General features: G+C 45.8%; 13 protein-coding genes, 2 long non-coding RNA genes and 3 pseudogenes across 31 annotated transcripts; 9 read left to right on the forward strand and 9 right to left on the reverse strand.

Moving 5' to 3' along the window:
* The first annotated feature begins 23,194 nt into the window (after positions 1-23,194).
* Positions 23,195-107,540, forward strand: LOC105491184 (GATA binding protein 4). 5 transcript variants are annotated; one of them, XM_071068654.1, is made up of 7 exons: positions 23,195-23,313; positions 54,153-55,249; positions 96,210-96,379; positions 97,394-97,519; positions 102,627-102,714; positions 104,496-104,644; positions 105,837-107,540. In XM_071068654.1, exons 2-7 carry the CDS (start codon positions 54,634-54,636, stop codon positions 106,017-106,019), a joined length of 1,332 nt encoding a protein of 443 aa, XP_070924755.1. In that variant the 5' UTR covers positions 23,195-23,313; positions 54,153-54,633; the 3' UTR covers positions 106,020-107,540. The 5 variants fall into 5 exon arrangements, with proteins under 5 accessions (XP_070924755.1, XP_011755656.1, XP_011755655.1 ...); XM_011757354.3 differs by lacking the exon at positions 23,195-23,313 and adding an exon at positions 46,497-46,778; XM_011757353.3 differs by lacking the exon at positions 23,195-23,313 and adding an exon at positions 50,431-50,561.
* Positions 107,541-107,668: 128 nt separating this feature from the next.
* Positions 107,669-111,401, forward strand: LINC02905 (long intergenic non-protein coding RNA 2905). The gene has a single exon (XR_011607270.1). It is a non-coding gene; the product is annotated as a long intergenic non-protein coding RNA 2905 (long non-coding RNA).
* A 5,835-nt stretch (positions 111,402-117,236) lies between these two features.
* Positions 117,237-136,574, forward strand: LOC105491186 (nei like DNA glycosylase 2). Of its 4 annotated transcripts, none has more exons than XM_011757356.3 (5): positions 117,237-117,388; positions 119,357-119,496; positions 129,148-129,500; positions 132,448-132,644; positions 135,189-136,574. In XM_011757356.3, exons 2-5 carry the CDS (start codon positions 119,359-119,361, stop codon positions 135,497-135,499), a joined length of 999 nt encoding a protein of 332 aa, XP_011755658.1. In that variant the 5' UTR covers positions 117,237-117,388; positions 119,357-119,358; the 3' UTR covers positions 135,500-136,574. The 4 variants fall into 4 exon arrangements, with proteins under 4 accessions (XP_011755658.1, XP_011755661.1, XP_011755659.1 ...); XM_011757357.3 differs by lacking the exon at positions 117,237-117,388 and adding an exon at positions 117,980-118,261; XM_011757358.3 differs by lacking the exon at positions 117,237-117,388 and adding an exon at positions 118,267-118,380.
* Positions 136,575-136,701: 127 nt separating this feature from the next.
* On the forward strand, positions 136,702-140,604 carry LOC112428260 (activated RNA polymerase II transcriptional coactivator p15 pseudogene; annotated as a pseudogene).
* An 11,379-nt stretch (positions 140,605-151,983) lies between these two features.
* Positions 151,984-185,854, forward strand: LOC105491187 (farnesyl-diphosphate farnesyltransferase 1). 2 transcript variants are annotated; one of them, XM_011757361.2, is made up of 8 exons: positions 151,984-152,237; positions 158,080-158,177; positions 158,952-159,135; positions 171,359-171,487; positions 175,339-175,530; positions 179,399-179,575; positions 180,671-180,823; positions 184,949-185,854. In XM_011757361.2, the coding sequence occupies exons 1-8, from the start codon at positions 152,139-152,141 to the stop codon at positions 185,168-185,170; spliced, it is 1,254 nt and encodes a 417-aa protein (XP_011755663.1). In that variant the 5' UTR covers positions 151,984-152,138; the 3' UTR covers positions 185,171-185,854. The 2 variants fall into 2 exon arrangements, with proteins under 2 accessions (XP_011755663.1, XP_011755662.1); XM_011757360.2 differs by lacking the exon at positions 151,984-152,237 and having other exon boundaries at positions 157,813-158,177.
* A 2,931-nt stretch (positions 185,855-188,785) lies between these two features.
* LOC105491189 (cathepsin B) lies at positions 188,786-213,105 on the reverse strand. 3 transcript variants are annotated; one of them, XM_011757362.3, is made up of 10 exons: positions 212,955-213,105; positions 197,716-197,866; positions 196,995-197,080; positions 195,369-195,483; positions 193,567-193,685; positions 192,614-192,699; positions 192,209-192,352; positions 191,585-191,701; positions 190,201-190,329; positions 188,786-189,756 (listed from the first exon to the last, which is right to left on the reverse strand). In XM_011757362.3, the coding sequence occupies exons 2-10, from the start codon at positions 197,839-197,841 to the stop codon at positions 189,659-189,661; spliced, it is 1,020 nt and encodes a 339-aa protein (XP_011755664.1). In that variant the 5' UTR covers positions 197,842-197,866; positions 212,955-213,105; the 3' UTR covers positions 188,786-189,658. The 3 variants fall into 3 exon arrangements, with proteins under 3 accessions (XP_011755664.1, XP_011755670.1, XP_024651627.1); XM_011757368.3 differs by lacking the exon at positions 212,955-213,105 and adding an exon at positions 212,823-212,843; XM_024795859.2 differs by lacking the exons at positions 195,369-195,483; positions 196,995-197,080; positions 212,955-213,105 and adding an exon at position 197,293 and having other exon boundaries at positions 197,752-197,866.
* Positions 213,106-220,222: 7,117 nt separating this feature from the next.
* On the forward strand, positions 220,223-249,349 carry LOC139355936 (uncharacterized). 2 transcript variants are annotated; one of them, XR_011607271.1, is made up of 3 exons: positions 220,223-220,345; positions 240,493-242,331; positions 248,673-249,349. It is a non-coding gene; the product is annotated as an uncharacterized lncRNA (long non-coding RNA). The 2 variants fall into 2 exon arrangements; XR_011607272.1 differs by lacking the exon at positions 220,223-220,345 and adding an exon at positions 239,393-239,604.
* A 26,117-nt stretch (positions 249,350-275,466) lies between these two features.
* LOC105491196 (heterogeneous nuclear ribonucleoprotein A1-like) lies at positions 275,467-285,862 on the reverse strand (annotated as a pseudogene).
* LOC112428261 (defensin beta 135) lies at positions 285,845-309,042 on the forward strand. Of its 3 annotated transcripts, none has more exons than XM_071068656.1 (2): positions 285,845-285,945; positions 308,817-309,040. In XM_071068656.1, exons 1-2 carry the CDS (start codon positions 285,885-285,887, stop codon positions 308,981-308,983), a joined length of 228 nt encoding a protein of 75 aa, XP_070924757.1. In that variant the 5' UTR covers positions 285,845-285,884; the 3' UTR covers positions 308,984-309,040. The 3 variants fall into 3 exon arrangements, 2 of the variants coding, with proteins under 2 accessions (XP_070924757.1, XP_024651629.1); XR_011607274.1 differs by having other exon boundaries at positions 285,865-285,945; positions 308,821-308,953; XM_024795861.2 differs by lacking the exon at positions 285,845-285,945 and adding an exon at positions 306,727-306,790 and having other exon boundaries at positions 308,817-309,042.
* LOC105491190 (defensin beta 136) lies at positions 294,472-311,175 on the reverse strand. Of its 2 annotated transcripts, XM_011757371.2 has the most exons (3): positions 310,599-310,763; positions 295,077-295,268; positions 294,472-294,653 (listed from the first exon to the last, which is right to left on the reverse strand). In XM_011757371.2, the coding sequence occupies exons 2-3, from the start codon at positions 295,129-295,131 to the stop codon at positions 294,472-294,474; spliced, it is 237 nt and encodes a 78-aa protein (XP_011755673.1). In that variant the 5' UTR covers positions 295,132-295,268; positions 310,599-310,763. The 2 variants fall into 2 exon arrangements, 1 of the variants encoding a protein (XP_011755673.1); XR_011607273.1 differs by lacking the exons at positions 294,472-294,653; positions 295,077-295,268 and adding an exon at positions 306,762-308,636 and having other exon boundaries at positions 310,599-311,175.
* Positions 311,176-318,739: 7,564 nt separating this feature from the next.
* LOC112428262 (defensin beta 134) lies at positions 318,740-320,994 on the reverse strand. Its single transcript, XM_024795862.2, has 2 exons — positions 320,937-320,994; positions 318,740-318,882 (listed from the first exon to the last, which is right to left on the reverse strand). Exons 1-2 carry the CDS (start codon positions 320,992-320,994, stop codon positions 318,740-318,742), a joined length of 201 nt encoding a protein of 66 aa, XP_024651630.1.
* A 9,202-nt stretch (positions 320,995-330,196) lies between these two features.
* Positions 330,197-336,293, reverse strand: LOC112428266 (beta-defensin 131A-like). Its single transcript, XM_024795866.1, has 2 exons — positions 336,236-336,293; positions 330,197-330,360 (listed from the first exon to the last, which is right to left on the reverse strand). Exons 1-2 carry the CDS (start codon positions 336,291-336,293, stop codon positions 330,197-330,199), a joined length of 222 nt encoding a protein of 73 aa, XP_024651634.1.
* Positions 336,294-352,953: 16,660 nt separating this feature from the next.
* Positions 352,954-360,415, reverse strand: LOC112428268 (defensin beta 130B). Its single transcript, XM_024795868.1, has 2 exons — positions 360,358-360,415; positions 352,954-353,135 (listed from the first exon to the last, which is right to left on the reverse strand). Exons 1-2 carry the CDS (start codon positions 360,413-360,415, stop codon positions 352,954-352,956), a joined length of 240 nt encoding a protein of 79 aa, XP_024651636.1.
* A 10,703-nt stretch (positions 360,416-371,118) lies between these two features.
* LOC105491191 (defensin beta 108B) lies at positions 371,119-375,535 on the reverse strand. Its single transcript, XM_011757372.3, has 2 exons — positions 375,478-375,535; positions 371,119-371,420 (listed from the first exon to the last, which is right to left on the reverse strand). The coding sequence occupies exons 1-2, from the start codon at positions 375,533-375,535 to the stop codon at positions 371,257-371,259; spliced, it is 222 nt and encodes a 73-aa protein (XP_011755674.2). The 3' UTR covers positions 371,119-371,256.
* Positions 375,536-386,104: 10,569 nt separating this feature from the next.
* On the forward strand, positions 386,105-391,097 carry LOC139355710 (zinc finger protein 705D). Its single transcript, XM_071067518.1, is given in 6 exon segments — positions 386,105-386,116; positions 387,809-387,935; positions 388,730-388,770; positions 388,772-388,841; positions 389,373-389,452; positions 390,511-391,097. Coding segments are annotated over 6 exon segments (915 nt in total). The 3' UTR covers positions 391,096-391,097.
* Positions 391,098-451,269: 60,172 nt separating this feature from the next.
* LOC139355611 (protein FAM90A5-like) lies at positions 451,270-457,622 on the reverse strand (annotated as a pseudogene).
* A 53,306-nt stretch (positions 457,623-510,928) lies between these two features.
* LOC139355938 (SH3 domain and tetratricopeptide repeat-containing protein 1-like) lies at positions 510,929-521,052 on the forward strand. 3 transcript variants are annotated; one of them, XM_071068657.1, is made up of 5 exons: positions 510,943-512,089; positions 515,725-515,847; positions 516,551-516,713; positions 517,675-517,871; positions 520,666-521,052. In XM_071068657.1, exons 1-4 carry the CDS (start codon positions 511,784-511,786, stop codon positions 517,776-517,778), a joined length of 696 nt encoding a protein of 231 aa, XP_070924758.1. In that variant the 5' UTR covers positions 510,943-511,783; the 3' UTR covers positions 517,779-517,871; positions 520,666-521,052. The 3 variants fall into 3 exon arrangements, with proteins under 3 accessions (XP_070924759.1, XP_070924760.1, XP_070924758.1); XM_071068658.1 differs by lacking the exon at positions 520,666-521,052 and having other exon boundaries at positions 510,929-512,089; positions 517,670-517,868; XM_071068659.1 differs by lacking the exon at positions 517,675-517,871 and having other exon boundaries at positions 510,930-512,089.
* Positions 521,053-553,901: 32,849 nt separating this feature from the next.
* On the reverse strand, positions 553,902-557,815 carry LOC139355612 (presequence protease, mitochondrial-like). Its single transcript, XM_071067444.1, has 6 exons — positions 557,696-557,815; positions 556,596-556,711; positions 555,828-555,979; positions 555,003-555,117; positions 554,828-554,924; positions 553,902-554,010 (listed from the first exon to the last, which is right to left on the reverse strand). Exons 1-6 carry the CDS (start codon positions 557,813-557,815, stop codon positions 553,999-554,001), a joined length of 612 nt encoding a protein of 203 aa, XP_070923545.1. The 3' UTR covers positions 553,902-553,998.
* Between the last annotated feature and the right edge of the window lie 16,089 nt (positions 557,816-573,904).

A 573,904-nucleotide genomic window follows, 5' to 3' on the forward strand; every position in this document is an offset into this window, starting at 1 on the left:
TATCTGCACTTTCATGTTTATTGCAGTATGATTCACAATAGCCAAGATTTGGAAACAACCTAAGTGTTCATCAACAGACAAATGAATAAACCAAATGGGTACATATAAACAATGGAGTACTATTCAGCCATAAAAAAAAGAATAAGATCCTGTCATTTGCAACAACTGGATGAAACTGAAGGTCATTATGTTAAGTGAAATAAGCCAGGCACAGAAAAACAAACTTCACATGTTCTTATTTATTTGTGGGAGCTAAAAATTAAAACAATTGAACTCATAGAGGTAGAATGATGAAATGAGATAGAGTGTAGAGGCTGGGTGTGGCGAGAGGCAGTGTGGGGACAACAGTATAATTAGAATGAATAAGATCTACGGTGACTACAGTCAACAGCAGGAACAGCAGGGTAACTACAGTCAACAATTACTTACTGTACATATAAAAATAACTAAAAGAGTATAATGGGATTGTTTGTGACACAAATAAAGGTTAAATGCTTGAGGTGGTAGATACCCCATTTACCCTGATGTGATTATTATGCCTTGCATTCCTGTATCAAAATATCTCATGTACCCCATAAATATATACACCTACTATGTACCCACAAAAATTAAAAAATTTTTAAAATTACTGCTACTATTACTACCATTAATGTTACTACCACCATTACTACTATTAATAATCCTACCAGTTCTGCTGCTGTTACTACAAGACTTCCCAAGACTAGAGCTAGATAGTTCTATCTCAAGACACAGTGGCAACTCCACATCTGTAAACAGGGGGATTTTTAGCACGGTTATGACCAAAGGAAAATAGATGAAGGGATTTGTGATTATTCCCTATTTCAGCATTTCTCAAAGAGTGGACTGTGGACCGGCTGGAACAGAATAACATGAGTCACTGGGTTTGAGATTCTGGGTCTCCTTCTCAGACCTGCCACACTGCAATCACTGAGTGGGAGCAGCTGGACATTTGCAGGACACAAGCCCTCAGGGGACTCTGCTCAGTTCGATGAAGCATCTTGGCCCACTGGAGCTGGGACTAGAGTCTTGCTCACTGGTGAGCCCTGGATGTCTTTTTTTATGGTAAAAACGATCCCCCCAACATACACAAAAATGAAATGAGTGATTGATCTTCTTTTTCCTGCTTTCATAAATTTTTAAATTTCTGATTATCCTGTGTTAGTTTTATGCTTTAGAAACATACACTTTTAAAGCAACTAAAATTTTTGAGGCATCTATATTCTTTTTAACAGCTTTATGGAAGTAAAGCTGATATACAATAAACTGCACCTATTTAAATGTAAAATTTGATAAGTATTGACACATGTTGAAACCCATGAAACCATCACCATGATCACAGGGTAAATATATTAATCACCCTAAATGTTTCAACCTGTCCCTCTGTAGAGACGCTTGTATCTTGTGCCTTCCTGCTGTTCCCTTTACCCATGCACTCTCCACCCTTCCCCCAAGATCTTTAGTATTTGAATTTGTGGATTATAAGGCTGTACCTTTTCCCAGTGAGCACTGCCACCAAAACAACCCTGGTGACACTTCCTAGAACAACAGACCAGGTCTCAGCCAGTGGGAATAAACTAAGCAGGCCCTAGAGAAACTTGGACTGCAGCAAACACAGTACAGTTGTACCAGAAACAGAAAGGATGGGACAGATCACCTGCATGAGCAGGTGCTGGTCTTTGTGCCCAGAACGCCTTCCTCTGGCATCATCCAATTCAAACTCCTATTCGTCCTTTATAACTCACTTCCTCCTCTAGGAAGCCTCCCTTGGTCCACCTGCCACCAGCAGCCTTGTCCAAGGTGATATCCAATGGTGAGGGGCATTTTCTGCCAAGCATGAAACAAAATCAGAAGGCTTGGGACATCCTCCCAGCCACTTTCCAGAAAATGTGATTTCTAAACCTGTCCCCAAAAGACAGATGTCTCTCTTCTTTTCTTTAAATCTTCCAAGGAAGAGTCATAAATGCCCATGGCAGTGCCTAACAGCCTCCTCAGTTATGCCCAGCTCCGTGCCCACTACAGCCAGTCATTTGCTCGTCTTTCCAACTGATCCCACTTCCCCCTACTCCTGATCATAGTGCTATTGGAGCCAGGCCAGCAGCCCTTCAGCACCCTACACCTACCTCAGCTACCAGTAGGGAGAGGGTACAGGGGAGGGAAGGGAGGCAGGATTGAGGAGAATGGAGTCAGACCTGTTTTCTGAGTATTGTCTGGAAGAGGACAGAAGTGGAGCACAGTGAAGACAAATGGGCTTTTCTTCCTTAATGACATTACATATCTAGCTGTGCACTGGCTATGAGTTCTCCAAGCCAGGGACCATCAGTATAATAGTAGCTAAATTTCATGGAGCACTCACTATGTAGCGAATTCATTTCCATACAGTATCTCATTTAATCTTCACAACAACCCCGTAAGGTGGGCCATTATTACTGTTACTCTTCACAGGAGGCATAGAGTGGCTAACTCTCCCATGTCACCCAGCTAATGTGAGGCAGAGCCAGGAGCCATGTGCTGACAGCTTGCCTGCTGAGTCTGGGTCCTTCACCCCAGCAGCATTCTGGCCCCAGAACCAGCGTGTAACCAATGGAAAATCAACGTCTGTCTGCACATTTGGCCGTGGAGCTCTCAGTCCATGACTTCAGCCTCGGTGCTGGGAGGACCATACCCAAGCCTTTGAGAATGAGTCCAGTTCCCGTCCAGTAGCAGAGCTGAGGACAGATGAGAATGCCCTGGGACATCTGGTTACCACTCACAGCTGTCTGGCTACAGCTCCAGGCCCACACAGCCCTGGAAGCAACCCACAGGCAGGTAAACATGAGGATGGCTCCTATGTCCAAGCAGCGCTCTGCGCTCTCCAGGCTTTGCCACATGACCGTCTTTCCTACTCAGAAGACGCCTGCGTGGGTCTTCCGGGAAGAGAAAGGTGAGTGGCCCCGCCCTCCCTCCCCAGCTGTGGCCTGTAGAGGCCAGGCAGCCTGACTCGGAGCTGCCTCTTTATGCATGATAAAGTGGAAGGAATGCCGGGTTTCCAGGCAGCCTCAATCAGGGAAGAGAAAAGGTGAGAATAGGAGGAGAGTGGGGAGAGTAAGGGCAGCACATCAGCCCCTGGGGGCCTGAGAGGAAAGGATCTCAGAGCAAAATCCGCTGAGGGGGCGGCCAAGGAACCCCAGGGCAATCATGTCCAATATTCGATTTAGATCCGTGTGCTGTGTGGTCCTGAAAGGTGAGCTTCCCTCTCTGTTACCTCCCTAGACTTTAGTAGAGCCGGTCTCACACAGACCTGGGACGTCCCTGATGCTTTGTGAAGCAAGAGGAATGGCATCGGCAAAGGAGAGCAGAAGAGGGTGGCAGCCCTACAGGTTGCAAAGGCACCCCATGGCGTGGGCAGGTGGGGGAGGAGAGGGGATTTATGGGAAATGCAGAGAAAATCTGGATCCACTGACGGGAACATAAGCCCCCGAGACTGGGACACATCCGATTGTATCGCACCAAGTCCCCCTGAGGATTATCGAACCAGGGGGTGGAGCCACGTGCCGAAAGACAGGAAGACCAGAGGACTTATGTCATAGGGATAATGGAGAGAAGGATGTCCTACAGCTACCATTCTCCAGATGAGAAAACAGAGGCTTCTGCCCACTTGCTCCAGCCACTCAACCACCGCCGCTCCCACGTCTCCTAAATAAAGGAGACAGGAATCTGGGTCCTCCCTCCCGTGCTTCAATCTGGCTGCTCCGATGACCTGTGGCCACCTGCGTCACCCTGTTGCCTGTCCCCTGGTGGCTGTGGGAGAAGATCCCTCTCTTGGTCATTCCTTGAGGGTAGAGCCATGGTCCCCCCCACAAGCCCGGGCTGTCCTGGCTGCACCTTTAGACTGCAAGTGCCACATGGGCAAGGACTCTGCTGTTGCCTGCTCCACCTTCTTAACTGATTCCCTGCCATCCTCATTTACAGCCCCATAAAATGACACAATTCAAAAGAAATAAATAACCAAGTGGCCGTTGGCACTTCCTTTTCAAGAGAGAGGTTGAGCAGGGTTCTACCTTCCAAGTTCAGAAGTGGAAATACTACCTTTCACCCCCATAAGAATTGGCATCCAAGATGCCTTGCCAATCTCATAGCACTCTGAGCCCTATCCTGCCTGCTTCCACAGGGCGTCCACCCGAGGGAAGTCATCTTCAGGGCCCTCTACAACCCCCACTCATCCATCTCTACCCTCTGACTCCCGGCCTCCTCGTGACTTGTCCCTATCCAGAGCTGCCCCAAATCCCCAGAACCCTACTATCCCCTGCACCTCCCTGTTTTCCTTCCCTGTGATCCCAGACTAGTGAAGTCCTTCTCCCTTCATCAAAACTCTTTTGCTCCTTTCCCAAGAATTTCCCTCTATGGAGACTCTCTCACCTTCTTTGTAAGTGAAAAAGAATGAAACTAACAGCCCTTTCCCACTTCCCAGAAGAAGCGCCAGCTGGCACCATAGGCCGCCTGCCCCTGCTGCTGCCCGGTGGAAAGCACAGTGGACTTTCTCCCCAGGGTACCTTTGGGGAAGTGGCTGGGTCAGCCTGCTCCTTGGTTCCCTGAGGAGCCTTCCAGACCTGTGGTCCCCACCTCAGCAAATTTGGTCTGTTCCAAAATACCCACGTGACTCCACCTCACCATCTCTTTGAGTGAAAAATGTACCTTATGAAATAGGAGAAAAGATTTGGAAACCATATAACATATAAGAGGTAAATATTCATAATATATAAATTCCAACAACTCAACCACAAAAAAAAATCCAATTTTTTTTAAATGGGCAGAGGACTTGAATAGACATTTCTCCAAAAAAGATATACAAATGGCCAGCACACTCGTGAAAAGATGCTCAACATCACTAATCATTAGGGAAATGCAAATCAAAACTTAGAAAGGGGAGTTTAGACTACATAGTTGGTGGGAAGACGCAGACAGGCCCACGAAGTTCTGAAGAAGTTACCCAGGGAGAGCGAGGCGCCCATTTCACTGGGGGGCGGGGGGTTGAAGCATAAGATTAGACACTGCTCTGGGTGGATAGAGGTGACATGCCAGTTCACACAGGATGTTCCACTGGGTGACTGAAAAGCCACCCCCAGGATTTTCACTCTGACCACCTTGTTATTCAACCAAGAGCACCTAGAAGTGAGAGAAATGGCAAATTCAAGGCTGACTAACCGCCTGTGCTCGTCCAGGGTGGGTCCCAGGGACGCGTGACTCCAGCGGGAGCAAAGAAGGAGTGTGTCGCTGCCTTCCTGCATCCCCGGGACCAGGCAGTGTGGATCACACTCACGGAAGACCAGCTCTGAAGCCGGTAAGTTGGAGGGGCTTGGTCACGGTCTCTCAGCAGGTTAGGAGCAGAGCCCGGCACAGGCCTCTCACTCCACCACACTGCATCCCCTCACAACCCTCAGCCTGATACCAACCATCTCAGAGATGAAAAGTGGTCCCCAAATTTCAGCAACTTCCTCATGTCTCATGTAAACTACTCTCCCTCCTTTGACCTTCATCACCTTTCTGCTTCCATCTTGCCTTATTTCTTTATCATCCAACTGAAGACTTCCTGCCTTACCCAAGGCTCCCCGTGTCACACAATTGTCACTGGCATTATTTTTTTCTGCAGGTGTTTGCAACCGACCTGATGCAGGAACAACCTCCTCTTGGAGTCTGTGCTCTCTCTGCACCACGGCCCTCAAACTGCATGAAACAAGTGCATCACGTTATGCACATGTACCCTAGAACTTAAAGTATTAAAAAAAAAAAAAAGAGTGTAAAAAAAAAAAAAAGAAAAAAAGAAAACCACCTGTAAAAAGAAAAAAGAAAAAAGAAAAAAGAAACAAGTGCATCAGTTTGTGAGACTCCACTTCTTAAAGGCTTATTCCATCTAGAGAGACGGTACCTGTTCTTTTCCCCTGGGTAGTCTAAACAAGCATCTTAAGAAAAAGGCATTTACTGCCAAGACAATTGGAGATAAGGGAAAATCATCTGTCTGCCAAAATGGCTTGGGCTGGGCCTGAGCTGTGGCATTGTCAGAGTGATTTTAGCACAGACCCTGCTAGACATGAGCCTATTACAAACGCTAGATAAGGCCCTCGTTTTTATAGAGCTCGGAGGAGTAGAGGGGAGACGGAGAGTTGCAGTGATAGTCGCCACTGCAGATAAGAAGAATATATATTTTGTTTAACCAAACCTGTCCGTTGGCTAGAGACTCCAATGCACTGGTATCCATCAAATCCTTTTCTGATTTACACGAATACCTGATTCCCCCGATAAGGAAAAGTGTAAGTCAACACTGCTGTGTTGTAATTGGGTGTTACCTGCCCCGATACTGGACTTTTTATCTGCAGCTCCTTTTTCAGGCTCGCTCCAGCTTTATCTGCCTCTTAGGCGTGACCAAATTGTCGTGTGTGTGTGCATGTGTGTGTGTGTGTGTCTGTTGGCTCCAAAGGTTTATTCATGAATAGATTCCACAGAAATGTCACAGAGAAATAGTGACTTGAAGTCCAAAGAGGAAAAAAAGGGAGGCGGCAGGCACATGATGGATCTGTGCAATGGTCATATGTAAGCCGCCATGATGTCCACGCCACGGCGACCCCGTCAGCTATGCATCACCCTCAGCACCGGCAGCCGAACCCCAGGGCTGCCCTGATAAGAGGCCGAAACTGTGGTAAATCATCCCACACCTCCATCCCACACCTCTGGACTCAGTTTCTCCATCTATGAAAGGGAAAATTCGGTCCACTGCCAGGTATTTATTATGAGGATAAATGAACTGCATTGCGCCAAGTGATCTTGAAACAGGAAGGCTGGTGGATTAAATAAAGATTTACAAAGAATTATGTCCAAATGATCCTTATTTATGATGTGCTTGGTGAAGGTAATAGATGAGAACTCAAAGAGACCCTAAGAGAACCTGCTTCCAGTGCCCTTTTTTCCAGATGGAAACACACACACACACACACACACACACACACACACACACACACACACACACACACATATACACACCAAAATTGAGGCCCAGAGAAAAGAAGGAACTTGCCCAAGATAAACTAACCCCTTCCCCACCTCCACCTTCCTTAGCTGGGTAAGGCAGGGCTGAGGAAAGACAAGCTTGTGCTACAAGCTGTCCTCAAAGCCACCTTCCAGCCCTGAAAAGGGTGTGCTCAGAAAGAATTTTTAGCAATGCAAAGAAAAATTGTAGTAAAATGTTAAGGAACACAGCAGAATAAAAAAAATAGCTCACATCCTATGAACTGCAAAAATTGTGTGTGTGGGGGAAACAATATTTCAAAAGATGAAAATAGTTGTGTTTGGGGGTGGGTTTTATTTTCAAATTTTGTTTCTATTGTCATTGCTTTGTTACTGGTCTGTTACAAATTATTAATATTACATTCTCTTTGTAAAAGCTTTTGTTTTCAAGCAATGCAGAAGTGAATAAAATGTTTTTAAATAAATAAATAAACAAAAGCACTGCCTTACTCCCACTACCCAACCTCCTAATCTCATTCTCCCAGAGTAACTATTTTTACATTTGCAGGGTCTTTCCAGACCTTTCTTGGATACAAACTTGAACCTAAATGTTTGAATTTCTGTGTTTTGTAATTTAAAGGGGATGGTGGTGGTGCTGGTAGTGGTGGTGGAAGTTCCCTGGTGCAATCATTCAACAAACAAGAACAAGCTGTTCTGTGACCCAAGCCATTCGAGGGAGGCGAATGCACTCTTAGAGCCACCAAGAAAACGTGGCTTGTGAGCTGGGTGAGAACAGAGTTCATTCACCTCCCTCAGGAGAGACATTACTCCCAGAAAGACTGACTCAGGCCGGTTCCGGGTGGCCTGGCTCCTTCCCCCTCAGCCCACAAGGCCCCCAAGTTTATTGGCCTCATGGACTCAACTAGTACCACTGTAGTCAGAGGTCAGTTTAATGGGGGTGGCTCTGAGACAGCAGTGAATTGGTGTATTTGAGTGACTTGACAAAAACAAATAATAAGACAAGAATTCTGGAGAGAATAGGTAGAGCTGACATTATGTCCAATATACTGTAATGTGTGTGGATAATATTCCTGGGAAATCCACTGCCCTTCAAATACCATCTTTGTAAAGCATTCACTTATCTTCAACCCTGGCTTGTCCTAGTGTGCTAATCCGAGCTTTGGAACAGAACACTTTCATGATGCCAGTAGCCCTGTGTAGGACCCAACCATTGATACAGCATCCCCATCAACACTTACCCCATCCCTTGATCCCAAAACACTTGGAGCAGGCTCTCCATATTCAGGGTTTCTAACTGTAGCAAATAAAAATGCAGGATACCAGGCCGGGCGCGGTGGCTCAAGCCTGTAATCCCAGCACTTTGGGAGGCCGAGGTGGGCGGATCACAAGGTCAGGAGATCAAGACCACAGTGAAACCCCGTCTCTACTAAAAATACAAAAAATTAGCCGGGCACGGTGGCGGGCGCCTGTAGTCCCAGCTACTCAGGAGGCTGAGGCAGGAGAATGGCGTGAACCCAGGAGGCGGAGCTTGCAGTGAGCCGAGATCGCGCCACTGCACTCCAGCCTGGGCAACAGCGTGAGACTCCGTCTCAAAAAAAAAAAAAAAAAAAAAAAAAAAAAAAAAAAAAAAAAAATGCAGGATACCCAATCACATGTGAATTTCAGATAAACACCCAATCATGTTTCTTAACTAGTTAGTGTTGGTATGAAAGTTAATTTTTTCAGATACTTCTTTTATAACCAGCTACCATATAAAACTATCTTATAAGCTGGTGTACCAGCCAGGGACCGGTCAGGAGACAGAAACTACATCAGTATTTTTAACAGATAATTTAATAAAAGGAATTGTTAATTAGGCATGGAAAAACCAATAAAGCAGAAAGATGATCCTAACATATCATGAAGGTAGAGACTGCAGAGGCAGATATTACTTGTAAAGTTGGGCAAGCAGAAGAAAAAGGTTGAAATTATTAACATTTAGACACTTGGAGGAATGGCCCATGGGGCTGGAAACATATGTCTGAGGAAGGGGTGAGTGACAGACAGTACTGGCATCTCTGACAGTCTTGATGAGTTTGTTTCTGCAAGAATAAGAAAAACCAGGCTGGGCATAGTGGCTTATGCCTGTAATCCTAGCACTTTGGAAGGCTGAGGTGGGTGGATCACTTGAGCTCAGGAGTTCCACACCAGCCTGGCCAACATGGCAAAACCTCATCTTTACAAAAAATGCAAAAATTAGCCGGGTGTGGTGGCACATGCCTGTAATCCCAGCTACTCGGGAGGCTGAGGCAGGAGAATCACTTGAACCTAGGAGGCAGAGGTTACAGTGAGTGAGTATCGCACCACTGCACTCCAGCCTGGGTAACAGAGTGAGATTCCGTCTCAAAAAAAAAAAAAGAAAGGAAAAACTGAAAACTGGAGTCATCTCCTGCTATAAGAAAAAACTGTTGCTGCCATGATAGAGAGGCTAAAGAAGGGCATTTATGAGTAGGAAGCAAACAGAAGGTGTATTTCCTTCACCTCCACAAGCCTTGTAGTCTCCCTCCATTGTTCTCTATGGGCAGAACCTGACATAGAGCCAGCCAGAAAGACAGAAAGGTGGTTTACAGAATCTCAACCCCACAAGCAAAAGACAGAAAATAGAAAGGTGGGTTTGAGGCAGGAACTACAGCTTAGACTTGCACAGTGAGTAGGTAAAAATTTGCTTCCTCCCTTCCAATTCTTATGTCTCATGTTTTTCTTATATTATTGCATTGGCTAGCATTTCCAGAATACTGATGTTGGGCATCTTCTTTTTGTTCCTAACAAGATTGAGAATATCTCTTCTGGTTTTTCACCATTAAATAATGCTAGTGGTTGGTTTGAGTCAGATTTCAAACTTTTTTTTTTATTTCAATAGCTTTTTGGGTACAAGTGGTTTTTTGGTTACATGGGTGCATTGTACAGTGGTGAAGTCAGATTTTTATGCACCTGTCACCCAAGTAGTATACATTGTACCCAATAAGTAATGTTTTATCCCTCACCTCCCTCCCTTCCTCTTTCTTCTGAGTCTCCAAGGTCCGTTATACCACTCTGTCTGCCTTTGCATACCCCATAGTTTAGCTCTCACTTATAAGTGAGAACATACAGTGTTTGGTTTTCCACCCTTGAGTTATTTCACTTAGAATAATGGCATCCAGCTCCATTCAAGTTGCTGCAAAAGACATACTTTCCTTTTTATGGCTGAGTAGTATTCCATGGTGTATATATTTGCTTTCTCTACTCATTAGTCAATGGGCACTTAGATTTGTTCTTCATCTTTGCAACTGCAAATTGTATTGTAATAAACATACGCATATGGGTGTCTTTTTGATATTACTATTTTTCCTTTGGGTAGTTACCTGGTAGTGAGATTGCTGGGTCAAATCATAGATCTACTTTTACTTCTTTGAGACATCTCCACACAGTTTTCCATAGAGGTTGTACTTATTTACATTTTCACCAGTAGGGTATAATGGTCCCTTTTCACCACATGCAGCCAACGTCTATTGTTTTTTAATTTGTTAAATAATGGCCATTCTTACAGGGGTAAGGTGGTATCTTATTGTGGTTTTAATTTGCATTTTGCTGATAATTAGTGATGTTGAGCATTTTTTCATATGTTGCTTGGCCATTTGTATATCTTCTTTTGAGAATGTCTACTCATGTCATTTGCCCACTTTTTGATGGGATTATTTGTTTCTTTCTTGCTGATTTGTTTGAATTTCTTGTAGATTCTGGATATTAGTCCTTTGTTAAATGCATAGTTTGCAAATATTTTCTCCCACTCTGTGGGTTGTCTGTTTACTCTGATGATTATTTCTTTTGCTGTACAGAAGATTTTAGTTTAATAAGGTCCCATTTCTTTATTTTGTTTGAATCAGATACTTTTATTATGTTATAGGAATATCCTTTTGTTCTAATTTTTAGTAAGAGTTTTATTTGTTTTAATCAAGAAAGGATGCTGCATTTGGTGAAACGCCTTTTCATTCCTATTGGTATAATTGTATAGTTTTTCTTCCTTTGACTGAATACTGTAATAAATTAGATTGCTTCCTAATATTTTGTTTTGTTTCTTAGAGATGAGAGTCTTACTCTGTCATGCAGGCTAGAGTGTAGTGGTACAATCATAGCTCACTGCGGCCTTGAACCCCTGGGCTCAAGAAGTCCTCCTGCCTCAGTCTCCCAAGTGGCTGGGATTACAGGCATGAGCCACGGTGCCTGTCTGTTTCCTAATATTAATGACCTGGCTCCCTAAGGGAAAACCCTATTGAGCATTGATATTTTCTTTTAATATACCGCTGGATTCAGCTTGCTAATATTTTATTCATTTAGAATAGTTGCATCAATATTAAGAAGAATAATTTAATTAAAATGACTCCAAATTTACACCAGTTTTATCCTTCTTTTATCCTAAAAAATTCAGACTGGATGGAGTGCAGTCTGAATCCTAAAATTCAGTCCTAAAATCCCAGCATTTTGGGAGGCCAAGGCAGGAGGATCACCTGAGACCAGAAGTTCGAGACCAACCTGGACAAAATAGTGAGACTCTGTCACTACAAAAATTTTAAAGAATTAGCCAGGCATGGTGGCTCACATCTGTAGTCCCAGCTACTCAGGAAGGGAGGTTGAGGTGCGAGGATCACTTGAGCCAGGGAAGTTGAGGCTGCAGTAAGCCGTGATCACACCACCGCACTCCAGCCAGGGTGACAGAGTGAGAGCCTGTCTCAATTTAAAAAAAAAAAAAAAAAAAAAAAAGGAAAAGTTTCATATCAGCTATCTAAGCTCTCACCTCAAGAAACTGGAAAAATAAGAGCAAAATAAATCCAAAGCAAATAAAAGGAAGGAAGTAATAAAGACAGGAGCAGATATCAATGAAATAGAAAATATAAAAATCAAAGAAAAAATAAAACAAAAAGCTAAAAAGGCCGGGCGTGGTAGCTCATGCCTCCCAAAGCCATGGTAGCTCCCAAAGTAATCCCAGCACTTTGGGAAGCTGAGGCAGGTGGATCACTGGAGGTCAGGAGTTTGAGACCAGCCTGACCAACATGGTGAATGAAATTCAATCTCTAATAAAAATACCAGTTATTCAAAAAGTCTAAAGTACAACCACTTACTTAATATGAAGTAGGCCATTTAGCCCCATAACTCCTTTTAAAATTGAAATTGTAATTAAAACTCCAAAAACACACCAATTCAACACATTTTTTTCTAGAAAAAAAAGAAAACATTTTCCAATGCATTTTGTAAGGCCAATATTACTCTAACACTAAAACCAGACTAATATACAAAGAAAACACTACAGCCCAATATCCCTCATTTACATAGATGCAAATCCTTAACAAAATATCAGCAAATAGAAGGCAGCAATATGCAAGAATTACACACCATGACTAGTGAGATTTATTTCAGAGATGTCTAACTGACTGAATAATTTAAAATCAATGCGATCCACCACATTAACACGCTAAAGAAAACAAATCATATGATCATACCAGTTGGTATAGAAAAAAGCTTTTGATGAAATTTGATGCCCATTCATGATAAAAACTCTGAAAATTAGGAATAGAGGGAACTTCCTCAACTTGATAAAGAATACTTACAAAAGACCAACAGCTAACATAATTAATGGTAAAAGACTAAAGCCTTTCCACAAAGGCTGAGAATAAGACAAGAATTTCCACTCTCACTACTTCTATTCAACATAGCAATGGAAGTTTTAGCCAGACAATTAGGCAAGTAAAGAAAATAATAATAAAAGGGCTGGGTGCAGTAGCATGTACTAGTAGTAGTCCAAGCTACTAGGGAGGCTGAGGCAACAGGATCACTTGAGGCCAGGAGCTCAGGCTGTAGTACACCATAATTGCACCTGTGAATACACACTGATCTCCAGCCTGGGCAACACAGCAAGACCCTTTCTTTTTAAAAGATGGTACAAAAAATAAAAACACAATAAATACAGGTCAGAAAGGAAGAAATTAAAGTATGTCTGTTTGGAGATAACATGATCATCTACATAGAAAACCTCCAAGAAATATACTAGAAAAGAAAAATAAAACCTCCTAGAACCAACAAATGAGTTCAGCAAGGCTGCAGAAAACAAAATCAACATACAAAGATAAACTATAATTCCATATACTAGCAATTAACATGTGGAAAATGAAATTAAATGTATAATATTACTTACAGTTGCTCAAATAATTAGATTCTTAAGTGTAAATCCAACAAAACATGTATAGGACTTGTACACTGAGTATTACAAAACACTGGTGAAAGAAATTAAAATTTAAATAAATGGAGAGACAAACCACATTCATGGATTGGAAGATTCAACATAGTAAATATGTCAATTCTTTCAAAATTCATATATAGATTTAATGCAATTCCTGTGAAAAATCTCAGTAAGATTTTCATATAGAGACAAGATTATTCTAAAATATATGTAGAAAGGCAAAAAAAATTATGTAGAAAGCATAGAAAAACCCACCCAACTAGAAAAGCTGAAACAAGTTTGGGAAAGAAGAACAAAGTGGGATTATATAGCTATAATAATCAAGACTATTGATAGAGAAATAGGCACTACATCAGTAGAACACAGTAGAGAACCCAGAAATAGACCCACACGAGTATAGTTTTTGACAAAGGTGCAAAAGCAATTCAATGGAGAATAGACAGTCCTTTCAACAAATGATGCTGCAACAACTGGATATCTTGAAACTAAATAAATAAACAAACCTTGAACTCAGCTCATACTTTATACAAAAATAACTCAAAGTGGAGCATAGATTTAAATATAAAATGTGTAAGTATAAAACTTTCAGAAGAAAATGTAGGAGAAAATCTTCATAACCTAGGGTTTTATGAAGACTGCTTAGACACAACACCAAAAGTACAATTCATTAAAAAATTGAACTTCTTCAAACTGAAAATGTTTGCTATGTGAAAGACCCTTTTAAGAAACTGAAAAGACAAGTTATAGATGGGGAGAAAATATTTGCAAACCAAGGATTCACATCTAGAATATATAAAGAACCCTCAAAGCTCAACAGTAAAATAATAATTGTAATAACAATAGTAAAACCTAACTACTCAGACAATGGGCAAAAGACAGGAGGAGACATTTCCTCAAAGAATATACAGATGGCAAATAAGTATATGGAAAGATTTTCAGTATCACTAGCCACTGGGAAAATGCAAACTCAAACCATGGTAAGTATCACTACACACCTACCAGAACAGCAAATGCTGGCAAGAGTGCAGAAAAACTCTCTCTCTTATATATTGCTGATGGAATGTAAAATAGTAGAGCCACTTCAGAGGGTAGTTTGACAGTTTCTTTAAAAAAGTAAACATAAGCTTCATCTCATGACCCAGCACTCACATTTCTGAACATTCATCCATAAGAAATGAAAACTTATGTTCACAAAAAAACCTGTACGCAATGGCTCTTAGCAGCTTCATTTGTAATAGCCAAGGACAGAAAACAACCAAAAGGTCTTTCAGTAAGTAAATAGTTTAAAAACTGTGGTACATCCATACCATGGGATACTACTCAACGATGGGAAGGAATGAGCCAATGATATTTGCAGCAACTTAGATGAATCTCAAAAACATTAGCAGGCTGAAAAAAAAAAAGCCAGCCTCCAAAGGTCACACACACTGTATAATTCTATTAATATAACATTTTCAAAAATGACCAAATTATAGAGATGGAGAAATTGGTGTTTGCCAGGAATTAGGCATGCTGGGGAAAAGGGGGGTGACTGCAGAGGCATAGCTCAAGGGAAGTTTTTGTAGTGATGGAATATTTCCATATGTTAATTGCAGTCATGGTTCCATGCATCTACATACGGTAAAATGACATGGAACTTAGCACACACATTGCAGCAATGTCAAATTCCTGGTTTGGGTATTGTACTACAATCACATAAGACATAATAATTGGGAAAAATTGGATGAAGTGCACACGAAATGTGTCCACACTATTTTTGCATCTTCTTGTAAATCTAAAATTATTTCATAATTTTTAGTCCCGGCACTTTGGGAGGCCTACGCAGGCGGATCACCTGAGGTCAGGAGTTTGAGACCAGCCTGGCCAACATGGTGAAACCCTGTCTCTACTAAAAATACAAAAATTAGCTGGGAGTGGTGGTGCAAGCCTGTAATCTCAGCTACTTGGGAGGCTGAGCCTGGAGTATTGCTTGAACCTGGGAGGCAGAAGTTGCAGTGAGCTGAGATCGTGCCACTGTACTCCAGTCTGGGCAAGACTCCATCTCAAAACATAAAAACTAAAATTATTTCAAAATAAAAAGTTTATATATGTATGTATGCATATACACATACGAATCATGGTGAATTAGCAGCCAAAACGCTTCCCTGTGAGTAAAGACTGAAGAGGAAAGAGCCTTTGTGCTGTAATGAGAGTCTTTTCCTCACATTTTGGTAGCACATATCTCTTCTAATGAAATACAGATGATGATTGGGATGAGAACAGTGACGGCATCTTCTTCCTTTTACAACACATTTGTAGCGTCAAAGGAAAGCTTGATCACTTAGAATTTGACGTAAATTGTTTGTCGAACCATAAGAAGAGAGGAGATTTGGTTTATCCAATGCCACAGCTTACTCGTTCATACAGGACAATAAGTCAACAGAATGATGGATTATTCTGTGTTTGTGACCCTGTGTTAGTCAGTACTCTTTCAGTAGCAAGTGTCAAAAAATTCAAATTAGCTTAATAAAGACATTGCTGAATCTAGGCGTTCAAAATATGTGAGACCTGAAGACACACATCCTACCAATTTTGGAACCCCAATAGACAAATGCCTTCTTCAACCATTGTGTCTTCAATCATTGTGGAAGACAGTGTGGTGATTCCTCAAAGATCTAAAAGCAGAAATACTGTGTGACCCAACAATCCCATTACTGGGTATATATCCAAAAGAATATAAATCATTTATCATAAAGACACATACATGCCTATGTTTGCTGCAGCACTATTCATAATAGCAAAGACATGGAATCAACCTAAATGCCCATCAATGGTAGCCTGGATAAAGAAAATGTGGTATATATACACCATGGAATACTATGCAGCCATTTAAAAAGAATGAGATAATGTGTTTTGCAGGAACATGAATGGAGCTGGAGCCATTATCCTTAGCAAACTAACGCAGGAAGAGAAAACCAAATACTATATGTTCTCACTTAAAAGTGGGAGCCAAATGATGAGAACACATAGAAGGGAACAACACACACTAAGGCCTATCACAGGGTAAAGGGTGGGAGGAGGGAGAGGATAAGCAAAAATAACTAATGGGTACTAGGCTTAATACCTGGGTGACAAAATAATCTGTAAAAAAACCCCATGACACAATTTTTTATATATATATATATATATATATATTTATATTTATATTTATATTTATATATATATAAAATATAACAAACCAGTACATGTACCCCTGAACTTTAAAGTTAATTTTTTTAAGTTTTATTTTCACAATAATTACACATATTTATGGGGATAAAATACAATGTTTAGATACATGTATATATTACATAATAATCAAATCAGAGTAATTAGCATATCCATCACCTTAAACATTTATCATTTCTTTGTGGTGAGAACAATGTCCAGTCTTCTAGCTATTCTGAAATACACATTGTTGTTAACTATAGTCACCGTATTGTGCAGCGGAACACCAAACTACTTCCTCCTATCTTACTGAAACTTTGTACCAGTTGACCAACTTCTCCTTATCCCCCTTCCACCCTCACCTGCCTGCCTCCGGCGACCACCATACTATTCTCTACTTCTATGAGCTCAGCTGTTTTAGATTCCACACATAAGTGAGCTTGTGCAGTATTTGCCTTTCTGTATCTGGCTTATTTCACTTAGTGTAATGTCTTCCAGCTTCCTCCATGTTGCCGCAAATGAGAGAATTTCCTTCTTTTTGTGGCTGAATAGTCTTCCATTGTGTGTATGTGCCACATTTTCTTTATTCATCTGTTAATGGACACTTGGGTTGATTCCACATCTTCACTATTGTGAAAAGTGCAGCAATAAACATGGCAGTGCAGATGTCATTTCTACTTACTGATTTCCTTTTCTTTCCCACTACTCAGTAGTGAGATTACCGGATTACATAGGTAATTCTAGTTTTAAATATTTTTTGAAACCTCTATACTGTTTTCTTAGTGGCAGTACTAATTTACATTCCCATCAACAGTGTATGAGTTTCCCTTCCTCCACATCCTTGCCAACACTTGTTATCTTTTGTCTGTCTGACCATAGCCATTCTAAATGGAGTGAGGTGATATCTCATTGTCATTTTGAGTTGCATTTCCCTGATGATTACTGATATTGAGCATTTTTTCACATACCTGTTTGCTATTTGTGTGCCTTCTTTTGAGAAATATTTATTCCATCTATTCAGTTATTTTGCTCACTTTTAAATCAGATTTTTTTTTTTTGCTATTGAATTACTTGAATTTCTGACATAGTCTAGATATTAACCCTTTGTCAGATATATAGTTTGCAAATATCTTCTCCCATTCTGTGGGTTGTCTCTTCACTTTGTTGATTGTTTCCTTTGCTGTGCAGACTTTTTAGTTTGATGTAATTCCATGTGTCTATTTTTTGCTTTTGTTGCCTGTGCTTTTGAGATCTTATCCAAAAAATCCTTGCCCAGACCAACATCATGAAACATTTTCCCTATGATTTATTCTAGTAGTTTCATAGTTTTGAGTCTAGTCTTCAAGTCTGTAATCCATTTTGAATTGATTTTTGTATTTAGTAAGAGATAGAGGTCTAGTGTCATTCTTCTTCATGTAGCTATCCAATTTTTCCAGCACCACTTGTTGAAGAAAATATCCTTTTCCCCATGTGTTTTCTTGGTCCCTTTGTCAAAAATAAGTTGACTGCAGATGTATTAATTCATTTCTGGGCTTTCTGTTCTGTTCCATCGGTCTATGTGTCTGTTTTTATGCCAGTATCATGCTGTTTTGTTACTATAGCTTTGTAGTGTATTTGGAAATCAAGTAGTGGGATGCCTTTACCTTTGTTCTTTTTGCTTAATATTGCTTTGGTGATTTGGGGTTTTTTGTTGTTGTTGTTGTTCCATGCAAATTTTAGAATTATTTTTGGACAAAGCTTTTTCATCATTAGCCCCGGCTAAAACATCCCAGGAAAATTCTCAGTGGATCCTCAAATTGGCCAAACTTGGGACATCTGTTGCACCTCAGCCACAGGGAGTGGATGTCCCATAGGAAAGAGGATTTGTCCCTTGAAGAAGGGATGAGAGAGGCCATATGATGGGACAAGCCCTCCAAAAAAACCCTCTTGGCCCTTAAAAATGAAATAACCAGATGGCCCTTGGCCCTGTAGACCTTATATCCTTATGTCCCAAGGGGAGCAAGATGAATGCAAATACATAATTAATACATAAACACCAGAGATGGGAGATTGCAAATACGCACACACTCAACTTATGAAAAGACATTGATCTGACTAGGACATTAAAGGCTGAATAATGAAATGTTGAGCTGGTATCCGAAGTGACTGGAGGGTCTGGGATCAGATGAACCTAGTGCAGAGAGACTCCGAGGAGCAGGGTCAAGGGAGGGAAAGTATGAAAACATTCTCCTCGCACACACACAAGGTGGATGGGAGAATCAAATGAAGCAACAGAAGAGAATGCTTTGTAAACTGCAACCTGCTACACAAATTATTGTTGGTATTACTTAGCAAGGAGTGTGAGCTTGAGGGCAGGTATAATGAGTAGGTCAGAGTCAGCCTGGCACAGCAAAAATAAAATAATTTTTTTGAGATGAGGTCTTGCTCTGCCACCCAGGATGGAGTGCAGTGGTGTGATCATAGCTCACTGTGACCTCAAACTCTTGGGCTCAAGTGATCCTCCTGCCTCAGCCTTCTGAGTAGCTAGGACTATAGGTGTGTGCCATCATGCCCAGCTAATTTTTGTATTTTTTGTAGAGACAGGATCTCATTATATTGCCCAGGCTGGTCTTGAAGTCTTGGGCTCAAGCGATCCTTCTACTCCGGCCTCCCAAAGTGCTGGGATTACAGGCTTGAGTCACTGTGCCTAGCCACAAGAATATGAGAGTTGAAGCCAGAAGACCTCAGTTCTAGGCTTTCTTGTAAAATTAGATAATAAGAGAGAATGCACACATAGGTCTTAGCACAGTGCCTGGTACTGGGAGAGCCCAAGAAATGGTGGTCATTGATCAAAACCGTCCCGGTTCACCAATGTCCCAGTTCAATGTCAATGTGTAGAAGCCAGAGGGAGGGAGTGTGGCTCAGTTGCAGATGTGGACCCAGCAAAGTGAGCCAGCGTGGAACTGGGCCAGCCAAACTCTAAGGAGCACAGTAACTGCAATACCTGGGATTTTACACAAGACACTTCCAGTAAACATTTACTGAATCCAATCAAACTGCAGCCTTGGGGGATGAAAATGTTAAGATTTCAATACTGATGATGGTTGCATAACCTTGTGAGATACTAAAGACCACTGACTCGTGCATTTTTAAAGGGTAAATTGATGGTATGTGAATTCTATCTCATTTTGTAACAGTGGAAGCCTAACAGGCTGGAACAGACAGCGTCGCTCATTGCAGGATGGAAATGTGGAGTTCAGTCGGAACCTGGCCCATCAGGCCACTTGATTTCAAATTGTTCTCACTTCTGCCCATGCTGTAGGGACTTCAGGTAACTCCAGGGTCCCTTAGCTCTTCTGGAGACTCCGGTGTGAATAAAGTGCCACCCACCAGCAGTTCATCACTTAGGGCTTCCTAGTCCCTAGGGGACACTCTTTCCGGCAGTTCTGTCACCATGATGGGAGAAGCTGCCTGCTGAGCACTCCATAGCCAGCAGAGGCAATGCGATGTCAGAGGTGAAGGTCAAACACAGGTGCTCTTGTTACTGTACCACAACACTGGAAGTTATGCTTCCTAATTTTTTAATAAAGAAGTGAGTGTTCTCTCTGCTCCACTGCAGTTCTCTAGAGAACTTCATGTTCCACCTTCTTCCTTACTGCACATCACTCTCTCACAGAACTTCGGAGCAGGCAGGGCAATCTGCCCCTGAATATGACTCCAACTGCGATAAGTGGATGCTGCTGCTCCCAGTTACCTGCTACATACACAGGGTGATGGAGACCTCCTCTCTAAATTTTGGATCAAAACTCCATGAGAGGTGGAAAATGGTATGGCAATTCCTCGAAAAACTTGCACATAGACAGGTCCATGTGAGCCGGCAAACCCCCTTCTAAGGATATGCCCAGAAGAATTGAAAGCAGCAACTAAAACAGACATTTGCACACCTATGTTTATGGCAGAATTAATCACAGTAACCAAAAGGTGAAAACAACCCAAATGCCCATCAACAGATGAATGGATAAACACCATACAGTCTTTGCGTGGCCCCTGCTGCAGCGCAGATGAAGCTTGAGGGCATGGTGCTAAGTGAAATAAGCCAGCCACAAAGGAATACATACTGTATCATTCCATTTATAGGAGGTACCTAGAGGAGTCACATTCAGGGAGGCAGAAAGTTGAATGGGGGTTGCCAGAGGTTAGGGGAAAGAGGGGAATGGAGAATTAGTGTCTAATAGGTGCAGGGTTTCTGTTTGGAAAGGTGAAAATGTTCCAGAGATGGAAGTGGTGATAGTTGTACAACAATGTGAATGTACCTAATACCATGGAACTGTACACTTAAAAACGGTTAAAGCGGGATCGGGCACAGTGGCTCATACCTGTCATCCCAGCACTTTGGGAGGCCGAGGAGGGCGGATCATGAGGTCAGGAGTTCAAGACCAGCCTGGCCAACATAGTGAAACCCTGTCTCTATTAAAAATACAAAAATTAGCTGGGGATGGTGGCATGTGCCTGTAATCCCAGCTACTCGAGAGGCTGAGGCAGGAGAATTGTTTGAACCGGGACCTGGGAGGCGGAGGTTGCAGTGAGCCAAGATTATACCACTACACTCCAGCCTGGGCTACAGAGCAAGACGCCGTCTCAAAAAAAAAAGAAAAGAAAAGAAAAAAAAAACAACACACAGTTAAAGTGTCGGGAGGCTGAGGCAGGAGAACTAACTGCTTGAAACTGGGAGGCAGAAGAGGTTGCAGTGAGCAGACATCAGGCCACTGCACTCCAACCTGGGTGACAAGAGCGAAACTCCGACTCGAAACAAACAACGGTTCAAGTGGCAAATTTTGTATTATGTGTATTTTACCATAATAATCATAAGTAATAAAAATAACTCCATAAGGGAAAGCTACATGTGAACGAGGCTCCTCCCTGGTGAAAACGGCAGGGCCCCTGGAAAGACAAAGCCTGGCCCTGGCCTCTGCATCTGTGCCTTGTACTGTTGGGCTCATGCGTCAGGAATTTTAATGATCTGACACCACAGGGAGTTTTACACTAAAATCTTCCTGAGGCATAGTTTCTACGAGTCATTTGGCAGGGGAAGAGTATAAAGCCAGATAACAATAATGGACACTTTATTCATCACTTGCAAAAATATTCAAAACCAAAAATTCTTGGAAGGGAAAAAATATTCATGTTTCCTTCATATTTTTTCTCACTCTTCCCAGCCTGATTCACCCCTCTAGTTCTGTTCCCACCTGATGACCATACGTTTACTCTTTGATTTCTGGCAGTTCACTTACCTTTTCTGTTTCAGTTTCCTGGCCTATATTTGTTTTGTTGTTGTTGTTGTTGTTTGTTTGTTTGTTTTGAGATGGGGTCTCGCTCTGTCACCCAGGCTGAAGTACAATGGCATGATCTCAATCTTGACTCACTGCAACCTCCCCCTCTGGGGTTCAAGCTGTTCTCCTGCCTCAGCCTCCTGAGTAGCTGGGATTACAGGCACCCGCCACCACACTCGGCTAATTTTTGTATTTTTAGTAGAGATAGGGTTTCGCCATGTTGGCCAGGCTGGTCTCGAACTCTCGACCTCAAGTGATCTGCCTGCCTCAGCCTCCCAAAGTGCTGGAATTACAGGCATGAACCACCAAGCTTGATTTCCTGGCCTACATTTGGAAAAAAATATTAACTTGTCTGGTTTCTCCCTACCTTGCAGAGATTGTTGTAAGGATCCTGGGAGACTGTGAACTGGGAAATATGTTAAATAGAAAGGTATTGGGTTTCTTCCTTTCCTCCAAACTGCCTTTGGGAGATACCAACTCCCAATAGGGACAACTTCCCTAAATAAAACCAGGCACGAGAGCAGGGAATTCCACAGCAGGCCTGTCAAGGGAGATCTGTTTGCCCAGTTCCTCAAATCACATGACAGTGGCAGCTCCCTGTGCCTTTCTGTGTTCCCAGCCCGGCAATGCTGGGTCATTTGGGAAGCAGCAAAGTGTGGTGGTCAGCAGAGCTGCACACCCATGGCACGCAGAGAATGAGCTCCCCATCACCAAGAGTATTCAAGTAGAGTGCTGATAATCGCCTCGGAGGGTATTCCTGATTTAAGCAGTAGCTTGGAATTCTGAGGTCTCTTCCTATTCTAAGAAGCCATGGATTTCTTTAATTTGAAATTCAATACCGGCTCCATTTCTTTCTTGCTGTGACTTGGCCACAGGCACATTCCTAACCTCTCTGAGCCGGTTACCTCATCTAGGTTAATAATATAGCATCTGCCTGCCTGACCCTATTGTAAGGAGCTCAGAAATGCTGTTATAGCAGTGCTTGCAAAAAAATTGTAATTTGTAATTGCATGCTAGGAGGAGTTGCGCTGCTGTTACTATTATTTCCATGCCCAGAAGGCAATCACACAACAGAAGCAATGTCACAAAGCAGTCCTCCCTACCTCAGTCTAAAGGCAAGACTAGAGTCTGAGAGGAGTCTTGGGGTGCAGGAAGCACATACAGTGAACTGAGCATTTCTCCCCATGAACGGCGATTCCTCGGGTCCTTCTGAGTGACCTTCCAGAAGCATCTCTGGAACCTTGTGAACACTGACTTTTTAAAAACTGTCCAGCCAGAACTTCATTCCCTAGCAGAGTTTCCTTCCACTTTTACACACACACACCAAAAAAAAAAAAAAAAAAAAAAAAGGCTTGCTGAATTAATGAACCACTTCTCTTATCTATTTTTCCTGTTATCTAATTCTGAGAAGGAAGCTGGGAGCTCAGAGGGAGCTGGGAGACAGCTCACAACGTCTCCCTCCCACCCGGCTCAGAACAGCCTGGATTCCCTGGGCAGACTTTGCCTCACACCAGGCCTTGAGCAGCCGCAGGGACGCCGCTCCCACCGCGGGTGAGTCCCCTCCTGGCCCTCCTGGTGACCCCTCTGCCGGGGGAGGCTGGGATGATGGGGGAATGGAAGGCTTGGGGAGCTCACCTTGCTCACCACAGTCTCCAGCTGTGGGGAGAGGGAGGTGGGGGAGGGGAAGGCACGGCTTCCCCAGCGTGGGGCCGAGGCCGAGGCTGGGTAGAGGCTTTGAGGCCTTTGCGGGACAGGAAGGAAGGATGAGGCTCTGTGCAGGCCGGGCCCGCAGACGCCGGGCTTCCGTCCCACTTTCTTTCTGTGTCCCTCCTTCTTACAATTACGTGGCATTTTAGTTTCTCTATTTCCTGATTCAGCTTCCCATTCCCACAACTGGAAAAGGAGAGGGGTGGCTGTTCTCTCAGGAAAAACCTAAATAAATACATACACACCAGAAATCCAATGGCTCTGACCAGGTATGGCAGGACCATCTGGCCTCTGCTTCCTCTAGCACACCCAAATCCCCTGGGGCCCCCCGCAGCCGTTGGCGTCCTTTTAAGAACGCACTTGGAAAGTTCAGGCAAACCCTTCCTGGCCCATGTCAGACCCAGCCTAGTTTGCTTTTGGGTCAGCAAGTCTGCATGCTGCTTCCCGTCGGTTGGTTTCATTAGTTAGTAGCTAGCTCTCAGAGCCCTCAGGCTGGGATACTTTTCTTTGCCTATTCGCAGATCAAGGGTCGGCGAGGTTTGGTGCAGAGTTTAATTTTCGTTTATTCTGGAGCCAGACCTGTGATGGGAAAGAGGGGTGGGGGTAGATCTTGCAGGTGGACCGCAGCGATTGTATTTTTCTTCCCCAGGTCCACTGCATGCTTTGCAGAACTTGGTCGCTATGCTTTTGGTTGCACTCTTTTGCATACAAGTCGAACTTACCTCTGCTTCCTATAAAGCCAAAGTCTGGACAAATGAGTCTTGAATCTTATTTGTAGCTGAGAAAAGGACTGAGTCAAAATAATAATAATAATAATAAATAGGAGTGACAGCTTTGAGAAGGAGTGCAGCTTTGAGAAGGCACCGGTCAGTGTCATAACCAAGGCTCTGAGAGTTTGAAACCTACCAGGTTTCCTGTGCCTCCTCCACATGCTCACAGGTTGAAAGCAGAGAGTGGCATTTGTTCACTCTGTAGCCTCAGGAGGACCCAGCAAGGGCTCTTCTGGAATTGGGTAGGATTGAAGGCAAAGCCGCTCAGTCCTGGTGTACCTACTACAAATATTAGCTTTGCAAAGCAGAGAACAGAAAATTGTTCCCTTTGACTATCTTTCCATCTCCAGCAGCCCCGCCGGCTTCCAGGGGGTGAATTGAAAAGCTCTCACAAAACTTACACTCATCTGCGTTGCTTATCTTTCCCCTGCCCAACTCTCTGGCTTGCTTACCCTTGCTAATGTTTTCCCAGGGCTGATATTCCTGCTCTTCTGTACGCGGTCCAAAAATAAGGGAAATTGAAAGGGTTTTAGCTGGGAAAAGCAGGGACGGGCCAATCTGAGTTGAGGGAAAGCTGTTATTATGTAAGGTTGCTAGAATCCTGTGATTTATCATCACAAAATTGGATTGGCTTTTTAAGTAGTAGTAGCGGTAGTTGTTGTAGTATTTGTAGTACTAAGAAATGTTTTGTTTCTGCTGGTCTCATTTTGATAAGTCAATCTAGAGTAAAGGATACTTGAAAGTCCCACTTTATGAACTTCTTTTTACAGAGTTCGTTTTTAGTGACATAATCATTGCCACAGATTTCCTTTTTCTTCTAAGAATTTGTCTCTGAAAGTGATTTTGCAGTCACAAGTTCGATTGGAGGGGAGCCTTAAAGACAATTTTGTGTGCTTAGTATTGAGGAAGTGTTTATAAATTACTCTTTCTCCCTGTTCTAGTCTCAAGCCTAATAAAATATCAATTTCAAATAGCTTTCTAATGTCTTGTTATATTTGCCAAGTGATTTATAGGACAGAAAATTAGAGTTTGCGTGTGTAAAGTTCAGAGATATTTTAGAGCTTGGAGCAGAGGAGAGGAGAGGTTTTAGGGTTAAATTCAAGTCATCAATCTCCAATTGTCTAAACACTGCACGAAGTGGAGATTCGAGGCAATTATCCGAATAATTGGGGGGGGGCACTTTCCCCTGAATTATCTAGATAAAAGTGTGACACAGGAGAATGTCCGTGGCCCTGAAGGCCCTGCCTCAAATCTCCCCGGTTGCGTGAATTCGGGCAATTTTTCTGCAGGTTCTCAGACTCGGGGATGGGGGAGGAAGGGGATGTTTCTAGAAGAAGCTTAAAGGGGGCTCGCGCCGCAGGACTGGAGGTGGAGGGCGTGCGCGGCGGGACGCCCCAGCCGGGTCTGATAAAGCCCCGAAGCCGATCTAAGGTCAATAAACTAGGCGGCGTCAGGCTCGGGCCGAGGGCCGGGAAGGGAGAAGAGTGGAGCCCGCTCAGGCTGGGGACAGAATGAAAAGGAACCAGGACTGCTGGGGTCCAAGCCCTGGTCCGCTTGCGGGGCGCGCAGCCGGGAGAGGAGCTGGGCGTTCGGCCTGGGCCCCTCCCCTGCCTGACCCCAGGACAGCCAAGCACCCGCTGCCTTAAAAGTATCCCGGCGAACCCCAAGTGGGCCGGGTCCTGGGCAAACTGCCCTAGCCCTGCACTGAGTTTGGAAAAGCGAACGGAAAGTGACATTTTTACAGGGACGAGGTTGGGGTCTGGAGGGAGATGGAGACCCCCGAATAATGGAAACGCAGAAGCCTCAGAGACACCACCAACAGGCAGAGAAGTGTCCCTAAGTGGGGAAAATGAGGAAGAGGGTAACAGTATTGTTAATTGGCCATGAATTTTAATCCCTGTTGTGTGTCGCCGAATAGTTTACAAATTCTTTTTGCATTGGGGTTTTGTTTCTCCCACTCCCTGCGTGATGAGAAGAAAGATTGGGACAAGTTAATCGGCTCAAAGTCACGTCGCTGGGGTCTCCTGTCAGGGGGCTTGGACCGGTTGTTAAAGGACTTACAGCCGCAGATCTTCCCAAGGGACATTCCCAATCAGAGCGCGCAGCCCGCGGGGAAAACATAACGCGCGCCGGTAAATGACGCCGCTCCCACCTAGGCCGCTCTGTGGCCGCTTAACGTCCCGAATGTCCCGACCCCCGGCTCAATCTTTGGTGGAAAGCCTGAGTGGGCAGGTGGGAGACGAGACGGTGCTGGTGGAGCGGGCTACTTCAGCAGCACGAGGCTGGGAAGATCCTCGCGGACAGGCGCGACAACGCGCCCTGGAGCCCGCGGATCTTTGCAAGTAACTAACCTGGCCCTCGGATTCATTGCGACTTTCCCGCCCTCGGCCCACGAGGCCAAGGAGCTCCCTCTCTTCTCCTCTCCGTTCCTGGCAAGGCCGAAGCCAGATTGCTTTGGATGCATTTCGACCCTTCTGGCGCCACATGGGCAGGGTAACCTTGGACGGGTGTCACGCCCACGTCCTTCGGGGTCGCATGCTGGTGGGCCAGGAAGCCCAGGCCATGCCCAGCAGGGTCCAAGCCGCGGTCGGTGGCGTGACCTCTGGCCAGGCCTGGAGCTTCTAGGAACGTGTCTCTGGTTGCCCGTTACTCCAGAGACCCCCACTTGGGGAGCGCGGAGTCCTCCAGCCGCTGCGCACTGATACCTGGGGCGGCGAGGGGAGCCCGGCTTCTGCGCACTCCTCTCCGGATGCGAGGTGCTCACCCACCCCTCTCCCGGCTCGCCCTGACGCCGCTGTCCCCACGCTCTCGGCAGCGAGACATACAGCGAAGCCCCTGACCCATTTCTTCTCAGTTGCGACTCTCTGTGTGAGACCCCTAAAGAGGCCGAGGATCACAGTCGGTGTTTCATCAAAAAGGCCACTGTGTCCCCAGGTTAGGTTGCTGGTATCTCAATATCACCCTGCGGAGAGACCCCGTACCCTGGAATCCCATACCCCAGTCTGCAAAGCACAGATCTAATGCCTTCTTTCTCTGGCCGGGTTTGGAGGGACTTTGAGGGGCATGGGTGGCACCCCAGGCTCGCAGGTTTCGTGGTCCCGAAAACCGAGCCCAGGAAATCGCCAGCTCCGTTCTGTTCGAAGAACCTTCGGGTGTTAGTCACAGGCCCCGGCCCGCGCGGGATCTGGAGGCAGACATTTCTCGACGATTGGGGACTTAGGGTTTGTCTGGGAGCGACTGCATTTCCAGGCCTCTGCACGCTGCGGTTCCGGTAAAGAGCACTGTCTTCACCACTTCTCGACCTGCGCCCTAACCCCACACTTTTCCAGCACTCGTCCCCCTAGGTTTTACAAAAACTCCTGGCAGACGCTTCCAGGACCACGCGGGGGCCGTAGCTGCGATCCCCTCGCAGACGCCCAAATCCGGGGCCGGGTCCCCGCGCAGATGCCCGAACCCGGGGCCGGGTCCCCGCACTGGGTGCGGCGCTTGCGGGGGTCGATGAGGCAGGTCCCTCTTGGGAACGGCTGCTGTTGTTTCTTTAGATACTGAGATATAATTTCTCCCTCATCCACCCCACCCGCTGTTCTTAACAATTTTCTTTATTGGTTTGCTATTGTCTTGTTAACGTGTCTTCTCTTCTCCTAGCCTTTTTTCATCCCCTTTCTCTCTTCATTTCTCTCTTTTTCCTTAATTCTGTTGCAAAGTTTCCTTTTCTTGTTTAATCAAAATCCTCCCCGCTTACTTTGTTCTTTGTCCATAGCAGTCGTTCTTCTTTTCTCCTTGCCTGCCTGTCTTCTTTCCCGCTGTTCTTGGCCGTGGGCAGACACGGCTGATTTAGGAACTGCAGTTTTTCCCAGGCATACTCTGCGCTTTCAGATTTGGTCCGCGTCTGGCCGCGTCTTTTCCCACCCCAACCTGAGGTCCTTGCCCCTCACAATAAATTCGTTTTTATTCATTCTGATGTTTGCATACAGAAGTTACTCGATAAAGCTGTTTTGTTTGATGAATCAAAGGGCTTCTTGTCTGTGAATTAATTTCTGGATATTAAACTGCACAGTAGCTATTTTATTTGCCTTTAAGAAACTTCTTAAATTTTTATCTCTAACTAATGGCACATTATAAATAATTTTCCAAGCACTAGGTGGTGTCTGACAAGGTTGAGTCACTCAAAAACAATGCAGAATTTCTTAAATGTAGAATCTTTTAAAACGGTGTCAGATGGCTTCTCCTGCTACATCGTTTATTTGTAGCTTTCCACTAACTCTAAAGATTGAACAGGAAACTGATATGGTAGAAATAGATAACTTTTCCCCGTTCACTAGCTAAGATTTGATTTGCTTTCTGTTAGATCACAGTAGTTCTAGCATAATAATGATAGAACAATTAGTCTTTCCTTGTAGATAAATAATGATTTTGAGTGCTTATTATTTGTTTTATGTAGAATTTCTTGTTAGATTACACATGAGAATTTTATTTCACTGAATAGTGCTAATAGATAGTAGATGCTTTTCATTTTCAACAAAACGGAGACAAGATTTTGCTCGTTAGAAGTTTTTTCCCCTTCAAGAAACTTAAAGCTTTAACTCTTATAAAAAATTCTAACAAAACTTTTCTTGAAGAAACAACATTATTAATAGGTAAAAACTTGACCATGAGAAATTCAGAAGGAAGGAGTGAAAGTCAGCTGTGTCTCCTCTGCTGATTGCAGAACAACAAAAATTAGGAAAGTTACCATCCTACTGGTCAGATGTAGTAGTCCCCGTTTGTGCAAAACACTTCTTGGTCGTGGCGATGTGGGGAGGGGGTGTGATCCAATAGTCCTTCTCACTTCTCAAAGGTTGATACAGAGTCTAACAGTTACATCTTAGAACTACTCAGTAGGTAGTAGTTAGAATTCAGTAGGTAGTAGCTAGTTTCCACACCGGGGACCTGCTTTGTTAAATGCTGTGGGTGTGGGGACAAGACCTTGGGTTCAGAAAAAGTTCTGGGAAGAGCCTTGAGGTGGAAACAGCCTCGGTGCGCGGGGGTTTCTCGACAGCTCTCTGGTCTCTCTTACTCCCTAGGTTTTCCCAACCTTCCCGCCGGATTGCCTTGGAAAGCTCTTGGTGTGGTGGCCACTGCGGTTTGCTCCAGCAAAGATAATGGAGGGGCTCGCTATCTAATCTGGACAGCAGCAAGAACAATCCATTAGACCTCAGCTTTTATCCAGGGCGGGGGAGGACGGAGAGACGGGGCTGGCGTGCTCCACCCGGCCCTGGGAGGCGCAGGTCTGCCCCATAGGTGGCAGGGGGATTAATCAAACAGAGAGTTTAGTGCGAAATCAAAACTCACCACTGCGTATTATGCTTGCTGATGCCGGTAAATGGTAATTCTACCCATTATGACTGTTAGGAAGTAGCAGAATCCCTTTGTGTTGCAGGGATCTTTTTTTTGTTTTAAGAAGTTCAATGTGCTTTACATTGTCTCATTCAAACTCATCCATCAAGGGGCGCGGTTCGATTCCAACCTTCACCAGTATTCCTTCAGACTAGGGAGACTAAATCCATCCGCCCATTCTTTAATTCATTCATTCAGCAAACATTTACCAAGCTTTCCTCTGCGCTAGGCATTATGCCTTGTACTGACAGGTTAAATTATTTGCCCAAGATGAGGACTAAAGCCGGCGACTGGGGCGGGACGCTAAATCAACTATTTCAGTCCCGCAACTGCTCACTTGTTTGCCCCAAGACACACAAATCGGAGATGTTTGGCGTTGGAAGGGCCCCAGGGGTTATCTAGTCCAGCCTTCCATTCAGTGCAGGAATCCCTCCCCACAATGCCCGGGCCGGGCCCCTACCTGCACTCTCCGCCAGCTCAGGAAACTACAGCTCCCGGGTAGGTTTCCCCTTTGAAAGTGACCCGGCGAACGGGAAATAATTTCCCTGGGAGAAAACGGGCTTAGTCTGCTCACGCCTAAACGTGGACTGCTGAGCCCTTCATGCTGCTGTGACTCCCAGGTCTCCGGATTTATGCACCAAGAGTAAGGGTTCCCCTGCCCAAGGGCAACCCATGTCCTCAACCATAGCTGGCTGGCCTCCACCCGGGCTGTGCCACGGCTCCCATCAGCTTTGCCCTGGTGATGGAGATCCCTGAGTTGCTGAACACTAAAGCCCCTGAAACTTGAAGACGCTGTGGGCCTTAGTCAAGCCAGTCTTCCTCTGTTGCTGTGGTGGGTATTTGCTGCAAGGTGAGAGAAAACACTATAGGCAGTAGCCAAAGAATTGCCAGAGCCTGGATTCTAGATTCTAGTTCCCACACAAACACCTACAAGCTGGGTGACCTTGAGCATGTTATTTCACTTCTATTTCCAGCATAGTCTAAAAATAAGGTGCAGGAATGTGCTTCTCAAAAGTTGAAGATGACATCTTTTTCAAAGATAAAATTTCTCCTCATAATGTGTGCTCACAAAAGGCAATTTCTGAACCACAAACTCATTACAAAGAATGCTCTGGAACCTTTTTATATTTGATAAGATCCTAAATGTACATTGTCCCTAGGTCAGTGTAAGAGTTTAGACTCCAGTGTTAGAATGATGTGATTTGAATTCCATCTCCGCCACTCACTGGTTTTCTTGGTCAAATTACTTAACATTCTGTGTTTCAGTTTCTTATATTTTAAAATCCTTATAAACCTTAGAAGACAGACAGACTGTCCTAATCCCTGAGATAACCATGTGTTCAGTTGGACACTAATGTTCTCCTTATTTTTGTTTGGCTTTGTGTGTTTTGCTTCTTTACCTATTACTTCAAAACTCTTCAGTAATTAAATACATCTAATAAGAGGTAGAAATTTACCTGACACATTGATAAATATGTTTGTTTATTTAGCTTGTCCAAAATTGACTGCTGCTGGTGGTTGTGGAAATTGTGAGTGCAACCTTTCTGAAAGGCAATTTGGCAATAGACATTCAAAACCCAAAAAGTGGTCATATTCTTTGACCCACTTTTTCTGGTAATAGAAATTTACCCTCAGGGAATAATCAGAGGTTTACAAGATGCTTTACTTAGCAAAATTTATGATTTGACAAGGATGCACCAAACATTATTTATTGAGGTGAAAACCAGATAATAACCAAAACTCTAAACAATAAGAGTTTACTTACATAAACTATACTAAATCCATTACATGATCATTAAATGATGTTTTCTTAAGATATGCAATGACATGAAAAATCTCGATTCTTAAGAAATAAAAAGTAGATTGTGAAACTTCTATCACAATTGAGAAAGAGAAGAGAGAAGACTAATGTTTCCAATTCTTTCTGTCTAATGTGGCTAAGGATGGATTTGGTTGTCCCCGTTATATTTTTCTGTATTTCCAAATGGACTAGACAAACTCGTTTTTATTTGAAAGTAGAATAAAGAAATATTTTGAGAGAGGTGAGGAAGATTGGCCAGATCCAAGACATGTTAGCCTTCGTCAGGCTTCCTACGATGATATGACTGTTGCGTTTTCATAGCAAAGCATTTGTTCCAGAGGATTCAGTTTTAGGGTCCCCAAAACTCAGTGGACTCAAAACTCCAAGAACAGCCCTGAACTCCTGATTCCAGGCTAGAGATGTTCACAGTTGGTAGGAGTGACTTTTCCACAAGGAAGAGATTCCCCTCCCCATTTAGAAAATGTTTTCAGGTCCAAATTGTCTCAGAATTTCACTTGCAACCTTGAGTGTTTCTGAAATTGAAAACAATCGTCTACGTTCTTGTAACTTTTCCCTCTTCCACGACTCCCTTTTCTGGCAGGAGGATGTGGTGGGATGTGAGGCCAGGTGCAGAGTGGTGGGGGGTGGGGGCGCTGCAAATAGAAGCTGATTATTCAGACCTCAGGGAGGGAGAAAAGGAGGAGACTTGTTGGGGAGGAAAGTCAGACCTTTGGTGGTGGCCAAGAAGCCAGGTGTTCAGAAAGGAAGGCCGTGTGAAGGCAAGAGAGCCAAAGTGAAGGACAGGACTGCAGACTGAATGAATCACAAGACAGCTCTTAACAAATGTCAGGTGCCAGTTTTGAAACTGAAATAGTTTGCGCTTATAGAGGAACAAGTAGCAGATGCCTTCCTCCATCCCGCTTTACAAGCAGGGCGCGGGATGGGGCTGGGTGAGAGTGGTCACAAAAGGAAGTAGAAATTAGGTTCCACCATAAACTCAGGAGACCTTCAAAAGATCTTGTACTGGGTCTTTTTTTTTTTTTTAATCTTAATGTAGCACATCCCAGTCAATAGAAGATAAAAGTAACATTAATATAAAGACCAAATTAACTTTTATTAATTAGCAAATAAATATTTAGCAAATAAACTGCATTCTGAATATAGTATGAAATATAAACTTAAAATACCATTTAATAATGGTATTTTCTTTCTCTAAGTCCTACACTTCAAAAAAAATTTGAGGTTGGCCTTTGTTGGTTGGGTGGGTGGGTGGTTGTTGATAATGTAGTATGAATAGAATTTTTGCAAACCACAGAATTTTCTGAAGACTGGATCCAGCGCCTCCTAAGCTCATCTCTCCCCTTCTTCATCTACAAGGCAAGCAGGGTTCAGACAGGAACCATAGCCATCTTCATGTAATTTTCCAGCCCCCTGCACTGCACAGGTATACTGGTAGGAACTTTCTCGAGGGATGATTCTTGCAGGGGTGAGTTCCAGACACCTTTGTTGACTTAATTCTCTACAAACAAAATCCTCAGGCTGGGCGCGGTAGCTCTAATCCCAGAACTTTGGGAGGCCGAGGCAGTCAGATCATGAGGTCAGGAGTTCGAGACCAACCTGACCAACATGGTGAAACCCTGTCTCTACTAAAAATACAAAAATTACTTGGGCATGGTGGTACACGCCTGTAATCTCAGCTACTCAGGAGGCTGAGGCAGGAGAGGTTGCAGTGAGCCGAGACTGCACCATTGCACTCCAGCCTGGGTGACAGAGTGAGAATCCGTCTCAAAAAAAAAAAAAAAAAATCGTCAACCACAGTTGTTTTATCTGCCCCTTTTCTAGGAAGGGGATCAACTCCAAAGCCTGAGCAGTGTTCTTGATGTGGAGAGGACACCTCCCAAAGTAAGGGGTGTGAGAAGCAAGGAGGACACAGCTGGGAGGGAACAAATTTCCCTTGCTTTTGAAAAATGCTCCATTCTCTGCTAGCTAGCCATTCTGGGGTGGGTGGGTCAGTGTATTGTTGACTGTTTTTCTTATCGCTGTACCATTTAGCGTTCCCAGAAATGGCTCCTCAGGCACAGGTTTTTTTAGGCATCCATAGACCAACCCCCCTCCCAGAGAAGTCTCCTAGGTGCTCCATCTTTGTACAATTTTGTAATAATTTCCACCTGTAATCAAAATAGAACAAGGGAGGTCAAGCAATCTTCCTCTTGGCCCTGCTACAAACTGCTGAATCAAACTGCTCTATGCCCTCATCCGTGAGTTGGGGGCAATAAATAATAGTTGTGGTTTAGCAAAGTGCTGTCACATATGTCACATTTGAACCTCACAGCAACTCTCTAGGGTAATTGGTGTATTATTAGGGCATTTCCCCCTTTTTATAGATGAGAAAACTGAGACTCAGGGATGTTGTAAAGCCAAAGGTCACAGTACTAATAAGTAACAGAATTAAACTCAAAATGCCTTGCTCTAACTACCAAGTGCTGCCTCCCTCACCCTCCAGAGAAAAGCCAAGGATACAGCAGATTGTCTACATAAGCTGATATATAATGGCTCTGACAAGTTTCATTGGGATCCCTTACTTACCCAAAAATCAAAAAGCAACACAGCTACAAGGCTCCTAGAGCTGATCAAGCCCTGCCCCCGTTTCATTTTGAAGGTGTGGCCCAATGAGGTTAAGTGATTTGCCAAAGGTCACTCCATGAGTTGGTGGGAAAATGACCAATGTCATTTTTTAAAATTAGTTAAAATTACCTTCTACCAAGCCCATTTTTATGGCTTATTTTAAGTGGGTTAATAAGTATACCAGGCACAGCTTAAACCCAACTGAGTAAATGCTGACACCAGTTTATAGATTCGGCAGATAAGTAGCAATAAGGAATTATTCATCTCTCATTTATCATCCAACCTCTCCAAGGTGCAAGTTATAAAGTGAAGCAAATAGCAGTTCAAGAGCCCCCCACACACGTGAGATCAAAACAGTGAAAAAACAAATTGATTTTCAAAGCTATACATTTATAATGCGTCTATGCCGGAGGTCTCCTGAAATATGAAAAAGAATAATATTTGGGAAAATTTTTTGCATTTCACAAATAGGCACATTTCTTATACAGAGCTCTATATTTGACCTTCAGACATATTCAATCATTAATTCATTCTTTTGAGTATGTATTGGGTACCTACTCTGTGCAGACCACTGTAGGAGATTATAGAATTATTAAATGATATTCCAGCCATCAAGAAATTTTTAAACCTAATGAGGTGACAAAATAAAACACACATGTGTGCGTGCATGCGCACACACACACAGACACACACACGTATCTCAACCCTATAAATCTTTGTGTGGGGACGTTATATGATGCCCAGAGCCAGTGGGTGTCAGGGGGAGTGTGTGCATGGGGACAGGAGGGAATGTGAAGATTGCCTGGTGTGACTAGGGGAGCCACAACTAGGAACACACTGAGGAGGTGGCCTTGCCTCAACCTTCTCCCCAGTGACATATCTTTATCATGAGAAGAGGGTTAGGAAAACTCATAGGCAGAAAATAAGACAAAGAATTGATGGCCCCAATTAAGAACCTAATCCCCAAATCCCCTGAAGCACAAACTGGTGGAGAGATGGATGAGGGACCAATGGGGGCAATAGCAGTTATAATATTTGTAATGTCTGCAGAAAATGAATAAAATCAACTGATGATTTATTTGGGAGGTGAGCGCTAATGAATTCTCATGTGTTATTCAGTAAGGTTGGTTTACCTTATATTTTTATTGCTCCCAGTCGTCTTCCAGTGATGGACCTGAGACCCAAAATTCAATGTCAATCACAAAGCAGCGACAAATCCAAAAAGTGACTTTGCTCTTAGTTGCCCAGACAAGAAGCTGCAAGACACCTTCTGGAACCTTCCGTGGGTCAATTCACTGTCTCTCCCCAGGGATGAGGCCTGTTTCTTCAGGCCAGTAACCACTTATTTCTGGGCTCTGCATCCATAAAACTGAAATATTTTCCAGTGTAAAAATAAATGGGAAGACATTTACTCAAGGGGTTTACTCAAAATCCTTTACTTGGGATATTGGGAAACCGAGGCTCAGCAAATTCAAATGACTTATACATAGAGTGACCACATAATTTATGTGAAATTACAGGTGAATGTGTATATCACTGATGATTACCCAGAACAGCAGCATGCACCGGGCCTGTTTCAGGCATCCAGGACATTGGATCACCCCCAATAAACAATGAGAATCAGAACAAGGATCCACCCATTATGCCCCACATACACTTGACTACCTTCTTTTCTTTATTTTGAAGACTGAGTCCACAAGACCATTAGGAAGATATTCAGTCTAGAGATACAATATGTGCCTGGTGCCCATTTTGGCTTGGTTTATCCCCAGTCTAAGTAGGGCATGGAATAACTGTGACTTTGAATGTCTATGATCTCCCTTTACCTCATCCTCAAGCCCTCACTCACCCCTACCCTTGACTGGGCCAAGGTCACTGTTTCCAGTGCCCTGCAAAGGGCGTGGGCAGCAGCTCTAACCAGGTTGCCAGATTTCTAGGCTCTGCCCCAGAGCCCAGGGCTGCCTTATCTCTGATCTTCTCACCCTAGTGATTGCATCAGGGTGAGGGAAGTTTGGCCTTGGGAGTCAATGTATAGAGGGGAGATATCAATTCCTATAGTAGCAAGTTGAAATGGAAGAACAGAGTATGACCAGGGTGCCAGGGAACCTTGTCCTGGTTGTGCTGCTAAATAGGTGTGTGGCTCTAAAGGGCTCTGTAGCTCTTTCTGGGTACTAATTGCCTCTTCTGCAAAATGAGTGGATTGGACAAGAATCCTTGAAGTCCCTTGCAACTCCAGGGCTCCACATCAGTGTCAGAGAGAGGCTGTCTCAGGACTGATAAATGGGCCAAAGGTACCTCGGGCCATAATCATCCACCAATGGAGGACGAAGGTGCTGATGAGGTACCACGTGACATCTTCTGCATGTGAGCTTCTGTGTTTGCACACAGTGGAAGAGACCATGGCACCCGCGTCTCAGCCACAGCCATGATACCACATCTTCAGTCATCAAGGATGGGGATTTACACTGTATTAGGACAAAGTGGAAACTCCACTTTTTAAAATTCAATTCAGCAAACTTAAAAAAAAAAGTCTACTATAATTAGAAACTGGAAAATACAAAGATGTCAAATATGAGATTTCTGCCTTCAAGGAGATTAAAGTTTTGGGGAAAGAGGTATATACAGAGGCAGATGTGTAGAGAGATTAAACTAAAATACAATATGATAAAGGCTGTAAAAGCAGAAGAGGAAAGAGACTAATTCTGGAATAAGGATGGAAGTTTAAAAAAAAAAGGCGGTGGGGGGGCTGGCCTGGTGTGGTGGCTCTAGCTCAGGCCTGTAATCCCAGCACTTCGGGAGGCCAAGCAAGAAGGCAGTGGGAGGGTCACTCCAGCCAGGAATTCCGGACCAGCCTGGTCAATATAACGAGACCCCGTCTTTACAAACAAACAAACTAACAAAATAGCCAGGTCTGGTCGTGTGCACCTGTACTCCTCACTACTCCGGAGGCCGAGGTGGGAGGATCGCTTGAGCCCAGGAATTCAAGGCTCCAGTGAACAATGATCGCACTACTGCACTCCAACCTGGGTGAAAGAGAAACACCTTGTCTCTCTCTCTTTTAAAAAAAAAAGAAAGAAAGAAAGAAAAGAAAAGAAAAGGTTATGTAAGAAGATACCCAGCACAGTACCATTGCCTTGCCCAGAGGAGCAGTTTTTGAGTTCTGCAGTCAACCTACTTGAATTTAAGTTTTGGCTCCACCACCTATTAAGCGGGGCAAGTTACTTAATAGTTTGTGCCTTAGTTTCTCCATCTGTAAAACGGAGGAAATAGAGTGATTGTGTGGATAAGTGATTGTGTGGTTAATCAATCCATGCAGCATACTTGGCACTGTGCCTGGCATATAGCAATGCCCAGTGTTACTCAATAAATGTTTGCCTAGTAAATGGATCCCAGTTTTCATCTGCAAACCAAACCTTTTATTTTGCATATTCAAATGGGCCTCCCATTTTTAGTTCCTCACTGAACATATTCGTTATGCAAGGCTAAGATTGAGTTCAGACTTAGGGTCAGGTGTTCCCACCCTAAGAGATAGGGCCTCATTCTGTTGCCCAGGCCAGAGTGCTGAGGTGCCATCACTGCTCACTGCAGCCTCGACCTCCCAGGCTCAGGTGATCTTCCCACCTCAGTCACTCTGGTAGCTGGGACTACAGACATGTGCCACCACACCCCGCTACGTTTTTGTATTTTTATTAGAGATGGGGTTTCTCCATGTTGTCCAGGCTGGATTTCGGGAGCTTAAATTCACAAAATGTTGGGACAGGAAGGAACCTAGGAGACAGTTTAGTAGTCTCTTCATTTTACGGACGGAAAACTAAGGCTTAGAAAGTTAAATGACTTGCCTGTGGGCATGGCACTCCTCTGGTGGCAGTGGTGGGATTAGAACCCAGGAATCCTGACTCCCAGACCAAGGAGCTCCCTCCAGCCTCAACTAGACCCAGATCCTCCAGGCATAAGCTTCGCTCTACAATGACACTCAGGCCACAGCAACCTGGGGTCCATCCCTCCTCTTTCTATGGCACCCCAAAGAAGAGGCTACCTGTTTCCCAGTTCTTAGGGCACATCTAAGGAAGAATTTAGGACCTTTCCCAGTCCAGGGCTAGCTCTCAATTCATACAGGGAAGAAAAAAAAAAACAAATCAAAAACCACTTCAGACTATAAATGCTCCACGTTGTTTCCAGTGTTGACTTTCTCCTTTAATTCTCATTCACGGAGACTGCTTCGCAGGGGATCTGTTCATGACCCTCACCTTAGTGTCACTAACAGAGGTGGCCGTGGGGGCTTTCCGTAGAAAGGGCAGGTGACAGGTGAGGCAGGCAGGAGCTCGGCCCACTTGTTCTCCAGCCTGTCGGCCTCAGGTAACGGCCCAGCGGCCTCGCTCCTCCTTCCCCAAAGGCAAGGGAAGAAAAACGAGGCAATAACCAGAGGGAGGAAGGTGGAACGGGGGGAAACTGAGCGCAGGGGTGGAGAATGAACTAAGCTTCGTCACACCTTTTCAAGCACAGCAATGACAGTGTGTGTTATTATAAAAGAACACTTGCTCCATGAGAACATTAGAAAAGTACAAAAAAAATTCACGCAAGACCTCGCCGTCTTTATAGGCAGGTGTGTTTACGTTGATTTCACTACCTATCTTATCACTATATAATTCGAATGAACCCTAATAGAATATTGACCAGTGTCCTGAATTTTCTCCTCCCGTGCACAGCGTGAGTAATTCCTCCGAAACTTTGCTCTTGCCGATCTAGATTGAATCCGATCCTTCCGGCCGCGGCGGCTCCGCCTGGGAGGGCGTGGCCCCTGCGCAGGGGCGGGAACCCGCCCCGGTGGGCGCGCGGCCTCTGAGCCTCCGCCTACCTCCGGGTGGGTGCGGGGGTGCGGGGTGCGGGGGTGCGGGGTGCGGGGGTGCGGGGTGCGGGGGTGCGGGGTGCGGGGGTGCGGGGTGCGGGGGTGCGGGGTGCGGGGCTGCCCCGCCGGGAGACTGGGAGGGAGACCCGGCGCCGGGACCCACGCGAGGGCGCAGACGGGCGGGGGGCGGGAAGCGAGGCTGCCGAAGGGAGGAAGCGGGGCCGGCGCAGCGGGGCGCCAGGCCGGGCAGAGGCGGGGGCGGCCGGCCGAGGGCTGACCCCGAGCGCCGCCGAGTCTGCGCCGCCAGCCGCCCCACGCTCGCCTCCCTCCGCCTGGGGTTCCGCGGCGGCCGTCAGCGCGCACCTCATCAATAAGGCCTGCCAGGCGCCGGCCCCGCGGCCATCCATCACCCCGGCTGCACACCCGGCCGCGCACCGAGGCTTCTGCGAGCGCCTGCGGGGCCTCTGCGTGGAATGGGCGGGGCCCGCGTTCACCCGGGAGCTGGGCCTAACACCCTCGCGTGGATTGCAGGCAGCGTTGTTCTACCCGGCAACAAATATGTGGCTTTATTCCATCTCTTAATCCCAGTGTCTGTTAACGATGTGGTGGTCATTTGTTCCTAAAGAGCTGTAAGGAAGCTTAGAAATGATTCGGCAAGCGGGCGCGGTGGTGCATGTTTGTAATCCCGGCACTTAGTGAGGCCGAGGCGGCAGGATCGCTTGAGCCCAGCAGTTTGAGACCAGCCTGGACAGCAGGCTAAACCCCATCTCTACAGAAAAATAAAATTAGCCAGGCGTGGTGGCGCGCGCCTGTGGTCCTACTGGGGAGGCTGAGGTGAGAGGATCTCCTGAGCCTGGGAAGATAGATGCTGTGGTGAGCTGAGATCGCACCACTGCACTCCAGCCTGGAGACAGAGCCAGACTCTGTGGAGAAACAGAGAAAGGGAGAAAGAAGAGAGAGAGAAAAGAGGATTGATTCACCACACACACACACACACACACAGAGAGAGAGAGAGAGAGAGAGAGAAAGAGAGAGAGAGAGAGAGGACTGATTCAGCACAACCAGTGCATTTCACAGATAAGGAGACCGAGGGCCAGAGTGGGCGGCTGGCGTGCCTGAGGCCACACCAGGAGGTGGTGATGAAAACTGGATTGGGGCCTGCATCTCTTGTCCTACCCCTACTCCCAGCCCTTGTGCCCTCCAAATGGGCACTCGGCAGGTCCAGGATCGATATGCATGGTTGGCATCGAATGTGTGAAAAGGGCGAAGTCATGGGTTATGGGTGTGGGTGTCAGTGCATGAACAACACAGAGTCCGCAGGCATTCTGTCCCCCAACTCAGGCCACACCCTGTGTGTGTGTGTGTGTGTGTGTGTGTGTGTGTGTGTGTGTGTGTGTCTGTGTGTGGTGAGGTCCAGAAAGAGTACTAGGTAAAAGAGAGGGAGAAACACGTCTGCATTAAAAGCAATGTGTTCCTTGAATTCATTTAAGTCGTCTCCCACCTGCCCTTTTCCCCAAGGAGGCACGGTGGGTCCCCTTCCTGCTGGTGTCTGTGCCAGCATTCACTCCTGCTCCTGTCTGCAGGACGCTTTTGCTCTCTGGTTTGCAGGTAGAAACTTGTGTTCATCCATGTATCTACAAGTTTGTATGGTGCCTGGCACATAATAAACATTCAAGAAATGTTTGCTTTGTGAATGGTAGCTCTTGTGAGGGAATTCGAGTAATTCTGTATCAGAGGGCATGTAGGCTGAAAGAACTCACAGATCAGGTGTTCAATCTCATTTCATAAGAGGGAGACTGAGGCTCCCAGCATTGCCCCATTGAACCATTGCCTGGTTCACTCAAGGCCTTCCTCTGTAAGGTCAGAGCCAGCATAGCCCTCAGGGATCCCTTTCTTTTCTCCCTGCAGAACATTGTCCTGCCACCAGCTCTCCCAGCAGTGGACTGCATCCTCATCACTTCTTTCCCTTGCCACCTTTTGGTTCCTCTGCTGCTTAATTAGCAAGCTCTCCCAGGGTGAGGGACAGAGAAGATCATGGAAGCCAAACTGTCTGCTTTGTTCTTAGGAGGAAACACAATATTTTGTGGGGGATTGTTTTGTTTTTGTTCATGGTATTGTTTTCTTAGTGTTGGTGGTGTTGGATTCTAAATTCAAATTCGAATGACGAAATTAAAATCAATGGCCAGTGGGTGTCTGCTAATCTTAACATCCATTTTTCTTCCCTGATCGCAGAGGTATGACTGGAGTTAGAAACAATGATATTATCAAGAACTCTGGGAAGAGGTAGAAACAACCAATCTCTCTCTCTCTCTCTGTGTGTCACACACACACAAACACACACCCCTCACTTTTATTGAAGAGCAGAGGTAGCAAAGACATCTTGTAGCCCAGGCAGTCAGTGGTTTTGGGCTCTCATGTGATGTCCACTAGACTATAATTGCTGTAAATACAAGCCTAGAGTGTGATTTTATCTGGCACAGAGCACTTTCATCTGGCTACCTTGCACCCTGATGGTAGCCCATCCATGTGAACATCATGACCTGCAACTGAGCATGATGGAAATTGACTTAAGAATCAGAGCCAGAGGCCAGGCACGGTGGCTCACACCTATAATCCCAGCATTTTGGGAGGCCGAGACTGGTGGATCACCTGAGGTTGGGAGTTCGAAACCAGCCTGACCAACATGGAGAAACCCTGTCTCTCCTAAAAATACAAAAATTAGCTGGGCATGGTGGCACATGCCTGTAATCCCAGCAACTTGGGAGGCTGAGGCAGGAGAATCGCTTGAACCCTGGAGGCAGAGGTTGCGGTGAGCCAAGATTGCACCATTGCACTCCAGCATGGGCACCAAGAGCGAAACTCCATCTCAAAAAAAAAAAAAAAAAAAATTCAGAGCCAGAGTAATGGGTTCTGCAGAATGATATCATCTTGTACAGAAAAGACCACATTTCATTGACTGCTTTTCCCTTAGTCCATTCAGAAATACAGTCCTACTCTCAAGGGGCCAAAGTGTTTCTCCTTCAAGGCCAGTCCTTGGCTTACTCTTGTCTCAGGGGACCAGCTGGACCAAACTCAGTTTCCAAGGACTGATTGGTTCTGTCTGCTTCCCATCACCCTCTCCCAGGCAGCCATCAGGTTGTTGAAAGGGACTTAGCAATCCCCGAGCTTCTGCTGTTTGGCTTCAAGACCTTCAGGATGTGAGAGGAGGATAACCCTCACTCTGACGTCACCCTTCCAGCAGCCTGCCCAAAAACCTGAGTGCACCGGTGCTCGTGTGTTTGTGCCATAAGTGCTCAAGATAGGCACTGGAGCTGTACCCAGGATGGACCACTGTGGCCATTCCTGTGGACCAAGGATGAGCAATAGGGAGGACCAACCTTGAAAAATGATCCTTTAAAAAGAAATGCAAGGCTTTCTTTTGTATATAAATCACTCTTCTAGCATATTTTAGGTGGGAGTCAAAAGCGTACCAGAGATGCGGACTCGCACTAAAGACAGGATGGGGTTGGAAAGAATGGGAGCTAAAGAGTCTTATTCTGCTCCACCTGTGCTCTTTGTCCTTCTGCCTTTTTCAAAGCCAGATTTATTGAAGTGCAACTTATATAAGTAAATTCACTCCTTCTAGTGTGCAGTTTTCTGAGTCTTGACAAACACACAAATCATGTGACCACCATCATAAGATATGAGAATAGTCCCAGCGCCCCTCCAAATTTCTTCCTCCCCCTCTGTAGTCAACTCTTCCCGCTCCCCAGCCCCTGGCAACCTCTGATCTGTTTTCAGCCCCTATTGTTCTGTCTTCTTCAGAATGTCATAGAAAATGGATTTTGTCTATAATCTTTTGAATGTTCTTTCACTTAGCTGAATGCATTCGGGATTCATTAGTGGTGTTGGGTGTTTGTTGTTCATTCCTTTTTGTTACTGAGTAGTATTCCATTGTATGGATGTACCTCAGTTTACCTATTCCCCCGCTTAAGGATCATTTGGGTGGTTTCCCGTTTGGGGCAATTATGAATAAAGCTGTAGGTTTTGAAGATACCAACAATACTATTTTATAGTTTTAAACACAACTTACATTTAGCTCTTCTTGTCCTGCAGCTCATTGCAAATAGTATATCTGCTGGGGCATGTTCAAAGACTAGGGTGGGGACGTCACAGTCCCTGACAAAAGGTGGTGTATGGAGGGGGTGTGTGCGTCTCCATTCGATGTATGGAAAGAGAGAGATGAATTCAGAGTTTGGGAAGTGCAGTAAAGACAAAGCGCTCACAGGGTGATTGAGAAACTGAGGTGGCAAGTAAGTCTTTTATTTACTCTACATGTTCTGAGCCCACCAGCCCCTGAGCCCAAGAGTGTGGGTCCCTGGAACTGGGCATCTGCAGAGACTTCCTAGGGGAGGGGTGGCTTGTTTGCCCCTCACTGGGGGAGGCCCCCCGGGGAGATGGTGTGAAATAGGGGAGGGAGGAGGAGATGAAGTCGGGATAGCTCTCCACCTTCCTGAGTGACATCCTGCCAGTCCCCTCCACCTAGGTGCGGAGAGCTCCGTTTCACTGTGCCCCTTTGCACCTTGGATTTTTTCTCTTCACTTCCTTGCCCTTTGGCAATTTGCTGTTCATTAGCACCTCTGCTGCAGACCGGGGGCAGCCCCAGAAGTCCCACTTTAACCTGAGAGCGCCTGTCCTTCTGTCAAACACACGCACACGCACAAGACTAAAGACGGGGATGAGTGGAAACCAGCCGCAAAGAAATGGAGTGGGAGGTTCTTCTTTAAAATCCACTCCGTTCAGAACACGGTGAACACCCTTTGACAGAAGAAGGACTATCTAGCTATTCCAAGCTCCGTGCCTCCCCTTTCTTGAGACTGTTGTTACAAGAAACCAATGAGTTCTAACAATAGGAACTTCCCAGCTCGGAAGCGGTGTTCGGAGGGGAGCAGCGCTCTCGGTGGGCACCTGCTGCGGTTGGGGTGGGAGGGGTGGTCGTGGCGGCCACTTTCCCGTCCACCGCCAGGGAAGCCCGGCCTGTCTGAAGGGGTCCTCGCCTGCGCCGAGGACGGCCGGGCTTCCGGTCCCAGCACAGCCCCCCTTTCAGAGGACCCCGGGTCTCTGCGCCTGCGGACCAGAGGCTGTTTTCGCACTTGGGCTTCGCTCTTCCTTGACACTTTCCTGTCTCTGCTCGCCGCGCCAGGTCGCGGCGCCTGCCTGGGCGTCTTCCCCAACTCCGGGTCACCTTGGGGCGAGGGCAAGGGTGCCGGGCCGGTGGGGTGTTCCGGCCACTACCGGGCGGGGGAGGGGGCGGCCTTTGCGGAAACTGGCCGAGCTGGCTCAGGGAATGCCAGATATCTGGGGGACCCACCAGTCCCCTGGTGTGCGCGTGGAGGTCTTGGGCCTGGCGGCGCTCCAGCCGCGGGTGTCCGTACCGTCACCACTGTCCTCCCTGGGAGCTGGGCAAGGGGAGCCCTGGACTCTGGGTTGACCTCGTCCCAGTCGGGTTCTTTCTCCTCCCACCCAGGCCCGGCCGCTTTCTGGCGTCCTTCCTCTCCCAGGAGGTCCTGGCCTGTCTCCGTCTCCAAGTCTCTTGACTCCCAGCTCGCCTTACTTCCCAGAGTCTGTGGTCTCTCTCCTTTCTCTGTCTCTGCTCTCTCTGCCGGTCCATTCCCTGCTTTGGTTTTTCCATAATATTTCATCATTCAACACTCTGTATTTGACTTATTTATTGTCCGTTTTTCTCTTATAGCATGTAAGTTCCTTAGGATAGAATTCTTCTCTACTTTGTTCCATGCTGAGTACTCATGCCTGTAGTGTTCCTGGCACAGAGTAAGTGCTCAGTCAATGTGAAATGAATGAGTGGGTGAGTGAGTGGATGCATGAGTGGATGAATGGCCACCTCTCCCTCTCCACTGCTGGCCGGTCATTTCTCTCTGTCCTGGTCTCTGCCTGTCTTCCTCTCTCTCTCCCGCTTTTCTCTCCCTCCTCTTGCTTCTCCTCCTCCACTCCTGCATTTTTTCTCTATCCTGCTGACTTGGTCCCTCCATCCTTCCAGGATTTATGGGTTGGGCTCCCTATGCCTCAGAAAGGGTACACCTGGCTCCTGGTCAGCCTTCATCCCCGGAGCCCTGAGGCCTCCCTCGCCGGTCTAACAGCCTAAGCATCTAGCCAGGTTCCCAGCTCAACTTCCCACATCCTGGCTGCACACAGGGAAGTCCCTTCTTCCTGCAGTCCCCAGGACCTGGGGACCCTGAGGTGTCCTTAGGAGCAGCCTAGATTTGTGCTGGTGGTTTGTGGGAGGTAGCAGCTCCACTGGCAGATGAAGCCACCAGAGGGATTTGTACCACCCAGGGTGGGCCACTCCTTCCACTTCTGGTCAGTGTTCTACTCTGAGAAATGGCAGTCCTGCCCATCAGTGCACCAGGTCCCTTGAGGGGAATGTTTCATTCTCCATCTCCCAGCAACTTTGATGGATGCTATTAGCAGCCCTTTTTAAAATTTTAATCATTCACCCAACACTTATGGACCACCTACTGTAATCCTTGCTCTGGGCAGACCAGGATTTTGGTCACTGCCTTCACAGAGCATACCTTTTGGGGTGTGTAGAGGGGAGGTGAGTGGTGCATGTGTGTGGACAGCCAAGCCCATATAAATTACTTTATGACTTCAGAGGGCATGGACAAATGAAAAAAGTGCAAGATCATTTTACTAGTCCAAGGATGTTAACCATGCTCTTGCTCTGGGCTCAGCACAAACAGCACTGTGACTTCAAAAGTCTCTAATTAGGGGGTAGCGAGGCCCCACATGTGAAAGAATTGGGGCCTGTGTCACCAAGAGAGATCCCAGAGGAGGCAATCCCCAAAGGAAAGGGCCCCTTACAGACTCAAAGAACCTGCAGTCTGGGAACCAGACTCCCTATGGTCTGGGTGGTGGGTGGCCTGGGCAGTAGGTGTTAGCAGCTCTTTCGGGCTGCTGTTTTCTCCAGGTCCTTGGATGGGGAGGGAGAGAGGGAACCAAGTTGGCAGCAAGAAAGGCAGCATACATGGTGGCACCCACATGGCCACTACGCCTCCAGCACTGGTGCTCCCCAACCTAGTGGGGCCCCTGCCTGGACTTGCCCGCACTGGACTGGTCTTCAGTCCTAGCCTCAGCTATGCTGGACCTGAAGAGGCCCTTCCTATTCAAAAAGGCTATGGTGTCCATCCTGAACTCAGCAAAAATGTTCAGAGATTCCTTTTCACTTTTCCCCCTCTTCCTGTGGGCTCTTAGATTATGAGATATAAACTATTTAAAACGTCGATTTTATTTTTTAAATGTTAAACATGCTCATTAAAGGAAACTTAGAAAAGTTTTTAAAAGATCGTTCTTAAAAATAGGTTTTCATGGTAGAAAGTCAATATTTAATAAAATGGGGGAAAAAAAGAACTAAGATTCAGGAATCCAGGTTCTAGATCTGCAGTTCCGCCCTTGCTTTGTCACCTCACACAAGTACCTTAACCTTTCTGAGCCTCCATGTGCTGGTTTGTAAGGTGAGGGCGGTAACACCGTTTCTCCCTCCCTCTTGCTAATGATATTGTTGTTCCCCAGAGAAAAATGAGATTTGAAAGTGTTCTGTAATCTGGAAGTGACTATAAAATATGAGGGGGTGTGCCACAAACTCTGGTCCTCAGGGCTGGAAGCACCAGGAAGCACTTGCGGAGGTCTACGAGGCAGAACATGTATTCGCTTTGCAACCCAGAGTAGTAATTTCGAAAGCAAGACCATTAATAAGAGTTGCTGCTTCCTCTCCTCTCGTCTGTAACAGGCTGCAGAGCTCGGTTCCGGGGGAACAGGGCGGGGCCTCTACGTCCACTCCGTATCCCCAAGAATTCTGAGTGTCCGAGGCACGGACCATAGGAAGTGAAGGAAGGTAGGTCGACGTGGCCTTGCAGCTGAATTCGTTCTCCATTTTTTCCTTCAGCAGGGACGCATCCTGCTCCGCACCCTGGTTCTCCGCGCTGCACCCGCGGGGGCTCGTGCAGGGCACGGCGGGCAGCGTCGGTGAGGACCGAGTGCTGCGCAGGGAAGGAGAATCGCAGACCGGCGCCCAGGCCTAGTGGGGGAATTCGAGGGCCGTGTGGGGGCAGGACTTGGCATTCGTTTTGCGCGGGTCACCTTGAATGTCTGTCCGCAACCCTCGCGAGCTGCCGCAGCGGTGCGTCCATATCTTGGAGGAATTCGTTCCATAGAAGGAGGGTTGATTCTCTCTGGGGTTTCTTGTTTTCCATTATAAGACTCTGGCGAACTTGGTGGCGCCAAATTTTTTTCAGACGTTGCTTTTGTTACGGGTGTAGCAGCCAAGATCGTGGTCCCTGGCGTTGCACTTGGTTTAAAGCAAACTCGGACACGTCCCACCAAAAACTCGCGGGAACTCGACACTGGGAAACCATCAGTGGTTTCACTGTGAATTCCAGCATCCACCGTTTATTTTTATTTTTTGGTGGAACCAGTGTTTAAATTCCTCTGTACACGATACGCAGCCTATAATTTGCCTCTTCTAGGGTATGGACCAGCTCAAGTCCCAGGAGCCTTAATGGAACAGGGCAAAGCAATTTATTCTTGCTTTGGAGATATTTTTTAAAAGAGTACAGTACACCTAAGTAATTCTTATTTGTCTAAAATCTGACGACCTGACGCTGGGTCATTAGACCCAGGCTCTTAGGGAAAAAAAAAAAGTCAAAGACGTTCACAGTGTTAAATTCTCCTCCGAGATTATGGGAAAGGAAACCCGAGAGAGGACTTGAATGGGGATTGGGCTGCTCTACCCAGGCCAGCCCAGGCATATCTTCCTTAAAAATAGCCAAGAGGCCGGACCTCAGAGCACCCACCCGCTGCCCCCCTTCCCAGCGGCCTCTGGAGCGAGAGAGAAGCCTGGGAACCTAGAGAGGCGCCGATAAACCTCCTCCAGCCGGCGGCCCAGCGAGGCCTTGAAATGCTCCCCGCTCCTGGCAACGCGCAGCCAACCTGCAGGCTCCCGCTTGGCCCAAGGGAGGGAGGGGGCGAGCCAAGGAGGAAAGGAGGGAAAAGGAAACACCCCCCCCCCCAAAAGCAGCCCGTTTGCCAACCACTCCTGGTTGATCCTTGAGCTGAGGCCTTGGGGAGAAAGTTGGGGCGCTGGACCTAGAGGAAAAAGCCACAAGAAACATAATTTTCTCTGTCCCAGGCGCCTTCCAGAGACAGTGAATATTCCTGGGTCAGGGGATCCCAGGTTTCAGTCCACTAGGAGCGCCAGCGGAAGGTGTGGGTAAAGGACCGGGGTGGTGGGGGGTGGTGGGAGGTGGTGGTGGGGCCCAGGGCTGGCAGAAACTGGCGGCTCAGGGAATCTGGGGTTCCTAGCAAGCAAGCACCCAGCAAAAGCAGGCGATCCCACCCAGGGATGTGGCAGCGGCCATCCACAGCGCAGCCTGTTATAGCCCCAGCAGTGTACAGAGCAGGGGATTGAAGCTTAGGGAGGATGGGGAGGGCGAGGGTGAAGGATCGCGGCAAGGCACCGCACCTCCCGCTGCGGCCCATCCCGCACTACTGAGAGAAGCCGACGTAGGAGCGCCGCCTGTGTCTTTGGCTGTGGGGAGAAGGCTCAGATGGCACCCCGCCAGACACTAAGCCCCAAGCCCCTGGCTTGTTGCTAAGAAAATTCACTGCCTGGTCCAGACTCAGCCCTTTTCGCCCTTTGAGGGTCGCGCGTGGGAGGCAGCTCTGAGACCCCAGGCAGCCCTGGAGCCACAGATTTCCTCGGAGAAAAGAGAGGCCGGGGCACCTTCCCGCTTGCCCAAGCCCAGAATTTCCACTCTACAGAAAGGCCTTGCAGGCCCCTGCCGCGGGCCTTGGCTTAGCGCCTCTCTCGCTCACCCCCGCGAGGATGATTGCCGGTTTCAAACCGCGAGCAGGGTCTGCTTCCTTCTCCGCTGCGTCCGAAGGATCGCAGATTGGAGCGTGCTCCAGAGACCGCTTTTCCCCAGCACCGGCCTCCGAGATCCCCAGGACCCCTTCAGCCTAAGTTCCCACGTCTCGGGTCCATGGCGCCAATTCTGCTAAGGAACAGGCTAGGAGTTGGGAGAAGTCGGAGAAGAAATCCTAAGTGTGCGCCCCCAGCTTCAGGGGTGCAGGCCGGCCGGGGTCTGAAGGAGCGGCTGCAGTGCGTCCAGCCTGTGCTCAGGGCTTTCGCCGCTCGTCGCCCCACGCAGCCTCTGTTTGGGCCCCAGTGAACCTCCGCACCTCTCATTCAGGGAAGAGAATTCCCCGCGCAGCCGCGCTCGTTTCTTCCTCTGGGATTTTCCTGAGAATCCCCAGGAGTTGGCCACGATCCCATGGGGGGTTTCCTTCTACCCAGCCCCGCGTTCTGGCCTCGTCCTTAACACCCGGGTTGCCTTCACTCACGCTGGGAATCCATGACTGATTTCCTACTGCCGAAGCGGGTGGCGTCCCCAGCCTGATTTCGGAGCAGCACGGGTTTCGTGCAGGGTGATATCCCGACCCCTTCCCCCATCCCTTTAATCTGGTTTGAGAAGCCTGTGCTGGGGAAAAAAACGCGGCCTAAAAAAAAAAAAAAGGTTTAACCGAAAGCGTGAGAGCCACCCGCCGGCTGTTATCTGGGGCTGAAGGCTGCGGTAATCGATGGGTTATTTTTACGCGGTAATAGGGCCCTGTGATTGCTCTATTAACCTTTAGACCTGTCTGAGGGACTCTCCGGCTCGCAGCCCCGCTGCGCTGGGGCCTCCAGGCCCTGACGCCGACTCCCAACTCAGGCCTGACACATTCCCCTCCCCCATTCCCTGGAAGAGCCCCCTCCACGGAGAAGCTCCCCTGGACCGCCGGGCTCCCCAGTCCTTGCCACATCCCTTGGATTGGTGCTGCGGCCGCCGCAGGCTGCAGAAAAAACGGGGAATGATTAGAAGAGAGGAGGCAACTGGAGATGGGAAGCGTCGCCAGGAAGGGATGCAGACTTTGCTTAAATACATAAAATTGAGGGTGAGGCAAGGGCTCCCGACCGTCTCCCTGGGCTTTTGGGAAGGTAAAAGGGAGGCTTCAGTCTGTATGCTCTGATTTTAGAAGGCAGTCTGGGTGTCTCCTGAACCTCCCCAGAATCCGGGCAGGATACCCCTGCCCAGAAACTAGCATCCAGCCGGGCACTCCGGGTGACCCAGTGCCCCACACAAGATCGGGAGTTGAGCCCAAGAGGTCACCTTCTTCTCTACTGGCCCCGCCCCTCGCCCACCACCGCGGGATGAGGACCACGGGAAGGGGGGCGGGGAGGGAGAAAGGGAACTCATTAATAAAGCTGACCCTGGGCACCACAGCGAACCCAATCGACCTCCGGCTGGGCTGCGGGCGATTCCCCGCGCCCTGCCTGTAGCACTTGGGCGTTTTCCGCGGAGACCCCAGAGCCTGGACTTTGCCTGCTGGAGGAGCTTTCCGCACAGCCCCGCTGCCGGCGCCCGGCGGAGGTGTAGCCGGGGCCGCGCACCCCCGCCCCGCCCTTGCACGTGACTCCCACAGGCCAGTCAGCGCCCGCGGGCCGAGTCGCAGGGCCAGGGACCCGAGCCGCGAGCAGGCGACTCGGAGGCTACAGGCGCAGGGGCCGCGAGAGGCTTCGTCGCCGCTCCAGCTCCGGGGGCGCCCAGGGGAGCGCGCACGGAACCTCCAGGCCCAGCAGGTAGGGCTTTTTTCTTCCCTTTCTTTGCTCCTTGCCACGGTCCCCCAAACTCGGAGTTTCTCCGCCCTTGCTTGTCTGGAGGTAGAGAGGTAGCTAGTGGGAGGAAAAGAGACGTGCGCTCCTCCCTTCCCCGAAAGTGGCCAACCCCGCTCTGCTTTTGACTTTGCCTTAGCAACATCTTTAAGTCAAAGTAAGACTTGGGGGCAAAACAGAGAAATCTTGGAAGCGCTTTTGGATTCTTTCCGTGTGAACTTGAACGCTTTCAATCCCTGCCCCCGTGTGCACTTTCTTCAGCCCTTGTTTGCACATCGCAGGCCGGGGCCTGGGTGGTCATGGTTGCCGTGTGAAGTTACCGGGAATGACGGACCCGAGACAGGCCGCACGGCAGCTCGCACATGGAGGGAAGTAGACGGAGGCGTGTCGCCCACCAGCGACTCCGGGGACGGAGGGTGGCGGTGCCAGGCAGCGCAGCTGGGCCTCAGGGGCCCCTGGGAGACACTCCGAGGTGCGGGAAGGCTGCTGAGTGGCGGAACTGTTCATGCCCTTTCTGGCCAGCCTCCTCGGCCTCGGGGCTGGGGTCCAGGGACTGAATGTTCCTCTGGAAGCTCACCACCCCACCTACCCGCGCTGCTTCTGCCTGAAACTGGCCGAGGGCCCAAGCCCGGACCGGAGCCGTGACTTCCCTCCGCCGGCCACGGCGCTGCCAGGATCCGCCGGGTTATGTCGCTTGGCTTTGGGCTCAGGGGTCACCGTGGGCAGAGGGGGGTGCCGGGGTGGCGGACTGCCACCAGGTTGAGGAAAGGAGGGGCCTTTTGGTTGGGGAAAGAGCGTGGTGGGGGACCCGCGGCCAATGGAAGCCCTGGGGTAGCGCGGCCCGCACCGCGGAGTTTGGGGAAGCCCCTCGGGGAAAGTGTTTCCTGTATTCCCAGAAAAGGAAGACAACCGAGAGCAGGTTTCAGGCTTTTTAAGAAAGCCTGGGGTGAGGAGGTGATGCTCCGCACATTGCTGTGTGTCCTCCCCGGCTGCGGCCGACTTGGTTGTGCCGGCTAGAGTGTGACCGTCCTCCTCGCTGCAGGCCCAGAGCGGAGGCGTAAGCCCAGGCCAGCGAGGAGTCTCCTGTAAAGGGACGGGTATATTTGGGCGCTTGCAATTCTCCCATTCTCAAAAACAGATCGGAAGAGGGCTGTTGGTTGATTCTTGAAAGGAGAGCGCATTTCCTGTTGGCCTGCGAATTTGGGGTGAACTGGGACAAGTGATCAGAAGGAGAGCAAAAACTCCCCGATTCTGGCAGCCTCAGGAGCTGCTGGGCTTTCTCCGGAGGTGCTGGGCTTTCTCCACCAACTGCAGGATCCAGGTTCAATTTCAGCAACTAGCCAGAGGCGTTTTCAAAGAGTAGCTAATTTCTTGTCTTTCCAGAAAGTTATAGAGGGGTATTTTCTCCACCTTCTATTGTTGTAGTAATTCAACTCAGGCAATGTATCAGCCATTTGAAAAGGCAGAGAATGTGATAAAGACAAATATTAGATTCATGACATTTTTTGCGTCTACATTTTAAAGTCTGCAAGTTGCTACCTATGTGTATACTGGAAGTTGGATTATAAAATTCTAAATCTCCTTTCTTTGCCAACGTTATGAGAGAAAAAATATTACATTATGTTGAAGAACTGCAGGAGTTGAGTATTCCAGAAAATGCAATGAAATAGGTCAGCTACTTGATTTAAAAGTCAAATACTGGATCTTTTATTAAGATAAACTCATAATTCTTTAACTTTATTTTCAAAGGGAAAAGTTGGTGACCTCAGGTCAATTTTTTATCTATTCTCTAACCAAACTTGCTGGAATGAACTATTCGCCAAACCAATAGTTTATTGCATATTTTGAAAGCAAATAAGCTTTTAGGAGTTACCATGTGATTATATAATACAATACAGTACTATTAATTCCATTATTATTACTAGTGATGTTTCAAACAAGGTGAAAAGCATTATGTGGTGTGTATTAAAGATTCCATTTCCAGATTTTACAGTAATAAAGATGATCATTTATTATAGTACATACATCTGAGGTACTTTCTTGTGTTACATTAGAAATCTGTAGTAATAGTCAACTGTGTTTTAGAACTTTCTTTTTGCCTGTTAGGACAGTTTTATAAAAATCTGTTATAAGTGTTTTACAAATATTAATTTATAATCCTCACTCCTAAGCTTCATGATGACTCTACAAAATAGGTGCCTTTAATATTTGCATTTTGCAGATGAGGAAACTGAGGCACAGAGAGGCCAAGTAATTTGTCTAAGGGTATTTATTCCATAAGTGTCAGAGCCTGGATTCAGTATATAGTTAATATTCTTGTAAATCTACTATTGAAATAAAAAAGAAATATTTGTCGGGAGTAGTTGCCTTTTCTTAAAGAGAGAAATGGAGTGTGCTGGACAGCTTCAAGCCCCTGGAGCCCTGCTGATCCCATCCCCTTCCCCCACCCCTTCTGATTGTACTTTGATCTTAGACAAGTTTCAGAACTTTCCAGTGCTTCAGTTCCCTCTTGTAAAATGAGGAGAGACACCTGTACAATGAGTAGAGTTGTAGAGAAAAAGACCTGGAGGTAATTCAGACAGCAGGTAATTCAGAAAGTGGAGCTCTTGTTTTATCAGAAAAATTGCCTGATAGCAAAACGCAGGATGCTGGGAAGTATATAATCAAGTTCCACAAACTGCTCTTTCCCCAAGCGTCCACCTTGGTCTTATGATTCTGCTTATGGGTGGACTTGTGATTCTATATGAAGAACCCATTCAGTGAATTAGAATGGTACAGTGCGTTATTCTGTAGAGCGACATTGTACATTCTTCTCACTTTTCTGGTTCTGATATACAATTTGCAAAACAACTAAATTATAACTATTTGCAAGAAACCTGTAACTTGTCCGATTTGACGTCCACATGGTATAGTGTATGGATGAGGGTTTCACAACCCTCTTCATGAGGCTTAGCAGACACCGTTGTTCATTTATAAACATTTGGACTCTACTTCTGTTTTGTCTTTTGTGTTTGTTTGTTTTTTTGTTTTGTTTTAATTACAAACAAAAGTTTGTTAGGTTGTTGTTTTGTATAAAGTTTGTCCTTGTCCCCTCAAGGACAATCTAAAGTTCTTTCTAGGTCAGTAATGCTTGGGGAGAGATGGGGGAATGGAGGAGATGACAGATTTCTTGGGTCCCAGGCACTCTGCATGAACCCCAAACTTTTGGGCTTACACTTACAAAAGTATGCTTGCAGAATAAGGTAACATTAAAGTCCTTCCTGACAAGCAATACAAAAATAATTGACCAAGATCACAACCAATAACTGCACGCCCAAGACCCGGGAAGCCCCTGGTCCCTGGGGCGCCTCTCCCCAGGCTTGCCTGGGTCGCCTGACCCAACGCCTGGACAAAACAAAGGCCCCTGCTTCCCGGCACCGCGGGGCCTCCGGAGCTGGACCCCCAAACCCCCATGGCGACTTCGATTGCAGCGTGGAAGAAGCAACCACGCAAGTGGAGAGTGGGTTCTGAAAGCTCTGGGATGAACCGCCCTCTCTCTTTTTCTCATTCCTCCTTTAGGACCCTGGCTGCAGCGAGGAGGAAGGAGCCAGCCTGGCCCTCTGCCTTGGAGCCAGCCTAGCAGCTTCTGCGCCCGTGGCCGCAGGTGTCCTGGAGTCCTCTCGGCTTGACGAGTGGGGGACCCGAAGGCCCGTGCGCCACCTCCAGGCTTGGACGCTGCCCTCCATCTTCTGCCCCCAATAGGTGCTCCGGACCTCCAGGCCCTGGGGTGAATTCAGCTGCTCCTGCATCACCTTCCGGAACCACCAAAAATTCAAATTGGGATTTTCCGGAGTAAACAAGAACCTAGAGTCTTTTGCTCAATGCTGGATTTAATACGTATATATTTTTAAGCGATTTGGTTTTTTCCCCTTTGATTTTTGATCTTCGTGACAGTTCCTCCCACGCATATTATTGTTGTGGCAGTCGTTTTTTCTCCCCGCGTGGCTCCTTGACCTGCGAGGGAGAAGGAGGACCCCGAAGCCGGGAGCTCTCAGGGGCGATGTACCAGAGCCTGGCGATGGCCGCCAACCACGGGCCGCCCCCCGGTGCCTACGAGGCGGGCGGCCCCGGCGCCTTCATGCACGGCGCGGGCGCCGCGTCCTCGCCGGTCTACGTGCCAACGCCCCGGGTGCCCTCCTCAGTGCTGGGCCTGTCCTACCTCCAGGGCGGAGGCGCAGGATCTGCGTCCGGAGGCGCCGCGGGCGGCAGCTCTGGTGCGGCCGCGTCTGGTGCGGGGCCAGGGACCCAGCAGGGCAGCCCAGGCTGGAGCCAGGCGGGAGCCGACGGAGCCGCCTACACCCCGCCGCCGGTGTCGCCGCGCTTCTCCTTCCCGGGGACCACCGGGTCCCTGGCGGCCGCCGCTGCTGCCGCCGCGGCCCGGGAAGCTGCGGCCTACAGCAGTGGCGGCGGAGCGGCTGGCGCGGGCCTGGCTGGCCGCGAGCAGTACGGGCGCGCCGGCTTCGCGAGCTCCTACTCCAGCCCCTACCCGGCCTACATGGCCGACGTGGGCGCGTCCTGGGCCGCGGCCGCCGCCGCCTCCGCCGGCCCCTTCGACAGCCCGGTCCTGCACAGCCTGCCCGGCCGGGCCAACCCCGCCGCCCGGCACCCCAATCTCGGTGAGTAGGAGCGCGAGGGCTGGGGGCGTGGGAGCCGGGGCAGAGGCCGTCTTGAGCCCGGTCTAGGGCCTCTTGTTTTTCCACGAACGCCTTCGTTGGGCTGGGGATGGTGCTTGACTACCTCGAGTTTCCAGGGAAGGCGGAAGCCAGTGCGGGGCTGGCGACATCACAGCCCCAGGAGATCGGCTTCTGTGCAGTGGGCCGGACCTGCCAGCTGGGGCCTCTTCTGAGACGGTGGCAGGGTCGGAGTGCGGCCTGCCCGCCATCCCGGGCATCGGCCGTGGCCACGCCGCGCTGTGGGTGACGCGGGAGGACAGCGGGCTCCTTGGAGAGCCGGGGGCAGCGGCCTGAGATCCCCTCGTGGATGGTGCTGTCGATTGCTGGGTTTCTGCGCCCATTTCCTCCCCACCCGCCCTCGGGCCTCCGCAGGGAACTGATTACAACGGTTTGGACCTTAGACCTTCTGGGCCATTTGGTGGCCCAGTTGGAGGATCCCTCGGGGTGGCTGATGATTTTCCCGTCGGGGGTCTCACACCCAGAACAAAGGAGGGATGGACAAAGGAGACGCCGGGGAGATGAGCGGAACTGGAGCGGGCACCTTGCGGGTGGCACTGGCCCGGTGCGTGGGAGCATCATGCCGGCGGCCGGGGGGGGAACACAGGGACCCCAAACGGGCTTGTTTATGACGCCCGAGTTAAATGGAGACTTTGCAGTCGCTTGCACGCGTGGAGCCTTCTCTTCTCGCGTGGGCCAGGGTTGGAAATAACCATTGTGGTAGGTTCCATACAGTGTTTGCATCGGATGTCAGACAGGGAGGGACGGCAAACGTGTCTCAATGTCCACTGATTCACAAATAATCCCAGGGGCAGCGGGATCTGAGAAGGGGCCTGGGTACACAGGCTAGGGAAGAAAGGGAAGTGGCAATCCCTAGTTCAAAATGCAAACGACCTCTGGAATTTGGGGAAAGGACGGAGGAGGGAGTTTGAATTGAGCCCACCCTGTGGGGGAGGGGAAGCCCGGACTTGAGAAGCAAAGCTCGAGTTTATTGACCACCTACTAAGTGCTAAATCCTTCTGCATTTGTTCTCACTTTGAAGAGTAAAGGCTGCCCCTGCCAGGTTTCCAATCTTGGGCTGGCTCCGATAAGGGCCCGGGCTTTGAAGGGCTTTTAAATTATTCTCTGGCTCTGGGTGGCCAGGGAAGGTCCCCGGGTGTGCAGCCGAATACACATCGCCGGCAAACTGATTAACCCTGGAAGTGGCGCCGAGGCCCGGTCTGTGGCTCTTGGTGTTCCCCTCCCCCTCATCCCTCTTGGGGGAGCCAGACGGCAACCCCCAGGGGAGGAGGGGCCCGGCCGAGCCTCGCAGCGACCTTTGCTAGATTGGGCGGCGACATCTCCACACAATGGCGCCCGCAGGCGGGAGTGCGGGGCGGGGCGGGGCGCCCTGGCCTTGCGCGGGGTCCTCTCCAGGGCCCTCTGGGGTCTCTGACTTAAAATAGGGAGGACTGGGTCAGGAGATCGAGACCATCCTGGCCAATATGTTGAAACCCCGCCTCTACTAAAATACAAAAAAAAAAAAAAAAAAAAAATAGCCGGTAGTGGTGGCACGCGCCTGTAGTCCCAGCTACTTGGGAGGCTGAGACAGGAGAATCGCCTGAACCCGGGAGGCGGAAGTTGCAGTGAGCCGAGATCGCGCCACTGCACTCCAGCCTGGCGACAGAGCAAGACTCCGTCTCAAAAAAAAAAAAAAATAGGAGGACTGGTCCAGGGAGAGTTTGCTTTGTAACCCCGATAATCCTGGAGGGGATTTGGTGTTTGGTTAAGCAAAAGAGAGTTCAAAATCGTGAGTTACATCCAGCAGTGTAAAAACGAAATATCGGCAGGGCGCGGTGGCTCACACCTGTAATCTCAGCACTTTGGGAGGCCCAGGCGGGCGGATCACGAGGTCAGGAGTTCCTGGCCAATGTGGTGAAACCCCATCTCTACTAAAAATACAAAAATTAGCTAGGTGTGGTGACGCTTGCCTGTAGTCCCAATTACTTCAGAGGCTGAGGTAGGAGAGTCGCTTGAACCCCGGAGGTGGAGGTTGCAGTGAGCCGAGATTGCTCCACTGCACTCCAGGCCTGGCGACAGAGGGAGACTCCGTCCGTCTCAAAACAAACAACCCCCCCCCCCAAAAAAAATCCCGAAATACCATGTGAGTGTGCACACAGGATTCAGATTTTAAAATGTCAGTCATGCCATGTGTCATGCCATGTAGAGGCTGCTGCTGAAGTGATGTTTCCCAAATTCCTGTGTCAGCAAATGGCAAGCTGACCTCCCGGAGCGTCTCTCTGCCAAGAACTGCCACCTGCCTTCTCTGGGCTCTTCCCGGATAGTTTATGAAGTCCACAGCCTTTGAGTCTGGCCTAGAGGGTGGATTTTCTCTTCCGCACGCAGCCAAGTGTTTTAGGAGAGGTGTAACTCTGTGAGGGAACACAGGGCATGTTGAACTTGTTGGCATTCATAGCTTCAGCGTGTTCTGCAGGTGGCACTTACATAAAAGCAACTGAAGTTAAAAGCAATGCATGTGGTCAGGCGCCCAGGCTCATGCCTGTAATCCCAGCACTTTGGGAGGCTGAGGGGGGAGGATCATTTGAGGCCAAGAGCTTGAGGTGAGCCTGGGCAACATAGTGAGACCCCATCCCTACAAAACATTTTTAAAAATTAGTCAGGCATGGGGTTGTGTGCCTGTAGTCCCAGCCTCGGAAGCTGAGGTAGGAGGATCACATGAGCTCGAGGCCACTGCACTCCAGCCTGAGTGACAGAGTGAGACCTGTCTCAAAAAAAAAAAAAGCCAGTGCAAGTGAATGTGCTTTTTATATGTTCTTCCCATCACTTGGGCTCTCCTACCTGCCTGGCAGCTTTAGTGAGGTCCAGCATCACGTACTAGCTGACCCTGAGGGATGGAGGGAAGATGAGAATCGACCCCAGCGTTCTAAGGAGTTGCCACTGAGCCCTAAGATGGCCAGACAGTGTGGTGGGAGGAGCACAGGGTTTTAAAGTTGGGCAAACCTAGATTCAGTTCCAGGAGCCTCGTGTCATCTTGGGCAAGTTACTTACCTCTCTTGGTCTCACCTCTTTTTCTGTAAAATGGGATCATCGTAACTTTTTTTAGTGTTGCCTTAAATTAGAAAAATAAGGTAATACTTGTGAAGAATTTGGCTTTGGCCCTTCATAAATGATGGTTATTTTATTGAATAGCCACTCACTATCATGCAGAGTTACCAATTTTGCTGGTGTACCCAGGACTGAGGGTTTTCCCGGAATGTGGGTTTGTTAGTGGTAAACCTGGGACAGTCCCCAGTGAACACAGACTGTTGGACACTCAGTAAAATGGTGCATGACCCATCGTTGCAGTTTAGTAACTGCAGAGGACAAAGGAGAAACAGCAGAGGAGAAGCAGCTGAGAGCAAAGGAGAAGCAGCATTCTTCTTCCCTCTGCTGAGACTCCAGAAGTTGTCACTTAAGTGCTGCCATCTGCATTTGGTATTGAAGGGTGAGGAAGAGATTGTCAGCAATTTTTTTAAAAAAGAAATATTAGGCCGGGCGCGGTGGCTCACGCCTGTAATCCCAGCACTTTGGGAGGCCGAGGTGGATGGATCACGAAGTCAGGAGATGGAGACCATCCTGGCAAACACGATGAAACCCCGTCTCTACTAAAACATACAAAAAATCAACCGGGCGTGGTAGCCAGCGTCTGTAGTCCCAGCTACTTGGGATGCTGAGGCAGGAGAATGGCATGAACCCGAGAGGCGGAGCTTGCAGTGAGCCCAGATGGCGCCACTGCACTCCAGCCTGGGTGGCAGAGCGAGATTCCATCTCAAAAAATATATATATATATTGACCATTTTATAAGGAAAAAAAAGAAAAAGAAAAAGAGGCCAGGCACAGTGGCTCACACCTGTAATCCCACCCTTTGGGAGGCTGAGGTGGGAGGATTGCTTGAGCTCAGGAGCTTGAGATAAGCCTGGACAACATAGTGAGAGCACATCTCTAAAAAAAAAAGAAAAAAAAAATTAGCTGGGCATGGTAATGCATGCATGTAACTCCAGCAACTCAGGAGGCTGAGGTGGGAGGATCATTTGAGTCAGGGAGGTTGATTGAGGCTGCAGTGAGCCGTGATCGCACCACCGTACTCCTACCTAGAGAACAGAGCAAAGACCCTGTCTCGAAAAAAGAAAAAGAAAGGATATACTCTACTTTACTAATATGTTGTGTAGCACCATGAAATAATACAATGCAACCTGGCCTTTGGTTTATATAATATACTTGTCACTATAAGTAAAACTATACAGACTAATTCACCCTTAACTCGGAATCTGTTTTTAATTTCAATGAGGAGAAATAAGAGAACGTTTTTATTTTTCTATGTAACTGCTGTAGTTTTAACAGTATCTTGCCATAGTTCTTATGTTGGTTATTTGAATAGGGCAAAAATCAAAATAATAAAAGTTAACAGGGGCCTCTGTAAAGCCCTGAACTTAGGTTGGAAGAAGTAAGTGTGGCCTGATTGCAATGTACGTGAACTTTAATTCACTCCAAGTTCCATATGAGCTATGACCCTAAAACAACTGTTAAAATCATTAATTAGACTGCATGAATGGAATTAGGTGACCTTACTGAGGGCAGGTACGGAGTCTTGCTCATATTTAAGTGCCTGGCACATGTTGGGCACTTAGCAAATATTTGCGTAGGGATCTTGGTGGTAATTGCCCCAGGACTCTGCCCTGCCTGGGTCCAACCACAGAGAACGGCTGCGGGAGTCCATTAAGAAGCAAACTGGAGAGCCCTAGGGGAAGGGTGGGCAGGATGGAAGCAGGTTCTGGAAACTTCAGGGAACCCCTGGTGGAAAGTAGGGCTTTTAGGCTGGAGAAGTCACTGAGGTAGATAAAAGTAAGATGGAGTATGACTGTGTCCAAATTTCTAAAAATAAAAAATAAAATAAAATAAAAAGACCATGGCCTTTTACCTCTGTGTTACTGAAGGTGAGCGGTATTAGATGCGAGAACACTCCTAGATGATTGTGGTTGTGTGGAAATGCAATATGGAATATGACTTGTATTCATCATAAACTCCTGGGCGCTGGAAGCACCGTGGTGGAGGTCGCGGACAGTTCTTGCCTTTCAGGGGCTAGGATCTGCATGCCTGTGAAACAGATGCAGCCGGAGAATGTAGCTGTTGCCTTTTAAAGAACCCAGTCACGGTGGTTACACTTGTATCTCCATATGGCAATGTTGTGGAGCTGTGCTCTTAAAATGGGATCTTTTATTGCGTGTACATTACACCTCAGTGAAGCTGATTTTTGTACCAGTTAATGCTTATGAGTACTTAAGGCTGAAAAGGAGACCGAAATGGAAATAGATTGTAAATATGGCTTGACGGATATACGGTGGTAGGTGTTACTGGAAAGGCTAGGAAAATAGATTTTACTATGGAATAACAATTATTTTGTGTAATGGAGAAATAAGCAATTATGATATTCTCCCAGGATTTCAAAAATTTTGAATCAGTTTTAGAGTCGATAAAAATAACAACACAATAAAATACATGTACAGTATATCACTGTGTTACCCAAACAATTTATTTAAAAGCAGTTTTGCCCCATTAGGGGTGGAGTGGGGGCATTCAAAGTGTTCTCAGAGTTTGTTTATGGTACAGGTCAGTGAAAAACCCTGAAGTGTTTTCTGGATCTTTTGGGACCTGCTTATCAAGTACGCTAGTGGCTTTCAGAGTCGGCTCATTTGTGTGGGGAACTTTGTGAAACTGGAGAATGATTTGTCAGTCTTCAGGAAAACCAAAGTTGTTTAACTTTCTGGTTACCACCCTGAGCAGGTCAGTCAGAATTGGGGTTGGTCTGTGGTGCTAAGCTGGGAACGAATTAAATAAGGAAGGCGTGTTGGGGTAGCCAGGGGTGTGTCACTACCTCTAGTGAGCCCAATTGTGTCCCATCAAAAGGTCAGGCCACATTTGCTAGGCACTTTCTAAGCACTCAGGTGGAATGATGCCCGGGAGACAGTTCTAGATAACGTTTTATTCTGTATCCCTTCCCATTTCTTTTCTTACTTAAATGCACTAAGAAAACAAACATACTGAGGTGTGGGGAAACAGGAACTCTGATACCTGTGGGTGGGAGTGTAAATCGCTCTGACCTTTATGGAGAGTCTTTGGTGTAGTAGCCATAAAATTGCAAAGGAGACAGCCCTGACTCCGGAATTTTCATTTCTAGGGATTTGTTCCACAAATACACCGGCACATATTAATTTCAGTGTTGCTCGTAATAACAAAATTGGAAATAATCTACACTTGCATCCTCAGGGGACTGTTTGTATGCACGTGGCACATAGAAACCATAAGCTATGTGGGCATAAAAATAATGAAGTTCATTATCTAATGTATGGAATCCTCACAAAGACATTTATAAATGCAGGAAGTGTATATAACACTTTATTCTTTGTGTTAAAAAAAAAAAGGAAGAAAAATATTATATTCACTTGAAAGTACAAAATCTCACAAGAAAGTTGTAACACAGATTTGCCTTTGGGGAGGAAAGCCGGTAGATGAGGGATACTGGTAGAAAAGGGACTTTCACTATGCATGCCTTGGAACTCTTTGAATTTTTTAACCACCTTAATCATTTTTATAGTCATTTCTGTGCTTCATTAATCCATTTAATAACAAGAAAACACATGTAACATACAGGGAAGTTAAAGTTAAGTTTAATCTAAAAATTTCAAATCATTGGCTGGGTGCAGTGGCTCACGCCTGTAATCCCAGCACTTTGGGAGGCCAAGGCGGGCGGATCATGAGATCAGGAGTTCAAGACCAGCCTGGCCAACGTGGTGAAACCCTGTCTCTACTAAAAATACAAAAATTAGCTGGACATGGTGGCACGTGCCTGTAATCCCAGCTGCTCAGGAGACTGAGGCAGGAGAACTGCTTGAACCCGGGAGTCGGAGGTTGCAGTGAGCCAAGATCACACCACTGCATTCCAGCCTGGGCAACAGAGCAAGACTCCATCTCGGGAAAAAAAATTCAAATCATCTTAGCCATTTTTAAGTATACAGTTCAGTAGTGTTAAGTATATTCGCATTGCTGTCTATCAGATCTTTAGAACTTAAACTCTGCCCATTAAAATACGACTCCCATTCCTCTCCACACCAGCCCCTGGTAACCCCCATTCTATTTTCTTTTTCTTATGAATTTGACCACTCTAGGGACCTCATACAAGTAGAATCATACAGTACTTTTGTTTCTGGCTAATTTCACTTAACATAATGTGTTCATGATTCATCCGTGTTGTATCATGTGCCAGAATTTCCTTCCTTTTTAAGGCTGGATAATATTCCATTGTATGTGTAGACCACGTTTCATTTATCCATTCTTCCATGGATGAATACCTGACTTGCTTCTCCCTCTTGGCTATTGTGAATAATGCTGCTATGAACATGAGTATGCAAATGGAACCTTTTGAATATTGAAGGATGTGACTTTATTACCTTTTTTTTTTTTTTTTTTGAGACGGAGTCTCGCTCTGTCGCCCAGGCTGGAGCGCAGTGGCCAGATCTCAGCTCACTGCAAGCTCCGCCTCCTGGGTTCACGCCATTCTCCTGCCTCAGCCTCCCTAGTAGCTGGGACTACAGGCGCCGCCACCTCGCCCGGCTAGTTTTTTGTATTTTTAAAGTAGAGACGGGGTTTCACCATGTTAGCCAGGCTGGTCTCGATCTCCTGACCTCGTGATCCGCCCGCCTCGGCCTCCCAAAGTGCTGGGATTACAGGCGTGAGCCACCGCGCCCGGCCTATATTACCTATTTTTAAAAACATGTTACACTAATGAAGTTTTTAAAAACAGATACATGGTATTCATGAATCAACTTCCTGAAAGCAGAGTTTTTTTTAAAAAAAAGAAGATTCTGTATTGAGTGTTTGTGGATGTACAGGAAAACTGCTTTAAGGTATAGGCTGTTTTTTATTACATTTGTCTTTTGCCCATTCTTTTACAATTTTGGGGGTTTTCCTTTGTGCTCAAGCTTCCACAAGATTCTTAAAGGTAGATCAAAACCATCCCCCGTGACAATCCTGTATTTGGCTTTTGATTTTGCTTATCTCACAGGAGGTTGCTTTACTAACAGTGGGGAGTCTCTCCTCCTGGTCTCGGTACTGGTAGTAGATCGAAGCCAGCAATGGGCGGACACCCCAGCCCCACACTACTGTGGCTTCCCCACTTGTGGGCACAAACACTCACATACTAGGCAACGGTGACCTCTCCAGGTAGGCCGTTTTCCCTCAGTTATATTGGAGTCAGAACCTGCCTGAAAACCACTAACCGGCTGCAGTGGTGGGATTGTGTGAAGAACAAGTTACCTCCCTCCAGGGCAAAGTGATTCTTTTCAACAAATTTTAAGACAATTTAGTTGTACTGAATTTAGAGCTGAAGCCAGTTGCAAATGTAGCCGCTTGTGTTTGCCTAAGAAAGAGGAAGTATGGTGGTTTTCCTTTCCTCGTTCCAGAAGGGGGCAATTCTTGCCGATGAGAGCTGCTGCTTTAAGAACTTGAAGCAACTTTTCTGACATCTGAGACTATTTGTCTTTTGGGAACTTATTTGTCCTAGTCTGCTTGCAGAACCAGCTGATAAGGCTCTCTTCGGAAGGAGTATCGCTCTGCTATATTGACCTCTTGTAGACCATGACATGGCCCCATGTACCATACAACATAAACCGGTTACTAAGACTAATTTAATGGCTATCTCTAGAGCTACTCTTTTGTCACCTTCTAAAGAAGACAGGGAAGAGAATATGAATGGGGTTATAATAGGAATAATCTTGAATCTGTTTTGATTTATACAAAGTACATTTATAAATTTTGGTACATTCATGTTTGGATACTGGCTAACAACTTTTTAGGGAGAGTAGCCTGTATCTTGCATGACATTCCATTGAACAGTAAGGTGGATCCCCGTCAATGAAGAAATCATCTGATGCCAGGGACTTTGACGTCTTTCTCCAAGAGGTAGATATGATGATCTCTGTTTTGCTGAAAAGGAAGCTGATACCCAGGAAGAGGCTGTAATCTCAGGTCCCCATGGGTAGTAACAGCCCTGGTTTGGAACCCAGTAATTCCAACCTGCAGGATTGTACTTTCCCCCTTTCCCCACATTTTGCATTTGCCAGATCTGATATGAGGGCACTTAGCTCTTCAGAACCAGAAGCTATGTGTGATTGAAGAGCTCTATTAAAACCTTAGGATTTTCCATGACTTGTCGCTCCCATCCGCTTCCTCTCCCCAGGGTAGCTTCTTGTCTGAGTTTCCGTTTGCTTCCCACCAATCACTGTCTCTCTAGGACCAATGTCGTCCTAAGGTCCCTTCTGTATCAAAGTGCAGAGCCTGCAGTTGAGGAATGCAATGTTAGGAATCCCAGTGTTGCACAGACTTCCTTCTTAGCCCTTGGATTCTGGTGTGCAGAGAACAAAAGAGACTTGCCGGGATTGAGACCCTTCCAGTGAGAGGATTCTCCTAACTCTGGGGGAACTGTTGACTGCTTAAGAGCAAAACCATATGGCTCACTCAAAAATCCCTTTCCAAAGAGAAATCTATAACTGACCTCTCTGTCTTCCCTTTTCTCTGAAGATTTCAAATATATTTGTGGTAAAAGCAGAGAAAGAAAAGGAGACAAGCACAATAAAAGCACAATAATGATGATTTTAGTGAAGATGAGAATAGGGGCATGGATCAAGACAGTGGCTTAAACCCCAGGCAGGAAAAGTCCCGTGGAATTGGTCTGACCTGAACTCAGCAGCCCATCAGTGGAAGTTTTCTTGTTTCTGGCAGGTGGCCTGTGCTTTTATCTGTTACTGCTCTGTAATCAGAATTGAGCCACAATATTCAAGCTTCTTATCTGAATGATGGGAATTTGGTTTTCTGGCCTTCTGCATTTTGCAGGACCCAAGAATTGACTTGATGTTTTAAAATACATTTTTCCTCCAAAGGAGGAGTATAATCCAGACAGGTGGGCCATTCTGTGTGTTTAAAGGCACTGAAAAGCCTCTGCAAGTAAAATTTGAGGCTGTCTGTAACCCACATTGAATTGTTACAGATATGTTTTATTTTGGAGGATGAAAAATCAAGAAGTTACTACCACAGTTTGGTGGGAATTTTGAATTTTGAAGTTTTCCTTTGTACTCAAGCTTCCTCAAGATTCTTCCATGCAGATCAAAGCCATGGGTTTGGGGATCCCCTAATCGCAAATCCAGTTTTGCTTCTTAAAATCTAATTCAGTCCTTAAGTTATTTTTTAAATTTTCCTTTCTACTCCCCAGTTTAAATCTCCATTTCTACTTCTAGAAATCCAGTCAAACCTTATCACCTCCATTTAGAACTGATCAATAGCAACTGGTGAGCAGGTTAATTATAATCGCAGAATAAACGCTGAAGTCTCAAAGTTCACCACTTTTGCAATGTTTCCAAACCCCTCGGGACCATGCCAGGCGGCGCTCATTGACCCATTCCGAGCAGGTGTGGGAGTTTGAACCAGGGGCAGACAATCGGATCTGATTCAAACAACTCAATTTGGTTTCTTATCTAGAGGTTTTCCTATCTTACGATGTCTGTCATTTCAGATAAAAAAGAGTTCATCAATTGAGCTAGGAAATGGCAAGTTACATTTTATTCTGATAAAAGTTTTCTAGTTGTTGTTTTATCAGCTTGGGTTGAAATCGTGTCTCTGTCAAGGTCTGCAATGACCTTTTCAGATATTTTATCAGGTATTAGGTGGAGGAGTCCTGTTTTTTTCTTTCTTTGACCTAGAAAAGAATGACCTGACTTCCAAGATCATAAATCAAACCAGGTAAAGAGAGGCAATAATACAGGTTGCCCCTCAAAATTGAGTAGGCGGGGAAAACAAACAACAAATAAAACCTTTCCCTAGCATTTAGGGAGAACTTAACTTGACCCTAAATAAAGAATGTGGTTCCCACGGAGTGCACAGATATAGGAAAATACTGCTTATTTTAAAAAAAGAAAATGTTTTCCAGGCCAAAAATGGCTTCAGAAAAACACGTAGTATTTTTTTTTCAAGTAGTATCAGGGAAACTTCTTTCTTTTGTCAAACTCAATGAATATTTATTACAGAAAAATGAAAAACTCACATAAACCAATGTGAAAATAATTGGTAATCTTCCCATCCAAAGATAACCACTGTTAGGCATTAATCCTTGACTTTTAGTTATCATACATATACAGGCATGTGTATAACTACATTATTAAGTAGTCATAAAAGTTACTGCTTAAAGTCATTTCAGCACTGATGGTAGTTTCTGTAAAATTAGTGACCCAGACTGGATCCTTAAACCCTGAAGACATTTTTAAATAAAGCAGAAATGAGAAATTGACCAGCGCTGTCAATAACAGCCAAATGGAAGAGATGGGTGTAAAAATATGTTTTTCAATCTTATGGTATATCATTTATAGCCACTTTAAAACTAAAGCATATTTGTAAGTTTTAAATTAGGGTCTTTGAAGGGAGGTGTCCCCAGGATGTGTGATTTAGAAGTCCTCACTGGGGAACGGGAGTTGCAGCGCTCAGTTTGCCATTTGAAAAGGGGTGACCCGAGATCCCAGCAGCCGCAGGGAGGTGAAAGCACGTTGGTCTGGCGCGGAGAAACCCTGGGCTCCTCTCCCAGACCCTTGTCTTCCTGCCATGTGACTCACTGTGCCTCTCTCTGCTTGTGTGGCCATTTGTAAGGTGAAGAAATCAGGCCAGGTACAGCGGTGGGGAGGACTGCTCTACTGCCCTTTGGAGATGTTTGAAATCCAGTGTCTTCCCGCATGCCCTGTGATAGCCGTTCAGGCTGACTTTGTCTTTCCCGGTACCACAGAGAGTCACATTAACAGTAAGCCTTCCTGCGCCTGCGTGGACATCAAACTCAAATTCATCCTTGCCTGTGTCAGGCAGGTTTCCATGGCTGCCTGCCTCGTTTTAAGCAACTCTGTGAAATCTTGGGTTTGATGGACTCATCTTTTCTTTTTACCTTTTATTTTAGGTTTGGGGGTGCATGTACAGGTTTATTACATAGGTTAACTCGTGTCACGGGGGTTTGTTGTACAGATTATTTCATCACCCAGGTATTAAGCCCCAGTACCCAATGCTTACCTTTTCTACTCCTCTCCCTCCTTCCACCCTCCACCCTCAGTTAGACACCAGCATCTGCTGTTTCCTTCTTTTTGTTCGTAAGTTCTCATTATTCAACTCCCACTTATATGTGAGAACATGAGAGTCGGTTTCCTTTCCTGCATTAGTTTGCTAAGGATAATAGCCTCCAGCTCCATGTATGTTCCCTCAAGAGACATGATCTGATTCTTTTTTATGGCTGCATTGTTTTTCTTATGCAAGGTGACCTCAGTTGCTCTTGAGTTTCCTGCTGCTTGGGCTTTGCTTTTCTGTGAATAAACCCACTCAGTGTTGTCTGCAGGTTTAGGCACTGGTGGAGATTTCATGGAAGGTCAGCTCCCTTCACACCCCAGCTCCACATGCGTGATTTTGCTTCATCCATCCACCAGCCAATAAATACTTCTCCCCGCTCCCTGTGAGCCTGGCACTGGCCAGGCTGTAAAGATAGAAAATGAACAGAAGTGTCTCCGAATCCCGGCAGCTTAGAGCTTGCTAGGGGAGGGAACACGTGGATGTGCACTCTTAGGGCAGGGGATGAAGCGCAAGGGGGCAAAACTGGGTTCTACGGAGCCCTTAGGATACTGAAACTGGTCTCAGTGCCTGAAGTCAAGGCCAGGCTTCCTAGGCAAGGCAGACTTGTGGAATCCTAAAGGATGAGTAGGAGTTTGCTGCCTATGGGAAAGTCATTCTGAGCCCAGGACTTAGCTTGAATCAGGCTGTTCTGCAGTCCCGAGTGGAGGGCACAAGGCAGGAATGCAAGCAGAGGCATGGCGTTGAGGGATGTTAGAAGGTTGGAAAGGTGAGCAGGATTCGAGCAGCACTTCAGATACAGCGCATTGGTTATGGTATAGAAAGGCGCAAGCTCCTGGCTCTTGGTTTTGTTTTGCACCCATGCAGGGTGATGAACGCCTCCCGCTGAGTCACCCATTTCCCATCAGAGAAGGAACTCTGGTTAAATGAAGCCACACGCTACAGGCCTGTTTTGGAGGATTTATGTGATGTGCTTCGGCAGTAGGGCATGGCGGCTGTGTGGTTTGAGTTCAAGTTCAGGGCCAAAAGGGGACAAAACTCAAGCCAATTTTAGTCCCCAAATCTGGATCCCTGCCCTGGGAAGGAAGAGGAGTGTTACTCTGACCCAGGAGGACAAACATCTTGTAATTCTGCCCTCTTGTACTTCTCTAAAGGTGGTGGGATCAAATAGGAATACAATATAGATAATTACAGGGGACAATACTATGATGCAAGGATGGATTGCCAGACCCTGTAGGGTGGATTCACCTATCTCCCAGGACGTATAGAGGTGAAGAGGAAGGGCTCAGATTAACCAGTCTTTCTTTCTCATTTGAACCTCTCTCACTTTGATCCACCGCCCTGCCTTTAAGTTCAATCTATACCTTTTAAATAAGTTTAAAAAAAAAAACTTTTTTTTTGAGACAGACTCTCACTTTGTTGCCCAGGCTGGTCTCTAACTCCTGGGCTCAAGTGATCCTCCCACCTCAGCCTCCCAAAGTGGTAGGATTACTGGTGTGAGCCACCACACCCCACCTAAATAAGTTTTTTAATGTGAAAAATTTCAAACATAATAAAAATAGAGAGTAGAATATTCATCCCTCAGCTTTGACAAATATAAATTCATGACCAACTGTTTAATCTATATATTACTCACTTTCCCCCATACAGTGTTATTTTGAAGCATATTCCATACAGCATGTCATTTCACCCACAAATACTTTTGTATATATCTCTGAAAAGTACAAGGACTCTTTCATTAAAAAAAAAAAAAAAAAAATACAGCCCCAGTACCATGTTATCACCCTGATACAAATTGTCACTCTTTAATCATTAAATATCCAGTCACTGTTCAAATTTCCCAGTTTGTCTAATTGTCTTTTAACACCTTGTTCCAATCAGGATCTAAATGAGGTCTAAGCGTTGCCTGTGTTATGCCTCTTAAGTTTCTTTTAATCTATGTGTTTCTCTTTCATCTCCTTTTCTTCTCCTTGCATTCTGTTTGCTAAAGAAATGAGACTTTTCCCAGAGGACTGCTGCAGACTGGATTTTGTTGACTGTATTCTCTTGATGACATTGAACATGTGCCTCTGTCCCCTGTTGCTCATGTAAGTCTGTGGTGGGAAAAATAGGCATAGTCATATTCAAGTTTGTGATGGCAGCAGCCCTGGATGCTCATCGCCTAGACCCTTTGCTTTGTTAGGCGTTGCTAATGGTGATATTCTAATGCCATCATTCCTTCTTCATTTGTTAGCTGGAATTCTTCTATAGCAACAAGCACATTTTTAGCTTATGGAATATTTGGTTACCTTGAGGTACAGTTTGTCTAGGAAAGGCAGGATACATGCCTACTACTGTCACTTTATTTTTCATTATTCAAAAGAACAAATTAGTTCTCTAGCATCCTTCAACGATTACCAATGAAATTAAGTTGTTTTCAGCATGATTAAGAACTCATGGACTTCTGCTGAGTGTAGAGGCTCATGCCTGTAATCCCAGTACTTTGGGAGGCTGAGGCTGGAGGATCGTTTGAACCTAGGAGTTTGAAGCCAGCCTGAGCAACATAGTGAGAGCCTGTCTCTACCAAAATAATAATAATAATAATAATAATAATTAGGCAGAGGTGGTAGCATGTGCCTGTAGTTCCAGACACTTGGGAGGCCGAGGTGGGAGGATCACTTGAGCCTGGGAGTTTGAGGCTGCAGTGACCTGTGGTCCAACCACTGCAATCAGCAAGACCCTGTCTTTTTTAAAAAAACAAAACAAAACAAAACAAAAAACCCTCACTGGTTTAAACAAGTATGATGTGTTTCTATCCATGTATCCTGATTGATGCTCAGATTGTCCTATCTTTGCTAGAGGGAACTTGCTCAAACTGAGCTCTTTTGGCAAAATCTTAGTTTAATAGTTTCTTGCTTTCCATCCTATAAAATGTCCTAATCTCTTTTTATGAGTTTTCCCTTGTCAGGCCTGGATTTGGCCATTTCCCCCAAGAAACCTGGTTCCTGTTAGTGAGGAATGGCATTTGGAGATCAATCTCAGAGCTAGTTCTGCCAGCTGGGCTTATTGCTACTGGGTTAGTCATTCAACATGCAGAGTTAGGAAATACGTACCCCTCCTGCCCCAGAGATAAGATAAAACACAGCATATCTTCATACTGATGCTTTCAATTCAAATTTAGGGCTAAAAGGCTTTTACTTGCTTTATTCATCTTTTAAAAAAAATTATCGTAAACTATACATAAGATAAATGTACCATTTTAGTCATTATTAAGTGTACAGTTGGGTGGCATTAAGTACATCCACAGTGTTGTGCAACCATCACCCCCATCAGTCTCCGGAACTCTTGCATCTTCCCAAGCGAAACTCTGTACCCATTAAATAATGTCTCCATACCCGCTTCTCCCCAGCCTCAGGCAGCCCCCATTCTGCTTTCTGTCTGTCTGAGTGTAACTACTTTAGTTACGTGGAAGGACACAGTATTCTCTTGTGACGGGCTCATTTCCTTTGGCATAGTGTCTTCAAGGTTTCTCCGTTTTGCAGCATGTCAGAACGCAGCATGTCTTTTTTTTTTTTTTTTTTTTGAAGGCTGAATAATATTCCATTGTATGGATTGATACCATATTTTGTTTATCCATTCATCCCTCCACAGACACTTGGGTTGCATCTGCCTTTGATCAAAGTGAATAATGCTGCCATTTTTACATGGGTGAACAAATATCCATTCAACTCCCTGCTTTTACTTCTTCAGGGTATATACCCAAAAGCGGCATTGCTGAATCCTAGGGTAATTCTATGTGGTTTTTAGGGACCATCATCCCGTTTTCCAGAGACTGCACCATTTTATATCCTTCACGGCATCTTTACATCTGTCAATCTTTCCATCCACACCAAAAATCCCATTCTCAACATCTCCAACATAATTCTTCATTTTCTTTATGTCATAACATCCACATCTCTGAGTAATCATAGCAACACTTCACCAGCAGTACCAGTTCTGAAACCCACCCTGTGTGGCTTGCCTTTTGACTCTGGGTTCACCTCCAGTGTTTCTAGCTCTTGGCTGTGGGCTTCTCATCACCTTCGTGAGCTGGTGGTACATGGGCAGGCATGATTAAATAAGTGCCTTAGGGACACATGCACACAGAAGTGTGTGTGTGTGTATCAAATGCATTGCTCACATGGAGGCTGAAGGCAGAGGCTTGAGAGAGGAGGCGATCACAGGCCTAACCCAGCCTTGGGAGTGAGTGGGTGATGGCAGAGGACATGGAAGGAGGAAAAGTCACAGGCCAAATAGGGAAGGAAATCCATGCGGGAGCCAGTGGCCATCGTCTTTCTCTTGAGCTCCTGTAGCCACAGTGTGAAGGGAAGAGCTGCGCAGTGTACACCGGCTGGGGGCGGGTCATCCTGACGTGGCCCGCCCAGGGGTGTCCTGCGCCCTGTACACCGGCGGGGGGCGGGTCATCCTGACATGGCCCCGCCCAGGGGTGTCCTGCGCCCTGTATACCGGTGGGGGGCGGGTCATCCTGACGTGGCCCCACCCAGGGGTGTCCTGCGCCCTGTACACCGGCAGGGGGCGGGTCATCCTGACGTGGCCTGCCCAGGGGTGGCCTTCGCGTTTGCTTCACCGCCTTCATTCTCCGCTGTCCTTCTGTGTTGTCATGGAAGGAGTCATGCTTTGTCCTTGGAGCCTGGTGCGCAGCCCACGCATTCCCTGTGGGGCTGGGGTGGAGATGAGGGAGGAGGGATACCCTGTAGTAGTAAATGGGATCCGGTCATCTGGCCCAGGCCAATGTCCTCGCACTCCCCATCAGGGATTTAGATCCGTATTTTCCCAGTAGCTTCATTTGCTGGGTTGAGAAAGTCTGGAGGAACTTTTGAATAGGGAGTTGAGTACATTTTGAGTAGGTTGTGAAAGTTACAAAAGACTGTCTCACCGCTAGTCCCGTTGAAGCTCCCTGCATCACGCAAGGGCTGGGGAATCTGATCCCGCACTGGCCCCCACCCTCAGCAGCCTACAGCTCCGGGCACACGCGGGGAAGTGGATGCCACCGCCAGGGAGGGAACTTGCAGAACCGAGGTCCTCTTTGTGACTGGTTTCCTGTTGGGAGAAGAGCAAATCCTACAGTATTTCTGGAGAGTGCTTGGGTTTCACTGCGTAGGCTGCGGTGAGTCTTGGTCTTACCGGGCATGGCCAAGGTTCGTGAAGCTCCTGCCCCTCGCTCTTGACTCTGGAGGTCAGACTTGCTGCTGCCTGCCTGTCGTGGCAGGGAAGAGCGCGGCCCCAGCAGCCTTGGCTCACAGCGAGTGCTGACCCTGAGCCATTATTACTCCGCACCTTGGCAATCCGTCTGGTACTGATGGCCTCAGAGGGAAGCAGAATGTGCATCTTGCAAGTGCATGAAAGCCAGTGGCGTGAAGGGGGTTCGGGGGCGGGGGGCGGGGGGCGGCCTCTGGCCTCTGCATCTCTGTGTGGCTTGTCTCTGCAAGCAGCTTTTGACTCATCTCCAGGCACAATTCCTGAGCATCAGCCTGTGGCCTCTGTTCTCACTATACCTTCTGGTACTGTCCTTTTACTTGGATTATAGTTCCACTACTCTGGAAGTATTTGCAGGGAAAGAATTATGCCATTTCCTTTTGGGGTCCGGAATACAATCACCTGGAACATACCAGACACATGCACGTGTTCCTTCACTGACAAAATGCAACCGGGAATTCATCGCGAAGCATTTGGTAACTTTGGCTCACATATTCAGATCTCCGTGAATGGCTGTGCTGAGACATCGCCAGCCGGGAGCAGAGCCATCCTTATAACAGGAACCTGAGAAACAGGAGCCCAGGGATGAGCCCGTGTGGACCCCTGGCCAGTTTTACAGGGAGAAGGAGCCTGAGAGACATCGGAGGAGATTGAGGGAGCAAAGGCGCCCAAAACCTAGAAGGCCAGGAGGCGAGAGGAGAGTGCAGAAAGTTCTAACATTATGTTCTCAAAGGTAGTAACACGGCAACAGGGCAGTGAGGTGCGGCCAACACCGGGGACCTCCTGGGTCTGAGGCAGGGAGAAAGGTGCAGGTGGAGATGTCTCGGGGACAGTGGCACAGGTGGTAGTGGCTGGAGTCTGAGGGCTAAGGGCTGGTGCACATGTGGGACCCTCCAGCCTCCGTTTGAACCCTTGAGAGTAGGAGAGAGCCCCCAGGGGAGTGGGGGCGGTGCAGAGGGCTGGAGGATGAGCTCTGCAGAGCTGGCTTCTGATGCAGTTGGAGGCCTTGGGAGGCCCAGAGCCAGGCAAGGGAGATGAGGAAGTGGACAGGCAGTGTGCCCTTGCGTTTGCCTATAAACACCCCTGGCCTCCTCACTTGATCCCTTGGTGCTCTGCTGGGCCCTGATGGTGCCCTCCTGGCTTCCAAAGTTCCCCCACCATCTTCACATTCCGTCAGTGTTCTGGACCCGGAGCAGATGACTCACAATCTTCCCCTGCCAGCTCAAAGGGACTTCTGGACTTCTCACTCATCCAGTTTATCCTTTCCCATCTTGGGTGCCTCAGCCCACTGTTTTTCCCTCCGACTCACTCTGAGTAGATTCCCCAGGATCCTTCCTGGAGAGCCCCTTGAGGCACCAGAAGAGCTGTGTGTGCCAGCCACGTTCTCAGCCTCATCATAACAAACGCCGCGGGGAAAGAAGCTCCCTTCAGACCCTGTTTAAAGGCGTTTAAAGGCGGTAAGTGCCTGTCAATCTTGGAGGATAGTGACTCCCTGCCTGAAAAGCTTCACAGAAGTGACAAGACACTTTCCTTCGGGGAATGTTGATATTGAGTTTCCTTCCCTGTGTAAACACATCTCCAGGAGTGGCATAAATAATGGGGACCCTTTCCCCAGCACAAAGCAGAGGATGGGAGGAGAAGGAAGAGGAGAATGGACCCGCCTGCTGGGAAGGCGAGAGCTGGCCATATAAGCAGCTGTTCCTGGTGAAGGGGGAGCCCGTTAGCCAGACCCCTTTTTCCTTTGTTGTCAGGAATTTTGCTTATAATCCTTATGGGGACCTCCAACTTTTTATTTGGCAGTTGATAAGGAGAGGCAGTAGAGTCTAGTAAGTGGTTAAAGAAGCTGGAGTCAGGAACCTGATTTAAAATTCCGGCTAGCCTGGGTGCGGTGGCTCATGCCTGCAGCACTTTGGGAGGCCAAGGCGGGCATATTGCTTGAGCTCAGGAGTTCAAGACCAGACTGGGCAACATGGTGAAACCCCTTCTCTACCAAAAATACAAAAAATTTGCCCGGCATGATAGTGTGTGTCTGTGGCCCCAGCTAGGGAGGCTGCGGTGGGAGGATCGCTTGAGTCTGGGAGATGGAGACTGCAGCGAGCCATGATCTAGCCTGGGTGACAGAGTGAGACTGTCTCAAAAAAAAAAGTAAAAAAAAATTTCATCTTTGCCCTATATAATGTCATCCAGTTTTCATGCCCATAAAATTGAAATAGAAACTACTCCACAGAAGCTAAGAAATAATATTCATAAAGCATAGTACTTGGCATGTAGTAAGTATCTATAAATGTTAGTCTGTATTTATTTGTTATTTATGGATGGAGTTTCATTCTTGTTGCCCAGGCTGGAGTGCAGTGGTGCGATCTCGGCTCACTGTGACCTCCACCTCCCAGTTTCAAGCGATTCTCCTGCCTCAGCCTCCCGAGTAGCTGGGATTACAGGCCCCCGCCACCACGCCCAGCTAATCTTGTATTTTTAGTAGAGATGGGGTTTCACCGTGTTGGCCAAGCTGGTCTCAAACTCCTTATGTCAGGTGATTCACCCACCTCAACCTCCCAGAGTGCTGGAAATACAGGTGTGAGCCACTGCACCCAGCCAAATATTAGTCATTAAGCCAACCATTAATAAATGCTAGCTATTATCATTAAAGGAAATATTTAAAATAGGATCTTTTTTGTTTTACTTTTATTTTTGAAACAGGGTCTTACTCTGTTGCTCAGGCTGGAGTGCGGCGCTGCAATCATAGCTCACTGCAGCCTCGAACTTCTGGACTCAAGCACTCCTCCTGCCTCTGCCTCCTAAGTAACTGGGACTACAGGTGTGCGCCGCTATACCCAGCTTTTAAATTTTTTTTAATTATCATTTTACTTTCTGTAGAGGCAGGGTCTTGCTCTGTTGCCCAGGCTGGAGTACCGTGGCATGGTCATGGCTCACTGTAGCCTTCAACTCGTGGGCTCAAGCAATCCTCCTTCCTCAGCCTCCAAAAATGCTGAGATTATGGATTTGAGCCACTATGCCCAGCCCTGGATTCAATAACATAAAGGGTTAGATTGCATAGGAGGCTGCCAAGTTGAATTAAGTGGGGTTTTATATTAGTGAGAATTTGCTTTCTTTCTCAGTATTAACCTACATTTAGGTCGTAGACCCCATATCCAACTTACTGTCTATAATTTATCTTACATAGGGGAGCACATTTAGGTAAGCAGAGACTAATGGGGTTATAGTCATAGTTTTAGAATATTTTAAAGATCTAGCTGAGGGCTAGGCATGGTGGCTCACGCCTGTAATCCCAGCACTTCAGGAGGTTGAGGCAGGAGGGATCACTCGAGGTCAGGAATTCGAGACCAGCCTGGCCAACATGGTGAAACCCCGTCTCTCTAAAAATAGAAAAATAAGCCATGTGTGGTGGCAGGTGCCTATAATCCCAACTACTCAGGAGACTGAAGCAGGAGAATCACTTGAACCCGCTTGTGGTGAGCCATGATTGTGCCACTGCACTCCAGCCTGGGTGACAGAACAAGAAAAAAAAGAAAAGATCTAGCTGAGGAAGTTGGGACCAGATGACTTTCTCCAGTGATGTCTGAACAAAAAGAAAAAATGCAGAAGCCAGGCATGGTGGCTCACGCCTGTAATCCCAACACTTTGGGGAACCAAGACGGGTGGATCACGAGGTCAGGAGTTCAGGACAACCCTGGCCAACATAGTGAAACCCCATCTTTATTAAAAATACAAAAAATTAGCCAGGCACGGTGGCATGCACCTATAATCCCAGCTACTCGGGAGGCTGAGGCAGGAGAATCGCTTGAATCCGGGAAGCGGAGGTTGCAGTGAGCCGAGATTGTGCCACTGCACTCCAGCCTGGGCAACAGTGTGAGACTGCATCTCAAAAAAAATTAAAAAATGCAGAAGCTACTTAGGTTGAACTCAGAAAGGAAGAAGGACTGTGTGGTTTAATAGTGTGCGTTCTGAGAAAGCCCTCACGGCGTTGGTCTCTAGTAATCTCTAGAAATAAGTGAATCATTCCAGCTTGAATTATCATGGTATAAAATTTGTTCGCTGAAAAGCAGGGGTTAAGTCCGCTGCCCTGTGAATTTCTGCCTGGAAATGCATCTGACCTATGGTGGCTGCTCAATTCTGAGTGAGTGTGGAGAAGAAAGGAAAATGAGGAGTTACTTATTAGTTAGTTATGCATTTTTGGTTTTTAAACCCAGTGTATAATTCCTGGATATTCCTGCCACTTACTATTTGTTATCGTCGTTGTTGTTGTTTTTATTGTTTTTGAGATAAGATCTTGCTCCATTGCCCAGGCTGCAGTGCAGTGGCGTGATCATGGCTCACTGCAGCCTTTACCTCCAGGGTTCAAGGAATCCTCACACCTCAGCCTCCTGAGTAGCTGGAATTACTACCATGCCCAGCTAACTTCTGTATTTTTTGGAGATAGGGTTTTGCCATGTTGCCGAGGCTGGTCTTGAACTCCTGAGCTGAAGTGATACTCCTTCCTCAGTCTCCCAGTGTGCTGGGATTACAGGCACAAGCCACTGTGCCTGGCCTCACTGAGTGGTTTTATGGGCGGGAGTCAGGATCCAAATTTCCTGTGCTTCCATCTTCACTGCAGGAGTGACATGGACGTGGTGTCCATCTCAGAGGAGCCAAACGGGCTTGCCTAGGCTTTTGATTCTTGTGAAGATGAGTGAATTGAAACCAGATACCTCTTAGATCTGTGAGCCCTTCTACCTCTGATGACCTGTGAGATTCAGTGAAGGTGAACACTCACTGTCGGGATGTTTTAACGATTTTATTAAAATTCTGAATAGAATGTGAAACAAGGGGAATTGAAGGGTGATTATTTGTACCGTTCTGATCAGGAGCTGGGGGCTTTGTCTGGCCTCCATGTAGGGGCCAGAGGACAAGAACTAGGCAGAGGTGTAGACAGCAAAGAGGAGGATGGATCCTGGGTCTTCAGGCCGCAGCCAGCCTGCTCAGCAGAGCAGTTGTGGGGAAAGGTGTGATATTTGGTGGTGGCATTGAGGCCCAGCAAACACTGAGCGCTTATGATGTTCCCTACTGTCCTGGTGTTGTTTTGTTATTTATTCCAGCGACTTCCTGTGGGCAGGAACTGTAATGTCCATGGGCAGGAGAAGAAACCCAGGTCACAGGGACCTGCCCAAGGCCACAGAGGGCCCGAGGCTGGCGGGACCTAGGTCAGCCTGACTTCCCTGGCCAGTGCCCTCTCTGTTTGTCTCGTGTCATCTGCCCCAGGAACTCCCGTTTCAGGGCATGTGGCCCAATGCCCACTGAGGTGCAGCCCATGTGCCTGGATGGCTCTGCCAGGGCGAGCTTCTCGGACAGCCTTCCTTCCCTCTCGATTTGTTGCTGCAGGATTCTCCTTTGGTCCTGACTTTCTTGGTTTTTCATTTCCTTACCTGTAATCTGTTCACTCTTGGTCAGCAAGAGAATAATATTGCAGCTACCACTGCCTCTGAGTTTCTTCCTGAAAGACTGAGTCTTATGAAGACCTGGTCTTGAGGAGTTTCCTAGCTGGATCAGCAAAGCCACAGTGATCCACATTTGATTGATTTTTTTTGAGGCGACATTTATTCCCAATGTTTATTTTCTTGTAAAAATGAGCGCATTATTGATTAAAAGAGAGAGACACAATATCCAAAAAGTAGAAGCAGCCTAGGTGTCCATCCATGGATGAATGAATAAACACATGTGGTCTGTGTGCACAGTGGAGTGTTACTCAGCCTTGAGAAGGAAGTCTTGCACTACCACGACATAGATGAATCCCGAAGACATTACGCTAAGTGATACAAGCCAGTCACCAAAGGGCAAATACTGTATGATCCCACTTCTGTGGAGCCCCCAGAGCAGTCAAATTCACGAAGACAGAAAGTAGAATGGGGCTTGCCAGGTGGTGGGGGAGAGAGGGGAGCAGGAGGATGGGGAGTTAGTGTTTAATGGGTGCAGAGTTTCAGTTTTGCAAGATGAAAACAGTTGTAGAGATTAGTTTCACAACAGTGTGAACACATTTACTATCACTGAACTGTACGATTAAAAATTGTTAAGATGGTTAATTTTATATGTATTTTATCACAATTTAAAATAAAGAAGAGAAAAATGGAGAGGCAGTGTGCAAGCTTAGCTAGTAGAAAGTAAATTGTGAAAACCTTTTTCCTAACACCTCATTCTGTTTCCTTCTTTGGCCAAAGGTGTAAGTAGCATTAATGGAAGATTAGGTAGAACTATCCATCCAGAATTTGTTCTATAAGATTGCCTTTTTGTCTCGTCAGTGTTTCTGTTTGCCCAAGTCTCAGTGTTATCCTGCTGTCAGAACAGGGCTGATCAATAAGGAGAAGGTTATCCTTGGTGAGGAGGTAGAAAATGGTGATTTTTAAATGTTGTACTACAAGCAACTAGTCCGATTTTGATCTGCAAATTTATCATGTTTATAATCTGCATTAAAATTTTAAGTTACATTCATAAAATATAGCAGTGAATGCACTTTTATAATTTCCTTTGGAATGCAAATCAGATTGGATTAAAACTATTAACCACACATAATAAAAGACTGTAGATTTTTGTAGCAGCTTCATGCTCCACCTAAGATGTCTGCCAAGTAAGTGAAATTTATTTGTAAAAAGGCAGATTGAACTACTAGACGTTTTGTCATGGAACTATGCTCCAGGAGCACTGATTTCAGCGCAGGTGCTTTAGATGGAAGGAAGGCTGAGAGCAGGGTCTGTGGGGCCCCTATTGCAGAGAAGCTCCGTTTCATCTACTTTATATTTGATTTGTAAATGTTTGCTTGGCCAAAGAATTCCGAGGCTAGAGCAACAAAACAAAACAGAGAGAGGTTGGGAAGAAAAAGTAAAGTAACACCAAAAAACGAACGGCTGTTGCAAAATAAATAATTCAAGATAAAATAGAAAATTCAAGATAGATGCAATTGATTGCCATAAAGATTCATGAACACGTCAGGTGAACCTGAATCTGAAGGCTAGAGGAAGAGGAGCTGACGGAATTTGAGAAGGGTGTATGTTTGGTCTGAAGAACAGGTGGAGACTTCCTGCGAAGGCTGGCAGAGTAAAGGTTTGCTTTCTCCCCCTCCTCCCTGAAGACCAGCACATCAGATGAAAAGAAACCCCCAAATCAAGTAAAACTTTTATCTGCAGTGAAATTAAGAGACAACTTATATCCCCAACTATAGAAAACTGCCAAATATAATATAAATCCGGACCACATTTAAGGAAAGACTTCAAGAGCTGGTCCATACCTCTCAGCTCTCCAGCCAGGAGTAAATTTCCCTGTTAAAATAAATGGCATAGGAAGAAAAGTGGCAATGTTTTCATTATTTGCGATGAAAGACTGGTCAACTTCAGTAAACAAATGTAAGTTCCCTGTGGAGAAAGCTATAAAGCTTTACTGAAGGGCATAAAAGAAGACATGAATAAATGGAGAAAGATACTAGATGCTTGGATTGGAAAAGTTGGCAGCATTCTTTATTCCAAACTCCCTCAAACAAACCTATAAATTTAACACAGTCTCAGGAAACATCCCAACAAGATTTCTTAAATACGACGTGTCCAGCTGATTACAAAATTTATATGAAAGAGTTATTATACAAGAATAGCCAATATAATTTTTTAAAAGGAGACTTAAGAAAGGGGAACTTGCCTTATCATAAATCAAAACAAACTAGAGACATGCTGGCACAGAAGCTAAAGCAGTGATGTTCATTGCAGCCCTGTTGTGTGTAGCAGTGAAAAATCACTTGCTGAAATGCAGCCAAGGTATTAGGAATGGGGAGGCTGTGGTATAAAAAGATTGGCATGAGCACTGAATCCTTTCAAATATCATCTACAGCTAAACAGCTGTGAGAATTATGGAGTAGAATGTAAACGTTATGTGTCTTAACAAAACAAAACTAATAAATCCTCTTCAAAGAGAGACGTAGATCTGTGCTGATATGGAAAAATGTCTAAACAGATATGCTTCCCTTCAGAAACAGCGTGTGTTCAGCACACTGCTCTGTTCTTCCCATACTGAGGGAGCCCATATCTGGTGAGGATTATTTCCACCACCCTGATGACACAGGCTTGGCTATGAGACTTGCTTTGATCAAGAACATGTGACTCAAAGTCACTATGCAACTTCCACAAAGAGGCATTAAGAGCCATTACATGGTTCTGTCATGACTTTTTGCCCCCTGCCACAAGGCTGGCATGGACCACATAGAGATTTTGCCTTCAACTTGCATGTCCGAGTGAAGTACACATACAGAATTTCAGCCAACTTGTAGCTGACATGTAATGTGTACAGCAGACAAATAAATATTTGTTTTTTACAGCATAACAACTTAAACAGCACCAAACCAAGCTTAAGTGTTTTATGCATATACATTTGAACATGGCTAAAATAAATCTCCTATATCCTACTTTTCTCATGTGTATAAACAGACATGTACAAGGATGCCTGATGAAGCACTGCTATTACACCAAAAAACTGAAAACAATCTGAATATATATCAGTAAGTGTCTTAGTCAGTTTAGGTTGCTGTAACAGAGTACCATAGAATGTGTGGCTTTAATAACACTTATTTCTCAAAGTTCTGGAAGCCAGGAAGTTTAAGATCAAGGCACTGGCAGATTGGTGTCTGATGAGAGTCCCAAGCTTGCTTTGCAGAAAACCATAATCTCGCTGCATCTACACATGGGGTGGGTGTAGGGAGATATCTCTTCTGTCTTTTCTATTCTTTTTTTCTTTTTCTTTTTTGAGGCGGAATTTTGCTTGTCACCCAGGCTGGAATGCAATGGTGCAATCTCGGCTCACTGCAACCTCCACCTCTTGGGTTCAAGCAATTCTCCTGCCTCAGCCTCTCCTGAGTTGCTGGGATTACAGGCATGCACCACTATGCCTGGCTAAGTTTTGTATGTTTAGTAGAGATGGGGGGGTTTCACCATACTGGTCAGGCTGGTCTCGAACTCTTGACCCTCAGGTGATCCACCTGCCTCGGCCTCTGAAAGTGCTGGGATTACAGGAGTGTGCCACTGCACCCAGCCTCTTTCTCTTCTTATAAGGGTAATAATCCCATTCATGAGGGCTCCATCTGATGGCCTGTTCACCTTCCAAATGCCCAACCTCCAAATACCATCACATGTGAGTTAGGATTGCAAGATCTAAATTTGGGGTATTCACAGACATTTAGTCCATAACCATAAAGAAATGAACAAGTAAAATGTGATTTGTTAATATAATAGAAAACTATAAATCAACTCAAATAAAGCAAATCCATATGTATAATTCAAACTGGGAAACATAATGGGCAAAAAAGAGACTGGAATTGTGGGTTACACAGAGGCACCTACTGTACTGTATCTGCAGTGTTGTATTTCTTTAAAAACATCTGAAGCAAATATGGTAAAATATAAAGATTTGAAAAAGCTGGTGGTGGGTTTAAGAGTGTTTGCTATATATTTTTTTTCTCACTGACTGAAATATTTCATATTTTTTAAAGAAAGCATTCATGTAAATCTTTAAAATTGCAAAGCAATGCTTATGTTCTTCAGAGGAACATTTATACCTGTGTGTAGAAGTATATAGACTAATTAGAAGGATATACACTAAATTCAATATAGTGATTGGATAGCAGATGGTGGGGGAATAAACAGAATTGCTACAGTGTCCTTTTTGTTTTTATGTAATTTTAAAATTTCTAAAAATAAAAATGTTCATTAATGAAGTAGAAGATATCTGGAAAAACAAAAATTGTTAGCCACCTCTGCCCCTGGGGATGGGATAATGGTGATGGTGGAGACCTTTTGTTTCTTTTTTTTCTTTTTCTTTTTAGACTGAGTTTCACTCTTATTGCCCAGGCTGGAGTGCAATGGTGCGATCTCGGCTCACTGCAACCTCCTTCTGGGTTCAAGCAATTCTCCTGTCTCAGCCTCCCGAGTAGCTGGGATCACAGGCATGTGCCACCACGCTGACTAATTTTGTATTTTTAGTACAGATAGGGTTTATCCATGTTATTCAGGCTGGTCTCCAACTCCCGACTTAAGGTCATCCGCCCGCGTCGGCCTCCCAAAATGCTGGGATTACAGGCGTGAACCACCGCGCCTAGTTGGGACCTTTTGTTTCTATGTGACATTCTTCTGTACTGTTTGTTTGAAATTTTTTTTTTTTTTTTTTTTTTTTAAGATAGGGTTTTGCTTTGTCACCCAGGTTGGAGTGCGGTGGTGCGATCATAACTCGTTTGCAGGCTTGCAGTCCCGCAGTCCCAGGCTCAAGTGATCCTCCTACCTCAGCCTCTGGAGTAGCTGGGACTACAGACGAGGGCTACCACGCCCAGCTAATTATTTTTTTTTAAGAGAGTTACTATGTTGCCAGGCTGGTATTGAACTCCTGAGCTCAAGCCATACTCCGGCCTCACAAAGGGGTGGGATTACAGACCAGAGCCACCATGCCTGGCCTGTTTGAATTTTTGTAGCAATTAAAAATTGTATAATTTAAACACAAATTGAAGGGGACAGGGACTAAAAACATAAATGAGAATTAGAATGCAGTGCCACCTTGAATGCTTTCACTAGTAGGAGCCTAGAAATCATCTTTTCCGACCGGGGGTGGATCACGAGGTTAGGGGATCGGGACCATCCTGGCTAACACGGTGAAACCCCTGTCTCTGCTAAAAAAAATACAAAAAATTAGCCGGGCATGGTGGTGGGCGCCTGTAGTCCCAGCTACTTGGGAGGCTGAGGCAGGAGAACGGCGTGATCCCGGAAGGCGGAGCTGGCAGTGAGCCGAGGTGGCACCACCGCACTCCAGCCTGGGCGACAGAGCGAGACTCTGTCTCGAAAAGAAAAAAGAAATCATCTTTTCCAACCACTGCACTTTTGAGTTGTGGAGACCAGACCAAGAGAGGGGAAACGACTGTTGGCCAAGGCGTCCACCTCTGCTTGCGTCTGGAATTGCCCCAGCCCCTGCCTTTATGTCTGGTCTGCCAGGCTTCTGATAGTGAAGCCGGGGGCGGACCCCGTTGACCGCATCAGGCGAGCCCTGAACAGCGCTTGGCGGGAACTCTGCAGCGCAGGGCGCCCTCTAGAGGCTGGAGGACCTTCCTCATGGCCCCGGGAAGTGTGGATGTGGACCTGAAGGAGTGCTGGGTAGAAGACGAAGCCACCCTTTCGCCCAGTCAACTGCATTCCTCTGTCTTTAATGTTGGGCTTCCTCAGATTACATTTTCTTTGAAGAAAGAGTTCTGCAGCTTAAAAAAAAAAAAAGTGACAGAAAAATCACTGGTGCAGAGTAAGGTATAGCATTAGCATTTGATCTGATATTATCTAGATTATTTTCACACTAGGAAGGACCTAAGTCATCTGGTCTAACACCTTCCTTTCACAAAGAAGATCTGAGGCCTATATAAGCAAAACGTGTGCTGCCCAGGTCCATGGCTGCAGGGCACTGTCTCCTGGCCCTGGAAATCTGGTCTTCATTCTTATTTTTTGTTTTGTTTTGTGTTAAATGAACTCAGAACTTAACAGATCCCTTGCAACTTGGCTTAGACTCCGCATTTCATGCAAAAAGCTTTCAGGGTAGCAGGGTAACTGGGTGGATTAGCAGGAGAAGAAGATGTAAAGTGATGGCGATTGGAGCTTAACCTTGGTTTGATTAAGTAATCCCCCAGAAACCCCCGAGAGGGGAAAACAGTCCCCACGTATAAATTTCTACACCCTTGCTCGCCTCCTCTTGTGAAAGGCGTAAATCTCCCCTGAAATGCCTCCCTAGCATTCAGGGCAATAAAGAGGTCACATTATATCTCCATAAATCTCCCAGCTGGCTGCTGCTGCTGCCATTCCAGGGGTGAAGGGGAAGTTGTTTCCTCCTGACGGCAGGCCGTGGGCCTGGAAGGAAAAGCCTCTCCCTGCAGACCCATTGTCTCGGTCCCTGCGGGAGCTGCCCTGGCAATTTGTTCACTATTCCTTTTCCGTCCTGCCAGCTCCTAACTGGGGTTGCAGAGTCAAACGGCCCAGACTAGCCCAGCTTAAGTCTCCTCTGGCCAAAGCTCCATTGCAGTCTTCCTAATAAATAAAAGGAACCAGGACCATATCACTGAGCATTAGAAGCCAGGCCAGGGTTCCCCGGGGCTGAGTCTGGGGCTCCCTGGGGCAGGAGCTAGGGTACTGTGAGAGATGACAGCGGGTCAACAGCTTTAGGAGTGCAGCAAAGCTAAGGACCCACTTGGGAAATGGGTTCCATTTTCTCATTAGGGAATTAAGATGCTTTTGTAGGAAAGTAAGGTGAGAGAAAAGATGCTTTTGTGGAAAAATCTGAAAATGGAACCTGCCCAGCTTTAAATTAAAAATGTTACTGCATGAGTGATCATGCTAGCCCATGACATATTTCTGTACTTTATTTAACATGCAAAAGAATCATAGGCCAGGTGCGGTGGCTCACGCCTGTAATCCCAGCACTTTGGGAGCCCAACCCTGGCGAATCACCTAAGATCAGGAGTTCAAGACCAGCCTGACCAACATGGGGAAACCCCATCTCTGCTAAAAATACAAAAATTAGCCAGGCATAGTGGTATATACCTGTAATCCCAGCTTTTGGGGAGGCTGAGGCAGGAGAATTGCTTGAGCCCAAGAGATGGAGGTTCTAGTGAGCCAAGATCATGCCACTGCACTCCAGCCTGGGTGACAGAGCAAGACTCTGTCTCAAAAAAAAAAAAAAAAAAAAAATCACTGTCACAAATAAGAAATACATTAACATTAAAATAGTTGAGTATTTAAAAGGTACACAACAGCAAACAATGAGAAGTACCTCCATGAGCCACCAAGACGCCGCCCTGGAAGCAACCAGTATGATCAGTTTCTTGTCTGTCCTCCTAAAAATGTTCATTGTATATATAAACAAATCCATGTACAGATTCTTCTCCCCTTCTTTTTGTAAGAGAATATCAATGTATTGTCCATGCCTTCTAATATTTCACAGCATATACTGGCAAGAATTCCATATCAGTACATCAAGACCATTGTTTATGGCTACATAGTATGCCTTCACTGAATTAACCGGTCCTGTATTGATGAACCTAAGAGTGGTTTTTCCAGTCCTCTGCTATGGAAAAACATGCCATAGTGAATCTCCTTGTATATAAACCATTTTACACAAAAGTAATCTGGAGGATACATTCCTGGAAGTGGAGTTTCTGGATCAAGTGACACATGCATTTATACTTTTGATAAGATACCGCCAAATTGCTTTCCCCACTGGCTGTGGGTGTACCATGTCACGCTTCCCATCAAGACCCAGAGTGTCTGCTTCCCCACATCCCCCAACCCCAGGGCACACTAAAATGACTGAGGCAAGCTGGGAGGAGCCTGGAGAGGAGCATCATCACAACACAGTGACTTGGAGGAACCAGGACCAGTGCCAGCCTTTGTCCACAGCATGACTGGCAAGCTCTTCATGTACATTCTACCCTGGCTGGGACTGTACCCCGAAGGGAGGGGTTCTCCCTTTCTTTCTGTAGGGTGGGAGGAATAGTTGGTGCCATAGCGATGCCTGAGCCCAGATGGGGCTGCCACTGTGGTGGGGAGGCAGCTGGGCCCAAAGTGGAAAAAGTACTTTGTATTTTTTCTTTCAGACCAGGAGGATCCCAGGAAATTGAAGAAAATAAACATCTCCGATCCTGCAGTGCCTAGGCAGAGATGCTTGTTTAATTAACTGCATATTTAACTAATTTAAACCATGTTACAGAAAGAGAAAATCTGAAGAACATAGTCTATCCAGTTGTCATTTAATAAACCAACTCCAATTCCCGTATGGCTTTACTGAAACTTTGTTTTTGTATTCATTCTTCTACCGTTGGGCATCTTGGTTGTTTCCAGTATTTGGCAGGAACATCTGAAAAATAGACATTTTCCCTCTAAAAACAGTTTATTCCAGTGAATTAATTAGAGCAGTTTTATTGCTAGCAAGAGTGGGCTGGCTTTTAGTGCAACGCGGTGTAATTTTCCATATACATCCATTATATATGATTTTACATACACACATATATACACACATGTATGTGTACACACACACACACACGGAAACTTCTGGCCCTGCACAGATAATTCTCACAGCTGAATTATGGTGTGTGTCCAGGAACATGGCATCTCAGTGGCCAGGTAGCCCAGCGGGCCGGAAGCCCAGCCCTGTCGCATCGTCATTTCCGCCGCCTCACGGGACTCTCTAGGCACTGGGTTTGTTGAAACTCGATGGTTCGATGGCTCTGTGTGCAGAGCTTCCGTCGTGCGCGCAGCTTCTGTCGTGCGCGGAGCTTCTGTCGTGTGTGCGGAGTTTCTGTTGTGTCTGGAGCTTCTGCTGTGTGCAGGGTGCTACAGGTGGCGGGGTCCAGCGGAGAGCAGTGTGGTACTGTGGAAGGCTAGGACTGGGAGCTCAGATGAGGCACTTGACCGGCCTGCTCTGCACCTTGGTGTCCTCTTCTGAATGTTCACGGAATAGCCCAGACCCAGCTTGCAGGTTTTAAGACTGTACCACTGTGCCAACTGCCCCTTGCTCCTGGACCTCACAGCCTCTCCCACAGAAGGACTGGGGATGTGCAGAGCGAGCCAACTCAACAAGGCAGTGGACAGGGAAGCGGCGGCGGGGGCGCCCTTTGCATGCAGTCCCCAGAGGCCAGGAAGGAGTAAATATTTTCAAGTGCTGATCCCCAGCCAGGGCTACCCTGGCTGTATCTGAGCTTGAAGCCGGAAGTCCCAGGAGCTGCAGGACCCAGCGCCCAATGCGGTGTCCTGGCCTCTTTCCTGGCTTGTCTGGGAGGGGGCAAGTAAGCCGTATTACCTGTCAGCTGGGACACTAGGGAGACACGGAGAGGAGGGATCAGCATGTCAGGGATGCAGGTCTGACAGTGAGGTCTGCAGAGGGTTGCCACACACCCTGGTGTTAAGACTGTGCTTTAAGAATAATTAGTAATGTGCCCCCTCCCCTCAGAAGTGTCCCATTTTGTATGGTGAGTCACAGGGCTCCCAGATTAACCCGGGGAGGGGGACAGCACAAAGAGGAGAACATTGTCCCAGGTTTCGGGGTGGGGACTGCCGGGCAGGGTCTCTGCAGACACAGCAGCTGGGAGGCCCAGGCCCCTCCACTCTGGGACTGATCGTAGCTTCCCACACGGAGGCCCCCAGGAAAACTCCACAGCTCTTTCACCTGAAGGTGACAGCTGGCAAGACAGTCTTTGTAAAAAATGTATTGGTATAGGGGCAAAATGCCGGCACTGGGGAGAGTTTTCAAATAGAAATGTAGAGCTCACTGCAGTCTTTCAGTGTCCCTTCTTTGTTCCTTTTCCATTTTTTTGGAGACAGGGTCTCACTGTGTCTCCCAGACTGTGTACAGTGGCATGATCACGGCTCACTGCAACCTCTGCCTCCTGGGTTCGAGCAGTTCCCTTGCCTCAGCCTCCCGAGTAGCTGGAATTACGGGGGTGCACCAACATGCCCACCTATTTTTTATATTTTTGGTAGAGACAGGCTTTCACCATGTTGGCCAGGCTGGCCTTGAACTCTTGACCTCAAGTGTTCCACCGGCTTCAGCCTCCCAAAGTGCTGGGATTACAGGCATGAGCCACCATACCTGGCCCTTTGTTTTAAAAATAGTGTCCCAGCCTGCGGTTCTCTGGTGGGAAGGGGCCATGGTGACCATTTTCTGGGAGTCTGCATGTTTAGTGTCGAGATGCAGCAAATGAAGTCATATTCACCACAATACTTTTGTTTCATTTGTTTCAAGAAAGTGCTTGTGGCCAGAAGTGGTGGCTCATGCCTGTAATACCAATACTTTGGGAGGCTGAGGTGGGAGGATTGCTTGAACTCAGGAGTTCAAGATCAGCCTGGGCAACATAGTGAGACCCCATGTCTACAAAATGCTACAAAAACTAGCTGAGCGTGGTGGTGTGTACCTGGAGTCCCAGCTACTCAGGAGGTTCAGGCAGGAGGATTGCTTGAGGCCAGGAAGTCGAGGCTACAATTAGCTGTGACTGAGCTACTGGACTCCAGCCTGGGTGACAGAGCAAGACCCCATTGCCAAAAAAAAAAAAAAAGCTCCTGTGAGAGTAATGCAACAGTCCACAAGTTCACGGACTTAGCTCTAAGGCATTGTCATTGCAGAGGCTCAAATTTGAATTCAGAAGCATCCTACATTTCTCCTGGAGCCAACAACCGATCCTGCATTTTATGGGGAAATCTTTATGCCATAATTATAGACCCACGTGTAGGGGTTCTCGAAGGTCTCAAAATCTAATCTTAACAATGATGAAGGCCAGGAAGCATTTCCCAAGTGGGTGAGCTGAGCAGCATTGAAACAGAGATGCTGGGAAGTTTCTGGGATCAGACACGCTGGGAAAACAGAGCATGCTTGGGCTCTGGACTCCGACAGCCCTTGCTGCTCACAGGTCAAATTGAGACTGATTTTCTCTCTGCTGCCAGCTACTGCCGCTGGGGAAAGGCTCAGGGATGGCCAAGACATCTGTGGGCAGAGCTGGTGGGATGCTGGCCTGCGGTTAAGAGACTGACTGGCCAGCCTGGGTTTGATCCCATCTCTGCTGTTGATTAGCTCTGTGGCCCTGGGCAGAATCTGTTTTCTAAAGCACATGAACATTCCTCTATTGCTATTCCTCTCCTGGACCAGCCTCCCACGCTGACCCGACTATGAGCACAGACCAGGCAGGTGTGGAGGTGCTGGGAGTTCTTAGACCTCTAGGGAGGAGCCGCTGGGGCCCAGGGCTTCGCAGCTGGAGTCTTTCCACAGTTCCTCCAGTGACAGGTGTGGTTGCACGTTACAGCCTTCAAGCTCATCTTTCTCTTTGTCATCTGTAAAACCTCTTTGCATATGAGCAGGTGTATTTTCCTCTATCATTTGATCTTCAACCTCTTCCTCCTCTGTCCCTCTGTACATTCCCCCCTCCCTCCGTTCTTGTTTTTGTTTTTTTTTTGTTTTGTTTGATTTTGTTTTTTTTCTTTCACAGTGTCCTTGTCTGTTTGTGATTCAGGAAGAAAAACAAAACAAAACTGAGTCACATTCCATCACTCCATCCAGCCGGCGTCCCGGGGTCTTGTCCTTTATAAGGGTCAGGAGCAGAGGCCTTGGACTCCGTGGGGTGACTCTGCAAGGTGGGCGGTAACTGGTAACCTCCCCTGTTCAGCAGCTGCGGGAGCTTCCAAAATAGGTGATTCCATCCCCTTGCCGGAGCCCGCTGGAGCTGTGCGGGCCTCCCCGTGACAGCCTCCTGTCACAGGCATCTGCCGAGCCTGACGAAGCCCAGAAGACCCAGGGCTCAAGAGCTGCCAGGAAAACCTCAGGCTTTGTTTGGGCCTCGTGCCCCACACCCAGGCGCCAGCCGCAGGGACAGATCCGGGCCTGTCGGGAAATCCAGGCTCCATCTCTAGTGAACTCTGGATGGGACGTGGGCCTGGGGTTCAGCAAGGGACCTTTGGGTGGGGCTGAGACTTTGCTCTGAAGCCCTTTTAGTTCCCAGGGAACGGTCTCTGGGCAGGTCCCTCCCCTCCTGCCCAGTCTGGGCTGGGGTCTGGTCTTTTCCAACAAGTCTTCTGGGTTGCGTCTCCCTGGCCCCCCGGCCCTTCTTGTGTAGCACTGCCCAGCTGCCCCGGGCACGGGCCCTTTCCACTGTTGATGTGTCTCTCCCTGAACGTCCATTATGCTGAAGATCTGAAGCTGGAGGTGGTGGACTGGGCACCGGTGTGAGGCCCAGGCCCACTGCAGTTTGTCACCTCAAAGGTAGCGATTAGTTTTGAGTTGTGCATCCCCAGCTAGACCAAAACAACTTAGGGCAAGGAGTTAGCGTGGGTTTTTCCACCACGTTCGTTATGTCCAGCACTCGTACAGGGGTGCCTATACAGACACATGGCAAATGTTTGAGCTTCAGACATTGCAGTGAAGGGGCTGAGACCCATCACCTCTGCCTCCAGGCGTGAGGGTGAGGCTCTTTCCAGCGCGAGCTGGGGCTCAACACCAGCTCTCCCCAGCAGGTGGAGGTCTAAGGGGCGCATCTGCAGGCGAGCAGACCAGGCTCTGTGGCGCCGTTGGGGCGGCAGCAGTGGCCTGAGCTGTCTACCCAGCAGCCAGCAGCGCCCAGGGGAGGGAGTGGAGAGCGGAACCGTGACCCTGGCCTCTGATTCCTCTCCCTTTCTTCCTCCCATGCCTTCCCTCTCCCGGCCCTGATTGGCTTCCCCTTGGTGGGGTGGGTGGGTTCCCCAAGATGGATGGAGCAGGTCAGAGGAGAGGAGAGGTCGCAGTCTTTGCCTCTGGTGGCGTCAGTTCTTTGTAGGGAAGTCGGGGTGGGATGTTTCAACCTCCTGGCCTACATTCTTCTTTCAGGCACTAGGGTGGGAGTAGTTTGCCTTAATTCATAGGAACATCCATATTGCACTGGATGTCTGAGAAATCAGACTATCAGACTTTGTTTCCTCTTCAAAAAAACTGTTTTAGCAGGGTATGGATGGAAGTGAGGAGTGAGATCCCCATCCTTGGAGTTAGGACATAGTTTATTTTGTGCTTTTCATTGCTAAACTAATCATTAATTCACACTTCCACGAGCAACAACTTGGAGACCGAGTAAGTGTACACGGTCAGCCTTGCCGTCAGTTGGTTCCCGGGTTGCAGTCTCAAACCTGACGGCTGAGAGAGACAGACAATTCTGAGCATAGCCCCAGTGGTTTAAGAAAGGTCAGATTCCCCAATCTCCTAGCTCTTTTATCTGTCCTCCCCTCCTCCAATAACCAGCGCCAAGGTTTGTCCTGGTCGCTCCCCTTCCCTCCTGACCCCTCCAACTTCAGCCTCCTAACAATAATCCATCATTGTTATCTCATTTGATGTTTGCAAAGCACTTTACAGCCATTGTTGTAAGTTTTTCCTCTCATTTGCAAAGTGCTTTACAACTATTATTACAAGTCTTTCCTCCAAACGTGGGTGATGCCTTCCAAGTGGCTGGAGCAGTTCCCGGGATGCCAGCACTGGGTGGGAGGGGCTGCATCCGAGGCCCCAGCTGTGCCCCCTGGCTTCAGAATCATTTTTGCCTCTCAGTACCTCTCCTAAGAAGGAATGAGAAGTGGTGCTTACCGAGGTTCATACCAGATGTGAGTGCTAGTTTGGGACTTAGTGCTGTGTTTGTCATTTAACATTATAGGGTCAACATTTTCCTCTATGATTACCTTGTTTTTAAAGTAATTGTTTAAAAATGTGTGTAACATTTCATTGACCGGGTTGGATGGCAAGATTTTGTGGTCAGAAATATGGAAACTTCTGCAGATTTGGAGGTGTTGCAGGTTGTCTATTGGGTGTCTTTAGGAAGCATAGCCTTTACTTTGGCTGTTTTGGTGACCCCTGACCCTTCTATCACAATGGGACTTTTATGCTGGTGGGGATTCCACACTTTCTGCCCTAGACAATTGGGTCTGCCATGAGTCCCCCACTCTGCTGAGGGTATGTTCTAAAAACGAACTGAGTAATATTATTACTCATTATTGATATTCAAATCCAAGTTGTCCATCAAGTTGTCCACCATTAGCATTCCGAGACCTGGGTTCCCTCCTAGCTCCTGTGACATCTATCAGAGTGATTAAATAGCAGATGCTCAGTAAATATTTGTTGGTGACGAATACGTATTTGGCAACCTCCAGTGACTTTACCTGTTCAGTAAAATAGTTGCTTGAATGCATAACCCAACTTTGAGGTGAGCCTGCAGGAGCTTCCGAGGCAGACCTATGTGTTGGGTTCTCAAGGCAGCCAAAGGTGAGTCAGCAGCTGAGAGGACACTCCAGGAATTCCTGGGTCCTTTAATAAGATTCTGGGGTGGGCACGGTGGCTCACGCCCATAATCCCAGCACTTTGGGAGGCTGAGGTGGGAGAATCGCTTGAGCTTAGGAGTTCAAGACCAGTCTGTACAACATAGTGAGAGCTTGTCTCTACCAAAAATACAAAAAAAAAAAAAAAAAAAAAAATTAGCAAGGCATGGTGGCATGCACCTGTAGTCCCAGATACTTGGGAGGCTGAGGCGGGAGGAGTGCTTGAGCCCAGGAGGTTGAGGCTGCAGTAAGCCAAGATCGCAGCACTGTACTCCAGCCTGGGGGACCGAGTGAGACCCTGTCTCAAAAAAACTTTTTCTTTACATCAGTGTAGTGTGGGAAGAAGAAAAAAAACACTCCGATATTACTGCATATAAAACAATAATTGTGAGAAGAAAAGAGAATCTCCCCTCCGAACAAGAGGAACACATTATGAGATGTTTTTGACTTAAATGAACCAGAATGTAGGAGAGAAGCCAGTCTGCTTATTTTTAAGAGTGTGATTCTTTATCTGTTAGAGCAACATACTGAGATATTTGTGAATAAAGTAATAGAAGTCTGGGATTTTCTTCAGTAGCACAATATGGGGGAAAGTGAATGGAGGTATAGATAAAACAAGATTGACCACAAATGATTGGCAACTGGATGATGGTTAAGTCAGAGTTCTCTTTCATATTCTGTCTACTTCTGAATGTTTACATTTTTTCATAATAAAGAAAAATAGGGCTGGGTGCAGTGGCTCATGCCTGTAATCCCAGCATTTGGGGAGGCCAAGGCAGGAGGAGCACTTGAGCCTAGGAATTTGAGACCAGCCTGGGCAACATGGTGAAACCTTGTCTCTACAAAAATTAGCTGGGGATGGTAGCGTGTGCCTATAATCCCAGGTACTAAGGAAGCTTGAGGTTGCAGGGCCCACTGCACTCCAGCCTGGGTAACAGAGTGAGACCCTGTCTCAAAAAAAAAAAAAAAAGATAGAAAAAGAAAAATAGGCTGAGGCAGGAGGACCTCTTGAGGCCAGGAGTTGGTGGCTGCAGTGAGCTACTATTGCACCACTGCACTCCAGCTTGGGTGACAGAGTGAGTCCTGTCTCTAAAGAGAAAACTAAAATAAAAAAGGAAACCAGAATGAGAGAGTTGTGCTAGGTTTGGACTGGAAAGGTGATCTTACAAGGCCTCTATGTCCAAGTGTCATTCAGGCCAGACTGCGTGTCTTGGTTCAATTTTGAGATGGTAGTGCCACCTAGTGTTTATTGTGGACACCCAACAAAATGACGACATTGCCTGTGCCCACCTCCTGCTGTGGAGTTGGCTTGGTCTAATGTCCTTCTGTAAATTCCTGGCCTCTCGAATCCCCTCACGAGCAGACCTGGATGAAAGAAGTGAGGCTGACAGGCCATAAGCACCGACTGTAGAGGTGGCAACAGTAGTGTTAATTGTGGTGGTCCAGCTGGGAGCAAGTCATAGGCGGGAGTGGCCGCATCTCATGTATGGCTCTGAGGGCAGGCGACCTTGGTAGAGGCTGTCAGTGTGGCCCAGGTGTAAAAATAGCCTCTGCTGTGACGCCTGTGCTCCGCTCCCTGGCCTGAGCAAATAGCCCCTCACACCTGCACACTGTTTACTCGGTGTGGACACACAGCTACCTGTTTGCAGGTGCAAATGACTGTTTGTGTACCCAGAGTTGGGGGAAGGGCCCCCCACCATGCTTTTCTCTGGCTCACATTCCCTTAGAGCAAGTAGCTGGGCCACAGAACTAGCAAAATGTACAACCTTGACCCCCTCCCGGGCTGGGTCCTGTTGGAAAGAGAGCTCTTCACCGCCTGTCCTCCCAACTCAATAAAAGCTCCCCTCTTCACTAGAGAAGAATCTGCCCTTGCCTCTGGCAGCGGCATAGGAAGAATCTGGAGACCAAGGTAGATGTGTTTAGGGACAGCAAATTAGGATAACATGAAGTCAGAGAGACTTCCGGAGATTGTGAGCCAGGCTTTATATAGACTACAGGGAGTAAGAAAACTGGCCCAGCCTGTCTCATCAGGATGAGGAGAATGGACACAAGTGGAACCTGTCAGTTTAATGTTCTGTAGACATGGACGATAAAGGTGATGGCGGGGAGGAGTGAGCGAGTGAAGGGAGCGACAGACCCAACAGCCTTGTGGTAGTCGGGGAGACGCTCCGCTCATGTGAGCAGCTCTAAGGTGCCATGGCTTATAAAATGCACCTTTATTTTATATACCAATAAGCAAGAAAAATGTCAAACTATCATACAGCAGCCCATACAGGTATATTAAAACAGAAAAAATGAATGAATGAAGCATTTTTTTTTGCTGGACAGTTAGAAAATTCCAAAAACTTAAAAGAAATCTAGTGCCTTTGACTCAGAAATTTTACTTCTCGGAGAGTATCCTAAGGAATAACTAGAAATGCACAGATTCATGCACAAAACAAGCAGTGTTTACGAAATAAGAATCCAAAACTGGATGAAAATTAATAGTTGAATGATACTAGTTAAATGATGGCACGTTTATATGATGGAATAATGATATGAGTTTAAAAAGAATTTTATAAAATGAGTTTATAAAGAATTTCTCATTGGGAAAATGTTTTGATATTAAGCAAAAGACCCACACAGACTCAGAATTATATAGCTTGGCAAAAATACATATCAACATATGAAAGTTTCACAAGGTTGGGTGTGGTGTACTCAGTACTTTGGGAGACCAAGGCGTGCGGACCACATGAGGTCAGGAGTTCGAGACCAGCCTGACCAACATGGTGAAACCCCATCTCTACTAAAAGCACAAAATTAGCTGTGTGTGGTGGTGCATGCCTGTAATCCTAGCTACTTGGGAGGCTGAGGCAGGAGAATCGCGTGAACCCGGGAGGCAGAGGTTACAGTGAGCCGAGATTGCGCCATTGCACTCCAGCCTGGACAACAAGAGTGAAACTCCATCTCAAAAAAAGAAAAGTCTCACAAAGGGCTGGGCACAGTGGCTCAGGCAGGTAGTCTCAGCACTTTGGGAGGCTGAGGCTGGAGGATCACTTGAGCCCAGGGGTTCAAGGCTGGACTGAGTTATGATTGCACCACTGTACTCCAGCCTGGGTGACAGAGTGACCCTGTCTCTGATTAAAAAAAAAAAAAATACAGTCTTACAAATGATACAATAGAACCAAATGCTGAAAACATTAGTGACAATCTGAATTTTCCTTATATATTTTGGCACTGATTTTCATAAGGTAAATATTTATATCTTTATGCAGAGGGAAAAGTAATCTTACTAACTTTGAAAAGGAAAAAGAGAGCGCAAGAAGGTTTGCATGGACCTCAGTGGGAGGTGAGAGGCCTAGGGCTGGAGGCTCTGAATGTGACATCTGGACTGAAATCCAGGTGTCCTGCCTCCCAGCCCAGGACGCGGGTGATCACTACAACCTTTCCTCTTCTCATGCTCAGGGGAGCTCGCAGTGTCTGGGATTAGGGGGCAGGGGCTGAAGTCGGAGTGAGGAAGAGCAAGAGCAGCCCAAGGTGGTCTTCTCCTTCCAAGGAAAGGGCATTGTTTCTGTGCGCTCTAGATTCTCAGAGGTAAGAGATGGGCATAAACAAAGAATTCATCCTCTGTCTTTTCTTGTCTGTTCTCCCCAACTCAGTAGATATGTTTGACGACTTCTCAGAAGGCAGAGAGTGTGTCAACTGTGGGGCTATGTCCACCCCACTCTGGAGGCGAGATGGGACGGGTCACTATCTGTGCAACGCCTGCGGCCTCTACCACAAGATGAACGGCATCAACCGGCCGCTCATCAAGCCCCAGCGCCGGCTGGTAAGCACCTGCCTCGCGGCCTCCTCTCGGCACCTGGCTGCAGGGCTCTCGCCTTGGTGGGACATCCTCTGGTTTTGAATTTTGGAACTTGAGGGTGTGAATCAGGGGATTAGATGGGTGAGAGGTCCACCATAATTCTCACAACTTGAGAGTCAGCTGGAGCCACCAGAATGATCCAGGCTGTCCAGTTCAACCTCTTCAACACACAGAAACGGAAAGTGAGGCTCAGAGAAGCTAGTGGCCTTGCCCACAGTCACTGAGGTACTGAGTCTCCCATCTGGAACTCTGGAACCAGAATCCAGGTTTCCTGGTTCCCACTCTGGTGTTGACTGGAGTGTCTCCTCCATCCACACCAACCCTGCAAGGAAGGTCACCTCAGAGGCTGGTCTCTATCCTGACCTCAGTTGATCAGCTGATAAATCCCAAAGCCCAGAAGTGCAAGCAGCTTGTGTTGGGCCCCATGGCTGAGGAAGAGTTTGGGCCTGGGGCTTGACTCCTGGCTTCATGCTCCTTTTTAATATAATTTGATTCTGATCAACACCAACCAGATTGCACTATATTAAGGAGGGAAGAACAGAGGGGATAAACCCTGGTGCCTCCCTTTCTTGAGGTCTCAGGGCCATTCAGACTTTGATACTATTTGGACACCATGATTCCTCACTCTCCGTCTGTGCCTGGCACCTGCAGCTTCTTTCAGGAGAAGCTTTCCTTCCGGCAGTGTCCGGCGCTCGCTGGTTATTTGCCTGATGGTGAATGATGGTTAGGACTGGAAACCAGGTCTCCAGTGCCCACGTTCGCTCTCCTCGTGCAGCAGAAACCTTGTTCTGATTTACTCCTCGCAGTGGCTCAGGTGACAGGAGAGTTAGGTGCTGTCACAGGTCAGCGATCTCATGCAGGGTCATTAGGGCCCAGCCCTGCCTCCCATTAGGGAGGCCCAATCCGCAGCCGCACGCGAGGTGGAAGGCAGTGCCCCCCTTTTACTTGGACATGAAGGGTCTGTTTCCTGTCTTGCAGTCTGCCTCCCGCCGAGTGGGCCTCTCCTGTGCCAACTGCCAGACCACCACCACCACGCTGTGGCGCCGCAATGCGGAGGGCGAGCCCGTGTGCAACGCCTGTGGCCTCTACATGAAGCTCCATGGGGTACGTGGGTCCCACGCCCACGCGGCATCCTTGCCTTCTGATGCCCATCTCTCAGTCCTCCCTTGTCTTCTTCCTTTGGACTAGCATTCATTTTCCCTTCTTAACAAAGATACTTAGATTTGGAAGGGACTTTCAACAACTTTGCTGGCCTCTTCCGTCCTTTACATTGCATAAGTGAATTTTCCATTTTATAGATGAGCAGGCCATATTTATGTATAGCAGCTTGATATGCAACAAAGGTGACATTTCGATTCAGTGGATAAGAAGCTTAAGGATAGTTGCATTGACAAAATTGGCTGTTCATTTGGAAAACAAAAGGAAAGCATGACCTCCACCTCCTACTTAAACAAAAATAAACTTAGGTGAATTAAAGATATTAGATGTAAAATATCTTTGAAATAAACTAAAAGTAAGGCCAGGCATCATGACCCATGCCTGTAATCCCAGCACTTTGGGAGGCCGAGGCAGGAGGATTGCATGAGCTCAGGAGTTCAAGACCAACCTGGAAACTTTGTCTCTACTGAAAAAAAAAGGAAAAAAAAAAACTAGCTGGGCATGGTGGTGCATGCCTCTAGTCCCAGCTACTTAGGAGGCTGAGGTAGGAGGATGGCTTGAGCTTAGGAGTTTGAGGCTGCAGTGAGCTCTGATTGTGCCACTGCACTCCAGCCTGAGTTACAAAGTGAGACCCTGTCTCCAAAAAATAAAAATATTAGACAATAAAATACTACAAAAAAAAAATCAGACGATAAAAACACTGGAAGAAAATATAAGGGGAAGTATTTATATAACTTTGAGGATGGGAGAACTTCTTAAACAAGATTTTAAAACTTTTTAGCCATATAAAAATAGTTAGATAGATTTGATTTTGTAAATATTTACTATTAGTGCCTGGAAATGATACCTAGGGAAAGTAAAGACCAATACACACAGTACCAGAAAAAGGGTTAGTATTTCCAGAATTACAAGGAGCTTCTACAAAGCTCTTTACATTTTTATTGGAACATTCTCCATTATACAGTGTTAACAAAAAGGCAAGGCGCAGAACACTACTTACTACGGCACTATGTTTATAAATGTGAGGAAGAACAGAATTTATACCTGGTTGCTTCCATGTACACAGAACACCTCTGGTAGGATATGTAGAGGTTGGTCACATGGTCACATGTGTGCATATATATGTACATGAGGTGCCTCCAGGAGAAAAACTGGGGTCCTGGGGAGAAGGGATTGGAAGGACACTCTTTATGCTGTGTACCCCCTTGGTACCTTAGACGGTACATTTGCAAGTCTTAATTGTTCAAATACAAGTTAAATTAAAACCAAACCAGAAACAGACAGACCTTATAGCCTAATAAGAAAAGAACAATTGATTTTTCCCCCACTTCCCCCAAATGGGCAAAAGATACGAACTGACATCTCACAGAAGCTGTCCAGATAGCCATGAAACATGTGCAGACATGCTGAATCTCACTGAAAATCAGGGAAATGTACCCGAAAATGACCACGGAAGTCCCTATTTTGCCCACATATTTGGCAAAAATTAAAATGTGTGCTGCTGTGGATTTGGGGAATTAGATACTCTCATGTATTATTGATTTGTATTTGATAACTGCATCTATTAACTTAGTGGTATTTTTAAGGGTTAAAACCATAAACACCTTTATATCTGGCAGGTCTACTGTTGGAAAACTAGCCTATAAAAAATAACCAGTACATGATGACCTTTGAACTATTTATTGCTGCATTGTTTGTGGTGGCAAAAACTAGAAACCACCTTAAAATCCCATAAAGGAATGGTTGAAAAAATTCTGGTATATCCCAAAATGTGGAATATTGAGGAGAAATTTAAAAATAATAATCTAGAGCCATGTATCTTGATCTAGAAAATGAAAAAGTACATTGCAAAGAAATATATGTAGCATGACCGCATACTACGAGTGTTGAAGGTGCAGTAAACACACATACATATGGGATGAGTGGACGGACCAGTGGATGGGTGAATACATACACACAAATATACATGTATAGGTGTATTAGTCTGTTTTCACACTGCTGATAAAGACATACTCAAAATAAAAAAGTGGTTTAGTGGACTCACAGTTCCACATTGCTGGGGAGACCTCAAAATCATGGTGGAAGGTGAAAGGCACGTGTTACATGGCAGCAGGCAAGAGAGAATGAGAGCCAAGCAAAAGGAGTTTCCCCTTATAAAACCATTAGCTCTCATGAGACTTCCTCACTACAGTTAGAACAGTACGGGAGAAACCACCCTGTGACTCAATTATCTCCCCTCAGGTCCCTCCCACAACACGTGGGAATTATGGGAGCTACAATTCAAGATGAGATTTTGGTGGGGACACAGCCAAACCACGTCAATAGATATATATGTGTACATGTGTTTGAGAATTTTTTTTAAATGTAAGAATATATAACAGGCTGTTAAATCCAGTGGCCTCATTGGGATAGGATTTATGGTAGTGGAGTGAGAGGGCTGTTATTAACTTAATCTTGTGTATCTTTTCATGATTTCTTGTTATAATGAACAAACAAATAGCTAAAGTTATGAAAATTCATAAGAAAACATTTCTTTCTGCAAAGAATATATATAAGGGTGTTTGTTAATCACTGTAATAGCAAAAATGGAGGGGAAAAAACCTTTGGAAGGAAAATGGTTAAACTATTATTCTTCAATATGGGAATGGTACAAGAAACTTATTGGGAAATATTATGTAGGTATTCAAAAGATTATATTCTCAGAAAATAAAAAAAATAAAATTACCACATGATCCAGCATACTATTTCTGGATATATACCCAAAAGAATTAAAGGCAGGGTCTCAGAGCTATTTGTACACTCCCGTTTACAGCAGCATGATTCACAAATGCAGAAAGATGGAAACAACCCGAGTGTCCATGGGGAAATGAACAGATAAACAAAGTGTGATATATATACACGTAGGATATTATTCAGCCTTAAAAAGGAAGGGAATTCTGGCCCCTGACACCATGTGTCAAATCCATGGAGGCAGAAAGTAGAATGGAGACTGTCAGGGGCTGAGGAAAGGGGGAATGAGGAGTGATGTTTAATGGGTATGGAGTTTGAGTTTTGCAAGATGAGAAGAGTTCTGGGGATGGTGGTGAGGGCTGCAGAACAGTGTGAATGAGCTTAACACTACAGAACGATATACTTAAAAATGGTTAAGATGGTAAATCTTAAGTTACATGTATTTTATTTTACTGCAACTGAAAAAAAAAAGCATACCTAAGTGAATGGAGATTAACATGAGGGGAAGATTCTTCTGAGGCTAGAATGGGCTTGAACATTTGAGGCATAGCTAGGGGGATGGGGTGGGGGAGGACACCCTCCCACAAGATGGAAAATAGGGGTCTGGGTATAGAGTCACAGACAGATAGGCAGATGGTGGGGTAGGGGTGTGCAAATGCTGCCCCATCTACCCACAGTTAAATAGGAGGCAATTCAAGTTCACATATGCTGGTGCATTTCTCGCTTAACCATTCCATGTTCATGTCTCTGAAGCAGTAATTGCTTTTCTGTCTGTATTTGCAGGTGTGGCCTTTAGCGATCCCACATGGTAGACAAGCATAGCATAGAACAGGGGCTAAAAGACTCGGCTCAGCCTAAGAGAAACCAGATGTGGGGAAGGCACCCTGCAGTCCTGCTCCCCAGGACTGGCTTGGGCATCTGTGAATGGCTCTGGGGCCTGCCTCCCAACAGAACTGTGGTCAAAGTATTGTCCAGGGACATTTTATCTCAGAAGCTGGTCACAGGGCAGTCTGTAGAATAGTCTCTTACTGCTCCCCACCGTTCATAGACGCACCAGTGGCTCCAGCCAGACCCAATGCAGTACAGAGCTGCTATAAGTAGAGTAATGTTACATCTCAGCTCGCTGGGGCTGTTACTGTTGAGGCCAATTTTCCCAGCACAATTATTGATAGCACCCCCGCACTCTCGCCCCTTTTTGAGACAGAGCCTTGCTCTGCCCAGGCTGGAGTGCAGTGGCACAATCCCGGCTTGCTGCAGCCTCGACTTCCTGGGTTCAAGTGATCCTCCCATCTCAACCTTCTAAGTAGCTGCAACTACAGGCATGTACCACCATGCCCAGCTAATTTTAACACTTTTTTATAGAGATAGGGTCTCACTATGTTGCCAAGGATGGTCTTGAACTCCTGGACTCAAGTAATCCTCCCACTTCGGCCACCCAATGTGCTGGGATTACAGGCATGAGCCACTGCGCCTGGCCTAGCACCCACTTTTTGTTTTCAGGGTCCTTGTGTGGATGATAAAGGCTTTTGAACATTCTCTCTGCTGCCTGAAACGCCTGCCTCTGTCTACTCAAAACCTTTTACAAACTCAGGTGTCACCTCCACCCTGAAGCCTTCCTTGATATCCTCATGTGCCCCTCCTTCCCACTCCTCACCCCAGGACAGTTTCGTGTTTCTCTGTCTTTTTATATCACCTACCAGAGTCCGGTTATTTCTGCTTGTCTATGAATTTCTGAGGGTAGGAACTGTGTGTCTTTAGTTCCCTATTCTCCAGGCTCTAGTAAAGTCCCCATCACATCACATAGGTGCTCGATAAGTTTTTTTTTTGTTTTTGTTTTTGTTTTTTTTTGAGACGGAGTCTCGCTCTGTGGCCCAGGCTGGAGTGCAGTGGCCGGATCTCAGCTCACTGCAAGCTCCGCCTCCCGGGTTCACGCCATTCTCCTGCCTCAGCCTCCTGAGTAGCTGGGACTACAGGCGCCCGCCAACTCGCCCGGCTAGTTTTTTGTATTTTTTTAGTAGAGACGAGGTTTCACCGTGTTAGCCAGGATGGTCTCGATCTCCTGACCTCGTGATCCGCCCGTCTCGGCCTCCCAAAGCGCTGGGATTACAGGCTTGAGCCACCGCGCCCGGCCTGATAAGTTTTTTAAAAACAGAATTGATTTCTTTCTTGCTGAATTCCAGGGGCCTGTGCACACCGTCTGAGCCCCAGCCTTTGTGGAGAGATTGCTTAGGTGTTGCCTTCTCGCAGCAGCTGTGTGTCTTTCAGTGCTGTAGCAGATTATGTAGAAATGGAAAACCATATATATTGACTTGTGACCCTCCAGGTCCCCAGGCCTCTTGCAATGCGGAAAGAGGGGATTCAAACCAGAAAACGGAAGCCCAAGAACCTGAATAAATCTAAGACACCAGCAGGTGAGGAAAAGATCTGTGAGTGATTATGTGAATACGTCAGAAGCCCTCAGAGTGCACAAGAATCATATCTTCTGGGTTAGGCAGGCCAGCCCAGGCTGCCAGGGTGTGGTGACAGCATTGTACATCCCTGGCCTTTCAGGACAGGATGAAGAGCCCAACAAAAAAGTAACAATTGCCATGGAACGTATTGGGAGCTTTTGAAGCAGGCTCAACTCAGGCTGGGGTCTGATCATTGCCAACTGCCAAGATCCCAGTGGGCAGGCTGGACCAGTCGAGGGCCTGCAGGAAAGAGGAACTTTACTCGGTCCCTTCGTCTTCGGCGCTGCAGCCACCCAAAAGCTCAGTTCCTTTCAATTTTCTTTGGGCTAACGGGGATCCAGGAGGACAGGGTCCAATTAATCATGTTCCTAACAGATTGATCTCTAAGCCAGTGGATAATTAACATCATGCAGTGCTTTGTGCTTTAGAAAGCCCCTTCAGAAACATTATCTCCATGAAAGTAAGACTCCATGAGAACCAGTTTATGACGCCATTTGAGTAACAAGCAAACTGAGGCTCATAGAGGACGATGATTTAACGAGGGTCATACAGCTGTTAATGGGTAGAGAATTAAAACCCAAGCTTTTATGCTTCCGGGTCAATGTTCTCTTCAATATACCACTCTGCCTTCTTAATTTCTAGATTAAGAATAAGGGCTGCTCAAAAGTTGGAGGCTGCAGTGACCTGTGATTGTGCCACTGTACTCCAACCTGGAGAGCAGAGCAAGACCCCATCTCTAAAAAAAAAAAAAAAAAGAACAGAGGCTGTTCTTTTAAAATTTATTTTTAGTAAATAAATTTATCAAATATTTATTAAATTTAAATTATATTTATTAAATTATATATAAATTTATGAAAGAACAAGGGCTGTTCTTTAATACATTTATGTTCCCTACCAAAACATTCCCCACTCAGCATGGCTACCCAGTTAAAGATTGGACTGGTCAGTGCTGCAGTCACAGAGAAAATCAATTGGCTGATCTGATGGAAAATGTACCTTCTAACCTAAGGCATGACAGAGTCAGATAAATTGGCCCTTTCCACTACCAAGGGCATGATCAAAGTTCTACTTTTCTAGATTCAACCACGGCTTGCCCCTTCTGGCAGGCATATTTCCTACCGGAATTTTCAGTGTCTCACACCTGTGGTCTTCCACCTCTCCTCCTGCTTCCCTACTGCTGCCAAGTACCCTACGTGCCCTGGGTAACCTTATTTCCTCTCACGTAGCAATCACAGGTAGAGAAGACATTCGGCTCCAGTGCACCATCCCCGGTCCAAAATTCCAAATCCGGGAAGCTAGATTTGGCAGCAAAACCTATTTTGAACAGACACAAGGCTGTTGATGGTCTCTGTTTACCCCATTCAGTATGATATTCACATGTTTTGCTGTGGGGATATTAATGTATTTAATTATAGGGCATTATCTCAGGCCCTGCGGGAGGTATTCTATAATACACAGTATTTGGACTTTTAAAAATTTGAATCTTCAAGTTGAATGAGGAAGAATTGTTTTTAAAAGTTTTGAATCCTGAAACCCATGTGGCCTCAAGGGTTTGCGATGAGCTAGGGGGAAGAAGCCATCCCTGTGAGAACTGTAACTGTCCACTGTAAGGACCCCTGCTGCTCTCCCTGACAAATGTAGAGAAAGCCATTAGCTCAGACCCATCCGCGCTGTCTCACAGGCTGCCGGCTGTTTACTGGTCCCTGCCGCTGATTTGGGTGTGCGACTCTGCTTCATTCCAGGTCCTACAGGCAGTGAGAGCCTTCCTCCCGCCAGCGGCGCTTCCAGCAACTCCAGCAGCGCCACCACCAGCAGCAGCGAGGAGATGCGCCCCATCAAGACAGAGCCCGGCCTGTCATCTCACTACGGGCACAGCAGCTCCGTGTCCCAGGTACACGTCACGGGTGGGGCGCCAGGGCTGTTTGTGGGGAGGCCGATTGCAGAGTCCCAGGGGCCAGCCTAGTCTTGGGTGGGACTTGCAGCCAGGCCTCACAGGTGCAAGCAGTGAGCTACCCTGTGGGCTAGGAAGCTCCAGCCTTTGAGCTGCGTGGTGCCCTCAGGGCCCCTCGAGGCTAGGGGCATCTGCATCCGGCTGTATTTCAGGACATCTTGTCAAGCTATGGTGGTGTGGACACGATTATGACTCACAATTTTTTAACAGCTCCTCTATGCCACTATCTTTGGAAACAAAGAGAGGGGAGTCCGGGGCTGGCATACAGCATGGGTGGCAGGGGAGGAAAACAACACACAAGGACAGCCTGAATGAGACTGCCTGCTGGGGCAAGGGGAGGCGTGCTCCCGCTGTGGGAGGCAGAGCAGGGCTTCTCTAGGCAATGTCTCCTATGTGCAGGGAGGTGAGACTTCAACAGGAGAGGGTGGGGAAGGAGGAGGAAGCTGGCATGGGGAAAGGCCTGCATCCTGCAGAGGGCAGGGGGGGCAGGCTGGTGGGAGGTCACAGGCAGGATGCCACTTTCATGAGGCCCAGCTCTGCACGTGTGTCAGGGGACACCCGGGGCAACCCAAGTTCCCTCTTGTGGAGGATGATGGCATCTCAGCTTCCCTGCCTCGTCCCCTCTGCAGTTCCCTCTCTTGGGACCAGGACGCACCAAGCTTGACCACAGTCTCCTCTGACCAGCCGCTGCTGTTAATCTTGCCTCTGCTCTTAACTGAGAGAGGCTGTGTCTTAATGAGCTTCTTATTGCCTGGGAGAACCTGATCCCACAGAACCAGGGGCAGCAGGAGCCCCTTCTGGGCCGGGTGGACGGCTTCTCTGTTGGAAAGTGGATGTGGTAGTGATAGGATGATAGAAAGTGTCTCCTGTAACCATCAGAGCCTTCTGGGCAACCACAGTATCCACAGGCCCACCGGGTTCTCGCCCTGGTTGTATACTGTGCTCAGAAGCAGCTGATGCATCACCCAGACCCTTTGTGCCCAGATCACCGGGATCAGGAGAAACAGAGAGACGTGCTCCTTGGTCCCTTCCTGAGGGCGGGAGCCATCCTGGTGACATCTGCATAGTAGGGCACCCTCCCCTACCTCAGGAGTGTCTCCATGGGCCTCATCGTGTGCTTTCTGCTTTTCAGACGTTCTCGGTCAGCGCGATGTCTGGCCACGGGCCCTCCCTCCACCCGGTCCTCTCGGCCCTGAAGCTCTCCCCACAAGGCTATGTGTCTCCCGTCAGCCAGTCTCCACAGACCAGCTCCAAGCAGGACTCTTGGAACAGCCTGGTCTTGGCTGACAGTCACGGGGACATAATCACTGCGTAATCTTCCCTCTTCCCTCCTCAAATTCCTGCACAGACCTGGGACGTGGAGGACTGGGAAGAAGGAGGCCCTGGGCTCCCAGGGGCCGGCCTCCTCTGCCTGGGAATGACTCCAGAACAACAACTGGGAAGAAACTTGAAGTTGACGATCTGGTCAGGGGAAGCGGGTGTTGGATTTTCTCGGATGCCTGTATACGGTGGTGGGACTGGAGGGAGCCCAGCCTGCAGCACGAGCACGCTGCCTCTCCCTGTGAGTTGGAGAGTTCTTTCCCAGGATGTCCTTGTCCCCTGTGTTCACCGCTGTGGCCTAGACGGTGGGTTTCGCATTGTGTTTCCAGCACCGGGGATCTGAGAACAAGCGGAGGGCTGGGCCCTGGGACCCCTGCTCCAGCCCGAATGACGGCATCTGTTTGCCATGTTCCTGGATGGACGGTCCCCTGGGGAGAGGCCCCTGCCCCATCCATCCGCTTGAGAAACGGCACCGCCCTGCATCCCCAATACCAAATCTGACTCCACAACTGTGGGATGTGACAGAAGTGACCGAACACTTCCCTGGGGAGCTAGAGGAGCACTGCACCCGCCACAGAGCGCAGCCTCATCCACTGCAGCTGGCAACTTCTCCCCCAGGCACCTTCCCCTGCTGCGGGCCTTTGCTCCTTCACTTCCAACGTCTCTCAAAATAAAAGTCCCTCTTCCTGCTCTGAGTGATTCAGCTCTGCCTGCAGCTTGTACATGTCCCTCCCCTGGCAAAACCAGAGCTGGGGAGCTTAGCCAAACGGCCCCCCTCGAGTTCCCTGCAGGCCCTTCATTCACCCTGTCACACACAGAGGGGTTCTGAGTAAGAACAAAACGTTCTGCTGCTCAAGCCGGTCTGGCAAACACTCAGCCAGGCCTCGAGATCCTTCCGGGGAGAGTGTAAGTGGACAGAGTCCTGCTTGGGGGGGCAGGAGTGTCCCAAAGGCTGACCCACCTGCTGTCTGCTCCTCCTGGCCCTTGGTCCGATGGCAGCCGGAGTCCCTCCGGACCTGCAGCCTCGCCTCGGCAGAAGTCTTTTGTCCAGGAGGCGAAAAGCCAGAGATTCTGCAACGCGAATTCAAAGCAAACAAACACAACACGACACAAGTCACGGAAAGAAAATGACTGCTAAGACATGGCAGGGGGCCTGGAGGGAGCCTCCGACTCTGAGCTGCTCCAGGATCCGCTGCTTTCTCCTCTGCACATTGCTCAGTTTCCGCCCCTGACGCTGGAGCTCATGGAGACTCCTTCCTCTTTCTCAGCAGAGCTGTAGCTGACTGTGGCATTACTACGCCTCCCCACACGCCCAGCCCCCTCACTCCAAAATCCTACTGGCTATAGCAGAGAATACCTTTGAACCAAGATTCTGTTTTAATCATCATTTACATTGTTTTCTTCCAAAGGCCCCCTCGTATACCCTCCCTAACCCACAAACCTGTTAACATTGTCTTAAGGTGAAATGGCTGTAAAATCAGTATTTAACTAATAAATTTATCTGTATTCCTCTTTCCCTCCTCTTCCCTCAGTGGTCTTCACTGGGAGGTTCAGCACTGCTGTTCTCTCCAGGGAATCTTGAGGCCATGGATCCACTGACCCACTCATGGCTGCTTCCTTTCTTTTTGGCCATTGGCTAAGGCTCCCTCTTTTGGTAGCAGTGGATCCTGAAAAGAACACTCATCCCAGCCCTGCTAATGTCAGACATTAGATGGGTGTCACCGCTGGGCTTTAATTTCCTAGGAGACAGTTGTACCTATCCATAAACAAAGTTCCTTGTGGTCCAACAAAAGTCGCTCAATGTATTTATTGATTTATTGAGACAGGGCCTTGCTCTGTTGCTCAGGCTGGAGTGCTGTGTGCCATCATGGACCTACTTGGCTCGAACGATCCACCTGCCTGTCTCTTCAGTAGCTGGGACCACAGATGCACACCACCATGCCCAGCTAATTTTTATTTTGTAGAGATGGGATCTTGCTTTGTTGCCGAGGCTGGTCTTAAACTCCTGGGCTCAAGCAATTCTCCCGCCTCGGCCTCCCAAAATCCTGGGATTAGAGGCATGGGTCACCACTCCCAACCATCTGAGGGCATTTTTAGAGCCCTCCAGACAACAGGGTCTGGAGCATGAGACTCCGCCTACCTGGAAGAAAATGTTCTCTCTAGCCACTTCCGACTTAAAACTGGGTCCCTCTAGGACAAGGAGCTCTTGCCATTTTATGGTTTGATCCGAACAGGCTAAGGGGCAAATGATGCCTCACAAGAATGAGAGAGAAGGCGGCACTTCCTCTCCTTTATCCATTTGTCTTCACCTCCTTAGGCCACAGGGGTGCTTAACCACTTCATCTTAAAAGTATGTGGAGTGGGGCCGGGCGCGGTGGCTCACCCCTGTAATCCCAGCATTTTGGGAGGCCAAGGCAGGAGGATTGCTTGAGCCTGAGAAGTTGAGACAAACCTGGGCAATGTAGGGGGACCCCATCTCTACAAAAAATTACAAAATTAGCCAGGTATGGTGGCATGCCCCTGTGATCCCAGCTACTCAGAAGGTTGTGGGAGGATCACTTGAGCCCAGGAGGTCAAGACTGCAGTGAGCTGAGCTCATGCCACTTACACTTAAGCTTGGGTAACAGAGCAAGACTCTGTCTCAAACAACAAACAAAACCTTTTGAAACCCACATCAAGTCTTTTAACAAGGAGCGCATTTATCTTTAAAATTAGACTTTTAAATGCCTCTAAGATAGGTGAGCAGTAACAAAGTTAATTTTAGCTGTGATTATGCTGTGATTGTGTTTGGCTTAACAGTAATGAAAATAAGTTTAGGCTGGGTGCAGTGGCTCATGCCTGTAATCCCAGCACTTTAGGAGGCTGGGGTGGGTGGATCACCTGAGGTTGGGGGTTTGAGACCAGCCTGACCAACATGGAGAAACCCCGTCTCTACTAAAAATACAAAATTAGCCAGGCATGGTGGTGCATGCCTGTAATCCAGCTACTCAGGAAGCTGAGGGAGGAGAATCGCTTGAACCCAGGAGGCAGAGGGTGCAGTGAACTGAGATCTCACCATTGCACTCCAGCCTGGGCAACAAGAGCGAAACTTCGTCTCAAAATAATAAGTTTACAGTCTCTGAATATGTACCAAATGGAGCCAGGGGTGGGGAGTATTAGGACAAGCCACCCACTGCAGAGCCCCCAGCTCTCACTCGTGGACTGAGTGCATGGGACACAGCCATTCGGAAAGCTCTTTCTTTCGGAGTGGGACTGGGTGTTCTGGTTTTGGTTTAATTGTTTTATCATTTTGTGACATTGGCACCTATTCTTCAGACTGCATCCTTGCCTTGCTTGCTTGAAGCTGGAGCACAAATGTTCCATCTCCCTGTAACAACACAAGTATGCGTCATGCCTGCGAGGCTTAGCTTGAGAAGCGGCATCTCCAGGAACCTCCTTCTGTGGTCTGTCTGCCACTTTACACTGTTGCTCTCATTTCAGTCACTGAGGCCCTTTCCCTTATCCTCCAGGGACATGGTGCTGCTCTATAAGCTCGGACTCCAGTGTGACTTTCATATTGCTCCTCCAGATAGCAGTGGCAGTGGCATTTGCAAAAAGGCTGAGAACAAGAATAAAATCATCAAAGTGAAGATGATAGTAAAACAGACCTCATTTTTCAAAGTCCATTCTTTTTTCTGGTCTATGCACTGCCAGCTCACTCCTCTGGCTAAAACCCGGGGGTGGCGGGGGTTAGTTTTGCAGAAAGCACTGATGGCACAGATGTGCTCCAAGTTAACCAGAATACAAGAACCAAAAAAGCCTGTGAGACACTGGTGCTCATGACCGCAAGCTCCAGCTCAGGGCTTTTCAGATGAGCACAAAACGGGGGCTTCTCCCGTCCCAAGATGAGTGATAAATGAGGCACTTCTCATACACTCACACTCACTCCGTTCCCTCTGGGATGACTGTCTTCCATCCTATAGCTGTGGCTGCTGTTCTCTGCCTGATAAACTTCTTTCCCTCTCCCTCCCTCTGACACAGAAACACACACAGACCACACCCCACTGGATCTATAAGCAGTTTGCAACAGGATGCACCAGTTCTAATCACTTTTCAAGTCAACTGAACCAGTCACAGCTTCCTAATCAGTGAATGACTGACATATGGAGTTAATTCAGAAGCAGCTCAATACTATGGACAATACTAGTGAACAATATTAGCATAATGTTTGTACAAGAAAGATACCATAGTCTCTTGTGCTCCCTCTTCAAGATGAATTTGCTGAAAGTGAGTCGTAATTAGAGATGTTAAAAAAAAAAAAAAAAACAATGGCTGGGCGTGGTGGCTCACTCCTGTAATCCCAGCACTTTTGGAGGCGGAGGCGGGTGGATCACCTGAGGTCAGGAGTTTGGTACCTGCCTGGCTAACATGGCGAAAGCCCATCTCTACTAAGAAAACAAAAAATTAGCCGGGTGCAGTGGTGGGCGCCTGTAATCCCAGCTACTTGGAGGGCTGAGGCCAAAGAATTTCCTGAACCCAGGAGGCGGAGGTTGCAGTGACCCGAGATTGCGCCATTGCACTCCAGCCTGGGCAATAAGACTGAAACTCCATCTCAAAAAATAAATAATAATAATAATAATAAAAACTGAGATTTATTGTTCCTCCTCTGTCCTTTTCCTTGAGAACTTAATAAAAATGGAAAATATCCATTACTTCTAGGGTTCTTGATGATCTAAAATGGTTAAGCCGGGATGGAGGATAGATGTGGTCAGTAAACACTGAAACCACGGAACCCTAACGAGGCCAGGGCTCTGCTGAGCAAATCAATGGGTCCAGAGTGCCCCTAACATGCTTTTCCGCTATAGCCTCTGAGGGGCCCGGGCCCTGCTGAAGACTCTGGGCTGGAATCCTCTGGGATATCCTCCACAGTCATCCATTGTATACCTTTCCTTGGGGTTCCTCAGAGTGGCTTCCAGTCTTCCCACCAGCAGAGTCCCCTTTACCCACTCTCACCCCTGCCATGGGCCCCATTTTTGGTTTTGTTTTTATTTTTGAGAGTCTTGCTCTGTCCTCCAGGCTGGAGTGCAGTGGTGCAATCACAGCTCAGTGCAGCCTCCACCTCCCAGGCTCAAGTGATCCTCCCACCTCAGCCTCCTGAGCAGCTGGGACTACAGATGTGTGCCACCACCACATTTGGCTAATGTTTTTGTATTTTTAGTAGAGACAGGGTTTCACTATGTTGCCCAGGCTGGCCTCAAATTCCTGGCCTTAAGTGGTCTGCCCACCTCGGCCTCCCAAAGTGCTGGGATTAGAGGTGTGAGCCACCACACCCTGCACAGGTCTCATGTTTTGAAGTAGTTTTAACTAATCATTTGGGGTTTTCCTCATTTTTCATAGATCAAAAACAACTGCATGAAAATTATACCTCAATTTAAAAATGAACAAGCCAGGCGCAGTGGCTCACGCCTGTAATCCCAGCACTTTAGGAGGCCGAGGCAGGGGGATCATTTGAGATCAGGAGTTTGAGACCAGCCTGGCCAGTGTGATGAGACCTCATCTCTACCAAAAATACAAAAATTAGCTGGGGATGGTGGCAGGCGCCTGTAATCCCAGCTACTTGGGAGGCTGAGGCAGGAGAATCCTTTGAACTTGGGAGATGGAGGTTGCAGTGAGCCGAGATCCCACCACTGCATTCCAGCCTGGCTGACAGAAAGAAACTCCATCTCAAAATAAACAAACAAACAAACAAACCAAAACCCTAACTGTTCATCTCTGCTAACAAGTACCAGAGAGTCAGTACACCAAGCTGTGTTCCCGCCGAAGGCAAAGACATTCCATTTAGTTTCCTTTGTGGCCTTGTGACAGATAATAAATGGGTGGTTACTTAGATGCTTTCTGATGGTTTTCAATGGCTTGTGGGTTCCTCTGGGTCCTGGGGCCTCCAGAAGGGGCCACTGCCACACACACACACCTGGAAGGACCCTGTATCAATAGACACCTGCGCTTCTGCCTCCTCAAAAAAAAGGACGGGACTGGAAGTGCCCACAACGGAGAATTCTGAGACCTGCCTTCCGGCTCAAGTTTGGTCATGGGCTGGCTGCGTGCTGTTGGGCCATTCACCCGACTGCTCTGACCTCAGCATCCTCATCTGCAAAATGGTTTGGCCTGGGCAGCTTCAGGTGTCCAAGACTGGACCAGCAGGTATGGAATCACAAATTGTAGGAAAATGACTCACCTCTCTCTCTGGGCCTCACACACTCTCATTGGTACAGATGACAGCTCAGGGCCCCAAGATTTGAAACTGCTCTTTCTGGAGACTCAAGATTGATGTCTTGGCCAAGTGCGGTGGCTCACACCTGTAATCCCAGCACTTTGGGAGGCTGAGGCGGGTGGATCACCTGAGGTCAGGAGTTTGAGACCAGTCATGGCCAACATGGTGGAACCCCATCTCTACTAAAAATACAAAAAATTAGCTGGGCGTGGTGGCGGGCGCCTGTAATCCCAGCTCCTTGGGAGGCCGAGGCAGGGGAATTGTTTGAACCCAGGAGGCAGAGGTTGCAGTGAGCCAAGATCACGCCATTGCACTCCAACCTGGGCAATAGTGCGAGACTCTGTCTCAAAAACAATAAATAAATAAATAAACAAACAAACAAACAAACAAACATTGATGTCTTGAGTCTCAAATGGAAAGCAGTGTCGTCATTGTGTCCCAATTAATAAGGTTTTTAAAAAAATGGTTCCAAGAGGCTGGGTGCGGTGGCTCATGCCTGTAATCCTAGCACTTTGGGAGGCCGAGGCAGGCAGATCACGAGGTCAGGAGTTCAACACCAGCCTGGCTAACATGGTGAAACCCCATCTTTACTAAAAATACAAAAATCAGCTTGGGCCTGGTGGCGCGTGCCTGTAATCTCAGCTACTTGGGAGGCTGAGGCAGGAGAATTGCTTGAACCCAGGAGGCAGAGGTTGCAGTGAGCAGAGGCTGCACCACTGCACTCCAGCCTGGCAACAGAGTGAGACTCTGTCTCAAAAAAAAAGGTTCCAGAATTATACATCCAAAGAGCATTGTTCCTCAAAGTAGCCTTGGAAACTAAACTTCTTCCAGAAGACAAACTGCTAGTGATTGGGCAGTTAGCACCCCTAAGTTTCCAACAGCTGGCCTGAGAGACTGAATGGAACAAAGAAAACTGAACTCTGCTAAGGAAAGGAAGCCCAGATTGAGATACCGTGCCTGACTCATTTACAAATCATGTCGAGTCTCGAGACCATCTGGTTCAAACCCTTTTGTCTCTCAGTCAAGGGAACTTGCCCCAATCCATAGAGCTGGTGTATTCATTGACCAACCACCCGCAATGGAAGGCCATGGGACCGACCTAGGGTACGCCCTTGCAGTTAATGCGCCTACCATGTGGGGGCGCACGTGTTCTCCCTTTCAGCTTCCACTGCAGCCTGAGTTTTCCAGCCGTCAATCCGTAAGCAGCCCCGAAATGCTGCCAGCAAAAATCACCTGCTGCTTATTGAACACGACTGCATGTCAAACGCTGCTAGCAGCTTTCGACAGCCGCAGGAAACACTTCCATATTCCCCCACTCACGTTTTGCACACAAAAAAGATATGGCCCACGGATTTTAAGTCGCTTGTTGAAGGTCACAGAGCTAGTACGTGCTAATCAGGGTTCAAACAACATCTATTTCACTCCTGAATCCGGGCTTTTATACCCCACTCTTGCGTCTCCTAAACAGTGGAAATCTACAAGCCGGGAAGCCCTGCCCAGTCTGGGATTAGAAGGCAGTCCAAGAGGAAGTCCTTCAGTGTCTTTCTAGAAGTTGAGGAGAATCCTTGGTTCCAAATTCTCCCAACTTACACGTAATGAAAGAAAGACCTAGAGACATCGGGGAATAGGGCTTACTGTCCACGGCCACATACCCCAAAAGAGGGGCAACTGGAAGAACCTCCAGAATCTCGCTCAGCCCCTGCTCCCATGACTCCTAGAGCCATATGGACCCTCCCGGTGTGCTTCAGAATCCCCAAACTCGCAGCAGCAGTTCAGTCCCTTACAGGATCCTAGTGTTTTTTCTCTTTCACTCCCTTCCTTGCATTCTTTGGGGCGCCTGTATTTTAATCTATTTTCATGTGCATTACAACTCTAGCTCTGTTGGAAAAAAATAAGGACACAAAGGCAGGGGGAGCAATGGGTTCCACGCCTCTTAGAAAGCTGGGCGCCGATCCTTTCCGAGCTGAGGCGCACTTCAGTGGGCTTGGAGGTTGCCCCACTCCAGGAGGCAGACAAATACTACTACTACTACTAATAATAATAATACAAAGAATAATTACTAAAACATTTAGTGATTGCTATATACCAGATCCAGTGCTGGAGACCCAGTGCAGTGACCAGACCCAGTGCAGTGATGGAGGTGAATCATTTCAAGAAATCCCACAGGGGCCAGGTGTGGTGGCTCAGGTCTGTAATCCCAGCACTTTGGGTGCCTGAGGAGGGGGCATATCACCTGAGATCAGGAGTTCGAGACCAGTCTGGCCAACATGATGAAACCCCATCTCTACTAAAAATACAAAAATTAGCAGCATGTGGTAGCAGGTGCCTGTAATCCCTGCTACTTGGGAGGCAGAGGCAGGAGAATCACTTGAACCTGGGAGACGGAGGTTGCAGTAAGCCGAGATCGCACCACTATACTCCAGCCTGGGCAACAGACTGAGACTCTGCCTCAATAAATATATAAATAAATAATAAATCAGTGAAGTCATTATTTGCAGATGAAGAAACTGAGATACAGAAAGGGTGAGTTGCTTGCCCAGGCTCTCCCAGCTGAGTGGTGGGTCGTGGACCCAGGCAGCCTGGTATGGGAGCAGGTTTCTAGCCACTCCTCTGTGGAGTCACTCTTCCAGGCTGGCCTTTTCCAGGCAGATTATTCAGCCTTTTTGCCTTATAATGATGATTGCATATGCTTGCACAGCACTTGCATGTACTTACAGTTTGTGTGTGTTTCCTAGCTAATATCTCATTTAATCATTCACTCAACATGGATGAATTGAATCATTCACTCAATTTGTTGAGTGTCTACCAATCGCTGTGCTCTAAATTCTTGCTGCTTGTCAAAATGTAGCCCCTAGGGCCGGGCGCGGCAGCTCAAGCCTGTAATCCCAACACTTTGGGAGGCCAAGATGGGAGGATCACCTGAGGTCAGGAGTTCGAGACCAGCCTGGCCAACCTGGAGAAACCCCGTCTCTACTAAAAATACAAAAATTAGCTGGGCATGCTTGTACGCACCTGTAATCCTAGCTACCTGGGAGGCTGAGGCAGGAAAATCCCTTGAACCCAGGAGGCAGAGGTTGCAGTGAGATGGGATCGCGCCATTGCACTCCAGCCTGGGCAACAAAAGTGAAACTCCATCACAGAAAAAAAAAAAAAAAAAAATGTGGCCCCTAGATCAACAGCATCAGCATTACCCAGCAGCTTGCTGGAAAGGCAACATCTTGGGCCTGGTATAGACTTTAGAATCTGCATTTAAACAAGGTTCCCAAGGGATTCATAGGCACATTGAAGTTTGAGAAGTGTGGCTTTGTAATATTTCTATAACACCATTTAATAGATATCCCATTTAATGAATAAAGTCAGAGATACTGTGACTTGCTTGTATCCCCAAAACTAATAATGAAGCAATATATGCAAAGCGCTCACAACAGTGTTTTGCACATAGTATGTGCTCAATGAACAATAATCATCATCTGATTTCCAATTGCATAGCCCCTTGGCCTCAGAAGAACCCCTTTAGGCACCAGGCATTCATTCCACCAGGTGAGGTGAGAATTATGGCTATGGCTTCCCTCCCAGTTCAGCCAGTCTACAGAAAGGGAAGCTAGGGGTTCCAGAAGCTACCATTGTGGTGAGCCTGATCTATAGCAGGGGCATCCTGGGAGGGGTGGGGACATTATTCTCCAGAAAAGGCTAGATATAGAAAGAGGGGGACCAGAGGCTCTCCAAGGGATGCCTCCTGCAAACCCCATACCCTCCAACCTCATCCCCTCTGCCTCCAGATGCCTTTCTAGATGAGAACCTTATGCCCTAGGCCTCCCCAGGCCTCCCTCTCCTCACCTCCTGCCCTAATCTGTTCAGTAGGTGACCCCTGTGGGAAGGCCACTTGTACCGTCCCTCTCAATCAGTAGGACACAACTATGTCTCTGACGGTGGTGGGCTGGGCTTGTCTCCCTGTGCTGACCAAGTCCTTCCCCAGGGCCCCCTCAGCTACGGTCCATGGTGACTTCACCCCAGCCTACTTCCTGAACACCTGCTGGGGAGTTCCTCAAACTTTCCTCCCAACTTCCTGGAAAGCGCTGGGGAGTTCTCCTTCGAGAACTAAAGACAAGAAAACATGTATCTTTAAACAGCCTATTGTTTTATCTTTTATTCTTTGAAATAAAAAATTTAATACACAAATATTTTAAGCAAAATTTGCTTATAGTAAAAATTCAAGTAATAATATCCAAATAATAGAAAGCAAAAAAATCCCACCCATTCAACATTTCAAGAGTCTTGACCACCTGTTTCCCTTGCACCATACTTCATTAGGCTCGGAGGCAAAGCACAACCCACCGAAAGGCTTGCCATTGTGGGAACACCCAGGCTGTCCCATTCCGACCCACTGGCTAAGAGGGTTAACTTTTCCCGACAACTGTCTCCTTGAGACAAGAAATGTTCCAAAAGGGCCGGGTGCGGTGGCTCACGCCTGTAATCCCAGCACTTTGGGAGGCCGAGGCGGGCGGATCACCTGAGATTAGGAGTTCAAGACCAGCCTGGCCAACATGGTGAAACCCGGTCTCTACTAAAAATATAAAAATTAGCCGGGCTCCAGTAAGCCCAGCTACTCGGGAGGCTGACGCAGGAGAATCGCTTAAGCCCAGGAGGCCGAGGTTGCAGTGAGCCGAGATGGCGCCATTGCACTCCAGCCTGGGCGACAGAGCGAGACTGTCTCCTCCGCCAAAGAGTATCTCTTCAATGTTAGTCTCAGCCTGCACCCTTCTTCCACCGCGGCTTTCACTTCCGACCCTGTAACGCAGCTCCGCCTCCAGAGACCCCCGGGACAGAACCCCTCGCCCACCCACAAGTGAGCAGCCTCGACCCGCGTTCCAGGGGATAAGCCCCGCGCCTGCGCGCACCCCGGGGCGTAGCTACGAGCCCAGCCACTGCCTTCAGGCCGGAGTCCACGCCCACTTAGGGGAGGAGCCCCGCAACCTCCACCTACAGGGGCGTCCCCGAGGAGGACTTAGCCTTTGTGGGCCGCTTCCCCGGGAAATCTCCGCCCCCAGCTGGAGCGGCTGTGCGGGCTGCGCAGCGGTGCTGGGTCAGGCCGAGGTGCCACCCACCCGGAGCCGGTGAGTGCAGCCGTCCGCTCTCCGGTAGATCTGCGGCCTCGCGGAGTAGTCGGGAGGGGACAGGAAGGGAGGGCGGGCGCGGGGCCCTCCTCCGTCTCGGCAGCCTGCGGAGGTGCTGCCCACGTCTGGAGGACCCCAGTGACCCTCAGGCCCGCGTTTGCGCCCCTCTCCCCACACACCGAGTCAGAGTTGGGAAAGCAGTGGTCTTAGACCCCCCTCGGGCACTCGGAAGAGAACGGCGAAGACACCCCTCCCCTTCCCTGGCTGGCGCAGAGCCAACCTCGAGCTCCTCGGTAGCCCGCGGGCAGGGAGGGCCCGAGGATGGGGCGCGGCATCCGCAGACTCTTCGAAGCCCCTTCCGCGTCTCATCTGGTTTGTTTTTTTGTTTTTTTGTTTTTTGTTTTTTTTTGATGCGGAGTCTCGCTCTGTCGCGCAGGCTGGAGTGCAGTGGCGCGATCTCGGCTCACTGCAAGCTCCGCCTCCCAGGTTCATGCCATTCTCCTGCCTCAGCCTCCCGAGTAGCTGGGACTACAGGTGCCCGCTACCACGCCCGGCTAATTTTTTGTATTTTTTTTAGTAGAGACGGTGTTTCACCGTCTTAGCCGGGATGGTCTCGATCTCCTGACGTCGTGATCCGCCCGCCTCGGCCTCCCAAAGTGCTGGGATTACAGCCGTGAGCCACCACTTCCGGCCCCGCGTTTCATCTTTCAAGGCTGTTGCAGAGGCGGCTTGCTTCCCACCGTCCATCTCCATAAAAATCCCTACAGGAAACATGCCCACGTGTCCAGAGCTTTTAAGGACTTGGTGCATTTCAGACGAAGGCTTTTCCAGAAGCTTCCGCGTAGTAGAGGATCAGGCTTCCAACTGGTTATGGTCAGCAGCGTTTGGCACGTCTCCTTCCAGCCTGGAGGTTGTGTGAGGATTCCCTGTAGAGTGTCTCGAAAGCCTGCTGAGGGGAAATAGAACCTCTCAGTGAATCGGCACCAGCGAGTGTAAGATGCACGTTATTGAATGTGTTGCTGCCGAAACTATGAGAATGCTCAGATTGTGAGCCATCCCCCTTTCTGAGATTTTAAAAGTATTCTAAACTGTTTTTTAGGATCACTGAAATATAATTGCTACCATGTGCCGGATATCTACTTAGTTCTTTTCGATTTTCATCATAACTTATAAAGAGGCTGGTGCAGGAACAGGTGGTTAGGCAGCTGCCCTGGCTGAGACTGGGGGTCTCCTCTGCCCTAGCAGCCCAGGTGTAGACCACTCAGACTCTTATGTAGGCAGCTCTCAGTGGACGGGGATGATTTGGGGCAGGGAGAGTAGAGGTGGCCCTGGGAGCCCTGCATGGTCATTAAAACAGAACCACAGCTTTTCTCAGTGATCAGAGATAACTGTCTGAAGTTAAGCTGGGCTTAACTACATGGCTGGGAGTCTCACTTATGATTCTGAGCTCTGTCCGCATATTGGTCGTCCCGTGCACACCTCCCCCATGTGAGTGGTCGGTGGTCCTGGAGGGCAGTATCCAGTCCCTTCAAAAGTGGGAAATCAGGCAGCAGCAGTGGGTCAGAATGGCTGTTTTTTTTTGAGAGCGGGAGGAGGGGGCGCAGAGAAAGTCAGGAGGTGTTAGAGGCTCACAGTCCAGGCGAAAAGTAACAAGGGCCAGCTCCTGGTGTGGCAGTGGCCACTCAGGAATAAAGTGGATGGTGCCCATGATGTGCTGCCTAGCACACTGTTGGTGCTTAATAAGTGTTTGCTGCATGAAGAAGGGTAAGAGGGGCTGCCTTTACTGCTAAGTTTGCCACACCCTGCCGCAGCTGGTCTTCTCTATGATCTGACCCCCTTGCAGCCACACTCCCTTTTTGGCCATATTTGCTCTTAAATTTAGTTGGCAGCAAAAATGGCGGCGTGGTTAGAGATGCTAGAGATAAATGAGCTAAATCCGTGGCCTCTTTTGCCCATTTCTGCCCACAGGGATGCCAGAAGGGCCGTTGGTGAGGAAATTTCACCATTTGATCTCCCCCTTTGTGGGCCAGCAGGTGGTCAAGACAGGGGGCAGCAGTAAGAAGCTACAGCCTGCCGGCCTGCAGTCTCTGTGGCTCCAGGACACCCAGGTGAGGCAGTCCTCCTCTGAAGAGCTGGCTCTGTCGCACATCCTGCGCCTCCCCTAGGATCTATCCCCACATGTCTCAGGGTGTCACTTCCCTGAGTCCGGAACCACCAAGCTCGGACTCCATGCAGCTCCGTCTTTCAATCTCATGTGTCTCAGCCGGAAGTAGATCTTGCTGTGGACTGTAGAACTGTAAAGAACATGTGTACATGAGCTGGAGACCCTGATTCCAGAGGGTCTGGAATGCTTCTGTTCTCTCCAGCCACAGCTGATGGGCACCTTTGGCTGGGAACTGTGTTCAATTCCCCTGAGCCAGCGGAGAATTAAGGAAAGAGCAGAACCGGCTAGGTGTGGTGACTCATGCCTGTAATCCCAGCACTTTGGGAGGCTGAGGCAGGCGGATCACGAGGTCAGGAGTTCAAGACCATCCTGGCCAACATGGTGAAACCCCATCTCTATTAAAAATACAAAAATTGGCTGGGTGTGGTGGTGGGCGCCTGTAATCCCAACTACTCGGGAGGCTGAGGCAGGAGAATCGCTTGAACCCGGGAGGCGGAGGTTGTAGTGAGCCGAGATAGTGCCACTGTACTTCAGCCTGGGTGACAGAGTGAGACTCTGTCAAAAAAAAAAAAAGAAAGAAAAGAGCAGAACCTTCAGATCTAGGTTAAAAGCAGCTCATCCTTCCAGGGGCTCACGGGGCTCCCTGTTTTCTGACCCCTGCCTCCCTCTCTAGCCTTCTTATCCTGCCCCAAACCTGTCTTCTGATCGACGGAACTGCCTGTAGCTCTTGTTAGTCTTTCTGTCCGTAGTTTTGACTTGCTGCCTCCTGCTCAAGCACTTCTTCCTTTTTCTCCCAACTCTGCCCCTGTCCCCTCAGTTTATAATGGTTATTCCTGGTCTTCCAGCTTCCACTTGGCCACTGCATCCTCAGAGAAGCCTGCCCTGTCTGCTTTACGTGGGGAGGAGACTCCATCTCTGTGCCTCCAGGACATCGTGTACTTCCTCCCTGTTCTCCTTCCCTTTTTACTGCGTTGTTCTGCTTGTTGAGGGGCGAGGACAGATGCAGAGGGCAGGGGCTGCTCCTTGCCTGTATTGTGCCCCTAGCACCTAGCTGAGTGCTGGCACATAGGAAGCACGGGGCGGTGCCTGCGGATGAACTCATGAGCTCTGCTGCTGCTTAGCCGTGTGCTCTTAAGCACGTTCATCTCTTAGCTCTTTCTTCTATTGTAGAATGGAGATAAGCCATTGACCTCTTAAAATTGTTTTAAGTAGACTTTATGCCTGGCACATAATGGGCACACCATAAGTACTAGTTCCCTTTCTTGCATCTTGCCCTCACCCCCCACCCCTGCAACACATACACACAGAGGTTTTAAAACTGTTTTTTGTTAGAACTGGAAGAGATCTTGTAGCCCTTTACCCATAGTTGATTCCTTTGGAGACTGAGGCTCGGAGAAGGGAGTACTTAGCACAAACTTAGGTGGCTGGCAAGGAAAAGGTGAGATCCCAGGACCCCATGGCCTCCAGGACTGTGGCCTGTTTGTACACACTGTCCTGCGAGGTTTGCAGGGGCAGGATTATGTCTCTTGTCTCTGGATCCCCAGCACTTACCAGGGTGTCTGCCGCAGAGCTGGCTGTAAGAGAATATATCGCAAGTGGGTGGGTGGACAGATGGATGTGCAGTGAAGGAACCTGTAGACGGGACTGGGAGCTTCTTTCCCAGTAAACCAAGCAAAAGCCCATGTTGCAGGGAACCTAAGGTTGCAGGGAACCTTGGGGGCTGCCTGGCAGTGCTTTGAAGTGAGCGCCCTTCCCTGCTTCTCCCTGTCGGTGGATCCCTGACGCTAGGAACTTAGAATTGCATTGAGAACATAGGGCCTGTGTCGACGCAGGCCACACTATTAAGCTACACTAAATGGGGAGGGCAGAGCACATGATGAAGGCCCAGGTAATGGCCCTGATAGGAAGAGGTCCCAGTGGCCTGGAGATGATGCGCGGGAGGTAGGACTTGAGTTGGGCCTTGAAGGCTGAAGGATTTTGGTGGACTGAAGAGGGAGGAAAGGGCATTTCAGGCTTGAGAAGCAGTTACAGGCAGGCTGATGGAGGTAGAGTGAGCAGGACAAGTTGATGAGGCAGGAGAGAGCTTGGCTCCACCCTGTGCCATCTGTTTGTCTGGCACATCCTTTCCTTGTCAGCTCTCCATTTTCTGTATCAGGAGTCGTATTGGATTACTCGTAACAGACTGAAAAAAACGACTGCTACAACTCAGGGTTTCCCCCTCCACTCCGGTAATGGAACAGTCCAGGGTGGTATAGGAGCAACATTGGAAAACAAGCTCCTTCCACTCTCCCCTTCCAAGACTGGGTAATTTATTAAGGAAAGAGGTTTAACGGACTCACAGTTCTGCGTTGCTGGGGAGGCCTTGCAATTATGGCAGAAGGCGAAGGGGAAACAAAGACACATCCTACATGGTGGAAGGCAGGAGAGCTTGTGCAGGGGAATTACCATTTATAAAACCATCAGGCCAGGTGCAGTGGCTCATGCCTGTAATCCCAGCACTTTGGAAGGCAGAGGTGGGCAGATCGCCTGAGGTCAGGAGTTTGGGACCAGAGTGGCCAACATGTTGAAACCCCATCTCTACTAAAGATGCACACATTAGCTGGGCATGGTGGCAGGCACCTGTAATCTCAGCTACTTGGGAGGCTGAGGCAGGAGAATTGCTTGAACCCAGGTGACAGAGGTTGCAGTGAGCTGAGATCGCACCACTGCACTCGAGCCTCGGCAGCAGAGCGAGACTCCATCTTAAAAATAAAAACAAAAACAAAAACAAAAACAACCATCAGATCTCAAAACTTATTTACTATCACGAGAACAGCCCCCATGATTCAATTACCTCCCACTGGGTCCGTCTCATAACACATGGGAATCATGGGAGTTATAATGAGATTTGGGGACACAGCCAAACCATATTATTCCACCCCCAGCCCCTTCCAAAGCACATGTCCTCACATTTCACAACCAATCATGCCTTCGCAACAGTCCCCAAAAGTCTTAATTCATTTCAGCATTAATTTAAAAGGCCACAGTCCAAAGTCTCATCTGAGAAAAGGCAAGTTCCTTTCACCTATGGGCCTGTAAAATCAAAAGCAAGTTAGTTACTTCCTAAATACAATGGGGGTACAGGCATTGGGTAAATACACCTGTTTCAAATGGGAGAAATTGGCCAAAACAAAGGAGCTACAGGCCCCATGCGAGTCTGAAATCCGGCAAGGCAGTCAAATCTTAAAGCTCCAAAATGATCTTTGACTCCATGTCTCTCATCCAGGGCACGCTGATGTAAGAGGTAGACTCCCACGACCTTGGGCAGCTTTGCCTCTGTGGCTTTGTAGGGTACAGTCCCTCATCCTGGCTGCTTTCACAGGCTGGCATTGAGGGTCTGTGGGTTTTCCAGAGCAGGCTGCAAGCTGTCAGTGGATCTACCATTCTGAGGTCTGGAGGACAGTGGCCCTCTTCTCATAGCTTTACTAGGCAGTGCCCCAGTGGGAACTCTGCTCCGGGGCTCTAACCCCGCATTTCCCTTCTGCACTGCCCTAGCAGACGTTCTCAATGAGGGTTCCACCCCTGCAATACACCTCTGCCTGGACATCCAGGCGTTTCCATACACCCTCAGAAATCTAGGTGGAGGTTCCCAAACCTCCATTCTTTTTTTTTTTTTTTTTTTTTTTTTTTTTGAGACGGAGTCTCGCTCTGTCACCCAGGCTGGAGTGCAGTGGCCGGACCTCTGCTCACTGCAAGCTCCGCCTCCTGGGTTTACGCCATTCTCCTGCCTCAGCCTCCCGAGTAGCTGGGACTACAGGCGCTCGCCACCTCGCCCAGCTAGTTTTTTGTATTTTTTTTTAGTAGAGACGGGGTTTCACCGTGTTAGCCAAGATGGTCTCGATCTCCTGACCTCGTGATCCGCCCGTCTTGGCCTCCCAAAGTGCTGGGATTACAGGCTTGAGCCACCGCGCCCGGCCCAAACCTCCATTCTTAACTTCTGAGCACCCGCAGGCTCAACACCACATGTACACCGCCAAGGCTTGGGGCTTGTACCCTCTGAAGCAGCAGCCTGAGTTGTACATTGGCCCCTTTTACATTGGCACCATTCTGGGGTCTGGAGCACAGTGGCCCTCTTCTCACAGCTCTACTAGGCAGTGCCCCAGTGAGCACTCTGCCCTGGGGCTCTAACCCTGTGTTTTCCTTCTGCACTGCCCTAGTAGAGGTTCTCAATGAGGGCTCTGCCCCTGCAGCACACCTCTGCCTGGACATCCTGTTGTTTCCAACATCCTCAGAAATCTAGGTGAAGGTTTCCAAACCTCTATTCTTAACTTCTGAGCACCCGCAGGCTCAACACCACATGTAAACCACCAAGGCTTGGGGCTTGTACCCTCTGAAGCAGCAGCCTGGGTTGTGCATTGGCCCTTTTTAGCCATGGCTGGAGGGGCTGGGACACAGGGCACCAAGCCCCTAGGCTGCATACAGCAATGAGGCCTGGACCTGGCCCAGGAAACCATTTTTTCCTTCTAGGCATCTGGACCTGTCATGGGAGGGGCTGCCATGAAGGTCTCTGACATGCTGTGGAGACATTTTCTTTGTTGGCTTGGTGATTAGCATTTGACTTCTAGTTACTTATGCAAATTTCTGCAGCCAGCTTGAATTTCTCCCCAGAAAATGGGTTTTTCTTTTCTACTGCATCATCAGGCTGCAAATTTTTCAAACTTTTGTGCTCTGCTTCCTCTTGAATGCTTTGCCACTTAGAAATTTCTTTCACCAGCTGGGCGTGGTGGCTCATGCCTATAATCCCAGCACTTTGGGAGGCCGAGGCAGGCAGATCACAAGGTCAGGAGTTTGAGACCAGCCTGGCCAATCTGGTGAAACCCTGTCTCTACTAAAAATACAAAAATTAGCCAGGCATGGTGGCAGGCACCTGTAGTCCCAGCTACTCAGGAGGCTGAGGCAGGAGAATCACTTGAATCTGGGAGGCAGAGGATGCAGTGAGCCCAGATCATGCCACTGCACTCCAGCCTGGGCGACAGGGTAAGACTCTGTCTCAAAAAAAAAAAAAAAAGAAAGAAATTTCTTTCACCAGATACCATAATCATGTCTCTCAAGTTCAAAGTTCCATAGATCTCTAGGGCAGGGGCAAAATGCCACCAGTCTCTTAGCACAGCAAGAGTCACCTTTACTCTAGTTCCCAACAAGTTTCTCATCTCCGTCTGAAACCACCTCAGCCTGTGCCTTATTGTCCATATCACTGTCAGCATTTTGATCAAAACCATTCAACAGGTCTCTAGGAAGTTCCAAACTTTCCCACATTTTCCTGTCTTCTGAGCCCTCCAGACTGTTCCAACCTCTGCCTGTTAACCAGTTCCAAAGTTGCTTCCACATTTTGGGGTGTCTTTACAGCAGTGCCCCACTCCGGATACCAGTTTACAGTATTAGTCTGTTCTCATGCTGCTGATAAAGACATAACCAAGACTGGGTAATTTATAAAGGGAAGAGTTTTAATGGACTCACAGTTCCACATGTCTGGGGAGTCCTCACAATCATGGTGGAAGGCAAAGGAGAAGCAAAGGCATGTCTTACATGGCAGCAGGCAAGAGAGAGCATGTGCAGGGGAACTGCCCTTTATAAAACCATCAGATCTTGTAAGATTTACTATCATGGGAACAGCATGGGAAAAAACCCACCCCCATGATTCAGTTACCTCCCATCAGGTCCCCCCAACAACACATGGGAATTATAGGAGCTAAAATTCAAGATGAGATTTGGGTGGGGACACAGCCAAACCATATCATACATTTTATAGTCAGTGATGTCCGGTCATCAGTTGATGGACATTCGGATTGTTTCGACTCTTTGACTTCTATGGATAATGCTGCGGTGGGCATTCACGTGCAAGCATTGGTGTAGACATATGTTTCCATTTCTCTTGAGACTATTCCTAGGAGTGAAATTGCTGGACCATATAGTACGTTTAACTTTTTTAGTGTCTTCTGTAGTGTTTTCCAAAGCAGGTGCACCATTTTATCGTCCCTCCAGCAGTGTATGAGGACTAATCCTTCCATTTTTAACCTCTTGCCATAGCACCTGGGGCCTATCTCCAGCTCACCTGGGTTCAGGGTGGGTAGGTTCCCTGGGTTGCCTCTTCCTTGGGGTCCCCCTCTGCTGCAGCAGGGGTCTCTGCTCTGCCTCGTCAGTTACCCTTCCTGTGCCTGTTCCTCATCTTCTGGAGGGAATTTGTATCTCCTGTCTGCTGCTCCTCTTGATTTAAACCCTCTAAACCTCCGAGGGTTTAGAGCTCTTTGGTTCCTATAGCGGGTTTGTTGGGAGCAGTGCTAACAGCGCATGCCCTAGCTGCTGTGTCTGACCAGGAGCTCCCCCTCCCAGTATGGGGTTTCCGCCTCTGCGTTCAGGTGTGTCCCCTCAGCTGGGGACTCCCTGTCTCCTCTGCCTTCCACTCTTCTTGTGAAGCCCAGCCCAGGTAACTGCCAGCTTCCCCTCATGCTGTAGACTCTTCTTCTGTGTGCTACCTCTGCTTCTACCCACACTTTTCTTTTCTTTTTTTTTGTACAGATGGGGGTTTCACTTTGTTACCCAGGCTGGTCTCGAACTCCTGGGCTCAGGCAATCCTCTTATCTTGGCTTCCAGAGTGCAGGGATTACAGGCATGAGCCACTGTGCCTGGCCTACCCACACTTTTCTCCATGCTCTTGTAGTATCTGTTTTCATACTTGTCCCCCCGCCCACCCCCACCGCCTTTTAAATTTTTTTTTTTTTTTTTTTTGAGATGGAGTCTCGCTCTGTCGCCCAGGCTGGAGTGCAGTGGTGCAATCTCGGCTCACTGCAAGCTCCACCTCCCGGATTCACACCATTCTCCTGCCTCAGCCTCCCGAATAGCTGGGACTACAGGCGCCCGTCACAGCGCCCGGCTAATTTTTTTGTATTTTTAGTAGAGACGGGCTTTCACCATGGTCTCGATCTACTGACCTCGTGATCCGCCAGCCTTGGCCTCCCAAAGTGCTGAGATTACAGGCGTGAGCCACCGCGCCCACCCGCCTTTTAAATTTTTTTTTAAATTGTGATGAAAAACACATAACAAAATTTACTGTCTTAACCATTTTAAAGTATATAGTTCAGTAATGTTAAGTATATTCACGTTGTGTAACAGTTTGCCTGAACTTTTTTATCTCCCCAAGCTGAAACGCCATACCTGTTGAACACTAACTCTCCTTTTCCTCCCTTCCTGCAGCTCCTGGCAATCGCCTTTCTACTTTCTGTCTCTATGAATTGTACTCCCCCAGCTACCTCATATCAGTGGAATTATACAGTTATACAGTATTTGGAGTTTTTTGGACTGGCTTATTTCACTTGGTATAAAGTCCTCAAAGTTCACCCATGTTACAGATAAGGGAACATTGGAGATTGTTGTAATCTATTTTTGCTGCTATTACAGAATACTTGAGACTGGGTAATTTATAAACAATAGAAGTCTATAGAGCTCACAGTTCTGGAATCTGCAAAGTCCAAGGGCATGGCATTGGCATCTTGCCGTGTCATTTGCAATGGGCATTATTCCATCCGGGAGCTCAGAGCCCTATGGCCTAATTTCAAAGGGGCCGTCTCTTACCACTGTTCCATTGGGGATGAAGTTTCTGACACATACTTTTTGGGGAACACATTCAAACCATTGCAGAGCCTTACTCATCTGTTTGCCCTTGGAGCCTAGCACACTGCCAGGCACATTGAATAAGCTTAATTAATGATTAGCGAACTGAAGTGGCTGCAATGTCACAGGAACCTAAAAGAGGGACAGTAGAAATTGCCATAGTTGGAGAGGGTATGAGGACATCTTGACCTAGATATTATTGACCTAGTAAATCTTTTGATCATCATGGGCATTTGACAGTTATTTTCATCAGAATTATATCAACATTGGTGAATTTATACCAAGAAATATTTTCTGCAGCAGATTCTATTATGCTCACTTAAATCCTTGCTCAATTTTTTTTTATGTAGGTCAGTTAAACCATTTCTAATACGTAGCAAATAACAATCTGTGCTCAGATTTACAGATAAGCTATTCTGGGATTATTTCGAAAGGTAATGCTCTTTTGTGTAGAGGATTTCAAGATTAATTTGTATGCTAATTAACAAGTAAAGATCGTATCAGAACAGTGATCTTTTTTTTTTTTTTTTTTTTGAGACAGAGTCTCGCTCTGCCGCCCAGGCTGGAGTGCAGTGGCGTGATCTTGGCTCACTGCAAGCTCCGCCTCCCGGGTTCACGCCATTCTCCTGCCTCAGCCTCCCGAGTAGCTGGGACTACAGGCGCCCGCCACCTCGCCCGGCTAGTTTTTTTGTATTTTTTAGTAGAGACGGGGTTTCACTGTGTCAGCCAGGATGGTCTCGATCTCCTGACCTCGTGATCCGCCCACCTCGGCCTCCCAAAGTGCTGGGATTACAGGCTTGAGCCACCGCGCCCGGCCCAGAACAGTGATCTTTAAGCACAGACCTGTAAGCGGTCAAAAAAGTGACACAGGCGTTTCCGGTATTAATGCCAGATGCTTTGGCTTATACTCTTTGAAAGACAGCCCGAATTTCAGGCTGTGTAGAACCGACACATCCTGGAATCTAGACATACATACTGCATATCAGGAGGTGTAACATGAAAATAAACTCAAAGCAAAGGCTGGGTGTGGTGGCTCATGCCTGGAATCCCAACACTTTGGGAGGCCAAGACAGGCAGATCACTTGAGGTCAGGAGTTCGAGACCAACCTTACTAATGCGGTGAGACCCCGTCTCTACTAAATAAATAAAAATTAGCTGGGTGTGGTGGTGTTCACCTATAGTCCCAGCTACTTGGGAAGCTGAGGCAAGAGAATCGCTTGAACCCAGGAGATGGGGGCTACAGTGAGCCAAGATGGTGCCACTGCACTCCAGTCTAGGCGAGATTCCATCTGGAAAAAAAAAAAAAGAAAATAAACTCAAAGCAGCCAGAACATCCTTTAACACACATTTTCTGTATTTATTTTCTTCTACTGAAATCCTTTTCAGTGAGGTAAGGTGGGTCCTTTGCCTTGTACATTTTACAGTGGTGATTTGATTCATTGGTCAATTTTTGTTTCACTATCTAATTTTTATTGATTACAGTTTTCTTATTAAGTCCAATGCACTGGTGGAGGGGGTAGCGTGGGGTACCCAGTTTTATAGTGTGCTGTCTTTAGCTGCTCTGTGTGTGCATTCCCATGCACTACTTATTTCTGGCATAGAAAATGTATTATGAATGGAATGAAGGAATGACAGCTTATGTTCATTTCTTAGCTACTGCATGGAAAAATTGGGAGCGATTCCCCTCAGGTTGTCCAGGGTGGTCCTGCCATCTAGCATGGGTCAGTTTCCTGCCAACCAAGTCTACTTGCTCCCAGTCACTTTGAAAACCACATGCGAACTGCTCACACCACTGGAGCAAAAGAGCAAAAGGCAGAACCCCAAGACTCCATTTGGGAAGGCTCCCTGCGAGGGGCGAGAAGGAAGACCTTTGCTATAGGATAAATATCTGCATTCGCCCGTTCCCCTCTGGGTCTGTAAGGCTTAGATCTCTGTTCATTTTTTCTAGGTCCATGGAAAGAAATTATTCCTTAGATTTGATCCAGATGAAGAAATGGAGGCCCCTGGCAGCAGCCCACCGCCAGAGCCTCCACAAAAAGAAGCGCAGAAGGAAGGGGCTGCGGACCCAAAGCAGGCCGGGGAGCCCAGTGGGCAAAAGACGCCTGATGGATCCTCACAGTCTGCAGAGCTCAACCCCCAGGGAGAGGATGAATCTGAGTGTTTGGAGGGAGACGCCCCTGCAGGAGATGCTGGGAGGTGGCTGCGTGTCAGCTTTGGTTTGTTTGGCAGCGTTTGGGTGAACGAGTTCTCCAGAGCCAAGAAAGCCAACAAGAGGGGGGACTGGAGGGACCCTTCCCCGAGGTAATGGTGTGGCCATCTGATTCTCAGGGGCTCTGATAGTCATAGGGCCCTGCTTGATGGGGTTTGGGACTTAAGCAGTGGGGTCACACTGAGGACGTCCAGGCTGCCCCCCACGGCCCTGCTGTCTTGGGGAGAGAGGCCACCTCTGTATCTACCAGTGACAGGAAGTAGACCGTGGTCTGCACGCAGGAGAGGGTTGTGCACCCAGAGGTGGCTGGGAGATGGGGAGAATTTTCCCAAAAAATGTGGCACTTGAGAGTGGACTGTCCCTGAAGAACATTTTACTGCCTGACTCCTGACTTGTGTGCTTTGAGTTTAGGGACAAGATTTTCCCAGTTTTAAGTATACTGTTTGTGTGTTTATGTTTTATTGAGATATAATTAACATACAATAGAATGCCGATCTTAAGTGTTCAGCTTGATGAGTTTTCTTAGTTTGTTTTGAGACGGAGTCTTGTTCTGTTGGCCCAGGCTGGAGTGCAGTGGCATGATGTTGGACAGGCTGGCTGGTCTGGAACTCCTGGCCTCAAGTGATCCGCCTGCCTCCGCCTCCCAAAATGCTGGGATTGCAGGCGTGAGCCACCATGCTTGGCCCCAGTTTTTAATCTATGAATGTTGAGATCAACATTTTGTGCATAAAACTCTAGGTTTAGGGTCATATGCTCAGTGTCAATTTCCAGAGGAGTAATTGCTGCTCAGAGGGAATGCACATGCTTAGGGCTGTACATTTGATGGCCTTAGGAAAGTGCTAGTGAGCTGAAATCTCATGAATGTTAGGTTGTTTGTGTACTTCTTATCAATTTATTGAAGCCTTTGGACCGAAAGTCTGTTTGTTTTTGTGACATGTGTTGCCAGCATTGTTTGAAGTCTGTCCTCTGTCCTTTGAGCTTATGATGCCTGTTGGCATTTGGGATTTGAAATTTGTATGTCGTCAATGGTGGGTATTTTTCTTGGTTGCTCATAGGCTTTCCCTTTTACTAAAAAAAAGGTCCCTTCTACCCCCAGAGAAAGTCACATGACTTCTATTTTCTGAAGTTTTATAACTTGTAAAAATGTTTAGAACTGTAGTCTTTTTGTGTGGCATGATGTAGGTACCATAGGATGCTTTGGGCTTCTGTGGTCCAGAGATTTTGGGCTCACATGACTGGAAGTTCAGAAGGAGGGCGGGCTTTGGGGTTGCAGTTCTGAGGTTCTGACTTCATGTGATTCTCCTGGCTTTGCACTTTCCACACATTGGTTTTGTCCTTAGACGAGCAGCAAAAGGCTACTGCAGCTCCAGGATTTTATTTACACTGAAAAATCCAGAAGATGAGAAGATCATTTTTAGAAGTTCAGATGAGGAAAGTTTTCTTAGAACCTCCAGCAAACCTCTCATCATCAGGAGCCTGCCCTTTGCTGAGTCCTGGATTAGTCACCAGCTGGAGGCATTGAAATGCTCTCCACGAAGCAAGCTCACCCCTAGGTTTTCAGATATGTTGCCATAGAGTGAATGTGCATCATGCCATTATTTTTAAATCTCTGTTTACCTGGTTATGTCTCTTTTCTCATTTACATGTTTTATATTTATTTTGCTTTGTCTCTTTTTTCTTTAATAGGCTTGCCTGAGTTTTATCTACTTTGTTGGTCTTTGAAATAAATAATATTAGCTTGCCAGGCATAGTGACTCCTGTCTGTAATCCCAGCACTTTGGGAGGCTGAGACAGGAGGATCACTTGTGCCCAGGAGTAAGAGACCAGCCTGGGCAACATAGTCAAGACCCTGTTTCTACAAAAAATAAAAATAAAATTAACCAGGTATGGTGGTGCATACCTGTAGTCCCAGCTACTTGGGAGGCTGAAGTGGGAGGGTAGTTTGAGCCAGGGAGGTTGAGACTGCAGTGGGCTGTGATTGTGCCACTACACTCCAGCCTGGGCAACAGAGCGAGACCCTGTCTCCAAATAAATAAATAAATAAAATTAGCTTTATATATCCTTTCTATATGGAAAGGATATATGGAATATTGAAAATATTAGGTCAAGTGTGGTGGCTCACACCTGTAATCCCAGCACTTTAGAGGCCGAGGTAGGTGGATCACCTGAGGTCAGGAGTTTGAGACCAGCCTGGCCAACATGATGAAACCCCATCTCTACTAAAAGTACAAAAAATTAGCCAGGTATGGTGGTATACACCTGTAATCCCAGCTACTCGGGAGGCTGAGGCAGGAGAATCGCCTGAACCTAGGAGGCAGAGATTGCAGTGAGCCAAGATAGTGCCACTGCACTCCAGCCTGGTGATGCGAATGAAACTCCATCTCAAAAAAAAATTATAAGTCAAAAATGCGTCTAATATGCCTAGCCTACCAAACATCCTGGCTTAGCCTAACCTACCTTATATGTGCTCAGAACAATTACATTAGCCTACAGTTGGGCAAAATCATCTAACACAAAGCTTGTTTTATAAAATGTTGAATATCTCACGTAATTTACTGAATACTGCACTGAAAAGAAAGGTTTTATAGGTACTCAAAGTATGGCTTTTACTGAGTGTGCATTGATTTTGTACCATTATAAAATCAAAAATTAAAAGTGAACCATTGTAAGTCAGGGATGTGTGTATGTGTGTATGATCCAACCATAGAGTGTGCTCTGACTATATCAACCTCAACATCATGGTAACGATGTGGGGATGTGTGTATGTGTGTATGATCCGACCACAGAGTGTGCTCTGACTACATTGTGGTAACGATGTGGGGATGTGTGTATGATCCAGCCACAGAGTGTGCTCTGACTATATCGTGGTAACAGTGTGGGGATGTGTGTATGTGTGTATGATTCAACCATAGAGTGTGCTGTGACTATATCATGGTAACGATGTGGGGATGTGGGGATGTGTGTATGATCCGACCACAGAGTGTGCTCTGACTATGTTGTGGCAGCGATGTGTACATATGACCTGTTCTTTCTTCCCAGGTTGGTCCTGTACTTTGGTGGTGGTGGCTTCCTGGCATTTTATAATTGTCAGATGTCTTGGAGCTCTTCCCCCGTGGTCACACCCGCCTGCGACATCCTGTCTGAGAAGTTCCATCGAGGACAAGCCTTAGAAGCTCTAGGCCAGGCGCAGCCTGTCTGCATTACACTGCTGGACCAGAGATACTTCTCAGGGCTAGGTATGACTCATGGGAAAGGGGTGAGTCCACAGACTTGCTTCATGGAAAAGTCGCTCCTGTGGGAGTCACAAGACCTGAGGCCCACCCTAGTTGTGCCAGTGCTGTTGGTCTTGAGGTGCCACTTGCTTAATCTCCTTTGTTTTACTTCCCTTGTTTTTAGACTGAGGGTATTAGATCAGGCAGTTTTTAGCTTGTCTCTCGGCTTCAGAATCCACACCCTAACTGTGTTATCAGTTGTGAGCCTTCTGCCAGCAGCGCTGGAACATCGCCTCCTAAAGGGCAGGGTCATGTCTCGGGCACCTCTGTACCCTCCACAGCACAGTGCAGTGCCTGGCACACAGGAGGTGCCTGACCCGTATCTGTAGGGACTGAAGTCGTGCAGGCTACTACCAGAGGAGTGAGTGCACGTTCTAAAGGATGCTGCTCTTGGGTGGATGCACAGAGATGACTCAGTCTACACTGGGTTCTTACAAGACACGAGTGAAGAAGAGTTTCCCTCTCTCTATTGCAGTGGCATGAGCAGTGAAACCGTGAGCATTTCAGGATAGGGAGAAGAGAGGAACAATTTCAAAAATACATGTGACAGCTAATTAGCTGGACTATGAGAGCGTGCCATTCTTATTACCCACAGCAGGGGAATAATTGTGCCCAAAATTGGCTGCTGAAGCAATCAGGCAAGTTGGTGGTGACAGAGTCACCTCCATATCCAACATGTGGCTTTGCTGCCTGCTCACCTCCCCTCACGAGGGTCGGAGAAGGCCCGGTGGTGCACCAGGCACTAGCCTTGCATTTTCATGTCAGGACCATGGGAGTCCCTGTGCCCTCAGGAGCAAAGAGCCATCGGAAGTGGCTTTTTGGGTATATGTGGCAAGAGCTAATAAAGTAACAGTAGTAATTAATAATGGCCAGTGTTTTCCAAGCAGCTCTGATGTGCCAGGCACATGTTTTTGTCCTTAGTGCTGTTCCATAGGATGGTCATAGTGGGTTTCCCTTCCTTCAGATGAGGAAACTGAAGCAGAGAACGCATCTCTAGTATACGGTGCAGCTGAGATGTGAATCCAGGTATTCTGTCAACGAATTCTGGAGAGATCGATGTGTGTAATGAGGAGTGTGACTATGAGGCTCTTGGAAAAAGCAAGAATTTCCTTCACCTGCTCACTCCAAACACACAGACACTCACTTGACCTCTGTCACGCTCACCATCTCTCCTTAAGGAGATCATTGTTTAATGTCCCAGCAAGCACAGACTCAGTCCACTGCGAGTTAGGAAAGATTGCTATGAATGCCTGGTGGAGCTGAAAGAGTATGGTTGGAACATTCCAAAGAGAGTTACTGATTCTGGAAGGAGGGATCGAGGCTGGCTTCACAGAGAATGAGGCAGGAGTAGAAAAATCATAAGATAACACCTCCCCAAACACTTTCTACATAACGAGCATTATGCTTGGTATTTCATTTTATTTTATTTTTTGACACAGGGTCTCTCTCTGTCGCCCAGGCCGGAGTGCAGTGGCATAGACACAACCCACTGCAGCCTCAACCTCTGTGGCTCAAGCGATCCTCCCACCTCAGCCTCCTGAGTAGCTGGGACTACAGGTGCATGACACCACGTCTCACTAACTTTTAAAATTTTTGTAGAGACAGGCTCTCACTATGTTGCCCAGCTGGTCTTCAACTTGTGGGCTCAAGCGATCCTCCTGCCTCTGCCTCCCGAAGTGCTGGGATAACAGGCATGAACCACTGTGCCTAGCTATGCTTGACATTTTGTTTTTAATTAAAAAAAAATTTTTTTTTGAGACAGTCTCGCCCTGTTGCCCAGGCTGGAGTGCAGTGGCACAATCTCAGATTACTGCAACCTCTGCCTCCCAGTTCAAGCGATTCTCATACCTCAGCCACCTGAGTAGCTGGGATTACAGGCAGGTGCTACCATGCCTGGCTAATTTTTGTATTTTTGGTAGAGATGGGGTTCACGATGTTGTCGAGGCTGGTCTTGAACTCCTGGCCTCAAGTGATTCACCCGCCTCTGCCTCTCAAAGTGCTGGGATTACAGACATGAGCTACGGCACCAGGCCGACATTTTAAATAATAACAACAGTTAATATTTATTGAGTACTCTACATACCAGCCACTGTGCTCAGCGTTTTTTAGTGAATTCTCATTTACTGCTCACAAAAACCAGGTGAGCCATCCCTGCCTTACAGATAAGGAAACTGCAGCTAATTGAGACTGAGGAGCTTGCCAGGGTCACGTGGGTAGGATCTGCTTGAGCTGGGATTCAAGTGCAGGCAGTCAGATGCCCGACCCCTTTTTGATAGCCTATTTGCCATGACGGGCCATGCATGAGTTTCATTTCATCTTCACAGCAACCTTAAAGGTAGGAATTGTCAACTCCAATTTACAGACAGAGAAGCGGAGTCAGAGATCGCGGACCTGCCCAGGGTCCCACAGGACGTGGAAGAGCTGACTTCTGCCGTGCTAACTTTGTGGATGGTTTCATCGTGCCATGTGTCCTTTCTCCTTCGCTTACCCTCCCCTGCTTTATTTCAGGGAACATCATTAAGAATGAAGTCTTGTACAGAGCTGGGATCCATCCCCTTTCTCTGGGTTCAGCCCTGAGTGCCCCGCGTCGGGAGGCCCTGGTGGATCACGTGGTGGAGTTCAGTACAGCCTGGCTGCAGGGCAAGTTCCAGGGCAGACCGCAGCACACGCAGGTCTACCAGAAAGAACAGTGCCCTGCTGGCCACCAGGTCATGAAGGAGGCGTTTGGGCCCCCAGGTGGGTTCCAGAGGGTCACCTGGTGGTGCCCACAGTGCCAGCCCCAGTTGTCAGAGGAGCCGGAGCAGCGCCAGTTCTCCTAAGGAACTCGTGGTGCTCTTCCTGGAACCTGGCCCTTGGGGAACCTGACGTCTAAGTGTCCAGAAAGGAGGATGTAGGCAGGGATGGGGTGCAGAGGGTAGTGTATGTCGGGGTGCCAGGATTATAATATTCACCTCCCTGGAGTTATGTTGAAAGCAGAGTTTTCATAGGATTAGATTCTTTTTATCTTTTTCTAGTTCAGTGAATTCATCCTATTGAATTGCATCATAGTGAAAGATGAGAGAAATCGTGATGATGGGGAAGGGGAGAACCTCCCAGAAGGCACTGGGGCAAGGAAAAAGCAAGCCTGTGGGAAATGGCTGAGCTCCCAGCACGGCTTTGCAGGTGATGTGGGGTTTTGTTTTTGTTTTTGTTTTGAGACAGGGTCTTGCTCTGTCTCCCAGGCTAGGGTGCAGTGGCATGAGCTTGGCTCACCGCAGCCTTGCCCTCCTAGGCTCAAGCAGTCTTCACCTCAGCCTCCAGAGCAGATGGGACTACGGGCATGTGCTGTGATGCCTGGCTGATTTTTGTTTACTTTTTATAGAGATGGGGTCTTGCCATATTGGCCAGGCTGGTTTTGAACTCCTGCAACTCAGGCAGTCCTCCCACTTTGGCCTCCCGAAATGTTGGGACCACAGGTGTAAGCCACCGCTCCCAGCCAGCTCCTGTGTTTTGCTTTTGTTTTGTAACTTTGGTTGATGTTAAGGCCCTCCATTTTGGAAAGCAGGAAAACAGGTGGTTCTTTGTTTTTTTTGTTTTTTTTTTCTCTTCCCCTGGAGGATCCAGGGATGAGGATAGAGTGACCTGAGAGCAGTGCTTGGATTCAGCCTCCTGCCGGGTCCTTCCTGCTGGACACAGACACCAAGAGGCGGGGGTGGAGCAGGGAGCTGCGCCTTCCTGGGGTGCCCAGTGGTCTGTAGAGAAGAGCTGCTTGTTTCTCCTTAAGTCAGTGTGTTTGTGACTGTTGACACGTTGAACAGTTCAGGAATCAAGGGCTGTGGAGAACTCCCTCCGGTTGTTGACAACAGGTGAATGAAGCTAGAGCAGCGACATGAAAATAAAGCTCTCTGTTACTTGCTGTTGTCATCTTTCTTTGGTAGTAAAAGGTCTTTAAATAACAGAACTATTCATGGAGGTGGCCTGCAGGGCTTACTGGATTCGCTGAGGAATCTACATAAAAGGAGCCGTGGCAGGAGGTGAGGGCACACCTGCTCTTCTGCCCCAGGCGAGCAGAGATGGACTGAAGCTCTGTCACCGTGGTGTCTGCACAGAGATTTGTGAGAGTGAAACAGAAAACACCGGCTGATGACTCTGGCTTTCCTTTATTCTCACACACGCACGTTCTTTTTTTCTTTTTCTTTTTCTTTTTTTTTTTTTTTTTTTTTGAGACAGGGTCTCACTCTGTTGCCCAGGCTGAAATACAGTGGTGTGACCATGGCTCACTCTCGGGCTCAGGTGATCCTTCCACCTCAGCCTCCCCAGTAGCTGGGACTACAGGTGTGCACCACTATGCCCGGCTAATTTTTGTATTTTTGTATAGACGGAGACTCACCATGTTGCCCCAGCTGGTCTTGAACTGCAGGCCTCAAGTGATCTGCTTGCTTCGGCCTCCCAAAGTGCTGGGATAACAGGCATGAGTCACCGGGCCCCACCTCCTCTGTCTTCAATGATTGAGAACGGTCAACAGTGCGGAGAGCCACTTGATGGCAGACTGAATCTCTTGTACTGAAGGCTCCCCCTGCAACCAGGTGCTCTCCCTGTGTTGAGGGCTCTCTCTCCCTCACCCAGTCCTCACCACTTCGCTTACTTCTTGGACATGATCTACAAAACAACTCATGAAGACAGATACTCACCCTTGTCCTTATGTTATAGATGAGAAAACAAAAGAGTCTAGAGAGGCTGAGGGCCTCGCCTAAGCTCACACAATTACCAAGGGCCAGAGCCACCCCTGAGTCAGCTCCGGCTGCCGTAGTGTGCCATAGGTGGGTGACTGAAACAGCAGACTGTTATTTCTCATAGTTCTGGAGCCTGGGAAGCCCAAGATCAAGGGCTGGCTGACTCGGTCCTCAACGAGGTCACACTGGGAATTAGAGCTTTATATGTGAATTTTAAGGGAACAGAATTCAGTCTGTTGCAGGCTACAAAGGAATTTGGGAGAAAATCCTCAACTTCTCAAAGGCCATCTCCTCCAACTCTTTAAAAAAAGGCACATACAATAGCTTATAAAAACTTCACTTTCCCTTCATGAAGCCCTGGATTTAAGAAAAAATGAATGAAACCTCAATTCCAGAATAGACGACGGGAAAATATTGAATAATGGATTTATTTGTATTTAGAAGAGTGAAGAGCATACTCATGCATTCGTGTATATATATGCACATATATAAAACATGTAACATTAAAGAATGTGGGCCGGGCATGGTATCTCATGCCTGTAATCCCAGCACTTTGGGAGGCAAGGCAGGTGGATCACCTGAGATCAGGAGTTCAAGACCAGCCTGGCCAACATGGTGAAACCCTGTGTCTACTAAAAATACAAAAATCAGCCTGGTATGGTGGTGGGCACCTGTAATCCCAGCTACTTGGGAGGCTGAGGCAAGAGAATCATTTTAACCGGGGAGGCAGAGGTTGCAGTGAGCCGAGATCATGCCACTGCACTCCAGCCTGGCAACAGAGTGGGACTCTTATCTAAAAAAAAAAAAAAAAAAGAACGTGTGTGTGTGTGTGTGTGTGTGCTGAAATGCACCTTTCTAACCCATATGGATAGGACAAGACTAGGACTCCAGGCATGAGCTGTGGCAAATGAGGCTGAGACCATTTCCTGTGAGTTGGTGTCTACAGGACAGTGGGTCCAGGGGCTCCCCAGACATGGCGGGGACTGGACGCCACGGCCTGCGTGTGGTCTGCTCCAGCTGGGATTGGTAGAAAGGAAAAGGCTGTTGTGGTGCCGAGAAGGAAGTTGTTGACATGCCATGGGGCGGCTGTAGCTGTGGGAGTGGAGAGGGTGAGAGGCGCGGGCCATGGCGGCAGTGGCTCTGTTGGTGTCACCTGGCCAACAGTGTGGGCACCAGGGCGAGAAGGGAACACTGGAGGGGCTCAGCCAGCACTGAGCTGAGCGCTGGCAGAGGCCATCGCCTGGCAGATGGGGAAAGGCAGAGCGGGTGAGCGGGCACCGTGCATCAGCCCCTGAGGCGTGTTGAGCTCGAGCCTGTGACCACCTGTGCTGTGGAGATGGAGACAACCTAATTGGGGAGCAGGCCTGGCCCCCCACAAGCATAGGCTGGTCTTAGAGGCACCGATGGAGCGGGTTTCCTAGTAGGAGTCGTGATGAGCTAGAGGGGCTCACAGTGTGTCACAGAGTATGAGGAAAGGTGCAGGGAATCCTAGAGAAAGTCTTGCAAGTTTAAGGAGCAAGAGAGGAAGGAGAAACCAATCAGTGAGATGGGTCAAAGGTAAATGGAGAAAGGAACGTCCAAGGAGAAGCGGGCAGTCGGCATCGTCAATCATGCAGAGATGAAGGCGGAACGATGGAGCAGTGGCCCCTTGGGCTTGGGAGGTGATCAGATTCGAGGTCATGGTGACCTTCAGGAGAGCACTGTGTGCAGAGTGCCAGCAGTGGGAAGGGAGGACGTGGAATGTGAGGGTGGTCTCCCGTGCAGGAAGTTTGGCCTTGGAGGGGATGAAAATGAAGGGCAGGGATGTTGTGCACATGTACCCTAGAACTCAAAGTATAATAATAATAGTAATAAATAAATTTTAAAAAGGAAAAAAAAAAGAAAATGAAGGGCAGGGAGGAATCGTGAGCGAACAAGAAGGAGGGTGTTTGACTGCTAGAGCTGAGTGAAGCGATGCCTCAATCAAAGGAACTTGTTTCTTCAAGCTCTTCCGGCAGTGATTCTGACAGTGAGGTTGACAAAAAGTTAAAGAGGAAAAAGCAAGTTGCTCCAGAAAAATCCATAAAGAAGCAAAAGACAGGTGAAACTTCAAGAGCTCTGTCATCTTCTAAACAGCGGAAGCAGCAGAGATGATAACAAGTTTCAGATTGGGAAAATGAGGTACCTTAGCGTTCAAGGTTTTAAAGGGAAAGTGCTAATGGATATTAGAGAATATTGGATGGATCCTGATGGTGAAATGAAACCCGGAAGAAAAGATATTTCTTTAAATCCAGAACAATGGAGCCAGCTGAAGGAACAGATTTCTGTCATTGATGATGCAGTACAAAAACTGTAAAATCCGAGCCATATAAATAAAACCTGTACCGTTCTAGTTGTTTTAATCTGTCTTTTTACATTGGCTTTTGTTTTCTAAATGTTGTTCTCCAAGCTATTGTATGTTTGGATTGCAGAAGAATTTGTAAGATGAATACTTTTTTTAAATGTGCATTATTAAAAACGTTGAGTGAAGCTAATTGTCAACTTTATTAAGAAGGATTGCTTTACGTCCACCACCTAGTGCAAAATAAAATCAAGCAATACAATCTTAACTGTTGTGGGCTTTTTTGACCATAAGAGTTGGTACTGTTTAAGGCCAAAAGTAATAGTTTTTATACATCTTTTAGTTTCAACTCAGCTTTTACAATAAAAAGGATTTGTATTGCATTGAGTTTATAAACTTTTGGTTTGTGAAATCCGAATTTGATCTGTCCTCTTCCAATCAAATGTCTAGGCTTGTTTGACTTCCACCCCAGTGATTTTTCACTCTTTTTTTTTGTTTACTTCATTTTTCTTTAATAAGTTAATCTCTTCACGTTCAGTTTTACTTCACTCTTTATTCTTTTCTTTGAGTATGTTATGCTTATTTGGAAAGTCAGTGAAACTGTCAAAATGTTATCTTAATATGATACTTATATGAGAACTACAATCACCAAATCGACTGTATTCAATATTAGCAGATCTAGTTTGATAACATGGCTTATGTGGAAACTGAGAAGGTATTTGTCATTACCCATAGTGTTCTGTGTAGTTATTGCTTAGTCTGCAGAAAATAAAGACCTAGATGAGATGTCTGACTTGCTTTCACTTATTAAACATGTTCACCATGGGATGATGTCTGTAACATCAGATATTGTTAAACTAGAGTAGGATTTAATAAAAATTATGAACGCTTACTGGCCTAACAGTTTATTTCATAATATTGAGTATGAACTATCTGTAGCCAGAGACGTCATTAAGCTTTACTGTTATGGTAGGTAATATGGTTAGTTTGTAGGGAAAAGAGCATATGAGTACATGCTTGTGTATTTTGGCCTTTGCCCCAGTAGAACAGACAATGGCATTCTAGGCTTGGTGTTACTAAGTTTCAGCAGACACTAGCAAGTGGTTTGTATTTAACCATACCCATGAAGCAGACAGATGGAGGCACAGATTTTAGTGGCTTTGTGGCAATAAATAGGGCACGGTGTGCCTTAGGAAAAGAATGTTTATAAAGGGAATTATAACTGAAATTAAAGGAGGCAGCAGTGAAGAGGAAATAATTATCTTCTATATAAGTGATATACACATATTTTGAGATTTTTATAATAGCAGTGGAATACAATTCTAGGTAGAGTAGAAAAAGGAAAGGTTTAAAGACATATAAAAGATTCTTGTTGACAATTTATTTTTGGTAGCAAATCTCAAATGAGTACCTGCTATTAAGGGCTGCCATATCAGAGTTTTGCACTGTTTTGCTACCAAGTTTGATCCGTACATCTAAAACGTTTTGTAGTTGATTGTCAAGGACTTAATCTGAAAATCATTTGCCAGACCACATAGTTGTCAATTTTCTTTTCTAGCAGCTATTCTGTTGTATTTTAAAACATTTTTCAGATGACTTTTTAAAGTATATTTAGCAGTAACCTTAAGAGGTGCAAATTGGTAAAATAAATCTCTTCTTGTAATTTAGTCTTCATCAAATAATAGGTACCAATGTATTAAAAATATGTATTTTTTTTTTGCAGCCCCTTGAACCAGAGTAGGTTCAGAGAAACTCCCAAAATTTGTATTTTAGACACGTCATGCTTGATTGGTAACTTCCCTCCTTTTTTGGGGAACATGTTTGTGTCCCATTAACTTAATTGGATAGATTTTTAAGTATTTCTTATTTTTGGCACACAGGGTTGTTAGAATTCAGAACTTTGATTTTTGGTGTAGATGCCGAGAGAATGATGGGTAAATTTCCTAGGTTTATATGAATTTAGGGGGTGTATACTTTTTGAAACACTATTAACAGATGGTGCTGAAATCTATTACCTACATGTTTTCTAGCTGTTTAGCATTATGTTAATGAAGCCTCCATATAAGGAGCGTTTCTCTGGCACAGTTGGTAAGTTGACTGCTAACTTCATTTAAATGTGTTACTGGATATGCAGTATACTGAAATTATTAATCCTTTTCTTGTGTATAGGAAAAGAGAACTGGGTTAAAAGAAGCAAATTAACTTGTTCTGAAAAGAAAGTATAGATTAATTTTGTGTTCTGTTTAAATTTTATCTCCTTGGTAAGATTTTTTTTCCAAGGCAGAAAGCTTAACATTTTTAGGCATAGATACCTTACCTTACAATGCCAAAATGAATTTAATTCCAGTACTCAGGTTTTTCCCTTTAACAGACTCTATGCATATCAGGGCTTTCTAATGGGTTTTTCCTCTTTGTTTTTAAAATGTGAGCAGCATTTGACCAATTTCCATTGCTCTTAGCATTTTACTTAAAGAACAACCACTAAAAAAGAAGCTTTGTAACTTGATTGTCTTTTGCTTTGCTTTATCAATGCCTAAGAACTTAAGAATACTCCTACCTCATTAGCTACTCAAGATGCTGTGACGATCAAATCTATTCTACATAATGTGTTTAGAAACAAAGACTTGGGTGAAAAATGAAATAAGTATATTCTGACTTGGCTATTGAGGGGGAAAAAAAAGAATTCAGTATTAAGTGTTCCTTATAGGAGATACGTTAGCAGCATACTATAAAAGTTTGAAATTTTTAAAAAGTACTAATATTTAGGTATCCTCAAATTCTTTGCAGTTCGTTTTTTTATGGAAATTAATCCGGTGAAACACTCAAAAGTTGTTTTTTTTTTTAATGGTGTTTTTCCAGATAAACTCTAGCGTAAATATTCACATAATCACAAATACGTAATTCTGTAATTGTGAAATACCTGTATGCTTTGTTTTCATACATCTTCCATGGAGATGGCTGAATATAATACTCCATCTATGAATATTTTAAATGTTGAAATAAAAGTAAGAAATGTGGAAAAAAAGAAAAAGAAAATGAAAGGCAGGGAGGAGAGCAAAGGATGAATATAACGTGAAGGTTTGTGTGTAGTTAGTTCAGGGGAGAAAACCAGGAGAGAGAGAGAAAGCTTACACCAGAGCTGTCACTTAAAGATGACTGGGCTAGGGTGGGAAGAGAAAGAATAACAAGTCCCTAGAAAATTTGCTAAAAGTGAGGCGTTTGGGGTACAGAAGAGTGAGGAGGTTTGTAACAGCTGTAAGGGAAACATGATCACTTCCGGTTAGAGGGAAGGGCTGTAGAGCCACACGGCAAGCCCAGGGCACTTGTGCATTTCCTGACTTTTCCTGACAGCATCCAGTGGCTTAGGATCAAAAATGAAGACACTGGATGTTGGATTACCCCACAATGGACGTGGACATTTGTCGGGGTAAGAATGGTGGCAGACCAAAGCGGCAAGGAGAAACATTATTTTTTTTAAATTACAAACGTCGAAAGAGTCACACAATAAAGTTTATAGAGTGAAATGTGAAAGAATGACCTTCGTCCTTGCCTTCGGAGGTTCTCTGGAGCAGCCTTGCTAATAGTGTCTCTGACTGCAGTGGCTTATGGGAAAACCTAATAGCTGGGAAAATACTAGTACCTAGCAGTTGAGGGTAAGGGTTGTGGTTGGTGCCGTTGGAACTCCATAGAGCGTGTTCCACATGGAAGAGGTGGGGAAGGGGGAATGTGGGCAGGTAACAACCCACACTCCCATGCTTCTCTCCCAGTGAGTGAGATCTAACTCACCCTGGCAGTAGGCTCTCAGTGAGTTTCAAGTTGGTTCCAAAAGGAGGTAGGGCCTGGTGCCGTGGCTCACATCTGTAATCCTAGCACTTTGGGAGGCTAAGGCAGGAGGATTGCTTGACCTCAGGAGTTCAAGACCAGCCTGGGCAATGTAGTGAGACCCCATCTCTACAAAAAAATACAAAAATTAGCCAGGCATGGTGATGCACACCTGTAATCCCAGCTACTAGGGAGGTTGAGGTGGGAGGATCACTTGAGCCCAGGAGGTCAAGGCTGCAGTGAGCCAAGATCATGTCACTGTACTCCAGCCTGGGTGACAGAGTGAGACCTTGTCTCAAAAATAAATAAAATTTTAAAATAAATACATAAAAGAAAGGCCGGACGCGGTGGCTCAAGCCTGTAATCCCAGCACTTTGGGAGGCCGAGACGGGCGGATCACGAGGTCAGGAGATGGAGACCATCCTGGCTAACACGGTAAAACCCCGTCTCTACTAAAAAATACAAAAAACTAGCCGGGCGACGTGGCGGGTGCCTGTAGTCCCAGCTACTCGGGAGGCTGAGGCAGGAGAATGGCGTGAACCCGGGAGGCGGAGCTTGCAGTGAGCTGACATCCGGCCACTGCACTCCAGCCTGGGCGACAGAGCGAGACTCCGTCTCAAAAAAAAAATAATAAAAAAAATAAATACATAAAAGAAGGTGGGCATGCTATAGTGTAAGTGGACTGAAAGAGAGAAGAAGAGATGGTACAGAGACAGCAGGGTGGAACATGACCAGTGGCGGTTATGCCTTTTGTGCCTGTGCCTGTTGCCTGGAAGGAGGAGAGGTGTTTGCTGGACAGGACAGTGAAGGAGGGCATGGAAATATGGGGGGTGGGGGGTGAATCTAGGCTTCCATGAAAGTAAGGAGAGGCAGGATACTTGGACTCGACAGATTCTAAGGGAAAGATCGGTTTAGCTCCTGAGTTGGGGTTTTGAGATAACTGACATTGTGAAAAACGTGGGATTTAATGTAAGCTTTCACAGTGGCTCTAGACATGTCATAAATATTTCTTAAATACCTCCTAAATGCTAGGATTTGGGAATACAAGGATAAACAAAACACAAAGCCAAATCCTATTGTAACGGGAGTGTGAAAAGTGTTTCTGTTCATGGAAAAAGTGCTGTGTGAGGATGGGGGATAAGTGACTGGACTGTCCATGTTCTGAGCTTTCTAGGACCGACCTGATTATGCTGTGAGCACTCTGCCAGATACTGTGTAGGCCCAGTGCTTGCCCTGCAGGGGCCACTGTGAGGTGGTGAGACAGACCAGAGATTGTTAGAATACAGAAAGTTCAGGATGGGAGGAACCACAGAACATGGTAGAAGTACTAGAAGTACTGAGGTCTGTGAAAGTAAAGACCAGCCCAAGGAGCACAACAAAATGAGGCTCTTGATTCAGAACTTACTCTAGCAAGGGAGTTGTGCACTTGGTGGACACTCCGAGGCAGGCAGGGGAGTGGGAAGCTTTACAATGGAAAAGGGGAAGGCTGCAGGGGTGCTCTGATTGGAGGCTTCTGGCCTGGGGAGGCTGGAGGCAGCTGATAGAGGTATCTTCAGTGATTGGTTTGAGGAGCGTATTTGTCTTTCTGTGGTTGATTCTGAGTTGCGAGAGTCCTGACCATTTGGGGCTGATTGCTGCTGAGATTGTGGTTTTGATGCAGGACAGGCAAGCCCCAAATTGGGCCTTAGCCCATGAGGGTGCTTGGCTTTGCCCAGGAAAGAATGCAAGGGTGAGCCAGTGGTAGGGTGGAAGAAAACAGCTTTATTAAAGAGGCAGTGTGGCAGCTCTGTGACTGCTCCTGCAGAGCGGGGCTGCTCCACAGGCAGTGTGCTGAAAGCAGCAGCTCAGGACAGTTCTGCCGTCAGATCTATACCTACTTTTAATTGCGTGCAGATTAAGGGACAGTTTCTGAAGACAGTTCTAGGAAAGGGATAGTAACTTCTCGGTTGTTGGGTCATTGCCATGGAAAGGGGTCCTAAAGCCAGGGTGTTGCCATGGCAATGGTAAACTGACATGGCACACTGGTGGAAAGCTGCTTCTGCCCCTCCTTGTTTTAGCTGGTCCTCAATTTGGTCGGCTGTCTAAGCCCCGCCTCTGGAGTCGAATCTCATCTCCTACCTCAGTTTGATTTCCTCGGACTGCTTGCAGCAGTGGTTGTTTAAGCCACAGTTCTGTTATCATATAAGGTCTGGCTGTTGTCCATTTGTATATTCAGCCTCCAAGTGGGCACCTCAGTCAGATTGAGAGAGTTGGATTAGGGGCTCCAACTGTGTCTCTAATAAATAGCACCATCACATGACACGTCTGTCTCTTCCTCTGCTTGTAAGCTCTTTGGGTGTGGAACCTTATCTTACTCATCTTTGTTTTTTCCCATGTCTGTTGCTACATTGTAGATGTTCAACCAATGTTTGTTGCATTTAAAGAAGAGATAAAGAATCACAGCTACTAGGGAAACTGAGATGGGAAGATGGGAAGATCCTTGATCCCAGGAGTTTGAGGCCCACCTGGAAAACCTAAGACCCTGTCTGTCTTGCACACACAAAAAGGGGGGGGGGTGGGGCGGGAACAGATAAAGGAGAGGCCAGGAAACACCAGAAAAGGATGATTCCTGAGGCAGATTCCACCTGACCTGTAATGGAGGCGTGGCAGGTGGCTAGGCAAGGAGCAGGAAGTGTATTCCAGGCAGGTGAATTGCTTGGGCCAAGGCCGGATGTGAAGTACTGCAGCCTGTTTGGGGAACAATAAGTGCTGCTAGGACTGGATCGGGGTGTGAAAGTACAAGAGTGGGTGGACAGGAGGCTGAAATCCCAACAAAGGATGTAGATGCCAAATGGCAAGGGAGTTTTTATTCTATGCCAGAAGGCTTGATTTCCTTTAAATCAATTCATTGATTCAAAGACATTTCCATTGAGGAATTTAAAATGGAAGGATTATAATCAAGTGTGTGTTTTGTTTTTGTTTTTTTTATTTTTTTGAGACAGAGTCTCACTTTGTCGCCCAGGCTGGAGTGAGGTGTCGTGATCTCGGCTCCTGGGTTCAAGCAATTCTCCAGTCTCAGCCTCCCAAGTTACTGGGATTACAGGCACCCACCACCATGCCCAGCTAATTTTTCTATTTTTAGTAGAGACAGGGTTTCACCTTGTTGGCCAGGCTAGTCTCGAACTCCTGACCTCAAGTGCTGGGATTATAGGTGTGAGCCACTGCACCCAGCCCAGTGTGTGTTTTAGACAAATAACTCTACCTGCCATATGGAAAGGACAGGGGAAGTCAACTTCAACATGGTTTGGGAAAGAAGATGTGGCTTAAACCAAGATGGAGCAGAGAGGAGAGATTAAAATGAAAGATATTTGTTTTCTTGGACTCCATAGGACTTGATGAATGATTTTGAAGGGGTGGATATAAGGAAAGAAAGGGAGTTAGCAATGACACCCGGATTTTGTGATTACAAAACTGAGAGGCTGTTAATGCTATCCACAGGAGAAGCAGATTCAGTGGGAGAGAGATGTAAGGAATGGGCATGTTAAGTTTGTACTGTTCAGGCGCCATCAAAGAGGAGATGTCCAACGTGCAGCTCAATTCAAAAAATATTCATTGAGCACCCAGTATGTGCTGGGCACTATTCTAGATGCTTGAGGGGACATTAGTGAGCAAAAAAAGATCCGTCATCATTCAGCTTAGATTTCTAGTGTTCACTTAAAAAATATGATTTATCAATTTAGAAAAGGAGAAGAGACTTTATTTATTCTAAAGGGTTACAGCATGCTTCCAGCTTAGACCAGAGACAGGCACTTCGAAGGAGAAAGGGTTGAGGTAGGTGCTTTATGCTGAATGGGTTGGCTAAACATACATATTTAACAGGTTACAAGAGGAGCTATGAATATTTATAAAGGTGGACCTGACACATTGAACAAACATGTATGTAATATATGACCCATATTCACTTTGAGATAGAGACTCAACATGTGAATGCATTACAATTAGACCGTATATGTCAAAAGGTCTTTTTAGGACAGGAAGGTGTCTTGAGTGTACAGTCTCTGTAAACTGGTCAGACCAGTCCACGGTCGGTGGTATTATCAGCAGAAAGTTACTGAAATCAGTCTCTTGACCAGTTAAAGCCGTAGTTATGGCTGGTGGAACAGGGATTCAGTTAGTCACTGTCTGGTGGAGCTGCAAGTGTTTTACTATTGCTTATCTCAAGGCCAGTGTTGTTTAGCTGCTGGAGAAAAAGAAGAACCCTGTGGCAGTTAGAGCTTAGTTGATTCTTTTTTTTTTTTTTGAGACGGAGTCTCGCTCTGTCGCCCAGGCTGGAGTGCGGTGGTGCGATCTCCACTCACTGCAAGCTCCGCCTCCCGGGTTAACGCCATTCTCCTGCCTCAGCCTCCCGTGTGGCTGGGACTACAGGCACCCGCCACCGCGCCCGGCTAATTTTTGTATTTTTAGTAGAGACGGGGTTTCACCGTGTTAGTCAGGATGGTCTCGATCTCCTGACCTCGTGATCCGCCCATCTCTGCCTCCCAAAGTGCTGGGATTACAGGCGTGAGCCACCGAGAGCTTAGTTGATTCTTTAAGCGTAGGGGTGCCTAACTTCACCATTGCCTGCACGGCCTTAGGTCCTGTTTATAATTGGGTGTCTTACTGCCACAGAGTCTGTTCCATTAGTCTTATGATCTCTGTTTTAATGTTAATGCCGGTCAGTTGTGTATGAACTCCAAAAGGGAGGGGGTACAATGAGGGCTGTCTGATCTCCTGTCCCGTTATTTGAAATGCTTGTTCCCCTGTGCCTTAAAGAAATAGCACTTGAGGCCGGGCGCGGTGGCTCAAGCCTGTAATCCCAGCACTTTGGGAGGCCGAGACGGGCGGATCACGAGGTCAGGAGATAGAGACCATCCTGGCTAACACAGTGAAACCCCGTCTCTACTAAAAAATACAAAAAACTAGCCGGGCGAGGTGGCGGGCGCCTGTAGTCCCAGCTACTCGGGAGGCTGAGGCAGGAGAATGGCATAGACCCGGGAGGCGGAGCTTGCAGTGAGCTGAGATCCGACCACTGCACTCCAGCCTGGGCGACAGAGCGAGACTCCGTCTCCAAAAAAAAAAAAAAAAAAAAAAAAAAAAAAAGAAATAGCACTTGAGCCGGGCGCGGTGGCTCACGTGTGTAATCCCAGCATTTTGGGAGGCCGAGGTGGACAGATCATGAGGTCAGGAGATCAAGACCATCCTGGCTAAAACGGTGAAAACCCGTCTCTACTAAAAACTACAAAAATTAGCCAGGCATGGTGGCGGGCGCCTGTAGTCCCAGCGACTTGGGAGGCTGAGGCAGGAGAATGGCGTGAACCCGGGAGGTGGAGCTTGCAGTGAGCCTGGGAGGTGGAGCTTGCAGTGAGCCGAGGTCAGGCCACCGCACTCTAGCCTGGGCGACAGAGCGAGACTCAGACTCAAAAAAAAAAAAAAAAAAAAAAAAAAAAAAAAAAGAAATAGCACTTGTAGGCGGGGCGCTCAAGAGATTGATACGATCCTGGCCAACACGGTGAAACTCCGTTGCTACTAAAAATACAAAAATTAGCTGGGTGTGGTGGTGTATGCCTGTAGTCCCAGCTACTCAGGAGGCTAAGGCAGGAGAATCGCTTAAACTTGGGAGGCAGAGGTTGCAGTGAGCCAAGATCGCGCCACTGCACTCCAGCCTCGCGACAGAGTGATACTCCATCTCAAAAAAAATAAAACAGCACTTGAATTCTGGGCGCCGTGGCTTACACCTGTAATCCCAGCACTTTGGGAGGCCGAGGTGGGAGGATCACGAGGTCACCAGTTCGAGACCAGCCTGGCCAACATGGTGAAACCCTGTCTCTACTAAAAATACAAAAATTACCCAGGTGTGGTGGTGGGTAGGAGGGAGGCTGAGGCAGGAGAATCGCTTGAACCCAGAAGGCAGAGGTTGCAGTGAGCCGAGATTGCGCCACTGCACTCCAGCCTGGGCAACAAGAATGAAACTCTGTCTCAAAAAAAAAAAAAAAAAAAAAAGGCACTTGAACAGAAATTTAATTTACTCAGCAAGGCTATTTTTACTTCCTGCAGAAAGGGTACACTTGCCAGCAGTTTTGTCACGAGAGTATACCAAACAAAGGAGAAAGGGTCATTCATAACCTGACACGTCCACCCTACTGCTGTGTCCGGTTTCCGTTGTCTGGAATGGGACCTGACGTTCTTTATTTGTCCCGATTGTCTAGCAACTTAGAACTTCTTAAAAGAGGAAAAGGTAGAGGAGAACAAAGGAAGGAGGAAGTAACTTGTGGAATGGTGAGAAAGGTAAAAACACCTTCAAATAAGAAAGAGGAACAGGCTTGCTTGGACCAGTATAAGCATGCCAGGGCAAATATTTAGGCTAAATTGTGGGAGCTAAGAACATAAAGTACATTGATTTCTTTATCACGGCTAGCAGATAGTTAAGAATGTTAGCACAGGTCTTTGAATAAATTTTGCTTCTAAGAGAAGTTACTATTTATTCCTAACTAAATGCGGAGGAAAGTCTTTGAAGAGGAACCTCTACTTTACTTTTTACACCATCATGACTGGAAACTAAGTTTTTAAGATTTTTCTGGGGTTCCCTTGGCCAAGGTGGGGAGTGGGAGGGCTGTCCAGTGGTAGGGGCTTAGGATTTTAATTTTAGTTTACACTAGCAAGGGGAAACACCCTGTAATCTAATACATAAGTAAATGATGTATTTACTATAGAATATGGTAAATACAGGCAAGTGGAGCAGGCAAATGGGATCAGCAGTGGTGGAAATGCGGGAGAGGGCAAGCAGGTGGGTCTAGATGAGGTGTGAGCAGACTCGAGGGGCACAGGAGTTAGTCAAGCCAGTATCTGGGGGATAGTGCAGGAATAGTGAACAGCTAGACAAAAAGCCCTGGGACTAGAGAAGGCGAAAGCATAAGAGATGGAGGCCAGAGAAGTAATCTGGGTGGAAGACTATTCATTGCAGCCTCTTGGAATCCCCGTAGGGGCTTTGGCTTTTGCTGGAGAGACACTGAACGGCTTTGGGCAGTGAACAGACCTGACGGGTTTTTGTTTTTGAGACGAAGTCTGGCTCTTGTCCCCCAGGCTGGAGTGCAATGGCGCCATCTCGGCTCACTGCAACCTCTGCCTCCTGGGTTCAAGCGATTCTCCTGCCTCAGCCTCCCAAGTAGCTGGGATTACAGGTGCCTGCCACCACACCCAGCTAATTTTTGTATTTTTAGTAGAGACATTTCACCATTTCACCACGTTGGCCAGGCTGGTCTTGAACTCCTGACCTCAGGTGATCCGTCCGCCTCGGCCTCCCAAAGTGCTGGGATTACAGGCGTGAGCCACCGCGCTCGGCCAGACAGGACAGGTTTTAAGAGGATTACTGGTTGCTGTGTTAAAACAGACTGCAGAATGGCTTAGGTAGCCAGTTTTTTTTTTTTTTTTTTTTTTTTTTTTTTTTTTTTTTTTTTTTTTTTTTTTGAGACGGAGTCTTGCTCTGTTGCCCAGACTGGAGTGCAGTGGCTTGATCTTGGCTCACTGCAACCTCCACCTCCTGGGTTCAAGTGATTATCCTGCCTCAGCCTCCAAAGTAGCCGGGACTACAGGCGCCTGCCACCTGATACCCGGCTTTTTTGTATTTTTAGTAGAGACGGCGTTTCACCATGTTGGCCAGGATGGTCTCGATCTCTTGACCTCGTGATCCACCCGCCTCGGCCACCCAAAGTGCTGGGATTACAGGCGTGAGCCACCTCACCCGGCCGGGTAGCCAGTAGTTTCTAGGGCTGGAGAGATCCAGGATGAGAGAAGTTTCCACCTTCCTGTTATAGGCCCTCTAAGGCTTCAGCTCTTTTTTCTAGGACTAAGCTGGATCTCAAGTAAACACTTTAGAGAGGAGGCAGCTGAAGCTCCAGGAGTGTGCGGGTATCCCTGGGGCCGGATGGCGGTGGCGGGCAGGCGAGCGGGGCTGTGCTGGGGTGTGTAACAGTAAAGACGCCCAGCTGGCGCTAGGCCAGCCTTTTCACGGTCTTAGGCTCCACGGGAAACGGCTGCAGAGCTCATTCAGTTGGCAGGAGCCAACGAGGGGGGACACGTGGGCGACTTATTGGCTAAGCGGAGCGCACGCCGGCCGGCACTGCTCTCCAGACGCCGGACCACCGTTGGGCTCCTGCGAACCCTAACCCCTCGGCCTCACGTCGCGTCCGCACAACGTCCGCACTCCCTGGCGGCGTAAGCTGGAGAAAACAAAGGCCCGGCTCCATCAGGGCACCAATCCCGCTCGTCGGCCTCTTTCTCCGGCTCCAATGAGCTTCTAGGGTGTTGTCACGCCAGGCTCCTTCCGCCACTGATTGGCCGGCGTCTTCCTAGTACGAGCGGTGCTGGCGAATCAGCGCCCGTCAGTCCACCCCGCCAGCCGCAGGTAGCCACGCTAGTGCCCGAGGCCCGTTGAGGTGGGCGGAGCGGCGGGCGGGGCGTCGTCGTGCTGGGCCCGCCCCCTGCCCGGCCAGCCCCGGGCGCGCCTACTCCACAGGTCCGGCCGGCCGGTGAGAGCCTGGGGACCGCAGAGGTGAGTGCCGCGCCCGAGAGTCCGCCACCTGCGCCAGGATGGAGTTCGTGAAGTGCCTGGGCCACCCCGAAGAGTTCTACAACCTGGTGCGCTTCCGGATCGGGGGCAAGCGGAAGGTGATGCCCAAGATGGACCAGGTGGGCCGAGCATCCCTGCTTCCTGGGTCGGGGAGGCAGCGCGCCGGGACGGCATCAGGGCCTGAGCGGCCGGGCCCGGATCTGGGGCAAGGGGCGCAGCGAGCAGGGCCGACGCCTGGGCGTTCCCGTCCCCCTTACCTCGAGCCTTCCCCACGTCGGGCCCGGGTGGACGCGGCCCTCCTGGCAGGCCTGTCCCTGCCCACGCAAGCCGCCCTGGGCCTGAGCGGCTTCTGCGTGGTTCCCGGCGGTTGCGCTCCCCGTTTCGTCCCTTCCGTGAGCATCGGCGCTTACCAGTGTTCTAACCCGCGGGTTGCACATCTGAGGCGATGTGGGTGGGTTACGTGGGAGAGGACGAGTGAGTGTTTTGGTAAGCAAAATGAACTATGCAGGTAACATCACATGAACACCGTTTGTGGAATGAAATCTCACTCCTCCAGTTTCACCTCCTCCAGAGCTCTCCCCGCCTTGCTGCTGTCCACCGCTTCATCCTCAGCGCTTCCTGAGTTTTAAAATCGCCTATCTACACTTCCGAGTTCTAATGAGTTATCTGTACGTCTACGGATTAGCTAGGTGGTTGGTGGAAGGTCAGAACTTGGTTTTACTTACATTTTATCTGCCTCATGCCTGTACTATTTATTAAATGAATGCATAAGAGGTGTTTTTATTCCAACAAGAAAATTATTCTATGTGATTATTGAATGAATAGACACATTCAACCAAGTTCTTCTGGTCTGGACCAGCCTGGATGATTTCTGTGACTTTTTTGGGCCAACAGGACAGTAGCAAATGTGACTCAGGCCGAGGTGACTTAGGCCGAGGCTTGATAGGTGCCTGAACATTGGAGTCTTTCTGTGAGGGTCCATGTGCTTCAGTAAACACACCAGAAAATAAATTTCTGGTTTTTGTCCCCAGTAGACTACACCCTCGTTTGATGTTATCTTTCACATGCCAGCTTTAGGACAGGTACATCCTTCAGCCTATTTGTAGAATATTCCATTTTCTCTATCTTTTCTTTGCCGGTGCTACATTATTTTAATTATTTTGCTGCAGAATAACTTTTATTATTTGATAGGGCAGATGTCACTTTTTATATTTAGATGTAGCATTCATTTATTTAACAAATATTTGACCACCAATTGTATATCAGATTGTGTTTTAGGTGCTGGAGATACAACAGTGAACAAGATAGGTGAAGACCTTGCTTTTATAAAACTTATTTTTTAGTGGAAGAGAGACAATTCAAAAAAACAAATGTACAGTTTTTCAGGTGGAGAAAAGCACCGCAGAGGAAGATGCTAGCAGGGCAAGGGATCTGAGTGCAGTCAGAGCTTATTTGGGTCCAGAGACTTCATTCCTCTGTCTCTTTCCTTTCTACAGAAAGAGACTATTAGAGAAAATGGTAGCATTGGTTACCTGTTGGGAGGGAAAGTGGGTGGTCATGGTAAGTGAGTAGCGAAAGACTTCACAGTATACTGAATTTTTTTTTAAAGTGAGACTTGAGCTATTCCTTCTAGCTCTGATAATATGGTACAGTATTATTTGTTTTGTTGTAGTCTTTCTGGGCACTTTTTAAATCCCCATGAGCCGTTAAAAAAATAACTGAGTTGTAATTAGGGGAAACAAATTGGAAAATACATTTCCCTTCACTTAACATTATCTTAGCTTCTCTCTCTCTCTCTTTTTTTTTTTCCTTGAGGTGGAGTCTCGCTCTGTTGCCCAGGCTGGAGTGCAGTGGCGCGACCTCAGCTCGCTGCAGCCTCCGCCTCCCGAGTTCAAGCAATTCTCCTGCCTCAGCCTCCCGAGTAGCTGGGATTACAGGCGCCTGCTACCACACCCAGCTGATTTTTTGGTATTTTTAGTAGAGACGGGGTTTCACCATGTTGGCGAGGCTGGTTTTGAACTCCTGACTTCAAGTGATCTGCCCGTGGTCTCCCAAAGTGCTAGGATTACAGGTGAGAGCCACTGTACCCGGCTTTTTTTTTTTTTTTTTTTTTTGAGACGGGGTCTCACTCTGTCATCCAGGCTAGAATGCTGTGGCCTGAACATTACTCACTGCAGTCTTGACTTCCCTGGCTCAAACCATCCTCCCACCTCAGCTTCCTGATCCTTAGTAGCTAGGACTACAGGCACGTGCCACCAATGCCTGGCTAATTTTTAAATTTTTTTGTAGACACGATGTCTCGCTGCATTGCCCAGGCTGGTCTTGAACTCCTGAGCTCAAGCGATTCTCCCACGTCAGCCTCAAAGTGCTGGGATTACAGGTGTGAGCCACTGCACCCAACCAGTTTCTCTCTACAAACTAGGGAAAAAATTTACACTTAGCAGATATTGAGGGCTGATTATTTCTATCGCAGAAGGATTTGGCTATAGAATTTCAGGGTTTAGTAAACTTGATTTATATTGCATTTTTAGGAGCATATCAGTAAATCTAGGGGCATATGCTGCCTGCAAGGTGTGTGGCATCACCCAAAAGCCAAGTGATGGAAAAAGCAGGCTGTTTGTAATCAGGCAGATCTGGCTTCTATCAAATCTAAATCCTGTTATTTAGACTAGTATCTTAAGTCTATTATTATTAAGTCCAGTTTCTGACTCTATTAAATTTGGTGAACAACCTTGGTAACTTAACCTCTGAGCCACAGTTACTTCATCTGTAAAATAGGGATGCATGTATGGTCACGATTTTTTAACCACAACTTCCCAACTCTAAGATGGTCAGAAAACGATTTTTTGTCAATTTGGCTCAAAATTGCTTGGCAGCAAAACCTGACTTGAAGTTGAGGCTTCATTCATCCCACTTAGTATAAATATTCAAATGTTTTGCTAAAGAAATAATTATGAGATGCTACTGCACACTGACTGGGGTTGTATATGCGTTTTATTACCTATTTTCTAAAACACTAAAAATGCTGAATTCTGCCCCAGGTCTTGCCACAAATGTTTCAGTGGACTGTGGGCCTTTGAGACCTTAAAGGGTTGAGTAAGGATAACAGGCGATGTCCACATTGTGCTTGGCATGGAGTTAGGTGCCTGATAAATGGTGGTTATCAATCTGATTATGTAAATTCAGTTCTCAAGTTTGTGGTATTTTTCCCCTCCTGGAGAAACCTATTCTATTTTAAAGTGAGGAAGGCTGCATAGAGGGCCGGTAGCTGGTAGCTGTTCACTTGTGGAACTTTCAGCCTGAGGCTGGAGCCCCTTCCTGGGAGTCTGCTCTTGTCCTCCTGACCACCCCACACCCCTCCTCTAAATTCCCTCCATCCCTGTTTTCTCCCACTTGCGAGCTCTTGGGAGTGCCCTGAATCTCAGACTGCAATAGAAAACCCAGGAGGGACAGGCAGCAGTAGCCTGAGCTTTCTTTCTCCCTTAGCTCATGGAAATTTTTAGTGAGTGGTGTTTTCCATAGTGTGCTTACTAGTTGTGTCTTCCTGTTTTGTTCTTGGTGATTTGAAGAAACTGTTGTTATAAGGTAAGGCACTGAAACAAATAGGTGACAGGAAAAAGAGCAGCAGGGGTATGAGCTGGAGGAGTAAGTGGCTTAGCTTGCTCCGTTTCAGAGTGGAGAACTGTATGGAAAGGAGGGGTAGTGTTCTTGAGGAGTGTTGGTGTTCAAATCTAGGGGGACTGTGTCTTGGCATTGATTGAAACTCCTGGCTTAACATCAGCCCCCAAACTCTTGGTTGGACTGAACATGACATTTGGCAGTGCAGTTAAAAACACTGCCTGCTGTAGCCTGGTAATGGTCAGGCTATGTGAAGAGCTGATCTGGAGCTCAGTCCGGAGCAGCTATTCTGTTTCTTTCACTCTGAAATCTTGCCTCCCCATATTTTGAGAGGGAAGGAGTTGGTGAATTGTTTTAAAATACTCGATGAATGTCTTCATTTATTCATCACATCTTCACCGAATATGTTTATGTGCCAGACACTGAACTTTACTAATATTATGGTGCCCAGTAAATATTTGTTTTTACTAATAATTTTTATGGCAATAAAATGACTTTTTCAGAATTATGTGATTTAAAAGATTGACTCTTTTGGCAAAATAATATGTATTCATGATAGGAAATATACACAAATAAAAACAACATAGTTCACCTAACCCCACCACCAGAGCCCAGGGTTCACTGTTACCATTCTGAAGTGACTGTGGAATTTCCTAGCAGTGGATATGCCATATTTTTTTTAACCACTCCTATTAGATATTTGTGGGTTTTTAAATTTTTATTGAGATGGGGTCTCACTCAGTAGTATACAATATCATAGTTCCCTGTAACCTGTATCTCCTGGGCTCAAGCGATCCTCCCACCTCAGCCTCCTGAGTAGCTAGTCTTGAGTAGCTAGGACTACAGGTGGGCGCCACCATGCCTGGCTTTTTAAAAAAAAATTTTTAAAACTTTTTTGTGAAGACGAGGTCTCACTATGTTGCCCAGGCTGCCCTCAAATTCCTGGACTCAAGTAATTCTCCCACCTTGGCCTCCCAAAGTACTGCGATTACAGGCGTGAGCCACCACACCCGGCCCTGTTAGATAAATGATTCCCATCTCTCTCCCAAAAAGAACTGTTGTGAGACTGTGGGGTGAGGAGAGGGAAGTGGGGAATAGGAACCCGCGGTACTTTCGACTCCCTGTGGGCCTAAAACTGCTCTGAAAAATAGTCTATGAAAATATACACACTTCCAACAGCAACTCTTTCTGATATGCTTGCATTTAAAATGAGGCTTTTTTTCCCTTTTGGAAAAACACAGTCCTTGTTTGCTTTAGGGAAGAGTAAAGGTCAGTGCACTGCATTTCCATTAATTTCGAAGGGAAAGATGAGAAGACAGGAATGGCTGGCTTTCTAGAGAATAGTAGAGGCTTAACAGGTGTCAGAGAAAAACTATAGCTGGACAGTGGTAGTAAAACGGCAAAACACAGATTTTATTCAGAACAACTATTACAGTAAGAGGAGAGAGACCTCAGTACAGAACTGGGCTCCATTCCGAATACAAGGAAAAGTAGTAATTGATGACGGAGGAGCCGGATGTCAGTGGATGGAAAATTATTACGAGGAAACACGGGTAAGGATTCTTGAAGGCAGGCCGGAGTTATCAGACATCACCTGAGGGATGCAGGGGGATGTGGAACCTGATCAGGTGTCTAGGGTGATCAGATATTGAAATTGGGGGATTCTAGTCAAATCAATTTAGCAGGATTCTTGGTAAAATTGGGCGATGCAAAGACAGACGCGTTGAGTACAAAGTCCAGGCCTTGTTGGGAAGAGGATTCAGCGGAGCCCGAGTCGAGTTTGGTCTAGGGAGACTCTGTCACTGGGAGGAAAAGCGAGCTGAAGTGCGCTGGGTTCCCTTAGCGGCAGGTGGGTTCCGTTGAGAAGGGCAAGACCGGGAGGAAGCAGGCGCCAGGTGCAGAAGGGGTGCGGGGCGGGAGACCGGGGGCGGGGCTGCGGGCCGGGAGCGGCCTCCACGTGCGGGGCGGGCCCGTTCTGGGTCGGCCCAGCGCGTATTCGAGTAGAGGGTGAGCCCGTCCCGCCCCTTGTTGGGCGCTTCCCAGATCCGCTCGAGTCTATGGAGGAAAAACTCCGCGGGGTCCGCGATTCCCATGGCCGCAGCCGCCTGCGGCACCAAGGCCATGGCCCTCTTCAAGCGCACGTTGGTGCTGAGTCCCGCCGCGGCGCCCAGGGGCCCGGGCGCAGGCACCGCCCCGCGGGGCTGCTGCTTGCCTCCTGCAGCCTGGCCCTGCAAGGACTGGCCCCGGGGAGAGGGCGGCAGGCTGTGGAGCCGCCTGCCCCAGTCCCACTCCCACTCCTGCTCCTCGACGTCTCCCACCGCCGTGTGTCTTGTCTGCCCGCAGGACTCGCTCAGCAGCAGCCTGAAAACTTGCTACAAGTATCTCAATCAGACCAGTCGCAGTTTCGCAGCTGTTATCCAGGCGCTGGATGGGGAAATGCGGTGAGTGATGGAGGCAGCGCCTCTGGCTTGGAGGAAAGCTTGTCGGGGAACTTTGAGTGGTTGGAGGCTACGTGTTGATATAGCGCTCAGCGTTGCAGCCTCGTTGCTGTGGCTTGCCCAGAACATAGCCCTGCCCTGTGTTTACTTTAGAAAGCCCTTCCAGGCTCTTTGCCATCTAGTAGTGTCCCTTTGGGCCCAGCCTTTCAGAGAAGGGGGGAGGGGGTGATGTTTATTAACTTTTTTTAGTCCTGGCAGCTGAACCTGTCTGTGAGCAGGTCGTGTATTTTCTCGGCTTCTCTTATCCAACTTTGCATTTCTATTTCTAGCATATTGGGTTGATTCTTTTGAAGCTATCTCTGTGCAGATTACACCCATGAACTTAACACCAGTTGCCTTTATGTATGATCGTATTTATACCGAGAAGTTACTGTGTTTTCTGACTTTCTTTTCTATTTGCCAAATATTAGTTCAGTCTTTTGGTCTCTATAGTTGTTCTACATTAGTTAAATGCAACTCACTGCTGGGAGTACTAGTGACACCCAACTAGTAGGCTTTTTATTTTTTAATAAACAAACTACAGAAGTTCATTAGTCTCATGTAAGAAAGGAAAACTAATGTAAGTTTCGTTAAGTATGAAAAACTTTGGATATCCTTATAGTTCTTTAGAGTTAAGGGTGTAGATGGGTTTAGAAAATGGCCTGGCATAAGTTATTTTAAAATAAAATAACTTTGGCTGTTTGTTCCAATATATTAATAGGTTTTCCTTTTTTACAGCAACGCAGTGTGCATATTTTATCTGGTTCTCCGAGCTCTGGACACACTGGAAGATGACATGACCATCAGTGTGGAAAAGAAGGTCCCGCTGTTACACAACTTTCACTCTTTCCTTTACCAACCAGACTGGCGGTTCATGGAGAGCAAGGAGAAGGATCGCCAGGTGCTGGAGGACTTCCCAACGGTGAGTGAGGTTACGCATCTTGTCGACTGACCCTTGTGTTCCTAATTGCTAATGTGGTTGTCTGCTAGCCTGCATACTTATGGAGAAAGGTGAAATAAGCAGTTTGAGGGCAGCATAATGTGATGGTTAAGAACCCTGGTAGCCAAGACTCTGAAGCCAGGCTGCCCAGGTTGGAATCTCAGATCTCCCACTTACTAAACTGTTGGTTATTTGCAAAGCCTCTCTGTGCCTCAGTTTCTTCGTCTATAAAATAGGGGTAATAATAACACCTACCTCATGGTATTCTGAATTTTCAAAGAATTAACATAGGTAATGCTCTTAGGATGTTAGTTACTGCTGTTATTATCAGTATTGGAAGTCCAGTGTTTCTTCCTGTGGGAAGACGCACTCACATTTTAGTGTTGTAAAAGATTCTCAGGCTAGCTCACAAAAGCCTGCTGACTGTATGATGCATCCTACCTGTGTGACACTGCTGGCCTCTTGACTACCCTGAGCCTGGTAGCAAGGGACTGCTGCTCAAGATGGGTAGCAGCCTGGCATAGGGGGTGGTGTCTGTTGGCAGCTAGGGTGAGGATTGAGAAGCAGGGTGAGCCTCTGCCACTTCACCTGTGATCCTGGGCAAATTCCTTATCTGCTCTGTGTCTCCATCTCCTCATTTGTAAAGTTAGAACTGAGAGGATTGAGTAATTTCACATGTATAAAGTACTTAGTGCCTGGTACAGAGTAAGTGTTCTGAAAATATTAGCTATTTGGTCTATTTTGTTGGAGTAAAGTAGGTTATAGTTAAAATCCTAAGCTTTAAAAAGCCCCTCAAGTTTATGTGGACATCTGACTAGGTCCTACTATCTTAGAATTTGCATGTCTTGAATCACATAAATAACTGATTCTTCCATATCTTATAAATAAAAGTTTGATTTGGCAAAGTCACATGTTCTGTAATAGCCCAAAGAAGCCCTTTTTATCCACAGTTGCCAGAACTTTTGGAGAACATTCCTTATGTTATTGAAAGAAACCTAATCTGTATCTGAGTTGGGAGGGAGCTAAGTGGACAGATGGAGAGTCCTCCGCCAAAGAAATGAATCTTTGATTCATCTGCATAGTGGGAGCAATATTTAAAAAAAAAAAAAAAAAAGGAATATTTGGGGAAGACTCTTTTGGTGCAAAGGCTATTTCAGATTGCTGAGATCAGACCTTCAGTACCAAAGCCCAAAATAGAGTACAACACGATACAAATGAGAAGAAAATATCTGAAGAATAATTCGAGTTTATACAGTACAATTCAAAAGAAGAAAGAAAATTTATGACGAGTAACTGGGTGAGAATTAGAGCTGCAACCCTGGGAAGGTCCTGGTGATTTGGCTCTCACAAGACACCCGATGACCAGAGGATGGGTTTCCTTTGATGGGAAATCTGTGACCATTCATGGATGGGCCTCTGAATTCTGCCAAAGCAGAGGAAGTAGTCATACCCCATTTATAATGGAAGCACATTCTCACTTAGAAACAACTAATATTATTCTAGCTGGACCTAGCCTGAAATTCCATAGTCACTTCAGAATGGTAACAGTGAACCCTGGGCTCTGGTGGTGGGTTTAAGTGAACTATGTTGTTTTTATTTGTGTATATTTCCTATCATGAATACATATTATTTTGTCAAAAGAGTCAATCTTTTAAATCACATAATCTTGAAAAAGTCATTTAATTGCCATAAACAGCCAAATTACTTTTGACTTGAGTAGATTCATAATAATTAAAAAATTTCTGGGGCATGGGATAAATGTCTTAGGTATTACATAAGTCAAGGCAGCCCTGTCCACTCAGCAAAAGTGAAAGAATATGAAAGCGTGTGAATGCTAACATAATTTTGGGGAATATCACTAGCAGATTTCCAGATGATATTCCAATATGTTTGTAAAACTTCAGTGTCTTCCTTTGTTCATACAGTGTTCCGGTGGAAAATAATGCTGAGTTCTGGAAGGTTTCAGATGTGAACACTGAACTGATCGTTTTCTCTTTTGGGTAGTAGAGTTAGAGATGCAGTCCTCTGGAAAGCAGAGTTGCCCTGGGGAGAGTAAAAGGGAGCAGAAAGCGCAAGCCAGGCACAGCTATTTTTGCTGTTGTTAACCTTTTGTATCCTTACGAATATAAAGATGTACTAAGTTGTGTGTTTTGTGTGCATATATAATTTTAAGCTGCTTGAATTATGGGTCCCTCCAGTCTGTGATTCAGCTTGAGATGGGACTGTATGGGAATTAATAGTGCCTTGTCTTCTTAAGGAATGATTTGTATATGTGCTGATGTAGCCCAGCATCTCTTTGAAACCAGTTGTGTGGGGCTAGGCCTGCAATCAGCTTTTGACTAAGACGTCCCAGGATAGAACAAGTAGTGTAAAAGAGGAGTAATAGCTTGGCCTCACTCACACAGTACTGCTCTTAAACTTGGGCAAGTGGAACTCCTCACTTTAGAGGGCCCCATGGGGTGAGGGGTCACGTGGGAATGTGCTTATTCAGCTCTCATGGGCTCTCCTACACCACGTTCTGGACATCTGGAGTTCCTTGCCCCGAATCCCTGAGCCCATGTCCGCATCCACACAGTCTGTTTCCTAAGGTCCGTCCATCTCCTCCAGGTGGGAACATGCCACCATTGACTGTGCCCTTGGGCCTGAGTGATGGCCCAGGGCTGTGTTGGGGAGTGTCGTGGATAGATCCTGGCACTAAGGGCTGGGATATCCTCTCAAATGAATGTGAGGTGCCTCCTGTGCTGGAGAGAGCGGGATTCAGGAAGCAGTGGAAGGGAAGAGCCTGGGATATGAGAATCAGCTGTCTGTGCCCTGCTGCCTTTTGGAATAAAACTCTGAGGGACTAAGAATTTTAAATTCAAACCTGAATCAACCAGGTTGTTAGGAAAAATGTTCGTCAAGGCAGGAGGATAGAATATATTTTATTTAACAAGTTGTTAACTCGATTGATCATTTAAAAATTTTTAGCTACATGTAGTAGGCCTCCATTTGTCCTCTTATCCCAGGCCTTGCAGGCTTGTTTAGGAATAAGCCTCAATACAGTATTCTAACCAAGTGACCTCCATCTCGATGTACAGTAGATTGAACCTGATGCTTTATGCGTTAGTAGAACTTTCTAGAACTCTCATTGTATATTAGGGGTTCGATTAGAGCACAGTCATGCATCACTTAATGAGTGGCACAGGATACATTCTGAGAAATGCATCGATAGATGATTTCATCATTTTGCGAACATCATAGAGTGTACTCACACATACCAAGATGGCATAGCTACTACACGTGTAGGCTCTGTGGTACAGCCCATTGCTCCAAGGCTGCACACCTCTGCAGGACAGTGCTGTACTGAATGCTGCAGGCAATTGGAGCACAGTGGTATTTGTGTCTTTAAACATAGAAAAGATTTAGTAAAAATACGGTGTTACAGTCTTAAGGGACCAACGTTGTATTTGCAGTCGTCGTCGACTGAAACATCATTATACAATCCATGACCACGTATCTTTCTCACCTGGTACTAGTGGAAAGCTAGAAAGCTTAGAACTCTACCTGTAAACAGAATTTAAGTAATAATACAGCCTTATTTCCTTATTTTTAAATGATAATAGCGATAATAGCATTCACTTATTGAGCAATTTACTATGAGTTAGTTGCTAAATATATTTCATTGTTAATTTACTCTTTGTATTATTTTATCTACAACATCGTTTAACAGGGAAATTACCTAGTATATAACATACTGCTATTATCTACATTTTATGTAGATGAGTAAACTGAGGCACAGAGAAATTAAGTACTTTGCCTAGGATTACCTGTAAAGTTAAGTGGCAGAATCAGTGAATCTGGAAGGTCTGGCTTCAGATCCCTTGTGCTTAGTCACTGGCATACTTTACTGCCACTTTAAAAAAAAAATGGTTGAAAACACAAAGCCAACAAACCAAAAACAGTTTAAACATAGGCAAAGGTAGACCCACCCAGTGTTTTGATCACAGTACTCCTAAGGTTTATAATCAGAGGAATTTGTATTTGTATTCCCTGCTACTCTTACCTCCTATGTGGGATTTGGCCTTTCTCCATTATCCCTGTGGACTTGCTCTAGTACCTTCCTTCTTGTACTTGGAGTCACCAGAAAGTGATCTGAGAACATAGGAAACTACTGTGTTGTGGAACAGAATTACCTGGAAGGGGAAAAGGCCCTCCTGGCTCAATTCACATGTCAGGGCTTATTGTACCCAGGGAATATACAAAACTGGGCACTGAGTGTGGAGTCAGCAAAGCCCTGTCCGTCCTCTGGGTTTCTGGGAAAAACCATAGAGCTCTTCATTGTCACTTTCTCCTGTATACTTTTGTTTTTACTTTTGGAACTGTACGATTATATAATAAATACCACAAGTTGTTGGAAGGATAGGTCAAGTTCAGAAGTGAAAGTGTTTTGGAGGAGTCTAAGCTCCTCCCCACTCTCATTGGCCTTTCCTCTCTAATAAATAGAACTGGTCTAGCCAAGGATCTGTGGAAAGAGCAGAGTCCTATGGAGATTCAGGGATTCTAATAACCTCTTGTTGAATCACTAGTTTGTTTCAGCCACAAGAAGGAATTATCTTTTGGCATTAGCTTGAACAGCTGTTCTGCAAAGAACAACTTTTTGGAAAGAGTTCTGGAAAGACCAGATTGATTTGATTGATTTGATTTTTTTTTTTTTTTTTTTTTTTGGGAGGGGCATGGGGGTGTTGACAGTTGATGTTAATCAGAAATCCTAAGTTCTGTGAATTCCTGGTGCTTTGCAATCAGCCGGCCACCTGATTTTCCTCTGGGCCCTTAATTTTAGGTGTTTTCCGAGAAAGTTTTTCTAACTTTTCTGTAAACACAGACTGAGTATATTGCACACTTTCAATGTTTAACCAAATCTCTCCACTGTTTGCAGTATTATATGTAGGTTGTTTTAAGACTTCCCATGGTGTTTTTATATTGTAATTCGTCAACCTATGAACAATTCTTTGAAGTTAAAACAAGATATTTGGGCAGTAACAATAAATTTTTAAAACATCAATTCAACTTTTCTACATTAGGGCTTGGACTATGGAAAAAGTATTGGGCAGCATACCTCATATTGAGTTGTTTAATGAATGTAAAAGTATAGCCTTAATAGTGAGAGAGACTCTGTAGCTTCATAATATAAATTGGGTAACTAATGAGATGAAATGGTTGGCAGATCTGCTCACTAGAATCTAAGCTCTTCAAGGGTCTGAGTTTTTTTGTTTTCTTTTTTTTTTATTATTTTACTTTTAAGTTCTAGGGTACATGTGTGCAACGTGCAGGTTTGTTACATAGGTACACATGTGCCTTGTTGGTGTGCTGCACCCATCAACTCGTCATTTACATTAGGTATTTCTCCTAATGCTATCCTTCCCCCAGACCCCCACCCCCAACAGGCCCTGGTACGTGATGTTCCCCTCACTGTGTCTACGTGTTGTCATTGTTCAACTCCCACTTACGAGTGAGAACATGCAGTGTTTAGTTTTCTGTCCTTGTGATATTTTGCCGAGAATGATGGTTTCCAGCTTCATCCATGTCCCTGCAAAGGACATGAACTCATTCTTTTTTATGGCTGCATAGTATTCCATGGTGTATATATGCCACATTTTCTTTATTCAGTCTATTATTGATAGACATTTGGGTTGGTTCCAGGTCTTTGCTGTTGTGAATAGTGCCACAGTAAACATACGTGTGCATGTGTCTTTATAGTGGCATGATTTATAACCCTTTGGGTATATACCCAGTAATGGGATTGTTGGGTCAAATGGTATTTCTAGTTCTAGATCCTTGAGGAATCGCCACACTGTCTTCCACAATGGTTGAACTAATTTACACTCTCGCCAACAGTGTAAAAGCATTCCTATTTCTCTACATCCTCTCCAGCTTCTGTTGTTTCCTGACTTTTTAATGATCGCCTTTCTAACTGGTGTGAGATGGTATCTCATTGCGGTTTTGATTTGCATTCCTCTGATGACCAGTGATGATGTGCATTTTTTCATGTTTGTTGGCTGCATAAATATCTTATTTTGAGAAGTGTCTGTTCATATCCTTTGCCCATTTTTTGATGGGATTGTTTGTTTTTTTCTTGTAAATTTGTTATAGTTCTTTGTAGATTCTGGATATTAGCCCTTTGTCAGATGGATAGATGCAAAAATATTCTCCCATTCTGTAGGTTGCCCGTTCACTCTGATGATAGTTTCTTTTGTTGTGCAGAAGCTCTTTAGTTTAATTAGATCCCATTTGTCTATTTTGGCTTTTGTTGCCATTGCTTTTGGTGTTTTAGTCATGAAGTCTTTGCCCATGCCTATGTCCTGAATGGTATTGCCACGGTTTTCTTCTAGGGTTTTTGTGGTTTTAGGTCTTACATTTAAGTCTTTAGTCCATCTTGAGTTAATTTTTTATAAGGTGTAAGGAAGGAATCTAGTTTCAGCTTTCTACATATGGCTAGCCAGTTTTCCCAGCACCGTTTATTAAATAGAGAATCCTTTCCCCATTGCTTGTTTTTGTCAGGTTTGTCAAGGATCCGATGACTGTAGATGTGTGGTGTTATTTCTGAGGCCTCTGTTCTGTTCCATTGGTCTATATATCTGTTTTGGTACCAGTACCATGCTGTTTTGGTTACTGTAGCCTTGTAGTATAGTTTGAAGTAAGGTAGTGTGATGCCTCCAGCTTTGTTCTTTTTGCTTAGGATTGTCTTGGCTATGCAGGCTCTTTTTTGATTCCATATGAAATTTAAAGTAGTTTTTTTCTAATTTTGTGAAGAAAGTCAATGGTAGCTTGATGGGGATAGCTTGAATTTATAAATTACCTTGGGCAGTATGGCCATTTTCACTGTATTGATTCTTCCTATCCATGAGCATATAATGTTCTTCCATTTGTTTATGTCCTCTTTTATTTCGTTGAGCAGTGGTTTGTAGTTCTCCTTGAAGAGGTCCTTCCCATCCATTGTAAGTTGGATTCCTAGATATTTTATTCTCTTTGTAGCAATTGTGAATGGGAGTTGACTCATGATTTGGCTCTCTGTCTGTTCTTGGTGTATAGGAATGCTTGTGATTTTTGCACATTGACTTTTGTATCCTGAGACTTTGCTGAAGTTGCTTATCAGCTTAAGGAGATTTTCGGCTGAGGTGATGGGGTTTTCTAAACACACAATCATGTCATCGGCAAACAGACAATTTGACTTCCTCTTTTCCTAACTGAATGCTCTTTGTTTCTTTCTCTTGCCTGATTGCCCTGGCCAGAACTTCCATTACTGTGTTGAATAGGAGTGGTGAGAGAGGGCATCCTTGTCTTGTGCAGGTTTTCAAAGGGAATGCTTCCAGTTTTTGCCCATTCAGTATGATATTGGCTGTGGGTTTGTCATAAATCGCCCTTATTATTTTGAGATACGTTCCATCAATACCTAGTTTATTGAGAGTTTTTAGCATGAAAGACTGTTGAATTTTGTCAAAGGCCTTTTCTGCGTCTATTGAGATAATCATGTGGTTGTTGTCATTGGTTCTGTTTATGTGATGGATTACGTTTTTTGATTTGCATGTATTGAACCAATCTTACATCCCAGGGATGAAGCTGATTTGATTGGGGTGGATAAGCTTTTTGATGCGCTGCTGGATTCGATTTGCCAGTATTTTATTGGGATTTTCGCATTAATGTTCATCAGGGATATTGGCCTAAAATTCTCTTTTTTTGTTGTGTCTCTGCCAGGCTTTGGTATCAGGATGATGCTGGCCTCATAAAATGAGTTAGGGAGGAGTCCCTCTTTTTCTTTTGATTGGAATAGTTTCAGAAGGAATGGTACCAGCTCCTCTTTGTACCTCTGGTAGAATTTGGCTGTGAATCTGTCTGGTCCTGGACTTTCTTTGGTTGGTAAGTTGCCTCAATTTCAGAACCTGTTATTGGTCTATTCAGAGATTCAACCTCTTCCTGGTTTAGTCTTGGAAGGGTGTACGTGTCCAGGAATTTCTCCATTTCTTCTGGATTTTCTAGTTTATTTATGTAGAGGTGTTTATAGTGTTCTCTGTTCGTAGTTTGTATTTCTGTGGGATCAGTGGTGATATCCCCTTTATCATTTTTTATTATGTCTATTTGATTCTTCTCTCTTTTCTTTATTAGTCTTGCTAGCAGTCTATCAATTTTGTTGATCTTTTCAAAAAACCAGCTTCTGGATTCATTGATTTTTTTGAAGGGTTTTTTGTGTCTGTATCTCCTTCAGTTCTACTCTGATCTTAGTTATTTCTTGCCTTCTGCTGACTCTTCAATGTGTTTGCTCTTGCTTCTCTAATTCTTTTAATTGTGATGTTAGGGTGTCGATTTTAGATCTTTCTTGCTTTCTCTTGCAGGCATTTAGTGCTATAAATTTCCCTCTCCACACTGCTTTAAATGTGTCCCAGACATTCTGGTATGTTGTGTCTTTGTTCTCTTCGGTTTCAAAGAACATCTTTATTTCTGCCTTCATTTCGTTATTTACCCAGTAGTCATTCAGGAGCAGGTTGTTCAGTTTCCTTGTAGATGTGTGGTTTTGAGTGAGTTTATTAATCCTAAGTTCTAATTTGGTTGCACTGTGGTCTGAGAGACAGTTTGTTATAATTTCTGTTCTTTTACATTTGCTGAGGAGTGTTTTACTTCCAATTATGTGGTCAATTTTAGAATAAGTGTAATGTGGTGCTGAGAAGAATGTATATTCTATTGATATGGGGTGGAGAGTTCTGTAGATGTCTGTTAGGTCCGCTTGGTCCAGAGCTGAGTTCAAGTCCTGGATATCCTTGTTAACCTTCTGTCTCATTGATCTGTTGTCTGATATGACAGTGGAGTGTTAAAGTCTCCCATTATTATTGTGTGGGAGCCTAAGTCTCTTTGTAGGTCTCTAAGGACTTGCTTTATGAATCTGGGTGCTCCTGTATTGGGTGCATATATATTTAGGATAGCTCTTCTTGTTGAATTTATCTCTTTACCATTATGTAGTGGCCTTCTTTGTCTCTTTTGATCTTTGTTGATTTAAAGTCTGTTTTATCAGAGTCTAGGATACTTTTTTTTTGCTTTCCATTTGCTTGGTAGATCTTCCTCCATCCGTTTATTTTGAGTCTGTCTGTGTCTTTGCACGTGAGATAGGTCTCCTGAATACAACACACTGATGGGTCTTGACTCTTTATCCAGTTTGCCAGTCTGTGTCTTTTAATTGGGGCATTTAGCCCATTTACATTTAAGGTAATATTGTTATGTTTGAATTTGATCCTGTCATTATGATGGTAGCTGGTTATTTTGCCCATTAGTTGATGCAGTTTCTTCATAGTGTCGATGGTCTTTACAATTTGGCATGTTTTTGCAGTGGCTGGTGCTGGTTGTTCCTTTCCATGTTTAGTGCTTCCTTCAGGAGCTCTTGTAACGCAGGCCTGGTGGTGACAAACTCTCTGAGCATTTGTTTGTCTGTAAAGGATTTTATTTGTCCTTCACTTATGAAGCTTAGTTTGGCTGGATATGAGATTGTGGGTTGAAAATTCTTTTAAGAGTGTTGAATATTGGCCCCCACCCTCTTCTGGCTGGTAGGGTTTCTGCCGAGAGATCTGCTGTTAGTCTGATGGGCTTCCTTTTGTGGGTAACCCGACCTTTCTCTATGGCTGCCTTTAACATTTTTTCCTTCATTTCAACCTTGGTGAATCTGACAATTATGTATCTTGGGACTGCTCTTCTCAAGGAGTATCTTTGTGGTGTTCTCTGTATTTCCTGAATTTGAATGTTGGCCTGCCTTGCTAGGCCTGGATAATATTGTGAGGAATGTTTTCTAACTTGGTTCCATTCTCCCCATTACTTTCAGGTACACCAATCAAATGTAGATTTGGTCTTTTCACATAATCCCATATTCAGGTACACCAATATTCAGGTACACCAATCAAATGTAGGGTACACCATATTCAGGTACACAAATCAAATGTAGATTTGGTCTTTTCACATAGTCCCATATTTTCCTGAAGGCTTTGTTCATTTCTTTTCACTCTTTTCTCTCTAATCTTGTCTTCTTGCTTTATTTCATTAATGTGATCTTCAGTCACTGATATCCTTTCTTCCACCTGATCAAATCAGCTCTTGAAGCTTGTCTATGCTTCACGAAGTTCTCGTACTGTGGTTTTCAGCTCCATCAGGTCATTTAAGCTCTTCTCTACACTGGTTATTCTAGTTAGCCATTTGTCCAACCTTTTTTCAAGGTTTTAAGCTTCCTTGTGATGGGTCAGAACGTGCTCCTTTAGCTCGGAGAAGTTTGTTATTACCAACCTTCTGAAGCCTACTTCTGTCAGTTCCTCAAACTCATTCATCCAGTTTTGTTCCCTTGCTGGTGAGGAGTTCCGTTCCTTTGGAGGAGAAGTGGTGTTTTGGTTTTTGGAATTTTCAGCATTTCTGCTCTGATTTCTCCCCATCTTATCTACCTTTGGTCTTTGATGTTGGTGACCTATGGATGGGGTTTTGGTGTGGATGTCGTTTTTGTTGATGTTGATACTATTCCTTTCTGTTTGTTAGTTTTCCTTCTAACAGAGAGGCCCGTCAGCTGCAGGTCTGTTGGAGTTCGCTGAAAGTTCACTCTAGACCCTGTTTGCCTGGGTATCACCAGCGGAGGCTGCAGAACAGCAAATATTGCTGCCTGATCCTTCTCTGGAAGCTTCGTCCAAGAGGGGCATCCACCTGTATGAGGTGTCTGTTGGCCCCTACTGGGAGGAGTCTCCCAATCAGGCTACATGGAGGTCAGGGACCCACTTGAGGAGGCAGTCTGTCCATTATCGGAGTTCGAACACCATGCTGGGAGAACCACTGCTGTCTTCAGAGCTGTCAGGCAGGGACGTTTAAGTCTGCAGAAGCTGTCTGCTGCCTTTTGTTTAGATATGCCCTTCTCGCAGAGGTGGAATCTAGAGAGGCAGTAGGACTTGCTGAGCTGTGGTGGACTCCTCCCAGTTTGAGCTTCCCTGCTGCTTTGTTTACACTGTGAACATAGAACTGCCTATTCAAGCCTCAGCAATGGCAGACGTGCCTCCCCTCGCCAAGCTCCAGCATCCCAACTTGATCTCAGACTGCTGTGCTAGCAGCGAGCAAGGCTCCATGGGCATGGGACCTGCCAAGCCAGGCACTGGAGGGAATCACCTGGTCTGCCAGTTGTGAAGACCGTGGGAAAAGCGCAGTATTTGGGTAGAGGTGTACTGTTCCTCCAGGTACAGTCACTCGCGGCTTTCCTTGGCTAGGAAAGGGAAATCCCCTGACCCCTTGTGCTTCCCGGGTGAGGCGATGCCCCGCCCTGCTTCAGCTCGCCCTCCGTAGGCTGCACCCACTGTCCAACCAGTCCCAATGAGATGCACCAGGTACCTCAGTTGGAAATGCAGAAATCACCCGTTGTCTGTGTTGATCTTGCTGGGAGCTGTAGACCAGAGCTGTTCCTATTTGGGCATCTTGGAAGCAGCTCCGGGTCTGAGTTTCTGTTTGTGTCTGTGATGTACATCCCCAGTGCCTAGAATGATGCTTGTTACATAGGAAGTGCTTGATCCATGTTTGCACAAATGAATCTTTCTCATAATGAGGTTTGTCTAAACAAGCTGTTCTCCCTAAAATTCTTATACCCAGCTTTCTTTATGTTGAAGCATCTCATTATACATTGGAAAGATGAAATGTGTAGTGAGACTTTGAATCTTCTTTTTAATCTAGAAACGTTAGCATTTTTAGACCCTTCTATTAGAATATTTATAAAATTTATGGAATAATAAGAAACATGAGGCTGGGCACAGTAGCTCACACCTGTAATCCCAGCAGTTTGGGAGGCCAAGGCTGGTGGATCATGAGGTCAGGAGTTTGAGACCAGCCTAGCCAGCATGGTGAAACCCCATTTCTACTAAAAATATAAAAATTAGCTGGGCGTGGTGGTGCATTCCTGTAATCCCAGCTATTCGGGAGGCCGAGGCAGGAGAATCATTTGAACCCGGGAGGCGGAGTTTGCAGTGAGCTGAGATCGCGCCATTGCACTCCAGCCCGGGCAACATTGCGGGACTCCGTCTCAAACAAAAACAAAACATGTATGACCTAAATTAGGCTTATAGATGAACCACTGCAGAGTGATAATTAATTCCACCATTGTTTGCCTTGTGATCTTTGGTGCCATGTCTGTACATATTTCATGATTTCTGTGTTTTTACGGTTTCTATTTCAGATCTCCCTCGAGTTTAGAAATCTGGCTGAGAAATACCAAACGGTGATTGCCGACATTTGCCAGAGAATGGGAATTGGGATGGCAGAATTTTTGGATAAGCATGTGACCTCTGAGCAGGAGTGGGACAAGGTTAGTTTTATAAAACAGTGTCTGTGTGTGATGTATTAGACACAGCTAGCAGTCCTCATAGTGAAGCGCAGAACAAGAAAAGTTGTTCACTAGTTCCAGGCCCTCTGGTTTTACAATTCATCTGTTTAGGTTGAATGTCTCATCATAAACACTTGGTTCCAGAGGTGATTCCAAAGCAGCAGCTATGTAGGATATCGGCCAGGTGAGGAGGAGGGGCTGGAGAGAAGTGATTATCTAGACAAAGGGATGTAATTGACCATGAAGATTAAACTACACATCAAAACATAAGGTAGGGTTAGGAGTCTTGCCTATTTTTCATAGGAATGGTGTTTGCGAGACTTATCACCTCTGTGGAAGCAAAGACATTTTATTAATTTATTTTAAAGCCAGTCAAACTGAACAATCAAAGACATTTCAAACATCTAAAGTGTTGATGTATTTCATACCTTTAACAGTGCTTAAATTAGGATCTCCAAAGAGATGCTGCTACATAGTCACCAAGTTAGTGGGTCCAAGGTCTTGGGCCTCTTAATTTTTCAAACCTCAAAACATAACAGCAACGTCTTTGGAACTGCTGGTTTGTGCTTCCCAAGTTAACAGCATATAATGAGTGCTAGAAATCAATTTCTGCATTTAAGGTGAAGTTAGCCGGGCACTGTAGTTTACCTGTAATCTCAGCACTGTGGTTTACCTGTAATCTCAGCCCTTTGGGAAGCTAAGGTGAGAGGATCATTTGAGCCCAGGACACAAGCCTAAGCAACATAGCGAGACCCCATCCCTCAAAAAATTAAAAAATTAGCAGGGCATTGGTGGCATGTGCCTGTGGTCCCAGCTACTCTGGAGGCTGAGGTGTGGGAGGATTGCTTGAGCCTGAGAGTTCAAGGTTGCAGTGAGCCATGATTGTGCCACTGCACTCCAACCGGGGTGACAGAGCAAGACCCCATCTGAAAGAAAATAAAGTTGAAGTTAAAACTTCTGGCCAAGAACCAGCACTGGTTATGATAGTAACTTCATTTTCTGTTGTGCAGCTTTATTCAGGAAACTTAATTGTAGGTTGTTGAATAGACGTTCTGATCAGATAAAACTGAATTTTTTTGAGACAGGGTCTTGCTCTGTCATCCAGGCTGGTGTGTAGTGGTGTGATCACAGCTCACTGCAGCCTCAACCTCCTGGGCTCAAATGATCCTCCCACCTCAGCCTCCTAAGTAGCTGTAACTACAAGTGCATGCCACCATACCAGGCTAATTTTTGTATTTTTTTTTTTGTAGAGAGAGGGTTTTGCCATGTTGCCCAGGCTAGTCTCAAACTCCTGACATCAAACAGTCCTCCCACTCCAGCCTCCCAAATGTTGGGATTACAGGCATAAGCTACTACTGCACCCAGCCAAATATTTTAAGGAGTTATTTTTTTCTTCAACTTTGGAGGAAGATGAATTATATACGTCTCCATTTTAGGAGTATTTCTACCAAAAGAACTATTATCTTAAAATACATTTTTGGATAGTACTATAGATATACTAATGATTTTTTTAAAATTTCTAGTAATTCTTTTTAAGATTTTGTATAGCTGCCCAAAGCTAATTTATTTACACGTAATTTCAGCAAAATGTTACTTTTTTCATGTTACTTTTCTCCTAGAACAAATTTCAAGTGCTTTCTCTTCGCCTGTTCATTGTGCCCCCAATTAGTCTCTGGCCTTGTGTTACTTTCAATCAGAGACGACTTTTTTTTTTTTGAGACAGGGTCTCACTCTGTCACGTAAACTGGAATCCAGTGGCCCAAACAAGGCGGCCTTGACCTCCCAGGCTCAAGCAATCTTCCTTGCCTCAGCCTCGTGAGTAACTGGGACCACAGGCATGTTGCTACCGTGCCTGGCTAATCTATTTTAATTTGTATTGTTTTTGAGACAGGGTCTTGCTCTGTCGCTCAGGCTGGAGTGCAGTGGCATGATCAAGGCTGACTGCAGCCTCGACCTTCTGCGCTCAAGCAGTCCTCTCACCTCCACCTCCCGATTAGCTGGGACTATCGGTGCACACCACCACACCTGGCTAATTTTTGTAATTTTTTGGTAGAGACAGGTTTTCATCATGTTGCCCAGGCTGGTCTTGAGCTCCTGGACTCAAGCAATCCACCTGCCTTGGCCTCCCAGGTGTGAGCCACCACAGTCAGCCTTTTAAAATTTTTTACAGAGATAGGGTCTTGCTTTGTTGGCCAGGCTTGGTCTAAAACTCCTGGGCTCAAGCAATCCCCTCTCCACAGCCTCCCAAAATTCTGGGATTACAGGGGTGAACTTTGGTCATTGCCGAACTTTTACCCTTCCTAATGACACTCCAGAGCTTACCTTCTTTACTTTTCTCTTCTTAAGTTAACTAATAGACAATTATTGTATGTGAATGTTGTGTTAAGTTGTCTTAGGATACCCTTTTCAGAGGAGGATAACTTTTAACAAATTGGTGTCTTGGAAAAAAAGTATTTGACAATTAAGACTTGCATTTACTGAAATCTCTGTTGAGAGAGGGGAAGTTACGCTATCTCTAAAAGAAAGATTAAAAAGAAAAAAAAGGGGGAAGTTTTAGCAAAGTTGTTAAAGCCTGACACTTAAGTCAGACTACCTAGTTTTGAACCCTTAGCCCCTGCCACAAACATGGCAGCCCCACCTTCCTGGGTTCAAGTGATCCTCCTACTTCAGCCTCCTGAGTAACTGGGACCACTGGCATGTGCCACCCTGCCTGGCTAATTTTTTTTTTCTCAGATGGGCAATGTTGGGCAAGTTAATTAACTTCTTTGTGCCTCAGTTTCCTCATCTGAAATGGAGATCATAGTGCTATGTACCTGATAAATGTTTGTGAGGATTGAATGTGCAAAGTTCTTAAAACAGTGTCAAGAACATATGATAGTTATTTGTTCTTTCACATAATGGTGATTCTGAGGGCCTGCAGATCTTGAAATGTTTTCAGGTTGGTCAAAAAAAGATTCAACTATACTTAGTATTGTCTTAGTTTCTGTTAGCCAGAATATTCCATCATTCATCGTTGCCTTCTCTCACAATTTTATGTATCAAAAAGTTTATTGTAAAGCTAGGCCGGGCATGGTGTCTTGGGCCTGTAATTCCAGCAGTTTGGGAGGCCAAGGCGGGCAGATCAGTTGAGGTCAGGAGTTCAAGACCAGCATGGCCAACATGGTGAAACCCTGTCTCTACTAAAAATACAAAAATTTGCTGGACATGGTGGTGGGCGTCTATAATCCCAGCTACTCAGGAGGCTGAGGCAGGAGAATCACTTGAACCCAGGAGGCAGAGGTTGCAGTGAGTCGAGATTGTGCCACTGCACTGCAGCCCAGGTGACAAAGTGAGACTTGATCTAAAAAAAAAAAAAAAAAAAAAAGTTTATTGTAAGGTAAGGCTAGACACAGTGGTGTTTGCCTACAATCCCAGCTATTTGGGAAGCTGAGGCATAAAGATTGCTTGAGCCCAGGAGTTTGAGTCTAACGTGGGCAACATATGAGACTCCATCTCTTAAAAAATAATAATAAAATAAAAAATGTTTACTAGACTAGTTTTTTTCAATAGCCTTTTATTATAGTAGCAGTACATGTGCATTGTAGAAATTTAGAAAATACAGGTAAAAAATAAAAACATCAGATTCCCATCAGCCAGAGACTGCTGTTAAATCTTTGAGCACATCTTTCTTGGATGTTTTTTTAAAATCCTGGTATGTATATTTGTATTTTAAAATCAAAATGCATTCTTTCCCATTCTGTTTCGAACCTGCTTTTTTGGAGCTAATGATCTCTAGTGTGTCCCTTTCAATAAAAATTCCATGATTAAAGTACTTTAAACATCATCTCTTGCAGTACTGCCACTATGTCGCTGGGCTGGTAGGAATCGGCCTTTCCCGCCTCTTCTCGGCTTCAGAGTTCGAAGACCCCTTAGTTGGTGAAGATACGGAACGTGCCAACTCTATGGGCCTGTTTCTGCAGAAAACAAACATCATTCGTGACTATCTGGAAGACCAGCAAGAAGGAAGAGAGTTTTGGCCTCAAGAGGTAACAGATTCAGGGTATTTTGGGGGAAAAAAATTTTAGACATTCTCTGAAAAATCATTTCACTCTTGAGGTTGGGAGTGACAGAAGCACAAGTCAGACCTCCCCCAGGCAACATAAGAGGATGTGGAAAATAGGATCGTTTGAGATGAGTGTGCTTCAGGTAGACTGGCTAAATCGCAGGATTTACACGTTGTAATCAGTATATTCAAGCCTTGCTGTCCTTGCTTTCTTTCAGACAGTCTTTCTCCAGGCGGTGGATATGATAACAACCCACGTGCACTAGCTTACCAAAAAGTTCTTAGGAAGGGCTTTGTTCAGCCCGGCACACTGGCTTACGCCTGTAATCCCAACACTTTGGGAGGCCGAGGTGGGCGGATCACCTGAGGTCAGCAATTCGAGACCAGCCTGGCCAACATAGTGAAACCCCGTCTTTACTAAAAAATACAAAAATTAGCCAGGCATGGTGGTGTACACCTGTAATCCCAGCTACCCGGGAGGCTGAGGCAGGAGAGTCGCCAGGAAGCAGAGATTGCAGTGAGCTCAGATTGCACCACTGCACTCCAGCCTGGGCGACAGTGAGACTCCATCTCAAAAAAAGAGGAAGGGCTTGGTTCTTCTGCTCAGCCCTGAATCCGTTGCTATGCAGCTGAGTTCTCTGGCCTCACCTGGGTTATGTCTACACAGTACACACAGAATGGATTTCCCCCAAAGAAAGAATTCTGCTGCAAGAAGGGGAAAGGGATGCCAGGTACACAAAACACTCCAGGTGTCTGTAATAAGAGACAAGGGTCGATCTTTAACTTAATTAAAACATGGACAGGGAACGGAAAGGTTTTGATACTGATTTTGTTCAGAAGGAAACTAGAAAATTTTATGACTGTTTCCTGAATTTATTCCAGCATTTACCTTTTGCTTTCCATAAAATTGTTTCCTGCAGCCAAGTACTTTAAATTTTCAAAAAGATGAGTGAGGCGTCTCATACTTGTAATCCCAGTGCTGAGGCCAGGAGTTCAAGACCAGCCTGAGCAACACAGCAAGACACCATCTCTACCAAAATTTTTTGAAAATGATTCTGCTGAAAGAGCAAAAATAAAAATTAAAGAAAGTAGAAAAAAACTAAATTTAAAAAATTAATTGGGCATGGTGGCATGTACCTGTATTCCTAGCTATTCAGGAGGCTGAGGCACAAGGATCCCTTGAGCCCAGGAGCTCAGGGTTGTAGTGAGTTATGATCACACCACTGCACTTCAGCCCAGGTGGCAGAATGAAACCATCTCAAGAAAAACAAGTGACAAAGGGGGAAACAATATTTGCAATTCATAGAGCAGATAAAGGGTTCATATTCCTAATATGAAAAGAACTTCTAAAAGTTAAGAAAAAGACCAACTGCCCCATAGAAAAATGGGCAAGGAGATAAGAACAGATTGTTCACAGCAAGACACATGCAGATGATTATTAAAAATCTGAAAAGATGCTGAGTCTTACTCCTAAGAAAAATTCACATTTAAACTAGCCTGGGGGCTGGGTGTGGTGGCTCACGCCTGTAATCTCCACACTGGGAGGCCAAGGCGGGAACATCACTGAAGCCAGGATATCAAGAACAGCCTGGACAACGTAGTGAGACCCTGTCTTTATAAAAAAAAAAAAAAAAAGTAAAAATTGGCCAGGCGCAGTGACTCCCCGCCTATAATCCCAGCACTTTGAGAGGCCCAGGTGAGTGGATCACTTGAGGTCAGGCGCTTGAGACCAGCCTGTCCAACATGGCAAAACTCCGTCTCTACTAAAATTACAAAAATTAGCCAAGCATGGTGGCATATGCCTGGAGTGCTAGCTACTTAGGAGGCTGATGCAGGAAAATCGCTCAAACCCAGGAGGCAGAGGTTGCAGTGAGCTGAGATCGCATCACTGCACTCCAGCCTGAGTGACAGAGCGAGACTCCATTAAAAAAAAAAATTTAAAAATTAGCTGGGCATAGTGGCATGACCGTATAGTTCTAGCTCCTTGAAAGACTGAGGCAGGAGGATTTCCTGAGCCCAGGAGTTCAAGGCTGCAGTGAACCACGATCATACCACTGCATTCTAGCAGCCTGGGTGACAGAGCAAGACCCTTGTCTCTAAAAAAAACAAAAACAAAAACACTACCCAGAGCTCGGCCACGGCCTTTTAAGTTTCCTAAGCCAGGGTTGAGAAACCACTCTTGTCTACCCATCTTTTGCTGACAACAGGACTCCAAAAAGGGAAGGGGTTTGTCTGGGGATGCACAGTGAGGCAGTGGCTGTCTTGGAAGTGGAGTCTCAGTCTCCCGGCTCCTCGGCCAGCACCTGACCACTGTTCCATTGTCTCCCAGACAGAACATCAGCCACGGGCATGTGATTCATGAGCATGAGCCACACCATCCTGCACACACGGGCGCAGAGCCCTGCTCTTCTCATTCACTTCCTTTATCTGTAAAATAGAATTATTTCTACCACAGTGTGGTGGTGTGAATAAAATGAGATGAACTTCCAGCACAGAATGCTTAATAAAGATTCTGGACATTTCATAGTAGTTAAATCATGCCAAATGTGGTCCTAGGTGATTGGCTTCTTTTGCTAGTGTGTTTTCAGGGCTCTTCCATGCTGGGGCATTGCATCAGTGCTTCATTCCTTTTTATTGCCCAGTATTATTCCACTGTGTGGACAGACCACATTTATCCATTCATCAGTTGAAGGATATTTGGGTTCTTTCCATTTTTTTTGGCTATGGTGAATAGGTTTTGTGTGGATGTGTGTTTTCCTTTTTCTTGGGTCTATACTGAGAAGTGGAATGGCTGGTTCATACAACAGCTCGAACCTTGTGAGGAGCTGCCATACCCTTTTCCAAGGTGGCCCCACCATTTTACATTCCCATCGGCAGTGTGAGAGTTCCAGTTTCTCCACATCCTCACCAACACTTCTTGTTATCTCTTTTTAACTGTATGTATATATACTTAACATTTTCTTATTTATAATGTACATAATAGAGAATTTGCCATTTTAACTATTTTTAAGTGTATCATTCAGTGGCATTAAGTACATTAATGATGTTATATAACCGTCAACGCTATCTTTCCAGAACTTTTGCTAGCTTCAGAGAATCCTCTAAATAATATCATTAAAAATCATCAAGCTGAATCCCACTGTTAGAACTGAGGGTTTTATTTTACTTTCTAATTATCAGGATCCAGGGAGGTAATACACTTAGAGGATAGACTTAGCTTGTTTCCCAGATATGCCTTCTGCAGCATTCTTACCAGAGTAGGAATAGAATATTAGTCATTATTTAGAGGCCTGGCCATCTTGAGAATGTTTAATGTTTAGTCTGCAGTACAATTATAACTATTTTTGTATATTGGGTTATTTTTTTCAGAAGTAGACCGACAGCTCTAAAAGGAGCTGCTTTAGTCTGAATTCGTCCAAGTAGTGCAGCATTGCCCTAATTGTCCAGAAAGACATGTTCTCCGATACTTAACTCACTCCTAGGTTGCAAATGGACCCTTACTGGTAGTCAGAAATAGCCATTGCATGGAGCTGAAAATGAACTTGATCTTGGTGGAGGATGAGTCTGCAGCTAAGAGAGACTTTACTGTATATCATAGGTTTTTTTTGCCACCGCACCCAGCAAATATTTGTATTTTTAGTAGAGACAGGGTTTCACCACCTTGGCCAGGCTGGTCTTGAGCTCCTGACCTCATGATCCACCCTCCTCAGCCTCCCAAAGTGCTGGGATTACAGGCGTGAACCACCGCGCCCAGCCTGTATCATAGTTCTTATGCACAAAGATCCTTTAATATTGTTTATAAATTCTCCCCTATGCACATGCTGACCTGTTCCTTAATCTTATCTGTCTAGGTTTGGAGCAGGTATGTTAAGAAGTTAGGGGATTTTGCTAAGCCAGAGAATATTGACTTGGCCGTGCAGTGCCTGAATGAACTTATAACCAATGCACTGCACCACATCCCAGATGTCATCACCTACCTTTCAAGACTCAGAAACCAGAGTGTGTTTAACTTCTGTGCTATTCCACAGGTAGGGAATGGGACTCCTCTGGGTGGATATGGGGCTAAAGGGAGTGGGGTTGGTGTAAGGGTGGATTTTGCTATGCTGTGTTCAAGGATCTGATTCCTTAAAAAGATGATGGCTCCAGTTGATTTTGCTGGTGGTTTCATAGCACCCCGCTTTGCTTCGAGCTCCCAGACTCAGCTCAGCCTTGAGGTTAAGCCTGCTCCTTTTCAGAACCTTCTTTCTGGATTTCCTCTTTTCCACAGCTGTTCTAAACTAGTTAGGTTCTTATCCTCAGTTAAGTCAAGGTCTTTGGCCTAGATTTATGGGGAGTGCTGGGTAAAACATGGGTGAGGCTGTTATCATTAAAATGTCTTCATTAAGCATCTAATTATTGCTGTCCTTTTCCTAGACCCAGGATAACAAGAACCTGGTCCTGTAGACCTAGTCCCTCAGTATGCTAGGAACTTAACACTTTTTAGTTGCCTTTACCAAGTATTTCAGATACTACTGCAAATAAGTGAAGAAAGTAATGGCATTTAACTGATTTGGGAACTTGGTTTGATCTTGTTCTAATGACCAACTTGGAATGGTGGTTGAAAGTAAAATCTATATCCTTGTCTTATGTTTCAATTTACCTAGAAATAGTTTATCTTTAAGCACAAGAAATTAATCCCCTTCTGTTGTTCTCCCCCTGGCATTAGTTTTAAATATGTAATGATTATGTTTGTTGTAGGAAAATAGAAAAACAAGTAAAACAGAAAATTCTTTCCATATATTATTTTGAAATAGATATTTCAGATCTAATAATCCATTGCTCTAGCATGGAAAATGTTGGATTTACTTGTGTTTGCTTTTTCCAAATAAAATGGAACTTTTGTGGCTAAACTGTAGAGTTGTTTTACGCTGCTTAATTCTGTGTGTTGTTGAGAAAGGCAGGAGTGGAGAAGGTAAAAATCTTGGCATACTTTCTTCGTGGGTATTTTTTCTTGATTAATTACATCTTAGTTCATGAGCAGTTAGCAATTGCCCGTTCGACAGAAGGTTTTCTTACGTTTTTGTGATAATGATAGCTTACAACACCATCTCTTCTTTTTTCCCCTCTCTTCTTGCTCTCTGTAGGTGATGGCCATTGCCACTTTGGCTGCCTGTTACAATAACCAGCAGGTGTTCAAAGGGGCAGTGAAGATTCGGAAAGGGCAAGCGGTGACCCTGATGATGGATGCCACCAATATGCCAGCTGTCAAAGCCATCATATATCAGTATATGGAAGAGGTGGGTTTTTATTTAACTGCTTGGATAATTTGTAGCTACTTTTATGATTTAGTAATGTCACTGTTTAAACATGTTTGGATATTAGATGATCCTAACAACTCACTGTCCTATGGCCTAAAGAGACAGGAATTGATATCCTTTGTTAGGAAAAAAATCTATGCACGGGAGTCGAGCAGATTGCTCACTGCTGTGTAGTGCCCTGGCGAGAGGAGATAAATAGAGCAAGACTGTAGGATGGAGCCCTTGAGTACAATCATAGATTTTGAGCTGCAAGATGATGCCGGAGGCCAACCAAGCTTCTTGCTGATGGTGAGGAATGTGAGGTTGAAGCTTGTCTGTGCTGATGCAGTACGCGATTGAGTGGATCTCTGGCTCCTGGTCCATGTGTTCTGACTCCCAGTCGGGTACTTTCATTATGCCACAGGCTTCAATTGAAAAATCACAGTAGGGAATTTAGGCCAACGAAAGCCATCCAGTTGCAATTATTTCCTAAATTTTCTTTGGAAAATTTCATTTCAAATACCAAAAGCATCCTATAAAAAGAAAACATACCTTCTCAGGTCAAATCTCTAATATCTGACTAGGTTCAGAAAATTTATTTCTGGCCAGGCACAGTATCTCACTCCTGAAATCTCAGCACTTTGGGAGACCAAGGTGGGAGGATCACTTGAGGCCAGGAATTTAAGACCAGCCTGGGTGATATAGCAAGACCCCATTTCTACAAATAATTTAAAAATTAGCTGATCATGATGGTGCACGCCTGTGGTCTCAGCTGCCTCAGGAGGCTGAGGCAGGTGGATCACTTGAGCCTGGGAGGTCGAGGCTACAGTGAGCTGTTATCTCAGCATTGCACTCTAGCCTGGGTGATAGAGTGAGACTTTGTCTCAAAAAAAAATTTTGCTTCTTAGAAACCAGAAGTCTCTGTAATCTCTAGTAATCTCTAGACCCTAGAGCAGTGGTTTGTAAATGGAGGTGATTTGCTCCCCTCCCACAAGAGGACAGGAATCGGGTGCTCCTGGCATCTGGTGAGTAGAGGGCCAGGATGATGCTGTGGTCCTCAGGTGTGATCTTGTTGAGATTGAAACACTATAGAGTTTATGAAAACATACAGGAAGCTCATCATTTTTCCTTTGCCTGAGCTCCCTCCCCAGAAGTTACCACGGTCCATGGTTTTGTACATCCTTCTAGTCCCCTTGTTATGCCTTTACAGGAATATGGTTTGCAACAGTGTTTTCATCTAAATAGAATTATACAAAATAGCTATTTCTGATTTCTCTTGCATGTTGCATATTGTCCTTCTATTTCCTCCCTACCTTCTGTCTGTCATAGAAATGCTGATGTCCAAAACATCAGAGGCACCTATAGAAGTCTAACAGAAGACCAAATTGCTTTTAAAAATCCTAAAATTTTATAGTCACTAGATGAAAGTATTCAGCCACTGACCAAAAAAATTGCTACCAAGGAGGCTCTCCAGTTTGCCATGTAGCCAGGACTTATTTTGAGCTATGTGCCTGGGGTAGTGACCGAGTAGGTGGATAGGAGTAATCTCAGGGAAACTTGAGCCCCAGCCTCATGGCTGCAGTGATAATTTGAACCCAGGTCTGTCAGAATCCATGATGTTAACCCCAATTCTAAGGGGTTCAACTACCCTTTCTAAATGGAATCCTGCCATATTAAGCACCATTTCTTCATTTTATATAAATTAGAAACATTTTATATAGTAAGTTCAGAGTGTTTCGGTTTTGCAGTTTTATTCTGATCACTAGTTTTAGAAACCAGTTTTTAAACACTTTGTGGCCAATTCCATTACTATATTAAAATTCAGATGTATTTGATTTTTCCTTAACTATTGGAATTAAATCCTAGTGGTAATTCATAGTTTGAGGGTCAGGGTGGACAACCCACAGCTGGCCGAGCCCTGTTTTTGTGAATAAAGTTTATCTGAATACAGCCACACCCATTTGCTTCTGTATCTTCTGTGGCTGCTTTTGCAATGGAACGGCCAAGTTGAGGAGCTGCAACGGGGATGACTTGTAAAGCTAAAAATATTTTTTGGCCCTTGAATAAGAGGTTTGCTGACCTCTGGCTTAGGGCATCAGTTGTTTTGTTTAAAGTTATCCAAGTAAAACTCAAGGCGTTTGGGGAGAAATGTTAATACTAATACTTAAGTTGATTTGATTTAGAAAAATCTATGAAGATTTCTAAGTCTTAAGCCACAGAACCTGTTAATGGTTTTAGTTTCAGCAGTAAGGACATTTTACAAGTAAAGTTTTAAATGAAAACATTTTGTATGAAGCCACAAGTCGTCTGGCCTCTTGCTGGTGTCCAGATATGAACACTGATCCTGTTTCTCCTCGCTGACCAAGTCTGTCCTTTGCAGTAAGAAAGGAGGAAATGCTGACTGTAGGATCTCTGGACTTAGTGTTGTAACGAGCATGCACCTGGAAGGGACTTGCCAGAGGACCTCCTCATGCATCTCCAGTGCTTAGTTGAGGACTTGGGAGTGCAGCCCCAGGCCTTCCCAAGCAGGTGGCCACACTCTGCAGGGCCCTCACCCCACCCTGGAGCAGCTGCCGCTTTAAACCAGCCTGGACGCCTGTCAGTTAGGGAGAAGATCAACCTGCTATTTTGGGATATAAATAAATGCTCAGCCAAACGGCCAGAAACCCCCATTCCCCTCTCTGCCAAAGTGATTCCTTGGCAGGGAGAATCTTGTTCGTGTCTCTGCACACTTCCTGTGCCCCTCCTGTGGTTAAGTCAGAGCATCATCAAGCTCTTTGGACCCCAGGTGCCTCGCTGCTCAAGGATGGTCCCAGCCAGCAGCCGCTGGGAATCACCTGGGAGCCCGTTAGACATCAGCCCCCACCCAAACCTGTCGAATCAGAATCTGCCTTTTTTTGTTTTTTTCCAAATGATGTTTTTGCTTTAATGGGAGTTTAGATATTCATAGATGAGAGTTTTAAATGATTATCAAGCTGATTCCATATTCTATTGTTGTAAGTAGAACTGCTGAGACCTGGAAGTACCACATGGACTCACAGAGGAGCTCCGGTAGCACAGCATTGCACAAGAGCTTATTTCAGTCCAGTAAGCACTTACAGGAGCCTCTGTCATTTAATCATCAGGCCCGGCACTGTGGCTCACACCTGTAATCCCAACACTTTGGGAGGCTGAGGCAGGCAGATCACTTGAGGTCCGGAGTTCGAGACCAACGTGGCCAATATGGTGAAACCCCATCTCTATTGAAAATACAAAATTTAGCCAAGCGTGGTGGTGCACACACTTGTAATCCCAGCTGTTTGGGAGCCTGAGACATGAGAATCGCTTGAACTCGGGAGGTGGAGGTTGCAGTGAGCTGAGATGGCACCACTGCACTCCAGCCTGGGCAGAGTGAGGCCCTTTCTCAAACCCCTCAAGTATTTCTTTTGCTTCAACTATATGCCAGGCATGTAGATGAAAAGTTTGCCATAACCTGTCCTTGACAAGCAGATGTAACTCCTTGACTGAGGCTGGTAGGTTTTTAAGACCTGAATAATTGAGTTTGCAAAAACCTACTGTATGCCTTCAGGTAAATGGAAAGTGGGGTTTGGGCTAGCAACGAAGCATCTAGAAGGTCCCTTTGGCCTTAGCGGCTCTGTTTTAGGTAAGGCCATGTCTGAGGATCAGTGACTGCAGCTTCTTCCGGCTGTGCTGTCATGCTTATATATTAGAAGTGATCATCAAAGGACTCAAAAGTTTTGCCACTAATTGCATTACCAGTGACCGTCACAACCGAGATTTCTCTTCATTTATTCACCTTACTTATCTCCTGGAAGGGCACTGTGAGGTGCTGGGGATGTGAAGATCAGTGTGGCTCAGCTGCTGCTCTTGAGGGCCTCCGGGGTGCAGTATGCACACCTGTGCTTCCCATTTGCTCGGGAAGACAGGCTTTGCGACGAGTAGGCTGGGGCTGACATCCCCACCTTATCATTGGGGTGGCTTTGGGTAAGTTACTTTCATGTTCTCTGAGCCTCCCTTTCCTCATTGGTAAAATAGGCATAAACTACCTACCAGTGGAGGATTGTAAGTAGCCATGGAAAATGTAAAGCACATAGCACTTACCATTTTTTCCTGTGTCTTTAACAGATTTATCATAGAATCCCCGACTCAGACCCATCTTCTAGTAAAACAAGGCAGATCATCTCCACCATCCGGACGCAGAATCTTCCCAACTGTCAGCTGATCTCCCGAAGCCACTACTCCCCCATCTACCTGTCGTTTGTCATGCTCTTGGCTGCCCTGAGCTGGCAGTACCTGACCACACTCTCGCAGGTCACAGAAGACTATGTTCAGACTGGAGAACACTGATCCCAAATTTGTCCGTGGGTGAAGTTCACCATCAAATGGATTTACTTTTTTTCTTTAAGGATGGATGTTGGCTTCTCTTTATTTTTTTCCTCCTACTTTAATCCCTAAAAGAACTGTGTGGCTGGGGCCTTTAGGAAAGTGAGATGCAGCTGAGAAGAATCTAAACATGAAAGCAAAGGGCGCCTCACCCCAGCAACCTGTCCTTGTGGGTGATGATCACTGTGCTTCTTGTGACTCATGGCAGAGCACTCTGTGCCACAGTTGAGGTGAAATGGCTGCGTATGTAACTGTCATGAGATCCTATTTAGTGTGATCCTGGCTAGAATGATAATTAAAAGTATTTAATTTGAAGCAACCTTTGAATGTTCACAATAGTAGAAAATGATGTGAAATTTCTGTTGAGTTCCTAGTTTTCTCATCATTTTGTTTTCTTTAACTGGGTTGAATGGAGTAGATGGAAATATTTATGGTTTAGGTGACACTTAGGTGTTTCCTAAGAATGCAAACTGCCTTTTGCACACGAAGGCTGGGAATAAAATTCTGGGTGTTCTCCTATTATCATAAGGGAGTTTAGCTTTCAGAGAGAAACAGCAGGATTGCCTTTGACCCCATTTCAGAAGATTGGCCTTCAGTAAAGGTGGACATTTTTGAGATTTTTATAATAAAGAATTTAATTGCTCTGCATTTGTCAAGTTCAGTTCACTTGAAAGCCTGCCTGACTGTGGAAAAGATGGAGCTCAAGAATGGAGTTGATGGCCCAGCGTGGTGGCTCATGCCTGTAATCCCAGCACTTTGGGAGGCCGAAGCAGGCGGATCACTTGAGGTCAGGGGTTCGAGACCAGCCTGACCAACATGGCGTAACCCCGTCTCTACTAAAAGTACCAAAATTAGCTGGGCTTGGAACATGCCTGTAGCCCCAGCTACTCGGGAGGCCAAGGCACAAGAATTGCTTGAACCCAGGAGGCAGAGGTTGCAGTGAGCCGAGATCACGCCATTGCCCTCCAGCCTGGGCGACAGTAAGACTGTCTCGAAAAAAAAAAAAAAAAAACTTGCGTATCCGCAAATTCAAAAGTAGTTGGCCATCTTGTATTTCTGTTTGCTAACCCTAGCAACACTACCCTCTACTCCTCACTTCTAATATAATTTTATAGCATCTCTGGCATAGAGTCTATTTGGATCCTACCTAATGGTGGAATATTTTAAGTTTTCCTCAGAGGAGCCTCTGACCCATCTGAATCTAGGACCATAAACAACTACAATGGTTGGGAACAAGAGTTTGACGTCTGCATATGGGAACTTCTGGATGCCTGTGGCCAAGTGCGGGGAGGGCCCCTTCTTCCATCTACTGAGCCATTTCCCAGGGGCTCAGGTGTGTATAGGAGGAAGAGGGCGAGTCAAGCATGTGAACAAGCATTCTAGGTTATTCTTAGCAGTTTTGGAAACAGAGTTCTAAGACTGTGGTTCTCAGACTTTATATCAGAATTGCCTGATGGCTGGGACCAAAGACTTTGACACAGTAGGTTTGATGGGGTGCCCAAGAGCTTGCATTCCTAAATTCTCAGGCAGTGTTCTAATCAGGGAGCAGTTGGAAAGGTATTCTGAGCTTGAATGTGCCTGGGAGACACCTGGGGTCTTGGGAGATGCGAATGCTGTTCAGAGGTCCGGCCTTCTCACACTGAGGAGAGCATTTCCTAACAGGCTCTCAGGTGACGGCCGTGCTGTGGACCACTTGAGTATGGCTGAGGCACATTAAAAAGGGCAAATTACTGCTTTCTTTCAAGAGTGGCAGCCGGGCACGGTAGCTCATGCCTATAATCCTAGCACTTTGGGAGGCCAAGGCAGGTGCATCACTTGAAGTCAGTTCGAGACCAGCCTGGTCAACATGGCGAAACCCCGTCTCTACTAAAACTACAAAAATTAGCCAGGTGTGGTGGCGGATGCCTGTAATCCCAGCTACTTGGGAGGCTGAGGCAGGAGAACCGCTTGAACCCAGGAGGCAGAGGTTGCAGTGAGCCAAGATCACGCCACCGCATTCCAGCCTGGGTGACAGAGCGAGACTCCATCTCAAATTTTTTTTAAAAGGCAAAGGTTGGACTGCCTACCTATACTCTAATTTCTATTCTGGAGTGACTCTGGAGAGTCTAGATAAAGACTGAAAAGGCATTGTCACCTCCACCCGTCATGTCACTTGGACAAGAATCCAGGAGAAACTACTGAACTGAGGTGACAAAGTGATGACCATTGGGGTGATCTGAGGTGCATTAGAGCACTGGGCTCTGTCCCAGTCACAAACACTGCAAGGCAGGTGTTTCTAACAAAGCCTTAAGCTGAGGTCGAGATGCCCCACAATTCCTTCTGTCACTAGCCCATCCCCGCCGGCTCCATGCAGAGGCAGGGAGGGAGCTGCAGGTGGGGATACGATGGAGGTGAGGGAGACAGTGCGCGTGGAATGATTCAACTCAGTTTGGGAGCAGGTAAAACTTTATTGAGGTTATGAATATACTCTAGTTGAAACCGGATGAGTGAGTGGTTATGAATTGTGGCTTTGGTAACCTTTGTTAAGCATCTCTTAAGTGCCATGATGAGCATAACCTTTCCTACAATGCTCCTCAGATTTTCAGAGCTTATTTGATGTAGCTTCTGGTTCCTAACTTCTGAGTCACATCAGAAACCAAACTTCAATGCTTCTGGAAAGAGCTAGCCCCACACAACCTCAGTTGGGAAGGGGAGTACTGAGGTGTACCTTGGCAGGGCAATGGAATGATTGCTGGGTCTTCTAGTTTCCTCTGCACAGTTCTTTCCAAGAACTGCTGTAACAGGATTCTAAACCAGGGCTATGCAAAGCACTGGAGTTCTTGACCAGCAATGCAAACCAGTGGCATACAAATTCAAAATACTGTATACAGGCTCTGACGCCAGCCCAAACCAAGACTGGAGGGCATCCAGGGGGATGTGGTTCTCCACGGGATGGCATCTTGGTTATGTGAGATCACCAAGACACCAGGCCTATTTTATGAGCTGAATCCTCAGGCTGCTACTGGATTTGTGGCTGATAAAAAAGAGGCCAGGCATGGTGGCTCACGCCTGTAATCCCAACACTTTGGGAGGCCGAGGCAGGTGGACCACCTGACGCCAGGAGTTTGAAACAAGCCTGGCCAACATGGTGAATATCGTATCTACTTAAAAATACAAAAAGTAGCCGGGCATGGTGGTGAGTGCCTGTAATCCCAGCTACTCGGCAGGCTGAAGCAGGAGAATCACTTGAACCTAGGAGGCCGCAGGTTGCAGTGAGCCAAGATGGCGCCACTGTACTCCAGCCTGGGCGACAGACAGAGATTCTCTCAACAACAACAAACAGAGCACAGCTGTGTTGTTAGTTCTTAAGCAAGGGCAAGCTTACCAAGGACTTAGAGAGAAGGTTGACGAGGACGACAGGGAACTAAGAGGGAGGGATGCCATGGTTGAAAACATGGCTGGGGCAGCGAGAAGTTAAGATGAGATCCCAAGAGTCGCAAGAACATGCAGTTCCAGGACGTAATTCTCTGCAGGGATGAGGATAGACGGCAGCCACAAGTCTATAGGCAGTGACAAATGATCTCTGAGATCCCATCAGAGTCGATTTCAAGATGAAGGAGAAACCTTTTATTGGCACAGGCATTCCTTGTTAACTTGACAGGGTGAAGCAGTAATTCTTAAAAAACAGTAAAAGCTGGTTTCTCCTAAACTAGCTTCCTTGTGGTGGTAGAGACCAGTGGGTCAGAAACAAGTCCTCACCACTTGGTTTCGTTTTGAGCCGCGCCATTAGGAGGCAATCTGTAAAACTAGCACAGGTGCTCCCAGCTGTTCGACTCACTCACCCACATGATTAGCAGAGTGCACAAAAGAGAAGACTTCTATTAAAAAAGTATCATGCTGAGCACAAGATCAGAGAAGTTGTGACACTGCAAACTCGATAGATGCAGGGGGTCTGGGAGAATGTGGCGTTCTCCAAAGGGCTCCCAACACCATCTCTCCTCTGATCTTATAGCAAATGTGGAAAGCTGCTTGCTTAGAGGTACTGGGGGCAACTGATGGGGGGACTTTCATCCCGTTAGGAACTCCGCTTTCCATTCCTGGGTCTCTGTCTTGCTCCCTGGAGATGGATGGATCGGGGAGGGGGCCACAGTCAGCTGGGGCAGCAGGCACTCCCTGTGGCACTGGTCTATAGGGGGAGGACGTGCTGTGCTGGCAGCAGTGGCTCACATGGCCTAACTATCTGCACTGTAACCACAGGCTGGGATGTAGCCAGGATTTGGGATGTGTCTCCTTGGAAGACAGCTCTGATGGCTGATGTGAGGTTTGGCCAATCCAGTCCTTCAAGCCCTGTCTAAAACTTGTATCTTACGTGAACTCAAAGAATAAAAGGCATTTCTACCCCCATCTCACCCCGATCCCTGACTGTATTCAGGGAAAACTCCCCCAGGCCTGGCAGGACAGGCCCACAGCAGATTAGATCTTTTCCCAGTACTGATCGGTGCGTGGAATTCCAGCCACCACTTCTGATTCGATTCCACAGTGATCCTGTCCTCTGAGGATTTTAAAGAAGCCTGGGAATAAAAAGTAAGGTGCTTTTTAAGTGTGACAAGGGTCAATCAATATATTCAGACTCATCCCTAAAAGACCTGGGAGTAACCACCAATCCCTGGCAGCTCCTGCTGTTTGCCCAGTAGCACAGCCCTCAGCACCATGAGGCTTCTGGAGGCAGCTGTGGGGCACACCTCCACTGACACCCTCCTGCCCGGTCGCCGCCCCCATCACGGCATCTGGCGCGATGCTGTGGGAACTGTGGCAGGCGTGGGCTCTGAAGCTGCTCGGGGTCTGCCCTTGCAGCAAAAGGAAACTCCTGGGTGCCTGGCACATAGGAGGAGCTCACAGCCTGGCCTTAGGTCTAGGGTTTGAGGCTGTGCAGCAGGTAGAACAGAGAAAGCCGAGACGGGCACTGTGTGTGGCTCACAATTCCCTGTTCTCGACAGGAAGGGGCCGCCACTCACCATTGTCACCCCAGTCAGTGTTCCAGGAGTTGGCAACCAGCCAGTATGGTGTGCCGTTCTCCACTCCCCAGCCCAGGATGCGGATGGCATGGCCGCCCATCATCTCTCCGGTGACGTGTTGGTACACACCTGAAAAGAACCGGCTGAGACCAAGACCAGGCCACTGGCCCGCACCCCACAGTACCCCCCCCACTCCGCTGGTCACCCTCCGGGCAGGAGAAACAGCTTCCAGAGGGACCCTGCTGCTCCATCAGAAGGCTCCAGGGTTACCACAACACTGGGGAATATTAAATATATTTCTGAAGGCCCAACACACTCAAATCTGTTGAGTAAATATTAAAATAGATTCCTACAAAATGTGCTTGTTGGTTGTCTTTAAAAATAGAATTTCTAATACATTCTAGTTTGTAAAACATTTAATGTTAGGTGACAGATTCATCTGTTCTATACACTGGGATTCCATGTAAGTAAGGGTTTGTCAGAAGGGTTACACGGCTTAAAGAGTTTTAACAGCTGCTCCAGGTACACCCTGGAGAGGTGAGGGAGAAGGGCGGGCTGGTGGCGGCCAGTGCTAGCTGATGAGAAAGATACCGGCTAAGGGGTTCAGGACTCCCCAACCAGTCTCCTGTGGTAGGGAAATCACTATCAAAGTGGAAACACATATTTTAATAATATGGGCAAGGACTGTGCTAAGAACTACCATCTTTACAGTCATTTTTTCTTGCCAGAATCATCCTCCTTTATCAAACTGTTGTTTTATATAGAGCTGAGAGCTTTGGAGTTTCCCATCTAGCAAAATATTAATGAGATCGATGCAGTCAGCAAAGACCGTTCATCTGGAGCAAGGGATTTCTAAGACAGGACTTGGGGATGGGGACTGTCCAGATTCCTTGGTTCGAGTCCCTACAGCACTGCCCAGGGCAAGGTCCCTGCGTGTTCATCCACTGGTGTGAGGCATGATCTAGGCCTTTGCAAAGACAAAGATGAAGAAAATGTGCCAGCCAGTGCAGACACAAAAGGCCTGCCGTTTTAACGGGAACATGCTGGTAAAGCAATGCAAAGCCATGAAGGCGAGGGCAGGCATGTCAGCCGCCAGGGAGGGAGGCGCTTCCACGGAAAACACATGTGAGCTGGACTCTAAGGGATGGGAAGGAACTAGCCCAGAGGCCCTGGGAGAGGCCTCCGGAATTCTGTGTGGTGGCACAGCAGGTGGAGAGACAGACTGTGAGGAGCCAGCCTGGTCCACAGGAGTGAGCCTGCACAGGAGGCCCCTCACAGCCGCTTCCCCAGCCCCTTGCCTGCCTACCCAATCAAGTCCTGTTGGCCCCCCGGGCTCCCCTCCCCTGGAGGGTCAGCATGAGCCTCCACCGGTATCAGCGCGCACCTGACTTGTACAGCAGGAAGTCCGAATACACAGAGAAAGCTCCCTCCACGGGGCCGTTCTTGTAGATCTCGGCCATGATGTCCTTCTCGCTATTGGAGACACTGTAGGAATTGTATCCTGGAAAACGAACCGAGCTGGCGGTTGGGGAGGGCGGTGACAGTGCCTTGTGCTGTGCCACCATCAGCCAGTCACTGATTTCTGGTGGCCTCCAGGGGAAGACTGTGCGTCTAAAGGGACTTGCCCAGCCAGGGGAGCTCGAGGAAGGCTCCCCTGAAGGAGTAAGGACGGGGCTGGGGCTGGAAGCTCAGAAGTGGGAGAAGGGAACAGTGAGCATACGGCCCCGGAAGAGGCCAGGATACCCCAGGACTCCAGGACATGCCACTCCCCTGTGAAATGAGGGCTTTGGTCCCTTCCAGCTTGGGAGGGCTGAGGCTGAGTTCAGGGTGGAACAGACAGCAAGTGGAGAGTGTGCTGCTTCCCCTGGCAAGAGGGCATCATTTCCCTTTCCTTCCCTATCCTAGGGTTCCTGGACCCCAAGGCTTCTCAGCTCTGACCTCTTCCCTGCAGCGCAGGGAAGGATGCAGCAGCTCCCCAGCCTCACGCGGCCGTGGCCAGGCCCCTTACCGTAGTGCTTGTCCTGTTTGTAGGTTGGGCTGTAGCCAGGCTCGCAGATCTTGCTACACTTGGGGGTATCACCCTCGCCCGTGCACGGGGGCCGGGAGCCGTTGACGTGGTGCTCACAGGGAGGGATGGAGTACGGTCTGCACCCTGATGGGACCCGGGAGAAAGTGGAGTCAACCGACAGCCCCCACCAAGAAGCCCCGCTGGGACAGGCAGACCTGGCGCAAGGCCAGCCTTGTGCCTGCAGCATGGATGCCAGGCAGGTCCTGCCAGAGGCCTGTGCACCTGCTCGCACCTTTCACCCGGCCCTCTGTCTCAACCTCCACTTTATAAAGGCAAATAAAGCCACGATGGTTAACTGCTTAAACAATCCATCTGGCCGGCAAGGGGCCGAGGGGAGACACTCACCTACATGGGAGTCATAGAGGCCACCAGAAACCAGGCCTTTTCTTGTCCAGAAGTTCCAAGCTCCAGCAGGATAGCCGCCATTACAGCTGAAAAGACAGCCTCTCATGAAAACCTCCGGAAGAAGCACTAGTGGCTCTCCAGACCACTGCGCGCCACCCGCATGCCCGAGGTCACTCGTGGACCCGCCCCACCTTCAGCAAGTCGTGCAGCAGCCCTCCCAGACACCAAACCCTCCAAGGGACGCTCCCTAGATTAGCATAGCTTGCAGGAAATAACCCCCAGCCCCACCCCTGCCCACAAAGATCCTGGAGAGGACAGGAGGCTCTCCCGTTCGTGTCCTTCCCGGTAGAACAGTGATCCTCAACTGAGCGGACACTAAACTTCCCCGAGGTACTTACGAAAAGCCACCATTGGTGGTTCTTACGAGAGCACCACCAGTTCTCTGAAATGAGAACCGCCAGTGATTCTCATTTAACTAGTCTGGGGAGAGGCCCAGACACATGTCTGAAGGCCTCAGGTGTTTGGGATCTGCAGCAGCGGGCGAACACCACTACTGCAGAACCAAGGCGAGGCTGGGCTGGGAAGTTCTGTGCCATCATCTTGCTGTTAAGGTGGCTCCATCCTCCTGAACTACACATAAGGAAATGCCCAGACTGCTTCCCCAAGCAGGAAAAAGGAACATGCGATGACACGAACCAGGCCGGGGTCAGACATTCCACCACATTTTCTGACACTGTTTTGCTGGGACACCACCCCTCAGACAGTTCTGCCGGGCCAGCCTTGGTTCAGGCACCTCAGGAAGCAGCAGCCGTGCCAGGCCCTGCCTGCCAGACTCCCGGAGTCTCCCTGAAACACTTCTGACTCACAGGAGTCCCAGGAGTCCCCTGCACTGAGAAGCCGGGGCCCAGGGTCTCCCAGCACTAAACCCGCTGCGGAAGCAGAGCCTGACTCACCCGTCTCCACACATGATGCCACAGCAGGTGAGCAGGTCCTCCGCCGACACCTCCACGCTGACGTGCGCATTGGTGTGGATGCAGATCCGGTCAGAGATGGCTTCCACAGCCCCAAAGGCCTGTAGGAACGAGTCCCACCGCACGAGGCTGCCACATCCGGGCTGGGCCCTCTGCCGCAGTCCCCTCAAAGGGCCACAGGGGCACCTCAGACCTTGTGGGCAACTGATCTCTCAACACCAGGGGAGGCGCCTGGGGCTCAAACTCAGCTTTCATTTTCTTTGGTAGAAATGGGGTCTTGCTATGTTGGCCAGACTGGTCTTGAACTCCTGGGTTCAAGTGATTTGCCCACCTCGGCCTCCCAAAGCGCTGGGATTAGAGGCATGATGAGCCACTTGCCCCGCTCTCCTGCCTCGACATCTGCCCAACTCAGCTTTTAAAGCAAGAAAGCCACCACCGTGAACCTCCGCCTGGGAACTCGGTTCATTTTTGAAATGTGTCAAATGTGTAGTTTTAGTTTGTATGTGTGTGTTTTTTACTTTTTTATTTTTATTTTTGGAGGTGGAGTTTTCACTCTTGTTGCCCAGGCTGGAATGCAGTGGCGCAATCTCGGCATACTGCAACCTCCGCCTCCTGGGTTCAAGCAATTCTCCTGCCTCAGCCTCCAGAGCAGCTGGGATTACAGGCGCCCGCCACCACACCCAGCTGTTTTGTATTTTTAGTAGAGACAGGGTAGAGACAGGGTTTCACCAGCCAGGCTGGTCTCAAACTCCTGACCTCAGGTGATCCGCCCACCTCAGCCTCCCAAAGTGTTGAGATTACAGGCGTGAGCCACCGCACCTGGCCATGTTTTTTTCTTAACAAAAAACACAGCTCACCCAGAAAAGAAATACTGTGTGACCCACTTGTATGAGGTCCCTAGGAGTCAAATTCAGAGACAGGGTGTAGGGTGGGGGTCACCAGGGGCTGGGGGATTGGTGTTAATGGGGACGGAGGTTCTGTCTTGCAAGGTGAAAAAGAGTTCTGGGGACAGATGGTGGTGATGGCTGAGCAACACTGTCAATGTACTTAATGCCACAGAACTGTACACTTGAAAATAGTTGCCGGGTGTGGTGGCTCACGCTTGTAATCCCAGCATTTTGGGAGGCGGAGGAGGGCAGATCAACTAAGGTCAGGAGTTTGAGACCAGCCTGTCCAACATGGCAAAACTTCGTCTCTATTAAAAATACAAAAATTAGCTGGGTGTGGTGGCACATGCCTGTAATCTTAGCTACTGGGGAGGCTGAAGCAGGAGAATCGCTTGAACCCAGGAGGCAGAGGTTGCAGTGAGCCTAGATCCCGCCACTGCATTCCAGCTTGGGTGACAGAGCAAGACTCCATCTCCAAAAAATAAAAAGAAAAAGAAAATTGCTAAGATTATTAAATTTTCTGTTACGTGTATTTTACCACAATTAAGTGACAAATTAAGACAGCTCGCTGACACTAAAGGGACGCTTTCTTGAAGCAGAGTAGCGGTGAGAGCTCCTGGTATTTGTGGACGGGGCAGCGTGTCAGGGGAAGGGAGCTGCTTTGCCACCCATACACGTGGACTTGCAATCTGCAGGATGCTCTGCCCGCCACTCTGCCTAATCCTTGCCATAATTCATGGCCAGAGAGATTGTGATGTTTGTATTGATGGAAACTGGGACTCAGAAAGTTTCTATAACTTGCCTTGTCAGAGTCGTCCCCACCCCGAATCCCCCAAGACTCCCCATTGCCGCTTCCTCTCTCTCCAGCCCCTCCCCCGCCGGCCAGCAGGGCCTTACCCAGCAGGAGCCACAGGAGCCCTGGTCTCTGATCTCTTTGATGGTGGGACACTGTGGCCATTGTTCCCGTGCATCGAAGCTTTCAGGCAGCTTCAGGTCCTCGGTAAACATAACTCTGGATAAAGGAAGGTCTTCATTATAAGCTCTCATCCCACAGCTCCCTCCCCAGTCCCTGCAAAGGCCACTGGGTTTAAGAGCAGTCACTGTGGCTGGGCCACAATCCCCTAGAAAGGAAGTGAGCACAAGAAGACACGCAGGAGAAGGCTGCGGGCAGGTGTCCCTGCGACTTTCACAAAACCAAAGGAAATCCCATTGCTCAATGCAACTAGCGATTTTTTCTTTGGGGATGGGGGGCGGGCTGGACAGAATTTCACTCTGTCGTCCAGGCTGGAGTGCAGTGGTGAGATCTCTGCTCACTGCAACCTCTGCCTCCTGAGTTCAAGCGATTCTGGTGCCTCAGCCTCCTGAGTAGCTGGGGTTATAGGCATGCACCAGCACGCCCGGCTCATTTTTGTATTTTCAGTAGATGGGGTTTCACCATGTTGGCCAGGCTGGTCTTAAACTCCTGGCCTCAAATGATCTGCCCGCCTCGGCCTCCCAAAGTGCTGGGGTTACAGGCGTGATCCACCATGCCTGGTCTGACTTGCGATGTTGTATGCTTCTTTCTAGGCTTATGTAATGGATTTTTAAAATGAGTTTATCCAGTCCAGATAGTGTTTCTTGCCCCGCTCTCCTGCCTCAACGTCTGCCCAGGATCCTCTCATCATTTCTCGTATCATCCCCATTGTGCAGAAGGCAGTGTCCCGCAACTTAACTACCCAATCCTCACGTGGGAAGTGGCGCGGTCTTGGCTCACCGCAACCTCCGCCTCCCGGGTGCATGCGATTCTCCAGCCTCAGCTCCTGAGTAGCTGGGATTACAGGCGCCTGCTACCAGGCCTGGCAAATTTTTGTACTTTTAGTAGAGCCACTGTACTTGGCCTCATCTGGCTTTTCTTAGATTTTCCTTAAATTACTCAAGATTGAGTCTGCCCACATAGTGGAGACCCAGACCTAGTCTGTCACACCTAGGGCTGAGATACCTTGGAGAAGCGCAACAGAAAACACTGGGGGTGGCTCATGCTGGTAATCCCAGCACTCTGGGATGCCGACGGGGGCAGGTCACTTGCTGAGGCCAGGAGTTTGAGACCAGTCTGGCCAATATGGCAAAACCCGGTCTCCACTAAAAATACAAATATTAGCTGGGCATGGTGGTACAAGCCTGCGGCCCCGGGTACTCAGGAGGCTGTGGCACGAGAATCTCCTGAACCCGGAAGGCAGAGGTTGCAGTGAGCCAACATGGCGCCACTGCACTCCAGCCTGGGTGACAGAGTGAGAGACCCTCCCCAAAACAAAAGAAAGCACCAGCATCTTCTCTACTAATAACTTGAGAAGGAAAAAATAAAATAAAAAGTAAATAATACAAATATGAAAAGAAGAGACAAGTGCTGTACCTCAAGCGGTGTCAGTAGCCCTGGGTGGCATGAGCCCTGCGGATGCCAGAGAGGCCTTCACTCTCCCACTTCCCACTGCCCCAAACCAACGCCCGCCACTCACATTACAGCGGCGCGGAGGAGCGGGCACTCACCTCTGGGGCGGCTTGGGCCCACCCAGGAAGGTACCACACAGCCTCTTCAAGTAGCTCACGTCCACGTTGTAGAAGTTGTGCCCGGCCTGGAAGAGAGTCACCCACTGACTGAGGGGTTTCCTGGGATAGTGGTGGATGGGCACACTGCCCACACACCAGGCCCAACCCAGGGAAAGCCAGGGGCCCTACCCAGCTCGAGGGCACGAGGGTTGGGGGGCAGTGGGGAACAGCCCAGAGTGACACACAGGCAGAGTGGGTGTCTCCCCTGATCTGCTCCCATTTGCTGACAATCAGAGACCCTCTCCGGCCCTCAACATGGCTCACTCCTCATTCCTGGTTCTCAGTCCCAGGGTCAGAGCTGGACAGACACAAAGGGAATCAGGGGCAGGACTGATGAACTGCCACTCTGCCACGGCGGGCGTCACAGGGGCTAGCTGGTTTTGAACACTTCCAAAGCTCACCTACTCCCCCACGCACCTCCGCGTGCACACAACCATACATTCATACACATGCACACACACTCATGCACAAATACGGGGTATGGGACAGAGGAGGCAGGCGTGGTCCAGAGCCGTTGTGACTCGGGGTCAGGGCTGTTCCTCAACGGTCCAGGACATAATGTTCTGCGGGCCACAGTGAGAGTCAGCTCCCCATCCCTGGAGTCAGTGTGCACAGACCGACCTGGGAGGGGACATACGTAGGACGCAGCCCCACAGCCTACCTGCCACGTGGTGTTCTGTTTGTTGACATAGTTGACCAGCTCATCCGACAGGGGATGGAAAGAGGGCCTGCTCCGGGCATCGCCCAACGCCAGCAGGCAGCAGAGGGAGGCCCAGAGCCGCCACATGTTGGAAGCCAGATCCTAGATCCACCTGGAGAGGACAGAGGGCATCAGGACACCTCTCTGTTATGTGGGTCAAAGGCTCGCACACACACGGGCACTGTCTCAGGCATCAGTGGACCCCCGTGCTCGTCCTGGCCCAGGTGGAGAACTCTGAGGAGCTGAGGCGCCCATGGGCTCCCCGCCTCCCTGCCCTGGTGCCTGCAGCATGCCATGACCTCGTGTGTGTCCCCGGGGGCCAGGCGGCCAGAGCCAGGAGAGAAAGCCAAGGGGCTGTGCTGGACTAGACCGAGTCCAGGGCCTGCTCCACTAGTTTTTTTTTTTTTTTTTTTTTTTTTTTTTTTTGAGACGGAGTCTCGCTCTGCCACCCAGGCTGGAGTGCAGTGGCCAGATCTCGGCTCACTGCAAGCTCCACATCCCGGGTTCACGCCATTCTCCTGCCTCAGCCTCCCGAATATCTGGGACTACAGGCGCCCGCCACCTCGCCCAGCTAGTTTTTTGTATTTTTTAGTAGAGACGGGGTTTCACCGTGTCAGCCAGGATGGTCTCGATCTCCTGACCTCATGATCCGCCCGTCTCGGCCTCCCAAAGTGCTGGGATTACAGGCTTGAGCCACCGCGCCCGGCCTATTGCTCCACTAGTTTTAAACGGCCTTTGCATGGATTTGTGGAACAGCTTGAGAGACCTGCCCAAGTAAGTGACATGAAACAGTGAAGAGCCTGTCCGTGTCATTACGCCCTAAGTGGAACACCCATGGGACAGGGAAATGTAAGAAAAGTTAGAAAAGAAATGTAAGAAAAGACAGGAGTCCTAGTTTTGACAGGACACAGACAAACAAGCTTGGTGTGGGCTGGTCGAGGTGCAGGCTGAGAGGTGGGGCTGGGCTGGCCATCCACCCACTCCCGGGGCCTCTCTGGTTTTTCCAGTCAGCCAAGGGCTCTGCTTCCGGCTGCAGAGATGAGGCTTCTGGGAAGGAAAATTCTCACCTTGATGCCTCAGCCCTTTGATCTGGGACTGGTTCATGAGTCACAAGCCAGTGCTTTCCAGCTTGAACTCTGAGTCACCCTCCTGAGCAAGCAGCTCAACAAAATCAATACATGTCTCCTGGGTGCCTGCACCCAGGGCTGGAGAGAACCGCAGCGTGGGGAGATGGGTGAGGCAGGGGCTCCTGTCCCTCACTCCAGGGGCTTCCGCGGGTGAGTGAGGTGCTCTACCTCCCACAGGTCACAGGTCAACATGAAAGTCACAGGACTGTGGTGTCAGTGCTTAACAAACTGACTGGAACTATCTGAAGTTGTGGATTCTATCTGAAGAACAATTTAAATTGCATTGTTGCTTAAGCAAGAATTCATCTGGGAGAATAAATATATGAGGACAGCAAGACGGCTCTGGAAAAAAAGTTCTTTTTTTTTTTTTTGAGACAGGGTCTTGTTCTGTCACCCAGTCTGGGGCGCAGTGGCACGATCTTGGCTCACTACAGCCTCCGCCTCCCAGGTTCAAACAATTCTCATGTCTTAGCCTCCCAGGTAGCTGGGATTACAGGTGTGCGCCACCACATGCACCTAATTTTTGTATTTTTAGTAGAAATGGGGTTTTGCCATGTTAGCCAGGCTGGTCTCGAACTCCTGACCTCAGGTGATCCGCCGGCCTTGGCCTCCCAAAGTGCTAGGATTACAAGGATAAGCCACCACACCCAGCCAGTGGAAAGTAGCTCTGACAGGAGCCCGGCCCTCTGGGGCAGCAAATGTATCATAAAACGCTGGGTGATGCCCATCAGCAGAGCACCCAACAGACCGCTCGGAAGCACCTCCTCCATGGAGGAATCAGCGTACCTAGGTGAGGCCAGAGACGAAACAGGACAGTGCTTGTACAAGTGGCTGCCTGAAGGCTGACTCTTCACACTGGACTCCTCACACACAAAAAGTACCACATGCAACACAGACTTTTGAGATGGAGTTTCACTCTGTCGCCTAGGCTGGAGTGCAAAGGCACGATCTCGGCTCACTGCAACCTCCGCCTCCTGGGTTCAAGCGATTCTCCTGCCTCAGCTTCCTGAGCAGCTGGGATTATAGGCACATGCCACCATACCCGGCTAATTTTTGTATTTTTAGCGACAAGGTTTCACCATGTTGGCCAGGCTGGTCTCGAATGCCTGACCTCATGATCCACCCACCTCAGCCTTCCAACGTGCAGGGATTACAGGTGTGAGCCACTGTGCCCGGCCCACAGATCTTAATTATAAAGGTTTTATGAAAAAAATCAATGCCCTTTTAAAAATGGGCCGGGTGCGGTGGCTCACACCTATAACCCCAGTACTTTGGGAGGCCAAGGCAAGTGGATCACTTGAGACCAGGAGTTCAAGACCAGCCTTGACAACATAGTGAGACCCCATCTCTAAAGAAAATAAAGTTTTTTTTTTTAAAGTAATGCTGGAGGAAAGCCTAGGATTGACAGAAAACATAGCCTTCAAAGGAAAATGCTTGCATTAAATTGAAAAGTCTCTTTAAAACAAAAACTGACAAAGCAGTACTAACATATACTTTAGGCTTCCTTTCCTTGATATACGGCAACACCCACCAGTTTCTAAATCTGCATGTCCTGGGACTTGGCAACCTGACATTTAGAAATGTATCCCACAAAATGCAAAGATACATGCACAGGAGTGCTCGCTAAATAATTTTTGCATTAGCAAAAGACCAGAAATGAAGCAAGTATCTAGTAACAGAGTAATTGTTAAATTATAGTAAGTGGTTAAATAGAATATGAAGCAACCATTAAAAAAGCAACTAGTTGGCCAGGCACCATGGCGCATGCCTGTAGCCGAGGTGGTTGGACCACCTGAGGTCAGGAGTTCAAGATCAGCCTTACTAACATGGTGAAACCCTGTCTCTACTAAATACAAAAAAATTAGCCAGGCATGGTGGCGCATGCCTGCAATCCCAGCTACTTGGGAGGCTGAGGCGGGAGAATTGCTTGAACTCAGGAGGCAAAGGTTGCAGTGAGCCGAGATTGCACTATTGCACTCCAGCCTGGGCAACAAGAGCAAAACTCCGTCTCAAAAATTAAAAAAAATAAAAATAAAAATAGGCCGAACGCGGTGGCTCATGCCTGTAATCCCAGCACTTTGGGAGGCCTAGGTGGGCGGATCATCTGAGGTCAGGAGTTCAAGCCCACCCTGGCCAACATGGTGAAACCCCATCTCTACTAAAAATACAAAAATGAGCCAGGTGTGGTGGCTCATACCTGTAATCCCAGCTACCTGGGAGGCTGAGGCAGTAGAATTGCTTGAACCCAGGAGGCGGAAGTTGCACTGAGCTGAGATTGCGCCACTGCACTCCAGCCTGGGCAACAGATAGAGACTTCGTCTAAAAATAATAATAAAATAAATAAATAAAATAAAAATAAAAAAGCAGCTAGTTGAAGTAAATTCTATTGTACTAACAAAGTAAAAATGCCCCAAGTCCCAGTGTTAAGTGGGGAAAAAGCAAGCTGTGGGTGACCGAGGACCATAAGCGTCTGACCCTTTCAACAATCTACACATGCAGGCACACTCCTGCTACTACACGCGAAATGCCGAGGACGATGTACAGTTGTCGGTCACTACAGTGGGAAGACTTTTTTTTCACAACATACTCTTACTTTTAAGAAAAAAAGAAAAAGTGACTATGTTCCTATTACTTCAGTTTCGTTTCTTCTAGGAAAAATAGTTGGCGGTGTTACTAAAGGCCCTGAGCCACCAAACTGATAAAAGGACATTTGGTTTAATGATTCCTCACAGCATTTCCAATTTGGTCTTCCTTCCCACCAATGAGCTTCCTCCCTGGTGACTTTGAGACAGGAGTCTCACTCTGTGGCCCACGCTGGAGTACAGAGGTGCAATCTTGGCTCACTGAAACCTCCACCTCCCAGGTTCAAGGGATTCTTGTGCCTCAGCCTCCTGAGTAGCTGGGATTACACGCCTGTGCTACCACATCTGGTTTTTTTTAGTATAGTCGGGGTTTCGCTATGTTGGCCAGGCTGGTCTCGAACTCCTGGCCTCAAGGGATCTCACTGCCTCAGCTTCCCGAAGTGCTGGGATTACAGGCATGAGCCACTGGACCTGGCTCCTAGCGACTTCCTTAATAATCTTCCCCTTTTCCGTGAATTGTGGGTAGGCAGCATCTCACGTGGTCCTGCGTGTCAGCGACCCATACAGCCTCCACACTGTGAGGTGAGCGTGTCTCGTGGGCAGACAGGAGTGTCCTCGGATGTCCCCGGGGGCTTTTGTGCTGTAGAGATGTTATTTTAAATAATAAGCCAAGTCGAGGATGGGAGCGTTTCTATGGCAACTTGAATTTTTAAACCAAGATTTCTTTGGTTTCTGTGGTGGCTGAGAACACAGGCAGCTGCCATGTCCAATGGCCCTCAGCTGCTGGATGACAACCTGCCACGGCTATTCCCTGGAGTCCCACAGGGCCCCCTCGCCACTTCACTAGTGGGCAACTTCCCTGAACCCACCCTCTTTTCATGGTTCCCAGGCCCTCCCACACCTGCCTGTGCTCCCCACTCATTCCCAGGCTCCCTGGGCCCGCCACCACCAGCCCCAGGGTCCAGCCCGTTCCACTAGTCCCAGCCTGAGCGCTGGGAAGTTCTTTCAGTCCCGCACTTTGGCCCAGGGCTGTGGTGTTCCTGGCTTCTCTGCTCCTCCCACATGGCATCCAGGTTGGGGTTCAAGGGGCCGCCAGCCTGCTGCAACCGGCTGATAAAATGAGCCCCGCACTTGGAGTCAGGAGACCTGCATTTGGATCTGGCTCTGCCACTGACTAAATGGCACTCTTGGGGTCTGACCTTCTCCAAGCCTCAGTTTCACCACCTGTAAAATGGAGCTAGTAACCACCATGTCTCAGGTGGCAGTCAAGAATGAACTGAGGACTGAAGCGCCAGCACACGCCTGGCGTGCAATGATAAGGTAGGAAGGGCAGTTGCTTCAGTGGGCTCTGTTCCCTCCCTCTCTTCTCTTCCTCCACCACTTCTAGCCCTCAGTTCACACTAAACCTATTCCAATAGGTCCCCAACGCCGAGAAGAGTTTTTTTTTTTTTTTTTTTTGAGACGGAGTCTTGCTCTGTCGCCCAGGCTAGAGTACAGTGGCGCGATCTCGGCTCACTGCAAGCTCTGCCTCCCGGGTTCACGGCATTCTCCTGCCTCAGCCTCCCGAGTAACTGGGACTACAGGCACCCACCACCACGCCCAGCTAATTTTTTGTATTTTTAGTAGAGACGGGGTTTCACCGTGTTAGCCAGGATGGTCTCGATCTCCTGACCTCGTGATCCACCTGCCTTGGCCTCCCAAAGTGCTGGGATTACAGGCGAGAAGAGTTTAAATGAAAAGAAAGTTCATTTGTTTGTTTGTTTTGAGACAGGATCTCACTCTGTTGCCCAGGCTGGAGTGCACTGGCATGATCACAGCTCACTGCAGCCTCTGCCTCCTGGGCTCGAGAGATCTGCTCCCCTCAGCGTCCTAAGTAGCTGGGACTACAGGCATGCACCACTACACCCAGCTAACTTTTGTATTTTTTGTAGAGATGGGGTTTTGCTATGTTGCCCAGGCTGGTCTCAAACTCTTGGACTCAAGTGATCTGCCCGCCTTGGCCTCCGAAAGTGTTGGGATTATAGGTGTGAGCCACCATGCCCAGTAAAACAAGCTCTTAACTTCAATTAACCCCAGCATTTAACATCCAAAAATGCTTCCACTCTAAGGGTCCCAAGACTGCTGAGAACCCAAAAAGTGTGAAGCCAGGCACAGAGGTCCTGAGAGCAGTGACCACCTCACTCCATCGTGCAACAGGCGCCTTTCTCTCCACAACAACACAAATCTCAATCACTCTGGACAAATGCGGATGGTGAAAATGACAAGCTGCGTTGTTGACAGGTTCCAGGGTCTTTGCATGGGACAGCAACCCGCTTTCACTTCCCTTTGTATAGGCACACACTTCCCTTTTATTTCTTAATTCTGTGCTTTCTGCTCTGCTTCTTACAAGAGATGATGAACACAAAGTCCTTATTTCATGAGGGAAGGATGTGAACCTTTGCGTGCCACAAGAACCCTTTCCAGGATGCGGGCTGGTGGAAGAACAGCGGCAAGCAGATGCATCTCTAGACCTTGGTCAGCTGGGTTGCTTGGGCAGACCTGGGTTCCACTGCACCCCTCTGCCCCTTTTCCAAGTTAATCTTTGGGTTAAAAAAAAAACACAAAAAAACAGAGAGAAAAGGGTGCTCCTCCTATCCTCTCTCTCCATACCTGCGGATGCTTATGTGAAAGCATGCTCCACTCCAGCTCTGTAGAATGTTGTCACGTGCCAAAAACAGCGCGTGGCCAGGAGAGTCTATCAACTAGAGCACCTTAACAGCACCCCAGACTACCTTGAAGCTGCTCCCAGGACAAATAGGGACCTTGAGATCCTGGAAGGAGGTGGAATGAAAAGTCAAAGGAGAGGAGGTGCTGCTAAGTCACAGGAGGTGTTCAGTCCTGACATCCTTAAAGAATCAGTTTTGGGCTGCCACCAAGCTCGAAAAAGAAAGCTTTCTGCCTGGGCACAGTGGCTCAGGCCTGTAATCCCAACACTTTGGGAGAGCAAGACAGGCAGATCACCTGAGGTCAGGAGTTCGAGACCAGCCTGACCAACATGGCAAAACTCCTGTCTCTACTAAAAATACAAAAATTAGCCGGGCATGGTGGAGGGTATAATCCCAGCTACTTGGGAGGCTAAGGCAGGAGAATCACTTGAATCCAGGAGGTGGAAGTTGCAGTAAGCTGAGATCATACCACTGCAACTCCAGCCCGGGCAACAGAGCGAGACTCTGTCTCAAAAAACAAAAGAAAACAAAACAAAACAAAAAGACACCAGACATGGTGACTCACGCCTGTGACCCCAGCACTTTGGGAGGCTGAGGCAGGTGGATCACAAGGTCAGGAGTTCAAGACCAGCCTGGCCAACATGATGAAACCCCCGTCTCTACTAAAAACACAAAAATCAGCCGGGCGTGATGGTGGTGCCTGTAATCCCAGCTACTCAGGAGGCTGAGGCAGAATTGCTTGCAACCAGGAGGCAGAGGTTGCTGCGAGCCGAGATTGCACCACTGTACTCCAGCCTGGGTGACAGAGTGAGACTCTCTCAGGAAAAAAAGAAAAAAAAAGAAAAGGCTTTCTTACATGGTCAAAGAGCCCTCAGGTAGACGGCACTCTAAATCTGTAAAGGATTTAAGGAGACAGGACATGTACACCTAAAACTTCCAAATAAGCCAAGTTGCTAGCTCCTGGCTGATAAAGAAAAAAAGTGAGGCCGGGCGCGGTGGCTCAAGCCTGTAATCCCAGCACTTTGGGAGGCCGAGGCGGGCGGATCACAAGGTCAGGAGATCGAGACCACAGTGAAACCCCGTCTCTACTAAAAATACAAAAAATTAGCCAGGCGCGGTGGCGGGCGCCTGTAGTCCCAGCTACTCAGGAGGCTGAGGCAGGAGAATGGCGGGAACCCGGGAGGCGGAGCTTGCAGTGAGCTGAGATCGCGCCACTGCACTCCAGCCTGGGCAACAGCGTGAGCCTCCGTCTCAAAAAAAAAAAAAAAAAAAAAAAAAGAAAAAAAGTGAAAGAATTCTTAGCAAATCTCTCATGCAGTCTTTTGCTCTTCCACATTCGCTGATGTGTGAATATACTGCTGGCTCCTCTCATCATTAGCTCTAAAGAATGGAAAGTTGGCTGGGCGCAGTGGCTCACACCTGTAATCCCAGCACTTCGGGAGGCCAAGGAGGTGGATCACCTGAGGTCAGGAGTTTGAGACCAGCCTGGCTAACATGGTGAAATCCTATTTCTACTAAAAATACAAAAAATTAGCCGAGCGTGGTGGCGTGCATCTATAATCCTAACTACTCAGGAGGCTGAGGCAGGACAATCGCTTGAACCCAGGAGGCGGAGGCTGCAGTGAGCCGAGATCACGACATTGCACTCCACCTTGGGCAACAAGAGCGAAATTCCGTCTCCAAAAAAAAAAAAAAAAAAAAAAAAAATCAAAAGTCAAGTGCCTACATTTTGCCAGAAGCCACAAATGAAGACTGTGCTTTATAGGCCAGCAGAGCGGCTAAGAGCAGGGCAAGAGTGGAAAGGTGGGGAGACTGTGAAGGCTCAGTAAGACCTTCCCAGAGAACTTTGTTTCTTTCTCTCCTACAAAAACTAGTCTTGGCGCTCACTGCTAATAACAGCAGTTGCTCCTGAAGTTTCCATCACTTAAATGCACCCACAAAACAAGACTAGCGAGTTTCATCTTCCCCTACTTCAATCTGCCAGACGTACCTCAATGCTGGAGCAGCCCTGCACTGGGTGGGAGTGTGCTGACCTCAAGTGTGCTCTGGAGTGACCCAGAGGAGACCCCAGAGACCTTTCCTTTTTGAGTATGAATCACAGCCTTGCTGTGGCCTCTGATGTGTTATGTCTTTTCCCCTAATGGAACTGTGGTTAGCAGATTCTTGGCTTATGATTAAATTAAGGACAAAAACGAAATCCAAAGGGCTCTCAGGCCTCGGTCTCATCAGTCTCCTGATGAACGGGCACCAGCAGCCCATCTGTCCCATGGAGCGGGCTCCCTGCAGCCTTAGCACCTGAGCAATTGAAAACCCGTCAGAAAACCCGCCCAGCACGCAGGCGGGCAGAGGCAGCAGCGATGCTCATCAGCCTTGGAGGCTTCCAGGGAACCAGGAGAAGCAGAGAAGCCCCACTCCACCTCCCTCACCTGAACCAGGCTGGCCACTCACAGGTCCTTCCCCGCGCTGCCCACCTATATGCAAAGCAGGTGCTGCAGGGCCAGCCCACGCAAGCTGCTCTCCATAGGCCTGAAGACACCCATGAGTGGAATATTGTACAAGGTCAGCCACAGCAACCCCACATCCTGCAGACAAAATGACTACCGTATGCTTGAAATAGCAGACACTACGAAGGCCCTCAGCAGCTGATTTGTTGGTGGTGGTGGTGGTGGCTGGAAACAAGACAATTTGGTCAGTCAATGTTTTAGAAAGTTCTGAAAGCTTCTGCTCCCCAGTTCTGTTACTGACTTGCTCAGAGGCTGACAGAGCCAATGCATTCACCATTCTGCATCGGATACCAAAGGACCTTGGGCCTGCTTTATAAAAGCTTTTAGAGATCCTTTGAGATTGCAATGAGGTTAGTATTCTGTCTCTCTCCAGCCTGCAGAACACGGCGGTTCCCTAATTCAACCATGGGCGAGATTACACCAGGGCAGTCGAGGCCCTGGCTGACATGACGGCGAGCCACAGAAAGGCCTAGCTCTCGGATCCAGCTAGGTCCTGTTTTCCTCCCTTGGGGCCCTGGGAACAGATACTCATCTCGCAAGGCTGATGGAAGATGCAAGGAGACGTTCTTTTGCAAGTGCCTACCCCGCACCAGGCTCAGAGCAGTGCCATCTGGGAGAAACTTCCTCAGTCACTGGGAGGGTGAAAAGCTACCTCCTTATACATAGGACAGCCAACATTTGCTGTCCCAGAGTCATCATTTCTATTTTCAGAAGTATCCTAATTTGGATGGAAAATAATGGCAATTGTACCCAGTGACAAGGCCTCAAAAGTTGATTTGTTCTGCTGTCTTGACTGCCAAAGCAAAGCGCGTCCCAAACACCAGGAGGGCTAGGTGGGTTGGGAATGGGTGGCAGGTGGCCCCCAGCACTCTGATGTGGTTTGATATACGCTTCCAACCCTCCAATGGGAGAAGCCTGTGGCTGGCACCGCCCTCCCAGGACTTGCACAAGCCAGGAAGCTGCGTGACTGTGTGTGCACATTCTGCCGGAGTCCAGGTCAGCAGGTCAGAGGGTCATGACACAGCCCAGCCCTCCAGGTCTCCTAGGGCAGAATATCCAGATGTCTTCTACAGGGCTCTCTACTGGTCCCGTTACCATCTTGGCCACACTGGTCCCATCCTCCTCCACGCAAGCTTGCTGGTGATGCTAGATTATCTTGATGTCCAGACCAAAGAAGTTACTGGCCTGGTAAAGACAGATAACACAGTCAAGACTGCCAGCCACACATCCTTCTCAGCACCCAGCATTTACAAAACATCAGTTCTGGGCTGGGCACAGTGGCTCACATCTATAATTCTGACACTTTGGGAGGCCAAGGTGGTAGGATCAACTGAATCCAGGAGATTAAGACCAGTCTGGGCAGGATAGTGACCCCATCTCTATTTAGAAAATTAAAATTTAAAATAAAAAACAAATAGGCTGGCAGTGGCTCAGGCCTGTAATCCCAGCACTTTGGGAAGCCAAGGCGGGCAGATCATGTGGTCAGAAGTTCAAGACCAGCCCGACAAACATAGCAACACCCCGTCTCTACTAAAAATACAAAAAGTAGCTGGGCGTGGTGGCACACACCTGTAATCCCAGCTACTCAGGGGGCTGAGGTAGGAGAATCGCTTGAACCTGGGAGGTGGAGGTTGCAGTGAGCCGAGATTATGTCACTGCACTCCAGCCTGGCGACAGAGCGAGACTCCGTCTCAGATAAAAAAAGAAAGAAAAAAACCAGCACATACACCATCACTGACCAACAATAAAAACAGGAAAAATGTCACTCATTAACCCATTTATGCCAGAGGTTGCAACTTTTTAAATTGCTGCTGAGTAAAAACATCAGACCTTGGTGATGACCTTGAGCAGTACGATGTAAAAACTCCCACATGCTTAGCGTTCCAATAATGGAACACTAGGCATAAGTGGGTTAATGTTTTCCTATGGCAAAGATTAAATTTGAATTTCTGGTCATGAAATTAAAACAAGGGTACCACTTCAAATCCATCAGATTGGCAAAAATCAAAGTCTGGTAGTATCTAGTGTTGGTAAATGTCAGGAACAGGAACTCTGCATATGCTGGGCGTGTAAATTGATGCAACCACACTGGAGAACCCTTTGCCAACATCTAGCAAGACGGAAGATGAATACACCTCAGGACCCAGAACAAGCTCTCCTGCATTTGCCCTGCAGAAACTCTTCTAAGCATCTGGGAGACAGGATATTTACTGTAGCAGGGGATAATAGTGAAAACGAAATAATATAACTGTCCCTCAGTAGATAAACACACTGGGCACTTAAGACAAATGGACTAGAATTGGATGTATCAACAGAAATAAATCTCACAACCGTGAGTGAAAAAGGAACCATGTAATGGAACTGAAGTCATATAAACTTAAACGTTGTTTATACACTGATGCAGAGTTTTAAAAGTACAAAAAGGCCTGGAGTTGGCTCACGCCTTATAATCCCAGCATTTGGAAGGCCCAAGTGGGAGGAGGTAAGGGGATCACCTGAAACCAGGAGTTTCAGAGCAGCCCTGGCAACAGAGAGAGCCTGTCTCTACAAAGAAAAAAAAAAAAAGCTGGGTACCGCCTGTGCTCCCAGTTAGTTACTACTTGGGAGGCTGAGGTGGGAACCATATCGCTTAAGTCTGGGTGGCCGAGGCTGCTGTGAGCCATGGTCGCACCACTGCACACCAGCCTGGGAGACAAAGCAAGACCCTGCCATGAACCAAACAATGAATGAATGAATGAATGAATGAATGAATGAATGAACGAACAAAAAAATGTGCAGGAGAATTCAAAAGAGGAGCAGCAGACAGGGAATAAAATGGCCCCTGGAAGAACCAGTAAACAGGCACAGGAGTGGTCTGTAGAGGCGGAGGATAAGGCTTGAAGCTAAAAACGAGATTAGTTAAAAGTCTAAACACAGGGCTGGGCACAGTGGCTCACGCCTGTAATCCCAACACTTTGGGAGGCCAAGGCAGGGGATCACTTGAGGTCAGGAGTTCAAGACCAGCCTGGCCAACATGGTGAAACCCTGTCTCTACTACAAATACAAAAATTAGCCAGGCATGGTGGTGCATGCCTGTAATCCCAGCTACTCGGGAGGCTGAGGCAGGAGCACTGCTTGAACCTGGGAGATTGTGCCACAGCACTCCAGCCTGGGTGACAGAGTGATACTCTGTCTCAAAAAAAAAAAAAAAAAAAAAAAAAGTCTAAACACAGAGTGCAATTTGATCCCTAAACCTCCTACCCCACACAAGCTAGGGTAAATATAAACTTTAACAACTATGCCAGGGTGCAAGGTTTGCCTCCCACACACTCTTTCTCAGGCAGCCTGGGACCAGACATAGAGACTGCTGCCTGCCACCCTGATGTCCCAGAGGCACAACACATCTGTACATGCCTCCCCTAGACTCAACTGCCTGCCACCCCAACCATCTCCCTTTACATGTACCATGTGGAAGTGCCCAGTAAATATCACTCAACAGCACATTTTTCCAATAATTTCCTTACACCAGGCCATCAAAAAGAGGCAGCAGACCGGGCGCAGTGGCTCATACCTGTAATCCCAGCACTTTGGGAGGCCGAGGTGGGCAGATCACAAGGTCAGGAGTTCCAGACCAGCCTGGCCAACGTGGCGAAACTCCCATCTCTACTAAAAATACAAAAATTAGCTGGGTGTGGAGGCGTATGCCTGTAATCACAGCTACTCAAGAGGCTGAGGCAGGAGAATCGCTTGAACACAGGAAGCGGAGGCTGCAGTGAATTGAGATCTTGCCACTGCACTCCAGCCTGGGTGAGAGAGTGAGACTCCGCCTCAAAAAAAAAAAAAAAAAAAAAGAGAAAAGGATAAGAAGTGGCATACCTGTAACTCCTCCCTCTCAATGTTTCAGTCCATATCTCGAAAGGAAGGTATATTATTCTACACAACCATAACTCATTAACAGATTTAAGAAAATCACCCCCACCCCGGCGTGGTGGCTCACACCTGTAATCCTACCACTTTGGGAGGCTGAGGCGGATCACCTGAGGTGGGAGTTCGAAAACCAGCCTGGCTAACATGGTGAAACCCCGTCTCTACTAAAAATAATTTTTTAAAATGCCAGGTGTGGTGATGGGCACCGGCAATCCCAGCTACTTGGGAGGCTGAGACAGGAGAATTGCTTGAACCTGGGAGGTGGAGGGTGCACCACTGCACTCCAGCCTGGGCGACAGAGGGAAAGTCTGTCTTAAAAAAAAAAAAAAGAAAGAAAAGAAAGAAAGAGAACATCACCGACAGACATCCCAAGGCACCCCTGAAACGTGATCTCCCTTCATTTCCCAATCCAACCAAGAGCAACAGAAAATATCTGTTACCCCTAAAATAGGTGCAACTTATCTTCCAACTCCCAGGTCCAGCAGCTAGGGAAAGAAAAGAAGCTGCCTAGGAGAAGAGCCTCACCAAACTGCTAAATCAGCACCACATGGGCCGCTTCAACCTGGAGCCAAAGGGCTGCCACCCCTCGCCGCCTGACCAGTTGACAACAGGGCTGTCCTGAGCCAACATCCAGGAGAGCTGTTGGGGCGAGAGCTGTGCCAGGGCCGTGTCTGGTCTGCGTTGCCACCTGGGCCAAGAGACCTGTGCCTTTCCACCAGGGGATACCCCAGCTCCGGGACAAATGACCAAAAAGGAGGAGAAGCCTCTGCTCTCCAGGAGACGTCTGACTCTGTCTTTGGGAAAGCTACACAGGGTGGGCGGCCCAGCCCCTTTCTCCAGGAGCTGGCGGGTTCTAAGTCACCATCACCAAGAAGAAACAGTTCTCCACCAGGCCAGGCATGGTGACTCATGGGGAGGCCGCGGCAGGCAGATCACCTGAGGTCAGGAGTTCGAGATCTGCCTGGTCAACATGGTTAAAACTCATCCCTACTAAAAATGCAAAAATTAGCTGGGTGTGGTGGCAGGCACCTGTAATCCCAGCTACTCGGGAGGCTGAGGCAGGAGAATAGCTTGAATCTGGGAGGCGGAAGTTACAGTGAGCCGAGATTGCAGCACTGCACTCCAGCCTGGGAGACCGAGCGAGACTCCATCTCAAAAAAAAAAAAAAAAAAAAAAGAACCGATGTTATGGAAGAGAAAGAGCAGCCCTTAACCAAGCCAACGCCCTCTTAGGCCTCTTCGCCTTACCTTCCTGAACGTTTGGACTGAAAGAGGGTGCATCTCAGCTATCCTCTCCTCCGGCGGGAGGCAGTGGGGATCAGTTTTTCTAGGCTACAAAAACGTGCCAGGTCTGCCTTTGAGCCCCACAGCATCGCTTCTCCAGTGGGTTTGGGGGTCTCTCCTCCGTTAGGAGGAGGGGTGTAGGGCCTGCGCTAGGATCCTTTTCCTTGCCAGCCTGCTGGCTTCCTCGATGCCTGGGGAAGGGGGTGACAGAGGCCCACCAAGAAGCCAAGTGCAATTCACTTCCAGCTGGGTCACCCACCCCAGCCTGCCTGCAGCGCCCCACACCCAGGCACCTACTGCTCCCCAGAGGCCAACTCCCCCCGGCCTCCAGGGCTACTAACCGAGGGGGAGGTAGGGCCCCAGGGACTCTGCCCGGCTTCCCTTTACTGGAGTCGAGGGGCAGGGAGCGTCCCTGGCCTTCTCCCCACCCGGCATCCAATCGCCCATTCGCCTCTTGGTTTCGCAGCTTGGTTTCTCTTCCTGTTTATGGATTTAACTCCGTGCGGGTTCCTCCCCAGCCCACCCAGTGCCAGATCCCTGTTCAACAGGACCTGTCTTCTGGGGTCCCAGGAATTGTGTGGGATCTTGCGCAGAAAGTTGGCCAGGCAAATCCTTTGGAACGAGGGGGAAATAAACCGAAAATAGATGCCGGCAGATGCGATAATCTCGGCAGTTTGTCCCGGGGACACCGAGGCCCAGGCGCTGGGAGCGCGACCCCAGGCAGCAGCCTCCGGACCTAGCCGAGCTCTTCCTCGCAGGCGCCTCCCTCGGGGCTCCTGGCCGCGTCCCCGCTCCGGGGGCCGGGGTCCCGCGCACAGGCCGGGGAGGGGAGCAGAGGGGAGGGGGCTGGCGGGCGGGCCGGCGGGGCTGTTTTCTGCTTTTCTTGTCGACGCTTCGGAGTGCGCGGGCTCCCACCCCAGCCCGCCCGTCAGGGTCAGTCCCGAGGGTCCTGGCTCCCCACCTGCCCCCAGGAACGCCGCGGGGCCGCGCCTAGGCCCGACCGGGGACGCAGAAGAACCAGTCTCGGCGGCCGGTGGCACTGTCCCCGCCAAGGTCACTTCCGCCGCGGTGACCCCGCGCCCCCGGCACTCACCGAACGCTGCCGCCGAGAGTCTGCAGCCCAGCCTGCGCGCCGCGGAGCCGGTGCCGTTGCCGGAGCCCTGCAGCCGCCGTAGCCTGGGCCAGCCCCGGCCCTAAGTACCCTCCCGGTCCTGCGCCACGTGACTACCGCGCAGCCCCGCCCGTGCCCTCCCGCTGCCCGCGCACCCCGCTTCCCAGCCCCCACCTCCTCCCGCCACCTTCCGCCGCCCGCGCTCCCCTCTTCCCGGCCCCGCACCCCCCCACCCCTTCCGCCGGGGGTCCAGGGGACACCGCCGGGGAGGGCGGGGGCCTGAGCGCGCGGGTTGGGGAAGAGGGGCTTGGAGCCCTGCGGGCCCTGGGTGGCGAAACGCTGCGAATTGGGGCCAGGGGATGGGGAAAAAGCCCCGAAAGGTGGTCCCAGAGCCCCCACCCCACCTAGAAAAGTCCCCCCGCCTCGCGGGACCGCTTCCGCCAGAACCGGCGCCGGGGATCCCTGCCTGCCGGGTTGGCGGGGGCGGGGTGGGGGAGAGGGCGCCGTCGCTTATTTCATTCATCAGAAGCCGCTGCAGGGGCTGGGGGTGGCGAGGCTGTGGACCCTACAGAACAGTCTTTAAACGCTCCACTTTGTTGTTCTGAGAACGTACCCACAAAACACTCCAGCTACGTACAAATAGAAAAGGGTGGCTGTCACCGCGAAGGAACCTAGGAGCTGCGTCAGGATTTCTACAGAGGAGGAGAAGGACCTTGGGGGGCGGAAATCGGCTTGGCACAGGAGTCCCGGGAGACCTGCTCCGAGAGGACTGACAAAGTGAACATTTACTTGGGGTTTATTAGCGGGAGGGCCTGGAGGGGAGATGCTGGGGTTGGCTCAAGACACCCTCCTCCAGACCCTCCCCAAACAGCTCTAATCCTAAAGACAAACCTGCAAGGCAGGCATGACCCCTGTATTCAAGAGGCTCAAAGAGGCTGGGCGCGGTGGCTCACGCCTGTAATCCCAGCACTTTGGGAGGCCGAGGCGGGCGGATCACCTAAGGTTGGGAGTTCAAGACCAGCCCGACCAACATGGAGAAACTCCGGCTCTACTAAAAATACAAAATTAGCCGGGCGTGGTGGCGCGGAAGGCTGAGGCAGGAGAATCACTTGAACCCGGGAGGCGGAGGTTGCGGTGACCCGAGATCTTGCCATTGCACTCCAGCCTGGGCAACAAGAGTGAAACTCTGCCTTAAAAAAAAAAAAAAAAAAGGCCGGGCGCGGTGGCTCACGCCTGTAATCCCAGCACTTTGGGAGGCCGAGGCGGGCGGATCACGAGGTCAGGAGATCGAGACCATCCTGGCTAACACGGTGAAACCCCGTCTCTACTAAAAATGCAAAAAATTAGCCGAGCGAGGTGGCGGGCGCCTGTAGTCCCAGCTACTCGGGAGGCTGAGGCAGGAGAATGGCGTGAACCCGGGAGGCGGAGCTTGCAGTGAGCCGAGATCGCGCCATTGCACTCCAGCCTGGGCGAGTAAGCGAGACTCTGTCTCAAAAAAAAAAAAAAAAAAAAAGAAGTTCAGAAGAATCATCGTATTTTATCCAGGCTGTGGCGACAGTAAAAAGGCAGTAGGACTCCAAGGGACGTGGCTCCCTGCAGCCCGGTCGTCAGCTGTCACACAGCCCTGAGCCTGCCAGGGTCTTCAGAGTCATACCTGTATTCCCGCCTGGTTAGTACCAAACTAAGGATAGGAGTGGAAGGAAAAAATAATCTCTGGAGCCCAAACATGGTCACTAAGCCCCCAGCGGAGTGGGATACCCAAGGAACTGAGGACCAGAAGGCTGGAGGTCAAGGTGGTCCCAACTGCCTGCTCACCCTAGCCCTATCCTGAGGGCCATGGACTCCAGACTCCAAATCAGTGCTGGGGCATGCTGTCTTCCATATGGAAGTCAAATCATTTCAGACCTCTATAAAGAGCTCATAAGATAGCCAAAATGGGGAGGACACAGCCAGAACCAGCATAACTCTTTCCCCTCTCGCATCCTTAGAGTGTGACAGGAGGTATGCAGAGCAGAGTGCTTGATATGCATTATGGCTGTTTGATGGAATTTTCTATCAGTGTCACATAAATCACTTTTGAGAGGTAAAAATAACTCTTGAAACAAAAGAAACAGGCTACGTGTGGTGGCTCACGCCTGTAATCCCAGCACTTTGGGAGGCTGAGGCATGCAGATCACCTGAGGTCACGAGTTCCAGACCAGCCTGGCCCAAATGGTGAAACCCAGTCTCTACTAAAAATACAAAAATTGGCCGGGCGTGGTGGTGCATGCGCCTGTAATCCCAGCTACTTGAGAGGCTGAGGCAGGAGATTTGCTGGAGCCTGGGAAGTGGAGGTTGCGGTGAGCCAAGATCACGCCATTGTACTCCAACCTGGGCAAGACTCCCTCTCAAAAAAAAAAAAAAAAAAGAAAGAAAAGAAAAGAAATAGGCTGGGCACGGTGGCTTAGACCTGTAGTCCCAGCACTTTGGGAGGCTGAGGCGGGCGGATCACGAGGTCAGGAGTTCAAGACCAGCCTGACCAACATGGTGGAAACCTCGTCTCTACTAAAAATATAAAAATTAGCTGAGTGTGGTGGCGTATGCCCATAATCCCAACTATTCAAGAGGTCGAAGCAGGAGGATCCCTTGAACCAGGGAGTCAGAGGTTGTAGTGAACTGAGATCACGCTATTGCATTCCAACCTGGGCAAGACTCTATCTCAAAGAAAATAAAAGAAAGAAATGACTACCAGAGTAGAATTCATCCCTTCCTGGGACATCTAGGAAAGCGTCACGGAGAGAGGAACGTACAGCATATTTACTTGTGTATGTTCCTTCCTGCCCTCACTGGATCTTAAGCGCCACCTGGGCAAGGATTTTTACCTGTGTTGTTCCCCCGCTTCATCCCAGCACATTGCAGGCTGTGTGGCCCATAGCAGAGGATGGAGAAATGTGCGTTGAGTGGATGTGTAATGAATGAAGTAGGCCTTGAAGTTGAGGAGAATTTTGGCTTAACCTGCTAGATTTGGGGATCAGGGTTCAGGGCCTGGGGAACAGCTCTCAGAACTTACAGAGAGACCTGACTTACATGTGTAAAAGCTGTTTGCTTGTTGAACATCTGTAAAAGAGACCCAAGTTAACACCTGAAAGAGATGAAAACATATGTCCTCACAAAAATCCGCCAGGCACAGTGGGCTCACGCCCGTAATCCCAGCACTTTGGGAGGCGGAGGTGGGAGGATTGCTTGAGCCTAGGAGTTCAAGACCAGCTTGGGCAACATAGTGAGACCCCCATCTCTAAACCAAAAGTTAATAACATATATATATATAAACTTGCACCAGATATTTATAGCAGCATTATTTACAATAACCAAAAGGTGAAAACAAATGTCCATCCATTAAAAACCATTGCATGAATAAACAGTCATAAATGCACCAAATGGAGTATTATTATTCCGTTGTAAAAAGGAATGAAGTAGTGACACACGCTGCATCGATAAACCTTGAAAACATTTGCTAAGTAAAATAAGCTAGGCCCAAAGGACCCCGTGTTGTATGATTCCATGAAATCCTCAGAATAGGCAAATCTATAGATAGCAACTAGATTCATAATTGCCTTTAGCCTGGGGTAGTGCACATGGGAGGTTAGGTAGGTGACAGCTAAAAGGTGTGGGGTTTCTCTGGGGGCAAATATGAATTTTTTTTTTTTTTTTGAGACAGTCTTGCTCTGTCATCCAGGCTGGCGTGCAGTGGCACGATCTCGCCTCACTGCAACCTCCGCCTCCCGGGTTCAAGCAATTCTCCTGCCTCAGCCTCCTGAGTAACTGGGATTACAGGCACCCGCCAGCATGCCCAGCTAATTTTTGTATTTTTAGTAGAGATGAGGTTTCACCATGTTGGCCAGGCTGGTCTCAATCTCCTGGCGTCGTGATCCACCTGCCTTGGCCTCCCAAAGTGCTGGGATTACAGGCGTGCGCCACCGCGCCCGGCCGTGAATATTCTAAAATTGATTTGTGATGATGATTGCACAACTCTGTGAATATACTAAAAATGATTAAACTGTGCACTTTAAAGGGTGAATATTTATGTCAATTCTATCTCAGTAAAGCTGTCACCAAAAACAAACAAAAACAAAAACTAAAACACAAAAAGTTGACTTTGGAAGTCCTGAAAACAACTCTTCCCACGCCCACCCTCTAAATGAGACCCTATGAAGAGGCCTCTTTTCTGAGCAAATGCCCGATTTGTCCTCCTTTATTTTACAAACCCTTGTGAATCGGATTGCCTCTGACCTCCAACAGCTTCTAAATCCCGGGGAGTGAGACTGTGGTGAACGGTTTTTAATGGATGGCCTCTGTAGATATGCAGTGGGTTCTTCTGTAGTTGACAATTGGAGTCTGACGGTTTTGGGATGGCCAGTTCTTTCTCCCAGGTACGGGCTCCACAGAGTGCCTCCTGGTAAGAGTGAATCCTCTCTAACCTCTCTTTCCTCCCAGTTAGTGCTTAAACCCATTAGTTCAAATTTGCTTAGAGTTCAAGGTCTTGTAAGATCAGACCAACCTTCCTACCCAAATCTGTTTAAAATAGGCCAGGCGCAGTGGCTCACGCCTGTAATCCCAGCACTTCCGGAGGCCGAGGCGGGCGGATTGCTTGAGCCCAGGAGTTTGAGACCAGCCTGGCCAACATGATGAAACCGCATCTCTATAAGAATACAAAAATTAGCTGAATGTGGTGGCGCACGCCTGTAGTCCCAGCTCCTGGGGAGGTTGAGGCGGAATTGCATAAACCCAGGAAACAGAGGTGAGCTGAGATGGCGCCACCACACTTCAGCCTGGGCGACAGATTGAGTCTCCATCTCAAAAAAAACAAAACAAAACAAAACTTTTCCTCCAGGCCTTTCATGAGCCTGAAGGATTGATCTCCTGCGACCTCCAGCAGATGAAAGGAATGTGTCTTTGGAGGAGCATTTCTCACCTCCCTTGACACCCCCCAATTCACCTAAACCCACAGGTTTGGAACTACCATGAAGCAGAGCTTCCTGTCGGGCTTGGGGAAAAGGTTTAAACATTCCCTTGCACAGGGGTCTCCTTTCCCAACACTCTCGTTTTACTCCTCACAGCCAGGGTGAGAAGAAAAAAAAAAATGAGGCCCCGAAATCCTTGCTTGGATCCTAATCCCACAGTTACATCCCTCTCCCAGTGTCAGAACATGGTGTTGTGAGGAATACATTTCAATTGGATTCTATAGGAGACACCAGCCACCTGGCTTACAGATACAGCGTGCGCTGGTCACAAAGCCCCTCCCATTTTCTAACACGCACGGCCAGATACGCTGGAGGTTCTAGTCTCACAAAAAACATTGACAGTAGTAAAGGCTGGCAAGTATGTGGTACAGTGGAAGTTCTCATATGTTGTTGGTGGGAGAACGAGAGTACAGCCACCTTGTTTTAAGAAACACTTTGGCATTTTTAAAATTTTTGAGGCAGAGTGTCACTCTGTTACCCAGGCTGGAGTGAAGTGGTGCAACGTCGGCTCACTGCAACCTCCGTCTCCCAGGTTCAAGTGATTCTCATGCCTCAGCCTCCCTTGTAGCTGGGATTATAGGCACATGCTACCACACCCAGCTAATTTTTTTTTTTTTTGAGATGGAGTCTTGCTCTGTTGCCTAGGCTGGAGTGCAGTAGTGGTGCGATCTCAGCTCACTGCATCTCTGCCTCCTGGGTTCAAGCGATTCTTCTGCCTCAGCCTACCAAGTAGCTGGTGTCACGTGCGTCCATGTGAAGAGACCACCAAACAGGCTTTGTGTGAGCAAGCTTTTTAATCACCTGGGTGCAGGCGGACTGAGTCTGAAAAGAGAGTCAGCGAAGGGAGATAGGAATGGGGCAGTTTTATAGGATTTGGGTGGGTAGTGGAAAATTATAGTCAAAGGGGGTTTTTCTCTTGCGGGGAGGGACGGGGGTCACAAGGTGCTCAGTGGGGGAGCTTCTGAGCCAGGAAAAGGAATTTCACAAGGTTAATCGATCAGTTAAGGTGTGGCAGGAACAAATCACAATGGTGGAATGTCATCAGTTAAGGCAGGAACCTGTCATTTTCACTTCTTTGGTGATTCTTCACTTGCTTCAGGCCTTCTGGATGTATACGTGCAGGTCACAGGGGATATGATGGCTTAGCTTGGGCTCAAAGGCCTGACATTCCTGCCTTCTTAAATTAATAAGAAAAATAACATAAAATAGTGGTGAAATGTTGGGGCAGAGAAAATTTTTTTTTCTCTGGTATGGAGAGATAATGGGCGATGTTTCTCAGGGCTGCTTCAAGCGGGATTAGGGGCAGCGTGGGAACCTAGAGTGGGAGAGATGAAGCTGAAGGAAGATTTTGTAGTAAGGGGTGATATTGTGGGGTTGTTAGAAGGAGCATTTGTCGTATAGAATGATTTGTGATGACCTGGATACGGTTTTGTATGAATTGAGAAACTAAACGGAAGGCACAAGGTCCAAATAAGAGAAGGAGAAAAACAGATATTAAAGGACTAAGAATTGGGAGGACCCAGGACATCCAATTAGAGAGTGCCCAAGGGGGTTCAGCCTAATTACTGGCTTGGTTGGTGAGTTTTGGGGCTCTACCCTTAGTTTTTTTATGTTGTCATACACCAAGCAAGGTTGATTTCGGTAAAAACGACACTCCTCGTTTAAAAATATACAGAGTCCTCCGTTTTCAGCAGTGAGTAAGTCAAGGGGCCACAGAGGTTTTGGAGGACAACTGCAGCTAAAAGGTCAACTTGGGCCTGAAGGACTGATAAAAGTTTGTGATATGTCTGTGATGCTAGCAGAGATGTCATTAGAGAGGCTATGGAAGGTCATGACAGAGGTTGAAATGCCTGCTATTCCGGTACTCTTTATTCCGGTACTCTTTATTCCGGTACTCTTTATTCCGGAATAACTCTTTATTTGTCATGTTGGTGTCATGAGGGGAACAAGGGGCTCTTCGGTCCCATTTGCAAATTGCCTTTTGGGAGTAAGGAAAACTAGTGTGCATGTGCCTGTCCAACTAGCAGGTAGACACGTATAGGTAGAGGATCCACAGAGGAAGAAGAGACCTTGTGCAAGACAAAACTGGAGAGGCAAAGTGAAAAGGTGAGAAGGAGTACTAAAAGAGGTGTCTTGTTCCCAGACTCCTAGGGATCCAGCTAGGGCGGCAGCCGTCAGAGGTTGTCATGGGGACGGATGGGGTAACTGCCTAGAGGGGGAGGTTCGATTTCCATGGCGTATGAGAAAACATTGAGTATCTACGAGCCACTTTCACTGTTATTTATGGGGCTGGGTATAAGTAAACAAGAAGAGGGCCTGGGAGGAGAGACTGACAGCAAGGGGAAGGTAGCCAAGGATGGAGCGAAATACAGGGTAAGTGTCTTCCTTTTTTTTTTTTTTTTTTTTTTTTTTTTTTGAGACGGAGTCTCACTCTGTCCCCCTTGCTGGAGTGCAGTGGCCGGATCTCAGCTCACTGCAAGCTCCGCCTCCCGGGTTCAGGCCATTCTCCTGCCTCAGCCTCCCGAGTAGCTGGGACTACAGGCGCCCGCCACCTCGCCCGGCTAGTTTTTTTGTATTTTTTAGTAGAGACGGGGTTTCACCGTGTTAGCCAGGATGGTCTCGATCTCCTGACCTCGTGATCCGCCCGTCTCGGCCTCCCAAAGTGCTGGGATTACAGGCTTGAGCCACCGCGCCCGGCCGTAAGTGTCTTCCTAAGCAATAATTACTGCTAAGGTTTTTAAGTTTGCCAGTATTGATAGAGGGCTTATCTCTAAAACGGAACTGGAAGGCTCCAGTTGTTTCAGTGATGTGTGTAGTTGGGCTTTGGAGATGAAGAGTGAGTAACATTGAGAAGGTGAAAGGTTACCCAGGGGAATTCCAGTGGGTCTTTGCCGAGAGATACATAAAGCAGTGGCCACAGGAATAGTAGTTTGTGTTGTTAGGGGGTCCAAATGGGGGAGTAGAGTTGATATAAGGAGAGAGAGAGGTTTTTAAGTAAGTACGGAGGAGGGCGGCAGCTTGCTGATGTGAAATGTCTGGGGAGGTCTTGCTGGACCTGTCTAGAAAGTAAAGAAGTTCTTCAGGAGGATAAAGATGAGGGCTGTTGAAGGAAGTTTGGAAGTGTAGGGAGACAGGAGATGTTGCCCAGTCTGTATGTAAGGCAGGGACAGCTCTGTAGGCACAGGAAGAAAGGGAAATCCAAAGCCAGCAATTGTTCGTTAAGGAGAGATTAGAAACGGCTAGGAGAGAGCGAGTGAGACTGACAGTGTGGTGGAGATAGCTGGGGAGAGGTAGAGGGTGGCATAAAACTGGGAATGAGACTAAGAGTGAATTCTATACTCACTCTTATTCTCATTCCCATTCTTATGCCGCCCTGGGTGCAGGCAGGCTGAGTCCGAAAAGAGACTCGGCAAGGAAGATAGGGGTGGGGCAGTTTTACAGGATTTGGGTGGGTAGTGGAGAATTACAGTCAAAAGGGGTTTTTCTCTTGTGGGCAGGGGCGGGGGTCACAAGGTGCTCAGTGGTGGAGCTTCTGAGCCAGGAGAAGGAATTTCACAAGGTTAATCGATCAGTTGAGGTGGGGCAGGAACAAATTACAATGGCGGAACGTCATCAGTTAAGGCAGGAACCGGCCATTTTCACTTCTGTGATTCTTCACTTGCTTCAGGCCATCTGGATGTACACCTGCAGGTCACTGGAGATATGATGGCTTGACTTGGGCCCAGAAGCCTGACAGCTGGAATTACACCACCACGCCCAGCTAATTTTTGTATTTTTAGTAGAGACGGGGTTTCACCATGTTGGCCAGGATGGTCTCTATCTCTTGACCTCGTGATCCCGCGGCCTCAGCCTCCCAAAGTGCTGGGATTACAGGCGTGAGCCAAGGGGCCTGGCCAAATTTTGTATTTTTTGTAGAGACGGGGTTTTGCCATGTTGCCCAGGCTGATCTCAAGCTCTTGAGGTCAAATGATCCTGCTGTCTTGGCCTCTCAAAGTGCTAGGATTATAGGTGTGAGCCACCTCGCCCAGCCTGATTTTACTTTTTAGTTTTTAAAAATTATCCTTGAATACCCCACAGTGCTCAACTATTCATAGTATTGAAATGAACTATATTTCTTATTTGGCTGTGATTGTTTCCAGTATTTTCAGAAATATGTCTCCATTCCTATCTAAACTCTAAGTTGGCTGGGGTAGGGCGCTGTCTTATTCATTTGTATTTCTCCTTCCTCTCCTCTCTTAGGACTTTCATGCCCTTCACCCCTCCTTCGAGCAAGGAGGCATGAGCCATGCCTCTGGGCTCCTCCTTCTTCCTCCCGACAGCTCCCTTTCTGTGGCGTGACTGTCATCAGAGGGAGGGAAATTACAGTGCCTCGGCTTCACAGAACTAAGTTTCTGGTTCTAGCCTTATGAGGGCTGGCCACATTTTTTTTTTCCTGTTGGCTTCCAGAAGGATTCCTCTTTATTCTCCTACAGTGTCTCCTTTGCTGCTTATCCTACTATGAGTGCACTTGTTTAACTGCGAGCAAAAGAGATGGCAGCCCCTCTAATACCGGTGGGGGCCTCGGCTTTCACAGGAGCTCTCCCGGGAGGGAAGCCACGTCTGCAGCCAGGGTCTCAACAGATGGCCACAGCCCCCAAAGCTTTGCCTCCAGAGGCCACCGTTTCCCACCATTTACCTTTCTGGTGGGGCCCCTTTACTTCTAACTGTGGCCTCCCCACCACAGAAGAGCAGGGTTTACTCACTTGTCCTCTTCCATGAGGAGCAAAATGTTTTATCTCACTCGGGGTTTCAGTAGCCCTTGTAGTTTGATTTATTTTTATTTTTCATTTATTTAATTTTTTAAAAATGTTGAGACAGGGTCTCGCGCTGTCACCCAGGCTGGAGCACAGCGGCAGGATCTTGGCTCATGGCAACCTTCACTTCCTGGGCTCAAGCAATCCTCCCACCTAAGCCTCTGGACTGCCTGGGACCACAGGTGCGTACAACCATGCCTGACTTTTTTTTTTTTTTTTTTTTGTTTAATAAATACCGGGTCTTGCCATGTTGCCCAGGCTGGTCTCAAATTCCTGGGCTCAAGCAGTCTGCCCCCCTCGCCCTCCGAAAGTGCTAGGATTACAGGCGTGAGCCACCACACCCAGACGTTAAAATACGGTCACATTCTGAGGTACTAGGGGTTAGGGTTTCAACATACAAAGTTTTGGGGACCTAATTCAGCCCATAATGCTATACTTGGGAAGAGGGCTGCTTCAGAGGCAGGCTGTTTGGAAACCCTGGAGAAAAACTGGGTGAGAACATTCTGGTTTTTTTTTTGTTTTTTTTTTTGGACAGTCTCGCTCTGTTGCCCAAGCTGGAGCTGGAGCTGGAGTGCAGTGGCCTGATCACAGCTCACCGCAGCCTCAACCTCTCATGCTCAAACAATCCTCTTGCCTAAACCTCCCAATTAGCTGGTACTACAGGTGCATGCCACCATGCTCAGCTAATATTTATTTTTTTGTAGAGATGGGATCTTGCTATATTGCCCAGGCTGGTCTCAAACTCCTAACCTCAAGCAATTCTCCTGCCTTTGGCCTCCCAAAGTGCGGGGATTACAGGCATGAGCCACCACACCTGATCTTGAGAGCATTTTTATTTCAACAAAGTAGTGAGCAGAAAACGATGAGGGGCAAGGCCAGTCATCCCTCCACAAATGTTAGCTGAGAACCTGGCCTGTGACAGGCATTGCAAACTGGAAGTTCAAGGGAAATTTTGCTATAAGCCACCTAGATTTGGTGGCGTATGTATTAGTAATCAAAGTAAATTTCCTTGAAGATAAGTGCAATAGCAAGTGATCCTTCCTATATTCATTTAAAAATCTTGGCCGGGCGTGGTGGCTCACGCCTGTAATCCCAGCACTTTGGGAGGCCGAGGTGGGCGGATCACGAGGTCAGGAGGTGGAGACCATCCTGGCTAACACGGTGAAACCCCGTCTCTACTAAAAATACAAAAAATTAGCTGGGCGTGGTGGTGGGCGCCTGTAGTCCCAGCCACTCGGGAGGCTGAGGCAGGAGAATGGCGTGAACCTGGGAAGTGGAGTTTGCAGTGAGCCAAGATCGCGCCACTGCACTCCAGCCTGGGCAACAGAGCAAAATTCCGTCTCAGAAAAAAAAAAAAAAAAAAATCTTTGTGTTGGCCAAGCATGGTGGCTCATGCCTGTAATCCTAGCACTTTTGGGAGGTGGAGGCAAGAGGATCCCTTAAGCCTAGGAGTTCGAGACCAGCCTGGGCAACATGGTGAAAGCCCGTCTTTACAAAAAGCACAAAAATTAGCTGGGCATGGTGGTGCATGACTGTGGTCCCAGCTACTTGGTAGGCTGGGGTGGGAGGATCCCTTGAGCCTGAGACCTGGAGGCTACAGTGAGCCAAGACTGTGCCACTGCACTCCAGCCTGGGCAACAGAGGCCTCGTCTCCAAAAAACAAACAAAAGAAAACTCTGTGTTGTTTCCTGATGTATAATTAGAGGTAGCATTCATTAATTTTTTTATACTGCAACCAAGAATCTTCATTGGTTTCACATATAATTCTGGGCTGGCTGCCTGGCTGATACTTGATGTCTACCTTGACACTGTTAAGCCATCCTAAATGGTAGTACCTCTTTGCTGCCTGTGGCTGTAGTCAGAAGAGGGTTCAGTAGTCCTTGTTAAGAAGGTACCTTGGGGACTGGAGATGTATTCATCAGGGTGATAATGCAAGCTGCTATAACAAACAAGCCTACCCAACAATGGTTAATTTCTTATTCAGGTTGGAGACCATGCGAGTTGGTAAGAGGGGAGATGCTGTGCTTTGAGGTTCCTGAGGGACTCGGGCTGCTTTGGGATGCGCCACCATCTCCTACACATGGAAGCCCAGGGTCCCTGTTCCAGGGAAGGGAGACAATGGGAAAAACCCTCATGTCTTGAAAACCACCCCAGCTGGTGAGCAAGATATGTGCTCCATTAATGACAACTGTCCGAGTATCACAGGTTTGGGGAATGTAGTTAAGCTGCATTCCCAGGAAAAAAAAAATACGATTTGGGGGAGCTCCAGCTTATCTGGGCCACGGGTTTATGATCCTGGTTCTACCACCTCTCCACTGGTTCCTTGGGTAAGTTCATTAAACTCCGTGGGTCCTTCTTCATCTGCAGAAGGGTTGTGATGTTGGGCTGGTGTCACGAGGCTGTTGTGAGATGAGGGAGTTAGTGCCCCTGGTACTCAGTGAGAGCAAGCTCAGTTAACATGAGCTACCACCCAGCCCAGCAAACCACCTGTGCTCCTGTGACTCCTTGCAGTTTACAATGCATTCTCATCTTCGTAACCGTTTCTACTTTTAGCTTCTCAGCAAGCTGTGGGGTCGGCATTTCACAGATGAGAACACTGAAGAGAGGCTGGGAGATTTGCCAAGGTCACATGGCACTTACACAGCTCAGCCTCCTGACAGTCCAGCACTTTTCCTGTCTCTTTGCTGAGATCGCAGTTACCACCTTGAGTGCAATGTGGTCCCCTGGGCCCACCCCAAATCTGCCGGGAAGTTTGCGAAGAAATCTGAGTCACAGAAAAATGAGGCATCTACTTCAGATCCCATACCTTGGGGTTTCATGGAATATTTTGGAGTATTTTAGTCCTAGGTAGTAAATTTGACTTTGCTATCTGTGAAAAATAGATCTGTGCTGTCAACGGTGGACACTGAATGTCCACTTGGCAAACTTATCAGTTCAGTTTCTGTGGACAAGAAAAGGAAACAATTAGGAAGTACCCCAATCAGGGTTTCTCAATTATTTTTGGCCCAGTCCGTGGCCCAAATGGAAGAGACAGCCAGGTGTGGTGGCTCATGCCTATAATCCCAGCACTTTGGGAGGCCAAGGCGGGTGGATCACCTGAGGTCAGGAGTTCAAGACCAGTCTGGCCAACATGGCGAAACCCTGGCTCTACTAAAAATACAAAAAAATTAGCCATATGTGGTGGCAGGTGCCTGTAATCTCAGCTACTTGGGAGGCTGAGGCAGGAGAATCACTTGAGCCCGGGAGCGGAGATTTCAGTGAGCCGAGATCACGCCACTTTACTCCAGCCTGGGCCAAAAAGCAAAACTCTGTCTCAAAAACAAACAAACAAACAAACAAACAAACAAACAAACAAACAGAAGAGACATTTCAGTACCACAGGCCAGCAGAAAGAGCTTGTGAATGAGACTTCTTTTGTGGGTGGAGTAAATGTAGACAGTAAACCACTCCCATTTCCATGCATCATTGTTACTCTGACTTATTTATTTATTTGTTTGTTTATTTTTTGATATGGAGTCTCGATCTGTCACCCAGTCTGTAGTGCAGTGGTGCAATCTTGGCTCACTATAACCTCCACCTCCTGGGTTCAAGCAATTCTTTCGCCTCAGCCTCCCAAGTAGCTGGGACTACAGGTGCCCGCCACCACACCTAGCTAATTTTTGTATTTTTAGTAGAGATGGAGATTCATCGTGTTGGCCAGACTGGTCTTGAACTCCTGACTGCAAGTGATCTGCCAGTCTCAGCCTCCCAAAGTGCTGGGATTACAGGCATGAGACACCGCGTCCAGCCTATTTATTTATTTAATATTTTTCTTTTTTTTGAGACAGTATCTCACCGGGTTACCCAGGCTGGAGTGCAGTGGTGCAATCACGGCTCACTGTAGACTCAGCCTCCTGGGCTCAAGCGATCCTCTCACTTCAGCCTCCCAAGTAGCTAGGACTATAGGTGTGTGCCACCACACCTAGCTAACTTTTTTTTTTTTTTTTGAGATGAAGTCTTGCTCTGTTGCTCAGGCTGGAGTGCAGTGGCACAATCTCGGCTCACTGCTGCCTCTGCTTCCCGGGTTTTCTCCTGCTTTAGCCTCCCAAGTAGCTGGGATTACAGGTGTGTACCACCATGCCCGGCTAATTTTTTGTATTTTTAGTAGAGATGTGGTTTTGCCATGTTGCCCAGGCTGGTCTCAAACTCCTGACCTCATGTGGTCCACCAGCCTCAGCCTCTCAAAGTTCTTGGACTACAGGCATGAGCCACTATGCCCGGCCACCTGGCTACTTTTTGTATTTTTTGTAGAGATGGGTTTTTGCCATGTTGCCCAGGCTGGTCTCAAACTTCTGGGCTCAAGCAATCCTCCTACCTTGGCCTCCCAAAGTGCTGGGATTACAGGCATGGGCCACTGCACCTGACCTGCTCTGACTTACTTAGATACCAGTGAGATCATCCATGGAGAAGGTCTAAGGGCTTTATGGATTTCATTATCGTTGGCATGCTCACCGTAGATGGCCATGAAATCATTTTCAAAAATGTACTCATCTTTAAAGAAGTGTTTTTATTATTCGTGAGTTTTGCTTTGGTTGAGGATGTCTTTGGAGTTTAGAAATCCATGTTGACGCATGGAATAATTTGTTTTCCCAGATGTTTACCTACCTGAGCATATGACCCTTGTTCGTTTATTCAGGGTTCTGTGTGGGCAAGAGGACCTAATTGGCAGATGTGTCTGTGACTAGACACAGAAGACATTTTTCTTTTGTTAGCCATCTTGTTTGTGTGTATGGAGGGAAGTGGTGGATTAGTCACCCGGGAACATGTGGGAAGCTGGTGAAATTTTGCAACAAGAGCTGGGAAGGGCTTGAACGTTTTATAGGGGCAGGGTACATCTTCAGCCTCAGGTCAGCTGGCTTAACGAGAGCTCAGGTTGACTGCCTTTCCACTGGAAGGGTCCTTCAGAACTGGAACCAGGCCGGGCACGGTGGCTCACTCATGTAATCCCATGGGAGGCCGAGGCAGGTGGATCACCTGAGGTCAGGAGTTAGAGACCAGCCTGGCCAACATGGTGAAACCTTGTCTCCACGAAAAATACAAAAAAAAAATTAGGCTGAGCGTGGTGGCAGGTGCCTGGAATCCTAGCTACTCCTCGGGGAGGCTGAGGCAGGAGAATCGCTTGAACCTGGGAGGTGGAGATTGCCGTTAGCCGAGATTGCGCCACTGCACTCCAGCCTGAGCAACATAGTGAGACTCTGTCTCAAAAAAAAAAAAAAAAAGAAGAAAAACAGAAACAGGAGCTTTCTGGAAGATTGACTGGGGTTAGGCGTTGCAGGCAAGTGAGCCTGTCAGAGAATGGAGCCTCCTGCCAACAGAAGGGAACTGGCATGCGGAGGCAGGGTGGGAGCGTGGCCGGGCCTGTCGTCACAGTGGCTGTGGTACTACTGGGCCAAGTCTGGAGCCAAGGGTGGAGACCTAGCTTTGCCCAAGCCTTCATGATGAATCAGCCCATTAGCTCAAGACCGGGGCAGGAAGGGAACCAGGGTCTGTGTGTCTAAGACAGTCCTGAGTTAATTCAGACAAAAGTATTGTGCTCTGTTCATTTATCCCTTTTATTCTTTTCTCTTTTCATGCTTGGGCTTTAGGTTTCCATGTGTGGCCTCTCCTCCTTTTAGATCTAGGGACAAAAACCTTCTGTTTTCATGGTGTCTAGTGGCTTAAAGCTGTCTCTAAGATGTTTGCAAGCCTCCAGGCAGAGGGAAGTGCTGGTGGAGGAGGCTGTGGTTGTTTTTCATTCATGCTTTGATGTCTTGTCTCTAAGAGGACGCTTTCTGCATGTCTGTCTCTTGGGCATGCTGCTTGATCTGGCTGTAAAATTCAGCCTCTTGCTTGATTTCTATGTACACTGGAATCATAGTGAGTTTAGACTTTTCTGGAGGCTCAGGGATAGGCAATGAGGATGAGGAGGGGTTGACCAAGAGATAGAGGAGGGATTTACTTTGTAGAAATGCATCCAGAACACAGGCGTTGCCTTTCAGATAACATTCTTTGGTGACCCTTCCAGGCTAGATTTCATTTCACCCTGAACTTCTCATTTTTTGGTTCCCTCACCCTCATTCTCAGATTTCTCTCCGTTCCTTTCAGTGGCAAAACAACCCATTTCTTCTCTGTCCCCCAAAGAACAGCCTCCCTCATGATCTACAGGCTCAGAGCGGACTTTCGTCCCACAAGACGTCATCTGCCCCAACCAGGTCTCTCCAGGCTAAAGATAGTTCCTTCACTGGTTAGAGTTCTGGGGCCAGCTGTTCGCTCTCTTTTTAATTTCACTTCTCTAGAAAAGCTTCTTAAGAAATTCCAGCCTTGCTTAGTGCAACGGAGGGGGTCAGGGCAGGACTGCTGGTGGGGTCATGTGTGCTTGAACACTAAATCTTCTAGTGGCTTCCATGGTTGCCAACATGCCCATAGGAAGCAGATGGGCTGGCCAGGGGGGCGCCCAGCAGGGAGATAATGCGGGTGGAGTGGGGCCCCTTTTTCTCTGTTGGCTTGGTCTGGTGCTGGTGTCCCATAAGCTCTCCCAGAAGAATGACCTTGTTCTACAAACGTACCCACTTAGGCAATTTGCACTAAAGTTTCATCTTAAAAATGCATGTGAAATTGGACTTATACTTCCATGAAATATTCATGTTTGTATTAATGTAAAAATGATGTCCTTCTAAATTAGCTGGGAGTGGTGGTGTGCGCCTTTAGTTCCAGCTACTTGGGAGGCTGAGGCAGGAGTATCACTTGGACCAAGGAGGCAGAGGTTGTGGTGAGCTGATACCGCGCCATTGCACTCCAGCCTGGGTGACAGAGGGAGATTCTGTCCCAAAAAATGAAATAAAATAAAATGAAATAATGTCGTTCTCTAGGCTTGCAGTGTTCATCTATTATTTTGCCTCCCATGTGCCAGGCACCGCACCAGGCAGTGGGAACTGAATGTCGGCCCACCTGGCATGGAACTGGGGTCTAGGTTGGAGAAGACAGATGTCGATCAGTCAGCCCAACTAGACACAGTGTGCTTATCTCCCAGTGGCAGGCCCTCGGGGGCCTGATAACCCGGGTTATCAAGTGCTGTCTTATGCTTCTCCAAGGGATTTCTGTAGCTGTTCTCACATCAGGCCCACAGCAGCACCTAGTAGACACCAGCTGGACGGGGTAAATGTGTGAATTATAAAGTCCAACTCTGGTTCTCATCTAGAAGCGTGGTACAGCCACTCTTGGTTAGGGCTAAAATCCAGGGAATGGAATGCAAAATCATTTTTCATTGAGGGTCTTCAGAGAGGACCAGGCACACCCTTAATGGAGAGCTGAGGAGGATTAGGCCCAGAGAGATAACATGGGCCTGCGGCTCATTCAAGCTGGAACTCCTGCAGTCCCCTGCCCACTCTGCCTGTCCTTGAGACACACCCAGATGTCCACAAACAGAGACACTCACATGATGAGGGTCATCCTCATGCTGGTGTTACCTGGGCCAGAGATAACAAATGCCAAGGTCATAGTGTTGATCCCACCACTCCCCCAGTCCCTGGCTGCCTGTTGGAGAGTAGGTCAAGGGTGTGGGGCTGAGCAGGGTGCTAGGAGCCACTGGGATGGGCCGGCAGGAATGTGCTCTCTGTGAACTATCTTCGGTCCATTACTGGCTGGGTACTTGCTTTAATTAGGTGGATGACAACCCTGGAGCTCCCCCGACTCCTATAGTGGTTTCCCCTCTGAAAGGGGTTCAGGGACCTCCTGAGGGTCTTCTTAGGGGTCTCTAGGGGCAGCCCGAATGAGCCACACAGGTATGCCTCAGTGTCCTTTGGTTTCTCTCACTGCGAGGCAGGGTGGAGGAGGGAGAACAAGTTTGGGGGCCAGCACAGGTGAGCCTGAACCCAGGCTCTGTGCTGTCTCGTTGGTGCCTCCCTGGGTGAGTCCCACAGGTTTTCCCAGGCTCAGGTTTATTCTCTGCAGGTGAGGATAGTATATTCTTCACAAAACAGAGGGAAAGATTAAACACAACAGGCCGCGCGCGGTGGCTCACACCTGTAATCCCAGCACTTTGGGAGGCTGAGGTGGGATTACCTGAGGTCTGGAGTTCGAGACGAGCCTGGCCAACATGGTGAAACCCAGTCTCTACTAAAAATACAAAAACTAGCCAGGGGCCAGGTGCGGTGGCTCACTCTTGTAATCTCAGCACTTTGGGAGGTTGAGACAGGTGGATCACTTGAGGTCAGGAGTTCGAGACCAGCCCGGCCAACAAGGCGAAACACTGTCTCTACTAAAAATACAAAAGATTAGCTGGATGTGGTGGTGTGTGCCTCCCAGCTACTCAGGAGGCTAAGCAGGAGACTCGCTTGAACCCAGGAGGCAGAAGTTGCTGTGATTTGAGATGGCGCCATTGCACTCCAGCCTGAGCGACAGAGCGAGACTGCATCTCAAAAAAAAAAAAAAAAAGATTAGATATAGCATACGTCATGTGCCTAGCACAGTGCTCAGTGGATTGGAGGGGTTAGGCTGCAGGTAAAAGTTGGCACCATAATTACTATTGTTCTGCGAGGGACCCGACTCTCTGATACCCGTGAGCACAGGGACTGAGGTGGGAGTTTGTGCAACAGTCAGCACCGCCTTCAGAGTGTTCAAGGAATGGCTAAAGGTGGACTTAAGCATTGAGGACCTGACCCAGCACAGTGGCTTATGCCTGTAATCCCAGCACTTTGAGAGGCCGAAACAGGAGGATCACTTGAGCCCAGGAGTTCAGGATCAGCCAGGACAACATAGGGAGACCCTGTCTCTACATAAAATTAAGAATCTGGCTGGGCATGATGGCTCACGCCTGTAATCCCAGCACTTTGGTAGGCTGAGGTGGGCAGATCACCTGAGGTCAGGAATTCAAGACCAGCCTGGCCACCATGGTGAAACCCCATCTCTACCAAAAATACAAAAATTAGCTGGGCGTGGTGGCGTGTGCCTGTAATCGCAGCTACTCAGGAGGCTCAGGCAGGAGATTCACTTGAACCCAGGAGGTGGAGGTTGCAGTGAACCAAGATCGTGCCATTGCACTCCAGCCTGGGCGACAAGAGCGAAACTCCATCTCCAAAAAAAAAAAAAAAAAAAATTAGCTGGGTGGTGGCATTTGCTTGTGGTCCCAGCTACTGGGGGAGGCTGAGGTGGGAGGATTACTTGAGCCCAGGAGGTGGAGGCTGAAGGGAGCTGTGATTGTGCCACTGCACTCCAGCCTGGGCAAGAGTCAGATTCTGTCTCAAAAAAAAAAAAAGGTATTGAGGACTTGATGGAGTTTCCTCCTCATGCCAGTGGTCATCAGGCCCATGTGACTTTGCTGTGGTTGAGACTGAAGCCAGGCAAAGGCGTTAAATTGGTGTTGCCCAGCCTATCTGTAGCATCAGCAAGAACTCTCTCCCATTGGAAGGTCCTTCAATTACTGATCTGGTTAGTAACTAGTTTCAGTTAGATTCTAGAATATTTTTAGTGAAACGTTCATTTGATTAGGCAACTTGATATGGTAAAAAGAATGTGCATTTTGGCCAGGTGTAGTGACTCACACCTGAAATCCCAGTACTTTGGGAGGCCGAGGCGGGTGGATGACTTGAGGTCAGGAGTTCAAGACCAGCCTGGCCAACATGGTGAAATCCTGTATCTACTAAAATTTCAAAAATTAGCCGGGCGTGGTGGCGGGCACCTGTAATCCCAGTTACTGGGGAGGCTGAGGCATGAGAATCGCTTGAACCCAGGAGGCAGAGGTTGCAGGGAGCCGAAATCAAGCCATTGCACTCTAGCCTGGGCAATAGAGCAAGACTCAGTCTCAAAAAAGCAAAAAAAAAAAAAAAACAAAAAAAAACAAAAAAAAGAATGTCAGTTTTGTGACCATACAAACCTGATTGCAAAGCCTGGCTCTGGCACTCACTATGAGCTGTCAAATTAGCTGACTTCTCTGAGCCTTGATTTCTTCTGCAGGATAGAAAAAAATAATCAGTGTAGCTCTAAGGGTGAAATGAAATACACCAGGTGTATTACTTTGCTTGGGCCACTGTAATGAATACCACAGACTGGGCAGTTTAAACTGTGCATTCATTTTCTTACTGTTCTGGAGGCTGGCAAGTCCAAAACCAAGGTGTCAGAAGTTTCATTTCTTCCGAGGCCTCTCTCTTTGGCTCGCAGATGGGTGCCTTCTCACTATGTGCCCACATGGGCTCTCCTCCGTATGTATCTGTCTCCAAACCTCTTTTTTTTTGAGACAGAGTCTCGCTCTGTCCCCCAGGCTGGAGTGCAATGGCACGATCTCGGCTCACTGCAACCTCCACCTCCCAGCTTCAAGCCGTTCTCCTACCTCAGTCTCCCAAGTAGTTGGGATTACAGGTGCCCATCACCATGTCCGGCTAATTTTTGTATTTTTTCTTTAGTAGAGATGAGGTTTCCCCGTGTTGGTCAAGCTGGTCTCGAACTCCTGACCTCACATGATCTGCCCACCTCGGCCTCCCTAAGTGCTGGGATTACAGGCGTGAGCCACTGTGCCCGGCCTCCAAACCTCTTTTTTTGTGGACATATAGAATTAAAGCCTACCTGTATGACCTCATTTTGACTTATGGCTGGGCACAGTAGCCCATGTCTGTAATCCTAGCACTTTGGGAGGCTGAGGGGGGAGGATTGCTTGAGTCTAGGAGATTAAGACCAGCTTAGGCAATAAGCAGTTGGCATTGTCTCTACAAAAATACCCCACTTCTTTCTTTCTTTTTATTTTTTTTCGAGACGGAGTCTTGCTCTGTTGCCCAGGCTGGAGTGCAGTGGCATGATCTCAGCTCACTGCAACCTCCACCTCCCAGGTTCGAGCGATTCTCCTGCCTCAGTCTCCCAAGTAGCTGGGACTACCCGCGCGTGCCACCACGCCTGGCTAATTTTTGTATTTTCAATAGAGACAGGGTTTCACCATGTTGGCCAGGCTGGTCTGGAACTCCTGACCTCAAGCGATCCACCCACCTTGGCCTCCCAAAGTGCTGGGATTACAGGCGTGAACCACTGTGCCCGACCAGCCCCCATTTCTTTTCTTTTTCTTTCTCTTTTTTTCTGAGACGGAGTTTCTCTCTTGTCGCCCAGACTGGAGTGCAGTGGAGCCATCTCGGCTCACTGCAACCTCCGCCTCTCTGCAACCTCCGCCTCTCAGGCTCAAGCAGTTCTCCTACCTCATCCTCCCAAGTAGCTGGGATTACAGGCATGTGCCACCACGCCCAGCTAAATTTTGTATTTTTAGTAGAGACAGAGTTTCTCCATGTTCTTTTTTTTTTTTTTTTTTTTTTTTTTTTTTATGCTTTTGCTGTAACACCTCTCTATTAAGTTGTTTTTTTTTTTTTGAGATGGAGTCTCATTCTTGTCCCCCAGGCTGGATGGAGTGCAGTGGCATTATCTTGGCTCACTGAACCTCTGCCTCCTGGGTTCAAGCAATTCTTCTGCCTCAGCCTCCCTCGTAGCTGGAATTATAGGCATGTGCTACAACGCCCAGCTAATTTTTGTATATTTAGTAGAGACCAGTTTTACCATGTTGGCCAGGATGGTTTCGAACTCCTGACCTCAAGTGATCCACCCACCTCAGCCTCCTAAAGTGCTGGGATTACAGGCATGAGCCACTGTGCCCGGTCAGCCTGCATTTCTTGAAAAAAAAAAAAATCATAATTAACTTACCTCCTCAAAAATCCTATCTCCAGATAGCCACATTCTGAGGGACTGGGAGTTAGGACTTAAATGTATGAATTATTGGGGGACACAGTTCACCACTATAGCTGTTCATTTTATATCTATATATTTGTTCAAGACAGAGTTTCATTGTCGCCCAGGCTGGAGCGCAGTGGTGCAATCACAGCTAACTGCAGCCTCAGCCTTCTGGGCTCGAGCAATTCTCCTGCCTCAGTCTCCCAAGTAGCTGGGACCACAGGCATGCACCACCAGTCCCAGCTAATTTTTGTATTTTTTGTAAAGATGAGGTTTGCCATGTTGCGGCTGTTCTCAAACTCCTGACTTCAAGCAGTTGGCCCACCTCGGCCTCCCAAAATGCTAGGACTTCAGGCGTGAGCCACTACCCTCTGTCTAGCTGCTCTTATGACGAGAGCTCTCAATTCCTTCCTGCAGTGCCTCCTGATTCCGGACTGTTTCCATGGTTTGGGAATTGGTGATTCTGCTGGGAGTGCTTGTGATATTTTTCAGAGTTTCATGGGAAAAGCTGACGTCAGGAGGAGAAAAACGTGTAAAGCCTGCTCAGCATCGTCTAGATGCAAGGTCTACTCTCTGGTATTTTTCTTGGGCTAGGAGTACTGAGGCATTGTTTGCTTTTTCTGGAATTCACAGAAATGTGTTGCAACCAAGTCAGAGGAGGAGAAGAAATAGGGGTCATAGTGGTTCTCACACAGATCCAGGTGCTGTTCCTTCAGGAAGCAATATGATCATCAACACAAGGAAAAAAAGAGGGTTTTTTCCTCTAATTTCTAACATTCAGACTCACCATTCAGTCCCTGCACTTTCCTCTTCCTTACATTCAAGTGGCCTCATGAAGTCCTGCCCTTTGTTGTTATAAATAATTACATTGTTCCACTTGTAAAAATGTTGGCCAGTTACGGCAAGTCTGGTGTAGCAAACCTGTCCTAAATATTTTATGGATTTCTAAAAGCCGACTCTGTGGTTTGAGCTGAGAGGGGATGGCAGGAATTCCTTTTCCTTTCTGGAGTAGTCTCAGATCACTGTGCGCTCAAGGATAGGTCACTCCCTTCCGGTAGTTATTGAAGCAAACTTTTATCTCTGGGTACAAGGTAAAAACGGCTCTGGAATTTTCAAAGACAGATTTTAAAATATACGTTTTGTATCCATAACAAGTAAATATAAATGGTAATAATAGTTAACATGTACTTTCAATGTACAATATCGTTCAGTCCTTATATCAATCTTTTAAGACCTTTTAACAGATGAGGAAACTGAGGCACAAGGAATGAGGTAACCTACCCAAGATCCCAGATCGGTCAGCAGTAAAGGCAGGACATGAACTCAGTTCAGTGACTGGCATTCAGCAAAGATGGCCGGGGCAGTGACGGAGAGTGACAGAGAGATGGAGGGCTCTTCTTGAGCCAGCAGGGTGGGAAGAACATGGGGTGGGACAGAAAGCAGAGTGAGCCCCAGAGACTCCCTCAAGGAGCTGGAATTCTAGCTGAGGATCCGCATGAGTTAGCGTTCAGTACACACGTACTCACTCACAAATGCTGTGTCAGGGAGGGTGGGGAGGAGAGGCTGGAATTCAGACTGAGAGACTCAGGAAGGGTTTCATAGAGGCTTCGGAGTTAGACGGGAAGACAGGGGATTTCTTTCTTTGAATCTTCTGACAGTAGAATCTAGCTGGGAAGAGGACTAGATGTGGCCGGAAAGAGCAGCTGAGGGAGGGAGGTTAAGCACCAGGAAGGAATGGCGGCCACAGTAGACCGTGGGGCATTCTTTTGAAGAAGTTTCCCATGAAGTCTTTCATAGCCATGCCTTTGAAATGTGTTTTTGCTGCTCTCTGTACTTCAAATGCCCTCCCCTCTCTCCATTTCCACCTGGGAGCTCAGGCCAAGAGTGAATGCGTCTGTTTTCCGCAGTGTTATTGATCCCTGTGGTGGGGAGTGAACTCTGCCTCTCCTAAGCCTGCTGGAGTTCATTCTTGGTCATCACCTTGCCAGTGGCCTTGCAGGGATTATACCTTGCAGCATAAGTGCCACTACCCTGGGTTGCCCTGGAGGGAGAGATGGCACCCTACACTTCCCCGCCCTCACTCAGGACTGGTTCCTGTTCCTGCCTGCCTCCTCCCTCAGCCCCTTCCTGCTACACGAGTCCATGGAGGAGTTATGGGGGCCCCTCAGGCAATCCCCCACCAGTCTCAGGAGGTCTTGGCACTCACTACGCAATATATTTAGAATTCTCTGGGAAGCAGATGGAACTGAACCATGACTATTATCGACTCTCGAGATACCTCCCCAAGATTTGTGTTCCCCTTTACCAGAAAATACGCCAGGCAGAGAAAAGAGAAAGTTTCATGCAGGCAGGATCCCTTGCAAAAGTCCCCTGGGTCTACAATCTACACTTGCTTTTTTCTGTTTCGATTTGACAGTTAAAAAACAAACCCCTAGCCCATCATTATTCTAAATAAGGCAAGAGAAGCATACGGGATGCTTTCGTGAGCCCCTTCTCTACACCAGGGGAAGAAAGGAAAGGGGCTTTAAGTCTCTCTGCAGAGGCTCTTCCAGAGTGTGGCTGCAGGGTCCAGGCGACCTGTCAGTGGTGGTAAGGACCCTGGACAGCCGGGCAGTGAAGATGCCCCTCCGGTGTGGGATGTCCCCCATATTGCATGGCATTACTTTGGACAGGGACCGAGACTGTGAGAACATGTTGCCTGGTCTCTGTCTCTTGGTGTCCAGAAACTTCCTCTTTACTGTGACGGAAGCATCCAGACGAGGCTGGTCTGGAGAGGCCACTGATGTCCTGGGTGCTCCTGAGCCTGCAGCCTCCTGCAAGCCCCCCCTCCACAGCCAGGACTGGCGAGGCCTTCGGAGGCCCCGGGGGTTTGCTTTGCCGAATCTGCTTTGAGGGTCATGGAAACAGAGTCCGACCCCGTAACCAGCCCCACGCCTTCCTTCCTCCCTTCTGTTCATTTTCCCAGTGATGCTTAGAGGGCTCCTTCTGTTGGCCATGCCTGCCCACCCTGCTGTCCCGGTCCTAGGCCCAGACCACACCTGCTTCTCCTCTGTCTCCAGGATGCACTGGATGGCTGTGTGATTGCCCATGGCACAACCTTGGGGGGTGCCACTCACATAAAGGGTGAGGTGAATTGCACTGTGGAACACAGTAGCCCATGAGCTCCGTCCACAGCTCAGAAACAGTCCTGGTTAGGGCAGAGTCCATCAGAGGCTCCCCGGGTTGGCAGTTCAGGGTTTTCGTTGCTGTTGTTTTGAGACAGGATCTTGCTCTGTCATCCAGGCTGGAGTGCAGTGGTGCAATCACGGCTCCCTGCAGCCTCGATCTCCTGGGCTCAACTGATTCTCCTACCTCGGCCTCCTGAGTAGCTGGAAACACAAGCATGCACAACCACGCCTAGCTAATTTTTTATTTTCTTTTCTTTTTCTTTTTTTTTTTCCACCTATGTAACAACTGAAGATCCCAGCTAATTATTTTTTTTTAAGAGATGGGGTCTTGCTATGTTGCCCAGGCTGGTCTTGAACTCCTGGACTCATGTGATCCTCCCACCTCAGCCTCCCAAAAATGCTGAGGTTACAAGTATGAGCTGCCACATCCAGCATTTTAATTTTTATTTTTTTTGAGATAAGATCTCACTCTGTTGCTCAGGCTGGAGTGCAGTGGCACAATCATGGTTCACTGCAGCCTCAAACTCCTGGGCTCAAGCGATCTTCCTGCCTCGGCCTCCCAAGTAGCTGGGACCACAGGTGTGTGTCACCACACCTAGCTAAATAAATAAATAAATAAATAATTTTTATTATTTTGTAGAGACAGGGGCTCCCTATGTTGCCCAGGCTGGTCTTCACCTCCTGGCCTCAAGTGATCCTACCACGTCGAACCCTCAAAGCGCTGGGATTACAGCCATGACCCACCATGCCTACCCCTATTTCTCTTTTTTCTAAAAGAAAAAGTTCAGTGACAATGACAAGTGGTAATTAATACATGGCCTCATGTTGGGGAGAAACTAAAAGAGGGAGGAGGAAAAGTGGAACGTGTAAGCCTTAAATAAAGAGGGTAGCTTCTACTCAGTTCTAGCAGATTCCTGCCAAGAGAGGATGATAGCAGAATGTTGCCAAGGCTTCTGGTTTATTCGCTAGAAGTAGAAATCCTTATTTTTGGATGAAGCTTCCTGCTTTTTAAATGTTGGCTCAAATGAGAGACAGAACAGGAATAGAGGCAAGAGGAGAGGGTGACTTGGAGCAGGGGCTTGCAGGGAGGTGTGAGAAGCGAGAATATTCTGAAGGCAGAGATTTTCTCATGGGTTGGGTGTGGGCTATGAGAGAAAAAAAGGAAGAATGGATGATTCCGAGTTGGGTTTCTTTGGTTTGTTTGTTTGTTTTTGGCTAAGCCTCTGGGCGCCTCCTAATGACCCCTGCCCCCTGCTTTCTCCCTCACCCCCGGCATGCCAGTCTCAACGTAGCACCCAAGGGCTTCTTTAAAATCCAAGTCAAATCATATACTCCTCTGCTCAAAGGCCACCAATCGTGCCCACGCCATCAAAGTAAAAGCCCAGGCCCAGGAAGTAGAATGGGGGCTGCCAAGGGCTGGGGAAGAGGGATCTAGTGTTTAATAGGTGCAGCGTTTCAGCTGGGGGATGAGAAAGTTCTGGAGATGGATGGTGGAGATGGTTGTGCAACCATGGGAATGCCATAAACGTGGATGGGGAAGACTTCAGAGGAGGAAGTTTTATGGGGGAGAGCAGGAGCTCAGTTTTGGGCATGTGAAGAATGAGATACCTTATTAAACATTCAAGCCAAGACACTGAACAGAGCTGAGTCTGGAGTTCACAGAGAGCCAAACTGGGGACATGGATTTGCAATCAATCAGTACACAGATGGCAGCAGTTCATGGGACTGAGAGTTCACCAGTGTAGCGAGAACAGCCAAACCCAAACCAAACCAAAACGCTCTCCACAGGTCCCAGGAGTGAGCCAAATAGTTTAAGGCTAAAAGGTCAGCCATCCGAGGAGGGACCAGGAAGGGGAAGAGGAGGAGCAGCAGCGAGGGAGGGAGGACCGCTGGAAGGGTGTGTGCTCTGCTCGTGGGCTTGGGCAGAGTGGCGTAACGGGAGCTCCGTACCATCAGGGTTTGTGCCTGCGCGAATGAGTCTACAGCCACTGCTAAATCTGAGGGCCATCGGGAGGCAGTTCAGGGTTTGGAGTTGTGTGAGGAGACAAGGTTAGGGGTGGGAATTGAGGAGCAGTGCAGGAGGGCTGGGTGAGTAGAGAGGTGCCCCAGTGGAGGGAGTGGGAGTGTGTGGGTTGGGGAGAAGCTGTTCAGAGGGGTCCACTGTGGGCCCCAGACGCTGGGGCCGATCCCCAGAGTAAAGAAGATGGACATATCCTCTAGGGACCTGCACTGTCCCCTCACACCCCCATAAGAATGGTCTGAGGCTGCTAATAGAAGTCTCCTCAGTCAACTGACTTGGGGGTTGACAGGGTCTGACAGTGAGAGCCAAGAACGGGAAAGCCTGCGAAAATGAGGCCTGGTCTGTGGTATGGTCTAAATAGTGACTTCCCCCAAATTCACACAGTGATACCCTAAGTCCAACTACCTTAGAATGTGACTATATTTGGAGATAAAGTCTTGATTTTTGTTTTGTTTTAGAGATAGGATCTTGCTCTGTTGCTCAGGCTGGAGTGCAGCGGCATGATCATGGCTCACTGTAGCCTCTACTACCTGTGCTCAAGTGATCCTCCTGCCTCAGCCTCCTGAGTAGCTGGGACTGCAGGCATGCGCCACCACACCCAGTTAATTTTTTAAAATTTTTGTAGAGACAGAGTCTCACTATGTTGCCCTGCTGGTCTCAAACTCCTGGGCTCAAGCAATCTTTTCGCTCCCACCTCCCAAAGTGCTGAGATGACAGTGTGAGCCACCACACCCAGTCTTTGGAGACAAGGTCTTTAAAGAGGTAGTTAAATTAAATGAAGCTGTTAGGGTGGGCTCTAATTCAATCTGATTGATGTCCTCATAGGAGGAGGGAGAGACATGAAGGCTGCACATACGCAGAAAAAAAGAAAAAAAAAAAAAAACATGTGGGAACACAGAGAAGGAAGAGCCTCAGGAGAAGCCAGCCGTGCCAACACCTTGATCTCAGACTTCTAAGCTCCAGAACTGTGAGAAAATGAATGCCTACTGTTACAGAAGCCCGAGCAAACTAGCACAGCCTGGCGGTTTTGCTCTGAAGTTTACAGGATTGATTGGAATTTATGAGAATAGATTTATAGTTCTGCAACTCAATGCTATTCAGGGGTTTTCCCCAGCATGATTCCTTTGGTGAAACAGTGGCCCCCACTTCCTACTGTCTGCCCAAACCCAGGCCAGTGAAAGCATCCATTCACCCGTCCATTCAGTCATTTACTCATTTGTTCAACAAATATTTATTGAGGACTTACTGTAAAGGTCTTATAAAAGGTAATGGAACCTTGTCCATATCAGGGTTAGACATGGCTAAGTTCTGGGGAATTAGAACATATTATTAATCTCCATAACAAATACAGCTTTTGATGACACACACAAACAAATGAAAACAGTCAAAAAATCCCAATCAGTTTTTGGAAATAATCCAAAAAATAAATGGAAGTTTCAGTTCCATAAACAACTGGGATCCAGAAATCAGATAATTCCATATTATATTGAAAATGAGGAAATCGGGCCAGGCGTCAGCATGCTGGGAAGCCGAGGTGGGCAGATCACTTGAGGTCAGGAGTTCAAGACCATCCTGGCCAACATGGTGAAACCCCATCTCTACTAAAAATACAAAATCAGCCAGGTGTGCTGGCACATGCCTGTAATCCCATCTACTCGGGAGGCTGAGGCACGAGAATTGCTTGAACTTGGGTGGCAGAGGTTGTAGTGGGCCAAGTTTGTGCCACTGCAGTCAGCCTGGGTTACAGAATGAGGATCTGTCTCAAAAAGAAAAAAAAAAAAAAAAGAGGAAATCTAGAGTTTGACTCTAGCTCTTTTATATGGTTTGGCTGTGTCCCCATCCAAATCTCATCTTGAATTGTAACTCCAACAATTCCCATGTGTCATGGGAGGAACCCAGTGGGTGGTGATTGAATTATGGGGGCAGATCTTTCCTACACTGTTCCTGTGATGGTGAATGAATCTCACGAAGTCTACTGGCTTTAAAAACGAGAGTTTCCCTGCACAAGTTCTCTCTTCTCTTGTCTGCCCCCATGTGAGATGTGACTTTCACATTCCACCATGACTTTGAGGCCTCCCCAGCCATGTGTAACTTTAAGTCCATCAAACCTCTTTCTTTTGTAGATTGCCCAGTCTCTGATACGTCTTTATCAGCAGCATAAAAATGGACTAATATTACCTTGTATACTGTTTGGTTCGTAAATGCTCTTCTGGGAGACAGGCCCCACAACATCCACCAAAGCTGGGCTGCTTTCTGGGGCAGAAAGAGCTTAATGAAGATTAATATCCTTGTGTAGAGTGAACTCTGAGATGGCTCCCTGTGGTCCCTGACTCCTGGTGTTCACACCCTTGTGTCATGTCCCCCACTGTGTTCGAGCAGGACCTTCGATTTCGTTCTAACAGAGAAGAGCAAAGATGATAGGATGTCACCTCTGTAAATATAAGATGATGACTTGTGTCTTGGTGGCAGACTCTCTCCTTTATAAGCGTTCATAGAGCAAGTTGATTGGTTAGAGAGGCCCACAAGATAAAAAACACAGGGCGCCTTCTGGGCAAAAACATCTAGGAATCAAGGCCCTCGATTCAACTGCCTAAAAGCAATTGAGTCATGTCAACAACCAAAAAGTGAACTTGGAAGCAGATTCTCCCCCGGTTGGACCTTTGGGTAAGACTCAACTTTTGCTAACATCTTGGGTGTGGTCTTGTGTGAGACCGTAAAATGAGGAACCAGCTGAGCTGTGTCCAGATTACTGACCCACAGAAACCGTGAGAGAACATGGGTGTGTGTGTGTGGGTGTGTCTGAGACAGAATCTTGCTTTGTCACCCAGGCTGGAGTGCAGTGGCATGATCATAGCTCACTGCATCCTTGAACTCCTGGGCTCAAGTGATCCTCCTGCCTCAGCCTTCTGAGTAGCTAGGATGGCAGGCACATGTCACCATGCCCAGCTAATTTTAAAACTTTCATTTTTTTGGTAGAGATGGTATCTCACTATGTTGCCGAGGCTGGTCTCAAACTGCTGGCCTCAAGTGATCCTCACACCTCAGCCTCCCACAGTATTGGGATTACAGGTGTGAGCCACTACACCCTGCCAATGTGTGTTGTTTTAGGTGCTAAATTTCTGCTCATTTGCCACTCAGCAGTAAATAGCTAAGACAATCTTAAACAAGGTTTTTGAGATGGTAGAATAAAGATTCTCTGGGGTCCAATTAACATTGGCCTGAGGCAGATTCCCTGAACAGAAAAGGAAGTGCCTAGTAAATTTGAATCTTCTGGGATGAAGCCCCTTGCCACTAAACCCTCAGATTCCTTGCAGTGCAATGGCATGATCTCAGCTCACTGCAACCTCCACCTCCCAGGTTCATGCAATCCTCCTGCCTCAGCCTCCCAAGTAGCTGGGATTATAGGCGCACATTACCACACTCGGCTAATTTTTGTTGTTGTTGTTGTATTTTTAGTAGAGATGGAGTTTCACGTTGTTGGCCATACTGGTCTCGAACTCCTAACCTCGTGATCCACCTGCCTCGGTCTTCCAAAGTGCTGGGATTACAGGCATGAGCCACCGTGCCTGGCCTTTCTTTTCTTTTTTTCTTTCTTTTTTATTTTTTATTTTTGAGACGGAGTCTTGTTCTGTCACCCAGGCTGTGGAGTGCCGTGGAGCGACCTTGGCTCACTGCAACCTCCGCCTCCCAGGTTCAGGTGATTCTCCTGCCTCAGCCTCCCGAGTAACTGGGACCACAGGAGGGGACACGCCACTGCACCTGGCTAATTTTTGTAGTTTTAGTAGAGATGGGGTTTTGCCATGTTATCCAGTCTGGTCTCAAACTTCTGACTTCAGGCTATCCAACACCTTGGTCTCCCAAAGTGCTGCGATTACAGGTGTGAGCCACCACACCTGGTCACTTTCTTTCTTTTTATTTTTGTGTATTTGTTGTATGTTTTTAGATTTGAGGTTACTGTGAGGGTTGCAAATATCTTGTAAACAATTATTTTAAAGGGATGACAACTTATTTATGCAATAAACAAAAACCAAACTAACAAATAAGCAAAAAGAAAACTAATAAAAATTCTACACTTTAACTTGATCTCCCCGCGTACTATTTATTTATTTTTTTGAGACAGAGTCTCACTCTGTCACCTAGGCTGGAGTGCAGTGGCACTATCTCGGCTCACTGCAACCTCCGCCCCCCAGGTTCAAGCAATTCTCCTGGCTCAGCCTCTCTAGTAGCTGGGATTACAGGTGTGTACTAATTTTTAGATTATCATGCCTGGTTAATTTTTGTATTTTTAGTAGAGACAGGGTTTCACCATGTTGGCCAGGTTGGTCTCGAACACCTGACCTCAGGTGATCCACCTGCCTCCCCCTCCCAAAGTACTGGGATTATAGGAATGAGCCACCATGCCTGGCCCATTGTTTCTATTTATAACTTATTGTACTGTCTATGAGTTGAAAAGTCATGGTAGTGATTTTTTTGATTGGTTCATCTTTTAGTCTTTCTTCCTCAAGATGAGTAGTTTACACACAACAATTACAGTGTTATATATATTATTTTCGGTTTTTCTGTTTACTTACCAGTGAGTTTTGTACCTTCATAGGATTTCTATTGCTCATTGATGTCCTTTTCTTTCAGATTGAAGAACTTCCTTTAGCATTTTTTTTTTTTTTTTTGAGATGGAGTCTCACTCTGTCACCCAGGCCGGAGCGCAATGGCACAATCTTGACTCACTGCAACCTCTGTTTCCCGGGTTCAAGCAATTCTCATGTCCCAGTCTCCTGAGTAGCCAGGATTACAGACGTACGTAAACATGCTCGACTAATTTCTGTATTTTTAGTAGAGATGGTGTTTTGCTGATCTTGAACTCCTAGCCTCAAGTGGTCCACTTGCCTCAGCCTCCTAAAGTGCTAGAATTACAGGCATGAGCCACAACCCCGGCCCTTTTAGCATTTCTTGGAGGACAGGTCTAGAGTTGATGAAATCCTTCAGCATTTGTTTGTCAGGAAGGTTTTTCTCCTTCATGTTGGAAGGATATTTTTGCTAGATAAACTATTCTAGGTAAAAGTTTCTTTCTTCAGCACTTTAAATATGTCATGCCACTCTCTCCTGGCCTTTCCACTGAAAAGTCTGTTGCCAGATGGATTAGAGCTCCATTGTATGTCATTTGTTTCTTTTCTCTTGCTGCTTTTAGAATCCTTTCTTTATCTTTGATCTTTGGGAGTTTGATTATTAAATGCCTTGAGGTAGTCTTCTTTGGGTTAAATCTGATTGGTGTTCAATAACCTTCTTGTACTTTAAAATTGATACCTTTCTCTAGGTTTGGGAAGTTCTCTGTTATTATTTTATTGAATAAACTTTCTACCCAATCTCTCTCTACTTCCTCTTAAAGAGCAATAACTTGGATTCGCCATTTTGAGGCTATTTTTCAGGTCTTGTAGGCATGCTTTGTTTTTTTTTTAATTCTCTCTCTCTCTTTTTTTTTTTTGTCTTCTCTGACTGTGTATTTTCAAGTAGTCTGTCTTCAAGCTCACTCATTCTTTCTTCTGCTGGATCAAGCCTGGAATCGAGGGCCCTAAGGGCCCTCTTGGTGCTCTTCCTCACTGTGGCTGAGCTGGCACCTAAGCTCATGACCAAGTGCCCTTTCCTCTTCCCTCTCTCTTCCTCAAGCAGCAGGAGTCTCTCCTCATAGCCACCAGACTGTGAATGTGCTTCCGGTCACACCTGAAGCCAGCACGCCTCAGAGTCTTACTCAAGGCCCACTGCCTCTACTACTCGGTTACTGCTGCTGGTTATTCAGGGCCCAAGGGCTCTTTATTTAGCAAGTGATTAATTCTTCCGGGACTGAGCTCTTCCCTCCAGGTCAGTGGGTTCCCTTCCAGCCCAGGGTGTGTCTAGAAACGTCATCCAGGAGATAGGGCCTGGAATGGAGGCCTCATGACTGTGACTAGTGTCCTATCTTACTGTGGCTGAGCTGGTATCCAAGTTGCAAGACAAAGTCCTCTTTAGTTTTCCTTCTCTTCTCCTATGCATCAGGAAGGGGTCTCTTTTGGAGCTGTGAGCTGTGCTGCCTGGGATTGCGGGAGGGGTGCTGCAAGCACTCCCTTAGCCACCCTGGGTGGTGTCTTACTAGGTCATGTGCCCTCCAATGTCCACTGGCTCTGAGCCCACCACAGCACCAGGACTTGCCTAGGAGTTGCAGTCCTTGTGCCCTAAACATCTTTCAAGTTTATTTAGGTCCCCATTGCACTTTAGCCCATGGTGGTGAGGCTTGCCAAAACTCAAGTTCCAACCTCTGGGATGGGTTGGAATCTATCCTTCTGGCTAGGACTGGTCTAAATGCTCCCCTCCGGGGCCACTGGCTCAGTTCTGCCCCATGTCAGTAGCTCTGAGTTCCAATTCAAAGTCCCGCAATCGCTGTGCTCTCCTGCTCACAAGCACACAGATTCTGTCTTCATGCCACACAGCCAGCCACTGTCAGGGGATGCTGGGGGGTGGGGGGAGGTGATCGGCAATTTAAGACTGTCTTTCCCACACTCTTCAGTGGCTCTTTCAGCTATATGAAGTTAAAACCAGGTACTGTCATTACTCTCCTGATTTTGGGTTCTTATGAAAGTACTTTTTTTGTGTGGATAGTTGTTAAATTTGGTGTTCCTGCATGGAGTACGATCAGTGGGGGCTTCTATCTGGCCATCTTCCTTCACTTCTGTTTTTTATTTTTTGTAGAGACAGTGTCTCACCATGTTGCCCAGGCTGGTCTCGAACTCCCGGGCTCAAGCCATCTACCTGCCTGGGCTTCCCAGACTGCTGGGATTACAGACATGAGCCACCATGCCCTACCTCCACCTCTATTGAAAAAAAATTTTTTGCATCAACTTTGGACAAAAATTTTTAAAGATAAATATTTTAACATTTAAATTAAAAACATTTAAAAGCTCTGCTTGCAGAAGCACACAAATATTTTAATGTGCTTATTATTTCACTTCTGTGGAATAATATGATAGGAAAATTGAATAAAATAAATTTAGGCCAGGCGTGGTGGCTCACGCCTGTAATCCCAGCACTTCAGGAGGCTGAGGTGGGCAGATCACGAGGTCAGGAGGTCAAGACCAGCCTGGCCAATATGGTGAAATCCGTCTCTACTAATAATACAAAAATCAGCCGATCATGGTGGTGGGCGCCTGACTAACACGGTGAAACCCTGTCTCTACTAAAAACTTCAAAAAATTAGCCAGGCGAGGTGGTGGACGCCTGTCATCCCAGCTAGTCAGGAGACTGAGGCAGGAGAATTGCTTGAACACGGGAAGCAGAGGTTGCAGTGAGCCAAGATTGCACCACTGCAGTCCAGCCTGGGTGAAAGAGTGAAACTCCGTCTCAAAAAAAAGAAAAAAGGGGGGGAGCTCACTGCCGTTGGTAAGCCAGCAGCTCTATGAGCCTCTGTCACATTGCCACATTTAAGGTGTGTCAGAAAGACTGTCTGCTAGGCCATGAAGCCGTGAAGGGCAGTGTTCAGTCCAATGTATGTCGATCCCATGCTCACGCAGATTCCTTTCTGCTTATGAAAGTTGATTAATTTTTCCGGTTATGATCCTGAATATTGTTACATTTTCCTTGATAGTATAGTATCATCTGGTTGATGATTTTGCATCTTTTTCTTTTTTTTTTTGTGATGGAGTCTCACTCTGTCACCCAGGCTGGAGTGCAGTGGTGATCTCGGCTCACTGCAAGCTCCGCCTCCCAGGTTCACGCCATTCTCCTGCCTCAGCCTCCCGAGTAGCTGGGATGACAGGCGTCCACCACCTCGCCTGGCTAATTTTTTGAAGTTTTTAGTAGAGACAGGGTTTCACCGTGTTAGCCAGGATGGTCTCGATCTCCTGACCTCGTGACCCGCCCACCTTGGCCTCCCAAAGTGCTGGGATCACAGGCGTGAGCCACCACGCCCGGCCGATTTTGCATCTTAACATTACACTCCCCTTCTCCCAGCAGCCAGTGCCTCCCCAGTCTTCCTCAGCCATACCGGGGCTCGCTGCAACCTCCGCTCAACTGGCCCAGGTGCAGCCATCTTTCAAGAAATCCAGAATTTAAAGCAACATTTCAGAGAGCAAAACTTTCACAGGGACTTTCAGGCATCATTTGACCAGGTCATTTGACCAGGTTGTTGTTCTTTTCCTCTTTCTGTCCCCCGGTCTGCGTGGTTCCTGGCCTGCTGTCAGGGCATGATTTAAGAGGGTTGTTTGCTTAGCTTGAGTGGAGGCCCCCACAGGCCAGTTCCCACTCCAGAAGGACTTGAGGGCAGTGTGAAGGGGGGGCGGGGGAGCTGCTGAACCATGGATGTCAGACCCGTCCACGCGCAGGCCAGGAGAGGGCACAAACCTGACAACACAGCGAAACTCCCCTTGTTTCTTCATGAGTCTTTAGACAGGAGCCTTCATTTTTGTATTTTTGCTTCCTCTCTCAATCTTTGGCTTGCACAGTGACCTCAGTGTCTCCTGACCACGGAATCACATGCCCCCATCTACTTTGGAGTTTGAGCTTTTCAAAACCCCAACTCTTTGGCAATAGCTGGTTTGTGAGCCCGGTGTCAGCAGTGGAGAACAGTCTTCCTGCCACTTTCCATTCATGTCTGCGTGACTCCAATCTAAAACAGATTTTTGGGGGAGCCCTTGATTGTAACCTCCAACAGAGAAAGTCATGCTAGGCAGATTCTCCGGAGACAGGCCCTGATATGCTAGTAAGAGCCTTTGCTGAGAACGTTAGGATTTACAAAACCTCTCCAAAGACAGACTTTCATTTGATCCCCACAGCAATCTCATGGTAGCTGTTTCAAGCCCATTTTACAGATGAGAAGATCTGCCACTGAGTGGGAGAATGGTGGGGTGGGAAGTGTGGTGAAAGAAGAGAACCAGCATTTATTATCTTTCTGGACCTAACATTGTGCTGGGTGCTTTATATATGTTTGATCCTTTAACACACTTGTGGAGACAGTAGTATTTTCATGCTATTTTCTTTTTTAGGCGAGATCACTGAGGCTCAAACAGGCACAGCAGTAATGGAAGCGCAGGAACTGAAACACATCTCTGCTATCTCATGGTTTGTGCTTTTGCCCGTCACTACTTATACCAGTGATCTTTTGCTGAGAAGCAGTTTACTTCCAAACTTAGTGGTTTAAGACAACAACAGTCATTTAGGATCTCCTGTTTTCTGTGAATCAGGGATCTGGGAGTAATGGAGCTGGGCTGTTCTGACCTAGGGGTCTCTCGTGGAATCTGTGTAAGGGATCTGCTGGGGGCCGCTGTCATCTGAAGGCTCGATGAGGCTGCTACTTCTGCTTCTGAGGTGGTTCACTTGCATGGCCGGCAAGCTGGTGCTGGCTCTTGGCAGGAGGCCTCAGTTTCTCTTCATCTGAGCTGCTTGAGCACTCTCTCCATGTGGTGCTGGCTTCTCCCTGAGTGAGTGACACAAAAGAGAGCAAGGCAAAAGCTGCAGTGTCTTTTAGGACCTTGCCTCGGATGCCACACAGTCATTTCTGCAGTGTCCCAGTGGTTACACAGGCCGGCCCTGTGCAGTACAGGAGGATCAGCAGACGTGGAGGTCGCTGGGCAGGACAAAGGTCCAGAGAGGAAGCAGAGGGGTGTGACTCCCGGGAGCAGGGATTGCCGGAGCTGTCTTGAGCTCTAAGTACAACACTGCTCATCTGGCCAGCGAACGTGGATGTCAGCGTTGGCTGCTGAAAAACACTCAATACAGGAACAGTATTTTCTTTTTTTCTGTTTTTTTTTTTTTTTTTTTTTTCTGAGATGGAGTCTCGCTCTGTCACCCAGGCTGGAGTGCAGTGGCGCAATATTGGCTCACTGCAAGCTCCGCTTCCTGGGTTCACGGCATTCTCCTGCTTCAGTCTCCCGAGTGGCTAGGACTACAGGCGCCTGCCACCATGCCTGGCTAATTTTTTGTACTTTTAGTAGAGACGGGGTTTCACCGTGTTAGCTAGGATGGTCTCGATCTCCTACCTTGTGATCTGCCTGCCTCAGCCTCCCAAAGTGCTGGGTTTACAGGCGTGAGCCACTGCCCCGGGCCTCTGTTCTTCTTTTTTTTTGAGACGGAGTTTTGCTCTTGTTGCCCAAGCTAGAGCGCAGTGGTGCAATATTGGCTCACTGCAACCTCCTGCTCCCAGGTTGAAGCATTTCTCCTACCTCAGCCTCCTGCGTAGCTGGGATTACAAGCATGTGCCACCATGCCTGGCTAATTTTGTATTTTTACTAGAGATGGGGTTTCTCCATGTTGCTCAGGCTGGTCTCAAACTCCTGATCTCAGGTAATCCGCCTGCCTCAGCCTCCTGAAGTGCTGGGATTACAAGCATGAGCCCCCACGCCCAGCCAGGAACAGCATTTTCATAGCATTAACTGGATTCCAGAATCCAACAGCGTGAAGCTTTTTAGGTTTGCCTGATTTTGTAATCAAAATTGGACTCACGGATTTCTTCCCACCAATGATGTGAACATGCAAGGGATTAACATAAACAGATGGGATTTTGGTTTTGGAGTATTTCATGAATTACAAATTTTAAGCATTCAGTATATGTTAAAAAAAAAAAAATTTCCTACTTTGAGTCCAGGAGTTTGAGATCAACCAGTACAGCATAGCAAGACCCCATCTCTAAAAAAATTTTTTAAAAAATTAGTCGGGCATGGTGGCCTGTGCCTGTAGACCCAGTTACTCGGGAGGGTGAAGTGGGAGGATCGCTTGCGCTGAGGAGGTCAAGGCTTCAGTGACCTATGATGGTGCCAGTGCACTGAAGCTTGGGTGACAGAGTGAAACCGTGTCTCAAGCAAAAAAAAAAAAAAAGATTTCCCAATATAGCTTAAACTAGCATTATCACACTTAAAAAGTAACAATTCTTTATTATCACCTACCTCAATCCAGGTAGACCCCTAATGTCCTTTTCAGTTAGTTTATATAGAACCAAGCATTGCACCTGGTTGTTATGTCTCTTAAATTTCTTTGACTCAAAAGTAGACCCTTTCGTCATCACGCTGATCCTGGCACCAAGAGTTCTGCAGAATGCCCCCCACTTTCTGGGCTTGTCTAGTTGCTTCCTGTGGTGAAGCTTAGCCTGTTCCTTCACACCTATACTGCCTATAGTTGAAAGGTAGATTGACATTAACTCATTGGCTGGAATTAATCATAGGAGATGAATCAAGAGACACAGAGAATCTGGTTGTCCTTCCATTAGTGTTGTTTACGATAACTCCTGGATTAGAGGGAGACACCTTGATCTCCCCACTGGACAATATTTTCCTGCTTGTGTCCAGAAAGTAATATTTGAATGTTCCCTTAGCATTGTACGAATGTCCAGTTCCCTGTTTACAATTCACTTCGTAATTTCAACGTTAAAGAATAACCCTCAATGACTGGAAAATAATTATTTTCTAATTCTATGAATCACTTTAAAAAAATTTTTTTTTTTTATTTTTTGAGACAAAGTCTTACTCTATCACTCAGGATGGAGCACAATGGCGCAATCTCGCTCACTGCAACCTCAACCTCCTGGGCTCAAGCGATTCTCTTGCCTCAGCCTCCTGAGTAGCCGGGATCACAGGTGCCTGCCACCATGCCTGGCTAATTTTTTTTGTATTTTTGTAGAGATGGGATTTTGCCATGTTGGCCAGGCTGGTCTCAAACTCCTGACCTCAAGTGATCTGCCTGCCTCAGACTCCCAAAGTGCTGGGATTACAGGCGTGAGCCACTGCACCTGGCCTCATTTGATGTTTATTAGCTGGTGTATTTTTCCGTAAAGCAGAGCTTTTCCTCATCAACTGAAATATAGTTCCTCCTGGAAAAGCAGAATAAACTAGAATTCCTTCCCTTTAAATTATAATTTCCAAAGCAGGAGCCAGTTTTATAATCACCTCAAAGAGTAACAAATGAGTTGCATTTTCTTATTGTCTTGGGTCTCCCTTCTTTGAGTATCATTATGGATATGTGGATTTTGTGATTCATTGTGCTTAAGCAACTATAATCAAAAGTATTTGATGCTCTGATTTTTTTTTGTTTGTTTCTTTGTTTGTTTTGAGATGAAGTCTTTTTTTTTGTTTGTTTGTTTTGTTTTTTTGTTTTTTTGAGACGGAGTCATGCTCTGTCGCCCAGGCTGGAGTGCAGTGGCCGGATCTCAGCTCACTGCAAGCTCCGCCTCCCGGGTACACGCCATTCTCCTGCCTCAGCCTCCCAAGTAGCTGGGACTACAGGCACCCGCCACTTCGCCCGGCTAGTTTTTTTTTTTTGTATTTTTTAGTAGAGACAGGGTTTCACCGTGTTAGCCAGGATGGTCTCGATCTCCTGACCTCATGATCCGCCCGTCTCGGCCTCCCAAAGTGCTGGGATTACAGGCTTGAGCCACCGCGCCCGGCCAGATGAAGTCTTGCTCTGTCACCCAGGCTGGAGTGCAGTGGTGTGATCTTGGCTCACTGCAACCTCCACCTCCTGGGTTCACGTGATTCTCCTGTCTCAGCCTCCCGAGTAGTTGGGATTACAGGTGTGCACCACCACACCTGGCTAATTTTTGTATTTTTAGTAGAGATGGGGTTTCACCATGTTGGTCAGGCTGGTCTCGAACGCCTGACTTTGTGATCCACCTGCCTCAGCCTCCCAAAGTGCTGGGATTACAGGCATGAGCCACTGCACCTGGCTTTTTTTTTTTTTTTTTTTTTTGAGATGGAGTCTCGTTCTGTCACCTAGGCTGGAGTGCAATGGTGCGATCTTGGCTCACTGCAACCTCCACGTCCTGGGTTCAAGCCAGTCTCCTACCTCAGCCTCCCAAGCAGCTGGGACCACAGGCATGCACCACCATGTCCAGTTAATTTTTGTATTTTTAGTAGAGACGGGATTTCACCATGTTGTCCAGGCTGGTTGAACTCCTGACCTCAAGCAATCTGCCTGCCTTGGCCTCCCAGAGTGCTGGCATTACAGGCGTGAGCTACCGCGCCCGGCTGCTCTGATATATTTTTATTATTTACTTTTTTGAGACAGGGTCTCACTCTATCAACCCAGGCTGGAATGCAGTGGCATAATCACAGCTCGACTTCCTGGGCTCAGGTGATCCGCCCGCCTCAGCTTCCTCAGTAGCTGGGACTACAGGTGCGCGCCGTCAGACCCTGCTAAGTTTTGTATTTTGTTTGTAGAGGTGAGGTCTTGCCGTGTTGCCCAGGCTGGTCTTGAACTCCTGGGCTCAAGGGATCTGCCTGCCTCAGCCTCCTGAAGTGTCTGACATATTTTTAAACAACTATATGCAATCTGTCTTTACTTCCACGTTTGCCCCAGGCAGCCACTGATATTCTGTCTGTTCCCATTAATTTTCTTTTCTTTTTTTTTTTTTTTGACATGGAGTCTCACTCTCACCCAGGCTGTAGTGCAGTGGCACGGTCTTGGCTCACTACAATCTGTGCCTCCCAGGTTCAAGTGATTCTCCTGCCTCAGCCTCCCGAGTAGCTGGAACTAAAGGCGTGTGCCAGCATGCCCAGCTAATTCATATATATATATATATATTTTAAGTACAGACATGGTTTTACCATGTTGACCAAGCTGGTCTTCAACGCCTGACCTCAGGAGATCTGCCTGCCTCTGCCTCCCAAAGTGCTTGGATTACAGGCATGAGCCACCACACTTGGCCCCCATGAGTTTTCATTTCTAGGCATTTTGAATAAATGGAACCATACAGAACATTATCTTTCACGTCTGGCTTCTTTCATTCAACAGAATGATTTTGACAATCATCCATCTGTTATGTGTATCAGTGGTTTGTTCCTTTTAAAAATTAAAAAAAAAACTAACAGCTTTCATGATGCATAACTGACATACAGTAAACTACATGTGTTTAACGTGTACACTTTGATAAGTTTTGTTTTGTTTTGTTTTGGAGACAGGGTCTTGCTGTGTCGCCCATGCTGAAGGGCGATGGTGCGATCATGGCACACTGCAACTTTTCACTCTTGGACTCAGTGATCCTCCTATTTCACCCTCCTGAGTAGCTGGGACTAGAGGTACACACCACCACACCTGGATAAATTTTGATTTTTTTTTGTATGGGTGGGGTTTTGCTGTGTTGCCCAGGCTGGCCTCAAGTTGTCCTCCTGCCTTAGCCCCCTAGAGTGTTGGGATTAAAGGCATGAGCTACCATGCCCTGCCAATAACATTAAACCCTTTAATATACACCGTGAGCCATCACTAGAATCAAGACAATGAAAACACTCATCACCTCCCAAAACTTTCTGGTGGCCCTTTATCATCCTTCCCTCCTGCTCCTTCCACCGCTATCTCTAGGCAACCACTGATTCTGCTCTCACTTGGGATTTATTTGCATGTTCTAGAATTATATACAAATGAGATCACATAGTATGCATTATTTTTTCAGTGGGTCTGGGTTCTTATTTGGAAATTCCTCTATACAGGTGCCTGTATCAACACTTCATTCTTTTTCATTGCTGAGTAGTATTCCATCAAATAGACAGACCTCAATTTGTTTATCTACTTACCTGTTGACAGAAGTTTAAGTTTCCATTTCTTGGCCATTATAAGGAAAATCACAGTGGCCATTCTACTGCAAGTCTTGTGTTTTCATTTCTCTTGGGTAAATACCTAAAAGCGAAACCACTGGATCATATGTAGGTACATGCTTAACTTTTAAAGAAACGACCAAACTGTGTTGAAGTGGTTGTACCACTTTATACTGCTACCAGCAGCGATGAGAGTTCCAGTTGTTCCACATCCTCAGCGACAATCAGTGGGGTCCGTCTTTTTAAGGTAACTGCTCTCGTGGGGGTGCGGTGGGATCTCATTGTGGCTTTAATTCCCTGATGATTAATGACACTGAGCATCTTTTCCTGTGCCCAATGACCATTCATACATCTTTCATGAGATGTTTGTTCAAGCCTTTTTTGAAATATGGCCATTTGTCTTCTTCTACATGAGTGAAATGAGAAATATAAAGGATGTTATAAACATGAGTTATTCAGTGGTCCCTGTCCAGTTTTGCTCCTGACTTCTGTAGCTTGCTGCAGCCATTGTGGCTAGGAATCTGTTGGTGGAGGTGGAGGGCAATTGTGAGGACCTGGAGCAAATGCAGCAAAAAAAGTCACATGGCAGAGGCGGAGAGGGTAGAGAAGAGGGAGAGGCAAGGTCAAGGTTATGGCTTTATAACCTCTGAAATGGGACCCTTGCGGTGGGGGAGGTCACACTCTGAGTTTGGGTTCCCCCAGAAAGCTTTTGGCCCCAGTACCCAAATGACTCCAGGTTGAGTATCCCTCAAGCTAATGACTTATAAACTACCAGGAAATTTGGCTGCAAAGTGAAAACACCATAGATGAATCCCATCTATGTTAATGTCCACGTAAAATAGGAGGAGCCAGGAGTGTGTGCTTTCTGGTCTTTGCTCTTCCTGGGCACTGGATGAGAGGTCTTTTTCCAATAATGATGATTAAGATAATGATATTAATAATTCTTTGTCTTCATTGAGCATGTAATAATTTTAAAAGTCTTTTCTGCCTACCGGACTTCTTCCCTCCCAGCTGAGCAGGGCATTGGCCAGTGTTCCCACTTCACAGTTAAGCTGAGCCAGGTCCTGAGAGGCTGGGAGGAAGAGTCAGGCTCAGTTGACGGCCTTGACTCTCTCCTCAGTCCAGAGACCCATGTTGAGCCATTCCCAGCGCTGTCTCCTGCATCTTATAGTTGTGACCTCCCACAGTTTCTCAGGTCTGAAATCAAAGTTCAGGGCTGTCTGCTTTTTTTTCCTACCCAAATCCTGTTGGGGACAGTTTGGACCCACCAATACCCTGTTGATCCCTCTGAGCCCTGCATTTTGTTTACTACGTAAATATGCACTGTTCAGAAAACAAACAACAAAAAGGGAAGCAATTCTGTTTACTAAACTTTTTTGTTTGTTTGTTGGAGACAGGGTCTCTCTTTGTTGCCCAGGCTTGAAGGCAGTGGTGTGGTCATGGCTCATCGCAGCCTCTTCCTCCCAGGCTCAAGCCATCCTCCCACCTAAGCCTCGGGAGTAGCTAGGACTACAGATGCCTGCCACCATGCCTGGCTAATTTTTTTCATGTTTTGTAGAGATGAGTCTCGTTAGGTTGCCCAGGGTGGCTTGCTGGATATTTGAGCCAAGGAAACTTGAGCAGATCGCATAACCTCACAGGGACCACATGTCCTTGAATGATGGACAGCCACCATTTCTGTCCTATCTGTTTACCTTATGTGGGTTTGACAGGCCTCTCCAGGCCTGGATCTGAGTCGAATGCAGGGCTCAAGTGATGCAGGCCACTGGGCCACTGGAAGTCACCACGGAGCGCTTCTCCACGGAGCTCCAGCGGCAGCGGGGTCCGGCGGCGCCCTCGGTTAATGCTGGCAGCGCCACCAAGCGGCCATCTGGGAAAGAGCGGCCACCTCACTCCGAGGAAGCGGGGAGGCGGAGAGAGTGGCGAGAGCCCCGCTTGGGTCGCGATCCGGTGGACTCCATCCCGGCGGGGAGGAACCTTCCCATGAGGACAGATGGCGATACACACGCCTGCTGGAGCATCCTGTGGCCCGCCTCCGTGGCTTCTGTTGTGACGCAGGCGTTCCCTCCTCCAGTGGGGTCTGTGGCTGGGGCTGTGTCTGGGGGACTGGGAAACTCTCCCGTGAGGTCTGTCTCAGGACCTTCCTGCCTGTGTCTGGAGCGCATTCGCGGGCAGGTGGGGCCGCCGAGTTCCCAACCCACAACTGCACCTCCACCTCTGCTGCCCCTACCCCTGCCCTTCCGCCCAGGCCATGCAGTCACCAGAGGTGGGATCCCGGCTCAGCTCGGCCACGTCTGAGCTTCTTGCCATCTGGGAAACGGGGTGCAGAGAGACACCCCCGGTTGAAAGCAAAACCTTCTTGCTGCAAGCCATGCCGTGAAGGTAGGTCAGAGGCCAAAAGCCTTTGCCTGAAATTTACGGCCCCGCAGTCTGGCCTTAGTCTCCTCTTCCAATTTTATTTATTTACTTTTTAGAGACAGATCTCACTCTGTCACCCAGGCCGGAGTGCAGGGGGTCGATTATAACTCACTGCAGCCTCGAACTCCTGAGCTCAAGTGATCCACCTCAGCCTCTGGCGAAGCTGGGACCACAAGCCAGCGCCACCTGCCCAGCCAAGTTTTGAAAGTTTTTGCAGAAACAAAGGTCTCACTGTATTGTCCAGGCTGGTCTCAAATTCCTGCCTCAAGGGATCTTCCTGCCTCAGCCTCCTGAAGTACTGGTATTACAGTTATGAGCCACCAAGCCTGACCTCCTCTTCCAGCCTCAACTCCAACTAATTTTTTTTTTTTTGTTTATTTGTTTGAGACAGAGTCTTGCTTTGTCACCCAGGCTGGAGTGCAGTGGCATGATATCAGCTCACTGCAACCTCCGCCTCCTGGGTTCAAGAGATTCTTCTGCCTGAGTCTCCCAAATAACTGGAACTACAGGCACACACTACCACCCCTGGCTAATTTTTGTATTTTTAGTAGAGATGAGGTTTCACCATATTGGCCAGGCTGGTCCGGAGCTCCTGACCTCGTGATCCACCCGCCTCCGCCTCCCAAAGTGCTGGGATTACAGGCATGAGCCACTGCACCCGGCCGACTCCAACTACTTTTTACTCAGCCTGAGGGGCTCACTGTTCCTCCAAAATATCTCCATGGTTTCCCACTTCCACACGATCTGTGGTGCCATTTCCTTGGCCTGGGAAGTCATCTCCCCCAGCTCACCCTGAGATCCACACAAATGCTCACATTGGATGTGTGGATGTGGCCTGTTATTATCTTAATGTTTTCTAATTATATGTGCTCTTCTATACGGAAAAAAGTGTAAAGAAAAAGTATCACCCACTTTCCTGAATTATTCCACTACCTGTATATAACTAGTATATGTGTGTGTGTGTGTATATATATATATAGAGAGAGAGAGAGACAGACAGACAGACAGACAGACAGACAGGGTCTGGCTATATTGTCCAGGCTGATCTTGAACTGCTGGCCTCAAGCGATCTGCCTTCCTTGGCCTCCCAAAGTGCTGGGATTACTCATGAACCACTGCACCATGCCCCTATTGCTAATTTTTAATTAACATATTACTTAGACTTAAAAACATTTTTCTGTGCAAATACATATACGTATTTTACAAGAGTAGGACCACATGTGCTAACCATCTTTTAGTGTGAAGAAGTTATGCCGCTACAGACAGTTACTGAGCTTCTCGAAAGTGGAAGCTCCTACTCATCCTTCAAAGTGCAGCCCATGTCACTCCACCCTGGAGGTCTCCGTGACTCACACAGGCAATGTTCACTGTACTCTCACCTGGTTGTGGATGATACCTTGACCACCCTTTAATTTCGGTGCTTATTGTCTTATATTTGGCTGTTGGTTTATGCATCTGAACTCTCCACTTGATTGGAACTCGTGGCACCATCAGGCCCAGCTAATTTTTTTTTTTTTTTTTTTTTTTTTTTTTTTTTTGTGAGACGGAGTCTCACTCTGTCGCCCACGTTGGAGTGCAGTGACCGGATCTCAGCTCACTGCAAGCTCCGCCTCCCAGGTTTATGCCATTCTCCTGCCTCAGCCTCCTGAGTAGCTGGGACTACAGGCGCCAGCCATCTCGCCCGGCTAGTTTTTTGAATTTTTTAGTAGAGACGGGGTTTCACCGTGTTAGCCAGGATGGTCTCGATCTCCTGACCTCGTGATCCACCCGTCTCGGCCTCCCAAAGTGCTGGGATTACAGGCTTGAGCCACCGTGCCCGGCCAGGCCCAGCTAATTTTTAATTTTTTTTGTAGAGATGGGGTTTAGCTGTGCTGCCCAGGCTGCTCTTGAACTCCTGAGCTCAAGCAATCCACCTGCCTCGGCCTCCCAAACTGCTGAGATTACAAGCATGAGCTACCATGCCCAGGCGCCGCTGTCTTCTAAAAGAGCAGGATGCATCGTTTCCTCTCTAGGGTTTGCAGGTTTGAAAAGAGGGGGTTTTGCACCATGCACCTAACACTCTTCTTGCCAGAAGCTCTCTGCAGAACAAGGAAGTTTTAAGAAGACTAGGTGCCTTTAGCCTATCTTCTGGAATCTCAAACCTGGCAATCCATTATTTATTCAATAAATATTGATTGAGCACCTACTATGTGCCAGATACTAAGTTCAGAGAGTATAATAGTGAACAAAACAGAAATCCTTGCCTTTTATGGGGCTTACATTTTACTGGAGGCTTTCAGACAATAAACAAACTAAATACTTAAAATATATAGTATGTTAGACGGTGTTGAGTGTTTGCGGAAAAATAAAGTGGAAGGGACAGTCCTATCCTTAGACCTGGGCAAGAGGAACCCTCGCCCCAAGCTGCACCCTTCTCTAAGTCCCTCCATGGCAAGGAGTCGGCCAGGACGAGGGGATGTGGTCCCTGGAAGCCCAGGATCCTTCTCTAGGTTTCACTCTGGTTATCCAAGACCTCAAGAGTTCCTGCTCAAATAGCACTGAACCCATGTGCGGGGCTTGTATGTGTTCCCAAAGGTCTCCGCCTGAGAGGGTGGAATGTACCCGTAAGCCAAAAAAACGGTCAAGAGGTGACTGTTTCCTGGGGATGTAGCTGGGATGTTCAAATATATGACTGAGGTGCAGGATGGAAATGGGGGTGGGAAGAGAAAGGGGATGAACCATCATTTTTACTCTTTTTTTTTTTTTGAGACAGAGTTTCGCTCTGTCACTCAGGCTGGAGTGCAGTGGGGTGATCTCGGTTCACTGCGGCCTCCGCCTCCCGGGTTCAAGCGGTTCTCCTGCCTCAGCCTCCTGAGTAGCTGGGGTTACAGGCACATGCCACCACGCCTTCTAATTTTTTGCATTTTTAGTAGAGACGGGGTTTCACCATGTTGTCCAGGCTGGTCTCAAACTCCTGACCTCAGGTGATCTACCCACCTCAGCTTCCCAAAGTGCTGGGATTACAGGTATGAGCCACCGTGCCCAGCCCATTTTTATTCTTTTTCCAGGCTCTCCAAATGTTAGGGACAGGCCTGGGAAGATAGGCATGGAGACTAGGGGGTGGGGTGTCACTGCAGTTTTAAATACAATGGGCAGGGAAGGTGACATTTTACTAAAGAAGAGGAAAGGAGTGGTATGTGTGGATATCACTGAAAACGCCCTCCAGGCAGAGGAAAAGTGAGTACGAAGGTGTGGAGGCAGCTGTGTGCCTGGGATGCCCAGGAAAAGTAAACCTGGGTACTCCCCAGGTGCCATGGCCCAGGGGGACTTGCCAGATTTGTGTTTGTGCAGAACTGAAAAGAAATAGGCGCTTGATCAATGTTGGATTGAACGAATGAACGGTTGCAGCTCCGGGAGGAGCCACTCCCAGCAGCACACAGCTGCCTCTTCTTCCCCGCTCTGTGCCAAGGGGTGTGTCAGCTTTGCTTTGATCCTGATGACCAGGCACTGCTATTCTTCAGACCAGGATTTCCCCAAGCCTTGCTGTTTTTAAAAATACATTATAGTTCCCTTGAAACGACCTCCTTATCACTTCCACCTTCCTGTTTACATCTCCCGTTCCTCGGCACCCTCTGTCTCCCCACAGTGTCCCCAAAACGCTGCCTACATGCCCATTGGTTCCAGCTTGGGAGTTTCTCAGGGACGCCCGGGCTGGACGTGGCTGCAGACAGAGCTGAGAGGGTGGCCTCGGGTGGGTGGTGGCAGTCTCCTGGCTGTGGGGGCAGAAGTGGGGGCCTGGGAGGTGGCAGGCAGCTCGGGCCTAAGGAAGGACGGAGTCAGAGCTCGGAGATGTGACCTGAAAGGGCTCAGCCACGGGAAGGAGTTTGGGGATTTACCCAGATAAGTACCAAATTATTAGGCCAACATTGAAATGTAAATAGGTACTGGGAGATGTAAACAGAATTCAGAAATCATTTTTGCCTTGATGGTAGTTTTTGATCCTGACAAATTTAGACTTTTCTTTAACAGTCTCATGGATGATGCCAGAGAGAAATAAATATTTAAGTCCACGAAAGTTGGGAAGTTGAATAGAAAATTTTGGATTGCAAAAGGCCACAACTCTAGAGTAAGGGTAAACCAGATACACACCAGTCCTTCTGGGGGTTATCAGCTAGAGTTCTCACTGCCTGGGTGGTCCAAGGAACATCACACTTTGGACTTGGTTTAAGGTAGCTCTGGAGAGACAGAGCCTCTAGGCACCCGGCAGAGGCAAGAAGATCCTTTTTGGAGGAAGGTAGTGTCATCCTGGACCTGAAATGATTACTATAAATGTATTTTTAGTGCAATGAGCAGCACACAATGAAAGGTAACCTGACACCAAAAGAAAACAAGGTACTGTGAGGAGAACCAGGAGAAAGAACAGGCAAGAGAATGAGATCTACAAATGCTTTGACTGCTGGAATAATCAGAGAGGGACCCTCCCGCTGACACACACAAAAATAAAACCCACCAAAAATACAATTAGCATGCTTAAGGAAATAAAGAAGAAGCTAGGAAATATCTGCGGGAAACTTTCAAGAGTGATATAGCAGATTTTTTTCCCCTTCTCTTTCAATGACTTTGAGACACAGCAGATTTTAAAAGGAAGCAAAAAGAACTTGCGCAAATGAAAAATACAATAACTGAAAATTAAAAGTTCAATAATGAATGGGCATAACAGCCAATTGGACACAATTAAAGTGAATAGGAAATTATCCAGAAGAAATTAACCAGAATGTAACATGAAGAAATGAGATAAATGGAAAACAGAAAAGAAAGGATAAGATACATAGAAGACAGAATAAGTTTGAATCCCAGAAGAGAGAATAAAACAGAGGCAATATTTGAAGTGATAATAGTTGGTTATTTTTTAGAATTGATAAAACGCCCAAATCCACAGCTCAAATCTAATAGAATAAATCCCTACCTGAATAAATAAAATATACTTTCACACATCTTAATAAAACTGAAGAAAACCAAAGACAAAAATATCTTAAAGTAGCCAGATAAAAAAGGTAATAAGGTGACTCACTAAAAATATATTTATAGTATTCATTTCAGGTCCAGGTGCGGTGACTCACGCCTGTAATTCCAGCACTTTGGGAGGCCAAGGTGGGCAGATCACCTGAGGTCTGGAGTTCGAGACCAGCCTGACCAATGTAATGAAACCCCATCTCTACTAAAAATACAAAAATTAGCTGGGTGTGGTAGCGCGCACCTGTAATCCTACTCAGGAGGCTGAGACAGGAGAATTGCTTGAACCCGGGAGGCAGAGATTGCAAGGAGCCGAGATCACGCCATTGCACTCTAGCCTGGGCAACAAAAGTAAAACTCCATCTCAAAAAAAAAAAGTAAAAAATAAAAAAGGTAATAATAGAATCCCAAAGGTAATCAAATACTTACTTTCTTTCTCTCTTTCTTTCTTTTTTTTTTTTTTTTTTGACACATTCTTGCTCTGTCACCCAGGCTGGAGTGCAATGGCGCAATCTTGGTTCACTGCAGCCTCTGCCTCCCGGGTTCCAGCGATTCTCCTTCCTCAGCCTCCTCGGTAACTGGGATCACAGGTGCGTGCCACCACGCCCGGCTAATTTTTGTATTTTTAGTAGAGATGGGATTTCACTATGTTGGCCAGGCTGGTCTTGAATTGACCTCAGGTGATCCACCCACCTTGGCCTCCCAAAGTGCTAGGATTACAGGTGTGAGCCAATGCACCCAACCTTTTTTTTCTTGAGACAGAGTTTTGCTCCATCACTCAGGCCAGAGTGCAGTGGCACGATCACGGCCCAGTGCAGCCTCGACCTTCCAGGCTCCAGTGATTTTTCTGCCTCTGCCTCCATAGTACCTGGGACCACACATGTGCACTACCACCAAAGCCAACTAATTTTTAATTTTTATTTATTTATTTATTTAACTTTTTATTTTGAGTAGAGATGAGGTCTTGCTATGTTGCCCAGGCTGGTCTCGATCTCCTGAGATAAAATGATCCTCCCAACTTGGCTTCCCAAAATGTTGGGATTACAGGCAAGTGCCACCACTCACAGCCAATAGCACTCAATTTTACACTTTGATGAGAAGTTAACTCTGTATGTTTAATTGCTGGGGTAATCATGATAAAATAGGGCATATACTTTTCAAATTAGTAGAGGGAAAGAATGGAATGATAAAGTTAAATAAAGTGATGAAGAGCCAGGTGTGGCTGCTCACGCCTGTAATCCCAGTACTTTGGGAGGCTGAGGCAGGCGGATTGCTTGAGCCCAGGAGTTTGAGATCAGCCTGGGCAACATGGTGAAACCCTGTCGCAACAAAAACTTTTAAAATTGGCTGGGTGTGGTGGCTTCCACTTGTAATTCTAGCTATGAAGGAGGCTGAAGCAGGAGAATTGCTTAAACACAGAAGGTTGAGGCCATAGTGAGCTGTGATCATGCCACTGCACTACAGCCTAGGCAACAGAGTGAGATCCTGTCTCAAAAAAAAAAAAAAAAAAAAAAAAAGCATAGAATATAACAAAAAAATTTAAAAAGTGATGGTAAGAAGAGAGAGAAAAATAAACATAGAACAGTCAGGACAAATAGAAAATTACAAAAGAGGCGGGTGCAGTGGCTCACACCTGTAATCCCAGCATTTTGGGAGGCCGAGGCAAGGAGATCACAAGGTCAAGAGATCAAGACCATCCTGGTAAATGTGGTGAAACTCCATCTCTACTAAACATACAAATATTAGCTGGGTGTGGTGGCGCACACCTGTAGTCCCAGCTACTTGGGAGGTTGAGGCAGGAGAATCTCTTGAACCCAGGAGACAGAGGTTGCAGTGAACCAAGATCGTGCCACTGCACCCCAGCTGGCGGCAGAACGAGACTCCATCTCAAAAATAAATAAATAAATAAATTAATTAATTAAAAAAAGAAAATTACAAAAGAAGTGGTAGATTTAACTCAAATATGTCAGTAATGACATTAAAGGTAAATGCACTAAGTGCTCTTGTTAATAGAGAGATCTTAAGACCATGGAGAGGAAACTCACCTGCCTCAGGTCCACCAGGAGCCATGGCAGGGCCAGCAGCCCGGGTGACCTGCTTCCTGGTCCTGTGTTCTGTCGACTCTGCCCAATTCAATTCAACCCAGCCCGTTTATGTTGAACAGCCTGTGCTGGTGAGGCCGGGGACAATTTTGGAACATACAAATATATCAAACAAGGTTTCTATCCTAAAGGCATTTTCCCCAGTGAGGAGAAGAGTATGCTGTAGCATGAATTCTCGGGATACATATTCCTCTAAGGGCATATGGACACATCATATCTTCACGGGGTGCTGAAAACAGCTCGGTTGTGGAGACCCTGACCCAGTGGCACTAGAGGAATTAAAGACACACACACAGAAATGCAGTATGGAGTGGGAAATCAGGGGTCTCACAGCCTTCAGAGCTGAGAGCCTTGAACAGAGATTTACCCACGTATTACTGATAGCAAGCCAGTGATAAACATTATTTCTATAGATTATAGATTAACTAAAAGTATTCCTTATGGGAAATAAAGGGGTGAGCCAAAGTAAAGGGATGGGTCTGGCTAGTTATTTGCAGCATGAACATGTCCTTAAGGCGCAGACCCCTCATGCTATTGTTCGTGGTTTAAAAACGCCTATAAGTGGTTTTCTGCCCTGGGTGGGCCAGGTGTTCCTCGCCCTCATTCCGGTAAACCCACAACCTTCCAGCGTGGGTGTCATGGCCATCGCGAACATGTCACAGTGCTGCAGAGATTTTGTTTATGGCCAGTCTTGGGGCCGGTTCATGGCCAGATTTTGAGGCCTGTTCCCCAACAACGGGGCCAGGGGTTGGAGGTGGTGATGTTTTGGGGCCGTGTCTGAAAATGGCTCTGCCTGTGCCTGGGTGTCCACCGCCTTGGACACACGCAGGCAGTGGGCAGGGCGGGAGTAGGTGCTTTTCTGAATGGAAATTCATCAATGTGCTTCTGTCTGCTGCGGTTATCAGTGTTGCTATTTCAGTGAGTAATGGTAGAGCCTTCACCCGGCTTATGCCAGACGCGGAGGGTGGGGGTGCGGGCCGGCGATACGGCTGGGGTCCTCTGTCGTCAGAAAACATGAGCTCATGCCAAGGTTTCTGCAGGTCACCGAGATAGCACCGGCTCTCTGGAGACAGGCGTGACCCCCAGGTCGGCTCCTCGTCATTGAACTAAGTGGGCTCAGTGTCAGCTTGAACGTTAGTGGTGATAAGGGCCGGATAATGGTAGCCAAACTCCCACGGCCTCTTTAGGCCTCCCCCGGGGCCCTGAGGCCAGCAAGAGGGCAGGTCAGGGAGGGGCCAGGAGGAGGAGCAGGCAGGGAGGCTGCTGGCGCCTTTGGCTCAGCTGATGGGCTCTCAGCCCTCTGGAGTGTGCCCTGGGGACCAGTTTGTCCATGCTCCTGCCTCCAGGGCAGCCACTAGGACCAACAGATGTCCCAGGGAAGACACCGGCCACAACTGCATCCTGGAACCATATCAAACTGGCAGCACGTACTTCTCTGGACTTGTTTTTGTTTCGTCAAATTTGCTGGATCTGTTGGCAAATTTGAGTGAGTGTGGAAGTTGTGGATGTGTGTTCAGGCTCTGCTGTGGACCTGGGGGCCGGGGTTAACCTGCTGGCGGTTTCAGGTGGGAAAGGCCAGAGCTTGATCACAGCACACACAGCACCTGGGGGTTTCTCAACCTCTGCGCTCCCTGGTCCTGAGTCTGTCACGTGTGAGGTCAAGCTTCCTAAGCCTTCCTGGGCCGGAAAGGAAGCCACACCGCTTCCAAAATAATGACACCTGTGTGTAACCCAGATGGGAGCATGGTCCTGGCCATGGGTCTGCATCTCTGGGCTGCTCCCAGCACACAGGTGGGAGCAGGAGGTGGGTTTTATGCTGGGAGGGCCTCAGGTGGCCTCCTGGGTCAGCAGCACGCACAGTGCCCCGTCCCTCTCATGACCCTCTATTGCTGGTCCAGGACAACCTTTTCTTTCTCTGCCCAGAGCAGCCTCCAGGGAGCCACTATCAATGGACAAGAGGTGGTGTGTGACATGGGATGATTTGCCACCCCTGAATCAGTTCAGCTCTCCCATTCTAGGAGGAGGGCACTGAGGCAGGGAGGGGCCTGGCCAGCCCAAGCCCTATCTGCTGCTCGGCTGAGCAGGAGGGATCTGAACGCAGCTCTTCGTCCTCTGCCCTGTGCTTGCGTTCTCATGAGCTTTCTCCCTAGGTAAAGAAATCATTCTTTTTGTTAAAATTTTTTTTTTATTTTTACATTTTTATTTATTTTGAGACTGGGTTATGAGACTGGCTAATTTTTGTATTTTTGCTAGAGATGCGGGTCTTGCTATGTTGCCCAGGCTGATCTCAAACTCCTGGCCTCAAGTAATCCACCCCCATCATCCTCCCAAAGTGCTGGGATTACAGGCGTGAGCCACCGCGCCCGGCCGCAAAGGAAATCATTCGAGGTGTCATTGTTTCCGACGTTACTTTAAATTTTGAAAAATAAAGCTACTGCATTTTGCAGGTGGACAGTCTCAGTCTGCAAAGCCAGTCAGCACTGCAGCAGAGCGAATCCCAAACTCGCCGCTGAAAACAGAACAGCTGCGCCTTCGCCGACTGGGACCCGAGTGACATCTACTGGAGCAAGCAGGCGCTGCACATGCGCGGGCAGCCATTCAGTCACTCCCGTCATTCCAACACAATGGAATTTGTGTAGAAAATTTACATGTATCATAGGCTATTTATGAATGTATGCACACGTAGAAAGAGGAAAAATACGCTCGGAAATGGTAAACATAACTTGAAGAGAGTAGTTACCTTTGGGTTGGGTAGGGGTGAAGGAGTGGTAAAGGTTTTAGTTTTATCTGTAACCATTTCTTTTTTCACTTTTTTATTTGTAGAGGTGGGAGTCTCACTATGTTGCTCAGGCTAGTCCTGTTCTCAAGCAATCCTCCCACCTTGGCTTCCCAAAATGCTGGGATTACAGGCGTGAGCCACCGTGCCTGGCCACAATTTGTTTTTTCTTTCAAAAGATCCAATACCAATGTGCCAAAGTATTGACATCTATTAAATCTTTCTGGTGGTCATACTGAGGTCTGTTTTTCTGTACTTATCTCTCTGTTTAGAATAGTTCATAATAAACATACAGTTTATAATAATAGTAATAATATACAGTATATATTTATTATACTATATATTTATTATATTGTATACATTTTATATTCATTATATATTGTATACTTACATTTATGGAAGGAAAATAAAAAATAAAAATGGAAAATTTGTGGTCCAGGTTCTTGGTGCCAATGGTAGCAGGGCAATTTAATAGCAAAAGTTCTTAATACTTGTTGGCTGCTGTTATCATCAGTAATAAGTTTCCTGGCGTTTCCTGGAGTAACTGAACAGCAGCCAAAGCTCATGTATAGGCTAGAGGAGAATCGCCATCTTCAACAGTGGTGATGAGATGAAGATACACCGAGAAGGCTCATTTCTTTGCTATTATTGAAAAATGGTTCATACCCCATAGGAAGATGTGGCATAGAACATCAGAGTGTTCTTAGAATTGGGAAACTCTCACGTAGGACGCTGAAAGAGAAAGCCCAAATGACCATTTTATTTCCAGATTAAAATTGCTGCCTAGAAATGATCACAAGCACAACCTCCCACTGTTAGAACCAGAGTCCAGAAGCACCTAACACAGGCAGCGGTACTAGAGCAGGGCTCACAACATTTTGATAATTCAAGTTATACCTTTATGAGTTTTTACATATCCAGGCACCTATTGTTCTGTTATTTGTATAATATGTTTTTAAAACCTCACTTTTTGTGCCAAAGGTTTGAATGTAATCGGTCTGGGTTGTGTCCTGGGATTTAAAAAAAATGTCCCCAGTTGATTGTAAATATAAGCCAAGATTGAAAACCATTTATTCCAATCAAGAAAGGGGAATCCCAGATGCCACAGATGAAAAGGACGTTGAAAAGTAGAGTGGCAAGTGTGAGAGCTGATGCTGGGGAGCTGGAGCCTGGGGGGGGGGGCACATTCTGAGGAATGGCTGTAGGACCAGGAAATCAGTCCTATTGGCCAGAGGCTTGGATTTTAACACTTATGGGGACAGATGATGAGGCCTTAGGCTTCTAAGAAAGGGGAGCTGGATCTGAGATTTGTGCAAAAGCCAGGACCCTTGAAAATCTGCCTGCTCAGTGAATGGGGGACCTGACAAATCCCACCTGCTAGTGAGGGAGACTTCATTTGCTTAGGGCTCTCGGTGGGGAAAAAATATCTCTCATGTAATAAACCAAAACCTAAGCTGAGAAATTCACTTAAACATTGGTCCAAACAACTCAAATATCCATCCATGGATGAATGGACAGACTAAATGTGGAATATATGTACAATGGAATATTATTCTGCCTATAAAAAGGAAGGAAATTCTGATACATACTATAATATGGATGAACCTTGAGGACATCATGCCAAGTGAAAGAAGCCAGATGCAGAAGGACAAATACTACATAATTCTACTTACATGAAGTACCTAAAATAGTCAGATTAATAGAGACAGAAGGTAGAATTGTGGTTATCAGGGCTGGGAAAGAATGGAATGGGGGGTTAGTGTTTCATGGGTACAGAGCTTCAGTTTGGGATGATGGAAAAGTTATGGAAATGGATGGTGGTGATGGCTGTACAACAATGCAAATGTACTTACTGCCACTGAACAGTACACTTAAAAATGTTAAAAATGGTCAATTTATGCTATGTGTATTTTATCACAATAGACAAAAATGATCCCAAGTTTACAATACCCCTCATGGAGCATCTGGCAGAATCAAATAGTAAAGTACATGATTCTCTTCCCAGTGTGTAGAATTTCTACAATAGAATGGCAGGGAGTGGGGTGGTAAATCCTCACTGAAAATCCTCACTGAAATAAGTGAATAAGTGAATAAGTAAATCCTCACTGAAAAGTTCAGTAAATTAAAATTCAATAAATTAAAGTTCAATAAATTAATAAATTAAAGTTCAGTAAACTAAAGTTCAATAAATCCTCACCGAAAATAAATCACAAAACATATAGAAAAATAGCCTGCCATGATAGTCAGTAGGCACAATGAGTAGCAGGATTACTGCCAAAGATACTGAGATAATGACACAATCTGAAAGCAAACAAACATGTGAGAGATGAAACTATAAGAAAATGCTATTATGAGAGAGATGAGCTATTTAGATACATTTAAAGAGAAAATCAACAAGTGAGAATATAGATCTGAGGAAACTGCCACATATGAGGCTCAGAGCTAAAAAGCAATGAAAAATATAAAAATGAGGATAAGAGATATGAAAGATCAAATGAGAAGTGTCACTATAAATTTGAAGATGATTCCGGTCATGCATTGTGCTAATTTGCTTGACCCACCTGATTTTGTGCAGCCGTAGTGCAATGCCAACATTTCATGCATATTTCATGGGCAATGCCAGCATCCCTTCTCAACTGCAGACCAGAGTGTCTCTCTGTTCTTCTGACTCTGGGCTTTCCCCAACACTGCAAAAGCCCATTTAGCTTATGCACAAAGAGTTCAGACCTTTGAAGGTGTTGACACAGTGGGCAGCAGCCCTCAACTAAGGGATGAGAGTAAGTAGATAAATATATCAACTCAATTGTCCTTTGGTGAGACAATCTAAGGCATTCTCTATTAATGTACTCAAAGAATCCTCTGCAGGACTGAGCCTCAGTGAATCTCAGTGGTAGCCAGCTCATAATCCAACTTTACTGGATTTTCTGTTTTACTCTTCCGATTCCATCACTTCAGTTCACTGTGACCACCTCTTAAATTAACTCAAGTCTTCCTTTCAGGTTCTGCTTTCACAGGAACTTAAACTAAGGCAAAAGGAGGAGATGCAAAGAGTGAGGGAAAGGCAATATTTGAAGCAATATTACTTGAGTGCTTTTCAGAATTGATGAAGGACAGGTATCCTTAGATTCAGGAAACAGAAGTCCTAAAAAGATTTTTAAAAATCGATTTCCATACGTTTTGTAGAATACCAAAGACAGGAGGAAAATTTCTAAAGCCACTAGAGAGAAAGAATGGATTAGCATGCCAAGGCACAGCATTTTGGTGGTCAATAGACTTTTAAACAGTTATTAGAAACCAGAATACAATGGAATAAGCATTGAAGGAAAATGACTGGTGACCTGGAATTTTATACCCAACAAAACTGGTACTGTTTGAGAATAAGGGGGAAAAATCCCCCAAAAAACCAAAAACATGTTCATAAAGATGGAGTTTATCTATTCATAGACACTAGTTGAAAGAACTATTACATTATGTGCCCTTGTAGCCACAAGAGCAAAATTCAATCTCATTTTTCCAAAGGATCCTCTTATAGTTCTTCTTTGGGCCTGTGGTGGAGGGGTGGGGGATGATTTCTTCTTCAATAGCTCTGTTTAACTTTGGCAGCCCCCTTGTGAATAAAGTTGCCATCTTGACAAGGAGATTTGGGGCGGGGTGGTTCAGTAGGCACTGGGAGCTTTATTCTTCAGCTTCTGGTTCTAGGCTTCCTGGTTCCCCTCTCTCCTAATAGAGTTAGATTTTGGAGTGTGCTGGCCGTGAGTATCTGTGGGTCTGCTCACATTCAAGAACTTTGCCAGAATTTCTCCTTGGGAGGAGGAATGAACTCTCATTGGTGTCTATAGATTGAATTTCCCTCTCTTCCTCCACTGACACAGAGAGAAAGAGAAATAATTGTAGACTTGCAGAAATTAATTTTTACTTTGAGTGTGATGCTCTATCTCATTTTTCTCAGTCCAGGCCTCAGTTTCACCATTGATAAAGACACAATGTTGACCCAAATTAAACTCTTTCCTGAATTTAACACTGAGGAACACTTCCAGCCACCCCTCTGAGTTCCCTGCAGTGGGAGCTATTTTCCAGGATGTCCTGGAATGGGGGCTGCCTTTTTCCCACCTGCCTCTCCTCCTGTGTCCCTCTCCACCTCACCTGCAGAATGGGAATCCGGCTACATCACATTTGCCACAGAAAACAAGGTATTTATTTTCTCTCTTGGCTTTTGTTTAGATCGTGGCATCTACAGTGACTGGATTCTACTCTTGCTGATTTTAAAAAATCAAAAAGTGTTTATAAATTCATAAGTAATACAGAAACTTACTTCCATTGTAGAATAATTCAGATAATGCACAGAAAGCAAAAGACACTTTTCCCACCTTCAATTCTAGTCTTCCTTTTAGTGTATACTCCTTCCAGCTCTTTCTCTCTCTCTCTCTCTCTCTCTCTCTATATATATATCTCGATATATATGCATATATATATGCACACACACGTACTTTTTCCTTTTTGTTGCTTATATGGTATAATCCATGTACATTTTACAATTTTTAAAAACTTACATATTTGGGGAATCTTTTCATTCTGGTATAAAGACTTTTCTTGTTCTCTCTGACTGATACATAGTACTCCAGAGCATTGTTATCCTGGGCTACAATATAATTTATCTAAGGAAACATCAGAGATAAGAAAAAAAGAAAAAAACTAAAGGAAAGATATAAAAACAACAACAAAATACTATATTTAATCACTTCCTTGTCAATTAACATTTAGGTTGTTTATAATTTTCACTACTACAAATAATTCTGCATGAACATTCTTGTACATATTTCTGTGTGTCTGGATGCAAGCATTTCTCTTGGGAAGATATGGCAGGTAGACTTCCAATCGAGAGAAGACACATTTAACATTTCCACATTTTAGCATTTGCAGATTGCTCTCCATGAGGACTATATCAATACACACCCTCATAATCAGTATATGAAAGTACCCATTGCTTCATCCTTTTACCAAAACTAGTTGTTTTCCATTAAAAAATTTTTTTTTCCCTCTGATTGTTGTCTTTTTCCTTAGCATCCTCCACTTCTTGTCTCCCTTCTTGCCATCTCGTTCTCATACAGCACGTCCCAGGCAGACATGATTCACAGAAAATGGTCCCAATGTATGGCCATGTGGTCAGAAGTCATGGGATGAAAACACTCAAATAGACACACAGGAGTTTGCAAAATCACACGCACACGTCTTCACACACAAACACAGTATTCTTTCCAGTCAAGATAAGAATATTAGTGGGAAAAGTCGTGCTGGACTATCTCATTTCCCTGTGTGGGCGGCCCAGATAAGTGGCCTCTTAGGTCTGGACAATAATACCCAGCCCGACAGCTTGTCTGCAGCCTCTCCCGCCCCTCCAGGGAAGCCTCTGCGATGATGACTGTTTTGGGGTGGGGTCCAGCAGGGGGTGCACAGCTCTGAGCAGACCCAGTGGGCAGACAGTGATGGAAAGCGGTGCTCTTGGGGCCTGGGAGGGAGACGCAGCTCATGGTGGCGGCAGTGCTGGGGATACACTGGAGCCAGACCGGTGCCCTGAATCACCAGGAGTGTGATGGCGGGGCAAATTGGAGTCATCAGAGTAACCGTGGGGGCGCAAGGAATCATGCTAGGAAGCGGGGATGCGAAGTGGCTCAGCTTGTGGGTGGCCACAGCAGCTTTGCAAACCTCCTTCCTCCCTTTCTTCCATTCCCAGGGCACATGGGCAGGATGGTGCCTGAAAACAAGGCCTCCCTTTTCCTCCGCGGCATCCCTCCCCGCCCACACCTCTCAGGCTTTCTACTGCGCCTCTTCTTCAGCAGTTTAGGAGGTTCCTGGGACTCTGCTAGTTCTGGAGAATATAAAGAATAGGCCCCATTCCTGCATCCGAGGACCTCAAGATCTCGGGGTCCCTCCAGAGCCCATCTGCCACCGTAACTCTAGATGGTCTCTCCTGCTTCTTGTGGTGCAAGGATTTGCACACAGCCCCTTGCAGCTCTGCCTGGTGTTTACGGTCTTGGTCCCACTGATTCAGGTTGCTCTTGTTATCCATTTTAAGTCATTTTGTCTTCTTTTTAAAAGTTCTTTTAAAACAAAGTTTTATTTTTGTAGAGACAGGGTCTTACTATGGCAAGACTGTGGCAAGCATTGCAGAGTGTGGAGCCGCCCACATTGGTGGTCTCGTTTGATTCCTACCACCTGGAAGGGAGAAAGAACAAGACTTCTTGTATCTGTCACAGATGAGGAAACTGTAGCCTGCAAAGGTTAAATGACTCACTTAAGGTCGTACAGCCGGGAAGGAAAGAACCCAGGTCTATGGACTTAAAATCTGGGGTCCTAGCCATGGGCTGTGTTCTGGGAAACTTGCACCACATGGCAGCGCCCCAGAGGGAGGAGAGGGAGGAGAGGGAGGAGAGGGAGGAGAGGGAGGACAGATGCTCTGGAGGGCATGCTCTTGGGACTTAGACCCCTGTGGACACCCTTAGTGAGGGATGGACAGAGAAAGTCACGCTTACGCCCTACGCAGCCCCCAACGCTGATAGTAGACATCACATTGTTAAAAAGGGGGGAAGAAACATTAAGGGTGGACTTGAGGGGCAGCCAGTCTGGAAGGTGGTTATAGGCTGCCTGTATATATGCCTAATATTTCTAGTTGATGAAGTTACTGGCCTTTTTCTTAGACACAGCCTGAGTCTTTTTCTCTGCAGTCTGATTGAGACCCCAAACCCTCAGATTTTTTCTTTTTTTTTTTAAACTGAGTCTTGCTCTGTCGCCCAGGCTGGAGTGCAATGGTGTGATCTTGGCTCACTGCAACCTCCATCTCCCGGGTTCAAACAATTCTCCCTCTTCCCAAGTAGCTGAGATTACAGGCACCCGCCACCAAGCCACCACGCCCGACTATTTTTTTTTTTTTTTTTTGTATTTTTAGTAGATGGAGTTTTGCCATGTTGGCCAGGCTGGTCTTGAACTCCTGACCTCAGGTGATCTCCTGACCTCAGGTGATCACCTGCCTCAGCCTCCCAAAGTGCTGGGATTACAGGTAAGAGCCACCACGCCTGGCCTGACTTTTTATTTTCTCCTTCCTTCCTCTCCTTCCTCTCCTTCCCTCCCTTGCTGCCTTCCTCCCCTCCCCTCCCCTCCCCTCCCCTCCCCTCCCCTCCCCTCCCCTTCCCTGCCCTCCCCTTCCCTTTCCAACTGGGATTTGCTTTATCATCCAGGCAGGAGTGCAGTGGTGCAATCACAGCTCATTGCAGCCTCAACCTCTCACACTCCAGAGATCCTCCTTCTTCAGCCCCCCAAGTAGCTGGGACTATAGGTGCACACCACCACGTTGGGCTGGGCTAATTTTTAAATTTTTAGTAGAGACGGGGACTCACTATATTACCCAGGCTGGTCTCAAACCTCTGGTCTCAAGCAATCCTCCCACTTCAGTCTCTCAAAGTGCTGGGATTACAGGTGTGAGCTACTGTGCTCGACCTAGACCCTTCCTTCTTTCTTTCTTCCCTCCCTCCCTCCTTCCCTCCCTCCCTTCCTTCCCTCCCTCCCTTCCTTCCCTCCCTCCCTCCCTCCCTTCTTTCCCTTCTTCCTTCCTTCCTTCCTTCCTTCCTTCCTTCCTTCCTTCCTTCCTTCCTTTCTTCCTTTCTCCCTCCCTCCCTCCCTTTCTTTTTTTGAGACAGGGTCTCACTCTGTCGCCCAGGTGGGGGTGCAGTGGTGCAATCTCATCTCACTGTAGCCTCCGCCTCCTGGGTTCAAGCACTTCTCCTGCCTCGGCCTCCCGAGTAGCTGGGAGTACAGGTGTGCACCACTACACCTGGCTAAGTTTTGTACTTTTAGTAGAGATAGGGTTTCACTATGTTGGCCAGGCTGGTCTCAGACTCCTGAATGCAAGTGATCCCCCCATCTCGGCCTGCCAGTGTGCTGGGATTACAGGCGTGAGCCGCCGCGCCCGGCCAACTTTCTTATTTACTGAATAACTGATACCCGCATCACAGTAGCAGTCACATCCCTGGTGCCATGTGCTCAGGCACGAGGGGCCATTGGGAGCATCCTACCTGGGCCTGTCTGTCCTGGGAAGAGTCAGAGAGGTGAACCCAAGCCAAAATTTTGTAAAAGAATTCAGGGTTAGGCTGGGAGTGGTGGCTCAGGCCTGTAATCCCAGCACTTTGGGAGGCTGATGTGGGCAGATCACTTGAGATCAGGAGTTTGAGAACAGCCTGGCCAACATGGTGAAACTCGTCTCTACTAAAAATACAAAAATTAGCTGGGCATGGTGGCACATGTCTGTAATTCTAGCTACTCGGGAGGCTGAGGCACAAGAATCGCTTGAACCCAGGACGCGGAGGTTGTAGTGAGCCGAGATCATGCTACTGCACTCCAGCCTGGGTGACAGGGTGAGACTCCGTCTCAAAAAAAAAACCAAAAAAAAAAAACCAAAAAAAAAAATTCAGGGTTGGACATGAGGTTTGAAATGAGAAGGGAGGGTCAAAGAGAACACTGGAAGTGCCTTTGGGACCTGGTTTTTAAGTGTTTTGAGATGCGGAGTCCAATTATGTCCCAAAAGGTTTGTTTCAGGTTTGCTATTCCCCATGAAGTGTGGCAGTGTCTGTTGATGGGCACTCTCACCAACACTTATTCTCACCATTAAAAAATGGCGTCTCGGCCAGTCGCGGTGGCTCACGCCTGTAATCCCAGCACTTTGGGAGGCTGAGGTGGGCGGATCACAGGTCAGGAGATCAAGACCATCCTGGCTAACACGGTGAAACCCCGTCTCTACTAAGAATACAAAAAATTAGCCGGGCGCGGTGGCGGGAGCCTGTAGTCCCAGCTACTAGGGAGACTGAGGCAGGAGAATGGCGTGAACCCGGGAGGCGGAGCTTTCAGTGAGCCGAGATGGTACCACCTTACTCTAGCCTGGGTGACAGAGCGAGACTCCATCACAAAAAAAAAAAAAAAAGGCATCTCATGAAGACTGCGGGCCTGGAGGGTCTTCCCGTCTCAGGGCATGTAGGTGCCTGGGGTCTTCCCCAGTGCTCAGCGCATGGCAGGGCCTCCATGGCTTCAGCGGGGATCTCTGCAGGTCATCACTGACCACGGCTCCCAGGCCGTGCAGAGAGAGGCGCCGAGGCCAGCCCTCTGGGACCTTCCTCAGCAGCCACTCTAGGGACAGAGTGAGCATCCTCTCTTGGGGTAGCTGGCCGGACATTGGGACTCCACTCCAAAACCAGAACCAGAAGGCCCTGATCTGGTTTTGGAAAAAGCTGCTTGGCGAGGGTGGTCACTGGCTCTCTCTGTGTTCACAAGCACAAGATGGAGACCCAGAAATACCCTCCCCATCTACGGAGGTGTCGGGGCAGGGAACGCAGGCTAGCCAGGTGGAGAGACAGAAGAGCCTAATGCACATGCAAGCATCCCTCAGAGGCAGGCAGAAGATGAGTAAAAACGTGAAATCTGATGAGAAACAGGGTCCACGGCCCTTCCTACTCCTGGGGTTACCCCTTGACCTCTGTCCCACGTCCACCCTTTAAGAGACAGGGGCAGGCTCTACCCTGGAGATGATTCCCAGCCACAAAGAGGTGAATGAGAGTCACTCAGAGTCTGCACAAAGGCTCAACCCAGTGAACTGGCCTCTGGTGCCCTGAGAGGCATAGGAAGTAGCGCCCAGGGAGTGGCGTCTGGGCGAGAACATTGACTTGGGGAACTTCGAGAAGGGGAGGGCCTTCTCCATCCATTGGCACCTACCCCTCTTGGGGAGCTTTGAGAAGGGAAAGGCATTTTCCATCCATTGACAACTGCCACTCTGGGTGCAAAAGAGGCATGATGCAGTTCTCTTCTGTTTTTTGTTTGTTTGTTTGTTTGCTTTTTGAGACAGAGTCTCACTCTGTCACCCAGGACAGCACAATCTTGGCTCACTGCAACCTCCACCTCCCTGGTTCAAGCAATTCTCATGCCTCAGCCTCCCATGCAGCCGGGACTACAGGCATGAGCCACCATGCTTGGCTAATTTTTTGTAATTTTAATAGAGATGGGGTTTCGCCATTTTGGCCAGGCTGGTCTCAAACTCCTGGCCTCAAGTGATCCGCCTGCCTTGGCCTCCCTAAGTACTGGGATTACAGGTGTGAGCCACCACGCCAGGCCCAGTTCTCTTCTGATGTTGAACAAAGTCTGTTTCTCCATCTAGTGATTCTGATCTGTCTGGGCACCAGGAATTGCAGTGTGTCCCATCCCAGGCTGAAACAGAGAAGGACACGTGAAACCCATGATCCAGCACGTGGGAGTCTGCAGCTGCCCTGGGGGTCACAGAGCCCCGGCTTCTACACTCAAAGGGTGGTGCAGTCAAACTGAAAAAGCCAGGCTTAAGCTGACTACCCTACCAAGGCCATCATATATCACAGAAACCCTCACCACCAGACAGACCCAGGTAATAAAAGTAACTCATGGAGGTCAAGGCTGCAGTGAGCTATGATCGTGTCACTGCACTCCAGCCTGGGCAATAGAAGGAGACCCTGACTCTATTTAAAACAAAACAGAACAAAACAAAAAAAACTTGCATTTATTGAGTGCTCACTACACACCGGGCACAAAGTAGTAATTATTACAACAATGTGCGGAGATGGTAACAACCATGCCCCTGTTTTACAGATGAGACCCCTGAGGTCCAGCGACGTTAGGTAACTTGGTGCAAGCTCGCATGGCTGTGGGAAACCCACGCCCAGCTCCAGTGCGTGCCCTCTTATGGGTGACAGCACACGCTCCTTTCCGTCCAGGGCAGCAACTGGTGCTTGTAAAGCATTGGACCAGGCTGGAAACAGACCAACAGTGAAGCCACCAGTGCAGCGACATGCCCAGGCAGGATGTGGCCGTTTCCCTGGGGCCATTGTCTGCCTGAGCAACTCTCCCCACATTCCCTGAGGGCCCCTCCATAGTCACATATGGTGCCATCAAGGAAGGGGGGCTGAGGAACAGGAGAGTGGGTACCCGGATCTAATCAGTGATCAAGGCTTTAATTCCTGATCTGGATTAAAAATGACTGGACTGCACTGAGACTCAACATGGACCAAATGCAAGGACTGTGGTCAGCAGTCTGGGGGCTCAGGACGGGGAGCGAGGACTCAGAAAAGGAGGCTCCTCTGTCATCTGTTCCTAACTCAGTTGCTGTGCACCCCAGCGCAGTGTGGAGGAGGGAGGAGGTCAGGCTGGGAGAGGCGGCCACGTGCAGGGGCAGTGCTGGCCCCGGGTGGCAGGGACCCTGGAGCAAGGCTGTGGCTCCTGTGATTTGAAGGCTGTGGCTGACACTCCACAGAGCCCCATCCTGTGCCAAAGTAACCAGAGCAGAGGCCAGCCTCGGTGCTCCCTTCCGCTCCCGTTCCGGAGGCCTGGCTGGCTGATAGGAGCTGTGTCCCTCAGATGAAGTCATCTGTTTTGGTGCCAGGGAAGGGAAGGGCTGGGGGAGCCGGCGGAGGGGCCATCAGGGCCCGTGCTCTGTCTGCTTTTCCCAGGCTGGCGCCGCAGGGAGGAAAGCCTGGGTCTTGTCTGGGAGTGCCCATCACTCGGGAGGCAGTGGGTGGGTGGCTCGAGGGCAGGGCCTGTGCATTGTTAGAAAGTCAGGAAGGGAGAACAGGAGATTGGTTGAAATGCCGGTGGGGGTGGGGGTGGCGGGGGTCGGGGGGTTTGTAGGCTTCTTGCTAATGTTGTCTAGCTAACGATTTGAATGATTTCCTCAGTGTTTGGATGTGAGCACGCATCTTGGAAGACACACTATCATACAGTCTATGGAAGGTGAAAAGGACGGCAGGGACATTCAGCACTGTAAACACTTGGCCTCGCTCTGCATATGCTTCTGTGATTTGTCACTCTTTGAAGGAAGCCCTATGCAGTTTGCAAATTTTCTATCTAGACCTCAGCAAAGCTTGGATTTTTGATTAATTCTATCTTGTCAAATAGAATCTGGGTGCAGGTCTGACACGTGCCATCAATTCTTATCAACGGATAGAATCAGATGCACTCAACATCTATTGAGCTCATATGAGGTACCAGATATTGTGCTAACTGCATTAACTTCCTCATGCTGTATTGTGCAATTATTATTTTTGTTTACCAGTGACTAACTGAAGTTCAGAAAGTTCAGTACCTTCCCTAATGTCATGTAGCTAGTAAGTGATACATTGAGGCTGACTGCATCCAAATCTCTAACATCTTTCAGTGCTGTTCTCTTAGTACTCTTTTTTTTCTTTCTTTTTTTTTTTTTAGAGAAGGTCTCACTCTCACCCAGGCTGGAGTGCAATGGTGCAATCTCGGCTCACTGCAGCCTCTACTTCCTGGGGTCAAGTGATCCTCCCACCTCAACCTCAGCCTCTGGAGTAGCTGGGACCACAGGTGTGCACCACCACATCTGGCTACATTTTTTTTTTTTTTTTTTTTGAGACAGAGTCTCACTCTCATCCAGGCTGGAGTGCAGTGGTATAATCCTGGCTCACTGCAACCTCTGCCTCCCAGGTTCAAGCAATTCTCCTGCCTCAGTCTCCCAAGTAGCTGAGATTACAGGCACGCACCACCACACCTGGCTAATTTTTGTATTTTTAGTGGGAGGGTTTCACCATGTTGGCCAGGCTGGTCTGGAACTCCTGACCTCAAGTGATCTGCCCACCTCTGCCTCCCAAAGTGCTGGGATTACAGGTGTGAGTCACTGCACCTGGCCCCAGGTATGTTTTTATTTTTTGAAGAGATAGGGGGTGGTCTCTCTATGTTGCCCACGCTGGCCTCGAACTCCTAGATTCAAGTGATCTGCCCTTCTCAGCCTCCCAGATTGCTTTGATTACAGCCGTGAGTCACCGGGCCAGCACAGTGCTGTTCTCTTCACTGATTATTATTAATATTTTTGTTTTGCCTCCACCTGCCTTGTTTTCCAAATTTGTGTCTTTCCTTTTATATACATTTTGAATGTACAACTTTTTACAGAATTAAACCCAATTGATACATCTTATCAACTTATCTTTGCTAAGGATTTCCACTTTCTAAGTGGTCAGAAATTGATTTCCACCCATTGTTTTTTGCCAGCTTCCTTCCTTAAGTGCACAAGGTGTGGTGCATGGGGCACTGGGCTGCCCCTCGGAAGACCTGGGATCCCGCACGGTTTCTGGCCTCCATCACAGTGTGGTCCTGGCAATATTCCTTCACCTCTCCGGGCCTCAGTTTGCTCATCTTCAGAGGTGGCCTTGCCAGATCCGTCTCCAGGCATGTGTGTGTGTTCGCAGGCGAGGGAGCCGTCATGGGCAGCTCGGCCTCCTGGCAGCTGTCTCAGGGGCCCACAGCAGGGGCTGCTTTCCTGGGTCAGACCCAGCAGTGGCAGGAGTGTCCCCCTGGGACGGCCTCACCCAGTGCTCACCCAGTTCTCAGCCTCCCCCATCCCACCATTAGGGCACCCATTGCTGTGCTCCTTGGTTTGAATATTTATGTGGGCCCTAGTTCCCCCTTGCTATGTGAGGAAGGCCACAGCTGTAACCTCTTATGCCTTTATTGTTGTAAACTGTCACGTTCTGCAAACAGGTCACAGAGCATTTGGAGAGTGGACATTGTTGTAGAGAAATTACGCAAAGAGAGGCTTTGCCTTCATTCATCTACTTTGCATTTATTTATTTATTTATTTATTTATTTATTTATTTATTTAAGATGAGCCTCGCTCTGTTGCCCAGGTTGTAGTGCAATGGTATGATCTCGGCTCACTGCAACCTCCGCCTCCTGGGTTCAAGAGATTCTCCTGCCTCAGCCTCCCAAGTAGCTGGGATTACAGGTGCGGGCCACCATGCCTGGCTAATTTTTGTATTTTTAGCAGAGATGGGGTTTCACCATGTCGGCCAGGCTGGTCTCAAACTCCTGACCTCAGCTGATCCACTTGCCTTGGCCTCCCAAAGTGCTAGGATTACAGGTATGAGCCACCGTGCCCAGTCCATTAATCTACTTTGCTTTTAAATTTTGCATTATTGTTATTATTTTTGATAGCAATGAAAACAGAGGAGGTATAGGGACATGATGATGAACGCCACCTTGGGGTTGGGGTTGGGTAAAGAAAGGCCTGACTTACTGACTGATTTATTTATTTATTTATTTATTTATTTATTGAGATGCCATTTGACTCTTGTTGCCTAGGCTGGAGTGTGATGGCGCGATCTTGGCTCACTGTAACCTCCGCCTCCCAGGTTCAAGCGATTCTCCTGCCTCAGCCTCCCGAGTAGCCGGGATTACAGGCATGTGCCACCATGCCTGGTTAATTTTGTATTTTTAGTAGAGACGGGGTTTCTCCATTTGGTCAGGCTGGTCTTGAACTCCCAACCTCAAGTGATCTGCCCACCTCGGCCTCCCAAAGTGCTGGAATTACAGGCATGAGCCACAGCACCCGGCCTACTTTTTGTTTTTTACTTTTAATTGTGCTGCAAAACATGTAACATATTTACCATCATAACCACTTTTGAGAGTACGGTTCAGTCATGTTACATAGACACACATTGTTATGCAATAGGCCTCTAGAACTTTATCTTACAAACCAAAACTGTGTCTGCTTTGCTTGTTATTGAATGCCGACTCTGCCCAAAGCATTGTGCTGACCACGAGGACCAAAAAGGAAAGGAAGCAATTGATTGCCAAGCAGAACTTCAGAAAAGACACAGGACTCCATCAGCTTGTCCCCCTCCAACTCCCACCAACCCTAAGCAGTTTTGCTAAGGGCAGGAGAGGTGTCAGAGCAGGCAAAGTCTGCCACCTGGTGGCAGGAAAGAGTCACAGTCCACAAGGGAGGCTTCAAGTGGATCCCACAAAAGAAGTAGAGAACAGGAAAGGGGAAGACATTTAGTGGCAGGTATGCAAAACAGAAGGAATTGTTGGATAAATGAAAGTGAAAAAACATTTTTGGCCAGGCACGGAGCTCATGCCTATAATCCCAGCACTTTGGGAAGCCAAGGCAGGTGGATCACCTGATGTCAAGAGTTCAAGACCAGCCTGGCCAATATGGTGAAACCTCGTCTGTACTAAAAATACAAAAAAATTTAGCTGGTCGTGGTGGCACATGCCTGTAGTCCCAGCTACTCGGGGAGACTGAGGCAGGAGAACCGCTTGAATCCAGGAGGTGAGGTTGCAGTGAGTCAAGATTGCGCCACTGCACTCCAGCCTGGGCGACAGACGAGTTTCACCATGTTGGCCAGGCTGGACTTGAACTCCTGACCTCAGGGGACCCACCCACTTTGGGCTCCTAAAGTGCTGGGATTACAGGCATGAGTCACCGACCCCGGCCAATAGCTCTATTTTTAATAACCAAAAAGTGGAGGCAAGCCAAATGCTCATCAATAGGAGAATAGATACATTATGGTATAGACAGTAATAAAAAAGAATGAACTACTGTTTCACAAACAGAATGAACCAATGAACCTCATAAACATAACGTTGACTGAAAGAAGCCAGGCACACGAGACTGCACACAGTGTAATTCCATTAACACCAAGTTCAGCCACAGACAAAATTCACTGGTGATCACAGAATTTAGAGCAGTAGTTGTCTCTGGTAGGGTTAATGCCTGAGAATGGCATGAGGGACTTTTCTGGGGTGGTGGGAATGCCTGATACCTTGAGCTGAGTGTGGTACGTACGTTGTGCAGCACATTACACGTGTGTATGTATATACACACATTCGCACACGTACATATAAATCTTTCCCTGCACTCTTCCTTCAAAACAATTACCATTTTTGTAATTATTAACTTGTCTATTTTTATTTTTTTTTAGTTTATCATCTCTATTATGCTGTAAACTCAGAGGACAGACCTCCAGGCTTTTTGGAGGGTGTCTACTTACATAGTAGGTGTGAATTACATATTTGTAGGATGAATACATGAATGAATGAATAAATGAATGAATTTTGGCATTTTGGGATGCTTTATTCTTGCCCTAGAGGGAATAACACTACTCAGAATTGCATGGAATGGTCAGGAGTAGTGTTCATCAGAAAGTTTAAAAAAATTTTTTTAAATTATTTTTAAATTAAAAAAAAATTTTTTTTGAGACAGGGTCTTGCTATGTTGCTTAGGCTGGTCTTGAACTCGTACGTTCAAGTGGTCCTCCCACCCTGGCCTCCCAAAAGCTAGAATTATAGGTGTGATCCATCTTGCATGGCCCCATTGGGACGTATTTTTTTTTTCTTTCATAGATAAGGAAACAGAAGTATCATTTAGTAAGCATCTAACATGTGTCAGGCCCTGTGCTTTGCAAATGTGTCCTTTAAGCTTCATACCAGTTCTTGGGGATAAGCACTGTTTCCTCAAATAGGAGGAGAAGATGAGATTTAGAGTTCGTAACTCATCCAAAGTCACACTGGAGGGCTGAGGACAGCAGGCGTGCGGGTGATTCGGGCGCTCCCTTCTTGCAGTTCTTCCTTTGCCCTCTGGTCTCTGTGTTCCCTTTGGTATTCCCGGAGAGAAGGCCAGAGCCTTGTTGACACAGCTCCAGAGGGAGTGGGGCACTCCCTGGGGCAGCGTGGCAGCTTCATCTCTACCTTCCCGCGGGCCAAGCACAGTGCCTGGCACACAGCGAGTGCGGGGCAAACCCTCTAGGAGTGAATGGAAAAGCTGTGATGATATGAAAGAATATTATTACATGTTCCCCCTTCCTATACTTACTCATCTTTCATAAACGTGTAGATTAGAAGCGGCTCGAGGGCAGTCTTGGTACAAACTTCTCTGTATGGTGCTCTGTGGTGGGCCACAGTGGCTGAAATGTCCCATTGGAGTAGAAATCGGCAAACTGCACCCTGTGGGCTAAATCTGAAAACTGTCTGTTTGTATAAATAAAGCTTTATTGAAACACGGCTCCACTCATATATTGTCTACGGCTACTTTCACTGCATCGTAGAGTTGAGTAGTTGTGATGTGGCCCGCAGGCCCTGCAAAGCCTACAATATTTACTCTCTGGCCTTCACAGAGAAAGTTTGTTGATCCTTACAATTGAGATTCCCTTTGTGGATTCAGCTTGTCTCAGCCTCTTTGAGATGAACTTTGCTGAGAGTGGGATGGCAGGTGCTCTGGTGAAGGAGGAAGTAGGCAGCAGTAGACAAGGGCAGAAGCCTCTAAAGTTTGACCTCCCCCACCTCATAGTTTACTCATTGTTGCCCCAAATTTATACAACTCAAGACAGGAATCCCAGGATGAAGTGCCGGGGTGCAGGCGTTCCCTAAGCCTAGCTGGTAGCTCTTCTCTACCAAAATAATAATAATCCAAACACAGCATTTCGCGAGGCGGAGGCAGAAGGATTGCTTGCGACCAGGAGTTTGAGACTATCCTGGGCAACATAGTGAGACCCCCACACCCACATCTCTACAGAAAATTAAACAGTTAACCAGGCATGGTCGTGTGCACCTGTAGTCCTAGCTACTCAGGAGGCTGAGATGGGAGGATTGCTTGAGCCCAGGGGATTGAGGCTGCAGTGAGCCATGATGGTGCCACTGCACTCCAGCCTGGGTGACAGAACAAGACTCTGTCTCTTAAAGAAAAATATCCTGGGAGAGGTGCTGTCCACCTCTCCCATCGCTACAATGAGTGTCTCAGCCTCCTGAGTAGCTGGGATTACAGGCATGGGCCACCATGCTCCTCTAATTTTTTTTTGGTATTTTTAGTGGATGGGGTTTCACCATGTTGGCTAGGCTGATCTTTTTTTTTTTTTTCATTCAAGATAATGAAATCATTTATTGATTACACATGATAATGGATGATACACAAGCTTCATTCCCATCTATAATTTTATCTGGTACCATTATTCAATTTAGATATATTGCATAGGATGTGCCAACAATCACTTTTATAAACAATAATTCCATGATTTTGCTTGGATAATCCCTTTTAATGGTGAACTTCAGGTCACAATAGTAACTATCATTTCAACTACACCAAGGTTTCAGAAGACAATGGCTTCTCCACCCAAGCAGGTTGTATATAAATTCCAAATACAAACTGGCATCACCCTGAAGGAATTCTAACTTCACACTGTTGGGGAAATTTACCAAGATGGCTTCAGAGTAGACTAACTTCACACAGCACGTTAAAAAAAAGACATTTATTCAGCGTCACGATCAGACTATTACATTTAGCAATCAACAGCGTGGGTGCGAAAAAACATCTGCATTAAAACCCTTTGTTGGAATGCTTTACACTTTTCACAGAACAGAAACTAAAATAACCTGTTATACAATTAGTCACAAATACAGTCCTCCAGTTTTTGCCCATACAGATGAGTGTTTGTCTAAAACATGTCTTCTTTGTAGCAGCTAGGCCCTGCCACCACTGTGCTTGACTGAATTCACAAATCTGTTGTAACCTGTAGCTTCCCTGGTCATTTCTCTGACTCTCCTCTCCTGGTAAGCTTTGTTTCCTAATTAAAATCTTCTGCCACTGCCATAGCTACTGCTGCTGCTGGAACCTCCATAGCCCCTTGGTTTCGTGGTTTTGCAAAGTATTGGCCTCCACCGCCATAGGGGGCCAGAGCTTCTGCCTCCAGAATTTCCTTCTTTCATGGGTCCAAAATTTGAAGACTGATTGTTGTAATTGCCAAAATCATTGTAGCTTCCACTACCTCCAAAATTGCTTCTATCATTACCAAATCCCTTATAGCCATCCCCACTGTCACCACGTTCATCACCACCACCATGGCTGCCACCAAAGCCACCATGACCACTGAGGTTTCCTCCATGACCAAGGTCCCACAGAAACCACCTCCACGACCAACACCAAAGTTTCCAGAACCACTTAGACCTCTGGCTGGATGAAGCACTCGCCATCTCTTGCTTTGACAGGGTTTTCCTAACTTCACAGCTGTGACCATTCACAGTATGGCATTTCTGAATGACAGTCTTATCCACGGAGTCATAGTCATCAAAGGTGTCAAAGGCAAAGCCCCTTTTCTTGCCACTGCCTCGGTCAGTCATGATTTCGATCACTTCAATTTTTCCACACTGTTCAAAATCATCTCTTAGGTGATGTTCTTGTGTGTCTTCTTTAACGCCACCAACAAATATCCTTTTCACAGTTAAGTGGGCACCTGGTCTTTGAGAATCTTCTCTCGAGACAGCTCTCTTTGGTTCCACAACTCTTCCATCCACCTTGTGTGGCCTTGCGTTCATGGCGCATCCACCTCCGCCACAGTGGCATATGTGAGAACCAAAGGCCCTGGAGAGTTTGGATCTCTCATTACCACACAGTCCGGGAACGTTCCCCATTGCTCAGAATGGCTCCTCAGGCTCTCATTGGTTGTTTCAAAGCTCAACCTTCCAAAGAAGAGCTTCCTCAGCTGTTCCTGCTCTTTAGGAGACTCTGACTTAGAGATGACGGCAAGAAGAGAGACTTGAAGGATGCTTCTTCCGCAGCGTCCATGGGCAGAAAGCCAGGCTGATCCTGAACTTCCGACCTCAGGTGATCCACCCGCCTTGGCATCCTAAAATGCTGGGATTACAGGCGTGAGCCCTGACGCCCGGCCTTGTTAAGGTTTTTTAACACAAGTGACTCCATTTTGATTCTGGAAACTTTCCCAGTTTCCATGCCAGGTACAGAGCAGGGAGTGGGCACAGTCAGGAAGTAAAGGTGAAAGGAACATCAAGAGCCCGAGAGGGTTGAGGCCTCCCAGCTAGAGGTGATCTTAGTGAGCTAGGGTGGGGAGCATTCAGCAGCCAGAGCAGAGAGAAAAGTAATATGATTCTGGCAAAGAGGGCTGGGCCCTGGCGTGGAGCATTTTAGGGAATGCATGAATCGGAAGGGTGGGAGGCTGTGGCCCCCAGGTGATGGCACACCAAGGTGGAGGACAATGGGAGTGATTGCCCTCACCAGTCCCCAGATGTGTTATCACTGACCTTGTCTAGAATTGCTGGGACATGGTGATAATAAATAATAGACTGACTCTTAGTAGCTTTTATGATTGTTTTAAAATTCTCTTGTTACAATGCCACTTCCCTTCACCCTTGGCAGGAAACTGGCCATGGGGCACTGCATATTCCTCTTTCTTCTTCCTTTTTTAACAGACAGGGTCTCACTCTCTTGCCCAGTTGGTGTGGTGGTGTGATCATGACTCACTGCAGCCTTGACCTCCAGTGCTCAAGCGATCCTCTCACCTCGGACCCCCAAATAGCTGGGATTATAGGTGCACACCACCACACCCAGCTAATTTTGTATATTTTTTGTAAAGATGGGGTCTCACTATGTTGCCCAGGCTGGTCTTGAGTTTCTGGGCTCCAGCAATCCTCCCATCTCCGCCTCCCAAAGTGCTGGGATTACAGGTGTGAGCCACTGCACCTGGCCCTGCACTGTGTATTTCTGCAATGCCTCCATGCTAGTCATGAGCTGGTGCTTCCTTCTACTGTCTCCAGATGTTTTCTAGACTGGTGCCCTCTTTCTTCCTTAGTAGGGAGCACCACGGTACCTCAGTCCCACCCTTCACATTGCAGGCAGTTGAGGTGACGTGCCTAGAGTCATAGAGACGGTCAGTGCATGGGTGAGGAAACTCCCAGCTCCCAGGCCTGGGCTTAGCTCATGAGCCACGTGACCTCCTAGCAGGCAGGTGTGAGGCTGCCAAGGTAAGGGTGCTGCTGGGAGAGGGGTGCTGCTGTGGCTGGGGAGACAGGATGGCTGTGGGAACTCTCACCCTAACGGGCGGACTGTGGGTTCTCCTGTCCACTAATGGGTACCTCTAGGAACAGGTCCTTCTAATTGTTAGTGAATCTGAGCCTACAGGGCACTGGAGGTGGCTGCCTGACCCGTTGTGCCATTGATGTGGTGCAGTGAGAAGATAATTCAGCATGAATTAGAAGACAAAAACCACTTCCAAATAACAGGAGCAGCAGCAACAGCTACTACCTGCTGAGTGCTTACTTACTGGTCAATACTCATGGAGCACTTGCTATTTGCCAACCTCCACACTCAGTACTTTTGAAGCTCACTTAATCCTCCCGGCAGTCCCATGAATTATCCTCTCTTATTATCCCTGTTTTAGGGAAGAGCACATTGAAGCTGATAGAGGTTAAATGACTCATTCATGATCATCCAGCTAAGAAGTGGCTCAGGAAGAATCAGGATTGAGATCCAGCCGTTCAATACTAAAGCCCACTCAAAACCAGCATATGGCTCTGCGCCCACGGATGAGTTCTGGGTGGCATCCCAGGCCCCTGTTCCCAGGACAGGCAGCCAGCAGTCCCGGGAGCAGCCCCTACTCCCCGCTTGCCCTGTCCCCACTGCCTCTCATACACTCTGTCATCAGATATTTCTTGAGTCCCACAACAGGTGTCCTGCAGGCACAGGTCAGGATACTGCCTGGGATAAGCGGGTAGAGGGGTGTGGAGAACGAGTTCTTGGCCATGGTGGCTCGCCATGGGCTGAGCAGAAAGTCAGCATACCCTGGGCCAGCAGAACCCAGTATTTATTTGTAATTACTCTCTGTATCCTTCAAAGATTCTGCTTTACATGAGACAGAGTGGACTAAGAGAAGGAGAGTGAGATTGAGGGTGGGGGATCTTCATGGCTTAGACACTTGCCTAAGCAGCCTTTCCTTTAGAGAAATAAAGGGGAAATGTCATGTTCTTCCTCAATGAAGATGTGGAGCATTGCATTACTTTCCATTTTCCTTTGAAAGCCATTGAGAGAAGAACAAATAGATTTTGGCCTAAAATTAACCTCTTGCTGCTTCCAGAATAACTAAGGCTTCTGAGCCCGCAGCAGCGTGTTGCAGAACTGGGAGGGATTTTAGATTCTCCTAGTACGATGGTGAAGAAAAGCACAAGTATGTTCAGTAGTATTAGACTGGGTCTCCTGAGGGGCTTTTTTACTTTTAATTTTTGGGACAGTCTTGGTGTCTCACCCAGGCTGTGTGCAGTGGTGCGATCATGGCTCACTGCCTCAATCTCCCCAGGCTTAAGTGATCCCCCCACCTCAGCCTCCTGAGTAGCTGGGAGTACAGGTGCGAGCCACCACACCTGGCTAAGTTTTGTATTTTTTGTAGATATGGGGTTTCGCCATGTTGCCCAGGCTGGTCTTAAACGCCTGTTCTCAAGTAATCCACCCCACTTTGAGTTCCAAATTGCTGGGATTACAGGCATGAACCATTGCACTCAGCCCCAAGGGGATTTTACATTCGGGCCTGGCTCACAGTTCTCAGCATCTGAGATGAAACAAACCCAGCAAATAGAAGTTCAGAAAGTTGGTTTGGCTGGGTTCCCTAGAAGCAATTTAGGTTGTGGTTGCCAAGCCCCCAAGCCATCTGCTTATAAAGTCAGAAAGCCACTTATTCTGGTGTGTGTGAAGGGCACGTCCTATACAGAACGCCTGCTGAGTGTCAGGAGGCCAGCTGCAGGTGACGGGCCTCGTGAGTGCACACGGATGGGGGTGAGGCTTTCGATATTCTGCCGAATCCAACAAACGCCTTTCCCCACTCCAGGGAGGTTTCGGTCTGTGAAAGAGACCTGGGACTCCAGGCACATCTGTACTCCTTCTGCCCTTTTCCAGGCCCATTGAAGGCCATCAAAATACAGGTTGCACCTGTCAGGACTCAGGCTGGAGCCGGCCAGGCACCCCGGAGTCAGCCTGCCCCTGAGGTTGTGGGAGGAAAAGCACCAAGTGCAGGCTGAAGACTTTGATTCCAGGTCTCTTATCCCTCTGCGAGGGAGCTGACTCCAGGGCAGTTGAAGGAAAGGTCAGTTTCTTCTGCAGCTTCTCCTTCTTCTCAATTCCTCTCTTGTCTAGCTCCGCAGTTGAGCAGAGCTGAGCAGTGCTAACCTGTGGGGAAATCCAGACAGAAGCTAGAAATCTCCTGCCCAGATACTGGGGAGGGAATTTCTCAGACGAGGTTCAACCTGTCAGGTCCTGTCAAAGTCCCAGGCTATGAGCTTAAGGGTACCTGCCTCATGGTCCAGTTTGAAGGGCTGATTTCTCCTGACATCCTTACCCATGCTTTTCTAACCTGACTCCACATCTCCAGAAAGTTGCCGTTCACCCCTTCCCCTTCCTGTTCCAGCAGTGCTCGCAGAGAGGCCGAGGCTTCATGTCACAGATCAGGAAGCAGAAAGGGAGTGGCTAATCTGTGTTTGAATCCCGGCTCTGCACACTGATGAGTTGTGTGGTCCTGGGAAAATGTCTTGCCTGCTCTGAATGTTAGTTTTTTTTTTTTTTTTTTTTTTTTTTTTTTCTGGAGACGGAGTCTCGCTCTGTCGCCCAGGCTGGAGTGCAGTGGCCGGATCTCGGCTCACTGCAAGCTCCGTCTCCCAGGTTCATGCCATTCTCCTGCCTCAGCCTCCCGAGTAGCTGGGACTACAGGCGCCCGCCACCTCGCCTGGCTAGTTTTTTGTATTTTTTAGTAGAGACGGGGTTTCACTGTGTTAGCCAGGATGGTCTCGATCTCCTGACCTCGTGATCCGCCTGTCTCGGCCTCCCAAAGTGCTGGGATTACAGGCTTGAGCCACCGCGCCCGGCCTGAATGTTAGTTTTTACACCTGTACTTTAGTTATGAAAGATTTTACACTATCAGGTCCCCTGATGGGTTGGCAATTAGTTGAGTAATCTGCTTCATTTTTTTTTTTCCCCGAGACAGAGTCTTGCTTTGTTACCCAGGCTAGAGTGCAGTGGTGCAATCTCAGCTCACTGCAACATCTGCTTCCCAGACTCAGGTGATTCTCCTGCCTCAGCCTCCTGAGTAGCTGGGATTACAGGCACCTGCCACCACGCCTGGCTAATTTTTGTATTTTTAGTAGAGATGGAGTTTCACCATGTTGGCTAGGCTGGTCTTGATCTCCTGACCTTGTGATCTGCCCGCCTTGGCCTCCCAAAGTGCCGGGATTACAGGCATGAGCCACTGCACCCAGCCAATTTGCTCCAGTTTTAGAGAACAAGATTGGAAGACTTCCTCACACACAACCTCAGGAATCAGGGCGAGGAATCCATCTGAACACCTCATGCTCACAGCCAATTGTTCCTGTATTGCGCACTGGTCCTGGCTTCACCTTGAATTAAGAAGTCATGATGTAGGCCGGGCGCGGTGGCTCACGCCTGGAATCCTAGCACTTTGGGAGGTCGAGGCCGGTTGATCACTTGAAGTCAGGGGCTTGAGGTCAGCCTGGCCAACACCGTGAAACCCCTTCTCTACTAAAAATACAAAAAAAGTAGTTGGGCGTGGTGGCACTTGCCCGTAGTCCCAGCTACTCAGGAGACTGAGGCAGGAAAATCGCTTAATCCTGGGAGGTGGAGGTTGCAGTGAGCCGAGATCGCACCACTGCACTCTAGCCTGGGCGACAGAGAGAGACTCCATCTCAAAAAAGAAGACGAAAAAAAAAAAGAAGCCATGTCTGAGGTCTAGAATACTAAGTCATTGTCCCTTCAGCACGTGGCCAGGCATTGCCTGCTTAAACCCCAAACTGTGAGGGTTGGCACGGTTTGCGAAATATGCTGCAGTATGTAGCAATTGGGTATCTTTTGGAGGGAGCTTAAGGAACTGCTACTCCCATCAACTCTGTGAGATGGAATTGCTTTTGTCCTCAGAAGCAGATGAGTGGGCTCTCTAAGATGAGCTGGGATATCTCATAATTTGAGAAAAAAGCTGTCCGTGTCCCCAAACCAAAGCACCAGCAGATAAAGAAGGCACTATTGTCCCAACAGGTTGACTCCAGGCTTTCCTGCCTGATCGGGTCAGAAGCTCTCTGCTGGTGCTAGCGGAGAAGACCTGAGCGGCACGGGCTTCTACCTAGATTTTGTGGGGATAGCACACCACCTGGATCTGACAGGTGGAGCTCACTGTTGCTCGATGGTCGGGGGAAAGAAGGCAGGGAATTTAGTTGCTATCCTGCTGTGGCTGACCATACTTTCCAATAGGCCAGGCCTGAACCTCAGGGTCTGCCTGTGACCCACCAGCCATGCCACGCTCAGTCCTGTCTGCTGGGATGTCTGGGCATGAGCCCAGCACAGTGGGCGGTTATCGTGGAGATAGGAGACATGTGCTCCCTGCCAAAGGCCAGTTTCAGGAAACTGATGAGACCTCTGCTCTTATTCGGGATCTCTGAACATCCAGTGGTAGGGACAGCTAGTCTTGCTAACAGAATCCTTCCTTTCTTAGGGTCTGACACCATCTCAGTGATGGTGGACATCATAATGATCTCAGGGGATACAACAGGACCTGGTTCTGTTGTGCAGAAGTTGATTGCTCATCTGTGGTCCCCTCACTCCCAGACCAACGACCAGAGGGAGAACTTGAACTGGTTTCTAGAAGGGCCCCACAGAGGCAATGCTTAATGCAAGAGCACCCTCTCCTTTTCACTCCTCTCATCCCACCTGCTCATTCCACTAAGAATGGTTGTTTCCAGCCTGGTTTTTGGAGTTCCTGAGATGCACAATCAGGAACTGGGTGGTAAGAGGAGTCTGACGTTTGTTGAACAAAAGCTGAGCTTCTGTATACCTGGATCTTGAAAGGCAGAGACGCTGGCTTTTGGAAAAGTGCCGTGGCTCCATATCTGAACCGTTTAATGTAACTTGACAGACACAATATGGGGAGTCCTTTGTGATTATTATTTGACAGCTGAGTACTTTGGGAGGTCGAGGTGGATGGACACCTGAGGTCAGGAGTTCGAGAGCAGCCTGGCTAATTTTTGTATTTTTGTGGAGATGGAGTTTCATCATGTTGGCCAGGCTAGTATCGAACTCAGGTTATCTGCCTGCCTCGGCTTCCCAAAGTGCTGGGATTACAGGCGTGAGCCACTGCACCTGGCCAGATTTCTTGGTTTCAAGTAACAGACATCAACTCTGGATATCTTAAGCATACAGAGAGTACTGGGAATATATCTTGCCCCCACAGAATCGGTGTGAGATACGCCCATAAACCAAAGGGGCTCTGCAGGGCTGTTCTGTCTAATCATGGTCCTGAAACAGTTTGCTGCACCAGGATGAGCTGGTATCTCGATGGCAACCATGTGATTCTGTCATTCACTCTAGTAAAATTTCTGGAGACATAGGTCCCTAAGCCTAAATTGTGGACCCTCCCCATGGCTGCCCTGGAACTTGGAGAGTGAAATTGACACCTGTGGCCCCCGCAGAGGCGCTGCCCACTGACTCGAAGTTCACATCCAGTGGGCTACAGGGTCAGTACATTACGCTGTTTGTGTGTGATCATTTAGTATTCTTGTTTCTTGTGTGGGTTTTCAGCAAAAGTAATTGTACAGTTTCGGTCCTCTCTGAGTGCGGCTGGAGAGAGCTGTGTCTTTTCTGCTCCCCACTGTCAAAGTTAGAGCAGCATCTCCACCAGGCTGGAGTGACCATGACCTTAGAAACTGCAAGAAAAGCGTTGGGGTGTTTAGCCTTTTTTGAGCTTTGGATCCTTTTGACATCTGGTGAAAGAATATCTCCTTTTTCCCTTCACCCAGTTTTCTCTTTTATTTTCTATTTTTATGTTAATTTCACTGCATTTATATTGTTTTGTGAACTTTTGCAATGTCCTTCCCTGTTTTTTTTTTTTTTTATACGGGGGTGGTTTGAAATGAGCACGTGCAGCTGGTCTGATGCCACAGGCCCACTGTAGACACACTCACAGACCCAAAGGGATGAGCTAAAGCATGATGCCCTCAGAGGCTTGCCTCATGGACCATGATGATCTCTGGTTTTTCTTCTTTGCTAGCATTTGGGGGATTGATGTTGAGGCTGGGCTCTGAGCAGTCAGTTCACCCCTGCTTAGCATTCAGTGCAGACTGTCAGAGTGTGCCTGCCAGGCACGTTCGTGGAGAAGGGAGCTCCTGAAACTCAGCTACCCTTCTCTTTTCTTAGTAGAGAATGAGGAGGGTCTCAATGCAGACCCGAGGCCTCTGCCTCCAGGTGGGAACCCTGGAGTGGATGGTAGGATGTGCTGTTGGACAGTCCTGCCTGGCAGACAGCTGCACATTTGGAATGGGTGTATGGTCCAGTGTGTCACTGCAGTGGTGAAAGTAGCATGTTCAGTGTGTGGGATTTTAGGGTGACACTGATCGTGACTCATGAAAGCCACTGAGTACAGAACCATGAAAGCAACTTGGCAACCAGAAGCGTGATGGCTTTAAACCACAGGATGAGCGTTGAGGGGCTTGCCATTCGAGGGGTCTAGTTGGATTCTTGCCTCCTCATTGGAACCACAATCTGGCTAGAATCTCATACTTACTAACAGAGAGGTGGTGCAACTTTACACTCAAGACACTGCGTGCAGACTGTCTGGGTTTAATCCCAGGACTAACTCTTGTCGTGTGACCTTGGAACATATTCTTCATCTGCAAAATGGGAGAAATTGTAGATTTTATTGTGTGGAGTAAGTTACCTAATAGATGAAAATCACTCAAATGTGTGCCTGGTGCATGGTTAGCTCGTTTCTATGCCCAGAATATATCATCGCTTGGGCCTGTGAACTTGTATTAATCCATCGAATTTTATTATTATTATTTTTTGAGATGGAATCTTGCTCTGTTGTCCAGGCTGGAGTGCAGTGGCACGATCTCGGCTCAATGCAACCTCTGTCTCCCAGGTTCAAGCAATTCTCCTGCCTCAGCCTCCCCGAGTAGCTGGGATTACAGGCACCCACCACCAAACCCAGCTGATTTTTGTATTTTTAGTAGAGATGGGGTTTCACCATGTTGACCAGGCTGGTCATGAACCCCTGACCTCAGGTGATCTGCCTACCTCAGCCTCCCAAAGTGTTGTGGTTACTGGCGGGCGTGAGCCACTGTGCCTGGCCTGAATTTGAATTCGAAAGAGGAATGAGTGATTGGGGATGGGAGGGTAGGAAAAATAATAGGGGATGCATTTCATGGCAGTGCTCCCTTTACAAAATGCTTCTGGAATTTTGCCAGTAAATTATCAGAATCTGGTCCTCATTGGCTGCCCATGGCTCACTTACAAGCTCTCAGATCCTTACACACAGATTAGGAGTTTAGTACTTTGAGCCATTCACACATCTTTTTAATGAGACCATGGCTCTTTGGCTTGTGGGGGTTGAAAACGTGTCATATTTTTACAGCAAGACAGAATATTGTGGCAGAACGCAATCCACTGGTATCCCGGCGGACACCCGAAGAAACATACGGCTTTCCGGCTAGTGCAGGTGCGGACTTTGACTCCATCATTCCCAAACATACCTTTTCCTGATGTGGGGAGAGACCACAGAAAAGAAACGTCAATCTTCATGAGGCTGGGAGAAATCCTAGGCCTGCCATCACCTCCTGGTGGATGGCTTGTTAGTTGTGATTCACCTCACCTCTGATCACATCTCGGCAAGCCGGATAACGCTCAGGGTAGCCAGAGGCATTGGAGGGGAGATAGGAATTTGGGTTGCTGCATGATCTGTGTGCACAGTGACATCCACTCCCCTCCCCGGTGCCCAGGCAGATCTTGCGGCTGCAGCAGCAGCAGAGCAGGGCAGGAGCAGTCTGCTCGCTGTGCCCCTAACCTGCTGGCCCATCTGATATTGGTGTCCTGTTGCTGGGCTTATAGTTAGAGGGCTTTTAAAGCATCTCAATCTTTGGGAACCCCCACTTTTATGTTCAGACCCACACCCACTGTTTTACCTGAAGGCAGTAAGATCACCAGGAGGAGGAGTAACGCAGAAAGATGGAGGTTCATGGCCGAAGAGGGCACAGAGCTGAAACTCCCAGTCGTGGCTGCCTGAGAGGCTCCTTTATAGAGCTGGGCTGGGCTGGGTGGGGCTGGACGCTGGCCTCACTCTTCCTGGAGGGGCAGACTGAGGAGATCACAGGGTTCTGCAGAATTCGAGGGAGAAAAGGCCCTGGGCCATTCAGTGCTACCTCCTTTTCTACAAACCGCAGGAAAAGAAGAGACTCAGCTAAGGCTGTCATGTTTCCTGACAGCAGCACGGGAGAAAAGACCAGGATCCCCATGCCTAGGCCTGAGCACTTTCCCTCTCCCTTCAAGTGTACTTTGATAGAAACATGACAGTGAAAACGCCTGCTCTGTGTCTTCTTTCCTCCGCGGCACCACGGAAAGCTCGGGAGCGCAGAGAAAGGGGGTTACGAAACACAGGCTTAATTTAAGCCTGGAAAGGCAGTTCCAAGACACAGAGGCTCTCAAGGTGTCAACCACTGGTCTGACCAGGAGAAGGGGCTCAGAACCAGTGGAGAAGGGACAGCTTCCTTGTCTGGTGGCTGACTTATTTACCTGGCTGAAGGCAGATACTGCGAAAAACAAAAAAGGCCTGGAAAAGTTTGCTGATGGACTTTGTTTTCCAAATGACTGGTATGAAATGTTGGCTAGGATTAGGGGACTTCGAAGCTTCTAGGAGAGATTTCCTTTTTGGAGTTGAGGAGTTGAAACTCCCCCTTAGAAGAGTTGGTTCAGTGCTGTGTTCAAGGTTGGACGCACGGTGTCCAGAGTGGAGCCAGACAGGGCTTGTCTGGAGTGACAGAGACTCAGCCCTGGGGAAGGGCCCTTGGGCCTGTCTCTCTTGGGGTAATGAGGGATGTCTCAGAGCGAAGATGACACTAACTTTGGTTTTGTTCTGACCCTTAAGGCAGGCTTGTACCCAGGCAGCCCACGACCACAGGGCTCTGAGTGTGTAGCGTGGCAGTAGAGCATGGCGTTACTGGCTGTGCTCTGCTTTGCAGGCTTACACGCTCAGATGCATTATGTAGCATCTCAGCCTCAAGATCTGCTTCTCAAAAAGTGCATTGGAAGCTTTTGCGTGTGTTTTCTTTTTGAGGATGAAATGAGATACAGCTTATAAAATGCTTTGCATGCACACTGCCATACAGTAGGTACCCAATATTATTACTATTATTAATTTTTTTTTGAGACAGAGTCTCGCTCATCACCCAGGCTGGAGTGCAGTGGCCCAAACTCGGCTTACTGCAACCTCCACCTCCTGGGTTCTAACGATTCTCCTGCCTCAGCCTCCGAAGTAGCTGGGACTACAGGTGCCCGCCACCACACCTGGCTAATTTTTGTATTTTTAGTAGAGATGGGGTTTTGCCATGTTGGCCAGGCTGGTCTGGAATTCCTGACCTCAGAGGATCCACTTGCCTCGGCCTCCCAAAGTGCTGGGATTACAGGCATGAGCCACCCCACCCGGCCAATACAGTAAGCACACATAGTCTTAATTTTCTGGTTCTTGCTTACTAATCTTTCCCTACTCCTAGGTTATAAAACTATTTCCTATATTATCTTTCTTTTTTCTTTATTATTTTTCTTTCTCATTTAGCTCTATAACCACCTGTGATGATTTCTGTGTATGGTGTAAATTAGTTTATTTTTCCCCCTATGGAAAACCAATTGTTTCAAGACCAAAAATTATTGAAAAGATTGTTGTTTCTCTACTGTTTAGCTATTTAGCTGTGCCACCTTTGTTTTAAATCAGGCTCCGCACATGCATGAGTCTGACGCTGGAAAACTTCATCTGCTCTATTGTTCTCTTTGTCTATATTTGCACTAACGCCATGCTGCCTTACTGCTATAGCTTTGTAATAAGTTAATACGCTTTAAAATAAGATCGATCTATCTATCTATCTATCTATCTATCTATCTATCTATCTATCTATCTATCTATCATCTATCTATCTATCTATCTATATATCTATCATCTATCTATCTATCTATCATCTATCTATCAATCTATCATCTATCTATCTATCTATCATCTATCTATCATATATCTATCTATCTATCATCTATCTATCTATCTATCATCTATCTATCATCTATCTATCTATCATCTATCTATCTATCATCTATCTATCATCTATCTATCTATCATCTATCATCTATCTATCTATCATCTATCTATCATCTATCTATCTATTATCTATCTATCTATCTATCATCTATCTATCTATCTATCATCTATCTATCTACCATCTATCTATCTATCATCTATCTATCTATTATCTATCTATCTATCTCTCTATCTATCATCTATCTATCATCTATCTATCTATCATCTATCTATCTATCATCTATCTATCTATCTATCATCTATCTATCATCTATCTATCTATCATCTATCTATCTATCATCTATCTATCATCTATCTATCTATCATCTATCATCTATCTATCTATCATCTATCTATCATCTATCTATCTATTATCTATCTATCTATCATCTATCTATCTATCTATCATCTATCTATCTACCATCTATCTATCTATCATCTATCTATCTATTATCTATCTATCTATCTCTCTATCTATCATCTATCTATCATCTATCTATCATCTATCTATCTATCATCTATCTATCTATCATCTATCTATCATCTATCTATCTATCTATCATCTATCTATCTATCTCTCTATCTATCATCTATCTATCTATCTATCATCTATCTATCTATCTATCTATCTATCTATCTATCTATCTATCCATCCTTCTATCTATTTATGAGTCTGTCTCCATCAGAGCCAAATCTTCCCACTTACCTTTTTTTTGTGGGTGAGTGTCTTGGCTAGTTTTGTTTTTTTCTTTCATTTCCATACAGATTTTAGAATCAGATGGTCAAGTTTCCCCAAACAACAGTTCATTATGCTGTTAGTCTTGATTTTTCTCTTTTGTGATGTACAACCTCCTGAATGCCTGTGGGTTGTTGTATTTGTGGACTGAACACATCTTGTATTCATGTGGTAATGAACACTTTACACGAAATGAAGTTGGAAAAGATTCTACTTCCTAGAGAACAGTGAAAATCCCAAGGACCTGTCTTCCTATCCTATGAATCCCAGAAGATACCAGTGGGTACACAGAGCTCCTATACCTTAACTTCCCTGGTTAATCTCTTGGGCTTAGGGAGCCTGGAAGTGGAGAGGGGTAGTGTCCGGGGCTCTGACCAAGGGCTCCAAGTTTCATAACAGAGCGTAGTAACACAAGGCAGATGATTTAAAGATGACTCACTGCATTTTCCTAGACAATCCTTTTAGAGGATCTTTGTCCTCATACCCAGCCCATTCCTAGAGAGTTCTTGAAGATGCTAACCTTACTGAAGGTCAGGGATACATTCCCATGGCCCTGCTTAACTCACGCCTGTCCCTTTAGGTGGAATCACTTATGTCAAAAGGAAGATCAGAGTCAGTGCAAGGAGGTAGCATCTCATGTCTGATGAGGGGATCCCAGAGCCTATAATTTCCAGAAGGAGGTGGGGACACCTCTCCCATTGATCTGGGGGGTCATTGGGGCTGTAGTGTGGCTTTACTTTGCCATATAGAACTGATGGGAGAACCGAGGTGAAGGTTAGAAGTTAGAAGGTGAGAGTAAGAATGACTTCCTATATTGCTTCCCACTACTTAAAAACTGGGGGATTTCAACCCAGAAGAATAAAGGGCCTGAACATAACATTCCTCTGGTTCTTCAGGCTACTGGCAAAGCTGGACTTAAATTCTGGCCCTTCTGAGGCTTGCTTCAGGTATCTCCACTCATTCACCATGTTCCTCTAACTGTATATTGGGATAGGGCTTAGAGTGAGGGTTAAAGCTCCGAGAGATGACTTCAGACCAAAACCCAAGCCCAAACCCGAGCAGGAAGAGTCTGTCTGGTTTCATATACCAGTTACTTAGACATGAAATTAATAAAGAAATTACTTTCTGCACCTGGGAAAGTTCAGAGAGAAAAATAAGATCTGGTTGTCCCAAGTGATCAAGAAACGCACCTGCCTGGAAGGGACTGTGTAACCAGGTGAATCAATTTATTACCTTTAGTAGGATTTGATTGCGTTTGATTCTTGGTGCATGCAGCAGTGTAGTCTCTGCATGATTTCTTTGGCTGTGAATAGCATCAGTGGTATCTGTAATTCCTCAGTGGCTTGGCTGCAATTGCTAATGGAAGCTATGGTGAGGCTTTGCAGGGGATAGGGATGCCATGTTGGCCAGTCTTCAAGCCCTGGTTGTGGCAATGATGGATCAAGCATGCCTGACCTTGGGTCACTGGGTGGTGTATGTGGGCACCAATGTTAGCAGGTCCAGGTGGGACAACTCCAGGCAGATTTCTTGGTACTGGCAGTGACAGTGGAGGGCTGGATGGGTGGGTAGGTTCTCAGGTCCCTGGGCAGCATGAATGGTGTGAGTGAGGGTAGCAGTGGTGCAGGATAACACTCAGGCTCCCAGGTGCACTTGCTAATGTTAGTGGTGGCTATGATGGGCTTGGCAGGCTAGTCTCTAGGCTCCTAGTTAACACATGTGAGTGGCTGCGGTTGATGTTGTTGGCAGCAGGCTAGGTGGGCCCATCTTCAGGTCCCTAGGAGGAGTGCACAAGGATCAGAGATGGTGGAATGGATCGGGTAATTCCCAGTCCTCAGATGGGGTGCTCAGTATCTGGGGGCATGATGTCAAGGCCTTGGTGGTGTGCAGGAGTGTAGGCTGCAGTAGGTGGGGCTGAGCGATCTATGGTGGTGAGTGAACAGCCTGACCTCAGAGATTGTGCTAGAGCACAGCAATTCTGCTGCTGGTATGGGTATGGTTAGTCTCAACAGTCCCTTGCAAGGAGCTATCAGGCTCTGGGAGTTCACACTTCATTTCCAGCAGTAGCAGTAGCTGCCATGGTGTGTATGGGGAGGGAGCCTGTACTCAGAACAGACACAAAAGCACAGAGGATGTGCTTCTGATAGGGATGAGGCTGGTGATCACAGCCCTAAGCAGAAAATTCTCAGGCTCTGAGTAGTGCTTGCTTCAGCTCCTGGCTGCAATGTTGTTCAGAGCAGTGGAGGGATCCTGCCTTCTGGGTGTGAGCTCAAGCACAAAGGCCTTGCTACTGGTGAGGGAGTAGTTGCTATTCACAGACCCAGACAAGCAGCTCCTGGGTTCACTCACATTGGCTGCCAGTAGCAGCAGCAGCAGCTGTAGTGTTGTGCATGGGAGGAAAGGAAGAGGCCTCACCCTCTGTGGATGGGCTCCAGCAAGGGGTTGTGCTGCTAGTGAGGGCAGGGTGTTATTTACAGACCCAGAGAGGCAGCCTCAGGCCAACTTGTTTTGACTTCTGGCAGTACCAGCAGCTGCTGCAGTGGCCTAGGGGGTGAGCCCAAGCATAGATGTCATTCTACTGGTGGGGGTGGGGTTGCTTCTCACAGTCCCAGACAGGAGCTGTCAGGCTCTGAAAAGCTCACAGTGGGACTCCCTTTGTCCCTGGGAGAGTCTCCTGGGTGCACTGCACCATCCTTTCCCTAGGGAGTAGTAGTCCACTTGGGCTAGAGTGCTGTGGACTCTGTAGCACCACTGGGTTCATCCAGTGCGAGCCACTGCAGCCATCTGGGTGGACATCAGGGGATATCAGTCGGTGTTCTCCTCTGTGGAGATGTGGGGCCTGTTGGTTCCCAGGACAGAATTCAGTCTGGTGGAGGCTGGGCTCTTGCAATAGCACTGTGTTGCAGCCTCTTAGATCTCAGGGGATGTGTATAACTCAACATGACTTCCCTGTGTGGAGCAATGCCCTTGAGCGGTATCCTGATCACCACCCACACTAATCTCAGGGCCCACGTGGGAAAAAAAGCCCTCCTGTTGCTAGGGTTACAGTAGTCTGAGATGGAGATGTGAACCAGTGAGAATCTCTCACTTACCTTTTCCCAGCAAATGGGAGCCACTCCAGGCTCCTAGCCAACCCACATCCTTCTCCTTCTATGCCTCAAGTGTTTCCTGTGACTTCTCTGTTGAACTCTGGAGTTTTCTCATAGATGTTCTATCTTAGGTGTAATTCACAATTTTGTTTCTTTTTTTCTGGAGAGGGAGAGTGTCCCATGTCTTTACTCAGGCGTCTTGACAAAATGAAACTTTGTGCCCTTTGACCAGTATCTCCCCTCTCTGCACTCCTGGCCCCAGCCTCTGGTAACCACCATTCTCCCTGCTTCTGACATTGACTTTTCTAGATTCCACATATAAGTAACATTATGCAGTATTTGTCTTTCTGTGCTTGGCTTATTTCACTTAGCATAATGCACTAAGGGTATTTTAATGCTGTGCTTAGGAGTTTAAGCTGGGGGAATCAAGTCCACACTTGTTTTAATATGGGTTTATGGTGTTGTAAAATCAAAGCCATGGAGACCCATTGCAAGGCTTTATGACTCCAAGATCAAGTGAGAAGTAAAGTAAGAGTATTGGCAGTAGTGCAAAAAGGAGAATATTCATCTCAAGAGCAATAAGAAATAAAATAAATACTTGATTTTTGTTATCTGTGGAATTTAGAAAGACAAAGGTAGTTAGGATAATTTCCAGGTTTCTGGTTTAAGTTTGTGGGTTCAGTGGTGAAGTTCACTGGAAACACCAGAGGTTTTGGGAGGAAGGATGAGAAGACAATTAGTAATGTTTTGGATAGGTTGAGTCTGAGTTTCCTGTAGGATGTCTAGGTGGAACAGCCAAGTAGACAGTTGGGAAGTTTAAAAGTGGAACTGAGATTGCATACATAAATTTTAGAATCAATAGTCAAAGAGTCATAAAAATGGATGAATTCAGCAAGAGAGATTCAGAAGAGTAAGAGGAAAATACGATCGAGGAACAAATCTCACATCAGCATTTGTGGCAAAAAAAGGGGAGGTAGAATTGTGGAAAAGACTTTGACAATGTGCCTGAAAGATACAAAGCAATCCAGGAAGATTGTGATGTGATACAGAACAAGAACACCATCTTAAGAAGCAAATACTTGGAGAGGATGCTGATGTGGTTTGGCTATGTCCCTACCTAAATCTCACCTTGAATTGTAATAGTCCTCAGGTGTCAAGGGCAGGGCCAGGTGGAAGCCATCCTGAAGTGTTTTCCACAGGGCAAATGCATAAATCAATTTCAGTTTTATAAAAGGTCATTTTGGTTACCAAGTGGAGGATAAATGGTAAATATCAAAAAATGATATGGGAGCCATTTAAGAGGCCATTTACTGAGTTTGGTGACAGAGGTGATGGCATGGACGCAGTGGCAGCAGTGGAGATAGAAATTGGCGAGTACGAATTGTATGTTGGAGGCAGAACTGGGAACATTTGATGAGCAGTTCAATGTGGACGGGGTGAGGGAAAAGCAGTGTCCAGATCATGTCAGGTATCGTTCTGAAAATGGCATGGGGCTGGCAGGAGGTTGGGGCTTCCTTGTCCCCTGGTGTGTGGAGCCTCCAGATTTGTTCTTTTTGCTTAGTCTTGCTTTAGCTATGTGGGCTCTTTTTTTGGTTCCATATACATTTTAGGATTGCTTTTTCTAGTTCTGTGAAGAATGATGGTGGCATTTTGATGGGAATTGTGTGCAAAGTTAAGTGAATTTAAATTCTCTGACATCAATTTTCTCTGTGAAATAGGAAGCCAGAGGTTCTGCTGAGAGTAGGATGGGGGTGGGGAGTGATGAGGGCAAATAGCATCTGAGGTTGACTAGAATATATATAAAAAAAAGAACAACCAAATTTCTAAACTCAGCTTTCCTGTGGAGTCATGTGATGTGTTCTAGTGGCTTTCAGAAGCCTGAGAGCAGAACCAGTTCTATAGATGGCTTTTCTTCTGGGCAAATGTGGTGAAAGAAAAATGAAGAATAATCAGTGTTCTAGAAAAACAGTTGGTTGCTTTGATGTCATTTAGGTCATAGAGATTACTCAGGAAGATTGAAGATTAACACTTGTTAGGGGTTGAATTGTAACCCCACAAAAGATGTTGAAGTCCTAACCTCCATCAGCTGTGAATGCGACCTTAGTTGAAAATAGGGTCTTTACATAGATCAAGTTAAGATGAGGTCATTAGGGTGGACTCTAAGCCAATATGACTATGTCCTTATAAGAAGGGCAAAGTTGGACCCAGTCACAGATATAAACAGAGGGAAGACAATGTGAAGACACAGGAGAATACCACCCAGAACCAAGGAATGGAGTGGCTATCGGAAGCCAGGAGGCCTGGAACCATTCCTTTTCTGACAGCCCTCTGAAAGAATCAACCCTGCCAACAACATGATCTCAGACTTCTGACCTCTAAAACAATGAGACAACACATTTCTGTCATTTAAGCCAATCGGCTTGTAGTACTTTGTTATGGCAGTCCTAGAAAACTCACATTTAAAAAAATTTTTTTTTTGAGATGGAGTCTCACTGTGTCGCCCAGGCTGGAGTGCAGTGGCTGGATCTCAGCTCACTGCAAGCTCCGCCTCCTGGGTTTACACCATTCTCCTGCCTCAGCCTCCTGAGTAGCTGGGACTACCGGCCCCCGCCACCTCGCCTGGCTAGTTTTTTGTATTTTTTAGTAGAGACGGGGTTTCACCGTGTTAGCTAGGATGGTCTTGATCTCCTGACCTCGTGATCTGCCCGTCTCGGCCTCCCGAAGTGCTGGGATTACAGGCTTGAGCCACCGCGCCTGGCCACATTTTTTTTTAAACAAAAAAATTGCATTTTCTTGATCTGATATCACATGTATGTAAGAACATGGTCCATACTCTTATTGAGATTGTAGTCAAGTGGAGGAAGCAAATGTCAAAGAAAAACAAAGGCACAAATATAAAATTCTAATATTCTATATGCTCAGGATGAGAAAGGTTCCTTTGAGAGAGATTTACAAGAGAGAACCTAATTTTTTATTGGGTTTCTTACATTCTGTGGAAGAGACAGATACTGTCCCTCTAAATGAGACTAAATGTTAGGTGAGGATGAGAAGGTGAGTGGTACAGATTTCCAGACTGTGCAGAGAGCACATGTGAAAGCTTTGAGGTTGACGTGTTTGAGAATAGTGAAGGCCAGTATGGTGCAATGCAGCGAGAGACAGAACAAATGAGAGGACTCGGGTCGGGGGATAAGCCAGGGACCAGACCAGTATCCACACTAAGAAGTTTCCACTTTAACCCAAAAGGAAGCCATCCTGAAGGGTTTTCCACAGGGCAAATGCATGAATCAATTTCAGTTTTCATAAAAAGGTCATTTTGGTTACCAAGTGGAAGATAAATGGTAAATATCTAAAAATGCTATGGGAACCATTTAAGAGGCCATTTACTGAGTTTAGTGACAGACAGTGATGGCATGGATGCAGTGGCAGCAGTGAAGACAGAAATGGGCAGGTGTGAACTGTATGTTGGAGACAGAACTGGGAATGTTTGATGAGTGATTCAACGTGGACCGGGTGAGGGAAAGGCGGTGTCTGGATCATGTCAGGTTTCATTCAGAAAATTGTGAAGTGGGGCTTACATGTCCTCTGGTGTGTGGAGCCTGGGTCAATGAACAGCCTTCAGTCACCGAGGCTGCTAGGAAGCAGTGTCCTTAGAGAAGAACCCAGCATTTTGCCGAGACATAGAGGTGGAAGAGTGTTCTTGGGGAAGACGTAAAGTACAAGCTATGTTTATAGTACAACCGTGGTTCTGGAGGGCGCGGTGGGAAGGGTTGAGATGGAGACAGAGGGGTTGGTTGGAGAACAGAAGATCAGGACCATGGAGGCTGAGAGAGTGCACATCAGGCTGTGCCTAATACTGCATGTTGGAAAGTGGGTCTCAGGAGAGTCCCTTAGTGCACTTGTGCTTGCTTGATCTTTTCTCTTTGTGCTCCTCAAAACTCAGGTCCTCTGTTCTTTCTCTATTCACTGATTTTCTGCTCTGTAGTTCTTTATGAGTCTTTCACAGATGTGCAATCTCAACCACATCATAAACATCCTGAAGCTGGAAAACAAGAGTCCATTGAAGTGGCATATATTCGATGCATTCTTGTGAATAAAACAAGGACAGACAGAGGCAAGCATGTGTTCCTAGTCCTGGCTATTTCACTCTCTAGTTGGAGAAGCAACATCTCTAGTTTTATTTCTTTAAATAGAGAAGGGGGTCTCACTATGTTGCCCATGCTGATCTTGAACGTCTGGCCTCAAGCAATCTTCTCACCTCGGCCTCCCAAAGTGCTGGGATTTCAGGCGCATGTCAACACACCTGGCCAATATCTGTAGTTTTAAATGTCTTTTTCTGTTATATGGGTCTAACAGTTCCTTAAATGTATGTTTTCTAAAGGACTGTCCTCAAGAATTACTTCATTTGGCCTTACAACAAGCCTTCTTGATAGGTGGGACTGATTGCACTGTGCACTCCACCCAGGCTGGAGTGCACAGTGCAATCATGGCTCACTGCAGCCTCAACCTCCTGGGTTCAGGTGATCCTCCCACCTCAGCCTCCTGAGTAGCTAGGACTACAGGCGCTCACTACCATGCCTGGCTAATTTTTGTATTTTTTGTGGAGACAGGGTTTTGCCATGTTGCCCAAGCTGGTCTTGAACTCCTGAGCTCAAGCACTCCACCCACCTTGGCCTCCCAAAGCGTTAGAATTAACAGGCATGAGCAACCGCACCCGGCCAGGTGTACAATCTTCTTTACAAGTGAGGAAACTGATGGTCAGAGAGGTAAAGTAAGTGCTCTATTAAAAGCTTGTCAAGCTACTGCTTGCAGAGTCCAGACCAGAAAGACTTTCTGATTCTGGGTTTTGTGTTCTTCATACAATATCAGATAAAGTTGTTGAAAAACTTAAAACACTTCAAAAACTGTCAAACGCTGTTGACCTTTAGTCCCTCCAAGCAATAATTTTGTCATAAATTCTTTGTATGCCCCCCACTACCGGGCACACAGCATATGCCCAATGGGGAGCAATAAGACTCAGTGTTTTTCCCCAGGTCATGTTGCAGGTGTTATGGGGACTTGCTTTTTCCATGCTATTTTTGAGGAGTTCTTATTTTCCTAAAGAGATTGCAGCTATACCAGAATTGGGCAAGGCCACACTTCAGTACTTCTGTATATAGGAGTCAGGGAAGCCTGCTTGTAAGTCGCGTTGCTACCATTTAGGATCCATGCGAGCTTGGGAAAGTCATTTCTTCCACCGGAGACTCTTTATTTTTGCTTTTAAAATGGAGAGAATCATGCCTACCTGGATTTCGTGTGTGTGTAAGGTTGAAAAAAGCAAAAACCTTTTTGTCAACTACATAAGGCAGCCTTATGGTTCTCTGCACACTATAGGCATTTGTTAAGTGGATGTACAATGAAGATACACAGACACCTACACAGCATCCTACCAGGGCCGAGAATAGGGCTGCCTACACAGTGTACATGCAGTTGCTAGCATGCCTGTGGCACCCAGGAAGTGCGCTTTAATGAAGAGATGTCATGTTCAAACAGACAGTTTGCTGATTGGATTGCTCAGTGGAGCAGGCAGTTGTTCTTGTTCCAAAAGGTTCACTAGCCATGCAGCCCCCCATTTTTTCAAAGCTGCATAGAGAGTGACTTTCCCTTACACTGCAGCTGCTTCGTTGCTGATTGGTATGGCCACAAGGAGCGTCCTCTTGGCCCTCGTGGTCCTTGACTTGCTCTTCTATGTTCCACCAGGTAAAACGGAGTCCTCTCCTTGTAGAATTAGGAACAGTAAAGGGAAAGGTGTGAGGTTCTACAAGAGTGAAAAAAAGGCAGGACTTGGACACAGGAAGCTGCAACAGGGAGGAAGGTGAGCAGAGATGGACATGCTGGGCTGGTCCAGAGAATGAAGAAAAGATCCAAAGGACATAGAACAGGAGGTGGCTCTCTTCAGAAAAGAAACTGGTTATGGATTTTGCTCTGGGGAGTTGGTGAAGTTTGAGGGGAAGGCTGGACTGTTGGTATTGGCAGAAGTAGGGCAGAGCAAAAAGATGAGACTTTCAAAGAACAGGGAGGACTTGGGGGTGAGAAGGAGGCTGTTCTTTGAGGACTCTTAGAACTTGTCTTCCACAGTCAGCCACCCATGTTATTTTTCACTCATTTGGAAGCCAAGGTAAATTTTATACTGAGCAGACTCCACAGACACAGCTGGTTAAGATGTATTACATTAACTTATAGCATGATGAGGTCCTATGAAACATCAGTTTGAGAGGTCAGAATTTACATTCTCTGGACAGAAGCCAGCAACTTGGTGATAATGAGGAGTCTACTTCAGTCACTAAAGTGTAGGTTCTCAAAACTGTTTTGCTTGTGGTTTTCTGGGATCAGCAGAGAGCCCCTACCCATTGCCTCAAACCTTCATATATAAAGTGTATCACTCAAGGACCAAGTGTGAAGTGTTTAAAAGACAGATATGAGGCTGGACACGGTGGGTCACGCCTGCAATCCAAGCACTTTGGGAGGCTGAGTCGAGTGGATCACCTGAGGTCAGGAGTTCGAGACCAGTCTAGCCAACGTGGTGAAACCCCTTCTCCACTAAAAATACAAAATTAGCCGGGTGTGGTGGCGTGTGCCTGTCCCAGCTACTCGGGAAGCTGAGACAAGAGGATTGTTTGAACCCGGGAGGAGGAGGTTGCAGTGAGCTGAGATGGTGCCATTGCACTCCATCTCAAAAAAAAAAAAAAGAAAAAGAAAATGAAGATAGATACGAACGAGGACCATGTTGAGATGAGGGCTGATGCCCCGCATAGTGGGATCTCTGGACACTTTGCAATGCGTCTCTACTGGACTCTTTGTCCCCAGAAAGGTGCCTGAGGTCTAGCGAGCGCACGGTGGGCAAGTTTGCCTGCTAATGGCCCTTGACCATACCATATTGATTATTTTCACACGACAAAGGCTCAATCTATGGACTCGCAGAGGCACCTGGGTGGAGAAACTGATAAGACTTAGCATGCAAGAGTAGATGATTCAGTAGGGGCAACTCAGGGCCACCCTTATCCTCTTAAACTGCCTTCTTATTACCCCACCTCCACCCTTTGGTTTCCAGAGGCTCCCAGTTCTTAAGGTGTAGAAAAATTACTAGCAATAAATTTCTATATTTGTCTCAGGTATTTCAAACCATTTCACACTCATGCTCCCATGGGTGCAAAGTAACTTACAGCATGATGAGGTGCAAAGTACCCATGGGAGAATGGGTACTTCTTAAGTACCTTGTGATGAAGCACTTGACAAAAAGTCATGCAGAATGTTACTGGGGAATACAGGGATAGAACTGTAGGCTTCTAAAATTCCAGTTCAGGGATCTTTCTTTCTTTATGCTGATACTTTGAGAATCACAAACTGCCTCAGGTAGCTATTCCAGACCCTGCATGCCTCCTGGTATGGGACCTCCACAGGCTCCTGGGATGACTTTGATGTCTGAATGTTCTTTCTGAAGCAAATAGTCTCAAGCTGAAGATGTCGGGTCCTGTTAACTCCACATAGTTGATCAGTAATTCATGTAACTCATTGTGGGTTCATATAATGGCTTATAATAGGGCCCCTGGAAAACAAGGTAAGAGCAACTGAAAAGGGGCATCCAGCTATAAAATGTCTTGAGTATCTTCGATCATGTCTAATTCATCATTAAAAAGTGAAAAGTATGGTGTGAAGTCTAATTTATCCACGGCAACATGACACTGCAGGACACTAACTGTGCATTAACCTTTGTTTCTCTTGGTAGGTAGAAGTGGACCCAACGTCTACATACAAAAACTCTTTGCTTCATGTTGGCGACTGCAGGGTTCTTGCAGGCAAAAATGTTTAAAAAAAGAAGAATATCATATTTTGTGTGATACTACACGTTTATGCTGTGTAAACCCAAAACATTTACCTATACTGACTGGGTAATAGTTGTGAGTACCTGAAAGCTGTTGCTGATTTCCTCTGGGAACCCAGATCCCTCTCAGTTGCACCATTCGATTAAAACAATGGCTTTAGCCTATCAGTGTTCCCATGTCTGCTGTATTTCTCTCTATTTTTTCTCCTACAGAAATACTCTAATTCCCTGTGTTTAGTGCTTTTTCTTTTTATTAATTTATCGCTTCTTAAAAGTCTCTTAAGAACCTTTTGAAGTATAACATACAATTAAAACATGTACAAATCATGACTAAACATCATCCTGATGAATTGCACAAATTTAACACACCCATGTAACCAGCACCCTGCCCCCAAAAAGAATATTACAACATCCCAGGCACTACCAGTCACTACTACACACAAAATAATTCCTAGTCTGACTTTTAATAGGAAGGTCCTGACATCTATTTTTGAACTTTATATAAATGGAATTGTAGGTATTCCTTTGTGTCTGGCTTCTTCTACACTACACTACTTTTGTGAAGTTTATTAATCTGTTTCATGTAATTGTAGTTTATACTTCTCAATGGCACATTGTATTACACTGGGAAAGATATTACAATTTATTTGAATATTCTAAGTGAAGATGGTCTTATTTGTAGTTTCCAGTTTTTGCTTTTATAAATAGGGTTGTGGTGCAGGCATTTCTGTGGGGGTTATATAACTAGGAGAGAAATTGCTAGGGCACAGGCTATGCATACATTCAGTTTTAGTAAATACATGGCATCTGATTGTCTTCCAAATTGGTTGTACCAATTTATACTCTCATCCACAATGTCTGAGCATTCTTGTTGCTTTACATTCTTGTCCACATCTAGTATTTTACACCTTTAAAAAAATATTCTAGGGAGTATACAGTGATGACATATGGAGTTTAATTTGTGTTGCATGGATGACTAATGAAGCTGAGCACCTTTTCAGATGTTTATTGGCCTAAGATATCCTTATTTGTGATACGACCCTTCAAGACGTTTGCCCACTTTTCTATTGGATTGTCTAACTTGGGAACCTACTAAGGAACACTCGTAGTTTGATGTTGAAAACAATGAAGCGAAAGTCATATTGAAAATAAGTTGAAATATTGAGTATGTTATAGTTTGCAATGGACAAAGACGTTTTGTGCTGTTTAGGATGACCAGGCCACAAAAATGTTTGTATCCTTGAAAAATTAAGAATACTTTTCCCAAATGGTGGATTAGAGGAACTGCTAGCATACCTCTCCCACTTGGAAGGACAAAATGGTGTGTACAGATTCACATTGTGAACTGTTTTTCAAGAAACAACGCAATAACGGAACAGGAAAACCACAGGAATCTGTTGATGTTTTGAAGGAAGCAGGAGGCTGCAGCCTACACTGAGTCAGGCGAAGGGCTGCGAGTCCCCTGAGTGTGAGAGAGGGAATTTGCCTCTGCGATATACACCCCCACTAGGGATCCTGAAAGTCCAGGACACAAGGTGGGCGTGCTGAGGGGGAAGCCCTAACGCGACCTAACGCAGGAACCGACTTGGGGAGGGTTATGGAATATAAAGTATTCCATACTTTCAGGGGGAGACCCTTGCATGCACTTCCAGATCCCAGCGTGGACTGAGTGCAGCCATTCCTTACCGTTCCTCCCAGGAGGCCTTGCGGCCAGCTACGAAGTTCAGGCGCTGGCTGCAGGTTGAAAGAAGCTCCCAACGGGGTTACAATACAACCTCGGGTGGGGACGAACTTCCTTGGCCAGGGCTAGGGCGGGGGAGGGTGAAAAGTGGGCTGCAAGTGCAGGAGCCACAGGTGCAGGAGTTGTGGGTGCAGAAACTGCAATCGCAGGAGCCACCGGGGCACGCCGGCTTTGCAGCGGGCAGGGAGGGGGCGTGGCCTGAACGCCCGGACTGCGGTCTCTGCGGGGAAAGCTTATGACTCCCCGCAGCCGCCAGTTCTGATTACAGGCTGACTGGAACTCAGCTCGCTGCTTTCAGTGGAACACCGTGGGAGTGGATCTGCCTTGCCAAGTGGGTAGGAACTGTGGATTTTACCACCGCCCGCTACTCCCTACCCCTTGCACAGACTCTTCTATGGAGCAGGGGCAGCAATGCTCCACTCTGAAACATCAACCCAGTAGCCTGAGATCCGCTCCCATCCCCCAACACCCATAGAAGTTCCTGCTTTTTCTGCACATGGAGACCAGTGTGCAAGCCCGCCCGACCTAGCCCCTACCTAGCTTTGCCCCGCCACCCGCCCTGGTAACTCAACGCAAAGCACAGTCTCTTGGGCGCTACATGGCCCCACCCACGTCCGGAGAAACCAGAGTATCTCCCTCTGGGCAACACCAGGCAAGCAAAAATCCCACTGCTCTACCGCAGCTGCTGCTGTTTTGCAAGCGCCACCTCCTGGCTGGAGGCCAACCGACACAGTCCGTGACAGTATCTCCTGGTAGATTAACATTGCACCCAGAAAGGAGAAAACTGCTATGGGATCTCAGTTATCACCACTGCCTGCACCACTCTGGCTAACCAGGAGGTCCTGAGTCTGTCCACATGACCAGTTCATTACTACTGTAACCCGCATTCAAGAAAGCCAACTCACTAAGGCTATCAATAACCAAGGAATTTCACAGAGTCTGTGTCACAACCTTGCCACCACCATTAGACCTGGTGTTGCTACCCACTGATCCCTTGGAGACAGTCCCCAACACCAGCCTGGAGTGTGCCAACTTCTCTGGGCAGCTACACCCAGAGGAACAACAACACTCACAGTAATCTGGCTCCCAGGGACTCCCACTTGCAGGGGAAGGAGGAGTGCACCACATCAAGGGAACACTCTGTGGGACAAAAGAATCCAGGCGGCAGGCCTTGAGCATCAGATGGAAGGCTTCCTTCAGTAGAGGCACAGTTGAAGTGTTGGGCTCAGCAGGGAAGGTCTTCAGCTCTATCCCAACAGTCAGACAGCTCTGGTGCGCGTGAAGGGTCTTGGAGAAAAGGAGGTCTTTCTCATGTTGTCCACCACCATAGGCACAGTTGGGCTTCTCCCATGGGAGCTTAGTGTGGGTGCAACTACAGACAGTCTTCCTGGAACACATCCCCACAGGAGGAGCACCCTCTAGGTTCAAGGTTGCATGAGAGGCAGAGCCATAATTCCTTTCTATTTGGAATATCAACATTCCTACAGATGAAAAAAAGGTCATAAAAAAGGCCTGTCAGTCAGCTCCTGAACAGCAGGAACACTGGGACAGGAGCATGCCTGAGTGGTGGGTAACTTTCCTGGTGATCTGGCAGCAGGGCTGAGGTGGCTCCAACCCTTCCCCCAATAAGACCCCAGTTTAACTCACTGAGAGTTCCTCCAGCCTCCTCTGTCAAGCCTGGGACATCATTCACTCACCTGCTTTAGCCACAACTGGTTCCTACCCAGGGACACCTCCCCTACTGGCCTGAAGCCTGAACCATCAAATTAGTAAATAAAATACTGGGGGAAAATAAGTAAATAAATAAGTACACACTATGGGGGAATGGGATAAGCTTTAAGAGACCATTCCAACCCCATAGGACATAGTGAACTTGCTCACACACTGAGCACAATGCTACTACAACTAGCATATAAGAAAACCATCATACAAAAACTCTGTAACCAAGGGTCTTCACCCCCTAAAGCACCAAGAACTGAATTAGGCTATAATTAACTATAAGAATTAAAGTTTCATCCTTAAGGGGAAAAAAGAAATTTAAGAACAAACAAGCAAATAAACACAGTCATATCAAACATAAATTCAAGAATAATGAGAAGAAATAGTCGATCCAAATGAGAAGGAACCAGAAAAATAACTCTAGCAATATGACAAAACAAGGTGCTATAACACACCGAAAAGATCATACTAGCTCTCCAGCAATGGACTCAAGCCAAGATGAAATCTTTGAAATACCAGTTAAGAAATATGAAGATTATTAAGCTACTCAAGAAGATATTGGAGAAAGGTGAAAACCATCTTAAAGAAATTTAAAAAGCAGTTCAGGATGTGAATGAAAAATTTTCCAGAGAGATAGATATCATCAAGAAAAAAACAACTGGAACTTCTGGAAATGAAAGATACACTGAGGGAATTACAAAATACAGTGGAAAGTTTTAACAATAAACTAGAACATGTAGAATAAAGAATTTCAGAGCTCAAAAACAAGGTTTTTGAATTAACCCAATCAGACAAAAATAAAGAAAAATAATAAAAAGAAATGAACAAAGTCTCTAAGAAGTATGGGATTATGTAAAATGGCCAAACCTAAGAATTATTGGTGTTCCTGGGGAAGGAGAGAAAATGACAAGTCTGGAAAACCTATTTTAGGGAATAATTGAGGAAAACTTCCCTGGCCTGCCTGGAGATCTACATACGCAATTCCAAGAAGCTCAAAGAACTCCTAGAAAATTCATTATATGTTCACTAAGGTATATAGTCATCAGGCTATCTAAAGTTGACATGAAGGAAATAATTCTAAGAGCAGTAAGAAAAAAGCAGCAGTTAAATTACAAACAAATCCTATCAGACTAACAGCAGACTTCTCAGCAGAAACCTTAGAAGCCAGAGAGGATTGGGGTCATATCTTCAACCTCCTTAAACAGAACAACTGTCAGCCAAGAATTTTGTATCCTGCAAAACTAAGTTTCATAAATGGAGAAATAAAGTTATTTTCAGACAAACAAATGCTGAGGGAATTTGTCACTTCCAAATCAGCACTCCAAGAACTGCTATAAGGAGTTCTAAACTTTGAAACAAAAGCTCAATATACGTCAAAATAGAACTTGAAAACTGAAAACTCACAGGCCTATGAAACAGTAACACAATGAAAAAAACATATCTAGATAACAATTAACATGATGAAAAAAACAGCACTTCATATTTCAATATTAACATTGAATGTAAATGGCCTAAATGCTCCACTCAAAAGATACAGAATGGGAGAATGGATTAAAAGATCACAATCCAAATATCCACTGTCTTCAAGGGACTCATCTAACACAGAAGGATTCATACACACTCAAGGTAAAAGGGTGGGAAAAAGTATTCCATGCAAATGGGAATCAAAAGAGAGCAGGAGTAGCTATTCTTATATCAGGCAATGATGGGAAGGTGGGAGGTGTTGCCGATCCCTTATTATATCTTCCTCCCTTTGGAGTTTAGACACAACTGACCAGCATTAACATTAAAATAGTGATCTTAAGGCTGAGAAAACAGACTGTGGCAATAAGATGCCAAATTCCAACCTGAATCTGGTATAACATCACATGATAGATAGTGGGCCCCAGAGAAAATAAAAGTATTTTACCCTGAATTATATTTATTTGACATATTTTGAAATAGCCTTGCAAAACTGTCTCTTGTTGGGGAAATTTACATTCTGTAGAGAATCTCTTTCCCTTACGAGGGCTCTTCAGGAGAGTCTGACACTTTTTAACCCATTGCCCATTCAGAAAAAAAAAGTGCAGCTTGCCAGTGCTCATATGATTTTATATAACATGCTTTTTGAAGCTGATGCAAATCTTGCTGATTTTCAATGTGAAAATAAAATATAAAAACTGTTCTTGGAGTCATTTCTAAACAGAACTTGTCTCTAATCCTAATGCAACTGAAATGTATATGTTGCATTAGGATTAGAGACAGTAATATTCTCAGGGCAAACAGGAAATGGGTTAAGGTCCAATAAGAGATATTCACTTCTTTTCTCTCTGAAGGCTGCAAACTAGAGGCTTCATCTACATGACAGGGACCTTGGCTTCCACAATCCCACCCACTCCCTCCCACCTTACCTTACCTTAAATTAACTCAGGCTGACTTCAACTCTTTAGGCAGAGCTTAACTCCTTCATCCAAATGCCACCCAGGACATCTCTAAATCCACCTATGACCTGGAAGCTCACCTCCCCCTGCTTTGAGATGTCCTGCTTTTCTGGGCTGAACCAATGTATATCTTACATGCGTTGATTTATGTCTTTCCTTGTAACTTCTGTCTCCCTAAAGTGCATACAATTAAGCTGTAACCCAACTACCTTGGGCACATGTCCTCAGCACCTCCTGAGGCTGTGTCATTGGCCATGGTTCTTAACTTTGACAAAAGAAACCTCTAAATTGACTGGCTAAAATTCGAATAATTTTAGCAGGTGCCAATGTCTAGGGAATATCCCTGATTGCCTGGTCCTTGGGTGATTAGGGTGAGTGGATAGGGTCCCATAGTATGAAGGCCTGATAAAGGAGGTGGTTGAGGTGTGGACTGTGAATTGGTTTGTTTGAAAAACACACTGTGGGCAAGTAGGTTTGAAAAGTATACTGTCTCTAGGAATTGGCTAACTCTGCGAGTGGCAGACCCTCCAGGTTCAACAAGGCTTCAGATGTCAAATGATCAGAATACAAAAAATATAAGATGCTCTCTCTGCCTTTTAGAACTGCTGTAGCAAAATTTCTTAGTTGGGGTGGCTTAGAAACAATAGAACTTTATTTCACCTTTCTAGAGATGGGAAGTTTAAGATGAAGGCACTGGCAGATTTGGCTTCTGGTGAAGAACCTCTTCCTGGTTCATAGATGGTGGCTTCTTACTGTGTCCTCACATGTGGAAGGGATTTGGGATCTCTCTGGGGACTCTTTTATAATAAGGGCACCAGGGCAGGCGCGGTGGCTCAGGCCTGTAATCCTGGTACTTTGGGAGGCTGAGGAGTGCAGATTGCCTGAGCTCAGAAGTTTGAGACCATACTGGGCAACATGGTGAAACCCTGTCTCTACTAAATTACAAAAAAATTAGCCAGGCGTGGTGGCGTGCACCTGTTGTACCAGCTACTTGGGAAGCTGAGGCAGGAGAATTGCTGGAACCTGGGAGATGGAGGTTGCAGTCAGCTGAGATTGAGCCACTGTACTCCAGCCTAGGCAACAGAACAAGACTCCGTCTCCAATAAATAAATAATAAATAAATAAACAGGGCACCAGATCCATTTATAGAAGCAGAGAGTAGAATGGTGGTTGTCAGGGGTTGGATGTGGGTTAAATGGGATGATATTTGTCAAATAGTACAAACTTTCAGCTGTAAGATGAATATGTTCTGGGGATAAAATGTATGGCATGGTGACTATAGTTAATAATACTGTATTGTTTGCTTGAAATTTGTTAAGAAAATAAATTTTAAGTGTCCTCTTCCCTACAAATGGTAACTATGGGTGGTAAGGGATGTGCTATTTAATTTGATTGTAGTAATCATTACACAGTGCATATGTATATCAAGCCATGTCCTGCACCTTGAATATATAATTTTTATTTGTCAATCATACCTCAATAAAACTGGAAAAAATGTCAAAAATTAGCTCTAAGTAAAAATGAGTTTCCCTAAAGACAGAGCTTGTTCTTACCCTTGAGGCTTCTCAGAATCTCTATTACAAATTCTAGACATTCCAGATAAATTCTAGATGTTGCTTTTAGACAATGCAGTTTTCACTACTGAATGAGTAAGATTTCAGGGAGCGATATTCAGAAAGAATTTTGAAGACAGTTTGCTTCATATTGTGACGAATCCCTTCCCCATTTTGTTTCTATACAGATGGATTTGGTAAATACTTACATTATTTTTTTAAAAAGGTTTGGATCTTGGAATTGGGTTTCTTTTGGAAGTGTCAATGTACAGAGACTAACCAAAGTTAGTGAATATCTGTTCAGGTTCCTTTAGCAAAGCTGGAGGGTGTGCATATAACATACACACTTTCTCTCAAAAGAATAACATTTGCAGCTACCTTGGTTGTTACAGAGTTCATTTCCTGACAGGGTATATGGCTTGTCAACGGTAAGGTGAAGGCAGTGCAGGATTAGCAAATTTCTGTGCGAAGGAGCAGGGAGGTGGGATATGCCGGTTTAATATTGGCTAGCGCGAATAATAGAGCAGAGTCTGAGGCATAGAGATTGCCTGGCCCTGATGTAATAGCCTTATTTTGATATCTTGTAGCAGTGGAAAGTTCTGTCCACGCAGGACTTAACCAGATTCCAGAGAGTACTTTCTAGCATAGAAACGTAGACTCTCTCCCTGGCTTTGGGGACCAGCTTTCTAATTAGTCTGTAAAGTGTCGTTACACCTCATTCTTGAGATTGTCAGCAGGCTAGATTGTTTTCAGGTTTCTCTTTATCTGTATGTGTAGAGAACTTGCACCCAACTAGGAGGAGTGGGATGAAAAGCAAGCCTAAGGCTGTCCAGGATGTTATGAGGCCAATGTTTCAGAAGATTTGGTGCTCTTCAGGTAGGGACCCCTCTGCCTCTCTCAGAGTCTGACAGTTTTCCTGGCCATGTCTGGATGCATTATTTACTCTGCACACTTAGTAACCATAGCTACAATTCCAGGCCATCTCTGATCCCACTCAATTTTAACCAAACTTCTCTACAGTCTACATAGGGAGTCTGGGCCTCTGAGAGGAATCATTCTACTGGATTTTTGGTGTGTTCCTCTCCCAAGACACCAACACTGAATTTACTCAAAGGTTGGACATTTGCTGGAAGTACAGAACTCCTTACAACCCCTCATGCTTTTTCACCCTCTGTTCTCTTTTCATCCCTTCCCAGCAGCCATGTGTGGTTGGGCAGGCAGTACTGTCATCTCAGCCCCGGAACTAAGACGCTGTATCCTTATCCTTCTAGCAGATCAGCAACTGGCTATTGTGGCAAGAGCCCCACACTCTCACTCCCACATCATTAGAGAGCCTGAGCTCTATCCAGCACTGAAGATCATGAAAGTTGCTCCACAACCAGAATCTACTCTCCTTTGCCACCTACTCTTTATCCTGAGCAGCAGATACAGAACTCACACATTCATGCATCCATTAGCGTGAATGTTGTTGAAAAACCAGGCAAGAATTCACCAGTGTAGCCAGTAGGGCCAGCAGCACCACGACACAAGTTGCTACGTTTTCCTGTTACACATTCATAAAGTTGATTGGTAAAGAAAACCATGAGCCCAAATGGATTTAGGCAGTTTATTAGTTGCACATATAGTAAAGCAAGATCAACATGGTGTTAGCTCTTAAGCCACAGGATGACACCCATCCAGAGGGGTCAGATGATGGGCAGCAGAGGTTGATTGCTAAGGAACCAACACTAAACCACAGGACCGCAGTCTTATAGCCTGTAGCTGAACCCTGGGGGCTCAGGTGGGAAGTTCCATTGCTCAACTGAAACTAGGGAGGTGGATGAGAAATTACCCTATGCCAGCCCATCACAAGATGGCCTTTCTTCTTCTGTTTCAAAGGAACTTCAGGGTCAGACTCAGTCCAGACTTGGGCCAGCCTATAGTTAAGCCCTGCCTATGTGGCTTATGTGAGAGATGTACAAGGTTGTCAGAAGGCCATGGCAAATCTGCTTCTCTAAAGTCGGGAATGTCACAGAAATGGGAAATGGGAAGCTGAAGAGAAGGTAGGACATGACTTAAGTGTCAAAAGTTGTTTCTCTTGAAGCCTCTCTAAACAATAAGAATATCCTCTATGATTAGAGGGAGAAACAGGTGCTGATGAGCACACTGGACATCACTTTGAAGTGAGAAAATATCTTCTACATTGTTTTTCTGAAAAATCTAGCTCTTTTAAAGAAGGTTACAGCTCAGCTCTTTAAATTTAAGACCATAGGAGTCTGCTGGCTTATAAAAATGCTAAAAACCAGTAGTCATGGACACAACATGGTGTCACAGTTTGGTCTAAATTCTCTGGTTTTGTGAAAGATGGCAGTATCAAGGGCCTTCAGGATAGTGTCCATTAGCTGGTTTCTCATGTCAGGGTGCAGGATTTCCTGTGACACAGCACTCCAGCTGAAACATACAGTAGGCAACTAACATTTCACTCTCATAGCATTCAAGTCTGCAGATGCCATTTTTATAGCATTTCTTGTGCATTTCTGATGGTAATGAATTTATACCTGGAAGGAAAATTAATAGAAAGATAATTCACTACAGGCCTTTTTGGACCATAAAATTACTAGTCCCTCAATTTTTATCCAAGTGGATTCTAAGGAGATTTGGTTATGATAATTGATCCTGTAACTGAAAAAATTAATTAGTGGTAGGGGCTGAATTGTGTCACCCCAAAATTCATATGCTGAAACCCTAATCCCTGATGTGACTGTCTTTGGAGATAGGGCCTTCAGGAAGTAATGTAAGTTAAATGAGGTCATGATGGTGGAGCCCTAATCCAATAAGATTGATAGGTTAATCCAATAGGATTGATGGTCTTATTAGTGAAGGTCACAGCAAAAAGATGGCCATCTACAAGCTTGGAAGCAAGCCCTCATCAGAAATGGAATCAGCTAGCACCTGGATCTTGGTTTTCCCATCTTCTGGAACAATGAGAAAATAAATTTTGTCTAAGCCACAGTCTGCGGAATTTTGTTATGGCAGCCCAAGCTGACTAAAACAACTAATAACTTGGAAGTTTCCCTTAATTGATCAATGAATAAAACCCAAACAATCAAGCTAACTATTCACATAGTCATTCACTCATTATTTTTTAAATAATTACTTACTCATTATTATTCATAAACCAATTTTTATAAATCCTGTAAATCAAGGACAGTTGGGGTACAGATTTGAGTATGATATAGACCCTAACCTCAGTGAATTTTCATTCTAGACAAAAAGAGAAGAAATACAAAATATCTCTGAGAGACAAAAAACATGACAAGTGCAATGATGTATTTGCAACGTGGAATAGTCTTGTGAGTTTGGAGGAGGATGAAATCAATTCTGAAGATTTAAGAAGTCTTATTGAGCTCAAGGAATCTGTAGAAATTTTGAGCAAACACACACCCTATCTGAGTCATAATGACTTGAAGGATAATTGTCCTACAGGAACAAGAAGGGATCAGTGTTACTTAGTTGGCAAGACAGAAGCCCTAGAGGACAATCTGTAACACCTTTGGGAAGATGAAATATAACAGTCTATAAAATGAGACAAGAAATTTCTATGGAAATGACAAGTTAGGAGAATGCAAAAGGAATTGAAAGAATATTGCACACTAGATGGGGTTCTTTGTCTGGAGGCTACAAATCCATTGCCATAAACCATGGTGGAATTGGTTCCATCAACAACTTTAAGAGGCCGTGATCCCATGAATTCTTAAATTTAGTCTGGTGAGTCACATGACCTGAACATCTAATTCATTTGCCTGGAGAATACTTCAGGTGAATACTTCAGTCCGTCTAGGTAGAAGAACCAATCTGACTGCACTAATTCAGTAACACTGAGTGAAAAGAATTTTCAAGGTGAGATTTCTAAAGTCAGAAAGGATATGGTGAAGCTAGAGTACAGGGCCACTCGGCTCCCTGGCTGCTCTCATCTGATCGGGCATTTCTTCTATCACAGAAAGCTCAGTGATTCTCTTGAAACTAGAAGTTCTAAATCTGTTTCCTCATGTAACTAATAGATGCACAAATAGTAAATTAACTGTAGGAAATTTCAGTATATTAGAAAATGAACAAATTGTGTTCACTGTTCTCTGGTTTTGACTATTAGATACATTTTTGAATTAGAGACAAAATACAGCAGGAAAATAGGATGGGCATTACTGATGAAAATACAATGATAGCTCTCATGAGCCAGGTACTTTTCATATTATGTATAGACATATTCCATACATGATCTGATTTAATCCTTGTAAGACTCTTCATTTCCATTTTTTAAAGGAAGAAACTAAGGCTCATTGGTGCTGATCAGTTCAACCAAAAAAGAAAAACATAAAATAAAATAAAAAAGAAACTAAGGCTCAGAGAAGCTTAGACCTTTGTCCAAAGTTATATAGTTAACAAGTTGGAGAGCCAGATTCAAGCCCAGGTCTTGCTGACATCAAAACTGGTTGATGCTTTTTTCTACTTTGAAAATTAAAGGGACCATGGGAGGAGTATGTTTATTGGGTTGTTTAGTGGAATTGTTCTTCTATATGAAGCACCCCTACCCCCCAAAATATGCCAGTTTTACCTGCCAGCACTGGATCCCAAAGGAAAAGAAAGACAAGCATAATGAGGAGAGGCTTCATGGCCGGGAGCTTCTGTTGCGGAGGCTAGTGGCAGGGTCTGACATTGGCTGTCAGGGAATAGAGAGAAGAGATTGAGCACACAGTCCTGTACAGAACTCTCAGGTCTGGGGTATGCCTCGCTTCAGGTAGATATGCTACACTGAACACCCCTGAGGCAGCTGTGTTGGCAATGCTCATCTGAGGACAAAAATGGACAGCCCTTTCTAGTTTGACAGCTTTTCCTATTGACAAAGACACTGTTCTCCCACCCAGGTTTCCCAAAAGTACTCATGGAGGCCTGAGAACTATGTGCTGTTACTCTTTTAAATGAGTGAAATTAAAATTTGATAAGCTTTTGTTACAATAAAAATGTAAATGCTAATTTTAGAAAATTGGTAAAATAGTAAACATGACAAAGATAGACAAGTTACACTTGAACTTCACTTCTTAGAGACAAACTGTGTTTCTTAAGAAAGTTTCATCTATGCCTAGTTTGTTGTTTAACATTTTGTTTTACATAGCTATAAACAATATTCTTATAATTAGGTATCCTGCTTTTGTAACTTGATATATACTATATATCAGTGTCACTATAAACTTCATAAATAGTATTTTTAAGTGTTGCACAATATTTCATCAAGGTCATTTAAAATAATTGTCACTATTTAAAAAATTTTTAATTGAAGTATAAATGACATACAATAAACTTCAAATACTAAAGTGTAAAATTGGATAAGTTTTGCCATATCTATACTTTTGTGAAACCATCGTCACATTCAAAATAACGAACATATCCATTTCCCCTAACATTTTTTCGTGCCTTTTGTAATATTCCCCTCCTGATTATCTTTCACCTCTCAGTTAACTTTTCTGCTGACACTATAGATTAGTTTGTATTTTCTTGGAATTTCATGTGAATAGAATAATATATTCTAATATATTCTATACTCTTCCTCATTGGGTTTCTTTTACTCAGCATAATTATCTGAGATTCATCCTTGCTATAATGTGAATTAGTTGTTCATTCCTTTTCATTGCTGAGCGCCACTGCATGGCTATACATCTATGTGTTTATCCAGTCACCTGTTGATGGACGTTTGATTATTTCCAGTTTTTTGACTATTGTAAATAAAACTGTTATGGACATTCATGTACAAGTCATGGTATGGATATATGTTTTTATTTTTCTTTTGCAAATATTCGGGAGTAGAAAGGCTGGGTCACAGCTGTATGTTGCCATCAAGAGATCCATCTCACATGCAATTACTTTCATAGCCTCAAAGTAAAGGGGTGGAGAAAGATATAGCAAGCAAATGGAAAAGAAAAAGAACAGTGGTTGCTATTATTTCAGACAAAACAGACTTTAAAGCAACAATGATCAAAAAGGACAAAGAAAGGCATTACAAAATGATAAAGGGTTCAATTCAAAAAGAAGACTTAATAATCCTAACTATATATGCAACCAACATTGGAGCACTGGGATTTATAAAACAAGTTATTAGAGAGACCTATAAAGAGACTTAGATAACCACACAATAATAGTGAGAGATATTGACACTCCACTGACAGTGTTAAGCAGATCATTGAGGCAGAAAACAAATAAAGATATTGAGGACCTAAACTCAACACTTGACCAAATGGACTTGACAGACATCTGTGGAGCACTCCACCACACACCAACAGCATACACATTCTTGTCATCTGTACATGGCACATACTCTAAGATCAACCACATGCTTGGCCATAAAGCAATTCTTACCAAATTAAAAACAAAAAGAACTCATACCAGTAACATTCTCAGATCACAGTGCAATAAAAATAGAAATCAATACCAAGAAGATCTCTCAAAACTATACAAGTACATGGAAATTAAACAATATGCTCCTTAATGACTTTTGGGTAAAGGATAAAATTAAGGCAGAAATCAAGAAATTGTTTGAAACTGGGCCAGGTGCAGTGACTCACACCTGTAATGCTAGCACTTTGGGAGATTTAGGAAGGTGGATCGCTTGAGTCCAGGAGTTTAAGGCCAGCTTGGGCAACATGGTGGGACCCTGTCTCTACAAGATTAAAAAAAAATTAGCCAGGTGTGATGGTGCACGACTGTAGTCCCAACTACTTGGGAGGTCAAGGTGGAAGAATTGCTTGAGCCTGGGGGGTTGAGACTACAGTAAGCTGTGGTTGTGCTACTGCACTCAAGCCTGGGTAATAGAGTGAGACCCTTTCTAAAAAGAAAATAAATAAAAAAAATAAATAAACGCAATCAGAAATGAGAAAGAGGATATTACCACTGACCCCACACAAATGCAAAAATCCCCCAGAGACTATTACGAGCATCCGTATGCACACGTACTACAAAGCCTAGAGGAAATTAATAAATTCCTGGAAACATACAATCTCTCAAGATTGAACTAGAAAGAAACTAAATGCCTGAACAAACCAATAATGAGATCTGAAATTGAATCAGTAGTAAAAAATCTACCAAACAGAAAAAGCCCAAGGCAGGAACCTTGATAGGTTTCTACGTTAGGTTCCTACGTTAGGTTCCTACCTTGGTTTCAAGTGAACCCCAGTTGGAAGTTCATACTAAAATCGACACAAGAGGTGCCTGGTCATAACATGTCCAATTTTTTAGCAACCAACCAGTGAGGGCATGGGTTTATGAAAAGCAGGTATAGGAGTATAAAGGTCATAAACAGTATAAAGAATTACTGGCTGAGGCTCCCAAACAAGCCAGCAATCACTCTGAGAAACAAAAGACCTGGAAACTTCAACCTCAGAGAGGACATACTCAATGGGATATTGGCATTGCCCATGTGAAGAAAGCATTGAATATGACTCAAGAAGAAATAACAAAACGATACACTTTTATCTATGTTGGTAAACAGCTGGAAGAGTCTTTAACCCAAGCAAAAATAGTGTTGCTTACAAAGCCAAAGTTAAACAAGCCAAAGACGATTATAGTGCCATATTTTTTTCCCCAGAAAGGACTATTACTATTATTCTTCCACTATTGATAAGGACCTGGTTCACTGACTAGTTCCCCAGCTACCAGCAATTCCTGATTTTACTTAAATATCAGAACAGGGCGGCCTCTGAGTTTTGCTCTAAGAGGTAAAGAATAATTTCAACAACTGTCAGAGATCATCTCTTGTTTTCTAGACCTCCCCTGGCTCAGTGTCTGGTTCACTGTAGGTGCCATGAGTTGGGGGGCTGATGTAGTTCATAGACTTTGGAGATAAAGAGGGGAGATCTATGCATCATTTGAAAACAAGTTTGTGGTTTACCAGCACACCATCTTTTTATTTTCACCCATATATTCCCCTAGGCCCACACGGTGCTCTGGGATTAGAAAATGGAGAAGTACAGTATGCTCCATGCTGGGACTAGATGGCTCTTTCTTCTACCTCCTGGGTTTGGTATTTCCTTAGGGTCATCATGCTACTCTTCTCATCTTCTTGATCTGTGGTTGTTCTGCAACTGCCATACTCTCAGCAGCAGTTGAAATGACCCTGTCTGACCCTCAGCCTTACAGATTCAATATGCAGCGTTTCCAAATGACAATTCTAATAAAGAGAAATGTGTTCTAGCCAACAGTGGGAGATGGAAAAGGAAGCAGTTTCTGTATCCGATGTGAAGAGATGGTCCTCTTTCCCATTACACATTTTCAGGGCACCAATTCCTTTTGTTTTATAGCACTTGTCACAATTGTAACTATATAAATTATTTGTGTCTCTATGATTAGACTGTGAGATCCGAGTACAGATTCCATGACCGTCTTATTTATCATTGTACACCAGTATTGCGCTCACAGTCTAGCAGGCCATCAGTGCCAAAGGTATATTAGTTGAATAAGTAAATGAAATCTAGATGTTAGGCTTATACTTTAACTTTACAATATGTAGTAGTTCTCCCTTATTCATGGGGCTATGTTCCAAGACCCCTAGTAGATGCTTGAAACAGTGGGTAGTACTGAACTCTATATATACTGTGCTTTTTTTTCTATACATGCAGACCTATGATAAAGTTAAATTTATAAATTTGGCACAGTAAGATTTTAATAACAATAACTAATAATAAAATAGAACAATTATAACAATATGCTATAATAACAATACTATAAAAGTTATGTGAATGTGATCTCTGTCTCCCCCAAAATATCTTATTGTGCTCTGCCCACTCTTCTTCTCGTGCTAATATACAATGATAAAATGCCTGTGTGATGAGATGAAGTGAGGAAAATGACATAGGCATTGTGACATAGCATCAGGCTACTACTAATCTTCTGACCATATGTCGGAAGGAGGATCATCTGCTTTAGGTGATCCTGGGTCACTGAGCCATGATGATGTCAATGGCTGGATCTCGGAAGCAGCTGATTTCGATAACTAGTGGGCAGGTAGTGTTTACAGTGTAGATACACTGGACAAAGGGATGATTCGCATTCTGGGTGCGTGGAGCTGCGTGGTGCAAGATTTTGTGTTACTCGGAACAGCATGCAATTTAAAACTTATGAATTGTTTATTTCTGGAATTTTGTATTTATTTATTTATTTTGAGATGGAGTCTTGCTCTGTCACCCAGGCTGGAGTGCAGTGGTGCAATCTTGGCTCACTGCAACCTCTGCCTCCCAGGTTCAAGCGATTCTCCTGCCTCAGCCTCCCGAGTAGCTGGGATTACAGGTGCCCGCCACCATGCCCAGCTAATTTTTGTATTTTTAGCAGAGACGGGGTTTCACCGTGTTGGCCAGGCTGGTCTCGAACCCCTGACCTCAGGGGATCCACCCATCTCGGTCTCCCAAAGTGCTGGGATTATAGGCGTGAGCCACCGCACCCAGTGTATTTAATATTTTGGACTGTGGTTGACTGTAAGTAACTAGAACTATGGCTTGGTGGGGAACTACTGCAAATATATTCGTAACAACTGGTATTTGGAGCACTTTTAGGCATCAAGGACTGTAGTAAGTATTTTTTTTTTTTTTTTTTTTTTTTTTAGACAGAGTTTCACTCTTGTTTGCCCAGGCTGGAGTGCAATGGCATGATTACAGCTCACCGCAACCTCCACCTCCCAGATTCAAGCGATTCTCCTGCCTCAGCCTCCCTAGTAGCTGGGATTATAGGCATGTGCCACCACGCCTGGCCAATTTTGTATTTTTAGTAGAGACGGGGTTTCTCCATGTTGGTCAGGCTGGTCTTGAACTCCTGACCTCAGGTGATCCGCCCGCCTCCGCCTCCCAAAGTGCTGGAATTACAGGCGTGAGCCGCCGCGCCCGGCTTTTTTTTGTTTATTTTAAATATTGCCTCACTTAATAGACATTTTCGCCATTCACATTTTCAATATGTTGAAGCAGAGATTTGAGTAAGTCTTCTAAAATCACACATCTGGGACTGAGAAGTCTTACAGAGATTCTAGAACCCAAATTTATTAACTACTAGTCTATATTGTCTCCTGGGATAAAGAGGTTCTGAAATATAGCAAAAATTCTAGTTTGAATATCTGGACCAGCCAGGAAGAATTTGTAGATGCCAGGGACTGGGGAGCTAGAACCTATGGTAAGGAAGTGACACCAAAAAAGCTAAAGCAGGTCTTTTATTTTCTTTCCCTCCCTCCCTCCCTCCCTCCCTCCCTCCCTCCCTCCCTCCCTCTCTCTCTCTCTCTCTCTCTCTCTCTCTCTCTTCTTTCTTTCTTTCTTTCTTTCTTTCTTTCTTTCTTTCTTTCTTTCTTTCTTTCTTTCTTTCTTTCTTCTTCTCTCTCTTCTCTCTTTCTCTCTTTCTCTCTTTCTCTCTTTCTCTCTCTCTCTCTCTCTCTCTCTCTCTCTCTTTCTCTCTTTCTCTCTTTCTCTCTTTCTCTCTTTCTCTCTTTCTCTCTTTTTCTTTCCAGACATCTTGGGATGCAAAGGGCCACAGCATCAGCAACACTTGGTACCAGCTTCCACAGCAACAATGAGAGGTAATGGCAGTGCTTCCACTACCAACAGGACATTACCACTTGCAGGCAGAAAAAAGACAAGAAAAATAGTGGGTGCCACATATTAGGACTTGTCTGAGACATGATGCAAGACTTTTTAGAAAGAATTTCAGGTGGGATAAGGCTGGGCTCTCTGCAGTAGTACAAGAGAAATACTATTTTGTGGCCCTTATTGGGACTTCCATATAACTTAAGGAGGGCAAAGCCTGAACACAGGCTATGGGAAATTTCCCTCTTGGAAGTCACCTGCTCATGAGTGAGTAGCAGTCTGAATGCAAGCTCTCATTTTGAAGGAATTGCCAGCCATTGATCTTGTAGGTTATCTTTATGCTGAAGCCTCCCTTAGGAAAAGGAAAACCGAAGGGTCCTGGCATTTAAAAGGACCTAGTACGCAGAAAATCCTAAGGAAAAGCAGTTCCATCATAAAGGACACAATTTGTGCTTCATTTATACAATTATGACATTCTTTGGGGGGTTGCTTTATTTATATATGTTTCTTATAATGGAAATCGAGCTCTTACAAGGTAAAGCTCTTGTGTGATTCACCTTTGTAAATTTTTGTGCTGGATTCTGTTTGCCCCTCTACCTCCACCCTCCTGCCACCCCCATCCTACTCTCTAAAAGGACAGTTTAGCTTCTCAGTTGCTTTTTATTTTTTTAAATCAGCAAATGCTTCTAAATAAAATCATCTTGATATTAGAGCTTACAAGAATTATTGTAGTCTCCTTGCGTTAGCTATCTATTGCTGTGTAACAAATTAGCCCCCAAATTTAGCAACTTAAAGCAACAAACATTTATTATTTCACAGTTTCTTTGGGTGAGGAATCTTGGCATGGCTTAAGTGAGTGCCTCAGCCTCAAGGTCTCTCACACGGCTGCAATAAAGTGTGGGCTGGGTCTTCAATTTTGTGTGCAAACTTGACCAGGGGAGGAATTGCTTCCAACCTTGCTCACATGGTTTTGTTGGCAAGATTCACTTCGTTGTGAGCTGTGGGACGGAAAGCCTCATTTCCTCACTGTTGACCAGAGGCATTCTTCACTTCTTCACCATGTTTACCTTTCCACAGGGTAGAGCACAAAATGGCAGCTGGCTTCCATCAGTGCTATTGAGAGAAAGGGAGCAAGACAGAGCAAGCAAGATAAAAGCCAGAGTCTTTCTGTAATCTAATCTTGAAAGTGATATCTCATCACTTTTGCTATATTCTATCTGTCAGAAGCGAGTCACTAAGTTGGCCTGCACCCCAGGGGAGAGAATTACATAAAGGCATGAACATCCAGAGGCAAGAAGCATTGGAGGCCACCTTAGAAGCTGCCTAATACACTCCTGGATTTTGTTTGGGAAGTTTCTCACTAATTTGTTAGAACTTCATTGCTTTTAAGAACATTCAAAAATATTTCATCTGCTTTTTTTTTCTATTTTCAGAAGTCCAAAACACATAGTTTATCATTACTCTATACTAAACATATGTACTTGTTACTCTCAAAAACAGAGAAAGAACAGGTGTCTGGATTTTAGAAGACTGTGTTTTTACTGGGTACTGGAAGGAACTCTTGCATTCAGATTTTATAATAGACTTTGAGGAATGCAGATGGATTAGGAGCGTGATTCATCCCTTAAATCACATCTTGAGTAAGGTAGAGGAAGAGGGAGAATATCAGGGTGAAGGAGGAAGGACAGCTTAGATGGTGGTGGGTCATCTCCAATCCTGGGTTTCAGATAATGGGAAGGGAGGGAAATGAGAGAAGGTAATGGAGGACCAAAGCTCTGGGTAGAATCTGAGAACACAGGGCACGAGTGTTCCCTTATGTGAATCAAGCTCAAAGAAGTGGCAAGACCACGGCATAGCACTAATTGCATGGTTTTCTTCAGCAGATAGGTCTAAGACAGTCTTCCCACATTAGTTCCTCTTCCCTCACACAGGTGTTCCCAGCAATGGAAGGGGGCAGTAATAGTTATTATATGACTCAGACCAGAATAAAAGTGGTGAAGCAAGGAATATTCCCACCTGGTGACTGAGGATGATGCTTGAGTAGCAGAACCAACCAATGTACCAAAGAATGGGCATCACCCAAAGAGCTTTACAAATTTTATTAAAATTAAGAATGAGACAAAACTCAGCAGTTGCACCTAGATTAGTGACAGAAGATCAGATGAGAATGAAGATGTTTTAGTAAGTTAACATAATAAATGCTCTCCCAGATACCTCATCACTGTTTACCTCTTTTGGAACTTAAAAATAACTTGGAGAATATATGATCAACTATGAATTGACTAAGTTTAAGTTTCTGTGACCAGGCTAAATAAGGTTCCCAATAGGAATTCAGTTAATTTATAGTATAAGAAAATTACACTTTTGTAAATATGCCTAGTAGACTGACATATCCCTTACATGACTGAAACCCCATTATGCCAAAACATGTCTTTATTGATTCTCCCCGCATTCCTAACCTACTTTCTCTTCTGGCCTCTCTAGTTTAGTGAATTATATTGGCATCCATCTTTTTATTAGCTTTGAAATCTCAGAATCATCATTCATCCTTCTCAGTATATCATACGGACAATAAATCCTGCTGATCCTAATTCTGAAATTCACCTTGCATCTCTTCTTTCTTTTTAGTTCTCACTACTAGTGTTCAAGTCCTAGATTACTGGAATAGAATAATGTTGCATTAATAGATTGTGTTTATATAAAATTATATATCTCATAACCTGAAAAATATACCTTATTTTCAAAACCACCCAACATTTTAACAAATATGAACTCTTAGGCACACAGAATAATTTTATAAAACCCCAAAAGGAATAGGATGGATCAAATTCTTGGGTTCCATGAAATTATAGCTAACGTCTACATAATGCATATAACAGGGTCAAGATATGTTTAAGAACTTCACATATACTAACTCATATAATCCTAACAATACCACAATGTAGGTACCTATTGCTATCCCATTTTATAAATAAGGAAACTGAGATAGACAGAAAAGAAATAACTTGCCCAAGCTCGAACAGTTAACAAGTGATAGGGCTGGGATATAGTACTATGGGTGAAACAACAAGGTGGCTGTGGATGTAAATTAAGGGAGTAAATGTTAAAATGCACAAATGAAAATACAGTGTAAGCATTTATAAAATTTGTATTTATTTTCACCTGACCATCTAAACATGCAATTATAAATTTCATCCATCATGCTAATTATTCATAGACAAGACAGTTCAAGACTTTTTTTTTCTCCTGGAGTCTGAAGAAGATGAAGTTAGTCTTTTCGCTCCCTCCTTAGTTTTTCAATTTCAATGTTCTTCAGTTTGCAGCAGATGGTCCAGTCATCACAGTATCTAATTGCATGTTCATCAGCATTGCACTTCATTCTGCAATTATAATATTCTGAAGGACATTCATCAATATAAATGAAGCTTCTGGCTTTAAAAAGAGAAGACAAATTATATGACACAATATTACTTATTTTTTATTTTAAATGTCTGAAATGTTTTATAATAAATTAAAAACATTAAAGAACTTTCTCAGAAAAACAAAAACAACAAGAAAAGAATGCAAGAGAAAAAGTGGAGATGCTGAATAAAGACAAATGATGATTTCTTCTATAAAGAGAGTAGATAAATGAGGCAGTAGCTGGAAATGTACAGAATTTTAAATGAGAACTATTACCACATATTTCTGCCTAAAATGAATTATCCAGCTTGGGGGTGGCGTAGAGATTCATAGTACGGAAATAATGTTTAACTTCTGGAGTTAAATTCTTAAAAAAGTCATTGGGGGTGGAATCTAGTGTAAGTGGAGGAGTTGGCCTTGAATCAGAGAATGAAGAGAAGGTAGATTATGGATAAAGACAAACTATGTGAAGAGATATGGTGGTGGAAAAATGGAAAAGCTATCTTTGGTTGCTTCTCTATTCTTGGTGAAATGAGAAAAAAGAATCCTTAATTGAGAGAAGGGGTCAGAGGAGTTGAGTCTTAGTTCCAGCTTCTTCCCAGTGTATTCGGGCTCAAGGCCATGTCTCCTTTACTAAGGAAGTTACTGAGATGTGCACAGGAGCCTATAACCCGTAATCACCCATAAATATTCCCTTTAAACCTACCAGGCCTTCCCAAATCCTTCTGTTACAATTTATAAGTTAAAATAACTGCCACGACCAACATCATGAATGTTTCCCCTTATGTTTTCTTCTGTAAGTTTTACAGTCTCAGGTAATTATGTTTAAATGTGTAGTTCATTTTGAGTTGCTTTTTGTATGTAGTGTAAGATACAGGCCCAATTTTATTCTTTTGCAAGTGAATATTCAGTTTTCTCAGTACCATGTATTGAAGAAACCATCTTTTCCCTATGATATATTCTTCGCATGTTTGTTGAAGGCCAGTTGTTTGTATAAGTGTGGGTTTATTTCTGGGCCCTCTATTGTATTCCACTGGCCTATAAGTCTGTCTTTATACCAGTAGCACACAGTTTTGATTACTCTATCTTTATAATACATTTTGAAATTAGAAAATGTGATGCCCCTAGCTTTGTTTTTCTTGCTCATTGTTTTGACTATTCGGGGTCGTTTGTGGTTTTATATGAATTTTAAGATTGTTTTTTCTATTTCTGTCAAGAGTGCCATTAGGATTTTGATAGGGATTGTATATAATCTATAAATTGCTTTGAATAGTATGGACATTTTAATAATATTATGTTTTCCAATTCATGAACATAGGATATCTTTCCACTGATTTGTGTCTTCTTTTCTTTCATGAATGTTTGCAATTTTTAATGTACCAGTCTTTCAGCATTTTAGTTAAGTTTATTCTTAAGTATCTTATCTTTTTGTTGCAATTATGAATGGGATTTTCTTTACTTGCTTTCCAGTTGCTTGTTGTTAGTGCTATAGAAACACAACTGATATTTGTATGTTGATTTTGTATCCTGCAACTTTACTGAATTTGTTATTAGTTTTAATAATTTTGGGGGAGTGAAGTTTAGGGTTTTTGACAAAAAAAAATTATGTCACTTGGAAATAGATAATTTTACTCATTCCTCCCCCCACCACCAGTTTGGATGCCATTTATTTCCTTTTCTTGCCTAATTGTTCTTGCTAGAACTTTTAGTATCATGTTAAATAAATGTGGCAAGAAGGGGCACTTTTGCCATGTTCCTGATCTTAGAAGAAAGCTTTCAGTTTTTCACCATTGAGTATGAGTGAAGAATTTCTTTTTACTTTTATTGTAAGGTAGGACTACTGGTGACAAACTCAATTTTTGTTTACCTAAGAAAATTATGTATTTTTACTTTAATTTAAAGGGTAGGCTGGGCGCGGTGGCTTGCACCTTTAATCCCGGCACTTTGGGAGGCCAAGGCTGGCGGATCACCTGAGGTCAGGAGTTAGAGACCAGCCCGGCCAACATAGCGAAACCCAGTCTCTACTAAAAATACAAAAATTAGCCAGGCGTGGTGGTGGCTGGCTGAGGCACGAGATTGCTTGGACCCAGGAGGTGGAGGCTGCAGTGAGCCAACGTTGCTGCCACTGCACACCAGCCTGGGTGACAAAGTGAGACTCTATCTAAAAAAAAGATAATATTGCTAGACAGAGAGTTTTAAGATAGTGTTTTTCTTTTTAAAACATCTTAAATATTTCACTTTCCTCTCTTTTTGCTGATGTGGTTTAGGAGAAGTCTGATGTAATTCTCATCCTTGGTTGTCCACAGATAAAGATTGTTTCCCCTTCTGGCTTCTTTTAAGATTTTATTTTTGTCTTTTCAATATGATATGCCTAGGTTTAAATTTTTTGTATTTTCTTGCTTGGTATTCTCTCAGCTTCCCAGATATGTAGATTTTGTTTATTTTCAATTTTGGGAAAATCTCAGTCATAATTTCTTCAAATATTTTTTCTGTTCCTTTCTTTCTCCTCCTCCTGACACTTCTTTACCCATATATTGTTCCTTTTGTACTTGGTCTACACTTATTAAATATTCTGTTCTTTTTAATCCTTTTTTCTTTGCTTTCAAGTTTCGGAAGTTGCTATTTAAACTTCTTTAAGCTCACTGATTCTTTCCTTGATCATATCAGTCTATTGATGAATTCATCGTTATGGGCTAACCAGTGTTCCTCCAAAATTTGTATGCTGAAGTCCCAATCCTTAGTATCTCAGAATGTAATCATATTTGAAGATAAGTTTTTTTTAAAGGAGTGATAAAGTTGAAATGAGACTCCTAGGGTATGGCCCTCGTGCAATATGACTGATGTCCTTATTAGAAGAGGAAGAGACACCAGGAATGCATGTGCACAGAGAAAATGCCATAAGAGAACATGGCGAGAAGGCAACCAGCTGTAAGCCAAGACAGGCCTCAGGAGAAACCAAATGTGCTGACATCTTGATCTTAGACTTACAACTTCCAGAACTGTGAGAAGATGAACTTTTGTTATTTAAGGCACCCATTCTGTGGTACTTTGTTATGATAACCCTATAGCAATGCAAGAATGGCCTAATACATCTATATTTATATTGGACAAAATTGACTTTAAGTGAAAAAACATAAAAAGAGACAAAGAAGGCCATCATATAATGATAAAAGGGCCAATTCAGCAAGAGGATATAAAAATTCCAAATATGTATATATACATACCCACTAGTGGAATACTTAGATATATTAAAAATGTCATTAGAGCTAAAGAGAGAGATAGACCTCAATATAATAATAACTGAGGACTTCAACACCCCACTTTCAGCATTGGACAGATCATCTAGGTAGAAAGTTAACAAATAATCATTGAACTTAATCTGTACCTCAGATCAAATAGACTTAACAGACATTTACAGAACATTTCATCCAATAGCTGTGGCATATACATTCTTATCATCACATAGAACATTCTCCAGGATAGACCATATGTTAAGACACAAAACAAGTTTCAACAAATTTTGAAAAATCAACATTATATCAAGTATATTCTAGACAAAAATGGAATAGAACTAGAAATGAATACTAGGAAGAACTTTGGAAACTGTACAGATAACATGGAAATTACACAACATGCTTCTGAACAACCATGGAGTCAATGATAAAACTAAGAAGAAAATAACAAATGTTCTTGAAATAAATGCAAATGGAAACACAACATACCAAAACCTATGGAATACAACAAAAACAGTGCTAAGAGAAAATTTTATAGCAATAAATGCCTACTGCAAGCACATAGTAAGATTATAAACAAGCTACTATGCACCTCAAGGAACCAGAAAAACAAGAAAAAATGAAACTTAGGAGAAGGAAAGAAATAATAAAAATCAGAGCAGAACTAAGTGAATTACAGATTTAAAAAATGCAAAGAATCAATGAAACAAAAAGATGATTTTTGGAAGAGATAAACAGACTTTATAAACTGGTAGCTAGACTAACCAAGAACAAAAGAGAGAATGCCAAATAAATAAAATCAGAAATAAAACAGGAGACATGACAACTGATATAAAAGAAACACAATGGATCATTAGAGTCTGTTATAAACAACCATATGCTAAATAATCTATACGATGAAATTTTTTTATCAACACCAATAATCAATCTAACTTTCCCAAATTAATTTTAAAATCCACCAATACTTTATAATAAATACATATTAAACTGTGGTTTATACCAGAGATTTAGATTATCAATTGACTTATTTATCTTTTCTGAAGCACCTATTGCCTCAGAGCGCATTTTAATATTTATTTCAATTTCATCATTTATATAATTATACATAATTATACTTTTCCTCCATGAATGTTGATGGTGTTTTACATTTTTATTGAGATATAATTTACTATAAAATTCATTCCTTTAGAGTGTTCCATTTAGTGAGCATCAGTGGATTCTTAAAATGGAATATACTGATGACCACTGAATGAAGGAATGAAGTACGAATATATGCCACAATATGGATGAATCTTGAAAACATTATGCTCAATGAAAGCAGACAGACATGAAGGATCACCTATTTATGATTCTGTTCATAGTAAATGTCCAGCATAGGAATATACATAGAGACACAAATCAGATCAGTGGTTGCTAGGGACGGGGAGGAGGAGAGATTTCTTCTTGGGGTCATAAAAATATTCTGGAATTAGATAGTGGTGAGGGGTGCACAATTTTAAGAATTCACTGATACCCACTGAATAGAACACTTTAAGGAAATGAATTTTATGGTAAATTGTATCTCAATAAAAATACAAAAAACCCACTAACAATCGTGGAGGAAAGGCATAATTATTTGTAATTATATAAATAAGGAAATCTTGAATCATGAAGTATTATATAAATGAGGGAATCTTGAATTCTGAAGGTTTAAAATGTGCTTCAGAAATGATAAATAAGTCAACCAGTAATCTAAATCTCAGGTATAAACCACAGTTTAATATATTTTTATTATGGAGTATTGATGAATTTTAAAATTAATTTGGGAAAGTCATCTTGACTAATAAATATGCTTATATATAATTGGCTAATTATGTGGCTAAAAATTAAGGTGGAATCTTAACTCTTACCATACAAAAAGTAATTTCCATATACATTAAATGATATCATATGAGTTTTATTCAACTTTAAAGGAACACAGAGACCAGGTCCTTGCCTGGATCAGTGGTGAAAGTGTCCCATGAACCAAGGATTGTGGTGGGGCACCCACCTCTTCACCTCTAGCTCTTCTTCTAGTCATCATTCGCTTTTCATTTTTCCAATTCTTAAAATTTCCTGTGTTGTGTGTGCATACTCTCACCATCTTTTGATCAAACACAACTCTCAAGTAAGTTTATTTTTTATTATTATTATTTTTTGAGACAGGATCTCACTCTGTTGCCTATGTTGGTGTGCAGCAGCATGACCTAAGCTGCATGCAGCCTTGACCTCCCAGGCTCAAGTGATCCTCCTGCCTAAGCTTCCTGAGTAGCCAGAACCACAGGCACGCGCCACTAACACCTGGCTAATTTTTTGTATTTTTGTTTTTGTAGAGATGGGATTTCATTCTGTTGCCCTTCAGGGGCTGGTCTAGAACTCCTGAGCTCAAGTGATCCACCCACCTCAAACTCCCCCAATGCTGGGATTATAGACATGAGCCACTGTGCCCAGCCTCAAGTGAGTTTATCATAGGTTCAATCACTGCAGTGAACCACCTTATTGATGTCTTTAGCATCAACTCTTCAATCCTCTGAGCAGCCTTCTTGGTACAGTAAAATCTGCCCATGCTTAATTTATTTTCAGACTCTTGAAAGACCTTGCATTTTCTATTACTTATATTTTTAGAACTTTAGAATAAAAAGTTTCTGTCTTACCTGGAGGAACTGTGGACAGCAAGTAAAGGACTCCAAAGATCAAAAACAAGACCCTCATGGTTGAATAGGTAAAGCAGATTAGAGAGAATCAGTAGCTGAGATGAAAAGAACTTCTGTGTACATTTAGTCCTCTTAAGAAGTGAGTTGCTGAGTGATTATTGAACCTTTCAGGAGCAAGAACATTTCTGTGGTTCAATATCAGGAGACAGCATGTAATCGTCATGACTATCAGTCATTTAAAGTACATTTATCAAATGTCAACAGGATGTGTGCAAATGTAGTAGAAAGCACAGCCATGACAAAGAGACTCTACTGAAATATCAGCATTGTCTTATGCATTCTGGAGGAACTGTAAGAATTAAGGAAGCAGTTCTGGAGGAAAAGTATTCATTTTATTTTTCTGATAATAGGAGGAAGAATGTAATACAACAGCATGCTTATTTATTAATATTTTTGGCACTGTGTGTTAGCATGCTTAAGCAATGGAATTAAATTTAAATGATAAACAGACTAGTGAGATACAGAAAAGCTTTTATTTGATTATCTTTCTGTCCAATCAACTGAACGAGATCAACTAATTTTTATATTGAAATCTAAGTCAACACAAATTGTTTGCACATCAGTTATATGTAATATGAGAAGAATTAAAGAAGAGTGGGCCTTAGAGAACCTATAATACATTTTGGAAAGCAAATAACATATGCAAAGCAGTGGCAATGCAACATGAGCATATTTCTGACAAAGAGGCACAAATTACCTCTTAGACACTAAGGAAATGAACATAAACACCAGAATACTTTGCATGCCCTAGGGAATGCTTAAAGAGGGTATGAGTAAACTTTATTTATTTATTTATTTAGAAACAGGGTCTCACACTGTCACCCAGGCTGGAGTGCAGTGGTGCGATCTTGGCTCACTGCAACCTCTGCCTCCCAGGTTCAAGCTATTCTCCTGTGTCAGCCTCCCAAGTAGCTGGGATTACAGGTACACGCCTCCATGCCTGGCTAAGTTTTGTATCTTTAGTAGCAATAGGGTCTTGCCATGTTGGCCAGGCTGGTCTCAAACTCCTGGCCTCAAGTGATCTGCCCGCCTCAACCTTCCAAAGTGCTGGGATTACAGGGGTGAGCCACCACGTCTGGCCAGAATATCAGCTTCAGAAACTGCAAAGTACATGCACATTCCTGGTCTTACTTGACCTTCATTCCTTTCTAGATGGTCTCACTACAGCTGAAGTAACTTTTCTCAGTACCAAGAAGGAAGTTCTCTTTCTGCCATGGCTTCTTCTGGCTGCTGCTTCTGTAATACTTCAGAGTGTTAGTGAATGGAACCTGTGGTTACATTATTTCAGCAGGTCCTCCCTGCCTTTAGAGACTTTGAAAATGACATCTTAAGTTGAGTCAGGGATGGGGAGGTCTTGAAAGAGGCAAACTTCACACAGCTTAGCCTAAGGAGGGCCCATGAGGGGCATGAAAGCTCTGGGGATGTTTTTCCGTAAACCTCCATTCAAGTCCTTTCTTCTGAGTTGCTGGGACAGTGGTGCCTGTGCACAAGCCTCTGCCAGCACCCTAGAAACTCAAAGGGAGATCTTAGGGTCACTGTGCTGGTTATTGCTGACTGTTCCATTTACTGAAACCAGAATGGCCTAGGATCATTAGCATCTCTGATCAAGAATCCAGAATTTACTGATTTTTCTCACCTATCTGAGAATTCTTTCTTTCTTGATCACGAGGAAAAGCTTTGGAAGTACAGTTTACACTGCAAAGTGTAACAAATAATTTGTGAGAACAAATAATTGAAATCCTTTATGGAACACTAAGGGCAGAATTTTCACTGCTTGATATTTTCTGTGAATATTTGTTTGCCAGCCTGATATAGGTTGGTGCAAACGTAATCGTGGTTTTTGCCATTACTTTCAACAGCAAACATCGCAGTTACATTTGCACTAACCTAATAGATTTGGAGCCAGGAGGCAGGCTTGGAATCCTGCCCAGGAAGCCCAAGAACATCGTGTAATCCATGGGCTGGCAATCAGGGATATCAAAGAAGGGTCAGAGGAAGGTTCATTGCATTCTGGGGGTGGACCAGTAGGTACCAGATGAGCATTGAAAGATGACTTAGATTGCAGAGGGCTTCAGCAAAGAAGCATAAAGTGCTTTGACAAATGCCTTTCCTTAGAAGAACACCAAGAAGAAAATCAGAGAGCCATCAAGCTATCAAATATAAGTTGTCACAGTAGAAGAAGAAAGAAGGCAATTTACCATTAGATAGTTAAATTTGACCTAGAAATTATCGCGTTTTATTGCACATAGCTCTCCAGGAAGGCACCAGACTTTCAATAAAAAAATTTATAATCAAGTATTCATTGTTTACCTTCCTTCCCTGCCTTCAGCGGTACTGACAGCTTTGGGGACTTTGATGCATTATCTGTTTTTCTTCTTGTTGCTGACGGTTTTCTTTTTCTTATTTATTTATTTGAGACAGAGTCTCACTCTGTCGCCCAGGCTGGAGGGCAGTGGTATGATCTCAGCTCACTGCAACCTCCACCTTCAGGTTCAAGTGAATCTCCTGCCTCAGTCTTCCACGTAGCTGGGATTACAGGTGTGCGCCACCACACTCAGCTGATTTTTGTATTTTTAGTAGAGATGCGGTTTCACCATGTTGGCCAGGCTGGTCTTGAACTCCTGGCCTCAAGTGATCCGCCTGCCTCTGCTTCCCAAAGTGCTGGGATTACAAGAGTGAGCTACGTGCCCGACTGCTGCCAGCTTTCTAAATCCATTGTTTTCCTTACTTTAAGTCTGTCAATATCCTCAAGTTCCTGCCATGTGAAAAACAAAACACAAAATTGTCTTTCTTGTATTTAGTTTGTTTTTTTAACGAATGCCCTAGCTTTTCCCTTTTCCCCTCAGGAATATCATAGTCTCTATGCTTCGTTTTCACTTTATCTTTCATTCACTTCTTTCCCCACATGTGGCTGACATTTTCCCTCAGCTTTCCATTGAATATACTTTTGCTAAATCACTCAACAAGTTTTTCTCTGTATAAGAGTAGACAAACACATATATGCCTATATCCTATATGTATATTTTCTTTTTATTGATTCCTAAATATTATTTCATTTAAAAATTGGAAAAAATAACATTATCATGATAATAGATATAACACATCACTTGATCACTTAAAAGATCATTGCTATTTCAGTTTATTTACTTTCCATTAAATGTCTCTCTCTCTTATTCTTGCGATTCACCTATAGCTTTATTTAATAGGTATTACTTTATTGTAAATGTTTTCTTATGCTATTTTCAAATACTCCAAAACAGTAATTTTTACTTTCTGCATAATATTCCATATCATGGATATTTCATAATATACTTATGTAATTATCCTTTCATTGTTGGGCATTGTTTTGTGTTTATACTTTCACTATTTAAATGTTATGAGATTGTCCCAAGGGGCTTCTCTACTATTTCCACATCAATTTCTGGTTAGGTCTCCTGACCCAAGTGGCTGCTGGAGTTGCAGGTGTGCTTAATTTATATGGAGTGAGTGAAACCTTTAGTTCAACGTGTTGTTAATTGAAAGGAGAATCTTAGGATAGACTATTTTCCAATATAGGTAAAAAATGGATAACAACTTTGTTCAACTAGCAAAATAAGAGAAAAAGATAAAAAGTAAAGTAAAAATAAATGACAGACATAAAGTCAAACGAAATGAGTAAAATCACCCTGCCAGTTGTTAGGAGGCAATTTTTTTCTTCTCTTTCTGCACTCAAGTTGATCAAATCTGTAGATAGATTCTCTTCATAGCTATGAGAAGCATCTTGGCACAAGGTTGCTGTCTCTCTCTGTGTAAATGAAGTATTAGCTCTAGCCTGGACGTTCCCACTAAGCTTCAGAATAAAAAAATTCAACTATTTACTTGACATCTGCTTTTGAATGTCTAATAAGCAACTTAAGAATTCCAGAATGAATTTTTGATTCATACCACTTTCTCTGTTAATACTTACACTGCCCTTAGTCTTGCTCTCTCAGTGATGGGCTCATGTACCTAGTTGTTTAGGTTAAAAAACAAAAACAAACAAAAACTCTGGGGATACCTTTGATTCTCTCATTTCATAATTACAACCCATTAGCAAGCCCAGCTCTATCTTTAAAATATCCTCTGTCACCTAGGTTGGAGTACAGCGGTGAGATCTCTGCTCGCTGCAAACTCTGCTTCCCAGGTTCGAGCAATTCTTGTGTTTCAGCCTCCCGAGTAAGTGGGATTACAGCTGCTAGCTACCAATTCTCAGCTAATTTTTGTATTTTTTTGTAGAGACGGGGTTTCGCCATGTTGGTCAGGCTGTTCTCAAACTCCTGTCCTCAGACGATCTGCCTGCATTGGCCTCCCAAAGTGCTGGGATTATGGGTGTGAGCCACTGGGCCCAGCCTAAAATGTGTCTTAAATACAACCTTTGTTCACCTCCTCTGTCATTGCACCATTGTCCAAGTCACTAGTGTCTCTGGAGAGAGCCCTCTAATTTGTCTCTATGCTTCTACAAGAGCTTTGCATACTCTGATTTATGTTCAGACACCAGAGATATGTTTTAAAAGTGCAAATTAAGTCAAATTATTTCCATATTGAAAACCAAATTACGTTTTTAAAAAAAACTACATAGAATAAAATCCAGTCTCTTTACATGGCACACAATGTCCTACCTGATTTGGTTGCTGAATATTTCTCCAATCTTTTTTTTCCTGCTACGGTTTCCTCTTTTCATTCTGTTCCACACATAATTAGTTTTCTTGCTCTTCCATAAACATTTCAAACCCATTTCTACCTCAAGGCCTCTGTTTTTACTATTACCATTGCAAGGATTATTCTTTTCTAAGATATTTCTATGGAAACTCTGCCCCCCTATTTCATTCAGTGTTTGTTCCCGTGTCACCATCTCGGAGAGGCTTTCCATGATTATTGAATAAATTCTAAAACAAAATTGATATCAAAAAGGTCATGTTCCCTGTAGCAAGTTGCTAATATCAGAAATCAATAACAAAAATATATATTCCCAAATTCATACACAGAGATATTAAAACACAACACATTTTTACATAACACTTGGGCTAAGGTGTACATAAAAATGAATACAAAATAATTAGATCTGAAAAAACGCAAAACACTATAAATGAAATCCTGTGGAATGGAGCCAAAGTGGTATAAAAAGGGACATTTATGGTCTTCAAGACATTTACTAGAATTCATCAAAGGATGAAAGCAGCTTAGTGCTCAACTGAAAAATCGAAATAAATAACAAAATAAAAAGAAGAAAAACCTGAAACAAAATAGGAGGCAGTAAACAAAAATAATATCACACATAAATTAAATAAGAAACGAAACAAAGCAAGAAACATTGTAGAGTTATTTAGTAAGACCAGTAGGTAGTTTATGGGAAGATTCATAGATTAGATGAGTCTTAGGAAAACACAATGAGAAAAAGAGAAAAAAAATAATACGAGGAAGAAAAGGAACATACACTACAGATAGAGAAGAGCTTTGAATCATGATAGAATACTTTAAACTCCATATTCTGAATATGTGAATGAAATGGACACTTTTAGGGAAATATAAATTAACAATATTGGCCAAAACAAACTTACAAGTAGTTAATGTTCTATCCTTTTACATCCAAAAGGTGCTAGAACTAGCAAGATTTTATGTACAATCCTGAAGGAATAGATCATTCCTATTTCTTTGTTTTTTGAAACGGAGTCTCGCTCTGTCTCCCAGGCTGGAGTGCAGTGGCGCCATCTCGGCTCACTGTAAGCTCCGCCTCTCGGTTCACACCTTTCTCCTGACTCAGCTTCCCAAGTAGCTGGGACTACAGGCACTCGCCACCAAACCCGGCTAACTTTTTTTGTATTTTTAGTAGAGACGGAGTTTCACCGTGTTAGCCAGGATGGTGTCGGTCTCCTGACCTCATGATCCGCCCGCCTGGGCCTCCCTAAGTGCGATAATTCCTATTTCCTAAGAATAATTGAGATTATAGATTGAGCTAGGTGGTTACTCAACACATTTTATGAAACAGAATAAGCACAATATAGAAATTTCACAAGGGTAGTGTATTACTTATTGTTGCATAAAAAAGTATTCCAAAATGTAGTCGCTTAAAACAAACTGATTATCCCATAGTTTCTGTGGGATGAAGCTTTTGGCTAAAGGTCTCTTTAGCCAAAAAGAGACTTTTGGCTAAAGGTCTCTCTTGAGGTTGCAGACAAAACTGTCAGCTGGGGCTACATTCTAATCTGAAGACTAGGAGTGTGGGGGTTATTTAAAAACTCATTCACTGGCTTTTCTCATGCAGCATAATATTGTGGAAGTTCATCCATGATGTATCATGTATTAGTATTTGTTCTTTTTTATTACACAATACTATTTCTCTGTATAGATATAGTACATTTTGTTTATCCATATACTAATATATGGGATAGAAACCTAAGAATAGTATTACTAAATTGAATGATATATTCATATTTATCAGTTTTAAGAAAAGGCCAAACTATTTTCCAAAGTAGTGATATTATTTTATATTTCCATCAGCATTGTAAAGGTTTAGCCACATCTTCACGGACGTATTTTATCACTGGTCATTTTTATTATAGTTATTCTAGTGTGTGTTAAGTGGCTTCTCACTGTGGTTTTAATTTGAATTTCACTAATGACTAATGATTCTGATAATCTTTTCATGTGTTTATGTCCATTCACATATTTTCTTTGGTGAAATGTGTGCTCAAATATTTTGCCTGTTATCTTATTTATTAACAAATTATTAATTGTAAATTGATAAATTATAGTTGTCTTATTTATTGGGTACGAAGTGATGTTATGATTTATGAATTCAATGTGGAATAATTAAATCAAAGTAATTAACATACCAGTCACCAAAAATCATTATTTTTTTGTCTTGAGAATGGTTGAAATGTATTCTCTTGGCAATTTTGAAATTTATAATACATTTTTTACTATATTCACCATGCTGTGCAGTATATCTTAAAGAAACCTTATTTTCCTGTCCAGTTGAGTCTTTGTACTGTTTGACCATCATATCCTCATCTCTTTACCCTCCTCAGCCTCTGGTAACCACTGTTCTACTCTCTGCTTATTTGAGTTTGACTGTTTTAGATTCCACAAATAAGTGAAACATGTAATATGTCTTTCTGTACCAGGTTTATTTCACTTGGCATAATGTTCTCCAATTCCATCTTTGTTGCTGGAAATAAAAAAGTTTCTTTTCTTTAAGGTAAAATAGTATTCTACTGTGTATATATACTACATTTTCTTTATCCATTCATCTGTTGATAGACACTTAGGTTGATTCCAAAACTTGACTATTGCAAAAAGTGCTGCAGTGAACATGGAAATGCAGACATCTCTTCAATATACAAATTTCAAGACTTTTCAGTAAATACCCAGACTTGAGATTGTGAGATCATGTGTAATTTTATTTTTATTTTTGTTGAGAAACTTGTAAGTTTTCCATAATGGCTACACTAATTTACATTCCTAACAACAGTGTACAAGTGTTCCCTTTTCTACACATCCTCTCCAACACCTGTTATAGTTCCTCTTTTCGGTAATAGCCATTCTAGCAGGTGTGAGGTGATATCTCACTGTGGTTTTAATTTCCATTTCCTTAATGATTAGTGATGTTGAACTTTTTTTTTGTATATTTGTTGGCCATTTGTGTGTCTTCTTTTGAGAAATGTCTATTTACCTCCCTTGCCCATTCTTTAATTGGACTATTTGTTTTCTTTCTGTAGAGTTGTTTGAGTTCTTTATAAATTTTGTCTATTAATCCCTTATCAGATGCATGGCTTGCAAATATTTTCTCCCAATCTGTAGATTGTGTCTTTACTCCGATTGTTTTCTTTGGTGTGCATAAGCTTTTTATTTTGATTACAATCAAATTTGTCCATTTTTGCTTGCATTGCTTGTGCTTTTGGGGTTAGAACTTAAAGTGTCCAATGTCATGTAGTCTTTCCCCTATGTTTTCTTCTAGTAGTTTTTCAGCCTCAGGTTTTATATTTAAGCTTTTAGTCCATTTTGAAAAAATACTGTCAGTCAAGAATACTATACCCAGCAAAGCTATATTTCAGAAATGAAGGAGAAATAATGTCTTTCCTAGACAAGCAAAAATGAGGAGATTCATCACCACTAGACCTGCCTTATAAGAAATTGTTAAGGAAGCTTTTCAAATGGAAATCAAAGGATGCTAATTATTGACATACAAACATATGAAAGTGTAAAATTCACTAATAAAGGTAAAAAAAAGGTAAAGGTCAAATCCAGAATATTTCAATACTGTTATAGTGCTTTGTAAATTATATATATTCTTATTGTAAAAGTTAAAAGTCACAACAACCTATAGTACAACCTATAGTAAGTTGTTAGGGAGTACACAATACAAAAATGTAAATTGTGAAATTAAAACATATAAATGGAAGAGGGTAAAAGTCTAAAGATTTTGTATGTGACTGAAGTTAAGTTGCTATCAGTTTTAGTCTATTATAACTATAAGATATTTTATGTAAGACTCATGACATGTACAAGCAAAAACTAGAGCAGGTACACAAACAATTAAGAGAGAAATAAATTTGCTGATACAGAAGATCAGCAAATTACAAAGACAAACAAAAAGAGAAAAAAGGGGGAGATAAGGTGATTTACTAGATACAGCCTAGAATAACATCTCGCCGCAAGAGACCAGACCATTAGGAAGACTGGCACACTCGGAGCAGATCTGCAGAGGGGAGACATTGAGAGTGGATTGGGGGAGGAGGCAGATTCTAGGCTGAAGAGGGAAGAAGCTGGAAACCCTGCACGAGGCCTTGTTGAGACTTGTTCCTGGACCCCAGCAGCTCCTGGGGAAGGGGTGACTTGAATAGGTGAAGAGTGGCCCACTCTCACCGCAGACCTTTGGAATCCTAGCTGCAGTAGACCCCAAGACCCTCATGGACATTTGAGCCGGCAAGGAGAGCTGTTTGGAGAGGTAGCAGGACCAGGAATTCAGCCTGTGAGGAGCCCAGAGGGTTTGGCACAGCAATAGCTGCAGTGAAGCATGGCCAGGGTCACCTATCCCCCAAGGGTTGCTATGCTCTTTTAGGTAGCTTGGGCCTTTGGTGACTGTTGGACCTGAACAGAGTAAGGTAGTCTTGCACATGGGTCAAGGCCAATTCTATCTGGGCCCCCTCTGCCTGCTGACCTCTGCTGGGGACCCAGCCTGGCTGCACTTGCTTGCAGCACCTCCTTGGATTCCCAACTAGGGTGCTTCCTGGGGAACATCATCATAGCTTCTTTACTGATGAACCAAGCCTAAACTTTCAGAGAGCTTCAGTAGACCAGTCCCCACTGACATGCAACCACCTGCAGCCTCTCCTGACCAAAACCTCCCTTCCGCCACTTTGTCAGCATTCACTCACTCATGGTCACCCACCACCACTTTGTTGACACGCACAGTGGGTGGACCTCACCTGCCTTCACCTGCCTGTGTGTGCATACGTGTGAACCCCAATACCCCACTACTGCTGGCGTGAGTGCATGTGCATGGGCACAGGTGTACACTGCTGCAACGCCACTGGTGCAAGCACATGCATAGACACAACTGCCCCACCCTTGCCAATGCCTCACCCCTGTCTATGCACAGGAACCATACCATGCTGCTGCCAGCATGAGTCTATGGATGGATGTTGGTGCCCCACCTCCACTGGTTCCTCACGCCAACCAAAGTGAGTTCACTCTGCCCCATCTTCACCAACACATGTGTACCCCACCCAACCACCACTGCCACTGCCACACATACGCAAGCACAAACCCTGCTGCCACTACCCCAAGAAAGTGCTGTGGCTGGCACATTCGATCAAAGTGTTGTTTCCAGTGGACCAGGAACACTTCAGCCCCTCAAGTGCAGCAGGTTTCTCACCTCAAGGGACAAGAGAACAAAGCCAGGAACCTGGTACTAACTTCCCAGGATTAGGGCACACAGCCCAGGAGTAATGAGCTGAGCCTCAACCCCCAGAAGTCTCCCAGAAATGAAGCCAGTCAATGGAACCCACCGTATTCCACAATCAAACCTTCAAAGGCATCAAAGAATATAAGAGCAAAAACCCCATCCAAAGGACAGTGATATGGTTTGGCTCTGTGTCCCCACCCAAATGTCACCTTGAATAAATCCCCATGTGTCAAGGGCAGGACCAGATGGAGATAACTGAATCATGGGGGTGGTTCCCCCATGAGTGAACTCTCATGAGATCTAATGATTTTATAAATGGGAATTCCCCTGCACAAGCTCTCTTGCCTGCCACCATGTAAGATGTAACTTTGCTCCTCATTTGCCATGATTGTTAGGCCTCCCCAGCCATGTGGAATTGTGAGAAAATTAAACCTCTTTCCTTATAAATTACCCAGTCTCTGGTATGTCTTTATTACCAGCTTGAGAACAGATTAATACAGACAGCAACACCAAAGATTAAAGAAACATCAGTCTATACAGATGAGGAAGAATCAGCACAAGAACTCTGGCAACTCAAAAAGCCAGAGCATCTTCTTACCTTCAAGGGACTGCAGTAGTTCCCCAGCAATGGTTCTTAACCAGGCTGAAATGACAGACATATAATTTAGAATCAGGATAGGAATGAAGATCATCGAGATTCAAGAAAGCTGAAACCAAATTCAAGGAATCTAAGGAATCTAATAAAATGATATGAGTTGAAAGACAAAATAGCCCTTTTAAGAAAGAACAAAACTGATCTGATAGATATGAAAAACTGACTATGAGAATTTAATAATACAATCACAAATATTAACAGCAAAATAGGCCATGCTGATGCACATATATGTTTATTGTGGCACTATTCACAATAGCAAAGACTTGGAACCAACACAAATGCCCATCAATGATAGACTGGATTAAGAAAATGTGGCACATATACACCATGGAATACTATGCAGCCATAAAAAAAGAATGAGTTCATGTCCTTTGTAGGGACATGGATGAAGCTGGAAACCATCATTCTCAGCAAACTATCGCAAGGACAGAAAACTAAACACCACATGTTCTCACTCATAGGTGGGAATTGAACACTTGGACACAGGAAGGGGAATATCACACACTGGGGCCTGTTATGGGGTGGGGGAAGGGGAGAGGGATAGCATTAGGAGATATACCTAATATAAATTACGAGTTAATGAGTGCAGCACACCAACATGGCACATATATACATATGTAACAAATCTGCTTGTTGTGCACATGTACCCTAGAACTTAAAGTATAATAATAATAATAATAAAATAGGCCATGCTGAGGGAAGAATCTCCGAGATTGAAGACTAGTTCAGTTAGACAAAAATAAAGAAAAAAGAATTCAATAAAATGAACAAACCTCTTAGAAATATGGAATTATGTGAAGAGACCAGATATATGACTCACTGGCATCCCTGAAAGAGAGGAAGAGAAAGCAAACAACTTGGAAAACATATTTGAGGATATCATCCATAAAAATTTCCCCAACCTCACTAGAGAGGTTGATTCAAATTTAGGAAATGCAGAGAACCCCTGCAAGATACTATACAAGACAACCGTCCCCTAGACATATGTCATCAGATTATCCAAGGTTGACATGAAAGAAAAATATTAAAGGCAGTTAGAGAAAAGGAACAAGTAACTCACAGAGGGAATCCCATTAGGCTTAACAGTGGACTGTTAAGCTGAAACTTGACATCCAGAAGAGACTGTGGACCTACATTCAGTATTCTTAAAGACAAGAAATTCCAACCAAGAATTTTATATCCATCTAAACTAAACTTCATAAGCAAAAGAGAAATAAAATCCTTTTCAGACAAGCAAATGCTAAGGAAATTTGTTACCATCAGACACACCTTACTAGAGGTCCTTAAAGGAGTGCTAAATATGGAAATGAAAGAGTACCAGCCACCACAAAACACAATTAATTACATAGATATTGACACTATAAAGCAACACACAATGAATTCTGCGTAATAACCAGCTAACAACACGATAACAGGATCAAATCCACACATAGCAATATTAACCTTGAACATAAATGGACTAAATGCCCTACTTAAAGGGCACAAAGTGGCAAGGTGGATAAAGAAGCAAGCCCCAACTGTATGCCATCTTCGGTGTCATTGCATGTGAGACCCATCACTCATAGGCTCAATGTAAAGGCTCAAAGAAAGATCTCCCAAGCAAATGGGAAACAAAAAAGCAGGGTTGCCATTCTAATTTCAGACAAAACAGACTTTAAGCCAACAAAGATAGAAATAGACAAAAAAGGGCATTACATAATGGTAAAGGGTTCAATTCAACAAGAAGACTTAACCGTCTTAAATATATATGCACCCAAGACAAGTGTACTCAAATTCATAAAACAAGTTAAGAGGGAACTACAAAAAGACAGATAACCACACAATAATAGTGGGAGACTCTGACACCTCACTGACAGCATTAGACAGATTGTTGAGAGAGAAAACTAACAAGGATATTTGGGCCCTAACTCGACACTTGACCAAACGGACCTAAAAGACATCTACAGAACAGTCCACCCAACAACAGAATATACATTCTTCTCATCTGCACATGGTACACACTCTAAAATCAACCATGTGATTGACCATAAAACAATATTCAGCAAATTCAAAAAACTCGAAATTATACCAACCACACTCTCTGACCACATCCCAATAAAAATGGAAATAAATATTAGGAAAATCACTAAAAACCATACAGTTATATGGAAATTAAACAACCTGCTCCTGAATGACTTTTGGGGATGACTTTTGAGGCTGCATCTGGAACCACATGTAAGTAGGGCTGCAGCAGGGTCCAGAGGCAGATGGCAGTGTTTCTGTGTTCATGGCCAGGTCTATGATTGGTGAGCCTACTTCCAGGGGCATGGTCCTGCCTTCTCAAAGCAGTTTTCCTTGGTCTTGGGCTCTAGTGGATTGTCATGACCTCCTGACTGGGTCCTGATGTTCCCACAAAGACATTTTATCCACGGATGGTTGCCAAATCAGTGTTGTGTGGGTGAATGAAGCCTGGGGACCTTCTACTTAGCCATCTTACACATGTCCTGTTTCATTTGTTCTTTGTTTTCTTTTTCTTCTTTTTTTCAAGTAGTTGGGTCATTGTGATTATTCCATTTTTTTTGTTATTAAACTGTTTGTTGTGTTATTTAAGAGTTGCTTTAGTGTTCATAGTATTGCTCTTTAACTCATCGCAGTCTATCATTGGGTGTCATACTACTTTACATATAATATAAAAACCTTTCAAGGTTATATGAGCTATGGTTCTAACAGCAGCAAAAATATTTTATTTTGTATTTTGAATATGGAAATTGCAATCTTTTTCTAGTGATAGTAAAATCCATTTTACTTGGACTATTTTCAAGTATTTTTGTGACTTGCCGTTTATTCGGAAACTCTATTGTCTCGATGATATCAAATTTTCCAGAAAGATAGAAAGAACAAAATGAAGTTGTACAACTGGCAAAGGTCTGAGCGTATCTCAAGATTTCATGATATATAGTATTGCCTTTGCCTTTTTTTTTTTTTTTGAGATGGAGTCTCACTCTGTCGCCCAGGCTGGAGTGCAGTGGCGCAATCTTGGTTCCCTGCAACCTCTGCCTCCTGGGTTCAAGCGATTCTTCTGCCTCAGCCTCCCGAGTAGCTGGGATCACAGGCACCCACCACCATGACTGGCTAATTTTTGTATTTTTAGTAGAGACAGGGTTTTGCCATGTTGGCCAGGCTGGTCTTGAACTCCTGACCTCAGGTGATCTGCCCGCCTTGGCCTCCCAAAGTGTTGGGATTACAGGTGTGAGCCACTGCGTCTGGCCTGCCTTTGCCTTTATATAACAATAAAATTAACTCCTTTGGGGTTTATCAACTATATCCTCATAAATTAGTATCAATATAATATGTTCCATGCACAGAATCATATAATTGTATACAGTAAATATGGCCTTCTGCAGAAGATATAGTCAAGTACTCCAAGAGATTGCATGTAATTCACCCAGTCTCATTATCAAAAGGCACAGACAGCCTTTTCCCAGAAATCTTTTAAATGTCCCTAAAATGTGGATTTTGCACCTCTGGATGAGGTATCAGAGCAATATTGCCCTAAAATCTCAATGGTTAAAATATGGTCAGGTATTTCTAACAACTAGCACAGCAGTAAAAAACCAAAAGGGTTATCTTTAGATCTATATCTTTCAAATAAAGAGACATAATTCATCTTTGGATTGTCAGAAGACATTTCTGATCTATTATTTTATATGTGATGCTGTCTTACTTTTTGAAAGTTTACAGGCAAAGGTCTCTATTTGAGTGAATTTTCTAACTCCTATTTACTTTTACCTTTAACTGATGATTTCTTTGCTATAGCGGTTTTCAGCTAGGGACAATGTTGCCCTCAGAGGACTTTTAGTAGTGTGTAGAGGTTTTTTGTTTGTTTGTTTGTTTTGGTCACAGGTGGGAGAAATGTTTTAGAGGCAAGAAAGGCTGCTAAACATCCCACAATATACAGGAAAGCTCCCCACAGCAAAAAATTGTTCTTGTCAAAATGTTGATGGTGCTGGAGATCAGAAATATTGCTCTACTTTATATTTTACTGTCTGTCCCTGAACTTCTTTATTAAATGGCCAATATTGTATGGTAAAATCGAGAGTGTCATTAGAAAGAAAATTAAGAAAAACAATCAGAATTAGAAATTAGAGGCTCCCCTGCCTGTGGAGTAGCCATTCTTTTATTCCTTTATTTTCTTAATAAACTTTCTCTCACTTAAAAAAAAAGAGAAATTAGATTTTTCTGGACTGATTCTTTTTGTTCCTTATCTTTTTAATTTCCCTTACCTTTTTTTTTCTTCTTGCTCAGAGATAAAAAACGTTCTGGCCGGGCGCGGTGGCTCACCCCTGTAATCCCAGCACTTTGGGAGGCCGAGGCGGGTGGATCACGAGGTCAGGAGATCAAGACCATCCTGGCTAACATGGTGAAATCCCGTCTCTACTAAAAATACAAAAAACTAGCCGGGCGCGGTGGCGGCGCCTGTAGCCCCAGCTACTCGGGAGGCTGAGGCAGGAGAATGGCGGGAACCCGGGAGGCGGAGCTTGCAGTGAGCCGAGATCGCGCCACTCACTCCAGCCTGGGTAACAGAGCGAGACTCCATCTCAAAAAAAAAAAAAAGCAGAAAAAGTTCTTTTTGCTTCAGTGAGTTGAGATGTTATATTTATTCAGTGTCAAGTCTCTGAAGAAACTTTCACTAATTCACTAAGATGGAGAATAAGAAATGAGTGATGATTTTTTTTGCTTACATTTAATAGAAAACTTTGGACTTAACGAGGGGAAGATAATTTCATTTCAGGAAGTAATTCATTTGGATTCTAATGTCTTTGGGCTTCAACATAGAGATTGAAGATATTCAATCTTTGAACTTCAATTTATGCCTAGAAATTTTATAAGGAGACTTGTTTATATTCAAATATGGGAAATTTTTCTTTTTTAGCATTTTAATATAGGAGGGTATTTATGACTTTTAAAGTCTCCTAATGTCATTTAATTATCAAAGAATCTCTAATGTGCTACACTGGATAATGGAGTGGCACATAAGATGACAAAGAAGAGAAGATGTGACTTTTCAGCTATGTGTAAAATGTATATGGTAAAAATTGTATTAGAGTATTATTCTGAAATTAGCTTAGAATCTGATCTCAGAGTAATATGCTGTTCGTGAGTGATTCTGAGAAGATATAGAAAAAGCAATGACTAGTATTGAAGAAACAGATCCATGAAGATGAGATTAGAGTTATTTCAATAGACTCCTGACATCTTCTCTACATAGGGAGATAACCCACCCTCCCCTGATTCATTGACCATAAGCTTTGCGGTTAAAAAAAAAACACAAACTCTTGAATTTTGTTTGTGGGGTAATTTGGCCTCATTCTTTGTTTTCCATCTTTGTGGCACTCATGCCACGTCATACTCCTGGTATATCCTTCCTGCCCTTTAATTGTCTTGGTCCCAGAAAATGGAGTTATCTGTTGGAGAGTTTAGAAAGAGCTAACCCGGCATGCTGAGTTAGCAACTCTTCAGCTCTACAGCTCCTCCTAGTGAGCCTACTTGTAGAAAGCAGGTCTTCTCTTCTACTTCTCTAGGGGCAGGGGGCAGGAGAGGCGAGACCTGCTTCAAGTGCTGGAATGACTGGAATGGTCATGTACCTAATTCTCAGGTGCAGTGTTAACAAGGTTACATGATTAGCAGGCTTTAACCCATATTATCTAAGTAGGTCTCTATTAGTAATGAAAATGATATTTGTTCAGAAGTGGATGAGGAAGAAGGTTGACATTGCACTTCAAATAATCAAACACTGTCTACTGCTACTTCATAATTTTATTGTTTTACATATTTAACATTTTTATCTTTATTTTTCTTAGAAACTTGCATTTTTTATAAATACCTGTAGGGTATGAGTTTCTTCTGTTATTTAGTTTATTCTCATCGTTCTTAAGAGGCTTGCATGTGTCTCAAGAAGAAATGCTCCAGAAGGCAGTCAGTACACGTGCGATTAGGACAACATTTATTTCCAGTCAAGGAAGAATAAGAAATTGGGTTAAACAGGAGTCTGCAAAATTATCCATTCTGGAGTTCAAAGGGCTTAATGTTTGTTCCCACTTAAGGAGATTTTCCTTTGGGAACTGGAGTTGGATAGGGCTCAAGTATCCACCACCTTCTACAACATTTTTTTTCTTCATTACATGTACCAATGGTATCATCTAGTGTGCTGCAGCCTTTGTCTCTGCACACCCCTTTCAAAACAATACACTGTTTTTGTCCTGGAATAACGCCAGTCTTTCCTGCACAGAAAGAGATTTAAGAACATCATTAATTCACTATTGAAAATATACATAAAACAATAAACTCCCAGAAGAATGGCTTTGGGAGAGGAAAGAAAACATTGTCTATATGAAAGGATCAGACACGTAGACAGAAATAGTGCCTTTTTATGGGAAGGGAGCTAAGATTGTAGATTATATACACCTTGGAGGAAATAGCCAACTTCTAAAATCCTTTAAAGGGATTGTCCTCCCCTAGAGCAGTACATTTTGAAATGTGTGGGACCATTTGTTCTTGCCTCCATGCCTAGGGAAGGTGTCTTTGGTATTTAGCAAATAGCACAGCACTGCTACATTTTTCACCTAAGGAATTGTCTTTCACCAAACACCAACAATGCCGCCACTAAGAAACAGCTTCAAAGGAAGTATCTGTCCCTCCATCTTCCGATCTGTGTGTACATCATCCCTATCAAATGGTGCGTGTTCATATCTTCATCTCCTTTCATAGAAAGCCTATCAATCCTTTAGATTTTATCTAAACTGATTTCCTCATTTCAGGACTATGTAAGAAATATCTTTCCTATGTTGCTCAATACCTCATAGATCGATAAGGGATAGATAGATAGATAGATAGATAGATAGATAGATAGATAGATAGATAGACAGACAGACACCTGGAGAAAATTACTCACTGAGCTAAAAGGTATTTTCCCTTAAGTGTATCCATATGTTATCTTAATTCATCTGGTTGTTGAGAAGTGTATGACTAAGGGTGTGCTCTAATTCAGTAGTTTTCTCTATGCTTACTATCCTTTCTCTTACTATCCTTCTCAGCACAACCATAGTTTATGTTTCCTACCGTATATCACAGCAGATGTTATATAAGAAAAACACTTTTGCTGATGTTCATTAACAGACATTAGTTCCCGAACCATCCAGTTAACACACCTGGATCTTATTTTGTTTTTACTGTTGTGTAATATACTACCTCTGGCTTCTTTGCTTCTGTAGATGAGTAACAGTTTGATGGCCTTTTCAGCTCTCAATCTTTTTTTTTGGTTGTTTGTTACTGTTTTGTATTTAAACTAGGCTATCATTATTGTTTCTCCACTCTGTAGAAATAGATCCACAGCCAGAAAAACCAAAACAGCCTTTTGGAACTGAGTGCTCATAACCTGTGCAAGATTGTCTTCTACCCTTGTTAGAAGCTTCAACCTAGTGCAGTCTGGTATTATACTCTACTATCAGACTAGTAGTTCATAAATTCAGGGTTTCTACGTAACAAGAGAATGTCATGATGGGGGAGTTGGGTAATATCTGGTAATATTACCTTTTTTTCCCCAAGATTATTGTGGAAGAGAAAGTGGCTGCCTTTCAGAGAGACCTGAAGTCTCCCCAGCCAGTTGTGGAAGGTGCTGGTTCTACCGCATTGTCTACACAGAACACAGGCTTCATGCTCAGAAGCATAGCAGACCTGTTGCTAGGTGTTGATCTTTTCCCTGATAACTTCATCCATACATTTAACATCTGGCAACATTGTCAGACTTTTTAAATGAAGCTAAAATCAGGGGTTATTAGTACTGGGAAAGATATAATAAGAGGCAGAGTATGGTGTCAAGGAGGCCTATGCATGTGAACTTAGAGGGATCCCATGCAAAATGAGGTGGAATGTGAATCTTCAGCTGAAGCCAAAAGAGTGAACTTCCTCTCAGTAGGGTAGAGATGTTTAACCCACTATACAGTCAAGTTCAGCCTACTGACACAGCATGTAGCCTAAGATAGTGCCGATTCCTCTATTTGGGAGATGTCCCTTGCTTCACTCAAAATGAGTGGAACAATTCATCCTACCAGTGATGTGCTTCTTGCTATATGGGAATCTAAGGAGGTATGCTCTGAGCATGAAGCCTGAAGCTTAATTTAAGGAGGTATACTCTGAGCATGAAGCCAAAGAGTTATAATCGCCCTTTTTACTGATGACTGTGACATATCGTCATGCTAAGGGCACTAGTTTAAGTCAAGAAGATAAGATTAAATTACTTGATTCATATTCAGATTCATAGTCCTCATTCATGAGGAAGGGAATTTCTTCCCAGATATTCACATTTATTTTCAGACTTATTGACAGAAGTATACACACATAGAACATAAGAAGAGAAAGAGAGGCACTCTCTAATACACTTTAGAATTTATTTGACATTAATACGTTATAACGGTTGTATCACATGGCAGTTGGAGAAAGGATGCATATTTAATAAGTGCTTTTGGAAAAAGAAACAATTTAGATGTTCACTTCATATTATATCACAACATTAATTTCTGTGGATGAAGTGAGAAGAACTTAGAATCACACTGAAAAAAACCCTTAATAGCACATTCATCTACTTTCTAAAAGGATATAAATTTCTTAGCGTTAGAGCTCATTGAGTCAGTAACTTTTAAGTTTTTTTTTTTTTTGGGTGATGTAGAGGATTTAAATGGAGAGGCTCTTCCTGGAACTTCATCAATCAAAAAATAGAAGCACAGTTTTCTTTTCTCTACATAACGTGAGTTCAAGCTGTCTTCTGCTCCTGTCCAATGTCGTGTATTCAGATATTATGTTACTCTCCACAGTCAGTGTAAGAAGAATGCTATAATTTTCTTAATTCTCAGAGAGCTAATGCAGCAATCCAAGATTTATGCCATTCTAACCTCTTTAGACTCATATTCCCAGCACATATATGTTTGTGTGTATATATGAATCTATATGAACTATTCCAATTTTTTATAGGATACCATGGATTCTTTTTTGAATAAATATAAGGATATATAAAAACATATATTCAAGTAGTTATAACTTAATATTCATCAGACATTAAGCTGATAAACTAATATTTCAGATTATGTAGTTTCTTTGGAGAAATTTTTTCATGAAAACAATAATTTTTTTACTTAATTGGATTTTTTGGGGGTAAAATTGTCTTTAACAAAACTCTTCATGATCCAGCCACTCAATTTTTCTTAAAAGAAATTTTGTTAGATAGAAGTTATATAGGAGTTATAAAGTTTCTAAGATTATCAGAATGCTTCTAGGCAACTGATAAATTCTATATGCCCAACAGTCACAGCAGAGATTAAAATCAGAATTTTTGGAGTGCAGTATTATTAAATTGTATAGACAGCTCAACAGTTAACTATTTAGTACTAAGAGACCATACAAAACTGATAATGAAATTCCTATTTTTCAGCTTGAGTGTTCTGGGTCCCACTTGATAATGTGTCCAAGAACATCTCAATATGCACAAGTAAGTCATTTTGACCTTTACATATGGCTTTAATATCCTCTGACACAAGAAACCTGGCTATTCAAAAGTGATTCGCTCCTGTGCAGAATTACAGGACTCTCATTTAATCCTTCTTCCTGGTATAACTGATTTGGGAGGATCAGACAAGGGCTGATATTTCTATTCCCGCAGGAAGGAAGATGTCACAGCCTGAAAGGCAGGCCTCTGAAGGATTCTTGTCATATTTGTGGGGAGAGTAACTCAGCTTTCAACCTCAAATAACCTCTTGTTCTTTGTCCTTTATTTTATTGTGGTGATAACACTGAAAGTGAGATCTACCTTCTTAAGAAATTTTTAAATGCTATAGGTATAATATTGTACAGTCAATCTTTAGAGCTTATTCATCTAATAAAACTGAAAACTTTTACTCATTAAACAGCAACTCCCTATTTCCTCCTCCCTCCCCGGTCCCTGGAAACCACATTCTGCTACCTGTTTCCATGAGTTTGACTGTTTTAAGTACCTCATGTAAGTGGAATCATGCAGTATTTGTCTTCTTGACTGGCTTATTTCATTTAACATAATGTCCTCCAGGTTCATCCATGTTGTCACATATAGCAGAAAACCTCCTTAGTTTCCTCAATGTATAATGAGAAGATTTTGAGAAAAAAGTCTGACAGAAATCAGTTATCATTTTTGTATGGATATCTACACCTATGGATTGATTAAAAACAACATTGACCCAGATTAAAGAGATTTGCTTTTAGCTGCAGTGTTGCTACTACCTATGTGATTTGAGTAAAATCACATTCTTTATCTGTACATGGGTCTTATTGTCTAAAATAAAAACAATTGCCATTCAATTTTGTTCTAATTTGAAGTTATTACCATCACATAATTTCATATCAGATGATACTACAAGTGTATCTGACCTCAATTGTATCTTCTGACCAAAGCTGAGAACCAAATGAGAATTGCATAAGCTCCTTCAGAAGGAGGTAATCACGTGTGAGGCAGATCTCAGCAAATCCACAGATTAGGTAAAGATCAAACAACTGAGTAGCTTTGATTGCACTTAAGAGAATCTCAGAACTGGAACAAGACAAGAGTGCCCTCTCTCACCATCCTAATCAGCACGGTACTGGAAATATGAGCCAGAGCAATCAGCCTTTTGAAATAAAAGGCATCTAAATAGGAAAAGAAGAAGTCAAATTACCTCTTTTTATTGATGATATTATTCTGCACTTAGGAAACTCTAAAAACTCTGCCAAAGCTTCCTGGACCTGATAGACAACTTTAGTAAAGTTTCAGGATGCAAAATCAATGTACAAGATCAGTAGCCTTTCTATACATCAATAATGTTCAGCCCGAGAGCCAAGTCAAGAATGCAATCCCATTTACAATAGCCACACAAAAAATTAAATACCCATGAATACATTTAACCAAGGAGGTGAAAGATCTCTACAAGCGATACTACAATTCACTACTGAAAGAAATCACAGATGACACAAGCAGAAAAATATTCCCTGCTGTGGATTGGAAGAATCAATATTATGAAAATGGCCATACTGCCCAAAGCAATTTATAGATTCAGTGCTATCCCTATCAAACTACCAATGACATTTTTCACAGAATAGAAAAAACTATTCTAAAATTCATATGAAACTGAAAAAGAGCTCAGACAACCAAAATAATCCTAAGCATAAAGAACAACACTGGAGGCATCATCCTGCTTGACTTCAAATTATACTATAAGGCTACAGTAACTAAAACGGCATGGGACTGGTACAAAAGCAGACACATGGACTACTGGAACAGAATAGAGAACCCAGAAATAAAGCTGCACATTTATAACCATCTGCTCTTTGACAAAGTTGACAAAAACAAGCAACGGGAAAAGGACTCCCTGTTCAATAAATGGTGCTGGTATAGCTGGCCGGCCATAAGCAGAAGAATAAAACTGGATGCCTATCTTTCACCATATATAAAAAATTAACTCATGATGGATTAAATATTTAAATGTAAGACCTCAAACTGTAAGAATCCTAGAAGAAAACCTAAGCAACACCATTCTAGATATTGGCCTTGGGGAATAATTTATGACTAAGTACTCAAACACAATTGCAACAAAAACAAAAATTGACAAGTAGAGCTGAATTAAACTAAAGAACTTTTGCAGAGAAAAAGAAAATTATTAACAGGGTAAACAGAAAACAACAGAATGGGAGAAAATATTTGCTAACTATGCATCTGACAAAAATCTAATATCCAGAATCTATAGGGAATTTAAATCAACAAGCAAAAAACAAATAAAGTGGGAAAAAGACGTGAAAAACATGAACAGACTCTTCTCAAAATAAGACATAGAAGCAGCCAGCAAACATGAAAAATAGCTCAACATCACTAATCACTAGAGAAATGCAAATCAAAATGAAAACCACAATGAGAACTATCTTACACCAGTGAGAATGGCTATTGTTAAAAAGTCAAAAAATAACAGAGATGCAGATGAGGCTGTGGAGAAAAGGAGTGCTTACACACTGGTGATGGGAATGTAAATTAGTTCAGCCACTGTGGAAAGCAGTCTGAAGATTTCTCGAAGAACTTAAAACAGAGCTACCATTCAACCCAGCAATTCCATTACTGGGTATATTGTCCAAAAGAAAATAAATCATTCTACTCAGAACATACATGCACTCCTATGTTCATCACAGAACTATTCACAATAGTAAAGACAAAGAATCAATCTATCTAGGTGGTCATCAATGGCGGACTGGATAAAGAAAATGTGGTACATATACACCATGGAATACTATGCAGCCATAAAAAAGAACAAAATCATATCCTTTGTAGCAACATGGATGCAGCTGGAGGACGTAATCCCAAATAAATTAATGCAGAAATAGAAAACCAAATAATGCATGTTCTCACTTATAAGTGGGAGCTAAACATTGGATACTCATGGACATAAAGATGGGACACTGGAGACTACTAGATTGCAGAGGGAGGGGAACAAGGATTGAAAAACTGACTATTTTGTACTATGCTCACTACCTGAATGATGGGATCACCATCTTGCCCCAAACCTCACATCACACAACATACCACCATAACAAACCTGCACATGTACCTCCTGAATCTACAATATAAGTTGAAATTATTTAAAAAATAATCTCAGAGATAAAGCAAGGAAGAGATCTTTGTTCATTGACCACACACTATATTTTGAGGGATATGAATATCCCACTATTAACAGTGGAGATAATAATTTTATCAGATCTTACCAGGATCTGGATGAAACACCCTGAAGACGTTCGATTCTATATTCCCTTTTCAGTTTGATTCTACATGTCAATATTTAAACTTCTGAATCATGGACCCTAAGGATGCAATTAAGAGTCTTAAAGTGTTTTCTATATTATTTGTCTTATGCTTAAAATTTTGCCATTGAAGCTTCATGTCAGTTTATTCTTTTTCCAAATTCCCCTGCTCCCAAATTTCTATTGGTCTTTCATAATTTGATGCAAAACTGTCTTGTTGAATTCTGTCTTATTTGCCTAACTGCTGCCCTTCACAAATATTCCTCACCAATAGACTGTATATCACTTCCATTCACTACCAAGTTTGAACCAAGAACTATCATCTTCACTCTCCTTTTTGGAGAGTGAGGCCTTGATGATAGCTATTTGCTGTATTTACTAATCTTTAAATCACATATCAAAGCTTCTATACCCCTAACTCTATTTTGGCCCCGTTTTCTGATTATGGAGCTCTTGAACTCCCATTTTCTGTTGAAAGAACTCCTTGTCCTACTTCTAAATTTTGGCCACATTAGTACCAAAGAAGACAAAACATGTTGGATTTCTGAATTCCTAAGGCTGTGAATTGGGGTCTGAGTTAGGATGGCCACAGTATAATTATCTCAATAGACCTCCTCTGGTCTAGGCATCCCAATAGACTTCTAAAATCATTCACCATCTTACCTTTTGGTATTAAAGTCACAAAGAGGAGGAGAACAGAAATAAGGGAATGGAGTTTCATGGCTGAGTGCCCAATAGAGAGGTGAATGATCAGGGCTGGTGGAACGCAGGGGCTTTTATTTACATCTGGGGGCTTGAGGTTCCTCTTGGTCAGTGAAGCTTAACAATAAGGAAATAAAACAGCTTCCGTTGGAATGTTTCCAAACTCTAGAGTCTCTACATTTGGTGACAAATTAACCTAATTGTAGGAAACCAGATGGTTAACCCTTTCCTTTTTCTATGGCTCTCAATTTCACCAGAGGTTAATTAATACCTTTAATTAATTTTTTTTTTGAATGGGGCCAAGAAGTAAGGCCATGTGAGTACAGAACATCCTTATTACAAAAGTCCTAGGGCTTGTAAGGAAACATTTCCATAATACACACTTTTTTTTTTTTTTTGCAAGAGGGACAAGAGTATTGCCTAAGGTCCATTTATGAAAAGCTATTTTTTTTTTTTATTAAGTTAGTCCTTAAAAGAGAGGCTGTCACTTGTGTGAGGTGTTCTTAATCACATCTGAAAGGTGGATACACTTAATTCACATTGAAAACAAATATTTTTAATCGTTATTGATCCACTGTATAATTATCTCATACAACAGGACAAGTAAGATCAGGAGACTTGAAAGATAAAAGACAGAGTAAAGTGCGCAGCTCCTGTCAAAAGACTCTGAGCCTATAGCTTAAAGAGATTCCCTAATCTTTCATCCTAACCCACCACATAGCAACAAAACATTGAAAGCTTAAGAGCATGCCTTTAATCAAGAATCAATTGACCAAAATCCAACTTACCCAAAACAAATTTACCTTCTGATCAATTCCTTATTGGCACATTTCCCTGAATTGAAAGTTTTTTAAATTTGTAAACTTTCATATATGGTGTCAATCTTTTTTGAAAAATTATATATACATAGATAAATAACTTGTATATAGCTTTTATTTGACTACTTTTGATCATTTTCATGTTAGCTGATGTATTTTCGAGCATTTACTAATTTATTTCTTTATTAATAATTTATGCCTTAATAATTTTAGGTTTGCATAAATATTCCAAAAGACTAATATTCAAAATAATTTTTCAAAAGTAGAATAAAGACAGAGAATTTAGACTACCTTGTTTCAAGACAAAGCTACAATAATGAAGACATTGTGATACTGGTATAAGGAGAAACATATAGTTCAACAGAACATAATAGAGAGTGAAGGATAAGACCATCATATGGATTGTCTGTGTGTGTGTATGTATATATATATATGTATACATACACACACACACACACACACATATATATATATATATATATTTTTTTTTTTTTTGAGACAGAGTCTCACTCTGCCACCCAGGCTGTCATGCAGTGGCACTCAATCTCCTGACCTCGTGATCTGCCTGCCTCAGCCTCCCAATAGCTTCCACTTTTAAGTAAGAGCATGTGGTATTTGGTTTTCTGTTTCTGTGCTAATTTGCTTAGAATAATGGCCTCCAGCTGCATCCGTGCTGTTGCAAAGGACATGATTTTTTCTTTTTTATGGCTGCATAGTATTCCACGGTGCATATGTGCAACATTTTCTTTATCTAGTCCACTGTTGATGGGCATCTAGGTTGATTCCATGTCTTTACTATTGTGAATAATGCTCCAATGAACATACACATGCATGTATCTTTATGGTGAAATAATTGATATTCCTTTGGATATATACTAAGTAATGGGATTGCTGTGTCAAATAGCGCTTCTATTTTAAGTTTTTTGAGAAATCTTCAGACTACTTTCCACTGTAGCTGAACTAATCTATATTTCCACCAGCAGTGTATAAGCATTCCCTTTTCTCCAAAGTCTCACCAGGGTCTGTTATTTTTTGACTTTTAATAATAGCTATTCTGACTGGTGTGAGAGGAGATCTCATTGTGGTTTTGGTTTGCATTTCTCTAGTTATTAGTGATATTGGGCATTTAAAAAAATATGTTGGCTGTCTTTCTGTACAGTTGAACGATGAGAACATGTGGACACAAGAAGGGGAACAACACATACTGGGGCCAGTCAGGGTGTGGGAAGGCGAGTGGAGGGAGAGCATTAGGATAAATAGCTAATGCATGTGGAGCTTAAAACCGAGATGAGGGGTTGATAGGTGCAGCAAACCACCATGGCACACGTAAACCTATGCAACAAACCTACATGTTTTGCACTTGTATCCTGGAACTTAAAGTAAAATAAAAAATTTTTAAAATGTAGTACAAGAACAAGATAATTAAAATGATACACTAGAAATGTTAAATAGAAAGGAAGGCAATGATGGAGGAATGAAAGAATTGAAGAACAAAAAAGATATAAGATATATAGACAACAAATAGAAAAATGGCAGAAATCCTTCCTTATTAGTAATGATATTCCACGTAAATGAATTAAATTCTACAATTAAAGGCAGAGATTGAGAGGATATATTTACAAACATGATCCAATTATATGTTACCTGTGAGACTCATTTTAGATTAAAATACACAAATAGTTTGAAAATAAAAGAATGGAAAATAATATTTCCTGCAAATTGTGACCAAAAAAGAGCAGAAGTAACTATATTAATATCAGACAAAAAAGACTTTGAAACAAAATTTTTTATAACCAAAAGGATATTATATAATGTTAAAAGGGTCAATCCATTAATAAGATGTTACAATTATAAAAGGGTCAATCCATTAATAAGATGTTACACCTAATAAGACAGCCCTCAAATACGTATATGCTAATATAACTGAAGAGAGAATAGCTAAAAAGTAATGGATATTTTGATACACTAAATTTAATAGTACGGAATAACTAGATTGAAGATGAGTAAGAAAATAGAAAATTTGAACAACACTATAAACCAGTAGACTAACAGACATCTGTACAACACTCCAATTAACAAGGGAATACATATTTTTTCTTAAACACAAAACAGTCTCCAGAATAGTCCATGTTAGGCCATAAAATAAGTATCAGAAAATTTTAAAATATTAAAATCATACAAAATACTTTCTCCAACCACTGTGGGGCAAAACTAAAAATCAATAAAAGAAAAAAAATTCACAAATATGTGAGAATTAAATACCATACCTCTACACAACCAATGGGTCCAAGAAGAAATCACAAAGGAAATTGAAAAATACTTTGAGAAGAACCAAAATGAAAATACAATAAGGGATGCAGCAAAAGCTAAGTATAAGCTCAGATAAAAATTTATAGATGTAAACTCTTACCTTAAAAAGGAATTAATTAAATAGATAGCTAACACTCTAAATTCAGAACCTAGGAAAAGAAGGACTAACTAAATCCATAGCAAGCAGGAAAAATAAAATAATATTAGAACAAAGTGAAATAGAGAATAACAAAACAGTAGAGAAATCAACAAAACCAAAAGTTGATTATTTGAAAAGATCAAGAAACTTGACTCGCCTTTTGCTATACTGACCAAAGAAAACAGGAAGAAAACTTAAATTACTAAAATTAAAAATAAAGGCCGGGCGCAGTGGCTCACGCCTGTAATCCCAGCACTTTGGGAGGCCGAGGCAGATGGATCACGAGATCAGGAGATGGAGACCATCCTGGCTAATACGGTGAAACCCCATCTCTACTAAAAATCATACAAAAAGTAGCCGGGCGTAGTGGCGGCGCCTGTAGCCCCCGCTACTCGGGAGGCTGAGGCAGGAGAATGGCGTGAACCTGGGAGGCAGAGCTTGCAGTGAGCAGAGATCACGCCACTGCACTCCAGCCTGGGCGACAGAGCAAGACTCTGTCTCAAAAAAAAAAAAAAAAAAAAAAAAAAGAGTGCGGATACTATTACCAAACTTACACAGATAAAAGGAATCATAAGTGAACACTATGAATAATTGTATGTCAACAAATTAGGCACCCTAAATAAAATGATGGACAATTTCTACAAATAAACTACCAAAACTGAGTCAAGAAGAAATAAAAAATAGAGATAGACATATAACAAGTGATGGTAGTGAGACTGTGATTAAAAGCTTCCAAAAAAATAATCCAGGACCAGACGGCTGTACTAGTGAATTTTATCACGTTTAAAGAATAATGAAGGCTAATCTTTCTTACAGTCTTCAAAAACTTATAAGACACATTTCCAAACTAATTTTATGTGACCAGTATTATCCTGATAGGAAAGCAAGACAAAGACATTACCAGAGGTGAAAACTAGTCCAGTATTCTTTATAAATAAAGATACAAAAATTCTTAACAAAATACTTTAAAATGGAATCTAGCAATATATTAAGAGGATTATACACCACAACCAAGTGCAATTTATTTTAAGAATCGACTGTTGGCGATGGCTCCTGCCTGTAATCCCAGCACTTTGGGAGGCTAAGGCAGGCAGCTCCCTTGAGGCCAGGAGTTCAAGACCAGCCTGGCCAACATGGCAAGACTCCGTCTCCACTAAAATATGCTTTGTTCACATTTTCTTATTCTTTTCTCTTTGTCTTTGTGGGATTGAGTTAATTTGAAGACCTTGTCTTCAAGCTCTGAGTTTCTTTCTTCTACTTGTCCAATTCTATTGCTGAGACTTTCCAGAGCATTTCACATTTCTAAAAGTGTGTCCAAAGTTTCCTGAGTTTTTGATGTTTTCTTTAAGCTAGCTATTTTGTTGAATATTAGTCCCTTCTCTTCTTGTATTATTTTTTAGATTTCCTGGCGTTTGAGTTTGCCTTTCTCTGGTCCCTCCCTGATTACCTTAATAACTAACCTCCTGAATTCTTTTTCAGATAAATCAGGGATTTCTTTTTGGTTTGGATCCATTCCTGGTGAACTAGTGTGAGTTTTGGGGGGTGCTGATGAACTTGTTTTGTCATATTACCTGGGTTGGTTTTCTGGTTCCTTCTTACTTGGGTAGGCTCTGTCAAATGGAAGGTCTAGGGCTAAAGGTTGTTGTTCACATTTTTTGTCCCAAGGGGTATTCCCTTGATGTAGTACTCTCCCTCTTTTCCTGTGGGTGTGGCTTTGTGTAAACTGAATTGAAGTGATTGTTGTCTCTCTTCTGGGGTCTAGTCTAGCTGGCTCCAGGCTGGTACTGGGGGTTGCCCGCACAGAGTCCTGTGATGTGAACCATCTATGGGTCTCTCAGCCCTAGATATCAGCACCACCTGTTCCAGTGGAGGTGCAGCGGACTCCATGGGGGTCCTTAGCTTTGGTGGTTTAATGCTCTATTTTTTGTGCTGGTGGGCCTCCTGCTGGGAGGTGGCGCTTTCCAGAAAGCATCAGCTGTAGTAGTGTGAAGAGGGACCAGTGGTGGGCAGGGCTCTAGAACTCCCAAGATAATATATTCTTTGTCTTCCGCTACCAGGGTGGATATGGAAGGACCATCAGGTTGGGGGCGGGGCTAGGCGTGTCTGAGCTCAGAGTCTCCTTGGGTGGGTCTTGCTTTGGCTGCTGTGGGGGATGGAGGTGTGATTCCCAGGTCACTGGAGTTGTGTACCTAGGAGGATTATGGCTGCCGCTGCTGAGTCATGCAGGTTGTCAGGGAAGTGGGGGAAAGCCGGAAGTCTCAGGTCTCACCCAGCTTCCACACACACTCAAAGGCTTCTCTCACTCCCACCGTGCCCCCTGCAATTGCCCAGAGTCTGTTTCCTGGCCGAGGGCGAATCTGGCTTGATAACTTACCTGGGGCTTTCTGCCTCCCAACTGACAAAGAAATGGGCTTTAGTTCTTACTCCACCTGTGAAGTCTGCAAGCCAGATTCACCGCTCTCCCCTGAGCTCTGACCAGGAGGCTTCTCACCCCGTTCAATTTTTTACAGAGTTCTGCTAGAGAAGTCCTTCTCCCTGTGAAGTTTTATCCCCTGCTCCTCTGGCCACTCTCCTGATGGATGACGGTGGTGCCAGGCGGGAATGGGCTGCCTGGGGATCCAGCAACCTCCCAGTGCCTTTCTGCTGCTTCCTCTACTCCTGTATGTCACTCAGCTCGGCTCTCTAACTTGACTCAGCTCCAGGTAAGGTCAGGAACTTCTCCCACAAACAGACCTTCAGCTTCTCCAGTGGGGGTGTGTGTTCAGGAGATGAGGGTCTCTCTTTCCCATTTCCGCGGCTGGGGGACTTAAGAGTATTTGGGGTGTCTCCCAGGTCCTGCAAGAGCAATCTGCTTCCTTTGGAGGGTCTGTGGGTCCTGCCAGGATTGTGGTCTGTTTTTGCAGTCCATCTGGGGCTAAAATTCACAGTGCAGGCCTCCGCATGCTGCTCTGTCCGGAGCTGCAATCTAGTTCTGCCTCCTGTCTGTCATAATCCCTCATGACCCTTGAGCTTTTTTTTTCATACGATTGTTGACAGTATGTATGTCTTCTTTTGAGAAGTGTCTGTTCATGGCCTTTGTCTACTTTTTAATTTTTTTTTTTTTTTGTAAATTTGTTCAAGTTGCTTGTAGATGCTGTATATTGGATCTTTGTCAATTGCACAGTTTGCAAAAATTTTCTCCCCTTCTTCAGGTTGTCTTTTTACTCTGTTAATAGTTTCTTTGTTGCACAGAAGCTCTTTAGTTTAATTATATCCCATTTGTCAATTTTTGCTTTCGTCACAATTGCTTTTGGTGTCATTGCTATAAAATCATTGCCCTTGTTTATGTCCTGAATGGTATTGCCTAGGCTGTCTTCCAGGGTTTTTATAGTTTTAAGTTTCACATTTAAGTCTTTAATCCATTTTGAGTTAATGTTTGTATATGAAGACTGATGTTTATGTTTAGAAATTCTTTCATCTTCTTGATCTAGTCTGTTGTTGAGGTTCTCAAATTGTATTATTTATTTTATTTATTGAATTCTTCAATTTCAGGTGTTAAATTCCTTTTCATTCATTTTATGGAATCTGTTGCTGGAGAATTATTGTTTTTCCTTCAGAGATGCTATGCTTCCTTGCTCTTTAATGTTTCTTATGTCCTTACATTGATATTCGAATATGTGGTAAAACAGTTGCTTCTTCTAATTTTATAGATTGGCTTTGGTAGTGAAAGACTGACTCCTGTAGCTGTATCTATACTGTTGAATCAGTAAGACACTTTGCCTTTAGTTCTGGGTTGGTTCAGTAGTTTAGATTCCTATGATTTCTTCAGCTATAATCAGCATCACCGATGTCTGTGAGCTCCTCAGTGTCTTAGCCTTTGTTGCTAATGGAGGCTGTGGTGAGATTTTGCTGGGAAAAGACATGCCAGGCAGTCTGGTCTTTGGGCACCAGTTGCATTGGTCTTTGAACTTGTGGGTGATGTATGTGGGCACTAGTGGTTGAAGTTTCAGGCAGGCCATCCTTGGGCCTTCAGGTGACTTTCTTTTTTTTTTTTTTGAGACGGAGTTTTGCTCTTGTTGCCCAGGCTGGAGTGCAATGGCGTGATCTTGGCTCACGGCAACCTCTGCCTCCCGGGTTCAAGCAATTCTCCTGCCTCAGCCTCAAGAGTAGCTGGGATTATAAGCATGTGCCTCCACGCCTGGCTAATTTTGTATTTTGTATTTATTTATTTATTTTTTTAGTAGAGATGGGGTTTCTCCGTGTTGGTCAGGCTGATCTCGAACTCCTGACTTCAGGTGATCTGCCTGCCTCAGCTTCCCAAAGTGCTAGGATTATAGACATGAGTCAGGTGGCTTTCTCAGGTGCCAGCAGTGACAGTGGTGGGCTAGGTAGACAGGCATGCCCTCAAGACCTTGGGTGGCATGTGTAGCCTCAGCAATTGCAGTAGTCATAGCAGGTCAACTCTTGTGACCCAGATGGCATGTGCAGACACCAACAGTTGTGACAACATGATGGACAGAGTAGTCCCCAGGCTTTCACCTGGTGCAACTATGTGGGTGCTGGTGGCAGCGGTGATGGCAAGCTGGGAAGTCCTATCGTTAGGCTCTCAGGAGACACACAGGTATTTGATGGTGATAAGCATGGTGGATTAATCCCCAGGGTCTCAGACAATGTGCACAGGCACCACCAGGCTGGGTGGGCTCATACTCAGGTCACAAGAAGGCATGCACAGGTGCCAATGACAGAGAGCAGTGTGGGTTGATCCCCAGGCCCCTGGACAACGAGCTTGGATAGTGGTAGTGACAGCAATGGGTGGGATGGGCCTGTGCTCTGGCCGTGGAATAGTGCCCAGGCGGGCCAGTCCCCAGGTCCCCTGAGGATGCCTGCAGGTGTGCAGTGGCCCTGCTCCTGGAGGTCAGGATTGCTGTCAGTGTCAGTGGCCCCGGGAAGGTGACTCTCCACTTGTGAAGAGTGCCTGCTTCAGCTCCCTTGGTTCTGGTGGCAGCCTCCCTAGTGAATTGCACTGCCAGTTCCCTGGCGTATAGGACACTGTGTAGGCTAGAGTGATGGGGACCAGGCTACACTGGTGAGCTCAGCTGGTGTTGTGACTCTGCAGGCCTCTGGATGGACATGAGGGAATGTTACTGGGGGTCCAGAGATGTGGAGATGCAGAGGCTGTTGGGCCCCAGGGCATGATATAGTCTGTTGGGGGCTGGGCTCTCAAAATGGCACTGTGCCACTGCTGCCTGTGTCTGGGGGAGGGTGCAAATGATCCAGTGCCAACTCCTTCTCTGGGACAATGCCCATCACGTGCACTCCAGGCAGCTCCCTAGAGTAGTCTCAGGGCCTGCGAGGGCCGAGAGACTCTCCCATGGCTAGGATTGCAAGTGTCCATGGTGGGAATATGGACCACTGGGGCTCTCTTTCTTACCTTTTCACCACACTGGAGAGTTTGTCCTGGCTTTAAGCTGATTCTGGCGGGGCTGCTGCTTCACTTTCCTTTCCTTCCATACCTCAGAGATTCCTTGTCACTGTGCTGCTGAATTCTAGTGCCCTCTTTTATGCCCCATTCAAGGAATGATTATCTACTTGCTGTTTTGATCTTTCTTTGTGGAGGACATAGTGCTTGGTGCCTCTAGTCAGCCATCTTGAAGGCCACCTCCTAGCAATGACAGGATAATATTCTTTGTGATGGCTTTAATATATGTGTCCAAACTGCTTCTTCTCTAGGGAAGCACTTACTCCAAGAAATGTGTTATATTGTGCAAAAATGTATTAAAGGGTCAGTTGGTGATGTAATTTCAAGAGTAGCACTGAGGAAAACTTGGCAGTTCCACAGGGTTGAGTTGGTTGGAATATATATCAGTCTCTGAGATTTTGAACACAATGTTTTGAACTTTTTGAGATTTCAAGTAGCCCATGTATCATAACTTAACATTCTTTCTTGGTCAAATCAGGCATAGTGAAAAATAAAATCCAGCTTATATACATTTAAATATCTTGATTCTATACTCTTTCAGTGACCAAGGGGAGGCCTCCACTACTTTGCACAAAAAAGAAAACTCTATGAATGAGAATCTCTTCACACAAAGCAACTAAAATTGTGTCTAGATGGAGCAAAATGGTGACAGGTGGGAAAAGCACTCAGTGGCTGTGGTAGGCGGAGTAATATCCCATCTGTCTCCTGCCAAAGCTATCCACATTCTAACTCCTGGGTCCTGTGAATGTGTCACCTTGTAAGGCAAAGGGGAATTGAGGTTTCATGTGAAATTAAGGCTGTTAATCAGCTGACTTTAAAATAGGGAGATTATCTTAGATTATCCAGGTGGGCTCAATGTGATCATGAGTCCTAAAAAATGGAAGAGTGAGGAGAAGATGAATTCAGAATGATGGAATGTGAGGACTCAATGCTCCGTTGCTGGCTTTGAAAATGGATGAAGGAAGCTATGGTGCACAGGAGTAACCTGCCATTGTTGGGATAAAGGTGCAGGAAGAAAACTGCAGAGCTTCCAGAAGAAAGCTCAGCCCTGCTGACACCTTGATGTTGGCCCATTGAGATCCAACTGAAACCTGCAACCTATAGAACTGTCAGATAATACATCTGTGTTGCTTTAAGCCACTAAACTTGTTGTAATTTGTGATAGCAGCCATAGGAAGTCAATGCGGTGTTTTAAAAGATGGAAGAAAATGCTGAATGATTATGCCCAGTGAAAGTTGGGAACTAAAGGAATTCCCTGAATCTCGGCCAGGCATACATGTACAAACCCAGGGAATTGGCCTTTGAAAAGGGTGCGGAAGAAATTGCCTTTAATCTGAGTGCAACTCTTTTTTTGTAATTTAGATTTCTGATGAAGTCTGGTTGATGTGGGAATACGTGATTGTGCAAGTTTCCCATGTGCTGCACCTTTATCTGGGAGAGACAAACCCCTGCAAGGTTGCATGGAATAGGATAGTGCATTTTCCCAGTGAAAAAGGGAAGTAGTCTTCTCAGATGCAGGATGAAGGGTGGCAGTGCTAGACGAAAGCAATGGATATGGTGAAAATTCACCGACCCTGCTGTAGGTCATTTTCGACTAAGAGCTCATCTAGATCGGATAGAAGGATACTGGAAACCAAACAGTAATCAAGTCATAACATGTAATATAAACTTATTTATTTCTTTTTTTTTTTTGAGACAGAGTCTTGCTCTGTCGCCCAGGCTGGAGTGCAGTATTGTGATCACGGCTCACTGCAGCCTCCACCTCGTGGGTTCAAGCGATTCTCCTGCTTCAGCCTCCTGAGTAGCTGGGATTACAGGAGCCCGCCACGATGCCTGGCTAAATTTTTGTATTTTTAGAAGAGACAGGGTTTCACCATGTTGGCCAGAATGGTCTTGATCTCCTGACCTCATGATCCACCCACCTTGGCCTCCCAAAGTGCTGGGATTACAGGTGTGAGTCACCGTGCCCAGCTGGTAATATAAACTTTTAAAAGAGGTTTTGTGCTTGTTGGTTTTGCTTTATTCTTTATTGAGGATTCAATAAAAATCCCTGTGAGAAAAAGGAAGAGAGGGAAAGGGAGACAGGGAGAGGGAGAGAGAAAAAGAACACAAAACATCTCAGAAAACAACAGGCTTCAGTCCATTTTGGGTGTAGTGCTCTCAATTCTTGGTTGATGCCCCAGAGGCAGGCAGCAGGGTCGGCTATTTAAACATCTCCCAACATGGATTTCTGTTTTGAGGCAAAAGTCCCGACAGGAGCCGTTTGGACGTTCACAGATCTCCTTGAATTTGCCCCTGGCTGCACGCAGAAGAGCGTTATTGTAACCATTCATCAGTCTTTCTTACTTTGTATTGAATTACATGGACGTAGGGGGCAGTGCCTGAGGATAATCTTGTGTGGATTTTTTTGTGTGTGTGTATGTGTGTTGTTATTTGATTTCTTAAACACTTAAAAATCTGCTGTCATACAAAAATTTGGATTTTTTGGTGTTCTTGAAAAATCTGAGAATATTGGGTGCACCTACATGACAAAAGACTGGAGGTGAATAGCCCGCTCCCCTTTACAAGTTCTACAGCATGCACGTTTCAGTTTATTTATTCCTTATTATCTCCTAACACTGATGGGAGATATCAGCCTTTTAAAAAATATAATGTCTTATACTATGGATTTTCCCGGAGTGAAAGAGAAGAAAATCTCTTTCGGCTGCTCTCTTTTTATTTCTACACACACACATACAGACACACAAACACACACACACACACACACACAATATGATAGGTTACAATAGGTGTATCTTTCAAAAGTATAACTGAAATGTAGACCTAAAAGATCATATACTTTAAGGAAATTGTTAGAGAGGATATTTTTTTCTGTGGAAGGGAACAATATTCCTATGTGTTTAACACACAAATATATATGTGCAAGTACTTGTTATACCCTGTGACTTCACTCACTTCTTATAGCTCTGGCACTGGTCTTTGAGGTTGCAATTTTTCTCTAGAAACCATTGCATATATTAGGGGTGAAACATTCAAGGTCTTCTTAAAGGCTCAAAAACTATACTTGTTGAAAACATTTAATAGTATTTCCTTTATGTCCTAAGATATCACTGCCCTGGGGATAGGCCACCCACATTGAGATGTTTAGTTTGAAAAGTGTTTTAATTCTGAGCAGTCTTTGTATGTAACACAGAGCACCTTTTCCATGACAACTTCTTGACAATAAGAGAGGTATAAAAACCAGCACTTCTTTTTTCTATTCTGGAACACAAAAGCCAATTCTAGAATAGCTTTCAATCAGTACAGCGATTTTAATATACATTCAGTAAATACCTATTGAGTTACACTGAAATCCAAATGCATTAGATTCAATTTAACTTTTCAGTGGTCACAAAGCAATTAGTGGATTGATGTGAAGACCAAATACATGCAACGTCATATTTCTATCTATAAGGTAAATTGTGAACTAATTAAACGTTATGCTTTTTTTAAAGACAATGATAATTCTAAGTGTTGAGCACTTGGTAGAAACAAGCTGAAATCTGAGTTTTTTGAGCCCTGAACTTTCCGTCTTTTCCTTTTATCTGTAACTAGTCAACTATTATGTATGTAGAGCCCATTGGCCTTGGGCTAAAATTGGCCCTTTGCAGCTGGAAGAGTCATGAGAGATTAGTATAGTGTAGAGGATGAACCACTGACCTGTCTTGTGATATGTGATAAATCACTCTTGAACATCCCTCTGTTGTAGTACTTCCAGAATCTGATTCAAGTCTTGGTTTATAATAGGTATTCAGTAAATGATTGTGGAATAATTGATTAAAATACGGCTATGTTCTATCTTGTAACATGTTTGTGTGGAAATTTGTTGTTACTCTTAGTTCACAGGTGTTTGAATCATGTGTACTATTTTACTATACTGGACCCTATTGAGCATTTTATTTTCAAACTACTTTTCAAAAAACTTAATACAGAACTACCATTTGACCCAGTAATCTCATTACTGGGTATATTCCCAAAGGAAAATAAATTAGTCTTGTAAAAAGATGTAAATTTGTATGTTCATCACAGCGGTATTCCCAATAGCAAATGTATGGAATCAAACTAGGTGTTCATCAACAGTGCATTGAATAAAGAAAATGTAGTATATATATATCATGGAATACTATGCAGCCATAAAAAGAACAAAATTGTGTCCTGTGCAGCAACATGGATGCAGCTGGAGGACTTTATTCTAAGCAAATTAGCTCAGGAACAGAAAGCCAAATACCACACATTCTCAGTTATAAGTGGGAGCTCAGCAATGAGTGCACATGGACATAAAAATGGGAACAACAGAGATTGGGTCCTACCAGGAGCGGAGGGAGAGGGAAAAAGGTCTGAAAAGGTACCCTTTGGGTACACCCTACCTGAGTGACAGAGTTATTCATACCCCAAACCTCAATATCACACAATATACCCATGTAACAAATCTGCACATGCACTCCCTGAATCTAAAATAAAGGTTGAAATTATTTTAAAATGTTCAAATTACAAAGGACTTTGTAAAATTATGATGTACCATTGTTCATTTGCAAGAATTCAGGTAACATTAGGGATTTAAAAAATATTTTGTTTTTATTTGTTCTTTGCTTGTAAACCTTGTGTATTGCATATTGTGGACACAATGTCTTTTCCAGCTATTTGCTTTAGGAACAAAAGTTAGAGTTACAATGAACATCAAAGCCTGTCTTGTCTAGTCCCTTACCTTAAAGATGAGGAAATGAGCTGAGGGAAAAGAAGAAACTTGTCCAAGATCACCCAATGATCGAGTGACGAAGGTGATAGGGACAGCACTAAGGCTTGGTATTCTGAGCCTCATTCTGTTTTCCACTCTTGCCCCCTCTCTGTGTCCTCCTTTCCTCTCTAGCCTTCTATAAAAAGTTTGCAGTTCTGCTGCAAAGTCTACCTAAGGACATCCAGAGGAGACACCACCTTTCATCAGACTGCGTTCTTTAGCACCGTCCTGCGTGTTCTTCCCCAGTCTTGTTGTATCCCATTTTTGACTGTAAGTAGTGCTTCTGCCTGTGCTGTTCTATCCAATTAGTTTCTTCTATTTCAATTGAGTGACAGTGAAAACAAACAAACCAAAAATTTGTTTATCCAAATTTGGAACTTTTAAACCTTGATTAAAGGCATTGATTTTCTGGGGCTATAGAAGTAAGACACATATTTTAAAATATTTTTAACTGATTAAAAAAAATCAAACCCATGTATTTAACCAGGGTGACTGTTTAACAAGTACCAGTCAGATAGATCTTCAGTAATGCCACAAGGATAACAATCTCATAAGTCAGTCCCCGATGTCGTGTGCTACTAAGCTCATATAATTGGATATGGTATCACCTATTATCAGGCTTTAGAAAGTCACACAAAGAAACAGCACTACAGAACCCTAAGGTGGGATGTACAGGGAAAGCCAGGATATTAAAACAAAGCATTGACTCTGACATTTACCCCACGGTTGGGAAAAACCTTCAGTTTCCAGGGCCTTAATTTTTTCCTCTACAAAACAGCAAAAATAGAAGCAATAAGTTGCTTATTCATCCTTGAATACACATGTTCAGGACTTTCCAAAAAATTTTGGGATCTATTTTGGGTGTCTAGTAACCTCCTTGGGCAAATCCAAGAAGCCCTATACACACTTCTCCAAAGCATGTCTGTGCAAGGGGCCTTATACCTGTGATTAATGTTTGCTTGCTGAATGCAGTAGGCTATGCTCTGGTGTGGGGTCATCCCTGGTCCCTGTGTTTAAGTTCTACATTACAAGACTAGATGCTGAGAAGGAAGAGGGAAAGCTAGGGATTGAGATGGAGCCTTAAGAGGAAAAGTCAAGCCCCAGGGACCAACAGTACTGGGGAACAATAAGTTAAAGATTTCTTAGACTATAGTAATATTTTCAAAGAGACTTCTTCCACCAATCCCTTCTGTCTGAGCCTACCACAGCTTTGGAATAGCTCTTATGCCAGTGTCTTAGGATAAATAACTTTTGCTGAAAGAAACTGGAGGAGTTTTGGAGACCAAGATTTAGTAGAATAATGCCTGATTTTTAATTTCTGAGGTCTTGTAACTGCTAGTAAACTTGCCTAATTTAGAGATGGAATAAGAGGGTTTCAAAGACTTGAAACACGATTAACTTCATCTAAGTGAGTTGCTATGGAGAATTAATGAATTAGGTGGCTGCAGGCTCCTCAGCCAATGTGTCTTCCAGATTTCCTATGAGATCCCCTATCTGGTCATAGATGATGGTGATTTCTCTTTGAGTACTGAATCCCTGTAAGGTGTTAGGCACTCCATTCTTACCAAGTTTATTTTGTTACCTGGTAGAACTTGGCTCATAAAGAAGAAAATGGTGAAGAGGAAGACAGGAATCCTCATGGCTGAAGAAAGAAGAAAGTTTGGCTTCATTTCCAGGAGGCAGAGAAAACTTCCGTCTGTGGCTCTCTAGCACCAGTGGAATGTCTCTGTTTGGATAATAAGAGCCTTTCTGTACCTCATTAGGGATATTCATAGATAGAGGTGTTCTATGCCTGCAAAATTGCTTTTATGGGAGGACTGAGAGTCCTTTTTTTATTGGACAGCCAGTTCATTAGAATGATGTGGGTGCACAGTTTTGGCCAGAAAACCTTGTTCAATGGGAACATAAGCTACAAACATTTTGGCAAAAGATGAAAGTTTATGAACAAACAACCATTTGTATTGTTACAATAAATTAGACTGTGTTAAGAAACCAGTTGCTTTTGTTAATTTTGTTAGTGAACACTTCCCAGACTTTACTAGCACTGCTAAGAATTAATCACCCCACTTGCTCCTGGTCTGAAACCCCAAAGTGCTTTGTTGATGTTACAGTGCTTACTGCCTTATATGTTAGATTAGTGAATGTATATTTGCCTCTTCCACTACTGTATGAGCTTCTTGCTTGCTAGGACAAGGCTATATTCCTCAGAGCAGAGGAGGGAGTTGAATCATGCGGCCATTTATTCTCAAATCCTCTTCACCAAGTGGAACAAAACAGAACAGCGAAAGACCACTGCACATGGAAGCAGGAGGTCTGGATTTGGGTTCTAGATCTCTAGATCTATTACTAACTGGAGGTATGGATATAGTCAGGAAAATTGTCTTCCTTAGGTGCTTCCTTGATAGCACCTATAAAGGTTGAGATCTGTTGGATCTAGATCGAGGGATTCTCAATCATTACTATGCATAAAATCACCTGGGAGAGTTGCTTTGCAATACAGATGCTTAGTTCCATCTCATGATATTTTTACTGTTTTTTAAAATTGATCTAGTATTTTTCATTAAATAATGTAAACTTTCTTAGTCTACATCTAATAAAACTCCCACCGGCATACAAATACATTGAATGATATTAGCAGCAGAATCTTTAAAGAAAGTAACCATATACAACTATTAAACCATTTTTTTCATTACTTATTATTTCATGCTGTTTGTCACTATTGTCATGATAATCAGCATCACCCTACATTGCTGAACACCCATTATGAACCATATGGCATAAACATTTTTCCTACTCGTAAGGAGCATACATTCTCTATACGCATATGAAATTAATGTCTGAACAAAGTGGCTTAAACAAGGCAGAAGTTTATTTGTTTCTCACTTAAATCTATAGTTACACGTATCATGGCTGGTACAGATGCTTGCCAAATTCATTAGGGACTCAGGCCCCTTCCAGCTGTCTGCTCTGCTGCATTTTAGAAGAGGCTCCAGTTTGGCTGCTAAATGCCCACCTATCATTTTTTAATTCCAGGCAGCAGGAAAGAAAATAACCAAGAGAGAAAAACAAGGGAACATCTACCCCTCCTTTTAAACTTTTTAACCAACCCCCTCTTTTTTTTTTTTAACCCAATTTGTTGAGCTATGATTACATTTAAAAAGCTGTCCATGTTTAAGGTATGCATCTCAGTGAGTCTGGGGATAAGTATACATCGTGAACACCACTACCCTTAAGATTATAGACATATCCTTCACCTCCCAAAGTCCCCCCCATTATTATTATTATTATTATTGGTAAGAAATTTTGGTAAAAACACAAAATCCACCCTTTTAGCAAATTTTAAGTATGCAATACCGTATTCTTAGCTATAAGCACTATGCTGTAAATGAGACCTCCAGAACTTACTTATATGGTATATCTGAAACTTTGTGCTCTAACCACATCTACACATTTCCCCTGCACCACAGCCCCTGGCAGCCACCATTCTACTCTCTGCTTTTGTGAGTTTGTCTATTTTAGATTTCAAATGCAAGTGAAATCATATAGTAATTGTCATTCTGTGGCTGGCCTATTTCATATAATGTAATGCCCTCGAAGTCACCCATGTTGTCACAAATGACAGGGTTTCATTATTATGTAACACTGAATAATATTCCAATGCATATATGTATTACCCATTTATCCTGATACTCTCCCTCTACCTGCCTTCCAACAGGCCCCAGTGTGTGTTGTTCCCCTCTCAGTATCCATGTGTTCTCATTGTTCTGCTTCCACTCGTAAGTGAGAACATGCAGTGTTTGGTTTTCTGTTCCCGGGTTAGTTTGCTGAGGATAATGGCTTCCAGCTCCATCTATGTCCCTGCAAAGGACATGATCTCATTCCCTTTTATGGCTGCATAGTATTTCATGGTGTATATGTACCACATTTTTTTTATCCAGTCTATCATTGATGGACATTTGGGTTGATTCCATGTCTTTGCTATTGTGACTAGTGCTGCAATGAACATGTGTGTTCATGTATCTTTATAACAGAATGATTTATATTCCTTTGGGTATATACATAGTAATGAGATTGCTGGATCAAGTGGTATTTCTGGTTCTAGGTCTTTGAGGAATCACCATACTGTTTTCCACAATGGTTGAACTAATTTACATTCCACCAACAGTGTAAAAGTGTTCCTATATCTCAACAGCCTCATCAGCAGGTAGTTTTATTTAAAAATTTTTTGAGAAACCTTCATACTATTATCCAAAATGGCCATAGTAGTTTGTATTTCCACCACGAATATACAAGGGTTATCTTTTATCCACATCCTCACTAATACTTACTATTCATCTTTTCGATAACAGCTGTTGTAAGAGGTGTCAGGTGACATTTCATGGTGGTTTTTATTTGCATCCCCCTGACAATTAGAGATGGTAAGAATTTTGTCATATATTTGTTGGCCATTTGTATCTCTTCTTCTGGGAAATGTCTATTCAGATCTTTGCCTATTTAAAAAAAAATCAACTTTTATTTTAGATTCAGTAAATGCACGTGCAGGGTTTTACATTGGCACATTGTGTGATGCTGAGGCTTGGAGTATGAATGATCTTATAACCCAGGTAGAAAACATAGTATTTCATGGTGTAAATGTTTTTCAGGTCTTGGTCCCCACCTTCCCTTCCCCTTCTAGTAGTCCCCAGTATCCATTGTTCCCATCTTTACATCCATGTGTAATCAGTGCTTTGTTCTTACTTATAACTAAGAACATATGGTATTTGGTTTTTTCTTCCTGCATTATTTTAGAATAATGGCCTCTAGCTGCATCCATGTTGGTGCAAAGGACATAATTTTTTTAATGGTTGCATAGTATTCCATGGTGTACATATACTATATTTTCTCTATCCAATAATAGAGAAAATATTCATGTCTTTGCTATTGCAAATAATGCTATAATAAATATATGAGTGCACATGTCTTTATGGTAGAACAATTTATTTTCTTTTGGATACAAGGGTCAGTCCCCATGGCTGCTGTCAAGGGCTAGCGTTGAGTGCCTGCAGCTTTTCCAGGCTCAGGGTGAAAGCTGTCAGTGGATCTATCATTCTGGGGTCTGGAGGATGGTGGCCATCTTCTCAGAGCTCCACTAGGCAGTGCCCCAGTGGGGACTCTGTGGGGGCTCCTACCCCATATTCTCCCTCTGCACTGCTGTAGTAGATATTTGCCATGAGGTCTCCACCCCAGCAGGCTTCTACTGGACATACAGGCTTTTCCATACATCTTTTGAAATCCAGGTGAAGGCTTCTGATATGGTTTGGCTCTGTGTCCCCGCCCAAATCTCACCTCAAATTGTACTCCCACAATTCCCACATGTTGTGGGGGGACCCAGTGGGAAATAATTGAATCATGGGGGCAGTTTCTCCCATATCGTTCTCGTGGTCGTGAATAAGTCTTAGTTCTGATGGTTTGATGAGGCGAAACCAGTTTTGCTTGGCTCTCATTCTCTCACTTGCCTGCTGTGATGTAAGACATGCCTTTCGCCTTCTGCCTCCCCCCAGCCATGTGGAACTGTAAGTCCAAATAAACTTCTTTCTTTTGTAAATTGCCCAGTCTTGGGTATGTGTTTATCAGCAGCGCACTCCTGTACTTTGTGCAACTGCAGGTTTAACATCCCATGGAAATTGCCAAGGCTTAAGGCTTGCACCCTCAAAGCAGTGACCCAAACTGTGTCTGGGGCCTTTTTAGCCATGGCTGGAGCTGGAGTGGTTGGGAGGTAGAATGCTGTGAGCACTGTCCTGCGCTTGCCCGGGGTGGTGCAGCCCAAGCCCAGCCCACAAAACCAGTCTTCCCTTATAGGCCTCCAGGCCTTTGAAGGGAGGGGCTGCCACCAGCCAGGGTCTCTGAAATGCCTTTCAGGCCCTTTCTTCATTGTCTTCTATTAGCATCTGCTTTCCTTTTAGTTATGCAAATGCCTTCAGCCTGCTTGAATTTCAGAGGATACCAACAGCCTTACAAGTACCATATGACCCCTAACACTTCCTGACTTCATTTCTGCAATATATTTTATTTTTTTACTTCATCATGAACATTGAAACTTTTTATATCTATTCACTTTCCATTTGTTTTCAAGTCCAGTTTACTTCCAAATAATTTTAGAATATAGAGTCTCCATAAGACTCTAGTTTGTCTGGTTTCTTGCTGTACCCCATGACTGCGAATGCTTTCTAGTACATATAATACACTCAAAAGTACTTATGAGGCCGGATGCGGTGGCCCACGCCTGTAATCCCAGCACTTTGGGAGGCCGAGGTGGGTGGATCACGAGGTCAGGAGATCGAGACCACCCTGGCTAACACGGGTGAAACCCCGTTTCTACTAAAAAAAATACAAAAAAATAGCCGGACGTGGTGTCGGGCGCCTGTAGTCCCAGCTACTCGGGAGGCTGAGGCAGGAGAATGGCGTGAACTCGGGAAGCGGAGCTTGCAGAGAGCGGAGATCGCACCACTGCGCTCTAGCCTGGGTGACAGAGCAAGACTCCATCTCAAAAAAAAAAAAAAAAAAGTACTTATGAATGAAAAAAGGATTTTTCCTTCAAAATAGCCTTAACTCTTTGGTTTCCAACTTTATGTGGGGTTTTTAGTAGTTGTCTCAAAAATCCAATCAAATTGAACCGGGTGTGTCTCCAGAATGCAGTTTCGATTAGGTTCAGTATCTGTGCAATCAGGGCACATCTCTTGGAATGTAGTGCTGATTAGGTTTATTAATTGTTTTTTCCTGTATAAGGGGAAGCCAATCAGAGGATGCGTTTTCCCAGAGAAGGAGCATCAGAAGAGTTTAAGACCTTGGGGGAAGAGAGTCTTGCTGCTTGCTTGTGGGAGTTGCCTTGGAAGGTAGATAAGTTCACAGCATCCTCCAACTTTTTATTTTTGGTGAGTTCTCCGAGCACTGAGATGTGAACTGGCCTCATTCCCTTACAATGATACTGTTACCAGTAGAAGAGATTGGAGTTACTGGCAGCATATCTGCATGGGTCCATAAGCAACTTCAGTCCTTGCCTCCTCAGAAGAAAGAATTCGACTGAGGGGCATACAGCGGAAAAAGAGACTAAGTTTCAGAGCAGGAGCGGAAGTTTATTTAAAAAGGCTTTAGAACAGAAAGGAAAGGAAAATTCTCTTGGAAGAGACCCAAGTGGATGCCTGAAGGTCCAAGAGAGAAAAGAGAAGGGCCTTTAACCTTGATCCTGGGATGGGCTTGCCTCTTTCCCACGATTCTGCCTTTAGGGAGAGTTTCCGGCATGCACAGTGCTTTCCTTACCCTTTGGAATTGGCATGCACGGTGTGTTTAGGGAGTTATATGCGTGTCCGTCTGAGGCTTTCTTTCCTTTTCCAGTGGAGTGTGTCCCCGGAAGATTATACTTTGCCATTTTTGTCTCTTAACATGCATGCCCAAGAAGTTGCTTCTTCCTGGGGTCTGCATTTAATTAACATTTTTGATATTAACAGGTGTAGACCACCAGGAAATGGCCTGTCTCTGGTGCTGCCTAATTATCATTGTTAGAGAGGCAAAGTGATCATTAACAGGCCATCACCTGACATTTCTAGTGGGTAGGGGAAGAGCCCTCTCCTGCCCTGCTCCTGCTCTTCTACCTGTAACAAGACAAGCCTTGAATATCATTAGACATGTGTCCCATCAAGGCAGCATCTCATTATTAAATTTTACTGTGTGAATCGATACTTCACATTCTCATATTCTGTGTTCACTATTTGTGTGCCTTTTCCATTTTTATTTTGACCATATCTCATTATTTTAACTGCCTTCTCCAAGATTCTAGATCTGCATTAACCAATAGAGTAACTACTGGTCACATGTGGCTATAAACTGTAAATTAATTATAATTAAATAACTAAATGGCATATCCTTAGTAGTAACAGCCAAATTCGTGGCCAAACTAGAAATTCTGTAACTACATATGTGTGGTAGTTACTGCATTGGACAATGTAGATATAGAACATTTCTTTCATCACAGAAAATCATGTTGGGCATGTTGGCTGCCACTTATTTTTATTTTTATTTTTTATTTCTTTGAGACAGAGTTTTGCTCATGTTGCCCAGGCTGGAGTGCAATGGTGTGATCTCAGCTCACCGCAACCTCTGCCTCCCAGGTTCAAGCGATTCTCCTGCCTAAGCCTCCCTAGTAGCTGGGATTACAGGCATGTGCCACCACGCCCAGCTATTTTTTTTTTCATTTTTAGTAGAGATGGGGTTTCTCCATGTTGGTCAGGCTGGTCTCAAACTCCTGACCTCAGGTGATCCGCCTGCCTCTGCCTCCCAAAGTGCTGGGATTACAGGTATGAGCCACTGCCCCTGGCCTTATTTTTAAATTCTATTTGTGTGGTTTATAGTTAAATTATATTCTGCTTCTCTATATTCATTTCCTTTCACAGATTTTCTCAGGCAATTTTAAAATTTCATTCATTTACCTTCTTGAGGAAAGTACTTAGATCATTTTTTAAAAATTATGTACAGCAAATAATTTTCCCACAGATATTGTTTTAGCTTTATTGTGTTGGTACTTTTACATACTATATTCAGGTATTATTATTTTTCACAACTTACTTTAAAAATTGTGCCAAGTTTATTTAAAAGAGATTTCTCCCTTGATTTTCAGAGGTCAGATTGTGTCTTCCATTGTTGTTATTTTAGTTTAATTTTATTTTATTATATGTAAATATGTTGCATATTCCTTTTTTAAAAATGTGAGATTTTTTCTCTCTCTTGTTACACAAACTTTGTATGCAGTGTTCATTATGCACTTTAAAAATAAATATTTTGTTTCAGGGCATGGTGCTTTCACACATGCAACCTTAGAATAATTTTAAATTCCATTCCACTTTCACCATTCCTGAACTGCTTTGAATATATTGGATGTTGGAAGCCATGAGAGGTTTTGACTTGCAATCCAGTCAAGATAATAGGATTTTCCATTTATAGTGTAATCTGATATATATTTGTTTTGGTTTCATACTTTTAAAAAATCTATTCTCTTTTACTCTGTGGTGATCTTTGCTTTTCTATTTGTGCATTGCTAGAATGTCAGCTGCTGTTTCCCTAGCACCTGAGATGTTACTCAACACTGTATAGCGCTGGTGTTGAGAATTGAGAGAATCTACTAAATAATAGCACTTTTTGAGACCGCAGTTCTGAATTAAAAGGAAGGGAAAGGACAGGCAAAAGAATATAGACATCAGCTATTTTTACTGAAGATCTATTGGAGAACATGGTTTTGGTGTCCAGGAACTTGAGACCTAATACTGCATTCCTAATACTTCACTAAGGTGGGCCTAAATAGCCCTGAAAGGGCTAGGAAGTCACAAGTCAGCCTCTTAATTGTTATGGGTGTCCTTAAAATATTAAGGTAATATTGAGGATGCAGAATGGCTCCTTCCTCATGACTTTTTAAGAGATCTGGGCCGGGCGCTGTGGCTCACGCCTGTAATCCCAGCACTTTGAGAGGCTGAGGTGGGTGGATCACCTGAGGTCAGGAGTTCCAGACCAGCCTGACCAAAATGGAGAAACCCCGTCTCGACTGAAAATACAAAATTAGCCAAGCGTGGTGGCGCATGCCTGTCATCCCAGCTACTTGGAAGGCTGAGGCAGGAGAATAGCTTGAACCTGGGAGGTGGAGGTTGCAGTGAGCTGAGATTTCACCATTGCACTCCAGCCTGGGCAACAAGAGCGAAACTCTGTCAAAAAACAAAAAAGAGAGAGAGAGAGAGAGAGAGAGAGAGAGAGATCTGGAGGGAGATGCTAAGCTGTGCAGGCTCTCATCTTGAAGTCACCAAATACGTAAGTTGTTATTCCTGCTCTGGTGAGAAGTTTGTCAATACATTTTTTTCCATGAATTAATGAAAATTTTGGACCCATAACATAAGTTTTTAAAAATTTATCCTGAAGATTGCTTGTGTATGTGTGTGTTTTGAAATATATTTAATCTCTATATCTTGAAATAGTTTTTATAGATTCCACACAAGAGTTCTTTAGGAAATAAGTGTGCTTTAATTTTCTTATAATAGTTGTCCTTTTTTGTCCCTGGCACAGTCTGTATATGACCATTTAAATTACTTTTAGTTCATGTTTGGGTTATAATCACACACAAATATTCTCTAAAGTCCAAATCTTATTTTGATATTCGAGGAAGAGTTTACATGGTAATAATATTAAGGGTTACAGCTGGTTTCACTGAAGCTTTGTAGGCATTCTCTAATACCTTATTTTTTTGAAGGAATATCTGTTCTGCTTGAATTACAGACTACATAATACATGTACTGTCAGGTACATTCATGGAAGGGACAGGCAGATGGAGTCATATGTTACTGGAGTCTTGATGAACAGATGTAGGAAATAGTCCAAGGAATAAGAAAAAAGTTGATATCGAAAAGTGCTTGTTGAAGTCTGTAAATATGCATTAAAATGTGGCAGTAAAAATAGACACAGTGAAGTTTGGGAACTGGGGTCTAAATCCTGGAGTCCCCAGAATCATAGAGAACCTTGGTTAGGGGAGTAATTTTGTAAAAAAGCAAGAAGAGGCAGTGACAAGGCAGAATATAATTAAAAGTATTGCTGTGTCATTTTCTAGTTTTGTAATTTTGTCATATTTTTCAAACTCTGTTGATCGTTTATTAAACTGGTAAATAAACTATAATCAGCAGGGTTATTATAAGGGTTAAATAAGGAAATTTATGTATATCTGTAAGCACAATGTCACAATTAATACAAAGTTACCCTTTTTATTTTTCCTGGACTTCATGTACAAATGGGTCAGTTAATTTTTTGTTTATGACACATAATTATCATTTGTACATAAAATATATTTAATTATTTTTATATTTTTAGCAGGGAAATAATACATGCATGTTTTCCCCCATCTCAAACACATGCATTCATATAAACATATCCATCTATATACCTACATATATATGAATATACACATGGACATCAGTATTTCTCAGCAAATATGTATCATGATAATCAGAGATATTGCAACTCACAAAGACTAACATAAACCATGATTGCAAGAATTTTAGATACCACCTTAGTAAAATATCAGATTGAGCTGCTACATTTCTCTCAGCCCTAAGTCATTTTGTATTTTCTGAGCATCCTAGAGGATTGTGACTGTATACACAGGACAGAAACACTATGACGCAGGGTACTGCTGCGAATTTCTGATGCAGGGGATTTTAAGGGCTAGATCAGCAGGATGGGAGTGTTGACCCTCCAAGTGAAATAAATTCCTGAATTGATTATCCCCATCCTAAAACAGATTTTTTTTTTTTTTTTTTTTTTTTTTTTTGATACAGAGTCTCGCTCTGTCGCCCTGGCTGGAGTGCAGTGTTAGGATCTCGGCTCACTGTAATTGCCTCCTGGGTTCAAGCGATTCTCCTGCTTCAGCCTCCTGAGTAGCTGGGATTACAGGCAAGCACCACCATGCCCAGCTAATTTGTGTATTTTTAGTACAAATGGGGTTTCACCGTTTTGGCCAGGCTGGTCTCGAACTCCTGACCTCAGGTGATCCACCTGTCTTGGCCTCCCAAAGTGCTGGGATTACAGGTGAGAGCAACCGCACTTGACCCTAAAACAGATTCTTACTTGATTGATTTCCAAGTTCCAAGGGGAAATACAAAAGTCGAAATTGAGAGAAAGTAAAAGTGGAGTAAGGCTTCAGAAGGCTGTGATTGGTGTTGGAGAAACATTGCTAGGGCAGAAAGCTGGGATAATAAAATCTGAGAAATCCCACAGTGTTTATCTGCAGGTGGAAATCATATTCCACATGTGGGCGGAGTCAGGGATCCCTGTGTTTTAAAATCAGTGAGGGAACTGAATATCTGGACTTGTGTCAATTAACATACAAAACTCAGTGCTTTTGATGTTCTCGTTCACAAGATATCTGTGTTCCTTCTTTGTCAGAAACCATAGTCATAGGCTTCCTAATTTTGACCATGGGAAAAGAGGAGAGGCCTCTGTGTGTTTGTGACTGTTGGTCAGGCTGTGGTGCAGGTGGTGTCACCCTTCAGTGAAGGTCTGGCTTTTCATCACAGGTTGGTCTGAAAATTGTGTACAAGGCTGGTGTCTCACGTGTTCTTTCTCCAACCTCAGCTTTTCTTAGTGCCTGAAGTGTCTGCAAGTGGAAATCCAGAAGAAGACAGAGAGAAACTGAGTTCTTGACAATGCATTCACTAGTGAGTAGGGGATGCCTCTTTCTACTGAAATGACACCCATATTGCTGGCAAATGGGCAGTTTTCTCCAGTTTGCATGGGTGTTTCATTTTTATTCTTTTTTTTGTTTGTTTTTATGATGCAAAATCCATCCAGCCTGGGTGTTCCAAATGCAATCAGGAGACTTTCAGGTATCTGGCCTCCAATTAAGTTTTCTCAGGACTCTGGGTTGGGTATCATGTGTCAAAGATTCCTAAGTTATCAATATAATTTCTAATATTACACTACTTTATTCCAGCCCCATTCAGGCTATTTACAAAAAAAGACATGAGAGGTCTCATTTATGTATTTCTTTTTCTTCTATCCATCCTATAATCTCATAGGGAAATGATTGACCCATTAACTGTACCGTTGGCTGAAATAGACTTAGGATTGTGATGAATGCAGGCAATAGAGATGCGTGAAGAGCAGATCACAGCCCAATAATGAGGCTGATGTTCTAGCAGCTGAGTTCAATAAATCCCATGTGATAGGCCTTGGGCAAGAGCTGCACAGTGCTGAGGAAAAAGGAGAGTTTGATAAAATATATTCGTGCTTTTAAAAACTTTGCAAAAGGACAACTAAAGAAGTCATTATTATTCTTATCACCATTCGTTTTACCTTTTGATAATTAACCTTTTTGCCTTCTGGTAACTGAAAGTAACATATAAGAAATACAATTACTTAATTATGGTTGCACACTCAGGAGAAGGAATATAGTAGATAGAGTACAATTTAGGGTTCTGTGGAAATGCTTTATAAGGGCTGGTTAGAAAAAAACAAAACAGTAAAGAGGCCTTTTTATCCTTGAACAAGCCAAGTGACAAGGTAAAGTTAAAAGAGAGGCAGTGATAACTGATGTTTGGATTGCCCAGAGACAGTTGAGAACAGGAGGCTTCATATCACAGGAATCATCAGACTAAGACTTCCTCAGTATAGCAGCCTCAGCGGTCTTGTCTTGTGCTGCTGGACTGTCTTCAAGCCTTGTCATGAACACCTGAATGACATAACATTAGAGTGACTCTATGTATAAATTGAATCCTATATTCTGCGTAAAACTTGTTCAGTTCTGAAGAATGCTGGAGTCTGGTTCATTACTTTCTAACTTTTTAATGAATAAGGGACCAATGACCTGTATTTAATAAATATTTGCTAGGTAGGAAACATGTTTTCTGTTACTTCTTTAGATTATTCAAAGCACATAATAGGTCTTTTAACCATTTGATTGGTGAGAAACCTGTGGTTTATCTAGAGAAATAATTTATTTAATCACGGTCATGTTTAAAAAGTAGTAAATCATGGTTATTTGCCTTGCGACAAATCTGTAATTTACTTGAAATTCATGGTAAATTTGTTTTATTTATGAAGGTTCAAGGGAAAATTTTATAATCAGTTATGTACAGGTGATTAACACATTACTGAAAAATATCTGGGCTATATTATGCCACACCTCATGAGATATTTCTTCATAGTAAAGTTTAATGGATTAAGAGTGGGTACGTCTCTGTGAGTGAATCTGAAAGGCAGACACCAGCTTAGTATTGAGAATGAACTGGCTGGAACCTAAAACACTGGGAATTCTGCATACCCAGCTCCTACCTGTGTCATCTCAGCCTTCCTCCTCTGCACGTTAAAAGGGATTCTCTGTCTAAACTAAAATGTCTGTGATGTTTTAGAAGAAAGTGACTTTTGAAGATGTAGCTATTGACTTCACCCAGGAAGAGTGGGCCATGACGGACACATCCAAGAGAAAGCTGTACAGAGATGTAATGCTGGAAAACTTCAGTCACCTGGCGTCCCTCGGTAAGTCCCTCAACTTTCACATACGTATGTAGACACACATTGACTCATTCATTCAATAAGTGTTGGAACAGCTTCCCCATATCTCACTCTAATCTCTTCTCTGATTCTCTCACAGATCTTACCTGAAAAAAGTTTGAGCTCTCTAAATCTGTCTGAAAGAAATATCTTCATTTTATTTTATTTTATTTTATTTAGTTTTATTTAGTTTGTCACTCAATTAGAATGTAATCTTGACAAGGATTTCATGGTTTCTTTGGTACTCAGTGTCTAATACTCAGAACAGACCTGGGAACTTAATGAATATTTTCAATGTATTAAATTAAATATTTTCTAAATAACTCTTCTGCTTTAGTTGCTATACTTAGGCTGAAACCAATTAGTGAAAACAATAGCAATATCTTTTCTGTATAGAACACCAATTATTTTTGTAAATCGGATGTTTTTTTTTTGTTCTGCATGAGAATAATAATAAACATACTGTGCAGAGATTTAATTAATCTCTTTCTGAAAAGACTGTGTATTATGCATTGTGTCTTGGAACTTAGGCATGGACTCAGCATTCATAGGTCCTGCCTGTTTTGAATTTCCTTTTCCTGATGGACCTTTCATTTGGATTTATTTTCTAGTCTCATGTTGGGTCAAAAAAATCCTGGGGAGTTTTCTGTGTTCTAGGTCTCGTGGCCTGAGCTGACCTTCACTGTTTTTATTCTTCCTCGGTAGCCTGCCTTACAGTTGGTGATAATGCACATTTATTGACAGTGAACTCAAAACACACGTACTGTTTCCACTAACAGGGTACCAGATAAGCAAATCCTATATAACTTTGCAGCTGGAGGGAAAGAGGTCTTTCTCAAGGAAAAGAGCTCTGGCGGGAAGGAAGAGAATTTCTCCAAGGCCAGAATCTGGGTAAGCAACAGGGTCCTGTGCTCTAATAGGAGGAGGTGCTTTGTCAATGAATAATATCAGTCAAATATTAATTAGCGGTTTTATGAAATGAGTGGTAATTTCTAAAATGTAGGTTAAGCTACCGGAGCAGAATTCCTTAGATGTTATTATCATTTTGTTCATATGTCAGATGCTACTCTTATGTCCTCTTGCCTTTTCTTTTACTTTCAGGAAAAGGATAATTCATGTACTTGTTGGGGTTAAACTGTCACATGCTGACTCTTTTCCCAATACCCCTGTGAAGACTATCCCTCTATTTACCTGCCTGATATCTCATGTCCATTTTAACTCTTTTCACATTTTAATTTTAAAACTCTTTTCTAATTGCTGACGCTGTACGATCTGTTTCTTCTATTGAAGTATTTTCTTCATTTGACACATTTGCCACATCTAAGTGTCAATTTTTGAGAAAAAGTAAACGGGCCTTGGGGTTTTTCAATTAATTTTATTACCATAATACCAAGGTAACAATTTATTTTTCAATTATTTCAGACAAGGAAAGTGCCCTTAAGAAAAAACACACGATATCCATGCATCCTATCAGAAAAGACGCATCCACCAGTATGACAATGGTAAGTTTTATAGCTGTGTACACCAGTCATCTAAGTTAAAGACCTGGTAATGGGTTAAGTTAGTAATGACGCATAGTCACCTGAGTGTAATTAGGCTGGCATTAAGTGCTTTCTAAGCAAAAAAAAAAAAGTGATACTTTGAATTTAGTGAATAAAATGACCTGTGTTCTAAACCATAACATGAGATCTTTAAAGTAGAACAAGTGCATATACATTGCTCATGCTCAGACTTTGAAGGATATTGATATCATCACAATTAATGGAATAACTCTGCAGTTGGGATCTTACAAAAGAAAAAATATCTGAGTCTGCAGGAGATAATGTGTACGCAAGTGTCAATCGAGAAAAACGACGAGACAAGTCTCAATCATTTTAGGAGATTTATTTGCCAGAGTTAAGGACATGCACCTGGGGGACAGGTGTATATCTTTCTCCAAAGATGATTTTCTCTAAATTTAAAGGGGGAAAGGGTGGGATATTGAGAAGTACACAATTTTCATGTAAAAGGTGGGTAGAAAAAAATAGTCATTCATGCATTTTTCTGGCTCAGTGAATCTGGATTTTTTTTACATAAGATGACATAAACAAATGAGGCAGAGGAATAATGCTGGAAAGCTGCATTTTATATAAGACAATATAGGCAAAACGGGGCAGGGAAACAATCGGATATGCATTTGTGTCTGGTGAACTGGGGATGACTGCACCTGTAAAGACAAGCTATCAGTTTGCATTGCCATGATGTAATTTTAACAGCTCATCAGGAATTTCTTTGTGGGCAAAATATGGGGGAGGCATGTAGCTTTTCATCTTGTAGCCATATTACTTAGGAACCAGAAGGGGGCGGCAGGTTTGTGTGACCCTGTTCCCAGCTTGATTGTTCCCTTTGGTTAAATGAGTTTGGGGTGCCAAAATCTAATTTCCTTTCACACAAGTAACATTGGAAAGATTTCAACTGAGCTCTACCACTGAATGGTTGGTCTAGGATTCAAAGGTGGTGAAATGAATGTCTAGATGTATGGCGGTAAATCATTAAGAGCTTTTAATCTTTGTCTCTAAAGGAGAACTCCCTCATTTTGGAGGATCCCTTTGAATGTAATGATTTGGGAGAAGATTGCACTCACAGTTCCACAATGACTCAGTGTTTGTTAACTCAGAGTGGAAAGAAACCCTACGTCAGCAAACAGTGTGGAAAATCCCTTAGTAATCAGTTGTCCCCTAAACCACATAAACAAATTCATACTAAAGGTAAATCATATCAATGTAATATATGTGAAAAGGCCTATACTAATTGCTTTCACCTTAGACGGCACAAGATGACTCACACTGGAGACAGGCCATATGCATGTCATCTATGTGGAAAATCCTTCACTCAGTGTTCTCACCTTAGAAGACATGAGAAAACTCACACGGGAGAGAGACCGTATAAGTGTCATCAGTGTGGGAAAGGCTTTATTCAATCCTTTAACCTTCGAAGACATAAGAGAACTCACCTTGGATAAAAGCGTTATGAATGTGATAAAAGTGGGAAAGTCTTTAGTCAAAGCTCTGGCTTTAGAGGACACACAAGAATTCACACTGAAGAGAAACCACATGCTTGTCTTCTATGTGGGAAAGCCTTCAGTGTATCTTCTGACCTTAGATGATATGAGAGAACATGCACTGGAGAAAAGCCATATGAATGCCATTTATGTGGGAAAGCCTTCAGTCAATGTACTAATCTTAAATAACATCAGAAAATTCACCCTGGAGAGAAAATTATAAATGTCTTCAGAACATATTCTGACTTTAGATGACATGGTGTTAGGAATGACGAATGTGAGGAATATGGAAGAGACTTTAGCTGTAGTTGTAACATCTAAACATGCCAAAGGACTCACATTTTGAAGAATTACTGTAATCAACATGGACGTTACTTCAGTTACCTTTATTCTTCAGTCCACATCAATAAATTCATATGGAAGAGAAATTGTACGACATGTGTGTACCAAAGACTTGTTAGTGATCTGATCATAAATGACACGGGAGAGCTGAAACTGTCAACATAATAAACTAAAAGTCTTCAGCAACAGTTTTAAAAACTTAAAACGTGTGGGACTTTCAGGTAGAGAATCTCTACTTCTGCGTTCAGTGTGAAAATGTTTTTATGTGCAATTTGTTGTCAAATAACGTAAGAAAACTTTACTTGGATGAACCCTTTATTTGTATTTTCTGTGAATAAACATTCAGCCAAGCACTAGGCTTGATGTTCACAAGAAAACACAGTGATAAAATGCTACTAAAACGGAAAATAAGAGAGGAAATCCTTTACAAGCTAAATAAGAAGGAAAAGTCTTTCCAAGGGCAATGAATTCTCTTGGAATACCAAACACTTCTTACTGGAGAAGTTATGCCTTGAAAAATCATGAGAAATCATTTCTTCACAGAGTAACACTTGTGGCACATGTGAGATTTCACACTGGACAAAACACGGTTAGCATCTTGAAAGGAGAAGATTCTTCAGTGGTAATTCATTTCTTAGTTGACATTGTTTCCCACATCGAGGAGCTATCAAACTTGAAAATCACTGTGGAGAAACCTGATAGATTTCTCATCAGAAAAGTGAGTCAAGAAGGTGGACCTCTAGAAAAAACTCTTAACACATAGTTTAGCAAAATAATTAAGAAATTTGAGAAAATGTCTATTCATAAAAATGCAGCATGTAAATGTATAATAGCAAAGTGACCTGAGCATAAATTGAATGCAGAATTATATAAGAAATCTCATTAAACATTTCCAAAAGATCAATACTTGCAAATATTGAAAGAATGCAATCGGTTGTTGAAAAAACTTAGTGTGTTGGCGAAGTCCTTCTTTCATTTATGCAGCCCTAACAAATCGATGTGCATCTGCACTCCTTGGCTTATGGGTCGACATTCTACCCCAACTTCCGAGTCTCCCCAGTCTTCAACAGCTCTTTCCTCACAGCTCACCTCCCTTTACTTCAATGTCCACTAAAACCACTTGCTTGCATCCAACCCTGGAACTGACACATCAGGGATCTTCAGCCCCACTTGCCAGATTTCTCAGTGTGTCATTGCATAGATTTAGCAAGGAAATGGAGGCGGTATCGAAGACACCTAGTATATGCATTTGGGTGTCCCCAGCCCTTGCCTCTGTCTCTGAGTAGTTACCTGAGATCAGAGAATAAGGCAGCCCTGCTCTTCTATCCCTCAGAAATCTCTTGAAATTTTGTCCCTGAAGCCTCTCTAAGTGGAGGTAGCAGTTCATCTCATGACACCCCAGAGTTTACTCAGGTAAGTCCTGAGTTATTACACAGAGACAGACACAGCTGTGTTCCTTTTACTTCTGTCCAGAAGATAAAACACCAGCATGATAAAACAGCCGAACCTGTCAGCCACCATGCAAGCCTTTCCTATATTTGATTCAACGTACTTTTCCAGAAGCAAAATGAAAGTTCTCACAGAGGGGGCCTCCTCTGCCTTGTCCTCAGAATTGGAAAATGTATTGTCCATCAAGGAGCCTCAGTACTGAACCTAAAACTCAAGATAAAACGTTTCCTGAATAATAAGTGGGATGATGACTTGAAATTTTGCAAAACAGGCACAATCTTAATACGATAGGCCTTACTAAGGCTAAATGGCCTTATCCATGGTTGAAATTGACACATCATTGTATTAAAATATCTCCACAAGTGATTGATTTTACTCTGCAGCCAGGGTTTATGTCAAGTGTGAGGATAACGAGCAAGAAATTCGAGCCCTTGGCAAACTGGTTGGAGAGGCAAGGATTGTGTCCAGGCAGAGCTCAGAACATTATTTATTGTTTAATCTATTTAATTAAATATGTAATTTACCCTCAAACTGTGGCTGACATTATATGTAGTCCTGAGGCACATTAAGATGTACTATTTGTGCTGTGAAATTCTACGGGATTTGACAAATGCATGGTGGCAGATCTCCAGCATTAAAGCACAGCACAGAATGCTTCTCTTATTCAAGCTCTTCTTCCCTTCATATAGAGGGAATCAATCGACTTTTGTATACTAACTTTCGAATTTTTTTCTTTATTCCCATATTCTTTAATTAAAGCACAAGATATCGTACTCAATTTCCATTTGATCTTCCAAAAGAAAGGTACTGAATAATCCATACCTGAATTTCAGTGATTCAGACTCAGGTCCACCGCTAAAGGCCAAACCTCCTGTGCTGCCACCTCATGGCCGGCAGAGGGCAATGAAACCCATCGTTCCGGCCATGCAGGGCGCATGCGCGGTCTGCTTCCCGCGGCGAGCCGGGTATCCACGGAAGACCTGAGGTTTCTTTACCCAGGGTGAGGGAGGCGCCGCCGCCCTGGCTTTGGGGCTGGGGCCTCCGGGGAGGTTCCGGGTGGGGGCGTTGAAGAGGCCACTCTTTTTGCAAGGCCCAAGATGGCGGGCTCTGCTCAGGCCGCGCTATTTCGCGCCCTCAGGGCGTCAGTATCCTGTTGGGGCCGGATGCCCCCTCTGGGCCCGGAGCATCCTTGGAGCTGCCCTCGCAGAGCCGCGCTGAGGCTGAGGTGGCGCGGGGGGTCCGGGCTCCGCGAGGAGCGGCGGCAGCGAGGGCTGGAGGACCCGGGCTCCGGGGCTCCCATCCAGGGACTGGGACTCCCGGGTTCTGGTGCGGGTGGATCCTGTGCAGACTCAGGACCAAGTCCCTCTCCTTCCACCAAGGAGCCCCCAGAGGCCGGCGGGAGCTCCAGCTTCACCTTCTCCTCCTTCAGGTGTTTACTTTTCCTTTATTTCTGTAGGGCCAGAAATTGGCGCCATCCTTCACATCGGTGAATCGGGACCCTAACACCCATTACCTCAGGTTTATTGTTACTGCCATTAACAGTGTTGGTGGCATTATCACTAAGATCATCATTGTTGTTATTGTCATTCATGATTATTAGCAGATGTGTTCATCATTTTGTCTCACTATGCTTTTTTTTTTTTTGTGATTGGTTTTGTGTGACGTTGAATTGAACTTCTTTAATCTTGACTAGTGTTGTCAGATTCCTGAAGAGCATTCCGGAGGACAACTTCTGCCTTTAGTGCAGCCACAGAATTTCGTGGGCACAGGAGAGCACCTAGAATATTCCCCTTTCATTGCACAGCAGCTTTGGGAAATGGTGGCTGCCTGGCTCTGAGATGAGGTGGAAAAGACCGGATACTGGGGCAGGTGATAGCACCTCCACTGGTGTTTTTATGAAGCCAAGTGCACTGTCTCCCACGTAGACTTAGAATAAAATCTTATGGCTCTAAAAGGCCATGTTTGCCCTTCCTGGACTTCCTGGGAGCTTTTAAACCTTGTGTGGTTCCTCGAGTGGCTAAGTTGCCATATCTGTGCCTCGTATGGCAGCACCAGTCTTTTCTGGGCCAACAAGGGCACTTAGAATGTTTCCAGAAGCTCAGGCATGCTGTCTCTGTTCCACGCTTCTATTCAATGGCATTTCACTGGGTCCCTGGCTGACATAGAACATCCTGCAGAGGGGTGGGCTTGGGTGACTTCCTGGCCAGCCTTTCCAGGCGGTTATCTTTGAAAAACTTGAAGAGACTCACAGAGGCCATTCACTGGTATTTCATGACTGCAAGTGGGGTTTCCGGTTCCTTGAGTTTACTTAGAATATTTGAATGGCTCTGAATGGCCAAGAAACCCTCCCTGGTCTTGGAAGCTGCCAAAAGCTATTACTGGGCCTCCGAAGAGTCTTAAAATTTTTCCAGGTACAGCTGAGAATAGGAAGCTTTTCCAGGTCTAGCCCAACCAGCTCAGGTCAAGTCGTGAAAAACTGGTGGGTATAGGGGGAGCTCATCTTATGAAAGAGCAATTGGTGGCAAAGCTGGGTCTCCAGGACAGCTGTGTGTGTATATGTCTGCAGAGCATGCCTTGTAGTCATCTTTAGTAACTGAACACCATTTGTGAATGGATAAACTATATTCCTTGCTGTACAATAATGAAAAATCCATATTAACAATGGTAGTAATAAAAATATTGATGAATATTAACAGGAATGATGATCATCATGATACTAGTACTAGTGGTTATAATACTGATAATAATACTAACCCTATGGACTTGGGACATACGAGTTTTCCCTAAGTGGATAATCGGCATAAATATTTGGCAGTGTAGGGTCATTTCAAGTCCCAGAAAGCAAGGATGAACATCTAGAATGAGAAGAAAAACAATCTGGACGTTGGCATGTGCACACCTGGAGACTCCTGTGTTAACTTCTGGTGTTTCAGCCTAAGAGGGAATGTTAATATAACCCTGGTCCTGCAACACCATGCTGACCAACACCTACCAGCTTTCAGGAGATAAGATAGCTGGCTGATGGGGCAGGGATCCAGAGAAGGCACGGGTCCAGACCCGTACATGTTGCCCGGTGGCAGAGTTCATGACAAGCAATAAACCCCAGGACAATGTCATTCCCAGCCACCTGGCTGTCATCTGCTCTTTCATGGCCCCTCTCTACTGGTACCTCTAGGCACTGGCATGTCCTCCAGAGGCTGTAGGAGGGCATCATACTCAGTACTCTCCCACCTGCAGGAGGCAAGAAAGATGGAAAGAGCTAAATACCATGGCTTCTGGATTTTTTTTGGTGGGCATGGCATATTTTGCATTTGCTTTAATAATGGTGGAACCCAGTCAGTGGTTTGCAATACAGCTCTGGATGACTCTGGACACCTGTAGAGATTTTGACAATTTCCAGAAGGTCACAAGTTCTTGGAGGACTTTTTCATGAGTTCTTTGACTGAAAAGGTGGTTCAAAGAACTACTGTACTGACTTAGAAAATGTTGCAGGGGCTGGGCGCAGTGGCTCATGCCTGTAATACCAGCACTTTGGGAGGCCGAGGCCAGCAGATCTCTAGGTCAGGAGTTTGAGACCAGCCTGAAAACCCGTCTCTACTAAAAATACAAAAATTAGGCGGGCGTGGTGGCATGCACCTGTAACCCAGCTACTCAGGAGGCTGAGGCAGGAGAATCACTTGAACCTGGGAGTCAGAGGTTGCAGTGAGCCAAGATTGTGCCACTGGACTCCAGCCTGGGCGACAGTGTGAGATTCTATCGGAAAAAAAAAAAAAAAAAAAAAAAGAAGAAAAAGAAAATGTTGTAGACACTCTGATGAACAGGTAGTCCCTCTCCTGCCACTCCAGGTAAACATTTCTTGGCCACAAACCTGATTTAGCAATATCCCTTCATCTTAGGTGGGTAACAGAAAGCCATTCATGACCTATCCAAGCATGGAGGGGGATTTTGACTTAGAAAACTTTTAGGTGGACTAGTTGGTGAAAGAAAGTGCATTCTAGGGCTCACAGGCCTACACATAGAATTCCTAGCACATAAAGCATATGTATGAATTCTTTCTGAGCCCATGGCAAGACCAGGGTGCACTTCATCCATCTCCTATGCTGGTATGAATAGGTACTTGCCCGAAAAAGAAAAGAATAAGTCAGGAAGCCCATTCTTCTACAGGACACCAGCTGGTACAGTAGGAGTCTTGGGGTTGCTGTGGTATGTATGTTTTCAGGTTGTCTTTTAATCAGCTTCAGCAAATTCAACAGTCTTCAGAACATTAAAAAAATTATTCAACATTGCATAATAACTACCAGAAATATATCCGTGATAAAGAACTGTACCCACATAATAATAACATTAATAACAATCACAATGGTGATGATATAAATGTCATTTTAATGAAGAGAATAATAAAAAAGCAGATATTTAAGAGCATATTCCTGTAAGCCTGTGACATTGTTCCCATGTGAGCCCTCATGTTATTGATTACAGGGAGAGGCTTGGGGCTGCATCTTGAAATGTCTTCTGTGATGGCAAAGAAGAGTGGCAGTAGGGAGAATAATTCTGAGCCACATGAGGGCTTGGGCAAAAGTGGAGATGGCTGCGCCACGTGGAAATACATTACAAATGGACTATGGAAAAGGGTCTGGCCAGAGTCCTGCCTGACACAGGTCATACAAAAGCTTTCAGTAGTTCACCCCAAGAAATGGCTGGTCCAGGCTGTAGATGAGAAACACTGGGCAGACAGATCCACGCCCGCTTCCTGAGTCTCAGAAGTCTGGTGTGCATTGAACATTAAGCCCCCAAGCCTACTGAGACTTCACCTCCTGGCTGGTCTTCTATCATCTGATTCTTGAGCCCCATCACGTCAGTGCCATCTCCATACTGGAATTGCTGACAATGTCTGAGGGAGGGTTTCACCCTGGGTACTCAGTACCAGCAGTGGATGAAATACCAGAAGGGAGGCTCCAGGGCTTCCATAGAAGACACATTCTAAAGTTGCTTGGGTGATCAAATGGTCATCTCATAGATTTTCAGTAGAACTGCAGCATTTTGTGAATACCTGAGTGAATGCAGAAAGTATCCATTCTAGGAAGCTCCCTGTGTAAATCAAATACAAGGAATATCTACTTCTGGGCTCAAAATCTAACTTAGAAAATAAAAAAAGTGAGATGCTGGCAGAAGGCAAATAACTCCACTTCAGTTCCTGAGAGAAAAAATGGTTCTGTAACCTATGAGTTTATTTAGAAAAAGTTTGGAGCCTCAGGAAGACCAAGTATATCATTCCTGATGTTTCCAGGGCAGATTGGACTGCTTAGGGCTCTGGGAATATTCTAAGTCCTCTCAGGTTTCCATGGGAGACTGTAACTCTACTCCTAGGGCTCACACCACCCCCGAGCAAGCTCATTGTTTTCTAAATATCCCAAGGAAGTCCATCCAGGGTATGCCTGTATTGGTGAGTTTCACCTTGGACTGGCAGGAGAACACTGAGAATGATACATCCTGACTTCACATGATAAAGGTAGGGGAGCCAAGAAGTCCAGATCTGGAGAGCACCTGAAACACCAGATGGCAGAAGGACAGTAAGGAGGTGAAGTCAGCTATGGAGTTGGAGCTTCATGTTTACTGCATGTAGGATTCTGAGTTCCAGGACTGATGGTCTGGTGGGGATCAGATACATGTCTTCTTTGCAGGGAGCCAGGCCAAACCAGCCATCTGGTTGCACTACTGAAAGCTTTTGTGTGCCCAGTGGTAGGCAAGACACAAGCCAAACTCTCTTCACTTCTGGCTGGTAGTCCTTGACTAAAGAGGTTTGCACACAAGTGGTCCTATTAGCCCATGCTCTCCTGTGGCTTGCTTTCCTTTCACCTCCTGTTTCTCATGTTTGCCATCATGGAACACATTTCATTGTGAAATTCTTTGACTCTGACTCCAAATTACACAAGGAGGACCCAATTTGTGAACTTTTCGTATATTTAGGAGAATCTCCACATTGATTTTTGTATCCTTATGTTCATATTGTCACCAGTATTAAAATTCTTACTATTTAGGTCATTGTGTTCATTATCATAATTATTAATTATTTTTCATTTATCATTTATTTTTATTGGTTAATTTTTGTGGCAGCTGTTATATAACAATCACTAGAGTTTCTCTATTCATGAAAGATGTCCAAGTTAATGGAGGTAACTAGGAGTGTTACTTTACAGGTATGTAAACACAGATAATCTTGGCTGAACTGTGGCTATATTGTCTGGTATCCCTTTGAAGGTGAAGCCTTTTGTGTTATTCTAAGTGACCTCTGGAGACAGAAACTGTCTCATAATTGCAGGGACGACTTGAGAAGGCATCCTGAGCCTATGCAGAAATGCAGAAGCACTTCCATGATCTAAGCAACCTATGTGAAGGCCTGAAAGCCAGAGCAAAGCTGTCCAACAGAAAGTTTTCCTAGTAACACTGGAGGTCCATCAGTCACTCCTCCTGGTCTGGAAATGCCAGAAATGTCCTCCATGGTCCTTGTGAGAGTCAAGATCTTTTCAAAATCACCTCAGGAGCCACAGAACCACTCCATCCTACCTGAAATTGCAGAATGACTCTTCTTTTGACCAGAGTCTCAAAAATATATTCATTGATAGTTTTGATTCCTGGGAGCCACCATTGCTTGCAAAAGATGTGCCAGAGACTAGACATTTTCTGTATCCTCACTTGTCTGGAGAAGACTGAAGTTTTTCTGAAACACAGAAATGGGAATCTGACCCTCTGAGCAGCCTCAGGATTTTCTAAGTCTTCCAAGCAGAGTGGCAGTTCTGGTGAGGACCCATTGTACCCCCTGATGGTCTGGAATCACATAGGATGATGTGTTTAAACAACTCTAGGTGGAGATATATTTTCTGAGATATTCCAAGGAGGAGAGACACAATTGAACCAGATGTTAAAAAGGCAGCTGAGCATTAAGTGCCTATGTAGTGTTTGCAGCTTAATGCCCCATGCAGAAGGGGAATCTGGGCTCTTGTGTTAGAATTCGGTGTAATTCTGGGGTCCTGCTTTCCTTCCAGGAAATCCTACTTCCAACTGGATGTCTGGATGAACTACTGAAAGCCACTGAGTATCCTGCAGCAGGTGAACTGTGGCCAGAGCCCAAGGATGAAGGGGGCTCCCTCTGTGACTGTGAAGAGGAAGCCTGAGGTGTAGCAGACCCAGGCCCCAGAAGGATGGAAAAAATTAGGTAGGGAGTGAGGGGACCTCAGGAGAAGACTGAGGTCTGCAGAATCCCAGGGTCAAGGAGACAGTGTGGTATCCTGGTGGTGTCCTTGATGTTCCAAGAGGGGCGATAATCCATCTCCTGAGTAAAAGCTTCATATGGGGTGAGAAGGGGAGAACTGAACAGAGAGGAAGCAGGGAAGGCCAAGACAGGGACCAGCCTTAGAGCAATTTTAACCAGAAATGGACACAGACCCTGGACCCCATCGCCGGGTTGCAGGCCAAGGACCATCTCCAGGCGATGCATAGCTCCCTTGTCAGGTTAGTGGGAGTAGGGATTGTGACGTCTGCAGGGGTGTGGAAGGCTGGGCGACGGGAGCAGCTTACAGGGCTGGACCAGAAATACTGAACTTCTTTTCCATCAGTGAAATCCACTTCCGGGTCAGAAAAACCTGCAAGTTCTGGAGGGGCAGGGCCTAGGAGGAGGTCAGGGCCTGAGCCTTCCTGGTTTGACCCCCCTACCCGCCGTGTTTCTGGGTCTGTCCTCACTTCCACCCAGCGTATCTTGAGTATCCTCCTTTGAGTCCCCACGGGTGTGTTGTGTGCAGTGGGGCCAGGCTGCTTCATCCACTGCACGTTAAATGTTTCCAATACTTTCTGGCCAAAGCTTAGAGTTGTCAGACCACTGACTTTGAATGTTGACCTGGTTCCTTTTGAACAGAGTAAAATCTATTGAAGTTTAAGGTCACCTCTTTTCATGGATGGTGAAGAGGCAGGCTGTTCAGGCGCAACTGCCCTCAGGTCTGGAGGGCGGCAGAGGTCACTGTGGGTGGTGGGTGAATTCGGAACCTCTGTGGCTCTAGACTTTTAAATATTTCATTTTTTCTTTTGTAGTTTTTGTTTGTTGCTTGCTTTTTTTAACAATGGGAACTGGAATGTAAGATGCCAAACTAGCCTGTGGGGGACATGGATTTTCACAACAGTAACCGCAGAGTGTAGTTTCCATTTCTATTCCCTGTTCATGTGGGAGGCAGAGAAGGAAGTCAGGTGCTCAGTTCCAGGGACATCACAGGACTAGGACATGTACAGTGAGGGTGGAAGGCAGAGGCATTGCTTTAGGAGAATAAAATTACTGCATACACACACATATGTATGTATGTGGATGTATGTACGCAAACATGCATATTTATAGATTCTATTCTCCCTCTCTCTATATAATTTTCTTTATTTCACACTTGATATGATTTTTTTAATTATACTTTATGTTCTAGGGTACGTTTACACAACGTGTAGGTTTGTTACATATGTATACATGTGCCATGTTGGTGTGCTGCACCCATTAACTCGTCATTTACATTAGGTATATCTCCTAATACTCTCCCTCCCCCCTTCCCCCACCCCACATCAGGCCCCAGTGTGTGATGTTCCCCTTCCTGTGTCCAAGTGATCTCATTGTTCAGTTACCACCTATGAGTGAGAACATGCAGTGTTTGGTTTTCTGTTCTTGTGATAGTTTGCTGAGAATGATGGTTTCCAGCTGCATCCATTTCCCTACAAAGGACGAGAACTCATTCTTTTTTATGGCTGCATAGTATTCCATGGTGTATATGTGCCACATTTTCTTAATCCAGTCTGTCATTGATGGACATTTGTGTTGGTTCCAAGTCTTTGCTATTGTGAATAGTGCTGCAGTAAACATACGTGTGCATGTGTCTTTATAGCAGCATGATTTTTAATCCTTTGGGGATATACCCAGTAATGGGATGGCTGGGTCAAATGGTATTTCTAGTTCTACATCCTTGAGGAATCGCCACACTGTCTTCCACAGTGGTTGAACTAGTTTACAGTCCCATCAACAGTGTAAAAGTGTTCCTATTTCTCCACATCCTCTCTAGCACCTGTTATTTCCTGACTTTTTAATGATCGTCATTCTAACTGGTGTGAGATGGTATCTTATTGTGGTTTTGATTTGCATTTCTCTGATGGCTAGTGATGATGAGCATTTTTTCACGTGTCTGTTGGCTGCATAAATGTCTTCTTTTAAGAAGTGTCTGTTCTTATCCTTTGCCCACTTTTTGATGGGGTTGTTTGTTTTTTTCTTGTAAATTTGTTTGAGTTCTTTGTAGGTTCTTGATATTAGCCCTTTGTCAGATGAGTAGATTCCCAAAATTTTCTCCCATTCTGTAGGTTGTCTGTTCATTCTGATGGTAGTTTCTTTTGCTGTGCAGAAGCTCTTTAGTTTAATTAGATCCCATTTGTCAATTTTGGCTTTTGTTGCCATTGCTTTTGCTGTTGTAGACATGAAGTCCTTGCCCATGCCTATGTCCTGAATGGTATTGCCTAGGTTTTCTTCTAGGGTTTTTATGGTTTTAGGTCTAACATTTAAGTCTCTAATCCATCTTGAATTAATTTTTGTGTAAGGAGTAAGGAAGGGATCCAGTTTCAGCTTTTTATTTATGGCTAGCCAGTTTTCCCAGCACCATTTATTAAATAGGGAATCCTTTCCCCATTTCTTGTTTCTCTCAGGTTTGTCAAAGATCAGATGGTTGTAGATGTGTGGTATTATTTCTGAGGGCTCTGTTCTGTTCCATTGGTCTATAGCTCTGTTTTCGTACCAGTACCATGCTGTTTTGGTTACTGTAGCCTTCAAGTATAGTTTGAAGTTAGGTAGCGTGATGCCTCCAGCTTTGTTCTTTTGACTTAGGATTGTCTTGGCAATGCGGGCTCTTTTTTGGTTCCATATGAAGTTTAAAGTAGTTTTTTCCAATTCTGTGAAGAAAGTCATTGGTAGCTTAATGGGGATGGCATTGAATATATAAATTACCTTGCGCAGTATGGCCATTTTCACGATATTGATTCTTCCTGTTCATGACCATGGAATGTTCTTCCATTTGTTTGTGTCCTCCTTTATTTCATTGAGCAGTGGTTTGTAGTTCTCCTTGAAGGGGTCCTTCACATCTGTTGTAAGTTGGATTCCTAGGTATTTTATTCTCTTTGAAGCAATTGTGAATGGGAGTTCATTCATGATTTGGCTCTGTTTGTCTGTTATTGGTGTATAAGAATGCTTGTGATTTTTGCACTTTAATTTTGTATCCTGAGACTTTGCTAAAGTTGCTTATCAGTTTGAGGAGATTTTGGGCTGAGACAATGGGGTTTTCTAAGTAGACAATCATGTTATCTGCAAACAGGGACAATTTGACTTCTTCTTTTCCTAATCGAATACCCTTTATTTCTTTCTCTTGCCTGATTGCCATGGCCAGAACTTCCAATACTATGTTGAATAGGAGTGGTGAGAGAAGGCATCCCTGTCTTGTGCCAGTTTTTAAGGGGAATGCTTCCAGTTTTTGCCCATTCAGTATGATACTGGCTGTGGGTTTGTCATGAATAGCTCTTATTATTTTGAGATACGTTCCATCAATACTGAATTTATTGAGAATTTTTAGCATGAAGGGTTGTTGAATTTTGTCAAAGACCTTTTCTCCATCTATTGAGATAATCATGTGGTTTTTGTCTTTGGTTCTGTTTATATGCTGGATTATGTTTATTGATTTGCATATGTTGAACCAGCCTTGCATCCCAGGGATGAAGCCCACCTGATCATGGTGGATAAGCTTTTTGATGTGCTGCTGGATTTGGTTAGCCAGTATTTTATTGAGGATTTTTGTGTCAATGTTCATCAGGGATATTGGTCTAAAGTTCTCTTGTTTTGTTGTGTCTCTGCCAGGCTTTGGTATCAGGATGATGTTGGCCTCATAAAATGAGTTAGGGAGGATTCCCTCTTTTTCTATTGATTGGAATGGTTTCAGAAGGAATGGTACCAGCTCCTCTTTGTACCTCTGGTAGAATTCAGCTGTGAATCTGTCTGGTCCTGGACTTTTTTTGGTTAGTAGGCTATTAATTATTGCCTCAATTTCAGAGCCTGCTATTGGTTTCTTCAGGGATTCAACTTCTTCCTGGTTTAGTCTTGGGAGAGTGTATGTGTCCAGGAATTTATCCATTTCTTCTAAGTTTTCTAGTTTATTTGTGTAGAAGTGTTTATAGTATTCTCTGATGGTAGTTTGTATTTCTGTGGGGTCAGTAGTGATATCCCCTTTATCATTTTTTATTGCATCTATTTGATTTTTCTCTCTGCTTTTCTTTGTTAGTCTTGCTAGTGGTCTATCAATTTTGCTGATCTTTTCAAAAAACCAGCTCCTGGATTCATTGATTTTTTCAAGGGTTTTTTGTGTCTCTCCTTCAGTTCTGCTCTGATCTTAGTTATTTCTTGCCTCCTGCTGGCTTTTGAATGTGTTTGCTCTTGCTTCTCTAGTTCTTTTAATTGTGATGTTAGGGTGTCAATTTTAGATCTTTCCTGCTTTGTCTTGTGAGAATTTAGTGCTTTAAATTTCCCTCTACACACTACTTTAAATGTGTCCCAGAGATTCTGGTATGTTGTATCTTTGTTCTCATTGGTTTCAAAGAATATCTTTATTTCTGCCTTCATTTCGTTATGTACCCAGTAGTCATTCAAGAGCAAGTTGTTCAGTTTCCATGTAGTTGAGTGGTTTTGATTGAGTTTCTTAGTCCTGAGTTCTAGTTTGATTGCACTGTGGTCTGAGAGACAGTTTGTTATAATTTCTGTTCTTTTACACTTGCTGAGGGGTGCTTTACTTCCAACTATGTGGTCAATTTTGGAATAAGTGCAATGTGGTGCTGAGAAGACTGTATATTCTGTTGATTTGGGGTGGAGAGTTCTGTAGAAGTCTATTAGGTCCGCTTGGTGCAGAGTTGAGTTCAATTCCTGGATATCCTTGTTAACTTTCTGTCTTGTTGATCTGTCCAATGTTGACAGTGGGGTGTTAAATTCTCCCACTATTATTGTGTGGGAGTCTAAGTCTCTTTGTAAGTCTCAAAGGCCTTGTTTTATGAATCTGGATGCTCCTGTATTGGGTGCATATATATTTAGGGTAGTTAACTCTTCTTGTTGAATTGATCCCTTTATCATTATGTATTGACATTCTTTGTCTCTTTTGATCTTTGTGGTTTAATGTCTGTTTTTTCAGAGACTAGGATTGCAACCCCTGCCGTTTTTTTGTTTTCCATTTGCTTGGTAGATCTTCCTCCATCCCTTTATTTTGAGCCTATGTGTGTCTCTGCACGTGAGATGGGTCTCCTGAATACAGCAAACTGATGGGTCTTGACTCTTTATCCAATTTGCCAGTCTGTGTCTTTTAATTGGAGCATTTAACCCATTTACATTTAAGGTTAGTATTGTTATGTGTGAACTTGATCCTGTCATTATGATGTTAGCTGGTTATTTTGCTCGTTAGTTGATGCAGTTTCTTCCTAGCATCTATGGTCTTTACATTTTGGCATGTTTTTGCAATGGCTAGTACTGGTTGTTCCTTTCTATGTTTAGTACTTCATTCAGGAACTCTTGTAGGGCAGGCCTGGTGGTGAAAGAATCTCTCAGCATTTGCTTGTCTGTAAAGGATTTTATTTCTCCTTCACTTATGAAACTTAGTTGGCTGGATATGAAATTCTGGTTTGAAAATTCTTTAAGAATGTTGAATATTGGCCCCCACTCTCTTCTGGCTTGTAGAGTTTCTGCCAAGAGATCTGCTGTTAGTCTGATGGGCTTCCCTTTGTGGGTAATGCGGCCTTTCTCTCTGGCTGCCCTTAACATTTTTTCCTTCATTTCAACTTTGGTGAATCTGACAATTATGTGTTTTGGAGTTGCTCTTCTTGAGGAGTATCTTTGTGGTGTCCTCTGTATTTCCTGAATTTGAATGTCAGCCTGCCTTGCTAGGTTGGGGAAGTTCTCCTGGATAATATCCTGCAGAGTGTTTTCCAACTTGGTTCCATTCTCCCCGTCACTTTCAGGTACACCAATCAGATGTAGGTTTGGTCTTTTCACACAATCCCATATTTCTTGGAGGCTTTGTTCATTTCTTTTTACTCTTTCTTCTCTAAACTTCTCTTCTCGCTTCATTTCATTCATTTGATCTTCAGTCTCTGATACTCTTTCTTCCAGTTGAACGAGTTGGTTACTGAAGCTTGTGCATTTGTCATGTAGGTCTTGTGTCATGGTTTTCATCTCTATCAGGTCGTTTATGGACTTCTGTGCATTGGTTATTCTAGTTATCCATTCGTCAAATCTTTTTTCAAGGTTTTTAGTTTCTTTGTGCTGGGTTCGTATTTCCTCCTTTAGCTCTGAGAAGTTTGATCAACTGAAGCCTTCCTCTCTCAACTTGTCAAAGTCATTCTCCGTCCAGCTTTGTTCTGTTGCTGGCGAGGAGCTGCGTTCCTTTGGAGGGGGAGAGGTGCTCTGATTTTTTGAATTTTGAGCTTTTCTGCATGCTTTATCCCCATCTTTGTGGTTTTATCTACCTTTGGTCTTTGATGATGGTGATGTATGGATGAGGTTTTGGTGTGGATGTCCTTTCTGTTTGTTAGTTTTCCTTCTAACAGTCAGGACCCTCAGCTGCAGTTCTGTTGGAGTTTGCTTGAGGTCCACTCCAGTTAGGCTACTCCCAGTTAGGCTCTCCAGTTAGGCTACTTGGGGGTCAGGGACCCACTTGAGCAGGCAGTCTGTCGGTTCTCAGATCCCAACCTCCACGCTGGGAGAATCACTACTCTCTTCGAAGCTGTCAGAGAGGGACATTTACATCTGCAGAGGTTTCTCCTGCTTTTTGTTTAGCTATGCCCTGTCCCCAGAGGTGGAGTCTACAGAGGCAGGCAGGCCTCCTTGAGCTGCAGTGGGCTCCACCCAGTTCGAGCTTCCTGGCTGCTTTGTTTACCTACTTAAGCCTCAGCAATGGTGGGTGCCCCTCCCCCAGCCTCACTGCCGCCTTGCAGTTAGATCTCAGACTGCTGTGCTAGCAATGAGAGAGGCTCTGTGGGCTTGGGACCCACTGAGCCAGGCGTGGGATATAATCTCCTGGTGTGCCGTTTGCTAAGGCCCTTGGTAAAGCACAGTATTGGGTGGGAGTGACCCAATTTTCCAGGTGTTGTGTGTCACAGTTTCCCTTGGCTAGGAAAAGGAATTCCCTTCCCCCTTGCGCTTCCTAGGTGAGGCGATGCCTTGCCCTGCTTTGGCTCTCACTCGTTGGGCTGCACCCACTGTCCTGCTCCAACTGTCCAACATGCCCCAGTGAGATGAACCTGGTACCTCAGTTGGAAATGCAGAAATCACCCATCTTCTGTGTTGCTCACGCTGGCAGCTAGAGGCTGGAGCTGTTCCTATTCGGCCATTGTGGCACCAACCTCACTTGATATGATTTCTAAATTTAAATACCTTTGAGACAAACGTGAATTGTGAAAGGATTTAAAAATGTCAGTGAAAACTGGAATTAAAAATAAAAATATAAATATCAACTTTATTTCTCAATATAATCTCTACTGAGGTCAAGACACTGCATTAAGGGATGATCCCAACCATTCAGTCCATTGCTAAAGAACTGAGGGTCATGGGAATTTAACCATGTCAATGCAGTCTTCTACTATTAACTAAAGAAAAATGGGTGCCCTTTACAGTTATTTTAAGATTAGGAAAAATAAGGTCAGAAGAAACCAAATCAGGACTGTAATGTTGATGCCTAATAATTTCCCATGAAAGCTCTTGCAAAATTACCAGTGTTTGATGAGAGGAAGGAACAGAAGTGTTGTTGTGGTGCAGAGGGACTCTCTAGTGAAGCTTTACAGGGCACTTTTCTGCAAAAGTATTTGCTAATTTTCTCTAAGAACTCTCCTACTAAGCAGATATTATGGTGCTTTGATCCTACAGAATGTCAACAAGCAAAATGCCTTGAGCATCCCCAAAACCTCTATGGCTTTTGCTTTTGAGAAGTTTGCTTTTGCTTTGACTGGACCACTTCTACCTCTTGGTAGCCATTGCTTTAATTGTGCTTTGCCTTCAGGATCCTATTGATAAAGCCAGTTTCACTCCCTGTTATAATTCTTCAAAATAATGCTTCAGGATCTTGATTCTGCTTGTTCAAAATAGTCACTAATAGCTCTGCTTTTGTCCACAGCTGATCTAGGCACAAGGGTATTCGGGACTCATCAAATGTAAAGTTTCTCAACTTTCACATTATAGTCAGTATTGTGGAAGCTGAACCAATTGAGATGTCTGTGGTGTTGGCTATAATATCTCTTGTTAATTGTCAGTCCTCCTCAATTAGGGCATAGAAACATTTTTTTTCTCTCAAAAATTGGAATGGATGCCCCTCCTCTGTGGGCTTCATCTTCAACTTTGTCTTATCTCTTCTTAGAATAAGGTATCCGTTTGTAAACGACTGATCCTTCAGGTCATTTTTCCCATAGACTTTTCATAAAGAATAATTTATTTCACCGTTTTTTGTACCCCAGCTTCACCATAATTTTGATGTTTGTTCTTGTTTCAGGTTTGGCAGAATTCAAGTTTGGCAGAATTCATGTGGCTCTTTTCAGACTGATGTTTTAAATCCTATTCAGATATGTTAAAACAGGGCCAGGCATGGTGGCTCATGCCTGTAATCCCTGCACTTTGGGAGGTTGGGCAACATGGCGAAACCCTGCCTCGACAGAAAATACAAAAATTAGCCTCTACAAAAAATACAAAAATTAGCCAGACAAGGTCCCAGCTACTTGGAAGGCTGAGGCAGGAGAATTGCTTCAGCCTGGGAAGCAGAGGTTACTTTGAGCCAAGATTGCTCCACTGCACTGCAACCTCGGTGAGGGGAGTGAAACCCTGTCTCAAAAAAAAAAAAAAAGTTAAAATAAACTAGTATATGTGTGTTTTGATGCATAAGCTAAAAGTTCGTGCATAGTTTTTTCACAATTGTTATTTTGCATGAACTTATTGAAGCCCCCTATTATTTGCCATAATTTTCTCATCTTATTAATTTCTATATACATACAGAATTTCCAATTTGTGTAAACCTTTCTTCCCAGTTACTGAACAATTACTTTAAATTTGAAAAATATGAGCTATTTTAATCTATATTTTTGTTTTCTACTTCTGAATATTTTAGAGAAAATATGGATAATGAGACTTGTAAAATGGAGATGTTTGGAAGTTTCTGTTACCAATGACAAATTAATTTTTAAATAATTTCAGGAAAATTTAGGTGAATGTCTGTACTTTCATATGAACATTCATAGTAAAACAGATTTTTGAATTTCTACCCTTGATAAACTTTAATGTAAAATATGTGAGTAAATGTGTACTTTTCTATTCCTCATGAACATTCTCAAGTTTATGATGTCTGGATTTTCTCAGGATGAATTACAAGCTGTATATGCTGCTGAAGTGTCTCAAAGATTATGTCCCAAAGAGAGTGCCCTACTGTTTTTCCAATATTAATTTCTAAGTTTTACCAAGTTACAAGTTTTTTTTTTCATAAAATATAAAACATTTTGCCTCCAGCAGAAATACATTTTGGAAGATAACTTTCCTGTGGGTAAGGGGTATAAAGGAAGCTTGGATTTGTTCTGAGAAAGGCAGAGGGTACTTCTGCCCATTGCCATGCACATCCGATTTTAGGGCTGAATGCCTTTCTGAGCTTGGCTCACTCCTCTCAAACTTGCTGGTAAATGAACACAAATTAAAGAGAAATAATTGTACACCATTTGGGATCAAGGAATCCAGATATCTGAACCATTGTTTATTATTTGCCCCTCCTACCCTCTCACCCTTCCAGATCTCTAGTGTCTGTCATTCCACTTCTATGTCCAGGTGTACAATTATTTAACTCACACTTACAAATAAGAACTTCATGTGTTCATTTGTACAGATTCTCTTCCACCTAGCTACCTCTGAGACTGCAAGAACAACCACTCCTCCCCCTCCTCCTTCTCAGCCTACTCAAACAGAAGACCAGGAGCATTTTATATATATATATATATATATACACACACACATACACACACACACACATACACACACACACACACACACATACACATATACACACACACACACATACACACACACACGTACACATATATATACACACACATATATACACACAAATATATATACACACATGTGTACATATACACACACACACTCATAAAGAATTTGCGTTTTAAAGAATGGCAGAACCATGGTTGTTCAAAAATCAACTATATAATTCTATATATGATAAATGTCTACTAGAAAGTTCACGTTGAAAATTGCAAACAGGACTTAGAAAAAACAAAGTTTTAAAAAATTTTATTTTATTTCATTTCAAGTTCCAGGATACATGCGCAGGACGTGCAGGTTTGTTACATAGGTAAGTGTGTGCCATGGTGGTTTGCTGTACCTATCAACCCGTAACCTAGGTATTCAGCCCCACATGCATTAGCTATTCTGATACACTCCCTCCCCACTCACCCCCAGATAGGCTCCAGTGTATGTTGTTCCCCTCCCTGTGTCTATGTTTTCTCATTGTTCATCTGCCACTTATAAGTGAGAACATGTGTATTTGGTTTTCTGTTCCTGCATTAGTTTGCTGAGAATAATGGCTTCCAGCTTCATCCATGTCCCTGCAAAGGACATGATCTCATTCCTTTTTATGGCTGCATGGTATTCCATGGTGTATATGTATCACATTTTCTGTATCCAGTCTGTCATTGATGGGCATTTGGGTTGATTCCATGTCTTTGCTATTGTGAATAGTGTGGCAATGAACATATGCATGCAAGTATCTTTATAATACAAGAATTTATATTCCTTTGGGTATATACCCAGTAATGGCATTGCTGGGTCAAATGGTATTTCTGATTCTAGGTCTTTGAAAAATCACCACACTGTCTTCCACAGTGGTTGAATTTACATTCGCTCCAACTGTGTAAAAGTGTTCCTGTTTCCCCACAGTCTCACCAGCATCTGTTGTTTCTTGACTTTTTAATAATCGCCATTCTGACTGGCATGAGATGGCATCTCACTGTAGTTTTGATTTGTATTTCTCTAATGATCAGTAACGTTGGGCTTTTTTTTTTTTTTCATATGTTTGTTGGCTGCATAAATGTCTTCTTTTGAGAAGTGTCTGTTCATGTCTTTTGCCCACTTTAAAAAATATTTTTATTTTCACTTTTTAAGACAGAGTCTTGCTGTGTCACCCAGGGTGGAGTTCAGTGGCACAATCTCGGGTCACTGCAACCTCTGCCTCCCAGATTCAGGCGATTCTTCTGTCTCAGCCTCCTGAGTAGTTGGGATTACAGGCACCTGCCACCACATCCGGCTAATTTATTGTATTTTCAGTAGAGACTGAGTTTCACCAGGTTGGCCAGGCTGATCTTGAACTCCTGGCCTCAAGTTATCTGCCCACCTCACCTTCCCAAACTTCTGGGATTACAGGCATGAGCTACTGTGCCCAGTTTTTGCCCACTTTTATATGGGGTTGGATTTTTATAGTTTTGGGTTTTACATTTAAATCTTTAATCCATTTTCAGTTCATTTTTGTATAGGAAGGGGTCCAGTTTCAGTTTTCTGCATATGTCTAGCCAGTATTTCCAGCACCATTTATTATTAAATAGGGAGTCCTTTCCCCATTGCTTGTTTTCATCCAAAATAAAATTGTTGTAGATGTGCAGTCTTATTTCTGATATCTCTATTCCATTCCATTGGTCTATGTGTCTGTTTTGTACCACTACCATGCTGTTTGGGTTACTGTAGCCTTGTAATATGGTTTGAAGTCAGGTAGCATGATGCCTCCAGCTTTGTTGTTTTTGCTTAGGATTGTCCTGGGTATATGGGCTCTTTTTTCATTCCATATGAATTTTGAAGTAGTTTTTTCTAATTTTGTAAAGAATGTCCATGGTAGTTTATGGGAATAACATTGAATCTATGAATTACTTTGGGAAGTATGGCCATTTTCATGATATTGACTCTTCTTACCCATGATCATGGAATGTTTTTCCATTTGTTTGTGTCCTCTCTTATTTCCTTGAGTAGTGGTTTGTAGTTCTCCTTGAAGAGGTCCTTCACTTGCCTTGTTAGCTGTATTCCTAGGTATTTTATACTCTTCGTAGCAATTGTAAATGGGAATTCATTTGTGATTTGGCTCTCTTCTTGTCTATTGTTAGTGTATAAGAATGCTTGAGATTTTTGCACACTGATTTTGTATCTTGAGACTTTGCTGAAGTTGCTTGTAGCTTAAGAATCTTTTGGGCTGAGGTGATGGGATTTTATAGATATAGGATCATGTCATCTGCAAAAAAAGACAGTTCGACTTCCTCTTTTCCTGTTTGAATATGCTTTATTTCTTTCTCTTGCCTAATTGCCTTGGCCAGAACTTCCAACACTATATTGAATAGGAGTGGTGAGAGAAGGCATCTTGCCTTGTGCCAAATTTCAAATGGAATGCTTCCAGCTTTTGCCTATTCAATATGATATTGACAGTGGGTTTGTCATAAATGGCTCTTATTATTTTGAGGCATGTTCCATCAATACCTAGTTTCATAAGAGTTTTTAACATAAAGGAATGTTGAATTTTATCAAAGACCTTTTCTGAGTCAACTGAAATAATCATGGGGTTTTTGTCTTTAGTTCTGTTTATGTGGTGAATTACATTAATTGATTTGCATATGTTGAACCAGTCTTGCACCCAAGGGATGAGGCCGACTTGATCTTGGTGGATAAGCTTTTTGATGTATTGCTGGATTTGGTTTGCCGCTATTATATTGAGAACCTTTTGCATCCAAGTTTATCAGAAATACTAAGCTAAAGTGTAGTAAATACATTGAAAATAATAACAGACTGATTAAAAGACTAAATAATATGAATCCTAAGTGTTTTCACAACTGATTTATAGAGTAAAAGCATTGCCAAACTAAATGAGCTTGGCCAAAAACTGTACAGGGTCTGAGATGTTGTCTCAACTTCCATTACTCGTTGTGAGGTGGACCTGCAGTAACTATATTTGATGCAAAATTTCATGTTGATGGAAGCTGAGATGTCCTGCAGTCTCAGAGGGACAGAATTCTGGTGTATCTCCCTTTGGCCTGTCAGGAATGAAGATCTAGACTCTACAGGTTTTGTCAAAATTTACAGGATGTAGGAAATGGGGCAGGATTTAGGCTGTGAGGCAAAGCCTAGAGGTATAAAGAAACAGCTTCTGACCCAGGGCTCATGAAGTCAGGATAGTTTCAGAGAGGATGGTACAGTGAGCATAGTACAGTCTTTGGAACCATTCCTTCCCCTTATTTGTTCATAGGCCAGATGTGCTCAACCAGGGGGCATCTTGGGTCTGATGAACAGAGTCCTGGAGAGACAAAGGGGCAATCCTGAGGAAGAGGCTCAACAGGGAGGAAGGAGCCACCATCTTCTCTCCTGAGAAAAATCCTTCTCCCTAGGAAACCATAGGATTTTCCTTGGTCCCAGTGAGAGTTTTCCTGAGTGAAGAGAACAGAGAGAGCAAGGGACTGATGTGTTATCTGTTTCCACCACCTGCAGTGATTCTGAAACCATGGGGACAGAATTATCTTCAGAATCATGAGCAATCCAGATGCCATGGTTTCACACAAGACACTGGAAGTTCTTATCTCTGGGGGGTAGGCTGGTCATTGATATTCTTTAAAGCTCATTCACTGATTACAAAGTGAGCCAAATTTATAATCTACTGCAAGTTTTACTAATCTCACTTTACTTCACACACAATTCACACAGACACATTGTTAATATACACATTTTGATGCTTGGACAGGGTTGAACTCAAGATTCTGTACTTTTCTATAGAGCCCTGTGTTCTGCCCAGGTGTCATTTACTCTCAGGTAAGTAAACTGATCACCATAACTAACAAGAGATTGATCAGTGATGATTAGAAATGAAAAGACCTGTTGGTTATGTTTTACTGGGATGGATTCTATTAACATTTAAATACAGTTTAAAAACAGAGATTTACAATGAAAAGTAACAAGCAAATATAAAAAGTGAAGGGGCTATTCCCCAAACTAGTTTCCACTGAAGTACCACCAGAGAAAAACAACTCTCAGGACAGGGATACTGCTTCAAAGACACAGATTTCACAGCTGGATGGTTGATCTAGAATTTCCGAAAATTCCATCCTTTACTCATGAAATGCAGTTTATTTAAGAACTTTCTAATTTGACTGTAGTTTCATAGTCATACACTTCAGAGTATTGTGTATTATTCCATTTATGATAAGTATAACATATTTGAAAATGAATTACATACTGGTGAGAAAATTTCCCCTTTAAACTTAAACTGACACCATAAAATTAGCAGCATCTGTTTGTCTGTTCCAAGAATTACCTAGGTTCTACCCAGGGCACCTGAGGTCGGTTGAAAACAAATGCAAAAAAAGTTGGGGTAAAAAATAAGAACACCCTTCCAATGTTACAAATGCATCCCAGTTTCAATTATTCACATTCACAAGAATGATTCACATATATCCCACATTAGCAAAATTTCACCTACTCTCGCCTACCAATTGACTAATCAAAACAAACCAAGACAGAATAATAAATTCAAATCCATCCAGTAACCTGAGGGGGAAACCTACACCTCAAAATGTAGTATACAGATATTCACACAGGATGTCATCTACTGTGAAAACACATACACAGAGACAGTCCCTTCACATGATCAGAATAATCACAACTCCACAACAACATATTAGATATGGGATCATCTTGAAATGCAGCCATCACTAACCAGTTGTCCCTTTTGCATAGACAAAAACCTGAGGACCACATTATGTTATGTAGGAATGACTGTACACCTGTGTCTGTGTGTGTGTGTGTGTGTGTGTGTGTGTGTGTAGGGATCCATGGAATCCAATAGACATTCCAGCAATAACCTTTCCATGTTCAGCCTCTTGATTCTATATCTGAGTGAAATGACTTGCCAGTGGGGAACAAGACAAGTCTTTGCAGGAAACGCTCTTGTGGAAGCTAGATAGCCAAATCATAAAGCATCAACTGCTGGAAACATGCATTGAAGTTAGATGAAATACTCAATGCACAAATTAGATTGTGAAAGACCTGCAGGAAATCATGCAATCACCGAGAGGCTGATTGATGACATTCCCCGAATTTGTGATTGCAAGAAAAGAGAAATACTCATGACATTCTATTTCCAGTAGTTGCGGACGTACGAAGGCAATTTAAGAAATCATGAAATCAAGAAACTTGAATAATCGGAAGCCATGCCAACTCAAACCTTCGGTTCCTTTAACAAAGGATGAAAATAAAAACAACATATCACACAGCATGGGAGATGGCATTTTCATATGTATGTGATAATGGATCAACATTTGAGAGAGATGCAATAAAAAGTTCTAAATTAGACAAAAGCAAACAACCAGAATTAAACACTGGAAAAGCCTGGGTGACGGGAGTCAGACGCCTTGTCTCAAGAAGAAAGAAACAGAGAGATTTAAAAGCAGGGAGTGAAACAGAGGTTTGTACACCGTTGTTACTACTGGCCCTTGTTTCAGTAGGAAAAGGTGCAAAGAAGACATTTATCTCATGGATTCTTGCATGGATTGTTCAGTATCTGCGATGTTGCCTCCGTTTCCAGTTAGGCATTGTGTGGTGGACTGGCAGTTCCCACATTTGGTGCAAAATTTAAAGCTGATGAATGTAGACATGTTCCCCAAACTAGGAGGGGCAGAATTTGGGTGTGTCTTCAGGCCCTTTGACTTACCAGGAATGAAGATCCTGGCTCCAGGGATTTTGTCAAAATGTCTTAGAGAGTGAGAAACGAGGCAGAATTTAGGCCCCGCGCCAAGGCCTCGAGGTGTAAAGAAACACCCTGGCCTCAGGGCCCATGAAATCAGGATGATTTTAGGGAGGATGGTGGAATGAGAGGACTGTGACCTTTGGCCCCGTTTCTTTCCACGTTCTTTTCGTGAGGCAGGTGTGTTCAATCAGAAGGCTTCCCGTGCCCGATGAAAAAAGTCCTGGGGGAGGAAAGAAGCGCTGCTTAAAGAGTTGCTCCACAGGGAGAAAGGAGCCACCATTTTCAGGAGAATGATCCCCAGAAGCATGAGCAGTCCAGATGCCGTGGCTTCACACAAGACGCTGGAGGGTGTTGTGTCTGAAGCCGGGACCTGGGCATCGGTGTTCTTTCATGCTTATAACTGATTTTGAGGTGAGCCCAATGGATCACCTGTCTGCCAGTCATGCTCATCACACTGTAGTTTGCACACACGTCACACAGAGACACTGTTAATATGCACATTTGTGTGCTTGAGCGGGGTTGCACTCAAGATTCTGTGATTGTACGGAGCCCTGAGTTATGCCCTGGACATCTTTACCCTCGGGTTGGTCAACTTGGATCACTGCACCGAATGAGAAATGGAGCCTGAAATCCAATCAGCGAATACACAAAAGGAAGGGGCCATTTCCCACAATCATTTCCACTGCAACACCACCTCGCATGGACAAGTCTCATTGCAGGTCAGGGACTGTGCTTCAGAGATGCACCTTTCGCAGCTGGACGATTGACCCGGAATCTCCCAAATGCCATTTTTATACACACCAAATGAGATTTATTTCAGTGCTTGCTGATTTTATTTTAGTTGAATACACACACGCTCCTGTGTTTGATTCCCTTTATTATCAGTACGACTTACTTCCAAATGACTCACATACCAGTGGGATGATTTTCCACTTCAATTCATTGGAAATGGACAGCATTCAATAGGCAAGTGTGTCTGTCTGTCTGTCTGCTTCCAGCATTCTGTGGGTTCCACCAAGGGCACAAGTCCTAGGGCGCCTGAGGTCCGTTCAACAAGCAATGTAAAAACGGCGAGGCAGGTTCAAAAGAAGAACACCCTCCCTTCAAATGCGTTCCAGTTTCCACAACTCAAGGTGGCGAGAAGGATCCACAGATGTCCCACGTTTGCACAATTTCAACTTCTGGTGCTCACCAACAACTGACGAATGAAACACACCCCAAGAGAAAATGGTCAACCCAGTCACCTGCAATAATCTCACGTGCAACCCTACAGCGCAATATGTCGTATTCAGAAATTCACACTGAATGTCATCTACCATGAAAACAAACACACAGACAATCCCTCCACAGGTTCAGAAGACTCACGACTCCAAAACTTGATGTTTCCCATGTCTGGGCTCATCCTGAAACGCAGCCATCACTATCCAGTTGTCCCTCTTGTATAGACAGAAACCTGGGCTCCTCATTATTTTATGTAGGATTGACTGTGTATGCGATGGTGTGTGTGTGTGTGTGCATGCGCGAACCCGCTTGTGGGTGTGTGTGTGTACGTGTATGTGTGTGTGAGTGTGTGCACGTGCACTCCTGCGTGTGGGTGGAGACTTTCCCTGAGATCACTGGCACACAAACAGAGCCCTCTTGCTGTGTTTGTTCTTCCCTTTGGATCTCCTGGTCCTCCCTTGCAGAGAAGTGAGTGTGCCAGTGTTCATGGACTCCTGATGTGTCACATTTGCGTTAGTTTACTTAAAACATTGCTAGGGAATAATTCTGTACTTACAAAACAGTGTGTGTGTTTGTGTGTGTGTGTTTGCTTGCGTGAGCTTGTGGAAATGCACAATCATGCCCGTGTGAGTGTTTCTTTGTGTGTGTTTATATGTCTGGGTGTGTGTGTGTTTGAGCTGGGATGTGCTTCCAACTATGTGCTTTTGGCAGATAGGATCATCCTTTCAGGCATTGAAGGACAGGAAGTCGGACCTGTACTTTCTGACTTGAGAATCGTCAAAGAAGTACAGTTAATAACACAGCGTATTTGTTTCCTTAATATCAAAGAAGAGATCCATGCAGTCAAATAGATATTCCATTGATAACCTTTCCATGTTCAGCCTATTGATTCTATATCTGAGTGAAATGACTTGCCAGTGGGGAACAAGACATGCCTTTGCAGGAAATGCTCTTGTGGAAGCTAGATAGCCAAATCATAAAGCATCAAGTGTTGGAAACATGCACTGAAGTTAGACGAAATACTCAGTGCACAAATTAGACTGTGAAAGACTTTCAGGAAATCATGCAATCACCGACATACCAAATGATGACATTCCCTGAATTTATGATTGCAAGAAAAGAGAAATACTCATGACATTCTATTTCCAGTGATTGCGGACGTATGACGGCAATTTAAGAAATCATGAAATCAGAAAACTTGAGTAATCACAATCTATGCCAACTAAAACCTTTGGTTCATTTAAGAAAGGATGAAAATAAAAACAACATATCACACAGCATGGGAGATGGCATTTTCATATGTATGTGATAATGGATCAACATTTGAGAGAGATGAAATAAAAAGTTCTAAATTTGAGAATAGCATATAACCAGAATTAAACACTGTAAATGCCTGGGTGATGGGAGTGAGTCCCTGTCTCAAGAAGAAACATAGAGATTTAAAAGCAGGGCGTCTAAAAGAGATTTGCATACCATTGTTAATACTGGCAGTTGTTTTAGTAAGAAAGGGAAAAATAAACCATTTGTCTTAGGGATTCTTGCATCTATTTTTCATCATCTGAGATGTTGCTTCCAGTTCCAGTTAAGCATTGTGTGGTGGACTTGCAGTTACCACATTTGGTGGAAAATTTCATGCTGATGAAGGTAGACTTGTTTCCCAAACTAAGAGGGACAGAATTTGGGTGTTTCTTTGGGACTTTTGGCTTACTAGGAATAAAGATCTTGGCTCTAGGGATTTTCTTAAAATTTTTCAGATAATGAGAAAGAGAATAGAATTTAGGCCAGGCGCCAAGGCCTCGAGGTGTACAGAAGCATCCCCGGTCTCGGGGCCCATGAAATCAGGATGATTTTAGGGAGGATGGTGGAATGAGGGGAGCGTGACCTTTGGCCTCCTTTCTTTCCCTTTTTTTTTCATGGATCAGGTGTGCTCTATCAGAAGGCTTCCCCTTTCTGTTAGACAGAGTCCTGGAAGAAGAAATGAACACTGCTGAGAAAGATGTTCCACAAGGAGGAAGGAGTCACCGTTTTCAGGAGCATGATCCCCAGAAGCATGAGAAATCCAGATGCCATGGCTTTACACAGGACGCTGGAGTTTCTTTCCTCTGGATCCAGGACCTTGGCATCGGTGTTCTGTAATGCCCATAACTGAATTTGAGGTGAGTCCACTTGATAACCTGTCTGCATGTCATGCTCATTACACTGCAATTCACACACATGTCATACCGAAACCCTCTGAATGAGCATATTTATGTGCTTGAACAGTGTTGCACCCAAGATTCTGTGATTCTACAGAGTCCTGAGTTCTGTCCTGGACATCTCTACTCTTGGGTAGGTCAACTTTGATCACTGTACCTAATGATAAATGTACCATTAAATCTAATCAGCAAATACACTAAAGGAAGGGGCCATTCTCCACAATTGTTTCACTCTGGTAGGTCAACTTTAATAACTGTACCTAAGAAGAAAGGGATCTGTGATGATTCCACATCAAAGAACCTGTTGACTTTTTGCCATTTGAATGAATTATGTTAACATTTAAATAGAGTTTAAAACCCCAGATTTCCCATGAAATCTAATCAGCAGATACACAAAAGGAAGGGGCCATTCTCCAAAATCATTTCCACTGAAACACCACCACCAATAAACAAGTCTCATTGCAGGAAAGGGATCCTGCTTCCAAGATCCAGTTTGCACAGTTGGAAGATTGACCCAGAATCTCCCCTAATGCCATTTTTTTTTACACCTGAAGTGAGATTTATTTCAGGGTTTTCTAATTTTATTTCAGCTGAATACACACAGTCTTGTGTTTCAATTTCTTTCAAACGCCTTTTAATAATGAAGTATCTTGCTGCTTCACCCCATAACTAATGCCCACCCACTGGTTCCATTACATTTACCCATCAATTACCCAATTTACCCATGAAATATCAGTAGTCAATTAAGTTTTGTGTCTTAGGTTGTATCCTTTTGCATTCCTCAGGGAATTTAATGGACATAGCTTAAATTGTGATTATAGAATAGTTGAATCAGATTTACTAATCAGTGTTATGGGCAAAAATGATAGGAGTGGAACTGGGTTAGGGCAGGGGCTACACATTTGCCTTATTTCATGTAAAACAATGCCAGTTAACAATTGTGTACATATTAAACATTTTGTGTCTGTGCGTGTATTTGTGTCTTTGTGTCTGGATGTGTGTGTGTGTGTGTTGAGAAGTACTTCCAAGTATGTGCATCTGGGAGATAAGATCATTCAGCAACTGAATGACAAGAAGTTGGAACTACACTTTCTGATTTGAGAATGTGCAGTGATGTTATGTAATTAACACAGCATATTCTGTCTTAATTAAGATGGAGAGATCAATGGAATCAAATAGACATTCTAGAGATAACCTTCCCATTTTTGGCCAATTGATTCATGATCTGGCTGTGGGGACAAGCAAGTCTTTGCGTGAAATGGTCTTGTGGAAGCAATATATGCAAATAATAAAGCATCAAATGGGACTCTGCCTTCAATTTGTAGAAACATTCACTTAAGTTTGATGAAATTCTCAATGCCCAAAATAGACTGTGGACCACTTTCAAGAAAACATGCTATAACCCAGAGATTAATTGATGACATCCACCAAAGTTATGACTGCAAGAAAAGAGAAATATTCATGGCATTTTATATCCAAGGGTTTCTTGTATATGACAGCATATTTTAAAAAGTCAAAATCAGAAAAACTTGACAAACAGGAAGATATCTAAGCTAAAACCTTTTGTTCATTAAAGGAGTGATGAGAGGCAGTTCCAAGATGGCCGAATAGGAACAGATCCAACCTCCAGCTCCCAGCATGAGTGACACAGGAGACGGGTGATTTTTGCATTTCCAACTGAGGTACCGGGTTCATCTCACTGGGGATTGTTGGACAGTGGGGGTAGAACAGTGAATGCAGCCCACAGAGTGACAACTGAAGCAGGGCGAGGCATCACCTCACCCAGGAAGTGCAAGGGGGAAGGGAATTCCCTTTCCTAGCCAAGGGAAACCGTGATACACAACACCTGGAAAATTGGGTTACTCCCACCCTAACACTGCCCTTTACCAAGGGTCTCAGCAAACGTCACACTAAGAGATTATATCCCGCATCTGGCTTGGAGAGTCCCACGCCCACAGAACCTCCCTCATTGCTAGCACAGCAGTCTGAGATCTAACTGCAAGGAGGCTGCAAGGCTGGGGGAGGGGCGCTCACCATTGCTGAGGCTTGAGTAGGTAAACAAAGTGGCAGGGAAGCTCGAACTGGGTGGAGCCCACCACAGCTCAAAGAGGCCTGCCTGCCTACCTCTGTAGACACCACCTCTGGGGACAGAGCATAGCCAAACAAAAGGCAGCAGAAACCTCTGCAGATTTAAATGTCCCTGTCTGACAGCTTTGAAGAGAGTAGTGGTTCTCCCAACACGGAGTTTGAGATCTGAGAACAGACAGACTGCCTGCTCAAGTGGGTCCCTGACCCTGGAGTAGCCTAACTGGGAGATATCCCCACTAGGGGCAGATTGACACCTCATACCTCACACAACCAGGTACCCCTTTGAGACGAAGCTTCCAGGGGAACGATCAGGCAGAAATATTTGCTGTTCAGCAATATTAACTCTTCTGCAGCCTCCACTGCTGACACCCAGGCAAACAGGGTCTGGAGTGGACCTCAAGCAAACTCCAACAGACCTGCAGCTGAGGGTCATGACTATTAGAAAGAAAACTAACAAACAAGCAGAAAGGACATCCACACCAAAACCCCATCTGTACATCAACATCATCAAAGACCAAAGGTAGATAAAACCACAAAGATGGGGAAAAAGAAGTGCAGGAAAACTGAAAATTCTAAAAATCTGAGCACCGCTCCCCCTCCAAAGGAATGCAGCTCCTCTCCAGCAACGGAGCAAAGCTGAACAGAGAATGACTTTGACGAGTTGAGAGAAGAAGGCTTCAGACGATCAAACTTCTCTGAGCTGAAGGAGGAAGTTCGAACTCATAGCAAAGAAGCTAAAAACCTTGAAAAAAGATTTCACGAATGGCTAACTAGAATAACCAATATAGAGAAGTCCTTAAATGACCTGATAGAGCTGAAAACCATGACACGAGAACTACATGAAAAATGCACAAGCTTCAGTAATTGACTCGATCAACTGGAAGAAAGGGTGTCAGTGATTGAAGATCAAATGAATAAAATGAAGTGAGAAGAGAAGTTTAGAGTAAAAAGAGTAAAAAGAAATGAACAAAGCCTCCAAGAAATATGGGACTATGGGAAAAGGCAAAATCTACGTCTGATTTGTGTACCTGAAAGTGATGGGGAGAATGGAACCAAGTTGGAAAACACTCTGCAGGGTATTATCCAAGAGAACTCCCCCAACCTAGCAAGGCAGGCAGACATTCAAATTCAGGAAATACAGAGAACGCCACAAAGATACTCCTCTAGAAGAGCAACTCCAAGACACATAATTGTCAGATTCACCAAAGTTGAAATGAAGGAAAAAATGTTAAGGGCAGCCAGAGAGAAATGTCGGGTTACCCACAAAGGGAAGCCCATCAACAAAGGGAAGCCCATCAGACTAACAGTGGATCTCTCGGCAGAAACTCTACAAGCCAGAAGAGGGGGTGGGGGGGGGACAATATTCAATATTCTTAAAGAAAAGAATTTTCAACCCAGAATTTCATATCCAGTCAAATTAAGTTTCATAAGTGAGGGAGAAATAAAATCCTTACAGACAAGCAAACGCTGAGAGATTTTGTCACCACCAGGCCTGCCCTACAAGAGCTCCTGAAGGAAGCACTAAACATGGAAATGAACAACCGGTACCAGCCACTGCAAAAACATGCCAAAATGTAAAGACTATTGATGCTAGGAAGAAACTGCATCAACTAATGAGCAAAATAACCAGCTAACATCATAATAGACAGGATCAAGTTCACATGTAACAATATTAACCTAAATGTAAATGGGCTAAATGTTCCAATTAAAAGACACAGACTGGCAAGTTGGATAAAGAGTCAGGAGCTCTTGTAGGGCAGGCCTGGTGGTGACAAGACCCATCAGTTTGCTGTATTCAGGAGACCCATCTCACATGAAGAGACACACATAGGCTCAAAATAAAGGGATGGAGGAAGATCTACCAAGCAAATGGAAAACAAAAAAAGGCAGGGGTTGCAATCCTAGTCACTGATAAAACAGACTTTAAACCAACAAAGATCAAAAGAGACAAAGAAGGCCATTACATAATCGTAAAGGGATCAATTCAACAAGAAGAGCTAACTATCCAAAATATATATGCACCCAATTCATGAGCACCCAGATTTATAAAGCAAGTCCTTAGAGACTTACAAAGAGACTTAGACTCCCACACAATAATAATGGGAGACTTTAATACCCCACTGTCAACATTAGACAGATCAATGAGACGGAAAGTTAAGGATATACAGGAATTGAACCTAACTCTGCACCAAGCAGACCTAATAGACATCTACAGAACTCTCCACCCCAAATCAACAGAATATACATTCTTCTCAGCACCACATCACACTTATTCCAAAATTGACCAGATAGTTGGAAGTAAAGCACTCCTCAGGAAATATAAAAGAACAGAAATTATAACAAACTGTCTCTCAGACCACAGTGCAATCAAACAAGAACTCAGGATTAAGAAATTCAATTAAAACTGCTCAACTACATGGAAACTGAACAAACTGCTCCTGAATGACTACTGGTTACATAACGAAATGAAGGCAGAAATAAAGATGTTCTTTGAAACCAATGAGAACAAAGATACATCATACCAGAATCTCTGGACACATTTAAAGCGGTGTGTAGAGCAAAATTTATAGCAATAAATGCCCACAAGAGAAAGCAGGAAAGATCTAAAATTGACATCCTAATATCACAATTAAAAGAACTAGAGAAGCAAGAGCAAACACAGTCAAAAGCTAGCAGAAGGCAAGAAATAACTAAGCTCAGAGCAGAACTGAAGGAGACAGAGACACAAGAAACCCTTCAAAAAATCAATGAATCCAGAAGCTGGTTTTTTGAAAAGATTAACAAAATTGATAGACTGCTAGCAAGACTAATAAAGAAGAAAAGAGAGAAGAATCAAATAGATGCAATAAAAAATGATAAAGGGGATATCACCACTGACCCCACAGAAATAAAAACCACTATCAGAGAATACTGTAAACCCCTCTACGTAAATAAGCTAGAAACCTAGAAGAAATGGGTAAATTCTTGGACACATGCATTCTCCCAAGACTAAACCAGAAAGAAGTTGAATCCCTGAATAGACCAATAGCAGGCTCTGAAATTGAGGCAATAATTAATAGCCTACCAACCAAAAAAGTCCAGGACCAGAAAGATTCATAGCCGAATTCTACCAGAGGTACAAGGAGGAGCTGGTACCATTACTTCTGAAACTATTCCAATCAATAGAAAAAGAGGGAATCCTCCCTAACTCATTTTATAAGGTCAACATCATCCTGATACCAAAACCTGGCAGAGAGACAACAACAACAAAAAGAGAATTTTAGACCAATATCCCTGATGAACATCCATGCAAAAATCCTCAATAAAATACTGGCAAACCAAATCTACAGCACATCAAAAAGCTTATCCACCATGTCAAGTGGGCTTCATTCCTGGGATGCAAGGGATGAAGCCCATGCATTGTGTACGAGCTATTTATGACAAACGCACGGCCAATATATTGAATAGGCAAAAACTGGAAGCATTTGCCTTGAAAGCTAGCACAAGACAGGGATGCCCTCTCTCACCACTCCTATTCAACATAGTGTTGAACTTCTGGCCAGGGAAACCAGGCAAGAGAAAGAAATAAAGGGTATTCAATTAGGAAAAGAGGAAGTCAAATTGTCCCTGTTTGCAGATGACATGATTGTATATTTAGAAAACCTCATCATCTCAGCCCAAAATCTCCTTAAGCTGATAAGCAACTTCAGCAAAGTCTCAGGATACAAAATCAATTTGCAAAAATTACAAGCATTCTTATACACCAATAACAGACAAACAGAGAGCCAAATCATGAATGAACTCCCATTCACAATTGCTTCAAAGAGAATAAACTATCTAGGAATCCAACTTACAAGGGATGTGAAGGACCTCTTCAAGGAGAACTACAAACCACTGCTCAATGAAATAAAAGAGGACAGAAACAAATGGGAGAACATTTCATATATTCCATGCTCATGGATAGGAAGAATCAATATCGTGAAAACGGCCATACTGCGCAAGGTAATTTATAGATTCAGTGCCATCCCCATTAAGCTACCAATGACTTTCTTCACAGAATTGGAAAAAACTACTTTAAACTTCATATGGAACCATAAAAGAGCCCGCATTGCCAAGACAATCCTAAGTCAAAAGAACAAAGCTGGAGGCATCATGCTACCTGACTTCAAACTATACTACAAGGCTATAGTAACCAAAACAGCATGGTACTGGTATGAAAACAGAACTATAGACCAATGGAACAGAACAGAGCCCTCAGAAATAATACCACACTTCTACAACCATCTGATCTTTGACAAACCTGACAAAAACAAGAAATGGAGAAAGGATTCCCTGTTTAATAAATGCTGCTGGGAAAAGTGGCTAACCATAAGTAGAAAGCTGAAACTGTATCCCTTTCTTACACCTTATACAAAAATTAATTCAAGATGGATTAGAGACTTAAATGTTAGACTTAAAACCATAAAAACCCTAGAAGAAAACCTAGGTGATACCATTCAGGACATAAGCATGGACAAGGACTTCATGTCTAAAACAGCAAAAGCAATGGCAACAAAAGCCAAAATTGACAAATGGGATCTAATTAAACTAAAGAGCTTCTGCACAGCAAAAGAAACTACCATCAGAATGAACAGGCAACCTACAGAATGGGAGAAAATTTTGGGAATCTACTCATCTGACAAAGGGCTAATATCAAGAACCTACAAAGAACTCAAACAAATTTACAAGAAAAAAACAAACAACCCCATCAAAAAGTGGGCAAAGGATATGAACAGACACTTCTCAAAAGAAGACATTTATGCAGTCAACAGACACATGAAAAAATACTCATCATCACTAGCCATCAAAGAAATGCAAATCATGACCACAATTTGATACCATCTCACACCAGTTAGAATGGCGATCATTAAAAAGTCAGGAAACAACAGGTGCTGGAGAGGATGTGGAGAAATAGGAACACTTTTACACTGTTGGTGGAACTGTCAACTAGTTTAACCATTGTGGAAAACAATGTGGCGATTCCTCAAGGATGTAGAACTAGAAATACCATTTGACACAGCCATCCCATTACTGGGTATATCCCCAAAGGATTAAAAATCATGCTGCTGTAAAGACACATGCACATGTATGTTTATTGCGTCACTATTCACAATAGTAAAGACTTGGAACCAACCCAAATGTTCATCAATGATAGACTGGATTAAGAAAATGTGGCACATATACACCATGGAATACTATGCAGCCATAAAAGAGGATGAGTTCATGTCCTTTGTAGGGACATGGATGCAGCTGGAAACCATCATTCTCAGCAAACTACTGCAAGAACAGAAAACCAAACACCGCATGTTCTCACTCATAGGTGGGAATTGAACAATGAGACCACCTGGACACAGGAAGGCAAATATCACACACCAGGGTCTGTTGTGGGGTGGGGGGAGGAGGGAAGGATAGCATTAGGAGATATACCTAATGTATATGACGAGTTAATGGGTGCAGCACACCAACATGGCACATGTGTACATATGTAACAAACCTGCACATTGTGCATATATACCCTAGAATATAAACTATAATAAAATAAAATAATAAAATAAAAAAGAGACGATGAAAATAAATGAAATGTAACACACAGCATGTGAGATAATGTTTTAATACGTATCTAAAAATGCCTTAAAATTCAATAGAAATAAAATAAAATCTATAACTTGACAAAAGGAAACAACAAAAATTACAGACTGGAAAAACCTGGCTGACTGGAGTGATGTCCTGTCTCAAGAAGGAACAAACAAACACACAAACAAGCAAAGGATTCTGAAAGCAGAGAATCAAACAGATATTTGTATACCGTTCTTCCTACTAGCACTCTTCATAGTAGGAAAAGGCAAAAACAACCCAAATGTGTCACGAATTAATTCATCAGTTTTTTAGGATCTGAAATACTGCCTCAATTTTCAGTTACTCATTGTGGGGTGGACCTGCAATTACATTTGGTCCAAAATTTTATGCTGATGAAGGTAGACCTGTCCTGCATTTTCAGAGGGACAGAATTCTGGTGTTTCTCCAGGTTCCTTGGCTTACCAGGAATGAAGATCCGGGAAGAATGTATGTGTGTGTGTATGTATGTATGTATGTACATATGTATTTCCTCTTTTTAAATTTAAAAAATATGGGATACATGTGCAGAACGTACAGGTTTGTTATGTAGGTATCCTTTGCCATGGTGGTTTGTTGCACCTATTGACTTATCCTCTAAGTTCTCTTCCCTCACCCCCAGCCCCCAGTGGGCCGTGTTGTGTGTTGTTCCCCTCACTGTGTCCTTGTTTTCTCAGTGTTCAACTTTCACTTATTAGTGAGAACATGTGGTGTTTGATTTTTTTATTACCGTGTTAGTTTGCTCAGTATGATGGCTTCATCCATGTGCCTGCAAAAGACATGATCTCATTCCTTTTTATGACTGCATAGTATTTTATGGTGTATATGTACCACATTTTCTTTATCCAATCTGGCACTGAAGGGCATTTGGGTTGGTTTCATGTCTTTACTATTGTATATAGTGCTGCAATAAACATACATGTGCATGTGTCTTTATAGTGGAATGATTTATATTCCTTTGGGTATATAGCCAGTAATGGGATTACTGGGTCAAATGGTGTTTCTGGTTCTAGATCCTTGAGGAATCACCATACTGTCTTCCACAATGGTTGAACTAATTTACAGTTTCCCCAACAGTGTAAAAGCATTCCTGTTTCTTCTCAGCCTCACCAGCATCAATTGTTTCTTAACTTTTCAATAATCACCATTCTGATGGGCGTGAGATGGTATCTAATTGTAGTTTTGATTTTCACTTCTCTGATGATCAGTGTTGTTGAGCTTTTAAAAAATATATTTGTTGGTTAGATAAATGTCTTCTTTTGATAAGTTTCTGTTTATATCCTTTGCTCACTTTTGATGGGGTTGTTTTTTTGCTTGTAAATATGTTTAAGTTCCTTGTCAATTTTTGTTATTAGACCTTTGTCAGATGGGTAGGTTGCAATAATTTTCTCCCATCCTGTAGGTTGATTGCTCATGCTGATGATAGTTTCTTTGCTGTGCAGAAGGTCTTTAGTTTAATTAGATCTGATTTGTCAATTTTGGCTTTTGTTGCAATTGCTTTTGACATTTTTGTCATGAAGTCTTTGCCCTTGCCTGTGTCCTGAATGGTATTGCCTAGGTTTTCTTCTAGGGTTTTTATGGTTTTGGATTTTACATTTAAGTCTTTAATCCATCTTGAGTTAATTTTTGCATAAGGTGTAAGGAAGGGGTCAAGTTTTGGTTTTCTGTATATGGCAAGCCAGTTTTCCCAGCATCATTTACTGAATAGGAGATCCTTTCTCCCTTGCTTGTTTTTGTCAGATTTGTCAAAGTCAGGTGGTCATAGATGTGTGGTGTTATTTCTGAGGTCTTTGTTCTGTTCCATTGGTCTATATGTCTGTTTTGGCAGCAGTAGCCTGCTGTTTTGGTACCGTAGCCTTCTAGTACAGTTTGAAGTTAGCGTAATGCCTCCAGCTTTGTTATTTTTGCTTATGATTGTCTTGGCTATATGGGGTATTCTTTGATTCCATATGACATTTAAAATAGTTCTTTCTAATTCTGTGAAAAATGTCAATGATATTTTGATGGGGATAGCACTGAATCTATAATGTTTGGGCAGTGTGGCCATTTTCACAATATTGATTCTTCCTATTAATGAGGATGGAATGTTTTTCCATTCATCTGTGTCCTCTCTTATTACCTTGAGCAGTGGTTTGCAGTTGTCCTTGAAGAGGTCCTTCATATCCCTTGTACTCCTAGTTGTATTCCTAGGTATTTTACTCTCTTTGTAGCAATTGTGAATGGGAGTTCATTGTTGATTTGGCTCTCTGCTTGACTATCATTGGTGTAATGGAATGCTTGTGATTTTTGCACAATGATTTTGTATCTTGAGACCTTGGTGAAGTTGCTTATCAGTTCAAGAAGTTTTTCAGTTGACATGATGGGGTTTTCTAAATATGAAGTCATGTCATCTGCAAACAGAGACAAGTTGACTTTCTCTCTTCCAATTTGAATACCCTTTATTTCTTTCTATTGCCTGATTGCCCTGGCGAGAACTTCCAATACTATGTTGAATAGAAGTGGTTACAGAGGGCTTCCTTGTCTTGTACCAGTTTTCAAATGGAATGCTTCCAGCTTTTGCCTATTCTATATGATATTGGCTGTATGAAATAGCTCTTATTATTTTGAGATATGTTCCATCAATACCTAGTTTATTGAGAGTTTTTAACATGAAGGGATGTTGAATTTTATCAGAGGCATTTTTTCATCTATCGAAATAATTGTCTGGTGTTTGCCTTTGGTTCTGTTTATGTGATCAATTACATTTATTGATTTGTGTATGTTGAACCAGCCTTTCATCCCAAAGATGCAGCCCACTTGATCGTGGTGGATAAGCTTTTTGATGTGCTGCTGGATTCGGTTTGCCAGTATTTTATTGAGAATTTTTGCATCGATGTTCATCAGGGATAATGGCCTGAATTGAGCAGGTTTGTGTGTGTGTGTGTGTGTGTGTGTGTGTGTGTGTGTGTTTTTACCTTGGTTTGCCAGTAGGTTGATGTGTGAGTGTGTGTGACTTTTGTGTGTGTGTGTGTATGAGAATGTGTGATAGAGAGCCAAATTAGGGCAGAGGAGGCTCCCCGGCCTGCCATGACATCGAATGTTCTGAATTCAAGATGCTCTAATGGACTGTGTCAGTTGGCCTTCAGCCAGGAGGTGGCGCTTGCAAAAGACTGCCAGCTGTGGTGGTAGTGGTGGTAGTGGTGAGATTTGGACTTGCCTTATGTTACCCATGGGAGGTACTCTGGCATCTCAGGGAACGGGTAGAGCCAAAGGGCTTCTAAAATTTCTTCTGTTATTTGTGTTAATCTACCAGGGTAGGTGGTCGAGCAAAACCAGGTGGGAACTAGGTCAGGTAAAGTGATGCTCTGGCTCTCTATGTGTGGGACAAGCAGTGGCTCCAGTGGGAATTGGAAGGCAGTTCTTGGGCCACTGGGGTAATTTTCCAGAGAGAAGTGAAGCTGCCTCTGCCTCTGTACAAGGAGAGTCCATATGAAGAATGGGGAGTAGCAGCTTGGCAGTAAGCCCCATCCAGCTCCCACACCCTTGGCAAGGCAGGTCTCACACCCACAGTGTTCCACTGGGAGTAGCTAACTAAGTTTCAAGAAGTCTGAACTCAGAGCTCAAAACTGACCCATACCATAATCCTCTCCTATTGAGATAGTAACTGCAGCCTTCAGGCCACACCCCTCCTGATCCACCTGCAGAGCAGGGGCATCCAACTCCTGTGCTTGCTGCTGCATCACACGTCCCACTCACCTCTCAGTTCTGGCCTGGGGAGTTTGTCCCCACACAAGATTATATCAAACATTTCAGTTGGGAGGTTCTCTCAACCTGTGACCACCATTTGAGTTAGCTGGCAGACTTCTGGGAGGTCCTCTCTGAGGTAGAATCAGAAATGGCTTCCCTCCACCCTGCCAGAAACTGGAAACGTGCTGGAGACTCAAAGCACATCCCAATGCCACTCCTCATATACTCGCCACTCTTCACTAAATCAACTCCAGCCCTGAGTAGGATTAAGGCCTTCCCCTATGGCCTAGATTGATAGGTTTCCCAATGGAAGTGTATATCTTACAGTCACTTTATCCCCCTCTCACACCCTGGAAACTCAAAATTTTCTGCCTAGCTTATGGTGTAAGCTGCATCCTGCTGCTTCTTTCAAATGGTCTGTGGCTTATTTCAATTTTCCTGTTAAGTTCCTGTATTGCTTCTTGAAAGAAAGTTCAGTGTGAATCTCTACACACCATTTTGTCTTTCCAAGTGCAAGAGGCAGGCTAACAATGCCTTCAATCCACCATCTTGGAAAACAAAAATAACAGTTTTCTCATTTTTAAAGGTTTTGTTAAGATCTGTTAATGACTCACAAAGAAATAGTATTGGGTATATTTGAAATTAGTATTTATTCATTTATGTTGATAAGTGAAAATACAAGATGATTATCAAGATGGAAGTACTTAATATGTACATTTCAATATTCTTAGATGCAAATAACTTCACTTTTGATGTATTTTTATTTTACGTCAGTTTCATTTCAACTTAGGTTTAAGGGGTTCTTGATAATCTGACATGATAAGTGGTGTTGGAATTGGCATTAAAATCCACCATGCTCTACAGCACTTCATCCTTCTCCGGCAGGCACCAATTTGATCTTCTACTACTTTGCAGACATCTCTTCTGCAAACACCAGACAAATTGAGACAATGACCTTCAGCAGCACCCAAACCACCACTTACTGCAGGAAAGAAGATCCAGTGAGATAGTCAGTCTACAAATGGAATGTAAATCCATAAACACTCTTCAGTAACAGAATACATTTAGTATGAGCATTTTTATGTGGGAGCTTTTGAAATGGTTGCTGCTCATATGTCAGAGACACATGCAGATTAAGAAAGGTAGTAGTTCCAATCCTGGTTTGGCACAACAGTCACGGTATTTTTGGTGGGGGAAAAGGGATGTGGGAGGGGATGGTACGTCTTCATCTTTTGCTCTGGGTTTTCTCTCAGAAATGGCTGTTGCTTACTGCAGGGCAAAAATGCCAGTGTCTTCCGCCAGAGTGGGTTACTGAGGGCCATGATGGTTCCACCTTGTGGCTGATACTGATAGTCCCTTTCTGCTTTTTGCGTTCCTAGCCAAAAAAGATGTTTCTGCTGTCTCAGGTATGCTGATTTCAGCAGTTGTTTTTTTCTATATGGCTATTCGTTGTTGTTTTTTTTTTTTTCTTTCACTCTCTCTCTTTTTTCTTTTCTTTCTTTTTTTTTTTTTGGCTTCACTGTGTTGCCGTAGTTTCTTAAGTGGTCCCTTGAACCCTCCCAGGGCTATTTTGGTTTGTACATAGCTATCTATATATTTTTTCTTGGGGGAAGTGTAGAGTTAAAGGCTGGTATATCCTGCTCTTGCTCCCCCAAGTGATTTTATTCCCCCTCGCTAATATTTCAGGCTTTCAATTTATTCGTGCTTTCATCTGTTCAAACATAAGTGGAAATTACTTTTTCTCTCCACATTTAGATTTGCTCTATCTACTTTAATTGCTAATAGTGTCTTAGTCATAGGATAGATTAGTTAGAAAAAAGTATATTTTTGACATTATAAATGATCCTTTCAATTTATGTCTAAAAGTGGAAAATATTAGAAAGCTTAACATTTATTATTGTGTCCAGAGCACTATTTCCTCCAGATGAACTTTATTACAACAAAGATAATTTAATGAAGATCTCTCTAATGGTAAAGCTGGTGGCTTTGTGCTATTATAATATCCTTAAAATAAAGTGACAGTCTGGTGGAAAGACCAACTAAAGCAAGGGTTAGGAAAAAAACAGTTATTACCTTCATTTTGGTCTCACTCTGCATTAAGAGTTTTCATTGTGTCAGAGATTTATTATTCATTAAGTAACCTAATGTTCATTTAATAATAAATGGATCTTACTAAATATGATTTTAAAAATTATAATCACATCACTTTTATTCACATCTGTCTACTGATGCCATTCACAGATGAGAATGGTATAACGTTATTTTTTTTTTCATTCTGCCACATCTTTATTTACTTAGATTTATGCTGTATCGAACAATGTATGTGTGGGAGTAATGGGTGATTCAGGAATGCGTGAGGGGGAGGTTTAAGCTCTTTAACTTTGAACAATTAAAATTAGCAACATAATATTGAAATACATGCATAACACTCAAGTGGTACTTTCAAAATAGTGTATATTTCCTCTGTTTATTTGTAGCTTTTAAACCCAGCTAGAAGTATTCTATTTATTTTAGGCATCATAAGTCTGAAAGTCTGTAGTGAAAGCTACAAGTAGTAAATGATGCTAATTCATGTGCTCCCACCTGTGGAAGAATTGAATGTCTTAGATAAAAAAAGATGGTGCAATTGGTATACAAAGTATCTTAGAATATAATTTGGTGGTGGTTTTTCTGTTTCTGTAGCAGAGTAACATATATAATATATCCAAGTCATCAAGTTATTTAAATATGCCTTTAAACAGGGAGAACTGAAAATAATACTGTGAATCCTGGTAAGCATTTAAAAATAATGAGGAGAAGATTGCCTTTACAAAGTCAAAATTTGTCTGAATACAACCCATATAGCAATTTCATAGCAAAACACTTCCTTCAATCCTATTAAAGTCAGAAGGAAAAGAAGAATGCCCACTGTCAATGCTGTATTAATGTAGTTCTAAAAGTTTTGAACAATGAAACATATTGTAAGAAGAGAAGTCAGGGGAGACTTGAGCCCGTTGTTTTTCCTCTCCTTCTATACCTCCCAAAATACCATTAGAATGTTGTAACATTTTGAAGAATCTATAGTAGTGTCCCAAATCATAGAATACTATGAATGCATCTGAATCTGAGATATCCCCCAAAGATACAAAATAGGTGTGACTAGAATGAAAGAAAGATTTAGGCTTTTGGCCATGCCTGCAAGTTAGCTGCTCTCAAGTGACTGCTGCTGTAGAACACATATATAGTAGAGGATGTCTTTGAAACATTTCTATCCCTGAAAATGGTTAGGCAAGTTCTTAAAATATCTCTTCTTTCAAACACAAAAATAGTCTGTGAACTGGAGCTTGAGCAGTGGGCACTTTGTATTGGATAGCTGATGGAGGGGGGTGAGGGTTTCCCAGATCTTCTGGGAAGATCTGCTATTATCAGTAATGCTAATGATGGTACTATTGACTCTTGGGCCATCAGAAATTCCAGTTTGTTAATGCTGAAACTTCTATATTGAGTTAAAGCATTGAGTCAGCTTCACAGAGGAAGTCTGGATAGTAGCATTCTCATTTCAGACCATAAAATGATGTCAGGTTAAGGATGAACAATGAGTTCAGTATTAAAAATGATCAGGTAAGCAAGACACCATGAATAAAAGTTAATGAAATGAATAGCATATCTAGACCCTTTAAAACTAAATGTATTGAAATCGTCAATGTGGAGAAATAATTAAGCAGGTATGTATCAATTGTTTAAAGAAACAATCTACTATTACAAAGATGTAAAAACAATAGTAAAACAATATAGATGATAGAAAAAATGGGCAGGTCTGGCTGGGCGTGGTGGCTCATGCCTGTAATCCCAGCACTTTGGGAGGCCAAGATGGGTGGATCACGAGATCGGGAGTTCAAGACCAGCATGCCCAAGATGGTGAAACGTTGTCTCTACTAAAAAATATATATATAAAAATTAGCCAAGCATGGTGGTGGGTGCCTGTAGTCCCAGCTACTCAGGAGGCTGAGATAGAAGAATCGCTTGAACCCGGGAGGTGGAGGTTGCAGTGAGCCAAGATCGCACCACTGCACTCCAGCCTGGGCAACAGAGCGAGTCTCCATCTCAAAAAAAAAAAAAAAAAAAAAAGGCAGGTCTGAAACAAAAAATATTTTAAAAATAAATGCAAGTTATTAATGATATATTAGACACAGGTAAGAGGATAACTAGTGAACAAAAAAAATGTTTAAATGATATACCCAGAATGTAGCATGGAAACACAAGGTCTAACATTTATTTAATCCAAATATGGGGGGAGAGAAGTGTAAAAGCATTCGCCATTTCAAGAGATTCTCAAAAAGAAATTAAGAAAAGGTATAAATCCATTGATTCAAAGAATATATTTCTAACAGATGATATAAAAATAAACTCACTTTAGTTAAATTATAAAACATTAACACCAAACACCAGACCATACAAACATTGAAAAAAGGACAATTTATAATGAAATAATATTTATCTGATTATTATAGTAAAGCAAAAACTAAAAATGAGTAAACTAGTATCAACAAATGTCAAGAGCAAATAACTGTTAATATAGAATTGGGTACTCAGTAATGCTGTCTTTCAAGATCAAAAATCACAATATGAAATTGACAGAGAAAAATTAAAATTGTTCACTACCAAGAGATCTGCAGCCAATAACATTTCAAAGGCTACATATCACAAAGAAAGAATTTAACCCAAATGCTGATATTAGAGTCAACTTGGAATTCCATAAATATCACTAAACTGATGATAATAGTAACACTTTCTGACACGTGGGGATTCTGAAAAGAAGTGAACTTTTACTTTTGTTTAGAATTTAGAAAGTTATAGAAAAATGCTCTTGCCCTGACAAAGAGAATAAGCTGGATAATCTATAGATCATAGATTTCATTTTAAAACACAGAACCGAGGTCTCAAAAAAAGCTAATTAAATTCAGAGTGATGAAGCCCTGCTGAAAAAAGAACGGATCCGCAGATGCTTTGTGCCTAGCTGAGTTGCAGCAGCAGAAGCAGGAGGAAGCTGCCCTTGATGGAGATAAAAAGGAAACAAGTGAATCTCCAGCAAATGTTGAAAGACTGAGTGTGGGCTTGTGATAGTTTAGCATCATCAGTAGGGGCCCAAACACACTCACTCTCACTCACTTTCCCTCACTAATGCTTTTCTTTCTTTCTTTCTTTCTTTCTTTCTTTCTTTCTTTCTTTCTTTCTTTCTTTCTTTCTTTCTTTCTTTCTTTTCTTTTCTTTTCTTTTCTTTTCTTTTCTTTTCTTTCTTTCTTTCTTTCTTTCTTTCTTTCTTTCTTTCTTTCTTTCTTTCTTTCTTTCTTTCTCTCTCTTTCTTTTCTTTCTTTCTTTCTCCTTCCTTCCTTCCTTCTTTCCTTTCTCTCTCTCTCTCTCTCTCTCTCTCTCTCTCTCTCTCTCTCTCTCTCTCTCTCTCTTTCTCTCTGGAGTCTCACTCTGTCGCCCAGGCTGGAGTGCAATGGCGCGATCTCCTCTCACTGCAACCTCCGCCTCCAGGGTTCAAGCGATTCTCCTGACTCAGCCTCCCGAGTAGCTGGGACTACAGGCGCATGCCACCATGCCCGGCTAATTTTTTGTATTTAGTAGAGACCGGGTTTCACCGTGTTAGCCACTGACCTCGTGATCTGCCCACCTCGGCCTCCCAAAGTGCTGGGATTACAAGCGTGAGCCACCGCGCCCGGCCCCACTAATGGTTTTTTCATGACCTATCTTGTGTGCTCCTAGGTAAGATCGGATGGAGAGCAGAACTACCTGAGACACTTTTGAGGGACAGGCATGTAGGAACTGCTGCAATTTGAGGTGAGAGCAAGCTAAAGGTCTTACTGTGAGAATCGGGTAAAATCCTCTGTTACTGGGGAGTGGGTGGGGAGCTGAGACAAGCCCCCCTTCACTCTCTTTTCTCACAGGTGCATAAGCAGAGGGGCCTGATGAGGTCTGAAGGCAGGGCAGGGCAGGTAGATGAGAGAAGCAGATTCTCTGGTCTTTCACTGAGTGTGAGGCAGCTACTGCCCAAGGCTGGGCAAGGGATGGGAGCCCTGAGAGGTTCTTGAGGTGCAGAGATAGAGGCTTGCTGAGGATGAAAGTGTACAGGAGAGCTAAGAGAGGCTTCACTGCTGACTATGGCATTCTGCAAGAAGAGAAAATCTGTATGTAGGGGTTTATGAGGGAAAATCATGAGTTCAGTTTTGGATATCTATGACTTTTGAAATTAAGTGTCCAAGTAGATAAACCAGTTATGCAGTTGGATAATTTATTATAAGCCTGCAGTTCAAAAGGAGGTCCAAAAGGAGAATTGAAAAGGATGAGACTTGCTGAGCCCCTCCAGAGTGTGTGGTGAGGGAGAAGAGAAGAGAATCAGGAACTGAGCTCTGGAGCTCTCCAATAGGAAGTGTGATGGGAAAAGATGAGGAAGAAACAAAGGAAGCTGAAGTGGTAGCTCCAGTGAGATAGGCTGAGAATCAAGTGAATGTGCTGTCCTGGAAGCCAAGTGAAGAAAGTATACTATGAAGAAGGAAGTGATTATTTGTGTCAAATGCTGCTAATAGGCCAATTAAAGTTGTAGTGAAAAATGATCATTGGATCTAGCAATATGGAGATTATTGGTAACTTTGACAAAAGTGGTGTCAATAACATGATTGAAAAAGGGGGAGAGAGCCCGACTGGGATATATTTAAGAGACAATGAGAGGAGAGGAATTGAAGACAGAGAGTATGGACAACTATTTTAAGATGTTTTGCTGAAAACTAGAGCAAAAAATAGGATGACAGCTGGCATCAGAAGAAAAGCAAGGACATACTTAACAGCATATTTGTATGCTGATGGTAATAATTTACTAGCATAAAAATTGATGACACAGTCACAATTGATGACACATGATATAGTGAACTGCAACAGGAAAATACCCAAGTACACAGCAAAGATGGAATATAATACACAAATATATTTTTTAAAAAATTATTTGAATCTCTGAAACATCTGTTTTGACATTAACCTTTCATTCCTGCAATAGTTACTTTAAGCATGTTCTCATTTGTCCAGTGTTGCCAGGTTATTATAAAGTATATGAGACTTTATGAAAAACATTTTTTAAAATATTAGTTTTTTTCTCATTTGTTTCATTAATTTATATTTTATATATATAACTTTCCCTTTATCTTCTTTAGGTTTATTATGCTGTTTTTTTTTCCAAAAGCCCTCAAAATGCATGCTTAGCCCATTAAATTTTAGCTGTTTTAGTATTGAAAGTGATGTTACCCATTTCTGTGTGGTTACCTGTAATATACCATGAGCGGCACTTCTTGGCATCTTTACTTATTATTAATTCACTTGTCTGAAGTTCCTTTAACTCTCCTTTCTAGTCCTAAGTTTCACTTTGCAAATCATTTTTTATTCATAGCCACATAAAATATAATTTATTTTGAAAAGTCTCTCATATAATTTTCACTTATTCTAGGATTATAATTTTTCTGTTTGTCTCTTCAAATAAAACTTTCAGATTTGTCAACACTCATTTAGCAGTAGCTCCTACTGATAGAATTCCATCCATCTCTTTTGACCTAGTGAGCAAATATAATAATAAATGCTGCTGAAATTCAATCCTATCAGATCTAACTGCCTGCATATAAATTTCCAGGTCCCACAAAGGCATCTCATTGAGGTCACATTCTGTTGTATCCTTACTTTGAATCTTGAGATGCCTTGGTGGGGCATGGAAATTTATATGTAGGCAGTTTGATCTGACAGGATTGAATTTCAGCAGCATCCATTATTATATCCACTCACTAGATCAAAAAACATGGATGGAATCTTATCAACAGGAGCTACTGCTAAATGAGTCTCTTTTCTATTTTTCCCTATTATAATCCTAGTGAAGCTGTAAATATTAGGTTCTTGAACCCACAGGACTGATTCTAGGATCTTGTCTGGCCAGGGATATAGCCTTCTAATCTGCAGAACCTTATAGTAATCAGCTACCAACTTACCTGGGGATAAAAGAATTGAAAAAAGAAGGAGAATAAGGAGAAGCAAATGGAGTCTCATGGCTGAAGGGCCAGCATCAATGTGGGTTGAGCCTGGAGTCTCTGGACATCGTGGGTCTGGGCCTTTTTATGATGCTGTCTGAGTCTGTGATTTGTTCTTGGTTAGTAGAGCCTAACGAAAAGAGAATAACTAAATCTCCCACAAGAAACTTCCAGGGACACACAAGTACATAAATGTGGTGATATCTCAATGGATGAGAAAGCAGGTGAATGCTGTTTATTTCCAAAAGACTCAGGATGTCTTATTGTCACCTGCTTTCTTTATTATTTTCAACATGCACATGCAATAATCATTGCTCTTACTTTAAGTATAAAGTATTGTTTGCCAGGCAATATAGTAGGAACTGAAGTAAAATTGTTATACAAAAACTGTACGTAATTAATGGATATAGTTTGGCAAATTTGCACATATATATTACTCTTGTTACCACAACCAATATCCTGGTAATAATATATCCATCACCTCCAAATGTTTCCTACGTCCCTTTATTGTTGTTGTTGTTGTTGTCAGAACCCCTAAGATCGACCCTCTTAACAAATTGTTAAATACAAAATACCTCATTATTAACTGTAGGTACTATGTTCTAGAGCCTATCTCTGTCATTGACTCATTTTGCATAGCTTTAACCCTTGAACAATAACTCCCCATATTGCCCTTTCCCACCCAATAAAATACTCTTTTAAAGCACATTCTATATAATCCACTTTATGAAGCTTTTTCTAACATTCTTTTGTCTGCTGCCCCTCAGTAAAGGGAACTACTAACATAACAATTACCTATTTTGGATTTTTGTGTCTCTTACATATATTCCTGCATGAACCCATTTAACAATTTATCTCCCATTATCTTAATATGAAGTAAAATAAAACTTGAAATGATTTTAAAAATGAAATCACAAAAGGTCTTTGTAAAAGTATGATGTACCATTGCTTATTTGTAAGAATTCAAGTTACATCAGGGGTTTTAAAAAATCTTTTGATTTTATTTGTTCTTTGCTTGTGAACCTTGTGTCTTGCATATTGTGGGCACAGTGTCTTTCCCAGCTATTTGCTTGGGGAAGATAAGTTAGAGTTACAATGAACATCAAAGGCTACCTTGTCTAGTAACTTACCTTACAGATGAGGAAATGAGCTGAGGGAAAGGAAGAAACTTGCCCAAGATCACCCAGTGATCAAGTGAGGAAGGTGATAGGGACAGCACTAACGCTTGGTATTCTGAGCCTCATTCTGTTTTCCACTCTTGCCCCTTCTCTTTTTCCTCCTCTCTTCCCCAGCCTTCTAAAGAAAACTTTGCAGTTCTGCTGCAATGTCTACCTAAGGACATCCTGAGGAGACCCCACTTTTCATTAGACTGCTTTTTAAAGCACTGTCCTGCATTTTCTTCTTCAGTCTTCTTGCATCCCATTTTTGGCTATAAGTAATGCTTCTGCTGTGCTGTTCTATCCAATTAGTTTTTTTCTATTTTCATTGAGTGAAAATTAAAACAACAAAAAACATGAGTTTATCTAAATTTGGAAGTTTTAAAACTTGATTAAAGTTTCCTTGGGATATGGATGTAAGACATATATTTTAAAATATTTTTCATTTTCAAAATTAAAAATCAAACCCACATATTTAGCCAGGGTGACTACTTGATAACTACTAATCAGATGGGTCTTCAGTAATGCCACAAGGTTAATACTCTTATAAATCAATTCCCTGGTGTTTTGTGCTACTGAGTTAATACAATTTGATACGGTATCACCTTTAACCAGGCTTTGAGGAGTCACACAAAGGAACAGCACAACAGAACCATAGGGTGGGATGTGTGGGGAAACCGAGATGTAAAACACAGCCTTGACTCTGACATTTACTCCACTGTTGGGAAAAGTACTTCAATACCCAGGGCCTTAATATTTTCCTGTATAAAACAGGAAAAATAGAGCCATCTTTAAGGTTTTGTCAAATCTTGTTGCTGAGTGATTTTATAGTGTCTGCAGCTATCCTCTCTGCTAATCACAACAAGGTTAACTAAATGTTCTTTTGTTTAGTTAAAGATGTTTTTGCATTTGTTTACAAATACTTATTCTTCCCTTCACAAAAAAGGAAACATTTTAAAGGTAATTTATAAGATGTTCAGAGTCTCTTACATATCAACTCTTCACAATGTGATAGAGTAGCTTAACTCCGTTCCTAAGAGTATAGATTCAGATCAGCCTGTATGTAATTAACCCCCAAACCTATGTGGAGTGTGGGATAGATAATATATTTCAAACATGTGAAAAGGCACATGCACACACACACACGCACGCACACACACACAGTATTACCAAGGCAGAGGTGCAGATGAAAATGTTGGATAGACAGCTCAAAACTCTTAGTACTAAAATAATCCTAATAATAACTTTCCTTCCAAAGTCACCACCGATAATCAGATCTCTTAAAGGTTGGTGCCTTAGGTTTTTGAACTTTGTGTAACTTTTGACTTTCTTATTTGGTTGTATGCTATTTATCTCATAGAAAGAAACTTCTTCTTCATCCTATGCCAGTGCTGTGTTGTAGGGGCTTGTGGATGTTTTTCTGGTCTATAGCAATCCAGGTTACTGGCCTCTGGCTTCTTAGGAGCAAGGCCATCACATGCCTTTTGTTCTTTGCTTGCTTCCTTGTAAGGGCCCGACATACAGTGGGTGCTTAACAAATATTTGATCAACTGAACTCATTTTCCACCTCCATTCTCTCCCACTTCGATCTCTCCCTTTTTCTTCTTCCAGATTAGTTTTCCTACAGCAAAATGGGAATTGTCCAAAAACTGCCCTTCATCTTTACAACTTGAAGGATTCATTACCCTAAGCAGTCCTTCGAAACTGACTATCACAGACTAGATAAAAAGTCTGGGTTCACCAAGAATAGGCATGTGTGCCATTATATTTTCTGTTGAAAGCTTTGGAAAGTGTCTTTTAGCAAACAACATAAAGCATAGAATTTGACCATTCCTGACAATGTAAAAGGATCATCCACATTCTCACATGTCCATGGCTACTTTCCCACTCCTTCCCCAACCTTGAAATCCTGAATTCAAAAGAAAACATAAGAAGATAGTATGCCTCATGTAAGGCAACAGGTTGCTTAGTCTTTCTTGCCTCTACACATTCAAGAGCTCCAGAAAAATTTCTGAGCTACTTAGGATGCCTGATCCTCTTCTTGGGTAAAAGCAGTAAGTCCTACATGTAGTCACCAAAACCATGTCTGTTCAAGGGGTCTTATACCTGTGATTCATGATTGCATGCTAAATGTAGAAGGATATGCTCTGTTGCAGGGCCATGTCTGGTCACTGTTTAAGTTCTACTTTGGAGGACTAGTTGCTGAGAAGGAAGAGGGAATGATAATGTTAGAAATTGGAATAAAACTTAAGGGGAAAAATCAAGTACAAGGGACCAACAGTACTGAGGGGCAATAGGTTGAAGATTTCTTCGATTATTGTAATATTTTCAAGGAGACCCCCAGGAATCCTTCCTGGCTGACCCCAACATAGCTTTGGCATAGCCCTTATGCCAAATGTCTTAGGCTAACTAACTTTTCCTAAAGAAAATAGAGGAGTTATGGAGACCAATATTTAGTAGAATAATGCCTGATTATCTTGCTTTTGAGGTCTAGTAACTGCTAGTTAACTTGCCTAATTAATTCACATTTAGAGGTAGAGTAACGAGGGTTTCAAGCACTTGAAACACCACTGACTTCATTTCACGTGAGAGTTCTTATGGAGAGCTAATGAATTATGAGGCTGCAGGTCTCTTGGCCAAGTCAAGAGACTTCTAGATTTCCTGTGACTCCCTTTTCTGGTCATAGGTGATTTTGCTTTTGCTTTGAGTATTATAGCATCATAAGGTGTCGGACACTCTACTCTTACCAAGGCTTACACAAAGTTTATTTTGTTATTTGGTAGAGTTTGGCCCATTAAAAAAAAAGAGAGAGAGAGAGAATGATAAAGAGGAGGACAGCAATCCTCACTGCTGAAGGAAGAAGAAAGCTTGGCTTTATTTCCAGTAGGCAGAAAAAAACTTCCGTCTGTGGTTCTGTAGCACCAGTGGAATGTCTTTCTTTGGATAATAAGTGTCCTTCCATACCTCATTAGGCATATTCACAGACAGAGATGTACTATGCATGCAAAATCACCTTCATGGGATGACTGAAAGTCCATGTTTTATTGGACACTAGTTCATTAGAAAGATGTGGGTGCACAGTTTTGACCAGAAAACTTTGTTAAATGGGAACATAAGCTACAAATATTTTGGCAAAAGATTAAGGTCTATGAACAACCAACCATTTATATTAAGTTACAATTAATTAGGCCATGTTGAGAAACCATTTGGTTTAGTTAATGATTAGACATTTTGTTAGTGAACACTTCCCAGACTTTACTAGCCCTGCTAATCCCTGCTTTGCTCCTGGTCTGAACCCCCACAGTGCCTTGTTTATGGTGCAGTGCCTACTGCTTGTATGCTAGATTAGTGAATGTATAGTTGCCTCCTCCACTACTGTGTGAGCTTCTTGTTTGCCAGGACAGGGCTATATTCCTCAGAGCTGAGGAGAGAGTTGAATCATGTGGTCATTTATTCTCAAATCCTCTTTAACAAGTGAAGCGAAACAGGACAGTGAAAGGCCACTGCACATAGAGGCAGGGGGTCTGGATTTGAGTTCTGAATCTCTAGATCTATTACTAGCTGGAGGTATGGATAGAGTCAGGAAAATTTTCTTCCTTAAGTCTTGATAGCACCTATGTAAGTCCAGATCTGTTGGATCTAGATAAGGGGATTCTCAATAATTACTGTGCATAAAATCAACTGAAAGTTATTTTGCAGTGCAGATTCTTAGCCCCATTCTATGAAATGTTTACTGTTTTATAAATTGATAAATAATTTTTATTAGACAATGTAAATTTCCTTACTTGCACCAGCATACAAAATTATTGAATAATATTAGCAGCAGAATCTTTCAACAAAATAACTATGTATAGCTATTAAACCACTTTGTTTCACTGCTTTTTATTTTCTTTTATTTATCACCATTGTTTTATTTATAAATATTGTTTCTGCTCATAAGGAGTATGTAGTCTCTACATGTTTATAAAATTAATGCCTGAATGAAGTTGCTTAAACAAGGCAGAAGTTGATTTCTTTTTCACTTAAAATTAACCTGTAGTTACACCATTCGAGGCTAGTACAGATACTTTCTAATGTCATTAGGGATGCAGGTCCCTTCCAGGTATCTGCTCTGCTATACTTTAGAAAATACCCTAGTTTGGCTGCTAAATTCCCACCTATTATTTCTGAATTCTAGACAGCAGGGAGAAAAAAAGGCATGGGAGAAGGGCAAAGGAACATCTACCCTTCCTTTTTAAATGTTTTAACCAACCCCCCTTAAAAACACTTTGTTGAGATATGATTACATTCAAAAAGCTGTACCTATTTAATGTGTATATCTCAGTGAGTTTGAGGATAAGGATACATTGTGAAAGCATCACTACCATCAAGATTATAAACATAATCATCACCTCCTGAAGTTCTCCCTCCCATTCTAATTATTATTTCTATTAGTAAGAACAATTAACATAAAATTCACCCTCCTATTATATTTTAAGTATGCAATACAGCATTCATAGCTATAAGCACTATGCTGTAGATTAGACCTCCTGAACTTATTTATGTTTGTATATCTAAAACTTTGTACTGTAATCACACCTACTCATTTACCTGCACCACAGCTCCTGGCAACCTCCAGTCTACTCTCTGCTTCTGAGTTTATTTGAGATTTCAAATACAAGTGAAATCATACAATATTTGTCATTCTGTGTTTGGTTTATTTCACATGACTTCATGCCCTTCAGATCCATCAATGCTGTCACAAATGACAGGGTTTCATTATTATATAATACTGAATAATATTCCATTGTGCATACATATATATATATATATAAAACGTTAATTCATCCGTCCGTGAATGAATGATAATGTGTGTCTTCTTCATATATCTTGACTATTGTGAACAGTGCTGAAAGGAACATAGGAGTGCAGATATCTCTTTCACATACTGATTTCAATGACTTCATATATATATTACATATATTTTATATATATATATAAAATAAGTGGGATTGCTGGAACAAAATGGTATTTTTATTGTTAATTTTTTGAGAAACCTCCATACTATTTTCCAAGATGGCCATACTAATTTACATTCCCCCCACCAGTATACAAAGGTTCCCTTTTCTCCACATCCTTACCAACACTTGTTATCATCCATCTTTTTGATAATAGCTATTCTAACAGGTGTGAGGTGATATTTCATGGTAGTTTTCATTTGCATTCCCGTGATGACTAGAGAGGGTAAGAATTGTTTATATATATGTTGTCCATTTGTATCTCCTCTTTTGAGAAATTCCTACTCATATCTGTTTGTTCATTTTAGTTTTTTAATTTTAATTTTATACACAGAGGATACATGTGCAGGTTTGTTACATGGATGTATTGTGTGATGCTGAGGTTTAGAGTATGAATGACCTCGTCACACACATAGTGAACATAATACCCAATAGACAGTTTTTAAGGCCTTGTCCCCAACCCTCCCTCCTCTCTCTAAGAATCTCCAGTGTCTATTGTTTCCACATAAGTGAGAGTTAAACAATGTATAACCCAATGTTTAGCTCTCACTTATAATGGAGAATATGTAGTATTTGGTTTTCTGTTCCTGCACACAATACCACACTGGGCTAATTTTTGTATTTTTGGTAAAGAACCTTATTCCCTTACAATACTACAAGTCGATCTTCTGCACCTGGCCAAATACAGTATAAAATTGATGGGCATACATTTCTTTTGGTTTCATACATGCTATTTAAAGCTATTCTCTTTGTCTGGGCACTATGGCTCATGCTTATAATCCCAGCACTTTGGAAGGTCGAGGTGCATGGATCACTTGAGGCCAGGGGTTTGAGACCAGCCTGGCCAACGTAATGAAAGGTGTCTTTCTGAAAAATACAAAAATTTTCGGGGCATGGTGGCACATGCCTGTAATCCCAGCTACTCAGGAAGCTGAGGCAGGAGAATCGCTTGAACCCAGGAGGCAGAGGTTGCAGTGAGCTGAGATCCTGCCTCTGCATTCCATCCTGGGTGACAGAATTAACCTTCATCTCAAAAAAATAAAAAGCTAATCTATCCTTTTTTTTGGTGCATTATTAGAATGTAGGAGGTAATAAGGCAAAACTATTGTGGGTATGTTAATGTGTATCTATAATCTATAGCACCTAGATTAGTGCCTAGCCCATCACTTGTGTTGAAAATTGAGAGAACCTTCTTAATATAACTTTTCCACACTCTAGTTCTGAATCTAAAGAAAGAAAAAGATAGGTTAGCAAATATAGGTATCAGTTATTTCTATTGACAGATCATTTGGAGAACATGTTTTTGGATGTGGGAGAATAAAGGTCCCTAACTCTCCACCCCAGAAATAATTTTGTTGATACAAAAATCAGTCAGACATGGTGGCACATGCTTATAATCCCAGCTACTTAGGAGGATGAGGTGGGAAAATCACTTGAACCCAGGAGGCAGAGATTGCAGTGAGCCAAGAGTGCCCCACTGCGCTCTAGCCTAGGCAACAGAGACTCTGCCCGAAAGAAAAAAAATAGTTGTTACTATATAGCAGGTAATTTTATTGTCATCTCATTTAAAATTGAATAGTACATTTGGGTCGAATTCTTATGCCTGCAGAGACATTTGCCTCTGGCTTAAAATCACTGGCTCCAGGAGGAAACTCCACCAGAGGGCATTGTAAGGATTTCATAGTGTCTAAGTCATCTTGGTAATTCTTCAAATAATTCCTGGCAATTCTGTTAGGTCTTGAACTTCACTTACTTCTTACATGTTTAATAAAAAGAAGTTCAAAACGTTGCCATGGCTGTTGAATTCCCACAGGCTTGTCTTCCCTTTAAAATTCATTACATGGTTTGTACTCTTTTGCAAATATAATACATAAGTTTGGAGGTGGATGCTTTCAGCCATTAAGTTCAAAAGTACTGCTACATGGGCCGGGCATAGCGGCTCATACCTCTAATCCCAACCCTTTGGGAGGCCAAGGAGGGCAGATCACAAGATCAGGAGATCGAGACCATCCTAGCCAACATGGTGAAACCCCATCTCTACTAAAAATACAAAAATTAGCTGAGTGTGGTGGTGCCCACCTGTAGTCCCAGCTACTTGGGAGACTGAGGCAGGAGGATTTCTTGAACCAAGGAGGCGGAGGTTGCAGTGAGCTGAGATCACACTATTGCACCCCAGCCTGGTTACAGATCAAGATTCCGTCTCAAAAAAAAAAAAAAAAAAAAAAAGGACTGCTACATGGACATCCATCATTCTGGCATCTCTGCCATAACAGCTGAGTATCAAGAATGTCTGTTAGTTTCTTTAACTCCAAATTTGTGTTGTGTCCCTTGGTCTCCTGTCATATCATAAAGTGTATTATTTACAAAAAGGACAATTTATCTATAGTTATTTCCTCTCAGTATGCTGTATCCTTTTAGAATTTAAACATAGTGTCTCCCAACTTGAAATTTGATTTTTGCAAAACCAGAAAAATGTTTTTGGACACCTTTTATTTCCAGCTGTTTTCATCTTCATCTCCTCTCTTGAACTCAAGTTGAGGGTAAAGTTCATTCGTCAAAATTTCTCCTCAACTCACAACAACCTCATCCCACTCCAATATGATTTTTGCCCCCATGAATTGATGCACATAATTCTTGCTGGCAGTGGTAATGTCCTAATAAAAAAAATCATGAGATGGCATCAGACTTTACCTTATTTTCTAGCTCAGCAGAATTTGATTCCTGTCTGATAAGGAAACCATATTTTCCCTAGAAACTTTTCACTTTTGTCACAGGTTTGGTTCCCAGGGAGCTGGAGATAGATGAAGTTTAGTGTGCAGGATGTTTGTTAGGAAGTAATGTCAGGATCCACATGTGTGGAAAGGATTGGAGGGAAGCCTTCTGTGCAAAGGGGCAAGTCTAATGGCAATGCAGCCTGACTTTGTCAACTGGCCGCACAGACAGAGCTGTTCAGCTAAGAAGGCCTCCCCTATTTGTCCCAATTGAATCAAATGGCAAAGTCTATGCATCCCTTGCCTCCATTAATAATTGTGTGCTTGCCGCTTGTGGAGGGTGAGACTTTGAAGCAGGTGGCTTTCTGTGGCTGAAGAAAACCTTAAATGTGCTGGCAAACTTTTCCAAAGAGACAGAGAATGGCATCTGCCATGTATGTTGCCCCTTTCCAAAGAGGAAGCAACAAGGGTAATGTCCTCTAATGCCTCTGTTTGCAGATAGGGGGACAGTAATGTCTGTCCCTCCTGTGACCCAAGAAGAACAGATGGCAGACATGCAGCCAGGCAGTTAGAGGTGACAAAGTGTTAGGAGATAAACATCTGTCACAAGCAGTGCTTCTTTGAATCAGGTGTGACACAAGTCTTGCATCCCTTGCATGGACTCCTTCCCCGTTATCCTGCTGTCCTACCTCATGAAGGTGAGTGAGGGCTGGGTGGTGGGCATTCCCAGGACGAGGTACACTTTGCCTGCAGTGTTCCCACATGAGTTCCAAGGTAGCCCAGGTGGTCATCCATGAACTTTGTATTTTCCTTATGCTTCTTGTCTTTGCCTTTGAGGAACACGTTTCATTGGACTCTGAGTCCAAACAACTCATGTATCCTTATATCTTCACATTGTCCTTCACTTAAGGGAATCTCTAATCTCTAATGCCTTTGTTTTATTTTTACTGTCAATATTATAATAATTAACATTGTCGTTATTATCTTCATTGTTGGTTTTCAGTTATTTTTATCAATGGCGTTAATATGAATTATTCTTTTGTGGCTACTTACACCAAGATGAAGATAATTTATTAGTTCAGGAAGAATCTGCATTCTGAATATGAATAGAAGTTAACACTACAGATGGGCAGACACATGCCCTCCCAATTCCTGATGGACCTCCTAGTGCCTCCTAGACCTAAGGGATCTCCTGCAATTTTCCAAGATGCCACCAAGGCAGGGATCCACTTGTGCATGCTTGAGAGCATCCAGGATGAAGTGAGGCTCTGGAAAAATGCATGAGTTTCCACATAATCCCCAAAAACCTTACAGGTGAACTGGATGCCACAGAAACAGGAGTGGTCATTGACACAACAAAGTCACCAAAATTGTTTTGAAGTCAATTAGGAAACCCAGGAATCACTCTTGCTGCCATTAAGTGGAAGAACAGGAGCCTGTGAATGGCATCCATGTCCTGCCTGAGACTCCACAGATATTTCTATGTGGCTTCAGGTACCAGGAATCTCCGTGATTTTCAGAAAGGCAGGGACAGCTTATGCCAGCCCATCCCTCTGCAGAATGTGCCCCAGCAGATCAGAGGCATGGAACCATCATGGACTGCACAAAGGCTCAAGGGCAGCTTCCCAGACCTGCCTGTGACTCTAGGTAAGTTCTGAGTCCATGTGGGTGCCCAGGAGAGGTTAATGATGACCTGGAAAGATGGGACAAGCTGACACCACCCCTAAACAATCTGCAGGATTCCAACTTCAGCAGGAAGCCAAGGACCAGCTCATGCCACACTAGTGCACCTTGAAAACCCCTGGATGCAATGCCGCTCTGCAGAGAGTTCAACAGAGAAGTGGCTGGGAATTTTGCATTCTAGGCTGCATTTTACAGTGCTTCTGGACACGTGATCAGAAATTTAACATTGGTATATCTAACTCTGACATTTTTTACGACATGGTTTTTAAAAATGAGGTAATATAGACAAAATGTAATATGACCATATGTATTATATGCCAAAATATGCTTCACTGGCATCAAGTAGACTCACCTTGAAATCGAATCTAGGACAACCTCCATCTTCAGAATATTTTCTTTTCCAGAGTGAAACTCTCCCACCAAAAACAAAATCATAGGTTTTCGACTCCAACAAACCGACAGAAAACCAATATATTTATTCTACCACCGTGAAATGGACTGCGGTGAAACACAGATGAAGAAAGTCAAAACCACTTTGTCCTTCAGTGCCTGGCTCCTTCTCCACCTCCTCCTGTGACTCCAGGCATTATGCCTGAAGAGTCTCCGGGACACCAGTGGGGCTCTATTTCCTTGGGTCCCCTTGTCATTTCTCTGGATTTGCGAAGATCCAGTGGACTTTCTGTGGAACTCTCATGTCGGGGAACTTTGGTTGCATCTGCTGAAACTCCATTCCCCTTGGAATTGCGCTTCATTAATTATTCATGATTCAGGTGGGAACACCTGCTTAAAACCCCCTGTGGCAGTTCTCTGAACTTTCCAGTCACATCGTTTCCTGCCACGCTCTTTGGTTCATTTTGGTCATGCTCCTTTTGCTGTCAGAGGAGCAGAGTTGATCTTGTTGATTCTGGATACTGATACTTTCTAGGTGGTCTGGATAATCAAGGTAACGACCCCCAACCGTGGCGGAAAGGGAACAGCCATTTGGTGTCGCTCAGACAATCCCGCTCATTTCGGAGGCCTCCTAGATGTGGAATCCTGGTCAGAATTGTTCCCGGGTCAGAGAACGAAGATAGCCTGTGCATGATGTGATACCTTTACCTAGAGCTTTCAGTGAGTCTCCACCTCAGCTACTCTTAGGATCAGGGGGAGAAGCATGGAAAGGCCCGGTGCTCAGGCATCCGGAAAGAAGATGAGATGAATATTCTACCTCTGAAGTACATCCCAAATCTGGGAGTTTATTTCAGCTTTACTGGGTTCTACTTGGCGAATGAAACTGTGCCTCGTTCATACGCACATCCGGAAACCACTTCATGGGGGCCGTCACAGTTTGAACCCCACACGTGGCATCACGGTGAGCCAAATGGGGACTCGTGGTGCAAGTGACGCTCCCCACGTGTTAGCCTGCGTGAGATTCACTTGGCGGAATATGACTAGGTGCGTGTTGGTAGAGTGGGGTTGAGGTTCTCTAGCCCCTGTGGATGTTTAAGAAGTCAAAGGTCCTGCCAAGTCCTGCGGTCCCCTCAATGAACTCTGTTTCAGAAACATAATGACTTGGATTGCTAACAAGTCAAGAAATTTTCAAGCCCTTGGAAAATCAGTTACACACAAAGACGGAATGAAAGTCAAAAGAGAGTACGTCCTCTTTTTGAGAATTTTATTCACTTCAAAACAAATTAAACACACCTATTTCCAATGGCATTCCAGTGCCCAATTTTCGAGGCTGAGGAAACACCCCAAGAACGCTTTGTGCAGAACGCTTCACAGCGTCCAAAACACTGCTGTCAGGGCGGGGCACAGCTGAAGGCCTGTATCTCTCAGGGTTCCCTAACTGTTCCCTGATTCAGTCATCTAGAGAGCAAACACACAGTCATTCCCATTTCCTACTGACATCACAGCGGAAGTCTGCTGCAGGTCACCCAGTTTCTGAGGCAACGAATCACTGGCACAGAAGCTTCTCGTGGTGGGTTTCCAGAGAGCCCTGCGAACTACAATGTCCCTCACCAGAATTCAATGAAGCAGAGTCTCTGCATGTGGTCTCTGCCTGGCCTGGGCTCCAACATCCACAGAAGCACCACAGCTGGGGAGCTTGGGAGTCACCACACACAGTCTGCTCTCTGCTCTGTGCTCCTCAGTCCCACGGTCCCGTCCAAGCCATGGGAGCTGGAAGGCACGGAGCCCCTGCCACCTGCAGTCTCACTCCAGGTCAGAATCGCTGTCCTCTGAGGAGGAGGAAACCTGAAGGTCTTCATAGAGGACACTCAGGGGGACAGGAACACAGGGAGCCTCAGACTTCTCTGAGACTTGAGGGCTGTGAGCTAGGAAGGCTCCCGGCTTCTCAGGAGAGGGAAACTAGGGAGCTGTCAGGAGGCTGGAGCTCCACCATCCATTTTCCAGTCTCCGGATGAGCATTCTGAGAGGCTGGGCCCCATCGTGGCTGGCCACTGGGTGATGGGACATGGTGCAGGCCTGGGCAGTAGGCAGGCAAGGTCTGCTGTGCGCAGGCTGCCGGTCACTGCTGGGCACCTGGGCGGATGTCCTCCTGCTCATCTGGGGCGACGGACTTGGTCTGAGCTCCGTTGCAGCTGGTGGAGGTTGGAGAGTCTCAGGGGTCCCCAGCTCACCTCCTTGGATGGCATTTTCGGGCATCTGGAAGGGACCCATTCTCGGTTTCTTGGGAAAGTTCAGGCAAGCCTGAGTCGGAGGCTGCGCAGGTCTCTTGGCTCTTGGCCTGAAACTGAGATTGGAGCCGAGGCCCAAGCTGTGTGTGTCGGCTGGTGGGCAGGGCTGTGAGGTCACCGCAGGACGTTTGTCTTGTGCCTGGGGGCTGATGACCCGGATCAGGCCGTGGGGCTTGGAGGCAGCCTGGGGAGCTTCTGGGCAGCCACCCTGAGGCCTGCTGTGTGTCGGCTTCACCACAACGAGAGGCTGCGGGCCCTGCTGCCTGACTCCAGGCTGAGGGATGTCGGCCACTGCCCCGTCTGTGGTTCCTTTGGTCGGAGACTTGCCGAGGAGCTCGGACTGGCTTTTCTGAGGGGAGACAGTGAAACCAAGAGGGATACCGTGTCAGACATTTTGGTAGCTGAGCCATCAGTGAGGGCAGGGTCCACGCGTGGCCTCTTATTGGTTGTGTGGACCGGCATTGGCCTGCTTGCAACCTGAAAGAAAGGAGACCACACAGGTTAGAAGTTCCTCAGCATTGAGCCAACATGGAAATCAACCACATCCAAAGACAAGGTGCACACAGCAGGAAATTCTTAATACGGTATGGCCAGGCGGTCCTTGGAAGTAGGGACAGATCCTCAACGTGAGTGCTGATCGGGACAAGACCCATGAAAAATGTGCACTCTCGAGCTATGATCTAAGAATACCATTTTTCTAAAGACTGTGTCTTGGGCATTAACTGGATCAAAGCGCCTCCACTCAGCCTTCCATGAAGTGGGACGGACTAATGCTTTCTGAAGGCAGGTTGGTGGCTCAAGGGCTCCCAGGACGTCTTTTCTGAAAACATGCACGATCCTGGGGTTAGCCTCTTCCAGGTTTGGGGCCTCTGAGGGACTAATTTCCTCATGCCGCTAGGAAGATGTTGTTGGCCGGCTTGCCATCACTGCACAAAAAGAAAGCAACAGGAAATACGGCATCTTCAGATGCCTTCACCTGGAATCAAATGGATCTGGAAGGATCGTGGAGTCCCTGACCCCAAGAAGGCAGGGAAGAGGGGTTCGCTGATCCCCTCACACACACGGGAACCTGAAAGGAAATCAACCAGGGTGACCTAGAGGAGAAAAAGACCAGGGGCCCTGAGTGACACTTACCCTCAGATAATCACGTGATTCCATGGATTCTTTTCGATTTGGCAGCGGCTTCTCTGGGGTTTCCCAGAAAAGCTGTGGAAGAGAGCCTTCCTCTGCGGGTCTTGTTGCCTGCAGAAGAGAAAAAGTTCAGGCCATGCACCCGGTTTTCTCCAGGAGACAGGAAGAACCCAGTCTCTGGCCCAGTCCCATTCTGTATTTTGTCATAAATCAATGGAAGTGTTGTGCCCTTTCCACCTCTGCACCTTCCCTCATGTTCCAACCTTCCCATCCTCCCGGTTGCCTTCTAGGCTTCTCAAGTAAGGACCGGCATTTGGATTCCATTCCTTTTTCCCCTGTCATGAGGAACCTGCACGAAGCTTCCCCACCTGACATCGTCCTCCCTCCGCTCGATATTAGGAACAAGTCTGTTAATTAGTAATATTATTAAATATAATAAAAATTAATAGTAATCATCGATAATAATAATCACAATAAAGATAGTAAAAATTAATACTGGTTAAAAATGTTAATGATTAGCGTTAATAATTAATAGCAATATCACTATTAATATTTAAATAATGATATCAGCAATTGTTTCTTAAGTCAATTCAGTGATGTTGGTTATAAAATAATGATTAATATCATGAACTACTAGCATTGCTAAATGACATTAATATTAATAATTAATTTTAAGTGTGCATAATCATATGTTTAAAATAATTATCCATAATTAATAATGGTATCCTATTTATTAATAGTGTCATCGATAATTATTAAAATCCATCACTGATGTTTAATAATTAATCATATTATTACTCCTAATACCGCAAGGTGTGTACGCCTACCTGTGATGTCGTTCCTAATATCCAGGGAGGGAGAGCATGGTTTTAGTTTTAATATCGCAATAAGTGTACACTCACCCTGTGACAGGGATCCTAATATCCAGTGTGGTAGAGTATTACATGACTCCCAACATAGCAATGAATAGAGAGCCACCCGGTGATATAGCTCCTAATATTCACAGAAGATGCGTATGATATTACTCCCAATATCGCAGGGAGGGTACAGTTCTTCTGATTCCTAATATCTGGAGGGGGAGAGGATGATAATTCCAGTGTCACAGGCTGTGTTCACTGGCCCTGTGACATTGTTATTAATATCTTGGAAGGGAGAGGATATTACTCCCAATGTAGCAGGGGGTGTACATCCACCCTGTGATATTCTTCTTTATATTCCAAGGCCGAGAGGTTGATATTACTCCTAGTATCACAGACACTGTACACCACCGTGTTTTTAATCCCTGTGATATTGGGAGTAGTGTCATCCTGTCCTGGGTGGAAATTAGGAACAGTATCACCGGGGGCGTGTACACTCCCTGCGATAGTGAAAGCAATATCATCCTCTTCCCTCCTGGATCATGGGAACAACATCACTGGGGGGTGTACACTTTCTGCGATATTGGGAGTAATATCATCTTCTGTGCCTTGGATTATTAAGGACAGTATCACGGGGGCCTGTGTACATCTTCTGCAATATTGGGAATAATATTATCCTCTCTCCCCCTGCATATTAGGAAAGATATCACAGAGTGGGTGTTCACCTCCTTCGATATGGGGATTAAAACCATCTTCTCCCGTTCTGGATATCAGCAAGAGTATCACACGGGGGTGTACAGTGTCTGCCATACTGGGAGTAATATCAACCTCTCGGCCTTGGAATATTAAGAAGAATATCACAGGGTGGATGTTCACCCCCTGCCATATTGGAAGTAATATCAGTCTCTCCCCTCCATGGATATTAGGAACAATATCCCAGGCTGGGTGTACGCCTCCTGCTCTACGGGGAGTAATATCATCCTCTCCCTTCCAGGATATAAATAACAATATCACAGGGCGGGTGAACACAGTCTGCGATACTGGAATTATTATCATCCTCTCCCCCTCTGGATACTAGGAACCATATCACAGAAGAACTGTATCCTCCCTGCGATATTGGGAGTAATATCATATGCTTCTTCCGTGAATATTAGGAGCAATATCACTGGGTGGCTTTCCATTCATTGTTATGTTGGGAGTCATGTCATACTTTACCCGCTAGATATTAGCGTCAGTGGCACAGGGTGAGTGCACACCTACTGTGATATTAAAACTAAAATCATGCTCTCCGTCCCTGGATATTAGGAGCAACATCACAGGTAGGTGTACACCCCCTGTGGTATTAGGAGTAATAATATGATTAATTATTAAACATCTATGTCGATTTTAATAATTATCAATGACATTATTAATAGGATACCATTATTAATTACTGATAATTATTTTAAATATATGATTATGCATGCTTGAAAATAATTAGTAATATTAATGTCATTTAACAATATTAGTTCTTAATATTAATTATTATTTTATTACGAACATCACTTAGTATTGATTTAAGTAACATTAATTGCTGATATCATTATTTTATTATTAATAGGGATATTATGATTAATTGTTATACTAATTGTTAACATTTTTTACCAGTATTAATTTATACTATCTTTATTGTGATTATTAATATCGATGGTTGCTATTAATTTTTATTATATTTATTAATATTAATAGTTAATAGACTTGTTCCTGATATCCAGCTGGGAGAGGATGATATTACTCCCAATATCGAAGAAAGTGTACACCCCTCTATGATGTTATTCCTAATAGTCAGGGGGTAGAGGATGACATTATTGAAACTATCGCAGTGGGTGTCCATCCCTTCGGTCATCTTGTTCCTTATATCCTGAGTGGGAGAGGATGATATGACTCCGAATATCACAAGAAGTGTACAACCGCCTGTAATATAGTTCCTAACATCTAGGTGGGGAGAGGATGATATTACTGCCCATATTGCATGAGTTGTAAAACCCCTTCGATATTTTGCCTACGATCCTGAGGGGAGAGGATGATATTACTCCCAATATCGAAGAAGGTGTACAACCCCCTGTGACACTATGCCCAATAGCCACTTTGGGAGACGATGACATTACATCCAATATTGCAGGGGATGTACACCCACCTTGGGATATTGTTCCTTATATTGAAAGGGGGAGAAGATGCTATTGCTCCCAATAATGGAGGGGCTCGGGCTGTACACCCCTCCTTTGTTATTGTTCTTAATATCCTAGGGAAAAGAGGATGATACTACACCCAATATCGCAGGGGGTGTACACCCACCCGGTGATATTGTTCTTAATGTACTCCACCTCCCTCCACCAGGGATATCATTTCTAATATCCAGGGGAAGAGAGGATAACATTATGCCCAATATCGCAGGGGAGTATACACACCCTCTGTGATGTTGTTCCTAGTATCCAAAAATAGAAACGATGATGTTCTGGCCATATCGCAGGGGGTGTACACCCTTCTGTGATATTGTTTTTGACATTCAGTCGGGGAGAGGATAACATGGATCCCAATATTGCAGAAGGTGTACAGACCCCTGTGATGTGGTTCCTAACGTACAGGGGAAAGAGAAGAATATTGCTCTCAATATTGCAGGGGGTGTAACCACCCTGCCCCCCGTATATTATTCCTAATATGCAGCGAGGTGGAGGCTGAGAGTACTACCAATATCCCAGAAGGTGCACACACACCTGTGATGTAGTTCCTAATATCTAGCGGGAAAGAGGCTGATTTTACTTTCGATATCGTAGTGGGTGTACACCGTCCCCAACCCCGGGGTATCATTCCTAATATCCAGGCAGGAAGAAGATGACATGGCTGACAATATCGAAGGGGGTGGACACCTCTTCTGTGATATGGTTCCTGATATCCAGGGGGTGAGTGGATGATAGTACTCCCAATAAAGTAGGAACCGTACAGCCACCCTGGGATTTTGTCCTTAATAACCACAGGGGAGAGGTGACATTACTACCAATATTGCAAGGGTTGTACACCCTCCTGTGATATTGTTTCTCATATCCAGGAAAGGAGAAGATGGTATTAGTACCAATATTGAAGGGATGGACAGCCCCCATGGGATATTGTTCTAAAGATACAGGTTGAAAGAGGATGAGATTCCATCCAATATAACAAGGTGTGTACACCCCACCTGTGATATGAGTCGTAAAACCTAGAAGAAGAGAGAATGACATTGCTTCCAAAAACACACGGGTTGTACACCCACCCTGTGATATTGTTCCTGTCATCTAAAGGAAGAGATGATGATACTACTCCCACTACCGGAGAAGGTACACACCCCCCTGTGATATTGTTCCTCATAACTTGTGGGGAAGAGCATGATATTGCTTCCAGTATGACAGTGGCTTGACACCCAGTCTGGGTGTCAAGTAGGTAAAGTATGATGTTCCTGCCAAGAGAGTAGTGGCTGTACAGCCACCCTGTGATATTTCTCCAAATATTCAGGGAAACACAGAACGACATTATCCCAAATCTCCGAAAAAGTGTACACCCATTGTGTGATATGGTTCCTAATATCTGGAGGTGCAGAGGATGGTATTCATTCTCCGATCGCAGGCTGTTTACACACAACCTGGGAAATTGCTCCTAATATCCTGAACAAAAGAGACTACTAATAATGGACACACATTGCAGGGGGGAGTAATTGGCTATTACGATCCATATCGCAGGGGGTGAGGCACTCCCCGCGATATGGGGAGTAATGGCAACCCTCTTTACCCCCTGGCTATTACGACCCACATCGCAGGGCAGTTCAGGACACCAGCCCTGCCCCAACCTTGACCCAGACATTGGGTGTCATGGGACCACCTCAGAGTGGGTGGCAGCTCAGCTCTAGGGTATCCCTGCTGCCAAAGACCAACTGTTCCTGCTAGTTTGAATCTGGCCACAGGGTCTCTGTTGGTAAGACAGATGACCATGAGGCAGACACCCTGAAATCTAGCACGACAGAGCTCAATGCTCCCATGAGAGTCACCATAGCACGCAGACTTTGCAGACATACTAGCGAAGGCCACAGCAGGCCCTGAGTGAGGAACAAGCTGACCAAGATCCTGGGGTTCTGCCACACAGCCCTCAAACCAGGGACTGGAAACTGTTTCCCTAAAGAGCCAAGAGTCAGTATTTTCAGGTTTGCCAACTGATCTTTGCCTCAAGAATGCAAATCTGCCATGGCTACACCACAGCAGCCTTCTGCAGGTGGCCTGTGAAGAGATGGGCATAACTGCACCCCCATAAAACTTTACTTATGGACATGGAAACTTCTCAGGGTCATGAAGTGTTATTTTTTATTTGTTGAACCATTTGGAAATGTAAAATCCATTCTTGATTCACAGGCCGCAAGAGCAGGCAGGGACAGGCTACCCCTGGCCTACCTCTGGAATGAGCTTAGAGAAGGAAATGACAGGCTGGACCAGCGCAGCCTCCTCACAGCGGATTCACTGCAGGAGGGTCCTTCGTAGCAACCACTTCTCATCCTTCATCTTGGCTTCAAGTGCAGTTCAGGTGGAGAAAGAGAGGACAGAACCGGCCTCAGCAACAAGAAGGAAGGAGATGCAGGGTCAAGCAGCCATGTGAATCCATCACACACTCAACATTCACACCAAGTGGAGCACAGGCAAGACCAGCCCGGGGGGGGGGGGGGCAACGTAGAGGCTCTCTGGGGTGGGGGCCCTCTGGGTGGGCAAGATTCTCTACCTAAAACTCAAATAGAAGATCTACACACCAGTAGTTACAGGAAACACACACTAAGAAAAAGGCCAAAATAAAAATAGGACACCAAGTTTGGCCAACCGGGTCTCACAAGCCAATAGGCAAGAAAGCCCAGGAGGGCCCACCAGAGGAGCTGGGGGTGCGTTCCTGCCTGCAGGGGGCCTGGGACACCTCATTCCCACAGACGAGGACCCAAGCTTTGGGGAGGAAGCTGTCAGAGTCACCAGTGAGCTGTTCAGAGCTGGAGCCGCAGAGCAGGTGAGGAGCCCTGGCCATGTCCCTGTGTGTGCATTGGGGGCCGATGCAAACAGTGGACCGCGGGCCCTCCTCCTGCCCAGAGGATGCTCAGCTCCCAAGGGACCACCAAGGCCTGGAACCCAGGGACACACCACCTGACCCTCATGCCCAGGCCTCCTGGACCAGGCAATGTCCAGTACAAGCAGGCAGTCTGGGCTTGGGGCCAGGACACGGGTGGATGGTCCTGCTAGTCAGGCCTCCTTCTCCCTACCAGCTGGGCTGGTTGCACTGTAGTTTTGGTTCTGGCAACATATTGCTGCCCACTTTGGCCACACTAGTCCCTGGCTCCCTGGCTAGGCCCAGTGCTGTCCAAACTACCTACACAGGCCCCACACACCCAGTACCCACCAGTCTCCTGTCAGCCAGGAGGACCCATGCTCATCCCCTGAAGTTTCTGTGGGAGCCTGCATCCCACAGGGACCCACAGTTCAGAGCCAACCTCCATGGGGGCCTCTTGGTTGTGGTGTCAGGGGTGGGGGGAAGTTGACCTCCAGCCCTCCCATCCTGGCCACTGTGTTTTGTGGGGATCATTCAGTCCTGGGAGCTTCCTAGGGACCCCAGAAGGAAGAGAACAGGGTGGTCATGGCAGCCTCAGCCCCAGGCTCTGGGCCAGAAGTTGATAACGACCAACTGAGAGCAACCACTGAATTCGATCCTCTTACAGCTACAAGAGAAGTTGGCGAAGAACTGAATGTCGACCATTCTATGGTCATCCGGCATTTGAAGCCAATTGGAAAGCTGAAAAATCTTGATAAGTGGGTGCCTTATGAGCTGACCAAATATTTTATAAATCATCCTTTTGAAGTGTCATCTTCTCTTATTCTATGAAACAACAATGAACTATTTGTTGATCAGATTGTGATATGCCATGAAAAGTGGATTTCACACAATAGCCAGCTCAGTGGTTGGACTGAGAAGAAGCTCCAAACCACTTCCCAAAGTCAAACTTGCACCAAAAAGAGGTCACGGTCACTGTTTGGTGGTCAGCTGCCGGTCTTCTGATCCACTACAGTTTTTGAATCCTGGTGAAATCATTACATCTGAGAAGTATGCCGAGTTAATCGATGAGATGCATGGAAAACTGCAGCACCTGGAGCTGGCACTGGTCAACATGAAGGGCCCAGTTCTCCACAACGCGTGACCACATGTCATACAACCAGGGCTTCAAAAGTTGAATAAACTGGGCTATGAAGTTTTGTCTCATCTACCATATTCACCTGACCTCTCGCCAACCAACTACCACTTCTTTAAGCATCTTGACAACTTTTTGCAGGGAAAACACTTACACAACCAGCAGGATGCAGAAAATGCTTTCCAAGAGTTCATCGAACCCTGAAAGCATGGAATAAACAAGTTTATTTCTCATTGGCAAAAATGTGCTCAATGTAATGGTTTCTTTTCTTTTCTTTTTTTTTTTAAGACAGAGTCTCACTCTGTCGCCCAGGCCAGAGTGCAAAGGTGCAGGATTTCACCATGTTGGTCAGGCTGGTCTCAAACTCCTGACCTCTCTTTCTTTCTTTAGCTCTTGAGAACAATGTCACATGGTGGGGGAGACACGCCCTGCACTATTGGGAGTAATATCATTCTCTCTTATTCTGGATAGTAGGAACAATATCACAGAGAGATCAGACTGTTATATATATATTTCTTGAGACAGAGTCTCGCTCTGTAGCCCACGCTGGAGTGCAGTGACAGGATCTCATTTCACTGCAACCTCCACCTCCCGGTACCGGTTCAAGCAATTCTCCTGCCTCAGCTTCCGGAATAGCTGAGATTACAGGCATGCACCACCATGCCCAGCTAATGTGGTTTTTTGTTTTGTTTTGTTTTGTTTTGTTTTTTGAGATGGAATCTTGCTCTGTCACCCATGCTGGAGTGCAGTGGCACGATCTCAACTCACTGCAATTTCCGCCTCCTGGGTTCCAGCTAGTCTCCTGCCTCAGCCTCCTGAGTACCTGGGATTACAGGCACCTGCCACCAAGCCCGGCTACTTTTTGTATTTTTAGTAGAGACGGGGTTTCACCGTGTTAGCCAGAATGATCTTGATCTCCTGACCTCATGATTTGCCTGCCTCAGCCTCCATAAGTGCTGGGATTACGGGTGTGATCCACCCACGCGGCCGAGGATATTCCTTTGTTCCTACAGGAGTATGTGATTGGTTTGTCTATTGGCTGGTAGGGAACTGAATCATGTGACACTGACTGGTAAGACTGTAATACTCTAAAATACAATATATAAACTATCATATCATAATAGTGCAATACTATCTACTACAATACCAAAGGGATCGAAGAAAAGCCCAACGCTATCATATGTGACTGAGAGATTGAATGCTTCCTCCCTCAGATTGGTTACAACATATTGTCCTATCACAGTCCTCTCTCCTTCATTCAAAGTGAATGATCCAAATAATAGAAATAATAAAGAATAAAGGACAACAAATGCAAAGAACTCACGAGATGATACTCTATGGTAAAATTTATGTACTTGGGAATTAATACCAACTCATTATTAGCAAAAAATAAACATCTTTACATCAAGAGTAGTTTTTCCTTTAATAAAGAAAGGTGGAATGTGTATAATGAACAAGGGATAATCAAAATTTGCCAAATGAGGCTAGTAAGACAATCCCAACAATTCACAATCATTATTCACTGGTCCATTAATCACAGGACAATACATACAAATGAAACTTACCTGACTGGGCGCAGTGGCTCATGTCTGTAATCCCAGCACGTTGGGAGGCCGAGGTGGACAAATCATGAGGCCAGGAGTTCAAGACCAGCCTAACCAACATGGCGAAACCCTGTCTCTACTAAAAATACAAAGAATTAGCTGGACATAATGGTGGGTACCTGTAGTCCCAGCTACTCGGGAGGCTGAGGCAGGAGAATCACTTAAACCCAGGAGGCAGAGGTTGCAGTCAGCTGAGATTGCACCACTGCACTCCAGGCTGGGCAACAGAGTGAGACTCCATCTCAAAAAAAGATAATAATGAAATAAAAAAATTAAACTTACCTACATATTAGAAAAACATTAAAATTCAACCATGAATCCAGCACATTATCAAATGAATAGACAAAAATTCTACCAACAAACTTAATATCATTATCTATGAAACTCAAGTACTACTGCTTAAAGAGCATTTACAGAACTCTCACCTCAAGGTTTCCCTGCAAAACAAGGTGAAATGCATACTCAAGACTCTTTAAGAATGAGCCACTGATAAAAACAATATACTTGTAACTTGTGTAACATTTCATACATTTTTTTCAAGCACTGCACCATAATTAATTTGCATCAGGCTTTCAAATTAGAAAAGCTTCACTTATAGAACTTCTTTCCCTTGGGAGTTTTCACATGACTTTTCAAGTAAATGTTAAAATTGAAAATATTCTTGCAGTTTCTAAACTATTAGAGTTTTAATCCTGTGTATGTTCTTGTATTTACAAGGTCCAGGGAGCTACAGTATGCATTTTCATCTGTCCTCGAGTGGGTATGAGGGAAATGAAACATTTGCACATTCTGGACATTCATAGGGTTTTTCTCAGGAATGAGCTGATGTCTTCAAATGGAACTAACACAACTGAAGGCCTTACCACAAATTTAGATTCAAAAGGCTTTTCTCCACTCTGAGTCCTCCCAAATCTTCAAAAACAGGAAAATCTGAAGGCTTGACCACATTTCCTACATTCTTAAGGTTTCTGTGCAGTGTGAGCCTTTTCATGTTTATGAGGGAATGGGAAAGAGTAAATGCTTTACCACATTTCTTACATTCAAGGGGCTTTATTTATTTATTTATTTTCTTTAATCTTGAGATGGAGTCTCACTCTGTTGCCAGGCTGGAGTGCAGTGGCACAATCTCGGCTCCCTGCAACCTCCGCCTCCTAGGTTCAAGCGATTCTCCTGTCTCAGCCTCCTGAGTAGCTGGGATTACAAGCATATGCTACCACACCCAGCTAATTTTTGTATTTTTAGTAGAGACGAGATTTCACCATGTTGGCCAGGGTGGTCTCGATCTCCTGACCTCATGAACCGCATGCACAGGGCTTACCCCCAACCCCCCATGGCTTTTTATGTCCTTGAAAAAGAACTAAGACAACTGAAATGTGCCACCATGCCCAGTTAATTATTTTCTTTTTTTTTTTTTTTGAGACGGAGTCTCACTCTGTCGCCCAGGCTGGCATACAGTGGTGAGATCTCGGCTCACTGTAAGCTCTGCCTCCCAGGTTCACACCCTTCTCCCTCAGCCTCCCGAGTAGCTGGTGTGAGCCAGCGTGCCCAGCATTATTTTATTTTTTCTAGAGACAGGGTTTCACCATGTTGCCCAGGTTGTTTCACATTGTTTTAATCTGGGCTGGTTATGAACTCCTGGGCTCAAGCAATACACACTCCTTGGCCTCCCAAAGTGCTGGGATTATAGGCTGAGTCACTACACCCAGCTTCTATATCATGACTTCTTTCATGGGGAGTAAGATGACTGGAACGAGTGTAGCCTTTACCACATCTCTTACATTCACAGGGTTTTTCTCCAGTATGAATTCTTTCGTGGAGGTGAAGGGAACTGAGACGACTGAAGGCTTGGTCACATTGTTTACATTCATAGGCTTTCTCTCCAGTATGAGCACTTCTATGGTTACAAAGGGAACTCAAATGACTAAAGGCTTTGCCACATTGTTTACATTCGTAGGGTCTCTCTCCAGTATGAATGCTTCCATGGTCACGAAGGGAAGTGGAACAGCCGAAAGCTTTATCACATTTGGTACATTTATAGGGTCTTTCTCCAGTGTGAGTCCTTTCACGCGTCTTAAAATAACAAGAAAATCTGAATGTTTTCCCACATTCCTTACATTCGTAGAGTTTCTCTCCAGTGTGAGTTCGTTCATGTATTAGACAAGAACCGGAAACAGTGAACGCTTTACCACATTGTTTACATTTATAGGGTTTTTCTTCTGTGTGAGTTCTCTGATGTCTTTCAACTGAATTGAGAAAATAAAAAGCTTTCCCACATATCGTACATTTATAACTGGATTTCCACTGTGCATTATCATGTGTCTTCTAACACCTGGAACAGAAACGAAGAGTTTCCCACACTGTTCACATTTATATTGCTTCTCTCCATATGGTTTGTATCCTGAGTGAGCTAGGATGTGCCTATTAAGGAGAGAATGATGTACAAAGACTTTTCCACAAACACTGCGTTCACATTGTTTTCATCCAGGAGAAATGTTCTCATTCAGATCAAGCTTTGGAATTTGGCTGACAACTTGTCCATACTGACTACCTTCTCTGTACCACATGATTTCTGTAAAAAAATGAAAAGCACATTATTATTGGTTGGTTTAATAACTTTCTACTTATTAATAGGTCTTGGACTTACACTGCTACCAATACCAAGAAAATGCATTATTATTATTATTATTTTTGCCATGATTGAATTATTTGAAAGTAAATGGGTTACTACTGAAAACACAGCTACCACCTGCATGGCTATGACCAAATTAGTAACATTCATATACACAATTTTGTAGTGCTATTTTCAATTAAACTGTTTTCCAAACACTGACTGCTACACTGAAGTACATTACATTTCGGGTGAAATTTTTCTAAAAAAAAAAAAAATTTCGAGTGACTCTTATTTGCTTTGATTGCTTGTTTTTAAGTTCATGACTTGCTAAGATTCCTTCAGAGGACTTTATTTCCTCTTCTCAGTGCAAATTATCTTATATCTTTCCCAGGTTTTTCAAAATGATCTTCAATATTCTGGTCTTTCCATTTGTTTCCTAAAATGCAGACCCACAAAATTATCATGAATTATTACAAACTATAGAAACATTACTAGATTTCATGTTCATTGTACACAGTGCCCATGCCTGATTTCTTCACCAAATCATTCCCTTGCCACATTCCAAATCACAAATAGCACTGATGATAGGGAAATACTTCTGTAATTAAGTGAAATGTGTTGTCATTCTCACCTACAGAAGCCAGGTTCCTGCAGGTTTCCTGCATCACTTCTCTGTAGAGATTCTTTTGAGAATCTCAATCCATAAGCTGTTTACATGATTCTAAAACTTCCAAGCATTTTTTCTATGACTTGATTGTCACAACTCTTACTCTGCTCACACATACTCCCTCCCACGCAGCAGTACTAATGCTGGAATTGAACTATTCAGAAAGGCAACAGCAAAGTAGAAACACCCATCTCATTAGAGAATCCAGGGAGTAAGATGTGCTGCTAGGAGTTACCTTTTAACTTCACTTTGTACATTTCTAGTATCTGTCATAATAAAGTCCTACCTGATGTGCATAAGGGAGTTAATATTATCAGTCCTGAGACTACTTATTCTTGAAAACGCCTGCTCACAAAGCTCCATCTTTGTTTGTATTAGTAACTTACATATTGAAAGGGATTCCACCAACCCAAGGAATAAGAATGACCCACTGCATCTAAATGGCTTATGCAATATATTTGCCAAAACTTTTTCTGCTGAAGGTCTGTTATTTTGTGTCACTGCAGTGGTGCTTAGGGAACCTGACACCAAAACACAGTCTGAACATTAAGTGTTCAATGAGTTTCCCTGGTAGACAATATTTTACATGTGCTGTCACTTGTTAACTGGGGAGTTGAGCCCATTCCATGTGATTACACCAAGAGACAGTAGGCTTATTAAATTTAATTGAGTAGTAAATAAAACCAATAATTGATATTTTACAACACTAATACAACAATTTTTAAAATTTCTATTGCACAATGTCAAGGCAGAAAGGAATAAGAGGAAATACGACACATGGTTTTAAAAGTACATTAATGTCACCACTTCCAGATGCTATTCCTATGAAATCACATAAATTCCCAAATCAGGGTTTTTTTAGGCGAGAAAAACTACTTTTTCATACGTAGTAAAAATGACAAATGTCTAATGCTTTTTCGTCATCTAAAAAAAGAGTGATGGCTTGTCTAACATACTTCTAAGATTTTCAAACAAAAATGCTCAGGACAGCACAGTATTAGCAGAGAGATGAGCAAACAGCCCATAGGGAAAAAAAGTCTTAATGACCCAGCATTTACATGGAAAGTTGAGGAATGATACAGTAGGCACTGTAGAATAGAAAAAGAAATCACATGCACTTTAACATATGAGGCAAACCAGGCTGGCATCTACTTGGGAAAATGCATTGCGTTCTTCTCTATTCCATGATCCATAATCAACTTATTATATATTCAAATATGAAAGATAAAACCAGAACACTTTCAGAAGTCACAGGAAGATTTTTTTAAATGAAGGATTAGGCAGAATTTCTTTTATGTAAGAAAACAGTGATAAAGGAACAGACAAACTCAAACATATTAAAATTTAGGGAACAAAAAGAAAATAGAGTGGGCCGGGCATGGTGACTCATGCCTGTAATCCCAGCACCTTGGGAGGCTGAGATGGGCGATCACCTGAGGTCAGGAGGTTGAGACCAGCCTGGCCAACATGGCAAAACCCCACCTTTTTGCTGTTTGTTTGTTTGTTTTTTGAGATGGAGTCTTGCATTGTCTCTTGGGCTGGGGTGCAGTGGCAAGATCTTGGCTCACTGCAAACTCCGCTTCCCGGGTTCAAGCAATTCTCTTGCCTTAGCCTCCCAAGTAGCTGGGATTACAGGTGCCTGCCACCAGGCTCAGCTAATTTTTTTGTATTTGTGGTAGGGACAGTTTTTCACCATGTTGGCCAGGCTGCTCTGGAACTCCTGACCTCGTGATCCGCCCACCTTGGCCTCCCAAAGTGCTGGGATTACAGGCATGAGCCACCGTGCCAGGCCTAAAACCCCGTGATTACTAAAAATACAAAAATTAGCTGGGTGTGGTGGTGGGTGCCTATAATCCCAGTAACTCGGGAGGCTGACACAGGAGAATCACTTGAACCCGGGAGGCAGAGATTGCAGTAAGCAGAGACGGTGCCACTGCAGTCCAGCCGGGCTACAGAGCAAGACGTCATCTCCAAAAAAAACAAAAAACAACACCAAAAAACCCCTCAGATATCCAGATAAGAGGATACAGATGTGTCCACTGTCATAAATTCTTCACCATGCTACAAGACGGGAACTGATATTTTGGTGAATCTTTGTAAATCATCAATTTATCTATCACACTTTTATTTCACCAGTAGCATTGACAAAGCTAAGTCCTACAATTCCATTTGAAATTACCCTTAAAAAGAACAGACCTTTAAAACTTACTACAGTCACTCTGGGGAAGAAATAAGTACGAATTTTTAGCAAATAAAATACATCATTTTATCTTGCCTCTTTGGAAATAGTATATTTATCTTTCAAGCTGTACTGACAAAATGTATCTTACAGTCAATGAAAAACTGAAATTCAAATAAGCGGACAAGCCTTTTCAAGGTAACAAACTCAGGGAGAGGCATTGCTGACTCCAACGCAGACCTTTCTAAGTGTCACGGCAGGCCATTCTATCCCTCGCGACACCCATCCTGTTCAGTAAAGCACTCAGTGACCACCTAGGAGGCACTGGCAGTGCTCTTTGTCCTCCTGTGTGCCTTAAGTGCATTTTCATATTCAGGTTCTTGCACATCCTCTCTGGGGTGGGTTTTCCTTGTCCTTTGGGACAGTTTTTCTCTCTTCACAAGTCTGAGACAATCTAGGGAGCAGAAATCATTTCTGCCTTTTCCTCTCAATATCAGCATCCCATTGGCAGACCATCAATGTGTCTCCGAGGAATAAAAACCCTGGCTGGAGGAACGGTTTTAATGACATTACATTGTATTGTCCATTCATTTTAATGTCCTAAAATTTTAATAACCCTAAGGGGTCACCATTTTAGATGAAACTATACCAGGAGATTCCTCTAAGGCCAAGAGCATCCAGCTGCTCCCCTGAGAGATTCTACCCCCTACCTCAGGCTGTCCTTGGGGATGAGATGACCCCGGGGCTGATACTCACTAGACCCTCCAATAGACATGGCCACAATGGTTATCCTGGGTCATCCCCAGACAGTTCTAAAATGCCAGGATGAGGGAAAGACAGGAGGGTGGCTGAGGACACAACACCCTGTAAAGTTTTCACGGGGGGACCTCAACCTAAAGACATTTTGGTCATATGTACACTTAGGAAAGATGAAAAGAAAAGAGGCACAAAGATTTTTTTTAAAGTAGAGTGTCAGATGATTTATTCTCCACTTTCCTCTCATGTAAAATGTTTGGAAACAGAAAAATATTTTGGCCAAGGTGGCTCACGCCTGTATTCCCAGCGCTTTAGGAGGCCGAGATGGGTGATCAATTAAGGTCAGGAGATCGAAACCAACCTAGCCAACATGGCAAAACCCTGTCTCTACTAAAAATACAAAAATTAGCTGGACGTGGCGGTGGGCGCTTATAAGCCCAGCTACTTGGGAGGCTGAGGCAGGAGAATCGCTTGAACCCAGGAGTCAGAGGTTGCAGTGAGCTGAGACTGTGCCATTGCACTCCAGCCTGGCAACAGGGCGAGACTCCGTCTCAAAAAAAAAAAAAATATATATATATATATATATAAAAAATATAAAATATACATTTAAAATTATTACATGTAGGTAGTATTTGAAGTCAGGGGACTGACTGTAGGTAGAAACAAGAGAAGGCAAGGAAAGTTTTTATATTTATATTTATATATAATTATATAAAATTAATATACATAATTATAATATATAAATATATCATATAGGCTGGGCACAGTGGCTTACACCTGTAATCCCAGCAATTTGGGAGGCCGAGGTGGGCAGATCACCTGAGGTCAGGAGTTCGAGACTAGCCTGACCAACATGGAGAAACCCCATCTCTACTAAAGACACAAAAATTAGCCAGGCGTGGTGGTGCATGCCTGTAATCCCAGCTACTCAGGGGACTGAGGCAGGAAAATCACTTGAACCCAGGAGGTGGAGGTTGCGGTGAGCCCAGATTGTGTCATTGCACTCCAGCCTGGGCGACAAGGGTTAAACTCCATCTCAAAATAAATAAATAAATAAATAAATAAATAAATAAATAAATAAAACAAGAAAGATATATTTACCTCTAAATATATAATTATAATACATAAATGTATATATAAATATACATTTATTATGAATTTATTAATATATGAAATATATTTATTTCTGAGACAGGGTCTGGCTCTGTCACCCAGGCTGGAGTGCAGTGACACTACCATAGCTCATTGGAGCCTTGAACAGATGGCTGAAGCGATCCTCCCATCTCAGCCTCCTGAGTGGCTAGGATTGCATGCACACACCACCATGCCTAGCTAATTTTAAATTTTTTTGTAGAGACAGGGTCTTCCTTTTTGCCTAAGCTGGTCTTGAACTCCTGCGCTCAAGTGATCTTCCTGCCTCAGGCTTCCAATGTGTTAGACGTGGGCCACTGCATCTGGTCTAATGCATTTTTTAATTTGCGAGTTGATATTATTTAATATTTTTAAGTACTGAATGTGTTGAACAACCAACTTGCAGAATTCCCGAACCATGGACGGTCAGCTGTCATGTCCTGGTTCAAATCGTCCCAGCACACCAAGGCTAGAAACCTTTCAGCCAACTTCCACTTATGTCTCCCGGGGCAGGACAATGTCACTTGGCCAATCTCCACTAAGAGGGACTCTGGAAAGGCAAGAAACTATTCTGTTCTCTATAATGGAACGCAGGGAGAAGGCAGCTGGGAGGGCCAGCTGGGCCCTCCAACCAGCAGCATCCACCATCGACTAACTGCCCTAGCGCTACACCGTGCTGGGCATTAGGGGCACTGTTATGAGCAAGAGTTTCCATTTTTCTTCTCATGGGACCTTCATGCTAGTGGTAAGAGACTTTTTTTTTTTTTTTTTTTTGAGACAGAGTTTTGTTCTTGTCACTCAGGCTGGAGTGCAATGGTGTAATCTCGGCTCACTGCAACCTCTGCCTCCTGGATTCAAGCAATTCTCCTGCCTCAGCCTTCCGAGTAGCTGGGATTACAGGATTGCACCACCACGTCTAGCTAATTTTTGTGTTTTTAGTAGAGATGGGGTTTCACCATGTCGGCCAAGCTGGTCTGGATCTCCTGAGCCACTGCACCCAGTCAAGAGGGAGATTTTAAATCAATAAGTATAATTGTGATGAATGCCAAAAAGAAGAATGTGTGTGATGGGGAGGGGACTTAAGTTATTGTCTCATATTTTAACACTTTCATAGGCAATAACTAAAAACTTAGAAGCTTAAAACAACACACACCTTTAAGCCAATTTTGGCAAACTAGGAGTTGAGCACATTTTAGCGGGTCCTGTGCTTGGGATCTCACGCTAAGCAGCTGGGCTGCATCCTCATCTGAGGCTCCACCAGGGCAGAATCCATTTCCAGGCCACTGAGGTTATTGGCAGAATTCATTTCCTCGGACCTGCTTGGCAAGAGCCCAGCTTTTTGCTTCCTTGCCTGTGGGGCCCCTCCAAAGGTCCTTTCTCAGCACAGCATCTCCCTCCTGTAGCGCCTGCAGGCGGAACCTTTCTCTCTAGTGTGCGAAGGTGATGCACTGTGACAGTGACATCCCATTGCTTTTGCCAGGCTCTATGGGTTAGAAGCCAGTCACCGGTTTTGCTCATACCCAAGGTCAGGAAGACTATGCAAGGTCATAGGTTATTGGGGGGTCAGCCACTTTGGGGTGTGGCTGCCACCACTGAACTTGGTGAGACTTTAAGGGTTGGTAGGAGCTGGCCAGGTACAGGGGTGAGGGTGTGTCAGGCAGGGGTGAGGGCATGGAGGCGGATGCAGAGGCCTGCACCCTGGAATGTCCTTTCACTCCCTGAGGTTTTGTTCTCCTGATCCCTGAGTACATCCCAGAACACGGTGGGTCTCTAGCAGGGGAGAGGTAGGGAAGCATGTGTTGTTCATCCGGGGACCTCATTAGGCAAATCAGATTAGAGGCCAGGCTTTCAGTGGTGGGTGTGAGCGTGGGAGTGATGAGTGTGCAGGTGTGTGTGGGAAGAGCGATGGGGATGGGGTCAGCCCCAGCCACCACGAAGACCTTAACTCTGCATCCACCCATCCCAGCAGCCTCCCTGAGTGAGTGCCTTCAGGGTGCAGGTCCTGTTTTGCACATGGAAGCGAATCAGAGTGGGACACTGCCTTGCCTTAGAGAGGTCACACTTCTTCTTCTTCTTCTTTTTAATTTGTGACAGAGTCTCACTCTGTTGCCCAAGCTGGAGTGCAGTGGTGTGACCTTGGCTCACTGCAACCTCTGTCTCCCAGGTTCAAGCAATTTTCCTGCCTCAGCCTCCCGGGTAGGGTAGCTGGGATGATAGGCATTACCATGCCTGGCTAATTGTTGTATTTTAGTTTCACCATATTGGCCAGGCTGGTCCCAGTCTCCTGGCCTCAAGCGATCTGCCCGCCTCAGCCTCCCAAAGTGCTGTGACTACAGGCATAAGCCACCACACCGGGCAAGAGGTCCCACTTCATGCCACGTGGGAGGCAGCCACTCAGACAGCACCGCAGCTGGCGCTGCGAGTGAGGGGTGCTTAGCGTCCTAGGAAGGCAGAGGGCTGCATGAGAGGTTCGGGGAGGAAGGATTGGAGGAGGATTTGAGATTTTCACCTGAGCAGCTGGGTGGATGGAGGGGCTGTTTACAGAGAATCACAAGAATGTGGGTGAGCAGGTTAGGGCACTAATAAAGCACTCTGTTTTGGCCCGCGGAAAATTTGAGATGCTTCCCTGTGTCCAGCTGGGCCTTTGGGAAAGGTCAGGGCTGGGCATCTGACTGGGATGGATGTCTCTGGCAGGCAGCAGAGCATGTGGATGGTTTGTGAAGCCCGGAAGGGCATGAGATTTCCTGTGGCAGTGCCCACTGCAAATGGAAGGGCATTTGGCCTGAGTCCAGACATATACAAGTTGGGCAGAGAAGGGGGTGGGTCCCTGGGACCCACGGAGGAGCAGCTATGGAAGTACAAGGAAACCAAGGGTGTGGGGTCACATGAAGCAGGAAGCTCAAATAAGATGAGGAAAGACGTTTTAAAGACGATCAGGGCTGGGGACAGTGGTTCATGCTTGTAATCCCAATACTTCGGGAGGCTGAGACGAGAGGATAGCTTGAGGCCAGGAGTTTGAGACCAGCCTGGGCAACATAGGGAGACCGCATTTCTATAAATAAATAAATACCGTTGGTACTTGGCATTTCAGGCGGGGAACAGCAAACACATGAAAGCTTTGAGGTAGGAAAGGGAAGTGCTTAGCGCTCGCTCCTGGTTCCTTTATCAGACCTTAAAGAGATGCAGAGACATTTCAGGTACTCCTTGGCCGAGCTCCTTCGCGGAAGGCCTAAGTTCGCTTCTATTTCCCATCTATTAATTTTTTTTTTTTTGGAGACAGAGTCTCACTCTGTGGCCCAGGCTGGAGCGCATCCAGTGGCACCATCTCAGCTCACTGCAACCTCCACCTCCCGGGTTCAAACGATTCTCCTGCCTCAGCCTTCCCAGTAGCTGGGACCATAGGGACACGCCACCACGATCGGCTAAGTTTTTGTATTTTTAGCAGAGATGGGGTTTCATCTTGTTGGCCAGGCTGGTTTCGAACTCCTGGCCTCAAGTGATCCAGCTGCCTTGGCCCCACAAAGTGCTGGGATTACAGGCGCTAGCCACCGCGCCTGGCCCTACTTCACTCCTAACACCCACCATACGTGCTTCCAAATGTCTGCTGAATGACAAGGTGAACGAGTGAATGGGACTACGTGACTTCGGGCAGCAGGCAATCCTATTCCTTGGACCTCAGTTTCCCTTTTTGTAAAGCAAACCTGTCTCTCGCTCTCTGCCCTAAAAGCCTGAGTTCTGGGCTTGAGATGAGCGCGTCCTGTAGGGCAGACTCCAGGTGGACGTTGAGCTGGGTCTTCTAGGAGGCCAGGATCTGGCCAGCTCTTGGGTCCGGTCCTCCCGCAGGACCCCGCACGCCCAGTCCCAGCGCCGCCCCGCCCAACCTCCCTTTGTTCCCCCAGGCCCCGCCGTCTCCCCGCAGCTCGCTCCCCATTGGCCGGGGGGCGGGCCCTGGGCGCCCGGCTCCGCTGGGGGCAGGGCGGCGGGCGGCGGGCGGCGGGCGGCGGGCGGCGGGCGGCGGGCGGCGGGCGGCGGGCGGCGGGCGGCGGGCGGCGGGCGGCGGGCGGGGCCGTGTGCACCTGCGCTGTGTGTGTCCCAGCCGCAGCCCCGCGCCAGCTGCAGCTCCTTGATCCAAGCCGGATCCTGAGCGGGAAACACGGGCTGAAGCGGCGGCGGCGGCCCCGCCCCGGGGCTCCATTGTTGAGGCTGCCGTGGCTCTGTTGGCTGCTCAGCTGCGCTCCAGTCGGCCCAGGCGCCGCGGCGAGGAGCGAGCGCTGCGAGGCGGCGGCCTGAGGTGAGCTGGCGCCATGGGCGACGGGGTCTCTGGACCTGGCGGGGGTCTCTGCCCCGGGCGTGGCGGCTCCGAGCTGGGCCCCGCAGGGTCCGAGGTGGGGATCCGGAGTCCTTGCGCCTGGGCTTTGTCTCGGCCTCGGGTGGCACCGGGGGCTTAGCGCGTGCTGCGGTACCTCGTGGGCCCGCGGGGGGTCCCGGTCGCCCTGCGGGTGGAGGCCGGTCCCCACTGCTCCCCGGCTCTCCGCGTCTGCCGCGGAGGGCACTGCATGGACCCGGGCGCTGGCTTCTACCCGGTCCGCCGCGGCGTGGCTGGTCCCCGCGTGCGGCAGAGGCAGCCCTGCGAGGACCCACTCGTGGGGCGGGGTCCAGGTCACCGCGAGTGGGAGACTCCGCCGCCCTCCCCGCCCTCCCTGGCAGCGAGACTGCTTCGCCAGACTCACCGAGGGGACTGCGCGGACCCTCGGACAAGGGAGTCCGTGACTCTGGGTGGGGGCTCTTTCCCGGCCCCGCATGACGGCTTCCTGAGTGTTTTGTCACCTATATAGGTGGCTGCGAGGACTCGCGCGCGTGGGTCCTGGCCGCCCTGCTAGTGGGGCTGTGCGCCGCCCCGTGGCTCGTCTGGGTTGACCCCGCCTAGGACGCGCGTGTAGTGGGGGTCCGTGCGCGGGGGCGCGGTTGGTGGGGGCGCACTGTCCCCGCTCCATGATTTATCCTCTCACTTGCCGGGGGGAGGAAGCGAGAGGCGCGGGCCCGGAGCTGTCGCACAGCTGCCGCACCGACCTCTGCCCTGGCGGGGGGGTCTCCGGGGGCGAGGGGCTGTCACCACGCGTCCCACCGCCGCGTTTCCTGCTCTGGCCCCGGGCTGGGCTCTTATTGGAGGGAGCAGGGCCCTTCTGCCCGGCGCTTCTTGATTTCTTCCGTTAGTAATGGGAAGAAAAAAAAAATCTGGAAAGCCAGATTGAACTTTGTAGCTCTCAGCGCTTAGAGAGTGGAAGAAACTCTCCCAAGAATTTGGCGGGCTGGAAAATGCGTTTCAAGCAGGAGCAGCCACACTCACGGAATGAGGCCAAGGCAGTTACAGTTAGAGGTCAGATTTATGAGGGGAGAGCGAGGGTGAGGTCCGTGGGTGGGGAGACTCCGACCTCAGCTTGATGGGAAGACCTGATGCTGCCCCTCAGAGGCTGTATTTCTCAGCCACCGAAGAAAGTGGAGTCACTCCTTAGTGAATGCTTTCATCAAACTTTTGAAAAACCTGTAATGTCCCAGGAAGGAAAATCGAACTGGACAGTTTTCCCCTTTTAAGAGTGTTAAACGTCCCGGAGACAAACAGCAGAAGGCTCAAGGAGTCCAAATACTCAACCTGAAGTTCTTTCTGAACAAGAGATGGTGTATAAGTAACAGGCATAGGAGACAAAACTGAACTAATCACCGCAGCTGTGGCTCCTAGCCCTGTAGGGTGTCATGCAGGCCCTTTTGCCTTCTCTGCCCTCCGCTGTCCCAGACCCCAAGGCTACCGCGCACCTCCAGTCATCAGCTCCTGCCGACCCATTGCTATGAACTCTGTTTCGGTGGCTCCCTTCTCTCTGAAGTTTTGCTTGTTCTCCTGAAGTCCTGGTCTTTAAGAGCTTATGATCTGCAGGGACAGATTGGCTTTGGGCAGTACACAGTCAACTGTAGCACAGCTTGAAAAATGCTCTGATAGAGGTGGGCAGGCAGTTTGTACATACGGGTAAATGCGAGGTCCTTTTTCAATACCATGAATCCAAGTATTCATACTGTTTTAAATCTGCAATTCTTTGACTCTCCAGAGGGTTTTTAGATTAATTTTTTTTTTCTATTACTTCCTAGTGTTTGTTGCATAGTTCAGAGTACTTGATTAAAACTTACCAGGTCGGCCGGGTGCAGTGGCTCACGCCTGTAATCCGAGGACTTTGGGAGGTGTAGGCAGGCGGATCACTTGAGGACAGGAGTTCGAGACCAACCTGGCCAACATGGTGAAACCCTATCTCTACTAAAAATACAAAAATTAGTTGGGCGTGGTGGTGGGCGCCTGTAATCGCAGCTACTCAGGAGGCTGAGGCAGAACAGCTTGAACCCAGGAGGCGGAGGTTGCAGTGAGTGAAATGGCTCCACTGCACTCCAGCCTGGGCCATAGAGTGAGACTTACTCTAAAAACAAAAACAAAAACAATGTACTGGGTCTACCTCCGGCTCTGGAATTTTCCTGGAAGGCCTTCTTTTCTGGGCTTCATTTTTCTCACTTTTGAGGATCATAAACTACATAATTTCCAAGAATTTTTGCCCTACACCTTTAATTCTTTCAAGCAAATATAGCAGAGAAAAATTCTCTTCCCCGCAATGGTGTAAATAATGGAGGCCTTTGAAAATGCGGATTCTAAAGTGGAAGTTCTTTTTGTTCTTCCCCTTTGTTTCCTTTTAAACGAATTTAGTTACATTAGTATATACTTTATCTCAGAGTTAAGGACAAGTATCTATGATGAAACCTTAAGCAGCTTTTTGGTAATATCTTGCATATTCTTCACAATTGTGTTTTATGTGCAGCATCTTCCCTATATCCAGTTGGGTTTTTTTTTTTCTCATTAATGGAGTTGTTGAGCTCAGAAATTTTCAGGAGCATTTCGTTGATCTTTTAAGTGTCATGTGAAATATGTTCCAATTTAACATTTTATTTTGTTGAGTAAAATGGGAGTAAATGGAAATTTGAGAGTGCCTTGAGTACATGTACTTGGCTTTGTGTAATGGTTTGAAGCATAGTTGAAAATTACCACTTGTGGCCGGGTGTGGTGGCTCACACCTGTAATCCCAACACTTTGGGAGGGCAAGGCAGGCAGATCACGAGGTTAGAAGATGGAGACCATCCTGGCTAACACGGTGAAACCCCGTCTCCACTAAAAACGCAAAAAATTAGCTGAGTGTGGTGGCATATGCCTGTAGTCCCAGTTACTCGGGAGGCTGAGGCAGGAGAATCACTTGAACCCGGGAGGTGGAGGTTGCAGTGAGCCGAGATTGCACCACTGCACTCCAGCCTGGGCGACAGAGTGAGACTCCATCTCAAAAAAAAAAAAAAAAAAAGAAAAAGAAAAATACCACTTGTAAAAAATTGCATCACATGTTGAATGACCTATAAAGGAGCTACAATTCTAAGGAATATGGTAATTAATTGTTTAAAATAGTCAGGCCGGGTGCTGTGGTTTACACCTGTAATGCCAGCGCTTTGGGAGGCTGAGGTGCGAGGATCACTTGAACCCAAGATTAGAAGCTGCAGTGAGCTATAATCACGCCACTGCACTCCAGTCTGTGTGACGGTGTGAAACCCTTTCTCTAAAAAATAAAAAGGTAAATAAATAATTTAGAAATAAAATACTAAGCTCCTTTCCAATTTATCTGTTTGGTAAGGTGGGAATTTGATGTGCTTGAGTTTCTTAAAACCATGTGTCTCTGTAGAAAGGAGACACAATTTTCTCTGCTATTCCTAGTTATTTGGGTGATTATAGGGATTAAAAATAGCCATTTGGTCAAGTCTTGAGCTACTGAATTACAATTTTTGCTTCACTCAGTAGGATTTTGCCTTTATTTTGATTTGCATTCTTATCTTAATTTAGGAAAAGATCTTTGCTATATGCCCCATGCACTTTGTTCTTTTGGGGAATCTGATCTTAAGAGAAGGCTTCAAAACACGACCAGATTTTCTTTATGGTTTTCTAGATTTTATTAATGTCTTAATAAAACTTAACTAGTTAATGCTGCTTCTGTGTCGAGGAATTTTTCATTTAGAGTAGGCTTGATTTTTATATGGATTAAATGAAAGGAAGTCTCTCATGGAAGGGGACACATGGGTATGGAGAAGACAGAGGGTATATATATGGTGTTTTTTTTGTTTTTTTTTTTTTTTTGTTTTTTTGGGTTTTTTTGGAGATGGAGTTTTGCTCTGTTGCCCAGGCTGGAGTGCAGTGGCAGGATCTCGGCTCACTGTAAGCTCCGCCACCTGGGTTCACTCCATTCTCCTACCGCAGCCTCCCAAGCAGCTGGGACTATAGGCGCCTGCCACCATGCCCGGCTAATTTTTTGTATTTTTAGTAGAAACAGGGTTTCACTGTGCTAGCCAGGATGGTCTCCATCTCCTGACTTCGTGATCTGCCCGCCTCGGCCTTCCAGAGTGCTGGGGATTACAGGTGTGAGCCACTGCGCCTGGCCGACAGAGGATGTATTTCTGAGCTCTACATTTCAGAGTTCTTTTCTCTAGCCCTGGCCTGGGTCCCAAACAGGGAACTTAATTCACTCTATCACTGAAGTATACTCTTGCTTTGATGCCATTGGTATGTTGTCCTAGAGATTTGCTGTGGCTGCCAGGAGTGTTTCAGAGTTAAGAACTGATGCAACCTCTCTTTTGTCAGTTTATGAGTCTATAAAGCATCTTGTTTCCTTTAGCGTTATCTCCCTGGAACTGGAAGGTCAGAGATGAAGTTTTGTTAGATTATAAGTCTCAGTCTTTGCTATCTACCTTCGTCTGTCTCCCATGTCACCTGCTATTTTTTTTCCCCCTGTTTTTCATTTTAATGTTTTTATTGGATAGGTGTCTATTATTGCAGGCTACCTCAAAACAGTTTTGGATATTGACAGGATTTAAGTATGAATAATATGTAAAAGATAACTTATTCTAGTTCTTTTGAGCAGAGGATTTGGTTTCGATATGTGGCCCTATTAAAGCTTTTGTTAAGTCCAAGTACTTGCTGAACTTCAGTTCCCTTACCTGTAAAATGGAGTTAGTTGTTAGTAATACCTGTTCTGCCTGACTCAGGAGATTGTTTTGAGGATCAAATGAAATCATGAATATAATGGAATTTTGTAAATTTTAAATGAAATATTGTATGACCTGAGATTTTTTTTTTTAAACGCCATATTAAGAATGGAATGAATCTGGGTTTTCCTTTGAAATCCCAAATGTTTAATGTACAGAGAAGTTTTAATATGTCTGTTGGGGAGCTTCATTAGGATTGTTTTCTATCTTTAATTGGCCAGTATTGTTTTATATGTTAGCATTTTTGGGGAACATCAAAATTTGTGTTTCAGTTATCATTAATATTTTGTAAAGTTAATGCATGTGCATGATTTAGTCTTTAACAATCTCTTCAATTATTTACATTCCCATGTAAAAAATGCAGTAATGAACGTCCATGTAAATAACATTCCCATGCTTTAATGAAGTATAATTTCTTGACCTCGCAGTTTCTAAGTACGCTGTGTTGATGTTGGGTAGGCTAAAGGGCAGTCAGAAGTCAAGGTCAGCAAAGTGTCACCTTTGACATTTGAAATCCAGCAGCAGGTATCACAGTGAACCCCATTCCAGCATCCAGGAAGTTTCTCTGTCCTGCATCTCCTCCAGCCCCCTCAGAATCTGTGTCTGCGGTGTTGGTCCTGCTTTCCTCTCTCTCGTCTGCCTTTTCTTTCTCTTCACCAACTTCTACCGAGTGCCTCTGATGTCCCAGACAGTGGCAGTGGGAGTACAAAGGCTAATAAACCCGGCCCTGGTCCTCAAAGAATTGATGTTTTCTGTGCAGATATTAAGTGACACTGTCATATATAGTGTTGACAAACATTGATACAGATTTCCTGTGAAGTGCAGAAGCACCATCGTAGAAGCAGAGATGCAGAGGCAGCACTGGTGACTCACACATGGAGAGCTGGAGTTCTTGGTCTAGTGGGATCAACTGACCTGGACATGATTTCAGTTACATTGGAGTGAGTGCTGGGACGGGCTCCTTCGGGGCATCTGGGGCTGGGTTTGTCTGGTGTTTAGTCTCCTGCCTGGTACTTAGAGTTTATCAGTAAGATGAGCTTCGGGAGGTTTCTAAGTGAAAGGAAAGGCAATCACTTACCTGAAACCTAAAATTTGTAGGTGTTCTGGGCCATTTATAATTCACTGAATCTGTTTTGTCAGAACAAGTCTATCATCTATTGTTTTGGATGGAGTGTGGCCAGCCCTGCCTTGCGATGTAAGGAAATCAGGAAATGCTTGTCAGGTGTCAACACTGTGCCAGACACTCTTCTAGGGGTTTCCACGTAAATCACTGTATTCATTTCTGTTGCTGCTTTACCACATTTCCACAAATTTCATGGCTTAAAACAATTGAAATTGTATCATCTCACAGTTCTGTGGGGCAGAAGGCTGACGTGGGTGTCACTGGGCAAAAATCAGCATGTGGGCTGGGCTGCATTTCTCACTGGAGAATTGTTTCCAAGCACTTTTGGCGAAGTACAGTTCCTTGTGGTTGCAGGACTGAGGTGTCAGTTCCCTTGCTGGCCATCTGTTGGGTGCTGCCCTCAGCTCCTGAGGCCTCTATCTGGTCTTTGCACGTGGTCCCATCAGCTCAGGACTAGGTAGGCCAGGGACCTGGTCAGGCTCTCCAGTTCCCCTGTGTGCATTTCTCTTCTTCCACTCGGAGAAAGTTCTATGCCCTATTTTAAAATATGTTTTTGAGATGGAGTCTTGCACTGTTGCCCAGGCTGGAGTGCAGTGGCGCGATCTCAGCTCACTGCAACCTCTATCTCCCAGGTCCAAGTGATTCTTCTGCTTCAGCCTCCTGAGTAGCTGGGACTACAGGTGCCCACCACGATGCCCAACTAATTTTTGTATTTTTAGTAGAGATGGAGTTTCACCATTTTAGCCAGGATGGTCTCCATCTCTTGATCTCATGATCTGCCTGCCTTAGCCTCCCAAAGTCTGGAGATTACAGGAGTGAGTCACCTCGCCTGGCCACTTCTATGCTCTTAGAGGCTCATGGGATTAGACTGGACCTTTCTGGACAGCCCAAGATACTCCTCCTAAGGCCTGTGGCAAAGCCCTTTTGCTGCGTGGCATGGTCACAGGTCTCGGGGGCTGGAATCTCCCACTACAGTTACCAATCCACTTACTACAGCAGCCTGGGAGGTGGTTTTCATTGCCTCTGGTTAACAGATGCCAATTTTTAAATTTTATTTTATTTATTTTTTTTCAAATTGGCAGGAACATGAAGATCCTTCTTTTTTTTTTTTTTTTTTTTTTTTGAGACGGAGTCTCATTCTCTTGCTTGGGCTGGAGTGCAGTGGTGCGATCTTGGCTCACCACAACTTCCACCTCCCGGGTTCAAGCAGTTCTCCTGCCTCAGCCTCCTGAGTAGCTGGGACTACAGGCATGTGCCACCAAGCCTGGCTAATTTTTGTATTTTTAGTAGAGACGGGGTTACACTATGTTGGCCAGGCTGGTCACAAACTCCTTACCTTGTGATCCGCCCGCCTTGGCCTCCCAAAGTACTGGGATTACAGGCGTGAGCCACCACACCCAGCCATGAAGATCCTTCTTAAATGAAAAAACCGTTCCTCTGACTTGATGTGAGGCTGTTGGTGAGAGTGATAGCAGTGGAGACAGGTCCGTCAGAAACGGAGCTAAACTTTGTATTCTGGAGTATTTTGATGGCCTGCCCTGATTATGTGAGTTTTGCTAAGAAGTCATTAAAGTCATTCCTCTACTGGAAGAAACACCCATATGGGGAATTTGGGACCTTGCCTTTTCAAGTTTTACACAAAGGACTCTTCATGGGCGAAAAGTACATGATTCCAGGTCCATTTCTAGAATGGAAACAGCTGCATCAACCCAACAGCGATTCACATTCCTGAGTTTGAAAGAATCTGATTATTTCAAGGCTGAAGCCAAAAGACCAATAAACAATGTTTGTACCTTTATTCATTTAGGAATTAGGTGCATCCCGTGGTCAAGAAAACAACTGATGGTGGTCACCAAGTAGTTTAAAACCAAGCAGGACCTCATTTTATCATGTGGGTGTTTTTTATTTTCTTAACGAAGTTTTTATTTTCCTGTGCAGTAAATGACAAACTCTGACTTGAAATACATTTCCTTTAGTAAACCAGAATCTAGGGCCGGGCACGGTGGCTCACGCCTGTAATCCCAGACTTTGGGAGGCCAAGGAGGTAAGATCATGAGGTCAGGAGATTGAGAACATCCTGGCTATGGTGAAACCCTGCCTTCACTAAAAATACAAAAAATTAGCCAGGCATGGTGGCGGGTGCCTGTAGTCCCAGCTACTCGGGAGGCTAAGGCAGGAGAATGGCGTGAACCTGGGAGGCAGAGCTTGCAGTGAGCGGAGATCACGCCACTGCACTCCAGCCTGAACGACAAAGTGAGACTCTGTTTCAAAAAAGAAGAAAAAAAAGAAACCAGAATCTATAATCCTAAGGTTTTTAACCTGGCTTTCAGAACTTATGAAGTCCCCAAAATCCTGTGCAACAATTTTTTGTATATGTATCCATGTGTGTTTATGGGGAGACAATTTATAGCTCTCCATACTTTTTCAAAGTGGTTGGATTCCAAAAAAATTTAGAATACACCACTTTGGCCTGGTGTGGTGGCTCACACCTGTAATCCCAGCACCTAGGAAGGCTGAGGCAGTAGGATCCACTGAGGTCAGGAGTTTAAGACCAGCAACATAGCGAGACCTCAACCTCTACCAAAAAAAAAAAAAAAAAAAAAAAGAGAAAGAATGCTGGGCGTGGTGGTGCACACCTGTGGTTCTAGCTGCTCGAGAGATTGATCACCTGATCCCAATAATTTGAGGCTGTAGTAGGTTAGAATTACACCACGGCACTCCAGCCCGGGCAACAGAGCAAGACCCTCTCTCAAACAAAAACAAAAACAAAAAACCATGTCACTTAATATACTATTGTTGTTGGTCAAGTATCAGATTTTGTTTAAAAACTAAATACTCTTTTTTTTTTTTTTTTTTTTTTGAGATGGAGTCTCGCTCTGTCGCCCAGGCTGGAGTGCAGTGGCATGGTCTCAGCTCACTGCAAGCTCCGCCTCCCGGGTTCACACCATTCTCCTGCCTCAACCTCCTGAGTAGCTGGGACTACAGGCGCCCGCCACCATGCCCGGCTAATATTTTATATTTTTAGTAGAGACGGGGTTTCACCGTGTTAGCCAGGACGGTCTCGATCTCCTGACTCGTGATCTGCCCACCTTGGCTTTCCAAAGTGCTGGGATTACAGGTAAATACTCATTTTTTAGCAAAGTTGTACAGGCCTACAGCTCTAAGAGTCGGAAATTAACAAGACTTAGGACAAAACCCAGCAATCCCCTACCTTACCCTTCTCCACTCTGGTCCCTGCTCCTTGGAGGTTACTGTGTTTATGTTTTAGCTCGTTCTTCTAGATTGTGTGAAAGACAGGGAGATGTCCTACTGTGGAAGACAAGGATTCAGGTTGCTCACCCTCCACGCTCCTCCTGTTGCCCACATTTTTCTCCCCCATCCTCTCAGTATAATTATTGTGATAGTGAGGCCTGGCACGGTGGCTCGTGACTTATCCCAGATTTTTGTGAGGCCGAGGCGGGCAGATCACTTGAGGCCAGGAGTTGAAGGCCATCCTGGCCAACACAGTGAAACCCCGTCTCTACTAAAAAATACAAAAATTAGTCAGTTGTAGTATCGCACACCTGTAGTTCCAGCTACTCAGGAGGATGAGGCACAAGAATTGCTTGAACCTGAGAGGTGGAGGTTGCAGTGAGCTGAGATCACACCATAAGCTGAGATCGCATCACTGCACTCCAACCTGGGCAACTGAGGTAGACTCTGTCTCAAAAAAAATTATTGTGATAGTGGGATACATAGTACAATAGTGTATATATTTAGTATTCTTCCTGGTTTTTGGCCCAGAGCTTCTAAAATCCTTATAATTTCCTGAGTGATAGGAACATCATTGGTTATAATATTTGGTCTTAGGTTTCAAGACCTGACACAAGAGCTTCTAAGACTTTTGGAATCTCTGGGGTGATAGGAGTGTCTTTTGTATGATAATGAGATGACAGGTGGCTTCGGCCCCTAGACAGGTTCAGGATCAGGGCTGGTTGCCAGAAAGATGAGTCATGAGTAAAGAGTTGGACATATCAGCCCCACCCCTATCTCTGGGAGGGGAGATGAGACAGGCGGGAGATTGAGCTAGTCACGGGTGGCCAATGACTTAATCATGTTGATGTTATGAAAACTCCATAAAACCCTCTAAATACTGGGTTTGGGGAGCTTCTGGTTTGGTGAACTCATTTGGTGCTGGGGAGGTGGCACTTCCAGGGACAGCATGGGAGCCCCAACCTCTCTGCCCCGTGGTGTGCCCTGTGCCTCTCTTGCATTTGGCTGTTCCCGTATTCTCTTCTTTGTAATAAACCAATAAGAGTAAGTAAGTGCCAAGCACTTTGCGTCTGTCACCTCTCTTACTTTTTCAGCAACACTGTGTGGCAGATAATGTCCTCATTTTGCTGGTGACAAAATGAGAGTGATGCATTGAGTAACTTGCTCAAGGTCACATAATAAGTGGGATTCAAGCTCTGACTCCAAAGCCTGTGCTTTTAACCAGCATGCTGCGTACGCGGCCTCTTTATTTGTTAGGAGTTTTGGTGTCTCTAGGGCCTGACACCAAGTTGACTGTTGTGGCCTAGAGCTGTTATAACGGAGCTTTTAGCGGCCCTGCTGAGAACAGAGCCAGCACCTCCGGATTGGCAGGGCAGGGGCTGTTCCTGCTGGGAGCTGCAGGTCACTCCCTGTAGCCCTTGGCTGATCTTGCTCATCCACTCCCTCCCTCATTCAGTAGTTCCTGAGTGCGGCCTCTGTGCGGAGGAGAAGGAGGCAGCCTTCCAGCCCAGGTGGGGCCTGCAGGTACACACAGGGAGAGGCAGCTGTGCACTGAGCTGGCTGTAGGCTGGAACAGCGTGGCTCCAGAGGTGGCAATAGAATGCTCTGGGACTGCAGAGGGAACACATGCTTGTGAAAGGGAGGAAGGGGCAGGCACTGCAGAGGAGGTGTACTTGAGTTGGACTTTCAGGGAGGAGTTGGATTTCCTCAGTGGAACCGAGCAGCTGAGGCTTTCTCAGCAGCTGAAGATTACAGCCAACCAGCCTCAAATGTTCAGTTTTTCCTGAATTCCCTTTTTTAGGACAGTGCAGTAAGTTTTCAACAGAGATAAAGCAGTCACCTCCATGTCATTCATGTTCTGCAAATCCTGTGTGTAGTTTTCGATGCTTAGCAGATGGGGGCAGCCTGGGCCATAAGAGAAGAGCCTGTGTGTCCACTTGTTTGTACATCAGTCAGGTGTGGCACAGGGCAGTGATCACTGCCTTCCCCTGAGGAACTCAGTTGTACTTTTATGTGGAGAGGACAAAGAAAGCTGTTGTACAGGGGGCAGGAGACATTTCACCTGCAAAGCAAGGCACAAAATACATAGTCTGTGCCCTGCATTAGAGACCTAGCAGAACTGTGTGCTGATTCCCACCCCTGCCTCCCCTCCTGAGAGCGAACCGTCCATTGTACCACGGTGGAAGGCATTTCTGAAGCCTCTGCAATCGGAGTGATCTGTTACTTGCCCATTGAGCGTTAGGGGCAGCAACCAGGTGGTGGGGCTGAAACACAGGCCTTGGCCAGACCTGGTTGGGCATGTTGGTTCTGCCACTGATTGTGAATTACAAAACCTTGGAGAAGTCATTGTCTTTGTCTGTGCCTCTCATGTAAGATGGGGAACACTGTGGCCATTGCAGAAAAGCAGCTAGGTGGAGCGAGTATGGAGTGCTTTGTGTGTGTGTGTCATACGGTGAATGAAATGGCACTGATTGACATAATTGATAGTAATAACAGGTTTAATTCAGGAATAAAACTGGTAAAGTAGGCTAGGTGTGGTGACTCACGCCTGTAATCCCAGCACTTTGGGAGGCCAAGGCGGGCGGATCATGAGGTCAGGAGTTTGAGACCAGCCTGGCCAATATGGTGAAACCCCATCTTTATTAAAAATACAAAAATTAGCTGGGTGTGGTGGTAGTCCTGGGTGCACCTGTAGTCCCAGCTACTTGAGAAACTGAAGCAGGAGAATCGTTTGAACCCAGGAGGTGGAGGTTACAGTGAGCCGCGATGGCGTCACTGCACTCCAGCCTGGGCTACAGAGTGAAACTCTGTCTCAAAAAAAAAAAAAAAAAAAAAAAACCTGGTAAAGTATTTTACCCCGCCTAGGTACATGTGGTAGAGCTGAATGAAAGCTTATAAAAAGATGACTTGAGAACTAGCCCAGCAGAGGAATCAGGCGGGATGTGTTGTTACTGAGTAAGTGAAATTTGCACCTGCTTTCTCCCAGGCCTCGCTGAGTTGTGTACAACAGAGAGGTCAGGTGTTGGGGGCAGTGGACCGGTTGAAGAATGCATTGCTATTATGTGAAGAACATTGGGCTTTGAAAAAGCAGAACTGGATCCACATTCTTGCCTGGTAACTCTAACTATCATCTAGTTTGTAAAGGGGAATACAGTTCACTGAAAAATTCTTGTGACAGTGGGGAAAGGATTGGGGTGTCTGCATTGGTGTGTGTAATATAGGTCATATGAAAGAGCATTTAGGCTGGAGGGAGACTTTTCATCTCTATACTTTCACAGGACAATTCCATCATGATTTGAAGATTTTTGAGTCAAAACTCTTTGTTCTGCTATGTGTTTCAGGGCAAATTTATACATACAATTTGCTTAAATAGTTCAGATGATACAAGAATATATGTGTGGGGTAAAAACTGAAATTTGCATTTCCCCTTCTCTAGAAGTAACCATTGTAAATAGTTAAGTCTGTATTCCAGCTATTTTGTATATTATAAATACACTGAATATATGAATGTATATATACATATATGTTACAGAAACACATTTTTAGAGATGGAATATTGCTGTGTTGCCCAGGCTAGTCTCAAACTCCTGGGCTCAAGTGACCCTCTTGCCTCAGCCTCCCAAAGTTTTGGAATTACAGGCGTGAGCCACCGCGCCTGGCCTACATGAATTTATTTACTACTTGCTAAGTTACTCTGTTCATTACGTGTCTATTGAAGTCCCCCATGTGCCAAGCATTGTTCTGAATACCTTATATGCACGAATTCACTTAATTTTGAGAGCAGCTCTATTATTGTGGCCCTTTTACGGTGAGGAAACGGAACCACAGAGAGGCTGGGGACGTTGTCTAACATCACACAGCCAGCGCTGTTGGAATTGAGGTTTGAACCCAGACAGCTGGCTTCAGATCTCTTAGCTGTTATCATAGATGGCGCACCCAAACCTTAGGGCCGCCTCCCAAGCCTTGCGTGAGCTCTGCCTGAGCTCTGCGAGAGCCATATATGTGAGGTTTCTTTCCTCTTTAAGAACACAAGTCTTGGAATTGTCCCAGACCCTGGTAGGACCTCTTGAGGACCAAAAATCAGGGATTCTTCAAGCCTGCCCCAAGGCCAGATCTCTGATTTAGCTACTTGGAAGGTAGACGTGGAAGAGAGTAATTTTGCCAGAACAAAAAGTCAGGATGGCTGGGCTGACTCGGCCAGATGTGGTGGCTCATGCCTGTAATCCCAGCACTTTGGGAGGCCAAGGCAGGTGGATCACCTGAGGTCGGGAGTTCGAGAGCAGCCTGGCCAACAAGTTGAAACTCCGTCTCTACTAAAAATATAAAAATTAGCTGGGCATGGCGGTGGGCGTCTGTAATCCCAGGTACTTGGGAGGCTGAGGCAGGAGAATTGCTTGAACCCGGAAGGCGGAGGTGACAGTGAGCTAAGATTATGCCACTGCACTCCAGCTTGGGTGACAGACAAAAAAAAAAAAAAAAAAAAAAAAAAAAAAAGAGGGAAGGGGAATGGCTGGGCTGACTCATCCTAGGGAAGAGGCCCTACAGCAGCTGTAGGACCTTGGCCACTTGGGTGGAAAAGAAGGAAGGAAAAGCTTCACCCATGGCGGTGACCTGGACTGCAGAAACCACACTACACAGTCCACGTCCTGGAGCCTGGCCACCCCATTTGCTTCTCTTCTCCTTGGGTAGGGGGTGTGGGGAGCTTTCTACCCTGGAGGCTGAGCAGCGCAGCTTCTAACCAGGGTAGGCATTTGTCTGTCCCTGGGAATGCAGATAGCATTCTCATAACCAGCCCAAATCCTCCTGAACAGCTTTTTGTTGGGTGGGGCGGGGCAGAGGGTCATTTTGACTCATAGGTACATTTTCCACTTTCGCTGCTGATAACTGTGTTACAGGTTAAAGTTTTGTTTTTGATACTGAAGAGGGCTTAAGATAGTGAGCTATTGTGGCACATCTAAGTCTGCTAAAATAGAACCACGGGGTAGTGTAGGAAAATCTCTTCTAAGTTATGGATCATATATGGTGAACGTTAGAAGCCATGTGTACCTAAGTTGAAAAATCAAAACATGTCTTGTATTTGGGTGACCCTGGTAAGTCTGGATGCCACTGCACCTTGTGTGAACACAGGATGCTGAGGTGTAGGGATCAACAGGCTTTTTCTGGACATCTTGCGCTTCTCCCTTGGGGTAAAGTGGGGCGGCAGTAGGAGCGTACCGCTGTTGGGCCCCTAATATTTGTCAGCTGTTTTACATGTGGGATTCCATTTAATGCAATCTTGGAGGTAAAATTATTTTATTGAAGATGAAGATAGCGGCTTAGAGAAGTTAAGAAAATTGTTCAAGGTCACGTCATTTGTTTGTTTGTTTGTTTGTTTTTGAGACAGAGTTTTGTTCTTCCTGCCCAGGCTGGAGTGCAATGGCGCCATCTCAGCTCACCACAACCTCTGCTTCCCAGGTTCAAGTGATTCTCCTGCCTCAGCCTCCCGAGTAGCTGGGATGACAGGCATGCACCACCACGCCAGGCTGATTTCGTATTTTTAGTAGGGACGGGGTTTTTCCATGTTTGTTAGGCTGGTCTTGAACTCCCAACCTTGGGTGATCCGCCTAACTCAGCCTCCCAAAGTGCTGGGATTACAGGTGTGAGCCACCACACCTGGCCAAGGCCATGTAATTTCTTAAGTAGAAAGATGAAGTACTTGATGAACTCAAAAGCTTGACTTCAAAGCCCTTGATCTTTCCATAACACGTGGTTCCTTCCCCGGTTGGTGGGGAGTGACTTGAAGAACTCAAGGAAGTTGTATTTTGTGGAAAGAAGACCTGAGGGGTGTATGGTCTTTCCAGGCTTGGAATCTGCCATGCTGGGCTTCTGAATTGTATAGCTGGGCCATATAGAGAGAAGACCCTCATTTAAGACTTATTCTTTGGGGGAAATAAAGGAAGGCCGCCCACATGAGACAGGCAGAGGCGACTTTCTCAGAGCTACTGTGACAATGGAGTCGGCACCGTCACTTGCGTGTGGCAGAGACTGACATGCAAGTGAGTGGCGGATGAGGAGTGGGGAAGCTTCAGGATGGAAAAGAATGGCTCCCAGTGGAGGCTGTTGTGGGGGCTGGAGGCGGCTGTGCAGAAGTGGGGTGTCCTACGTGATTGGTTAGGGGCGTATATGGCTTTCTCTGAATTATCCTAACTGGAAATAGGGGCCAAAATTAGGGTGGCTGTCAGTTTTGAGTCAAGTCCTGGCCACGTGGGACAGAGTTGTGGTTTAGTTTCTGGGTTGTGGAGAGAGAGCGGTCTGGCTTCCTGTCTGATGTGCTAGCCTCACTGGCCTCCTGGCTGTTGACTGTAGATAGGGGATTGGTTTCCTGGGTGGGCAGCTACCGGTTGTGGTCTGAGTTCTGTCTTTATACATATGATCAGGCATGGTCTGTTTGTATATTCAGTCCCTCATTTTTCTTGTCAGTAAAAATATCAAATGACAAATTGGATACATTGGGAACTTTTTAGATGTCTGTGTCCCCTGGAGGAAGTTTTCACGTTCACATTTAATCAGAATGAATATAAACAATGGGACCATTTATCTTGAAGATGTAAAATAGGAAATCTTCAACAATACTACCTCGGCGCCATTGCCTGTCTGTCCATCGTTAGGGAATGTGTTTTTATCCCCCGCTGGCTCATCGTCCACCAGTTTGTGGTTGATCCACTTCTCTATACGTCTTGTCTTGTGTGCATCTCATTGTTTGCTAGTGTTAGCTTTCCCCTTCATCAGTGTAGTTTATTTGTGTAGCCTCTGTTGGTAGGAAGTTATTTGTGGAATTTGTGAATGGAAGGGACCTTGGAGGTCTGCTAGATCAGCCCAGTGATTTTCAAGATAAACGGAAATACAGGGAAATGTTCCAGCTTCTTTGGTGGCAAAACCAGGAATAGAAAGCGGTGTTCTTTGTGCCACAATGTCATTGGAAGACAGCTCAATGTGGGCCTAAAATGCAGAGTAGCTAACTTTCATTTATCTCTGCTTCTGACTCTTGTTATCAGACATTTTAAATTGACCTTAATGTGTTAGCAGAAATATGAAAAGTCTTGACTTGGCCGGGCGCGGTGGCTCAAGCCTGTAATCCCAGCACTTTGGGAGGCCGAGACGGGCGGATCACGAGGTCAGAAGATCGAGACCATCCTGGTTAACACGGTGAAACCTCATCTCTACTAAAAAAAATACAAAAAACTAGCCGGGCGAGGTGGCGGGCGCCTGTAGTCCCAGCTACTCGGGAGGCTGAGGCAGGAGAATGGGGTAAACCTGGGAGGCGGAGCTTGCAGTGAGCTGAGATCCGGCCACTGCACTCCAGCCTGGGCGACAGAGCAAGACTCCGTCTCAAAAAAAAAAAAAAAAAAAAAAAAAAAAAAAAAAGTCTTGACTTGTTTACATATAAGGTATTTCTTCGCCTACTCATTTGGTTGTTTTTTCAACAGGATTGAAAAGACATTGTTATAAACTGAATGTTTATGTCTCCCCCAGATTCTTGTACTGGAGCCCTAACTGCCAGTGTGATGGTATTAGGGGATAGGACGTTTGGGAGGTGATTAGGTTTAGATGAGGTCATGGGCATGGGCCCTGGTCTGACAGGATTAGTGCGGTTAGAAGAAGAGAAACCAGGCCGGGTGTGGTGGCTCACACCTGTAATCCCAGCACTTTGGGAGGCTGAGGTGGGCAGATCACGAGGTCAGGAAATTGAGACCATCCTGAAACCCTGTTTCTACTAAAAATTAGTTGGATGTGGTGGCACGTGCCTGTAATCCCAGCTACTCGGAAGGCTGAGTCAGGAGAGTTGCTTGAACCAGGGAGTCGGAGGTTGCAGTGAGCTGAGATTGTGCCACTGCACTCCAGCCTGGTGACAGAGTGGAGACTCTGTCTCAAAAAAAAAAAAAAAAGAGAAAGCAGAGAGCTCCTACTGCCCTGGTGTGAGGAAACAAGAAGAAAGGTGGCTGTCTGCAAGCCAGGAAGAGGTCATCCTGGGACTAGATGGCTTCGCCTGTAATCAGCTATCTCATAACAAGTGGATTTGATGCTGGTTTCGCTAGGTGAGGAAATTTCCCATTTGAAAGGAAAACTGATACTTGTTTTTGGGTTTTGCTGAGGAGCCACAGGGTTTAGAGCAGGGACTGGAGGTTTGTTGAGACATACGTGAGTGCACTCAAACATCTTCCATGAAACGTGGAAATAAAGAGAGTGTTCCAGAGAGGTCCCTGGCTTTGGGATATAAATATTTCTGTAACAGAATGGCACTGGATGTCTGCTGTATTTTTTTCTCTGCTATTTTGGCAAGTTTTATTTGGGTGTGTGTCTCCTGTACAGAAGGTATGACATCAGTTTTTGCCACCAAGTATTTACAGCCGTTGGTGCCTCCTATGTGGGTCACTTTTGTGCCGTGGTTTCTTTGGGGAAATTGTAGGTCTCCTACCCAAAGCACATTGCCCATTTCAAGGTGCTCCTGGTTTCTGAACACCTGTGGCAGTGCCTTCCCTGTAGGTGAAGCCAGCGGAGAAAGTACCCCTCCCCAGGAGGTGGGGACTGGTGATTGCCTGAGTGAGGAGGCTGGGGATGAGCCCTGGACTAGAACATGTGACCGGCTGCTTTTGCTTCCCCTCCTCTCCCTCTTATTTTTCCAGCACCCCCACTTTTAAAAAATTTCTTATTAAAAATTAAGCAATTATTTTGGTTTCCTTTACTCGCTATTCCTTGCTAATCGCATGCATAGTGAGCCTGGGAAAGTGGAAAGGAAAGTTGTACTTGGCTTCAGTTGATCCTACCAGCCCCGCATTGAGGGGCTTCCGCCAGGCGGCATCGTGAAGTGGCATTGTGGAGGTTCTCCTTTCAGTCCTCAGCGTTAACCAGCAGAGGCAGGTGGTACTTATTCCTGGTTAATGTTGCGGAAGTTGAGCTCAAAGTGGCTAAGGGAGCTTCCTAAAGTCACATAGGAAGTAGCAGAGTAGAAACAAACACAGATTGTCTCTGAATCAGGCAGGTTGTCAGATTCCAAAATGGGCTCTTAATTTTTGGAGGTCAAAAAGCTGAACAGACACAGATATTTCTTTTTTAAAATTTTTTTTTTTGAGCTAGGGTTTTGCTATGCTGCCTAGGCTGGTCTAGGCTCAAGCTGTCCTCCTGCCTTAGCATTCTGAGTGCTGGGCTTACAGGTTTGTGTCACTGCACCCAACCGAACAGACATTTCTTGAAGGAAGACATACAAATGGCCAAAAAATATGTGAAAAAAATGCTCCGTATCACTTATAATCAGAGAAATGCAAATCAGAACCCGCAGTGAGGTATCCTCTCACCTGTTAGGATGGGTATTATCAAAAAGACAAAAAATAACAAGTGCTGGCGAGGATATGGAGAAAAGGGAGCTCTTACACACTGTAGGGGGGTGTAAACTAGAGCAGCTGGCTGGGCGTGGGGCGCACGCTGACATCCCAGCACTTTGGGAGGCTGTGGCGGGCAGATCACCTGATGTCAGGAGTTTGAAATCAGCCTGGCCAACATGGTGAAACCCCGTCTCTACTAAAAACACAAAGATTAGCTGGGAGCGGTGGATCACACCTGTAATTCCAGCACTGTTGGGCGGCTCAGGTGGGCGGGTCACTTGAGGCCAGGAGTTCAAGACCAGCCTGGCCAACGTGGTGAAACCTCATCTCTACTAAAAAATACAAAAATTTGCCGGGTGCAGTGGCGGGCGCCCATAATCCCAGTTACTCGGGAGGCCGAGGCATGAGAACCACTGAAACCCGGGAGGCGGATGCTACAGTAAGCAAACCAAGATTGCACCACTGTACTCCAGCCTGGGCAACAGTGAGACTCTGTCTCAAAGAGAAAAATGAAAAAGAGTAAGAGTAAGCTAGGACACCCACTATGGCAAAGAGTATGGAGGTTCTTCAGAAAACTGCAAATGAAATTACAGTGTGATCCAGCAGTCCCCACTACAGTGTAGATACCCAAAGAAAAGGAAATCAGTGTCGAAGGGGCATCTGCACCTCTGTGTTTCCTGCAGCACTGTTCACCATAGCCAAGATATGGAATCAGCCTCGGTGTCCAACAGCAGATGATGGGTAGAGAAAATGTGGTCTTTATACACAGTGGAGTACTATTCAGCCATAACACAGGATGAAGTCCTGTTATCCTCAGCAACGTGGATGGAACTGGAAGATATTATGAAATAGCCAGGGACAGAAAGTTACACAGCACATGTTCTCTTATGTGGAAGGCAAAAAAGAGTGGATCTCATGGAAGTTGAAAGTAGAGGATCCTAGAGGGTGAGAAGGGTGGGGGAAGAGGGAGATAGAGAGAAATTTGTTAAAGGATACAAAATTATAGCTGGATAGGAATAAGTTCTAGTGTTCTATAACATAGGATGACTATAGTTAACAAGAATATATAGTTTCAGGCTGGGCGCGGTGGCTCATGCCTGTAATCCTAGCACTTTGGGAGGCTGAGGTGGGTGGATCACCTGAGGTCAAGAGTTTGAGATGAGCCTGGCCAATGTGGTGAAACCCTGTCTCTACTAGAAATACAAAAATTAGCCAGGCATAGTGGTGGGTGCCTGTAACACCAGCTACCAGGGAGGCTGAGGCAGGAGAATAGCTTGAACCTGGGAAGCAGATGTTGCAGTGAGCTGAGATCACACCACTGCACTCCAGCCTGGGCAACAGAACAAGACTTTGTCTCAAAAAAAAAAAAAAAAAAAAAAAAAAAGAATATATAGTTCCAGATAATTGGAGGAAGGGTATTGAACGTTACCAACACAAAGAAATGATAAATGTTTGATATGGTGAATATGCTAATTACACTGATCACATACATTACATGTATTATAACATCACTATGTGTACTCCATACGTATGTAGAGTACACAATTATGTGTCAATTAAAAAAGAAAAAGCTGAACTTAGATTGGAATGGCTATGAAGTAGCTAGCTTTTTCATATTTTTGATATACACCCCAGGTATTTATTTTAAGTCAACTACCCTTGGCTTCAGGAAATGTAGAGTATTTGAATTTTAGCCTTGCATTTTATAATACAGAGAAGTAAAACTGTAGGCTTGCTTTAGATACCGTCACAGGGGTTTGCCGTGATGACTTGCTTATGTAATAAGGGGGAAATATACCTTAATTAACAGGCATACATGCTCATTGTTCTCCCTCGTATACATTTTTAGTTGTTGTCCAGGCATTGTGATACTTATGTAAACAGTATGCGATATCTTAGGTAGGAATCAGAATTTTAAGGTAAGAATACTTAGAGTTACATATTTTTCAAACTTTCAAAGTGGACATTTTACATGTCCATTATATAACTGTAATTAAATTTTTAAAAAGACAATACCTGTCTTTAATATGGGGGATGCTCTAGCATTTTTTTTTTTTTTTATTTGGAGACAGGGTCTCACTTTCTCCCAGGCTGGAGTGTAGTGGTGCGATCATGGCTCACTGCAGCCTCAGCCTCATAGGCTCGAGAGATCCTCCCACCACAGCCTCCCAAGTAGCTGGGACCACAGGTGTACAACACCATGCCCAGCTAATGTTTAAAATTTTTTGCAGAGACAGGGCCTCCCTGTGTTGCTCAAACTGGTCTGGAATTCCTGGGTTCAAGTGATTCTCCTGCTTCATCCTCCCAAAGTGTTATGATTACAGTCATGTGCCACTGCCTGGCCCCATATAAGTGGGATGATGACTTTAGCCTAGGAGTTCCACACCAGCCTAGGTAACATGGCTCAAGACCTTGTCTCTACAAAAACTAAAAAAAAAAAACTGGTCATGGTGGCACCTGCCTGTGTTCCCAGCTACTCCAGGAGGCTGAAGCAGGAGGATAACTTGAGCCCAGGAGTTGAGGCTGCAGTGAGCTCTGATCTTGTCATTGCATTCCAGCCTGGTGACAGAGTGAGACCTTGTCTCTTAAAAAAAGTTACTGGCTACCTGATTATTCATAGGAAAAAAACCTGAACTCTGATCTAAACCTCATACCTCATTCAAAAATTAACTCAAAATGGATCATGGACTAAAACATAAAATGCAAAATAAAGATGAAAAGAGGAGCTAGAGACTGGGAGAAACTATTTGCAAACCAGATGTCTGATAAAGGACTCATATCTATAATATATAAAGAACCATCAAAATTCAGCAGTGAAACCAAATCATCTACTTTGAAAATGAATAAAAGACCTGAAGAGACATTTCAGATAAAATATAAACACATGAAAAGATGTTCAACATCATGAGCCATCAGAAAAATGCACACTAAAGCCACGTCACTATACACCTATCAGAATGCCTAAAATAAAAGTAGTAACAAGACCAGCGCTGGTGAGGATGCGGGGAAACGAGATCACTCACACTTGGCTGGTGGGAATGGAAGATGGTACAGCCATTCTGGAAAACAGCTTGACAGTTTCTTAAAAAACTCAATGTGCAATTGCCATAGGATGCAGCACTCACATTCATGGGCAGTTATCCCAGAGAAATGAAGACTTATGTTCACACAAAAGCCTTTATGTATCTGTTCATAGCAGCATTATTTATAAAGGCTAGAAACTGGAAACAGCCCGCAGACTGCTCAGCAGGTGAATGGTTAAACAAACTGGTGCACCCAGGCCCCAGATACCACTCTGCAGTAGTTAATGACATCCTTGTTCATCAGTCTTTCAAACTAGAAACCACCATCATGCTTAATCCCCTTTTTTCCATCCTGGGTCTGAGTGCATTTCATTTTGCATTTCTTTCCAATGCATTTTCCCTCTGTCCTTTCTGGTTGCGCCTCATGCCTCATTTGCACTGTTGTAAGAGCCACCGAATTGTTTCTCTGCCTCATCATGGAATCCTTTCTACACTTCATGTGCCACATTGCCATTGGAACAATCTTTCCAAAACATGAACAAACTAACTTAAAAGAAATGTCCCAGGTAGTCTTCCAAATAAGTATAAGCTTTCTGTTAGAAGTTTGACTTCTTGTCTATAGGGAACCCCAGGACTGTAGAGAGATGGATTTGCTGTCTGCATTTCAAGATCAGGCAGAAATCCCTGGAGGGGCCCATGTGGAATAGTGGCACAAATACTGGTTCTAGAATCAGAAGCTCTCATATCCTGGTTCTAACACTAGCTGGATGTTCTTGGGAAAGTTTTGGTTTCATAACCTCAGAAACTCCATTTCTTAAGAAATGGAGACGAGGAAGCATACTGAAGGGATCACATAAGGCTGCTGGGAGGAGCGGATGAGGGGCCTGGTGAAAATGCTGTGTAATCCGTGAAGCACGTCGTATGTGTGAGAATTGGAGCTGTGTGAATAGCGGTTCTGGAATCATTGTATGAAAACGATGGAAAGCACATTCGTAGTTCTGCGTGATGATACCACTGGGCACCTGTGTTGTACATGCCTGTAACATGGGTGAGCCCCGGGTCAGTACAGCTCACAGTTTGGTTTTCATGCAGTTAGAAAGGCCCCAGAGGACCCTTCCGCCCTCCAGCTGTAGGAAGGAGGTGGCTGTCTCCTGCCTATATTTGGTGGGATTGTCTGTGGCTCCTTAGGGACGGGAATGCAGGGAGTGGGGGAAGAAAGCCGGCCTGACTGCTCGCTAGTCAGCCTTCCCCCAGGGAGGAGTGGAGGCGTCATTTTGTGGTAACTTGCCAAGTCTTTCTTAACCCATCTGCTCTTAGAAATGACCAGCATGACAAGGAAAAGACCCGTTCGAGACAGATGGGTTGTGTGTCCTCTGCGTTTATGGCTTTGTGACCTCAGAGCTGCCAGGACTAGATAGCTTTCTGGGGAATGCTGGGTCAGCCAAGGGGCTGAAAATAGTGAGAGGAAGAAAATTCCCCCTCGCTGCTCTGGTCTGGGAGTGATTACTGAGGAGAGCAGCATGGAGGGCCCAGCCGTGGGGTCCCTCTCAAGCACGCCCTCACTGCAGTGGGAATGCGGGTCTCAACCTCCCTAGGCCTCCGTGATTTTCATCTGTCACATACTCACCTCCAGCAGGGATGTCTATGGTGATGAGATGAGGGAGCATCATAGCACATGTAGCACTTAGTAGGCTTGCGGAGAGTGGACGCTGGCGTCAGTGGAACAGGAGACTGGGCACTGCGTGTGGACTCACTCACGTGCTCGTGGCATGGGTGGACAGAGGAGAGAGGGACGCTCTGCCGTTCTCCTTTTGGTCTGTCACCCCCACTGTTTTGAACAGAATTCCTGAGTGTATTCTGTTGCCCCAGTCAACTTGGTAGGCTGATTGATCAATTTTCTGCTTCCACTTTTGATTTCTTAAGAATGGGAAAAGGAATACTTCAGTTACTTTTCTGGTTGATGGCATACATTCCTTGATATCACCTTAATGCTTTTTAATTTCTATGTATTTTGGATGCTGGAGCTTGCCTGACATCTGTGTTTTTATGCCTCACCCTCTCATGTAACTGTTGGCCACACTAGGACCAGAGGGAAGTGACCAGAGCGATTGGTTGCGGGGCTAGGACTGGAATTCCCCAGCCTTTGGGCACCCAGCAGGCTCTGTTTTCTGTATTGCACTGCTCTTCCCTATTTCGACCCCTGTTAGGACAGTGGATGTGAAGTGTAGCTGGGCGCTTTTGGGGGCGTGCTAGGAGTGTGGCAGATGCCTCAGACTGGCATTTTCCCCTGATTCTGAATTCTCATGGCTCAGAGTCAGTCCCTACGCTACTGACCAGGAAGATACAGGAAGTTGTTTTGTGTGGCAAACTATGCCAGGGCATTTTTTCACCCGTCAATTTATTTGGCTTGGACTGGAATAAATCTCTGATATTGGTTTCTTTGCCAATATTATTAGGGAGTGGAGCCTGACTTGTTTACTTAGCCTGATTCATAGTGCTTAGAATCTCAGTGAGTGTGTGTTGAACTGAGCGGAAGTGTGAGAGCATCTTGGACAGTGGTTTGTAAACCTAGCTGCATCTGGGGGGCTGTGAAAAAAGCATGCGTGCTTACTCCTGACCAGTTGAAATAGAATCTGCAGGAATGGAGCCTGCGCAGCTATAGTGCTGTTAAAAACCCCCAGGTGGTTCTGATATACCGTAAAGGCTGAGATCCACTGATCCACAGTGAATTGGAGTCCTGGATCATAGACATGCCTTATGCTTTCACCAGCTTAGAATGGTTCTTGTGCTTTAGAACTGTGAAAAAAAGTGTTATGCAAACAAATGTGGAAATAGCCTAAATGCCACATCCTGTTACTACCTGCCATGAAGTATATTTACCAGTTATTCACTCTATTCTGATCTCTACCCATTCCACCTTTTCTTCATGGAACAATGATTTGACAGTTGGTTGTGCAGAACCAGAGTAAGTCTAGTTTGATTGGCGGGAAATGATTTTGGGTATGAAGTGCTCTTTAGGCATTTATTGAACTCTTGTTTGTACCACCGCTGTGCTGGACAGTTTATAAATATTACTTCTTTTAACAAGGCCTATGGAGTCAGGCTGCCTGGGTTTTGCTAACTAGCTCTGTCATTTGGGGCAAGTTTTTTTTTGTTTTTTTTTTGAGACAGAGTCTGGCTCTGCCGCCCAGGCTGGAGTGCAGTGGCCGGATCTCAGCTCACTGCAAGCTCCGCCTCCCGGGTTCATGCCATTCTCCTGCCTCAGCCTCCCGAGTAGTTGGGACTACAGGCGCCCGCCACCGCGCCCGGCTAGTTTTTTGTATTTTTTAGCAGAGACGGGGTTTCACCGTGTTAGCCAGGATGGTCTCGATCTCCTGACCTCGTGATCCGCCCGTCTCGGCCTCCCAAAGTGCTGGGATTACAGGCTTGAGCCACCGCGCCCGGCCTGGGGCAAGTTTTTAAGCTTATATAAACCTGACTTTCATCTATGAAATGGGATGACAAGGGGTCATTATCATCTCACAGGATTGTGCAAATGTGTGTGTAAAGTGCTTAGTTTGGTGCCTAACACATAGTAACTACTCAGTAAAGTTATTATTACACCATCATCATATTCAAATGTAAATATTAAGAGCTAATAAATTTGTAAAAGGTAGTATACCCTTACCCATTGAACCAATGACTACTTTAGTTTTAAGTGGTTCGGTTAATTTATCACTGAAATATTGGCCTCTTGAATACCTTGAATTTCAATTGAACGTAGCCAGAGGATTTCATAATTGGACCGTTGCCTCTGGAAGTTGGAGCTTTGTTTGGTTGGTTTCACTTTGTACACTAAGCATGTGGCTGTGGGCACCTTTCTGGTGACTTCTGGTACTGGGGAATCAAAGCTTCATTAGCTTCTTTGGAGGAGATGATCTTATGCTATACGAAGCACTCAGACTTCGTTAACTATGTACCATCCAGACAAGACCAGGTGCTTCCCATGGCAGCCTGTCCTTTTCTTAGCTCTCTCATCAGTCTAGCCTGTTCCTTCTATTCCTCTTTATACTAGAACTTCTCTTTGAACAAGGAATGTTGTTTTGTCACTGCTAGGTCCCCAGCAATTAGTAATGCCTAGCACATACTAGGTGCCTCCTGAATGTTAATAGGTGATAATCTAGCAGAACACAAGACAAATCCGCAGGTTGAGATTTAAGCTGTGTGGTATGAACGCTGCATTGGCAAAATTATTAAATCAATTTTGTTAATACAAGTTTAACATATCTTAGTATCTGACTTAGTTCAGGAATCATTTACTGAGTGTCTTCTAGGCCAGACAGGGGACAGAAAGGTAATAATATATGATCCCTGCCTCATGTGCAGGAAGTCTAGTGCGATGGACAGACACGTGCCAATGGCTGCCATGGAATATGGTGACTATTAAGATAAAGGGGCACCCTGTGTGCCCTTGGAGCATAGAGCAGGGCTTGTGTTCTGGGAACATGGGCTCCCATGTGAAAACACAATTTTAATTAATTTTCTTTTTTCTTTTTCTTTCTTTTTTTTTTGAGACAGAGTCTTGCTCTGTGGTCTAGGCTGGAGTACAGTGGTGTGATCTTGACTCACTGCAACGTGCTCCCCCCAGGTTCAAGAGATTCTCGTGCCTCAGCCTCCCAAGTAGCTGGGATAACAGGTGTGTGCCACCACACCTGGCTAATTTTTACATTTTTAGTAGAGATGGAGTTTCTCCATGCTGGCCGGGCTGGTCTTGAACTTCTGACATCAGGTGATCCTCCCGCCTCGGCCTTCCAAAGTTCTGGGATTATAGGCATGTATGTTTTCATCCTTTTAAATATCTGTGGGTAGCACTTAACTTTAAGTGGGTACTAATTAAACTATTGAATGACTTTAGTATGGATTGAATGACTTTGCTCAGGCCTCGTTTTTAATTTCCTTCATTAGAGGAAAAAAAAAAATGCAGGTTGACTATCCCTCATCCAAACTGCTTGGAACCAGAAGTGTCTCAGATTTCTTTACATTTTTGGATTTTTGAATATTTGTATTATACTTGCTGGTTGAGCATCCTGAATTCAAAAATCCAGAGTCTGAGCTGCTCCAATGAACATTTCGTTGAGCGTCACGTCGGCACTGAAAAAGTTGTGGATTTCGGAGTTTCTGGTTAGGGAGACTCATCCTGTGTGGGTGCTGGGTTGTCGCAGGAGTTCTGGACCAGAGGTTAGGTGACTAGGCTTTGGTTTTCGCTTTGTTACTAAACAGGCTGTTTTCTTCCATAAGCTCAGCTTTAGATCCCCCGGTTGTCAAAGAAGGGGATGGGCCATCTGATGTTTAAGGCCTCTGTCAGTTCTGACTTGGAGACACCTGGCTTCAGTTCATCTTCCTTAGGAGTGGACAAAGAATATGGGAATGTTGAAATTGTTAGTCAACATTTACAGGGTCGTTGCAGCCTGGTTTTGGGTAAAGGTCATCTTTAGTGAGCCCAGGGAGAAGCACTGGTTTAGCTGTCAGCTGAGAGGGGTAAGCGGTCCTATTAATTTTCCTCTGTGGTAGTGAAAGCATTGTTAAGGGTCACAGCGTTAGTGGAGCTGGCTGGAAAGAGGAGGGGAACTCACTGTTACAGGTTATATTGAATGTCTTTTCAGTCGCTAAATGCTTTTTATGATACGTTTTTCAGGATTTCAGTGTTGTATGATTTCCCTGTGTCAAGCACAGGAAACTTAACATCAGCAAAAAAGAATGCTCTTTCTTTTTTTTTTTCTTTGAGATGGAGTTTTGCTTTTGTGGCCCAGGCTGGAGTGCAGTGGCATGATCTCAGCTCACTGCAACCTCAGCCTCCTCAGTTCAAGTGATTTTACTGCCTCAGCCTCCCGAGTAGCTGGGATTACAGGTGCCCACCAGCATGCCCGGCTAATTTTTGTATTTTTAGTACAGACGGGGCTTCGCCATATTGGCCAGGCTGTTCTTGAACTTCTGACCTCAGGTGATCCTCCTGCCTCGGCTTCCCAAATTGCTGGGATTACAGGCATAAGCCGCCACGCCTGGCCTTGAATGTTCTTTCTATGGGAATCTACAAAAGCCAGCTTTTGAGCCTAGTGGCAGAAAATCTCTTCTTCGTTGTTTAGCTGTGCTGGGAGCTTGGAGGGCTTCAAGCCCAGCTGAAAAATCTGTAGTATTTTCTGTCAGTTGGCTGTCTTGGAGAACTTAGTGAGCACTGGGCTGGAGCGATACTGTCAGAGTTCATGAGCTGTTTGAGGCTCTTGAAGCCTAGATACTGGGGTTGCCCAAATACATCGCCTGGACTCACTATTTCTCTGGGGAGTCGGGGGGTGGAAAATGCTGTGGTCTTAACTCTGCTCTTAATTTGACAGTGCTGTTGTTAATGGTAAGAATGATGTCATGCGTTTGTATTTTGCTTCGTAATTCGCAGAGAATTTAAAAATCCATTATCTGATTTTATTCCCTCAGCAGTTCAGTGAAAAAGGCAGAGCAGTTTTCATATCTTCTGTTTTCCCATGATTCTCTTGTGGCTCACAGAAGCTAAGAGCCTTCACCAAGGTCATAGGGTGAATGAGTTGCAGAGCTGGGAGTAGAGGCTCAGGCTTCTAGTGACCCTGTTTCTTCCTCGATAGCTCGCTCTGGTGGCGCTATGCTCAGGTAACTGCGCATGCTCTGTTTGGTGTTTTGTAAATCCCTGCCCCATCTTGGGAGAGGTTCTTGGGAGGCTTCTATTCATTTTGGAGCATTTAAGTATCTTGTCCTCTCTCCCTCCTCCCAGATGCATGGGCATTTCTGCAGGTCCTGAGGCTGGCCCTTGTGTGTGGGGGCGTCTCCTACCTCCACGTTGCTTGCATGCCCCCTTCTGAAGGTGCTCTTCCCCGCATGAAGCCCCCTCGTGCCTGCCTCCACACTGCAGGCTGTTCGGTAAATGTTACTGACTCAGCATCGTTGTTTTCTAGAAATGGGACGGGGTATGGATGCCAAGTTCTTTTCTGTGTGAAGGCTTCGATTGTATCATCTTGCCTTCCCCATGTGTGCTCCTTGAGGGTGTCGCTGTGCTGTGGTCATCTGTGTTCCCTCAGGTGCCTCCCTTGGAGTCTGGGCCGTAGCAGACATGCAGTCAGTGCTCATGGCCTAAGTGAGCGGAAGGCCAACAGAGCCATTAAATCTGGAAAATGACAAGTGAGGGAAAGGAATTTTTATTGAAGGCATGTGAAAAAGAAATCTTTTTAGAAAAGTTGACCTGTTTCTCAACTGGAGCTGAATTTCAGCTCAGAAAAGCAGCTGTGTGCCCAGAGGGCTTTGGGATTTCAGTTCGTGATAGATGAATTTAATTTGTTGTTGTATGAATGTGTTATCCTTTTGTGGTTTTATTAGACCTTTCTCCCAAATGGAATCGATTTTTCTATAAAAGTCACACTTCCTTTTTGAGAAGTGTAACACTAATTATATGGGATGGTCTCCCAAAAGATTACCTGCCTGGAACCAAACTCACTGCCTCACATTCACAGCCCCTGGTTTCTGCCTGTGCAGCTGCAGGGCAGAGAGGCACACTCAAGCTGAAATCAGGACGCATGTCTGCATCTTCTCTTTCTTGACTGCTGTTTGGTCTCTGAGCTGGCCTGCCTGCAACATCTAGGAGCTTAGTCGGTGTAGACACATTACGGTATGGAGGAGGGATATGGTGTTGCAACAGCCAGGAGACTCGCTGAAGTCTCTGTTCTCCTCCTGCTCACTGCTCTGACTTTGTACAAGTCACATTTGTAGGGCTGTGCACAGTGGCTTACACCTGTAATCCCAGCACTTTGGGAGGCGAACCTGGGAGGATCTCTTGAGCCCAGAGTTTGGAACCAGTCTGGGCAGCATGGTGAAAACCCATCCCTACAAAAAATAAAAATTAAAATATAGTCAAGCGTGGTGGCTCATGCCTGTAATCCCAGCTACTGTGGAGAGGCTGAGGTGCGAGAATCACTTGAGCCTGGGAAGTGGAGGCTGCAGTGAACCATCATCACACCACTGCACTCCAGCCTGGTCAGAGCAAGACCTTGTCTCGAAAAAAACAAAAACAAACAAACAGAAACCCATTTGTAATAGTGGCAGTAGTTAACTTTTGAAAGTTTGGAGAAAAGTTCCTAAATAACCTGTGACCATGGACAACTTACTTAGCCTTTCTGTGCCTCAGTTTCCTCATCTAGGAAAAATAAGAGAATATGGTACTGATCTTACAGGATTTCAATGAGAACTAAACGAGATCAAACTCAGAACCTGGCACCTCGTGAGTGCTCACTCAATATTATTATTTCAACATTTCAGAGGAAAAAGAATGCTAATGGGTCATTAGGGCTAAACATAGTCTATCACTGGTGTTACTCATGGTATTGGAAGGAACTTGAATTCCATATAGATAGTGTGATGGAGAAAGTATTTTGGGCATTGGCAGCATTTAAAGAACAAAGGACATGTCTGTCCTGTGTGGAGAGCCGTTTCCGCTTGTTTCTTTAAATGCTATGGGAAAAGCAGTCGGCCCTGTGTAAGCAAATTAAGCATTTTCTTTAATGGTAGTTGTGTGTTCTTGATGCGAATGAGAGGTGCATTCCCTTGTAAAATCCCTGGGACTTAATAGGGGGATGTGAGCCTTAGAACAGAAGTTGGTTTTCTAGATGATCATGTAGACATGATGCTGAGCACCAGACAAAGATGTTGATTGAAACGATTTTAAAAAATTTTGTCTGAGTTCAGATTTTACACCAATATTTAGAAAATCAGCAAAGGAACTTGGAGGAATGTTCTCAGGCATCCAGTTCAGCCCCCTACCCACATTGTCATAAAATCCGAGTGTGTGTACAGGGAGGCGCATTCCTTTCTGTTCTCATCACAGGTCCTCCCCTGGTTCTGCACCTGCCTGTCATGTGCGTCCATGTGAAGAGACCACCAAACAGGCTTTGTGTGAGCAATAAAGCATTTTAATCACCTGGGTGCAGGTGGGCTGAGTCCGAAAAAGAGAGTCAGGAAGGGAGATAAGGGTGGGGCCATTTTATAGGATTTGGGTAGGTAAAGGAAAATTACAGTCAAACGGGGGTTGTTCTCTGGTGGGCAGGAGTGGGGGTCACAAGGTGCTCAGTGTGGGAGCTTTTTGAGCCAGGATGAGCCAGGAAAAGAAATTTCACAAGATAATATAATCGCTTAAGGCAAGGACTGGCCATTTTCACTTCTTTTGTGGTAGAATGTCATCAGTTAAGGTGGGACAGAGCATTTGCACTTCTTTTGTGATTCTTCAGTTACTTCAGGCCATCTGGACAAATACGTGCAAGTCACAGTGGATGCGATGGCTTGGCTTGGGCTCAGAAGCCTGACATTGCACTCTTCCCTACCTTCCCTACCTTTCCCCTCCTGTGCGCTTCTCTCACAAAGTGGCCTCAGCCACAGCTTCTCTGCAGCTGCATCAGACTGTGGCGACAGGAGTGGTGGCTACTGTAGGGCCTGCTGTCCCCACGGAGCCCAGTCTTGCTTGCCTCTGCAACCTGGTCACCATTTTGCACCAAAGGTATGTAATTCTACAGAACGAGAGCCCACATGCTGGGGATGGAGGCCTCTTTATCATGGTGCTCTGCATATTTCAATCTTGGGTGGAAAGTATGGAAAAGTATGTGATACCTGTGGTTGGATGTCAGAAGGACGTTGTGAACTTGATGTGGACTGAGGATGTTAAGGTGCAACAGGCACCCCGGCTTCATTAAATGAGACTTCCCCATCTCCCTGCCAGGCACGCGCAGGGGTATGGCTACATCTTATGTGTTATTCTTATCTAGAGTGCGCCTTGTCGTCATGCTTAAAATTACATGACGATATTCTGCCTCATAGAGTAGGTCCCAAACCGCATTCAACACAGAAATGTACTCTTGCTATTACACATAGAAAATGCTTTCATATACCAAGTGGGAGAGCAGTCCTACAATCTGGGCTGGAATCGCAGAAGGAAGGCATTGGAAAGCAACAGATTCCCTAGTCCAAAGCTGGTTTTTGATGAACCTAGAAACAGGACCAAGAGAAGTGAATTTGCCTAAGGCCCTGACAGTGTCTCACGGTAGCATCTGAACCTAGCAGTTTCTTGACCTATTTCTTTAAATGATTAGTCATGCTTCCTCTGATTCCTATATAAACATTCATTTATATAATGTTCATTCTTCATTCATTCTTTTATATTCATTTGTATAATGTTCCTCATTCATTCTTTTGTTTCAGTGAGTTATTGCTGTGCTACCACGGAATAGTATTTGAGTCAAAATGTGGCAGTGTTGATCCCTTTCCAAGGATTTTAGTTGCACAGTTTGTCAAAGTTGTGCTAACAGTTTCTTGTTGGTTGCAAGGTGTCCTTTCAGAAGCCAATTGTGTGGTGTATTTACATTGATTGTTGGAGGTAGTTTGGTTAGAACCTACTTCGAGTGGCTGGTGTGGGCCTGGGGGACAGTGACAGCTGCCTGCTTCATGGGCAGAGATGAAGTAATTGCTTCCTGGGAAGTACCATCTTCCTGGCCACACTCTCCAGCCCATTTCGTTTGTGTTGGTTTCCTTGGCATCTGCACGTTTCTGGCTTCATGTGAGTCTCATTTATTTTAGCGTATGACTTCAGGCTGTGGGGAAGAATGGCCATTTTAGCACAGAGATGCACACAAAGGAACAACTGGCTAAATGTGAGTGAAGACATTCTTTGGGGGGGGGGGGTTCATTTCTTTTATTCTGTAACAGGCGGTCTGGGAAGCATTCTGGACATGTGGCCTGCGCTGTCACAGTTCCTCCTTGTAGGATCACAGATGTTTGGAGATTGTAGTGATAACTGTTATCATTGAGAATGTCATTCTCACAGGCTCTAATAAGTCAGGATTTATTCAGTGTTAATTTGTTAAAGACAACTGTATTTCTAGCCAAATCCATGTGAGACGTTTCTCCTGGCAGTGTTGCTGGGGGTATTCCTGTGGCTTAGTCTTAGGGAAGCACACGCCTTTGAATACTGCAGAAGCCGTGAGTACCCAAAGCGCACCGGAGTACTTTTACCATAGGGGGTGTTAGTCACTGATACACGTCTCAGTCAGACCTGATGGATTCTTGACCCCTTCCTTTTTTAATTTTTTAATTTTTAATTTTTATTTTTGTTTTTTAAGAGCACAACCCCTCAGGTGGCCACCATGAATCTCTGGTGTTTTCAGTTGGCTGCAGCCTATTTGCCATCTCTGGTTCAAACATATTCGAAGCCTGATGATGCTTCCCTCTGTTGTTCTTCTGCTGTGTGACCTCCGCGCCCGCAGGGTTCAAGACTGTCAGAGCTGGGGGCCACCTTCACAACTACCAGGGTTTCCGGAACCTCCTTCATCTAGCCCTGGGGATGGAAGAGATGTCATCAGAGGTGAAGGCTTATTAGGTTTACGTGCCATTGATAACGAATGAGGAGGGTTTCTTTTATATAAGGGGAGCTTCTTAGAACGCGCTTTAGTAGGGTAAAGAAGCTTTTGAGGTTTGCTTTCTCTGGAAAGATAATTTGTGATCCTGCCGTTGCTTTCAACAAAAATATAATTTGCATACCAGTGCATTTTGTATTACTGAGCACTGGCTGACAAATGGTTCTTAACTCGTCATTCACTCCGCCACTGTTTCTTGAATGGCATATGTGTGCCAGCTGTAGTAGGAACTCGCTAGGCTCTAGGACTAACCCTTATGAAACGGGGGTCCTGGGGGAAGCAAATGCATATAACTATAAACATTTGAGCTGATATCAGAGGGGGTGCCTATAGGTGCAAAACTTCGTTCATTCATTGCCCCATCTAGGAGGTTTTGTGTCTTAGCAGCGTGTTCCATAGCAACACATCCCTCTATCAAAATATTCATCATATTGTTTTGAAATTCTCTGCTTACGTATGCGTTTTTCCGACTAAGTTTATAACTGGTTAAGGAGAGGCTGTGGGGTATGTATTACATATATCTACACACACACATATTTATATTTCTGTACATTACCAATGTAAATATACTATATATATATAAACACATATGTATTTCTCCCTCTCTCTATATACACACACACCACACACATATATACACACACACACATATATAAGAAATACACACACACACACACACACACACACACTTCTACTGCCAAGCACAGAAAGTCAAAAATAGGCAAGGGTTCTTTTAGTGTTCATGAAAAAATAGATGTGTTAGTTGAGAGCATCCTTCAGTTGCCAGGGGAAAGACAGGATGGGTTCACAAAGGGAGATAGTGTTTTGTTTTTGTTTTTGTTTTTGTTTTTTTTTTTTGTTTAACTCTTGAATTCAAAATAATCCAGACTTATGGAAAAGTTGCAAAAATAGTACAGAGAATTCCCATATACTCTTCCCTCACATTCCCCTAACATTTCACCCCATTTGTACTTTCTCTTTCTCTCTCTGTGGATATAATTTTTTTTTTTTTAATCTGAAATGTTTGAGAGTGGAAGGTAGAATGCAGGGCAGGGTGAAAGGTGGAAGGAGAGAGGTGGGTTGGGAGGCTTTTTTTTTTTTTTTTTTTAACCTTCTGAGCTGGAGTTTCGCTCTTGTCACCCAGGCTGGAGTGCAATGGCACGATCTCGGCTCACTGTAACCTCTGCCTTCTGAGTTCAAGTGATTCTCCTGTTTCAGCCTCCTGAATAGCTGGGATTACAGGCACCCACTACCATGCTTGGCTAATTTTTTGTATTTTTAGTAAAGGGGTTTCACCATGTTGGCCAGGCTGGTCTTGAACTCCTGACCTCTGATGATCCACCCGCCTTGGCCTACCAAAGTACTGGGATTACAAGCATGAGCCACTGTGCCTGGCGATTGGGAGGCTTTTGCAGTAACCCAGAGCGATATGATGAGGTCTGGACCTGGTTGGAAATGATGATAAAGGTGAGAAGTGGTTAGGTCTGGCATATAGTTTGAAAGGAGAGTTTAAATGGGTTAGATGACAAGAGAGAGACGTGGCTCTGAAGGCATAGTAGCCCTTGCCCTGCTGGGCCGGTCGAGACAGGCAGCCTAGGGCTACTACCGCACCCTGCGGGCAGCTCAGGACCTGGGCCAGCGGAGGAACCAGGCAGTGGTGCTGGCCAACTTCGGGACCCTGTGCCTGCACGCGGGTGCCAGCAGCATGGCCCAGCACTACCTCCTGGAGGCCGTGCGGCTGTTATCGAGGCTGCCCTGCAGGGAGTGTGGCCGGGACTTCACCACGTGCTCCTGCAGCTGGGCCACCTCTGCACCCACCAGAGTCCAGCCCAGCAGGGCAAGGGCTACTATGAGTGGGCCCTTCTGGTCACTGTGGGGATGGGCCATGTGGAGAGTGAGTGCCCCGGTTCCTCCTGTGCGCCTTCTGGGGCCACTCGGGTCAGGGCACACCTGGGGTTTGTGATTCAGAAACAAGTGGTGGTTTTTCCACCATCGAAAGTGCTGAGTCATGGCCAGCAGCAGATGTTGGCAAGCGCCCTGGAGAGAGGCGGTTCCCACACAGGGCCAGGCCCTCTGCCCTACTGGGGCAGCCAGCCCTTCCCAGTTTGCCCAGGGACGATGCTGCCTTGAGCACGGAAAGTCCTGCGTGCTGGGAATCCCTAGCTATAACCCTGGGATCAAGGCAGGCTCTGCTGAGCTGGGACTTGGGGCCCCTCCATGAGCCAGGCCCTGAACTCCGGTTCTTGTGCCCGTGTTATCTGCTTGGTATGTTGGCAGCCTGCGCACCTGTGATTGCCTAAAGCCGCAGAGCAGTTCATGCAAAAGCAGCTTGTTGTGCAGTGTGTGCCAGGCCCCACCCACAAATGGGGCTTGTGGGGTCCTCGGGTGGCAGGGACTGAGCATGGGAATGTGAGCTTTAGGCCAGAGAAGCCACAAAAGGGTGAGTGGCGTGATGGCGGGGCAGCACTTGGCCCCGGGTTAGGGAAGCCTCTTTAGTCTGGGACCAGAGGGTTGAGAGGATTTAGTCAAGTAATAGGTGGTGGGGGAGGGGCTGGTGGTGTAGCCTGTGTGAAGGACCAGGGATAAGCCAGTGTGGGTGAGTGGTGGTGAGTGAGTGGTGGTGAGTGAGTGGGGGTGAGTGAGTGGGGGTGAGGGAGCGGAGGTGTGATGGGGGTGAGTGAGTGGGAGTGTGAGCGGGTATGAGTGGGGTGTGAGTAGGGGTGAGTGAGGGGGGATGAAGGGGGTGTGAGCGGGGGCGAGTGAATGGGGGTGATTGAGTGGGGGTGAGTGAGTGGGGGTGAGTGGTGGTGAGTGAGCGGAGGTGTGATGGGGGTGAGTGGGGATGAGTGAGTGGGGGTGAGCGAGCAGAGGTGTGATGGGGGTGAGTGAGCAGGTGTGTGAGCGGGGATGAGTGGGGTGTGGTGGTGAGTGAGTGGGGGTGAGTGAGCAGGAGTGTGAGTGGAGATGAGTGAGTGGGGGTGAGTAAGCGGAGGTGTGATTGGGGTGAGTGAGCGGAAGTGTGAGCGGGGATAAGTGGGGTGTGAGCGGGGGTGAGTGAGCAGGGCTTATGCAGGGAGGTGCAGAGTTAGGAGTGGGTGAGTTGGGTGCTGGATGGTGAGAAGCTCTTCTGGAGAGCTAAGCAGGGCCTGGGGCCTCAGGCTGTGGCTTGGCCTTTTCCCCAAGAGCACTGGGGAGCCATGGAGTGCTATCGAACAGTCACTGCAGACTGAGCAGTGAACGGACAGTCGGTGGGCAGGGCTGTCCGAAATCTAGGCCGCAGAGGATAGATGAGGAAGTTGAGTCCAGGGAAATGGCCGAGACAAGGGATCCTGTTGTGGGTCCCCTCTGCCTTGCAGCGCTTTGTCATGGCATAGTGAGACCACTCAGAGGTGCCTCCTGTGGCCTGGACCAGAGCCCCAGGGGCTGTGGCCAAATCTGCCCATTTCCCAGCACAGGCCTGGCACCCACTCCTGGCCCTAGGAGGGATGAGATTTTGGGAAAGACCGTGTGAAGGGGCCCCGGTCCCACACATCTGCCCAAGGAGGGGTGGGGGGTTCAGACCCAGGCTTCTTCCCCAGGGGCATTCTCTGACTGGAAGGAGACCCTCCAGGAATCCAGCGCCCCAACCCCCACTGCAGCCTCCCGTGGCTCCTGGCACAATAGCCTGTGGCACCCCCTCCTACGAGGCCCTCCCCAGGGTGCTGGGGGATTCAGACTTGGAAATGCAGGCCAGGGAACGGGGATCATGCTTCCCTGTCTCCCCACCCTGCGCTGAATGGTCGAGGAGACTGAGGGTGGGGCTGATACCCCACATGCTTACTTGGGGTCATTTTTGAGTCACTTTCGGTAGTTTGTGTCATTTTAAGAGTTTGGCTGTTGTGTCTAGATGGTCTGATTTGTTGTTGTACAATTGTTCGTAGTGTTTTCATGGAATCCTTTTATTTCTGTCAGGTCAGCAATAATGTTTCCTCTTTCATTTCTGATTTTAGAAACTTGGGTTTTTATTTTTTTATTTATTTCTTTTTATTAGAGATGGGGTCTCTTCATGTTCCCCCAGGCTGGTCTTGAATGCTGGCCTCAGCGATCCTTCCACCTCGGCCTCACAAAGCGCTGGGATGACAGGCGTGAGCCATGGGGCTCAGTCTCTGATTTTAGTCATTTGTGTCCATCTTTCTTTTCTTGGTCTGTCTGGTGAAAGATTTGTCAATTTTGTTATTATTTTCAAAAAACCCACTTTTGGTTCTGTTGATTATCTCTTTTGTTTTTCCATTCTCTATATTTTTACTTCCCATTTCCACTCTCATGTTTATTATTTTCTTCCTTTTATTTGCTTTGGGTTTAGTTCATTCTTTTTCTAGTTTCTCAAGGTGGAAGGTTAGGATTTTGATTTGAGATTTTTCTTCTTTCTTTGAATATAGACATTTACAGTTATAAATTTCCCTTTCAGCACTGCCTTAGCTGCATCTTGGAATTTTTGATACATTGTGCTTTTTTTTTTTTTTAAAGACAGAGTTTTGCTCTATTGCCCAGGGTGGGGTGCAGTGGTGCAATCTTGGCTCACTGTAACTTCTACCCAGGTTCAAGCCATTCTCATGCCTCAGCCTCCCGAGTAGCTGGGATTACAGACGTGCACCACCCCACCCGGCTAATTTTTATATTTTATTTTTTTATAGAGACGGGATTTCACCATGTTTCCCAGGCTGTTCTCAAAGTCCTGGACTCAAGCGATCCTCCCGCCTCGGCCTCCCACAGTGCTGGGATGACAGGCGTGAGCCACCGCGCTGGCCCGGGCTGTGCATTTGTTTGCATTCTTCTCAAATTAGTTTTCAGTTTCCCTGATGGTCTCTTTGACTCACTGGTTGCTTAGGAGTGTGTAATTTCCACATATTTTTGAATTTCCCACATTTCCTTCACTGTTGATTTCCAGTTTTGTGCCAGTACAGCTGAAGAACACCTCTGCTTTGGTCTCAGTCCTTCTCCATTCACTGCGGCTCATTTTGTGGCCTGGCACATGGTCTGTCATGGGAAATGTCCCCTGGGTGCTCGAGAGGACTGTGTATTCAGCTGTTGTCGGGTGGCGTGTGTAACAGATGTCCATTCGGCGTACCTGGTTTCCTGTGTTAATCTCCGGAATGTTTCTGGCACTAGAAAATCAGAAACTTTCCACCGTTCCCAGCGTCCTGGCTTTGGGAGAGGCCAGTGAGCCTGTGGCTTGGGGGCCTGGTTGCATGAGAGAAGCGTGTGTGGGAATGCCAGGGGCCGGCTTTGAACCCCATTCCCCCAACATGATGCTGTGTGTTTCGGACATGACACTTGGCTTTGCTCTCTCAGGGTTCCATCTGCTACAGGGTCTACTTGTGCCCCTGGCCTCATCAGCTCAGGCTGAAGGCGGCCCTGGTCCTGGCCAGAGGGGCTTTGTGAAGCAGAAATAGATGGCCTGGTGCAGGCGCCGAGCCTGGTCAGGACCTCGGCCCTGGGAGTTGTAAAGAAGGCCGGCCTCTACCGTGAGCATCTGCACCAAGGTGTGCCCACGTGACTGTGTGCTCGGCGTCTGCCCTGGCATGGGTGCATGGCCTGTCTGCGCTCAGTCTCCCCGCCTATGGGGCCCAGGCTCACAGAGGTGTGAAAGAGGCAAGCACGGCGCAGGGGCCTCCGAGCCCAGCCAGCCTCGCTTTGATCCTGGGAGACTAACATCTTCCATTTTGTCTTCTGCCCAGGCCAGCTGCGGGCCGTCCAGCGGCTGTGCTACTTCTACAGCACCGTCATGCCCAGCGAGGCCCAGTGTGTCATCTACCATGAGCTCCAGCTCTCCCTGGCCCGCAAGGTGGCCGACAAGGTGCTGGAGGGGCAGCTCCTGGAGACCATCAGTAGGTCTACCTGTCCCTGGGCAGTGAGTGGTAAGGGCTGGCTTTGCAGTGGTGGGGGTGGGGGCGGGCAGGGCAGGGAGGGGGGCACAGGGAAGCTGGCCCAGGGCCCCAGCAGCCCCTCTCCTTTTGATCATTTGGTTCCCTGGCATCAGATGTTTTGAGCTGTTGGGCCTGGGGTCGTCCCAGGGCTGCTGCTGGCCCGTGAGTCCCAGCTTGAGCCTCACTTGTTGGGTCAAAGGTGAACTCCACCCCAGCAGAGGCAGTACATGCACTCTGGGCTGTTCTTCCTACTATGGTGGCTTTTGTCATCTGACCTCTGCCTGCCCTGAATCTTCACTACTGGCCTTCATCTGTCCCCATCCATCATTCATCCATTCTTTTATCATCCATTATTTTATCATCCATTCTTTTATCATCCATCTATTCACCCATCTATCCATCCATTCACCTATCCATCCACCCATCCATTCATCCTTCTATCATCTATCTGTTTACCTGCTCATCCTTCCATCCATCCATCCATCCATCCATCCATCCATCCATCCATCATCCATCCATCCATTCTTCCATCATCTTCCCATACACCTGTGGGTCCTTCCATCCATCCATCTATCATCCATCCATCCATCCTTTCATCCTTCCATCATCCATCCATTCACCTGTTCGTCTTTCCACGCATCCATCCATCCATCCATCATCCATCCCTCCACCCATCCATCCATCCCTCCGTCCATCCATCCATCTATCATCCATCCATCCTTTTATCATCCATCCATTCACCTGTCCATCCATCCATTCACCTGTTCGTGCATCCATCCATCCTTCCATCTATCTTTCCATCATCCATCCAACTGTTCATCCTTCTATGCATCCATCCATCCATCATTATGCTGTTCACCTCTTCGTCCATCCATTCACCTGTTCGTCCATCCTTCCATCCATCCTTCCCACCATCTTTCCATTATCCATCCAACCATCTTCCATCCATCCATGATCCATCCAACACCTGTCCATCCATCCATCCATTCATTCATCATCCATCCTTTTATTCCATCCATCCATTCACCTGTTCATCCATCCCTCCATCCATTCTTCCATCCTTCCATCATCCATTCACCTATTCATTCTGCCATCCATCCATCATCCATCCATCCATCCATCCATCCATCCATCCATCCATCATCCATCCATCCTTCTATCATTCATCCACTCGCCTGCTCATCCTTCTATCGATCCATCCATCCATCCATCCATCCTTCTCTCATCCATCCATTCACCTGTTCATCCTTCCATTCACCTGTTCATCCTTCCATTCACCTGTTCATCCTTCCATTCATCCATCCATCATCCATCCATCCATCCATTTGTCCATCCATCATTCATCCATTCATTCAGCCACCATCCATCCACCTGTTCGTCCATTCATCCATCCATCCTTCCATCATCCATCCATTCACCTGTTCATCCTTCCATACATCCATCATTCATCCATCCATCCATCCATCCATCCATCCATCCATCCATCCATATATCATCCATCTACCCTTCTAGCATCCATCCACTCACCTCTTGTTCATCCTTCCATCCATCCATTTATCCATTCATCCATCCATGCATCCTTCCATCATCCATCCATCTTTCCATCATCCATCCTTCCATCATCCATCCATTCATCTGTTCATCCTTCCATCCCTCCTTCATCCATCCATCCATCCATCCATCCATCCATCCATCCATCCATTTATCCATTTATCCATCCAGCCAGCCATCATCCATCCATCTGTCCATTCATCCATCCATCCTTTTATCATCCATCCTTTTATCATCCATCCATTCACCCGTGTATCCATCCATTCATCTGTTCATTCATCCATCCGTCCATTCATCCTTCCATCAACCATCCATTCATCTGTTCATCCTTCCATCCATCGACCTGTTCATCCTTCCATCCATCCACCTGTTCATCCTTCCATCCATCCACCATTCATCCATCCGTCATTCATCCACCCATCACACTCACCTCCTGTTCATCCTTCCATCCATCCATCATTCATCCATCTATCCATTTATCCATCCATCCATCCCTCCTTCCATCATCCATCCATTCATCTGTTCATCCTTCCATCCATCCATCATCCATCCATCAATCCATCCATCCATCATCCGTCTATCTGTCCATTCATCCATCTGTCCATCCATCTGTCCATTCATCCATCCATCATTCTTCCATCCTTTTATCCATCCATTCACCCGTCTATCCATCCATTCACCTGTTCATCCATCCATCCGTCCATTCATCCTTCCATCATCCATCCATTCACCTGTTTATCCTTCCATCCATCCATCATCCATCCACATATCCATTTATCCATTCATCCATCCATCCATCATCCAACCATGCTTCCATTATCCATCCATGCTTCCATCATCCATCCATCCACCTGTTCGTCCTTCCATCCATCCATCATCCATCCACCCATTCATTCATCCATCCATCCATCATTCATCCATCCACCCACTAATCTACCCATTAATCCATCCCTCCATTCATCTATCTGTCCATTGGTTTATCCATACATTCGTCTATCCACCATCTAGCCATCAATATGCACATACATCATCTACCCTCCACCCATCCATGCATTATCTACCCACCCATATATACATGCAGACATACACACATCATTCCGCCCACCCACCCATCCATCCATCCATCCATCCACCCACCCGTCCGTCCATCCATCCATTCATCCGTCCGTCCATCCATCCATCCATCCATCCATCCATCCATCCATCCATCCCAGCATTAATCTATCCACACACCCATCCATCCATCCATGTGTCTACATCTCCTCATCCATTCATCCATCCATCCACTCATTCCTAAGCCACTGCTGAGCACCTGTTGTGTGCCTTTTCCCTCCCTCCAGCTGGTTCCTGCACATCCTCCCCCAGTGGCCAGCATCTTCTCCCTGAGGGCAGAGGCGCGGCCCCTCACAGTGCCCAGCACCTGCTGGTATACAGCATATGCTCAAATAATGTGACCACTCAGTTAACACACAGAAGAACTTGCTCCAAGCGACACGTGGCACATCTCCTTACAAAATGAATCTATCATAGTGGCTGTTTTCAGAGGCTTTCCCAAACACAGTGTGATCTGGAACAAATTGTGAAGCCCACGAGCCTGGTGAAGCTTTCATTATTGAGCACCTGCTATATACCTCCATGAGCTGAGGAGAGGGATCAAGAGCTCATGGCCAAGAGGGGACCAGGCCCACCCACAAACACTGTTGATGTGGCAGGGATGTGGCAATCCAGAAAGGAGCCAGGGGATGGGCTCCCAGCAGTCTGGGGGCCACGGAGACTGGTTTGAGTGCAGGGGAAGTGGGCTAGGGCTAGCCCTGGTGGTAGGATTCACAGGTGTCGGGCTCCTGGGCTGCAGCTGCTCAGTCACCTCCTGGCACTCAGGTGCATCAGTTCATTGTCCTCATGCCAGTGGTGGGGGCAGCCCTAATGCCCAGAGCCTGAAAAATGCTCAGGTGTACCTGTAGTGTGTGAGAGGAAGGCGGCTGGCGAAGGTGGGCGTGGCCATCTCGCCAGGTGTGGGTCTTGAGGGAACTTCTGTCTCCTTTCAGGTGGCACAGAATGTGGTCCTGTACACAGGCGACCCCAGCCTGGGGCTGCAGCTGTTTGAGGCAGCTGGAGACATCTTCTTCAATGGGGCCTGGGAGCGGGAGAAAGCCGTGTCCTTCTACCGGGTGAGCTGGCCTGTGGGCTGATGCGGGTGGGCCTCAGGGGGGCACCTGGAGGGCTGAGGCACAGCTGTGGCAGGGCAGAGGCCTCCCACCTGGAGGCAGGGCCACCCATGCACATGCTTAGTTTCCAAGTGTTCTCACCGGGAATGATACTGACCGTGCCCCTGCCCGGGACAAACGTTTGGGGCCTGGATGTGACAATGGCTCTACCCTTGTACCTGATGATCTCAAGCACCATGAGCGAGAAGTCCTGTCCCCATCTTCCAGATGAGGAAACAGGCTCAGAGAGGCACAGGGACATGTCAAAGGACACACAGCATGTCAGTGGGAGGCCCAGGTCTGCTTGCACCCCGAAGTGGGATGGCTTCTCCCTTCCTCTGAGCTCACGGTGTGGCTCAGCCCTGGGCACAGATAAATGTGGTGTTTTTAGAGCAGAGAGGAGTGCTGGCTCCCCCCAGTCAGACCCCTGGTGCCCAGGTGGGAGAGGCTGGTCTGAGGCTGCTGGGTGTAGCTGGATGGGCCTCAGGTGACTCTTCAGCCCCCAACTTGGGTGTCTGAACTGTGTGTTATCCCAGAGCACAGAGCTGTGTGGAGGTGCAGGGGTAGCTGGGGCGTGGGAAGCTCCAAGCATATGTTTGAGCTCTGAGGAGGGCGCTGGGCAAGGTGGGTGCTGCGGGAAACCTGACCCCACCTGCCTGTGTGGTAGGACCGGGTCCTGGCCCTGGCCCTGGCAGTGACTACGGGCAACTGCAAGGCGGAGCTGCAGCTACAGCTGTGCAAAAAGCTGGTGGCACTCCTGGCCACACTGGAGAAGCCCCAGGACGGCTTGGAGTTTGCCTACATGGCCCTAGCACTCAGCATCACTCTGGGTAAGTCCCCTGAGCCCCTACCCTGCCAGGACCCACACTTTGCCAGAGCCCAGCCTCCAGGTCTGCAGGGCAGGAGCTGAAACAGCTGCTGGATTTTCCTGGTCTCCTGTCCAGGCAGGCAGATCTGCCCAACTGGCTTCCCCATCCGGCTGTGGGGCACAGCCCGAGGTCTCTCACGCAGTGTAGAGCCCCCTGCCTGGCTGAGCTCTGCTTCCTCTGCCTGTTCCCGCTGCTGACCACAAGGGCCGCCCAGTGTGTCCTCTGCCTTCCAGACATGCCAGGCATCTCGTTGGTCCCTGTATGTGCCAGGCTGAGTGGCACATTCCCTTTATCTTGTGCCCTTCCCACCCTCATCAACCACACGGCTCTCTGGCTGATAAAATCCCAGTTCCCCTTCCAGCAGTCTGCCCCTTAAGGCCGGGCATCCCCTGGTGCTGTGCCAGGGTCATCTGTCCCCCTCCAGAGACAGGGAACCCTAGGCAGGCCGCATGCCCCAGCACCTTGTGCCCCGTGGCCCAGTACACAGTAGGTGTGCAGCTGACTCCCCAAAGTAGGGGGCTCTGATTGTGACACACGCAGGAGGAGTCGGATGTCACGTCTGTGGGTTGCCTGGAGCCGGGGTGCCCGGGAGCACCTGGACTGCATGGCTTTTGGGCTCCCCTGGTTAAAACCAGTGAGCAAAGGCAGGTGGCTATGTGTAGGCACAGAGCTGGGCCATCCAAGTCCGACTTTGCCAAAGCCTCACAGTAGACAGGGGCAGGCCTTATTAGTTCTGCTTTGCAGATGAGAAAGAGTCTGGGAACCTGGAAGGGACTGGCCAGAGCTGCCCAGGCGACCACAGGTGCCTGGAGGCAAGCCAGGTGTGCTGCCCGGGGTCTGCATACCTGCTCCTGAGGGGCCTGTGCCCTCCCTGCCCCAGGGAGCCTCGTCCTCACACCTGCCCCTTTGGCCTGCAGCCCAGGGGACCGGCTGAACGAGCACGTGGCCTACCACTGGCTGGCTGTCCTGCACCATCAGCTGGGCCAGGGCAAGCTGGCGGAGCAGTTCTACCTCAAGGCCCTGTAGCTCTGCAACTCGCCACTGGAGTTCGACGAGGAGACCTTCTACTACGTGAAGGTGTACCTGGTGCTCGGTGACATCATCTTCTATAACCTGAAGGTGGGTGGGGAGGGGCAGGGCTCGGGGTGTTCCCGGCCCCCTTGGAGTGGGATCTCTACCCTGACCCAGAGGCCTGGGTTCCAGCCTGCCTTAGGAATGGCCCAGTGGAGCTCTACACGCGGCTGGAGGAACCGGCAATGTTAGCAGATACAACCCAGCTCCCAAGCTGACCAGGCCCCACCCTCAAGAACTCAGTCTCAGCCAGGGAGGCTGACACATGAGTGGGCAATGGTGGCCTCTGGGTAAAGAAGGGGGATTGTAGTCAGGGGGACCCTCCTGGAGGAGGTGACACCAAAACTGAGTCTTGACAGTCAAGTGTCAAGTTGCATTTAACAAAGAAAACAGGGTCGGGAGAAGGACATTTCAGAGGACGGCATCATCCTCACATTGAATCCACATTGCAAGATCCAACCCAAATCCTGGCGCCTCCTCTAGGAAGCCTGCCCAAGGTGCCAGCCTGCACTGAGCAACTCCTTCCTGGAGTCCCGAGACACCTTGAATCTTCACATCACCCAGGAAGGGTGGGGTGGGACCAGTGTCTTACCATCGGGTTCACAGACAGGGAAATCCCAGCTCAGGGCAGGTGCAGTGGGGCGGGGCCCCAGCCAGCCAGGCTGAGGCCTTGCTGGGTCGTGTCTGTCTGGAGCGGAGGTGCTGTGCTCCCTCTGCCCCCAGCCCTGCAGGGGTGGAGAGCTGGGACTGTCAGACTCAGACCTGGCGTGTCTCCACCCCTCTGCCCAGCAGGCACCGCCCCTCCTCAGCATCGCACCGGCACAGCGTCAGTGCTCCTTATGGGCTGAGGGGCCAGGGCACTCCAGTCCTGGGGCCGAGATCTTGGGGTCCTTAGAACAACATGAGGAGCTGGGGCAGCCCTACGACCTCGCCCCGTATCGTATCCCCCACCGCAGGCCTGGGGCTGCCCGGAAGGCCCCCGCCCAGTGCTGGCGACACCTGGTGGTCAGAAGTGGTCCCTGTGGCCTCCCAAGTCCCAGCCAGACAGGGAGGTGCCAAGTGTCAGACCCAGAGGGACGCTACTTACCGCTCAGGGGCTCGCCTGGGACCCAGGGAGACGGGCCTCCCAGAAGAGGCCTTTATCTCTCTTGGTCAAGCCTGCCGCCCACTCCGCCTGCCCAGGAGGAAGGAAAGGGCCAAGTAGTACCTGAGAGGCCCAAGTCCACGGTTGGGGTTGAGGGGCAGAGGCCTCCTTCACCTCCTTCCCATGCACAGCCCTCTGGGCCTCATCGTGACTATGCTGTCAGCGCAGGCCAGCTTCCCACAGGGAGGCCCCCTCGGAATTCCCCAAGGGCGGCTGTCTTTCCAAGGCTACACCCTCCTCCTTGTATGAGGCTCTGGACCCAGGGCCCAGAGGAGTAGGAGAAAACGCCGGGCTGCATGGGGCCTGGAAGGCTGGCAGAGAGGCAGGGGTAAATGGGCATCTTTGCCGATTGCCTCTAAAATGGGGTCCCCTTTAGTGTACACGTGAGAGTGAGCCCTGGAATAGGGAAGATTATGTGTGTCCCGGCTCAGCCTGCCACTCACTAGCTGTTGCACACACTACAGGCACATGGAAATGCACACACAAATGCACACGGGCACAGGCACACGCACACACAGGCACGCACACACAGGTGCACACGCACACACAGACATGCACACAGGCACGCACACAGGGACACGCACGCACAGGCACACAAACACGCACAGACACACGCACAGGCACACTCACAGGCACACGCAGAGACATATGCATTGGCTGGCTCCTTCCTGTTTAGTTGGGATGCCCCCACCCCTTCAGGAAGCCTTTGCCTTCCACCCCCGGCTGAGTCTAGGGCCTCCTGGGCCCCCCACAGGCTCCTGGGCTTCCCTCTGCCACAGCCCGGGCCACCCTGTGTGGTCAGTGTTTACTCCCAGGTCCCTCAGACTGGGAGCAAGGACGTTAGGCTCAGCCACACACCCAGCACAGAGTCCAGTGTTCGGCTGGGCCGGGGGCATTGGATGAGCAGTGGCGGTGACTCGGGGCCTTCTCACGCCCCTGCTCCGTGTGTGGGGCGGGGCAGTGGGGGAATGGACTGCTGCATCTTGGACTTTGTCCTTGACCCTGGGAGCCATCTTGAGATGGTAAAGGACAGGCCAGGCATGGGTCTTAGAGAGGTTCCTTGGGTGACCCCCATGTGGAGGAGGCGCCTGGGGAGAAGCCGGGTGGGGGATGGGAGGGTGAAGGAGGAGGTCTGGGAGGCGGCATCCCAACCCAGGGATGGTGAGTTTGGGCCAAAGATGCATTGACAATGGGAGTGGATGTCTGGGGCGTCACACTCCGTCAATATTTCAGGGAACATTGCCAGAGAGGACACCTGTGAGATGGTTTTGTACCTGGCCTGTCCCGTGGAGGGCCTGGAAATGGTCAGCATGGACAGGGGCCAGAGGGGAGCCTGGGTCACTCAATGCTGTGCCCCTGCTGTGGCTCGGAGCCACGGGTCCCGCATGGAACTCTCAGAGCAGGCAGGATCTGCCCTGACCTCGGCCCATGGGGAAAGCAGCCACTGCCTGCAGAGAGGGTGGCACTGGGGCAGGACGGTTGGGGTGAGTGGGGCGTAGGGACAGTCAGGAAGGCTTCCAGTGGTGTCAGGGTCGTCCCCACTTCCTGCAGCTGAGACCACAGCAGTGTAACAGGTTTCGGGGCTCATGGGGTGAGCCAGCATTGGCTGGACATGTGGAATGACCTGGAGATAGGAACGGCCTCTGGGAAGATGGGCTCCGAGTCCCCCTTTTGCTGAGCATGACCTGTCCCCTTCAGGACCCGTTTGAGTACTACCAGCTGGCACTGGCAGCCGCCGTGGACCTGGGCAACAAGAAGGCACAGCTGAAGATCTACACGCGGCCGGCCACCGTCTCCCACAACTTCCTCCTGGACCGTGAGAAGTCGCTCCTCTTCTACCAGAAGGCCAGGACCTTCGCCACAGAGCTCAACGTCCGCAGGGTCAACCTGCCTCCTGTGCCACTCTGCGGGTGGGCCCCCTGGTTGGCCCCCAGCCACCCTCGCTGAGGACAGCATCCGAGGGAGTGGGTTTTGTGCAAGGAGGATGGTCTCCTCCCTCTCCTGGTGTCTCCCGTGGCTCATTTTCTGGGAAATGGGGCATGAAAGCAGGGTTCAAATAGCAATAAATTTTTCTTTGCAATAACATACCGAAGTCCCCAGGGCATCCTTCCCTGTGTGCTTCCTGGGCTGTGTCTAGGGGCCAGCTCCTTCCCTGGTGGCAGCCCTCTGATCTTGGGGATGAGAAGGACCGTGAGTTCAACAGACCTGGGCCAGGTCACCATGAGCCTCGGTTTCCTCGGTGGCCAGAGGGGAGATGGTGGTGGAACTCTCTGGGCAGCTCCCTGCTCTCCCTGCTCAGAGCTTTTGCTGTAGGTCTCGTGCCGCCCTTGACTTTAACCTTCAGGCCACTGTGCCCGGATGTGGGGGCTGCTAGTGTCCCTGTTCGCCATTGAAGAAATAGAGGCACAGAGAGGTTAGGTGTCTGGCCCACCGTCACACAGCAGGTAGGGGCAGAGACGCAGAGCCCAGTACACTGACCACCACACCACCCTGCCAGCCTGCAGCCAGGAAGGTGTCCCCCATTAGGACCCAAGGTCAGCTCCTGGACCTCTCTTGTGGTGTCGGGAGAGCCACAGGCCAGTGAGGGTGGCCCCGGGGATCCCTCACTCAGTGTCCTCTGCTCCCAGACTTGGTTGGGCTGAGCCTGGCCAGTCCCACCTCTGGCCACTGGTCAGCCCTGCGGGAAGTGAGATGCAGGGATCTCTGCCTGTGTAGACGCTGCTACCCAGTATTGAAAGCCTTATCTGGGCTGCCCCCAAGCCATCCCCACATACCCCTCCCCTTCCGGTCCCCGGCCCTCATCCCAGTCCCTGGAATCCCAGGTTTTCCTTGTTGGAATCTCTTGGCCTTAGGGAACACAGCTCGCACGGTCTCTTTGCCAGTTTACAGCAAGGAAACCGAGGTTCAGAGACTGTGGGTGTCCCACGTGATTCTCACATACACTGCACTCTCCCAGGCCCCTCTTTTAAACACTTTAAATGAGGTGACATTCACATCGCATGCAATGAACTATTTCAACGCGAATAATGTGGTGGCATTTGTGGATTCACAGTCCTGTGCAACCATTCACGCCATCTAGTTTCAAAATGTTTTCATCTCCCCAGAAGAAACCTGCCATCCTCACTAAGCTGTTACCCCTCCTTGGTATCCCCCAAGCCCCTCGTTTAATGGAAGGGGAAACTGAGGCCCGGAGAGAGACTTGCCAGTGGGCGGAGCTCTGATCATAAGGAATCAGGCAGCCATCTGCTGCTTCAGTCCTGGGTTGGTTTTCCACCCAGCAGAGGTGACAGAGCCAGGAGGTTCTGGGAGCGCCACAGGTGTCACTGGTTCAGTCCTGGGTTGGTTTGCCACCCAGCAGAGGTGACAGAGCCAGGAGGTTCTCGGACCCCATGCTTGCAGCCAGAGCCCTGCCCCGAGCCTCCCCACCAGGGGGCAGCAGAGAGCTTTCCAGAACCGGCCGCGAGACTGGCGGGAAGCAGCGGGTCAGAGCTGCTGACAAACCTCACGTGGACCCCAGATCGCTGTCTCTGTGGGTCGGGCTTGGGAATTGGAGAGGAGGCCTCATGATTGGAAATGTGAAGACAGCACGGCCTGGCTGGAGGAGTGGGAAGCGCCGTCACGTTGACTGAGGACACAGACCTCCTGCCCGCTGCGCCGGGCCTGCAGCCATTCTTCTCGGAGTGGGGTCCGCAGGTCCGGCTTGCTCTCGGCCCTCGACCTGCCTCAGAGTCCTGGGGGCTTTGGAACTGTGCCTTCCCATCTCCACCCACCCTGGCTGGTGCCATGAGGGGCCTGGATCCTGGGATCCTGTTCCTCTTGGGCAGCAGAGACTGGGGGACCAGAGGAGATGATGGGTCTTCAAGCCCCACATTCCAACCCCAGCCCACCACTGACAGTCTGGGGGTTCGAGATGAGGGAGTTGATGTCTCTGAGCCCCAGTTTTGTCACCACTAAAATGAGGCCGACATACTGGGGCAGAGTGCCAGCCCCAGGGCTAACAGGCCTGTTTCCTACTGACAATCCCTCTTACTCCTAGGAATAGCTCCAACAACCGCACACTAGGGAACGCTCAACCCAGGCCAACTTGTCAGAGGCACGTGAACCAGAGCGACTCCATCTTGAATGGGGGCTGGGTAAACGGAGGCTGAGACCTGCTGGGCCACATTTCCAGGAGGCTAGGCATTCTTCGTCACAGGATGAGATAGGAGGTCCCCACAAGATACAGGTCATAAAGACCTTGCTGATAAAGCAGGTTGCAGTAAAGAAGTTGGCCAAAGCCGCAAACCCAAGATGGCCACGAGAGTGACCTCTGATTGCCCTCACAGCTCATTATGTGCTAATTATAATGCGTTAACTGCTACAAGGCACTCCCACCAGCGCCACGACAGTTTACAGATGCCATGGCAACATCTGGAGGTTACCCTACATGGTCTCGGAAGGGAGGGCAGAAACTCTCAGTTCTGGGAATTGCCCACCCCTTTCCTGGAACACTCATGAATAGTCCAACCCTTGTTTAGCGTATGATCAAGAAATAACCATGAAAATGGGCAACCAGCAGCCTTTGGGGCCACTCTGCCTATGGAGCAGCCATTCTTTTTTTTTCCTTTTTTTTTTTTTTTTTTTTTTTTGAGATGGAGTCTTGCTCTGTTGGCCAAACTAGAATGCAGTGGCATGATCTTGGCTCACTACAACCTCCACCTCGTGGGTTCAAGCGATTCTTCTGCCTCAGCCTTCCTAGTAGCTGGGATTACAGGCACCTGCCACCACACCGTTAATGTTTTGTATTTTAGTGGAGACAGGGTTTTGCCATGTTGGACCAGGCTGGTCTCGAACTTCTCACCTCAGGTGATCCACCTGCCTCGGCATGCCAAAGTTCTAGGATTACAGGAGTGAGCAGCTGCGCCCGGCCAGAGTAGCCATTCTTTTATTCCTTTTCTTTCCTAATAAAGGTGCTTTCACTTTATGGACTCACCCCGAATTCTTCCGTGAGATCCAAGAAACCTCTCTTGCGGTCTGGATTGGGACCCCTTTCCAGTAACAAACTTTCTTAACCTCTCAGACCCCTCGTGTCTTCATCTGTAACCAAAGACAAAGCCTCCCCCGAGGTTGCAACAGTGAGGAGAGAACACATGGGAAACGAGGGGCAGAGAGTTGGTGTGCAGAACCAATATCACAGACTGGGTGTCAAGCCACTGTCATATTGGAAGTAATATCATGCTCTCCCCTACAAGTTATGAGGAACAATATCACAGGGGGGTGTGTGCCTTCTCCGGTAGTGGGAGTAGTATCGTCATCTCTTCCTTTAGATGACAGGAACAATATCACAGGGTGGGTGTACACCCCGTGTGTTTTTGGAAGCAATGTCATTCTCTCTTCTTCTAGGTTTTATGATTCATATCACAGGTGGGGTGTACACATCATCCACTCACCCCCTGGATATCAGCAACCATATCACAGAAGAGGTGTCCACCCCCTTCGATATTGTCAGCCATATCATCTTCCTCCCGCCTGGATATTAGGAACAATACCCCGGGGTTGGGGGCGGTGTACACCCACTGTGATATCGAAAGTAAACTCAGCCTCTTTCCCGTTGGATATTAGGAACTATATCACAGGTGTGTGTGCAACTTCTGGGATATTGGGAGTACTGTCAGCCGCCAACCCACTGAATATTAGGGATAATATAGGGGGGACAGGGTGGTTACATCCCCTGCGATATTGAGAGCAATATTCTTCTATTTCCCCTGTACATTAGGAACCACATCACAGGGGTATGTACACCTTCTTCGATATTGGGATTAATGTTATTGTCTCCCCCAACTGAACGTCAAAAACGATATCACAGAAGGGTGTACACCCCCTGCGATATGGCCAGTAATATCATCGTCTCTACTTTTGGATACTAGGAACAACATCACAGAGGGTGTGTATACTCCCCAGCAATATTGGGCATAATGTTATCCTCTCTTCCCCTGGATATTAGGAACGATATCCCTGGTGGTGGGAGGTGGAGTACATTCAGAACAACATCACTGAGTGGGTGTCCACCCCCTGTGGTATTGGGTGTAATATCATCCTCTCTTCCCCAGGATATAAAGAAAAACATCACAGGAGGGGTGTACAGCCACAGCCCCTGCGTTATTGGGAGTAATAGCTTCTTTTCCCACTCTCGATATAAGGAACAATATGCTAGGGTGGGTGTACATCCTCTGCGATATTGGGCATATTGTCATCATCTCCCAACGTGAATATTGGGCGTAGTGTCCCAGGGGGGGTGTATGCCTTCTTCCATTTTGGGAGTAATATCATCCTCTCCCCTCAGGATTGTAGGCAAAATATCGAAGGGGTTTTACACTTTGTACGATATGGGCAGTAACATCATCCTCTCCCTACCTGGATGTAAGGAACTATATCACAGCCGGCTGTACACTTCTTGCCATATTGGGAGTCTTATCATCCTCTCCTATCATGGATATTAAGAAAAATATTACAAAGGAGGTGTACACCCCCTGAGATATTGAGAGTAATATTATGCTCTCCCCTTCGGGATATTAGGAACTATATCGCAGGAGGTGTGTACAACCCCTGCGATATTGGGAGTCATATCATCCTCTCCCCCTGAATATAAGAAACAATATCACAGGAGGATGTACCCCCCCGTGATATTGGGAGTCATATCGTGTTAGTCGGAAGAATAGCACAGTGGGTGTGTACAACCCCTGCGATATTGCCACTAGTAACATCGACTCCCTCCCAGGATATAAGGATCAATATCCCAAGGGGGTGTACACCCCTGCGATATTGGCGGTAATATCTTCCTCTCCCCGGCTGGCTATTAGGAACAATGTCACAGAAGGGGTGTACACCCCCTGCTTTATTGGGAGTAATATCATCCTCTCCATCCCTGGATATTAGGAACAATATCACCAGGGAGTGTACACCTCCTGCAATATTCAGACTGATGTCATCCTCTCGCCATCTGGATATTAGGAAACATATAACAGGGGTGGTGTACAACCCCTGCGAAATCTGAAGAAACATCACCCTCTCTACCTTTGGATGTTAGGGAAAATATCACAGTGGAGGTCAACGCCCACAGTGATATTGGGAGTCATATCATCCTCTCCCACCTTGGAAAGAAGGAACAAGATGTCCGACGGGATATACCCACACTGCGGTAGTTTTAATAATAACCTCTACCCCCTGGCTACTAGGAATAACATCATAGAGCAGCGTACACTTTCTGCGAGGCGGGGAGTAATATCATCCTATCCTGGCCGGATATCAGAAAAAAGTCTATTAATTACTAATATTAATAAATATAAATAATAAATATTAATTGTAGATATTAAAAATCACAATTAAGATACTAAAATTAATACTGGTTTAAAAAGTTAATGATGAGTGTTAATAATTAATAATTAATAATATTAACACAATTAATAATAAAATAACATCAACAATTAACGTTACTTAAATCAATACTAAGTGGTATAGGCTATAAAATAATGATTATTAACAAATATTAATATTAATAAATGACATTGATATTAAAAATTAATCCTTGGAGTAGATCATAACCTATTCTAACAATTATTAATAATTAATGGTAAACTATTAATTGATAGTATTATTGATAATTATTAAAATGGAACCTTGATGTATAATAATTAACTATATGATTGTCCCCGGAGCAATACACTGACAGTGTACACCCGTCTGTGAAACAGTTCATTATTTCAGGAGAGGGAGACGATACTACTCAGAATAGCGTCAACCGGCTGTGAGTCCACAATGGCTCCCAATAGCCAAGGGGGGGAGAGGGGGTGGCTATTGGTCCCCACCTCGCGGGGGGTGGCTCACCCCCCTGCGAGGTGGCTCCCAATAGCCAAGGGGGGGAGAGGGGGTGGCTATTGGTCCCCACCTCGCGGGGGGTGGCTCACCCCCCTGCGAGGTGGCTCCCAATAGCCAAGGGGGGGAGAGGGGGTGGCTATTGGTCCCCACCTCGCGGGGGGTGGCTCACCCCCCTGCGAGGTGGCTCCCAATAGCCAAGGGGGGGAGAGGGGGTGGCTATTGGTCCCCACCTCGCGGGGGGTGGCTCACCCCCCTGCGAGGTGGCTCCCAATAGCCAAGGGGCGGAGAGGGGGTGGCTATTGGTCCCCACCTCGCGGGGGGTGGCTCACCCCCCTGCGAGGTGGCTCCCAATAGCCAAGGGGCGGAGAGGGGGTGGCTATTGGTCCCCACCTCGCGGGGGGTGGCTCACCCCCCTGCGAGGTGGCTCCCAATAGCCAAGGGGCGGAGAGGGGGTGGCTATTGGTCCCCACCTCGCGGGGGGTGGCTCACCCCCCTGCGAGGTGGCTCCCAATAGCCAAGGGGCGGAGAGGGGGTGGCTATTGGTCCCCACCTCGCGGGGGGTGGCTCACCCCCCTGCGAGGTGGCTCCCAATAGCCAAGGGGCGGAGAGGGGGTGGCTATTGGTCCCCACCTCGCGGGGGGTGGCTCACCCCCCTGCGAGGTGGCTCCCAATAGCCAAGGGGCGGAGAGGGGGTGGCTATTGGTCCCCACCTCGCGGGGGGTGGCTCACCCCCCTGCGAGGTGGCTCCCAATAGCCAAGGGGCGGAGAGGGGGTGGCTATTGGTCCCCACCTCGCGGGGGGTGGCTCACCCCCCTGCGAGGTGGCTCCCAATAGCCAAGGGGCGGAGAGGGGGTGGCTATTGGTCCCCACCTCGCGGGGGGTGGCTCACCCCCCTGCGAGGTGGCTCCCAATAGCCAAGGGGCGGAGAGGGGGTGGCTATTGGTCCCCACCTCGCGGGGGGTGGCTCACCCCCCTGCGAGGTGGCTCCCAATAGCCAAGGGGCGGAGAGGGGGTGGCTATTGGTCCCCACCTCGCGGGGGGTGGCTCACCCCCCTGCGAGGTGGCTCCCAATAGCCAAGGGGCGGAGAGGGGGTGGCTATTGGTCCCCACCTCGCGGGGGGTGGCTCACCCCCCTGCGAGGTGGCTCCCAATAGCCAAGGGGCGGAGAGGGGGTGGCTATTGGTCCCCACCTCGCGGGGGGTGGCTCACCCCCCTGCGAGGTGGCTCCCAATAGCCAAGGGGCGGAGAGGGGGTGGCTATTGGTCCCCACCTCGCGGGGGGTGGCTCACCCCCCTGCGAGGTGGCTCCCAATAGCCAAGGGGCGGAGAGGGGGTGGCTATTGGTCCCCACCTCGCGGGGGGTGGCTCACCCCCCTGCGAGGTGGCTCCCAATAGCCAAGGGGCGGAGAGGGGGTGGCTATTGGTCCCCACCTCGCGGGGGGTGGCTCACCCCCCTGCGAGGTGGCTCCCAATAGCCAAGGGGCGGAGAGGGGGTGGCTATTGGTCCCCACCTCGCGGGGGGTGGCTCACCCCCCTGCGAGGTGGCTCCCAATAGCCAAGGGGCGGAGAGGGGGTGGCTATTGGTCCCCACCTCGCGGGGGGTGGCTCACCCCCCTGCGAGGTGGCTCCCAATAGCCAAGGGGCGGAGAGGGGGTGGCTATTGGTCCCCACCTCGCGGGGGGTGGCTCACCCCCCTGCGAGGTGGCTCCCAATAGCCAAGGGGCGGAGAGGGGGTGGCTATTGGTCCCCACCTCGCGGGGGGTGGCTCACCCCCCTGCGAGGTGGCTCCCAATAGCCAAGGGGCGGAGAGGGGGTGGCTATTGGTCCCCACCTCGCGGGGGGTGGCTCACCCCCCTGCGAGGTGGCTCCCAATAGCCAAGGGGCGGAGAGGGGGTGGCTATTGGTCCCCACCTCGCGGGGGGTGGCTCACCCCCCTGCGAGGTGGCTCCCAATAGCCAAGGGGCGGAGAGGGGGTGGCTATTGGTCCCCACCTCGCGGGGGGTGGCTCACCCCCCTGCGAGGTGGCTCCCAATAGCCAAGGGGCGGAGAGGGGGTGGCTATTGGTCCCCACCTCGCGGGGGGTGGCTCACCCCCCTGCGAGGTGGCTCCCAATAGCCAAGGGGCGGAGAGGGGGTGGCTATTGGTCCCCACCTCGCGGGGGGTGGCTCACCCCCCTGCGAGGTGGCTCCCAATAGCCAAGGGGCGGAGAGGGGGTGGCTATTGGTCCCCACCTCGCGGGGGGTGGCTCACCCCCCTGCGAGGTGGCTCCCAATAGCCAAGGGGCGGAGAGGGGGTGGCTATTGGTCCCCACCTCGCGGGGGGTGGCTCACCCCCCTGCGAGGTGGCTCCCAATAGCCAAGGGGCGGAGAGGGGGTGGCTATTGGTCCCCACCTCGCGGGGGGTGGCTCACCCCCCTGCGAGGTGGCTCCCAATAGCCAAGGGGCGGAGAGGGGGTGGCTATTGGTCCCCACCTCGCGGGGGGTGGCTCACCCCCCTGCGAGGTGGCTCCCAATAGCCAAGGGGCGGAGAGGGGGTGGCTATTGGTCCCCACCTCGCGGGGGGTGGCTCACCCCCCTGCGAGGTGGCTCCCAATAGCCAAGGGGCGGAGAGGGGGTGGCTATTGGTCCCCACCTCGCGGGGGGTGGCTCACCCCCCTGCGAGGTGGCTCCCAATAGCCAAGGGGCGGAGAGGGGGTGGCTATTGGTCCCCACCTCGCGGGGGGTGGCTCACCCCCCTGCGAGGTGGCTCCCAATAGCCAAGGGGCGGAGAGGGGGTGGCTATTGGTCCCCACCTCGCGGGGGGTGGCTCACCCCCCTGCGAGGTGGCTCCCAATAGCCAAGGGGCGGAGAGGGGGTGGCTATTGGTCCCCACCTCGCGGGGGGTGGCTCACCCCCCTGCGAGGTGGCTCCCAATAGCCAAGGGGCGGAGAGGGGGTGGCTATTGGTCCCCACCTCGCGGGGGGTGGCTCACCCCCCTGCGAGGTGGCTCCCAATAGCCAAGGGGCGGAGAGGGGGTGGCTATTGGTCCCCACCTCGCGGGGGGTGGCTCACCCCCCTGCGAGGTGGCTCCCAATAGCCAAGGGGCGGAGAGGGGGTGGCTATTGGTCCCCACCTCGCGGGGGGTGGCTCACCCCCCTGCGAGGTGGCTCCCAATAGCCAAGGGGCGGAGAGGGGGTGGCTATTGGTCCCCACCTCGCGGGGGGTGGCTCACCCCCCTGCGAGGTGGCTCCCAATAGCCAAGGGGCGGAGAGGGGGTGGCTATTGGTCCCCACCTCGCGGGGGGTGGCTCACCCCCCTGCGAGGTGGCTCCCAATAGCCAAGGGGCGGAGAGGGGGTGGCTATTGGTCCCCACCTCGCGGGGGGTGGCTCACCCCCCTGCGAGGTGGCTCCCAATAGCCAAGGGGCGGAGAGGGGGTGGCTATTGGTCCCCACCTCGCGGGGGGTGGCTCACCCCCCTGCGAGGTGGCTCCCAATAGCCAAGGGGCGGAGAGGGGGTGGCTATTGGTCCCCACCTCGCGGGGGGTGGCTCACCCCCCTGCGAGGTGGCTCCCAATAGCCAAGGGGCGGAGAGGGGGTGGCTATTGGTCCCCACCTCGCGGGGGGTGGCTCACCCCCCTGCGAGGTGGCTCCCAATAGCCAAGGGGCGGAGAGGGGGTGGCTATTGGTCCCCACCTCGCGGGGGGTGGCTCACCCCCCTGCGAGGTGGCTCCCAATAGCCAAGGGGCGGAGAGGGGGTGGCTATTGGTCCCCACCTCGCGGGGGGTGGCTCACCCCCCTGCGAGGTGGCTCCCAATAGCCAAGGGGCGGAGAGGGGGTGGCTATTGGTCCCCACCTCGCGGGGGGTGGCTCACCCCCCTGCGAGGTGGCTCCCAATAGCCAAGGGGCGGAGAGGGGGTGGCTATCGGTCCCCACCTCGCGGGGGGTGGCTCACCCCCCTGCGAGGTGGCTCCCAATAGCCAAGGGGGGGAGAGGGGGTGGCTATCCGTCCCCACCTCGCGGGGGGTGGCTCACCCCCCTGACAATATCACCGTTGCGTGTGCACCACCTGTAGTTCAATGAATGACATTATCTTCTCTCCCTTTAGCCCTGATGACAATATCACATGACAGAGGACACCCCCAGCAATATTGGGAGTAGTATAATTTTCTCTTCTTCTGGATAGTTGAAAAAATATGTCAGGCGAGTTGGACAACCCCTTTTATTGAAGGTAGTATCATCCTCTCCCAAGGTAGGTATTTGGAACCATATCTCAGGGGTCGTTTTGGCTTCCTCGATATTCGTCGCGAAGTCATCCTCTCCTCACTGGGTATAGGAAACAATATGACAGCCGCGGTAGACACTCCCCTCGACTTGAGGTGTAATATCTGTGCCTGGTTATTAGAATCCACGATGGACCCACAGCGTTTTTACGATTTTGTGTGTAATGTCATGTCCCCCTCTAGACATCACGAACAGTATCAAAGACGGGTGTACACCCTCTCCAATATAGGGAGGAATATCATCCTCTCTCTGTCTGGCTATTAGTAGCAAAATCAAAGTAGTGTTTATAACCATTGGGATATGCTGAGTAATATCATCCTCTCCCCGGTGGAAATTATGAACAGTATCACCGGTGGCCTGTACACCCCCGGCGATATTGAAAATAATATCATCCTCTTCCCTCCCGGGTCATGGGAACAACATCACTGGGGGTGTACACTTTCTGTGATATTGGGTGTAACATCATGTTCTCTGCCTTGGAATATTAAGGACAATATCACGGGGTGAGCGTGTACATCTTTTGCAATATTGGGAATGAAATTATCCTCTCTTCCCCTGCAAATTAGGAAAGACATCACAGAGTGAGTGTTCACCTCCTGCGATATGGGGATTAATACCATCTTCTCCCCTTCCGGATATCAGGAAGAGTATCACACGGGGATGTACAGTGTCTGCGATACTGGGAGTAATATGAACCTCTCGGCCTTGAGATGTTAAGAAGAATATCACAGGGTGAATGTTCACCCCTGCCATATTGGGAGTAATATCAGCCTCTCCACTCCATGGATATTAAGAACAATATGCCAGGCTGGGTGTACGCCTCCTGCTCTATGGGGAGTCATATCATCCTCTCCCTTCCAGGATGTTAATAACAATATCACAGGGCGGATGAACACAGCCTGCGATACTGGAATTATTATCATCCTCTCCCCCTCCGGATACCAGCAACAATATCCCAGAAGAGTTGTACACTCCCTGCGATATTGGGAGTGATATCATATGCTTCTTCCGTGAATATTAGGAGCAATATCACCAGGTGGCTGTCCATTCGTTGCTATGTTGGGAGTCATGTCATACTGTATCACACTAGATATTAGGATCGGTGTCACAGCGTGAGTGTACACATACTATGATATTAAAACTAATATCATGCTGTCCGTCCCTGAATATTAGGAACGACATCATAGGTAAGTGTACACCCCTTGCGGTATTAGGAGTAATAATATGATTAATTATTAAACATCAATGATTGATTTTAATAATTATCAATGACACTATTAATTGGATACCATTATTACTTATGGATAATTATTTTACATACATGATTATGCACACTTAAAATTAATTATTAATATTAATGTCATTTAACAATATTATTAGTTCTTAATATTAATCATTATTTTATTACCAACATCTCTTACTATTGACTTAAGCAATATTAATTGCTGATATCATTAATTATTAATAGTGATATTATTATTAATTATTAATACTAATTGTTAACATTTTAACCAGTATTAATTTTTACTATCTTTATTATGATTATTAATATCGATGATTATTATTAATTTTTATTATATTTATTAATATTAATAATTAATAGATTTGTTCCTGATATCCGGCGGGGAGAGGATGATATTAGTCCCAACATCGAAGAGAGTGTACACCCCTCTATGATGTTATTCCTAATAGCCATCGGGTAGAGGAGAACATTATTGAAACTATCACAGTGGGTGTATATCTCCTCGGTCATCTTGTTTCTTATATCCTGGGTTGGAGAGGATGATATGACTCCCAATATCACAGGGGTTGTAGACCTCCCCCGTGATATTTTCCCTAACATCCAAAGGTGGAGATGATGATATTTCTTCCAATTTCGCGATGGATGTGCACCATCCCTGTGATATGATTCCTAATATCCAGGGGGCGAGAGGATTAGTCTCAGTATTGCAGGAGATGTACACTGCCTAGTGATATTGTTCCTAATATGCAGGGAGGGAGAGGATATCACCCCCAATAGAGCAGGGGGTGTACACTCCTGTGACATTGTTCGTAATAGCCAGCGGGGGAGAGGAAGACATTACTCCCAATATTGCAGGGGATGTACACCCGCTTGGGATATTGTTCCCTATATCCTGGGAGGGAGACGATGATACCAGTGGCAATATCACAGGGGGTGTGCACCCTTCTGTGATATAGTTTTTCACTTTCAGTGGGGGAGAGGATAACATGAATCCCAATACCGCTGAAGGTGTACAGGCCCCTGTGATGTAGTTCCTAATGTACAGGAGAAAGAGAAGAATATTGCTCTCAATATCGCAGGGGGTGTAACCACCCTGCCCCCTGTATATTGCTCCTAATATGCAGCGGGGTGGAGGCTGAGAGTACTCTCAATATCCCAGAAGGTGCACATACACCTGTGATATAGTTCCTAATATCCAGCGGGAAAGAGGATGATTTTACTTTCGATATCGCAGGGGGTATTCACGGCCACCAACCCTGGGGTATCGTTCCTAATATCCAGGCAGGAAGAAGATGACATGGCTGACAATATCGAAGGGGGTGGACACCTCTTCAGTAGTATGGTTCCTCTTATCCAGGGGGTGAACGGATGATATTACTCGCAATAAAGTAGGAACCGTACAGCCACCCTGGGATTTTTATCCTTAATAACCACAGGGGAGAGGTGATATTACTACCAACGTTGCAAGGGGTGTACACCCCTCCTGTGATATTATTTCTTATGTCCAGGAAAGGAGAAGATGGTATTAGTACCAATATTGAAGGGATGGACAATAATGTTCCTGTCATCTAAAGGAAGACATGATATTACTACTCCCACTACCGGAGAAGGTACGCACCCCCCTGTGATATTATTCCTCATAACTTGTGGGGGAGAGCATGATATTACTTCCAGTATGACAGTGGCTTGATACCCAGTCTGTGATATTTCTCCTAATTTCCAGTAGGTAAAGTATGATGTTCCTGCCAAGAGAGTAGTGGGTGTACAACTACCCTGTGATATGTCTCCGAATATTCAGGGAAACACAGGGCGACATTACCCCAAATCTCCCAAAAAGTGTACCCTCATTGTGTGATATGGTTCCTAATATCCGGAGGTGCAGAGGATGGTGTTCGTTCTCCTGTCGCAGGCTGTGTATACACAACCTGTGAAATTGTTCCTAATATCCTGAATAAAAGAGACTGCCAATAATGGACACACATTGCAGGGGGGAGTAATTGGCTATTATGATCCACATCGCAGGGGGTGAGGCACTCCCCATGATATGGGGAGTAATAGCAACCCCCTCTCCCCCCTGGCTATTACGATCCACATCGCAGGGCAGTCCAGGACACCACACCTGCCCCAACCTTGACCGATACAGTGAGTGTCATGGGATCACCTCAGGGCGGGTGGCAGCTCAGCTTGAAGGTATCCCTGCTGCCAAAGACCAACTGCTCCTGCTAGTTTGAATCTGGCCACAGGGTCTCTGTTGGTGAGACAGGTGACCATGAGGCAGACACCCTGAAATCTAGCACGACAGAGCTCAATGCCCCCATGAGAGGCACCATAGCACGCAGACTTTGCAGACATACTAGCGAAGGCCACAGCAGGCCCTGAGGGAGGAACAAGCTGACCAAGATCCTGGGGTCCTGCCATACAGCCTTTAAACCAGGGACTGGAAACTGTTTCCCTAAAGAGCCAGGAGTCAGTATTTTCAGCTTTGCCAACTGATCTTTGCCTCAAGAATGCAACTCTGCCATGGCTACACCACAGCAGCCTTCTTCAGGGGGCCTGTGAAGAGATGGGCATGACTGCACCCACATCAAACTTTACTTATGGACATGGAACCTTCTCAGTGTCATGAATTGTTATTTTTTTTTATTTGTTCAGCCATTTGGAAATGTAAAATTCATTCTTGATTCACGGGCCACAAGAGCAGGCAGGTACGGGCTGCCTCTGGCCGACCTCTGGAATGAGCTTAGAGAAGGAAATGACAGGCTGGGCCAGCACAGCCTCCTCACAGCAGATTCGCTGCAGGAGGGTCCGGCGTAGCAACCACTTCTCATCCTTCATCTTGGCTTCAAGTGCAGCTCAGGTGGAGAAAGAGAGGACAGAACAGGCCTCAGCAACAAGAAGGAAGGAGATGCAGGGTCAAGCAGCCATGTGGATCCATCACACTCAACATTCACACCAAGCAGAGCACAGGCAGGACCAGCCCAGGGGGTGCTGAAGTGGAGGCTCTCTGGGGTGGGGGCTCTCTGGGTGGGCAAGATTCTCTACCTAAAACTCAAATAGAAGATCTACACAGCAGTAGTTACAGAAAACACACACTAAGAAAAAGGCCAAAATAAAAATAGGACACCAAGTTTGGCCAACCGGGTCTCACAAGCCAGTAGGTAAGAAAACCCAGGAGGGCCCACCAGAGGGGCTGGGGGTGGGTTCCTGCCTGCAGGGGGCCTGGGACACCCCATTCCCATAGAGGAGGACCCAAGCTTTGGGGAGGAAGCTGTCAGAGTCATCAGTGAGCTGTTCAGAGCTGGAGCCACAGAGCAGGGGAGGAGCCCTGGCCACGTCCCTGTGCAGGCTCAGAAGCTGGGGTAGGGGCACACCCCCAGGGGCCGATGCAAACAGTGGACCGCTGGCCCTCCTCCTGCCCAGAGGATACTCAGCTCCCAAGGGACCACCAAAGTCTCGAAACCAGGGACACACCACCTGACCCTCATGCCCAGGCCTCCTGGACCAGGCAATGTCCAATACAGGCAGGCAGTCTGGGCTTGGGGCCAGGACAGGGGTGGACGGTCCTGCTAGGCAGGCCACCTTCTCCCTACCAGCTGGGCTGTTTGCACTGTAGTTTTGTTCTGGCAACATATTGCTACCCACTTTGGCCACACCAGTCCCCGGCTCCCTGGCTAGGCCCAGTGCTGTCCCCCGAAGTATCCGTGGGAATCTGCATCCCACAGGGACCCACAGCTCAGGGCCAACCTCCATGGGGACTCTTGGTTGTGGTGGTAGAGGTGGGGGGAGTTGACCTCCAGCCCTCCCTTCCTGGCCACTGTGATTTGTGGGGATCATTCAGTCCTGGCAGCTTCCTAGGTACCCCAGAAGGAAGAGAACAGGGTGGTCATGGTGGCCTCAGCCCCAGGCTCTGGGCCCAAGTGCAAGAGTCTTTCGCTTCTGGTTTGATCTGGGCGGTAACAACAGGTCAAGTCATTCACACAAGGATTGGCTTCAATATAACGCATCAAGGGACTGTGGAGGACACAGATCAGCCTCCAGGCCAGTTACACCTGGTGACTTCGCCAGTGCAGGCTAGGGAGTGGAAAAGCTGAGCCCTGACCTCCCCACCTACCCTGCCCACCAGATGCCAGTAGCGGCCAGGGATCCCTGACTTCAGGCAGAGGCAGACAGCACAGTTGCTGTCTCCTTTGATCCCATCCTAGGGCCCACAGGGCCTGGAGAAACCTGGCAGGGGCTGAGTTGGGAGAATCAGGCAGGGAGATGCCAAGTGAAGAATGTGAGGGACTGGGTGTGAGGGGCACTAGGGCACAGGGTCTGTTTCCCCTGGGGAGGTGGCAGTGAGACACAGAGTAGCCAAGACTCCGCAGGCACCACCCTGCTGCCAGGCACGTGTGGTGCCCATACCCACCCCAATCGCTGCAGGAAGGTTCCTCATCAACAAAAGGGGAGGACGCACCCACACCTATATAGGCATTGGTGCCCACACACATCAGAGAAGAAAATTACTGCTGTGCTCAAGGTGTGGGGAAAGGGGCAATGTCCCCTTCCTCCCCATGGTGGGTCCAAAGTTACCCGCTCCTGCCAGCACCCCCACCCCCAAATCCACCAGCTGCTGACCTCCACCACAGTGCCATGCCACGTGCCAGGAACAGCTCAGCGGTACATCCCAAAGGGTGCTATCCTGGAGCGGCTGTGCTGGGCAAGTGACACGTTTTCTAGTCACAGAGGTTTTCTTTCTTTACCGCTCCTGGCCCTGGGCCTCGGTTTCCCCCACTGTGGCACACTGTAAAAATCCCATCTTAAAGGCTAGGAACCCAGAAAGGTCACGACACCTGGTGAAATGGGGGGTGAAACTCCCTGCCTTGGACTTCTTGCTCCAGGACTGATGTCCATTGGGACACGGTCAGGCCAGCATCCTGGGGAGGACTGCATTCCTTGCCTGGGGAACCTTGCTCCCAGTTAGGAATCACTGGAGCTGAGGTCCCTAATGGATTGGGGGAGGCACAGGGGTAGAATGGAGGTAGCCCCATCATATGGTCCTGTGTAGACCCCAGAAAACAAGCATTGAGTTCAGACTCTTGTCTGAAGCTGGCCACATGAAAGTATTTGGGCTTTGGGGTTTGATGAGGGCCTGGGGTCAGGGAACAAAGTGTTCTGGTTTGGACACGCAGGATATTCTCTGCAGCTCCCTCAGGTACAGAGTGTGTTGCTAAGTATATGCTTTTAAAAACCCTAGGAGGAGGGGAACACAAAGGGCCCTGAAGTCAAGGGCATGGTCCAGTCTTTCCACCTCCCCAGCTGAAGACAGGCTGGAGGACAATTCTCTGAGTTTCATAACAAAGAAGAGAAAAAAGAAATCAAAAAGACCTGGAGGATAGGCAAGCCAATGAGGGCTGACTGGGATTACCCTGCCTAATCCTCAAAACAAGCTTTCCCTATCTGTCCTCTGGGCCAGGTGAGGAAACAGATCACAGTAGGACATTCAGACCCTGGGCAGGCAGCTGGCAGCCTGGAGCCCAGGAAGTGCAAACACATTTTTACTGAGGCGCATCCTGCACAGCCCTAAATCCATTAAAACTTGAGGCAATACAGCACATGCTTCTGTGAGCACAGGGTTGGGGCTGGGGTTACAGATTAACAGCATCTCAAGGCAGAAGAATTTTTCCTAGTACAGATCCAAATGGACTTTCTTATGTCTTCATCTTTCTCCATAGACACAATAACAGTCTGATCTCTCTTTCCCCCACACAGAGAGTGTCACCACTGTATGTCAGCCACTAGGGGACAGGCTTCGGCCACGCCATGCAGGAGACCTTTCAGGACAGACCTGAGGAAGGTGGGCAGAGTGGGTAGGGAGAGGAGGGCCTGGCCTGAGGAAAGAGCAGGCTGGGCCTGAGGTTGTCGGGGGCCTGAGGTTGTCGGGTGCCCGCATGGGCCTCTGGACAGCACCAGGATCTGATGGGACCAAAGGACAGGCCAGTGGGCCGTGTGGGGCCTGTGACTCTGAGTCAGCAGAGAATATGCCTGAATTACATCCTGATAGATGCACCCTGACTTTGAAGCTGAGGACACCTAAGGCATGGAGGTGGGGTGGAGGTGGGGGCAGAGCAGGGGATGGGGAGGGAGCCTGTGCCGGTCCAGGTCAGAGGTGGTGGCTTGGCCCCAGTGGCTCCAGATGCAATGAAGAGCCAAGAGGGACTTTCCTGAGGGACTTAGATGCCGGGGCGGAGGAGCACTGCAAGGTTTCAGCCTGAGTCCCCGGAGGATGGAGTCACCAGGAGCTGAGGTGAGGAAGACTGAGCGGTGGGGGGTTGTGCGGGGGTGCAGAGGCCTGAGCTCAGTTTGGCCCCTGCAGATTTGAGACGCCCACTCCATGCACAGGCAGAGACGGCAGGGGAGGGGAAGAGGCTGCAGCTCAGGTAGCCCTGGAATGTGCAGCCCGACATGCTGGGGCACTGGGTCCTGGTGCCCTCATGGCTGGGAGCTGCTTCCCTCCTGGGATGCCACAACTCCTTTAGGGCACATCTGCAGCTCCTGTGCCCACCACAGAGGGGAAGTGGGAAAGGCTTCTGTGCCTATGCATGTTCTCCTTCACCTTGTCCTAGGCAGGTCCCAGGCAGCACCTCCCCTCCCAAGTGGCTCCCCTTGGCCCCTGCCCCTAGTGTTCACAGACAGACTCTCGAAGAGGGCTGGACTCAGCGGCTCATTTCTAATGAATAGAACCAGGCAAAAGAGATGGCAGTCTCTCCTGAGATTGAATTGGGGGGGGGGGGCGCTGCAAGTTCTGTCCACTGGAACTCTCCCCCTGGCTCTTGAGAGTTGCTAGTTCTGGCAAAGCCAGTCACCTGCCCAGGGCAGAGGGCGGCCTGAAGCTGATGCCACGGAGAGACTGGGGCCTTCAGTCCAACATCTTGTAAGCAACAGAATCCTGCCAGCAACACAGAAGCGAGCGTGGAAGCAGCTCCTCCCCTGATGAGCCTGAGCCTTCAGAAGACACGGCAGCCCTGGGCAGACACCTGCTGCAGTTGCAGAGAGCCCCTGGGGCAGAGGGCTCAGTGAAGCCTGCACTCCTGGCCCCAGGAGTAATCATTCCTGTGGTATAACTGTGTGCTGGTGTGGCTGGGCCACAGTTTGGAGTAATCTGTCAAGGGACAATAAAGAACAAACACACACCTCAGGTCCTACTGGGTGGAAGCTGTACGGTCAGCACGGCATGTAATATCTTCCTCTTGAATTAGAAGATTCATTGCTAAGGCCAACGATTAAAAAAAAATACCTCTAGTTGTAGCACCATTAAAATACATGACTTACAAAAAACAAAACAAAACAACTAAAAAAGAGCCATAGCTATTCTCTTCCATCTTAGCTACAGGAATATATTAATATATGTTAATTCCTTGACTGACTGAGCAGTGGGCCAAACGCATGAGAACAGATGTGTGAGGACCGTCCGTGACCACCCTGACCCCAGCCCTTACATACAGACAAACTGTTCAACATAAGCCGTAACCTTGGGGGTCTTGACACTCTAAATTTTATTGTTTTTAATTAACTATTTCTATTCCCTAAACATTACCTGTTCATCGGAGAGAAAAACAGCATTACCTATACTAAGCAAAAGAAAGGAAATAAAATGCTCAGAAACATTCACATATGTATGCAGACTCTCACACACACACACACACACACGCACAGGCTCACACTGTGTCTAGGACTGCCTTTTCACTTATTTGTATGTCCTGAACATATTTCCACGTCAGTAGACATTTATCCTCGTAGCAGTAACAGCAATTAAATATTATTACAGCGTCTATTTTTACCATCATTTATTTAACTCATCATGTTTGAACTGTTAGGTCGTATCTATCGTTTTTTGTAATACAGGCAATTTGATGACAAATGACCCATCCCCTAATGTTCAATATAAAATATCAATTATATAAGGAGATAAGGGGTATTTGGCTAAAATAAAATTCAGCGTGCCCCACCTTCTCCACATGTACTATGCTCTAAAAAGGCATGAGTAATTAAATTACCCCTTCTATTCTCCAGCACAGATCCTGAGCCCAGCGGTGGGTGCGGGTGCTTAGAGCACCGGTCTCCTCTCCTACCCGCCAGAAGGCAAAGGCCACTCAACTGCCACCTTAAGACACCCAGGATTCTCCTCTTCTTTCTTATTAATAGAATAAAGCTCAGGCTCAGTCCATGAGAGCAGCGCTCTCCGACTTTGCATTCATCAGAGTAACCTAGGTGGCCTGTTTAAAAATACACATTCCCTGGCTGCGCTCGCAGAAACTGGACTTCAGTGGTTTAGTGGGGGTGTGCATAGGCCAGGTGATTCTGAGGACCACAAGGGGTTAGGAATTGCCCCGTTAATTCTGGCCAAGGGAGAGATCAGACCACCCAGCATAGTCCGCAGCATATTTCTTTTCCCTCTTTTGCAATGAATATTTGATTGTCAGCGGGATGAGCCCCAGGATGAGGCACACATCCAAGAAAAATCCATGCCTCTCCATCTTTTCCCCAGGATTGCCCTTTGGCGAGACTCTCCTTTGCGACTGCTTCACTTTCCCCGGTTCATAGAACAAACCTCTTCTTAGTCTCTTTTGTTGTCTCTTATCTGTTCAACAAACACCCACTGCGCAGGACCATCCTCCGGTAAGCCGTCGAGTGGGGCCGTTTGGGAGCCCTTCTTCGTGGGGTGAGCCCTGAAGGAACCGGGGCCCCATAAGCCCGTGCTTTTGTGGGTGTTGCCCCCTCTCCCATCGCAGGGTAACTGGCAGCAGGCTGTTAAGCTGCGGATGGGCAACCGCACATCCCATTGGGTGTGCGTATTTCAGCACGTGGAGTTGGTCAGTGAAGCTGGCCGAGGTCGGCACAGCGTACAGCAGCGGGCCTGTCCGTGGGGAGGAAGGGTCGTCCCGCCTCCCCTCCAGGCTAGTCCTGTTGCGCCTCCTCCTGCCTCACTCTGACTTTCGCGCACCCAGGCGTCTCTGAGGGTCGCGCCCCGATACCCTCCTCCACCCCAAGGCTTCTTCTCCCCAGGGGCCAGGTTGGGGGCCCAGGAGCGCCACAGCCTCCGTAGGCCCGGGAAATCGCAGCTTCGTCAAAGCTAAGCCCGCCGTGCTCAGCTTTTCCCACCACCTGGAGGATCCACTCTCCGTCCGTCCTTCCCGACCTCAGGCTGCACAGAAAACTTGGGGGCGGGGATCAAGGAAGCCGCGCCCCAAGGCTCCCAGCGCAGCCCCAGGAGGAATCCTGCCGGCAACAAGAAGCTGTGCGCGCGGCCGGGCGCGAGCCTCCGCGTCCAGGTGGGGTCTCCGCGCCCCAATTCCACCCCGCCCCGCCATCGGCGCTCCCCGCAAGTGCGGGGTTTCCACCCGTCCTGGCGTTCGCGCCCACTCAGGGTCTCCCTCGCCCCCCCCGGGAGATGCTCCCCGCGTTCTATCCCGCCCCGCCCTGGCGCGCCAGGTAAACGATGTGACCCCGCCCCCCTGCAGTCTCCCCTCCCCAGGACGCTGCCCCTGCCCCCACTTGTGGTGCTTGGGGCATCTCTAAAGCCCCCAACCAGAGTCCTCCAACCCACCCGCGAGCGTCGCGCACCAGCAACGCGGCCCCACCCGCATGGACCTCGCCCACCTGTGGCTCTACCCCCGCCTCTGAGGCCTTCCCCACCGCTAGCGCGGCCCCCACCTACGACGACCCCCGCGTAGGTCCTCCTGCCCACACGTGTCCCCCCGCCAGCCCCTGCCCCTACCCCTACCCCTAGCCGTGCCCCTGCCCCTAGCCCCTCCCCCGCCCCCGCAGCCCCTCCAGTGCGCTCGGGCCCCGCCCATTGGCGCTGGGGCTGAGCAGGGGCGCGGGCCTGGCGGCGGTTCCGAGTCGGGCGCGCGGGGGCAGAGTCCCCACTGCCTGCTGCGCAGCCGGACTAGCGGCTGCCCTCGGCCTTCTGGCCATGGACGCAGACGACTCCCGGGCCCCCAAGGGCTCCTTGCGGAAGTTTCTGGAGCACCTCTCCGGGGCCCGCAAGGCCATGGGCATGCTGACCAGCGGCGGGGATGTTCAAGGTGCGCGCGCCCCTACCGGCGGCGAGGGAGGGACGGACGGAGAAGGGGAGAACAGGGCGAAGTGGATGTGGCAAGGGCCGCGAAAGACAAGAAACCTTTGGCACGGGAAGAAGATCCGATCTCTGGAAGTCACCAGGGCGGGTGGAAGGTCAGGGGTTCAAGGTTATTTTGGAATTTAGGTGCTGTGCTTCCTGCACGGTGGCTCATGCTTGTCATTCCAGTGCATTTGGAGGCCGAGGCCGTAGGATCGCTTGAGCCCAGAAGTTCCAGAGCAGCCTGGACAACATAGTGAGACTCTGTGTCTACAAAAAATAAAAAAAGAAAGAAAAACACATTAAGATGCTGTATGTATTGGAAAATATTTATAGGTCATTCTTTTGAGCTCCATGTCCAAAAGCTTGCTAAAATGCTTGGGAGTTTGTGTACAGGCACGTGAGATTAGGATACATTGGCAGAATCGCGGTGTTCTCTGTTACCCTGGTTTTGCCACCTGGGAGGAATTACACATATTGAAGGTTAGTAAGTCCACGCCTCTTCTCTTCTGGGGAAAAAGGTACTTCGGAAACCAATATTATGTGGGAACGTGGCTTGGTTGGTACAGCCTCGGCTTAACAGGAGACAGCTGCCCTCAGCTCTGCAGGTGGCCTCAAATACGGTGGCCTCGAGCCCACATGGGTCACACCTGGGCTGTCCCTGGGGAAGCCCGCCACAGCGGGTCGCCTGGGCATTCTTTCCCTGGCAGAGCTGAAGTCACAATTTTTTTGTAGACTCTGTAAAGAGCTTTACCCTTCCGAGATATGATCTTGAACCTGTTGGAGCATTTGGAAGCATTTCTTTTAAGGAAGTTCACCTCCAGATGTGCTCAGAGGGCCTGGTCTTAGCTGCCACAGATTTACAAATTCTTACAGTAAGTAGGTTATTCCTCGAGAATTTATCTGTTGTGCCCCCATTCTTTTTGTCATTTTATTCTGATTCTATATTAGTACTTGATTTTCCCTGACGTAGAAGACTATTGCCTGTAGCTAGAGATCAGAGAACACATTCCCATTCAAGTATTAACTTCAGGGGAATTATCTGTCAGATGTGAAATTATGGTAAAATTCCATATATTAAAATGACCATAGCTACCATTTGTTGAAAATATTTTGTATACTAGGAGCTTTACAATTCTTATCTCCAAGCCTAGATACATGATCCCAAGAGAGGCATGCCCTCATTTTGGAAGTGGGGAGAAAGACTCACAAAGATAAATAACTTAGGTAAGGGCATGAGGTGCGTACGTGATTGTGGTAGGAGCAAAACAGATCCTAATTCCAAATATTGTACTGTCCCTTAGACCACCAAGAGTACTAATGTCTGGCTCTGTCACCCAGGCTGGAGTGTAGTGGTGCCATCATAGCTCACTGCAGCCTTAAACTCCTGGGCTCAAGTGATCCTCCTGCCTCAGCCTTCTGAGTAGCAGGGAAGACAGGAATGCACCATCATGACCAGCTAATTGTTATTATTAATATTATTATTATTTATTTCTGTAGAGACAGGATCTCACTATGCTGCTGAGACTGGTCTTGAACTCCTGGCCTCCTCTAGTGAGCCTCCTGCTTTGGCCTCCCAAAGAGCTGGGATTACAGACATGAGCCATCATGTCAGGCCTCCACCATGCTTTTCAGGGGTGTTTCTTGGTGAAGCTCCTTAATCTAGTTAATGCTGAAAAGTGAGCAAAACCCAACTTGCTCAAAATTACACAGATATTCTTTGGGTGGTTTTGTGAGGGCAACGGAAAATGACTTTTTATAGCGATAGGAGTCAAGATAGCAAAAATGATATTAAGGCTTAGTACCAATGTGATGGGCTGCTTTTCTTCCCCCGGTAAAGTTCATATTATTTAATTATAAGATAAAATGGAAAATCTCTGAAGCAATGCTTCGGAGCCCAGTAGGATGGAAGGGGAAACTGAGAACAGTGCCATTTCGCCTCACACAGCTCTGGCGCCCCTCACCATCCTGTGCACACACATTCTTTGATGGGATCTTTTCAGCGTAAAGTGCAGTAATTGATTTTGCAGAAATTACTGGGTCTGGGAGGCAGATGATGAGTGATAGTGTCACCCCGTGGCACAGTGGGAGATTTGTGTGATGGCATCATTTTCTATGAATGCAGACCGCTTTGTGTGCCATACTCGGAGGACCCTTCGAAGCTAGACATTTTCTCATCTTTCAAAAGAAGCATGTTTTCCTTCTTGGTTACATAAAACTAAAAGCTTTTGATACAGGACTCCAACCTTTTATCAGGGAGAATCAGGGCTCTTTAAATAAGCTCTACCAATCGGATGGGCCGTCAGAAACAATTAAAATTAGAAAGATGAAGATACGGTAACAACGTGGTCAGGGCAAACCTCAGGATACCAGATTGCACGTTCACAGTTGCCTTTCTGCTAAGAACGTGCGGGTGACTATGGAACAGAGGGCCATGTGTCAGTAGTTGGGTTGCGTTTTGTGTTTCTTTTCTACAAGCCCTTTCTGGTGTGTTTGTGTATATTAGAGAGTAGCTGCCCAGAGGCTGACGTTTCCCTCCCCACTCCTCGGTTCTCTCCATCTTCACCCCCAACTCCCAGTTCTTTGTTTGGAATTACAATCATTGTGCTTGTCAGGATGGAAGAGGTAGCCAGACACATGGCAGACCAGAGCACTGAGAGGCAGAGACTTACTTATAAGTCCCGCCCTGGCCCGGCAGTCTGGAGTGCTGATTAGGGTCTCAGTGTTTTCCTCTGCAGAATGGAGGCATCACTCGGTCTCTGTCTTCTCTCCCTGTCTCTTTCTTCACTCCCCTCTTCCCTAACACACATCCACAGTGAAAGTCTTCAGGAGCCAAAAGAGAAAAGGCTTGACTGTGCTGGGCCCCCCTGACCCCAGAGCCCATTTGCTGTCTTCCCAGCTTCCATGTGCCCAGAGTCGCCTGGGGGAGCCTTCGGAGGTGCAGATCCTGACTGTGTGGGTCTGAGTGAGGCTCCGACTCTCACCGGTAGGGGGAGGGCGCCGGTGCTGTGGGTCCCCCTGGGGCTAGTGGGGCGGTTTGCAAATCCTGCAGATCAGCTTCTCCACTTCTCCAGGTTTCTCCAACGTGAGATGCTCCCAGGAGTCCTTTGGGATTGTTTTCTGACTTTGACCAGGATTCTGACGGAGAAGATTCATTAATATAGGACCCCTTGTCTTAACGTACATATGTAAATGATCTGATCTGAAGTTTTCTGAATGGAAAATGATTGAAAGTTTGGCATCCAGTAGCCTCGGGGAGTCATTCCTTCATATCTTTTCAGCTGTGTCTTACTACAGTTAAGATTTTGTTTCTGTGTGTGGGGTTTTTTTTTTGAGATGGAGTCTCCCTCTGTTGCCCAGCCTGGAGTGCAGTGGCTTGATCTGGGCTCACTGCAACCTCTGCCTCCTGTGTTCAAGTGATTTTTCTGTCCCAGCCTCCCAAGTAGTTGGGATTACAGACTTGCGCCACCACGCCCACCTGGGTTTTTTTTTTTTGTTTGTTTGTTTGTTTGTTTGTTTGTTTTTTGTGTGTGTGTGTGTGTGTGTGTGTGTGTGTGTGTGTGAATGTGTATCTTTAGTAGAGATGGGGTTTCACCGTGTTGGTCAGGCTGATCTCGAACTCCTGACCTCAAGTGATCCACCCACCTTGGCCTCCCAAAGTGCTGGGATTACAGGCTTGAGGCACCACACCTAGCCTTATTTCAGTGTTTCTGTAATCATTTCACACATTAACGGATCACCTTCGGTGAGTCAGGGCAGGTTTTAGGCAAAAGAACCAAGCCCTTTATGCCCCTGGAACTCTCACTCCTGCGGTGAGGCGCGGGTACAATGTGCCTGTAGCTGGACCTGAGAAGAAAAGTTCCTGTCTTATGAAAGGGCCCAGGGGAGCCTCTAGTTGGGGCCCTTTGACCTGACCCCACGGTGAGGGAGGAGTCGGTAGAGGAGGGTGGCCCAGAGGAGGACCTTGGATTTGCCTTAGGGGAACTGGGAAGCAGGTGGAGGGAAGCTGACTGACTGGGAAGCAGACTGACTGTCTCCGATAAGGGTGGCTCTGTGGAGAGGAGAGGACAGGAGGGGAGGTCATGAGTTTAGGGTCTCACAAGGAGCGGCCACAGATGGAAGCTTATGGGGTGGGGCATGTGGCAGGGCAGCCCTGTGCCCACAGACACACCCCGCCGAGGAGACCCAGGGACTTGAGTGTGTTGGGGCGGAGGGTAAATGGGCACTCAGCTATTACAGCTGGAAGGCAGAGCGTGTGAGCTGCGGCAGACACGGGCAGGTGGGGTAAAAGGAGAGTCTTCACAGCAGTGCTTAGAATAGTAGAAAGTGGGAAAATCAGCAAAAACCTATCAATAGGAGATTAATGAATCCATTATGGCGCCTGGAATGGAAGGAATTTTTGTCAGCGTTTAATAAGGAGCTTTGTGCTGGTCGAAAGTCAGGAGGTGCACAGTACACTCAAGGGCAGTATTGAAGAGCCGATTCCAGAGCAGCTCTGCACAGCAGATCCCCCTTTGTCCAGAGGGGCTGTTTGCAAATCCAAGCAGATCCGCTTCTTGGAGGTTTCTCCAACGGGAGCATCTCCCAGGATTGGGGCCTGCGTGGGTGGCTTGTGTTATTTATGCAATTTTAAATTATCTAGTTGCCACATTAAAGAAAGGCGGGCCGGGAGAGGGGGACACTGGGTGCCATGACTCACGCCTGTAATCCCAGCACTTCGGGAGCCCAAGGCAGGTGGATCACTTGAGCCTAGGAGTTTGAGGCCAGCCTGGGCAACATGGAGAGACCCAGTTGCTACCAAAAATACAAAACGATGAGTCGGATGTGGCGGTGCACACCTACAGTCCCAGCCCCGTGGGAGATTGAGGTGGGAGGATTGCCTGAGCCCAGGAGTTGGAGGCTGCAGTGAGCTGTGACTGCACAGGTTCACTCCAGCCTGGGCAACAGAGTGAGACCCTATCTAAAGAAAAAAAAGTTAAAAAAAAAAAAGCAAAAAAAAAATCTGTTTAATATTCAGCATTCAGCCCACTATTTTGATAACAATCAGTTATTGTGTTGTTTAATATTTTACACCGTTTTCCATACTAAGTCTTTGAAATCCATTGTGTAAAGAATCTTAAAGTTCATCTCCATGTGGACGGGATGCACGTGGCCAGCGACTCCTCTGAGGGACAGTGTGGTCACGACGATGGGTGGCGTGTCCTGCCTTTATGTAGAAGGTCCCCGTGTGGGTGTTTCTGCGGAGGCCCTGAGGGATGTGCAGGGGAGGGCTGACACCGAGCCACGCAGAGGACCCTGGAATGCAGCACGCTGCCAGTGCCCCCCCGCCCCAGCCCCTCTGCTGCCTGAGCTCTTTCCCAGATGTCCACTTAGCTAACCTCCCTTCCCTTCTTCCCTTTCCTTCTTTCCCCAAACGTCACTCTCAGGCAAGTCTGCAGGCTCTCCGATTGTCAATGGCAGCCCTTCCTCCTCCCCACCCTCTTAACACCCCCACCCCACTTGTTATTTTTCTCCTTAGTGCTTATGGCCATCCACCCCTGGGCATCATGCATTTGTTCACTGTGTTTCTTGCTTTCGGGTCTCTCCTGATCGGAACAAGCTCCGCCGGGACCAGAGACTTTCCATTTTGTCACCGACACATCCACATATCGCCCGGCAGCGATGGCACTTGGGGCACTTGAGGTGGACAGTGAGCCGGTGGTTGAGTGAAGGGCACTACAGATTTATCTCAAGCCCTCCCCTGACCCTACCGGAAGACATGGTGGTCTGCACAGTCCAGATAGTCAGAGAGGCCCCCGGCTCGATGACTTTGACCCGGCGGGGGTGGGGAGGGGGGAACAGCACGTTGACAGAATCCCCCCTTGGTATCCCACCTCCCCATGCCTACCTAATCCCTACATTGTCAAAGGAGAGACCCCTAGAAGGAGCTTTGGCAGCAGGAGTGAGATCAGCGCAGTGCAAACTCATTTTCTGACAAACCAGTGGCAGCAGTCGGCAAACTGACTTTATTTCTCAAAACGAATGTATGCATCAAAATTAACAAGTGAGTGATCAGCAGTGTGGGAAAATTCAGGAAAAGCAGTTCAGTGCCGTGAGAGAGGGCGAGGCAGGGAGCTTTAGTACTCCAGACAACGGAGGAGGTAAAAGGATAGAATTAGATTATTTCATTAGATTTCATCTATTCTGACTTTTTTTTTTTTTTTTTGAGACGGAATCTCGCTCTGTTACCCAGGCTGGAGTGCAGTGGCGGAATCTCGGCTCACTGTAACCTCCGCCTCCCGGCTTCAAGCGATTCTCTTGCCTAAGCCTCCCAAGTAGCTGGGACTACAGGCGCATGCCACCACGCCCGGCTCAATTTTCTTTGTATTTTTAGTAGAGAAGAATTTCACCCTGTTAGCCAGGATGGTCTCAATCTCCTGACCTCGTGATCTTCCTGCCTTGGCCTCCCAAAGCCCTGGGATTACAGGCATGAGCCATCGCGGCCAGCCTATTCCTTCCTTTTTTTTTTTTTTTAAATACAGTTTAGATTTTATCAGAGCAGAATCCCAGGAAACTGAGATTTGTAAAATGGGAAATCCAGCTCCTCCAAGTAGCCAGGAAATAAGGGTGACCTCAGTCATTCTTGCTGGCCCTGGTGTGGGCCGGGGATGACTCTGACTCAAGGAAGAAGCGGTCTTGTGACTGTCTTACCCGCACTGTGGTTTAGTAAGAAGGTGTTAAAAAGTGTGTCATGTGAAGAAAGTGATTTAATAATTGGTCAGAGTAATGACCACGTATTTCCTATGTAACCACTCCCGCGTTATCTCCAACTTTATCTTTGGTTCTCATGACAAGATTATCACTTCCCTGAAAACTGGGGTTTTTGCAAATGACGAAGAGGTGTTTTTCCAAATGGTAATGTTCTTCTTTGGTGGGAAGATGTTTTCTCCTGGAAATCCTTAGGAAAGTTATTCGGTTCTTGGGTTGGGCTCCCAAAACCAAAACGAAACGAGATGGATTATCCCCAGGATACCTGAGCTATAAGGACAATCTGTAGCTTGAGTGTGGAGTGAAAGACACTGAAACTGCCCTTTGTCCCAAATAGCTGTGTGCTGGGGCCCTAGAGAGCCCTAAGGAGATGGTGAAACAGGTGTCGTTTACCTGTGAGGCTGAAAGCACTCATTGCCAGGCTGTGAAAGCCCGTACTGCAGGTGTGCATGTCTTCCTCCCTGTCCTGTGGGTGACAGAGCCTGCCAGTAAATGCTGGTGCATTTCCTTCTTACTTTTCATCCAACCATGTTCTCCTCCAACCTAACCCCTCACTGAATGTTCCTGGGGCTTCCTCAGGTTTCACCCTGCAGGGCCCAGCAGGAGGCAGCTGATTTGCTGTCCTCACCATTCAGAAGTTCAGAGGGAGGGCTTAGAACCACACAGGCTCCACCCCCAGGCAATGAAGTGAGCATCTGGCCTCAGCAGGCATTATTTTCCTTCAAGTTCCCATTGGTGACTCTAAGGCACAGGCATTGTAATAGAGGAAATCAGGAAGTCTTGAAAGTTAAAATGAAATAAGACTAGGGTTTACACTGCAGCTTCACCACTTCACTAAGGTCGTTACATTCCAGTAATCAGTTTATCCCCCTCAGAGCCTCAACTTTCTCATCCCTCCAGGGAGGTGTCAGGAGCTCTGCGGGCTTCCTGTCTGCCAGCCCCTGAGCTCAAGGACGACACGTGAAGAAAAGCCCTTCGCAATGTAGGGCTCCATCCCACCAACGTGCAAGTGAATAGAAGTCCTTTCAGGACCTAGTGTTGTGTATTTTTAAGTGTGGTGCCCTGTCACCTGGAAATTGCTAGAAATGCAAGTTCCCAGGCTCCCTCTCCACCTGTGAAACCCTGGGGGTGGCCCAGCTACCTGGGGTGCGGCGGCCACCGCTAGTGATCTCCTGCTGTGGGGTCATGTCACTGTTCTTTCTGGGTGGGTGCAGGTGGACCCAGGGGTGGGAGGTGGGGAGAATCCCGCAGGGACTTCAGGGACTGAGTTTAGTGCTGCGGTTCATTTTTACTCTGCACAGGAGTCTCCTGGGGTCACCTTGTGTATCATGTCCAGCCTTTTTTTGTTTGTTTGTTTTTGTTTTTGTTTTTGAGACGGTGTCTCGCTGTGTCACCCAGGCTGCAGTGCGGGTGGTGCAGTCTCCGCTCACTGCCAGCTCCTCCTCCCGGGTTCACGCCATTCTCCTGCCTCAGCCTCCTGAGTAGCTGGGACTGCAGGCGTCTGCCACCAAGCCCGGCTAATTTTTGTATTTTTAGTAGAGATAGAGTTTCACCATGTTGGTTAAGCTGGTCTTGAACTCCTAACCTCAGGTGATCTCCCCACCTCGGCCTCTCAAAGTGTTGAAATTACAGGCATGAACTACCACGCCCAGTGGGATAATTTTTAAGTTTTACAGATGGGTTCTCACTGGTACCCATGCTGGTCTCAAACTCCTGGCCTCAAGCAATCCTCCCATCTTGGTCTCCCAAAGTGCTTGGATTTGCAAGGATGAGCCACCACACCTAGCCAAACATTGATCTTTCATTTTAAACTTCATCTAGAGATGTGACAAAAACCAAATGAGGTATTTGTTAAAATACTTTATAACCCTAGTACAGTAATAGAGTCATCCAACTGACAATTTCACAAAACTCCATTTTTGGCAACAAGTTCAATGTTATACATGTTAATAAAGATAACATTTATTCAACCAGAGGAAAAAGGTTACAATGACAGAATTTATCTTTTTCTTTACTATGTTGCCTGAGCTATGGTTAAGGTTTGGGGAACTGGTATCTTAAAGAACCTTCAGAAATGTCTCATTCTAGAAATTAGAAACAAACTTTACACTCTCGCGGTTGAGAGAATCCAGAAGCAATCACCACCCCTAGTGTCCAGATGCTACTCTCCAAAGGCCCTTCCCCACTAGCCACAGAAATCAGAGCTCCCTGGGAAACAGACAGTTGAGCCTCTGGAGCAGGGAGGGCCTGGCTGTGCATGCTTTAGGGAGGTGGGAGTGGGGGCGTAGAAACCAAAGAAGTGAGACCAAAACGGGCCAACAGCTGGGGCAAATGTGGGCATAAAACTAAATTCCATCTGATCACATAGTCTCAAATATGTACATATACAGAAATATTTCTGTGAGGTCACAGGGGTACTAAAAAACAAAACAAAAGACTGGGGGGGGGGGGAGGAAGAAAAGAAAAAACTCTCTTCCCCATGTTGGGCGCAGTGGCTTACACCTGTAATCCTAGCACTTTGGGAGGTCAAGGTGGGCAGATTGTTTGAACTCAGGAGATCGAGACCAGCCTGGGTACCATGGTGAAACTCTGTCTTTACAAAAAAATAGAATCACTAGCTGGGCATGGTGGTGCACACCTGTAGTCCCAGCTACTCAGGAGGCTGAGGTGGCCCAGGAGGCTGAGGCTACAGTAAGCTAAGACCATGCCACTGTACTCCAGCCTTGGGGACAGAACCAGACCCTGTCTTTAAAAAAAAAAAAAAAAAAAAAAAAAAAAAAAGACAGCCTCTTCTGTCATCATTAGAGGTAGTTCCTGCACCACCCTAACTCCTCCTCAAACTGGACTTCCCAGGGAGTGCAGCCGCCCCTACCTTTTCCACAGAACCATATTTCAAGATAACCCGACAGCCCCAGCTGATGTGGAGCTCTTCTTTGAAGAAGTCCAGCAAACGAATGAAGAATTACAGAATTTGAAAACTTCACAAACTCTAATAAATGATTCAGGCAATAATCCTCAATGAACATGAAAACCATTAATAGGTTGATGAGAAACTCATTATCACAGGACACCAGAAACTCAAGTGCACCAGCTGCTCCGTGGCTGAAGGGAGAAAGCAGATCTTCACAAGACAGTGGCCGACTCTCAGCATGCACCCCGCTGGCGTGAGACCCCCAGTGGAGGCAAGCAGGCCTCACTGGAAGGTAGGATGTGGCCATCTATGCAGAGCTCCCCACGAGGGACTCTGCTTCAAAAGGTGCAGCCTGACTCAAACTAAGTCTTTGGATCTAAGTTCCAGTTCTCAGGAAACACAGGAACATGGCACTCAACACCACACAGGAGCAGCCAGGACACCTGGAAAGTGAGAGCGCCCGGAGGAAACCCGGCCTGCACACTCCTCTGCCGTCCGAGAGGGGGTTCGGGAGAGACCCGGGCTGACCAGCTGTGATCTGTGGGACCCTGTGCCACAAACACTTTGAGGCCAACTAGAAAATTTGAATATGGAATAAGAAATAGGCAGTTTTAAGAAAGTATGTTTTATTCTATTAAAACTGAAAATGGCATTAGCTCATATAAGAAAGAATCCTCATGTTTTAGGGTCACAAATTCAAATATTTAGAGGTAAATGATGACGTTCATAATTTACTTCCAAAAACTTCACAAGGAAAAGGATATCTATTATGTGATAAGTGTTTAGGGGCTCATTATCCTAGTCTACTTTTCTGTATGCTTGAAAGTTTTCATAATTCTTTTTACGTAAAATAATCTTGGAAATATGTTTTTACATTAGCATTTATGTGGAAATTATTAGTATTTTATATAATACATATAACTATATTATTATGATAATGACCTTATATTAGTGACATAAGAAACAAGCGATGTATCAGAAAGTGAGGATGTGATTAAGGTTCTGTGACTGCATCCACTATCGGAAGAGCACTTCCCCGTGCCAAGGACAGGCTCGAAGCTTCACACACCCTGTGTCGGAGTGGGCACCATCCATGCACCCCCACTCTCCATGCAACAAAGCTGGAAGTGAGGCAAGAAGCTGGGGGCCAGGACCCTTCTCTGGGGTTTTCTAAACACCGTGTTTGTAACCACCATGCTGAGCCCACTGAAGACTATCATTGTAAATGTCCAAAATCAATGTCCAAGTAAGATAGGCAAACTTAGGCCAAGAATCTTACCTACACTTAGATATTTCTTAAGCATCGCTAAATGTGAGAGAAGCCATGTCATGAAAATGTAAGAACACAAACAAGTCAACTTTTCACAATCCACCATCAAAATTTCCAACAAAATATTACCTAGCATTGCTTGGGTGATCGTGAGTGGCATGAAATTGCTTAAGCTGCTCCCACGTAAGCTCCAGGATGCACAGTGGGTCACCCCCAGAGACCACTGAGTACATGTGGTGGGGAAGAACTCTGTTTTGAAGGTGCTGGGAGAATATCCTCTCATTGTCTGTCTTGAAATGTGAAGTAAATAAATAAGAATATGTATATATAAAATAATACACACATGCTACATTACTTATAATATAGCCAATTGATCACATTCTGGTGCATATGCCTGTAATACTTTGCAAATAAAACTCTTCTAATGGTAAAAAAACAAACAAACAAAAAAAGACACAACTGCAGGCATTGCTTAACACTGTATTCAATCACTCATCACCCACGCACAGGACTCAAGGATTGAGAACAATGGACTTCTTGATGTGTGTTGCAACAAACGCATAGCTGAGGGCTGTAAATCGGAGGGATCACCAGGTCTGCCTTCCAGCCACGAGGGAAGTGGGGAGAAGCTGTCACCCCAACTTGAGTTTCAAGAAGACTCCTTGGAAGAAAAGACCACCAAATTGAGAATGAAAAGGTAAGAAATAGTTCACCAGCTGAGGGGGGCTACGGAAATCAGAGAGCAGGCCACCCATGAGCCTCAGGGACACCAGCACAGGCAGGTTGTCAAAGTCACAAGGGGACATGAAGACACTGGCCCAGGACAGCAGCTCTTAATCCAAAATGGTTTCAAGATTCCTTTACACTCTGAAAAATTAACCCATTTATTCCTGAGGTTGCAATTTTTTTTTTGTAAAAATCAGACTTTGGCAATGACCTTGAGCTGTAGGATATAAACAACTCCCACAAGCTTAGGATTGCAATAATGGAACACTAGGCAAAAATGGGTTTTAACGAGGACCCAAACAGCTTTTGATTATGTGGGCTTTTTTTTGCCTGTGTAGGTACCTGTGTGTAGTGTCTGGCTCAGAGGTGAAGCTGGACTCCCCCATCTGCTCTGTATCCAGCTTACTGTGTGTCACACACCTCACCACACAGCCTCTAGAAAGTACACCATGTACTTGGGCAAGAATGAGTGAAAAGGACAATGTGTTGATAGTGGTATGAAAATAGCTTCTGTCTCACTGCAGATCATACGCGGGGGTCGTCAGACATGGTCTGAGACCTGCTGCGAAGAACAGCAGCCTGGCCCTGCTACCCCCTGGCTTCTGCTCACAGCACTGACCCCAGCTAATCCAAGAACATGTCACCTATAATGAGAATATTGAAGAAAAATCAACCATCTTTCAGATGTGTCTATATCATGGTACGGTTCATGGGTAAGGTAAGCTGAACACAACATAAAAAAGAAAACTTACAAACCCTGCCTTCATCTCATTAAAGATGACTCCTTTAAAGACCAAGGGCATCTGGGGGTCGCTGGAATTCTCATGTTCCAGCCGCCATCCTTCCTGCCTGAGGACAAATAATTATAAGCTGACAGTAACTCAAATACTGAAGTCTGTATCAACTAGTTAATCACTCATGACATACCAGAAATCCAGCTCACGTAAACCTGGGAAAAAGGTGGCATCCAAATACACTGAGAGGAGATTCTGAAAGTCCTTGGGATTTTGTGTGGAAAATGGATCCAGAGTATAATCACTAGCTGGGTACAAAGGAAAAGTGAAATTGTAAAATTTAACAGTTTTCTACTAAAATTATTGAATCTCAAGCCTCATTTCCCCTTTGTCCTAGGATAGTAAGTTGTAGCTATTCTTGAGATGGAGCAGTGGCTCCATGCTCTGGCCCCCAACCTCAGCAGCTGTCCCAGCTCATCACCCTGAGTGCCGGCTTTCCCATCCGGTCTCAGGATCTGCACTCGATGGGCACCAGGGCTTTCTTCAGCGAACATCTAAACTCTCTCAAGTGTCTCCAGAGACTTTCACACGTCTACAAAGATGACCTCATTCTGTAAGAGCATGGATTTAACTTGCTCTTCGATGTCACTCCTTCACAGAGTGCACTGTTCATCGTCACCCTATTCACTAGCGTCAGTCTTACTAAAAGTCAAACATCAATGTTAGTGGTAACTCTGGAGGCCTGGCATTGTAAGGATATCCCCAAGAGAAAACTGTTTTGAACCTTTCTGGGAAAAGTTCACGTACCTTTTATTCAAATGCTGGTTTTTATAATCTCGCTACCATGTGGCTTTCCTGAAGAATGAAATTTCTAACGTCCTTCAAGTAGAGAGAGGTAAAATTTTTTCTAGAACATTAATTGCCCACTCCTGTCATCTCTTCTCAGAAACTAACTGAATTCCAGTGGGTGTGCCTGGCAAACGCAAACATGGTTTTCCGTTCAGGATGCTGGTCTTACCTGTGAAGGCGTTCATGAACGTGGAGAGGGACCGGTTCAACATTTTGAAGAAAGGGTCTCTGCACGGATATTTCCGAGACCCACAAAGGATGGTATGCTCAAGAATGTGAGGAACACCGGTACTGTCCATGGGAGTGGTGCCGAACTGCACGCTAGGGAAGAAGGAACGGCACGCCAGGGAAGGGGGAGGAATAAGGAACAGAAGGCCAGGGACGGGGAGGAACAGAACGCTAGGGAAGGAGAATGACTAGAATACAAAACGTTCATCTTAGTGCTGCGGACACAGTTCCCAGATGCATCATCACCTCAGGCTACTAGAAATTATCATTCTGACACCACAATCCTCCAACACAGGGTCTCCCAACTCTAATGTAAATCATTGATTCTGACTATAACATTGTATTTTGATGAGATTGTAAGTCCGTGTAAGCTTTTCCTTATTTTTCAAGATGCTCTGTCAATAAAAATACTAGTGAGATGATATTTAAACCACGTAACATACAGTCAGTGCTTTAAACCAAGCTTGTCTAACCCACAGCCTGCAGTCCGCATGCTCAGGATGGCTTGGAATGCATCCCAACACAATCCCTACACTTTCTTAAAACATTGAGGTCCTCTATTTATTTTTTTTTAGCTCATCAACTGTCCTTAGTGTTAGTGTATTTAGTGTGTGGCCTAAGACAGTTGTGGCACAGGGAAGCCAAAAGATTGGACATCCTTGATTTAAATAAAACATTCAAGACCATGTTCTTACAATGCACGACGTACCTGAACAGATTATTCGTGTCTTCTCTGGCCAGGTGTAAATACCTGGCTCCTCTGTCATCGTGGCTGAGCTTCATGGCCGTCAGGAACAACTCGGGAACACATGTCACCTGAGTTAACTGGAAAAACACGAGCAGTTAAACGTAGACAAAATAGCCTGTGAAATGGTGATCTTCGACACACTGAGAAAACTGGCTTTTCTGCCTGAAATTAGATGATGCCGGGAAGCCAGTATTTCAGAGCTGGAGAGAATAGAACCATCCTGTCCAAGTCCCTTATCCTACAAACAAGGAAAGTAAGACCTAAAAAAGGCAGATGAGAATGTGTGTGTATATATGTATATTTTTGAGTGCTTATTACTGGCTAGGTATTTTCCATTTTTTTATTTTTTAAATTTTTTATTCTTTTTTGGCTAGGCATTTTCTAATCATGTCACATAGAATCCTGTGACGGAGGTATTCTCATCCTCATTTACAGATGAAAAAACTGAGGCTCAGGGTGATGAAGCAAGCTGCCCGAATCAGAGCCAGGATTCGCCCTGGTGTCTGCCCTTCCCACGGTACTGTGCTGCACCTAAGTCCTAAGTAACACAGCACCCTTTCCAACGCCTGCTGAGTGCCTCCTGCTTTTGTGTACTGCACCTCAGTAACACAGCACCCCTTCCAACATCGGCTGTGTGCCTCCTGTTTCTGTGCATATAATCTCCTGTAGTGCGAAGCACGGGTCTGCAGGAGGGGCAATGCTGGAGTGGGCTAGCCGGCGACAGCGGGGAGAGGCTCCAGGATCAGTCTTTGCTTCTCCTAGTTTGGGATGGATTCTCGGTGATAGCTGTAAGCACAAAGCTGGGGCTTCCAGAACAGCTGGAGGGGCTGGGAGGATAGAAATGCCCCCCAAAAAGATGAAAGACTCCCCACTCCTGCGGCAGGGTGGAAGATCTTCTCCTACCTTAGGCAAGCCTCCTGGTAAGTGTCCATACTCTTTGGTATGAAAGAAACTGTCTTCTCTTCCAGTCATGCCAGCCGGCCCTCTCCCTCAATCACATACCACGTCCCTGTGATCACCACGCCACTTGCCACTCCCTCCGTCCAGGTGCCATGAGTCACCTGGCCAAGCGCACACAGCAAGTCACTGGCAGAGGTGAGACCTTGGGTCTCCTCAGCCCAATCTAGGGAGCCTGCCATCCAACAGTCATGCATAAAGCGGCCCACTACGACCTGCATCATCTACCGCTGTTAAATTACTTGTTTCCAAGCTTACCGTACTTTGTATCAGATGATCAATGCATTTAAAATCAGCAGATACAGTGAGATGTCTGCTTTCTAATAATATATAGCTTTAATAATAATAGCGCTCATGGTAGCTATTTCTCAAACAAGAAACATGACTTATCGTAAGTTTCTATGGCTGGACACAGTGGCTCATACCTTTAATCCCAGCACTTTGGAAGGCCAAGGTGATATGGTTTGGCCTCGTCCCCACCCAAATCTCATCTTGAATTGTAGTTCCCATAATCCCCACATGTTGTGGGAGGGACCTGGTAGGAGGTAATTGCATCATGAGGGCGGTTCCCCCGTGTTATTCTCATGACAGTGAGTATGTTCTCACGAGATCTGATGGTTTTATAAGGGGCTTCCCCCTTCACTTGTCATTCTCTTCCATACCACCCTGTGAAGAGGTGCCTTCCACCATGATTGTAAGTTTCCTGAGGCTTCCCCAGCCATGCAGAACTGTGAGTCAATTAAACTTCCTTCCTTTTTGGCTCATTCATTATAAATTACCCAGTCTTAGGTATTTCTTCATAGCAGTGTGAGATTAGACTAATACATAAGACAAGAGGATTGCTTGAACTCAGGAGTTTGAGACCAGCCTAGACAACAAAGTTTCCACCTACACCTACCCCTACACACACACACACAAAATGAGCCAGGCGTGGTGGCACCTTGTCCCAGTTGCTTGGGAGACTGAGGTGAGAGGATCGCTTGAGCCCAGGAGTTCGAGGCTGCAGTGAGCCAAGATCACACCACCGCACTCCAGCCTGGGCGACAGGGTGAGTCCCAGTCTGAAAAATAAGTACATTTCAGTAAAATTTGAAAAATAAAGGAGAAGAATCTACCACTCTGGGTGAGGCCCTTATTAATACTAGCCAGTACTATAAACTCAGGTGTCTGTCTGCCCGACCTTTGCAGGATTTCACAAATGCACTAAGTCTGTTGTCAGGACTCCCATGCCTGGACCTTGCCTGGAACCCCCTAGTCACTTGTCTGGCTCCCTTTCTGGAGCCCTGCCCAGAGGCAGCTGCTTTCTCACACCACCCTCTCCAGCTCTTCCCTCTTCCCCCAGCAGCAGCAGCTCCCACTCCTCCTCCGGCCCTTGTCCTTGGCCCTCCACATGGCATCCATCATGTGCCTCCAGTCACAGCCGCGTCAGTCTTTCTAGACAGTAAGCTGTTTGTCTTTTACATTTGCTACAGCATCAAGCATAGCACAGAGCCAACAGCTGGCCAAATATGTGAAGTGTTGTCATTTTTAGTTACTATGCTAAAAAAAAAAAAAAAAAAAGGAAAAGGTTTAAGCAAATAACAAAACAAAAAACAAATGAATCCATTTTAATATAAACCCAAGTAAGTATAGGTCCACAATTTCTTCTTTATAATTTTGAAACCCAAATGGCTCAGAAAACTGAAAGATTCTGCAGAAGTTTAGAGCAAACTATTTGATGGCAAAACCTGACTGAACAGATCAGGGCACTGAGTCTTCGTGCTCATACTCAGCGAATCATCAGGTTTGGCCGCAGAAACCTTAGTGTGTCTAGGGTTTCTAGAAGGGAGTGCTATGTTGGGCAGGGCTGTGCATGTGATGGGAGGAGCTTAGTGAGGGGTGGCTCTTTGCAGGTGAGGAGTGGAGCCTAGTAGGTGGGGATGCAGGTGAGCTGGGCCTTGGGGACGGGGCTTGCAGGAGATGGGGTGGAGCCAGTGGGGTGGTGCTGCAGGAAAGCTGGGTCATGGGGGCGGGGCTTGCATGCGAGAGGCGGGGCCTTGTGGGGGCAGGGCTGGCAGAAGAGGGTGGGGCTTGGTGATGGACCGGGCTGTTCAGCTGAGGGTAGTGGCCTCGTCGGGGGCTGCTGGAAGCTGGCCAGGTGAACCTTGGTAATCCTCTCTGGCCTTGGTCCTCTGGCTCAGGCTGTGCCCAGCAGGGAGGCCGGCCCGATCGAGCTGCGGTCTCCACCCTGAGAGCGAGGGCTCCTTTCCCCAGCGCAGGTTAAAGCACCGTGTGTCCACCTGTGCAGTGGCTGGTCCCCATGTGACCTGGAGGGCAGAATCCCTGGGTCCTGCCGCTGGTCCGGGGCGTCTGCTTCCCCATCCTGCAGTTCCTGGGAGCGTCTGTGTGTCCAGGGGGCTCTGATCCCTGCCTCAGGACCACGGGTGAGGGGTCAAGATCGCCCGCTGTGGAGCTGGCCTGGATCTTGCTTCTGTGGATCCTCGCTGTGTGGTTCTGGAGCAGTTCTGTCCTCAGGAGAGGGATCCTCACAGCTGCCTCTTGGTGCCGTGAGAAGAATTAATAGGACAACCCCCGGGTACCTGCTCGTAGCCCTGGGCAGTGCCAGCCCTGTGTCTCCACCAGTTCCTTCCCTCTGTGCTTCCCCACACTGTCACATCGCCAGCCTTTATTTCCTTTTCCTTGGACCCAGGCAGCGAGTGCCCCGCTGGCCTTGGCAGCCTCTTCTCTAATCTGTCATCAAATCACTTCCTGACGGACAGCACTGACCAGCCATTGGTGTCACCAAAGTCCCACAAAATAGAATCCAATTTTTCTATTAAGGTGTGCAGAGCTGTCCCAGCCCCACTTCCCACAGGCTGGCCTCATTCACCATGGGATCCCTGGTTCTCACCTGGGGCTGGGGGTGCCCCTGGCATCCGGTGGAGAGTGTTAGGGATGTCCCTCCAGGCCCAGTACAGTCCCCCAGCCAGTGGCCCGCAGATAGCAGCACCCAGCCTGATGTCCCTGTGGCTTCCTGTTCCCCGAGGCCAGCTGTGCTTTGCTGCCTCTTCATCCTCTCAGACGGGTGCCCTCTCTCCACCTTCGCTGGTTAGCAGTGTTCCATCCATTAGAGCTCAAAGCACTGCCTCCCGGCAGCACAGCCCCTTCTCTTGGAAGAAAAAAGGGCCGGGCACGGTGGCTCCATCCTTTAATCCCAGCACTTTGGGAGGCCGTGACAGGCGGATCATGAGGTCAGGAGATTGAGACCATCCTGGCTAACACGGTGAAACCACGCCTTTACTAAAAAATACAAAAAAACTAGCCGGGCAAGTGGCTTGTGTCTGTAGTCCCAGCTACTCTGGAGGCTGAGGCAGGAGAATGGCATAAACCCAGGAGGCAGAGCTTGCAGTGAGCTGAGATCCGACCACTGCACTCCAGCCCGGGCCACAGAGCAAGACTCCGTCTAAAAAAAAAAAAAAGAAAAAAGAAAAAAAAAGAAAACAAAGAAAAAACAGGCTGTGGTATTTGAAAAACAAACAAAACCGTTTGGATTGTTGGTTTGTTGGTTTGTTCTTCGACCTTCACAGGCTCCTAGGTCACACGTTTCAGTGTCTCAGCGAGTGACTTTCTCTCTGGAAGCCGTATCAGCGTCTTGTTTGATGTCAGCCACAGCAGAAAGAAGCGCTCTGTAGGCCCCGTGCTCAGCACCTTGGCATGAGCTCCTGCCATCTTCTGTTCATGATCATCACAGCTCTGTGCAGTGGGCGTCCTCCTGATCCATGTGGGAGGATGGAGGCGGAAGGGTGAGTGACGGCAGGATCACGTGAGGGGTCTCTCTCAAGGTAGGGAGGGGAACCGGCCCAGGACCTCAGTGCCCATCGCATCCTTCTTCCTCCTCCTCTGCCTCTCTGTGACTATTTGACTCAGGCTGCAGGGACAGACATGAGTATGTGCGGAGCGTGTGTGCTCCCCTGGGGGTGTGTGCTCATATTGGCAGGGAGGGATGTGAGCGTGTACGGAGCGTGTGTGCACACCTTGGTGGTGCATGCTGGCATTGACAGGGACAGATGTGAGCGCATACAGAGTGTGTGCTGGCATTGGCAGGGACAGATGTGTACAGAGCATGTGTGCACACCTCGGGGGTGTGTGCTGTTGTTGGCATGGACAGACGTGAGCGTATACAGAGCGTGTGTGTACCCCTGGGGGTGTGTGCTGGTGTTGACTGGGACAGATGTGTACAGAGCGTGTGTGTACACCTCGGGGTTGTGTGTTGATATTGGCACGGACAGACGTGAGTGTGTACAGAGCGTGTGTGTACACCTGGGGGTGTGTGCTGGTGTTGGCACGGACAGACGTGGGCATGTACAGAGCGTGTGTGCACACCTGGGGGTGTGTGCTGGTGTTGGTACGGACAGATGTGAGCGTGTACAGAGCGTGCGTGCACTCCTGAGGGTGGGTGCTTATGTTGTTTTGTAAGCGGCAAATACGTAGCCCTTGCGTCGGGCGGCCCTGCGCCCGTGGTGAGTCCGTCAGTGGACCTCGGGTTGGAGTCTCCATCTCCCCAGACAGCACTCGAGTGTCTTGAGGTTTCAGATTCTTCTTCTCCAGGTACTTGGGCCTCCTCAGGACCAAACATCAGAACGAGCTAACTGCAAACTGCAAGAACGTTCAAATCCATCTTCAGTAGGAAAAACAAAAGCAATTGGAAAAATTTTCCAACATGACCCCATGGCTAAGCCATTAGATACTCCAGCCAACAGATTGAGTCACTTTAAAATTCACACCGATTAAAATGGTTTTGAGAGTTGCAGAGCTTTGCTGCTAAACCTTGAAATAATTGAAGCGTTCTGCTCCACTTGCTTACTAACTAGGGTTGGAGATAACTTTCAGCCCAAAGTAACAACCTTCTAAATCCAGCTTAGATGCGAGGCTCCCACTGACACAGGAAGAGACAGTGGCCCTTGTTCATTCTCCTGTGTTCACATACTTTGTCATTTTTTTTGTATCCTGATCATCACCTGTGCTTTTCCAATTGAAACTAAAGGGAGTTTAGTTCTGTTTTGGAGAAGCTGTGGTTAGTGGTTTCTTTTCATGGTTTGCTTAATCTCTTAAGTCTGGTGCTTACGTTTACCCAAATGCACTTTTCTTTAGTATGACGATGACATTGCCCAGGGCTTCTCCCTCCATATCTGCTCCCCAGGAGGCCCCCTAGGAATGGGCACTGGAGATCCAGCCGCTCTCCGTTTGCCATTTTCTGTGAGTCCAATGTAGGTTTGGCTCAGAGAAGAAAACAGGCCTCCGGGTTAGGTGCCCCTGACTGCTTGCTTGTGAAATGTTTAACGATAAGGCGCCTTCCAAACTAATTTTACACATTCAGAGTTGCAGCTTGAAGTATCACTGCAGTCATAAGAACAAGAAACTCTCCCATAAAGTAGATAGGCAGAAAAAACCACAAAAATTTAATAAAGTGCAAATAAAATGGTGTTGTAAGAATATACAGTGGGAAATGCTCTGAGTCCAGCCAGATTGGTATGGCGTCCTCTTGTAAATACATTCAGCCACGTGTGGCCCTGATCGCAATCACTACTGTGAATTGTGATCCAGAATGTTCTTGGGGGGCCGATGCCTGGACTGTGCCAGCAGCTGAGTCTGATTGGGCATCACAGCGGTGATGTGCTTAGCATGGCCAGCTGGACTGAGGGGTGGCCACCCGTGCACTCACCACGTGCAGTCGTTATTCTGGTGATGGAGTTGCACGCGGCACGACTTGTCCACCTGGGCTACTTAAAGTACCGGGAACCGAACTGCTGGCGGGTGCCTCCCGACATGGGAGCTGTCTTTTTTATCCAGGGCCCTCTGGTGCTGCAGACACTGGCCGCCGGTCCCTGAGCCCATGGGGAGGCACCAGAGGGCTCTGCTGGGCCATGGCGGTCCCCAAGCAGGTGGTCACTCATTGCTTGTGGAGTGGTCCATGGCCTGTGAGTTTATTCCTGGGGTCTGTGTGGGCAAGGTTAACCAGTTCACAGCTGGGCACTTACACTGGTGACACTAAAGTGGAATCTATATTAGCTCGCATGGGAGTGCGTGAGGAGCTGGGAGGGTGGGGGAGGCTTGGCCCTAGCACTGGAGCCCGGGTTCCTGACATTTCTGTGTCTTCCTGTTAAGGGGCCACCAGGGCCCCCGTGGGTCCTGAAGACAGTGGGTGCCCTATGGACAAGGGGATGAGGAAGACTCTAGAGGCTGTGGGAGGCAAAGAGACAGTCGCTCCCCCAGAGCCAGCCCTGTCGACACCTCGACGTTAGCTGGTGGGACCTGTTTTGGACTCCAGCTTCCAGAAATGGGAGAAAATAAGTCAGTGTTTAGGGCGCTAAATTTGGGGTGATTTAGTGGAGAAATAGAAAACTAGCCCACAAAGGTGCACGCATTGAAATGTGCTCTGTCCAGGTGTTCACAGTGGCGTGACGGGGATGACATCAGGGTTCGGGGAACTGTGCAGTTTTACTGAAGGAAGGGGGCTCACCACGCCTTTCCTCATGTGACTGAAGGTACGTATGCCTGCCACACCGCCCAGGACACGGGGACTAGAATTCTGACTTTATTATGGCAACCAAGCCACAGTCAGAACAGGGTGAGGGCTGAAATGAGCTTCCTGCAGCCTGAACTGGGAAGAGGAATCTCAATTAGATTGTGTTTTTCTACACAGACCTGTCCTTTCAGATTTTGTTGAGTTCTGGAGAAAGGGAGAAGCCAGGCACACCTCGGCGAGGGACAGTGTTTCTGGAGGTGGGGCGGCTTCAGCCTGAATGTGGCCGTGTGGCTGGGAGGCTCAGAAACTGCCCTCCAAGGGCACCCATCTGTTCCTTTCTGCACTAATACCTCCTTTACAGAAATTCCAGAGCAGTGCGGGAGGCCTCTGGTCTGGATGGGTTTGTGTGGACCGAGGTCACGGGGTGTTGTCCCAAGTACTTATCCTGATCTGGCAGAGGCTCTGTTCCCAAATAATTATTCCACAGTATCAGAGCCTATATCTGAGTGATAGTCTTTTAACTTTCTTGCATGAAAGCAAACAAAGTATGTCTTGAGGGTCTAAAATTCCATTTAGTATTCACGGCTGTAAACTCATACATGGGGCTTTGGGATGGAGTGAAAACCACCGTCACCTGGCGTGGACGCTGCGTGGTATTTTTAGCGTGGTGGCCTGCTCGTGCCTTGAGCTCCAACTGCAGCGTGAGCAACAGCTGTGCACTTGAGAAATGTAGGCAGGTCAGCTTGCTCCTCCAGGGGCCTGCAGGGATGCGGGTGAGGGGCCTGGGATGAGGCCACATCATTGGGAAGGAGCTTGGTTGTGTCAACAGATATATCTGCCCCTACAGGCCCGCAAGCCAGCCAGAACCCAGTTTTCCTTTGGTCATCTAATGCCAGAAAAAAACCTGTTTCTTAGAGATTCTCATGATTTATATTAATGAACCATTTGACCATATGTAAAATGTTATAAATGCATGAGGCTTTACAACTTGACAGATGTGTAACTCACATGTTAGGATTGAATCAAACCGTTAAAGATATTTCACTTGAAGGTTTTTAGCGTTTTATGCGCAAACCAAATGCCAACAGCATTTTGAAGGAGTATTTTGGAATTTTAAACACAGTGGGACAGTGCTGGGTCTCTGGGATGCTGGTGAGGTGGACGTGACCTCAAGCTCTTGGAGCTTGCAAGCAAGCAGGATTCCTAAATTGCCACACCTGCAGTGCTGGAAGTCAAAGTGGATTTCTGTAAACAAGGTATTAGTGCAATAAGGAACAGATGAGTGCCCTTGGAGGGCAGATTCTGAGCCTCCCAGACACCGCAGGAAGAAGCGGGGGAAGGCGGCAGTTATCCACCAGAACCTGGATGGTGGAGCCAGGATTGCTGGTGGCCCTGGGTGGCATGTCATTACGTGCAATAAGGAATAGGTGACTGCCCTTGAGGGAGGTTTCTCGTCTCCCTTCAGAACCGCAAGTGGAAGACACCCCAAGCTGGGGGGTAGGGGTTCGGTTATCCACTGGAGCCTGGATGGTGGAGCTAGGTTTGCTGGTGGTCCTGCGTGGCAGGTCATTACGTGCAATAAGGAACAGGTAAGCGCCCTTGAGGGCGGTTTCTCGGCCTGCTTCGGAACTGCAAGTGGAAGACTCCCCAAAGTGTGTGTGGGGGGGGGTCGGTTTTCCAGTGGGGCCAGGTTTGCTGGTGGCCGCTGCGTGACAGGTCACTGCGTGGAGCGATGGGAGGTGAGTGGAGTGGGAATAGAGGACGCACCCTCCACAGCTACTGCTGGGAGTTGGCTCTGGTAGCAGAGGGGGCATAGAGGGAGTCCCATCAGGAGCAACACGGCTAGGGTCGCACGTGTGCTGGACGCTGAGGTGTGGCTATATGTGATCTCAGTCTCCACAGCCGCCCTGGGAAGTGGGTTCAGTTACCTTCCCATCTCTTATTTGAGAAATCTCCGGGGCTCACATCACAACTGGGTGAGGTGGAACTAATGTCTCAGACAGGACATTGGCCCCAGAGCCTAGCTCTTAACCCACCCCTGCTGTTTTCAGTCCACCAAGTTTGTAGAGAGGGGTGTGTGGTGGTGGGGGGTGGAAGTCGTGCATTTCAGGAGACGGCTGAGAAACCAACACAATAGAAGGGGGGCAGGAAATAAACCAGGCAGGAGACACAGGCAGTGCTTGGGAGATCTGCGCGGGGTCTGGGTGTGGGGGTCGCCTCTGGGCCCGTGAACCCCGTTCTGTGCTCCTGGCTTGTCCAACCTTCACCCTCAGCCACATACTGCACGCTTTAGGTGAAATCTCAGTCCCTCACGTGGTGCGGGCATCTTTTCTCCCTGGCTTTGCCTCTCCTTAAATGAGAGTCTCAGTGGGGATGGTGGGGTGCTTGGTGGTCCATGGAATTTGCCCTCCACCCCCATCCTTGTCCTGTCTGGCCTGTTACCTGAATCTGTGTCTCTTCAGAGCCTGCAAATGAGTGGAGGCCACGGCAGCCTCTCGCTGACCGGCCTCTCAAACTTTTTTATTCATCAGAATCATGTTAAATGCTGATTCCTAGGCACCCCATTAGACTCTCTACACCTGCCTGGTGTGGGTACTTTGAGGAAGGTACAGAGGGTTGCTGGGCTGTTCCAGGAGGGAATTTGCATTTGTAGAATGTCCACTGTGCTCCTTCCAGCACTCTATTTTCCACGCACATGTGGCATTAAACCTGGAAGACCTCTGGGTGCTGTGCTGGGTGAGGAAGCCCCGGCTGGACGAGCGGCTGCTGGGGCTCGGACTTGATTCCTGGGCTGGGGGCTGCGGGCTTACTCTGTTCAGTGGGTCTGCTGATGGGATGCCCTGGGAAGTCCTGCTGTGCACTCAGGGAGGTACAGAGACACGCTCAGGAAATACAGACCATGGATTTAAAAATTCCTACTGGAAAATCTTTTATGAGCAAATTTGCATCTGACTGAAGACAATCATTGCTTGAATAATTGGATTGTTTACAAAATTGGTCCTATGAACAAACAGATTAGTTTTCATTCATGCCTTGTCTATAACGTAAATAGGAGCTATTACGGCAACCTAAATTAATTTTAAATTTTGTATCAGATTGCATTCCAGATTACAAATGGCTGCTTGATAATCTAATTGATAAAACGGAGGGATTTGGTACTTGGAACCCAGAGTGAAGAGAACAGAATTGCTTTGGTTTCTTAAAAGTGTGTGACAGGGGTGACCTGGGGTGAAGAGAAGTGGCTGGAGTCATTACACTCGAGGAGATGATCTGCCCCAGCTTTTCTCAGCTGTCTTCTGGATAAAACAAAAGAGTGATAAACGTGGAAAACTTCAGCACTGAGTTCGTCTATGCCCTGAGCTTCTCATACGGTCATTAATGTGACCAGGCTGTATCTGTGAAGCCTCCATACAGGCCCAAAGGAATTAGGCTAGAGTAAGGCGGCCGGCGACCTCTGGCGCCTGGGCCACGTGTCATTACCTAAAGCCCTTTTGGGTGAAATGACAGTCGCAATGTCTGTTGTTTGGAGGAGTGTAATCTCATGTATGAGATGTAGATTTTAAACACCAAAGCCAGGAAGCTTGGTGGGAGTGGCCGTCTTCCAAGTGGTTTTCTGTGCTGCCATGGATGAGGTGTGGATGTGTCATCCGTTGGTGAGATCCATTGGTGAAGGGGCTAAGCAAACCCTTGGCTTGGGGGGGGGGGTGGTTTGTGAAGCTACATCTCTTCTGGCATCCCAAGTAAATACATTTTGTAAAACTTGTGCATTTGACCCAGACCCTAACCCTGAGTGTTGAAGTCTGGTGCAGTGTCTTGAGCCTTCTTCTGCATTGAGGGTGAGTGACTGTAAATGACCGATTCCTCAGTGGTGAAAGTTCAAATTTAGCTTCCCTGAGGAAGCCAGACCTCAGTCACCCGTGTCTCCATTGTAAACACTGCGGCCTCTACACGGGTGGATGCAAGTTTCCAGGTCCTCCTTGAAGAAGCAGCCGTGTGGTGCTTGGTGATTTGATAACATCAGCCACCTTCTGTCTTCTGTCTAGTCATGGTACAAATGATTCTCCTACAAGGAAACGGATCTGGTTTCTTCCCCGATCCATGGAAGAGGCAGCCCACCTAGGGACTGCACCGTCCTCTGCACTTTCACAGCGAAGTCTGTGTCTGTCTGTGAGGAGTGTCATGTGTGTCGTAGGAATCACGGGAATTGCCTTAATTCTTCCACTTTTTGAGGGCTCAGGCAGCTCTGCCTGTTTTACCTGGGATGAGCAGCAGGTGGTCTCTGGCTGCTGTGGGACTAGGGCTTGGGGTGTGTCATCACATCCGGTGGCCTGTCCAGGTGGGCATCATTGTCTTTTGCCTGTTGGCTGAGGCAGCTGTGATGCCATGGGGATCATACTTGTGTCGGGGCCAACCCAGTTCTTCCTATGCACACCTCTCCTGCTGGAGTGCCTTTCCTTATGTTGACGTGTTGAATTAGCGTGGAGAATGTGGAGAGGCTCTGGGCCTCTCCTTCCCATTCTTACTCCCTGGAGCTGTGATGCCCAACAAGGGAGCCCATAGCCAGAGGCTCCTTTAAATTTAATTAGAATAAAGATTTGATTACATAGCCCAAAACATTTGAAAAGAACTTCACAGATTAAATTCCAGATTCAGCCCTTCAGGTCCAGTGACCACGTTTTGGGGCTCAGCAGCTGTAGGTGGCTGTCGTCTTTCAGTGTTGGCTGAGCAGATTGGGACGTTTCCAGTTCAGCAGGCAGTTCTCTTGCATGGTTCTGCCTGTGGTGAGGACACCTTGGCTGGAGAGCCTCGTGGGGATGCCTTAGGCCTCTGGCGGCAGCCAGGCTGCACGGTTCCTGTGCCCCGGGTCCTCTGCAGGCCCAGATGGATCCCACCACAGAGTCAGCACTGCTAGACTTGGGTACTGTGTGTAGACAGGGGAGGGACACGTCCGGGCCTTGCTCACTGGCCTCCTTGGCCAGACTCCCATCTCTGAGTCTTCAGAGGAAATGCATCCACCATCCACACCGTGCACCAGAAGAAAACTGCAGGCTTCTCTGTGGGTGGTGAATTGAGATCATGCAGAGTGACTAGGCTTGGGCTCCTGGGCAGCGTGGAACCTGATGATAGCTTTAGGTGGAACCTGACATGCCTCCGTGTGTACATGGCAAAGAGAATGCAGTGTTGTCAACTTGAATCCAAATGTGCTCCCGTTTTGAGGTGGAAGGTTCTGGGAGTATTGGCCGTTGGTGATTGTCCTGCTGTGGAGTACTTTGAATGCAGGCACTGGTTTAGGGTAACCCTGGTTTCCTGGTCCTGTATGTGGGCATCCCTGAGTGTGCTGAGCTGGAGGTAGGCAGGGCAGATGGGAGGGTGACAAGAGGTCAGGTGTTTCCAGCTGTGGGGAGTGATGCCATCAGATGTCCAAGATCAGGAGGGTGGTGGCCAGGGGATCAAAGCAGGGGTGGGTGGAAATGCCATGTTTTCTGGGGCATGGGGAGGACCTGTTGAGCTCTATTCCTGGGCAACAGTTCTTCCATTCTCAGGAATCTGTGCCATTGTAATTGAGTAGCAAATTCAGTAATTGCTCTAATTACTTACTGTTAAGTCCCCATCCAAATTACCATGAATTAGCAACAGTGACAACAGTTTGCCTGATCAAGCCTTGCCAAGAAAAACCAGTGGAACTAGTTTTAGTTGCTTTGAGTTCCCTCCAAATCGGATCCTTAGAGGCTTGTGTTCCCACAGCTGCTGCAGTTCCTCCTGGGCCTGGCAGGCACATTCCAGACATTCACACCTCAGCTCAGATGCAGGCGTGCACATTATTTACAGAAAATCACACTGTGCTGTGATCGGCTTGAGCTGACGTTTTCTAGGTGGGAGGCGGAGGCCAAGGGACCTGTGAGGGACTCTCCTCTCATTGACTTGGAGCAGGTGCACATCTGTTCTTCAAAAGTTCTAATGGGATGAAATTAGCAATACAAATTTTTGAAATTCACGTGTTATGAACTCTGTTCAGTGATTTCCTCTGAAATGAGAGACTATTTGCAGACCAGACAGTTGGCCTGCAGCTCTCCTTAGAACTGTCCTAGACCTCGATGCCATCCTATGGTCTGTTCCTGAGTGTGGGGTGCGCTGCTTGAAGCAAAACCAAAGGAAAGAACGTGGTCAGTGTGCATCACTACTGCAGCCAGCTCAACGTGCCCACCCATTGGGAGGGGCGCTGGATCACTTAACATTTTAAACACATTTAACACTAAACCAGTAATCAGCCAGTGCTTTCTGTAACCAAGTTATCTGGCTCATGGGAACCTGACACTTGACTTTTCGGAAGAGAATACTTGCTTCTGTGGAGTGTCAATATTTGTCTCATTTCTTGAGACTTTGTTCAAAGTGATGAACCTGTGTAAATTAGGAGCTTTTTGTGTAAATTGGGCCACAGAGCTCTCTAGACACAGTCAGGGGGGTAAAAGGCTGTGAAAGATGCCGCCTGATGTGAGCCATGGCCAGGCACTTTGGAACCTGGGATCCCATCTCCAGCCTTTCAAAGGACATAGAGGAATATAAAATGCAGATGAGAGAGTTCATATTTTGGGCATCTCTGTTCTTTGGAAATCAAAGTGCAAAGAAAAATTTTTGCCTCGAGGTCTTACCCCATACTTGTTTTTCTCCTGAGGTTTTAAAATTTTCTTAACTGCTTTTTTCTCCACCGATCCTTGGGGAAATTCTGTCTTCATATCTTCTTAAAAGATATGGTTAAATTGAACACTGAAATTTAAAATCATGCTTTCATGTTATTTTTCTTTTAACTGATGTATCTGACATTGGTGAAGAACTAAGTGGGCGTGTTGGTTTACTTTTATTTTTTTGAGACAGTCTTGCTGTGTTGCCCAGGCTGGAATGCAGTGGCACGATCTTGGCTCACTGCAGCCTCACCTCCTGGTTCACACCATTCTCCTGCGTCAGCCTCCTGAGTAGCTGGGATTATAAGTGCCTGCCACCATGGCTGGTTCATTTTTCTATTAGTAGAGACAGGGTTTCAACATGTTGACCAGGCTGGTCTTGAACTCCTCACCTCAGGTGATTTGCTCACCTTGGCCTCCCAATGTGCTGGGATTACAGGCATAAGCCACCACACTCGGCCTGGGATATTCTTGATTGTAACTGTAATAGATCCCTTTAATTAAAACAAAACAACAACAAAAAAACTGTCTGAAAAGTCCCGAAATTAAAGAGCCCGCTTGGACAGGGATTTGGACACCAGTTGAATGGCCCAGCACAAACCATAGGTACATGGGCCACTCGGCCTGTTAGATCCTTAGGGTATTTGAAGTGGTGGGGACATTTGCATTTCTGCCTCTGAATATCGTGTTAGAATGAATTCGACTAGTGTTGGAGGGCCAGGCTCAGATCCGGGAAAACAAGAGCCCCTGCCCTCACGCCTCTTCTCTTCTATGTGTGTGTGTGTGAGGAAAATAGAAAGCACAAGATATTTTTTTTCAATGAGCTGGAAAGACGGAAAAACAGGCTTAAGATGTTTACTTGTTCAGAAGAAGGGAAGTGCAAGGAATACTCAGCTTTGCTGTTGCTGAAGGAGGCCCCTGGCGGAGGCTGTTTCAGAGGTGGGGTTTCTCTGAGAAAGGTAAGGGGCAAATAGGATGCCCCATCTGGTTTGCCAGAGATGGGGAAAGTTAGCATCCCCAAAACAGCCTCAGCATTCTTTCAAAGGCATCGGAAAACCAGCTATGGTGTGGGACCCTTGTTGGCCGCTGGGTAGATGGAAAACATTGCTGGTTCTGAGGACTGTACTGTTCTTCCACTGCTATAAAGAACTACCTGAGGCTGGATAATAAGGAAAAAAGGTTTAATCGGCATACAGTTCTGTGGGTTGTACAGGCTTCTACATCTAGGGAAACTTACAATCATGATGGAAGGTGAAGGGGAGGCAGGCATGCCTTCACATGGCTGGAAGGGGAGAGAGAGTGAAGGGGAAGGTGCCATGCACCTCCAAACAACCAGATCTCAGGAGTACTATCATGAGGACAACACTTGGGGGATTGTGCTCAACCATTAGAAACCACCCCCATAAGTCAATCACCTCCCACCAGGGCCCACCTCCAACACAGGGTTACAGTTCAGCATGAGATTTGGGTGGGGACACACAGCCACACCACGTCAGGCTTCCCATTCTTCTCCTGCACGTGCTTCACAAATGGTTCTGTCATTGGTTTTTGTTGATACATAATATATGTACGTATTTTCTGAGTGCATGTGATATCTTGATTCATCCCTATATTAATCAAATCTGGGTACTTGGGATGTCTTTCACTTGAAATATTTTCTTTTCCTTGTGCTGGTAATGCTCACGTTATTCTCTTCTAGCTGTTTTGATAATACACAGTAGATGACCCACTGCCATCCCCCTGCTAATTTACCAATAGTAGGTCTTGTGCTCCCATTAGGCTGTGTGTTTGTGCCCGTTGCCAGCCTCTGCCCATCCTGCTTATGAGTGGGCTCTGCTGGGCCCTGTTGACCACCTACTCTTGGCCTCCATGAGATCTGCTCTCAGCTCCTGCTTATGAGTGAGAACATGCGCCGTTTCTTTGCTTGGCTCGTTTGCTTAACGTAATGTCCTCCAGCTCCATCCATGCTGTCGCGGATGACAGGGCTCTCCGCTGTGTGGTGGAGTATTGCTCCTGTGTATGCTCGGGCCACGTTCCCTTCATCCCCTGTTGACGGGCACTCAGGTGATTCCGGACCTTGGCTTCTGTGGATGGTGCTGCACTGAAGCTGGGAGCAGTCACTGGCTTCATATTCGGGGGACGTGAGCCACTTTCATGTTCTCAAGCAGCCTATCCCTAAAGCCCTCTGTGGAATGCTGCATTCCTTTGTGCCCATGGCTTCCACTAGGATGAACCATTGGGAAGTGGATTTGAACTCTTGGGTTTCTGTCTTTAATTGGTACCCAGCTGCACTGACCAAGCAGGGGTCCCAGTGACCCTGGACACTACCTCACATAAGGTCCAAAGATGTAGTTAGGTTCTTTCTTTAACTTAAAAAAACAAACAAACAAACAAACAAACAAAAAAAAAACCGCTATGGACCTGGTTAAGCTATAGCATTATCAGTTAGTGTTTTTCCTATTGGAAAGGTGTATATTTTATTTTCTAAGAAGGAAAGAAATCCTGTTAAATACTCTAACCACAGATTAAATCATGTCAAGGAAAGAGGTACTATTTTGGGGGAAAATTGTCCCTTCATGTCAAAGATCAAGGGGATGACTTCCATTGTTTAATTGAGTTAATTATGAAATCTTAAGTGGTTTTGAGAAGACGAGCTGTGGATGCTGCAAGACATGAGACTGATGCTGATTTAATGTTAGTCAGCCCTGAGAGAATGTGGCTAATATTTAAAGCTTGCTCCAGTATTGCTTGATAGATTGTAAGTTAATGTAAAGATCGGTTTGATGCTTTTATTTTACAAAATATTATTGAGGAAAAGTTTGATAGCCTAGGAAACAGCCTTCAACCAATTTATTCCTAATTTCTATCACCAGAAAAATTTGTCCTGTTAATTCCAGAATTTACTTTTGGAAAGTTCCTGTAAGGAGAGCAGAGGTATTGGTGGTTGAATGATGACTTGAATTTAGGTGAAGGTCGTTAAATATTTCATAGTCATGTTTGTCTTGGTGGTTTTAGCAATTTTATATTAAATTTAGAACTGCGAGTCAAACCAAATGTGTTCTTTTGCTTTTGTGATACTCCTTTGTTTGTATGACTATATTTGTAAAGAATGATAAAATGTGTATAGGG

Source organism: Macaca nemestrina, chromosome 8 (genome assembly GCF_043159975.1).
Source record: "Macaca nemestrina isolate mMacNem1 chromosome 8, mMacNem.hap1, whole genome shotgun sequence".
In the NCBI taxonomy this organism is placed as follows: Eukaryota; Metazoa; Chordata; class Mammalia; order Primates; family Cercopithecidae; genus Macaca; species Macaca nemestrina.

Excerpts from the sequence above, each read along its gene's own strand:
- LOC112428266 (XM_024795866.1), bottom strand. The coding sequence starts at position 336,293 with ATGAGGGTCTTGTTTTTGATCTTTGGAGTCCTTTACTTGCTGTCCACA. Across the intron at positions 330,361-336,235 it reads GCTGTCCACAGTTCCTCCAG|CCAGAAGCTTCATTTATATT; the intron begins GTAAGACAGAAA and ends CTCTTTTTAAAG.
- LOC105491191 (XM_011757372.3), bottom strand. The coding sequence starts at position 375,535 with ATGAGGATTCCTGTCTTCCTCTTCACCATTTTCTTCTTTATGAGCCAA. Across the intron at positions 371,421-375,477 it reads TATGAGCCAAGTTCTACCAG|CCAGGGGCAAATTCAAGGAG; the intron begins GTAACAAAATAA and ends TTCTGCGTGCAG.
- LOC105491190 (XM_011757371.2), bottom strand. The coding sequence starts at position 295,131 with ATGAACCTCCATCTTTCTGCGTTACTCCTCCTCCTGGTGATCTTACTG. Across the intron at positions 294,654-295,076 it reads GGTGATCTTACTGCCTTCAG|GAAAAGGTATGTTTGGGAAT; the intron begins GTAAAACAGTGG and ends TCCCCACATCAG.
- LOC139355612 (XM_071067444.1), bottom strand. The coding sequence starts at position 557,815 with ATGATGCAGGTCGTAGTGGGCCGCTTTATGCATGACTGTTGGATGGCA. Across the intron at positions 555,980-556,595 it reads GACACGAATAATCTGTTCAG|CGTGCAGTTCGGCACCACTC; the intron begins GTACGTCGTGCA and ends CTTCTTCCCTAG. Across the intron at positions 555,118-555,827 it reads GTTCATGAACGCCTTCACAG|CTAGTGATTATACTCTGGAT; the intron begins GTAAGACCAGCA and ends CTTTGTACCCAG.
- LOC105491189 (XM_011757362.3), bottom strand. The coding sequence starts at position 197,841 with ATGTGGCGGCTCTGGGCCTCCCTCTGCTGCCTGCTGGCGTTGGGCGAT. Across the intron at positions 197,081-197,715 it reads AACAGAACACCACGTGGCAG|GCCGGGCACAACTTCTACAA; the intron begins GTAGGCTGTGGG and ends ACTCTCTTCCAG. Across the intron at positions 195,484-196,994 it reads GGGCCCAAGCCGCCCCAGAG|AGTTATGTTTACCGAGGACC; the intron begins GTGAGTGCCCGC and ends TCCTTTATCCAG.
- LOC105491184 (XM_071068654.1), top strand. The coding sequence starts at position 54,634 with ATGTACCAGAGCCTGGCGATGGCCGCCAACCACGGGCCGCCCCCCGGT. Across the intron at positions 55,250-96,209 it reads CGCCCGGCACCCCAATCTCG|TAGATATGTTTGACGACTTC; the intron begins GTGAGTAGGAGC and ends TCCCCAACTCAG. Across the intron at positions 104,645-105,836 it reads ACAGCAGCTCCGTGTCCCAG|ACGTTCTCGGTCAGCGCGAT; the intron begins GTACACGTCACG and ends TCTGCTTTTCAG.
- LOC139355938 (XM_071068657.1), top strand. The coding sequence starts at position 511,784 with ATGGGTGCATGGCCTGTCTGCGCTCAGTCTCCCCGCCTATGGGGCCCA. Across the intron at positions 512,090-515,724 it reads GCAGCTCCTGGAGACCATCA|GTGGCACAGAATGTGGTCCT; the intron begins GTAGGTCTACCT and ends GTCTCCTTTCAG. Across the intron at positions 515,848-516,550 it reads AAGCCGTGTCCTTCTACCGG|GACCGGGTCCTGGCCCTGGC; the intron begins GTGAGCTGGCCT and ends CCTGTGTGGTAG.
- LOC105491187 (XM_011757360.2), top strand. The coding sequence starts at position 157,828 with ATGGCCGCAGCCGCCTGCGGCACCAAGGCCATGGCCCTCTTCAAGCGC. Across the intron at positions 158,178-158,951 it reads GCGCTGGATGGGGAAATGCG|CAACGCAGTGTGCATATTTT; the intron begins GTGAGTGATGGA and ends CCTTTTTTACAG. Across the intron at positions 180,824-184,948 it reads TATATCAGTATATGGAAGAG|ATTTATCATAGAATCCCCGA; the intron begins GTGGGTTTTTAT and ends TGTCTTTAACAG.
- LOC112428262 (XM_024795862.2), bottom strand. The coding sequence starts at position 320,994 with ATGAAGCCTCTCCTCATTATGCTTGTCTTTCTTTTCCTTTGGGATCCA. Across the intron at positions 318,883-320,936 it reads TTGGGATCCAGTGCTGGCAG|GTATAAATTCATTACCATCA; the intron begins GTAAAACTGGCA and ends TTTTCCTTCCAG.
- LOC105491186 (XM_011757356.3), top strand. The coding sequence starts at position 119,359 with ATGCCAGAAGGGCCGTTGGTGAGGAAATTTCACCATTTGATCTCCCCC. Across the intron at positions 119,497-129,147 it reads TGTGGCTCCAGGACACCCAG|GTCCATGGAAAGAAATTATT; the intron begins GTGAGGCAGTCC and ends CATTTTTTCTAG. Across the intron at positions 132,645-135,188 it reads GAGATACTTCTCAGGGCTAG|GGAACATCATTAAGAATGAA; the intron begins GTATGACTCATG and ends GCTTTATTTCAG.
- LOC112428261 (XM_024795861.2), top strand. The coding sequence starts at position 306,727 with ATGGCCACAAGGAGCGTCCTCTTGGCCCTCGTGGTCCTTGACTTGCTC. Across the intron at positions 306,791-308,816 it reads GCTCTTCTATGTTCCACCAG|GTAGAAGTGGACCCAACGTC; the intron begins GTAAAACGGAGT and ends TTCTCTTGGTAG.
- LOC112428268 (XM_024795868.1), bottom strand. The coding sequence starts at position 360,415 with ATGAAACTCCATTCCCTTATTTCTGTTCTCCTCCTCTTTGTGACTTTA. Across the intron at positions 353,136-360,357 it reads TGTGACTTTAATACCAAAAG|GAAAGACTGGCGTTATTCCA; the intron begins GTAAGATGGTGA and ends CTTTCTGTGCAG.